This window comes from Brachyistius frenatus, unplaced genomic scaffold (genome assembly GCF_029030835.1).
Source record: "Brachyistius frenatus isolate BFR_SWC_R1_liver_20210118 unplaced genomic scaffold, ASM2903083v1 Contig_5, whole genome shotgun sequence".
Lineage (NCBI taxonomy): Eukaryota > Metazoa > Chordata > Actinopteri > Embiotocidae > Brachyistius > Brachyistius frenatus.
The window spans coordinates 8694613-9267500 of NW_027210604.1; the positions used below are offsets into that span (position 1 = coordinate 8694613).

General features: G+C 40.0%; 23 protein-coding genes and 1 long non-coding RNA gene across 37 annotated transcripts in view; 15 read left to right on the plus strand and 9 right to left on the minus strand.

Annotated features, from left to right (window-relative positions):
- The first annotated feature begins 3419 nt into the window (after positions 1 to 3419).
- Positions 3420 to 13286, plus strand: map3k7cl (map3k7 C-terminal like). The gene is made up of 5 exons (XM_069722586.1): positions 3420 to 4041; positions 5220 to 5302; positions 7991 to 8049; positions 9188 to 9303; positions 12392 to 13286. Exons 2-5 carry the CDS (start codon positions 5227 to 5229, stop codon positions 12570 to 12572), a joined length of 432 nt encoding a protein of 143 aa, XP_069578687.1. The 5' UTR covers positions 3420 to 4041; positions 5220 to 5226; the 3' UTR covers positions 12573 to 13286.
- Positions 13287 to 14463: 1177 nt separating this feature from the next.
- Positions 14464 to 21132, plus strand: bach1b (BTB and CNC homology 1, basic leucine zipper transcription factor 1 b). Of its 2 annotated transcripts, none has more exons than XM_069721065.1 (5): positions 14464 to 14632; positions 14839 to 15093; positions 15806 to 17263; positions 18337 to 18543; positions 18641 to 21132. In XM_069721065.1, the coding sequence occupies exons 2-5, from the start codon at positions 14845 to 14847 to the stop codon at positions 18974 to 18976; spliced, it is 2250 nt and encodes a 749-aa protein (XP_069577166.1). In that variant the 5' UTR covers positions 14464 to 14632; positions 14839 to 14844; the 3' UTR covers positions 18977 to 21132. The 2 variants fall into 2 exon arrangements, with proteins under 2 accessions (XP_069577166.1, XP_069577175.1); XM_069721074.1 differs by having other exon boundaries at positions 14845 to 15093.
- A 3976-nt stretch (positions 21133 to 25108) lies between these two features.
- rab38b (RAB38b, member of RAS oncogene family) lies at positions 25109 to 28833 on the minus strand. The gene is made up of 3 exons (XM_069722597.1): positions 28571 to 28833; positions 26692 to 26969; positions 25109 to 25258 (listed from the first exon to the last, which is right to left on the minus strand). Exons 1-3 carry the CDS (start codon positions 28797 to 28799, stop codon positions 25109 to 25111), a joined length of 657 nt encoding a protein of 218 aa, XP_069578698.1. The 5' UTR covers positions 28800 to 28833.
- Positions 28834 to 32766: 3933 nt separating this feature from the next.
- On the minus strand, positions 32767 to 53767 carry grm5a (glutamate receptor, metabotropic 5a). Its single transcript, XM_069721086.1, has 18 exons — positions 53621 to 53767; positions 53022 to 53302; positions 52370 to 52503; positions 50792 to 51053; positions 50562 to 50676; positions 48003 to 48252; positions 43734 to 43969; positions 43492 to 43613; positions 43288 to 43412; positions 43035 to 43203; positions 41166 to 41292; positions 39914 to 40031; positions 39110 to 39296; positions 37971 to 38129; positions 37660 to 37785; positions 37300 to 37482; positions 37000 to 37169; positions 32767 to 35650 (listed from the first exon to the last, which is right to left on the minus strand). Exons 2-18 carry the CDS (start codon positions 53217 to 53219, stop codon positions 34732 to 34734), a joined length of 3600 nt encoding a protein of 1199 aa, XP_069577187.1. The 5' UTR covers positions 53220 to 53302; positions 53621 to 53767; the 3' UTR covers positions 32767 to 34731.
- A 2005-nt stretch (positions 53768 to 55772) lies between these two features.
- On the plus strand, positions 55773 to 59711 carry LOC138634949 (tyrosinase-like). The gene is made up of 5 exons (XM_069722194.1): positions 55773 to 56594; positions 57662 to 57878; positions 58758 to 58905; positions 58998 to 59179; positions 59452 to 59711. The coding sequence occupies exons 1-5, from the start codon at positions 55773 to 55775 to the stop codon at positions 59709 to 59711; spliced, it is 1629 nt and encodes a 542-aa protein (XP_069578295.1).
- A 383-nt stretch (positions 59712 to 60094) lies between these two features.
- On the minus strand, positions 60095 to 70153 carry chordc1b (cysteine and histidine-rich domain (CHORD) containing 1b). Its single transcript, XM_069721479.1, has 11 exons — positions 69969 to 70153; positions 65943 to 65992; positions 65810 to 65866; positions 65492 to 65649; positions 64770 to 64870; positions 64402 to 64460; positions 63459 to 63529; positions 63082 to 63187; positions 62815 to 62934; positions 62665 to 62727; positions 60095 to 61937 (listed from the first exon to the last, which is right to left on the minus strand). Exons 1-11 carry the CDS (start codon positions 70030 to 70032, stop codon positions 61764 to 61766), a joined length of 1023 nt encoding a protein of 340 aa, XP_069577580.1. The 5' UTR covers positions 70033 to 70153; the 3' UTR covers positions 60095 to 61763.
- Positions 70154 to 70752: 599 nt separating this feature from the next.
- Positions 70753 to 138247, plus strand: LOC138634956 (protocadherin Fat 3). Its single transcript, XM_069722208.1, has 52 exons — positions 70753 to 70827; positions 71787 to 74645; positions 74745 to 74879; positions 75183 to 75384; positions 81057 to 81175; positions 83041 to 83239; positions 89239 to 89300; positions 90526 to 90840; positions 93414 to 93624; positions 97132 to 97203; positions 99303 to 99439; positions 100001 to 100276; positions 100457 to 100667; positions 100803 to 101017; positions 101221 to 101379; positions 101851 to 101972; positions 102094 to 102276; positions 102391 to 102505; positions 102628 to 102909; positions 103494 to 103844; positions 104515 to 104688; positions 104829 to 105359; positions 106477 to 106841; positions 107888 to 108041; positions 108633 to 108740; positions 108870 to 109053; positions 109445 to 109665; positions 110274 to 110726; positions 112189 to 112323; positions 112410 to 112806; positions 113661 to 113857; positions 115427 to 115580; positions 115684 to 115917; positions 116107 to 116285; positions 117492 to 117705; positions 117955 to 118169; positions 118253 to 118390; positions 118594 to 118737; positions 118820 to 119017; positions 119321 to 119598; positions 119689 to 120251; positions 120694 to 120825; positions 120947 to 121104; positions 121298 to 121826; positions 122139 to 122292; positions 123871 to 124027; positions 125202 to 125618; positions 126953 to 127208; positions 132596 to 132694; positions 133346 to 133405; positions 133670 to 133708; positions 136778 to 138247. The coding sequence occupies exons 1-52, from the start codon at positions 70753 to 70755 to the stop codon at positions 137521 to 137523; spliced, it is 14283 nt and encodes a 4760-aa protein (XP_069578309.1). The 3' UTR covers positions 137524 to 138247.
- A 9031-nt stretch (positions 138248 to 147278) lies between these two features.
- On the plus strand, positions 147279 to 284918 carry mtnr1bb (melatonin receptor 1Bb). Of its 2 annotated transcripts, XR_011311979.1 has the most exons (5): positions 147279 to 148306; positions 179827 to 179945; positions 180057 to 180401; positions 181003 to 181486; positions 284905 to 284918. XR_011311979.1 is itself a non-coding variant. In XM_069721446.1 (4 exons), the coding sequence occupies exons 1-4, from the start codon at positions 148099 to 148101 to the stop codon at positions 181423 to 181425; spliced, it is 1095 nt and encodes a 364-aa protein (XP_069577547.1). In that variant the 5' UTR covers positions 147279 to 148098; the 3' UTR covers positions 181426 to 187945. The 2 variants fall into 2 exon arrangements, 1 of the variants encoding a protein (XP_069577547.1); XM_069721446.1 differs by lacking the exon at positions 284905 to 284918 and having other exon boundaries at positions 181003 to 187945.
- On the plus strand, positions 228142 to 234003 carry LOC138634322 (T-cell surface protein tactile). Its single transcript, XM_069721148.1, has 7 exons — positions 228142 to 228291; positions 228536 to 228886; positions 229388 to 229497; positions 229656 to 229812; positions 231948 to 232298; positions 232945 to 233047; positions 233129 to 234003. The coding sequence occupies exons 1-7, from the start codon at positions 228210 to 228212 to the stop codon at positions 233250 to 233252; spliced, it is 1278 nt and encodes a 425-aa protein (XP_069577249.1). The 5' UTR covers positions 228142 to 228209; the 3' UTR covers positions 233253 to 234003.
- LOC138634509 (uncharacterized) lies at positions 235346 to 239936 on the plus strand. The gene is made up of 6 exons (XM_069721492.1): positions 235346 to 235449; positions 236185 to 236292; positions 236428 to 236470; positions 236660 to 236781; positions 237106 to 237164; positions 238128 to 239936. The coding sequence occupies exons 1-6, from the start codon at positions 235434 to 235436 to the stop codon at positions 238632 to 238634; spliced, it is 855 nt and encodes a 284-aa protein (XP_069577593.1). The 5' UTR covers positions 235346 to 235433; the 3' UTR covers positions 238635 to 239936.
- On the plus strand, positions 241144 to 244110 carry timm10b (translocase of inner mitochondrial membrane 10 homolog B (yeast)). The gene is made up of 3 exons (XM_069722609.1): positions 241144 to 241435; positions 241532 to 241627; positions 242918 to 244110. The coding sequence occupies exons 1-3, from the start codon at positions 241409 to 241411 to the stop codon at positions 243557 to 243559; spliced, it is 765 nt and encodes a 254-aa protein (XP_069578710.1). The 5' UTR covers positions 241144 to 241408; the 3' UTR covers positions 243560 to 244110.
- On the plus strand, positions 246004 to 253774 carry ilk (integrin-linked kinase). Its single transcript, XM_069721162.1, has 13 exons — positions 246004 to 246177; positions 246654 to 246812; positions 248828 to 248993; positions 249096 to 249191; positions 249392 to 249488; positions 249604 to 249687; positions 249770 to 249855; positions 249939 to 250048; positions 251855 to 251982; positions 252363 to 252484; positions 252621 to 252720; positions 252929 to 253059; positions 253250 to 253774. The coding sequence occupies exons 2-13, from the start codon at positions 246724 to 246726 to the stop codon at positions 253397 to 253399; spliced, it is 1359 nt and encodes a 452-aa protein (XP_069577263.1). The 5' UTR covers positions 246004 to 246177; positions 246654 to 246723; the 3' UTR covers positions 253400 to 253774.
- Positions 254285 to 260567, plus strand: smpd1 (sphingomyelin phosphodiesterase 1). The gene is made up of 9 exons (XM_069721350.1): positions 254285 to 254447; positions 254629 to 254883; positions 256229 to 256549; positions 256812 to 257092; positions 257483 to 257656; positions 257992 to 258163; positions 258358 to 258434; positions 258922 to 259067; positions 259147 to 260567. The coding sequence occupies exons 2-9, from the start codon at positions 254665 to 254667 to the stop codon at positions 259563 to 259565; spliced, it is 1809 nt and encodes a 602-aa protein (XP_069577451.1). The 5' UTR covers positions 254285 to 254447; positions 254629 to 254664; the 3' UTR covers positions 259566 to 260567.
- On the minus strand, positions 260729 to 267727 carry tpte (transmembrane phosphatase with tensin homology). Of its 4 annotated transcripts, none has more exons than XM_069721370.1 (19): positions 267252 to 267727; positions 266806 to 266827; positions 266542 to 266622; positions 266403 to 266450; positions 266098 to 266259; positions 265288 to 265407; positions 264832 to 264931; positions 264621 to 264684; positions 264426 to 264490; positions 264161 to 264221; positions 263993 to 264074; positions 263559 to 263647; positions 263401 to 263462; positions 263223 to 263303; positions 262132 to 262237; positions 261948 to 262045; positions 261770 to 261865; positions 261610 to 261680; positions 260729 to 261516 (listed from the first exon to the last, which is right to left on the minus strand). In XM_069721370.1, exons 3-19 carry the CDS (start codon positions 266607 to 266609, stop codon positions 261411 to 261413), a joined length of 1479 nt encoding a protein of 492 aa, XP_069577471.1. In that variant the 5' UTR covers positions 266610 to 266622; positions 266806 to 266827; positions 267252 to 267727; the 3' UTR covers positions 260729 to 261410. The 4 variants fall into 4 exon arrangements, with proteins under 4 accessions (XP_069577471.1, XP_069577462.1, XP_069577480.1 ...); XM_069721361.1 differs by having other exon boundaries at positions 266806 to 266896; XM_069721379.1 differs by lacking the exon at positions 266806 to 266827.
- On the plus strand, positions 269015 to 271253 carry fgl1b (fibrinogen like 1B). Of its 2 annotated transcripts, XM_069721458.1 has the most exons (8): positions 269015 to 269091; positions 269362 to 269629; positions 269767 to 269926; positions 270016 to 270113; positions 270290 to 270378; positions 270467 to 270592; positions 270680 to 270744; positions 270883 to 271253. In XM_069721458.1, the coding sequence occupies exons 1-8, from the start codon at positions 269029 to 269031 to the stop codon at positions 271061 to 271063; spliced, it is 1050 nt and encodes a 349-aa protein (XP_069577559.1). In that variant the 5' UTR covers positions 269015 to 269028; the 3' UTR covers positions 271064 to 271253. The 2 variants fall into 2 exon arrangements, with proteins under 2 accessions (XP_069577559.1, XP_069577567.1); XM_069721466.1 differs by lacking the exon at positions 270680 to 270744.
- LOC138634394 (thrombospondin type-1 domain-containing protein 1) lies at positions 271103 to 279439 on the minus strand. Of its 2 annotated transcripts, none has more exons than XM_069721296.1 (8): positions 278916 to 279439; positions 277597 to 277713; positions 276194 to 276588; positions 275471 to 276095; positions 273922 to 274080; positions 273320 to 273722; positions 272684 to 273215; positions 271103 to 272554 (listed from the first exon to the last, which is right to left on the minus strand). In XM_069721296.1, the coding sequence occupies exons 2-8, from the start codon at positions 277646 to 277648 to the stop codon at positions 271889 to 271891; spliced, it is 2832 nt and encodes a 943-aa protein (XP_069577397.1). In that variant the 5' UTR covers positions 277649 to 277713; positions 278916 to 279439; the 3' UTR covers positions 271103 to 271888. The 2 variants fall into 2 exon arrangements, with proteins under 2 accessions (XP_069577397.1, XP_069577407.1); XM_069721306.1 differs by lacking the exon at positions 278916 to 279439 and adding an exon at positions 277902 to 278604.
- Positions 280257 to 287051, minus strand: vps36 (vacuolar protein sorting 36 homolog). Its single transcript, XM_069721430.1, has 14 exons — positions 286888 to 287051; positions 286581 to 286649; positions 285796 to 285866; positions 285334 to 285448; positions 285124 to 285213; positions 284453 to 284539; positions 283800 to 283832; positions 283590 to 283667; positions 282966 to 283100; positions 282793 to 282858; positions 282577 to 282641; positions 281662 to 281746; positions 281464 to 281540; positions 280257 to 281281 (listed from the first exon to the last, which is right to left on the minus strand). Exons 1-14 carry the CDS (start codon positions 286981 to 286983, stop codon positions 281200 to 281202), a joined length of 1149 nt encoding a protein of 382 aa, XP_069577531.1. The 5' UTR covers positions 286984 to 287051; the 3' UTR covers positions 280257 to 281199.
- A 270-nt stretch (positions 287052 to 287321) lies between these two features.
- proser1 (proline and serine rich 1) lies at positions 287322 to 298836 on the plus strand. Of its 2 annotated transcripts, XM_069721176.1 has the most exons (12): positions 287322 to 287976; positions 288821 to 288886; positions 289263 to 289331; positions 289540 to 289634; positions 289789 to 289882; positions 290172 to 290282; positions 290954 to 291055; positions 291503 to 291581; positions 291960 to 292052; positions 293467 to 294802; positions 297411 to 297555; positions 297642 to 298836. In XM_069721176.1, the coding sequence occupies exons 1-12, from the start codon at positions 287932 to 287934 to the stop codon at positions 297753 to 297755; spliced, it is 2349 nt and encodes a 782-aa protein (XP_069577277.1). In that variant the 5' UTR covers positions 287322 to 287931; the 3' UTR covers positions 297756 to 298836. The 2 variants fall into 2 exon arrangements, with proteins under 2 accessions (XP_069577277.1, XP_069577287.1); XM_069721186.1 differs by lacking the exon at positions 291960 to 292052.
- Positions 298837 to 299913: 1077 nt separating this feature from the next.
- Positions 299914 to 303885, plus strand: stoml3b (stomatin (EPB72)-like 3b). The gene is made up of 7 exons (XM_069721505.1): positions 299914 to 299989; positions 301327 to 301430; positions 301542 to 301614; positions 301736 to 301818; positions 301930 to 302133; positions 302599 to 302733; positions 302854 to 303885. Exons 1-7 carry the CDS (start codon positions 299926 to 299928, stop codon positions 303040 to 303042), a joined length of 852 nt encoding a protein of 283 aa, XP_069577606.1. The 5' UTR covers positions 299914 to 299925; the 3' UTR covers positions 303043 to 303885.
- A 2085-nt stretch (positions 303886 to 305970) lies between these two features.
- Positions 305971 to 347165, minus strand: mtus2a (microtubule associated tumor suppressor candidate 2a). Of its 3 annotated transcripts, XM_069721279.1 has the most exons (17): positions 347030 to 347165; positions 341860 to 341908; positions 334259 to 336479; positions 332830 to 333088; positions 329193 to 329453; positions 317212 to 317376; positions 314227 to 314325; positions 311187 to 311374; positions 310985 to 311110; positions 309585 to 309651; positions 309020 to 309234; positions 308827 to 308932; positions 308640 to 308713; positions 308433 to 308531; positions 308227 to 308346; positions 307966 to 308066; positions 305971 to 307812 (listed from the first exon to the last, which is right to left on the minus strand). In XM_069721279.1, the coding sequence occupies exons 3-17, from the start codon at positions 336296 to 336298 to the stop codon at positions 307383 to 307385; spliced, it is 4350 nt and encodes a 1449-aa protein (XP_069577380.1). In that variant the 5' UTR covers positions 336299 to 336479; positions 341860 to 341908; positions 347030 to 347165; the 3' UTR covers positions 305971 to 307382. The 3 variants fall into 3 exon arrangements, with proteins under 3 accessions (XP_069577380.1, XP_069577387.1, XP_069577371.1); XM_069721286.1 differs by lacking the exon at positions 341860 to 341908 and having other exon boundaries at positions 307966 to 308063; XM_069721270.1 differs by lacking the exon at positions 341860 to 341908.
- A 2394-nt stretch (positions 347166 to 349559) lies between these two features.
- slc7a1a (solute carrier family 7 member 1a) lies at positions 349560 to 366132 on the minus strand. Of its 2 annotated transcripts, none has more exons than XM_069721337.1 (13): positions 365823 to 366132; positions 357868 to 358127; positions 357594 to 357776; positions 357337 to 357495; positions 356896 to 357073; positions 356534 to 356667; positions 355125 to 355347; positions 353494 to 353630; positions 352657 to 352759; positions 352141 to 352346; positions 351795 to 351946; positions 351585 to 351693; positions 349560 to 351124 (listed from the first exon to the last, which is right to left on the minus strand). In XM_069721337.1, the coding sequence occupies exons 2-13, from the start codon at positions 358052 to 358054 to the stop codon at positions 350940 to 350942; spliced, it is 1956 nt and encodes a 651-aa protein (XP_069577438.1). In that variant the 5' UTR covers positions 358055 to 358127; positions 365823 to 366132; the 3' UTR covers positions 349560 to 350939. The 2 variants fall into 2 exon arrangements, with proteins under 2 accessions (XP_069577438.1, XP_069577429.1); XM_069721328.1 differs by lacking the exon at positions 365823 to 366132 and adding an exon at positions 361894 to 362122.
- Positions 366133 to 366381: 249 nt separating this feature from the next.
- On the minus strand, positions 366382 to 375029 carry paxbp1 (PAX3 and PAX7 binding protein 1). Its single transcript, XM_069721317.1, has 18 exons — positions 374606 to 375029; positions 374182 to 374304; positions 373580 to 373792; positions 373217 to 373438; positions 373015 to 373115; positions 372279 to 372502; positions 371816 to 372005; positions 370657 to 370780; positions 369854 to 369956; positions 369628 to 369743; positions 369294 to 369493; positions 369042 to 369189; positions 368806 to 368927; positions 368613 to 368689; positions 368443 to 368509; positions 368061 to 368207; positions 367527 to 367681; positions 366382 to 367277 (listed from the first exon to the last, which is right to left on the minus strand). The coding sequence occupies exons 1-18, from the start codon at positions 374898 to 374900 to the stop codon at positions 367157 to 367159; spliced, it is 2748 nt and encodes a 915-aa protein (XP_069577418.1). The 5' UTR covers positions 374901 to 375029; the 3' UTR covers positions 366382 to 367156.
- A 3835-nt stretch (positions 375030 to 378864) lies between these two features.
- Positions 378865 to 422883, plus strand: LOC138634536 (uncharacterized). 2 transcript variants are annotated; one of them, XR_011311989.1, is made up of 3 exons: positions 378865 to 378901; positions 403573 to 403689; positions 422796 to 422883. It is a non-coding gene; the product is annotated as an uncharacterized lncRNA (long non-coding RNA). The 2 variants fall into 2 exon arrangements; XR_011311988.1 differs by lacking the exon at positions 378865 to 378901 and adding an exon at positions 383516 to 383585.
- A 129403-nt stretch (positions 422884 to 552286) lies between these two features.
- cadm2a (cell adhesion molecule 2a) overlaps positions 552287 to 572888 on the plus strand; it is a 201682-nt gene continuing 181080 nt past the window's right edge. For both annotated transcript variants that reach the window (XM_069721401.1, XM_069721410.1), the window contains exon 1: positions 552287 to 552767. In XM_069721401.1, coding sequence (XP_069577502.1) covers positions 552707 to 552767 — 61 coding nt within the window. In that variant the 5' untranslated portion in view covers positions 552287 to 552706. The remainder of the gene's footprint in view (positions 552768 to 572888) is intronic.

The following is a 572888-nucleotide window of genomic DNA, read 5'->3' on the forward strand; positions in this document are numbered from 1 at the left end:
AATTCTTAGCAGGTCAAAGACCAAACATAATTTTCTTGTTCCCCTGGGAGTAATCGTCTTTTCTTTCTGCAAGTTATTTTTTTCTGCTTGTTATTTGCTATATTTGAAAGCCTCAGGGGAGATTGTTGTCTCCCAGTAGTGACAGTGGATCCCAGTGGATATGTGCATTCAAAAGAGTAAATAGTTTCTGCCACTTGTTATGCACGTTACATAGCTTACCTATAGTTTATGTTGTGTTTATGAGCTAATGATCCATAGACAGAACCATAATGTGAACATAAAACCTTAATTTTGGAAATACAGCAGGTCTCCATAATCATTCCTTATGAAAAGTAGTTCATTGTGGAAGCACATGTATATGACAGCATTTAAGTTTGATATTGTCTGACTAATTTACACATTTATTGACCGCAAAAAATTCTAACCAGAAAAACTCTCACCTAACAGGTGAGGGATGAAAGTGTTCTCAGCAGCCTCAACACCATTACCTCTCTGCAGCATGAATACGGAGCACTGATTGATCAACCCCCGCCCCACCCTTCCCTTTGCTGGAACTCCACTCATTAAAACATGACGTATTAACACTTGAGCGCACACAAACACACCAAATATCCCTGCACACCATTACCTTACGACTAGTTGTAATGGCATTGTTATTTTTATTGACAAATCCGACCCTCATTTCCACTTTGTTGTGTATTTCATGCTACATTAGGAGCACCCCCGCAATATCCAGTTTTGAGTTTGTCCTCTGCAGCTGTCTTATAGGGTAAAAGAAATTAATCTGAAAGAAGAGCAATGTAAGAATTCTCTGGAGCTCCTTGTTTCTCTGCTACCTCTTGTCAACCTGTTTAATCTCTTCTGCTCATCAGCCCATATTTTCTGTGATTCTGTCCTTCTTTTACCCATTTAGTCTCACTCCACACCTGCCCTGAACTCTGTCAGCAGCCTGGACGTGTGCATTGTGAACTTTTGGAGAAGCACTGAAGCCAATTTAATATTTTCAAAAATTATAGAAATACTGTCATCAGTAAAATTACAATAAATTATACAATACAATCATTTGAGACACATAAATGTACATAAAATTATACTGACAATGTCAATATGACCAAATGCTGGTAGGAAAATAACTCTAAAAGGGAAAGACACAAAGGAAACAGACCATTAATGGAGCACCACATTAAATCTCAAAACAATTTATTACCAACAATGTCAGCACTTTCAAACCTGACCCCCGATTGTTCAACCCTACCAGCTAATGCGGTGACATTTCAGACAGGAGAGAGTGATAGATTATATAAATAGTTTATAAATTACTTGACACACAGGTTGTGTCGTGACATTTTTCTCGGTGGACTGTGCGCCCTGGTTTGTGTGCATCCTAAGAGAATTGGACCAAGCTTTTCTTAATCTCTTCACGTAATGAGTTTTCTCTTTTTTGGTATTCAGATTAGTTCTGGGATTGGGCTGAGTCCAATGTAATAGTGTTTGGTTTGCCTCTAATCTCCTAACCCCATACTTCTTAATCAAAATCAAAGGCAGTATTTTTTTTTTTTTTTTTTATCATTATTTAATCCATCATGAATGAGGCCATGGATTACAATCTCGACCTTGGTATTCTACTCAGCTGAGCAGGACCCTTCTTACCAACCTAAGATGACCTCACCTGACTGATGTTTTGTTATTGTCATGTTCCTATCTTCACCTGTCTTCACGTCCTTGGTGGTTTCACCCAGACAAACTCCTTGTCTCAATGATTTTAACCTTGGTGTGGCTCAAAGGGTGAAGGAGAGATGAGGAGAGATAAAGGGAAAGTGGCATCTGTCTGTTTGTGCCGTCAGTCAGAAGGTCAGAGATTATGCATGCACACCTCTTGCACAGATGCAGAGAAAGAGATTGAGAGAAAAATCCAGATAAACAGAGGAAGAGAGACAATTGAAGGAGCCTGTTGTTGACATTTTAAACATGCCCAAAATGGGCAGTGTATTGACCTTGTTGAGTTCATTTAGAGTAAAGTCAAACTGCTGCATTTTTAAAATGCATTAAGGGAGCATAATGTTTTTTTTTTTAACTACATAAAACCATCAAACCTGGCAAGTCTAGCTCATATATCACTAAATGAGGCTTTCAATTTTACATACAAGTATAGAAGAAGCAAATCAAAACTATGACTGCTGCATAAAAGAGAGGCAGACATTTGAGTGTGTCCCATCCATCACAATGAAATGAACAGTCTCTGGAGCTGATAAGGCAAGTCTGTGTCAACAGCCTGTCAATGAAGACAAACGAGGAGGTGGAGGTCTCTCTGAGGTTCAGGGCATCATTTATTTCTCTCTCTGTTTCTCTTTTTGTGCCTGCCTTTCTCTTCTCCCATCTGAAGTCCTGGCCATAAATAATTCAGGGTAAATGCTGTCATCTACTGGTGCACAGATGAAGTGGCCTCATGTATATAAAAACACTTCATGTCATGAAAAGAGACAACCCTGTGCAGCAATTCTTTAGACAAACACATGCTCTGATTCAAAATATTTGTATTACTATTATTTTTTTTAATTTAGACCGATCATCATAGGCCTATACATAGTTTGATTATATTATAACTATCAAGATGTTTCGGCCTATTATGAATTATGGTCATGTCCTGTAAACAGATGGAAGGCAGCTTGTGATTTGTGATGCCTCGTTATGCAGTTTTCTCATTAAATATTAAGCATGTGAAGTTGTTTATTATTATTATTTGCAACTTTGGACAGTTTAGAACAAAATGCAAAATGTTGCTTTCTTGTGAAAATCCTGCATCTCCAAAGCATTACTTTGCTCCAACATTTTATGTGTATATAAGTAAAACTGACCCCCTATTTTATCTTGTAGTGAAGATGCATTTTTCAACTATAATTCAATGGAGGTTTAAATGGTTTATTTCTCTTTTAGGGAGATGGAGAACTTCCTCAACTCATCAAAAAGAACATAGTCCTTGAATATGCAATTCAAAATGACAGCATTTTTCTAGGTTTTCATGGTTTTCACTGGACAGCTTTGAGAAGTAAGTCATCATGATTTATGAGAGAATGAAGCCATGAGTTGCAGTCTGTATCTGTGACAGAAAAGGAAATACAACCACGTATCGTTGTAAAGGAGCTTTTTTAAAAATGTTGCCCTTCACTTCTATAAAGTTGGGGGACAAGTGCGAGATGAATGTGAGGGACAACTGAGGGCTGGGGTTAGTTATTTTGACTAATTCCCTATATCACTATATATGCACCGATCCTACACATCCTATAAAGCACATCAGTAAAAAAAAAAATAAAAAAAAAAAAATCCTTGTTGACATCGTCAGGGATGTACCACCGATAAAACTATAGCTTTTGCATTTAAGTGGAATTGACCATCCCATATTCCCACGGGGATGCTCTGTTTTCTTCCACAAGAGCTGTTATAACATATGAGATGTTCATTCTGAACAACTGTCTCATTGCACAGCTATTGCAAAGCCAAAGACCCTCCCAGCGGTCTGACCACGTCACTCAAAACAGTACTGGAGCTATGGGCATTTTTGCGGGCTAAAGTCATGTCATCTGAGACATTTAATTGGGCTCGGGCCGCCACAGGGGGACAGCGAACGGCATTCCTACACTGCCTGCGTCCTGTGTTGCTCTTCGCCGTGTGGCGGCAGTCCGTGGGTAACATGTACATGCCCGCGTAAACTTTGAGCTGCTGGAGTCCCTTAGAGTGACACCACTGTAGTGGACACCTTGACTGCATGGTGGAAAACGAGTGTCTACTTTACTGAAATCAAAGTAATTTAGTTAGAGTCTTAAGATAGAAGGGGAGGTCAGCTATTGGAGACACATTTGTGCCATCTTCGCTGGATTTGCGCAGAGGCGCAACAGCTGAGACACGACCGCACTTCTTCTGAAGAGACCTCAACATTGGTCCGAAGACAAATCGACAACAACCAATATTGAGGGCGCGCACTGTACTGCCTCTTTTGAAACTTTACTATACGGAATTTTCTGGGTCTGATTCGCGCTGCTTTAGGTAAGAATGACCTGTTTGCACAGGACGAGTGCTTTTCAGCTACCCAGTGCATGCATTAAATAGTCCATAGTTAGCGAATATACTTTTCTCCATCATAATTTGGTTTACATGCCTACACTACGTGCACGGCTATACTATATTAGGCCTACTACCAATACTGACATATTTTGATCCATGGCATGTTTTGATCAATTTAAATTGACCTGACCTTTTCCATCTGAAAGAGCGCATTTAAAAAATTAAAAAAAACGTACTTAGGCTATTTGCTGTCGAAGGTCATTGAGGTATATTGTGTGAGACAGAGAGTTTACCGGGGTTAAAGCAGGCAAATGCCTTGATATAAAAAGCCTGAACCTTCACTGGGAGGGGGCATGCAAAATCCAGACCTCAGAGCCAGTCTGTCAAAGCTCCCTAATTATTTAATCCCACTGCAACTCTAAATGCATGATGAAAGTGGTTGCAGTGTGTGTGTGTGTGTATTTATTCATAAAGCTCCAGAGGAGGTATCATCAAGCTTTATCAAAGGGTCTGCAGGCTTTCCTTCCTACTGAACACCACACCTGCTGAGCATGTTTACTTTCTGTCATTGGTAAAAAAATTATACACACACACACACACACACACACACACACACACACACACACACACACACACACACACACACACACACACACACACACACACACACACACACACACACACACACAAACACCCCCCCCCTCCCCACACACACACATACATACATATATAAAGCATATCTGGGCAAATTGGAAAATGCATTCACATCAAATAAGCCTGAAACTATAACTGGTTAATTTTCTGATTGGATCACTGTTATATCTTTCAAACATCATGCAATTGTGAGAAAAAAAAATCCCTTCACATTTTCTCAGAACCTATGATGGCATCTTCACATTGCTCATATGTCTAAGTAACAGTTCAAAAGTTAAGACATGGTCAATTTCAAGTTATATGAAACAGAAAAAGGCAGGGATTTGTTAAATTTAAGGAGCTAGGAACAGTATTTTTTCATGATAATCTATTAATTTGTTAGTTGTTTGTTAAAATTGCTGTTCATTTCCATTTGATTGATTAATCGTTTCATTGCATCACTTGTCTTTCATGAGGTCTTTTGCATTGTGCTAACCGCTCTATTTTGTGCCTGTGGTCTTATGAAGGGGATAAATGATCACCTCAACCAGAAGAGTGTCTCCTGATAAATCTGAAGTTAGAATCGCCTTCAGCCTCGATGCCACATCAGGTAAACACACACACACACACACACACACACACACACACACACACACACACACACACACACACACACACACACACACACACACACACACACACACACACACACACACACACACACACACAAACTGTGCACTTTTCTCACACAAATAACCCACCATCCTTGTGTTCCAGTAATTAAAAATTATGGCAATGACTTATTTTGACTTTAGTTACATCCATTGCGCCACTGATCATTTAACACCAGATAAAGCAGTTCTATACTCTGACTTTATTTCCAGTATGTGTGGGACATGTGCACGACATTCTTCCCACCAAAACAGACCAGGGACAATCTGCCCCGAGCAATGCCCCCGCGCCCTCGCACCCTATCACTTTAACTGTGTTCATTCTTCAACGCTGTTACTGAGACAGGTGCTCTCTCTATTTCTGTTTGACCACAGCATATTAAAAGCAGACCACACATGCGTGTGCACAGCTGTGCATTTGTTATATGCATATGTACTGTATGCAACTCCACACAGGCTATTATTTAATCTTCAATCAAAACATGCACAATTATCTTCCTTGCTCTCTAACTGACACACATGCTCATACACAGAGATCTACCCTACCTATGGTGCTAGGTGCTGTCTGTCAGGATGTTTTACTGCAGTGGGGCCAGGCACCGGGACAGCAGCTGCAACTATGCAATGGCAGGGTCAGGTTTCCCCTCTAATACTAACAGTGTCCTGCTGCCTGATTCACTGTTCAGCTTTTAGAACACTGGCCTATATTTATAAGCAGTTAACACTTCCAGACCCACTCCACCCATCCCTGATCCCCCCTTGTCTTACTCTTAGGAGAGACACACTCAAATCTGACTCTGAGTGGAGATTCACTCCACTCACTGACATTTTGCTTATAGTTCGCACATTGAAATATGCCACTTAGTGAATTTATTTTTAATTTCTTAGTCAATCCTATTGCTGTTCTTTTTGTTCCTTGCTTGTACTTTCTTCACTCTATAATAACCTCAACCTCAAGGATCACAGTTTCCTGTATGGCACTTGTTTTAGTTGAACAATTCCCAGCTTATATCTTAGTTACAGCTCCAGAATGTTTCAGACACAATCTAACCCTCAAAACTCAAACATTGGATACCCCCCAGACAATCATGTTGTTGTCTCTTTGAACTCATGTTTCTCAGCAGGGGAGCTGAGAACTGTGCTCTGTCTGGGGATCATCCTCTAGGCCCTTTATGACTTCATGCCTGGCGTAGTTATAACCCCACACTGTGTCAATCCTGAGCATGAGAACTGTATTTATTCCACATCATAATTGGCCCCATGGCTGTAGGCTGGCCCACTAATACTCCTGCTTTTAGAAAGTTGCATCATCCCAGGATTCTCCACATGTGTACCACAACTCCGGGGGGACATTACTATCGAGGCAGAGTCGGGTGCAGACAACCTGTCTGTTTCTGTCTGTCCGAATCCCTCTTTGTATCTCTATACATCTGGCCACTGTGTTTGTCTGTCTGCTACATAGATGTCCCTCTGTATGCTTATCCAGCATGTCTTTCAACCTGACAGCTCATTACCGCTGTTCAGTAAGAGGACATGGCTCATTTGTAAGTCCAGCGCTGTGTTGCTATGTTGTGGTGACATACAAGAGGCCCCTATGGTGTTTCATTTTTGGCCATTTTATGAGGCGGTGAAAAGCATTAAAACAAATGCCTGTAGAAGGAGAAGCTTGGTTGTACATCAAGGAACTGAACTGAAATGACATTGTGCACTATGTTGGTTTAACAAATGAAGCTTCATTTAGTTTTCATTTGGGACAAGAATGTTTTCCTATAACTCGCAGACAGTTACAGAGTGTAAGGTTGTAGGTAAGCAATCACTACCCCTTTTTTGATGTTTTAATGCTGAAGAGAAACTTAATTTCTGAAAGAAACTAACAGGACCTCCAACTGTAGAAGGTAAACAAATAAATTGGTGCTTGTTTGTCTTCCTGGTTAGATTTTTCAAAGGCCGAGCTCATAACTGCAAAATGTTGTTTTTTTTGTTTTTTGTTTTTTGTTAGTAAATTCACAATGTAAGAGCTTCCTGCAATACTCCCTGCTTTAAAAGCAATTGTTGCCTTCAGGGGTTTAATTACACTAAATGATCTGTCTCATGCAAATTTTGAGTCTCTGCAGGCTAATTGTGATATAATACCTAAATGAATGAGAATCAAGACAACCTGGATGGAGGATCAGTCGTTTAGTAGAACGTATAGAAACTTTCTATACGTTTTTCTAGAAATTTATAACACTCAGAACGGGGCCATTCTGTGGCATAAATACTTTAAATTTTAATACTTTAAGTACATTTTGTTTCAAATACTTATATGTGGAATTTCAGTTTTTACAGTTATAGTTTGATGCTACTTTTACTTGAGATTTGAGTACTTCTTCCTCCACTGCAGAATACATACATTATGCTCTGAAAACTGGTCAGCAATAAAGTACATGTACTTTGTAGAAATGCAAAACCATCAAGATAGTATGTTAAAATTATGGACTCATTAACCAATACATTTTTTTGTGACAAGATGTATTACACAGTAATTATGATATGGTTTTTAGCTCAACATTTTAAAAATGATCTTAATATTATTCATATTTTTGCAATAATTAGTTGTAACTGAATAATATCTTCTTTCTCCATAGATGTAAAAGATGTGGAGGACCTCTCTCAGACTTTCCCGGACCTTGAACAGCGATTACAGGTATAGTAGCCTACTGCTTACAACATTGAGCACGCAACTTCTGTCATTGGCAGTGTAGCACAAGAGAGGCAGACAGCAGAGAGGGCCATGACTTTGAATTCTCAGCCCTGATAAACCAAAGCATTACATGCCTTTTTAAAAGGAAAACCTTAATTACAGTTTTCCATGTGTGGCTCTGTTTTGTGATATTATTCTTATGCTAAAGGAAAGTCATGAAAAGGGAATGCCAAATTAATTCTCCCTTTTTAAAACTGGTTCAAATATTTTCCTCTTTTAGTCTTAGTTTCAGTATCATTATTGCGTGCTCTGTGTTCTGCATTACTAACTCACATCTGAATGCCAAACCGCTTCTCAGAAAAATCATTCTGGGAATCACAAACTGAAGTAGAAACTAGATCAGAACAGAAAAGAAACAGAGTCATCAAAAATAAAAACCCTTAATAAGAAAAATGTCCTTCTGGAGTAAATTGGGCATCATTGTTAATAAATAAAATACACACAATTGAAACTAAACAAACCTTTACTGCCACTGTACAAGCACTATGAAATGTTGTTTGGAGCAAGCCTGTAGATAAAAATATAAGGAAGAAACTATGCTCAAAGAGTAAAACGGTTCCCAGTACTGGAAGTAAGGGGTCAGCAGCACAGCAGAGTTGAAGGACTGTGTATCCATTGTGTTCAGGGTGGTGGCTGAATCTTTAAACAGGTTGAAGCTTAGCTTTAGTTCATCATCCCTGTAAATCGTTGTTTTTACTGTGTGCGCTCATTCTGCTATTAGTATTGTCATTGAATTTTCCTTCATTGAGTGCCACTGCCTGGGTCACAGAAATTGCATATTGTTTTAGAGTATCAAATGAGAGCAGTAGTAGCAGAGGCCACTGACATTGTGCTGTTGTACACCGTATGAAAGAAAGGGTTTCTATTTATTCCCTTTCATCCATGTTTTTTAATTGATTTCTTCCACAATATGAAGCACAAATTATCATATTACAAACTTTGAATGGATTTTTGATCATAATATTTTTAACAAAAATAACAAGTCCATTTTTGTACATACCACAGTGTAGCTCAAAATGATCCCAAATGAATACTGCATATTTCTCACATCCCCTACATTTTTCTTTTTGACCTCTTGCAGCCAGTGCCCCCCTGTGTGTCACTGAGAGAGAGCGTTCAGGTGTACAAGGAACACTGCAGAACGGCCAGAGAGTTCCACCAGGTCAAACATGAGATCGCTGTGCTTGAGGACCGCAAGTAAGACCATAAAGAAATTACTTCCATGTTGTTTATACCAGCCATGTAAACCCTTGTTACAATACAAAAGCAAAAGGCTTTGTGGTGCAATGGGAGCACATCTGACTCCAAGTCAGAGGCTTTTATGTTCAATTTATGTCTGTGTTACTGCACGGGTAAACAGACAACATACAGTGTTAAATGTCTACATATTTTAAGGAAAACTGTCAGAATTAATAATAATAACTTTAATAATTTATTGTCCTATAGGTGTATGTGTAGAGCTCAAACTTCCAAGGTTTATAAATTGCAAACACTTATAGGATTGCAAGGCGTTTTGGATCAAAACGTCCACCAGATGGCGTATGTTAGTGTGTTCAGCTGCACACAGAATTTATCACATGATCTACTGAGAGCATTTCCTTTCACATGATGTTTGATCAGCTGGTAATGTATGACTTTGAATGCAGTTGTATTTTTTGTCACAGTAATTACTTGTAAATTAGAGACAACATCAAGGATGTGCTATTTATATAGGGATGAGTGTGGATGAGAAAGCTACACAGTAAAGTGAGTTGATATTTTGGAAATGTATGTTTGCATGGGTGATTATCAACTGCAACCCTTGTCAGGTTTAACTGAATGAGACCTATTCTAAGCTTTAATGCACAATTGTATTTTATACACTTTGCTTTGTACATACACACACACACACACACACACACACACACACACACACACACACACACACACACACACACACACACACACACACACACACACACACACACACACACACACACACACACACACACACACACACACACACACACACACACACTGTCCCCTGTGTCCTCAGCAGCTGCGGGTAGTCTTAGCGGAGGGATTTTCAAGGCCATTGCTGTTACTCCACCACCACCACACCTACACACACCTACACACACACACACACACACACACACAACGACACACACTGACAACCTATGCCTCTTCACAGTTTCTAAATAGAGAACAGCAGGCAGACTCTGATGGCATGAGTGTAGCCTTGAATCTAGATAAGAACATGATGAGTCAGGCTGGCAGAAACTCCTGGTTCTTCACACTGACAGACATGCCAAGTTCCACTGACACATACACATGCAAACTCAGACACACATTTATAGTGAACTGAGACAAAACCATACCATAAGATATGCTTTTATATAAAAATCCTATATAATATTTTACTGATTCGGATTCTTTTCATTAATTATAATATCAAACATGTTTTAAAGGAATAGAAAATATTTCCATATCTTCTGCTGTTGTTGAACAACATTAACAGACTTGCATCATACAGTGAAAGTGTCGTTACTTCCCACATGGGGAAGATTGCACACAGAATGACAGGAGAGTTTCAGACATACAGTGAAGTGTTGCAAGGATGACAACAGGAATAACACTTTAGCACACTGAAGAGGGAATTTCCAAAATCTACTGCGGCTTCAGGTCAGGATCAAACAAGTAACTGTTCAGTTTTTACATGGGAATTAAGTTCAGCATCCTGTGGTGCCACTAACCTTGCATCCACTAACCTTATTCCAACAACAATATATGAGTTTTGATAAATCCTTCCCAGACTAATAAACATCATCCTCACACAAAGATAGATAGATAGATAGATAGATAGATAGATAGATAGATAGATAGATAGATAGATAGATAGATAGATAGATAGATAGATAGATAGATAGATAGATAGACAGACAGACAGACAGACAGACAGATAGATAGATAGATAGATAGATAGATAGATAGATAGATAGATAGATAGATAGATAGATAGATAGATAGATAGATAGATAGATAGATAGATAGATAGATAGATAGATAGATAGATAGATACTTTATTAATCCCACAAAGGGAATTTTTTTTTTTTTTTAAAGGGATTACACAAGACATAGCAGCATTGTGACAATACTTTAAACAGTACTATACAAATAATAGTAGTAGCAATAATAGTTCTGTGTAATTCATGAGATTTAGTCTGGGTTGTCTGGTTTCTGGACATGAACTATAGAAACAGTTCCCTTCCCCTTTTTTTCAGGTTCTTAGTCACACAAACATGCATGCACATATGTGTGTTTGAGCTTCCTTCTAAAAGCAGAACAAACTTTCAGCACAAAGGTAAAGCATTGTCATCACTAATCATTCACTGTAAACCTGTAAGGTTACACATTCATGTACCTTTACAGTATGTAAGTGTATACTTACTATGTCTTTCAAAGTCCAAAAGCTGATCATTATTTGGCAGAGGAAGTCAGGTCACCAGCACTGGAGAGTAAGTTAGCTTTATTGGGAAAACTAGCCGGGATAGGCAAAAAAATGTATTTTGTTTACTCTGTTATTTATGGTGCCGTGCACATATTTTCCAGCCCACATGGACATTTTTTTTGCGACATAATGTCTTACTTCATTACATTGCAAAAAATTAACATTGTCTTATTTACTCAAACATAATCAAATCTGACACAAAAACATTCACTTTCTAAAACACAATTCAAGTTTCTATTTTTAATCTCTCCAGAGGAACTCATCCGAAAAGAGGGTCATTTTAAACGATCATCTCAGGAGCAATAAAACATACTTAATCTTAACCACACACAGGCAGATCATCAAACCTGCCGTTCTCTATAGCTAATGGTACTTTGAGTGTAACGGGCACACAAACATCTGCGAAAGTGAATTTCTGCTGCACATACGGTTTAAATCCAACTGCAGCTGTTGCTGTCAATATGTTTTTAATCTAGACTTGTACCAAACATCAACAGACTGTCTTTCCGTATACACAATTTGTGCTGAGTGTCATGACTATACTGCATTTGGCTCCACAAAATATTTTATCCTGTGACTTTGCATTGTTTCCATAGTTATTTTGGTTTCCTCCCAGATTCTAGAAACAAAATAGCTGGAAACTCCAAATGAATATGAGTGAACGTCTGCAAATCTTGAAGTGTGTGCTGGGACAGTCTCCAGCCTTTGAGAACAGCTGAAAACAATTAAGTGGGAAAAGGTAGAAAATAAACAAGTAACTGCCTGTTAAAATCTTAATCTCACTCATTCATTCAGGCGCAAGTTGCTGGCCGAGCTGGTGGAGGATGAGAAGGTTGCCATGGAGATCGCACGTCTTGAAGAGGAGTTTCGGCGTCTAACAGAGGAGAACCGCACCTTGGTGACTGTCCACAACGAGCGTGCTCAGCAGCTGGAGAGGCTCTGCCTGACCAGTCGAACGAGGCAAGACTCCTCGTGACCTCTGACCTCCACAGAACCTGAGACCACCAGATTTCCAGCTGACACCGGGCAAAGAAACAGAAAGAAAGGCTCGGCTACGGCTCATTCTACGCGACCACAGTCTGTGAATCAGCTAATTACACAGAAAAGCGCTGTATTTATTCATGTCTGAGTCATTTGCTTGAACTGCAGACGTACAGTTATCATCACCATGAAGTTGTTTTAGTGATTCTACTGAGCTATGACACAATGCCACTTTTCTGGGTTTTGCTTATATGTGGTTTTGCTGAACCTTCTTGGTGATTGCAATATCTAACAGGGTGTGTTCATGCAGTGTCAGCTGCCGTGAAGGTGACCACATGTTCTGATACGTGTCTCAGATCCTGTGGAGACTCTTTTACCTGAGGTCTGTGGAGGGACCCGAAGATGGTACGCTATGGTCCAAATGTTGTATGTTAAGGAGGGCTTAACCTCCTCTCCCTCTCTCCCACCCCCAGCAGACAGACGAGTGTTTAACACAGTGTCAGGGATCTGGATATTATAACCCGTTTATGAGGAACAGCAAAAGAAAAAGGGTGATTATCCATTTCATAATATCTGTTGCAACACAACACCATAAGAGTTGTAAATTTATTTTGATGTAGTGAATTGTGTACCTATAGAAGGAGAAGTATACAACAAGGTGAAATGTTGCTTTTTGTCCTCATCTAATAATAAAATGCGTTTTATTTCAACATCAGCATCAGTTCCTTAGTTTCATTTCTCCAAGACAAAAAGTCCTGTTGTGTTTGATATGTTATGTCCACAGAGCTGGGCTGACAAAGAAAAAGGAACTAGATTGTGTGTGTGTGGGTTTTTTTTTTTTTCATGATGAGATTAGTTCATTCTGGAATTATGAAACAGTCACCTGATTGGCCAGTTCGACTCTGACAGGCTTTTTTCTTCCTCTTCCAAATCATGTGACATTGGCAACAGTTCTTTGTAGTGATGATTGTTCCGCTCTGCTGTAGCTACTTCTTTGTTGATATTTTTGAAGCTTTGCTTTTTCTTTATAGCAACCTCACATGCCAAGTTAATGATTACACTCTATTTATGACAGTAATAATGTGCCTGTAATCCCTGCTATCACAGATGTTAGATGAATGTTTACTTTTCCAATAAAGGTTGCTGACATCTTTAATGCCACAAAACATCTAAAATGCAAAATTTGTGTGGGGACAGATATGCAGTTGATTAGCTGTGTTAACTTTTTATTCCTCTGACAGCAAGGCATTTCTCCCTTTCTCTCTCTCTCTCTCTCTCTCTCTCTCTCTCTCTCTCTCTCTCTCTCTCTCTCTCTCTCTCCCTCTCTCCCTCTGACACACCACAAAGACCAGCATTGCACAGACAGATTTGCTACCTGTAAAAACAACAACACATGAAAAAAAAACAAGGTCATACTGGAAAAGATGAACCCTTAATCACATCCTCATTCTTGCATCAAGGTAGTGACACTTGTTTATACACTTTGCTTTTATACAACTTGTTCTCTAAATTCACTGTGCCTGCAATTAGTGGAATATGTCCTGGCAACTTTAAATGAAAAGACACAGACAATAGACAATATCCTGTTTAAACACTGGCTTTATATCCCCAGCCTTTACCTTAATCTGTAAATTGTGTTCAGGGCAAATCTATAAAGGGATTTTCTGGGAAAAGCCTGTTAGTTTACCAGACAGATCCAAGGATAGGATTGGTATGGATAAAACCAATAAAACTGCTTGCTCATCCTTTATCAGCAGGAGTGCATGAGTCAGCGCTGCTCTGTTACACCCAGAGTGGTTGCAACACACAGACACATACACACACTCCCACACACACATTCTCCCTCTATGCCTCCCTCCCTCTCACATACTCACACACAGGCCATATGACTGAGTCAAGCTCAGTTTTTAGTTTGTAGCTGAGTTGAGATAAGGCTTTCTGGGAAGCGTAGCCTAGTTGGACAGCATTCCATTTAGAAATAACCATGAGTGCTCGGCAGCTGGGACTTTCTTTAACACCCTAAGAAACTTGGATATAAAAAGCCAGGTTTGTAAGGTAGGCATGTTTTTTTTTTATTGTTATTTTTAAGTATGTAATTTAGAGTGATAGAGGGACTGGTCAACTTGAAGAGAGAGTATGTGTGTGTGTGTGTGTGTGTGTGTGTGTGTGTGTGTGTGTGTGTGTGTGTGTGTGTGTGTGTGTGTGTGTGTGTGTGTGTGTGTGTGTGTGTGTGTGTGTGTGTGTGTGTGTGTTTTCTGTAGATACAGATGTCCCTGATGGCCATGTCTGCCCCCTGGTCGTCTGTGTTTACATTCGAGTCTACACTGCATTCCTCCCATGTGCTGCACTGCCTGGACGAGCAGCGTCGCAGGGACACGTTGTGTGATGTGACAGTGGTGGTGGAGGGTCAGAGTTTCAGAGCCCACTGCTCAGTACTTGCTTCCTGTAGTGAGTACTTCACACAAAGGATGTCTTCCCTTACGCAGCATGGAGCGGTTGTCACTCTGCCACAAGAGGTGAGATGTCACCTAATGATGCCATACAATTAGAAATTAGTTGCACACAAGGTCTGCTGCCCCACAACCACAAATCCATTTGAAAAGTGAAGTGAGAAAAGTGACTAAAAGTCTTATTTCCTCAACAAGTTTTGATGGTGCATAGATGGGGAATTCTTTATGCTACTGACTTCATATATGAGCCAACATCCTTAAAAACACCCTATAAGAATAACGAGCACCTGTTGACAGTAACATCCAAATAGAAGAGATCATCAAATAAAATAGATCTTAAACGTGGATAAAACAAATTAAAAAAAACTGCCTGTTTATTATTTTCATTTATATAAAATACTATGTTTCCTTTCATAAAAGTCTTTCCATAGATCACGATCATGAGTTTTTTCCTTTCTTTTTTTCAATTAAGACTTCTATATTTGTTTATTTCCTCCTTTTTGTTTGTAAATTTAGAAACTTCAAAACCACAGAAACAAACCTGTCATGGTCACATGTTTTGGTTGCTAAGCCAGTACAATCCTCAGCTTTATTTTCCAAAACAGCTGTGGTCAGAGTACAGCAGGTCTATTTTCACCTCTGGGCCTAAAGTGGTATATGCTTCATTATCTGACGGAAAATGTGAAATTAATGGAGATCAGTCCCATTATTGCTGCTATTTATAAGAACATATTTGAATATATAGGTGCTCATGTATGTCATGTCTCCTCTTTTAAAGGTGACAGTTGCTGGCTTTGAACCCTTGCTGAAGTTTGCCTACACATCCAAACTGTTCTTTGGAAAAGACAATGTCTTAGAAATACAAAACGCCGCTTCCATTCTGGGTTTCAAAGACATAGACGAGGCGTGTTTTGATTTCCTCCTGCCTAAATTCTACTCCAACACCGAGGGCTCTGCCCCTTTTCTGAGAAAGACCTGTTGTAAGAAGAAATGCAAGAGGCGATCATCAACGGACAACTGTGGCACAGACTCTGACGATGTGTTGTTGGATGAAAAAGAAGTACAACCGGTTGCTGACTCATCGTCTCAGCAGGAAGTGGTTTGGGACTGTCACAAATCAGTGAACTACAAAATGGGAAGTCAGAACAGCACAGACACTCTTGCACCTGTCGCTGATTGGACAAAAGACCAATTTATGCAGTGTCCAAAGTATCGCAAGTTCCAGATAGCTTGCGGGAAGGAATCTTGTGTCACAGAAAAAAGTCTGACTGGTCCAGTGATCAGGGATAACTGTGTCCTCCCCTGCTTGCCGTGCTCCAGCAGTGCAAACAGTAAGATTGAAACTGAGGTTGAGTTCCCTGGAAATTTAACCCTAAATGCCTGCAGCCAGAGCAAACCATGGAAAACTGAACATGACTTGAATATGAAGAATTGTGTGGGCAGAGGGGAAGGGGGTAGGGTGAAGATAGACACAACGGATAGAGAGAATGGCATGATGACGATGGAGGAAAAGATGGAGCATACCACTGGAATCAGCTCTTCAGACATATCCAATGTGAAAGTAGTCTCCTCAGAGCCAACCACAGTGCTGGTTGAGAGGTCACCAGGGTTAATATCGCACCACTGCCCTCTGAGGGCCTCAAACGAGGGCCCTGCCATCACTAGGTCACTGGGGCAGGACAGGGTTGTCATGGAAATTGAAGAAGACAAGAAAGCAAGGGACACTGGTGTACTAGAGTCAGTCTCCATTCATCTAAAGGCTGAAGAACAGGTAAAGGCAGAGGAGACAAAGGCAGATGATACCTGGCAAGAAAGAGAAAAAGGAGGAGAGACAGGCATCATGGAAAGAGTGGAAATACTGGTAAATAATACAAGAAAAAGAAGCACAATAGAGAAGGAAGTGGCAGAATACCTGGCCAAGCAGCTGGGGACAGACACAGGCTCCTCTCAGCTGAACTTCCAGGACCCTGAGGCAGGAGGTTCTGCTGATACAGGGAGCGGATGGGTGCAGAGCACGTCTTTAGAGTGGCTGAAGCGTCACAGCTCCACAACCACCAGCTGTCCCTTTTTCCAGGATCAGGACCAAAGCAAATGTTCATGGAAGGGCGCGGGGCTGTCTGAGTGTGAGGAGGCATCTCAGTCAGGTGTATCGTCCCTAAACTCGGGGGAGGATGGAGACTCAGAGACGGAAACAGAAGGAGACAGTGAGTCCTACGCAAGAGAGAGAGCCAGGCAGGTGAGCATGAATCAATACTCTGCAGCTTTGCTCTGTTTCATGTTGTTCTGAAATTAGTCTGAGTCATCATCACACTGGCTGGAGGTTACTTCACTATGTTTGTTTTAGATAAGAGCTTTCGGTACACTTTATCAATGCAAATGAGCATTTGCATTCATGTAACAGAAAGTAGATTTGCTGTAGTGCCAAGTTAATTATTCAACCAGTAGAGATGGTGTGTGTGTGTGTGTGTGTTTGTTTGTTTGTTTGTTTGCTCGCTCGCTCGCACGCACGCACACTCGCACGCAGCTCAGCTTGTTGAGCTAAAGGACTATATGTCAAACAACACCTCTGAGGAATCTCTCATGCTAGTGTCCTGGCTCACCGTGGATTTGACTCAAAGTACCAACAGAGGAGTGCACGTGCACAAAAAGCTAGGGTCATTGCAGAGGGAGAACATTTCTTTTATTTACTTTACCCCAGGTAAAGCACTACAAGGTTTATACTGCTCCAAAAACTGGCAAGTGTACATTTCCTGTCACACATTGCCAGCAGCAAGTTTGTGAAGTTAACAATTAACAGCTTGGTAAAGATAAAACTACCTGGGCTCCAAATCCAGCGTGACTTGACTCAACTTTACTCAACTTTACTTCCCTTTGTCCATTTACAGCAAGTTCCACACAACTTTTTCAATCAAATATTTTTGAATTGAATTGAATTAATCTTAATTCTTTAAATGATGTCCTGAAATTAGCTTAAGTTTTTTTAGACATACATTTTGACAAAGGTCATATGATGTTTTGTTTCTTCTGCTGAGTAACAACTTTTAGAGCTTGTTTCTCTAAAGCAGGTCTATGTGTACTATACTTGCTGGTTATCTGAGTACATGTAATCTCACTAATATGTTCAAACAAAACCGATATTTGAATTGATCTAGACTAGTTTGTAAGTAGCAAAATCACAGTCCTGTATTATCCTCTGTAGAGCTTAACATAACACATACATGAATATGATGTCATTGATGTAAAGTAGATAACCACTCGCTGTCATGTAATTTGTTTTTACAATTTTAATTTCCTGTTTGGGTTTCCTAGGTGCAGTTGCCATTCTCTGTAGACTGGATTGTGGATCTGAGCCGAAATGACTTCCAGCAGCTGCTGAAACAACAGTCCTTTACACGTGAACAACTGGAGTTTGTCCATGATAGAAGACGGCGCAGTAAAAACCGCCTGGCAGCTCAGCGTTGCCGAAAGAGAAAGCTAGACTGCATATATAATCTACAGTGTGAAATCAGCAAGCTGGTAATCCTTTTTTTCAAATCAGTAAATATTTCATTAAGCCACTTCTTGGCTGCAGTTGTGTGAATCAAATTGTGTGTTCTGCATGTGTGTGTCACAGAAGACAGAGAGGGAGAAACTGATGATGGAGAAGAGCCAGTTGAGCCAGCAGAAGTTGAAAACATGTCACAGTGTCTCTGCCTTGTGCCAGAGAGTCTGCAACGAAGCAAATCTACAGCCAGAGCAGCTGCAGGTGTTAGCCAAATACACCTCCCCAGACTGCCCTCTGTCCTCTTTCCTTCCCCACATAGACGCACTTCTTTCACACCATGGGTTGCTACTCCAGCCCCAGGCATCACTCGCTGCCTGCTCAGTGGGCCTTGATAAGTGTCTGGCAACTGAGGAGGCTTCGTCAAGCTGTTGCAGGGACAAAGTCACGGGGCAGCATTCACTGTAGATACAAATCCAGCACTCATACTGCAACGAAACCCACAGGAATGTGAGGCCTGAGGTCAGAATATCAAAGTAGTTATCAAACTGTACTGTACCCTTATCATAAAGCAAAGACATTAACATGCTAAGTGCAGGCTGCAATATAAAGCGGTGATCTCAACATAATATGACAATGCATTTGTAATGACTTACTTGCTACCTTTTCGATTCCAAGCCTATATTGAGAGGTTGGGAATCCTAGTGCTCAGTACCATTTATTTGACCTTTCCACTAATTACTAGCTCTCATCACGGCAAAGCATGAAATAGACACAGCTGTCCACTACAGCAAAACGTGAGATAGCTACAGCTAGCGCTGTCCAGGCGGAAATGTTACACATTTTCCTGTTGTGGACAAAAATGAAACCTACTGCATGCTTTGAGCCATGGCTATCTCATGTTTTGCTGCAGTGGACGGGCGTGTCTATTTCACGCTTTGCTGTGATACAGGGATGTTCCAGCACTGCAAATGGCTTTTAACAAACCAGAACAGTCAGGGTGCAGCTTGGGAATGTTACAAAAAAATGTCTTTAATTGTTTTTAAAATGTTTTTTATGTCTGTAAAATTCTTCACTGCTTGATTACCTCAGGATGACTAACAATTAATTATGTATATATACTTAGATTTTTTTTAAAGCATTTTTATACAGTTTGAAACAATATTGTTCTCAGGTGTTTGTAGGAAAATTTAACATACATTACCTCTCGCAGACAGTGTTGGTTCTTCCCTCACAGCAGAGCAGCACTTTGCACACAACTCAACAAAATGACATCGACACAGTGGGCCATTTTTACATTTTGGTGTTGTGTCAGTCCCTCATTTTTGTGGCTGTCATTGTGGTCTCCTCTCTTCAGATTACCACAGTGACGCGGCTCTTCTGAGTTGCACACACCTCTCGCTGCTTTGGTTTGACTCACCAAAACAGACCTCAGTTCTGTCCAAAGAAAACTGCACTTTAGCAAAGTCTTAATACACAAACAAAGCACATATTTAGGGGAAAAATCTGCTTTACAGTCTGTGATGAAAATCATTGAATCAATCCACATGACCTATTTCTCTATCCAGTATTGTCACGGGTACTGGACTCTTATACTTTTATTTATGCCTTCTCATTTGCTCGGTTATTTGACAGGAACGATATTGATTTATCAACAAAAAAATAACTGTAAATGAGCACTAATTTTCATCTGTTGTGCCTGGTCAGGTCTTTACCAAAGGGCAACCTACAATTCATTTGGTTTATTAGGTATTATTAGATATTGTGTGTTACCCACAAGCTAATCATGTTTAACACCCTTACTGTATCTAAATTACTGTCAAGGGTCAGGTGAACAATGTATCAATAAGTCAGTGATGGACACAGTACAAGCAGATTTATGTTAATATTTTATTTCCTGTACTTCCAACAGCACAATTATTTCCATTTGCTAAGTGCATTCCATTTATTACTCTTCTTTCTGAAACTTTTACACTGACTTTTGCCTCTTTTTTTTTATGCCCATGCTTATATTTGACACTCAGGACTTTGCAAAAGAACAACTTTGCAACTCCTCACCTGATCAACTTTTGCTGTGTTTTGTGTTAATTTATTTGTATAATCACTAATAATAATCACCTCAGTACAGATAGTCTTTAAATTATTTCTGTAAAATATGAAATTAATTAAATTGTAAATACAGAAATCAGTTATGCAGTGATTGTAGGAGGCAATGCTGAGTAACCACACTGTAGTTTTAATTACAATGGGTTGTGAGGATGTTGAGATTTGTAGTGTTGTTAATGAAAAAAAAAATCACGTTTTTTTTCCTTCCACCAAACTGAATGCATCCTGCACACCCAGGTAATTATAATGCTGGTGCTTATTGCCCTCTAGTGGAGGTGTGTCTGTGTGTTCAGTGACACTCTACTGAGAGCTCTATGGCTGCATATACTGTACCACACAAATAGCTCTTCTACTGTGTTGTTTTATTTTAAAAAACTGTATTTTTTTTTCTTTCTATGATCTTGTTCAGACAAATTCCTGCATTTCTTTAAGCCAAATGTAAAAAAAACAAAAAACAATGGATCTCAAACCAAACAAAGAAGCAACAAGTATTCTAACAATAAAATCTGTTTTCATCATTCACAGTTAATGAAGATATTTTAGTTCAATGCTGTGTTATTGAAAAACCATCAGTAATATTAATGAGATGTAAAATGTGTCAGTATTTTGTGTGAACTGAGCTCATAAGGTCCTCAGAGGACTCATCTTTCAACCTGGACAGATGTATTAATGATTTAACACTGCACTTCATCTTTCATGTTTCTCCTGAATCTTAGTCACTTTCTGCCAATGAGTCTCACCTCTGTTACTTTTAATCTGCCTTTTGAATTTCTCTTTGTTTTCACTCTTTCTGTACTGCTCCTCTCCATTTGTCTCTCTCCAGAGGCTATTTTAATTAGCAGAGACTTTTTATTTCATCTCTCAGTTTTCTTTAATGTGAGCAAACGTAACGTAATACTCTACGCATGACTACAAACTCATGATTTATTAATCACAGTAATGTTGTTCTCACAGGCTGTCCGTGCCCTTGTCAATATAAGAGAACCAAAGAAACATACAGGGGCACAAAGGTCAAGCAGGTCAACTCGACTGGGTGGGAACCGAGAGTCGATGATTTCCAGGGTTTAAAGATGAGAAAATCACCCTGATGGAGGAGATCTCTTCTCTGGGAAAGCTTGTGGTGCTGTTCACATGACATGATTAGGTTTGAAATCCAGTCATTGCACTTCATTCTGACATTAGTGTGTGTTTGTGCATTTACACTCAACAGTGTATTACTTTGTATATTTCTGTATAAATCAGACACATTAAGGAAACAAATCATGAGTCATTTCTAATAAAAATGACACAGGTTAGACCATAAAGGTTCAGTTATTTCAATCCAAAATAAAGATCAGGATATGAATAATAATACAACAATGATTTAGATTATTTTGCCCATTCATTTTCAAGCTTCCCTCAAGAGACTAAAATGCTTGCAGTGTGACTAATTTGACAACAGATGGCTCCACATGAACAATTCTTGACTGTGAGAAAAAGCAGATAAACACTTGATCAAACCAGACCAAGTCTCTTTTATAATCAGTCCTTGTAACCTGCCACAAAACTCTCCATGTGAGTAAGCAGGCTGACTGTGTTCTTATCTAATCGAGAGTTATCACGTTGAATTCTGTTTTTTATTTTTTTTATTATTTTTTTATAGGCAGTTGACCCTTTTAATGTGTCTGTCTCTGTTTACCTGCATGCACTCTTGATGAGCTGTTGGTAACCTTTTGTTGCTGTAAGATTTAAGCATTGCATCTCCTCCATCACATTTTCTTCTCTTACTAACAGCTCCTCTCTCACTCTCTTTCTGTCTCGGAGAATATCAGAGCATTTTCTGTAGGTGGTTCTCTGGCAGAGCCTGAGAACCACAGAGAGCATGATATGTTTGGGCTCATAATCCCTGTAATGAATAGTAAGATCTGTGCAAGCTGTCGTCACAGAATGAGCTAATAGAGCGAAACCTTGAGAATTTGTTCCCACAAAAATCAATCCAAAGTGAATTAAAAGTTAGATTTTATTATTTTATTTTCAATTACATCTTTTGAAATGTAATTACCGTCATGAAAGAATGACACCCACTCTCACAGCTTCATCATTATGAACTTAATTGAAATTAGGAGCTTGTCTCTTCAACCAAATGCTTAATTTATAGCAGCCATTTATTTTATTTTAGCATACATTTTTTTAGATCATCTGATCATCGTTGGTGTCTTGACATGAGCCAAAAGCAGATGACTAAATCTAAACCCTCAGGCAGAGAATAATCCACAGTCATGTGGCTACCTAATGAGAACCTGAGAGTCCTGGATCAGCCTGAACACACACACACACACACACACACACACACACACACACACACACACACACACACACACACACACACACACACACACACACACACACACACACACACACACACACACACACACACACATTTCTCAGTCTAAACTAATAAAACTTAGAGGTTGAGTTCCCATCTCTTAGAGTGATTTGTGAAGTTTTACTAAATTACAACAGTGATCGTGAGGCAGAAAAATAGTTTAATCCAGGTTAAAGGTTAAAGGGCATGAATGCCATACTTTTGTGCCACATGATGTGAATGTGTTACAAAAACAGCAGACGTGGTTAGGGCAGGATATGTGTAAAATTGGTTAATTTATTTGACTGCTTCACAATAAATAATGGAAAAAGTACAATCCACAAGTATAATTAGTTTAAGACGTGAAGTCTTGTTTCACTTCTTGAACATATCATACGATGATTTCTCATAAAGTATTGTCCTGGGCAGAAATGTGTGCGTGTTCCAGTTCGGTCCAAATCAGCTCTAAAAATCTATAGTGTGGCACTGTGCTGACATCGCATGATGCATGATGCATGATGTCACGATGTCATACACCCTCATGATGAGCCAAACTAACACTGTGATATTGTCTTGTGGGGACACCATTGTTTCAAATGTATCACTCCCTCATGTACATGCTGTAAAATACCAACGAGAACTCACACGTTAACACATGACACTGTTGCATCAGGCTTGTAAACACCATGGAAACAAGAGGAAACAATGTAACATATGTCAATAGACACTTATTGTATATTTGAATGGATGGCAACAGAACAAACAATACACTTGATTTAAACAGAGGACAGTGTATGTGAGGAAGATACAAGATGAGGTAAAAAGGAACAAGGGCATGGAAAGTGGAAACATTTGTGTAAATGTGTATGTGCACCAGTGTGTGTCTGCAGTGAAAAATAGCTTCCTCTGTAAGAGGATACCCATGGAAAAAAAAAAAAAAAAAAAAAAAAAAATACTCTGGTTACCATGGATACTGAGTGTTACGGTAGGTTTGGCGGATTAATTTATGAGGATGTCCAGTTTACATCTCGAAAAGGAACACAACCTTTCTTGTGATGATGTAAAAATAACACAAACATAGACATATTAATCAATTCTGATTAAATAAAAAAAACAATTTAGTCTGATGTGGAAGCCAACCAGTTTGAAAACCAACCCTTAGACAGAAAGACAACCACTCTTCTCCCATTATAAAATACATATATATATATATGTCTCACAAGTTTTTGATCGCTTTAACCTGAACTGCTCAAGTGGACCTACCCACTGGCCATAAAAGACTCGTTACTCGAGGCAAGCTCCAGAATGTTTGTGTATCTAAGTGTTTTTTAATTCTCTATATCTTTACAGCTGCTTGCACTGACCAAGGTGTTGCTATAAGTGTGAATGTGTTGTTACTTAAACTGCCTAGTTAAACTAAGACTTAACACAATAGTCAGTTTTAGGAAGGATTTTAAGCAATTTAACACAGAACAATACCAGCATACAATCATTAAAGCATATTGTGAATAATCTAAAATCATTGACAAACAATGTATAAAGTTCACATAATTACACAATAAATCCACTGAAAGTGGTCAATACTGCTTTCTTCGGCTTATGTCGAATGACAAAAAAAAAAAATGCTTTTCTCCTACAATATTTTATTCACCAGGTTTATGTGGATCACAAGCACACTTGACTAAATTGGTGAAAAACATATATAAGTTTGATGACACAGGTGTTCCTATTCGGTCATTACAGAACATCTTTGGTTGTGTTGCTTCAACTGTACTGGAAGCACTTCCTCCTTTTGTTCGGTTTGATCAGGGAGGTCAGGATGTTGCCGGTCCTTTTAAAAGTGACCTGTTGTTAGAATGTAAACTTTACAAGCCAAAAAAAATAATAGGAAAAGTTGACCACTGACTCTTGTCTATGCTCTTCAGAACGATGGACCACATCATGCCAAGCAGCACAGACAGCAGTGTTATACTTACCAGAACTTTTACTTGTTCGTATATTCATAAAAGAAATGCAACAAACTAAAATGTTCTATGCTGTTTGGACTAAAGATACCACTTTGATTTCTTTGGAGGGCTGTGGTGCATTTGCCCCTCTCTGTCCTTCTATGCATCCATTTATTTCAGTCCCACCATCGCTCCTTCTTCTCATTACTTAAAGCAGCCGGAGCAGCTTGTCTGCTTGTTGGAGGCAAGCTGCGGTGAGACTGTGTCCGGTACCACACTTTTCAGGATTTCATGTTCTGTGGCCATGATGTGCTTGACCAGGAAGTTTGCAGCTTCACTGATGTTGAGGCAGTCCTAAAGGACATAAATAAACTGCCGTTAGATATTGAACAATTACCACAGTTCAGCTAATGTTACCCTGTGCATTAACAGTAGTTAATCTAAACCCTGCTCAAACTTTAGGTCACTAGCATGCTCTCACCTTCACGCAAACGACACCATGTGTGCGCTTGAATGTGTTTAAAAATACTCTATGTAAGTGCTGTACACATTTTCCTAACTGTTACCAGGGAAGGCTGAGTCTATCTGTCTGCTTTGCCCACCTCTGATTCGTCTGCTGAACCTACTCCTTATAAACTTTGACCTTTCAGAATGTTGAGTCTTGATGCCACGAGGATGGCAGCACACTTACGCTGCTCTAACACAGAAGTGTCAACAGAGAATGTGCAAATGAGGGCAACTTTAGCAGAATTTAAAGCTATGTGTAAACACAGTTGTGTTTGAATTTGTACATAATATGCAAGAAAATGAATTCAAACTGTTAAAGTATGCATCAAAAAAAGTAAAATAAAATGTTGTTTTTCACTGATTCTTTGGCAGATTAACAAACATTCAGTATTTATACAGAGAATATTTCTTCAGACCTTCATAACTAATTGTAGTAAAGATCACAGGATACCATATATATCGTATCTATGTGGAAACATATGATGCATAAAACACATGCGATTCTACCACCATAAAAAACTGAATTTTAGAATTTTTATATTTCAATCAATAAAAGTTTGATGCTTTGATGATCTATCAGGTTAAAAAGATGCAACATATTATCAGATTGTGGTTCTATAATTTGAATCCACTCAGGCAATGACTGAAAACAGTGGGGTTCAAGTGATTTCATTACGTTTTTCGATTGGAAGCAGACCTTCATGCAAGAAGCACAGAGCAGTTGAAAATCTCTTTAATAACTTGTTGTGAACCCACTTTGTAAATTGATCTCTCGTACAGCCATCTTCCATGTGGATATGAAATTCCAGTTGGCTCTGTAGGGATGTTTGTGACAGACTGAAGTGACCTGAATGGAAGAAGATCTCCACTGGGCGTGTCAGCCAGTCATCGCAAAGTCCTACAATCTGGGCCATTCATTGTCATTTGATGATTTGGGAATTACGCTTATTCACACGCTTGCTGAGATCTGAATGAGTGCGTTTCTATAACTTCATAATCAAATTGTCATTCTTAAATGTTTGTACGGATTAAATTAACAAGATACAAAATTGTTAATAAGTGAGTGATAGAGGCAATGTTTATTATTTTTGGATAGATCTGCATGTTTCTCCCAATTTCCAGTCTATGGTAAGCTATGCTAAGTGTCTCCTGGCTCAAGGTTCATATTTACCTGACAGGTAATAATTTTCACTTCTAGTACTCAGAAACAAAGTAAACACGTGTATTTCCCACATTACAAATGACAAACAAGAATACCTTCAACCATACTCTGGTCTCACCTTAGCAGAGGTCTCAAACCAACCAACAAAGCCATGGTCCTTGCAGAACTGGTCCATTTTGATGCCGTTGTTGCTCAGCTCCCTACCCTGGTCACATTTGTTAGCCAGCAGCACAGTGGCAATGCCCTGTCCATTAGCCAGCATTAATTTGGAATCCAGATCCTCTTTCCACTTAACAACGGCCTCGAAGGTCGTGGGCCGCGTCACATCGAACACTATGAAGGCTCCCATGGCTTCGCGGTAGTACACTCGTGTCATGTTCCCAAAACGTTCCTGCCCTGTGATGAACACACACACACACACACACACACACACACACACACACACACACACACACACACACACACACACACACACACACACACACACACACACACACACACACACACACACACACACACACACACACACACGCACACACAAGGAGCTTCATTCAATAGTGTGACAACATTGTTGTTCCCAACCTTCAGTTTGATAAGAGATTATCATTGTTTCCCTGCATTTTTGCATTTTGACTAATGCAGCTGACATGAGGACTGCAGTTAGCTGTGCCTGCATTTTCCATGAAACAGCACATTCCTGTGGTCTTGCTGCACTTAACCAGATGATCAATGCAGCTTCTTGTTCCTGCTGATAATAAACCTACTTAATTTAAACCTGTATTGCACTGTATTCATTAACATCTGAGAGAATGTGAAAAATATGTATGTATCTGTGTTCATCAGTCCTTGAGTTGTGTAGGAAATGGAAATCAGGTGGTTGAGGAGCAACAGGACATTCCCTCAGGGTGTGTGTTCTGCTGTCTAATGTGAGTACTTGTCAGTCGAGAGCTGAGTGTGTGGGTGTGTGCATCCTGCTGGCTGTGAATGCCATGTCCTCTCAGCAGAAAAGTTTACATGGTTGAATAGTAATGAATAAGAGGCCACTTTTGTCTTTCTTTGCTTTACTTTGACAAAGACAAAATTCTACAATCTGCATCACGACTAAAGAGGAAATGGAAAATCTGGATTGACAGTTTCCTCCTTTTGCACCAGAATGTATGAATGGTTTTCAGCACTCATTAGCAGAAACTCTCTCAGACAGACACACGTCACACATCTCACTTGACACACTGTCATGCTGATGGTGCAGTTTGCAAATAACAAACCAGAATCTTTTTAGACTTATTTACATGCAATCATAATTTTATTTAATGGATCAAAATTAACCAGTTAAGGCGTGTGCCAGCACCTGTGTGCATGAGAGTGACTTAGTGACGGTGTTTTGTTTTTGATTTAGTTACAATGACACTCCTGTGACTGGCCTTTAAATCTCCCTCACATGGGCCTAATCACATGATGCAACATCATATGAATGACTGAATAACAGTGTGCTCGTCTTCTCTAAGCAATTTATGTGTGTGTGTGTGTGTGTGTGTGTGTGTGTGTGTGTGTGTGTGTGTGTGTGTGTGTGTGTGTGTGTGTGTGTGTGTGTGTGTGTGTGTGTGAGAGAGAATAGTGTGTGCCTGAGCTCTCTGCAGTGACAGTGCATCTTTAAGTTGTGAATGTTTCATAATTTTACAAGTCATGCCTCACTGTCAGTTTGAAGATAAGTATTATCTGCATAAACGATCAAGTTTTCAGGAACTAAGGCAACAGCGCTAAACATATAGTTTCAATTTGAAAGGGTTTCATCACATTCTAACATAAAAAAAGAAGCCAAATTTAAGCCATAAACGGTGTGCAACTAATCCATTACACCCACCTGTGAGCTTTATTGGACCCTGCATTTTATGTTTGTTGCCAAGTTTCTTTGAACTGCAGTGAAAGCAGGAGATGATAACTATACCAGCAAATATAAGACATTAAACACAGCTTATTGAACATCTTCACTGTCTCACCTGCGATGTCCCACAGCTGAAGGCGGATAGTCACAGAATCCCAGTTCAACACTTTGAGGGCGAAATCCACTCCGATGGTGGCCCGGTAGTTAGTGGAGTAGGTTTGGTGGACGTAGCGCCTGATGATGGAGGTCTTCCCGACCCCGAGGTCTCCGATAACCAGCACCTTGTACAAGTGCTCCATCCGGGCGTTCTGCATGCCGTTGGACTGGGATGGATGGTTGGTCATTTCACCTGTTGGATCTCAGAAGCAGCAACTTTCAAAAACGTCGTGTCCGGTAAAACTGCGATGTGCGTCCTCGCTCCCCTAGTGTCGTGTATCTTCCTCTCTGTATGGGTTCAGGATCCGCCCTCTCTTTAGGGCAGTGTGTGTGATCGCTCAGGGGCTGTGTTCGGGAACTTGTGACCTCGCCTCGCCACCTTGAGACGCGCAGTACGCACGGATTAACGAAGGCGTCTTCTTTCTGCAGTCACTGACTGTTGTTAAAGTTTTACTCTGTGCGCTGCGGAGCTGTCACCTCCTTGAATCAGCGTAATAACTTGGCCTATTAAACTCATCTTAATAAGAGTATTGCCTTCTGACATTTGGCCATAACTGCATAATTATGTAAGAATAGTAAATTCAACCAATGTTATCAAAAACAGAAGACACTGTGCTTTCTTGTCTGAAGAATTTAGAGCTTTATCTGGATAACTTTTTAATCAGAACCCAATGAGACCTGAAACATTAACTGATGTTTGGTTGTAAGTTACAGATATAACACAAGCCTGCTTGTTTTGGACGACATAGTGGCTTTTTTTTTTTTTTTTATATATATATATTTCGGACGACTTCTTTCATAATTTAGACATGCTATTCTATGACTTTTTAAAACAATTTTTTTTACATATTTTGGAAAACATGCTATAGTATGACATTTTTGTCATGTTTCGGACAACATGCTATAATATGAATAGTATGACTTTTTTTAAATGACAAAAAAGTCATACTATTGCATGTTGTACAAATTCTTAATACAAAGTCATACTATAGGCTGATACTTCACAGTAAGAAAATTGTGGAATCAATCCCTACTTTACCCATGCAAGGCAGAGAGAGAGAGAAAAAAGGCATACAATAGTATGTTGTTCTTAATATGTAAAAAAGCTATAGTATGACTTTGTTTTCATATTTCGGACGACATGCTATAGTATGACTTCTTTTTTTTTTTAGATATTTTAGTTGACATGCTATAGTATGACTTTTTTTTCATATTCTTGACGACATATATAAAGTCACAATTTTTTTTTCATATTCATAACACGTCATCCCAGACGTCACATCTGGGATGACGTGCTATAAACATGAAATTGGCACAGTGATGCAGTGTTTAGAGCAGTGGTTTGAACAGTGGCCTCACAGGGAAAAATTCCTGGGTTCGATTCCCACCTGATACATTCTTGTCAGTTCAAAAAAAGTCATACTATTGCATGTTGTACAAATACTTAATACAAAGTCATACTATAAAAAAATATGAAAATATCAGAAAAAAAAATCATTCTATCGTATGTTTTTTAATATTTTGGATGATATGCTATAGTATGACTTTTTTTTCATATTTTGGACATGCTATAGTACGACCCTTTTTTTCACGTTTCGGACGACATGCTATAGCATGTCATCCAAATTATGAAAACAAAGTCTTTCTATAGCATGTCGTCCGAAATGTGAAAAAATAGTCGTATGTTCTCCAAAATATGAAAAAGTGTCATACTATAGCATGTCATCCAAAATATTAAAAAACATACAATAAAATAAAAAAAATTCATATTTTGGACAACATGCAACAGTATGACTTTGTATTACACATTTGTACAACATGCAATAGTATGACTTTTTTTGAACTGACAAGCATGTATCAGGTGGGAATCGAAACCAAGAACTCTTCCAGGAAACTGTTCAAACCACTGCTCTAACCACTGCACCACTGTGTCATTTGTCACATCAGCGATGAAGAAAATATGTGAAGAGTCATACTATTGCATGTCTAAAATGTCATAAACAAGTCATATTATAGCAAGTCGTCCAAAATATGAAAAAAAAGTAACACTATAAAATGTCGTCTAAAACATCTAAAAAAAAGTCATAATATAGCATGTCATATAAAATATCATAGAAAAGTCATACTATAGCATGTTGTCCAAATTATGAAAAAAAAGTCATATTTAGAAATATCTATAGTCTCTTTTTCAAAAATGTCAAATTGTCATGCTAAAATATTTCGTCTAAAAGGACAAAAAAATGTCATACTATAGACTGTCTTTCAAAATGTCAGAAAAATGCTATGGTAAAGTAACCTTGTCCAAAGCATGGGCGCAACCAAGTGTAAAATTGTGAGGGTGGAGTCACAATTAGGTTCTCCTTCACAATGGGATATAAATAGAAAATAAACAGCACATAACAAGAGACAGAAGCGTTGACGGTGTTCATACAAGTTGATTATATTTAAAAAAAAAAAAAATTTTACTCTGTATTGGGTGTAATTTCTCAGTATTGGGGGGACACAACCCCCCAAAAAGGCCGTGGTTACGGCCATGGGTTCAAAACAATTAATTGCAGCCTCATTTCTGACTGAAAGGAGTCAAAACGTACGTGAGGAGACTGTACATAAAGCAGATGATAAACATAGAAATAAATATTTTATATTGTTTCAATCTTGACTATTTTAATTTAATGATTGAATTAAGTAGAATTAATATAAAATGTATATAATATAATGGAGGACCAGCTTCACCCGTGAGGCTGTCAGGATGCTGAACTCTCTCCCCTCTCTCCGCCATGCCCCATAAACTCTGGACTTTTGGACTTTTGCACTGTGGACCCATATTTGCACTACGGTGTCTGTTTTATTGTTGTTGTTTTTTGTTGTTGCATATTTATGTTTTTCTTGTTTTGTCTATTATTTGCACACAGTAGGACTGTGAGAAACAGTTTTTTGATCCATCGGTATGTCTGTATGTCATATGGTGGACTGACACCAAAGAAGTTGAAGTTGAATATTGATTTCATGTCAGTTTTAATGTATTTTTTTCTTTAACGTTATTTCAGGTTGCAAACCAGATGAAAAATCTATTTCAAATGTCAACATCAATTCAATGATAGTTTTGATTGAGCAACTGTGAACTATATTTGTTTTCTGGGGGAATCAACAAGAGCTATGATGTCTTATGGGGGTGGTCACAGAACTATACAGGGTATAGAGGCAATAATGCTGAATTGGTTGTTTTCTGTTGCCTTAGATAACACATATATGTATGCAAATGGTAATAAGACTGGGATTATACATATGTCCCTGCATACCTAACCCCCCTCAAACCAAATCATGTTATGTGTGAATGTAAAGTGGTCTGAAGGAGGAAGAGAAATCATCAAATGCCTCCAGATCCAGGACAGTAAAACCTCTGGCAGAGAAAGGAATAAAAAATAATAATAAAAAAGATCCAATTACATACTGAAGTGTGTCTACATACAGACTATGATCTGCAGAGAAGAATTAACATTTCTTTAGACAAATTAAATCATCTATGTACCAACACCATCGGATTTCAAGGATAAACAATAAATTGGTCCACTGGGCTCATCAAAGCCTATTATTCTCTAACTATGAATAAACTTTGCCCACCGTCTTGTGAATATTAATTTCACTGAACAATTTTGGTCCACAATTTATGGCATAGGAAATTATATCATGTTATTTAATAAAGAGTGCCCTAGAAACCCTATTTCCTGTTAGGTTTATTAATTATCGCACAGTGATTTGACATAATTCTATTCTTATTTAGAAAAAGTTAATAAATAACAGGGACTAAAAAAGTGTAAAAATAACACTGCACATGATCCAGTTCTTAGCTCTGAAAAGAAACATGACTCTTTCAAGCTTGGAAATTCAGATTTTTTTCATCATAAAAAAAATAGTTATCTATCAAATGTGAAAAAAATTATAAGAATAATTCTAATAAAATGGTTGCTTCGAGACAGTAAAGAATAATTGAGTCATGTAATGACCTTCCAGTTATGCTTGTACTTTACAGTAAATTTTCAAATATTGAGATAACGTATTATTTCTATGGGTATGATGTAGCATTTCTATATTCCTGCATTCCCCTTCAATGAAAATGAGTATTTACAATAAATTAAAAATGACTGTAAAAATGTATTCCATATTTGATGAAAACCTTTAATGCAGCACAAGTCTAAATTGTAAAATTCAGGCTATCTGAAAAGCAGATGAAAAGGTAAGATAAAGATCATTTAGAGTATATCAGTGAATTACTGGCATAAAGCATCATATGGAAAAATCTGAGTTGGCACAAACCTGCATGCAATTGTCATAATTCTCTATAATGATTTTTCCATTGAAAATCTGTAAACAATACTGCACATGTCAAAAAGCATGAAGACTTTCCTTACTTTGTAAAAATAACAGACAAGGGAAGGCTCAGGATTGTCCCCCCCAAAATAAAATAAAATACAATTTTCTGATAAACAAATATAAGCTGGCTACTACATGAATATAATCATATCTTCGAAGCAGAAAAGCTGTAGGCCTGTGAAGCCATACTATCAGTCATCTAACAAAATGCAGATACAAAAAAAATAAATAGAAAAGACTATCCATTGCATTGAAATGTTCAGGCATAATAAATCTAAATAGGATTCTCAATGTGACCCAGTTTATAGAAACACAATGCCATTTACTGCAAGGAGACATTGGCATATATGTAAGTAATAAAAAGCAAGGCTGGAAACAAGCAGTTTTGCAAAAGGTGTCTGAAAAATCTGGCACACTTTCAGTTTGCTTCTGTCCTCTTAAAACTAACCTTAAAAACACCTAAGTATCACTACTAATATCATTACTTTGCTACTGTATCTATTATGTGGTTTGACTTCACGATATTCAAAAGTAGTTCATTACAAACATAACTCAGTGAGTGCAAACAAATCTTGACATCATGCAAACTGGAAACATTTTGAGCCAACACTTGGCAGCACTCACTCCGCAAGTAAGAATCAAAGTCAGAGAGTATTTTGGTTCAGACACATCCTGAGGTGGAAGATCATTTTGGTCCACGAAAACTGTAACTTATCGTACATTCAACTAAGCCACATCTAGATAAAAAGAGAATAAGATGACATCCAAGTAGTCCATGTAAGCTCTTTGTGGGTTAGACACCTAATGACGTCTTGAGATGTAAAGAGCTGATTCCTGATTGGCAGCATCTTTACACACTTTCCTTCAGCATCAGGATAGAAAATACTCCCTTATATCCTCCGTGATTGACAACAAATTTGAGGGCAAGAAAAATTTGTCATGTCTGACCTTTTGATAAAAGGCAAAGTTAATTGAGCTGTTTTCTTCTGGACAAATGCCTTCATGCTGATACAATCTGCATCCAGACACATCCCAAAATGTTTCAGGTGAGGACAGTTTTTTGTAACAAAAACATCAACTGAACAGAAAGTCAATGGCGAGCAATAAAAAAAAAATAAAAAAAACAATAATAATTACGCTTTCTTTGTTTATGATAATAGATAATGCAAAATATACAACCGAAATACAACCACCTTAAGCTTTTTGTAATCCCTGCACTTCCTAGATTGTAGAGATATGCCATAATGAAACTCATTTGCTATTTGGGCATGATCCAAAAAAACACTGAACAAAAATATTTGGTAAATTTCTCCACTGAAGATCAATAACCATTTTGTAATGAAATAAAAACATAACTTGATTTTGGAAATTTGTTTTCTTCTCAGCTTATCAGTGTTTTCTTTGGACTTTAAAACAGAGTTTAAAACATGTTAGAAAAGCATTAAAAAGTCTTTAAAATGCCCATATGTGTGTACCAGTTTGTCAAGTTTTTAATTCAGTTGATGACAAAAGCGGTGACATAGCTCAGCTTATTTTCAGAAATTAATGTTTGCCACCGGATAATACATCCTCTTATTGGTATTCTTCTCTTCGTTTTCTCAATAAAAACTGCTTAAACAATCCAAAAAAAAAAATCCACATATTGAAAGGCATCGAAGAGTTTGGTCCAGTTTGAAGCTTTGTCTCATGGAGTTTAAAGAACTCCAAATAGCAGATAAACAGGAAGAAAATGGTGTGGAGAGAGCGTGTTTAAAGGGAGGAGGAGCTCTGGCTGTAGTGTCTCAGCAGCAGCTGGTCATATTCAGCCTCAGAAGCCGGGGACATGGAGGTGGGAGAGCTGCCATCGGAGCTCAGAGATGAGTCTCTAAATGGGGATGGAGGAGTCAGAGCCATCAGCTCCTCCATATCCTTGGTTCGTCGGCCACTCACGCAAGTCCCAGCCAGGTGCTCATAAATCCTACCCGCGGGTCGATTCTCGCAGAAATTGGAGACGGTGGTTACCTCGGCATACGTCGTGACAGTGGAGGGCGCCTGTCTGTTCCTGGATGTGTGGTACTGAGGTGGACAGGGGGCGGGATCTGCAGCGGCAGGCAGAGCAGTGGTGCTGGGGGGGCTGACAGTGGCTCCCCCTGGCAGCATCATGGTGTTTAGCTCACTGATGTTGGCAGTGAAACGGTTAACCACGCAGCTGATTTGGTCCATGATAGTGGTACCCTGAGGTTGGTCGCCAATCATCCCGATGCCGATGTCACCCACTCCTATGATGCTAACGTCCCCTCCATCCACCTCGCCAGCACCCTGGCCGTTGTCCCCAACTCTCTTTCTGACCCCAGCAGGTTGCTCCGGTGTATAGGTGGGTAAAACTTGTGCTTCCTCGCCATCTTCTTCTCCCTGGAGACCCCTTGCCTTTTCTGCATGCTGACTGATGGAGGGCAGAGGTGACTGAGAGGGTGAGCAGGTGAAAGACTGAGACACCTGAGGTTCTTCATATTGCTCTTTGACGCCATTGTCCGCAGGTTCATCTCCTCCTTTGGAGAAGGGTTTGATGATGGCCGTCTGATTCACCTCGACTGGTTCCTTTTTCTTGACATGGAATGACATCCTCTTCCATAGGTTTGGTCTGTAGCTACGCTCGTTCTGTTCCCATGTCACGGATTTCCCATTGGAGCTGTAAAACATATGAAAAGTAAAAATATATATTTTGTTTATAGTAAAAGTGATTGTATTTATGACACATTTAAAGTACTTTGTAATAATACTGCAAGCCTTCTCTACGTAAAAAAAACATGAGTATACTACAAGACATTACTGTATGTGTAAACATGTACAGTTTATTACCATTATACCAGCATGACACTGAGAAAAGAACCTACGCCATCTATGCCGAGGTTCATGCTCTATTTCTTCTAGTCAGTATTTCTACTATTCCCTGTGTAATATCTTGTCTCACTCCATGTTCTTTTATCTTCCCTAGAAAGAGAAATCCTTAAAGGCAGTGGGTGTCCTCTGGGAACATGTAACCCAAATGAGGTAGCCTTTTCTCAGATCAGGGAGCAGTTTTTCTTGGCTTCATTTTCAGCCTGTTGCAATGGATTCAGCTCCATATAAACGGTGTAAGAGGAAACAGGGCTAGCAGTGATTTTGTGTATAATGTATTTCTTTCATAAACTTTTATACATATACATTGACTCGTGGACAGAAACGACAAAAGCTTTTTCACCCTGAACTTTCCTCCTGTTGTACCCAACTAATAAGATGCTTAGAGGAGTGTGCTGTCTCTACCCCACACAGTTGCATATTTTTTCCTGATTTATCAGTATCTGGAAAAATAGTGGCCAAATTGGACTCAAGAAAAGAGGCTTGTTTCGTAAAATGAATAAAAGAGCTTCTTTAAAAAAAAAAAAAAAAAAGTACAATTAGACCCTTCAGTCTATAGGAGTGAATGCATGGGTTAATAGGGTTTTGACTGTCTCAAAACACATATAGACATCTTGGATCTGACATTATGGTACCCTAAGTAGTAAACTCTATTTATTCTATTAGTAATGCTAAGGAAAGTGTGAGAAAAATCCCAAAATGCAAATAATTCCCACAGGCCATAATCTTTTTATATAACAACTTAATGAGAGCTATTTTGTTTACTTAACAAGCTTTATGTATTTGGGCAAAACTGGTTTAGATAGCTTATTTCCCCCCAAATAATCCCTCAAATACCTTTTTTTTTTTTTATTTCACATTATTAATCCCCGAGGGGAAATTTCTTCACTACAGCAGGGGGGCTCTCAGGGGGGAGCTGCTGCAACAGGCTGCCACTAGCGCGGCGCCAGGTAACCTGACCTGAGGTGCATGTTTTTGGATGATGGGAGGAAGCCGGAGAACACGGAGAGAACCCACGCAAGCACAGGGAGAACATGCAAACTCCGCACAGAAAGGCCCAGGACCGGATTCAAACCCGGAACCTTTTTGCTGTGAGGCGACAATGCTAACCACTGCACCACCGTGACGCCCTCACTGTACCTTATGTTGTCCTGTGCAGAGCCACGACGGCGAAACAAGTTAGCCATGCTGCTGGAGGGTTTGCCAGACTTGGCAGCTTTCTTAGCATCGCCCACATGCATGCGCACAACTGTGGATGTAGTGAAAGCACTGCGGACGTTTTTCTCAGGCTTGGCGAGCATGATGTACACCTGATCATGAAAAAGAGCAACAAATTACTATTAGCATAGAGGTTAAAAGATACAAATATTCTGCCAAAAAGATGGCATAAAATCCTTAGAACTGTTTTTAATTTGAACTTTGATTGTGTTTGTATCTTACCTTGGGGACAAACATGCAGCAGAGAGCCACTGTGGCACTGAGGCTGACACTAAAGCACATGGTTATGATCTTGTAGTTGGAGCCAAAGTAAATAGGAACAAAGGCCAACCAGATGATACAGGTGGTGTACATGGTAAAGGCAATATACTTGGCCTCATTAAAATTGGCAGGTACATTACGAGTCTGTAGGGGAAAAGGAGAAATATAATTTTAAAGTAGTGCAGACTAAGGTACAAAAAACAGAATACATGGAGAAGGAAACTGAGAAAATTTGCAAATACATGAACACATGGTATAAACCTAATTGAGAAAGTACAATGAGACAGCCTTGTATTATTAACAAACGTTATGCTGAAGTACCTTGAAGGCGTAGAAGGTGCAGCTGAGGATAAGCAGGCCATTGTAGCCCAGCGGCGCTACCACCCCCAAAGTGGTCAGATTGCAGATCAAGTGCACCTCACGGATACTGGGGTAGTCATAGATCACCTAAGAGGAGACAGAGGTAAAGGTCACTCTCGTTGTCGAAATAAATAAATTAATGTAAATGAACATCGCCCCCATTGTAAAAGACACACACACACACACACACACACACACACACACACACACACACACACACACACACACACACACACACACACACACACACACACACACACACACACACACACCTGTGGTGGCTCTATGATAAGAAGTGCCACAATAATTCCCAGCTGCAGCAGTATGAGTAGGAAGGCGATGACCAATTGTGCGCAGGCGGACATAAAGCGCGGCTTTTTGGTGCAGATCTTCTTCTTGCTGCCTGCCAGGATCCGTGCTATGCGGTTGGTCTGGATCAGAAATAGATCAAACGGTTCTACATGCTTCAATTACATCCACTGTGGATAATACAATACCTCTTGCACTGATTCATGACAATAATCCCCTTTCCAGATCTTAAACATCAGCCTCAGCCCACACAGAGATCCTCATCTTCTACCATGCCTCCCTTGCAATTGGCAGTCCTCCAGTCCCCGTAGGTAGCTCTTTTAGTCCAGTCAGTTGGCCTTCCATATATACTTAAAAACACTCCAGAACACGTGACTGTAATAGCAGACAACTTGTCTGATTAAAGGTGGTTGTTGTGAAAAGGTTAAATTATAAAGATAAAATTTAAAATCCTCTTGCTATGTCAAAGTGTTAAAGTCTTTAAAATGACTCATTAAGCACTCAGAAACTCTGCAAAAAACCCCATCAGATTTAAGTAATTTAGTGTCCTATGTAAAATGTCTACAGGGATGACTCACATTCACAGCAGTAATGTCTGTTGACAGTTGAAGAGCTCTCTCACCCACCAAAGGCCACAGTAAGTAAAATGAGGATGCTTTCAAAAATAATGTCATGAAAGTGAACCTTATTGCACCGACAGAAAAAACAAAAAATAAAAAAACTTTTGGCTGACCACTCTGCCATAGCACTGATTCTCCAAGGTGCGGTTTTGTGAATTTAGGCTGCCTTGGTTTTGTTACTTTGTATAATCCCATACTAACAGTTCTTGCTACATCTTCGAGGTAGTTATGCTGTAGAATGAATTTGGGACCAACCAGAAACATTCCTAATGGTACTGTGTGAAGTCGAAAGAGTACCTAAAAGTGCCTTAGTGCCTGACATTTTTTGCACAGTGCATAAAAAGCATTCCAAATAAAAATGAAGTTGATGAACCATGACCCATGGGCATTAACCATCAAAGTTTCACAGGAAGTGAAACATGACACGAACCTATATTCTATTATACTGCTACCTCCTCATAACTAAACAGAAAACAAATTACCTTGGTGACAAGAGCCGAGTAGCTCATGGCAGGAGACAGGCCGATTCCTAGCCGCTGGAGGTAGCAATAGACAATGTGTGGCTTGGCGATAAGGCTGAAAGTGCAGACGTAGCCCAGACATATTCCAGCCAGAATAATGTAGCAGAGCTCACGACTCGATGACTTGACCACAGGAGTGTCCCAAAATCTATAGACAAAACAAACATCTGGATTAAAAAAAATTGCTAGACAATATTTGGAGCAGTGAAGAGATACAGTATGAGGATCACCTGCAACTCTAAGAAGCCATTTACGGTTTACTGTAGAGTAATGACTGATGATTGTACCATATTCTAAAATTTCAGATTTATTCAAGTCAATATAGAAATTTACTTTGACCCAGAATTAGTGTTATTTTCTAATATGTGTGCTGACTTATTAATAACCCAAACTAATATGGTTATTGTGTGTCGGACACAGTTTTAAATTAAATCTTTTAACCATAGGAAACAATATGAAATGTACAAAATGACAAAACTGCAAAGGATTAACATATTACAATACAAAATGAACAATCAGTAACAAATAGTTATGTTTAAAAATAGCTTAAATACATTTTAGTTTGGGTTAAAAACTCAACAGTAATACATTATATATCCAAAAAACACTAGAGGTCAAAGCATTCTCTTCATGTAGATACACTTGTGCTGATACTCTAAATGTATCTAAATGTAGAAATAAATACACAGACAAATTGGGTTACGTTTGATCCAGTGATTTTAAGTTTGTATGTAAACATCTGGTAAAAGTATTTGCTATATTTACTTGATGAAGACTGAAGTAACAAAAAGTGTAGCCAGGAGGCCCAGACAGGCGAAGACCACTGCAGCGATGGGCTCTGGATCCCCCCAACGCACATATTGTACTGGGATCGGCTCACAACCTGCAGGGTGCAGGGAGATCATCAATGAGAAACCAAGAACTGGAAAGGTTCCAGCTACATTTTGATTTGTCTGCAAGACCAATAGTCAAAGGATGTGTATTTGTGCTTTCGTCTGTAACTATCAGCTTGATGTGCAGCCTGGTGTTATGCAAAAGCATACAATACATCCGTCAATCCACTAAAATATATTGTGTCAGTGCCGTGTTTGACTTTGACTTGGCGCGAGAAGTACACCCATGTATGACCAGGGTCAAAAGAGATAATGTGACAGAGGTCATGTGAGGAAGTACGAAGAGTGATAAAGTCCACGTGGGGAGGAGGTCAAGGAGATGTCGGACGGAGAAAACACAGGACTTTCACCAGGGACACCAGTGTTGGAGTCCATGAAAAAGCAAATGTCAGTGTGGATTTTTAACACGTAATGCAAGAAAGTTACTTTGACAAAGTAACAAATTTAACGTATGTATCGTACATTAAGTAACTGTCACCTGGGACACAAGTGTACGAGTCCGTGAGAGACCAAAGGTCCACTTTTTTTTTTAAAGTGACGTAAGAAAGCTACTTACATTAGTAAGCTACTTACATAGCTTACATAAGTTGGTTAAGTAGCTTACAAAAAAATTACTTATTTTGACCAGAACCATCTTTTCCTAACCATAATCATGAACATAACCATTGTCACGCATAACATGACACTGAAACAATACCCTCTAGTGACTGATGCAGGCATTACATGCTGTGGCGTGATACCTTGATGCGTGTGAATATAAACAAAGCTGGTATTTTTCCAAACTACAGACAAAGTGAAATATTCTAGGGGATATTAAGTGTTCACAAAAAGCAAGAAAAGGGCTTCTGTGGATTTTGGAATTAAAAAAATATGGCTTCAGCAAAATCCTTTATTCTGGCATGGATCTTAAGTCTCTCAGTGGGTCTACAGTATCCAAGCATTCGTACTGATTTCTGTGTAGTAGTGTCTCTTGGTGTCTGCCAGTTTGCGTTGTGTGTGGTACATAAGTTGTAAGGGGATTTGTGGGTGCACCATCAGTGTGTGACCCAGATTGGATGGCTCTTCTGGCCTGTTTAGAAATCCTGTATTTGTATGTAACTGAGACATAAAAACGAAGTGTGTACCAGTGAGGTCATCTGTGGGCCACGAGCCCAGGATGCAGGCTCGACAAGTGTACTCATCAAACACAAACTCATTCTCCTTGCAGGGAGTGCAGGTCCAACAGCAGCTCACCTCTCCTTTACGGATCACCTGGAGACACACACACCAGTATGAAAGGGCTGAAAGGCCTCAAAGCTCCAATGGCACTTTTCTGTAGCTAATCTTACACTCTGACTATCCTGAAGAGCAAGGACATGAGGATTTGTTCATCAGGGGATCAAAAGAAGAGGGAAACGTCATTGAGTCTCATTATTTAAAAAAAACTAAAAAAAAATCTCTGCCTTTGCATCCCTTCAGAGTATAAGTATAATATATAGAGAGTTAAGGAAAAGTGGAAGCATTGTGGGCCAGTGGCTAGTCACATTACAAGAAGGATCGGCATTTAAATCTCATCTTTTGTCATTTTTGTGTGGAGTTTGCACTTGTGCTTTGCATGAAAACATGCAGGTCATTGCATTTGGAAACTTTATGTTGCCCTTAGGTGTGAACAGGATTGGCAGTCATTGGCAAAAAGGAACAAAGCACTTTACTTAAATACTAAGCAGAAGTCAGAGGTACTTGTAGTTTACCCGAAGGTTCTAATTTTATATTACTCTCTACTTCTACTCTCTACCTTTATGTGACAGCTACAGCTTCCAGATACTTTAAACCAATGTGTGATATTTGATATTCTTATAATGAACATATTAATTATCATACATCATCACACAGTAAATTAGAAAATAAAAAAATAGCTTCAGTCAGCTGCAGCTCATCTAACTAACTGCAACATGCTGTTTATATATGAATGCATTATTAATCATTGTCCAATACCATGTTCAATGCAATATTGAGTACTTTTACACTTTTGCTATTAATAAGTAATTTTCCTCAAGTACAGAATGCAAAACTTTTACTTGAAATAGTGTTGTTGTTGTTTTTTTTAAAATATATGGTATTGCTACTTTTACTTAAGTAAAGGATCTGAATACTTCCTTCAACACTGTTTCCATCCTGCATGTTAGCTCTGTGACTGTAACCTGGGACAGGCTTCTCGGATGGATGAAAATAAGAACAGGTGGAGGGAGCAGAAACTTAAACTGTGAGAGAGGTATTTTTTTTTTTTTCAAAGGAATGACATGTCAATATGATGCTGTGGGGAGGCAGGCAATGACTCCAGAATGGTGGTATTGACGAGGTGAGCACAGGCCAGAGAGAGCCAAAGCTCTGCTTGCAGATCTTTTCAAAACCATGCATTAAACTGAATTTGCCATGTCACAGGGTGTTGATGCAAACTGTTAAAGAAGGGTTTAATGTTAGAGACTTTTGGGATGATACAGAGAAGGGAGACTGCAGTCTGGATGGGCTGGAGGGAGCAAGAGAAACCCAGATGGGAGATGATTAAAGCTTGAACAAAGAGCTGTGCTGAATCCCCGGTGGGGTACTTGAGGATCTGATTGGACCAGTTTGGAAGATTGTAAACCTGTGGGATCAGTCTAAGGTTGCTGTGTGGGTGGTACTTAATAGTTCTCTTCAATAGAACTATGATAACTTCTGCAGTCTATAGTGAAATATAAATGCATGAAACCATGTCTTTTATAGATCATTATAATAAAAACAGCTGCCAATATTACCTAAACTAAATTTTCATAATACACAACTTGTAAATGTTGTTTATAGCTTGTAGAGGTTGATATAGGCTCTGCTCCTGTATGTAAATAAAAGTGTTGGTAGGCACACAACTATTTCTACAAAATGTCTTGAAATGATAACAAATTCAATATAACTAGCTGATTTTAAAACACATCTTACACTCAACAATGTACAACTGAGTTCATAGGAGTGGTTCATACCTTGATCTGTGCCTTCTGGCAGGGCTCAGAGCAGACTGACTGGATGATGTCACTGTTGTTACTCCAGATTTCCTCATCGTTCATCTTTAGGCCACCCTGATTCCAGCTCCCCACATGGATGTAAGCGTATTCATCCTCGCCTATGTGCTTGAAGTTCATTATTTCATACCTGAAGTGCATAATGCTGTGTTATGCACACATTTGATTTCAACATCTTTACTTCTCACCTTTTCTTCCTCATCATGATCCTTACCTGCCAGGTGAGTCTCCATTCTGATCAAAGAGGATGGTCTCCCCAGACACACCAGTAAAGTTGGTTTTCATCAGAAAGTCAAGCAGCTTGCGGCCATCAATAGGCCGCATGGACTCACATAAACCCTGGGGAAAAGATAACACTGTCAGTACTGTCAAACCTGATGTGAAAGCATTCAAATGTGCTCAGTGTTGCTCATCTTACCTTATATCCTGGGCAGAGGGCTTGCTGCATGGCATGTAGGCCATAAGCCATGGAATAAATGGCATTTATGACAAAGCCCATCTTGGTGTCCTGAGCATATTGATGGCGCAAAGACTCTCTCCCTGTGGAGAACACAAAATTGTTAATAAGAAGCAATCCAATAACTGTAATCACTATAATCTACAGACGAGTGAAACGTGTCTCAGTAGGTGTACAGAAAATGATCGCTGTGTTGTACTGACAAGTGCAAGTACGGTTGTACGTGGTGCTCTCCTGCGGGTGTCCCCTCAACCTGCACTGGAAGCGGTGCTGCCAGAACTCAGGGAACCAGGGGTTCCTCTGGTTGGCATCAGGCTTCAGGTTCAGGTAATAATCATCGAACCAGGTCACATACGCTGACTTCAGCTTTATAGTGATTCCACCTGCTGCTTCCCTCTGGTAGCCATCAGTCACATCATACCTGTCAGCCCAGCCATCACTGGACAGGAGAAAGTGGGAGTTAGACAAAGATTCAGCAGCCTGTTAAGAGTAAAAACCGGTATTTTACACGCTTTATTTTCCGTAGACTAGCTTTCTTGTTCTTATACAGAAACCATTCATGAGGTATACTTTATTGTACACTAGTTTCAGCATCTTGGTAACTGCTGTTTAGACAGCACTCTCTTCGTATTATTGTTGTGGAAAATGTCTTACGGTCTCTTATTTGTAAGGAATAGCTGGTAAACCTGACAATTAACATCGCATTTAATACCAAAGAACATCAAATCACTCAGAACACCATCAGCAGTTAAGCTGATGCTGAACAGCATTTTTACTTAATAGCACATTTGCAAAGTAGCCCAAGTACTTTCACTTTTTTGGTGAAAGTGGTTTCAACCACTTTGGGTTTAAAGAGGATAAGAGGGTGGTTGCCCAAGTTAGAAGTCCAGGAAGCAAATGTTACAGTGAAACCTAACATAAACTCGAAATTAAAAAGTAAATTATTTATAATTTATAAAAACTATTTCAGAAGGGTTTAACTAAATATAGGGTCCGGGTACAATAGATTACTGTAATTTGAAGTGGTTTTATGGAGGATAACATTTAAACCACAATGGCAAGGAATGTTTTGATGTGGCCTTCTGCAAAAAGCTACGGTATGGTTTGTCCTTTCAGTGAAATTTTGGACCACTGTTGCACAAATTAAAAGATAAAGGTGGTGCCTCACCAAATGAATGTAATGACAGGAATGAGAGTAAAATAGATTACAATGAAGCCAACACAAAACTCACTGAGTAATAGAAATAAAAAGTATTTGCTCAAATCTTTAAATTGACGAATTAGGAAGTACAATTCTTTAATTGTTTTTTCTTTACTTTGTTTCTTCATTATGCTCTTTAATCATGTTCATGTGCAAATATACCATGTGGTCAGGAAAGAGAGGCCTGACATGTTATTATCTTTTCAACATGTTTTGTGTTGTTGTTTTTTTTGCAAAGTTTGTGTCTGACCGGAGACTAATTAGATCTCTTCAGGCTCATTATCAGTTAACTCCATTGAGAGACACAAGAGCATATAGACTTTTTTTTAGCACATATTTTAGCACCTTTACAAGCAGTGCACTTAAAAAGCCCTTCATTGCGAAAACATTCTGTAGAGGTGAACCAATTTGTCCATGCCTTTTCATTCTGACAGTCATATATTCATTTGCAACTGAAAAATGTACCATCTGGCAACAGTTACAAAAAGATACTTAATACTGAATAAACTGTAAACACTAGACAAACAACACCACACAGCAGCGTCTGCAGACACATCTGAGAAGCTGTTCATCAAAAAACATTTAGGGCTCAACATGTTATCTCATCATTGAGCTGTTTGGAAAGATCTCTACTGCATCTATTATTATCATTCCCTGGATACTTGTCTACAATCAACCAAGACAGACGGTTGATTACACCTCCACACATATATATATACATATAAAAACACACACCTCACTGACACTAAAAATTGCACTGTTCTCTGTGTAACTGACAAAAAAAAATACCAAAGAAGTAATTTCTGAAAACTTCCCTAACCAAGCTGGAGTTATACAATAGTAGTGTGGGTGTTTTTTTTTTTTTTATGATGCCTGGTTCTCTGAGTGAGGTAGGAGATCATTTCATAACACATCCTTAGAGAAGCGAGCACAGAAATGGTACACTGGCATAAAAAGGGAGAAATGGATATGAAAAGCATGGAGGGCTTTGACTCTGGATAGTTTGAATCACTCTTGAACGAGAGCTCTGAAACCCACACGTCGACCTGGGAGGGCAATATGCTGCGTGCAGCATGTTGCCACACCACCTACAAGCCTGAGAACACACATAATGTGCAAGCGTGCTCTGAAACACACAAACACACACATGCACACACACACTTTGTGCTCCTATTTCACCTTTTACAGCACAATACTGGTCAACTTTTACAGTCAAATCTTTCCTGAGTGAAGACTTTAGAACTGAAACAATCTTGAGGGCAGAAAGGTGTCTGTTACTAAAATGAGAACTAAACAAGAAATAGAAGAAAAAGACACACAGACACAAAAAAATAAAACAGCCGTCTGAGCGAAAGCCTGAGCAGCTACGGTTGCTGTGTTTCCAGCTTTTACAGTCATTCCAATGAGCATCAATAGCAGTATTTGCAGGTGGGAAGCCAGGAGAGATCATGCTTCTTAACTGACACTAGCAATTAGATCTTCACTGCGATTATAGTCTGGAAATCCTGATGGCATTAAGGTGTGCCCAGCTACTCTGAAGGATAAACCAAATAGCGACCAGTATCAACAACATTGAAGCGTTTTTTCTAAATGTAGTTGCAGCAGTGGTAGAGTTTTGGCCAGTTTCAGCTCGCATGGCGGTCAGTGCTGTTTGGTCAAAAGCTGCTTCAATAGTTCTAGAATTAACCTGAGGTCTACGCCCATGAGGAAACTCTAAATCAATTTAACGCTACTCTAACGAAATAAAGAGGCCTGATTTGAGCTTTGTGTCCTGTGTCATTGAAATTGCTACATTAAGCTAGAGTTTGCACTGATTTCTACACAAACAAGCGAAAGGTTGACAGTTGTTTGAACAAAATAAATCAAAAAAGGGGCTTAAGCAGCGCTGGCTAAAAAACAACACCAAATAACATAAAAAAACATAATCTGTTCCTCCAGTTCCTCACTATCCGTAACTGGAATCTAAACATCTACACATTGTCCAGGTTGACATAAAAAATTATGCTTTGTGCAGGTACCTAACTAGAAGAACCAGAGAGGTGAACAAAGTGAGGTCAAAATGTAATTGACGAAGGATACACAGATAAGAATTTATGCTGATGTATAATCACATGAATGCATTTGCATCAAAACAGATGGAGATGACATCTAAAATATAGTTACCCTGAAAACAAAACAGCAAGGAGAAACATCTTACTCTTTGAGCTGATTTCAACTTCACAACTATCTGGAAGCTCTGTGTAACGATATGGATTATAGAGCGTAGTGTTTTGCAATATGTAGTTCAAGGTTACTTTATGTTTCCTCCTGTCAGATTTGAGCGACAGCCTACATATGTGGCTCCTAATGAGGAAAGGCATTTATAGAACACCAGGGACGAGAGTGAGCCAGAGAGCTAAACCTTAAAATAAAACATGTTATTCTCGGAGAGAGTGAAACCTCCTGCTAAATCAACCCCCTCTTTTTCTGCTTGTTTTTTTGCCTTGTGATTTTAATTGCATACGCTTTCTTTCTTCACCGTTTGCCCAATCTCTGACAGCCTCTATTTAAATTATCCACAGGAAGAACCATGCATAATGTGCAAAATTTGGTGTGGTACTATTTCCCTTAAATAAATTCCAAATGTGGCACTTTTTTGTTTGTGATCTTCTATAATGATATATTTACAAGAATGGTTCAGGATCGTACATATTTATTTATAATAAATATGAATTCAAATAATCATATTTATCTGTTCATTTGTCTACTTACGTGGCCTTTTTAAATAAGAAAAATAGTCACTGATATGCTTTTATATGGCTACCAGCTATGCCTTATTTTCTGAAGCTGTTGTTTACTGTTCTGACAGTGACTACAAAAATACAATACTATTTAATGGTTCAGTTACTGTATGTATATGCATCCTTTGACTGCATCAAAACACTAAAATGTAAAAATAGTATCAAGCACAATTGATTTGAAGATAAACAAAACCTGCATTTTGATTTTGATTTGAGTCTCTTAAAGCTCTACGGCACAGTGTCATTCTCATATCTATGCAAAGAAGTATTAAAAAAATACCTTGAGTTTCCTATGGCCCCATGGAGTTGATGGATGCAATGAAGATGATAATACGGGTGATGATGAGAGGACAAATATGATCCCAACGACAACAAACACATCTTCTCTGATGCTGGAGAAATCTGAAGAAAGTCTGGATTGGAAAGTAACGCATAAGAATAAGAAATGTGAGAAATGCAGAATGCAAAAGTCTACAGAATTTACAGCTCACCTTCCAAACAGCAGAAACTCTCCCACCAGGCCTTGTCGTCTCATGGCCATCAGTATGCCTCGGACTGTCATGCCCTCACAGAAGCAGGCCACCACCCTGGCTTTGGGCAAATGGCCTCGTAGTTTCTGCAGCAGCTTGTCAAAGTTCTGTTCCCCTGCGTTGCTGTATATCTTATCAGAGTGGGCGATGCAGATCCCCTCTTTTGCTGCCATGTCTTTAAATGCCTCCATACCGCTCTCACCATAATTGCCTATGAAGGGAACCACATGAATGGAATGGTGTTCGTATATATACACACACAATACTGCCCACACAAAACCTGGGGTTTGCTCTCTAACTAAAGCAAATAAACTGAACAAAACTAATCTGTAACAAAATTATTGGACTCACCAGGAGCCTTTGACAAAGCACTTTGTATATTTAGCTGTTGCGTTAATTCTTCAGTCTTCTTTGTTCACATTCCTGTGCAATCATTTACTCAGTATTTCAATGGTGGTGCTCCTGACACATTCACTTCTCAGCACAAATGCTCTTGTTCGCTGATACACACACAGGGTGTTAACAAACAAATACACTAGTGTAATGCCAGCACAGCACTTGAGAATCTGGTAATTTAGTCCCTATTATGGGAACCGTCAGGGGTTAGACTTCCCTGTTTTTGCTGGAAATGAGGTCACCTCGTTTCTGTTGCTTTGCAAATATACTCTTACTGTGCGTGACACTGTTTGAGGCATCTTTTTCATTACTACATGTGAGTTTTACTCCCACATGTGGCATGTGGGGTGAGTACTTTCATTGTTTGTAGTTTTTTGTAAACTCGATTCAGTTTTTTGTTAATGTTGCTGATGAAGCTGCTAATTCTATTTATATTATAATTATTTATCTTCTTTAATATTTCTTTTCTTCCTTTCTGGCTCTCCATGGGGCCTTTTAACCTTCTATTGGGCCAATGCTGCCACAACTAATGGGTTGTTATTAGTTACTTAATGAAGATATAATGGAAAACTACGCAACCTTGGGGTATAGTGAATATGGAACTGCACTTGTGATGTCTTTAAAAAAAAAACTACACCAATTCAGTTACTGACCATTTTAAAACGATTTTAGTTTCCATTGCAGCTGTTAATGTGGGAAAGTTGTTATCACTGACTGTGTCATAAACCCTGTTATTACTTGCATTTACAGATAGTTAATTGTGATAACATTATGGACAACCAGGGATGTGCAATATATTTCTAACCATTCACACAGATTAGAAAAGCAAAACCTTGAAATCTTTTTAAATCAATTACATTTTGAATAATTTTGCACAGAATGTTGAGTCTAAGTAGCGTTAGATAAGTAAGATTAAATAAATGAAGTGTGTGTGTGTGTGTGTGTGTGTGTGTGTGTGTGTGTGTGTGTGTGTGTGTGTGTGTGTGTGTGTGTGTGTGTGTGTGTGTGTGTGTGTGTGTGTGTGTGTGTGTGTGTGTGTGTGTGTGTGTAATTACATTCATAGAAAAACAAATGTGAAGTCACTTCAACTGAATCCTACTGGCCTTAGAAAACAGAAATATACAGTACAAGATAAACATGAAGACAGGAGCTTCGGTTTACATACAATCCTGGAAAAGAATATTAGGCATGCAAAATAACACATTTTAAATCCTTTTTTTTACTGCAGTTTAGTCATTTTAGGAAAACAAACTGGAACAATCCAGTAAAGATTTAGGACTTACTCTGACCAAGAGGGATTTATTAGCAAATAAGGCCTCCAGTCACTGGGAAGTTAGAAAAGAAGCAGTAAACTAATGGGAGCAGTAAAGAAAATTATTGAGAAGGAAAATGTATCTTTTTCTGAATAGGTACGATAAGTTATTCAAAGACTGGCCCCACTGAAATTGCGATAACTCTGCCTGACACCAAAGGATTTAAAAGCTTGTGGCAGATGTTCCATAGAGGTTTGTCAAAGATGAACAGGGTTAAGAAGGATATATAATCACAGCTAAATTTCAATCAATTTCATATTGTGTCATTAATATACTGGCCTCCACGGCTCAGTAACACCTTGGGAGGTTTTATGGTGGTCCGACTTTGCTTTAATAGAGAGCACAAGGAAAAAGTGCATTGGTATGTGTGTGTTTGTGTCTTAGCTCCAGTAAATTTGCTGGAGGAGGCTATTTGCACTCAAAATAATATATGCAATTTGGCTGAACTTCCTCTGTGTTGATGGTGGGTCAGAATGTCAGTACAGTAAGTTAAGTGTAATGCTGCTCTTCTGCGCCTTCAAGCGAAGAACTCAAAAACAACTGAAACTACAAACTGAAACCAAGAACTGAGTCACGCACTGCACACATTAATGAGGATCAGTTTACCTAATGACAGAAAAAGAAACTTAAAAAAGTTAACTTTTACTGTTGCACAACTGTACACAACTACAGATGTTGATTGTTCAGATGCAACAGATAAATTGGAAAGTTACATGTGTAAATATGGCTGTGGGATGAAAGATTGAAAGAAGAATGACAAAATGGAACAATGACGAATGTAAAACAGTACAAGACACATACACACTCTTACCCTCTGTGTGTATTGCAGACACGTAGCTCCAGTTGTATCTTTTGACAATGTCCACCATGGCTCTGGCCTGCTGCATATCTGATGGCACCACTCTCATAAAATATTTATAAAGGCTCTGTTGGAAGAAATTTACATGTTCACAAGTCTGGCAGTACACTCGGGATGTTTGAACTTTGAAATCTTCTCATTGAAGTTTGAAATCTGTTGCTGGTTTTGTTAACAGGCCTTACCTTGTCACTGAGATCCATGCTGGTGGCCGAGTATGCTATCTGTGGGATGTTGAAGAGCTGAAGGAGATTTTGCACCTGGATGGCCACAGAGCTGGATCCTGGTCCAATCAGTCCCACAATGGGCTTCTTCCCCTGAACAAGCAAGCTCCCTGCTTCTGCAGTGCATCTGCCCTGGCTCTCCTCCTCTTCGTTGAACACAAGTGTGTCTCGAATAAACTCAATACTCTGCTCCAGCGCCACTGCAGAGTGCCAGCATGAGTCCCTGGTGTAAAAAGTCTGAATTCCCAATCACAATATTTTGGCAAGAATTATAGAAATAAGAGGTGAGGATAGCACAGTCTGTCCTTCCTGTTTACTGAGGAGCCGCTTGATGAAGACAATTTTAAAATCAGTGCGAAATCTTAAATCCAAAGTTCAGCCAAAGCTGATGTGGGATTTCAACAGTCTGAATCAGTCAAACCAAGATAGTGTCTCCCATAGTCTTTTTAGTACATAATTCCTTCTTTGTATTTCCCTGGGTGGTGTTTCCTTGCTTAGCTGTGGCAGAGACATAGCTACTGGCTGTCACAAGTAGCAGCTACCAACTCTTTGAACATACATGGCATACAGTGTACTGCAGGAGCGTTGACTTGAAAAAAATCTGAAACGAACCTGTTTCTCAGCAGCTTAAATCCTGGAAGTCTGGTTTACTTCAATGCCTTCACTCAAAAAGTTACCTATCAGTCTTCTAATTTGGCCAAATTCTTCCAGCTACTGTTCACTTGTCTGTGCCCAGTCGTCTTTAGGTACCAACAGTCTCCCTGGAAGTTGGCCTTCAAGGCTTCCACATGTCCTGACCCGCTCCCGAGTAACATCTCCCTCATTCACTTCCACACCCTCTACTCATTCAACTTGACCCTATATATGTTTCTGTCTAGATATATACCCTTTTGTCTTTGCCATATTGGATTTTAGTTGTGAAAATCCTCGTCTTTATTGAATGTTGGACCCATATTATTTAAAAAAAACAAACACTTTAGGGCAATTTTCCTTTCCTTTCCTAATTGTTATATTTTAAAAGAATCCAGATATTTTAGGAATCACTTCTGTTTTTCTGCTTTTTAAAAACTGGTAAACCCCTTTACCTCCCTTAAATATTAGAGAATAAAAGTGAACAGTATTAATATATTCAACCATGAGGGATTTGTTTTGAACTTTTTATTACATTTTGTAAAAAGCAGAATCCCCCCCAAATTTTTTTGGTGTAGATTGTCTTGTAACTAACTAGTTAGTACCCACAGGATCAGCTAAATTAAAACAGCTGTGGTTGTGAAACTTCTGGCGAATTTTTATTCCTGCCTATATGAAGTCTTTTATTCCAAACCTGCAAGTATTATCTCATCTTGAGGGACATATTGTTGAGACCAACACTTTGAGAAGACTGCTATTGTCTTGTTATTCTCTGCCACAAATGGTAAACTAGCCCTTGTCCATATATCAAAATCCTTTATTGTATTGACACATGGTCCACTCAAAGTATAACAGTAAAGGTCACTAAAAACAAGATCAAAATCAGAAGTTTTGTGGTTGGTAACTAACCTGATCTCGCAACCCAGGGTGATATTAGGAAGGATAGTGGGATCTGCATTAATTCGATCCAGAGTGTGCATCATAGCCTCCACTCTCTGGATCCCATACTGCTCACGTACTGCACCACACTTTCGCTCATGGACCTGAACACAGTTTGACACAAATTAATTATTAACATTTATAACACACACACACACACACACACACACACACGCGCGCACACACACACACACACACACACACACACACACACACACACACACACACACACACACACACACACACACACACACACACACACACACACACACACACACACACACACACACACACACACACACACACACACACACACACACACACACACACACACACACACATGGATAAGATAAGACACACATAAACACACACAAAGCTCACCTTGTCATGGACCTGAACACAGTTTGACACAAATTAATTATTAACATTTATAACACACACACACGCGCACGCACACACACCCACACACACACACACACACACACACACACACACACACACACACACACACACACACACACACACACACACACACACACACACACACACACACACACACACACACACACACACACACACACATGGATAAGATAAGACACACATAAACACACACAAAGCTCACCTTGTCTGCAGGTGGTTGGTGGTGTACAGAGAACAGAGCACCCATGATGATGTCACCAGGTATATGTGCCAATACCCTTCTCTCATTGTTCTGGCCACTGACCTCAACCTGGTCCATCAACAAACTCAATGCTAGTAGCCTCACGTATAACCACAGTGTTTTTCCCATCCCTGTGTTCCCTCTTGCACCAACTGCCATACTTGGTCCTCTTAGAGCTGAGGTTCAGATGAATATGTTGTCTCTGGCATGGTGTTTGTAGTGCCAAGGGCAGGGGTTAGATTCTTGGAGAAAAGGACAGCGGTAGGAAGTAAATGAGTGCAGTGTATAAGCACCAGGAGCTCTCTGCATTAGACTTTATCAGTTAATTAAGTCTGGATATTGAAAAAAAAAATGTTTGGCTATTTATTGACATGTCATACCAGAGATCATTAAAAACTTTCACTTTATTACAGAATATCAAGTTGCTGTCCGTGGTACTGAAATCCTGTTGTCAGCGCATCATGCAACTAATTTAAAACTCAATTATCTCTTCTGTATTTAAGACTGAATTCATTAGTGTGCGCTCAGTAGACACATGCTAAAAGACAACTTCAGCCTACCTTTTCTTTTCCAGCTGCCATGCAGATGTCATTCCTTTCGAGATCGTTTCCATCCCAGAAGAGCAGTAAAAAAAAGCGCTGCAGGCTTTTGCTCAAGCTGAGTCTGGCGCCTGGCTACAGCACACTGCAAATAGCAGCAGATAATACAGCCCGTTATTGGCACATGTTTGACTTACTGACGCACACGACAGCCCCCCCTCCTTCTCCTCTGCCTACTCCTCCTCCTCCTCATCCTCCTCGTCTTCTTCCATAGCAGTGGAAAGCATGGAGCATCAACAGTGACTAAGTGGGTGCTACTGTGGAAAGCTCAGTGAGGCGAGTCATTCAGACGCATGAAAAACTGAAACAAAATGTATAACAAAGAAAATAAAGGATTCTAAATGAATGATATTAAAGCAACAACATTGGTGTTCATTACAAAAAGGCATTGCTTATTAAACTGGTTTTGATTTGGCATGAATGGATTTGTTTTGTGGTTAAACTCCCTGAGTGTGAGGTGGATTTAACCCTCATTCAAAGCTTGACGTCTTAAATAATGCTTTATATACTCAGCTTGATATTTCACATCTTTTTATTAAATTTCTCATCTAGTTGCAATTGAGCTGGATGGAAAATCATTGTGTCCACAAAAAAAAAGAGACTAAATGACTCATTCGATGTACTTCAACTGCAAATCTTCCCTCTCTTGCCATAGGTCAGAATGACTCCATGGGGCACCAAATAAATGAATATGAGTGAAATCTTGTGGTTTCTTTGTTGCCTAGGGAGACAGAGGAAGAAGGTAGGCCCAGTGTACTGTAAAATATTTGTTATAGCTGTATGGTGCCCTCTGGTGGGGACTCATTTGCTGTCATGGACTAAATGTTCTCGCCCCATGAACATCACATCATTAACAGGTTAAAAGTTAAATGTTAGGGTGCACAGTGGTTGCATTCTCGAAGGAAGAGAGCCATGTGAGACAGCAGAATGATACCATCAAAGTTTTCTTCTGAGGAAGCACAATAAAGCAAGCCATTGCCTCTGGAAATGCATTCTTCATCAGTAAGCCCTTTGTCTCAGGTTCATGCTGTGGCTTGTATTGTACATGATTACATAAGATATTAGTGGTCATATGACCACAAAATCCAAAATGAATAATTACACTAATGGGATTTTTTTTTTTTGGACCCAAGCTGGTTACACTTTACTGAATAGCAGTTTTAGTCACATATGTAATTAAAAAAATGCTTTTCACATACGCACTTTGATTAAAGAAATTGAAAGTGTCTGATTCTGACAGGGGACTATACTTTTAGTATATACCTGACTACAGTGTGTAAATACAGTATTAACTTGAAGTTAATTTGTGGTCAACCACAATTGTCTCATCTCACAAGGAGGGACAAGATGAATAATGATTTATTGTCGATAGTTATTGTTCACATATGGACCTACACATATGGAAGTATAGTGTTGTATATTTCCTTCTTGTGCTCATGTCTCTTTCTGTGGTCCTAGTAATGCCATGGTGATTTTCATCCCATAATGGCAAGAAAAACAGTTGTGTGTGTGTGTGTGTGTGTGTGTGTGTGTGTGTGTGTGTGTGTGTGTGTGTGTGTGTGTGTGTGTGTGAGAGAGAGAAAGAGCGAGAAAGAGAGAGAGATATCACATGTCTCATGCTCATTTCTTTGACTATAATCAAGCAGACAGAATCTGAAGCAGAAAATCACTGTAAAATCACAGTAGGCTACTTATGGGGCCCGTACATTTCTTGTCATGTAGCCTATGGGCCTTTAAGGGCTTTTTGTTTTTGTGTGATATAAACTATACATTTTTAGATACATCCTTACATGATTTTGTAGTCCTAATTATATTACATTTTAATTAGGGCTGTAAAAAGCAGAATCAGAAATATTCCCATTCCCATTTTCTGAATACATTTTCGTTAGAATTATTCTAATCTGGAAGGGGTATGGCTGCGACTTTGAGATGTGTGCTTTCAGACTAATTACCCCACTCAATAAAGTCAGCTTAAGCATGTGACTGCATGAACAAAGGAGGTGGTGTAAGGGGGGTGAGGAATTTAAATCGAGAATTTATCACATCTCACTTAGTCATTGTTGGCCCATATCTCAGTGACTCCTTGCTGTCTTCACAGTAAAAGCTTGCTGTGATGAGGCCATTGGAAATCATTAGTTTTTTGTTATATTTTGTACCCAGCTATCAACAGTTCCCCCGTCAGTGCGTAACCCAGGAGGCCCTGCGCATCAAGGAGTGCTGCCCCCCTTGGGAAGGGGACGGCTCCCCCTGTGGGGCCAGCTCGGGCCGGGGCTTCTGTCAGGACGTCCGGGTCTCGAATCATAGCCACGGGCCGCAGTACCCCTTCTCCGGGGTAGACGACCGGGAGGGATGGCCCTTGGTTTTCTACAATCGGACTTGCCAGTGTGCATGGAACTTCATGGGATTCAACTGTGCGGACTGTAAATTTGGCTACTTTGGGGTGAAATGTAATGAGAAAAGAGAGTTACTGAGGAGGAACGTATTTCACCTGACCAGGGACGAGAAAATCCGATTTGTATCTTACGTGAACTTAGCCAAGCAGTCAGTCAGCAGGGACTATGTTGTCGCCACGGGAACCTACAAAGAGATGGAGAACGGCTCAAAGCCACTGTTTGCCAATGTGTCTGTCTATGATTTGTTTGTGTGGGTACATTATTATGTATCCCGGAGCGCGTTGCTTGGCGGGCCGGGGAATGTGTGGACCGATGTGGACTTTGCCCACTGGGGCCCTGGGTTTCTTCCATGGCACCGCGTTTACTTACTGCACTGGGAGCATGAGATCAGGAAGCTGACCGGAGACATGAATTTCACCCTCCCCTATTGGGACTGGAGGGATGCTAAAGGTTGTGACGTGTGCACCGACGACCTGATGGGAGGCCGGAGCCCCCGGGATCCCACTTTTCTCAGCCCGGGCTCTGTCTTCTCTTCTTGGAGGGTAAACACATACACACCTTACTTTTTTTGTTTACTTTACTTCCTCCCTCCAGTAGCTTAAATGTATGCACTCCACAAACATTAACAAAGCACTTTAGTGTTTGCTCTTCTTCTTCTTTTTTTTTTTTTTTTTTTTTATGTTCTAAGACTTATTCTATGCACACATAAAGTTTATTTCTTTGAAATTTTGTTCACAGGTTTTATCTTTGAAAAAAAATAAATCCCCATATTGCCAAAGATATGCATTTTTACATATCACATGGTCTGCGGGTTTGAGGCCACGTATGGTAGTAAATGAACATTCAAATCAGCTCTGGTGGGCATTTGCACAGTCAACATGCCAATTGTACACTCTCTCAACATTTGTGCAATGTATTCGTTGATAAAACAGCACATTTTAGAGTTGCCTTTAATTGCAGTTCAAGGCACACCTACGAAAACCATGCTCAGACTCTTGATGCCTTTCAGGTGAATGGAACATCTTGGCAAAAATTAAGTGCTCCCTCACACTGCTTTTTACAATTTTTTTTAGAACAGACCTTGAGAGAAAAAAACATTTTGTATGCGCCGAAGAAGCCTTAGACCTCTTACTTCAACTCGTGAAAAATGGGAGCAAAAACAAACATTCTGCATTTATATTTTTCCTGAGTGTATAATTATTTTTCAGGTAAAATATTGGAGGATAAAGCCTTAAAATGTGCTCTATGGAATTAACACATTCAGACATTTTTTTCACTTAAATAAATCGGGGCATTGGGTATTCTGTAAATGCAGTGTCAACTCATACACCGTGTGGTTTAATTTTAAACAACCGAATGGATAAAAATTACAAGGACACTTGCACATGCACTTTAGTAAAAATGGATTGTAGCAATGCTTTCACAGTTAGTTTCTGGTCTGAGATTTTAAGTATTCTGAATTGCACGAATATTTTCAAACTTACTGTAATTCATTTAGAGAAAATAAGTTTTCACACAATAACGGTCAAATGTTTGGTGTTCACTTTATTGCTGGAATCTATGCTTGATACTTTCTTGCTCTGTACTGTGTATCTTTGCTTATCGACAGGTCATGTGCTCCAAGATTGCGGAGTACAATGACAGAGGTGTGCTATGTGATGCTACGGCAGAAGGCCAATTGCGTCGTAATCCTGGAAAACAAAATCGCAATGTGGTTGAACGACTACCAACTTCAGCAGATGTGGAGTTCACTCTCAGTCTGCGAGAATATGACACCGGTACAACGGACCGCACTTCAAACATGAGCTTCAGGAACACTCTGGAAGGTCTGATAAGCGCGCGCACACACACACACGCACACACACACACACACACACACACACACACACACACACACACACACACACACACACACACACACACACACACACACACACACACACACACACACACACACACTGCTCTGTCTTGACTGTAATGTAATGGCAATGTGTGGACCTGCTCTGTACCCTGTTTGTTATTTACACCTAAATTTGTGGCCTTTAATTGACTTTGTATGCAGTGAAAGTGAAATTGTGAGAAACTGAGGGGTACACATACTCAAAAAATATTAAAAAATTTGATTGTCCAATGTTGATATATACTTTACGACTAATGTGCACCAGATTATCTACTGAGTCTCAGCAAATATATAGTTACTATGTGAGTATGCATTAATTTCAGAGTTGGCTTCAGGATTACAGCTTGTGCATGAATCCAACTACTGTTGACACATAGCTAAGCATCTATTTTGTATTGATAGCAGGTTGAATATCAACACAGAGCTGTCCAAATAAAGAGCTATCTCTTTCATGATGGTTTCCAAGGATACCTCCGTCAGTTCTGAACATATTCACATATCTCATACTTCCTAAAAAGAAAGATAGTCCACTCTAGTAAGGCTATATAGGGAGTATTTGATACAATGCTTGCCTTTTTGACAGGTTAAATTCAAAAATTCACTACCGCTACCATTTTGGATGAAAAAAATACCTCAATCATAGAAAAAAAAATAGTCAATTTTTTTCACACTGTTAATGAGATATAGGGTAACTATCTGGGGTTTTCTTGTAAAAAGAAACCCAACCTTCATCTGTTTTACAACAACTTTTGGTTCTCTAACATGCTGCCATTTTTGTCAATTCTGAGAGCTTTCCATCTTGCAGGATTTGGGGACCCTACAACTGGGATAGGAAACCAGTCTCACATGGGCATGCATGCTTCACTACATGTGTTCATGAATGGAACCCTGTCCTCAGTGCAGGCCTCTGCAAATGACCCCATATTTTTTCTTCACCACTCTTATGTTGACAGGTGAGATACAGTCAGACACATTTAATAAACTGAATACATTTATACACTTTTCACTTAACGGTACTTTGTTTTAATTTCTTTCTCTATAAAAGTCTTTTTGAGCAGTGGCTCAGGAGGCATGGAGCCACCCCAGTCGAGTATCCGCATTCTAATGCTCCTATAGGGCACAACAGCGAACACCACATGGTGCCGTTCCTGCCCCTTCACAGGAACAGAGATTTCTTCATAACTAGCAAGGACCTGGGATACGACTTCTCCAACCTGTTAGATGGCAGTAAGTGCCCCTCTGAATGGGCCTTCTCTTCATTTATATTTGAGGAAATCAATTACCATGTTCCATTATTTAAGCGAAACTTTTTTCCTCCCCTTGAGAAATAACCCCATCCAATTTATAAGGGAACAAAGGAACTACTGTTAAAAATATACCCCCCCGACTGTAAAAGTAACATTTATCTGCCCACGCAAATTTAGATTCTATGTTTGATTTCTCCTTATTAAACATTTTGCCTACTTTGCTGTGATCATCTCTATTAATCTTCTTTTCAGACCAGATGCTAGCAGAATCCATGCGTCCTTACCTGGAGGAGTTGGAAAATGTGTGGCCCTCGCTGCTACTTGCAGGGTTTTGTGGGGGGATTGTGACAATAGCCATAGTGGCTGCTGTCCTAACTGTTAAAAACCAATTTGGAGGGTTGTCTTGGCTGCAGGGACAGAGGTGGAAAGACTTGTTTGTTCTTCCAGAAAGACAGCCACTTATCCATAGCAATGGCACAGGGGAAACCAACCAACGTAACTACAGCACATAGTTAGTAAACTATGTAAAGGCACAGCCTGTCTAGTAGTGCACACATCTATACAAAGCACTGTGAATTATACATTATATTCAATAATTGTAATGAGTCTATAATCTCAGTCAATACCAATATATTTGAATTGTAATAAAACGCATTCCTTCCACATTTTTCTTGTCAAATTATGCCCTTCAGATCATTTCAGACATGGTCTGAGCAATATTTATGGTTTCGATCATGTTTCAAATGACTTTTCACATTTATTCTCTGGGGTTCATATAGTTTTAGCTGAAAATCAGGTTCTGCAGTGTGTTGCGTAAGTCATTCATTCATTCATTCAGAAATGATCCAACATGTATCTGACTGTAATTCAGGATAATAAACTCCAACTGTTGAGATACATTTACAGAAGCCTTGGGGCACTTTATTTTCCATTATCTTCACGTGGGAGTTGACTGAAACACATTTTGATTAATATTTGAATTGATTTATGTTTGTGATGCGAGACGTGTTTTCGGAAAGAGAGAAAAAAAAACAGTGTCTGCTTTGAACCAAAGATCTGAGAAGATCTCAACAGCGTCAATATTCTGACCTTAAAGTTATGCAATAGTTAAAATACATTTTTGAAAATGGCATTTGTAAATGTCATCGCAAACCCCAAAGTTAATGTAGCTCAAAATCTTCACTTAAAAAGGTCTCACTAACTTTCATGCAGGAGAAGCCTTGTATTTCATAAAAGTGCCTATGTTTGAAAAAGCCAGACATTAAAACAAAAATCTGTTTGGCGTGTATGTCTGTATTTAAATTCACTGCGCCATCCCATAGACACACATCACCCCAGTTTTAAAATTTCAACACCAAAGTTTATTTTTTTGGTAAGATAAATTGGTTCCCTAACAATTTTACTCTTCCTTCCTGACTCATTCAGCCAAATAGACGCCATACATTCTAAGCCTTGATACATGCTGTCTAGCATAACATTGTTTATAATGCAGTACTTTGCTCAAAATACGTTGTATTCAATTGGCATTCTCAGATATTACAATACATTCTTATTAAAACCACATTATGTTGTTTTGACAAGAAATAAGAAGATAAATACAGTATTTGAAAGCAAAACTTGTACAAAATATACACAGGAATAATGATGTAAAAAAACAAGTCTACAATTTAAACAGTGAAAAAAGTGGTATAGTTCTGCCAAACATTTAATTTGACGAGTCCCAAGGAAATATTTGATCTCTTAACACACCATTTATTCAGGATAACTCTATGAACAATTTAGTGATGTAAATTTCCAACTCTTATAAATGGGAATAAATCTATAAAGACAGTATTTAGTCTGATGTGATACTGGACGGCATGACATTGCTTTTTTTTAAATTATTATTATTATTTATGAACCCAAAGGATGGAACGGAGAAAAAAAAACTATACAGATTTGGAAGTGCAGCATTTTAAATGTCCCAACTATGAGACAAATTAAAATGTACAGGTGGAATGATCTTTTATCAGATATCGCTGACATGATGAAAGACGGTCACAACTGTGGCCCATTAAGACAACTTGATGTTGGCGGTCAACATGGGTCGGAGATTACGCATGGTCACACCTAACTCGTATCAGGAGAGTTGTCACCTGACTCGATTTAAAGTGGACTAAAGAGGATTTGTCGAGTTTCTCTCTTGGCGCTACTAGGTACAGAGCCCTGAGGTGACTTATGTCATTTTGGTGCCATACATATAAAAACATTGAACTGAACTGATACTGAAATCTGCTCATATGTAAAGCATTTTGTAATACCGATGTGTATGACAAAATGTCAGTGTTGCTCCTTTTGCCATTGTGGAAAAAGTGTTGTAAAAAATACTTGAAGATTCTTTAGCATTCCAACCTACAAGATGACTAATAAAAGGTTCAAAAAGTATGGGAGGACAGGAGCAAAAACTGTAATGTAGAGGAGTAAAGGCCAAAGTTCCATAACAGCAGAAGAGGCAGTTCTTTAAAGAATTGATTTCAAAAATTGATTCAGCTAAAAATACACACCGTGTCTATTTGAAATCCTCATCATTCATCTTCATCCTCGCTATCAGAATCTTCTTTTTTCTTCTCGCTCTCCTTGGGAGGGCTGACAGGGGGAGGAAGGTCCAGCCGAGCCCAGGTCATCGGCTCGGACTTCTTCATGACGACCTCGATCTTGGCTGCCATCATGTTCACCATACTTTTACTCACATCTATCACCTACGAGGAATGGAAGAGGTGACAAATGAGTGGCTTAACAAACCGGTGGTAAAAATGTTGATCTACACACCTTGTTTTCAAAGCAAAAATGTCTGCTCTGATAAAAATATAACCAATGAGACCTATATCAACTCTGTCAGTGGACGTTAGCTGGCTGGCTCCACACAGAGGAGTCTCCAGTCAAGATTTGTTTAAAAAGAATTGAAATAAGGCATTTTACTGTAAGATTAACAGTAAGCTAAGTGATGTTTGCAAGCTGCCCAAGTAGAGCCTTCGTATATTAAGTTATTTGTAGCCATTAATTGACAAAACATTCTGGGCATTCCCGGGGATATTTCTATACATCCATCTTGCTTTGACATTGAGTAGCTATGATGTTACAATGGCATCTAAATTTGGTACCAAATGACATGGTATTTCTTGAAAGAAGAAGTATGGAAGCAGTTCAGTTGGTGCCATTAAAGTATCAAAGTTCTGTACCCAGCCCTGACAGTTCAAAGTTTGTATTAAGTAATGGTTTATAGACGGGCAGAAAGGACGACTGAATCACCAATACAAAGGTTTCTGGTGTAGATCAGTAGCACATCCAATGATAAAACGTATATTATGATTCATGAAAGTTAATGCAACTTATACTGTGTGGTATCTTGAATGCAGAACAAAAAAAAATTATATACTGTTCATTCAAACGGGCATTTAGCATCAGAATGAGATTGAGACTACTTACTCCCCACAAGCTGATTTTCTGCTCAAATTCCTTCTCTCCCTCAAATATAACGTGGATGTTGAGCTGAAGAAGAAAAGAGAAAAACAACATTAGATTGAGAAGAACAAAACACAAAACTTATCCTGACGGCCTATAGTTAGTATCCCTCACCATGGTGCTGTTGGCGTCCACATAGCTGAGCTCCGGAATGCCATTCTTGGCGTAGATAGAAATGATGACCTGTGTGCCGGTTTGGTGCCAGTCGAACCGACACGGTACCACCTTCTTATCCTGCCAGAACATTTTTTAAAACCACAAGTGTTCAGCATTGTTGCCGCTGTGTTCACCAAACACCACTAGATGGAGTTGCAGCTTATGCTCTTTGATACTCACTTTCACACATAAAATGATCATTTGCTGTCAAGCCGGCACACCTACCTCATCTTTTTTCCTCCATAGATGTGTTCCCTTGGTACAGCCCTCTTGAGAGAGGAAGGTGTTAAAGTCTGAAGTTTTCCTCTTGCAGCAGCTCCAGTATTTCATCCTGGAGAGGCAGGAAAGACACAACACCCACTGGATTTTTAGCAGTCAATAACTTGTCACTCAAGAGAACAAGTAAACAAGACTAAGAGGAAGAATAACAGGAAAGTACTAATGCTTCTTTCTCCTGATTCTTTTACAGCTTGGCACTAAATAAAATATCTACTATTTTCATGTCAATACAGTGAAACACACGGGTGGAAAAGTAAGGACTTTTAAGTTTGAATTTAAACTTCTTTACATAATAAGATACTAAAATTGTCAATGACACCAACCCTTCATGGAAGATGGGAAATCCAGAGTGGTATGAGCACACATCAGAATCACTTGCAGGTCCATCAAAACTCTGAAGATAACAACAAAAGTGACGTTCAAAAGACTGAAACAGGTCGTTACAAATAATGCAATTAAGGAACATGTATGGCTACTAGCTTGTCCTCAACAATTACAACTTTTCATTAATAGTCAAAGAAACCCCAATTTGAACACCTACGTCTGACACTTTCATCTTTTTGCAGATGAAGGAATGCACATGAATCAATGCCTCGAATTAACTGCTTATTAAAATCTAAAGTCAATTTTTGAATATAATTGCAACGGTAGAGTTCAAAGTATCATTGTCAGGAAAAATAACTAATTCCCTGTTAAAAGACCAAGAAAGTAGCAATTTAGGCCCCAACAGATTAATAAACTAAAAGCAGGCCGCCCTTGAGAGAATGTCTTACGGCTTTCAATCAAATCAGTTGAAGTACAATTATGTAAATCATTAAAGTCCCACTCCGAGCCTCTACCAAACACGTCAATGTAAATTCTCCTCACAATTTATGTTCTAATCTTGGGGTTTCTGCTCTGACAGGCCAGATTAGCTTCAGCAAAAAACAACAACTTCCATGCGTCTCAGAGAACATGTGGAGGTGGAGGGAAATGATTTATTTCCCCTTACCCAAAGTGTGCAGTTCAGTTGGGATCTTATTTTATGTTATTTAAGCTTGGATCATCATTTGTTGTTGTTTTTATTTAACGACATATGTTGATTTTTTTTTTAGATTTTGTTTAACTATATGAACCACATTTGACCTCAAAATTTGGTTACAATTCAAAATTTGGCCAAAACTCCAGAGATTTGATGATAAGAGATTTTTTTTTTTTTTTTACTCAATTCAAAGCCAAACAATTTATTTTAGAGTATTTCTGTTATACAGTGATAAATTCACGTACTTTGGTACATCCTCCGTTTTTACAGGGTGTTCCAACTTTGATCTCATCGCCATCTTCCTCTAGAAAGACAGAGACAGAAATAGATGAAGAATTTATAACCACGAAGAGTGTTTAAAAAACAAACAAAAAAACAAGTTAAAATGTGTTGCCCTCTGCCTGTCAGCTTAAACTCAAATGCCAGGATGTGAATGACACAGGTGGGTGACGGCAAATTCCCAGTGGCCATCCATTTCTTTGTTCTACTGTCAACATGACCTCCCTGTCTACTATAACATGCACAGGATGGATGCTTTTCTAAAATGAAGATTACCAACATGAGAAAAACAAGAAAGAGTAAAGGGGAGAAACAGGAGACGTTCTGCTCTCACCTTTAAGATCGGCAACATTTTCAGATAGCTTCAGTTTCTCCAGAGCCTGCTTCAGAGAAGCAGAGATTTTGTGCTGGAATCTGACCATTGGCTCATCAGCTCTGCAAACAATAACAAACATATTAGGAATGAACCCATGATAAAGGTTAAGAAGACATGCTTTTCATGTGTTAAAACAATTTGTCCTTTAAGAAATAAATGATTGGCAACTTCCATTCAGAATTAGGTCTCTTGTGCAAAGCCAGCCTAAAAGCCATGTGAAGGGAGTTTTACAATCCACTGGTGCTTCATCCGGTGCCAGCACACTTTCCTTTGAACTCCGGTGCAACGTACCGGATAGGTACGGTTAAAAGGTTAAAAGACCAGAGAATACTAACCGTTCATACATTTGATAGTTCACGAACTCAGAACACGATATAGTCCATGGATCTAAAAGCTTACAGTATTCATTTGGAATCCCTGTGGATGCACTCAGAAGAAAGCGTATTTTTCTTACTCTTAGCACTTTAAAAAAAAAAAAAAAAATCCATTAAATATAGCGTGAAAAAACAAAGCTGATGTCATGTTTTGACAACATAGATTTTGAGTACAAGATAAACATTTTGAAACTCCAAAATCAGTTCTGCTATACTTATAAAGGCATACTGCACACAAACAAAAAAAATCAGGGCTTCGGATATTTCTTTGGTATCGATTACATTATAAAAAAAAATGTGGTCAACCTCGGTCTGCGTATCGCCTCCTGAGGTTTTGGTGCAGAAATGATGTACTCATTAAACTTTGTTTTTTGGTCTAAGTCTTTCTTTTCTCCCAATGATGTCCCATCTGGTTTCACTGGCTCAGGGGGCTTTTCATTGTTGTGGGGACCTTTTGTACAGCCCTGTGAGGAGAAAAATCACTATGTTGGAGTCACAAACAATAAGCATTCGGGCCAATATGTTCACAGCAAAGTGGCAGTCAATATCTATGGAAACAATAGACAATGAAGACATGACCGTGGAGAGTGAGGAAAAAAATATGATTAAAATAGAAAAACTCACAACAATGCTGAGGAAGTCTGAGAAGTCAGTAGTTCTTCTCTTGCAGCAGGACCATCCCTGAAGGAAGTTAGAGACGTTAACTTTGACCAGATAACAGGACAAAATGCTGGCCGTGCATTTTCAGGCATTTTACCTTCAAGGCATCGTGGAATACTGGGACTCCTGGATGATAGGTGCAGCCATCTGTCAAAATAAAATGCATTTTTGTTCAAAAAAAAAAAAAAAAAAAAAAATTACAAAAATGGGTAAACAGTCACCATTCTCATAATACCACATATTTTTTTCTCCAAGTATACAAGTCCTGAGTATAGTTTTAGGATGGTAATTTGTGAATGTTTAAGGGCTCTATCAGTCACTTTTAACCGTGAGGATCGGTGCCATCCCTTTCTTGTAAAAGCAGCACAACATCAGTGATTTCTTGTCCGCACTTGCTTCTCCTTTCATCGCTCAAAAGATTTGGGTCAGCGGTGTCAAATGCTGACTTCCCGTGTTCCCCGTCAAAATGACTTGCTGCAGACTGAGGTGCTTATGGTTGGACAGCGAGGAGACAACAAAGTAGGATGATGTCATTTTAGACATGGGAGAGCAAAAAGTGACACTGGTTTGTTATTGCAGGTAAGTGTAATATTTCTAGGATCATTTGATGGCTGTTTGGGGTCAAGTCTGTCACTAACAGTGTTTATCAAAATATGCACAGGTACATGCAAAGTTTTAAGGCGTATTGTCAAGAATTAGGACTTGACAAGTATAGATATATGACTGTAAAATTTATGAATTATACCACACATAAAACTAACTAATTTCTCTCTCGTTGAGGACAGTTTAATAGTTAATTGTAATGACATCATAGTATGTAATAAAGAGTTGGACAATCCTTTTCAGAGCATCTTCAGAGCAACAAAACCAACAGAGAGACAGCGAAAGACAATAATTGGATATAACTAAAAAAGACCAAAGACTTGGCAAAGACACGAAGAATAAACAGAATTTCACTTGGGTAATATAAAATGGTTGTGTTTTTCAACGGCACTTGAGAAAAAGAATATTTTGAAAAAAACTTCCATTGTCTTCTCAGAAGTGATCAAATCTGAGCTTGTAAATTACGGCACACAAAATACATGAATACATCTTTAGCTTGATTTTTGGTGAATTAATAGGAAATATTTACTAAACTCTGCTTTTGTCCAAAAAAAAAAAAAAGTTTTACAAATGGAAGCGAAGTCGAAAACAAAAAGCATATTTGAAAATGACACTGCATATGAAAATTGATATGAATATAATTTCAAACCCACGGGATTCATGATATACTTGAGTTTGCATCAGAGTTTGATGAACCATAAATAAAAAGTACTGAATATATTTTGTCAAGGGTTCAGAGCTAGCCTAAAACACAAATCACATTGGAGAGCAGAAAGGGATGTGTTGCCATACACCATAAATCAAACATTTTCCTCACAGTACAGCCCGACCCGTGCCTCTTCTGTGCTACTGCCTTGGATACACCTCTTAGATACCCTTAAAAGTAATACTAATAATTCACTCTACTGTTATGAAAAAGAGGCATCCTATTAAAATGTAAATGAGACCGGACTCCTGCTTTGAGTGTCTATCTGATAATACACAGAGTTGGATTACTTGACAACAGAGGAGGACAAATTTAAAGAAAGGAAATGAGGGACTCATGGCCTGGGGACAACAATACTACTTTGAAAGTTTCATTATATTTAAATCAGTGGCTTAACAAACAATGGTCTCTTTGACAAATTCATTATTATAATATCAAATAAGGAAATGTACTCTCAAAATGATCTACTTAGACAACTTTATAGGGGTTTCACTTGGTTACTTTAAATGTACATTTCATAAACACAATAAATTTATAATTTCATTTTTTTTTTAATGTTAATCTCTACTTGTGTGGACAATTCATAATCCTAGATTGAACATTTCACAAATAAAAACAGGATGATTTACACCAAAAACTGAGTGCCAACTTGGAAAGACCGAGACAACCACGGCATCTTTTGTATTTCTTGAGGACATATTAGTCAAAAATAGGAGAAGAGGTAATGGACAAAATAAAACCGTTTGTGGTGGTGTTTCATGGCAATTTTTGTCACATTAAATTAAGGATTAAGTCACTATTTTTTAAAAGGAATATGCTATGTAACCATATCATGTCTACATTTCTCAAATGTAGACATGATATGGTTATTGAGGAGGCTGCTCTCACTTTCACAAATCAATGTCTAACTGCTGGTAGCACAGTGTGGGTTCAAAGTATACTTTCCTCAGGCATAAGCCCTTCTGGCTGTAGGGAAAAGGATTATGACGAATACATCTTACTTCTTTCCATTTCTTACGCATCTCAGATTTTGCATCTCCGAGTGCTGAAGGGTAGACATGCCATAAATGAGGTTTGTAATTACAAACCCTCTATGGCAACATAGGGGTGTTTGTACATTAGGCCTGAAAGTGTGGTGCAGTGAAACCCTTAAATCTAATAATGCATTTGCAAACAGAAAAAAAACAACAACAACTAAGTAACGTAACGCATCTTCAACAGTTTTATCAACAACAAGCATGCCCCCGTCATGTTTATCACTTTTTTATTATCCCCCGACATAATTTCCGTTGTAGTCTGTGCTGGTTTGCTGCGTTACTGTATACGCTTCAGTATTTGGTAGTGTTTTCTGTATTTATTAGCCTGGCTCTGCCCATCTATTGCTCATAGATTCAGCGTTCGCTGTGATTGTAGTTTGCAAACCTTGTTCGCATGAAGGTTTGCTCAGCCACCGTGAAGGGCAAACTAATGAACAACCAGAGGGGGTGCCTACATGTAATGAAGTTGAAGTCAAGCCATTTGTTTGTAAACGCAGTTTCAACAATGGTGGCGGTGACAGCATTAGATGAGGTGGTAAAAGTGCTAAGAGATATCAAGGAATTAATTAAAGAGTCTGCAATGCTCATTTACCAAAATGGCATAGCATTCTGCTCATATTCGGGATGTCGTTTACAATATTGTTTGCAGCTTGATGAGTTTCAGCTGGCATCATATGCCATATGGTGGTCAACGGCAATTAGGTAAAGGGTATTCTCTAATAGTTTAAAAAAAAAAAAAAAATGAACCAGATGTCTACGCCCATTAAGATATCACAACTGTAAACCATCTCCAATGGAGCAGAACCAGACTCTTTTATCAATTCACAAGCTGAATTTGCATCTGGTAATACCAGGCTATGTATAGGCAACACAAGACGTGTCAAAGGTTTGATCGTGTTTTCTCCATTTACAACATACTTCAGTATTTTATAGTACAGTATTCAGAGTCGCCTGCACCCGTTTCGTCTCCTTGAATATGTTGTCTCGAGTTGTGGTGCACTGTAGGTTGTACGTTATTGTAGTGTCGGGGCTGTGGTGATGTTGTTTTTTTTTTGTTTTTTTAACATAACAAGTGCTTCGTGATACCACTGGTGCCTTTAATTGGGCTTACATCTCTTGACTGTGCATGCATTGCACGGGGAGCTGTTGGAAAAATGAACCAAATGAGTGGAGATGTAAACCACTTAATAACCAGCCTGCTGGACGTGAATGTCGTGATGTACTGTAGTTGGCTGCTGGACGAAGTACATAACACACGTGTGAGAGCTGAACCGCAGGGGACTTCCTGTTTAATTGGGACTTTTGCCGTGTTTTGAATTGTTAAAAAAAAAAAAAGGTGATTTAACCGTTTTCACAATAACGTTGTGTCCGTAAGGGAAATTGACCGTAGATAAGTTTACTTGTGACAAAAGCGCGAAACGACAGTATTTTTTTTGGGGGGGGGACTTTAAACCGCATATCTTGTGCCCTGTCCAAACAATGGTCCCGGGAAGTCCGGCGTTACCGTCTAACCCTGCTAACAGGAGCTCAACATGCTAACACCGCGATAGCGTCAGCTCACAGGAGGCCCACGTGTTTGTTAGCTGCCAGGGTTAAACAAGCTGCAGCAGTGTGAAAGAATAAACTGTGTCGGGACCAGCCAGTTAACATCAGGTTAGCTACGCGGGTCCACCGGGCCCGGTCGCTGCGGAACTTTCCAGATGATCAGAGGGTTAGCTTGCTAATAAGTCTGGCGACGCGCAGGAGACGGCGATAGTTCACTAAAGCCACTACTCACCGTCTGGGTTATTTTCCGGATCAAATCGCTGTCCGCATCCCTTGTTATAACACAAAACAGACATGGTGGCGGCCGGAACAAGTTGAAACGGTGACCAGATTTCTAACAAACCATTAAAAAAAAAAAGCTCGTGTGTGTGAGACACAGGAGCCGCAGCCGTTTCCCGAAAGTGTTCCGTACATTGCGCCGGCCACACTTCCGGATGTCGTCGGCTCCACTCGGCAAAGATCGGAGCGTGCCCGCCGCCTCCATCCTGTGCGCGCACCGTGGTCCCACACAAGCGACAACTGATGCTGGCCGCTTTTAAACTTGCGTTAAGCGACATATTCTCTGTATCACCTTTAACCAACCTTCCGGCAAACGACCACTTTAACTGCTGTTAACGTCAGTTTTGTGTTAACTACTGCGGATAAAGCCGTTAAAAGCCGACTGCACCCGGGGTTACAGTAGTCAGGTGCATGAAACTGGGGCATTTAGTTTTACGAGGATGGCTGCAGCCTAGTAGACAACTGCTTGTCGAGAGATGTACAAATGACTTTTCTTTTTCACGCATCACCATCGACTGTTTTTTTGCATTTTGCCTATTTTTTTTGTTTTTTTTTGTTGTATATATATATTTTTTAAATCATTGTCGGCGAGAAAATTGGAATGGATATACTTTCATTAATTACAGCGGTTTCGTCTAAAGGTAGGACACTTTGCAATGTGTGAGTGAAGTCTGTGCTAATCCATACTATATTGTCAGTCAAGCGACAGACTGTAGCGACAAATAAACTCGTGGATTATGCACGAAGGCGAGCTTCACTGGATCTGCATCAACATGGGAGACGATAAGTGCACCCCAGGATCTCCCGGGACAGTCTCTCAGTGGGGAATATTTGATTTGAGTCAGTGAAATCTGACAACATTTTTGATGCTGATAACATCGGTCCAGTCGAGAGAATCTCAAAAATAATGATCAGGAGTTATCTTAGTTTCTGTTGAAGTTGAATGTTGATCAGGGACAGGCTGCTGTATAATGCATGGGATGTATCCTATGTGATGCATACAGCAGCCCATATTTTAAAGCATTTGTAATCAAAAGATTATTTTTGCTTTTGTTTTATCATTTTCCTGTACTGTCCTTTGGCAGCTATTAAGTCGGTTTCAACTTTGGCTTTGCGTTGGAGTTGACCTGATGATAATTTTGAAAATTTGCTGTTTCAAAAACGATATAATACATCTAATTAAAAAAAATGTAGCCTAATATTTCCCAGTGCCCATTGAGGTTTTTCAGAGCATGGAATATTTTTTACATGATCCCTTGTGAAAATATCACAGCCCTAGATGTGTCTTTTAGGCACTAGTTTTAGGATTTATATTAACAGTGATTGTTTCTGATCCCTGTTGTTTTATCCGCATGACATGATATGTTTCACTGCAACTGTGTAAGAGTGCTGTTTTGTGATGTGGAATGTTTAAAGACATGCCAGTCTGTGCTTCAGAGCCCTTTGGGTGCAGTATTCAGTGTTTGAATGCAAACTGGTAGCACATCATTGAATATGCTATCAACTGCCTGTGATAATCAGTACCCCTGAAATGTCTTTGCAACTTTTTTCCCAGAGTTCCCATCCGATTTTTATCATGCAGAATACATGTCTCTAACAAATCCTCACCAACTGAATCCAGATGTGTTTTTCTTTGTCATTCTTTCCAAATAGGCTGACTGGATGAATAATGATGGAGCCTAACTGGTGGGGAAATATGCTTCCTCTACCCAGCTTATTTCTTCTTTTCCATTTTATTTTTTTCCTCTGTTTCCCCTCAACCTATGCCCAGTTCCTGCCTGAACCTAGAGCTGCACAACGCCTGCTGCTGTTCACCCAGCCTGCCTATAATGCTTCCATCTTCGAGAACTCTGCTGCACGAACCTATACCACAAGTGAGGTCAAAATGGGCATCATTCTTGGACCACCAAGGTCTTTAGACATAAAATATTCCATTGAGTCTGGAGACAGCGAAGGCATCTTCCAAGCTGAGGACTTCGTAATGGGAGATTTTAGTTTCATCCGCATATGCACAAATGGAGGAAGTGGTGCCATATTGAATCGGGAGGTACAAGACAATTACACTCTAACAATTAAAGCGTCTGCCCAAGGACGCCTAGAGGCTTTAGCCACTGTTTATATCAAGGTCCTGGATACAAATGACCTCCGGCCTCTCTTTTCACCAACCTCCTATTCATTTGTTGTCTCTGAGAGTGCCCTCGTGGGGGCCAGCCTAGGACGTGTAACAGCCACAGATGCTGACGTGGGCTCTAACGGGGAGTTCTACTACTTCTTCAAGAACAGGACAGAACTCTTTGCTGTCCATCCGACCAGTGGGGTCATCACCCTGACAGGTCAACCCAGGATGGACAAACAAGACCGATTTGAGCTGGAGGTACAGGTGGTGGACAGAGGGATGAAACTCTATGGGAACAATGGCATCAGTAGCACCGCTCGACTAGTCATAAATGTGAAGCAGATTAATGAATTTGCTCCTGTTCTCAGTGCCGTCGCTGTTGTTCCTTCCTGGACAGACAAGGATCCAGTATATGTCATTCTGACTGTGGACGACAAAGACGATGGGTTATCAGGTGATATAGAGTGGGTGACCATCATTGAGGGTGACCCCTTTGAATTGTTTGTGGTTGATCGATTGTCTTTTGGGAATCAGTACAGGGTTAAAACATCTGAATTGGTTAATTGGGACACATTCCCTTATGGCTGCAACTTAACTTTCCAGGCTAAAGACAGAGGTATACCTCCTAGGTTTTCTAATACTCAAGTTGTTCAGTTGTTGGTTACAAAGCCAGACCCAGTGTTGGTGAATTTCGAGAAAGATGTTTATGTAGTGAAGCTGAGTGAAATCGCTCCCCCTGGCACTGTTGTAGAGGTGGTGAAAATCTCCCCAGCTCCTCTAAGTGTCAATTACAGCTTCAGCAGCCTCTCAGATCCAATGTACTTTGATATAAACCCTTTGACTGGAGTTATTATGACCACAAGGCAACTGACAAGGATATCACAAGATTTCATGGTGATGGAAGTATTTGACAGTATCAGTAAGCAGCGAGCAGGGGTCCAAATTACCATAGAAGATGCTAATGACAACCTTCCAGTGTTCAAGAGGCCATCCTATGATATTGCAATCAACGAGAGTTTACCTATAGGCACTGTTGTTCTTGTGGTGTCTGCTGAGGATGATGATAAAGGAGAGAATGGGTATGTAACTCACACAATCAGTGGTGAGGAGTCTCTCCCATTTGCCATAGACCAGGATACAGGGGAGGTGAGGATCACAAGAGATCTGGACTTTGAGTCATCAGATGATATCTATACTTTTGCAGTGCGGGCCTCTGACTGGGGTTCACCCTACAGAAGGGAGAGTGAGGTCAATATCACAATTCGTGTGGTTAATATCAATGACAACTGGCCTCTTTTTGAGAAGGTTTCTTGCAGAGGCATGATAAGCCGAGATTTCCCCGTCAACCAGACTATTGTCACTTTGTCAGCTGTAGACATAGATGAGCTGGGAATGGTGGAGTACAAGATAGTGTCTGGGAATGAGTTTGACTTTTTTTACTTAAGTCAAGACTCTGGGGCCTTGTCATTAAAACGATCATTAGCAGTGGATAGCTTACGAAGTGGGATATTCAACCTAAAAGTAATTGCAACAGATGGAGCATTGTACTCTGCTCCTACATTTGTGAATGTATCAGTGGTGAGGGGGAGGATGCCATCCAGGGGATTCAACTGCAAGGAGACCAGGGTAGCCCAGCTGTTGGCAGAAAAAATGCTGGCAAAAGCCTCTGCATTGGCTAGACCAAGACCAGATGAAAAATATACAGACCTTTTCTCTATCAACAGACAGGCTCCACAGTTTGAGGCCTTGCCTACAAGCATTCTAGTGAGAGAGGACCTTGCCGTTGGTGCCAGTGTATTTCAGGTGCGAGCGCAAGACGCTGACACAGGCTTCAATGGTCGTGTCCTCTTTTCCATTTCTGATGGTAACAAAGAAAACTGCTTCAATATCAACATGGAGAATGGGCTGATAACTGTATTGGAGCCACTTGACCGTGAGCGATTGGATCGCTACTTCCTTAATATCACCATCTATGATCAGGGTATACCTCAGATGTCCAATTGGAGAATACTGACTGTCATTATTGAGGATGCAAATGATAATGACCCCCAGTTTTATGAGGACAGCTTCTCTGTCCTTGTCTCAGAAAGCTCTGCAATTGGAATAGATGTTATTACCATTACTGCATTTGACAGAGATACAGGTCCAAATGGACAGCTCTCCTACGTAATACTGACCAATGTCCCTCAGTTTGGTATCGACAGTGAAACAGGAAGTGTATTTGTCGCCAGCCATCTGGACAGAGAAACATCCCCAATGTTCACCTTGAAAATTGAAGTGAGAGACAAAGCTGAAAGAGGCACTCGAAGATCGTCTGTGACTACTCTAAGTATAATACTGGAGGATGTGAATGATTGCCCTCCAGCTTTCATCCCGAGCATCTATAGTGCTCGAGTACTTGAGGACCTCCCGCCAGGGGCTGTGATTACGTGGGTGCAGGCACAAGATCCAGACATCGGACCTGGTGGACAAGTCCGATACTCCTTGATTAATGACTTCAATGGCACTTTTGAGGTAGGGGATGTCACAGTTTGCATTTTCTATACTGTCCCATATCTTTTTATTGTCAGTTTATGACGCATGGGATTGGTTATGATGTCATTCTTTGTACAGATCAATGCTAAGAGTGGGGTATTGAGGATTAGGAAGGAGTTGGACTTTGAGAAACAACAGTTTTTCAACCTCACGTTACTTGCTGAGGACAGAGGAATACCCAGCCTGTATAGCCAGACCTTTGTGGAGGTAGAGGTGCGTAAGACACACACACACACACGGACAAATTTGGATCAGAACAAATTTTAATCATACATTTACATACAGTTAATTATCAAAAGTCTAATTATTGATAGGATGTGACAATATAAAAATGTCTTCATGTTTTAGCTTTAATTCCCCCCTCTGAGAAGCTAAATTATCCATTTACGAAAAACAATTTTACCAGCCACAGAATGATTTTTATCATGTGGATGTGAGTGGCTGGTGATCATAATTCCATACTGCAGAAACTACACATCTCTGTCAAAATTAAAGTGAACCATTCTATATCCTCAGGTGGTGGATGTCAATGAGAATTTGTATGCACCCTACTTCGCTGACTTTGCTATGAGAGGCTCAGTGAAGGAGAATTCTCGTGCAGGAACAAGTGTCCTGACAGTCAGTGCTAAGGACGATGACAAGGGACGAGACGGTGTATTGAGGTACTCTATCCGAGGAGGCAGCGGACTGGGCACTTTCACCATCGATGAAGATACAGGTGTGACATGATTCATTTAAAGCTTTTTATGTAAGGTGTAAATTCAATAGCGTTTATTTGAGTCAATGTGCATATGCATTTTAGAGGGAGAGAGGTGAAGAAAGTGTGAGGTATGGTCACAGTTAGTGTGTTGATGGGGCCTCACGTGGGAGCTGTGTACTGGGAGATCATTACTGTAATGAGGGCAGCATGGCAGCTACACTGGCAGGGCCTCGGGCCGCTCAGTACAACTGATCCAGCGCTGCCGGATAACATTGATCAAGGCGCTCCTGCACACCAACCCCATGCTTTCAAAGTATGGAGAACTCACTGTGACTTATTTAAGGAGGACTGACCCAAAATAAGCACGCGTTCTCTAACTACCCTGAGGTGTCAAAACTGAAGCAGAATACATGTTGATCCACACAAGATGCCATGAGATGATGAAATGAATCCAATGCCCATGATGAAAATAAGACAATTCATATTAGTTCATCATAGGTCATATGAATGAAAGGAAAACTATATGTATGCAACTTAGATGTCAATCTTTAACTGTCAACATTATTAGAAAATTAGGAATTAGCATAATTGAGAAAGATTTATTCCAGTAAAGTAATATTAGTAGACTCGATAGACATTGCTAAGGAAATGCAGAAAATATACAGGCTGCTCCAAAAAAAAGATGAATTTCACAAAATGTTAAACCTGTATTACAACAGCGTAAATACATGGACAATGTCTTGCCATTTGCCATATTTCCATCAAGGAAACAGGACTTGTACAGAGATATTTGCTTAAGTATGAGACCCTCCCATAACCTTGCCATCAGTGGAATTTACAAGGGAACTGGCACAGGTTTGAATGAGAACTGTTACTTTTCCTCAATCTGATGCTGAACCTTTCAATCCTAATAGCTCTCTGTGTCTCTATCCATGGTGCTGAAATATCTCAAATTTGAAGCACTGAAATCAGTCGCTTATTCTCTCCTTCCTGCATAATAATTTATAGTGAATTATATCTATACCACTGATGTTAATGCACTGCCAGGTCCTGTATTGTGCATAAGAAAGTTGAGGTAAGAATTGTGGAATTTTTTAAGGCTCATGGCAGAAGTTTTATTATTTATAAAAAAGGAGTCTTTAGTATGTCGCTGTTCTGCCTGCTAACAGACCCCACTGAAGTTTTAACAAAAAACAAACAAAATTACAGCAATGTAATACGTGCTAGTTATGATGTAATCAGTTATTTTGTAAGTATTTTATTTATATTTTCATAATCTATAGTCACTTGTGTGATGATCACGTCTCTAATCCAGTTTTATTTGGTTTTATTAATTGGTAATTAGAGCAACTGTTTGCTTTTCTTCTTCCCATGTGAAAATGTTATTGCCTCTGGTTGCTACTTAAAATAAATAAACAGCTTTTCAAGTAATCGCTGTTTTTATATTGCATTTGATACCATCCACGTTTACATTTGAACCTAGTCTCTTATAGCACTGCAAGTCATTATCCAAGAATATAAAAATCCTAATTATGTTGCATAAATGACGTGTTCCATATTTTAAGAAAACCTACTAATCACTGTCTAATTAAGTATCAGCAAAAAGTACTACATTATTATTAAACAATGCATTAGCACTAATAGGCAAACCTTAGAGACTACCTTGTGACTAATCATAAATAGCTTTTGTTGTGAATCTTTCTCCTTATGAATACTCTACTTATTGCTTATTAGCAATATACATGCAAATATTTTTGAAAGTTGCCACAAGGGCCTAGTAAAAAGGTTTATTTAAACCCCAGTTTGTCACTAGCAAGCTATATGTCTATAGTGCAGTCACTTGTAAAATCAATTGTCACTACCAATAGTAGTGGCCAGTGGCTACAAAATAAGTACTTTGGTTAGGTTCAGCCTTTAGAGATATTTTATATAGTGTTTCTCTTCTGGCCTTTCTCCTCACCTCTTGTTACACTCGTCCCTACTGTACATGACTTACACTGGGGGCCTGTATTGACATTTAACTAGGCTAATTAATATTGACTGCAGCTGAGACAGAAACAGATGGACAGTCAGAGAGAATTTTTCTATATGTATATGTACACATTTACATGCTGTCTATACTTTGTTCATTGGTGAAAGCAGTGGTACAGTACAGATCCCCTAAGGCTTCTGTAATAGCGCTTGGAGCTGTTACTCACGTCAGTATTAAAACCTCAGCATGGAGCATCACAGCCAGTGAGAACGTTTATTGAGTGCAGATTTTCCAGGGGAAATCAGACTGCTTGTTAGAGCAGAAAGTGAGGGGAGAGGGGAGTGGAAATGAAGCGAAGAGAGGAAGGAAGAGGATGCAGGGGGAGTTTGGAGTACATAAAAAGTGTCAGAAGAATATACTGCTTTCTTCCACCCAGGCCTTTATACTGTATATATATATAGTGTATATATACAGTATGATATTTTGAGAAGTTTTTTAACTTGTTTTTTTCTTTATTCTTTTTCCTAATATTATGAGTATGTGAATCGCCAATGCCTTCTTTTTGTATCAGAAATGATACCATGAGAATATACCAAGTTTTTACTTGTCAAGTTTTTCATTTCATCTCAGTGTAGAAGTTAGTGTTATCAGGGCATGGACAGTGTAGCACTGCTCTGTCCTCCCTCCATGCATTTAGCTGCCATGTTGAGTGACTCTGCTCTGGCTGCTTGTCAATCTGTGGCTCTTACTGCCAAAACACAAAGTATGTGAAGAGAGAGCGGGACAGACAGTGAGAAAGAGTGAAAGAGACAGAGAGTGAGAGAAAGAATGAGAAATCCATTTTATTTTGCCTGTCTTAACTTATTCACCCCTTCACCCCGTCACCCGCACTCCAACTTGGGGTTTATAAATTGTCTCTTTGATATGTAGCTCCCCAACATCCCCACTGTCTATCATATCTGCCGTTTATGAATACCCTCTTTCCCCGCATTTGAAATGTAGATGCTTAAGATGACTCAATCGTATGTGGGTGGAAATTACAGGGGCTATCTATCAGAAAAGAAGTAGGATCTTCTCTGGCTTATATCCTCAGCTCTCCTGCACTTTGAACAACAATTGGTATTCCTGTCATTGGTTTGGGGGAAAGCAAGCCCGGCAATTTCTCATTGGACAGCTGTCAGAAGCCACTGCTCCTCTATTAGCGGGCATGGAAGGTCCAGGGTTTGTCACAGTCAGGATAAAGTATTCTTTAAATTACAGCCAAACACTTTTAAAAAGTACTCATTTTGCATTTATTAAAGATTAATGGACTACATTTTTTTCATGTTTTCTTTCATGGCACACAGCCAGACTTTTTTTTAGTTACATTTAGTAAATATTTTTTTTTATCAATCTTGAGAATCATTATTTGATTTGGTGTTATTAATTAGATAGTGGGATCACATAACCTGTTTCTCAAGAATGGGGAAGTCGAAGAGACATGACAGATGGATGTAAACCCAACCGTACTGTGAATTTCCAGATTAGAAGATGTGTCAATTTTTTGCTCACTCTTTGAAGGGTGTTATTTATGGTGGGATTGGATGCTGTCAAGTCAGATTTATATTAAATTCACTGAATTGTTCCTGTTGGTCTCAAAGTTCAAAGAGCTTTTGAAACAGCCAGCTCTGTTTTCCTTGTCTCTGTCGAGCTATCTGACAGAGATGAGATGTGGTTTGAAAAGGACGTGGTCAAGGACAACAGGGCAAGGATGTGTTTCAGCAAACACTTTTACTATGCATTGTGCATGCCCTGGGCAGCTGCTTAATCATAATCTGACACACACACACACAGTTTCATACCATACCTCTCTGATTTGTATGCATGTACCTGGGCGTGTGGAGCTTGTGGCTGAATGAAAGGCCAAGTAAGGCAACAGTAGACATCTACTGTATGACAGATAGTCAAGTTAATTTCCTGACAACACAAACAAAGTAATATACTGTATAAATGAACAGATCAATCTTTGTCTTTTTTAACCTATTCAGGAAAGAGTACTAACATGAAACTTGCTCTCCAGGTCTCTGGCTAAGGATTTTCTCTGAACAACATATTCTATTTAGACTATTTCGATGATATCCTGCAAACATTGTTTTAATGGGGTGGCTGAGGTTGGGCACAGAATCATGCAAGATAGGCTTTGAGCATGTTTACCCCAGGGGCATGGAGTCCTTCTTGAACGGTCGTAACCCTCTGTGCCTCCTGTAGTTATGGACATTAACTTTCATTTGTTTGTTTTAAATGAAAGTACATCCAATTTGGTATTGTTTTTGCACTAAATTGCAAAAAACACAGTCTTTCATAAAATGAGTTGTCTTGATGTACTGAAAGTGCTCTCTGACACTGATGTTATGACTTTGCCTAATTATAACACCAGTTATTTTACCTTGGCAGCAACATGGATTGCCGAGTTAGTTTGTTGATTAATATGAATTTGGAATGGCAACAGGCTCCACTGTGATTACAAAGCTACCCAACCAACACTAGCTAGTACTCTGTCACTACGTCTAATTTTAATTCCAGTGGTAACACTCACACATTGTAAGTCCTTGCAAAGGTACAAAAATATACACAGAAGAACATAAACTAGTCAACCCTTCCATCATTAATGATAATAAAAGTTTGATTGCAATGTTATGGCTGAAAAGAGCTAAAGTAAATATTCACTTGCTCACATGTCTCAGTCTCAGCTCTCTCCGGGGGTTAATTGTATGTGAACCTAAGCACAGAAGCTGTGGACAGACTCTGCAAGCTTTGGTAAACGCATTCGTCTTTGCTCTTACTGAGTTTCTTCAGCTCAGCTGAAGTAACAGACTCAAATGTTTCGGTGAATGGCTTTCTCCGGTGAAGTGCCATGATTTAACAGAAATCTGGAGATCTGATGAAAGTTTGTGTGCATTGAGCTGAACCGTATCAACTGCTCACTTGTCTCTTTTCATCATTTTAGTCTCTTTATTCCTAAACTGACTTCTGTTCATTTCTGTTGATAGAAATCATTGCACACATACTGTATATTATTATGATTTCTCTAACTCTGTTTCTTTTTTTAGATAAACTGTGTGACACTCATGGCCATGCCCCATTGTACTTCAGTGCTCTTGGTAAAATGTAGACATGACATAAATGAACCTTAAAACCTAGACTCTGAACTTTCACGAGTGTGCGTCATTTTGAGTGTTTAGAATGCCGCATGACTGAATTTTTTGTATGAAAAAAAGAAAGGTGCCCGTGTGTCATCCATTGTGAGTGTTCTCTTTGTCCCTCAAGAGGTCACCAAAGCTGTCAGCTACTCATCTTCCTTAAGGCCACTAAACACACGCCAGTCAATGTGTGTGAATGTCTGAGTGTCTTTGTGTAGGGCAGTTTAGGGTACATTTAGCACAAAGCAAATAGCAGTTGGAGCAGTTTGGTCAGCTGTGATTAGCTGTAGAGAAGCTGAAACATTGAAGGTGACTACAGCGGCGCCGCTAATGCCTGTGAATGTCACTGAAGCCAGGACACAAAGTTCAGTCTAAATTTGTGTCTTTGCCTCCAGAAACTTAGTATTCAAAGACTTTCCCCATGAGATCTTTTAAGGATGTATTCTAATAATACCCGCTCTGCCCTTTCACACACACACACCTAATGCCTTCTCAGACCCCAGTAACAACTGCATTAATCTTTCTCTGTGCTCCAATAGGGGTGATTTACACTGCTGGTATCCTGGACTGTGAGACGAAAGACTCTTACTGGCTTACTGTCTACGCCACAGACAGAGGGGTTACACCCCTGTCAGCTTCTATTGAAGTCTTCATCCAGGTACACTCTGCTGCCAATATTCACATTATGCTATGCATGCATAAGAGGTCTTAAACAGAAGAAACGTCTTGATTGTTGCACACAAAGATAAGCATCAGCATCAAATTCCCAATTGCAGTTTGCAGTGGGCAAGAAGTCTATGTAATTTATTTTGGTGTTGTTTTTGAAGAGGCCCAATTATGATTTTCTGTATTTTCTGTCTTACATATAGTGTTACGATATCTGATGTTCATATTAAAAAATGCAAAACCAAGTTTAAAAAAATCAGGTAAACATACGCAAAAGTAATCCCTCAGGGTTCAGACTGCTCTGAACACTCGGTTCACGACGAGGTGATGTCACAGAGCACAGCAGGCCCATGAAGTACAGTGACATGCCCATCCCCTCACACAATTTGTCCATAATACCAAAAGCACCTACTAAGAGGGGAATACAGTTGATAGAAAAAAAAAATGCATGATAATAATGGTAATAAGCAGGATATTAACCAAACAACTGGCTGTAATCTTTGCTCCCTTTTGTGCTTTTTAAAATCTAATTTGGGCTCACACATTATACAGAAAAAGAAATTATCTTAGTTAATAGGTTTAGTAATTTTCTTTTCCACAACAACAATCGGATGAGGAAGGAGTCACAAGCACTGGGTGAATAATGCAAAGCTACCGTACTGGAGTTGCAGAATACAAATAAAAAACAGGAATTGAGCATAATAGGTCTTCTTTAATAAAAAAAAAAAAAAAAATCCCCCAAAAATACCAGTGGGTGGGGTTGTTCGATATTTGAAACAAGTTGGGGTGGATTATTCCTTGCTCAATGTCAAGTTAATTTATCCATTTCCTTTTACATTGTATAGCATGTATACATAGTCTTACCCCTGACGTTATGCAGTTTTAAAATATGTAACTTCTCACTTGCTGCTTTTAAAAGTATGACATTGTTTTAAAAAGTTCTGCTTACAGATTAGCTTCTCTGTATGTATCTGTCACTGATACATTTTTACAGCCTGCCAATATGTAACTGTTGACATATTTTCATGCCTTTATTGTAAATTCCTGTGGAACATCTAAAGTAACAAGTGACACCAAACAGTAAGTATGTTAAGTTTCTAGAATGCTAATTGTGCTCAGTGCTAAATCTGTAAGCAAGATATACTCTGTATGGGAAATCTCTGCTTCAGCTTCTTCTACTTTATTTGTCAGTAAGTAATCCAGTGTCTAAACACTGAAATATACACATCACTGCTACACTGCTGCTCTCCTTTCGGGAAGAAATTCAGGAGTGTATAAAAAAAAACAAACAAGCAGCTTTTTCTGGCTCCAGGATATTCACGTGTGGGGGTGTGATTGGGTGCTGTACTCGCGGCCTCTTCATCACAGACAAAAATGCGGAGATTAATCAGACGCAGGTGCTTCTCATTTACCGGCGAAGCGTCTTGGCTCTCTGTGCCTCCCAGCAAATGCTCAATCAACGCTGTGTTTGCCATAAATATTCCAGATCTATGCTGTTAGAGGGGAAATTAATTTGCACTGCATTTAAAGTGTGACATCCATGACGTTTTCTGGCAAATACATTTCCAATTTATGATTGATAGAGGATCAACCCAGACCCCCATCTCTGCTGATTAACAAAGATACTAAACTGTGCAGATATAGTTTGCTCACAACAGCGTGCTGGTTTAGAGGGCTATATTTTATCAACAAGGTCTGTTGCCAATTCAGATCCAGCTCAGACACAGGTGACAGTTAAAATAGATACACACAACAATGCTTATTCAAGTGCCTTACACAACCCCTGCTTTTTCTCCCTCTCTCCTCTTTCCTGTCTCACGTCCTCTTCTTTTTTCATCTCCTCTATTTCTCTCTTAGGTAGAAGATGTCAATGATAATGCTCCCCTCACCTCGGATCCTATTTATCACCCAGTCATCATGGAGAACTCTCCAAAGGATGTGTCAGTCATCCGTATTCAGGCGCAGGACCCTGACCTTACTGCCACGCCCAGCCGTCTGAGTTATCGAATTAGTGCGGGCAACCCGCAGAATTTCTTCACTATCAACCCAAGAACAGGTGAGACTCACCGACATGTGATCTTAAATCATTAGAATATATTGCGAGCATGATTGGTAGAATGTGGTGTACAGCACTAATTGATGATTAGTAATATATCATACTTTACAACAAAAAATGACGTCATATTTTATCATGTACCTCATTCAACAAAATATTTGGTTTCCATAAAACAAATTAAAGAGACTTTTGAGTCCACACAGTCAAACATCCAGGATACTGATGAGTTGCCCAGCACCAAATTCATGGCGCTCTTAACTGATCATTGTCTCCAGTCTTTTTTATGGGTGTAAGTTCTTTGCAATATACTTAAGAGAATTGGTATACTTAGTTTTTAAGTAAGCCAGATTGTGTGGGTGCATATCTAAGCATGACGTATTTTACATTTGATGTGTATGGTAGCTTTTTTCAGAAAGTAAAAAAAAAAGAAGGTTTAAAGGAAAAACCAAAGCTGAAGCTGCAATTTGGAATTGGGCTTTTATTATAATACTCCCAATCTCAATAGAGATTCACCATAAGGCTTTGCCTATATATTGGATCAATACAGCATCTTAAACAGTGTGAGCTTGTGAAATGATGCCCAGATAGCCTGTGGTTGTATCTGATTGAGATTAAGTGGGACAAATACTGCATGAAAAATTAAAGTCTGTGAATGTGTAAAAATTCTCTCTGCAAAACAATACCGTCTCTGATCCATTGTCTGATTTTACTTTTCTATTTACGAGTAAAAATAATTGTCTGTGTCTGTGAATGGAACTTACTGCGTGGTAAAGCTTTCTGATTAATGTCAGTTGGTAGTTCTCTCCTTATCTACGTGTATTGGGCTTTAAAGATTGGAGAATAATTTGTGAGTGTATTTTTACACTCTTGTGCTCCACAAGTTTGTCTTTGCACTCCAGTAACAGTGTCATAAAATTCAAAATACAGAAAAAACAGATGCATTCTGTTTCCTTGTCAAAACCTACAACACCCCCAACACAACTCGAGCACCAGTGAGTGCACAGATGCAGGTGTGTAACGCTGCAGTAGCAGCTAATGTAGCCTTGAGCTGTTAATCTCAAGCAGAGATGAGAAGTGGGCCACCGTGGTCTGGTAAACTTGCTTCTTTCCAGCTTCACAGCCCCAGATTTTGTGACTCTCAAACTTGTAGTCTTCAGCCCCAAATGACACTGCCATAAATTATATCGCTTCAGGCAATGTATCCGTTTTCACACAGCTCCTCTGAAGCCACAAAAGGCTTTATATGAGAAAGAGTTTCTTGCATATGCAGAAGACCTGTAAATAGACTTCAATGTTCAAAATCCTGGAATGTTGGAACTTTTTATGTAATCTCATGATTGAAATCATTTGTTCAAATTGTTTTTATACATTCTCAAAATGTTTTTAGAATTTTGCAAATTTGTTCTGTAAACTTTGAATTTTATGTACTTGCAAAATCTTATTTAAACATTCGCATATTTGAATATCACACGATTTTTTTACAGGCTCACAAAAGATGAGTTACAGCTGCATTCTAAAAACTGAATATCATCTCACAGCATTGTGCCTGAACATTATTTCTAACTCTGAATATGTTGTGTAAAAAAAGAAGAAAAAGATAGGATCCCTGTCAAAGTCTGCCTTGATCCAATACTTTTCTAAGTCTTGGTATAACATGACAATATAAAAAAAAATCTTCTCTATTTTTCAATTAATAATTGAGTCATACTGAGAACATGTCCACATTTAAAAATTAGATGAATTTCCATTATGTCTGTGCAGATTACAAACATTATAAAGGAAAAAAAAAAAGTCTGATGTCAGTTTGACTGCCAAGTTTGAAGTCTAGGGATGTCCCCATGCATTCTCAGTGCAAGCTTTGCTCCATTAACAAATTATTGAGGAGGTGAAATGTTTTATTCAAATCCTGAGGGAAAAAAAAGAGACAACATTGTGAAATCTTTGCTATTGCTGCCCTAGATTAGGTTATGACTGTTTTAACAGACAACAAAAGGAAAATGTGAACTTTTCAGCTGTTGCAATGACCAGTATTCTGATTCTAAGAAATGTCAATATAATGATCAAAAAGCGATGGCACTATTATCAAGCTTGTGGTAGGAGGAATTCAATAATGGTATGCTGTTGCATGCTTGCTGTGTTTATATATCAAAGCAGTGCTTCCACTTGCCATCCTCTGCTCCTCTTTGAATCTTCTATTGTGCATTATGGCTATAGTATTGACACTATGTAGGGATGCCGACTGGGCTGAACAAGCATGAGAGTGGTAGTATTGATCCCAATAGATACATGCTGATCCTAACACACTCACTGATATGTAAACTGTACTTACCACACAACGATTCTCACCACCTTTTACCCGTGATAATGAGTCAGTGTGTCTGTTTTAATGCATCAATCTGATGTGTTAATGCAGGTGCAAAATTTTATTAAATTGATTTGTTTTCCAGCAGAACAGAACACCCATCCAACAGCTGTGTCTATGAATAGTGTTTGTGTGATGTGTGTGTGTGTGTGTGTGTGTGTGTGTGTGTGTGTGTGTGTGTGTGTGTGTGTGTGTGTGTGTGTGTGTGTGTGTGTGTGTGTGTGTGTGTGTGTGTGTGTGTGTGTGTGTTAAAGGGAGAAGAAAGAGACTGTGTGACAATGTAATCAATTGATTAATTAGTTACAGCACCGTATTAGAAAGGGCAGTTCTGTTGGAATGAGTCCATGACGCCATAACCAGAACACACAGCTGTATAAAAATAATTTGCTGTTGTGTGCATGACAGGGCATTTGTGTGTGCGTATGTGAGTTGTATTTTTGTGGTGTCTGTTTGTGTGTCAGAGGGGAGAGTTTTCTGCCATCTGAGCCCTGCTGTCTGTCTCTCTCAAACAGCCACAGTATTTTGTTATTTGTTAGTCATTCATTTTATACCAGGGAACTCATATTGATGATGACATTGTTCAGACTGTGATATATGATCTTTTACTACAATACTGAGAAATTGTTTCAAGAAATATTTTTTCTCAAAGGAAACACTGGGTTCTTTTAGAGGCCTGATAAATATTTTCAAAACTGCGTTTGTTTTGTGGATGTATCTACTCTGCAGTTTGATAAAAGCATTGTCACAAGGTATGAATTTGAATGCATCATTACCACAATTTTCCTAATATTGACTGATAGCACCAGTCTGTTAGTCTGGTAACAAGACATGGATGAGTGGGAGATTTGTTCAGTATGAATCACTCCTCACTGTTTACCCAGTCAGAAACTTTCCATGTACCAGAACGATTTCATTGGATGAATAAACAAAATGCAGTTGATTGATTTGCCCTCATGAAGCGGGCGTCAGCGACACGACGATCTGAACTGCTGAAAAAACGTCTTCAAGTTTTGGATTATTTTTCAAAACTAGGTTTGTGGTGGTTCAAAGTAATACATTTTTCAAATTCACTCTGGAAGTGTCAATTTGATGGGTTCCCAAATTCCCAAAATGTATTGAAGCAGAAGTTTGAATGAGTGCAAAGTAAACTGTAAATGTGCTGTGACAGCTTACAGTGCTGCTTGTTGGTTTCTGGCTGTGAGTGAAGCCTATTACTCCTTTGGGGAAGAAAACAGAACAGATAAGTGTTGACACAGGGTGTTAGATCGGACGCTTCTTGTAACAGCATGCATGTTTGCAGAGAGCTGTCATGGAGTCACTGTGTGACCTTTTTTTTTTACAACCCTCTATTATATTGATTTGATTTTGTTGTAGCAGGACACTTGTACACATTTGGGTCTATGACTGATCTTCTTTTGGTTTATTACAAGACATATGGATACATAATATGTATTCATACCATATTACCCACATTGCACGAATATACAGTATATCAGCTGCAAATGCATGCCAGTTGCAAACATGAAAATACAACTCAATACAAGATGAAAGAGTAGAATTTAAAAGAGAAATTCCCTGAAGGGGAAAGCAGAACTTTCCAAAGCTAAAATCATGACACTCTCTCCTACCACCTGCACCACTGAATTGACAGAAATCTAGCAATGTGAATTTTTTGCTGCACAACTTTCAAGAGATATTATATCGAGCAATGGATGCAACCATTCCACTTTAAATAATGTGTTGCATTTGGTTTCCATCACAAGCTATCTTTTTAGTTTTTGCTGCTACAAGACCGGCTAACCACATTCACTTCTGTGATATTCTGTTATGTCACTAAATAACTTAAGGCAACAATGAGTTTACCAATAATAACAGAAAGAGTACTACAAATAGTTTTACATTTTGACATTATTTGACACATGATATGTATCAAATTTCCTGGTTTGCCATTGAAACAAAATGTACTTAGTGTAAGTTAAAATCTCTAAATGAATTTGTAATGACTCATTGGATGGTCTTGCTTTCTATTTCTCCCAACCAGAAAAGGAAGGTGTCCTCGTGAAGATATCGGTATTTTGCTGTTTCAGTATTCATGATCAACAATAACTAAAAACCTGATTTAGAAATCTCACGTTTGCATTTTTTTATGTTGCTCCAGTTAGAAAATAAATGGAAGCTTATGTGGCTATAAAAATCAGGCTGTGAATTTACGTTAGTATAATGATTTGCAACAGGCAACTGGACCCTTATATAAATTGTGTGTGTGAAGGTATGGGTAGGGATTTTTTAATTATTTTTTCCCTTGTCCAATTAAAGCAGAGTATTGTCCAACTGCAGATGTGTTGCGAGCTGTAGATCATTGATTTTTATCAGAGTTGTTATGGGCATTGTGAAGCAGCACCACCTCCCCCTTCCAGTCTCTCTCCTGCAGCTTGTGACCGCTGCTCTAGATTCACTCCTAATTTGCTTAATTGAAGTTAGACTGCGTAACAAGCTCAAGGTGACACTGTGATAGTGCAAGTATCGGAATGTGTGTAAGTGCATGTGTGTGTTTATGTGCACCATGATTCTAGTCTAACCATTGAGTGTTGACTGTAGAGTATTTTAAGCACCCAAAATAATCCTACTTCACTGCATGCCTCATTAAACTGAAACAAAAACAATATTACTACTGAAGCACATTTACTTGAATCATTCCACATACAAATCCGCTCAGAAATTATTTGAATAGACACGCATACTTTTGTGTTGTCTTTCATGTATTTGGATGTCTTTAGTTGCACATGCAGTTACTCTTGGATTATTTGCAGACTATGGGTGCTTGCTGTGAATGAAAACAAGAATGCTACTACAAATGCTTCTAAAACAATGACAAGGTAGTACTATTTTAATGCTTGTATGAATGCATTTTTTTCTGTCCATTTGTATTTGTGTGTTGGGATAAAAAAAAAAGAGAGCGATGTACCAATTTCACTCTGTTTTGATGGTTTTATAAGATGTTAAACAGTGCAACATGGATTGTGAGCATAAACTTTCATTTGTTTTGAAAAACAAAAGTCAATATTCAGTATTCTAATCGACTGAATCTGCGTATGCATTAATGCAAGCAATTCTTGCAGTTGTACAATGACAGTGAACTGACAAAATACAAAAACGCTCGAATCAAAAGGGCGACTAAAGATTTTCTAGGCTGAATGGAGCCATCGTTGTCTCTGATTTCCAGTGCAGCTTACAGGAGTGTGTCAAACTATCTAACCATCGTCTGAATAATGTGGTCCAATCAAAGCTATTATCAAAGGCCTAGCTCTGTTCCCTCTGTCCTGGTGGCTTGCTGGCCAACTGTGACCCTCAGTGATACAGTGCCATATGAACATGTGCCAAATGGGATTGCCTCTGCCAGGGCTGCGGGCTATAGTTTTTGGAGCAATATGTGTGTACGTGGGTGTACACATGCATGCACTCATTCATTGTCATAGTGAATGTAATTGCAAAGGATTTCTGCTTGGTAAATTATATACAAGTTTAAACATAGGAGTAAGTGATGATAAAGAAACACCAGCAGCAGTTCTTTATTGTCTCTGCAAATTTGTGTTCATGTTGTCTCAAGTTTGTTTTTGTTTTTTTTAATGATTTTTAGGTCAAATCACAACAACTTCAAGGAAACTGGACAGAGAACAACAAGCAGAGCACTTTTTAGAGGTACAGTAAAACCAGTGTCCACAAGTTTATCGTATTATTATTTATCTGGCCCTGCCACCTACCTCAGCCCACTTTTAACAAAGACAGGGTGGAGGACAACCGTGGCAGGCCCTCAAGGCTCCATAAACTGTGATGAATGGCTGTAGTTTTGGGTCCCTGGTTTTGAATTTTCTAAATGTAATCATTCATCATTGGTTATCTTCCCCACTCAGGATGGGAACAGGGAGGAGAGGAGTTGCTCTGCCCAGCATTTGATAAGTGCAGACACTGGGCATACAGATAGCTTTGTGATTACTATTTCTGTTGCTCCTGCTGCTCTGCATGCAGATGAACCTGATAATCAGAGATTCTTGACTTTAGAGACATGAGCAAACTTTTATTTCCCAAGACTTTCCTTACAACTTATTAAATGCTGTTGAATCTACAAGCACTTCACCCTTCTACAAAATGGAATGAGATAACCTGCAGCTGACCCACAGTATTGCAGCTTGGTGTTTTTGTATTGTATCGTATGTCTGCCAATTGACTTGTCTGGACTTGTGCTGCTTTGTTTAGCTCCAGTACTTAATAAGAACCGAGCATATGACAACACACCACAAAATGAAAACAGTAAATGCCATAGAGAGAAGCTTGCATCAGTGACATATTCTATTCACATCTAAAAGCAGTTTAAAATTGGGGGTAGAGAAGTCTTTGTTGTCACATCGTCCTGTCTTGTGATTTCAATAGGAATGCCAGTCCATGCATGCCACCCACTGCTCCAGCTGCCAGCCTCTGCTGCCTGTTTGTAATTAATAGTCTAGTGAGCAGTCAGGCTAGCAGCAGTGGTGTTCACCCCTATCTGATCCAATTGATCAGTGATCAGACCTCTGCCTCTGCCTCCAGGGGATCAATAATACAAAGAGATTTCCCGTGAGCTCAGCCCCACGTGGCTCTGCACTCCACAGTGGTAGCCGCAGCGTGCAAGGGCGATTTAAGATCTCAATAAATGTATGCACTCACAATGAAAATCCAACACATATGACAAAACATGTTTTTGTCTTATGATGCAATTAAGGTGCTCTGCATTATGATGCAATGTTTCCTTGTGTAGACACCAAGAAGAATGTTAATGGTTAATAGGCATCCAAATGGATGATTGGTCAACAGACAGTGATGCATCTTTGTGACAACCTGATATGTTCTTTTTTGTGTGTATGCTCGTATGTTTGCATGATTTCCTCAGGTCACAGTAATAGATGGCCCAGTGACCACCCGCCAGTCTACAGTGTGGGTCATAGTTCACATCGACGATGAGAACGACAACCCGCCCACCTTTCCAGAGGTCACCTACCGCATCAGCTTGCCCGAGCGAGACCGTAACAAACGGGGTGAACCTGTCTACCGAGTCTTTGCCTATGACCGTGACCTTGGAGCCAATGGCAACATAACCTACAGCATTATCGATGGGAATAACGATGAAAAGTTCAATATTGACCCGAGGACTGGTATGGTGTCATCAAAGAAGATGGTGATGGCGGGCAGCTACGATATCCTCACAGTGAGTTTCATATCTCAAAATTAAAACCTGATCCTTTTTCCCATATTTTTAAGTAGGGCACCTACATCCGCCTGCTCTCATTCGCTTTACAGGTGAGGCACAGTTCCCCTCAAACAATCCTAATGAACCAAGTCTCTGAAAGAGGCAGTGAAATCTCACTGGAGACCTGGCTTGATGAAACGGATAGACAGATTGCATTAACATTTCCACACCAAAAGAGTGTGGTGACCATAGGGTGCACATAAAAATGGAGGAAGTCCCTGGGTATTAGAAGCGAAGACGTGCCTTAAACTGCAATACTACTGAGGGTCACTAAGGGCTGGCCACAAAAAAAATCTCCAATAGACTCCCATTTAAAACCGTCAATGAAGCACTAGGTCACAACATTTTTTCGATAAGTCATTATGATGATGTTCCCACCCCACCCGCTAGCTCCACCCTCAATTCCAAATAATTATCACATGTAAGTCCAGGCTTTAAAACAGCAGTTCACAAATCAATAGGTGACGTCACAGTGGGTTGCCGCTTGGTTGTGATACGTAAATGTAAATGCAATAAACCGGGGTCACTCTAATAGCAGTCAAATATTGTCCATTTTACAGCAGGTTTCTTTATTATTAAAATGTCAAAGGGCTGTTTTCATTTTCAAGTTGTTTTCAAAATTGCATTTTTTATTTCAACTGGCTTAAATATTGCTTAAATAAATGGAACATCAGGTTACATTGTTTTTTATTGCATTTTAATTTTTAAATATGAATTAACATTTGAATGTTGACCACTGACCAGCGGGGTACGACTTTGAAATTTAACTGTCAAACAGCTTTTCCATTTTCATTTTAAGATGGTTCCAAAATACAAGTATGTGTAAATGAAAATGAAAATTGGATTATAGTTTTTTCAATTTAATTTTTACTCAAATAACACAAACACGTGCTAAAATTATAATACTATTGTGGAATTACATTTTCAAGTTTACATGATCATGTTATTATAATGCAAGGCTTCTGTATTTTTTAGGCACGATGCTCCTCTCTTTCTACTTCTTGATTGCTGCTTTTCAAAATTCCTCACGTAAAAATCATAGCCAGTTGGTGTTCAGTTAATTTATAGGGCTCTGCTCTCATGCAAAGTTGGCAGGAGCAAACATGGTCACATTGCCATTTTTCATCAGGCACCAGCTCAGGTATTTGAGTTTGCACACTTTTCCATGGCCAATGTATGAGTAGCACAGTTGTGTTTATGCGCATCAGGTGGCACACGACATCTTTGATATTCTGGCACATAATGGGAGTTGTGTTTACCCCGCTCAGACTTTGTCTAATCCCAAACACCGGGCACAAATAGCGGATTTTGTGGCTTTGTTTGTGTACAATTCTGCTTACATCCCTCTTATATGTGCACTGCACACACCTAATTTTAATTACAGTATATATCTGACTCACAGATTAGCTGGTCATACCCATGTACTGGCAGGTTTATTCCTGAGTTTGCACTTAGTTTCAGAGAAAAAGAGCTCATAGTTGAAAAGCAAAAGCATCACACTAATCTTCTCCCCTCTGAGTACATTATTTGGCACAATGGATAACATAACATGCTTTTAAAATACAACACATTGTTTAAGACTACACCAGTGGTTTCAGATCCTGTTTGCTTCTGCTGTCTTACAAAAAGAAGTGTGTAGTCTGGGTCACATTTTAGATGTCTGAGTTTTTAACAGCTCCACTAAATAGTAATTTCGCACTCTAGACTTGTCACATAGTTTCATTTCAAAAGATGTTGAAATGATACCATATCTCTGCAGCAGTATCTCACCAAAAATCAAAGAGTAGAGAAAGATTATATACAAAACAGATTATAAAGTAGTTTAAACTAGCTCCACCTCCAGCAGCTACAACAGCAACATGCTGCTTACACACAATCTGATGATGTCATATAACAAATCAGTCAAAGGGACAAAATCGGTGCTTTTGCTTTATTACTTTAATTACATTGTATTGATAACATTTAGGTAGTTATACTTAACTAGGATTTTTCATGCAGGACTTCTACTTGTCATGGAGTATTTTTACATTGCTGTATTGTTACTTTTATCAGAGTAAAGGATCTAAATACTTCTTCCACCACTGCAATTACCTTTCATATAGATTCCTTCATCAATTTAGTTGATTAATTTTAGTTAAATGTATTCCTGTTGGGTGTGTGAAAGGCATAGCAATCTTATTGAAGTCAGACAGGGACTTTGATCCCATTAAACTGTAATTTTTGAGGTGAAATTCTGAGGTTATCCAAATAATATTTATGGATGGGATGTTGTTGCTGAGGTGTGGGTGTAGTCAATGTACTGTATGTGCAGTGTCAGCATAGAGATGAGTATAGATCATCAGTCTAGTTTTGACAGTCTGTGAAGTGGGGAGACCAGAATTCTAATGTACTCACAATGTTTGCTCAGCCTGAATATATAAATATTAACACCAGATCAATTACTGGTAAATCGGCTTCCTTGTGAAATCTACTGTTAGCTACAGGATGTGTCTGCTGAATGTCTGGTTTCTCATTATTGTTCCTTGTTCTAGATAAAAGCAGAGGACAGTGGGGAATCTCCATTATGGTCTACTGTCAAACTCCACGTAGAGTGGATTCGTAAACCTGTCCCCTCAACGCTGCCCCTACTGTTCACCCAGAGGTACTACAATTTCTCTATTCCGGAGACAACTGCTGTTGCTCAGCCGGTGGGAGTGGTGGCTGTGAGCCAGTCCAGTACACCTGTCTGGTTCAGCATCATCGGTAAGAAAATGAATGTTCACTACTAAACTAACAGGCTGAAGAATGAGCAGAATTTTCTTTCGTTAGTCAAAAACAAAACAAAATTCCTGGTCACACTAGCAAAAAGTAACAACTCATTATTTCTCTTACTGATATTTTAATTGCACTACTATCCCAAACTTTTAAAAAGTTTGAAATTGAAAAAGTTTTGTCAGCACTTGTGATGAAACAAGGTCAGGTTACCTCGATTTGACCTAAAGGGATGAATAAATAGTTTTATATTTCACTGAATTGATATACCCATCTACATTGGTTAAGTATTATGATTATACTTTTGAGAGATATCATTAGGTCTTTTGAGTCAGGCCAATCAGGAATGAGCCAGGAACACTGGAGGTGATGCATTTCACACTATATTGTGAAAAAGTCTGGAGATGTTACATTGTTTGATTCAAAGTGATGATGACTTCCAAAATAATCTGTAACTAGGATGTGTTTTGATGGTAAAACTCATCAATCACCAATTGATTCCACCGGTTTCACTTGATTTTTGTTAACTCTCACGGCTGGACAGCTACTGCTTTTTTTAAATTTATGTTTTTTAGAAAACTACTTGTTGTTGATTTTTCTTTGTTGAATCAGAATTCGCTAGGTAAAATTAAAATACCATTAGTGCCACAAAAGAGAATTGTTTATACAAAACATTTAACTTCTTTATGGTTTATTTGGCCTAACTCAGCAAATGAAGACCAATGAAAGAATGGCTTCTCCTGCTGCTCTGGCTCTGGTGAAAACAATCTTCCCTTCACATGTCTGCCTATTTAAAAAAAAAAACAAAGGGAGCTCTACCTTGCCCTTTCATTCAGGCCTATGAAAGAATAATTACTGATTAGCTCATTATTTAATTGCTTCTCCACAGTTCGAAAAAAAAAAATCTGTGTAAAGTAGAAATTGTTGAAGTGGTGTTTGAACGGACCCAAATGCACACACAGCAGATTACTTGCTGTCAGGTTTATTCTCAAAACAGAACAGGTGAATAGTCCAAGGGATTGTACGTGAGCACAGAGGCAAGTCCAAAATGGCTGTAAGCCAACAACTACCGACCCGGGATCGTTCCAGGGCCGGGGCAGGAACTCTGGCAGAGTCTGGAGGCAGAGAAGGTACCTGAGATCTGTGCAGGCTGGTGAGAGTGTCCCCGTAATTCTCACCGGAGCTGAGGCAGTCGGGTCCAAGCTGGCTAGTGAGCACGTCCCCGCGCTCCACACCGGGCAGCGTGGGTTTGGGCAGAACCGCAGTGGCAGAAGGCAGGCAGACAGGGGTACTCCGAGGACCGACGCTGAACAGGCGGGTTGCATACCTGATGATCTCTGTGGACCGACACAGGACAGCGGGCCGGGTGAACTGTGTGGTTTCCCGTGGACCGACACAGGATTGCCAAGACATGCCAACTGGTGATCTCCGAGGAGCGACACAGACTTGTTGGCCAGGGCGGTAGACAGGAGCTGGAACACAGCGACCATCCACCAGGCATTTGTTCTGGTCCTTAGTTCGGAAGAGAGCGACCCGAGTGTTCCTCCACATCCTCCTAGGTTGCGCTGCACCAAGGGAACAGCGATCTCAGCCTCCTGGTTGGGGAACAACAGAGGCTGGTAACCAAGGGAGGCCTCAAAGGGCGAGAGTCTGGTGGCGGAGGAGGTGTGGCAGTTGTGGGCATATGGGAATAGAGAGCTCCATGACGATGGGTTGGAGGCCGTAATTCAGCAGAGGGTGGCTTCCAGCTCTTGTTTCAGCCTCTCACTGGAGCACCCAGGAGCTGATGGTAGGGGGAACAAACAGACGATTTGGCGGTCCCCCTCCGGGATCTGGCTGAGAGCGGTGGGCCTCCAGAACTGCGGACTCCACCTCCAAGGTGAGGGTCCCGAGCACACAGGAGGATGGGACGATGGTGTCAGTGGCAGTGTGTTTGTCGTCTGGAGCCAACTGGCGGGACAGGGCATTGTCAGAGGCAAGTCCAGAATGGCTGTAAGCCAACAACAGTCACCACCGACCCGGGATCCTTCCAGGCTCGGGGCAGGAACTCTGGCAGAGTCCAGAGGCGGAGAAAATGCCTGAGACCTGTGCAGGCTTGTAAGAGTGTCCCTGTAATTCTCACCGGAGCTGAGGCAGGCAGGTCTAAGCTGGGCACTGCGGGTTCGGGCGGAACCGCAGTGGCGGCAGGCAGGCAGACAGGGGTCTCCGAGGACTGAGGGGGGGGCTGGATACTACGGTAGATAGAAACGGAATTGCAGAACAAGCAAACAGACTAACTGAACTGCAGCGTCGTGCTAGGTGAGATGATCGGACGGACTGACGCAGGTGGAGTGCAAGACCAGAGTTGATATACTGCCAGGTGGTGACTACTGGAATGAGAACCAGCTGTGCCAGCTGAATGAGGTGTGTTAGTGTGAGGTGACTGGAGATGGGCAGTGGAATGAATCCACACCCTCCAGACACAGACCAAAACATAGAACACATGACAGACAAAAACAAACAGGGGAGGGAACAGGAAAAATGAGGAAAAGGGTGATCGGGGAAACACAGTGAATGACAAACAGGGACAGGCGGAGATCCTGACAGAAATAGATGAGTTTTTTGTTCCACAGAAAAATGCGTTATTAACTACCTAGCCAAAATTGAATGATTAAAAACATGGACAAGTATATTACAGTAGGTTACAAAATTGTGAGAAAATAAGCAGCAGTCCCTGCTCTCAAACGCTGGGGGCATGTCCACTGAAGGTTCTGAAACCGGCATGGGATCAGAGCCGCCACTCAAGTGTCACTACAATAAGTCCAATAAAGCTTCCTCAGGCAGCTTTATTGGACTTGTTCAACCGTACATGTGAGCCACCAGAGCCAGACACTGACCTTCCGAGAATCAACCTTGTTCCTCTCAGTCTGCAGCAGAATGTTAATGTTTTTCATTTGGGCAAGTTAGCAACATGTATTACTAACTAATTAGCGCAACCGAGCTAAATAAAGTTTGATCTATCAATGAATAACAACGAATTTTGTCACAAAACCTAAAATTATAATTTCATTAAAAACAAATCTCTCAGATTTTCTTTATACTGACTTTAATTGAAAAATGTGTAGATTATCAGTTGATTATTATTTTTTAGTCACACATGTAATACAGTAAGATAACAAAAATGCAAGAGAGTTGTTGTTCTGTTCCACTCTGTTGATATTAGCAGAGTAATTGTACAGGACAAGTTCATTAATATTTCAAAAAATGTTTCCACACAAAGTAAAAGCAGAGAGATGATTCTTTTAAGAACTGGACTTTCTGTACATACCCGTCACCCACACTGTGCTTAACTTTTCCGAAGAAAAAACATTTACATTTCTTAATGACACCGAGAAATGTGAAAGATGTCAAGAGGTCAATTTTGCAGTGCTGTATATAGATGATCCAGACCTTTGATCGCAAGAATCTCTTTTCTTCATAAATATTGAAAATCTCTTTTTTCTCTCTCTCACCGTTCAGGCGGACGGCTTGCCAGAGAAGTGTTCTACATTCCACAGAATGCATGTGGGAGAAACTGCTCACTTGACACAGGTCTGGTCAAAGCTAATTCTGCCACAACTCTTCCTCAAATGCCTCAGGTTTGAAGGAATTCAGGAAATGAAGCACACAGCACCATGACCTTGTTTAGCCCAAGGCACTATTGATTGATCTGAGTTTGAAAAAAAGATTCTCACACAGCTCCACACAAACAGCACTGGTTTGTTATCGCTGCCCAGGCAGGACAGGTTTATGTCGTTAGTTCAGCTACAATGCTGCTACTTTGAAAAGTAAATGCAGATGGGTTGTTATACAATTTTTCTTGAACTGAAATGCTCCCACTTCCAAGAGAATTTCTAAATGAAAGCATATTTTAGAAAAAAAAAAAACTGGCTATGTTATAATGTTAAGGCTACTGTGACACTAAGGGTCGACTCTGAGTGTATCTCATGATCCTTCTGCAGCTACAGATAAACCTTAAAAGGCCCATCATCATTATTTCAAATGAAACATAATGCTAGAGGCATCACTCTTACAGTAGTGATACACCTACAGAGAATCCACACCCAAATCTCCAGTTCCTCCTCAGCTCGGGGCTTTATAAAGGTTCAGCTCATTGTTTAGCTGTGTAGGCCACACCATTACTGTTTTGGATCTCTCTCACTGATCTCATGTCATTTTCAGCCAGGGCAGACAGCTGTTTTTAGCAAAAAAAACATCTATAAAAATCCAGACAAGATTTGCACAGTGGAGCATTTTGCAACTTAAGAGGCAGATATTTCAGTCAGAAGTTGGTCGAGACAAACGTCAGAGCTAAAAAAAAAGAGTGAATATTGCATTTACATTTGCCATGTGGCCAGAAACACGACTGGCAGATGAATGGCATTGTTGCTCCATAATTTCCAGGTGTGTAAGTAAACAAGTATGTGATAACATGTTCACTTCATCAACTTACATATTATTATGTTATTATTTTGTTCAACTGTTTTTCTTTCCAACAAAAAAAATAATTGTATTTCAGGTTTTACATATTTATTACTAGAGTAGGGAAAAAAAGACAGGTATACTTCTCTTTGTTGCTTATAACTGAAGTAGTTACATCAAGTTACATGTCTCTCTCACTTCTCCCCAGAGATCAATTTCAGGATATATCTGTATTTCTGGGGATGTGTGTGTGTCAAGTTGTTCATATGCATCTTTTGAGTATGCTGCTAGAATATGTGATGAAAACAGTTGAGGGATCGCTCATCTAAATTGTCTGCTTATCTGCTGACAGCAATCAAGGCTGTTTTCTTAAAATAGGGCACAAAGTAGGTAACTTAGGTGTAAAATGTTTAAAAATAAACAGATATTATTGCCTTATTAGCATAATTTAAATAACAGATTTACTGTATGTGCATGCACGCACTTACAATACACCTAATTACCTGTTCAGATTTTGCATCAGTGTCTTTGTTCAATACAGAGTCAACCAAAAACTGTGAAACATGATCAAATGCCCAGAAAGCACCTAATAGACAGGAGAGAAACAGAATACTTACTTAAGAGACTACATACTGTGACTTTTGTTTTTCTGTAAGCTGTGAGATTGATCCCTCATACTATATTATTGACCAATCTCTCCTACAGAAATAAAGAAAAAAAAAGAAAGAAAGTGCGAGTCCCTGTGGTTTGCTCCCACTCAACACGCATCAGTGACTCTGTGAAAAATGCCCAATCAGTATTCATATGCTGAGGGGAGCTCAAGCTCCAAGATATCTCTTGAGAGAAGCTAGAATGAGACGAGGGATGGCACTGAATACCTAACACATATCAGTCCTCTCCCTCACTTTAATCAAACATTAAGCTTCTAAACTGTACACTCACCGCCTGTGGAAAAGACCCGGCTGCAGGTTTTTGATCTCTGAGATGGGTTGTGTTTTGGAGTGATAAGACAGATGTTTGTGTGGCTGTTAACACCTCTCAGGCTGCCAAGTGGGTTCGGTGCAACATCACATTGCATTTCAGTTCATTTTATTTCACAGACCCTCCAGCTCCAGACCAAGGCACCTGGCCAAAACAATTACATAGTAATAACTTAGAGCACCTGAGTTTAGCACGCAATGTGAATGCTAAATGACTGACACTCTGTGTGTATGTGTGTGTGATTCCAGGGAGCTTTGACATGCAGTTTGACCTTCAAGTGGGGGTGGGGACTCTAGTCGTGGCCAAGCCACTGGATGCAGAGGTGCAGTCTGTGTACAACATGACCATACAGGTGACAGATGGGACCAAATTTGCCACAGCGCAGGTACAGCCATTTTTCATTTGTTGTGCACTGCCACAGCCTCTTATACACTCCAGACCCACATCAAATTAGATTATTGTAACATCTTTGCAAGCTGTTTACTTTTAGCTTTCCTTCCTACACTTACCCTCCCTTTTTCTGAAATTATGTCTTGCTGACTATGAAATGTGCTTTTTTGTTGCTCTGTTTCTGAGTATTCCCTGTGCTCCTGTTGTTTTGGCTGGCCTACTAGATTTCTTTTGTAAGGTAAATCCTTGATGTCAGTGGATTAATAGGATTACCCTCAGAAAATAAAGGTCAAGTGTATTTATATTTACAAAAGTGCCCACATCTCTTATGGGCGAGACACTGTCTGGCATAGAAAAATACCATAAATACTCCTTTGCCTTAGTATAAAAACTGTTTCAATGGTCACTTTGCAAATGAAAAATTCAAGGGGAGTCCTACTCTACACCAAGTATTATCAGTCACTATTTCTTCATCAGTGCTCTTGCATCTAGCAATAATATACTGTGCACTAAACTTGCTGACTCTGGAATTTTTAACTCCATCTCTGTCACGCAGGTGTTCATCCGGATACAAGACAGCAACGACAACCCTCCAGTTTTCTCCCAGCCGGCATATGATATCAGTGTGTCTGAGGATGTACCAGTTGACATGGAGCTACTGCGGGTCAGAGCGTCAGACATGGATGAGCGTGCCCGTCTGAGCTTCTCCATCTATGGGAGTGTAGACCCAGCCAGTATGAGACTGTTCAGGGTCAATCCAGGCACGGGAGTTGTCTACACTGCAGACAGGCTGGACTACGAGGCCAGAACACAACACATCCTCACTATTATGGTGAGAAGGGAGACATGAGAGAAATTCCTTTTTCTCTGTGTGTGTATATGTGCTCTCTACTAAATGAGACTCCCCTTGGCAACTGTGTCTGGCTGACTTAATTTGAACTGATTTCGTTCAATTATCACCTCATACAACTCTATCCATATTCATCTCTTCTTTCACGCATTGCTGCTCCAGGTCAAGGATCAGGAATTTCCTTTTAACCGTGACCTGGCTCGTATCCTGGTGGCAGTGGAAGACTCCAACGATAACATCCCCTACTTCACCAGCACAGTGTACGATGCTATGGCCTATGAAACGTCCCTCCCAGACACCCCTGTACTGCAGGTGACAGCTCTGGACAAAGATAATGGGATTAATGGGCAACTCACCTATTCTATGGAAGCAGGTGTGGTTCAATCTCAAAGAAAACTAATATTATTATGTGTCTCTTTTCATCTGTTTTAAACACTTATGACTCAAATGGAATTAAAATTATTTTTTTCATTTATCTATGCTGTCTGTAACCTTCTGCTATTTTCAGGTAACACAGGTGGTGTGTTTGGCATTGATAACACCACAGGCCTTATCTTCATTGCCAAGGACCTGGACCTCTCCTCTGTGGGGTTTTACACCCTCACTGTCCGTGTCACGGATAGCGGATTTCCTCCATTAATGGCAACAGCTTCAGCTCGCATTTCCTTGATACTCTCTGACTTCTCCAAACCCAAATTCACACAGAAGGAGTATCAAGCTGAGGTAAAGAGAGAGATGGATGTATGGGAGAGAGAGAAGGCTGAAGGGGGACAGATAGTTGGAATGAAGGCAGGCTTGAAGGTGGTAGGCAAGGATGGATGGTAAATGCTCAGACAGACATACAGGAGGTTACTATCTTCATTTAAATTGTGCACATACCTCCCGAAAGTGCCTGAAATGTATATCTCTGCTGTCCGTCTTTACAGATAATGGAGAACAGCAAAATTGGAACACATGTGACCACTGTTAGTGCCATCAGCCGCTCAGCACTCATTTATGACATCACCAGAGGCAACGAGGAGCATTGTTTCGTTATTAACCATTATACCGGCGTAATCACTACACGCAAACTGCTCGATTTTGAGGTTTGTTGAACTTTGTTTGTCAGTGGTATTGGTGTGTAAAGTTGACCAAAACTCAATGTTGACTTTATTGTTTTGGAAGGAGAAACACATATTTATTCCTGTGCAAACATTTCATGCACTTTAGATGTTTAGTTTCTTATCACACATTACTGTCCTGTCTCTAATTCATTCTGTAGCATGACAATGAGTCAAACATACAGTCAGTGTCATATATTCAGCAACGATAAGAGCAAAAAAAGCTAAGTTCACCTTGGAGAATAGGTGGTATTTGAAAGGCAAAAGGGCATCACACCAAATATTTTATTTATTTATTTTTTACTTTGTATGATGTTTATTGATAAAGAAAAGATCATAGCACTATTTTTCAAAGTATCTTGACATTACCATTAATGCCTAAAACCTTTGCACAGTAGTGGATATACAAGAAATTTTGAGGCAACACTTTCTGTTTGGATATCTTTATCTTGGCAGCAAACAGCATCCTACTTTTTGGTGGTACATACCCTGAGCATGGCTGGAGTGGAGGCCAGCACCACTGTCATTGTCCAAGTGGGGGATGTCAATGATAGCCCACCAATATTTCAACAAATCAGGTATCAGCGGTGATCAAAGTAGACTTACAGAGTAGTAGAACTTGGCACTGACATCTGACAAAAAGAACATTTCTGAAATGATCTAAGGTAAACTTTAACAACAGTGTCCTCTTTCTATCAGATATGTGGGTGCAGTCAGTGAGGCTGCTCCAGTCAACAGTGTGGTCCTGGGAGAGGATGGTAACCCTTTAGTCATCCAGGCGACTGATAAAGACCGCAATCACAACGCTCTGTTAGTGTTCCAGATCATAGATGAGACGGCTCGCATGTTTTTCAGCGTGGACTCTGGGACCGGATCGATTCGGTATGTGACTTTGCTGGTAGAAATGTGATCAGGTGCATCTCTATTTATCTGATTCACCTGCTTATAAACTGATATATCTGGTAATGGGTGTTTTGAATGGCTTTAAAATTTTAGAACGATTGCCACTCTGGACTATGAAACCTTCTCTGAGTTTGTCTTCCGGGTTCATGTTAGAGACAGTGGTCAGCCTCCAAGGAGTGCTGAGAGCCCAGCAGAGGTGATTATAAAGGTAAGTGACTGACATATAAATCAGTTTTCACAGCCTCGTAAACCATTCTTGACTCACTCTGATTCCCCTGTTATTGAAGTAATTGTTGACATTATTTTTACTCTGTGCCTACCCTGTGTTAGGTGATCAACATCAATGACTCGCCCCCAAAGTTCTTCCAGGACACTTATGAGACAGTTCTCCTCCTGCCTACCTACATGGGAGTCGAGGTCCTTAGGGTTGAGGCTTTTGACCCTGACCTGACCTCTTACCCCACCCTGAACCCTAATGAGCCTATCACACCCCAGCTAGTTTACTCTCTAGTGGACAGCAATGTGGAGTGCTTCTCTGTGGAGCGCTACACCGGAGTTGTGTCTGTCATCAATCAGAACCTCAATAAAGACCGTTATCGGTTTAATGTGAAGGTAAGTGACTAGCTATCAGTAGACATCACATTTCATTTGAACTTCTCTGTGTCCTGGTACTATCTTAGATGAATCGCATGCAGTTGGCTTAGACTGGCTTACATAACATTGATTTCCACGGGGAGGTCAGAGCACTGGGTCAGCTGAAGAATTTTGCACCCAGATCCTATAGTTATTCAGTATACATCAGCTTAGGGTTATTTTAACGATTTTGTTAAGAAACAAAAGTGCAATACAAGCAACGTTTCATTAAATTCAAATTATTAGTACTAGTACTAGTACTAGTTCCCTGCAGAACGTTTTGACAGCTGTAGTCATCTTCACGTTTCTGCTTTTTTACCATAAAATCTAATCTCACTACACAGGACACATTTTACTGCACCGTGGTATGGTCTTCTCCTTCTTTTGTTGTTTAGTGGTGTTTGGCTAACTGCTTTTAGGTGCATTACCGCCACCTTCTGGTGTTAGCAACACATCACTACCAGTCTCCGGTAAAAATAAGGGAGATTAATGATTTTATTATCCAGTTCTGAGTCATCCGTCATGAATAAAACAATACAAATATAATAATGTTTTTCTCTAAGGTGTGGGACGGACGTTTTTCCAGCATGGCATCGGTCACGGTACTCATCCGGGAAGCTATAGACAGCAGCCTTCTCTTCACCTTCCCGGTCTACTTAGCCTCCATCCAAGAAAACATAGCCAATGTCACTTTAGTAACAGTTGTAAACACAGTCGGCCACCGTCTCAATGAACCACTGAAGTACACTCTGCTGAACCCTGGTGGACGCTTCACCATTCGGCCGACATGTGGAGTGGTGCTCACCACTGGGGTGCCTTTTGACCGGGAGGAGAAAGAGAGCTACGATCTGGTGGTGGAGGTCAGCAAAGAAGATGAGATAATGCGGGTGACTAGGGTGATTGTACAAGTACAGGTGGGTGTAGAAATCATCTATGTGTAAATTTGTGTGTGAAAGAACTTTTTTGTTTGTTAATGTTTTGCCTTTATACTTAATGCAGATGCAGGTTTTCTTGTTCCGCACAAGTCTTTTCTGTTTAGTCTGTCAAGTTTGTGTTACACCGAAGGTTTGTTTATTTTTCGCTATATCAGCTTATTTATTCATTTACACGCTTCTACTGACAAACTCAATTTGGTTTCTTTGATCAGCAGTCTGTGTTTGTCCTGTCGAGATCTGAAGGTCTGCAGATCCCAGCCGGACCACAGTTTTCTTTTCTTTTTGTTCTGGCTTAATGTAAATTTTATATACGGTTGCTGCGCTAATAAACACGGTTAGTTGGTTTTGAAGGTTTCAAATATATGATGACCAGTCGCTTCAATGAAATGTTGGAACAAGCAGATAAAGATCAAGCTGTTTATGTAGTAAGAAACACAAAGGTGACTTGTGGAAAAATGTAGGAGGTAAGTACAGGTCTCTTCTATGATGCGTGTTGCACTTAAAGTATATCTGTTGCTTGTCATAATTGTGTGGTATGACAAATTGTTGGCAACATAAGTGTTTACTAATCCTTTCACCCAGATTTAAACTGTATGTCCATTGCCAGTCCTTTTGCAATGACCCCACTATATCTTTCCCCTTGTTCTAGGTGAAGGATGTGAACGACAATGCTCCAACGTTTGTCAACCTCCCCTACTATGCTATAGTGCAGGTGGAAGCAGAGCCAGGATCAGCTATTTTCAGGGTCTCAGCCATTGACCGAGACCACGGTCTGAATGGAGAAGTAACTTACAGCCTTAAGAAGGAGCACAGGAACTTTCAAGTGAGAGCTACACTTTTTCTGCTTTGAATAAAGTAATCTTCATATCATAGAGCAGGAAATACAATGTAATGAAAATGTTATAGGTTTGTATGCTTGTATGCTTCTTATATTAAAACCTAGTATTTCTAAATGCCATTCAGGTCAATCCTGTGACTGGAGAGCTGACCTTAAAGAGATCCTTTGAGGCAGACTTATCGAACGCAGAGTACAAGATGATTCTCGTGGCCACTGATGGTGGCTTCCCCCCTTTGTCCAGCGAGGTGGTGCTGCCTGTTACTGTAGTAAACAAAGCCATGCCAGTTTTTGACAAGCCCTTTTATGGTGTCACTGTCAGAGAGGATGTGGCCGTGTCCACCTCTGTCCTCTGTATCAATGCCAGCAGTCCTGAAGGCCAGAGCATCATCTTTACCATCACGGATGGAGACCCTTCCCTCCAGTTTGACATTGGCTTTGACACGGGAATCATCAGTGTGATTTACCCATTAGACTACGAGACCACTCAGTACTACCGGTTAACGGTGAAGGCTACAGATACACTGACTGGGGCCAAGTCTGAGGTCGATGTGGACATTGTCATGCTGGATGTGAACGATAATCCGCCACTGTTCCAGAACACCTCATACTCCGCTGTGCTGCCCGAGAACTCCATGATTGGAACGACCGTGTTACAGGTAGATGCGTGTGTGTGCCTTTGTTTACCGAGTAAGTCCAGTGTGTGCTCTAACTGAATGACTGTTTACACTTAAGACTCACTCCAGCAGTGTTGTGGATGGACATTTGATACCAAATAATTTATTTATGAGAGGATAGTGTGATATTTCCTTTGAAATTTCCCAGTGGAAGCTGTTGAGAATAAAGGAATATAACAGCATTGTTGTTGCACTGAGGAACACGTTTACAACAAAAATATTTCCAGATGAAAGCATAATTGAATTCAGATTTTTTTTAACGTTTCTTTAGCCAGTCCTCAAAATAAGCCTTTAAATATCTATTATGATTGAATATTTCAAAAATGCATTAAGAACAATGGACTACATTCACATTCATTGCATCTCAACTTGCTCTTGCTCTTTTGGTATTGTTTACCATATAGGTCATACAATGCTAATGCATGTTGTGGGATTCTAGCACATCGTCATATATTATTCATTTTATTTGTAACTGAAGTAGTTGTGCCTCCACTACCGCGACATGAATATCCAATTTTTTCACGTTTCATTAACACCAAAGAATTGCTTTTTAAAATATAGTCAACTAGGGCTGCATACCAAACTTTGATACTTTTATGGCAGTGACCAAATTGCTTCGCTGCTATCTTCCACCAAAAAATGCTGATACCTAGGTGACATCTACACTAACATATTTGTTTTAAAACTAATAACTTGTAAATTGTAGCTACAGAAAAAAAAGAAAAAAACAGGTTAGACTCTCCCCCTCTAAACTGCATGAAAACTAAATCGTAATGTGCTATGTGATCTTCTTTGAGTGAAAATGGATTTCATAAAATTTAACCAGTATTGAAGTTAAAGTATCTGCATCGGTAATTTTTACTCAGCCCTGTAGTAAACAAAATGACTGTGCTGAATAGGAGATTTTTTTTTTTCTTTGAGATGTGATCACATCCTAAAAGAGTCTGAGTGAAACCTAGAACTTTATTTACTTTTTACATTTGACAGCAGTGTTGTGTAGTGTCACTGTAGCTGTAGAGTTGTATATCAGTAAACAAATCAGACTTTATCTTGAATAATGCATCAGGCTGTGTAAAATGTAATGCTGCTCCCCATGTAGGTGTTTTCCCAAGACCAAGATTCAGAAAAGAATGCCGTGGTGAGTTACCAGATCGTATCTGACATCTACAACAGCAGCGACTACTTCCTCATTGACAGTAACAGCGGACTGGTATTCACGGCACGTCTGCTTGACTATGAGCTCATTCAGCGCTACAACTTCATTGTCAGGGCGACGGACAGCGGAGACCCTGCCCTGAGCAGTGATGTGAGTGTCACTGTGACTGTAACGGACACAAACGACAACCCACCTAATTTCAGCCAAATGCTGTACGAGGCCTTCATCAGCGAACTGGCTCCCCGAGCACACTTTGTGACTTGCGTTCAGGCGTCAGATGCTGACATCTGTGATGCTCAAAGGCTGAGGTAAGAAATAAGATGGTTAAAAGTGGATTTGTTGTTTCACTGCAATGTTTTGTATCAGCAAAGATAAAACATTTTGTCCACGGTTCACCATTGAACCTTTCAGGTCATTATATTAAGAAAAGAACTATGTTTACAAAGAAATCATCGTACTTTTTAATTACATTTTTTATTTGTCTTTTCATCCAAACTGTTTTTGGCTGCCCCTGACTGAAGATTCTTATAGTCAACTAACAGTCATTTGTTCCAGCAAATAATCGGCTAGCAGTTGCATGTTCATGATTTTTATTATTTGAAAATATATTTTTGGGGCATCAGCAAATTTAAACAATTTGCTGATGCCCCAAAAAAGAATGTACAAAGTACAATTTTAATGCTCTGCTTCATTACGGAGAAATACAAAACCATCATAATGAGTTTTAAATATATAACTTTTACAACTGCACACATGAAGCAAGCAACCTGTTAACAGTGCTAACGAGAAAGGCAGTAATAATTCTGAATGTGTCGGTACAACGGCGAAGAAGACTTAGCAATTTGTTAATTTATTTCAACAAAGTATATTGTATCGTAGCCTGATTGCATCTGTGTCTAGGCTATTAACAGATTATTGATATATCAACATTTGTATAACTGCTCTACTAAAACTTGGGCCTATCTAGACACTTTATGACTGATTACTGTAACTTAATCGCCGCTGTAAACACGCATTTCACGGTGGCTGTGGCTACATGCTGCTACATGAGACAATCACTATTCACACAACAAAGGACCTATGTCACCCGTTTCCCACAAGACCACCTTCCTCAGATGGAAGGCTTGACTGGTCACAAGTTTCTGCAAGTTGTCATAGCATCTAATACAAGGCGCAGTGTGAGGGATTGTTTTTATTCATAAAACTAAACGACAAATGAAAACTTGGTTGACTAAGACTTTTCTTGACAACTAAGGCTTAATCGATTATTTGGGGGGCAGCCCTTGCATCTTCCTGAGCGAATAAAAAAAAAAATACTCATGCACTGTAAGCATTGTACTCCTTTTGCCTTCAGGTACAGTATTCTCTCAGGGAATGAGAAAATGACTTTTATGATGGAGCCAGATACAGGGGTGCTGCGTCTGTCTAACAAGAGGAGACAAGGCATGAAACTCTCATATCAACTCAATGTGTCTGTGTCAGATGGAGTCTTCACCAACACTGCACAGGTGAGACAACTACTTGGCAGTTAGTTTAGTTCTGTCAACTGAGTTGCTCTTTTTTTCTTAAACCTCTAGTGTTTATCCAGAGAAAGCTGAGTGAGCGTCTTTAGCAAGCCCTCACTCTAAATTTATTGCAAACATTCACAGCTGTCCTGTTTAACTGCAGTTTCTTCCAACTGGCTGCTGAGCAGCTCTACAGTTGGAGGTTAATATCATGTCATAATAGATTTACTGTGAGGATGATCTGCCAACTGGAAAAACATGTTTTCACATCTGTCTCTTAGTGGTAATTATAAATGGGACAGTTTTGGAGCTCTGACAGCCCACATTTCTTTAGCAAAAACACGTCACCCTATTCTTTTGCTTCTGCTTCTGACATGATATAAATATTCCATATGTCGACAGTAGTTTTATCTGCAGCTGGTCTGTAATTCATATCAGTTACCATTTGTCATGGGCCTCACACTCTCTTCTGTCCTGTTGATTTGATCATGTTTGACAAATCAGCCAGTGATGTTTATTAGGACTAAAGAATGTCAGCAGACAGTGAGGGTGATGATGATGGTGGTGGAATGACTACGACATTATGTTTAACAGGTGATTGTATATGTCCTGGGAGCTAACCTGTACAGCCCGGTATTCAGCCAGAGGTTCTACCTGGCTGAGGTCCCGGAAAATTCCCCACAAGGGTTAAAGGTCATTCAGGTAATTTCACTTTTTCACTACTCAGACAATTAGTACGACATTTAATAGGAAACTTTCATGAATGATGTTGTGGAACCTTGTGATGAACATTATGACATGTTTTTACTGAATTTCTGTTTTGACATCCAGGTTCGCGCAACAGATGAGGACTCCGGGCTGAATGGCCAGATCACATACTCGTTCATCAATGACCTGGGGAAAACTCAGTTCACCATTGATGCAGATGGAATCATATCCACTGTTCAGAAATTAGACAGAGAAAATCCTCTTAACAAGGACATGGTGCTGACTGTTATGGCCCTGGATGGCGGAGGTATTATTTTTACAACTGACCAGACTGACTTTAAACTGCCTCCCTGGCAAAAAAAAAAAAAACATCTTAATATCAGCTAATATAAGATTTAGAAAATAGAATGAAAGTCTTACTTCTAAATCTGGAAGTCCAAACATGGAAATTACATTAGTGCATGGGTGCTCATGTTTTTTTTAGTAAATGCACTGTAGGTGATTGCTTTTGTATAATAAGGGCCCGTCACTCCTGAAGTTTTATGCATATTTAAGCATATTCACATTACAGATGCATTACATTTTAACATCCAGCATGGCTCACAGTGAATTCACCTGTACAATAAGGTACATTTTGTTTGTATTAAAATTATGTATATTTGATCAAATTAGACATTTATTTTGTGTTATTTTTGCAGGTCGTGCATCATTTTGTACAGTGCGAGTGGTTCTTGCAGATGAGAATGACAACGCCCCTCAGTTCAGAGCAGTGGAGTACCGCATGAGCATCAAAGCAAACGTTGCCAAAGGTTCTCTTGTCACACAGATCCAGGCCAGTGACCTTGATGCTGGGTCTAATGGAAGGATCACCTACTCCCTTTACAGTGAGGCACGCCTGTCATTGGTGGATGTTCTGGAGGTCAGTACATATTGCTCTTTATACTTTAGATGACTGCCCCTCATAAAAATGATAAAATCCCAGCACAATACATAAAAATACATAAAAATCTAACTAGATCTAAATGTCAACAAATGTATATAAACCTCATTAAAGCAGAAAATGTATGCTGTTACCCTGATTTTCAATTAAGGGATATTTTCGTCTGACACCCCCTCCCCATTTCAGAGGATTAACAGCCATCTGTTAACTGTAGATTATAGATTTCTACTCATCAAATCAAAATGATGTTACATTAAGGTTGAGGCTTGGTCAATTTTTTAATCGCAATTAAAAATTCAATAGAGAACAAATAAAGAATTATCTGTCCTATGAACAAAACGGCGTGGGATTAAAGGCTTTTGGTTGTTGCATATGAATATGTCAAGCTCAAATGATACTGTTAACCTTCAATTTTAAATATAAAAAGTAAAATCCAACGACTGCTCTATTCCTATTTCATAAAAAAAATATGTCAAAACACCAAAAAGCCGTTGACTCAAAATCAAAGACAAAATTGTTATTACAAGAGTGACGATTTTTGGCTCCAAAGTTGATTTAAATGGCTTTGCTATTTTTATGGTGCACAGGTGGAGCCGGACAGTGGTTGGATGATGACTAAAAGCACAGTAGACCACCTCCAGGGCACCGTGCTGTCCTTCTTTGTCAAAGCCACGGACTGTGGTTCTCCGGCCAAACACTCCCTGGTATCAGCCTTCATTCATGTCGTCCCTGCAGACGCATTTGTTCCCTCATTCAGCCAGCCTCAGTATTCCTTCACCATCCCTGAGGACACAGCGGCAGGAACAGCTCTGGGATCTGTGTACCTGGGACCTGGACAGATGGGATTCTTCACTGCAGTTGGAGGAGAGACACAAGACAGCAACAAGGGCGGGACCTTCCTGGTGGAGAGGGAGACAGGTCTCATTCGTCTTGTCAAGCCCCTAGACTATGAAGAGGTCAGCATCTTTCGCTTCAAGATTGCCGCAACAACAAGAAAAGACCTGATCGAATCTGTCTCCACCGTAGACCTGGAAGTTAAGGTTGGTGACACAATACTGCGCAGAGCTGCTTTTCCTCTTGAGCTGAAGTGAACTGAATTCAATCTTTGCCTCAACAGTTGAGTTCTATAGAATAAAACTAGAATTATCACCTTGCGGAAGTTTACATCCATGTCTGTCCAGACTCATGTAGCCTAATGTATTTGGCCATTGAACTTTGAAGGAATCCTTATATCTTGTGTTACTTTGCCACTGAAGCTTTTTCTGATAGAACAGAAAGTTTTAGCCATGATAGTAGGCAATGCTTTAAATGTGGATGTTTCTGCAAAGAAGTTACACATTCTAAAACATGGATGCTTCACACAAATCTTGAACCCAACAGTACATAAATCAATCGTCACAGTTTGAAGGTGGACTCCCAAGATTAGTGACACTAATTCAGTATCTAACGAAAGGTGAAATATGGTCACAATCTCTCTTTCTGTTCCTGAGTTATGATATACCGTTCCCAAGAATGGAATGGTCATGAGGTCCCAGCAACCTTGACCTATAAACACCAAATAATAAATCAGTTAATCCTGAGTCCAAGTGAATGCTTGCACCAAATTTAAAGAAGATTCTTCAAGGTGCTCCTGAGATGCTGCATTTAACCCTTTAAGCCCTAGAGTGACTAAACTATTATTAAAATATGGACATATATACTGATATTTACACATCTGAACAAATCTCACAAGTGTTCCCTTTATTATTACAAATACTTTTTTTTATTGTGGTTGCAGAGATATACTCTTTTTGCAATTTATGAGCAGAGGCCTAAAAAATAGGTGTGTTTTTAAAGGGTTAAGAAAATGGAAAATGTGGATGCGATAAATATGTGGTCACAATGACTTTGACCTTTGATCCCCAAAATCAAATCAATTATTTGTTAGGTCCAAGTGAAAGTTTCTGCCAAATTTGAAGAGATTCCCTGAAGGTGTTGTTGAGATGTTGTGTTCAGAAGAATAGGATGGGCATGGTGTCACAGTGACTTTGATCTATAACTGCACAAATCTGATCATTTCATCCTTGAGACTAAGAAAAAGTTTGTGCCAAATAACAAGAAGAAAAAGAAGAAGAAATTTGAAGGTGTTCTTGAGATGTCGCGTTCATGAACGTTCATAGGTACTAATGGACAGACAGGATGCATAATAGTGAAAAAACAGAAAACAAAGGTCTACTCAAGAGCTTACTCAGCCAGGAAATACTAAATACCTGTTACAGTCTCAAAGGAAGGTGCATGTGTAATAAGTTTCTGAATTAGTTTCTGTACGTTGTGGAACAATGGTGCAGAATTTCTTAAGTGTAAAGTACAATTTACAAAATTAGACACAACGTAATAATTAAAAGCAAATTATTTGCAAGAATCATTAAAATGCAGACAATTAGGGATTTTTTTTTTCTCAACGTTACTCATGTTTAACTTAGACTTTCCTGAGGTGAGTTAATGACTTTTTGTGTTTTGCAGATACTAGATGTGAATGACAACAAGCCCGTGTTTGAGACTAACAACTATTTAGCCACGGTGATGGAGGGGATGCCCGGTGGGACAAGAGTGATCCAAGTGCGTGCACTTGATCCAGACTGGGGCTCTAATGGACAGGTTTGTTATCACAGTATATGTTCCTAAATTCAGAGAGTTGCAGGTGCTTTGAAAAGCTACTTTATGTATCTTTTTTTGAATTGCAGGTGACATACAGCCTCGGGCCTCTGCTCACCTACAACCTGGACTTGACAAAGGACGCTCAGTCCTCCTTCACCGGCCCCATCACTACAACTTCTGTCTTTGCCATTGACAGTAAAACAGGTTGGATCACCACAGTGAGTCAGTTGGACCACGAGGCCTGCTCCAGCTACAGCTTTGAAGTAGTGGCCTCAGATCTGGCCGAGTTACAGTCTCTCTCCTCCACCACAGTGGTAACCATCACTGTGTCAGACGTTAACGACAACCCGCCGCGGTTTGAGAGGGAGCTCTACCGGGGCGGAGTAAGGGAGAGCGATCCCCTCGGTGAGGTGGTGGCTCTTCTGAAAACCAAAGATCGAGATGGCACAGATCAAAACCGCCTTGTCAGCTTTTACATCACTGGTGAGGAATTTGAGATCACAAATCACGAACACGCACACTAGTAGCGTAGTTCATCACATTCTGTGCTGAAAGAATTGAGATGAGGTTGTGTTGCATAAAGAATATTTATTGGTCCTATGGGAATGCTTAAAGGTCACATTTTGAATACATTTGAGCTTTTATTTTTTATATTCCTTTTCATTTTAATATTACAAAGTGTGCATAATGTTACAAAACGTTTCAAGGAAGGCAGAGAAACTCCATATTTACATTTTTATTACCCAAATATAATGCAAAATAGGTGTTTTGTAGCTTTAATTTATATCGTTTTGAATCCAACCAACCAAACTGTGAACTTAGCTTTAAATAATGTATACAAAACTATGTGGAATTCAACTTTAACACATCCATTAGCTAGAAATTCCAAAACAAATAGCTGTCAGCTGCGACATAGCTTGTGTCTTTTTTTTATTGGGGTAATAAAAAAGATTGTTTGGCCTCTCCAGCGAAACTCTCCCTTTGATAATGAGCTTTATGTTTTCCATTCAGATAACACTGTCTGGTAACGACTTTGGATGATATGGTTTGGCCTTATGTTCTGGCATTTAAAAATACAGATTGGACCTAATGAAGGCGTTGGTCATACAAGGTCAAACTTTTAGACTTTGAAGGGCCATGCCTGCTGCTCCACCAATCTGCTGTATACTATAATAATAGATGGTTATTGATTGCACCAAAGGGTACCTGTGGATGGAAAAGGAAGCTCATGGTTATTCATCATGTGAATGAACAAGACTCGCACTGGGTTCACATCTTCACTTCTTTTCTTTTCTTTTTAGTGTCAGTGCTATAATTCTTGTCTGTATAATCTCCAGGGGGAAATCCGCGGGGTGTGTTTTCCCTGGCCCTTGTGCAGGGAGAGTGGAAGGTTTACGTGAGCGGTCTGTTGGATCGTGAGCAGCAGGACTGGTACCTGCTCAACATCACAGCCAGCGATGGCCTGTATGTCGCCCACACCGCAGTGGAGGTTACCGTTATGGATGCCAACGACAACAGTCCCATCTGCAACCAGGTCAGAGATAAAGACAAATGGAAATGTGCCTAATGAAAATATGCAAAGCAAACACACATCAAGGAGATTGTGGAGTGTAGCAAGATAAATAGGCATATTATCTTTTTGCTCTTTTAGGATTCATAGTAGAGTTACTGCCTTTACCCACTGCTGGTCTGTAGCTTAACCACATTCCAGTTAGTTTTTTTGTCAAGAAATAGAGACAATATATTTTGATCATGTACTTGAAACTGTCATGTACGATGAATATTAGTGAAAGGTTATAATATTGTGGCTGTAGACTAATTTCAAAAGTAAGTAATTTAACAATGAGGGAGTTTTTAATTATTTTAAAATACATATAAACAGACTTTGTCATAGCTGGTTACAAAACACGGTCTAATGCACAGTTGTTTTGTCAAGAATTAGTGGATCCATGATTACCTTTTAACAGTGGCTTTGCTCAGAAAAATATTATGTTGAATAATGTTACAATAAAAAAAGCAGTTTAAGGCGGCAAGTGGTAAAATAGGATTTGTTCAGTTAAAATATTGATTTTCTTTTTCACAGTGCATCAGAATACAAACTTGTTGTGAATTAATTTGCTGTTACTTACATATAAACTGACTTTCAGAATGTGCTTTTATGTATGGTGTACATCCGTAGTCAAAAACAAATAATTGGTGCTCTTTAAATAACACAGATTATAGAATTTATACTAACAAATCACAGGAACCAATGATGAAATCAGCGTTTTACTGATCGTGCTAATTCCTACATTGCATATTTACAGTTCTTCAGTACTTTTCCCAAAGCTGCTCCATGAGAGGAAGGTCATTTTGAAATAGGAAGATAATTGGGCTGCTGGGAGTCCATTTAGTAGCATTCTGCAGCTCTTCGGTTTCACATAATTAGTTGAAAAACTTTCATTTTCCCCCAAAACTCGTAATAATTTTCTTTGAATTCAACCCGGTCTCCCTGTTCTACTCTGATAGTCTTTCTGTTCTCTTTCTGTTGTGTAACTACAAAGTAGTAGTCTGACATTACATGTTAGCAAGATCACATACATCGAGAAACACTGAGGTTCAGAAACTGTATTATAACTGTGTTGTTCACACATTATTCTTATGTGTTTTTTATGTTAGTATTTTAAGTGGTACTTTTTGTTCTAGTAGTAAGAGGAATCAACTTGAATAAACTTAATACTGTCAGTAATTGCAGTGGTTGTCTTTTCAATAAGCAGTCCAAAATGCTAAAATGTTCAGATTTTTTTCATCTGTAACTAATTTAAAAGCATTTACAAAAGCAACAGGGTGGAATATGCTGCATTGTACTTGGACATTGCACAGGAGTGTTCCCACTGTGCTGGTCTGCATCTGATTTCCAGAGGTGGTGATTTGCGCCGATCGCTGGGTCAGAACAGGGCACGTAACTCTGTTGAGCTTGTTCTATCAGCTGGGATAATGGATGCTGTACCCAACAGCTTAATATGGCTTTTGATGTGTAGGACAGATTTTTTTTTTTCACCATGGTCAATGTTTTTTCACTATTTGTGCTTTGATATCTGTGCATGTCTATGTGTTGTACCAGGCGGTGTATAGCGCCTCTTTTTCTGAGGACACTCCCACCAACAAGGGCATTCTGACAGTGGGTGCAACAGATGCTGACTCAGGCTCCAGCGCTGAAATCCAATATTCATTGTTTGGCATCGGGGTTGAAGATTTCTACATGGATGCAAACACTGGTACAATTATGTTGTTTTTTTTTAATTTTCTGTAGGATGACAACAATACATTGTCCACATATTAAAAGTCCTTTCTACACCTCTCTAAACCTTGTGTCCTAAGGTGAGTTACGGACAGCCACAGTGATGGACCGAGAAATGACACCCACCTACAAACTCATCGCCCAAGCGACGGATGGGGGCGGCCTGTTTTGTCGATCTGACATTTCTCTTAAAGTGTTGGATGTGAATGACAATGTCCCCTCGTTCTCATCCACTTATTACCTGGCGAGTGTGTATGAGAATGCCGCACCCAAGGCTTTGCTTACCCGACTGCAAGCCAGCGACCCTGATGAAGGTAAGCGGGTATCACATTTTGCTGTTGTATGTTGTATGTATAACGTGACAAGGAAGGATAATGAGCACAGTAAGCTTGCCAGATCCAAGCTGCTGACTTGTCTAAGAAAGATCATTAGCCAAGAGCAATGATATTTTATAATGTGCATACTGTACATCACAGATAATTTGTACAATCTGCTCTTCCCAGGTCTTAACCATACAGTGGTATATTCTCTGGTGGATCCACTCAATGAGTTTTTCTCCATTGACCCAGTGAGTGGAATAGTAATTCTGGAGAAATCTCTGGACAGAGAGAGCCGAGACTCCTATCGCCTTCGTGTCCAGGCTACTGACCGACTGGGGCAACAGGGGGCGCTATCCTCACAGGTTGGTGCGAAGTCCAACTGACACAGGTTAAATCTTGATTGTACACACTACAGTGTATCTACTGAAGCTATCTGTAGGAAGTGTTGCACCGAAAGATACTCGCAATACCAAAAAATTGGCACATGTACTGAAATTCTATATAAGAAGAAAGAAGAAGAAGAGGAATGCACTTTTGAACATTATTGAAATTTACAGTCTTTACCATTTTTTTTTTTTTTGGGGGGGGGGGTGATTTAATCATGGTTTCCTAGTAGATAAGATCAATTATTTTTAAACCAAAATTATATGTTTTTGGATTAAATCATTTTAACACAATAATGTAATTTGAATGAATACATGACATATTCAATTGCAGTTTAGTCAGCCATGGAGTCTGACCATATGGGGAGCTGCTGTGATCTGTATTTCTGTCCATACTCATGATTTAAAAGAAAAAACAGCCGGTGAATCAAAATCTGTTGTTTACTGAGAAGATCAGATAAAGAACCGGGCAGATTTTAATTAAGATAGATCGTTATCAAGTTGTGCAGTGGGTGGGATCGAAGAGATGGAGAGGGTGACAGTTACAGAGACAGAGGCAGTGCAGAAAAGCTGAAACACAGTGTTGGCTCTTGTTAAGTCTTTTAAGGCTGCTAAAAGACACCATGAATGAGAGCAGAAAATAACCCACTGCTAAAAGTGAGGTCAAGTGTTATCATTCTGGAAGAATAAATTATTTTCATCCATGTTTAGAGGTTCAGTCACCAATTATGCTGAAAATGAAAAGTATTCATTATTATTAATATGTATCAATACTACTACAAATAGTAGCAGCTGTAGCCATAATAGCAGCAAAAGTAACGGTTGTAGTGGTTGTAGCAGGTGTAGCAGGAGGAGGGAACACAGTAATATGATAGCTATACAAATGGCAAAACTAGTAGCCTCAGTGGCATCACACTTTCAGTCATTGGAAATTATTAGAAACTGTTGACAGCATTTATCTGATTTGTAATGCCACAAGTATTTACAATATTTATGGAGCAGCCAAGATATTCTCTCTCAGGCTTTGGTTTCCTCAGTCTTTTGTCTTGTTAGTAAAGCCTTAGATACATTTTCTGCCTTTAATGTTTGTGGACCACTGTCCGTGGTGCTGAAACTGAAATCTCACGGCTGGGAGCAGCGTAGACAAACAAATTGGGATTTTACGGTCTCTTGTGTTTCCTTCAGGTTGATTTGACCATTTTAGTGCTGGACGTGAATGACAATGCTCCAGTCTTCCAGAGGAGGGACTATGCAGTCACTGTCCCTGAGGACGTAGCCGTGGGAACCGAGGTGCTGCGTGTGTTGGCGACAAGCGCAGACATCGGAACCAACGCTGAGATCACCTACAACATCCGCTTGGGCAACGAGTTAGGGAAGTTTGCCATAGGCAGAAAATTGGGTGAGCCGACGTCCTTTTATGTGGATCGTTACTTTCAGAACTAAGTGCATGGTATGGTGAAATCTGACCTCACAGAACTAATTCAAATTAGAATGAACCCTGCTTTGGTTAGCATGAATTGATTTACAACCACATTAGTAAACATCAGAAAGAAACACACAAAAAAAACAGCAACAAAAATGACAGAAAAACAGCTAGAGTAAACTATGTATACTGAGTATATAAAGTATTGTGTGTGTGTGTGTTAAGGCTCTATTTCAGTGGCGGATGATTTGGACTTTGAGGTGTGTAAGGACTACTACCTCACTGTTGAGGCCTGGGACAGCGGCGATCCTCCTCTAAGTACCGCCACCATGGTAATCATTGAGCTCATGGATGTTAATGACAATGCTCCAGCCTTCAACCAAGACATCTACAACGTACTGGTTAGCGAGGATGCGTCTGTTGGGCAAACAATTACAAAGGTACCATTTGGTCTTGTTTTCCACCATTATATCAGTCTATCTATACTTGTTCTGTCTTTTTCATGAACTCGTGTGTTATTTAGGTTTTTGCAGAAGATCTGGACAGTCAGGTGAATGGGCGAATCACCTACTCTATCCGGAAAGGTGACCGAAGCAACCACTTCTGGATTGACCCTGTAGCGGGACTGCTCAAAGTCAATAAGAGGCTTGACAGAGAGCTAGTAAGGATGCGTTTTTAAGTACAACATCTCATAAACGATCAATTGTAATTTTCTGGTTCATGAACACAGTCAGGGCAGAAAATACTAAGTTCCATTAAGGTCAACACCCAGTGAAATCTCACATTATGCAAGCATAACAGTGCTTGCCGTATTACCTGATACATACAGATATGGCAACCCACATGCTCTTCTGCACCATCTAGGTATCGAGGTACTCTTTGTCAGTGCAGGCGTTCGACAGTGGATCTCCCGCCATGTCCTCCACTGTCACAGTTAACGTCGACATCGCCGATGTTAACGACAACCCTCCCGTCTTCACTCCTCCCAACTCCACAGCCATCATACAGGTAAATATTTGTGTGTTTGCTAACTGTATTTTCATATGTTTGTTTTTATGTTATCTCAACTCCTCTCTCTCCATACTTCCAGTTAAACCAAGCTGCTGGCACCACCCTGCTGAAGCTGTCAGTTAGCGATAACGACTCCCCTAGAAATGGCCCTCCTTTTGAGTTTCGCATCTTGTCAGGAAATGAGGGAAATTTCTTCACCTTGGACCAGTCAGGAACTCTGAAATCCAACCGTGTGTTTGGCCCCGATGCCCCCAGAGAATTTACTATTGAAATCCAGGTTAGGATTGGTATTTTTTTAGCCAATATAATGAGGAAAGGTTCACTTTTAAATACACTTTGTCAGCATGGTTACACACACAGTCACCACTGGGTGCAGCCCATTACTCACACAGTCTGTCACTGGTAGCAGTTAAATCAGGCTATTAGAGTCTTGGATTAAAAAAGCGGCAAAACATGTTTCTGCTATTAGCACCAGTAAAATGGTTAAAACTTGAAACCCTAATATTTCTGTAAAACTATACTTCTATCATTTTGATCGAAGTTACTGACTATCTCCCTATAATTATTCTCTGTCTTTCAGGCAAGTGACTCTGGTAAGCCAAGTCTTACCTCCTCTTCCTGGGGTTTTCTAAGGGTCATTGGGAACAGTCAGTACAAGCCCACCGTCTCTCCCCTGGAAATCTTCATTGTCATGGTAACAGATACCTTCCAGGGTGGCCCGATCAGTCGGATCTATGCAACTGACCGCGACTCCAATGATGTTCTGTCATTTACCCAGAAGCCTCAGCCCAAGAGCATGTTTAAGATAAACAGACAGGATGGCAGCATTGTAGCGCTGCCTGGCCTGGAACCTGGCAGGTACACACTACACCACACAAACAACAAAAATATGACGTGGGAAAAACGTTTCAGTGTAGAAATATAACACATTTTCTTGTCCTCTCTCAGATACCAGATGAACGCTACAGTGAGTGACGGACGTTTTGCTGTGATAGCTGATGTGTCAGTCCAGGTGGAACAGGTGACGGATGTACTGCTGCGTAGCACCCTGACCTTACGTTTCAGCTCTCTGACCCCGGAAGACCTACTCGGTCGCTACCTGAACCAGATCAAACTAACGTTACGGGGACTAGCCGGCTGGAAGTGGTCACCAGGACAACAGGATCCTCTCCACATAATCAGCGTAGAGCCAGTGATGGGGACGTCAGATGTGGACTTGCTTCTGGCCATGGAAAGGCCAGAGACATCAGGCGGTGGACGGATGGGTGGCTTCTACTCCCAGCAAGAGTTGAGTGCAAAGCTGGAGGAGGCAGCGGCGCGGGGTCAGATTCGAGGTGTTCTAGCTGGGGCGGTGGTGGTGAGCAGCGCATGCTCCGGGGAGCTGGACTGTGGGGACCGGGTGTGTGAAAACGCACTGGGGATGGACGGGGACTCACCTATCACCTACAGCACAGAGAGGGTCAGCTTGGTGACACTAAGGTTCAGCCGCACAGAGACCTGCACCTGCCCTGGTGAGCACTGCACTCATGCTTGCATATACAATCTAACTAAACCCCAACTCACATTGTTAGTGTCCTCAATATGTCACAACAACTTGTACATTACTTGAGTACATTATCACTGTTGGTGTATAGTTTTGATACAAAAATCTGTAAAATCCTGCAGTGTCTGAAGTGTTTGTTTATGTTGTCTGACTTTGATATTGTGTTTTCTTGTGCTTGAAAAAAAAATCTCTGACTTGGTTCTGAAAAGTTGGAATCATGGTATTATCTGTCTGAAAAAAAAAAAACAGATAACAGAGCAACAAGCATATATTATGCATACAAAGATGCATAAAAACATTCAAGACTAAAATAAATCTGAAGGATTTTTTTTCATATGAATATAGATAATATCCTGACATAGCGAAGGTTTTATTTTCTAATATTTATGTATGTGCCCCTCTTCAAACAGGAGGGACATGCCCATCCCCTGTGGAACTCTGTGAAGGTCAGTCCTGTCCAGCTGATATGCAGTGTGTCCGCTCTGGTCCTACAGCGCCATCTGTCTGCCAGTGTCAGCCTGACAAACTAGATGAGTGTGCCGGTATGATTTGACGATGCTTCGACTTTTAACCACTTCTATGAAGATCACAATGGATTTCTTAAGTTTAGTTTAAGTTGAAGCCTTTCCCTTCTGTCTCTCTGTGTATTTTGTAAATGTGTAGGCCAAACCTCTCTAAGTTTCTCTGGAAACAGTTACATCAAGTACAGAGTGACAGAGAATGGGCAGAGTGGAGAGATGAAGCTCGGTCTGAGGATCAGAACACTTCAGAGAAGAGGCGTCATCATGTTTACACGTGTTAACCCCTGTACCATGCTTAAGGTAAATGATAAATGTACTACAGTGATTGTGTATGACGCTTTTCTACATTAACGTGCAAAGTGCTTTATAGTTTTCTCTCATACCAAGTGCTGGCCTGCCAATTTCACACTGCAAAGTAAAGTGTTTCTTTATGGAAATGAAAGATTGGCGGAGTTAATTTAGAAATGTAATTATTTTCCCTTTCCTTCCGCAGATCGAAGGGGGTCGACTCTGGTTCCAGTTGGACTGTGACAACACCCTTGGCATTATGGGTATCTCTGGCAGACCAATAAATGACGGCCTCTGGCATGCAGTCGCCTTGGAGCTGACTGGGAACTACACCCTCCTGTCACTGGATGACAGCTATGTGGAACGCCGCAGAGCAGCCCGAGCGCCTGTTCGTCTTTGGCCCGTGGCCCCAGATTCATCGTTTTTCTTTGGTGCCCAAGTGAGACCATTGATCGGGCAAGGCGAGAGGCCAAGCCCAGGACCAGGGAGAAGCCAGGGAGGGCTGGCACTTAGGGACCAACGGAGGGGCCCTCCGAGAGCCCAGGACGGCTTCCAGGGCTGCCTGGGCTCACTGATGCTGAACGGCAACGAGCTGCCACTTCAGAACAAGAGGAGCCGCTATGCTGAGATAGCTGGACTCAGCGAGGTCAAGTTAGGCTGCGTGCTTTATCCAGATTCATGTGTCAGTCAGCCCTGCCTCAACGGCGCCATCTGCAGCAGCCTGCCCTCTGGAGGTCTGTATCTGCAGATGACCATGTGAATGTATGTGGCTGTTTGTCTGGCTGTTGTATAAATGAATTACATAAATAGTTGTTGTCATGTGAAACAATTTATCATATCTTAAGAGTCAACGAAGTGTACTAGTTTTAATTTAAGGACTTGCCAGTGCAGTAGTTACCATGCACCTGTATCTATTTAGTCTGTAAACCTGAATGTCAGTTACTCACAAATTAAAATAACATGATACTTAAAGGATTTAGGATCATATGATGTTTTTATATTTATGACTCTACACATTTGACATATCTTAAATGTCTCTCCAACAGGCTTCATGTGCAGTTGCAGTGCTGGATTCACTGGGGGGCGCTGTGAAATTGAACTGACGTCCTGCATGCCAAACCCATGTCAGAACGGTGGGGACTGTAAGCCTATAGGAACTACATTCATCTGCAGCTGTCCTAGAGGATTCGGGGGACTTATGTAAGATACAATAGCCTGAAATCACACACACACACACACACACACACACACACACACACACACACACACACACACACACACACACACACACACACACACACACACACACACACACACACACACACACACTCCCTTTAAGTCTTAATAACTGTCTATAACTATTGTGTGGATGAATTGTGTGTCCTATTTAGATAGTATTTGCACAATGACAGTTAGGGTAACAATCATTTCGACACTTTAACATTTGCATTTCCGCTCTTATTCAAACATGAAAGAACATGTGGAGGACTCAGCAACAACACAGGCACATTCATTAACCCACATAAGCCCCCCAGTACCCACTGTGTTTGCTTTTAGTTGTTATTGTGTGGGACAAATTAGCAGTTCTAATTTCATTCAGCATAATTTTGGTTCAAAAGCCTATAATCATTCTCTGGCTGCCCCCTTAATTACAGCTCAGTAATTGCCTTTGAAATAACCTCTGTGCTCGCGTGGTTGTTCGATGGAACCACCACTAGAGTGCAGTTTTCCCTCAAAGCAGAAATACGCTCTGCTTTTTCATGCATTTGACACAGATGCAAATATTATTTTGATGAAGTTGTATTAAATTATATTTAGATGAATAAAACTAAGATTGAAATTAAGATGGGTTTTTTTCAGGCACCACATTTTTCAAAATACCGATTTAAACCACAGCTAAAGCAAATACTATATTCTACCACACACAAACAGCTGTTGAGTGTAATTGGCTATGAAATAGTTTTTCTTGCAGATTGATAGATAATAATATTACACGAAAATATTTGCATTTAATCTACTGTTGGAAAATTCCCCAAAAAGCTCAAAATTCCCCATTAATCGCAGAATTTTACTCTGTGAAAATAACAAAACAAATATTACACAACTTGCAGAATTCATTAAGCATTTTAATTACGGTATAAAGTATTCATTATCTAAAATATACATGGGAGGATATCACTGGCCATCACATCCAGGCCTTGATGAGTAAGCTGAACGTTCATCTTACTCATTATAATTATCATTTTATCATTTAAAGTGAAACTTTGGATCGTTACACAAGGCGGCTTCCTGTAAAATGCTTTTTCTTTTTTCGTCAGACCAATTCTTCCTAAATGTTTTTGAAAATCCCATCAAGGAAAAAATAATTGAAGAGAAATGCATGTATTTTCTATCCCCTTCACAGCAGGACACCCATGTTTGAAATGACAAGCTGAGATGAGCACATATGTGTGTGGAGTGAAATTACTCTGGTGTTTGCTTGGAATTTGCATCTGTATCTAAGAGTATGAGTCCGTTGGTGTGTGTTTTGGCATTTGGCCATACATATTTCTTTCAATCTGAACTGTATATGCAGAATCTGGGGAGTGTATGGGGAATCTGTGAAGATAATCTGTTGATTTAGCTAAAGAAAGCCTTCTGAAAATATGATCTCCAAACCTTTCTTTCTCTTTTTTTAACTCATTGATACACTTTCATCTTTTATTGGTCTTTTTCTATGTGATACAAATCAGCTGCACAACTCCTATGCAAATGACAGATTTGTCTGTGCATTAACAGATGTGACGAGGATGTAAACGAGTGCGAGCCGGACAACTGCGAAAACGGAGGAGGGTGTGTCAACACACTGGGGTCATTTTATTGTAATTGTTCCGAAGGATACGAGGGTCAGCTCTGTGATGATGAGACACCTGGTGATCCGGGCGATGACACGCAGGTATCGTATGAACAACACATGAAATTAAATTTATGTTGGAGTACATTTTACAGAAAATACTAAAGCACAATCTAAAAAGTGCTTGTTCTTCAAATGTCTTTTTGTGCATTCAGCTTGCACCTAATTGGAGTTGGCATACACAGTGAAGCTTTGAGAATTTTTAGTGTGTAGCGGCCTCCTGGAAGGCATATCCACCAGCTTGGTATCTTTGTTTTGAATGAGAGTGTGGTAATGGGTAAATCACAGTTTCCATTTGAAGCTGTCACGCTCTTGACTTTTACTGCACTCTGTATACCTTGTATCGAGACTCCAAACCCAATTAATGTTGCGCATTGTAAGACGGAAGGTGTTTTCATTATTCCTTAGAAGGCTGTAATTAGTAGATAAGTAAGCATAGTTGACAAAATCTATTGAGTTCCTTTTTTTTTTTTTTTACACCCAGTGTACACATTAATTTTGTTTGTTGCTTTAAAAAACATTTGCAGGCTTCTATTGCTTGAAATAATCCCAAAGAAGAGCTTGACTTGTTTTAATGAGGCTTATTCATCACATCCTCTATTTGAACTAATCTGTGGTGTTAATGATTTCCTCTGTACTGCAAGACCAGAAATGTGATTCTTGTAATCCTTTGCTGTGTGAGGGGACAAAACTTCACAATCACATGATACAATTTCACTCCAACAAAATGTCAGTAAATTCATTAATCAAAAGAGGTTGTTCTAAAACTTTTAGAACTTCTTTACTTATTACTTTTGTAACACTTTTCAACATGTGACATGTTTATTTACAGTGATCACCTTCCTTAAAGTATTTGAGGGTGGAGGGACCAGTGCACTGTATCTGTGCATTCTACCAAGTATACATATGTACTGACTCATATGGCTGTCTGACTAATTTGAACTTCACCGACTGGAAGGGGATGAAACCTGATTTGTACCTTGACAACCATTCTTTTTAGAAATAACCACATTTTTTTAAGCAGCAGGTGCAGAGTTTCTCAACAAGTTGGAAATATCAATATATTAATTTTGTGACTAGAAGAGATTCATAATTAGGAAAATCCCCAAACCTGGACTTTCTGTCCCTCCACTAGACAGTGTTTGCATTTTTACATTTTGAATAGGAGATGTGGTGTCCATGTTTTTACGATTTTTCTTTCTTTCATGTTTCCCAGGCTGAGCCTCTGTCTTACGTCGGACCAGGGGAGATAATTGGCATCGGAGTCCTTGCCTTTGTCATCATTTTCCTCCTAATACTCTTCGTCGCCTTTAGGAAAAAAATTAAATTCAGGAAAGAGTCAGACCCGGGCCCAGGAGCTCAAGCTGTGATGGGCATCGCAGCTATTTCCACAGAAACAAGTTACATGCTACACAAGACTGGCATGGGGGCAGAAGGGATCGAGTTCAAAGCCGTGCGTCTATCAGGTTCACCGGGGAACACGACCGTGTATGGTGAGGTGGGAGCCAGCATGGGTGGCCCTCCCCAGGTCATGGTGCGTCCGACTGCCCATTCCGCTCTACCAGGAGGACTCAGCAACCAGGGCCTGAGGAGTGGAGATGGTGACAAGACCACTTCCAGTGAGGGCAGTCAGGTGTGCAAAAGTCTGCATGGGCATGTGTTAATGACTATAATTTACTGTATTCATGTGTATCCTGTATCTTATATCAACTTACTGGATGGGCAGGTTTTGTCATGAGAGCAAATTAATTTGATGAAAACTCATAAAAAAAGTCATCATAGATACAGTATAATCTTTGAGGAAAACAAGTTAACAGTATGAACATGTAGTATTTACAGAAACTGGCCTGATGCCTTTAGGATAAAATTAACATTATAAAACTACAATAATTACAATCCCAGACAATATCTATTTTATATCATAATATCAATATTTATATAGTAAAATAATATCTCCCAGCTCTTTAGTCCCTTTTGATGATGCTGTGCTTCTGTGATTCAATTGCATCTCTTCTATTCTTTGAAAAAGACTCAGAATATTACTTCTTATATCACTCCTATTCTTACCAACAGTAATTGGGACAACCATGGTGTTCCTGAGAAGTACACGAGCAATGCAGCTGACAACAAAAGAGTGCTTCTATGGCAGGAACTAAGAGTTATGGGGTTTTGATATAACAGAAAATATGGGATGATAAAAACATTTGTGGAACAGGCATTGTGTCGTATGGATAATAAACTGACAGGATTAATTATTTTCTCATTAATTATCTCATTTTAAGCCACTGTGTGTAAAATCTAAAAGATCTGGTGCCACCCAGTGGTAGCATTAAAACAGGCCCCCATGATGATAGTTCAACCCAGGGGCTTTGAGATGACTTGAGCTGAAAGCAAAACATAATCTATAATAATTTAATTTTGCCAAGATTTTCTCACTTTTCCACAAACAAAAACTTAAGTCATCAGCACAATTTGAGAAATGCTGCAATCACACAAAAATCGGACGCATTGTGACTTTAAATGGGACTTCAGGAAAATAAAATCTTTAGAGAAGTCTAGCATTGTATTTCATTTTTCAAGCAGGCTAACCAAGTCCCTTAAACCGCTGGACATTTTCAGTTTTAGCAAACACTAGTCAAGCCGGAACAAAAAGTGACATTTGAGGGAAACAATTTGGCAGATCAGAGTGGCAGATCTGGTATGCTAGCAAGAATTAATGGCAGCAGAACGATATATGTAGGACTTATTCAATATAGCATATATGTTTATTATACTTCATTGAAGTAAAAGAACATGTTACCAGGAGCCACTTCATTGATATGTTTGTAAAGGAACTCTGTGGAACAGAGAAATACATTACACCAGTGTTGTTGTTACAGAAACTACTTGTTAATTAATTGTCACTTTTGGTCTGGTTTTTGATATAAAATAAATCAATTTTCTGCCTTTTTTCTTGTGTCTCTACAGTTCAGCAGCTTCCTCTCAGATGTGTCTAATGTCCGAGGTGTGGCCAATAGGAGGGGCATTGCAGTGTGCAGCGTGGCTCCCAATCTCCCCTCGACATCGGCCAGTCGGTCAGAGCACAGCCCGGCCCACAAAGTGTCCTGGGAGGGTGAAGAAATGAGGGAGAAAGGGCTGGAGAGGGGAAGAGCCGAGAGAGAGGAAGAGTGGGGGAAGAGGGCTTTTGAGTTGGAGAGAACACAGAGAGATAACAGTCCACAGGGTAAGCCTGCAACAATGGGCATGCACAGATGCACACTCACATACACACACCGTTTCTAACCTGATCAAAAAGGCAGAGTACACAGGCCATGAACTCATTGTGCTACATCCATACAAGCATCTTCACTGAGAGAGCTTATTTCACAGTGATCTGTGCCTTTTGATCACACACATCAAAGTAAATGGCCCAGAGTAGGCAAGAGTGATATTTTTTATTTTGCCATCATTTCATTTCATTTTTACTATTTACATCCTGGGAGCAACACATGATAATATAGCTTTATGTTACTCTGCTGAAATTGTCAATTATGTCATATTGTATCAGGATAACTCTTACATATCTTGTGCACTTCTGTTTGAATGGTCAGGGTAATCAGCCAGAACTGATGTCCTCTGTTCTTGTCCTACTTTTGCTCAAAAAAGTTAAGTCAAAATCCGAGAAGTTGGAACACTTCCACCCAAAAACTTTCACTTCTTTTTTTTGTTTTTGTCAACTGAGAGGGCAACAAACTGAAGAAGATCAGCAAGACACTGTTGTCAGATAATTCAGCTTCAGTCTGATATTTAGCTGCCAACATTGTCAACAAGAAGTCCACAGTTCACGGTTTATTCTCTCTCAATAAAACATTTACATAACATGTCAGTGCTATGGTAGACGTCAGATATTTCGATTCTCTATCCAACCTGTTGTTTGAATAATACAGCTTGCAGTGGGAACTTCCTGCCTGTTAATTATTGATTTCTTCCTGTGGGAATGGGAAATAGGCTATTTTTTTTTTTTTTTTTTTTGCTCCCCTGCTGAGTGTATGCAGAAAAAAAGAAAAGCATGTACCCTTAGGGCTCACAGTTACACTACAATCCATTAATTAAAATGTGAGTAAGCCTACTAATATTTTAACGGAGCAAACTGATATCCTGATTATTCTGTTAATGACTCCAATGTTAATTGATCAATTGATAACAGTTTAGTTACATATTTACACCACACCAACCACATACAAGTATAGTAATGAATATTGCAATATGTAGGCACAAGTCAACATGTAAAATACTAACTAACAAGGGAACAGATAGGTCATTTTCTGTCACTACCTGCTCCATCACGAATAAATCAAATTTAATAAATAATTAAATACTTGAAAAATACTTGTCGACAAATCAAGCCATATTGCTCAGTTTTTGGTAACTGTGCTCCCAAATACAGGATGTCTCATGGAATAAACCCTCTTAATGGATGCCAGTTTAAAAGCTCTAACAGGACGGATTACAGAAAGCAATTTGTTTTTATTGTTTAGTTTTCATTGCTGAAAAGGAAGTGGGAGTTAAAACTATTGGAGCTTAAGACTGGACCATGTTTGGTTTAGCGTTAGTGTAAATACATGTTTTCCACTAAAATATTATCAATGGGTAGCCTGGTGTGACCGGACCCAAAGTCATTGGATGAAAATATGGGCCTGGGTACCCTCCATAGGGAATTGTATCAAATCATTGGATCCCACCAGGTTAATATTAAAACTATTGGAGCAGCCTTTAACTAATCGGCATTGACCACCAAATGTGCTGAAACTATACCAGTGCTGCAACTACATTTAGAAAAAAACGAAAAAAAAACTTCAACTTCATCGCACTTAGACCCCCACTAGTTGCTTATTATTCCGCCTTTCAGAGCATATATGTGAAAAGGGTTTCTAGACTATAATCATAGTGAAGAAAACTGAAACTGTGAGCAATAGTCTGGCAGAGCCAGAGGGTTTGAATAGAAAAATTTGAAAAAATATGGAAAAATTAAAGGCAGCAAAACTTGTCATTTTGCCAGCAAATTATTTATATTTACAATTAATTCAGCCTGATTAGATATTTTCCTGAACTGTAATGTGAATATTTAGTTTTTCAAGATGTTGTCAGAGTTAAAAGATTCATGATAAAAACTGAACAAGAAGATTTTTGATGGCTCTTACAATTCAAAAATGAAAGGGGGTTTAACAAGTCTCCATGGGGTCAAAGAGTAGAAAATGACTTGGCTGAGTGTTTAGGATTACAGTAGAGGTTGGGTCCAACATGGCAGGGGAGCAGGGTAGTCACTGGCACAACAACAAATACATGTGTGTGAGGAAATAAAATAAATAGGGTAGTGAAAAAGAATAAAACATTTTTTTACTTTAAAAAAAAACTTGATTATGTTGAGTGTCCCCTCACCTGCATCCTGAATAAGACCAGTGACTGCTGCACTGCCTTTCTTATTTAGTTTGATTGATGGTACTGTCTTACTGCTCACATCCTCACAGGAGCGTTTCACTTGTTCCACAAGCATTCGACCATGACCACATAGCTTGGGCTTAGAAAGCTAAAGTTGATGTCCAGACATCCTGGCCCTCATGGAGTTGGTTGTGAAGTACAGTTTTGGTTATAAAATGGGCCAAGCCCTGCATAGTCGCTAGCCAAATATACAATAAAAAGCACAATATTGAAGACGGTCTGACAGACAGGGAAAAGATGTCGTATCCATTTATGAGAAGTATAGCACAATCACAAAACCTCTTAGAACAAACCATTTTGCACTACTGTTTACTAAAAATGTTTATTACTGTAAAATACAGGAAAAATTACTCACTAATAGTATATACAAAGATGCAGTTGAAAGAGCAGAAAACAACAGCAGATGAAGATGGATTTGTAACAGTATTTCCGAAAAACATAAAATAGCGCTTGGTGGAGTTGTACATTTTTAGGTTTTGTGCTAATATAATAGTTTTATGTCTATCGATCGTTTTGTCAGATCCTTAGTTTTATAAACAGAAACAAGACAAGAGTGTCTACATGCAGTTTTTTTCCCCATTTGACGAAATATGTCTCAGTACATCAGTGTTTACTGCATCGCAATATGAGTAGCTATACAAGAACTTGCATACTCTTAGATTAACACACTTATGATTAGATTAGGAAATATCTGAGCAAAACTAAGAATTCCAAGCATTTAAAGCCAAACAATGACAGTCAGCGTCACCCATTTAGTTTAGTATGAAGTATTGCAATTAAGCGGCAATCAACAGTGGCATCACCCATTGATTAGTGAACTGCTGTTCTGAAAGCCTGTTGAAGAAAAATCCACTCAAGGTCCTAATCCAAAATTTGCTGTAGTTGGTGTTATATTAATACAGATATATGCCGGCATGGTGAGCTTCCAGAAGCAGAGTGTAGGTCTGATAGGGTAAGCGGACTAAACACTATTGAAAGAGGAAGGCATTTATACACGTGACAATGGGCAAAAGGGTGGGGGGACAATATGTAAATGCTGACCAAAGGGCAGAAAACCTCAAAGGGTTTTATCAACCACAAAGGGACGGAAAAGGGCAAAGGGTGGGGGAGACAATATCTACACAAATGCTGACCAAATGGAATAGGTGGGGTATGGTTTTCCCACAGATGTTACAGAGGTCATGACATCTGGCAGACAATAGAAAACATCGAAGACGAAAAGATCAATGAGTTAAAACTGCAGGTGTTCTGTGGTCACCTTATTCACACGTGGTTTCAAACTGTAATGAAATTTGAATAGAGAGAATAAATATTTCACATAAAAGAATTGTTAAAGAATACTGTCTGTATTACAATTTCTTCCTCAAGCCTCTAGTTCAGTATTTTGGCCGGAGCCAGAAGCGACTATATTTGGACGAGCTGAGGAGGAGCGAGTGGTGAATCTGACTCGATCTCTGTTGACACTATGCCTGCCCACCTGTCACGAAAACCTGACCGCAACACAAGTCTGTCAATCAAATAGGCACGACCCCAAAATTACCGCCTTTTGAGGCCTAATATCTAATTAATGATGAAATTGTTTTCAGATGGACTGCTAGAAAACTTAGAAGAAGGAGAGACTGGCAGTGATGTCTGTAAAGCATTCCTGTTTTTTTCTTTTTGTTCCATCTACCAGCATCAATCCTCTTTAAGTTTTGCCAAAAGTTTGCTAAAAGTTACTTTTAATCTCATCAGAAAAGCTGCCACCTTCTGTTTCCAAGCAGTTTTATTTTGCGAATAGAATTGTTTTTAGAGACCATGATTTCCGCTCTGTTGTCTTTTGTACCTTTTCCCACTTTGAACAATAATGTGAAACAAGGCATTTTGTTGCTGCTAGATTAGAGCACCTGGTAGAAATGCACCTATCCCTTGGCTTAACAGGCCGTGTTGTCGACAGTCTTCACAGCCACATGCCTTTTTGTGAAGTCATTGTGACACCCGAGTACCAGCTCTTGTTCGCAGTTGTTTGACAAACAATCACTCAGAGGCAATTCTGAGTGATCTGAAAGAATACCATCCACCAAATAATAACTAAGCAACAAAAAACAGTGTCAGGGATCAAACTGACTTGTAAGTATCTGTTCATTTGAAATGGTACCTCTACAGAAATGTAGATTAAAGCTAACAGGAGATCTTAAGGCTGGCAGAGATCTTCAAATGAAATTTCATTTGACTTGTTTGAACTGACAAAATGTCAGGTTTGTAACCTGAAGTAAAAGCTTTGATTACCGCAATGTGAAAAACTTTTCGGGATTTTGACTCAGCTTCATCCATAACCCCACTTGCCATACTACCCTGCAGCTGATGAACTTTGTCATGCGATTTGTTGTAGTTTGGGATGTATTTTTCAATCTACCTGTTGTTTTGAGGAGTTACAGTACACAGGAACAAGTAACTCTGTGGTTGCCACCCTCTATAACACCTCCAGCTGGTGAAGATTGCTTTAAATGAGCCGAGCTAGAGGTGCTGTGTGTACTGGGAATTGTTGAAAAGGCTGTGTACCAAAGCAGTTAGGCAGCCTTTGAGAAAAGAGCAAATTTCATTCAGAGTAAAAGAGCAAATTCAATTGTTTTAACATGCTTTACATAGTTTATTTTATATACACTAGGGAGATTTGAGTTAGAAAGAAAGTGGACAAGTGAAAGCATGGATAGGTGGACATATTTCAGTTCCGATTTCTTTCTCATAATTGGAGTGAAATAAGTTTTTGTCCCTGTAAACTCCGGTCCTGGGCCTTTCTGTGCGGAGTTTGCATGTTCTCCCTGTGCTTGCGTGGGTTCTCTCCGGGTTCTCCGGCTTCCTCCCATCATCCAAAAACATGCATCTCAGGTCAGGTTACCTGGCGCCGCGCTAGTGGCAGCCTGCTGCAGCAGCTCCCCCCTGAGAGGCCCCCTGCTGTAGTGAAGAAATTTCCCCTCGGGGATTAATAAAGTGTATAAAATCAAAAATCAAATAATCATTTCTTCTCTTCATCCTGGTTGTAAAGTAACCTTTTTTGAAAATCTGAACAAATATCAACTTACCGTTAATTTTCCTTATATTTGAAGTGTTTTATGTTGATATGAATATGTATCTCTTGTGTTTATACAATAGATGTGTCAGAGCTGGTGGACGAGGTTTCGTGTCTTTCAGACTCCACGTCTGAGGAGCGCTCCCTCAGTTCCTACACTTCAGAGTCCTTTGATGACAATGGTAAGACTCTAAATGCTAAAATGACACAAAACACTTTGCACTTCATCTTTCACAAGAAAAAACATCTGGGAACCACTGTTTCAGATAACTTTAACCATGAAATCACTGAAAAGCGAGCAGACATTAGACCTGAGGAAATGTTTAATAGAAGGAACCTTTAAGCAACCAAATCCATACATCAAAGGTTAATGCACAGATCCACTGTGAAAGAATAAATCATTTTTCTAAACTTTTCTAGAATTCCGTGGAGTGTCTTTTTCCCAGATCAATCTTTCCCTGACTAAGTATAAGAGGGTGGTAGTCAAACACCCTAATGATCATGTGCGTGTGCATGTGTATGGGGTTGTGTTCTTCAGATAGGGAATCCATGTCGATGCTTTCTTCCCTGTCTAATTAGTGTAGCAGCACAGAAAGGACCCCCTGTGTCTCTCCCATTTCCTTATAGGACACGCACGCACACCACATGAATACAAACGTGTTAGCAAGACCAACATTTCTCCTGTTCTCAACACGTGTGCACACACATGCTTGTACATATTCTCCGTATCATCTCAGTCCCACCCTACACCAAAAACGTTCCCCTATTCATAAATCTACTAACATTGTTTATGTTTTTCTTCTTCTTCTTCTCTCTTTCTTTATTCTCCCCAGCCTCCATAGTGACAGTCATACGTCTAGTCAATGATACTGTTGATAATATTGAAAGTGAAGGTATGAAAGAATATCTTCAACTAACTCCTCCATCTCTTCTGTGTCTTCTGATGACAAAATGTTTGTTCAGTGTGCAGAACAAAGACACAATGTTCTGAATGCGGCCAACCCTGTCTTATTAAGAATAAAACATCTTGCTTAGATTTCTAATACTTTTGTCAGTTTCTGACGCTGGATCTGTCTGTGTTTAAATTTTTCCCCTTTGGTTTCTGTGTTGTTTATCTCAGTGTAACTCTGACTTTCGCTTTCTCTCTTCCTTTATAGTGTCAAACATGGACAAAGAACAGTGGCAGAACAGCCCTGGTGAGTGAGATTTTAAAGCAACTGAAAAACATCTTATTAACTTGCCTTCCCTTCAATGTTATTTTTCAAGCTGTCCTTCCAAAACCTAACCTTTTGTATGCTTGACAACATTTTTCTCTGAATACTGTTATCATACTCTACACAGTATCGATTTCTGTTTATGCCAATGTCTTGCTTTCCAGACTTTGAATGGAAATGTAGGCTTCCGCTTTGTAGTTATGTTTTCTGAACTTGGAGGTCAAGAAACAGAACTACAAACTGTGAGTTGTTTTATAATTGGTGGTTCCGTTTTGAATATAGCAAAAACCAAAAAGCCAAAAAAAAGGCATCCAATCTTTGATGCCTTTGGTCAATTAAAATAAGACATTATATATACATTGGAACATTTCAATAAAGATAAATACAGATACATATGATTCAAAACCAAAGGAAGATGGAAAGATGGTATATGTAGCAATTACAATCGGCATGAATTCTTGTTATTTTGTTAAAATGTTACTTTCAAAGGGTGTGAAACGGTCTGCATGCGAGAGGAGCCGCCCCGAAATTCTGAAATGTATATATCTTTATATGGATATACAACTATATAATATAAGATCTGCCTGCAATACGTTTTTGATATTAGAATAAATCTGCTTTTTATAATAATACAAAAAACCATTAGGTCAAAAAATATTCCATAACATTTTATAGTTCATGGTTATTTAAGATAATTTGAATAATGATGAGCTTTAAATTGAGTGCTGCAGTCCTCACAGGCACAGCAAAGCTTTCACCCTGGCTTTGTAAAGCGTCTCAGTGGATTTTATGGGCACTTTGAGCCAAGCCTCACATCCGCACAGAACAGCGTAGGAGAAGGCAGCTTCAAAGATGTTATTTTTCACATTAAATGGGGCATCATCTCCAGCCTAAACACTCTGACTGAATACACGTTTTTTACTTAAACAAACATCAGGGCAGTCATCATCCAGTTACACCTATCCTATAAGATCCCTACGTCCCAGTCGGCAGCTTGTGCTGCAGTCATACAATCAATATTAATTGGCTCATAGTTACCAAGTCTGTTTCTTCTCAGTTGCATGTCATTTACTAGGTCTACAAAGCATTTCATTACTTACCCAGAGCAAGGCTGTGTTTCTGCCTCTGTCACTGGCAGCAGACTGAAGCACAAGCAGCTTTATTTCAGACAGAGAGAATTAAATGACTGAAATTGTTGTCAATATATTGTTCCAAATAACCCATTGGATTCAGTATTTTGTGGTAATATAATGCAAACATATTTTTTTTTATTATATATAAAAATATCCAATACAGTTATTCTCAAAAAGATGATTTATTATGAGGTAAACAATATTAATGTCTGCTATTGTGAAAATAGGGCTTGCAATTTGTCTCCATTTGAGATATCATTAATGATGGTTGCATGAGTTTTCATTTTGTGTTTGTGTGTACAATTTCAGTGTTCATGCATTAGTGTATATTATGTGTTATGAATTGTGTGTGTATTGTTGTTGGTTTACACGTATCAGTGTTGTGCTCAATAGCTCTCTCTCAAACTCCCTCTCTCACCATCTAGTGTTTTCTTCTATGTCATAATGCAGTGTGTCTTTCTGCATTCAGCTGTTTCTATGAGAATTTTATCATCAAAGGTTTTGTGTCCCATGAGATTTTTGTTTTGTTTTTCACTTCACTGACAGCAAGTCGCCACCTGCAGAGCAAAGATGAGATTTGTGTAGAGTTCATCAAAGAGTACCTTGTGGATTGTAAGAACATGCATTTCTTTCCCCCCTTAACCTTTCATTTGAAACTATTTCAACCAGAACTGAGCTATTTCAGCAGCATGGCATGGCAGTACAAGCCCCCAAAAGTTTTGTGGTTTGTTCACACGGCCGTCTGTCAGATATCTCTGTCCACACGTGTCATGCATTATATACGAGGGGCTGTCACTTTCCTGCACACCAATGAATTGTACTCCCCATCCCACACAGAGGGTGACCCTTTGGCTCCTCTTACTTCATCAATATGATATTTCTTCACTCACAGCTCATTAACCTAACCATGAATTATGCAACTTGCATGATGTAGTTTGTAGGAAGTTGTGGATTAGTGGGGAGGCGTATGTCAGTCCATTTAACAACATGAACTGACATGTCAGGGAAAGTATTGTGCTGATGGACTTTATTTGCACATGAATAAATACCAAATGAGAAATGGAGTAATTACACAATGTAAACATGGGGGAGAAATCTAACTGAACACATAGTAAGCCCCATAGCGACACAGTCAGAGACAAAGCCATCCAGAAGCCTCCTGCTGGAGCAGACACAAACTCAGAAACATGCAGTGCACACTCACACATGCACACATTCTCATGCACGCAGCTAACAAGCAACACTTTTCTATGAAAAACAAAATGGATCAAGGGATGAGATAATAAGCACAGGGAATAATAAAACTACCAAGGTGAAAAAATAGCAGCAAACACAAGCCAGATAGTGTGCATGCTATTCATTAATGTAATAAAAGAATACCACCCTCCTTTTTTCTTTTTCTTTTAAAAAGGATTTTGTTGCTGGTATCTTGTGTCTGTGGTTCTACACCTAAAGGTAACTGTTCTGGGCGATTGAATCTGCATTGATTTGAATAATTGTGAAAATCCTCACATCAGTCCTCCAGTAATTGATGCACAAAAGCATATTCACTGGCGTCACCTCACTCTCCATCCTGTAGATAAGATTGCAATGATACTGTTGTTTTAGTAGCGAAGTTGATTTATTGATGTGGCACCTTTCGCCGGCTGATCCTATTAGACAGATAATCTCATTCGTCCTCACACTGTGCAATGCGGAGGCTGTTCACATTTAAGTGAGAGCTATACTTGCAGTGATTTAGCAGTGCAAGTTTGTTCAGGGAATAAAAAGCCTCAGATCCAAACACGGAATGTTAACTCAGTTCAATTTCTAAAATCTCCATTAAATCATAATCATAATCATGTCACTAAAACTATTCCAGACTACTTAAAAAGTTTTTTATTTTTTATTTTTACCGTTGTTGTCCTTGTCTTTTCAGCATACCGGTGGGAGTCTTTGTGTCAGACTTCAAGCTGGCTGTCACCATCTCGTCTGCGTCCACCAGAGGTAGGATCCCATTACGACCTCAGTGACGCCCAGCAGAACATCAGGCGAGGAGGCAGCACTCGCTCTCTCCAGCTGGACTACAGCGTGATGGGCTACAGCGGTGACAGAGGCCATGAGCGGGGACTTGAATCCAGGAGGAGGACCTTCCAGTGGGAGAGGAATCAGTCTGGTGAGTGGGTGAGGAACCCCCCCCTGGACAGAGAAGAAAAGAGAAGTCACGACAGGGAAGGAAAGATCACGGGGAGCAGGGACATGGTGGGGCAACAGGACAACAGAGAGCTGCACGGCCATGACAGTTGCGAAGACAGCGCCTCGCCTGTTTATGAGGAATACCAAGAGTCCAGCCATGATCCAGAGCAAAACGAAAACACAGAGAGTCTTTATGACACACTTCCTCCAACTCGGCGAGCCTACGAAGGATACCCGTCAAGCCCCCCAGGCCTCAACCTGCACCCGGCTCAGCTTCTGCCCCCTCTCAGGGCCTGGGACTTACAGACGGGGGAATGGAGGGGATCACAGGAGGACCGCACAGGGCTTGGCTCTAGTAGCCTGTCAGGCTCTGGGGATGAGCTAGAAAGACTACTGAACCTGGTGTCACTCAGAGCCAGGAGAGCCACGCGAACAAATAGAGCCTCCACTGGATCGGAACCCACGACAGGCTGGGACGGATTTAAATGAGTACACAAGACTGTTTAAAACAAATAGATTTAATATTCCTTCATAAATTATATGGAGGCAGTGATTCTCTCAGATTAGACTTGACATTTGTCATACTACACCATTGGTCCACCACCTAAAAATAATTGAACAAGAAAATTACCATATATGCTTTTATTATTCTGCATTATTATCCTGGTGTAAACAAGCACTAATCCACCACCAATCCCCTAGCTCATTTGTAAAATGGAGAAATAAGAGGAAATATGTGTTCTCTTGACACCTTCACCTGCGCCGTGATTGCAATTGGCTGTGAATCAATGCTTTTGCATTTATTTTTTTTAGAGTCACTGAAGCACAGCATTTGCAGCCAGTCTGTCTCTGTTTTGGATGATACTAATGTATGTACATATGTTATGATGTATTTCACACATTGCTCTGTCGGATCACACGTACACAGGCGCTCACTCTCTCTCTCTCTCTCTCTCTCTCTCTCTCTCTCTCTCTCTCTCTCTCTCTCTCTCTCTCTCACACACACACACACACACACACACACACACACACACACACACACACACACACACACACACACACACACACAATCACTGTGGTAACTCAACCATGTAACACTTAATGCATTTATTATTCTTTACTGACATATGCTCAGGGTTCTTTTGGAAAGAACTACTCACCCAAATCCTAGACATTAAATGAAAGAAGCTATTAAAATTACCACAAGCTGATACCAGGGGATCTTTACTAAATCATTTAATTATTCTATGATTATTTATTAAATAATTACACTATTAATTTGTCTGGTTGGTTATGGGCATCTTCATGAACACACACATCATGGGCATCTGGCTTGTGTGTTTATTATTAAATAGAGCACTTGTGTGTGGAAGTATACAGATTCACTAATCAACACACATCTTAATGATACATTATGCATTTTGTATATATTGCCAAAGCTGAACTTTCAGCAGTGCTTCAGGCCACTTCACACCTGATGTTAACATGTGTAATGAATTTTCAGACATTATGTGCTGAAAGGCTCGGAGAACTGTGTGGAAATGCAACCGTGAAGTACAGAATCACTCACCCAAGACATGTGCACACGCTCGGCTCACTGATAACGCAGTGTAAATGCTGCTGTGCTCCCAGTTCACACACAACAAAGGGAATGCAAATGGAAATAAACTCCATGCTAAACAACTCTGAACACAGGCACAACAAACAGGTAGTGGATAACTGTGAGGATTTTAGGATGCACATTTTCATGAAGGCCGTTCAGGACACTCGCGGATTGGGAAGGAACCAGACCAAATGTCTGCTGTCAGGATTACAGTTTGTCATGGAAACAGCTGCACTAACCTGCATTCATCTCACGCTCTCCTATACATCCTTTGGTGAATGTTTTTGTGATAAAAGACTGTCATTGTGCTGTAAGAAAACATTCACATCTTACTTAAATCTATTGTGTGGGACTTTTACATATTAATGAAAGCCCTTTCATTAATTTATCATCTATTTTACAAGATCAAATAATGCTGATCAAGCCCATCACAGCCTGTAAAAGTTTTTAAATTAGGTGTCTGGTGAGACATCCCCATGCTAGCCGGATGACTGCAAACTGAGCTCTGTGGGCAGAGCAGAGACTTAGGCTGGCCCAGGAAGCTAACTTCTGGTTTAGCACTAGGGCTAAGATATAAGAGTCATTTTGTGAGAGTTGCGATGCTAAAAACAATTTATCATCTATTTTACAGCTATAACAGAAGCAACGGACTCGGCTAGCCTTTGACGCCTACGACATCAGCACGTGTTGACGGTGTTTTTGTAATTGATGTTACATACACCTGTCTGTCTACCAGGATACTACGCCACAACTTTGCTTCACTTAGGTCTTAAATGTAATGTGCTTTGGGTTTAGCCACCAAAAACGACATGGTTAGGTTTCGGAGATAACAACTTGGTTTGGGTTTGGAAAAGGTTTATTTAAAGAAATCCACTTTAACGTCTTACAGACTCAAACCCTGTTCTCATGGGTGAAAGTCCTGTGTTTGAACCATTCAACCACCCAATCCTACATCCCTATTAGGACTTCCCCAGGTTGTGTGCTTCGTCAAATAACCTCCAACCTCTTTCACATGACCTTCTTCGACCCTTGTCAAACGTGTGTGTATTTTTCACTCCTAGCGAAGCAAAATGTCAGACCGACACAGTATCCTCTGATGCTCTGGTGTAATACTGGACTGCAACTGGCAGAAGGAGGAGAGAAAAACTGCACACTGCGGGTGTAAGGATGTAAATGGCGAACAATATACATAGCAAATTGCTTTGGACTCCGAAAGGATAGAGTAGATGCTACCAAGTGTAAATACAAATCCCCCTCATCTGACAGTATGTGATGACAATTCAAGGACACGCTGTTCAAAGTTTCAGAGGGACTCATTAGGGATTTCTAAACTTGCTGCAGCGACAGTAGGCGGATTGATTTGCTGTTGCAAGAATGTTTTTTCAGCTGCAAAGAATGTGATAGTGAAAGGTACTACAACAACGGAGTCTTTGGAAATACCGTAACATTGAACACGAACAGCCACGTGTCAGCTTACAGGGTTAAACATGGTAATGATCAGGTTTAGTGTCACCTAATGCATCCATGTCTGACAGCACGGTGTCCATCATCCCTCTTCACCCATTCCTATTCAGGTCTACTCGGTGTGTGGGTCGCTGAAGCGTGTCGCAGCTCGCATCGGACAACAGGCAGAGAAACATGCTGGACAGGTCAGACTAACACATGGACAAACATTTTCACACCTGTGGGCACTTTACAGTTTCCAGTTCACCTGGCCTGTATGTCTGTGGACTGTGAAGGGAAACCACGGCACCTGAAGGAAACCCACAGGAATATGGAGAGAGCATGCGAATTCAACACAGGACTAGCAGTTTCAGAAGTGCTGACATTTTAAACCCAGAGCCTCAATGCTGTGAATTAACACTGCTAACAAGTGATACACCTTTGCTGTCATGTTTTAATACTTCACCGTCACCCATTGCAGTCGAATCATCTTGAAAACTACCTTTCAAGTCTCCTGGATTTAAAATTATTCCAGGTCGCTCACGTACTGGAGCAAAACATTGTATTTATATGGATGTTTGAGTGTTTGAGTCATTTCAATGTCTTGAAGAATATGCTCCAATCAATCAGGTTCATATTTTAATGGAAAGAAAATGGTATTTGTCCTTAGGGGTGTATATGTACCTGGTGTGCTCTAGCAGGTTAGCTATATCTCAACCCAGACTACATGAGATAAATAATCCCCATAAAATATTTAATCCTGTCAAGTCAGTCTTGTCACGCCTCTTATGTGTTTTTCTTTCCCTCCCCACTGGAATCTGGCAGATTCATTTAGCAGAGCTTAAAGTCATCAATGTCCCGGGAAGGCGTGAAGGCATACGAATGTCTTCTGGAATGTTGAGTGCATAAACAGTGTGATCAGCTGAACAATAAATTTCATTCTGAAATAATTTGAGGTTATTTGAAAAGGCTCTGCTGATCATGGCTTAGATTGCTTTGGCTGTCAGCGGTTGAGCAGATTTCAGCATAATCTTCACATTATCCATTTTTGTTTACCTCAGGGACTGATTCCTTTGCTGACATGAATAAATGTATCCAGTTTATTGTGTGGTACTCTTTGTTCATGAGAGTTTATTTCTATACTGACCCACTGCTATGATGACATTATGCAGACTGTGCATCTCTAAACGCATGTATCTGTGATTAGATAATACTCTCGCTGTCTGCGCAGACATTTTTTTCTAGTATTGTACATCAGCCATCAGCCACACATGCAAACGTGAAGACTCGCTGAGGCTCACTAGGTATTTGAGGACATGCACATCTGCACAAGATTAAAATCAAAGTAACTTTAATGTTGCAAGGTGTGCTACTGGTGAGTAGGGTGACCTTTCTTAATCACTTTATGTACATCTTCAAAAGGTGACTATTCATTAATTCTTGTTTGGTGACTAAAGGTTGAAGGCAGGCGGTGGTCAGTGTGCTGCACGTCTGCGCTCTGCACTCACCATATCTGCAGCTAACGAGGAGACGCACCAAGGAGCCTTTGTGGTTTTTATTATTTCCTCTTCAAGCCACCCCCCTAACACCTTACTTCTCCCCTATGGAGTTGGCACACAAACTTTGTCCTTGTTATCATCCAAACCCTCCTTGTGTAAACACCAGTGGGCTGACTATCTGCCAGAAAACATTCCCATGGCAACCAGACATTTCCCTGATTGCGTTTGTGATTTGTTCTCTCATTCACATAAAACACATTTTGCCCAATTAAGGGGCGAGGAAGTGTATATACTATTTGAGTGTGTGTGTGTGTGTGTGTGTGTGTGTGTGTGTGTGTGTGTGTGTGTGTGTGTGTGTGTGTGTGTGTGTGTGTGTGTGTGTGTGTGTGTGTGTCCATTTGTTTGCTGTAGTATGGATGCATGATGCTTCTCTCTGCATGCTGCTCAACATAACATGCCTGCCCTCAAAATAGTGCAGGTTTCTCAGGGGCAGTGTTTCACAGACGGAGAGCAGAGTTGTTTGACGCACTCGCCCACACCTTAACATGTAATATGTAAGAGCTGTACTGTATACTGTATGTATGCATTGAGATAAGGATTTAGCATCTGAGGTTAGGGGGAAAAAAAGCTCCCTTAAAATTGCTCTAAAACATTTCAGGCATCTATCATGTCTTAAAAATGGCTGTTTGCAAAGTGTGTATTTTAAGAAAACAAACAACTGCAGCCCTTGTTGTATTTCCATGACAGCAATTATTTTGCCAGAGTAAGTGTTGCATTTTTCTTGAACAGTGGATATAATTTTTGAGTGATACAATTCATATATCTTTTGGTGTTTGCCAGTTTGTGTCAGTGCAATAGATGGAAATAGCACATAGTTAAATGTTGGCTGGCTTATTCCAGTTCTGTTCTCTCTCCCTGCAGGAACCATGAACCACAAAAGGCTCAAACAAGTACAAGACAGAACTCGAGGGAGATGAACCTCTATTTTCCTCAGCCCAGGAAAATAATTTATGCATTGCTGTGTAAAATGTTCCTAAAAGTTGATGAAACTTGTCACTGCAGGAGACATTCTAAAGCTTTATTACCAACTTTACAGCTGGAAAAGAATCAGCCTGTTTTGCTCCCTAATGTGATCACCTGAATTTATAGTTATATTAACTCTGCCTGCCATAACTTAGCAACAAAGAAAATTCGATTTTTATCAATTAGCATAATTTTCTAAATATTTCTCAAGAGGGAAGAGCCAGAAGGTCTTCAAAAAAAAAATGCAGGTGGCATGTCAGCTTACTCTGAATCCACCTGTTCATTGATGTGTTTTTTGTGCTGATCCTGTCTTCCTATTAGGTCTTCACAGGTTGAGAAAGAAGAGTCATTACCCCCAGGACACTACTCTTATGGGCAAAACCTTTGCATAATATTACCTCTGCCTCCAGCCCAATGTGTGTTGCACACACAATCAACAATAAAAATGTAAACAACACACCACAGGTAGAGATACTCCTGCTGTCTGGTCAGAGGGAGGGGAAAGACTACAAGCAATTTATTCACACAGATTTAGCATTTATTAAATTATTCTGACAAGGATTATGCAACATGTCCCAATAACTTACATATTCTCCCTGGCCAACTTGTTTGATGACCGTCCTGTTTGTTCAACGTATTCCAAGCATGCTGGCTGTCCTAGTGACACGCACGGGGTCAAACTGAGGGAAAATACGAGGGTGTGTGAGGGAAAAGAGAGACAGGGTAATAAACAGAGTGAGTGTTATGTTTATTCATCATGCATTAGAGGAAACTGATGAGGACCTGCCAGTCCCTTTAGCTCTGCTGGCTTTTCATTGGACCATCTGGCATTTACACCATAGAGTCAGCTTAGCCACTTAAAACCTCTTTCTACCCCTGCCCCCTTCTTCTTCTTCTTCTTCTGTGCTCCATTTTTCACAATGACTCCTCTCCAGATCTGGCTGGACACAGCAGGCAAAGGAAGGGGTGGACAAAAGGATGAAAGGATGTTGCATAAAGGAGGAGGGGATTGAAGGATAGATCATTTAAGGAAGGCGAGAGATGAGTCGAGAAGTGGGAAAAGTACGAGAGATTACCATTCCCCAGTTCTTGCTTATTGAGGAATAGCAGCGTGGGTGATTATAAATCCACGCCGTTCTCAGTAACACCAGGATTACACACCCAGCCAGACCTAATCTATGTGCCTAACATCTGCCTCTGATGACACGGACACATGCACACACACAGACATGCAGACACACAGTCAAACATGCATGTAAACCCTCACATGATCAAAATGGTTACAGATGCAGGCGGTGTCTGAAGCAATTTCATCACATGTATTATTTATGAATACTTTAACCTCATGAGCATGATCAGACACAATTTGAATGCAGTGCTAAAACAAGGCAACTAGAGGATGGGGAGATTGAATGGGAAGAGGTGATGTCCATATGTATGAGGATATGAATTCACATCAGAGAGCTGCCCTCAGCTGTATGTAGAGGAAGCTGTGTACCAGCCCTATCACTCCCCTCCCCCTGCTGTTTTAGGAGATTATTACTAAGGCAATCCTCTGGCATATGCCTGCAAAACTGCTATGTGCGAGACAGGGAAGTTAACCGTGCATTTCATGTCCTTTATTGGATTTTCTTGTGATGAAAGTGCATAAACGCCATTGGATTATGTCACATTTACACAACATTAAAATACAGTAATTGCCTCAAACCTTGGGACATTTCTTTGGTCGGGTGGATTTTTATTTTTTTTCTTCTCGTGGACACTTTCTGCAAACTACACAAACGGCAGAGAAAAAGCTGAATCCCATTTTCCGGAATATGTTTATTTTACCCTCCGTAAGTGTTGGCTTGAGCTCTGATGTGCTGATTTGACAGAGGCCTTCAGTGTTACGCTTTTAGACTTTATTACAACACTCCCCAGTTTGTTCTGATCTTGTAAAGACGTGCTATTCTCACAGAGGTGAGACAGAATGATGGATCAACATGGTGCTGGGAAATTTGGCTGCATCATGGCCCTCAGAGCTCAGCTTGTTATCTGCTTTAGCTCCAAGGAATTGGTATACTGTCACCCTCGAGATTGCTGAGATCTGATTTTGGTAAGAAGGAGGTCTGCTCTATGTTGTGCTTTGATCATCACAGGTTTTTATGCTCACCAGCAGAATAAGTATCCAGATTTGCTGAAGCTGCTACAACTGTAAGATTTTTATTAGGTCCTTGTTGAACAGTTCAAGCGTGAAATGCTTGTGGTAGTAACCTTTACAGTCCATCTGATGACTCAAATGTAAGAACATTCATAACACACCAGACTGTGTAACAAACACACCTTGAAGGCAACTGGAGAGTTAACACCTTACCCCAAAAAACTGCTTCATATATCAATCCTGAAGGCACAATCACGAACACTATCACTCATTAATAACCCTGAGAGTAATGCCCTCTACCTACCTCTTCCCTCTCAGTCTTTGTCTCAGTGCCAGCCTCCACGTTGTGGCTATAAAATGGTAATCCAATTAAATAAATTCCAAATCTAGATTAGAAGCTGTTCATGTGTTGCTTGGCTTTGTTCCACCAAATTTCATTCAGTATTTTTGAGCTTTTCATATTTTGCACCAAATTTTACGAGCTGACAAACAAACCAATTTTACAACGAATGAGATTCTCAAGACTTTTTCAAAACAATCACTCAAGACAACTGAATGAAGCAGCTCCATAAAAAACTATGATACCATGTTTTTACCATTTATATATTTATAGCAATCGAACAAAACATATTTTCTGCAGTTACGCATGTTGAATGATTGTAATTTATAAAGGGTTAACGTTTTCTCAATTTCTTCATCTTCTAATTTTAGTATGCCATCTGCAAATATAAACATTATTAAACATGAATATTAGGTTACCACAGAGCAGCAGTTATCAATGACAGAAAATTGTTGATATACAGATTCTGTTCCAGATGTTTCTCAGATCTTTTTCAAAAGCAATATCAGTCATTAGGGTTGTACAAAATTCTCTGCCCATCAGTTATGTTTATGTGGAAATATTTCACAAGATAAGTGAAAACAATGAGCTGCTGGTGGCACTACAGGAAAAACATTTATGCATTCATTCAAACTTTAGACTCATTGTGGCGTGTGTGAATATCTTCACAAATGCATAAACATTTAATACATATATTTTAATAATATTTCTGTTAAAACTGTATTATAATAAAGTACTGCAGCTTCTTTCTCCTTCAAACTAGTTGTCAGTGTTGCTGCGGAAAGATTTGATATCGTTGTTTGTATGAATGTCTGCAACACGAATATGATTACACGTATTCTATTATTTCCAAAGACTTGCAAAAAGACATAGTCTGTGTCTGTGGTATTGCCTGGCGAGTTATCCTTGTTTTCTTTGCACCCTGTTCTCAAGAGTTTTGTTGTGGTGGCACCATATGGTGATTTCAACAAAACTCACTGCGGAACACTGGCCCGAGCTGGCGAACAAAGACTGTGTTATCAATATCAATAAACCACGTTGTCCTGTAGAGCACAACACAAAGAACATGGCCATATGGAGCTGCTATGATCCTGGTTCTTGTAGGGGATGGTGTTGATGCCCAATCGCTGTGGCCAGTTTGTCAGTACATTTTTCATCCACTTGCCCATTTCTACTTTTGCCCCTGCAACATTATGCCTCAATGTCGTAAGCGAGTGCATATGATTATTGATAGTTCCTTCAGAGCATGCAATCACTGTAATCACACTTACCATAGGGGAAGCCTGTGAGGCATGTCCGCCATAGTCAGCACAGCGTTATCAGGGATTTTGCCGTTTTCAATTAGCAGATTTATGTTTTCTGTTCTGTACCGCCAATGCCATTGATTTTCCTGATGTCTGATATTGTTACGCATCTATTCAGTCCCTGTGCGTGTGCTTCAGTGGCTGACCGCACAGACAGAGCTGCCTGTCTCCCGGTCATCACGTCAGGCCTCTGGAACATGTCACCCTGGTTTGAGGCTGACACTGGACTGCTCTAATCTGTTCCTGCTGCTGTGCTTAAGGGCATCCGCTGCAGCCATGCAGCGCCCAGCAGTGAAGAGTTAAACAATATGGCGCTGGCCTCAATGTGTCACCACTGGCACTGACAGTATTGATGACATTCGAATCCACTGGTTCTGATGGCGAGTTTGAATGCACTGTTGCCACTAGTTACCCATATCAAAGATGAATGGGATCGTAGGCTTCCACCTCCACTTTTCTCTAACTGCACTGTGCACAAAGTGAATCATAGTCCAGAGTCCAAAAATGGCACCCTGGTGGAGGCAGGCACACACTGCTAAAAGATATTGGTCCAATCAATATGTATTGCATTTGCAATTTAAAGACTTCCATTCCTTATTTAGAAAAGGTTAACAAAGATTTTAATAAAAAGCCTAAATAATTTTCATTTGTATAACTGCAAAGACAAAGACAAACAACTACCAAATGCTTGATCCCCCCCCCCCCCCCCCCTTGTTTTTTCCACATGTAAACACGTCTTATCGCTCAACTGTGACAAATGCTTTAAATAAGTCACCGTGTGCTGATTGGACTTCCCGTGCCGACCCTCCGCTGTGTGTAGACTTAGAGCACCTCCGAGCATTGTGCTGAGATCAAAGACAGATTCAGGGAGGTCACGTTGGGAATAGGCAAGGGGAAATGCACGCACACTTCGGCGTAGCGCGAGATGAGGAGAGAAAGTCAGAGGGAGAAATGGAGACAGGCATAAAGCCCCAGTCGGAGACACAAACGTTGCGTCTCTCTCCGTCCCTCAGTCAGTGGATTTCTCCACATCCTGATGTTTGTCTGGCTGACGGCTGCTCGCTCTGTGCTGTTTGCCACAGTGACGCCTCGCCACGCAGAGCGCCGGTCGCGTCGTAGTTCAGAGCATGGCAAGGATATTACAGCTGGTTAAAGAAGACAATTACTTCTTCCGTGTGTTCACAGAATAGCAAATTAATTCAGGAGGATTCCCGAGGCGGTGCGGTGATTTGACATTTTAGAAAGAAATAGCCTTCTTTTTCTTGCAACGTGGGCACATGCAGACGGAGGAGAGTTAGAGATGCCAACCATCAAGCCAGGGACACTTGAAGACGATGAAGACTTAAGGTATGAATGGACTGAACCTTCTTTCAAGAAATATTTTCTAAACGACAAATAATTAACATTCCTCACCAGAAGGGAGGTGTGGCACCGCCGCGTTTCCAAGCTGGGGGCTCATGGATGGATGACTTTTGTGCGAGGAGAGAAAAAAAAGCCAACAGTCTGTGTAACTTTATGTACGTCACACGTGGTCACCACATAATATCAAGTAATTCCTGTCGCCTTTAAGTAACAGACTTTACGTGCACTCTTGTGGAACTCGGGGACGTGCGCTCCATGTTTCATTTAGGACAGACCGGTACCGTCGGTACCTGCGGGACATAAGAAAAACACAGCTGGGATTTGAAAGCAGCTCGGGCTGTGGGCCAGTGATGCCGGACACATTAACACTCATAAAGAACCGAACAGAGCCACGGCTGGGGCAGCTGGAGCGCACCCTGGCCACGGAGGGGAGCGCCCGCCCCGCCTGGGTCATAGCAATCCTCGCCGGATGTTTGATCTTCACCACGGTGGTGGATGTACTGGGGAACCTGCTGGTGATCATCTCGGTGTTCAGGAACCGCAAGCTGAGGAACTCAGGTAAGGCCTTTCCTCCCTTGCAATAGGTTGATTTTACACAAAGGTCAAACAGGGGTAAAGAGGATGATGAGTGGTCACAGCCACTTCGATTATTTGGAGGGAAATTCCTATGCTTTTCGCCTTTGATAATAGAACTTTTATTACAATGGTACAACGAATTTGCATGATAATGTAGGTTAAGTGTGCCTGTGTGAAATCTGCTCTGGAGTGAGTTCTGGGTATACTAAATCTAGTTGGTACTTCTTTCTCTAAGCTGCTTGGGTACATTTTATGCTTTGACCGATGAACACACTTTGTCCCATTATATCTATGTAATCAGTGAACCCAGTGACAAATAAGTCACGTGATTTTGTAAAAGAACAAAAATAAATTGAGAACATAAAAAAGTGGCAATTTAATTGAACTCAAATCACATATGTAGTTTTAACTCAATTATTTAAGTAATACTGTTGGATTGTGGACTATTGTCAACCTCTGTGAGCCTGGTTGCACATGCTATTGACAACATAATCCAGACTGCTAAAAGATTCATATTTTGCTGAAGGGCATTTAAGGAGCAGGACATATGGTTGCTGATGAACACGGTGTTGGTTGGTACAGGGATTTAACCCACATTTCCAGTGAAATAATAGTGTACTGAAACCACAGCTGGCCACTTACGTTTTCACAACTTTCTATTACGAGGTATCAATCAATCTGTCACTGGAGCTTGAATTATACCTCTCTCTTCTAGAACTATACTGGGACAGTCTGACATTTCAATCCTTACTCGCTCGTGCAGCTCTTTCCAAGTTCACTTACAATTAACCAGCTCTTTGGTTAATAAGCACAGGTGAGCCCTTTTGTCAAGCTGATTTAGAAAGAGATTGATGAACGTATTCTGGTGTGAATGTGTACAATTACGGTGCAGGAGCTCTCTTCCTGCACTATAGTGAAGAATAATGTCAAATCATAACACTGAACGCTCAGGTAAAAGGAAAATATACTCTAGGGGTTGTAATTCAATTATGTTCCAATGTAAATTAATGGCATTTAATAATTTTACTGAATCCTGCACCTTTTTTATACACTGGATTTCCCCTAATTTGACCCTCTTTATATAATCAGCCTCTTTTTTTGTTTACTAGAAATAAATGCAACTTATTATTTCTGAAAGACATATTTAACCCTAATGGCAGATTTTCAGAAATGCTTATCATGATACTAAGAACTTGTCAAGATGGATATTTTCTGCAAGAAGTCTGCTAAACTGTGCTGACTGGCTATTCTGGGCTTTATCAGGCAACAATTAGGGCAGGAAATATGCATTTATTTGCATATTCCGTAAATCAGCAACTATTTTTCAGCCAGTAGGAATGCAACCAGGAATCTTTTTTTCCCTTCATAGTCAATATGGAAAATACCCTTAGGATTTATCAAAGCAACTACAACCTTTCATTTTAGGACATAATGACCCTGTCCTTGTATTTGTTCACGAGGAAACCTTTTTTCAAGTTTATTTCAGTGTATTTAAATTTTTTTCTAGTCAAGGACAGAGTGATCACTGGAGCATCTGAATGCAAAAGTATCTTCAAACTCCCACATTCTGCACTCTAGTGTGGATTTTTTTTTTTTAAGGTTCTTCTTATTAATACCTCTGAATGGCCATAAACCAAGGTTATTTATTTATTGAAGAAGTTGAACTGAAGTAGGAGGTACGATTGTAAAGCAGGACTGAAAAATAAAGTGTGATTTCACTCGAGTAGCACGACCTACAAAAAGCCTTTTAATGATTATCTTATTAGCCCTTATGCGCAGACCGTCTTAAGGAAGCTGCAATCAGAGGATTCAAAATAATAAAACTGAAATCTTTCCACTTCAGTGAATAAGGCAGAGATTTATTAAAAAAAAGAGAGTTGGTTCGTGTAAGCAGAGAGCACATTTAACCTCTTCATCTGTGTAGTTTTTCATTTCTTACTCTTTGATAGAAGCTTTTATAAAATAAAAACCATGTCTTCGGTGTACAGAAGTAAGAAATAATGCTGAATGCATACAGTCAAGTTGCCCCTGGGAAAATAAAACATCAACTGTGGTATCTTTTTTTTTTTTTTTCAAATTTTGTCCCACATAAATCTCACATAGACATTTGAGAGGACGCATTTGAGACTTGGGTGTTATAGGAAAGACTGATGGTGTAAAGTCTTTACCGAAATAAGATCATGACACCACCAAAGGGCTCTACTGTAAATTTGTCACTCTTGGACACATAGTACGCCTGTCAAGCTCATCCACCATCAAGAACAATTGCTTGCTCAGGGCCACCTGATATTTCTTCTGTTTAAAAGCCCGTCAACAATTTGCTCCACCTTGGCCAACCAAAGCCAACGACCAACCAACTATTTATAAGAATTTTTTTTTATTTCAGAGCTTGGTTAAAATGGCCTAATTTCTATTCAAGGTATTTTTCAATGTTGTGGATGAGTTTTCCTATACCGCTCTAGTGTCAGGAAAATATACACATTTTTTTTGTGTTTTTTTTGCCACTCACGGTGCATTTCCACCTTAAAGCTGATCTCACTCAACTCAAACAGCCCACTCAGCAGTTCCACGCTGAACCCACCATCGTGAACTCGAAGGATGGCTGCTGTAGATTGAAACAACCCACTCAACAGCTTAGATAGGAAAACACCTGAGTTAACAACAGTGTATTAACAGGCAGTAGCAGAGGGCAGCGTATGATTACTCACTACTGTTGTCATAGCTTTGCATAAGTCCCTGCTGGGGCAGAGTGAACAAAACTGACCGCCGAGTGTGATATTTCATCAGATGCGAGGCTGTTGAGTGATGACTAGCTCAGCTTAAATCACACCTCCCCACACTTGTGATACATGTCGTCTTATAGTAAATAGTTTACTCCAGGTTCATTATTATTCTGACACTGAATTGGCATCACGATATCTGTGATTCACACTAATCAGAACTCTCATGCATTTTGATCATGTAACCAGGCTGCTTAAAGATTGCAGAGGGATTGCACATTTCCTTCCCGCCCCTAACTTTCTTTTCTGTTTTGTCTTTTCAAAGACGTCAATGTTTAATTTAAAGGGCTTTCTCTCTCATCATGCACTATTGTATATCAGCAAGCATGCACCTCATACACCAAATCAAAAGCATGCATCCACAGGTCGTTGGAGCCATTTGTCTCCTGGAGTTTGTCTTTTAAATAGAAAAGTGTTGACTCACCCGGAAGCTCTTTAACATACAGCTGTGTGCTGGCATACAAAAAAAAAAAAATCACACAAAGCTTGTTCAGGAAAATACAGTGGCGTTGGTCTACAAGTGTTATTGTGATATTGTGTTTTCTTGTATGAATGTGTGAGTATGGGAAAAGTGCCTTGTACACTTGTGCGGGGCAGAGGTTTTTTGTCCCCTGAGATTCGTCTTTGAAGGCGCTTAGGTGCTTCAAACCTTCAAAGAGAGTTAGACAGGATCACACATTACAGAGACTCTCTTCAAAGAGACTTTATTTACATCATATCTCTCCCCCTCCCTCTCGTTCCCTCTACAGCTACTTCTCTCTAAAGCTCTTTGCCTGTACAAAAATAATGCTTAAAATATTCCTTCGTTAAGACTGACGCTTGAAAAAAAAAAAAAAAAAAAAAGAATCACTCGTTCCCCAGTGCAGTTTCACATCCAGCTTCTCTCCGTCTACCTCTATCCATGGTGCTGAAACCCTGAAAAAACAGTCTCCTCCTCTGTCTGGCTCTACAGATTAAAAACACTAAAACCTGAGTCCCTTTTTCCATGTTTTCTTGTTTGTATTTGTGTGAACTTACACACGAGTACTTTCAGATTCTTGACATAGCCCAGTCCAATCCAAATGAACAAAATTATTCTTGCTCCACCCGTTTTATCCAGGATACTTTAAACGCTGTGTACTTTAAGCAGACAAATATCCCAGTATCAATCAAGGGCAATGATTGAAAATTGGCTCCGAAATGCTGTGATTTTCATTTAACGAGTGTTATTGTGTCACTAAATTAAGTTTTAATAAAATAATGGGCTTTTGAAAATGTTCTCTGATATGCGAGGACCTTTTGGCCATGTGAGACCAGTTGGGTCTCTGCAGGCCACCTCCAGAGATGAGTCACGTATACGGTCATCCAAGGTGTGAACAGTCTTGTCACAGGAAGCCATTAGATAATATGGTAAAACAAAAAAACAAAAACGAACAAAAAAAGGTGAAACACAGATGTAGCAATGGTGCGGAGGTTTAGAAAGAGCCACCCTGTCATCAAAAAATTACATCATGCAGAATTTTCTATTCACACAACCGTGCATCGAAAAATAGATTTGAAAGTGCTTTTGACTTTGAATAAGGATTATCTGTGGAGACTGGTGTCTCAGTGACTGCTCAGGCAACGTGAAGGACACTGCAGGAATTCAACCTCTCCAGACTGTCTCCAAGAGGAGAACCGGTGCTCAGAAAATAGAACAACCAGCACATGAAAGGAAGCCTGATGAATATTGGCAGCACATTCTTTGGTCAGATAAAACTCAAATAAATTGTTTGGATCAGATGGGGTCCAGCGTGGATCTGGCCCGGTCTACCAGTTACTGCATAATGCCGACGGTGACACAGGGAGGTTGGCATCTGATGAAATATGGGGGGAATTGCAGTTATAGGTGGCACTATGAATGCAAGTTTGCACACCCAAATATTGAATGAAAAGGTGACTCAAAAATCTTAGCAGGACAGGAATTTCCAAATACTGACAACACACTGCAGCAACCACGTAAGAATTTGTAAAGCAGAAAAAAGTGAAAATGATCAATTATGACACATTATGTTCCCTGACTTGGGTATCTTAAAGAGGAAAATAAAGCAACAAAATCTTTCCAGCAAGAGAGGCTAAAAAGAGAGAAATATTAGTAAAGAACGCTGTACTCCTATTTTCAAAAGTAAATCCAGCCTGTATGTTTTCACTTATCCATAAAACAAATATCCTACATTTCAACTTATAAGTGAAACCTATTATAAGAAGATCTATAACATTTGACTGATGTCGCACAGGGGTGTTTTGTTGTAAACTCTATGTACCGATCTCGCTACATTTGAACAAAAAGGTAAAACAAAAGACAAAACAAAATCTCAAAGTCAAAACTAGCGGAAACCTCCAAACAAAGTTGTTTTTTTTTCCTCCCAAGAGCTTTGTCTTAAGGTACCGTATCACAGAATCGCTGGACAGTTGGGTTGAAGTGCAGCAGAGTTTCTCCCAGCTGAGCTTGAATGTCAGCAAGAACACTGCTGCTCCAGCTGCATATAAAGTGTTTACTTTGTCCTTATGTTCTTGGGAGTTTGAACTCCCAACTTGAACTTTTCAAGTTTTGGCGTACACCATATTGAGAAAGGCCGCAAGTCTCTCTGCCTCTGCCTGCCGCCCGCCCTTCCGTTCACCCTCGTGTTGCTGAAACATTCAAACCCACTCTCTATGTTTCACTCAGTCGGCGTCAGTGGCATCTACTACTACACTGAAAAAAAGGGAATAGGGAGCTCGTTGAATTTATAAAAAGGAAAAGTGCAGATGCAACACAATTCAAACATATTCCGCTTGTAAACGTGGTTCAATCATGTAGACTTCAGTTGTTTATGGAGACTGCAGAATGAAAAAGATCCTTTTGCAGTGAGTGGTACCAATGTAATCGTATTTGGTCATTACTGGAAGTGTTTATATTCAAACATAAGAGCGCCAAGAAGTACCGTTGGCCGCTCCGGAGTAGAGGAAGAAGAAGAACTGTGTCACTGCAACCGCCAAGATTGTGAAAGATTCAAGACAGGGAACTGAGACTGCATCACTAAAAAGTAAGTTCATTAAATTGATTCATGTTCAAGTCGCCGACATTTCCACTATATTGCTGTTTTCATACAGTTTGCTACAGTTACATTCATCTCAAAGTTTTTGTGTGCATAGCCTTTATATGGCATATATAAATATCCTGCTTTTTAGCAAGCAAGCTAGCTAACACCAGCTATATCTATCGCTACCGAGTTAAGTAACCACAAAAATCGGGGACCACCGACTGTCCCACGGCTAACAACGGTGCTTTGTTGTACTCGCAGCCGGTGGAGGATTGCAGTCAGCCGGCCTCTCGTGGGGATTTCTCCGGAGTTTCGCCTCCCAGCTCTGTGGGGTGGAAGCAGCCGATGGCTTGTGCCTTATTATCTTTTTGCTAGTTAAGTAATAACCGCAATGATCGAGTCTTTCCGCTGACCACCGACTGCTGACAACGGTGATGCGTTGTACTCGCATCCGATGGGAGAGCAGCCGGACACTTGTGGGGATTTTCCCGGGATGTCGCCTCTCCATTTCGGAGGGTGAAAGCAGGCCACGGCATTGCCACAAAACTATTAAACGTTCTTCAAAAACCATGTAGAGTGTAGTGTTTACTCTCCTGGGTTCTGTACAGTGTGTATTTATTGTGTTTATCACGTCAGTTTCCTTAGTTAAAGGGTTATGAACATTACGTTTAGTAACTCTTAAAACTTGATTCATACTGGATTTAAAATGATTTTAATCTTGCCATTATGTCTGTATTACAGAAAATATCTAAAAAATTATGGTCTGTTGCATCATTGCCTTATGCTTTTGTTATATGTGTGTGTTTTATTCAATTGAGGCAATCCACTAAGTTCACCTCACTGATTCTTAATATTTTCTTTTATAGGTACATTGTCCTATTTACACAACATAAACATGCAGAGGCTTTAAGTGGTAAGTGCTGTCATATTTATTTTCTTTTGTGTTCCTGTTCAACTCCTAATTCTGCATTTTTGTTCCAAAACAGTAGAGGAGTTTGAGTCATAGATTTAATTTTTTTTTTTTTTTTTTTTAAATACCAGTTATCATTGAAAATGTAGACTTGCTTTACTCTGACAAATATTTCCTTTAAACCTTTAAGAGCATCAGACAAACATTGGAAAGCCTGGTCCTTGCATTTTAAGACCTATCAATGAAGCTGAAGTGAAAACAGATTTAATTCCATCATGTGTTTTAAATGTTCTCTTTGCTTACATCTTAACTTGAGGCTTTATTGATGTTACCAATAATGATCTTGATGTACATTATGATTTTTGCACACAGAAGACATGAAGTGATGAACCAGAGGTAGAGGACTTGTGTTCACTGACAAGCTGCTAATATGCCCGATTGTATTTCATTTGTCTGTGCTTTATCTCCCCCCCAGACTGTATTAGTCTGCTGTATGTGTCATGGAGGCTTCCTGCGAGATGTTTACCGTTTAACCTGATTCCTTTTTGTTTTTACTGTTTTTCAGATCAATGCTGCATTCAAAAGAATCACCAGTGTCCCTCTTCAGTACAACTTCCTGTCTCAGCTGGACCTGCGGTCTGACAACCTGGTGAGGCTGTTCCTGAAGAGAGCAGGAGAGCTTGGGGAAAGCCACGCGTTGAAGAACTGGCTGATGTAAGTGATACAGAGTCCACACAGTCATGAAAAACTTATAAATGTTGAAAATTTGGATTATGATTTTTGGAAAATCTTAATATTTTTAGAGTTATAGAAATGCTATGTAACATTTTAAATGTTTTAGTTGCTACATAAGTTCTTTCCAAAAAAGCATACAAATTATATGTAAAGCCAGGAAGTTCATGAGTGTAATTCCTTTTATTCTTTCTCCTCCCTCTATTTGTTCATCTTTTGTCTTTTTACCTTTCCTCTATTTATTACAAGTATCTTTATATATTTGTCTGCCTCCTCAATCTTGTTCCCACATGATTTAGAGCTCACAGCAAGGCATCCCATAGTACAAACCCTGGTGTTATATTCTCTGAGAATTATGTACCAATATGACAGTTTACACTTGTAGCTGACTTTAAAGTAAAGCACAAGAGCTGAATTAAGATGCTAATAAAGAATATCTCCTTTCAGTGTAATGATGATGACGCTGGACGAGCAAGTGCCTTTAAGGGAGTCTGTATCTACATGAGTGAAGATCCAGAAAACCTTGAGCGTGAATATGTGGTATGTATGAACCAATGCTGACTTTTTTTCCCCTAATCTTTCAATCTTGCTCTTCTAGTCAATCATTTGAACTGAAATTATTCATTAATTGATAGAAAATCTATTGATTATAATTTGATGAAACCTATTTGGTTGATTAATGTCCTACTGTAGTAACTTGTCTTTGAACTGCCCAATTTCATAGTGAATCATTCTTTTCTCATTTGGCTTGTTAAGTAAATTTAATTTACTTTCCTTTTGTCTGTTTTCTACAGGGCATGAATGAGGATGCCATCAACGAGGCCATTGAAGACACCACCATTAAGAAACGTTCTTGAAGAACATGCTTCAAGTGCTAAACCAGAGGACGTTGGAATTGTTCTTTACCAAGGTGTTTCAAGATCAGGATAGTTCAACGGCTATCCTGCAAACTACACTACACTACACTACACCTTTGAGGTAGTCCAAAAGACTTTCATGGAACTGGATTGAGGTAAACTTTCAAACAAAGCACTCACTCTAAAAAACAGACTCTTTCAGTGAAGAGAGGCTGTGCTGCTTGCGATAAATGACGTTTGAATTGTCCTCCAAGGCATCTTTGGTATTGTTATACCACTTGAACTACTTTTGCATTTCCCATTGATAAGTTCACATTGACATAATTTTCTTTTATGAATTGACTATAAAAACAGTTCCAGAGGCTTTGATTCTTTGGCAACTGTTTATACATGGTTTGCATGTCTATTTGTGTTTATTAGTCAGAAAAGAGTTTACACAGGTTTAATTTTATTTTTATTTTTTTCAAATTTGTAAATCCAGCTTGCAAAAAGTGTTGTCAGCTCTGAAAATGGTGTATGCAGTGTTAGCCATGGGAGCAAACCTCATAACAAAGCACTGGCTTTGATTTTCCTTGTTCACTTTGTACATTGATCACTGCTTTTTAGGTGAAATAGTGTTATTCTTGTTTTGTACTTTCTCTCATGAGTACACTGTTTGTGGCTCATTATATTCACAATGTTTTGTATTTCTGCTTTTAAACTGCAGTAACAGGTTTATAGTGGGTTTATACATGTGTTTGCAGTTATTAATTCACTCTGAAGATACATATGTTTGTGCTCCTGTTGCTACATTATAAACTGTTAATACAAGTGTCAATCGTATGTATTATTAATCCATTGCACTTTATTAAGAATTTCCATGATTTTTGTTGAGATGCTGCTGTGAAAACAGGTGTGTGTAGTTTACGTAATGTGTTTGTGTTTGAATCTACTGCTATTGATGCAGGGTTATCAATGTCCAGTTTTTGTGTTGCACTGAATCCTCCAAAAACTGTGTGCAGTTTGTTTTTCAAAGTTTTAAAGTTCAATAAAGAAAAAAACTTTGTACAGAACTCTTGATTTTGTATTTGCACACACATGAACATTAATCTGATATGTACAATACATTTAGATAGAGTTAACTTTAACAAATCAAGTTAGATTTACAGACCTAACTTGGATACTTAGTACATAATTAATTTGCTTTAAAGTTACTTCATTCCTTAGAATAATATTAGCATGAAGAATTCAAGTTGGCATTACAAATAAAAATCAAGTACCCTTGGCATAACGAAATTGCTTTATTATTACTCAATAAATTGGCTTTATGGTAACTGAAAAATAATGTGTTGAACCAACATGATTCTTTCAAACAATCTATCGTGAATTAAATACTTTAGTTTGAAGAGGAAAATTCTGTCAGGTGGACACATTTTGATTATGTGGGAACGATGTACACATTCAAATCTAGTAAATTCAAAGAACTTTTTTTTTTCAGTGTACTCCTGTACTGTATTGCTGCTCTGTCTTAGCTGTTGTTCAGATTGATATTTTTACATGGATAAAATATGAAAAAAAACTATTAGAAGAGGAATACAGCAGAGAGAGAACAAGCATTCACATGTGTTTCGAGATTTGCAAATTTTAGTTGTGAGGAGCAACTTTTGAAAGCTCAGACACTTCTGATGACATTTAGGCTTGTGAGAGCACGTAACCAGGTCCTGACATCTAAAAAGGCTGTTTTTTTCTGATTATGATTAGTGACTAAGTTACAGTTGTGTTTGAAGATACTGGAGGTATGCAGGGGTTATGGGTTGTCCTCAGAAGTGTGCAAATAAATGTGTATGAGTGACAGAAGAAATGTAAGAAATGTGAAACAGAAAGACAATTTGTGTTGAGTTGCATCTTGGAAAACTTCAGCTTTTTAGTTTATTGGACTGTTCCTAAGTCTTCATTTCACATCTTTACATTTCAGGCATTCAGCTGACACATTAATCCAGAGTGTGTCCCAATGAATAAGTATGGGGGATTTCTCTGTCTTGCTCAAAGACGTTTTGACAGGACATACAGCTGTCGGCACACTACTGCAGGCAATCTCTCTGAATACTAACACTACCCTGCTGCCCTGTCTATACTGATAATTGTTTCTAGATGTACATTTACTGTCAGTCTGAGAAATGGGCTATTAACAGCTGCGACACAGTGATTTTAGGAGAATTGGGACTGACATCTCCCCTCTTTGTACAAAGAGAACAGAAAAAAGTCTTCCTGTTACACATTCACAAGTGATTTGTTTCATAAATGTCAGCTGGAAAGCTGAGCTATGTCAGCCCATTGTTTCATTTTTCCAATATATCAGGCAAATTTTTCAAAAAGGGATATTGACTACCGCTGAAAACTTTTTTCCCATTCACCTTTACATAATAATTATTTTATTTGCCCTGATTAATGATGCAGAAACACCTTTCACATCAATAATGTATTTCAAAGAGACAGGAAGGAACCGATTTACTTAATTTCCCTTCCACTTGTATAATCCTTATTATTCCTGCTTCACTAATATCTAAAGAATGTAGCTTACAATTTGCTGAAGCTAAGACTTTAGCGACGTAAAAATCCCCCAAACGCTGATCCAGTAGCTCTTCCGTACACTTCGGTTGAGAATGGATTTTTAATATTCTGGTCATTACTTTTAAAAAATAGTTTTGTCCTTAATTTCCACTACTACCCAGTAGGCATCCTCAGATCCTTGGCTCATTCTGTTTTTTACTGTAATTTATGCTCCTGTCCAAGGTTTTTTGCCAAGGGGGAATTTGAGTGTTTGATTTTAATTCATTAAAATCAAAATGGGAGATGTGCTGACTGAACAGGTTGTCAGATCAATCAGATGCTCCTTAATCCTGAGGAGCTTTCCAAGTTCTCCAAAGCAGACAGCTGAAGGCAGGCGCATACCATCCACCCAACGACCCTACTGGAACCTTTTTATGTGCATAACAGAGGAGATCGAGAGGAGCAGGCAAAGAGGGAGAGTTCACAGAGCAGATTAAATGGAAATAGAGGAATGTTAAGCTGTAGCTCAAAAAGAAAAGGGGAAGAGATTAGACGCAGGGGCTTTTGCTAGTTTGATTTGAATTAATCCATTTACTCGATATTGAATCATTTGAAATCACACATAAAAATTGCATTTGACATCCCATTATACATCCCATTGTGACAAATATTAGCCACTCAGTTTGGTTTCATCATGTAGTTTCAAGTAGAATCCATAGGGGAGCTGAGTTACCACTGATATATAATGCATGGAAGAAGAGTGTCTGCAGGGCTTTGGGGGATTTTCTGTATGTGTTAGGCTTTGCCATATAATTCTTTCATCATCTGGCTTTACTGTTTTTTTTTTTGTCTTACTCAGTGAGTATTTAGGCAGAAGTGAAGGTTGGACATGACTGCTGGGGGATGTTTTCAGCAGCATTAAGTGCTCTGGGAGTCTCCTTCTGCCTGAGCTGTGCCCAGGCACTGTCCTGTATCTTTTGGGTGAAGCATGACTTCTGTAATTCCCTTGAACACAGACAGTTGGATAAAGGGAACAGGAGGAGCTCAGACCAGCTAGGTGGAGAGCAGCAAGGTGGGGAGTAGCAAAAGGTAACAGAGAAATGATAAGGACCTCGGCTATAAAATACAGACAGACAGCCAAACATTTAGCGAAGAAAGAAGTAGGATTGAAATCCCTTGGTATGAAAAGTAAGAGAGTGATGCCGCGTTCCAGAGGCACAGCAAAGACAACGTAAGAACTACTGTCATGTGTCATCACAATCACCCAGTTGTTATCAGTACTTTAGTGCTGAGATGGAGGATGATTCAGTAGCACACAGTACGCATGCACACAGTAACTGACAGAACAATTTCCTTTAATCTCAATAACCATGAACATGATAGATTGACCCATTTAATCTGCAAAGCAACCGATTGGTAATTTCATTCCTTTATTCCTTATCGAATCCCGTAATGCCTGCTGTATCTCCTCCATATCCATAATATATGCATTGTGATAATTTGAAGTGCATTATGTAACAGTTTCTCAAAACCCCCAGGCAGCACTGGGTGAAGAGGAGGAAGAAGAAGAAGCAAAGGATTTGCTGCAAGAGAACGAGGAGAAAGAGAATGAAAGAGGGAGGGAGGAGAAATAGAGAAGATGTGAGAAATCGAGGGCAATCTAGGATGAGAAAATGAGAATGGGATGAGGGAAGGAGGGAGTTGTTGCAGGGATGCGCAGACGTGCATTAGTGCAAACGACTCCGCAAACGAAACAGACTGTCACAATGTTTGTTTCAGACTGACTCAGCGAGAGATAGTGAAATATTTGGGACACGCAATCCCATAGAGATGTAGATGAAGATGGTCAAGAAAGGCTTGAAGGCCAATTGGGAAAAGGGGTATGAAATGCATTTCGGAAGTTATTTTATCCTCAATTAATATATAAATTTGTGGTCAGATTGAGGTTTGACTGCAATGGGATTAGTCTGTGTTTTGGTAGAAACAACCAGTTTGATCTGAAATCCATCAAAGTTTTGCTTTCAGAAAGTAAAAACTTTAAACTTCCATTCAACTATATCAGCAACAGAATTAGAGCTCCATGTTGATGTGTTCCATCCTGATGCTGCTTAAATCATTCAAACGTGTTATGGCATGTTGGTATTTATGACACTGAGCGTTTTGCTTCAAAGAAAATTAAAAGATGCAAAGTGTTTAGTTTTCATTCAACTGGTTTTCTGTTTGTTAAACCCTGAAGTCATGTTAAATAGTGTACAGCAGTTTAGATGCATTTCACCAGAGATAAACACGTTAATCAGTCTCTTCCAAAGAGAAATCATGGATTAAAGAGATATGTGTAAAGGGAACTCAAGCTGTTTTTGATTGATTTCAAATACCCTGCATTGAATACTTGACTCATACATAGTCTAGGCTTTCAAACTCTGGCAGGGGATACTCAAGATTCCAGAGGCAAAATGTGAAATACCTAATTTCATACATAAATTAATTTTCCCTTATTTTCACCAATTGAAAGTTCTTAAAACTTTTTCTTCATACTTTTGATCATTTTGCAGCTGAAGGGGTTCAGACGTTTGACGTGAATGAGGCCAAAACAATTGTTGTCCTAATGCAACGCGTCCTCATATTAAAACAACAAAAAAGGTCCATTTCCAATGACTCCCAAAATGACATACATACCTATATAGGCGTACTGGACCTTCGTCATTATGGTAACAGTAATATACATGTGGTTATCGTTGTAAAATTTCTAGGTGAGGTTTGGACACAAAAACTACTCTGTTAAGTTTATCAAACGACTTGTGGTTTGGGTTAAAATAACTACATTTGTTATGTATGTGACGTTACATACGTGACATGATGGTAAATATGTAATGTAAGTTGACCTACGTATATGTAAGTTAATTATAACTCATCATTGACTTTTGTCCTGTGTTTGATCCATCCAACCCCCCCTCACCTCCATGACTTGGTCACTCTTTCTACTATGTCACCGGACTTTCTCCTGTCATAGCTTCTACAGCCACTAGGAGATCACCTATATAAACATTGGTCGTTTTAACCCCCTTCAAACATTTACCAGTGTTGACGTTTTCTGGTGAGGTCGGGGTGTCTAATATGTCCATTAAAACATGTTTCATTCAATTTATTTGGTATGGCTCCTCAGAATGCTCTCACGGCATATTAAATTACCTAAATTTACAAAACTTTTGCATTTTAAAGAACGGAAACGATATTTGTGAGAAAATAGAGACAAAAATAAATAAAGTCACATTTCTCCCCTGGGGGCTTCACGTCCTTCGGTTTCTGTTCATCTGTTTCACAACTCACGATCAGAGCATGTTTGCAGCCCTGGTTTAACTTGGCAGGTGGAATAGACAGTTTGAGTACTCAAAATTAAAAATGCCAAGTTTTCTGATCAAACACAGAATGCCCAGAGAAATTAAAGCCCTTCAAAGGCTGCAGTTGGTCAACCGGCTGTAATTTTGTAAGTAATAATTTGAAGAGATGAAGGCGATATTTTACATAATTAAAGAGGTTGCGCCTAAAATACTATCTTTGGTGGTTTCATAATCAATAATGTCAATAAGAATTTCTCCCTTTGTGCAGTGCAGCTTTAATCTAGACTGTTATTTTTTCATTGTTCACTGTTATAATGATGAGCTAAGACAGCTTTCTGATTTAATCATCTGCTTTGCTTTACAGTTCACTGTGCACTTCAAAGGTCAATCTCCTAGGACTAACCAGACTTAATGTCTGCCTGCTCTACTCAGTGGGAAAGCCAGTAAGCCACAGAATCACAACACTATGTAGGTCTAATATGTAAATCTACCAAATCACGGGTAGTGTTACATTAAGAATTTACTATTCAGAAGGGTAACCTACTTTCTCCAGTGTAGATTTTGTAGAGTTTTTTTTAAGTAGGTAATACTGTATACTGCATGACACAGCTTCAAATTTATAAGAATTTGCACTTTGCATGGCTTCTATGTTAGATTTCTTAACTCAATGCTGAACTATTGCAAATAACCTCTGAGTGTAGAGACAGAGTGAGGTGTATCTGCTGTTAAACCTTACAGCCTGGTAGGCTTGGCAGCATGTGCCGCCAGACTGAGCAGAGCGGCATTTTTAATGTGAAGGAATAGAAGGGAAAATGGACGAGGGCCGGTGTTGTGCATTCTAAATGTAGGGCGGGATATGAAGGGTTTGGCTTGCCTGAGGCAAAGCGCCCACAAAGTGCATTTTGAATGTGAATTGTCCTGATCTGAGTTCATGTCCACCCTCAAACAAAAGCTCACTAACAGATGACAACTTCATCAAATGCACACATAATTTGCAGCCTTGTGATGCGCACAAACAGTTTTCCTTATGCTTTTTTCTGTACAAGATATTTTACTGAAATTTCATCTGGCTTGAGAGGCAGCTTGAGCTGGATTAACAGCTTTCCAAAAGATAAACAGTTTGCAGCAATATCTCTATTCCCTATAGCCTCTGCAAATCTGACCAGTAACTTACTTTTTTACTTCACCTTTTGTATTTTAAATAAGCAAATGCAGACGTTTTCTAGTCCTATACAACTCTGTAGCGGAACTGGAGGCAAGCTTATTAAAATGTCCTCTACTTGCAAGTGAATGAACAACATCAGCCTCTTAATGCTAGCAAAGGTCAAATGTAATGTAAAATGTCAACATTACTTTCCCCAATTAAACATTCCTGTTAATCAAGTGAAAGCTCTTTCACATGCTATGAACATTCTCAACCAAAAAAAACATCATTGAAATCCATATTTATTTACTCGTTAATGTTTTTGTAACGTGTCATCAGTCCAATGGAAAGTAAAAACTGGCCCATGAAAATGTTATTATTTGTAAATTAAAGCTTTTGTTGTTGAACCAGACTGAACATTTTATCCCACCTCACAGAAGTCTGCCTAACCTTCCAACTAACATCCACCTCCCACATACTGAAAGTGGGCAGCAGCTCAGGAGTCTGCTGTTCTGTTTGAAAACACATCAATTACGACAACAAGAAGTCAACTCCCACTCGGCACACATGTACTATATGTGGCACCTCTGCATGTTGAGGAGACAGGAAGTGTAATTACAGCCGACAGAAAAACAAATTTGTATTTGGAAATCTGGTACTAAATCTATTGACAGACCTACGCATTATTTTTGAGCTATGTTTGTTCTTGTGCACTCACATGTGAGGTCAGGCCTCAAAACCAGTGCCACAGTAGCATTACTAATGTGGGCATGCATGAAAGGCACAAATTGAAAGTCACTGATAATGGACTGGAAAAAAATGACATAAACCATTCATAGCGCCTATTAAAAATTTGATGCATGAAAAGGTTATGGCAGCAAGGAAAAGAAAAGCAGATATGATTAGCAGATTAATTCATCAGTGATTAAACTTTCAATTACACTAGGTAGAAAATATTACACCTCTCAGGCCACGAGAATCAAGGATTCTTCAGAGCCCTTACATTAACACTGTGGTTCAGTGAGAAAAACTTTCATCTTTTCCACCTTGTTTCTATGCATTAGTCAAGCTGGTGACATGTTTGTAATGTCTGCAGTCACAATCTGCCTAAGGCATGATTGAGCTAAGCGGCTCCTGGTGCCACAGCGACCACGAGGCCACACAGAGTATGAGAAACGCAAAAGGATTTAGTTTTTCAACTGTTTTGTCAGAAACATTCTTACAAAAAATATATATTGAACTCAACTATAATTCTTCTTTTTGATTTACAGCATTCTTAGACCTTAACATTTTTCTTGTTTTTCTTGTTGCACCAATTACAAAGATATATAGTCTTTATTGGATAGATAGACTTCACTGTCCCATGGTGGGGAATTTGTATGTAGAATCTGTACATATTCATGTCTCACAAGAAAAGAAGAAACACACACAATGAACCAGCACATAAAGTAAACACGTAAAACATGGGCACAAACCCATCCATGCCTCTCTGCATACACTTACAAGGTACACGGTCTAGTCAAAGAATTCAGCAGGTTGTTTTACCTGCTATAGCAGAGAGTACAAAACTCCTACCACAACATACCCTTCTACATTTTAAAGTCCTGTGGCTAGTAACCTGAAGTGTAGATTGCGATGATGATGATCACTGCTATGACCAATGGTAAGTATTAAGTGTGTGATGCTCTGTTGTTGAGGTCTGAGAGGTGAGGTGTCAGGTGTAGGGAGACCAGTGATCTTGGTGGCAGTGTAGGGGATACTGTTGAACTTGTTTTTATTGGATGCGCTCAGCGTGGTGAAACATTTTCACAGGATGGGTTGGATTATGGTTTGAGATAGCAGCAGCAGAAAGTGGGGTGCTACAGAGCAAGCAAACACGGCAAGCAAAGATATAAAGTGTTTTGGTCCCTTTTTTGGTTTTCCAGCCTTCAACTTCCATTTCATCTGTCACTGCTTTCATCTGTCACCCCAACACCAAACAATGGACAGACAAAGTCAGGGACTAGTTAATGAGCATGGTGAACCATTTGGGAGCTAAGGAGTTGGGGGAGACAAAAAAAAAAAGAGCTGAAAAGTAAAAATATCACAAGTAAATCTTGCTTTGTAATTGCTGTATTTATAAATAGGCAACGGTTTGCTGGCAGGTTCACCCTCGAAGTAGTTGCGCCAGGAACATTATTGCTCCCATACTTGCCTATGTAAGTTTTACCTTCGCAGTTGTTTCATCCTACTGGGAATTTTAACACTCCGCCACCACTGCAACTACTACCCACTGTTTGTCCATCATTTTCCGCACAGATGTAACAGTCTCAGCCTTGTTTCCATTTAATTTTGCAGTTCTCTGACCCTGTCACATTCTGCCCCTACAACGCCCTTACCGGTAATGTGTAGATTGCATCTTGCGTATGCGTTCCAATAATTTCTAAAGGTGTGCACAACCAAAGGTCCAAACAGACACACGGATAGGAGAGGCAGCCATCATGCGAACACATAGTTTAAAGCAAGTATATTTCTGGTCTAAAGGGGATTGAAATATCAGTGTTCACACCTCTGTTCAAATGTTTTTCGCAAATGTTTGTCTTCCTCTTTTGCATAAATACAGGTAAAATTCTACCAGGCTTATTTTATTTTCAGGAATTTACACACAGTTGAGTGTTTCTTTTGCATATTACATAATCGCAAAATGTAAAATAACTGTTTTTGAGGGGAAGAAAAAACATTGACTGTGGTTAACTGTCTTTTATAGTGATTCATTGTTTAGAAGGCCAAACTACTACTGTTAAGTATGATCTTTAATTTTTTTTTTTATATAGCTGGCTTAGACTTTCATTATGACCATACAATGCCATGTTTCTAAGATACAATGTTGTATAGTGAAGGAGATAACAAGTCAAACTTTACATATTAAAACCAGGGAAGGTGCCATCTATAAAACTGACCCATGCACTTTTTAATGTAACCAACTCTTTCATTCCAGTTTACTTTAATTACCCCAGAATAATAATTCTAAACAACATGGCAGGTTTTCTTCTGTTCCCCTCTTAGAGGAGAGACCTTCAAACTTGATATTGCCTGAGTCTAAATTGGCTTGAGCCAGAGCACCCTGCGAAATAAATGCAACACAGAGGCAGAAAGAGATGGATGCAGCAGATAACACTGCAGCCCACGGTTGAATAGCAGCTGGCCTAGGTGAGGTGGTGAGTGGCCTCCTGGGCCTTCAGCAAAGTTGATGAGGACTGAACTGCTGGGAACCAACAGGCAGAGCTGATTGGCAGTATTTGCAGTTCCCCACCATTGCCAAGTAAAGCTAAAGTAAATTGCTATGTTGCCGTGAAATTTACCACGGCCTGTTATTTTTCATTGGAATGTGTTGCTGACAGCAGCACAGAGAGGAAAGTGACGACAGGCGGTTTGAAACTTTCCTCAAGGATAAACTGAAAGAGTAAATAAGAGGCAACCAGAGACACTGCCGTTCAGTTGCTAGACACAAGAAGGAGCTCTCAGAGATGAAAACACGTTCCCTTCTCAGGTAGGGCTTTCTTGTCTTTTGGGTATGCAGCTAAGAACACCCAGGACAATGCATAGTCTTCTGATAAATGCACTGAGGGCCAGCACACTAATCTGCTCCCAATATGAGTGGAGCCTTATTAAGATTTGACCCACACAAGCATTGGATTAGCAGCGTTTGTCAGTACTACTGGATGGATTGCCAAGAGAAATCCTTGACTTAGCGCCATGAGCAGGTCAAATTTTGACCTACAAGATGCCTTGATATCAAGGTGGATTGTCACAGTTTTTGGTACCCTCATTTCTTTTCCAGATTACAAATTTGGTGATACAAAACTAATTGCTGGATGTCTGCTGGATGTTAAAGCAATGTGTTCAAGTACCCACATGGTAACCTAAACATGAACACAAGCTTATGTTTGGTAAGGTAGTTTGTTTCAAAGGTCAGAGTGGTGTGAAGATGTTAGAGGGAGTGAGACTTAAGTTTGATGCCTGGCCTGTGCAAGTGAGTGTGCATGACTCGAATGTTGAATGAACTTAAACTTTTCCAGCACCAAGTCCTTGAAGCTTCTTATGTTTCTTCAGTGCCCTAATCAATACCACATTTTAATTTCACTGCCGCGTCTTAACTGAATTTCACACGTCTTCTGATTTCCGAGATCTTTCTCTTACTCTTTCAGCTAGGTGTCCACTGTAAGTTCAAAATCATTCAATTGCAACCAGTTTTCACCGAATGTCAGCGGCTATATCGGACACCAGTCTTGAATGTCAACATGTCGGCATTTTAATTACTTTACTAAAAGTAACCTACATATAAAAAATATATTTATATAAATATATAATATATATTATATATTTCCTTTCCACCATGCAGAGCAATTTGTTAGTATCTGCCAAGGTTTTTATGTACTATTCCAATACAATAGAAGTGAAAAGATTTATTTGTACTTTTATTTCTTTTTCGTGGTATTTACACTTTTGAAAAATGTTAACATTCAGTAATACCTCTTGCCTTGTTACTGACCTACAGAATACACTGTCAACAGTTATAATAAGGACGATCTCTTTTTGATATTGAGTCCAACTAAAACATTGTTTTAATTTGGCAAAATGAGGAAACTGACTCCTTAAATATACTTTAATATACTTTGTATAACGTTTTGCATAAGTGGTAGTGTGTGTTTAAAGATTTAATTTAGTCTCCGAACCATAAATTGGAATGTACAGTTACAGAGAGGCACATTATTCTTTTTTTATTATTATTATTATTTCCATTATTCACATTGTTCTATTTTATTTCTAAAATGCTTTCGCTCTTTGTTCCGGTTATGATTTTTCCTGCCATTTATTATAGTTAGCGGCTCCAGTGCTGTATCAAGCCAATTTCTTCCAATTTGTGTTGCCTTTGACAAATCATTAGAAATCATTTGGCAGGAACTGTTTTTTGGGAGATTTTCACATGGATTCTGTCACATGGCACATTCACAGTACCTGACAAAAGACATCACATTCAGTCTGTAGTACAGTGGAACACAGCACAGTTATTATTCCCTCTTTCCTTTAGAGTTCAACTATGTATGTACTTTTATTGAGCAAGCTTTAATTGAAAATGATTGCATTTATAGTCATGAAAAGGTTTGTAACAGCTATGACACACTGTTACCATAATTTGAATTAAGAATTAATTTATTTTCTACACATAGTGATGTCCTCACTGCAGCTTAATTATCTTTGCTATCCAGCAACTTTATTTTTTTTTTTAAGAACATGGTACTATGCATAGTATGGTTCTTATGTTGAGCTCTTGTAATGTCAATCTTGTAATGTGTTGTCTAGAAATCTTTTAGCCACAATGACCAGGTCAGGATTACGTCTACCGACTACTTTGATTTATTTGATATTACTTTTAAACTAGTTGGCTTGGAATTATTATTATATAAAGCGGAAATTTAGCCAAAAGGACTGAGTTGGCAGGATACTCTGTGACTGCATATGTTTGTTAAATTCAGTTTCTCTACTTCTAATATTACATCAAACAAAACCAAAAAAACCAAAAAAAAAAGTACAAAAAAACAGGGTGAATATGTGCTAGAAACCCATCCTGCATCACGAAGAGAGGCACTGACACAGAAAAACATTTTGCACGTCAGTTCCTGAAGGTTCTGGGTTTCTGCGTGGAGTAAAACCACCAGCTGAAAATCCTTTACTCATCCCTTCACCTGACAAGCTTTTTATCACACCGCTACACTGTATCGTAATTCCACCAGTGTTGTCCGTATGCTCACTCTCTCCTGCAGCCTTAAACAAACCCCAAAGCATGTGCCTGAACCCAAAATAGCCATACATACTGGCAGCGCTAATTATGTGTTGACCAGACACTATTTGGGAGAACAACACTGTCTGTTGTGCTTTCAGACGGGGGAGTGATTTAGCCTAACTGCTGCTAGAAAAGGAGATATTTTTGATTTGATAAAGGTTATACAGTGCAGACTTCCAAACTGAGAGACTTTACTTTCAGAGCTTTTCTCTGATGCAACTCCAACTCTACATGCCCTCATGTATATGGTAATGGAGCCACATTTTCCAGTTATCACATGATACAGAGCCATCTGTCTTCTTCACCAAGTATGATGTTCACTGCATGAACCAACCGTACTTTTTCCCCATCCATATGTTATCTTTGTTGGTCTGAAATTGTATTATATTTGTATGTTTATCCTTCAATTGTTCTAAGTATGAAAATATATCACCTGAAACTTATCTTTGCAAACAAATGTTTTGCGCACACCAGTATATTTCAGTCCATCCTGTATTATTATTTTACTGTAGTTTCGATACACATAATATTACAGCATTATAACTTAGCCAGCATAGGCCACAGAGAGAACAGTATAATTTATGTCTGAAACATGAAAAATATTTATCATACTATGCATTTTTTTTTCTCAGTGTGGCTTAATAATTGAGCTCAAGATTGGAAATTTAAAAAATAAGATCTTTGGTCATTCGCATTTGTCATGGAATTGCTGCATGGCAAAAATAAATTTGTGTGTGTTGAGAGACATCCCAGAGGACTGAGGTCTAATGCCAAAAAAAGTGTCTTTTTACACATACGGCACACGACAGATAACATTGGGAGTAATTTATTGGATGTGCAGCTACATGTGCAAGCAATTTCTCCCAGCTGCACAAATTCACACTACTGTGTACGCAGGCACAATGTGTAGACTGGTATTTAGATGAATGAATGTGTTTGCGTGTGGGCGCGTGTGTGTGGTGAGGGGGGAGGGGTGTCAGTAGGATAACATTTTGAATAATTCAGAGGATGAATAACTTTGATAAGTTTGTGTCAGTATGGCCATTCACTCAAAGGGCAGGAGAAGTGAGTTTAATATGCCAATTGTCTGTGCACCAGGGCAAACAGATCATGTATTTGCATAATCAAGTATTTATAAAACTCTGTAAACATTTGACTGTTTTGTAATTCAAATACACTCATATGACATTTAATATGTGGACTGCATCACTAAAGGGTCTCTTTAGTAAAGCATTACATGTGTAGTTATACAAAATTTAACTTACCAATACTACTGGGGTTGCTTGTACTGCTGTCATTCTGAGAACTGTGCTCCTGTTTAATGAGCGATGATGTCAACATGTATAACAATAGCAATTTGTTTCTTTTAGTGGGTCATTTGGGGAGACTTCCACACTCTTTCCCATTACACCTCCTTTCTTGCTGTGTGCCTGACTGCACATGATTTACGTTGTTCTTTATCATTATGAAGGTGATTTACTCACTAGTTACGACTGGTTTGCATGTTTGCCTCAAACTATTATGCTCCAAGGAAGTTAATTGCTTCTCAGTCAATTAGCATATAGCATGACGGTTGTGTTTATTTGTGTGGTCTGTGTGTTTAGTTAGCCTCAAAACCTTGTAAGAGCAATAGTAAAGACGTGACATGAAAACACATCAAGTTGTCTTTTTTCAGGGGTGAAAACTGCATAAAACTGCATAAAGTGTACAGAAAAACTTCAAAAAAGATAAAAGCAGCAACCTCCAAAAAGTAATTTCGACAATATAAGCAAAATATATAAATTATTCTGGTAATGTCTATTAAAAGATGGGACGTTTTTTTTTTTTTTTCTTTTCGTGTTTATACAAGTTATGGAGAATTATTTATGCTCCTATACTGTGGAAACTGTTTATTACTTATTTCATCATGTTGCATTAGATATCTTGCGGCTAGTTGCTTAACACTGTGACACAATCATTGAGCGTGGTTACTTAAGCTTGATATCATTTGCATCTTATTAAGTGTTTTACACTGTAAAAAAAGCTGTGACAGTGTCATGTAAAAAGAGTCAAGAGAGTCAGAGAGAGAGACCAGAGATCTGCGGCACCTGAAGGAAGCAGCTTAAAGAAGAGCAGCAGCACACTTTCCTCCAATTAGTGCTTTTTTTTGTTTTGTTTTTTTGGCTCTGTAGTTCTCACAGTAACTTAACACCAGCTTAAGAATACTTCCTAACTTCCCAGGGCTGAAGTGCTGCAGTAATGTAGCGGTGATAGGTGATGGAGCCCACGTGATGTTGGGGGTGATCAGAGGTGCAACTGCCTGAAACTGCTGTTAAGCTCACTCTTTGAAGTTGTACTGTAGGTCAGCATCTGAACTGAGATTGTAATTAAAGAAAAATAACAGCATCAGCTGTTTGCTTGCATGCAAAATATTTCTATTTTTCCCGAATAAGCGACCACTTGTGGTCATGCGAATAATGACTTACCAGCCCCCTCCTTGCAGCTGGGGTGCCCAAATAGTGCTAAAAAACACAGTCCTCTGGCAAAAAAAACTTCTGCTGGAACACACTGCAGCATTGTACAGTAAGGCGCTGCTTTGGCACATTTCAAGTATGTGTAGCATTTATCTGGTGGTATTTGCAACAACAAATACAATAATTATCATCATGATAACACTCAGGAGTTCATACATTTTTTTGTACCCGAGTACTCATACGTTATCATCCGTGGTGCAATTGTATGCACTGTAAAAAAAATATGCGCCAAATTAAATTCATACAGTTTTACAGCTAAATTCACAATGGAGCACTACTCCACATTACTGCTTTTTTTGTTTTGGGTGCACAGACAACAGGGACACTACACACACACACACCTGCCTCAAAATCTCATCTGTTATGCACAGAAACAGATGCGAGTGTCGAGATCTGCCCGCATTTGCAGATTTCTCATGAGACAGGCGGTGCAGAAAACCACTTTCATATGTTCGAAAACATGACAGACTGAAGTAATGTTGACGTCATAGCCGCAACAGTGGTACACTTCTAGGTTTTGGTACAGCTGGCTTTCACACCCAATGCATACAACACCTGCGCTTGCTGACCAGGACCCAGGTCCACCTGTTTCAAACATACTGTACTAGGTAGGTAAGCAATGTTCACACTTACCAAACATACCAGACACTGGGCTTAAACGTACTCAACGACGGTACACAGTAGCAAGTGTGAAAGCACCCCAAGACATCAAACTCATGATCTGCTAATTAAATTGGACTGAACCATTGTGTTAATGCGACCTGGATCCCAGCAGAGACACTTAAATTGTACGAGGTAGAGGTACGGGTACGTGTGGTGTGACATTGGTATATCATCTAAACTAAACTAAACTTCATCCTGACTAAACTAAACTAAACTAAATTTCATCCTGACCAAACTAAACTAAACTAAAGACGTGGAAGATCAGAAAACATGACATCGGTCCAAATAGGATTACCCTGACAACTTCCTGAGGGACAGATTGTATTGAGACTTTTTGAAGGAAAAAAACACACGAAAAAACAAGCAGGGCAGATAGAAATAATACAACAAATCTTTAACTGATGTTTTGCGGTACTTAAAATGCAGTACACATGGTCTTTGTGCTTCCTGTTTTCCATCTTAAAGAGAATCTGCAGCATTAAGCTTTTTTTTTGTAATCGGTCTACTGCCCATCCAAATGTCACAGTTTGACGTGTTTGAGCTGATTAGAGTCCACTACTAATTTCCAGGTAAATTAAGATAGTCAACTCAAGACAACTTGTCAAATCTTACTGGATAAATTACTGCACATTTCTAATTAAAATGTAACCTCAGGGATGTTTATACCAATTAACTCAACCAAGCTCACTTTGGACAGAATCTACTGGAGGGTCAAATAAATGTGTGTGTGTGTGTGTGTGTGTGTGTGTGTGTGTGTGTGTGTGTGTGTGTGTGTGTGTGTGTGTGTGTGTGTGTGTGTGTGTGTGTGTGTGTGTGTGTGTGTGTGTGTGTGTGTGTCAAGCCAAATTTGTTGGAATAGAAAATTTGGTGAGCCATGGATAAAATACACACTTGGATGTACTGTGGGCTGTGTTTGTCCTTGCTGCTGCAGAAACTGTACATTTAACTAACTGGAGGTGATAACTGCTTTTCAGTTCCAGACAAGAAAATTCTAAAGTCTGTGGGCAGATCCAAACTTTTGCTAGTGTTTCTCTTCTTCTGTGAACTCCTCTTAATAGGCCAAGAGAGTGATAAAATGCACTTAAGGTGATTTGCTTAACATAATGGTAGGCAGCAATCCATTTTAGACTTGCAACATGGCCTGACAACAACCTCCTAGTCTCAGGGTGTGTTTTCACATTCAACTTCTGAAAACATGGCAGAAAAAACAACAACATTGTGAGAGTGTGTTTATTACAAAGGTGAGGAAGGATAGTTATTGGATCATGTGTCCAAAACTAGCACTATCTGGTTGAGTCATTTACAGAGCAGTTCAGAGAATTGACAAAATAAAGATCAGACAGTGGAGGAAGTGGTCAGACTGAGACTGATACGTACGACCAGGCAGTGGGCAGGGCAGCGTAGTGAGGAACCTGCTGGCGCAGAGAACTGCCAGCATGGACAGATAAGCGCTGAATGGGGAAAGGATGATGTAAAGTAATGATGACAAGATTGTTTATTGCCTGGCCTACAACACTGAGTGGAAAGGAGTATTACACCTTTATCTTGTGTTCTGTCCCATTAACTCTCCCACTGCAAACAATATCATCCTCTAGTAACCTTTAATCGCCTTTTATGTTTTGTCCCTTCCTAATTTTACCTTTCTGTTGACAGCTTTCATCTCCACAGATTGAGTCAGTCACAGTTTTTTCCTCTTTGTGTCATGTTCTTCACTTTAACAGATTGAAAAAAGGAGTAGACAGCTTCATTTTAAAATAACAGGGCTGTTAATGGTCCAGATCATGTCCTGTCAGAATTGCACTATTTACCAACCTTAAATTAGATTGGCCTCACACTTTCAACTTTTAGCATTTCCTCATGAAAATGCAGCTACTATTAAGCCTGACCACTTTTCTGTCCACATCACTCCCTTCTGGACTCAGTTCCACTCCTGTCATCATTGCCCATCTATTTTTTTGCCCCCGTTCCCTCACTTTAAACACATTTAAATGCAAACAAGGCAAATCTGCCGAGCATGTCCTCCCACAGGAAAGACAGGAAAGAAAAAAAAAGTAAATGAGAGGGAAATCATTGCAATCTCTTTCCCTCGGGCATTGCTTACAGACGTTGGAGGGAAAATTCACAAAATAATTTTTGGTTCATGCAGGTTTCATGCATCCCTTTTGTCAAACAAGATTAAGTTTCAGTCAACAATTCTATATGCAATTATGTACACATGAATAACCTCTTGAAAAACCGTTGCAACTTGTGTGTTAGTGGCATCCAGTCCTTCATTAGGCATAAAAAGGAGGAAAAAAACAAGTAGCAGTGCAAAAAATACTGCTCATTATGCATGTTTGTTCATTTCCCCTTCAATTGGTGGAGGCCAAATGTGTTACAACTGCAAATTAAACCCAACACTTCAGACTGTGTGTGTGTGTGCTTTCATCTGGAAATTCTCAATATTTAAGGTCACTGAACAGTTGGTTGTTCAAATTACACCCCATCCTCAGGGGTTTCTGGGCCAGTTAAATTGCACTGTAATCTAACTATAGTTTACATTGCTTTAAACCCTGAAACAAGATTACCATGTTGAAGCTCAGACTCTCGTTCATGAATAATTATGAAATGTGATCATCATCATAATCCATGGCTCAGCAAACAGATAGTGGAAAAAAAAATTCACAGATGTGTAAGCATGCATGTGCTATCCCACATGTGAGACCTCTGTTTGCTGTTTTGGCCAACTCCTAGGAAAAATGAAGCGGCCGGCTATACTGCTCCTTCACACACTGATTTACATGTCCGTGCCAAAGCAGTGCACGCGTAGCAGTGGTTGCTCATCCAGTAATAAACAAGTCATAAACAGCTACAGTACCTTTTTTTTTTTTTTTTTTTTTGTTACCACTACAGCATTCCTAATACATGTCCATTGTGTTTTTTAGTTTAAAAACACTGTTTGTTGCCTATTCAACAGTTACGCCATCACATTTTGTGATATTCACTCAACAAATTTAACATCATGTTCAAAACCTACTTTTTTTCTCACTGACTTTCAAACAAAATAAACTACTCTCACACTCATGAATAAACATTAATGCATCTCTATGTCTTTCTCATGTAAACAATGATTCCACAGTCTAACAAACACAAGACATCTTATTTAACAGTGTGCCTGAGCAAATGCTTCCCAAAAACTGCAGCTTAACAGGAGTTCATATAATGCTCGTTATTTCTCATGGGGTCAGAGCAGTGGGGTCATTTGACAGGTCTGCCATTTCACAGTTTAGATGCCTTTTTCAAAGGAAAACGTGGCTTTGACAGATGTGTGATAATTGTCTGAATACTTTAAAAAAAAAAAATCTGAGAACGTGCAGCTGAACTGTCGCTGTTGAAATTATGCACTCTGCTGTGTTGGAGGTGACTCAGTTCAACATGTAAATTGAAAATGAAATTCCCATAATTACCAGAAAACCTTTATTAACAGTATTTTCAAGTTGCACAGACAACCTTTTTATGCAAAACGTTTTTACTTGTGAAGATAGGTGAATAACATCTGAACTAACTAGATGTTGATTTAAAAGAAACTGTCTCCAACAGTTCTTAAAGAACCTTTAACAAAAAGTGGGCTGTTTTTTCTTTGTCTCCCCTTGAACATTGATTTTAATTTTGTGATGTCTGATTCCTTCTTTCTCGCTCACAAATAGACCGTTTAATCATTTACTATCTAATTTCAACTTAATGCCACAACACCCAATATTTAAAATGATCGAATTTTCTTAGTACTCCTGTACATTTGGAGCATACATTTTAAAAAGCCCATATAAAAAAAATAACAGTTAATGATGCAAAACTTGAGCTGTAATTCTTAACAGGGGTTATTATCCATATTGACTTGTTCCTACAGCACATAAAGGTGAATTTGCTTGGAGAAAAAAATTGTGAAAAGCCAGTTAAAATGTTTTCCATGACTGCTAACATTTAAAGAAAACAAAGATCTACAGTATAAATCACATGTCTTCTGTGTAGAAATGCAAGAATTGTAAAATAACTTACTTATTATTGTGTCATGCATAAACAATATGCCCAAACAGGCTTACAAGACACCATTATCAATAAAAAAAGAACCTGAGCGAGAGTAACAACAAAAGTTTCAAGTGATCCTAAACTGGACATTTTTTCCAAGCTTTAGCAACAATGGTAGCCAATTTATAAATGTAAAACCTGAATAACCATTTCACCTTGTCAGCATTAGTGCTCTGGAACAATTATGGATTTTAAACATACTCTTCATTTAACATAGAAATTCTAAACTCATCACTGTAGCCTCAAGGTGAGCTTATAGCACAAGCAGTCTTTTTTTTTTCTCTCTTTTGTCCTCTGTCTGTTTATTATATACTTTGCGTGTGTACCTCCATGCATTTTATGTATCTATCGTCATTGCCTAATTTGATTCTGGATGTGGGACATGCAAGCACACAAAGCTTTTAGTAATGGACATTAATCTCTCCAGACCGAAAAGATCATTTTTGCTTTAACACATTTGGAAATATAATGAAGAGACCCATATTAGGGTTTAAAAAAAGATATAAAACGTCATCCTCCTTTTCAGGCACACATCCAATTTATATTCAAATACACCGCGAAGAATTAACAATATTGGATTAAGAGGTCTTATCAGACTATAATTGAAGATATTTGCTGCTGTCCACAGACATAACTGGCAATTGTGTGAAATCATTACCAGACTGATAGATAGATTCTCTGATGAATATTCGTGCATAACAATCAGTGGTTGTTTTATGCATCATTTATGCTTTCATGTTAAAATAACATGTGCACAGGGGAACATAAAAGTAGAGACAAACTATAACCAATGCAAATTAGATTGGCACATAAGTGGCCTCAATCATAAGCCTGATACCATTTTGTGCAAGAAAACGTCCTGTGCTTAGAAGCACGTTTTTTTTTTTTTTTTCTCTTTTTGTACATCAGCATTCATCAATTGCTCACATTCAAAGCCTTGAAGCCATGTGTGATAATTTGGTCACATGTAGCTTGTTTGGACATTGATTCCAAATTCTATCAAAATTCTTTACAAAATGAATGAGAGGCATCTTTCTACATCCTTTATGTATTTGTACAGGAGGTGCTGAGTTGCTGTCTCCTCTTTGTGAATCATGGCGCACAGTGACAGTTCTAGGTTGACAGCCACACTCCAAAGTCACGTGTGTGCATGCTATAGTTACAAAAAGATATGTCTAGAAGCTTGCCATGCACAGTCAAACCATAAATAAATCTCCCATGCACTTTGCATCACACACTTTCAACATGGTTTGATGATTCTACGAGACACAGCGGGTTCCCGCAATCCCTTTGAGAGATGTCTGAGAACATGACACACAATAGACCTCCGTCTTCTACCACCACATCCAAGAAGGTCTGTGGTACGGGATGATCAGTAGTTGTTGTTGTGCATCGTGAGCACAAAAGCTGCCCTACAAGTGACCTCGGCAGACGTCTGCCGGTGAAACACTAGGCAGGAAGATGGTAAACCTACTGTATCAATGCTATCCCGTGTTATATCTTGAACCTTTACAACAGTCATCTTGAAATATGGCAGAATGCCACATCTCCAAGTAGAGCACCTACTGATATGTTTGGTTTCCACTTCTTGTCTACCTGAAGACAGACCCAAAAAGTCGTAGGCGCATGTATCAAGTGATTATTTTATATTAAATGGTCATACAGTTAGATTTGGCAGAGGTGGCTCTGTTCTTTGAAGAAACTCTCAAAGAAACAAGCACAGAGGATTCTGGTGTGAGAACTAATCCTGACTGAACAGGCAAACATGAACTGTAGATCTTGGCCTAGTCAACAATACCGAAAGCATAGCACAAGGTGGAGGTCAGGGTGGTGAAATAAACTGCAATGTTTTACATTACATTAGATCAGCAGTACTGTATTGATCCCGAGGGACAAACTGCAACAGTCAGTCACCACATGCCAACACATACGAAAGAGAAGCACAAAAAAAGAAAATCCTAAAACAGAAAAAACACAAGGCAATTAAAACACCTACAATAGGCAGAATAAAGAATACAAAAGATGTAACAAACAGGCATAAATCAATATAAGGGCTTCTTCATATTACAGAATGTCATTACAAATATTTACTACAGAGGGCACAAAGGACCTTTGCATTGGGGCAATGAGCCTCTATGCACTGAAAAATTCTCAATTTTATTCTTGTTCTTTATTCTAACATAACTTCCAAGGTACCTGGAGGTAAACCAGTGATAGAGCCTGATTTTTGGATTATCTTATTTATCCCTGTCCTCTGTTGTTACTGTAGTAGATGTTCCTTGCCAGCTGGCAGATGAGGTAGCTGATGAATGAGCAACTAATATTGAACCATGAATGACGTAGATTCAAATTAGCAAATACATACGAGGCCAGCTTCAGTACTTTGCTTAAACTAAGCTGAGCAATGATGCACCAACGTGGCTTAAGTGAACAAGCCATTCTTTGGATGAGGCTGGGGACCAGCGAGATGAAAAAGGACCTGCACGCCCAAAGTGCTGTGTCCACATGCTTTTCCTTTTACTCTGTCAAAACAGTGACTCTGCCATTCCTGATAAAACTTAGTCTGGGGCGAGGCAATCAGCTGCGGGGCAGAGACTAGAAACCTTTTGTACGTAATCTCGACCCTCTCAGCCAACAATCACACCAAAGCTGGACGCACTGAGATAGGCTCCTAGCACACTGAAAATCGCATCCCATGCAATAGTGGCCTGATTGTGACAATGCACAGTATAAGACAAAGCAATGAGAACTGGTCTCAACCAGGGTAGAATGTGCTTATCCTTGCTGACCAGTGACAACAATGGAAATGCGCCGATAATTTTATCTTTCAGTCCCTGACGAAATCTTATATTTTGTACTGTTTTCTAGCTGTATTGAAGTGTTGTCAATGAAACTAAAAATTGAGCTTAGGCAGGAAAATGCACTGCACTGAGATGATAAGATGAGTGCTAAAATCATCATAGTCACATGAGAGGGTAAATCCACAGCTAACAATTATGGTGTGTCTGTGACAGAGTCGAACGTGACTCATCTAACAATCAGACAACACCTTTCTTTAAATAGATTTAGGAGAACTGACACTGTCTCTCTGTGTCTTCCTCTCCAGGTAATGTGTTTGTGGTGAGTCTGGCATTTGCTGACCTTGTGGTAGCCTTCTACCCATACCCCCTGGTTCTCTATGCTCTCTTCCATGACGGATGGGCACTGGGAAACACACAATGCATGGTAAGACCGCATCACTCACAGCTTGTTTCAGTATACTTCCACTACAACACAAGCGAGTGCACTTCCAACACAGTCTGACACAAACCCTCCATTCTCTATGTTTCTGTTCAGGTCAGTGGTTTCCTTATGGGGCTGAGTGTCATCGGTTCCATTTTCAACATCACTGGGATTGCAGTGAACAGATACTGCTATATCTGTCACTCATTCTCTTACAGTCGGCTGTACAGCTATCGCAACACTTTGCTGTTTGTTGCCTTAATTTGGCTGCTCACAGTTGTGGCCATTGTCCCGAATTTCTTCGTTGGTTCCCTGCGCTACGACCCGCGGGTCTACTCCTGCACCTTCGCCCAGAATGTCAGCAGCTCTTACACAGTGGCGGTAGTGGTGGTTCACTTTCTGGTTCCCATTGCTGTGGTTACCTTTTGTTATCTACGCATTTGGGTACTTGTGATTCAGGTAAGCCTCCTGATTCCCTATGTGGTTATTTATGACTCTAAAGGCTCAAAAAAGCTATTAATTAGGGAGGTTTTGGAATGACACCAACCAAATAAACAGTAAACATGCCATCCACTTTAGAAACCCCATGAGTCAGTAGTAACAAGATCCATCAGCCTTAAAGGTTTGTCCAATTTGGACCTGTAATGTAGAACATATGGTCATTTAAAGTTTTCGAGATTCTGACCTTTAATAATTGACCCATTACTGGACCAGTGTAATTTTTTAAATTTCAGAATACACTGACAAAATACATCATCTTGTCAGTGAAATCTTTTTTGACAGGTAGCATTTAATTACTAGGATACGCAGGTTTAAAACACACTCTGAAGGCTGTAAAAATTTTGGCAAAGTTAGTGCCTGTGATTTCAGCAGAGACATTATACTTGATGGGCAGATGGAGCCGATCCCTCAAAGGGTTTTATGTGTGGATATCTGTGTGTTTCTGTGTGGGTTGTTTTTGTGCATCTAAATGTGGGAAACACTGAGGCAGAGAGTGAATGAAGCCTTCTGACATCATTTACTGTCTAATTCCCATCTTGTATGTGTTCATTATTTCAAGGTTCGACGTAAAGTGAAGACCGAGGAGAGCCCTCGCCTCAGACCAAGTGACTTGCGGAATTTCATCACCATGTTTGTGGTATTTGTGCTGTTCGCCATTTGCTGGGCTCCACTTAACCTGATTGGTTTGGCGGTGGCAATAGATCCGTCCCGTGTGGCTCCCCGCATCCCCGAGTGGCTTTTTGTGGTCAGCTACTTCATGGCCTACTTCAATAGTTGTCTGAATGCCATCATCTATGGCTTGCTCAACAGGAATTTCAGGAATGAGTACAAACGCATTGTCACCTCTGTCTGGGTGACTCGGCTGTTTGTGACAGAGACTTCGCGAGCTGCCACAGATGGCAGGAGCATGAGGAGCAAGCAATCGCCGCCTCCACCACTCAACAACAATGAGTCCGTCAGAGATCGCACAAACAAAGAATGAAATCTGGATCCTTGAGCCAGTTGAATGGTAATTCCTCTTTTTATGTGATGTCCAGGCAGTTGTGCAGCTAAAGAGTAACAAGTAACGGATGAAACTTAAACACATGGCTTTGTTTTCGAGTAGTTTACAGAAGAACAATGACGAATGATGCCATTAGGATACTGAGTTTATGAAGATTTATTGTTCAACAACTTTTTAAGTGCGAAATAAGATTGATTTTTCAAATTGTGACTGTGCTAACAGAGCAAACCCTTTAGAGATGTTATTAACGTCCTGTGAGAACTGAGCCATGTATTGCGGTTTCATATTGTTACTGTATTACTCTTAACAATCTGAATGGTACATTAATATTACATTAAAAATGTGATATCCTTTAATGTCTGCTGCTGTAGACTCTTAGACATATTTCACAAAACTGGGTACAGTGGTAAATATACACCTCTGTTTAGTAACTTCAAAAGCCTCAAATAGTACAACTCGCCTCACCTGAATGGTAGATTAGTAGAGGAGGAGATAATGTATGTCTGTCAATAATATCTAATGTCAGTCTGATAGTTTTACATGGTGACAGTAAAGTGGTCAGATTTACACATTAAGCCTAAATGCTGCAGTAGCATACACTTAATACTGCCTGGTCTGACCCTCTTGAACTGCAAAGAACAAGAAACAACAACTTAGTAATGAACATTGTAAATTTATTCAGGATATTAAGTCACTGATGGACAACACAAATCAAGTCATCAGCAAAACTAGCACCAAATCATGTCATGTGCTAATCAACATGTCTGTTATAGTTTTTTTTTTTTTTAAGTCCGAGAACAAACATGCGTGTGATGTAGCAGGTGGAGGATACGTAAATGTCCACTATTGCCGCTGTAAACATCCGTCTACATATCACCCATATTTCACAGCTGCTGAATTTTTTTTTTGTCTGGTAACTTTCTTGCAATACCAATTTATAGGATGGGGCACAGTAACTCTGGAGTGATTTTAATTTAGAGAACATCAGTGGTGGAAAGTAGCTAAGTATATTTACTAAAAAAGTGTCCTGTCTTTAGTGATGACTTCATCCTTACATAGACTCAGTGTATCTGCTTTTCTTTTCTTATCCATTGATTCAAACATGGGTGCTTGGCCCTGTCTCACTTCTCTGCGACTACCTAACAAATAACAAGGACAAAATACTGTCCAGCCCAAAGTCATGATAACTAAGCTTTAACAACACAACTAAGACCTTTATGTAACGTTCACCATTTCAGGACAAGCAAACTATCTTCAAGTATCTCTTTTACAGAAATCCAAAAGTTAACTCTTAACGAAGGGTAACTCCTCTAGGGAGCGGTAGAGTGCCAAAATGACTTTGCATGGCAATACCTCCACCTACTATGTTTGAATCTGACACTGGATTATTTATAGTATTATCATTTTACACATTAACATGCTATCAATGTTTATGTTTTTAAATATCCCAGTTTTCGTCAATACCGATAAACCGTGACATTCTTCCTGACAGTGCTGCCCCTTTATCTGATGCAACATTCAGGCATGTAAGTTCTAGCTATAAATGCATCAATAACTGCAGTCCAATAATATCATATTCACTACTGTGAAAATGGGCCATTCTGCACAATGAGTACTTTTTATCCTTTTGTACTTCTACTTTAGTAGAAGATTCAAGTACTTCTTCCACCACAGGAGAACACCCATCGAGCAGGACAGTATGACAGAGAGACTTCACACTGATGTCAATATGTTAACAAAATCACAATGCAATAAGTTGTTAAATTTCACCAAATAGCCAGGTGCAGCAGCATGGATGATTTTGCTATGCAATTCAAAACACAGCAGGTGTCACAATCCAAGATATCCTTCACCATTCTACATCATTGCATCTTAAAAACAATGTTCAGTTAACTGAGGAAGCCCCTCAACCTTAGTGCATCCATATTTTAGGAAGATGTCACAGTATATTACTGATGAACTTTAAATGACGTACCTTTCCAGTCCACGTGATAACGTAACAAAGATACACGGCAAGTTCAGGATGTTCTCCTGCCTATGAAAAAGTCAGTGGATTAATACATTTACTGACTTTGCAGAAGCAATATTGGATGGGCACGTGTTCCTCTGCCTCCTACATCACATGCTGTACAATGTGTGGTGTGTAGTCTAATGCAGTGGTGACTCTCATTCTTCATTCTAAAATACTTATGCAAACCTTTAGCTTTTCATTTCATAGGTAACTTATTTAGTTAATTAATGCTCTTCATTTATTTTCTAATTTAAAAAACTTCTTTCGCCAGGGACACATTATGATGCTTTCACTGTGGAACTAAAACAAAGAAAATCAAGCAGAGTACATTAAGGGAAGTGTCATAAGAGTGACAGTCATTCCCTCTTCATTGAAAAGTTATTTTAACCCTCCTGTTGTCCTTGGGTCAAAATGACCCGCAGCTGTGTTCAACCAAGTTCTATTTTATTTCTATATTTTTTGGGATCATTGGTCATCATTCTTTAAAGAAACCCTCACAGCCTCCTCATCACCAATGATCCCAAAAAATATGAAAATGAAATAGAACTTGGTTGAACACAGCTGCGGGTCATTTTGACCCAAGGACAACAGGAGGGTTAAGTGATGTAGATTGTTGAGAAGGTACAGCTCATATCTGTATTCCCATCTCAGGGTGCCTACCGAACATTTTGTTGTGATATACAGTTGTCTGAAACATTTGCAGTGTATTAGGTGCCACATGAGGGAGTCTGAAGACATTTTAAAGGGATATTTTGTAAATTAGTGTCAGTGTGGTTTTTAACTGTGGTATATTGTTATTGGAGATGTATTCAAAATGTGTTTTTTTATATATAAATATTTGAAACTCAATAATCCCACACAATTGAGTTTATTATTAGATAATATTTAACCTCCCATTAGCACCCACTACGGTTGCAAAGTGCATCTAAAACAACCTCTTGCTTAATTCGCACATGCATTGCATCAGTAAATACATTTGTTTCCTAGTGTATAGTGATGGACACAACTTCAAATTGCACAAATCAAATATCTAAGAATGCTGAAACCTTTTTAATGTTTAACATTTAAATTCATTTAGCAGCACATTTGTGTGCTCTTATACAGGGTAAAATGTGCAAAGATATAGATCAAGAATGGTACTGTAACAGATGCAAAGCGGAAAGTCAGGCTATAAATACTCATAGGACTGATGTGAGAGCATTGTAAGCAGAGAAGGAATGTTTGGAAGCAAACAATGACATTTGTGGTGCAGAGAAAAGCAGAAAACTGGGGTATATTAAGTATATTTTGAAAAGATGGGATTCAGGTAAAAATAGGAAGGGAATCTGCTCTCCTGACAGATGTTTGGGAAGGTAATTTCAGCATTACGGAAGCAGAAGTGGTGTCCGAGTCGCTTGAGGGGAAGACACAGCCGCACAACAACAAAACCTAAAAAAAAAGTGATGGTGCTGTGTAAACATCTGGAGAGTGTTTTAGGTGCACTTGAAGGGAAGTGAAAATTTCAATTTAAACCAAAGACATGGGTAGTATAGGTAGAGAGGGTACAAACACTTTGTCATGCTTTTTCTGGGGTAAATCTCAAACACCTTTGGTCCCTTAAGGTCTTTTTTTTTTTTTTTTTCATTCAGAACTACTGCCTTACAATTAATACAATAGTGTCAAACTTTAAAATATTACGGCAAGTGCCATAGTTTCTATTAAGAATGAACTCATTCAGCAAACCTGGTTTGCCTCCATACCGCTATTTTTTATGTATTCAGGACAGTTGTCTATAGAAAGTTTTCTCTGCTACATAACGCAGAACTTCACACACCTCAGGCAGGAGACTCAATTGCTGAAAGAGAAGAACAAATATTATCTTTTTCTCCTTTGTGTTTTCTTTCTATAGACCCTATGGCAAAATTATGTGACTATGTTCATTTATGTTCCCTATGCTCACTCCTTGCACTCTCGCTTTGGGCTAATTTCTCCATGCCACCAAATAGGATAACTTGCTTGCTAGCTTAAAGGATAGGTTCACTGTTTTTAACCTGAATGTAATTAAAATGCTGTTTCCCATCACACAAGCCACAACTTCACAGCTTTAGTTTTAAAACTAACCACACTGCTGCTGTACCACATTCCAATTAAGCAATTATTTTGGTCCTCTAAATCAAAAAAAAAAATCTTGTTTTTGAGTTGTTAAAACTGAAAAGCTGTCATTATTAAAATGGTCACAAACCACTATCTTAATGCCTGGCTACTGTGTGAGCTCACTCTTTAAAAAAAAAAAAAGAAAATATATCCTGCTGTTTGACTGCCATGCTGGACTGTGTTTACATCAGGTGAGATGCTGCAGCAAAGTATGTGTTCCAACTGAAGCCAATGGTGTGCTTGTGCTATGTATGACTGCACATTAATCAAAACAACATTTTAATTTCCGAGTCAAAAAAATTGTGAACCTATGGTAATTCAAAAACACATTTTCAATTTACTTCCTCATGGTGTAAATACAATTCTGCCTCAAAAAAATATAAACACAAGGAAGTAAGCAGTGAAGGTTGTTACTGTTTTTCATTGGAAGATGAAAGCTGAGGCTTTTTTGTGTGTCACTAATCCCTTTGAGTGCGGCACTCAACGAGGTGACACACTCTTTCTGCCTGTCAAATTTCCACATTATGTCGTTGGAGTCCCTCTTACACCCTCCCCAATTGCCCTGCGAAATATTCATGCACGGTTGACATCCTCCTAAAAGAAGAATCCCCTGATAATTTTGACTTTTTATTTCCACCATTTTTTTTGTGTTATGAAGGGAAAAGTTGCATAAGTGCAGCTGCCACTTTGCATTTGAAAGGCTTGCACTTTAATCGCTACTACAAAACACACTGGCTTCATTTTACTTCCTTTAACAGATAGATTTCTTAATTACAGGCCAACCCATAGGACTTGATGAGGTCAGAATTTATTAAAATTGGTTCAATTAGGATGGCCATCAAGACACTAGAACGAAGCAAATTCACAGTGATATACTAATTAAGGCTGTTGCTCAGTATGCAATAGCTTTTAAATCAGTGTTACTGTCTGCTATGCAGAAACTGGCAACTGGCAAGGTAAAGAGAAGAAGAATTCACATATTCTCCACTATCACCAACCAACACCCACCAGCGCTGAGCTACGACACAGACAAGACTAATCTTGCCTCACAGTTTTTATAAGGCCGAAACATGCAGGTACATGATTAACGTGTCAACTCTGAAGCATCACAGTTTATGTCCTTCATTTTGATCTGGTCAAACTCTCTCCACAGTACCCATTTGTGTGTGTATTTGAGCGCATGTGTGTGTGTGTGTGTGTGTGTGTGTGTGTGTGTGTGTGTGTGTGTGTGTGTGTGTGTGTGTGTGTGTGTGTGTGTGTGTGTGTGTGTGTGTGTGTGTGTGTGCGTGTGTGCGTGTGTGTGTGTCAATAATGGATTAACGCATTACAACACTAGCTGACAGCTACAGACAGAAAAGGATGCAACGTTGAACAAATTATGCGCAAGGTACCTTCACAAAGAAGAAAATAAAATGATAAGCCTTGGGAACATAATTGAATGCACTTACAATATACTGTCATAGGAAAAACAATGACAAACCACAGAAAAAAGTGAAATATAGTCATGTACGCAACTCCTGTAGTGTTTACAAACAACAAACTAATCTACACGATAAAACTATGACTACAAAAGCATTAAAATTAAAAAAAATTAAAAAAGGCAATGAAAATGCTTGCATAGCACAAGTGCTTTTCACCTGATTAATATTTACACTCAGTGACCTCTTAATTGTCTGCAGCTCATTAGCCACAGGTAGCATTTATGTTTGCTTGCTGCCTGTAATCTTTGAGGCATGAGTCAAATTATATGTTTGCGACGTTACACGCAACGTCCTGTTCATGCTGACCTGATGCTGTTACCGAACATCCATGCAAAGGCTGTGGGAGTCATAAACACAGTTTGTAACTAATTAAATGTGGCAATTGAGTATGTATCTTAATGTCATAAATAACTTTTGTGGGAAAAAAAAATTGTAATGCTTTATTACTTTTTTGGTGTTAAGAGGCACCAAAGTAAACTAGGCAATATTTGAATTGTCTCGTTTACCCTCATAGTTGGAAATTGTTGACTGGACTTGCATTTCAGGCATTTAGCCACTTGATTACTTGTGTCATGATAAATGTCTGCTGTTCCAGAGGCTGTGCGAATGTGCATGCTTGTCTGATCTTATTTAGTACAACCGATGTTCATTAACAAGGATTTACAAACAGGGGCAAGCCAGGATGGCCAGAGGATGGTCTGAGTAACCAAAGGGAAATCTGTGGAATGTAATGGAATTAAAAATTTCAACACTCAAAAGACTTGAGTGTTCGAAACCGAGTCTCATTAAAACGAACTATGTGTAAAAAGATATGCATTATGTGTACAGCTCTCCTGAAACACAATGTTATGGAAAATAAAAGTGATATATCATACTTGGTTGGTGTTGCTCATCTGTGAAATCAACACACTGAGAAAAGAGGAACCTTTGTTGCTTCAGTTTCCAACACTGTGTTCCATATTTCAGATGTTGGTGTGTAGTTAAAAGGTTTCTTAAAAGCCAGAATCCACTAAAACCAAAACATTTCTCTTTGTAGACCATGATGCCAGAGTGTTTAAGTATAATTTGCTGTTGATGAGGTACCCTCTTAAGCCTCAGAATTAGGTTGAATTGGAGTTAGACAGCTTTTGCCAGCAAGTGGTGCATGCTTTGAACTCCCTCCTGCCATCAGGCCCTGCTACATTGCACTTGCAGTGCATGTCTGACTGTTTTTATGCCGGTGGATGGATGGTTTGATCCAGAAAGCACACTGCTGCCTTTAGTTGTGGAAAAGGTGAGGATTTAAATTGGGGTAAGCAGCTTGTGGGGTTAAATGTAAAGTTGGGTCACATTAGAGATTCTTGCTGCGCTTGTGAAAAGAGAAATCTTCTCTTTTGAATTTTATACTTGTTTAATCATGAACCTTAAATTCATCTTGAAATTCACAGTTTTCAATTAATTTACAGTCCTACAGTAAACATCATTCCATTTTCTTTCATCACTCCAGAGTGTATGAGAGGAAATGAACCGCCAGACAGAATAAGTAAATGCAGATTAGATTTTAGCAGACAGCAGGACACGGACAAGTGGCTGGAGGTGATCCAGCTCTGGAGGCAGAGACTATGATTAAGAAAGGAGGATGTGGTTTAGAGAAACTGCAGCTTGCTCATAATTGCAGGGGATAATATCCAGATGGTTCTCTTGTCTCACCCTAATAATCAAACTCAATGCACACAACACCACTATAATGGGGTATTAAAGGGAGAAGACAATCAGCCGCACTGGCAAGCCACACAATAATACTCATATAACACTTTCTCTACATTAAACATTTGGATAAAGATAACATGGTAATTTCTGGAAAATATATGGGATAGAAAATCCTGAATTGTCCAAAGGTGTACATTTGACTGTAACCCTCCAGTCTGTGTCCTTGTCACTAAAAAAAGAGAATATGCTGCCACAGACTAGAAGGTCAGCTGGTGTCAAAGCGATTATAGGGTAAGCAAAATAACTTTGTTCTACTCATTACTGCCATACTTCAAACTCTCCACCAAAAAAGATGCCGTCTCCAGCTGCAGTACCTGATTGGCAAGTGGCACGGTGAATATCACAAGTTCAACAGATCAGCAAAGAGTTTGCACTCTTTCGAGCTGATGTCTCGGTCTCCCAATAACCAGGCAATTTTCATAACTAGGCTTAACTCACAGCTTGTGTTTGCCATTTAATACTTCTGATTAAAACATTAAAAAGGGGGCTTCAATTGCACCTAATGCATGGATTAACAAAGATAATCCATGCATTAGATTAACTTTGTTAATCCATGTATTAATTCCACCCAAAATAATAATATACAATTTCATTTCATTTTAAAACAAAGATTAAAGGGCACTGTTTTATGAAATTACAAGTATTTAATGTATCATCATCATCACTGATATTATGAGGTTAGTCGTCTGTGATGGATCTTTACTTGGAGAGTTTAATTTACTTTTAATTAAATACGTTTCCTTAGGAATTTATTTGTGCCAGAGAGAGCAGGTATGTGCACTATAAAATGGAGAAAAAAACAAATGCCCCAAATCTGGGATTCAGAAAACATTTGCTTTAAACCTCTGTGGCCTTTTGACATATGGACCACTTCACATTTCAGACAGAAATAGCATGCCAAGTACTTACTTCCCTGTTGACCAGAACTCAGCAGGCTTTTCAGAGCAAAAAAGATCAAACGACTCGTGGTTTCTTATATTCTGTAAGAATGTAAAGTGACACTGTATGTCTATAAAACAGTGTTCTTCAATTCTCCATTTCCATTTTCTATGATTAATTATAAACACAATTGTTGGAATTACTCTTATTATGTTCAGTTTTGCCCTTTTATTACTTTGGGGTATCCTAAAGGTATCATGTTTATGCTCGATTGGTTCAGTACTTCACAGAAGATACGGTATGATGTTTAAACTAAAGAAAATATTTAAACCCAAGACTTCAAATTAAATATGGCTTTGTCATTGCATTGTATGAAAATACATCTGTATATTCCAAAACGTAAGTCTGACATAATTCATAGAGGTACCTTTTTCCAAGAATTTTGGTCAGTGTTTGGCTGCAGAGTTTGAAGTAACTGATCCTGGTGAGCAACAGCTTGTTAAGGGTTAAATAAGTTTGAGCTGGAACAACAAAAAACAGGGATGACCTTTCCTTTACAAAAGAAATGGATGACTATAATTACTGTTTCTATCACAGAAATGACTTTTCAATCATCCTCACCTGTTAACTTTGTAAGTCTTACCAGCCACAGTTAAACTATTTTCTTGGAACCAGATTAGGTTCACAAGCATGGCCGACAGACAAGGACGTCCAAAGGCATTGACGCTGAACTGCCTTATCCAGATTACAGCTTCTGTCCCTGCTGCCAACAAGCTCCTCTTCTGCTGCTGAAGAACAACAATCTCGGTCACATCGCCGCTCAACTTCAAACACTTTCAATTACTGTACTTTGCAACTGCCCGAAGTACGGCAACGAGCTGCTACATGAGTCAGCTGTCTGCTCTTTGCCGAGGACCACGGGAGCCTGAAGACAGCCGATAGCTGCTGAGAACTCTGGTACTGCCCCATGGTTGTCATGACAACAGACACTGCAGACACTGCAGACACCGGCCCTTCTCTGTAACAAAATCAACAGTCCTAAACAAACCGAAGCTGTAAAGCAGCCAACCTGTCATGCTCCTCTGAATCTGGCTGAGTGTTCAGCGATGGAGATTAAGTATTCCAATTTTCATTTTCTTTTCAGTCTGTTTTATCACAGCATAATGCCCAAAGTCAGTAGTCTCTCAGCTGCCATCCAATATCATCAATATTACCTCTGGACATACTGGAGATCGTTCTGCTAATAAAGTCATATTTGCGTTGTAAATCACTGAAATATGCTTTTCAATTTTATACTTCACTGCACTCATGGGTGTGGTTTCATACATTTAATAGTTTTCGATTTAACTGGTTTCAGTTGTACTTTGTCTCTTTACAACCCTACCTCATGATAAAGTAATGACTCATGTCTACATGTGCATAAAAACACATGGATCCACTTTTAAAATCTTTTCGTTTTTGAGACTCTCATTTTTATTATTGTGCTGTCACTCATGTCTATTGTTAAACACATTTAAAGAGTACAGTAACTCTCACCTACTCTTCTCACATGCTTATGTTAGACTATTTATGGTGGCAAAGTGTCCATCTCTGTTGCTGTTCGCATGTTTCCCTTGCCCTGTGGGTCATCTGTGTGGACTTCTACCAGATGCACCATTTCAATCCCACAGTCCAGTGACATGGCAGTGAGGTGAAATGGAAGCTCTAAATTGTAGATGTGATTGTGAGTGTGAGTGTCAGTGACGGAGTGGAAACCACGCACGCAGTGGGTTAAGAGATGAGGCGCACCCTTACAGCAACCGTGATAGGCTAAACAGGAAAAGGACGAGCTGTTTATTGTGTATTGAAACAATACACTGGCCAAATCACAACCTTAAGTATGTTGTTATACCCCTCAAACAATCTATGAGAGTACAATTGTTGTTTAAATGTTAATTGACATCAGTGCCCACCTCAAAGAAGTGTCTCACCGATTTTCTTTCCCATAAAATTAATAAAATAAAATAATGTATTCTATTCCCACATAAACTGTAGCTTTGTCTGTTCAACAATCACCCCATAACTCCTTTCTCAAATCACCCTGCACCACCTTTCCACCCCTATACTATCTTCATTACCTCCAATACGCAATGTTCCAAAATAATAATGTGTTAATTCACATATTCAAATAGTTTTGGACTGTATATGATTATTTCTAAGGTTACGGGAAAAATATACTACATTGACTGTCATCTCACACAACAGCTCTGATGCAAGCACATTTTGTCACTGAATCTGAATGTGAATTAATCTAATGGGTAAAAAGCCAAGATTCACTTGGCGTGTGGATGAAAATTATGATTGTGAAGCATTAAATACAGACTGAAATGTTAATTTATCTATCTGAGAAGTTATTAAAATTAAGAATGGATAAGTGTTTTTATCATCAGTAAACTCAATCAGCAGAGTTAATGAGCAACTTCATCTTAAATAGAAATGGGCAGGGAGCACATAATTGGTTGAGCAGGCTTTAATCTAGACCCTGGCCTTTTGCCCTCCATACACCTTTGAGATTGAAAACCAAGATGAAGTTTTTAAAGCAGTACAGTGCGTGTGAAGGGCATTTAGTACTCGTCAGATCTGATCCACATTGACTGAGCTCTTTTGGTGAGTGAAGCCCATGATTTTACGTGAATATTTTTTAATTTATCATTATGTCAAAATGTCAAAAGGGAGTCATATTACTTCCAATTAGTAGTCTTTTGTTCTTGGGATGCCTTTGAGAATACTTTTATGAAGGATAAAAAGGTTGTGAATCTTTTTTTTTTTGTGTGTGTCATTATTCTTCTCCTGTTTTTCCATTTCTCTCTTAGAAATGAAGTCTGGTGTAATTGAACTGGAAAGAGATAACATTACTGCTGCAGCAGTGGTTGGTTTAATGGTCAATAAATTAACTGACTGCAGAGTATCCACTATGCAGAATATAGAAAGTGTTGGAGCTACTAAATGTAAAAAGTAATGGAAATATAAATAATATGAAGTGTATATCGTAGGAACAAAACCCCACACTGATGTATGATTGTGTAAAGGACTAGTATGTATTACCAAATTTGATTACGAGTACTTCTTTTGAATTTGTTTCACTGATTGTGAATCAATTTCACCTGCTGTTATGCAAATGGAACATACAACAGGTGGAAATGAGGCAATTAGCAAGACAACCCCTGTAAAGGAACGGTTCTGCAGGTGGTGACCACAGACCATTTCTCTGTCCTCGTCCTTTCTGGCTGATTTTTGGTCACTTTTGCATTTTGCCAGTGTCCTCACCACTAGAGGTAGCATGAGGCGGTGTCTACAACCCACAGAAGTTGCTCAGGTAGTGCAGCTCATCCAGGATGGCACATCGATGCACGCTGTGGCAAGAAGGTTTGCTGTGTCTGTCAGCACAGTGTCAAGAGCACGGAGGAGATACCAGGAGACAGGCCGGTACAACAGGAGACGTGGGGGGGGCCGTAGGAGGACAACAACCCAGCAGCAGGACCGCTATCTGCTCCTTTGTGCGAGGAGGAACAGGAGGAGCACTGCCAGAGCCCTACAAAATTACCTCCAGCAGGCCACTGATGTGCATGTTTCTGCTCAAACTGTCAGAAACAGACTCCATGATGGTGGTATGAGGGCCCGACGTCCACAAGTGGGGCCTGTGCTTACAGCCCAACACAGTGCAGGGCGATTGGCATTTGCCAGAGAACACCAAGATTGGCAGCTTCTCCATCGGCGCCCTGTGCTCTTCACGGATGAGAGCAGGTTCACACTGAGCACATGTGACAGACGTGATGGAGTCTGGAGACGCCGTGGAGAACGTTCTGCTGCCTGCAACATCCTCCAGCGTGACCGGTTTGGCGGTGGGTCAGCGATGACCGGTTTGGCGGTGGGTCAGCGATGGTCTGGGGAGGCATTTCTTTGGAGGGCCGCACAGCCCTCCATGTGCTAGCCAGAGGTACCCTGACTGCCATTAGGTACCGGGATGAGATCCTCAGACCCATTGGAAGACCATATGCTGGTGCAGTGGGCCCTGGGTTCCTTCTGATGCATGACAATGCTAGGCCTCATGTGGCTGGAGTGTGTCAGCAGTTCCTGCATGATGAAGGCATTGATGCTACGGACCGGCCTGCCCGTTCCCCAGACCTGAATCCAATCCAGCACATCTGGGACATCGTGTCTCGTTCCGTCCACCGACGCCACGTCGCACCACAGACTGTCCAGGAGTTGACTGATGCTTTGATCCAGGTCTGGGAGGAGATCCCTCAGGAGAACGTCCGTCGTCTCATCAGGAGCATGCCCAGGCCTTGCAGGGAATGCATACAGGCACGTGGAGGCCACACACACTACTGAGCCTCATTTTGACTTGTCTTGAGGAATTTCCACAGAAGTTGGATCAGCCTGTGATCTGATTTTTCCACTTTTATTTTGAGTATGATTCTGAATCCAGACCTCCATGGGATAATGATTTTGATTTCCATTGATCATTCTTATGTTATTTTGTTCTCAACACATTCCACTATGTAATGAATAAAGATTTTCAACTGGAATATTTCATTCATTGAGATCTAGGATGTGTTGCTTAAGTGTTCCCTTTATTTTTTTGAGCAGTGTATTTATTTATTTATGAAAATATTGATTCATACAGTAGGTAACATGGTATTTTTAATTTACAGTAACTATTTTACATATTTGTGAAAATAAATATGCTGTGTATTTCTTCATCTTTAAAACCACAGGTTTATGTAACCTTCTGTCATTTGAAATAACAAAAGGTTACATTCGTAACCCTGGTTCTCTTAGTGGAGCCACTATCTTCCCACCCTTACATACAGTATTGCCCGTGTGCTGAGACTCTGCAAAACACATTGTGAGGAAACCCAGCAGACCCAGCTGCTCCTTCTGCAGCAGGGAATGGAAGTTGAGTTTGAATAAACACGTTACCACCAACAGATTGATCACCTCTGTGGTCGCCTATGTGCTCAGCGAAAGAAACTATCATCCAAGATGACACCAAGGCTTGGTTGGCCCTGTGAGGTGCTAAGGCTAGCTTTAAATGGATGGAAGGCCACTCTGTTAGTCTACCAAGATGCCAGGCTGGCTGTGAAAGAACATAACTCTGAATGATCTAACTACAACATAAACAGGTAAGGCCCAATGGCCTTGTCATTCCCTGAGTAAATGTGAATGCTTATGAAACTGAATGGGAAAATAATGACACTTGTCACCCCCATTCACTGAGCATATTGACAGTGAAGATCAAAGTGGACTTGTCAGTTAATACTCTTGTTAGCACACAAACAACAATGAGCAATAACTGTAGCTAAAATATGTCCACCTGCATTGTACACTTTGATAAGTGTAAACCATAGACTGTGTATAATGAACGCAGTCTCTGGAGGACAATGCAGAAGGGCCCTAAAATGCAATACAACTGAGGACCACAAGGGGCTAGTTAAAAAAAACAAAAAAAAAACAACTTTTGTCTCAAAAGACTCCAATTCAAAAAGAAAGCAAAGTCAATAGTAATTATGCTATCATTATTTTTCACTATAGTATGCTGACAAGTTAAGTGGCAATGCATGCCAGTTCTATAAGCCAATCATGACATAGATAGCCATTACTGAAAACTTCTGTGACATGAAGAGATTTGTCTTCATTCTGTTTGTTTCACTGATACATTGAGATTCTTTCACATGTTGCAATTTCAAATATAATCAAAGTTCCTAGCGTATTCACATTTTATGAAGCTGTCTGCAAATGGCATGCAGTTTCAGAGTAACAAAGCTCCATTTCATGGTGCTTTACAGATAAATGTAGTTAGGTTAATAGGCATTTTCCTGAACGCATTTGAGTCAGTGTTCACATGCTGAACGCTGACTGTGCTGATTGGCAGGCCGTCCCGGATCTCCTGATCCAAATCTGCTCAGCAGAGGCAGTCCAGAAGGTGTCTCAGATGCCTGACTGGAAGGATTAAAGACAACATTAAACAGTAATCTGAGATCTGTTCATTACAGCTCCGCTGATAAAATGGAAATATGGATGCGAGTTGAGCAAGTTGAACAGAGGGAAAGAGCCTCTGAAAACTGAAGAGGTAGTTAAATGGCTCGGGCACAATGAAAATCATAGAGTCCCATTAAATCACCTGAATCATAACCTGTTAATATCCCAGAATAAATAAACAGCTTTAGCAAGCCTTCATATTTCTCCACACTGTGAAATTAAATTCCTGATTACATGACAATATGGCCAGTTAATCACTTGGCCTTCAAAACAATATAATTCTACGTTTTATAGTCAGTTCAGTGTATCTAGTAAAGTAACCCATTCTGGTAAAGGTGGAGGCTGTCAACTACTCACTGCTCATTGCACTCTCCAATGCTTCGCACAAATCGTTAGCTTAATAACCTACTTACAGAATATGTTTCATTACTTTACCTCCATCGGTGCAGCACATCGAAATGCTTAAGTGTTTAATAAAAGCCTAGGCTTCTCGCATTTTTAACATGTCTAACTTCATATAACATATTGCCTCATTTACTTTTATGAATTAAAGTCTTAATCATCCAGATAATTTGGTAAGTCCAGCACGTGTAATAAATTGTTGTAAGTTATGCAAGTCAGTTGCCTTAGTCTCCATGCTGTTCTTTCTCTTCTATAGTTTTGTGCTTCTCTGCAGGTTTCTCTGACTCCAGAGCTGCAGGTTTCTGATCCGGGGTTACTAACCACACTGTTGTCTCTCTATGCTGTTCTTTTCTTTCTCTGCTCTCCCCTCACCCCAACTGACCGAGGCAGATGGCCGCTCACCTCTAAGTCTAGTTCTTTCTGAGGTTTTTCCTATTGTTAAAAGGGAGTTTTTCCTTCCAGCTGTTGCTCATGTGAGTTTCTCTCTGTAGCCTAATGTTGAAACGTTTTGTTTTAAGGACCTTTCTAAATCCGCTGAGATTATTTTTTTTGTTGTGACTTGCCACCATACCAATAAAATGGAAGTGAATAGTTTTTTATATACTGTACACACATGTATGTAAATGCATTACAGCGATTTGTTCAGATAATATTAGCTGTGTATGCTTCATATTTTTACATTGTCTTTTTGTTCTTCCTCCAGCTCAATCTTCCACCTCTATCCCTGCTTTGCATACGAGTACACGTGTCCTTGTTTATTTGGCTTTATAACACATACATTATTTACAGAGTAATGCAAATAATATTTATAAATGATTTAATATTGTGTGACATTTTTGTCCCCTTGAATACAATGAGAAACAAGAAAGTAATTAGGATCCAGACTTGTTTACTATCCTATTGTGAGAGCATTTGACATCTAATGGTCTTATTTTACAATGCACATCTTAACATGAAATGCTAACTAACCACAGATATAACTACACTTTTTTTTTCAAAGGAATGACTGAACAGAAATTCCAGAAAAATAAAGCTTATTAAACCTGGTTTGTAATTGATAATGGGGGAAATTCCATTTGTCTGATGCTGGACTGATTGCTAAGTGTTGACCTGTGATATTTCTTGGCAATGATTTAACACCATATGTTGATTGGTTCCTGAAATATCTGTGCCATCCTTTCTGCTTGTCAAACGGGGAGACTGTAATTTCACAAACTAGCTGGTAGCCATGTGATGGTGTTCCAGCTCAGTAATCACATTGACTCAGTTTTCTCTATGGTTAACTTCTGCAGAAGAGGTGCATGTAGCTATAGGAAAAATAAGGTGAGCCCCACCGTCTGATTGGCTTTCCTGTTGGAAAAGGCTTGGGGCTTCAAGTTTGGTTAACTGGCTCAAAGAGGAGGAGGGACAAGCTGCTTAACTGGTTGGCTGCAGAGAAAAGCCGTCCGACTGGTCAACTGATTCAAAAAGGAGGTCAGGGCCAACTGCCTGATTACACACTCATGTAAGGCCCTCCTCCAGACAGTAATGTACTGCTTGCACAGAGTCTGAACTGGCTGCACTAAATCACAAGTGAATACACATCCAACAACCAAAACAGATATTCCCAATCAGAGGACAATCAATCTGATGAGAGCACACTCTGCAGTCAGATGACCACTAGATCACAAGAAAACAGGCTGACTTTCCTCAGTTGTTCTGTTCTCTCACCTGAAGGTTGTTACAAAGCTGTGCACATTTAGATACACTGATGTTGCGTCTTAACAAAAATGTGTCCTCATATATCTTCTATGTCTTGAAGGACGATCAGCATAGTGCCCTCAGTTGGCTTTTCTTTATATGACCGTGTTTACTCCACCTACATCCCGTGTTTTATTGTCTGGGGTTCTCTTAAATAGACTCATCCCCTTACACCTCACGTTTCACTTCGCCTTAACTTAAATTATCCCTTTTTGTGAAAGTGTATTGTATCTTAGTCACTGGAGACAGATCACATGCTGTGCTGTCTACTCTTGCCATCATAATATATTAAATTATTCTTCTGCTTCACTTCACAAGCCTCTGCACGTATTTTTACTGAACAATAAGTAAGTACAGCAGGTGATATAAAAGGTTGCATGGCTTCCTACTTGGGTTGCCATAATATGTGTATTAATCTAATAATTATTTGCCTGAGTCTATCCACAGGCGGTATATTACACTTGTTTTCTAAACGTATTTTCTTCACAAGTGGCTAAAAAGAGGGCCATTCAACAGACAGAAACAAAAGCTGAATGTCAGCAAAGACTGTAGGTGCATCCCTTCCAGAAAAATTACAGTGTGGTGCTGGTACACATATACGCTTCTCCACAGGGGGTAGGTAGAAAAAGGTAACTTGTTCTTGGGCTCTACATGTGCTCACACATACATTGCACAGTATTGAACAGCCTGAGAATAACATAAGTCTTTCCCCTCATCTAGGAGGGGAACCTTTTCCATGTGTTTTAACAAAAGCCTTAACAGCCATTGATTAAATAAGGCTGAATTTAATTTCTAATATAATGGCAAAGGTGTTAGATATACGGTCCATGATGTGGTGTGTAGCACCTAGTCTTACATCCATTAATTTGCTAAGAATAGGGTTTGTGAGGGTAATAAAAAAAAAACCCCAGTAAAAACCTGTCAGAATGAAATAAAATAAGAGGTAATTTTGAGCCACATGGACCCTTTCAGCAGTCCTGCTTCTTCTCTATGGTTAAGAAAGAAATGTATTCCCTCTGTGTCTGGACAATAATTCCACCTTCTTTTGTGTTGTGTGTGTCTAACCACTATGTATAATCTTCATGTATTCTGTTCCCGTAGTGCACTCAAACTACTCATCAGACAGAAAACATGTGCCAAGACTTGCTGTAGGCGTCCTATGGGCTATAGACAGCTAAAGGCCTTTTATAAATTATTTTGACTTTTTTTTCTTTCTCAAATACGAACATTTTAATTCCTGCACACTACCGAAAGGTTCTAGGCACTGAAGGTGAATTGAGGATACTTTTTATTTGATAAATAATCTTCTAACAATCAGCAGTAAACATAAAAACTTGGAGTTATATCAATACGAAGTGCGTTCAAAAGTTTCAGAGACTATTCCTGTTGTGCGCCGATGGAGAGCAGCAAAGTGTTGCGCAAGAAGTAGGGGGAAGCTTTAACCTTTGTAAGTATTCCAACTTCTGTAGCTTGAGTAACATCAGCACCTGTGGTACACAAGATTTTGTGACCACCGGTATTGTGTGTATTTGCAAGTTCACTATAGACTTACGTAGATAGGGTACATTAAATTTAATTTTGTGTCAAGATCAAGAAATCGGCAACAGAGACCCTTGAAATGCTTCAGAAAGCATACCTCAATAAAGCAATGAGCGGGTGAGTTGTTTTGCATGACATTCACGTTTGAACAGGGAAAGAACATCCCTGTCCAAGACCGAAAGAAGGCGTATAAGGTCAAAAGCACAACCATTAGCGTGATGGTGGTCTTCTTTGACATTTGTGGCATTATGCACAATGAATTCGAATCCAAGGGTCAGACTGTCAACACAGAGTTCTACTGTGATGTTCTGAGGCATCTGAGGGAAAGCATTCAAACTATTGCAAACTAAACGGAGCTGACAGGGCATTGAAAACGCATAAGTTTCTTGCCTGCAACAACACAGATGTTGCTCCCCACAACCTCTCCTCACCGGATTTGGCTCCCTGCGACTTCTTTCTCTTCCCCAAAATACAGCTCAAACTGCGGGGTTGCCGTTTTAACACCGTGGGGGAGAACCAGCGCGAATTGCAAATGGTGCTTGACACGCACAGAACGGGACTTCCAGGGAGCAGTCAAAGCGTGGCAGGAGTGCTGGGAGCGGTGTATCACTGCACAAGGTAACTACTTTTAAGGGGATGGCAGTCAAATATAAATCAGGTACAGCGTTTGGTTTTCATAGACGCAGTCTTGAAACTTTTTGATCGCACCTCGTATTTGGTGTGACCACCCTTTGCCTAACAGCCCCAATTCTTCACTCTGCACAGTTGTGGCAGGTAAGTTGTTCAAAGCATCTTGGAGAACTTGCCGCAGTTCTTCTCTGGACTTAGGCTGTATCTTCCTGCAACCCATGACTGACTGAATGATGTGGAGATCAGGGCTATGAGGGGGCCATACCATCTGTTACAGGACTTCTTGTTTCTCTTGTTGCTCAAGACAGTTCTTTATGACTCTCACTGTGTGTTTGGGGTTGTTGTCTTGCTGTAGAATAAATTTGCGACCGATCACAGGCCATTCTGATGGCATTTTGTGATATATTTGATTCCAAACATAAATATCTAAAACTTTTGTGCAATGCACATTATATAAATTGATAACTTATGTAAATATAATAATATCAAACTGATGTTTTAAAATATAAGTGAACCAATTGTTTGCTCAGAATTGCAGAGACATTTCAATATTTGTTTTCAATTAATAATCAGTGGTACATGTTAAATCTGTGCAACACCTCAAAGTTATATGAGTTGTTTCACAATTTGAATACCATAGATATCTAGCTTACGACGGCAGTGGAACAAAGTTTACATTAGCCTGAACACCAAACTTTTGATCATCATGGCCTGTGATGGTGACTATATACAGAAACAGAAGCACTCCTATATGACATTCAGCAGGGTTGAAGCAATAAAGTAAGTATAAAAATGATAATATATTAATTTATGTCAAAGAAGGAACCGATGGTGAAGGAAAGAAAAATGCCTGCAGCCAGTGATAGCAGGGGGTCTTAAGGAGTGGATTCAGAGTAGGAGTTGGAGAAGAGCATGTCAAAAAGAAATTAAAATCATCAAGACCAGTACTTGCACTATGGGCACAAAGAAACTATATAGAGGGGGGGGGAAACTGTATAATTGATGCCATTTCCCTCCTGTTCAAACAAATAGATGTTTTATTTCAGACCACTCATCATCAAAAAAAGTAAAACAAAAAGTGAGCAGCTTGATCTTTCCTCAGTTGCAGAAAAGACTGAAAAATGGAAAAAAAAATTCACAGCTTTGATTGCTTCTACACTTTTCAACACATTGCAGGGAATGTGAGAATGTAAGTTGCTGCGTCTCCTCCTATAAAGGCACACCAAGCTCTGTCTGGATAATATATTGCACTGTATTTGCTGGTTTCATTAAGACAGGGGACATACTTATGGGGTCTTGATATAATACTAATGCCCTTTGTAATTGATGGTGCTTATAGTATAGTCAAGTTGAAAAACAATTTACCCAGGGTTCTTTATAAATTTCTCAATTTATTTACCTTATCATCCAACAATAGCTTGTTTACCCAGTCCAACTTAGAAGCAGATTGATTGCCCGGCTTTTCTTTGAATAGTTGTTAAGAAGCAGTTCAAGGCTATCCAAAAGTCTCTTTTTACAGCTTCTTCAAAACTCCATCCACCGCCAAAACTTTCTCACCCCCACTTTCTGTCTTGCTTTGTATAGTGCTCACTATGTCCTGCAGCGGCACTGATCACAGCATTGGAGACATAAATCAAGAGGTAGCCTCCAATATGGATGCAATTCTAAAGGAAAATGGGCTGCTGTGTTATGACTACTGACCCTGTGAGTCTCCATTTGGCTCGTCGCAAATGAAAATAGTGCTTTCTCACCTCAGGTATCACTGTTGGCACCGACTATTGACTTGATTGGCAGACCTGCTCCCCATTTGCCCTGAGATGCACCACGGCTCAGTCACTTCTGATTACCACCACTGGAAGTGGAGCTTTTTACTTCAATGGCCACATTTGCAACACCGTTTTGGGTAATTTTGGTGCTGCGTTTTACACGCGTACTGAATAAACAGCTCATTTGGATGTGGTAACAGATACTTTGTGATTGAACTTTACCATGTCCTTTTGCATCAGTATTTACTGAGTTGTGTATATTTGCAGCAGGAATACTGATTGTCTTCCTCGCTCCCTCTCTGTCTCGTTTTCTGTTCCCCTTTACTCTCACTTAGTATAAACCCAACAGCTACAAAACTACAAGGTTTTGCTATAATATATGTGTTAGGACAAAGTCAGGAACTAATAACATGCATAGTTGAATTTTAATTTAAAGCTAAGATAATTGTCAATAGATAGAGGTAATAACATACGTGCAAAATCAGTCTCTATCAGACCATACCACAAGAGACATTAGAACCACTCTCTGCAGAGCAGGCAGCTTTGCATGTTACCAGATAGTGAGCCCCTTCAGCATGAGCCCAGCTGAGCTCTGTATGTCACACTGACCACAACTACCAGCCTTAACCCTAATCTAACACAACATATGTGCTAAATAAATTGTCTAAGCCTGTGAACAAACAACCTCCAATCTTGCTACTCGTTGTTACTCCAATACTATTTGCTGTCAGTGCTTGTCACTGCTTGGTGTTTGTGTCCATGAATGTCATTGCAGCATGCTCCAAACAGGCTTTTATACAAGACAAAGTGAAGGTGTGTGGGCATACTGAGCATGTGTTCTTAACTAGAAAAGAAAGATAAATAATAGCATGGTTGTGTGGTAAACTGTTTTGTGTTACCGTTGAAGCCCTGTGTGCTGTCACAATGTGTAATCTATGATAATACAGCAGTGACGGAGACATCTATTCAGATGTCGTAAGCGCAGCCCTTGTGCCACAGTAAATGAACAAAATTGTGACAAAAATTGTAACAAAAACAAGACTGCAACATATAAGAGCACAAAAACAAACGGTTTGGTTACAGCTCTACATTGACATTATTGCCTCACCCACTTCTGAAATAGGTCAATGATGAAGCTGATTGTGCACAATACCTTCAAGTCAGAAACTGACACAGTTTGGACAAAATGGTTGTCATGTAATCAGACTGAACTGAAAATGGTTGTTTGACAACACTACCATCGTTATTTGCTAAAGATAAAGAACATATTTACCCCCTTAATGTCACACGTGATTATCCATACACTGTGTAGACCGACTATGCTCCCACAACAATACAATATTCAGGGTCAATTATTATAGGTAATAATGTTAGTAATAATTGTAATAATAATGTGGTAACAATTCTCTATAAACTCCTTTAAACACTATGTTACTCACTGAATGTGGTAAATGGCATAAAACATTGTGCATTTTGAAGTGAGCAGCAGTAAAACATTTCAGGTGATTTATTTTACTAGTGGGTTGGAATTGGGGTGCCAGTCTTGGTGCAACTGCTGCATATTAATTTAAACACGTTCCATCTAAATTATCAAATAATTTTGAATTTTTTTCTGTTTTGTCCGCAGTGGCTCTTTAAGAACTGCTTGATGCTGAGTTTTTCAAAGCACAGCGATGCACTGCAAAGTGATTTTTGCTATTCGTAGTAAAATAATCTTGCTGTCTCCTGCTTCACATTTGTCTCTTCAGCAGAGGGAGACAATTGTATTTCAACAGTCTGACCATTTAACTGGCACACGTACTCCAAAAAATTAGGCTTGTTAAAGTCATTTCTATAATCAAAGCTACTTGTGCTGAATGATAATGCAATAACATACACCTTCTTTGCTTTTAACTGAAACAAACTTTTGAAGAAATGCAATTTAAACACGTACATATTTCAGGGCTTAGTCACTGTTTTTGCTGGCATGACTGACTGATGCAGAGCCATTGTTAACAGCCGTAATTGCACTTGTGCATATCCTGCTGAGAAGTAAAACTATCCGCTGTAAAAAGGGGCTATTGAAGAAAACACACCTAATTTTACGACCGTGGAAGAAAAGTAATCAGTTTGTTTGAAATATGTAATTGCACCAGGTACACTACATGCAGCAATTAAGCTGTATTGTTTTCATTCTGTACTTGACAAATGTTTAAACATAAGCCTGAATAGTTCAAAACTGTTGTATATCTTCTACATTTCTTTATTTTTACGTAGAAACCATTATTATATCCAGGTGTCCTATAAAGGTCAATTCAGACAGAATTTACTTTTTTTTTTTTTTGAAGATTATTTTTTGCTTTTTTTGATAGTGACAGTTGGATATAGGAAGGCAATGTGGGGAAATAATTTAAGGGCTTGGCATGCAGCAAAGATCCAGCTGGCCATGGAACTGAACCAACCTGACTTGTTGCCCATGGCACTTGCACCCATGTGGTATGCACGCCAACCACTCTACGTTTGGGTCGCCCCAAAATGTAAATTTTGTAATCGCAATTCCAAAGTGTCCATTACACGTTGCACGTGTGTGTCTAATTTGTGACTGTAAAAACCGCTGGGAAATGTATGTTTGGCTTGACTGTATGTGTGTGACCACAGAGGAAGGCCGACCTCCTGGGGCTTATTGACTTTTTTTTTTTTTTTTTTTTTTAAAGTAGCTCAAATCCCATAAGCACCAGAACGTCCTCGGGTCATTCTGTATCAACAGCTCTACCCCCTCCAGCTAATATTAACATGTGGCCCATGTGAGATTTGATAAAGTCAAGTCTCCCTCAGGCCAACTAAGTTCATTCCTCAAGAACGTCTGCACACGCATCACAGTGTTGTAAGGATCTATTTATAAAACCTTTCTTATGTAATATAGAAAGAGTGAAAACCTGGTGATGCAACAATTGTATAAGTGCTGTAACTTGACACAAAAATTATATGGAAATTACACCCTACAGATAACTTAATTCCAAAATAGTTTTTCAGTTTAATAAATCACTCACCAGTAATTTGGTTTGGACTACAATGAGCTCAGTTGATTTATGAAAACAATAATCAAATGTATAATTTTAAGACATTGCCTTAAACCAAAATCATCGACCAGAACAGATCATTTAAGATAGAAAGTATTTGCTTGTGCTCACAAGAGAAATAAGAGTGCAGATTTAACAAATGTAAACAAAGCGGGAAAAACATCAGAGCCTCTCCTTACCCCAAGATCTCAAGATGGTAGCCCTGAGGTTATTATTGTATTTTCCATTGTGTAAACATAAATGTATATATTTTGCACAATGATGTAGAAGAGCAATCTGTTCAAGACAAATCCAGCCTCTAACCAACTGCATGCTGGAATAGGCTAGAGCTCCTATGGGTAGATAAATCGGACAGTAATAGTAATATTCTGGCCAAATTGCAGTCCTGATTTAAAACTGCACACACTGACACAGAAAAAGGAAAAAGTCCTGTTTTATACTGTCCATACAACCTTTAACAACACTAAAATATAGACTTCTGACATCAACATGCTTTTCATTATACTGGAAGACTACATGGCCCACAGTATATTCTTTCATGTAACTTCAAAAGTGAAAGAAATATCAGAGGTGGTTAAAAAAATCTATTGACATACGAGACAAAAATATATATATATTTCAATGTTTTAAAAAATAATGATTGCACCCCACTAGTTCCCTATGCGACACATTTGCAGTGCTTTATCATTATATATTTTTTTTCTTTTATTAGGTTTTTTTTTCCGCATTTCATTTTTATATCAATCATTTAGCATGTTGGTTTTGGAAAAGAGTTTTCAACCAAAGAGGGGAAAAAGAAAAAACATCAACAGCTCATTCATGGAGATTTATTCTACTCAGAAATTAGAGGTGAAGCATAAGTAGAAAGGACAGTGTTATTCATTTAGGTGTGAATCTCCAGGTCCCTGACCGCTTTACACTGCAAAATTCATTCCTGCACTGGTGCAGAACTATATATGTAAAAAAAAAAAAGAAGATTAATAGGAGTTCTAAGTGTCTTCTAATATCCCCTGTGGAGACTGACATTGTGTTTTTTGCTTTTTTTTATTCACTGAAACCTCACTTCTTGCCCTTAAGGACAAAACAGCAATTTTCCAGGTGCTTTCAGCATGGTAACCAGTTTATGTTTGCAAATTGATTTCATTCAACTGTAAAAAAAAAAAAAAAACAGCTTTGATCTGTAAAAATGTCCTCCCTTTGTGATTTTTATCCTGTAATAATGCACCAGGCACATGTTAGAATAGGAAGTAATTGGTGTTCTATTAGAATAGATGAATTTATAGCAATTTGTTTCTTGAAACTGAGGACATAAGTACAACACTACCGAACACTTGTATGGTGGGTATTAATGTACATTTAGAGGCACCCTGTTTGTATTTTTCCAATCATTCTGGCGATTTTCTCCATTATTCTGTCTGATGAGACATCTTCTCATGTTGACATTGGGCAGTCACCAAATTTTACATGAAAAATAAAGGTGCAAATTGTCTTGCTCCAACAGGTGCAACAAAACAAACAATCATCAATCATGGAGAGTCCGTACACGCCTTCAACCCAAGAAGAGCCCGAATCAGCCCAGATAAAAGTGAAAACACCTGTGGGTGGACCATTAGTTTAGAGCTTAACATAAGGGTTGAACAGTGACATGGCATTAATTCTTACACCAAAACTGGATAATGGTTGTTTTCAACAAACTTTTGGTATGTTAAATAGGCTTTACACAAGCCAGGTTTGTATGGTAACTTTCAAAAGTGCATTACATAAATCAAAGAAAAAAATGAAAGACACAACAGTGAGGAAAATAAACCACTGTTTTTGGGGAATTATTTGGTTTTATCCCTAATGTGCACTATATTTTCTAATACAAGCTTGTAGTTAAAAAGTGTCTTCGAACCTCAAATTGCCTCAGAAATTCATGCAAGGTTACTCAGTGATTACTCTCAGAAGCTGCACATCATTTGGTATGTATCCATCAGTATTTAACTTTGACTTTCAGTTCCCAAACTGCTGAATGTGGGCTATAAAATAAAAGGATCGATTAGACAAATATCGAACTCATTAATGCCATAACATTAAGCATTCACTGTTTTTTTTAATTTTTTTTAATTTTACTTTGTTCCCTTCCCTAGATTTTTCTTCTACAAACAACCATCCCAATGTACTTTCTTTTTACACTGGCAGAATATTGGTTTGGATTGGTGAGGCATAGCTACATTTTTCTTTTCCTTTTCTTTTTTTGTGAGGTTAAGTCAGGACTGTCCTCCAAAAAAACAATGAACCTCCAGGTCTTATTTGCAAACAGCTCACCCACAAGTGCACATATGACCAGACCTATCTGGGCAAAACAGCATTGAGCTAGCATCTGTGTTGCACATTTTGCAGTCTGTTCACTAAGAGTGGCTGCAGCTGGTCAAACGATCAAGTGTCTGGAGCCTGAAGGTATCTTCTGTTTCTGACTGAACAACCACTTGTTTATTTGAGACAACCCGCTGCAGCTTCTGAAAATGTAAAAAAAAAAAAAAAAAAAAGAAGCATCTCTTCTCTGGATTGGAAGACATTTCTAAGAAAATATTAAGATGGACCCTTGTCAATTTTTATTTTGTTGTGTACAAGTGTAAACTATGTTGCTTAAAAGATTAAATATCCTGGGACCAAATTGGTAAGGGAAAGTTCTGCTCAGGCAGGATATGAAACACCAGGATGTAATCTGCAATTTGTGCTATATCGTGGTCAAAGTAATGTAGAGTGGCCAACAATGGATATAATTGTAGTTTTAAATTATTTAAAACTCTTACTACAAGATGAAATAGCCAATTCCAACAAGTCAGCATGTATTTTAAAAGAAGGCCGTGCTTTTTTTATATATATAATCTTCTATTGTGGTAGCACTGCTGTGATCCTAAAATGTGAACCTACTTTTTTCCAAGGTTGCCTTTATGTTTGCAAGGTCTAGGCTCCTGCAAGGATGGGAAGAAAGCTCCTCAACAGGAGTATTATATAACAGAATTTTAGAGGGTTTGAAAGGATAGGCTGCTAAGTGAACTAGCGCTCAGGATTTTTTTTCAGTGATTCCATTCTTGCAGATTGTGTGTCCTACCCTGTATTCATTGGTCATGCATTCATAAACCACACCTCAGGTAAATAAGACTGTTTGTCTGAAGGCTGATGGATGTCGGTGATGAACTGCAAATTCAAATTTCCAGTAGCACAACTATTAGAGTCCCATAGTCATCAGCTGTAAATGGCTTGGTAAACAAACAAATGTATAGAAGAGCACAATTAGACATTTATTTATTTATTTATTTTGTATCCCTGAGCTAACACACACTACCCACCCCCTGAAATATGAAGATATAAAGCCACTCCATGGATTACAAAAGTCCACATGGGAAAGGAAATGAGCAAATGCAATAATGAATGCATTATACAACGTATACAATAGACAATATAAGAAGCGGCACTTACCACATGAATCAGGATTAGCTCTGGCGCTGTCAATGACCGACATGTAACAGCCACAAGGAAAATGCATACACGTATCACTGCATGACGTAATCATGCTTACATAAACATAACAACAAAGACAAAGAGACAAAGGAGGACATACGTACACATCTTGTATTATTGTCTCTGTCAATTTAGTTAGTTGATTAATTTAAAATCTTAACTATAATCTTCAAAAAGGTTACACATTCTGCTTCTTTCAATTAGAGGCAGAATCTTCTTCAGGACTCTCTTAAAGGCAAAAAAAAAAAAAAAAAAGGAATTTTTTTTTTTTTTTTTTAATTTTGAACCTCTTTTTATGTTTCACTAATTGAAAACCAGAGTTAGTTATCTCCTCCACATTCAGGCTGACCTAATTTCTTACACATTGCACCCATTTTATATTACTTGATATTACCAAAAGTAATTTGATGTGTGTGCTGTATACAAAATATTGCACTATAATTGTAGCTATGTACTGTATTTTTAACTTTAATGATGCTGTGCTATAACCAAGCGGCAATCAAAAGTGACGTCACCCTTTGGTTTGTGAACTGCCATTACGGAGCCTCAAATTGGACTTTATGGCCGTCACCATCTTGCTAGTTCTGAGCGGTTTGGAACCATAAGTGCTCCTGCCAAGCATGTCCAAATATGGTATTTGGACATGCTTGGGAGGAGCAAGTGGTGGATCTGACTCAATCTGATTGGAAACCCACCCGACAGTACAAGGTCCCAGCCACTGACAGAAATAGATGTCAATCAAACAAGCACGCCCCCAAAAATGCAGCTTTTCTGAGGCCTAATATCTAACCAACAATGGGATTATTTTCAGATGGACCGCCAGAAAACTAATTAGAAGAAGGGACTTCAGCTAATAGTGCCATAAGAACGTGAAAAAAAAATATTGTTTGTTTTTCACGAGAAGTTAATTGGCTGTCTATGGAGCTGGAGGCTCTTTGGAGCTAATCCCAAACAGCACTCTGGTATTACATTTAATGGTACTTCTGCATTGACCTAATTTTTCTGACCTGGGAAGCTACGTCCACTTTTATATACAGTCTATGGTTATCAACAGTACTTCACTGTTGAGCAGGGATTTATATGTCTTGACTGCAAACACTGACTAATAAGCAAGAATTATTATAGGTCTCAATGTGGAAACTAATTAAGCACATAACCAAAAGAAGCTTATCATAAACTGTATTTACAGGGTGAATGAGAATAGTTGTCATTGAAATAGGTTAACATTGTGTAATGTAACAATGTCAACATTTGTCATGTTGAACTAATTGATGAATTCATTCATTTATAATTTGTTTGAACAATAGCAGCTTAATATCCTCTTATTTTGAAAAACATGTTTTTTTTTACAATTTGATAACAGTAATTGTAAGATTATAGTAATCCTATATCATAAAAAAGACTACATAAAAGTTACAGTTGCTATATTATAAATTACAGTTACACTGACAATAATAGTATATTACTTCTTTTCACTTTCATGATTAAAACTACTAGAAATAAAAATAGAAGCAAATTTGCTGTGAATAAATTACAGACTGGACAATTGTTGCCAGCAACTCGCTGTGTTTTTTCTGTTTAATGCTTTTGTCCATCCAACACTTTGGTGCAGAAAAAGACATCAACAAAAGCGGCTTGATTCCCAGATTGGCAATGGGTTGGGACACAATGGGATACTATGACTTCATGTTGTGGTACAAACACGTACGGAGGCAATATCAAAATATAATGGGCAAAAAATTTGGAAAAAGGCATTCGGAAAAGTCAGTAATCAAATAAGCCACTTTCCCCGATCTTCAGGAAATTTTTACTGTAGACATTCAGAGGGTTCAGACATTGAACTTTCCTTTACTCAACCCCAGAGTGGATGATTTTACAGATATAGCCGTCAGATATAAGCCATTTCTTTGCAAATTAGTATCATATTCCCTGAAATGACAGCTGTTTCAAAGTGTAAACGAGCGTAGCACTTGAGCCTCTTATTCTTCATCCCTGTCTGTCTCAGTGAGCTTCTGTTTTTCACTTCATACATTAAGTTCTCTGCTTGTCTATACTGCATATTGCCCGGACATCACAATACGCATACGTGCAGTGGCATCACAGTAGCTCTGTAAGCTCTCTATAAAGGTCTGATGACATGATAAATAATGATCCTGTAGCAGCTGTGAGCAGTTCTGATCTCTTCATTAACATTCAGGTGCTTCTAAATATTTTTCAGAGAGAAAAACAAGAGACGGCTACAGAAAGGACACTTGAAAGAAGGTAGACAAATGTAACTTAATTAAAAGACACAAGTCTTGAAAATCCCATTCTGTGTCAATATGTTTTTTTTAAGTGTATAATTAAGAACCCTGATTAAATTCTGGCCATCTCCTAAATACTGCATACTGCATTTGAAACATTTGCAAATTTAACAGTGGAATCTAATTAGAATGAATGACTTACGGATCAAGTCCAATGTAGTCTGCCATGCTGCATTCACAATAATGGAAATAGAGGATGAGGAAATTGGGCAGATCAAGTGACGTGGGGGAGAGTAGGGTCTTTGAACAAGTAGAAGAGATGTGTGTGTTGGACCATATCGAAGCTCTTGGTTTATGTGTCTGTCTGGTTCTCTTGTATTTCACTCACTACACTTTGGTATAATATTCTGTGACTATAACCTCTGTCAGTCTGAGAGTTATGCATTTCAGTATTATATTAAATCTAACAACAAAAAACTGCTTTGATCTGACTAAATCTTACCAAATAACGCCATCAGAAGTTTTTCAATTGTAAAATATTTTGTAACATCCGAGTTGGAGAATAGGGAGGTACATGTAAGTAGGCAATTTATAGGGGAGAACTGGCATGTAATAGATTGGGACAATAAACAACATTTCATCCGGAAAAGAAAAAAGAGAAAGACTGAGGAAATGTGAGAAAGGGAAGAAAAAAAAACGGTTTCCACAAATAAGTGACAGAAAAAGCAAGACATTAAAGTTCACCCTCTGATCTAAGTGAGGGTCACTGTCACTCACTGTGACACTGAACATCAACTAGCATGTGCTAATGGGCAGAGGCTCCTACAGGATTTGCAACAACATAAACAAGGTTTATACTTTCAGAGAACACTCGGCTGTCTCCTAACTGCTGATCATTCGCCTTCTAACAAGGTAGCTGGGAACTGTGCAATTGATAAGGACAGTATTGTTTTTACAGCTCAAGCCCAGTTCACACTACTCCATTCAGATTTGTTTTGTTGACGCCTCACTGTTTAAACCCTGTGACTGAATAAACAGCAGGTTTGAATGGTTTCTAGGTGTATGAATTGCACAACAAACGTGTTGACCTCTAATTTAATCACATTAGATACACACGTCTTGATCATACAGAAAGTGCAAACATTCACAGCTTGTGCCTGTTGAAGGTGTAAAACAGTGACTGTGATATATTTGTATTCCATAAAGCTTATGCCAGATGTTGTCACTATAAGATGAGCAGCATAGGAGGAAGTGTGATGACCATAGCTTACAAGCAGGTGTTCCTCACTATCAGCCTCTTTTTAATATTATTTCACAGCTTGTTATGCATGATGAATAATTATGTTTATTTCCTGCAGTCACCGTAATGTCCATAAATAGCAGATATCAAAACAGGAATGCCTAAGAAAGGTGCAAAAATACTTGCATGGTGCTGCTTTGTATCTGCAGTTGATGTCAGCTCCCATATTTTAAAAAGGCGCTGCTTCTGGGATCTGTGAATTAATCTGATGGAGATGTGACCTCTTCAAGTGTCAAACAGAGTTTGTGTCTTTAAGTATTTATGCTCCGAAGAAGAATGTTAACATAAATAAAAGTGCGTTGTCACATAAAAGTGACAGAAAGAGAGAGGGACTTGTGTGGAAAGCAGACATGGACAAGGTTAAGGGTATAATCAAATCCTAAGTACATGAGAAGTGAAGTAAACTGGGCTGAAAAGGGCTCCAGAATTAATTTGAACAGCAACACTAACAGAGAGGAACTACAGAGAGAAACACAGCTGAGAAAAAAAAAATCAACAACCACCTCAGCTGCACAGTTCATTAAGAGTTATTCTGTGGTACGCAGTTAGCTCAGTACTTCATTGAGGGGGACAGCTAGATCATGCCCTTGAGGAATAGCAGTACTGAGTGCATTTGGGACTGCAGTGCAACAGCAAGCTCCTGTCACACCAAGACTTGTCACATGATGCTTCCAGGGACTACAAAACTAAAACACAAAACGCATTACAAAGTCTCAGCAAGGCTAGAAGTTGTAAAGGGGGCTTTTCCCTGGATCCACATGAGGCTCAAAGTCAGACTGGATATAAATATATTTCAAGTAGTCAACCATTTCACCCAAAAATGTCTATTGTTAATGCAACTACTAACAACTAAACTTTTAGTTTCACACCCATTTGTCACAAGCTGAAGTAAAAAAAAAAATCTAAGAATTCTTCTATGCACACAAAAGTATCCATGTTAGTGACCATATTTATAGCCACATGTAAATTTGTGCCTAATACGGTTGTTTTTCTTTAAAATAAACCTGGACATTTCAGAGAGGCCTATTATTGTCACCATTCTAAGGCTCATCTGTGGAACAATCATGCTGTTTAATCAGCATTCAGGTGGATGGATTATCCTGGCAAAGGTGAAGTGCTCCCTAAACACAGATTGAAACAACTTTGTGAAATAGATTTGAGAAATAAACCTTTTGTGTGCATACAAAAAGTCTTGGATCTTTTAGTTCACTCGGAAAAATTGGAGCGAAAACAAGTGTCGCATTTATTAAGTGTGCTTTGCCAAATATTTTTTGAACAACATATCTTCTAGGTAGCAATGCCTTTTCAAGAGAAAGAATAACCAGATTTTTGTCAAACATGCAAAGTAAAGCAGGTGGCGATGATAAATGGTGGGCAAACTAAGCTCAGTACTTTCATAGCTGAGATTCCAGCCATGTATGCGGTTAGATTAAGGCAAAAAGGCGCCATGTTTCAGGTAAGCCGATGTTGAAGACCAATGTCATGGCTTTTTGTCAAGAATCATAATCAAATCTGAATTGTACTTAAACTCAAATGGATACAGATGAACCTTTGGGAGCGAGCAAAAAAAAGTCCACTGTCCAAAGAGGTTTGCATTTTTCTTACATAGACCCACCCAGATGCTTGCCAGTCTTATGCCTTCCTACCTACCAACCTATGTAATCCAAAGTGCCCACGGTGTTAGCCAATCTTCACAAAACAAAAATAAACTAAAGAAAATGTCTAAGAAAATGCTTTTGAAATCAAGTCTAACTCACATATTCTACTAAAGACGTGGCAACAAATTTGCATGTCCTCTGCACGGTTTCATACTCCACCAGCGGCGTGTCAGACCCGGCACGTTTTGTCTGCCTGTTTTGTCTTACTTCCTCATTAGGTGATGTTTCCTTGATTTCTGTGTTTCTATCATGGGTAAACGTTGTTAAAAAGCTTCTTTTTCGTCCGTTTTGTGGTTATTGTTGTCAATTCCTACTTTGTGCTGCAGACTGAAGACAAATTTAATACGGCCATCTGTGTTTTAGTCATTAAAAACATCCATCCATTATCTATACCCACTTTACCCTGAGCAGGGTCACGGGGGGGCTGGAGCCTATCCCAACTCACTTTGTGAGAAGGCAGGGTACACCCTGGACGGGTTGCCAGTCCATCACAGGCCCAACACTTATAGACAGATGGAAACAAAGACCATTCACGCTCTCAGTCACACCTAAGGGCAATTTGTAGAACCACCAATTAACCTGAGGTGCATGTTTTTGGATGGTGGGAGGAAGCTAGGGTATCCAGAGAGAACCCACGCAGGCACAGGGAGAACATGCAAACTCCACACAGAAAGGCCCAGATTCAAACCCTGAACCTTTTCGCTGTGAGGTGGCAATGCTATCCACTGCACCACTGTGCCGCCCATTAAAAACATTAATCCCCCAATTTATTGTGTAACTATTTCACATACCATGTCTATAACATGACAAGAATGCATTTCTTGTACAAATTGAGATTGCGGGGGTAGACGATGATGTATTAAGGTTTGTATGACCATGAGTTTGCAGATGGGTGTTTTATTTTGAACATTTTCCCGGAGTTTTATTTAGTTTTCTCGACAGACTTCCTGTCCGGCCGACCTGCTCTACTCGAGATTGCCACGGTCTCCGAGCGGCTTCCGTCAGAAATAGACTTGCTGCCTATCTTTAGTGGAGCAGCGTGGCAAACCGCTTCTGGGACGCTGGTGAGACGGACCGCCGCGCAGCCGGTGGGATATTAAGCATTGACTTTAATGACGGCAATTAACTTGGCAGCCGCGTTGGAGACGGAATGCGTCGCAAGCGGAACTCATGGAAAATAGCCTTTAATCAAACACTCAAAGCAAATGCTATCAATAATTATATAATATAATGTATATAATTAAACTGGGTAGTCTTTCTCCAATTATCATTGCTAAAGCATGGGGGAAAATCAATCGTTCTCATATGTCAAAATCATAAATGCTTTGTACACCAAACTATTCATCCCAAACTCATAAATTAAAGTTGTTGCCCAAGGGTTAAAACATCAGCACCACCCTGTGGCAAAAAGTCAGATAAAAATGACCAATGTTGGACAGTATTCATATGACTGCAATAGGTCGCTTGGAAAACATTGTTTAGGTTGTTTAACGTGATCAATGCTCTTGTTTTTCTGGTGAGGACAGTCTCCCATATGTTGCATTGGTATAGTGCCCACAGTTCAAATGGAGAAGCCAGCAGACCAGCTGGGAAGTCAGAATACACATACCGTGACCATGCTCTTCCTCAGTGTGTGGATACTTGAACTGCTGTTGCTGCTGTGCTGCTCACAAGCTAACTAAATGGCTATTTTCCAGAGCAAGAAAAGTGGTAGTTGCATAAGAAGGCTTGATGTGGGTATAGGAGTCAGAGGAAGATCCTGCTTTGTAATGCGGAGATGTCTAATGTGTAATCGTCTTTGACATTACATTTGCCGTTTATGGCAGCTTCTTCAAAGATGAAAAGAGCACTCCTATTTAACTTGTTGTTTTTTTTGCAATATTTTGTAGGTCTGTATCCAGATGGTTATGTAATCGACAACACATGAGATATACTCTGTTGTGTTTATGTTTACTGGTGCGCATTATTGAAAACATCTTAAAAACAGAATAAAGAGAAGCAAATAAGATGAAGAATGTGGTTCTTTATTGACTTGAGGAAGGAGGCTTTGATGTAGATATCAATCTTCCAAACTTGCTCAAACTAATCAGGTAGAACTGAAAAATGACCTAATTAAAGCAGATCAGGATCATATCAAGGTTGCTCCAGTTATTCCAGTTATTATACAAATTTTACTTTCACATTTTTAGATTGATTTTGTCTTCCTTCTTTTTGTGGAGGGAAAATAAAGCCAGTGACCCTTCCATATTGGCAATTGTCTTCTTAGAGTCCAGTTAGCATGCTGTGACTAAACAAACCATGAAAACTGCCAAAGCTGGAGGAAATTATGCAGTCAAGAGTCTGCAAGCAGAAATATTAAAATTCACTCTGCCTTGCCCACTGTCTTTCCAATACTTGTGGAGTAAACTGTAATTGTGTAATGCAGAGGAAAATGTGAAGACTTATGCCAGTAGTTCATCAGTGATGTGGCATGTATTCAGAACACCCTCCGGCAAAGAAAATATCAGAGCACACTGTACAATGTCATCGAGTGCCATCTTGGCAGTGCACTATCAGGGCCTTTATTACAGGCCTTTACCCACTTATGAAAGAGATTTTTCTCAATTTGATGTCCTTTAATCAACCATCTATGTGCAAGAAAAGACCCTTCTTGTAAACATTTAAACAAAGATGCAAAAAGTAAACCGATACTTGGAATGAAAGACTGGTGGTTTTCTAGGACTGTGAAACTGAAGATCTAACGGGATGGCTTTAAGGATGCCAATGACGGACTGTCAGACCCTTGTTTTGGGACAAAATGGAAGACCTTTTCAAACTGGATCAACTGCAATAAAATTTTGACTTTTCCTCTAGGCCACCAGCTGAGTGACATTTTTGGCTTTAAGTGCTATGCTTCAACAACATTTGCCATGACATTTGTCACAGATATATATGGAGGCCAGAGGATGAATCATACTGAGTTTGGTGATCCCCAGACTTTTTGTCTCTAATACAAAATTAACCCATATTGCTTTCATGGAAGCAGCTTATTACAACCCCTTGATATGTTTTATTGTGACAGCTCCCTCTAGTGGCCATAGTAATTAAGGAAGAAGTGGGATGACTTAGTCAGAAACATGTGAACAGAGGGGAGTTGGGGATGGATGCATTGGTCAAGGGAATATTGGCCTTTAACATGGGAAACTGCCTTGCAAGGCAGTTGGAATAGCGGGATGACACAAGAATCCATCTAGGAAGTGGTTCAGACCAATTAGTGTCCCATGATAACTACTGGCAGCTCCGGGCATGATTTAAGGAGTGACAACAACGAGAAGCAACTGTTAATTTGAAAACAACAATGGCGGCTCTTAAAGAGTTAATCGTAGATGGTGCTATGGCATCAGAAAAATCTGAACTGGAAATTTTCTCCACTAAGATAGCACAAATCATCTACCAACAGCGAACCAACCTAACAAACAATCCTTAGACTGGGGCTGGTTGTTGTGTTTCCTCTTCAGTACTCTTGTACTACATCAGTCTGTTGATCTGATTAGCTGAAGTTAGCCCATGTTGGATGGTAATAAACAGATGGTATATCCAATTAAGTCATTTCTCGAAAGTGCCTGTCCTTTTCCAAACAGTTTTCAAGGACAACATCTTACATTGTTCTTTATAACAAACCATCTGACCAAGCAGGTTTCGGAGACTGTTTCAAAGCAAGTCATGCTTCTTTTAACCACAACCATTTCATAACCACCTGTTTATAATTGCAAGCATGACAATAAAGAGCCGCAGTTAATTTCCTGTTCTAAATCAAAAGGCAATGTTTTAATTAATGCAATAAGAAGTGATCAAAAATCAATCATTAAATTTTCTAGTTAGACTATAACAAAAATTATTTTCACTTTTTCTACCTTTTATTCTCCATTACTATTATTGTCTGCTACCTCGTATCAACATCATCAAAATAGACACCTTAATGTAATCTGTGATCATGAGGGGATGTTATTTGCTGCATTTAAAACTGCTTATATTGAGGCTGGTTATAAGGGATGATATTGGCCAGGTCGAGTAAAGTGTGGATCTCTCTGTCAGAGGCAGCTGAAGTGGACAATATCATAATGACTAATTGGAGTGGATTGTTGAAGAAGTGGAAGTGACACAAGACACGAGGATAATGAGTCATGTCTCAATGTGATGCCGTGACACTATGCCAGCACTGCAGCACCTTATGCCACTCTAAACACCGGTGCCTAGTTGGCAACTCTCTGCTCACTTCTGTAAATCAAAATGAACCACAGAAACCTTTTAGTGCTTAGTCTGCAGTTTTTCATATAACAAGAAAAAAATAACGGAACTTCATTATTGGACAGGAAGTGAAGCGGTGATTTTACTATGCTTTTGGGATTCTGAATTCATTATACAATCCATTATGTATATTTAATGAGTATAAAAATAAAAAAAATAACTGAGAAGAAAAGCATAAAAGTAGAAAATGCTTGAACCACAGCTACTGTTGTCCTTTATTGGAACAGAATTTTAAAGCCATTTCCTCTAATTTTTTTAGTGGTGAAATGTAACATGATGTTGTTGAGACTAAAAAGGGGCCTTGGATGGAATCAAAGTGATGAAAACTAATGGCAATAAACAAGAATGTTTTCTGTGTTTATAGCCCTTGCACCAAGATAGTTTCAAGAGAGTGTGCTTGTCTGTGTGCTGACGTTCATGTGAAGCAACACAGAAAAGGCTTAAAAGGGAAAAAAAATACAATCACAGAACTGCTTTCAGCACAATGGGCACATTTCTCAACAGTATTATTACAGAAAAAGTTGGTGAAGAACTGTTGTTTTTGTTTGCCGCTGTGTTGTTCTGGGTAAAAAGAGCCAGTGCTCTCCTCTGCTCAGTTATTATGGCACTTTTCTAAAACGCATGTTTCTGCTAATGCCACCACACACTGGGGCACATCAAGAGACAATCACATACAGCATACTGTGCGTTGTACAAACAGTGCCACTGTAATTTTTTTGGATTGGAGGGAAAAAGCTGCCGAGTTGGTTACTTGTCCCTTGCCCTCAAAACACATGGCAATGGAAACACACACACACACACACACACACACACACACACACACACACACACACACACACACACACACACACACACACACACACACACACTCAGATTAGATTTCATGTCTTTGTCAACAATCCAGTCAAATGATGGACATAAATGCACCCCACTCTGCTAATCTTGACCCTCAGTGTGAATTCTCAGGGTTCCTTGACAAGTTGTCAAAATCTTAAATCCCCTCAAATGTCATTATAATTACAGACAAAATATCCCACTGACAACTGTCAGATAAAAGCAGAGTGTGAGTGTGCATATGTGTCCTGATGTTTTAGTGTTATTAGCCTGAAAGAAAAATAACGGCAACTAATTTGTGTGGGTGCAGGGATTAATACGCCTGGTTGGATTGTCTTTTAAGGCTAATGTATCAATAGGTACTCATCTTTTATACACCCAGCAGACAGTTTATATGTTCCAAATAACATACTTTCCTTAGTACAACAACAAACAGTGCTCTTACATGTTATTACTCTTACTTGTGTATTACAGAAATTTTGACAGGGCAGTGTTTTCTCAAACCGAACACTGCCATTCTGCACTGGCCAGAAATGACTGCAGCCTGTGAATACATCACCCACCAACAAACCTGCAGCTTTAATTATTGAACCCAGAAATTAGGACTCTTTTCGGGTATATTCTGACCAATCTGACTAGAAGTCTAATATTCAGTTTCTTTTAGTTAGGTGTTCACACACCACCTCTTCACAATAATAACATGGTCATTAGCTTGCTTAACATTCACCATGATAAACTGTCTGCCTGTTGCTTTACCAGGCAAGTACTAAACAGTTAGTTTAACAAAACTGCGGCTGACTGCTGCTACTGAAAATGCAGTTTATGAGACTAGTGGCACTTAACTAAATGAAAAAATAAGAGCTAAAGCGGGCCGTTAATCTTTGTAGTATTGCAGAGTCTTTGTGGATTCAATACTGTGTCACATTTCACTTTACACATTTTGATTTGCTAATAAAAGAAAGTATTAATGTAGCGTCAAGCTCATTTGATTGTCAATTGGGGTAGATTTGTCAATGGACAAAATTAGTCACCTTAATTAAAGGCAGCTGCATTCGACTGGTAGCTCCTCCTAAGGGTCAGTTCACGCACCCGGGTTTAATGAAAAATAAATTACAGTATGCCGAAGAAGATCCACATGGGGTAGGACTGTCTCCTGAGAGTTTAAGGAATATCCAACCTTAATCAATGAAATTCAGGAGAGAGACAACAATAGACTGCTGAAGGAAAAGACACGGCACAGTATCAAGGGGTCGAACGTGGGATGGAGTTGTGTAATACTAAGAATGAGCCAACAGTTAGAGCCTGAGGTTTTCATCTGTTGAGGTTACTTCTTCCTCAGTGCACTAATTCAGATTCCCAGGAGACTTGTATTCAAGCAAGAAGCCATGAGACATCAGAGTAAGAGTTCTGTACTACAGCAGAAATTAACAGACTCTAGTAGCCTACTTTGGACTCACTTTAAGAAACTTTCATGCCACGCTGAAAACATGTCTCATTATTTGCCAGTGTTGTGCTACTGTAAGATAAATTGTACTAATAACTAAGCAAAAGTACAACCCAACATATTTACAAAATCTCTTTGTGCTGTCAGAATGATCCGTTTGAATGCATGAGACAATAAAGGGGTGAAATGTGACTCACCCACTGGAGGGAGTAAACAGAAGTAAAGGAAATTAAGATAACCAAGAGAATTTAACGCTTTTCACAAACAGGAAATCCGAGTTGAAGCTCTTGTTTTACTGCCTTCATATATATATATAAAAAGGTTTGGATATACCACAAATAAACTCCTCCTCACCACTGGAGGAAAGTGGCTGGATGCCATTTCTTTTGTTGTTCAGAATAGCAAGGAGGGGGGGGGGAAGAGAAAACATGTCTGCATTCAAAATTCAAGATTTATGTCACATTCACTTTTATTCAATCCTATGCTTTGTTTGATAGAGATATTTTATTCATATCCAGGGGGATAATTGGGGATTATCAGCTCTCAGTTGGCATTTTGATGGATTTTAAAGAACACAGATTTGCTCTGAGACAACCATCAGTGCATCTCTAAGTTTAGCTTTATTATGAGATTTCCAGTACTGGAAAAGGAGGGAGCCATTGTGAAAACATCAAAGTATGTATTAAGAAAGAAAGTGACTTCAAACTAATATGAAGTTGTCCACCCAAACAAATCAATCTATTTTTATTATGGAAAGTATTTATGCAGTCTTTGTTTGAAAGTATCTGCAGATTTTGCTGGATTTTACTAGTCCTCAAGTTGGCTTGTGTTATTGCATTTGGCTGTAGATGCTGTTTGCAGTTTTTGGTTGTATAATGATATTTGTTTGTCTGCTACTTTGTGGTTCTTGATAGTGTCTGTACATTGTAATGCATCTACTGCTGCTTCAGTGTGCTCTGTTCATGCAGCACCATCCTACCAGACAGAATCAGTTTCTGTTCAAGTTTCTGAAGTTTCTTCCTCTATTTTAGTATTTTTTTTTGTAGTTAGCGTTTAGTGGATCAAAGGTCGAAGAATCGCATATTGTATTTATGTATTATTGCTTATTTTAAGGAGGCACAGAACCTCATGTGATTGACCAAAACTAACATCCTCAAATAAACCCGCTAATTATGTATGATAATACATAGTATTACATTTACTCTAATCCCACCCTACTTTCAATGTCTTGCACAATGCCTCTGCCTCAAACCATGAAAATATCAAAAGTTCACTGCCACCTCTTATGCGCACTGCGTTCTGCACACTTGACTGGACTGTGTACTCTGTTTTCTGATTCACAAAAATAGGGCTTCTCTATCAAGACTTTGAAGAGATTCCAACATTGCACCTGGGTTATCTTTTTATGGTCAATAATCAGTGTGCAAAATATAAATAAATCTCAGACCTGCTAATTGACAGATTGCACCACCTGAAAATCTCAAAGAAATTTTAGGTGCTTTCAAAAATATGCCTAATATCTGCACAACAAGGTTTAGTTTTATATAGCTTTCGAAAGCTCCAAGCTCCAATTGGGAAGATGCTCCGGCAGGCTCAGCTCAAGAGGTAGAAATAGTGACCTGCCACAGGGTTGGACAGAAAAAACAATAGAAGATGTGTAATACCTGACTTGATGTCAAGAGGGAGAGGAAAAAAAGAATGCTATGCCTGCAGGGAAAGTTCAAAGTTTGCAGCTCTCAGAGAAGAAATCATGTCACCTGACAAAAGAAGGCATAAATGGAGATGTCTGCCAGATGCTCAGCAGCGACAAAAGAAAATCTACAAGCGTAAAGTAAGTCTCTCTCATGAGCGAGCAGAGGAAATGGTCTAAGCAAGGCAAAAAGACACCTCGCCAACTTAAGTGTGACAAGATCGCATTATCTTCTTTGTTATTTATGGATTTACATTAGTCACCAAATAAGGATTTTCATCCCCCACTGTTTGTGACCCCCTGGCTTTAAAAGGAAACTTTTCAGGTAAGGGATTCTTTTCATAATGTTCTCAGACAATTATATTAAGAATCTAAACCTGTTAGTGGCAAAAACATGCAGTTTTAGTGGATGTAAATCTGCACAGTGTAACTGATCCAAAGTAATGAACATTGCAACCCATTTTGCTGCTGCTGGTTGAAGCACTCTTCACTCAATACTGGACTGATATCAAAAGTTGTTGTCCCCATTAATCACTTAGACCCAAAATGGTGGGAAAATAGGGTTCAGTTTGAAAAATGCTGAGGTGAGGCTATCACTCTTAAACCTCATGGGCACCTCGCCACTCACCAGGCCAGCCAACTAAACCAAGGCCTCTTCTTCAAATAAAACATTGTTTATTAGCTGTAAAAACTCTTGGCATATTACTGGACCTAATGGCAAAATAATATGCAAGCTAGTTACGGAATTGAGAAAAACAAAATGTCATAGTAAGTGTTCAGAAATATTACAATGGCACAGGTTTATGATATAATTAATAATGCAACATATGTGCCAACAACTACATTTTTGAAAGGTATAATTTTTTGATGACAAATTTTGTTTGAAAAAAAAAAGTTAACTAATTCACGTTGTTGGACTCGGGCTCCTGCTAGTACAAAGCCAATATGTGTCAGCCCCCAGTCCTGCATGTTCTTTAATGAGGCAATAGGAGAAGATGTCAGGCTTCAAGATATTTATTTAACAGCAGCAGAATAATCAGTGTTACAGAGCTCTGGGTCTAGACTATGCTTCCCTGACCACAACAAAGTATGTGTCAGTTCACGAAGTCTGAACTCCTGACTCTCCCTGACCCGGTCTTCTTATAGTACAGGAACCAAAAAGTCATGTATGGTGATGTGTCCTTTGTTGATTGGTCGAGGCGGGCCGTCTTGCCTTGTGGGGACGTGTTGCTCAGGTCAGTAACTTATTCCTGTTTTATGACTCGGAAGAAATAAGAAAGACAGGAGGTGAAACTAATGGTCGTACAATCAACCTTGTTATTATGCACAGCAGCATGCTGACCCCAACAGGATCGCTGACCTCAGCAGTATCGCTGACCTGTACAGACACAGCCTGTTGCATACGCCTGGGGATTAATAGTTGATTAATACGAGATTGTATATAAGGAATATAATATAGCATACATATATAGTATTCTTGTAAGCAAAGACTAGCATAGGATAGCACAACGTCCAAAATAAAAGTTGTACATGTAACTTGGGGAAAGTTTTCTGAAGTGCTTCAACAGTCCTTGCATCACAGAACAAAGCAATAAGTAGCACAACATCAAATGCAAAAACGCTGGTTCCTGTGTATTTACTTGGATCGAGTGGCCAATGAACCTACGCTTATTCATTTTTTGAAAGCGGCGCTTACGGCATGAGGACTGCCCAAAAACAGGTTATTTCACAAACTGATTATAATTATACTCATTTTCACAGAAATTATGTTTGTTCATCAGAACTGCATAAATGGCTGCATCAGTTAAAATATTTTTGGTGCAAGAATAATTTGAGGCTGTCTAACCATGTTTCAACGCTATTTATTCAAGAAATTGCACCCTTGAACGAAACAATCTGAAGATTCACAGGTCATTGGTTCTGATTAGTTCAGTTGTTAAAGTAGTATTTTACTTGGGGTGCTTCTTCTAATTTTTGTACAAGGTGGGTGAGTGAATGAGTAATTAATACATTGTTACATTTCTGTTTTTGCTATCCCACCTTACACCCCCATACACTATTCAACATTGTAAACCATTTATTCGGTGGCCCATTGTGTACAGTCCTGACAAGTTATAAAACTCACTTTTATCCAGCACAATGGCTCATACAATTTGTCTCTCCCTCACTCAGTCGCACTCCCACTGCTCTTTTTTTTTTTTACTTTCAGAAAGTTTAATGTTCCTCAGAGTTTGAGGCTGCTCTGTCATTGCTGTGCTTGTTATTGGTCTTCATCCATTTATTCTTCAAAAGAAACTCTGAAATTTTTTTTCCCAAACATTGAGGGTAATGAGGAAAATCAGAGACACACATGAAAGGAACAATTGAGGAACGGTAAAAGAGGTGAAAACCATCACTGCAAATGTGTGATTTTCTGGAAGGGTGAATGCCTTCCGCCAAAAATAAGGGCAGTAATAAAAGAACCCAAAATGTTGTGCCTTAATACAGCAGTGTGTTTTCAATCCACCCTCCACCGCATGCCTTCTTTCAACATCGATTTCAGTGCTGCTGAAGGATGGTGATGTCGATCCTTCTGTCTCTCCAGCACATTGGTCCAACACAATAACTCAGCATGTACTGACGATTAGTCATGGTTCCTTAGGTAACTCTGAGTTCTCTGAAACTTGAGTGTTACCTATAGGCAGAGTGAGGGTTAATGCAGAATCTTTGAAGCCGCAACAGTGACCTGCTTCTGGATATCTTTTAATTGAATAAAAATTGGATAGATTGAGATAAAATTTTGTACAGACATTCAACGTCTCTAGAGGATGAAGCCTAATGACTTTGATAATTGTTTATATTTTCATTTTGCACTGCCATTAAGTCAACATTTAAATTTGTTAAACACTTTAATTCAAGGAAGGGCATTTCAAGAACAAATTTAATTTTATATTTACTGGGAACTATTCAACTATAATTCAAAGAGAATTACTCACACATTAAAACCAAAATAGTCTTTGCAATTCATGAGAGAAGTTCACACTTTTTGAGTTAAAGTCTATTGGAGCCAGAGGTTTTTTTTTTAGCCAGCCCCTAGAGGCCCTCCGGGGTATTGCACCTTAAAGCACTTTTAAATTCACTTCTCTTTTCAGATTCAAAGACTACGTCCATTTTTAAACACAGCCAATGGTTGTCGTAATTGGCCATCAGTAGGAATGCTTAGCAGACCAGGTTAACATGAACTGGGAATGAATTCCACTTAGCTGGGGGTTTTCCAAAGAGAGCTTACTCAGACTCTACACTCTTGGTCCGGAAAACATTTCCAAAGCAAAAATCTGGGAAGAAAGCATGCTTGCTGTTGTCAATGGTTCCAGGTTTCCACCCAAAGATGTCTTACAAATTATTGTACACAGATCTGACACTGCTCAGGATTGTTATAAACATGGCTTCATATAATACTACGGAAAAATGGACCCTCGGGGCTCTAACTGGTTTGTAGTCAGACAATCTGTACTACATGCCCAGATTTAAATAATACATTGCCTCTAAAAATAACACTCATCCAAACAGATGACACCGTGCTCACAGCAAAAATGAGCAGTAAATGTGTCTAAATGAGCAGTGTAGTACGCGTGAATGTGTGTTAACACCGTCGCGCACACCCTCTTGAGGTCAGCGGATACACAAGGCTATACCACACAGACACACGAACGCACACACGCACATCTACACACAGAGTGGACAATTAGTGTTCTGGTGCAATATGTTGCAAAAAGTGGAATTTGCTGCAGGTCACAGTGTGGGAGTGTGGGAGACTTTCAGAGCAGGCTCGGCGACCTCCGTCTGGAACCATTACAACGAGCATGTGCAGGAGGGGCAGCAGGGCACTGCACTTTCTTTTCTTCTCAGCACATCAAAGAAAGCATGAAACAGAACCTGTACCTAGAACCAGTAATTTTCTGCATTATTATTTAACTGTGGATTGTGAGAACGTGGGAAGTCATTAGAAGCTACAATAATGCATCTTGGTGAAAATGCTTTTCATCTTGCTTTCCCCATTCAGGGACCACTGAATCAAGTAATCCCAGTGATGTTGTGTGTCAGAAATCCTTGAGATTTCCACAACTCCCCGGGGAAGTGATGCTGCCCTTATCAAATGGAGCAATACAGCAAGGTCCCCTTACACATTGTTAAAACACTGACAGAATACTGATAGAAATCTCTGACTGGATGGCAGTCACTCTTCTAAGCCACGAATATGAGTTCTAAAGGTCAGGCGCAGAATATGACTATGAAATTATCAATCATCTAAATGCTGTGCGGTGTCCATGGGGAGTATATATTATAAACGAAGGGGAGAGCTCATAATATGTGAAGAAAAGATAAAGAGATTGAAAGATGGGTAAACTGTTTGGATAGCAGCATTTGTGATACGAAATCAAAATTTCTCTCAGATTACCCAAATTGAATACTGGAACAAAAAAATGCTTCGTTTTGAAAACATTGCCAGCCATTCATCAGACATCAATATCAACAGTTGTTTTTAATCTTGAATCCACGATGAGGAACTTTATAAAAACATTTGCCGAATTATCAGCTTTTGCTTAGCCTGCGCTCACTATCAGATATGCACAAAGATGTAGCCCTCGGTTAGAAGAGTTAAACCAATTTCCCAGTTTATTCTTATGATCTGCGCTAATTGGATATAGTTATTTGAAGCTATCTGTCTCAAAGCTGCGGAGAAACGATTCCATTTTCTTTGAAGACTTAATTTATGCATTACAAAATTCAGTGTTGTGACATAATGTCTTACAGGAATAATATTGCTTGTCTCTAATGAATGTGGAAACAAAGTATTTATCAGAGTAATAAAATCAAATTTGCTCAAATTGCCCATTATTTCTGTAATATTTTATTTTATCTCTCAATCCCAGATGCCAGTATGACAAGCTTTCTGGTGAAGTTCTGGCAACAATCACTAACAAGCACAGAGGACAAAACAAGGCCAAATAATGTCAAATGTTTCAGTCATATCTTACATATAGGCAAGTGCATAATGCTATAATGGGGTATAATGCACAGACTTTCTTCTATTTAGTGGCTTGCATAAACAAACCAAATGAGAGGAAAATAAGATGTATTGTCTGCTGAGTATTCATTGACCATGTCCAGTATATACTGAAAATCTTTGACAATTGTGTGTACAATATGTTTAATGTGTTTGGTGCCTTTAAGAATCTATTTTGTGTGTGTGTTTTATATTGTCCTCCTACATAACAGCATAAGCCATTTCAGCAAAAACCACAAAACAACATTTTACGTTAAAGTGAAGAAGCCCTCCAATGGCCACAGTAATTATGATGGTAGCAAAGGAGGACACAGAGGGAGGAGGTAAAAAAAAATTGTACTCCCACAAGGAGGACTGCTGTTAAATATATGTATGTTTAAACTTAAGGCGTTTATTCAAGAGTGTCAATTCATCTTTTAGTCTTTTTTGTGTTTGTGTGATCCCTTGGTATCGTTCTTCCTGGATGATTTAGATCAGGAGTGTCAAACATACGGCCCGTGAGCCAGATCCAGCCTGCCAGGGGGTCCAGCTCGGCCCGCCGGATGACTTTGCTAAGTGTGAAAATTACAGAAAGACATACATTGCATTTCTATGAGAATATGGAGGTTTAGGAGTACAAATGTTTTGGAATTTGTTTTTATTATTATTATTTTTTTAAATCGATCCAGTAATTGCTTCAAAAACAGCATAAATGCGATGTCTGCTCTGGAGGCAGAAGCGCTCATTGCCACAGGCAGCAGCGCTCGCTGTCACGTCAAACGTGTCACAAAACGAGGGAATCTGCAGAGGAGAGCCCAAGCAGATAAACAGTGGGCTGATGTCTGAGTTTTCGGTCTTTATGTTTCTAGTTTATTGTAGAAAGACCTTAAAATAGGGTTTATCATCCAAAAACCTTCACCAATGATTTAAACAGAGAAATATTGTCGTTATTATGCTATGATTTTACTGGTCTGGCCCAGTTGAGATCAAAGTGTGCAGTATGTGGCCCCTTAACTAAAATGTGTTTGACACCCCTGATTTAGATCATCACCAATGTAATCAGAAACTAAGTGAGTCATTGCTCTGAATTTTGTTGGTTAGTCTTAACAAAAATAATAAATAATGATATGTGCTGCAAAGATCCATGTCCGTTGCACATATCTGCTTTGCACCAGATATTTTCTAACCACAAAGCTTCAGCTCTACACGTACAGTGTGACTCATTCTGTCTGTGTGGCTTCCTGTGAAGATAGGTCATCCGGTTCTCTGTCTCACAGTCTCTGCCGTACTCTTTAGCCTCAGTCGACAGGGTGCTGTTTCTGTCTTTGCTGAATCCCTCAATGGATTTGGCCTGATTGATCGTAATGAGTTTGGGGAACTCAAACATGGCTGGAAATGTACTGGGAACGGCCTTCTCTCTTCTGCTCCTTGCCTCTATTATTCAAGGTAAACCTGGACGTCCATATGTGCATGTGCGGTTGCTCATGTAATATACCAGTAGAAATGGGATATTCAGCACGGATTTGAAATGTGTATTGGCTTCTGGTGTGACAAGCTGCCTCAGTATAATGCAATGATTTTATCTGCCTACATCCTAGCGGACTGCAGCCTTTATTAACAGCTTCAAAGTATAAGTGATTTTGTCTCCCCCACTTTTCTTGCTTCTAACACTATCTGATGTGCCTGACAGGGCTCCAGAATGTTGACTTCGACCATTATAAAACGATGGAAGCTGCAGTAGGACAGAACATTACCCTACCTTGCATTGTCAAAAATGGTACTGATTTCAAGATTGTCAGTATTGAATGGAGTAGGAAAGAAAATGAACGCACAAAGCTGGCTCTATACAGCCCAGGTCATGGAGTCCATCTATTTCAGCTTAATGTCACCATCAAGATTGAATACAATGATGCAAAAAAGTTGATGGGTTCCTATCTGCACCTTCCTGAGGTGACAAAATGGAACAGCGGCATCTATACTTGTGACGTTACAGCTTTTCCTGATGGCACCATCAGGATTGAAACAGAGCTAACAGTAAAAGGTAAGCACGAAGCAAGTACATACAAACCCTGCCTACATGCATACATCTACCAGACCACACAGGATTTATCATTTGGACAGAAATGTACAACATCTTTCTATCTTATTGTCCATTGCACATATTTCATGTTACTCCTGATTGCATCACAGTGCTCCTCCTCAAGCTAACCTCAGTAGTTATTTACTTCGGAGCAAATGCACCTAATAATTGCAGGAACACATCTCGGAGCTTTGTTTGCCACAAGACACTTATTTTCAATCTACTGTTTGGCCCTTGTGTCGTTGTTTTTTTGTTTCATCAGCCATGTAGTTGTCACATTACACACGCTCAATAAACCCTTCTTTTTAGCTCCAAATGAACTGAAGGGGAGTTATGATCATAATAGAGGCAGGAGACAAATTACAGAAAGGTGGTGTTCATGTGTATGACATCTGAAGTGGCAGCAGTTTTCTATTTGTTGTGTTGTTAAGAATTCAAATGAATCTCACTTTTCCTCCACAGATGACATTCAAATAATGTGTGATGTCAAAAGTCCGGTCGAGGTTCATAATGGAGAAAATGTGACCATTCGCTGCAAAGCATTCTCTAATCCTCAGTACAGGTGGACCAAGGTAAAAGAAACTAGAAAAAGAGCAGCCCATTCCTGCCATTCCAGTGAATTTCACTTCAATGAACATCAAGACGATCTCTGACATATAAAAAACATAACAAAACAAAAAAATATTTTCAATATGGTTTTGATTTGCTAAATAATCTCGTTTTTCCCTAGAACAAGACGCTGGTGTCAGACAATGGATCTCTGGAGCTCTGGTGGGTGACTGATGCTGATGCAGGGGTTTACACACTGACTGTCAGCACAGGAAACAAAAGTCTGCACCAAGAGTTTACCATCATGGTGCTAACAGCAACCACAAGCTTAAGGACAGGTGAGGCTCCCCATTTCTTTGCTGCCATCTGCCTCTTTTATGTCGTACGCAATTCCATTATTTCCGCAGGGCTGGATTAACAATCTAGTAGAGGGCTCGAGAGACTGAATGATTTAATAAATTGCACTGGACTAGAAATCTGATACTTGAACTTTTGTTATTATACTGTAGCTCACTAAATTTAAATTTTTAATTAGCTGAAAGGAAGGAGAGAGATTCAAAGGATTTTGGAGCAGACAGCCACGTTATGAGAACGTACCAATAACTATGAATAAATTGAGAAATACTCTACTTTTTTTTTTTTTTAAGTGAAACTGTATTTCATGCAAATCTGTTGCTACATGGGATTAAAGTGAATGCTGAACTAAACTCAGCTAAAACAGCATTCTCCGTTTTAAAATGTAAAACAAACAAACTGCATGTCGTCTCCCACCACTGGTTACTATATTGTTTGTGTGGGTTGCACTCAGACAGTTAAATAATCCCCTGGTCGTCTACGTTCTCATCCTGTACACGTTTCTCATGAGAATTCGAATACGAGACAAAAACACAAACAGAAGCCACAAAGACATCAGAAGTCACTTCCTGTTCTTCCTTTCCATCTGCCTTCAAACCACAGGAGCAAACACGCTCAGCAGAGTCGCAACAGCAGCTCCGAATCATGGCATGGGGTGAGAGCACAATCTGTTGGACGGATTGGAGTAGTGCATCAAATGAAGTTTTGAAAAATACTGGCAGAGGCCACTTGAAACAGCTACAGTGCTGGAGCAGACCACACTGCTTCACAGCACTGGACTGCATTTAATATGCTTGTAAATTAGCAAAATGTTGCATAATTCCAGTCCCTCGTGTTTCATTGGACATGTTAGCTCTTTAGATGTGTGTATTGAGGTACGCATTGTAGAAAATTTGTTACATACAATGAATAAACTGTCCTAATTAACTAATTAAGTCTATATACACCATACTATTGAATTTGCAATTCATGCTTACACCTTCGCCTCAGGCAATCTGCGCCCACGGCTTTACAGTCCAGGCCCTTGAATGATTTTACTTATATTGATTATGTATGTGCTCATAAATGCCAACTTGGCCCATGTTTTAATGATGTATCACTGTGCACTGGGTATTTTAACGGTTTCTGGTACCTCATTTATGACTCCTGCTCTATTTTTAGGTCCAATGTGAAGTTCATTAAAAGAATTGTTAGACATTTTGGGGAAATGCCTAAAAAAAAATTATTGTTTAAAGAATTTTTTTTTTAGGCATTTCAAAGCATGTAAAAGAATTACAAGTGTTTTACGGGGTTTGTGTCCCCGACTATATCTTAGAGGGAGTAGTTGCCAGGCAACCAGCACTGTCTCAAAGAAATTATTGTTCCCAGCAAAAATAATTCTTCCACTACATGACTCCTTGTAGAACCACAACTTGTCAGTTTAATATATCTGTTTGTGTTGGGATTTAACAAACAACATGTTATACTGTACAGATATGAGTGACATTGACTTCAAAATGTATCTCTTGGCAAGAAAGTGATCCAGCACATTTCCCAGCACATCAAACTAATAGGGGTTTCATTTCAATATTGTATTGATACATGTATAAATAAATAAGTTAACTTGTCAGGTGTATGCAACATTTATGACAGGTTTTTATGACAGTGTTGGTCAGTCTTTCTTCTTGACTATCCCATTTTAGTGCAGTAAAAATGATCAAGGTGAGATGAATGGACTTTATTTTATTACCTAAAATTATGCTGACAAAGTTTTGCTTTGCGGACATAATATGGAGTTAAAATAAGGTATAAGGTCAGCATATTGCAAAAAGTTTAAAATCGCAATAAAAATCAGAACGGGACTCAAGTAATGTGATATTTTCATATTATGAGGCATGTGGTTATTCCACCCCTGCAAACTATGCAAGAAACTTGAATATCGCCAGCGTGTACAGATCAATATGTGATACACTGTTAATCTGAAACGTACACAGATTTCCAGGTCACGTTTCATTTCTAGAAAGGGAGTGTTCTGGAGCTCAAAATTTAAAAAAAAAAATGTTATACTGCAGTGACAAGATCAAAATATTACAGCACACCGTTGCCGGCTACATGTTTATCATTCCTTGTTTTGTTACAGTGTCACCACAGGGTTTGACCGAGTCAGCAGACATCAGCCATACCACATCTCTGACCTCTTCTATAAATTCCACACATATCAGTGTTACATCATCCCCTGCCACACACTCTGACACCAATCACTCAATCAACTCTACGACTTCAAGTCATGCCCGTACAGTGTTCAGATCAACACAGGAAGTGGCCAGTGATGAGAGAAGGAATGAGTCCAACACAGTATACCCAGAGGATATTTTCTCCACAAGGCTGAAAGAGTCCAGCACCGTAGGAAACATGTCGGAAAACACTGAGAATTCTGATGCAACTCCAACTGTGAGCACGGGAAGGACAGCGGTAGTCACAGAGGACAAAGGTAATACCTGATAGTTGTATTGTTTCCTTTTCATCCATGACTGCCAACTGTCAAAAATGTTATATTGTGTATCATGAGTCAGTCTCTAGCTGAGACGCTGTATCTACTTTGTTTTGTTTGCCTGAAATTGTCTTGTTAGTGATGCTATTAGACGGTTTAGAGCCTACAGACTGCCAACAGTGTGGGTACCTGTGTTTGTAGTTGTCAAACCAAGGCCACATGGCTAAGAGCTAAACAATAAAAACTGTTTTTAAAGCAGCAGATAACTATGCAACAGCAGAGCTAAATGCTCAACAGGCAAAAACCTGAAAGCCACAAGTGAATGTTAGCTACGGTTTCTGTATCTTCACCATTTGCATCTTCATCCCATGTGGAGCCTTTACAGATTCCGGTATTCTCAGCCCAAGGCTAGGTGCCTTTTTGGAGGTGCAAAACTCATTTAAAAAGGAACTTCTGGGCTTGGTGCACAACAAACTGAGGGGCAAGATTCCAAGACACACTTTTCTGCCTCAAGGATTTACATTTATTATCAATATTTGTTGGACCCTGCTTGGTCACACCAGAGCAAGTAGATCAATATGTTAGGAACATATCTATAACTGTTGCTGCCCTCCAAAGAAAATCACCACTTTTATCCGTTTCTTAGATACCGAACGGAGTCATTGGTTAATCGTGGTGTTAATAGTTCCAATGCTGGTATTGATTGCTGTGGTCGGCCTTCTCTTCAGAAGACATATCCTAAAGAAAAGGTAAAACTCATTATCTATAGATTCAACTAGGCTCCACACCTGTTTACACTTCATATTTGTGCTCTAACTCTGCCTCCGTAGAATGGATCTCCCACCTCCGTTCAAACCTCCTCCACCTCCAGTCAAGTACACAGCTGCAAGACACAACGAGACTTTCCCCATTTCGAGGTGTAACTCAGTGACAAAACATGAAGATATGACATAAATGTTCATTATGATATGATAGTGCAGTAATTGCTTTTATCCAAAGCGACTTACAATAAGTGCATTTCAACCACGAGGGTACAAAACCCAGAACAACAAGAATTAAGAAAATACAATTTCTTCAAGAAAGCCAAACCACAAAGTGCTATCAGTAAGTGTCATTTTAAGTGCTACGAAAGTTCTACTGCTCAAGGTAAAGTCAGAAGAGGTGTGTTTTTAGTTTGCGGCGGAAGATGTACAGAGTTTCTGCTGTCCTGATGTTGTTGTGGAGCTTATTCCACCATTTAGGAGCCAGGGCAGCAAACAGTCGTGATTTTGTAGAGTGTTTAGCTCGCAGTGAGGGAGCAACAAGCCGATTGGTAGAAGCAGAGCGGAGTGAACGGGCTGGGATGTAAGGTTTGACCATGTCCTGGATGTACACTGGACCCGATCTGTTCACAGCACGGTACGCAAGTACCAATGGTTTGAAACGGATGCGGGCGGCTACTGGTAACCAGTTACAAAATGTATTTACTTTCTTTTGTGGCCAGTTTTAAACTGCAATTCCAACCCAGTCACAGAAAATTGTGCAAATGTGAGCTGTGTATATAACTAGAGAGAAGTTTAAAGTTAGTGTCAATAAAATGTTTTTATGGGTTGCTTTTACTCTGATGGAGACTACAGATTTTCTGATGTTTTGTAATAAATGTATTAAAATTTAGCATGTTTTTAACTGTTGAAAATAATAATTAAAAAAACTGGATTAATTTGACTGAATTGATTATGAACTACAACACAGTAGGTGCTTGTGTTATTTACTTTTTCCACGTGACATTTTTGCAATATTATGTATGCAGCAGCAAACAAGCATTCTCTCTGCTTAGAAGAAAGCACGCTATGGATTATTTACTGCACTTTCATTTCCCTTAAAGATCTTCTACTTCTGCTGTAATAATGTTATTGTGGTTTTCATCTTTTAAACTTATGATTTTGGTTTTTTTGGCCCAGAAGCCCAAAGACTTCCTCTAATGTACTTCTTTAGTGGTCATGTTGCATCTCAACAAACAGCTCAATATCAAAGACCACTGTTGTCCCCAGCTACCACAGAGTGACACCCCGAGCGGGGGCTAAAACCGCCAACCACATGGGCTAAATGGCAAACACTCACTAACCACTTGATGCTATTAAACACACAAAAAAGAAATGGCTTTTGGAAAAGTTACAGATATAAAGTTTCATATTTTGGAGAATTTAATGCTTTTTAATTTATTAAATTAATTTATTATTATTATTAATGTAATTTATTAAATTTATTTGATTTGATTGATCACCTGCAAGCCTTCTGAAATGTACTTCAAAATTTTGCAGAATATATCAAGTGGACCCTGCTTAAATTAGTTACTCCCAAACATTTATATTCTGTCTCTCTCTCTCTCTCTCTCTCTCTCTCTCACACACACACACACACACACACACACACACACACACACACACACACACACACACACACTCGTATTTAGCTGTACTGAGAAACCTAACACACTGCAGTTTGTTTTCTGATTTTCCGACCACACTAGCAAAACCACAATGTGTACTGTCTGTATGCAAGATATAAATTCTAGACATACATAACTCTGAAGCCTCTTGTGCAGAGACAATATAATGTATAAAGCTCTGTTGTACTGTACTCAAACCAACTTCAGGTGTGTGCTTGTTTTTTCATGGGGCTGTGGTGACTCACTCGCCATTGGGGGTCGGAAATTTTAAGTATGTATTTTAGGGTTTGGTCTAATACTTTTAGTTTTAGGTTTTAAAGGTTGTGTTCAGAATCTGGTTCTTTAAATTAAATAATTTGGGTTGTTTGTAGCCGTCCTAAAAATGTTAATTTACAATGTTTGAATTAAAACTGAATTTACAAACATTTATAAATAAGTGACATGTTTATATGATAATACTGTGATCTATGTGGAATCATATTGTCTGTGGCATACAATACTCATTCTGCGTGCCTCAGAATGAGGTTACATTGCTTCCTGTTTGTAACTGAAGAGAGCTTTCAAAGCTCTTTGATAGCAGAGGTAACTAAGGCTGGTAAAAATAGACTACATTGTAGCACACCTCACTGATTACACACGGTCATGTCCCGTAGCCTCACAGCAACCGTGTCACACCGACGACCCGTTTTGTTCAAGACAGCTGGAATATGGAAAACAGAAAAGGTAGGACCTGAACAACTTTTGGAATTTTTAAGATTATATTTAGATTTTCAAACATCAATCTAATATTTCTACACTGTATATACGTGTGGAAATATTTTATGCAAGCCTCAGTATAATTCTTCAAAATGTTGCTTTCGCTACAAAACAATAAAAAGTCAATCTTTTTTAAAGCACGTGTCACAAATATGGCAGAATCATAGGTGAAAGTGACAACTGGAGGTATCTATCAGAACTTTCACGTATGTAGTCATACATTGCTCTGTCTGTTGTAGTATCTCACATTTAGGACACTTATAGACTGATTTATTTATTAATTACACCAAAATTAGAATACATTTATAGTGAAACTGTGATTTATGAGGAAAAAGGAATTTCTTGTGGGGGATTAGATGTTACTAAAAACAACCCGAGATGTTCCTTATGCAGTAAGACATGAGAGATGCACTTTTCTGTAACATATACTAATAATTTTAGAAAGCCCATAACATTTTTTTCAGTTTTTTCTTTAATTTCTCATCCTAAAAGTCAGGGGCTGGAATTTTTCAATATTGTTTGAGTAATTCATTGTATGTTTGTCACCAGCACAAAAGTGCTGATGTATTTTTAGTTTTCCGTTTTTATGTTTCTGTTTGTTATTGACATGTATGAAGAACAATTGTAACAAATGTTTAAAAAAAACATTTCACTTTCCATGTTTTGAGGTATTAATGGGCATTTTGCGTTTGTGTCATTTAGAATGTTTAACTGAAGTGATCGGTCTGCTGCTGTTATCTGTGGCCCTGCTGATCTCTTTGTGCCTCAATGTCATCTTTTGTGTCAGAAGAAGAGCCGCTTTGTGCAGAGGTATGGTAGAATACATAAGGTCAAATTTGTTTGGGATATATTTTTTCTGTTTTTCTTTCTTAATGCAGTCACTGTTAATTCTTACTCTCTCAGACAACAGGGCGTTCTAATAATTGCTAAATATTTTCTTCACAGACGCAGATGAATCCTGCTACCCAAATATTTCTGAAGAAGCAATGTATGTTGTTGGTATTTTATTTTTTTATTATGCTTAAACAATGTGTGCATGTCAGCTAAGTATAATTTAGTCCTGCACATATTAGTTTATTGTAAGTAATAAGAATTATTTCCATGTATTTTCTTCTCTACAAGTTACACCGTACTGTGGGAATTGATTGTGAAATTGTTCTTTCATATCTTATTGAAGACTGTCACAGAACGAAGGGCATTATTTTCATGACCTCAATCATGGAGAGCAGCAAGAAAATCCCCGCAATCATCATGAGCAACAGGAAAATCCAATCTATGGAAACATTAGTACAGACAGAGGTGAGCACAGGCCTACATCAGTAAATGTTTCTATAGTACCATGGTATGACTCAGTGGAGAGCAAAACATATTTGTATGAACTGTGCAGGGTTTGTTGATTGTATTTACCTTCTCCGTATTTAGTATGTTTTCACAAATGTCACATACGGCCATAAAACATTCAAAGCCTGTATTAACACAAGCTGAAAGTTCATGGATCAACTCTAAACAGGTCAAACTTTAGAGCATAAAAAAACAGCATTTTGCTAAACCTTTAAACCTTCCTTGCTTATAGTGTTTAGTCAGTAGAAGAATCTTTAAAAAGACAACTGTGTCTTACTCCAGGTTCTACGGAGGACTGTTATGAGATGATGACCATGCAACGCAGAAAAAATTGTTTGAAGGTAACTGCTGCTCGTAAGCCCATTACAATCTCTACATTGCAAGTCTGTGTCATTGGATGTACGTCATTTTCTATTTCCAAACTTTCTTCTTATTACATAATTCTGAAATAGTTTTTATTAGTTACTGTACGTTATGTTGTTGCGTACTTTGCTATGTTTGTGACTTATCAAACACTAGATAGCATGTGTAGGGACTTTGAATGTATTTTTCCATGAATGTAGTTCTTAAATAATTCTCACATTGTTTTCATACTCTATATAATGTTGTTGCGTACGGTGTAATATAAGTTATACATCAAACATCTAAAAGCATGTGAACGGACAGACAGCTTTATCTCAGAGCGAAAAAAGGATGCGTTGTGGTTCTGTGCACTGTGGTGCAAGGTTATTTCTCCTTGACGTTTTTGTTTTTACTGATTATACCTGATTTGCACCAAGATTTTTGCACCAGATGCATGCTCGGATGGACTGAATTATTTATTCTCTGTAAAGCTTTGCATCTACAAAACGAAACATGACATCTAATGATCACATTATGCACTTCAAGGTCAAATACAAAAACGAGTCGTTTATGATCATCATCTAAATCTATTGCTTGAATATATTTGGAAAATCCTAGTTATTCTCGTACACTTATTGTTCTCTTCACACTTAAACAAAATATATTCAAATGGCATAAATGTTGTTTAAAAACACACAGTTTAAACCCATGCTGGCATATTTGCTTTCAAAACGGAAGGCAGTTGACATCAGTGACACATTGTGGTCAATGAAACTGTGAACCAATGAGCACAAAATGTTCTAAAAATAAACTAGAAGAACTCAAATACATGAGAACACACTCAAGAGAAATGACCTCAGATACTGGTGCATAGTGCAGCAGCATTTGTTTTTTTTAAATATCATAAGAAATGCCAAAAAGCTATTTTATTAATTTATTTTGTCTGTGTGGTCTGAAACCAGCCTTTAGACCCTGACCTGAATTACGCCTCGTTGGATCTGAAGATTGCCGGGAAACGCAAGAAGAAGCATCGTCATCAGCAAGGCCAGACGCAGGGACGGAACCAGCATCAGGATCAGCTGCCGGTCCACCTCACGCCTCCCGTGAATACGTTCTTGGAGGTGGATGCTGACACGGACGCTAGCCTTCCTTCCAGAGACACCAGCACCATGGTGTCACACAGCAGCATCTACCTGAACAGTCAACAGATCGCCCAGGAGGCAGAGGAAATAGAAAGGGAGAAGTGTATAAACATGGAGAGGGAAAATGTGGGTTGGGATGGTATAAGAAGGCGCGAGGATGTGGGAAGTAGAGAATGGAGAGGAGATGTAGAGAGTGAGGAAAGAAAAGTTAAACAAGATGGTAGCAATGGGAATGTATGTACACAGCTGTCAGAGGCAGAGACTATTCAGAGCGGCACCGATCGTTTCCTTAGCAGCTTTAGCCGTGATAGTGACCAACAACATTAGGCAGGTATCGTGTCAAGACTATTTTCTTGTTTTAAAATTGAATTCTCAGCCAACCCTGAAAAAGCCAATAAAACTATAGTCCATAACTGCGTCTGCAAGTTGCCGTCAATATTCAACGAGCCTCGCAGAGTTGAGCAATTTCCTCTGATGCAGACAAACTACCTCTTGAACTCTCCACGTTGAGCAACAGAGGAACAAAACTTTACCTTTTCTGTGCAGAGGATGGAATAAATGTATAGTATGTGAGGGGAAAAGGAAACTCTGTGTGTGACATTTAGAGGTCAAGGGCCACGTGGAAATTTTCAAATTATTGTGAAAGACATGAAAAACATCAAATAATCACAGGACACCAAAACAACTTCCACTGTTTTGATGTCTCATAATCAGATGGCTCATAGAAAAAAAAAAAAAGAAAAAAAAATCTTACATCTATTTTCCATGTGGTGTAGGCATTAGCCACGAGCTGAGAGGCGATATTTTTCTTGCCTCAGCAGATGCAAATCTGCCTCTCAGCTATGTTAAGACTGAAGATTACATAAAAGGAAACAAAGTAAAAAGGGGAAAGCTTTAAGTGGGACATAAGTGAGGCAATTTTACTCTCCCTGTGGGCACATTGTTTTATATTCTAAATGTCACCCACTGAAGATTTTCCACTTTAAAGTTATGATAATGGTCATTACCTTTATTTTCTATTGCACTTATAAACTAATGCACCGTTTGCTTAAATGATTATTTCCCTTACTAGTAATCTTCACTCTGGCAGGATAATTTACTGCCCTGCTATCCACAGTGGAACTAAATGAGCTCTGAAGTGAACTCAGCTGGGGCTGTAGCACACTGACTGTTTGTTGACAGGTTTTCCATAGCTGATCGTGGCCTACTTTCCTTCTATGGATTAATTTCTGGCCTCTGGAGTTTTGGATGTCACTGTTGAACACCACTAGTAACTGTCACATCTGAGTATGAGAAGAAGAAAAAAAATACACATTTTCAAATTTCAAAATATTTAATGCTTCCATAAAGACCTTCAAAAAAAAGTCCCACTGAAATTGTAATAAGTATCTATTCTGCCACCATTGCCAAGAATCCTGCAATACATTTTACTGTGTGCTCTTTCACTTGGTCGCATGGAATATTTACTTGGCTGTTTTGGGTGACAATAAAAAGGGGGCATATTTTTTACCCAGGTAAATTAGAGCTAAAGCTTTTCCGTTTTGTTTTTTGTTTTTTTTATGGCAAATGAAAGATAAACCAAAAAAGCAAAAAGGCATATGTCAGGACAAAGAGTCGTAAAAAAAATTATATAAGGTAATAAAAAGAAAGATTGCCTCCATTCTGGCACAAAAGTACTTCTGTTGTCGTTGCTTAATTTAATCAAATTCAGTTGCTGGTGCTTTTGAATGACATGAGAAGAGCTGTGCTCAATGGAGTTAAACCCAAAAATGCACACTGCACTGAGGGATACTTGAACAAGGAAGTTATGAACCTTTTCTGTTTCCCACAAATAAGGAACACATGTTTAAGCCAAATTATAACATAATAACAATGTTCCTCAAAATGTACTCTGTTTATTTTAATCCATACTCTGGAGAAAAACAACTCCGTACCAAGTTTGATTTGTTGTACCTCTACTGCAAACATTTATGACATGTATTGCCACTTACCTGAGCAGGCTCCAGGAAGACCACGAGGCTGGCTCTGCAGCTGCCATGTGATTAACATAACTGCTTCATCTACTTCCACCTGTGCTTATTATTCCACCTCAGAAACAACTTCTCAGAAGGCAACTCGGAGACCCTATATGGGATGCCAGTGAGACTTAAATTAATAGTGCGTGACTTTTACACATAAATGCACGTCCGTTGCATTCAAGCTCTTGCCAAATGAGTTTACACAATGCTGATTAATTCTTAACAGCGCAAAATAAAACTCTTATGTTTCGCGCAGGACGCTGAGTTTCAAAATAGGTTGCCTGTTCCCGCGCTGGCCGAATTAATGCGGTGGAAATTCTGCGCGGGATGAGCATGCGCACTGAAGACTTACGACTTCGACTTCCGGTTAGGCTTTTAAATGAGGTTGGTGGCAATTCAAATTGTGTGAACTGAATCCAATTGGGACACTGAAACGATTCATTTAGCGGGGTTGTTACGATCAAAAGAGTTTATCTAGTATGTCTTAAGAAATTTTTTTTTTATATTGCATAATGATTTCATGTTTGACTTAAGGGGCACTTGAAAATAAGATTAATAAGATTAAGTTCCTTCTACTGTCTTGGTCCAGCTAAAAGTAACAGTCTATTTGAACGGGGGGGGGGGGTTATTGGAAATGTAAAAGTCTTTCAAAACCTTACCAAGTACTCTTATTTCTTCGTATAACTATATATAAAATGTATCGTCAGTAACTACACAATGCAACTTCAAAAAGTGACTGCAAACAAAAAACTGAACTTCCGCTTTCGTAAACCGGAAAAGGGAGCCGTTTTTTTTTTCACCAAGTGATACCTCTTCACGGGCTGAGACGATCTTTGTTACGAACATGGCAGCGTCCGTGTGAAAGTCATGCCTTTTTAATTCATCACCTGAACCGGTTCATTTTGAAAACAATTAGCGGAACCATCCAGCCCACATGTAAACCACAGCCTGCGGAATCGTGCCTTCAGTCACTTCAGATTGTCCAAAAATTGGAAAGACCGTAATTTAGTGTGTTCCTTTAGCTGACTAGCTCTCATGTTAGCATATTAGCTCACCAGTCGACAACTTCAGACGGAATTTGTGATGGATCCAGACCAGCAGATGAGAAATGTAAGTCTCATTAACAGCTACATGAGGGATATATATATATATATATATGTATGTAAAAGAGCGCAGCTTGACTTTGAACGGTTATGTGTCCCGCAGCTCCGGGATTTCCTTCTGGTTTACAACCGCATGACTGAAATCTGCTTCCAGCGATGCACCAGCAACTTCAACTACAGAAACCTCACGATGGACGAGGTACGGACACCGGAAAGCACAATTCATATTTAATGACGTGTCACAGCGTTGCACGTCACCACCACTGTCACGAAGGTGAAAACCACCTGTTGTCTAAGTGTGACATTGTATGTTGTACATTGGTATGTGACAGACTACAGCAAGGAAAGTGTGGGAAAAGATCAATTACTGCTGGTTTTACAAAGACTTCGAAAATGACCTTAACAGACTTGTTGGTACCCCCAGAAAAAATATAGATAGATAGATAGATAGATAGATAGATAGATAGATAGATAGATAGATAGATAGATAGATAGAACTTTATTAATCCCACTGTGGGGAAATGTCGTCACAGCAGTATGGAAACAAAAAAGAAAAAAAGGTGCATACAATAACAAATAATTACAAATACGTATACAATAATAAAAAGAAAAAAGATTGATAAAAACTTTCTTTTTTTTGAAAAAGTAAGACCAATGAATAAATAAACACAAACTTTAAATACAAAAGTAAATAACTACAACTTGGAATGAAAACAAAAGAAATGTGCCAGGTGCTCTGACATGCAGTGCTTCATTATTTTAGGCTGGTGTTGAACAGTCTTGACAGACCACCTGCGGTCGCCCTCTTTCCTACACCGGTGGTGCAGCAGTCTGCCACTGAAGGAGCTGCTGAAAGCTCCTACGGTCTCATGGAGAGTGAGAGGTGTTGTCCATGATTGATGTCAGCTTGGCCAACAACGTCCTCCTCTCACCCACCTCCTCTATGGAGTCCAGAGGACTGTCCAGGACAGACTCGGTCAGTCGTCTCCTGTCCGTCTCTGTGCCTGCACGGCTCCAGCAGACCGCTGCACAGAAGATGGCCGACGCCACCACGGTGTCGTAGAATGTCCTCAGCAGAGTCCTTCCGACCCCGAAGGACCTCGGTCTTCTCAGGAGATGGAGTCGAGTCTGGCCCTTCTTCAGTCTTGTAATCAGTCATTTAGCTTGTGTAAATAGAGAAAAGTGATCACTCTGCGCCATGGTCAGCGTGGTGAAGACGATGATAAGAAACGGAAGAGGAAACAAAGCAAAAAGTTGTCTGAGAAGATCAGAAAGAAAATTATGGACAATCATGTTAATGGTGAAGACTGTAAGATCATCTCCAAGCAGCTTCATGTTCCTTTGACGACAGTTGTAAATATTATTAATCGTTATTTACTCACTACCTCCGATTGTGTGTGTGTGTGTGTGTGTGTGTGTGTGTGTGTGTGTGTGTGTGTGTGTGTGTGTGTGTGTGTGTGTGTGTGTGTGTGTGTGTTCATTCGTTCAGGAGCGCTGTGTGGACAGCTGTGCCGGGAAGCTCATTCGCTCAAACCATCGCCTGATGGGCACCTATGTGCAGCTGATGCCGCGGATGGTGCAGCGCCGAATGGAGGAGATGGAAAGCAAGGCTGCGGAGTATGCCAAGGCAGCAGAGGCAGCAGCAACATCTGGAGCTGTTGGGGCCGCAACCACAGAGGCTTCACCAGCATTTCAATCTCCACCCCAACAAGTAGCTTCACTCTTCACTCCCTCAGCAGCTGATGTTGGCGCAGAGGTTCATGGCTCAGTCTTAAAGCCTGCGGGATTAGATTTTTCAGCTGAGCTGGATGCTGCTGCACCCAAATCCACAACAGTCACAAAAGTCGCATTATCAGCTGCCCCACCACTCACACCTACGACGGAAACCGTAAATCCCTCGATGCTTAATGAAGCTGGCAATGGACCTTTATATACAGCAGGAATTTCTCAGCCGCCACTGGCTGGTGCCCGAATTGATTCTGCGAGTGCGGCGCCTTTGTTTGTGCCGTCTAAACCAGCGTCTTTACCGGTGGATGTACCAGTGTTAGCAGTAGCACCTACAGTGTCTAAATTGGAGACGCTGTCAGGCCAGGAGAGAAACTCGGAGGTTCCCCCGCCAACAGGCCAGTAGTGATGGCCAGTCTGCTTCAGAGCAAGTGGTGAAACTGTGACATGGTCCCAACTCCCACCACAAACAGCTGAGACCAGATAAATAGCCTGTCATTGACCGACCTCATTGGGAATTGATCAATGGATTGGCATATATTATTACATTATGTCAATTTCTTAACAGCTGCTATCAACAGTGTGATATTGTGTCATAACACACCAACTGCAGTCTCTTTAATGTTGCCATTTACTATTGTTTTCATGTTGTAAATTAAAAATCTTTTCAGGTGTCTTCCTGCAAAAACAAATGAAAAGAAAAAAACACATTTGGCTATGTTAACTTGTGACTTGTCACTTTAAGTCTGTCTTTTTTTTTTCTACCCTCATGTAAACAAATTTAAAAACCTTCATTATTGCTGAAAAAAAATCATGAGTAACAATTTTGGTCTGTGATCTAGCAGGAATATAATCTGAACCACTATGGTGAGAGAAGTCAAGAATGTCTCATGTTAGAAAATAGCAGTAATTTCTGACACAGTATTGAAAATATGTCAAATAAAAACTATCAGAAAACTCGAAAGTGTAAAATGATTTATTGTTTGGTGATGAGAGGCAGAAACAGGATGTTGTTTGTGAGGTTGAAAAGTGATTTTAGTAACTGCAGTATTATTGTCAGTCAGAGCTCTGCAGGGTTCACTCAGCAGTCTGCAGCTTTGGACTGAGGACAACTCGGCAATTTTTTAATGAAGCTGGGACGGCTCAGTCCGATAGTGACTAAAACACAGTCCTGATTTGTTTTGAAAGAGGATGCTGTAAAATCAAAAACAACACCATCTTCAATAATCAAACGAGTTTATAACTTTATGTTTTTGTTCTTTTTTTTACATGTTTTCTTTATTTAAAATCTTCCTGTCACAACATGCTACATAGAATTGTTTAAATCATTAAAAGCTATACTGCTGCCTGATTTCTTTACGCAGCAGCGGGGCGTATGCCACATGCTGTCAGTGTTGTGGGTGTGAAACAAGTTCATGACATTTGTCACATCATAATCTCTCTTCCCATCATTTCCTGTCTTTGCATCAACAATGTTACGTTCTCTCTAATGCGGTAGGAGAGCCCCAATGAACGATTTTATAACAGCACTCCAACTGGCTTTATACCTCAAAAACAACCTTTGTTACAGTACATCAGCTGTGAAGGTTAAGAATTGTAGAAGTAGTTATTTTTTTTAGGTTGAGTATGAACATTAATGCTGCTTGGATGATGTAGTAGTCAGCTGTTTCGCCCTGTTTTGCCATAGAGTCAGAACAAATGAGATTTATCGGCCCTGTCAAAAACCAGGTCGTTGAAGAAAGCGGATGTGGTAAGTTTATAGCGGCACATGGAATATAAATCATTTTTTGTGTAATATTTCAGCACGGTCTCTTGGAGTAATTGGGGATCATCAGTCTTCCTGTGTGGCACTTTACAGTTATGAATTGGCAAAAAAAAAAAATGATGTGTGAGTTATCACCTGTCAGAATAGTCTGAGGACAGTCAACAAAACTATAGAACCTCAGGGTTTTTTTTGCATATATTGCTGTCGCATTACTGTATTGATGCCAACCAACATATCAGCCAATGTTTTCAACTGGTAAACATCCTAATGTTTTGGTGACATTTTCCTTAAGAACCAAATTAATGGGATCCTGAACAAAAGTGTTTATGTAAAAAAAAAAAAAAAAGAACATTGTCAGATTTCTTCAACTTTGACATCAATATTGGCCAAAACTCCACATCAGTCAGGCTTGAATGCGACATGAACAAGCATTTCACACAGCAGATACTTTACGTGTCATAGTAGGTAATGTACAAGTGTTACTAAAAGGATTATATGGCTCAGCTCCATCCATGTGGCCCAATAATTGTGACTGTGAGCCAGCATGCACAAAACAAGGACCTTGAAACTGAAGCAGTAATACTGAATCAAATTGAAATCAGTAATATTATTCCTGATTTATAATAAAAAACAGACAGGCCTGGGAATTAAACATTTTCTATTTTGCGGTCTGAAATTGATTCCATAAAAGACATGTGCTTGATTAGTTTATTCCATATCGGATGAATCTATTAACATTAATAGTTCGTTTTAGCAATTAATTCTGTGCGGCCCTCAGCGATCTTCATATCTGTCTCTCTTGTTATTGAGTTTGAATAGCCCAGTAGTGCCATCATTAGTTTAGTATTTTTTATTATTATTTCGGGAAAATGTGTCTGTTGACTCAGAATGATGGAATGCTGTACTTCCGCAATATAAAAACTGCCTATCATGATAAAGTAAAACAAATCTGTCCGCCGCACCTGACCTCTGTGTGGAGGTATGTCCGGCCCGAGGAGTTACGCCGCTGGGAGCTGCACCGCTGCATTGCCTCCAGCAGGAGGTTTCCCGGTATAATGTGTGCCAGTACTAGTGCTCTTCTGTATAACTTCTCCCCTGCAGTAGCCCACATCAGCTCCGAGGAGCGGGGCGTGGACTCCCACCGGCCAGTCCCTGCTCTTACGTTTGAGGAGACGGCAGACTTTCAGAAGGAAGAAGGAGAAAAAAAAAAAAGAAAAAAAGAGAAAGAAACCGACAAGAAATCGATCGTGTAGAAGCTGGTAAGGATTATAATCACGTTTCTTTTTGAGTGTGTTTTATAGTTTTGTGTTCTTTGCTGGTGGGGCGTTTTGTTGTGGCCTTAGCATTGACTTTTTAACAATAGATTTCAAAGTGATCCAATAGGCCAGCCCATCCGATTCAACGGAGGGTAGATAAAGCCGAGAGGAAATGTGGGAAAGTTCACTTATTTAGGTCCTTTACATCCTAATTTAATTTGTCAGTACTCTGGCCAGCTGTTTTATTTGTTTGTGTAGCAGAGTGTGTAAAGTTACAGCAAAATCCTAGAAAAAACCTCTGACTTTAAGATTGGTCTACTATTAAAAATGAAAGTGTGGAACTACTATTATGAACATTTCCATCACAATCAGCCTATTGAAAGAAAGATTACCTGCTGGAAGATGTGCAAAACCTCATGTTTACTTGTTGTTCAGGAGGAAAGAACAAACAAACTGTTCAAGGACTCTTTCTTCATCAGCTTTCACAGGCTCTATGTTCCTGATTTTAAAAGAGATTGAAAGAGCAAGCAGTGGACCTACAGCATAGCCATGGATGACATCTTCACACAATGTCGAGAAGGGAACTCTGTGGCTGTTCGTCTGTGGTTGGACAACACAGAGAATGACCTCAACTTGGGGTAAGCGGCCAAATCAGCTTTGAAGATGCCTGTGGGCGGACTGACTGTCTTCTCCTGGATGTTAGAAAGTATCTGTAGTGTAATGAGCAATGATGAAGAAAGGCAGTCCCATGATCAGGGTTAACTTGATTGAAAACACTACATTTTGTATGGAAGGTCGATGATTCTGTGCTGCAGTGTGTGTGTGTGTGTGTGTGTGTGTGTGTGTGTGTGTGTGTGTGTGTGTGTGTGTGTGTGTGTGTGTGTGTGTGTGTGTGTGTGTGTGTACACAAAGTGATCCTTGGCACATTAGAGGTGGTTAAATAGTTTCCATATTGTGCTCTCCCTACAAGTACTTCTGATCATCACTCAGCTGCAGTTATTCCAGTCCACTTTTTTTTTTTCCCCCGCCTTTGCTTCTTATGATGTCATCCACAAAAACTGTGTATAAAAGCAGTGGGTGATTTGGTAGAGGTTGTGTGGTGACATTATAACTCAGACATTATAATATAACTTAAAAGTGTGCGGAAAAGCACAGACAACTAGTAGATGTTTTTTGTTAATAGAAAATTAATCAACATGACGTGATTTATTCAGATAATCTGTTTAAACTTCATACTGTTGGGCCAACAAAACAGCTACTTTAAGGATTTCCCTGTCTATTACAATTGTGATTTAAAGTAATCAAAATATAAGTGGTAAATATTAATTTATAATGTATTTGTATGATTGTTTTGGATCTACTTATCACTTCTGCCTTTTTACATAATTTCTCTACTCAAAAGGAACTAGAATACCTCACTGCTAAAGACCTCGGTTATCTCATTCTTGGGCCAGGCCATATATGTGCAGTTTGTTGACGTTGACTTTGAGGGCTTGCGAGCTGCGAGCTGCGAGCCAACCACGCAGCAGCCAGAACCATTTCCTCTGTTCAGCTCCATACAGGGCCAAGCCCTCGCTGACAGAGCTTCTCAGGCAGCAGGAGCGGCAAGTCCCACATAAACATCTGAGAGACCAGTCATTAGGCTGGAGGCCTCCTATGACTCCGAGGAGGCTCAGCTATGTGGGCCCGCCCCCTTTTTCCTTTTGAGAATATTCAATAATGTGTAATAAATGTGTTGTATTCTGTTGGGAAAATATATTGTTTGTGTTTTTCTCCTCCACTTTTGATGCAATAAATCAGAGCTGGAGAGTGCGTCCATTGAGAAACATTAAATGTCATTTAGGATCTTCTCTCAGACGCGAGTGACACAGGAAGACACATGACACATAAAAAAAAAAAGAAAAAAAAAGAGAGAGAGACTTGGAGAGAATGTGAAGCTCAGGATTCCACTGTGTATTTTCCACCCCGTCATTCCTGAGTTTTTTTTTCGCCCCCGTTACTTTTTATAGCCCACAGGGTTGGTCAGACTATGAACTGTCTGTCCACACTGCTGGATGAGAATTTACAGTGAATGTGCCTAAAACTGCTATTTCACTTTAGTGTGAGCTAGTACTGAAGCTATTTCCTACAGGCTATAGTTTGTGGCTTTGCAGGGAGCTGGGAGAAGCCCATAGCAGCAGCTGCCTCGGGGTCAGGTAATGCAAAAAGAGGCTCACTTGGGTGAAGGGGCCAGTCACACGGAGGTGATAGTCTGGCTCTTTGTAGACTGCGGCAGTGCTGTATACGCTGGGACTGTTTGCGTTATGTTAGCAGGCATTCCAGCTTGCACAGACATATTTATCACCGGGTCAGTCATTAGATGGGTATACGCTGCAGGCAAAGCAAAGAAGTATGTGCTTAAGTCTAAATAAAGATTAGTAGCTGGTGGGTGTGCGAACCTGTGACACTGTGTGTCAAAGAGAGAGCCACATAGATAGTATTTTGTCAGCTGTGTCGTTAAGAGAGCCCACCAGCAGTCTTCTACATTCTCTTGAAGACAACAAGTATCCCTTCAGCTCCAAATACTGTCATCTTATAATATATATTCTGGTCACATTCAGTAAGTTTATCACAGCTTCTTTGCTCCTCATACTCTGTTTATGTTGTGTTGTAGTGATGACCATGGCTTCAGCCCCCTCCACTGGGCATGTAGGGAGGGGAGGAGTGGTGTTGTTGACATGCTCATCATGAGAGGCGCTCGTATTAATGTGATGAACCGCGGAGACGATACGCCATTACATCTTGCAGCCAGTCATGGACACAGAGACATCGTGGCGAAGGTACACACACTCAGACACTCAGTGCATGTGTTGTTTCCATTTAGCAGAGAAATCTTGCTCTGTGGTCCAGTTTGATCTAACTTTATGACCTGTGGATGCCAGCTGATTCAGTGCAAAGCGGACCCCAACACAGTCAACGAGCACGGAAACACCCCACTCCACTACGGCTGCTTCTGGGGCCAGGATGAAGTGGCAGAGGTGCAGTATAGTGGTACTTCCTTTGGTGTCAGCTGTTGGCTTGAAAGGCCCTCCTCTGGGGAGAAATGGCCACTGCAGGGCTCTTTTTTTATTTTGTAATGCTCGGACTGCTCCCAGTGTCTGTACATTTAATGCAACACATAATGCTTAAATTCTCACCTGTGCATTGAAGAGTTTAATGTTTAATCTATCTTTTGTAGGACTTGGTGGCCAGTGGTGCCCAGGTGTGTGTATGTAACAGGTATGGACAAACACCTCTGGACAAGGCCAAACCCCACCTAAGACAGCTGCTACAAGGTCAGAGGTCATTTGTGGGAATTTGAACACACTGACAGGCTGTTTCCTACAAAAAGAAGATCATTTTATCTGGAAAAATAGAAAAAAACACTCCCTTTTATTTTTTGTTATTTAGAGAAAGCAGAGAAAATGGGCCAGAGTATGACCAAAGTCCCATACAAGGAAACGTTCTGGAAGGGCACCATGCGAACACGACCTCGTGAGTAGCATTTCATAAACAGGAGAAAGCATAATTTGAAATCAAGATGTGTGCTATATTATTTATGGTTTTGCTCTTTTAGGTAATGGTACCCTCAACAAGCAGGCTGGTATTGATTTTAAGCAGCTTTCGCTCCTGGCAAAGATCAATGAAAATCAGTCTGGAGAGGTGAGCGGCACTCCTTCTTCACTGCTGTGTGCCAGTCTTTTTCTGCTCCCAGTTGTTTACTGGACTATGTGCTCTGTTTGTAGTTATGGCAGGGTCGGTGGCAAGGGGATGAGATTGTTGTGAAGGTGCTCCAGGTGAGAGACTGGACCACCAGGAAGAGCAGAGACTTCAACGAGGAGCATCCAAAACTCCGGTAATTTACACATTAGCATTCTAACTATGAAAAAGTCATCGGGGTGATCGGCCCTTTTACCGTCTTTCTTTGAGTGCCTCTGCTCAGAATAACAGTGTCATAGTTATTAACGTGTGGGTGTCATGGGGTCACATTATGTGAATCTGCTTGCTCACCTTAACTGACCTACATTTGGTCAGCAGTTTTTTATTTTGATTGCTTATTTGTAAAGCCTGTTTGCCTGAGTTATATAGAGTCCATGAACATTTGGACTCACTATCACGCCCTGGTAAACACAGTCCTGGTATGAGGATGGATTTGATTGATTGATGTGGAGGTCAGCGGCCATTCAGGATCTGGTGCACGATTCTTGTGCAACAAGTAGAGGCATTTTTAATTGGTAGTGGTCATAGAAATTGTTTTTGGTTGGTGTTGTGGTGAAGTCGTCATCAGCAGCTGTTTATCATGTGCTGTGTTCTCTACAATGTGAAAAACAAATTCCACAAACCTCCTTCTGTCACAGCAAACATGAGGCCCATTACAACACGAAATGCAATTCATCAAGTAAAATTGAAACCTTACTTTTCAGTCCTATTTGTCATTATTAACACTAGCTACAATTTCTAGATGATCCCTAGATGCCTCGCATGCAGGCTATCGTTAGCAGCTACAGTTGACAGATTTTCCCTAAACACCTCAATCGCAGGCCATTGGTAGGTCTTAGCTCGGCAGCTGGGAACAGGCAAACCTGTAATCCCTACTCAGCAACTCAGGCAGGTGTATGACTAAATATTTGGTAGTCTAAAACGAGTAAACTAGGTCGTGCTAATTTAAGATTTCACCTAAATTGTCTACCTGGGTAGGTCTTAATCTACCTGGGTGGGTCTTAATCTACCTGGGTAGGTCTTAATCTACCGGGGTGAGTCTTAATCTACCTGGGTAGGTCTTAATCTACCTGGGTGAGTCTTAATCTACCTGGGTAGGTCTTAATCTACCTGGGTAGGTCTTAATCTACCGGGGTGGGCCGCCCAAGTAGAGGCTGTATTTGGGAAATCCTGGTGTGCCAAAATGTCAAACCATACAAGACATGTTACGACAGGTTTCGGCTGGGTCACAGGGCCTCAGCATTCATTAAAACAATAGTAACATAATTATGGCTATGTTGTGAAAACATTCCAATGGAGCTACTCAAAAGTATCATGGCATCACACTGAATAGTATGGATCAGACAAGCAAAACACAACGTAAAGGAAAGCATGTTACCTTTATGACTCATCCTGTTCACGTTTAGTCGGCCTCACCAACCTCAGATCTTCCTTTGGGGAGAAGAAAAACTAGAAGACAAACAAAGGGGAGGGAAACTATAGAGAAAGCCAAGTGAAAGAATACGAGCCAGGAGGTCTCAGAGCACAATAGGAAGATCTTGGCGGTGTGCTTTCATGTTGGCTTCAGTTCTTGCCCTTTATTAAGGTATTGATGCCAACATAAAAGTACTTAGGATGAGTGCGCTGAAAAATTCAGCTGTAATATAAAATCGTACATCTTTTAAAAAAATTAAAGAACTTCAGATGATGAAAGCTGAAAAGTACCGCTCATGTTATCTTTAAAGGGCCGCAGATGATACAAACGTGGTGTATAATAACATGATTCATGAGGAGTTTTCTTCATTGAGAACAAGCTTCCAGGATATGTCTTAATGTTCTTAAATGGAATTTCCTCCCATTATAATTTGTTGATCGCTTATTAAAAGAATGTATAATGATTTACTTTTATTATCTTGTTAACATTAGTAAAAATGACATTTTTCTTTTTATTGTTTCTGCAAAGGATCTTTTCTCATCCAAACATTCTGCCTGTTCTCGGGGCCTGTCAATCACCTCCGTCCCCTCACCCAATCATCATTACCCACTACATGCCATACGGATCCCTCTACAACATCCTCCACCAGGGCACTAGTAAGTAATTTGCATTCATCTGCCTGTGAAAAGAAAATATCTGAAATTTGCATTAAGGTTGGTCACAGCCCCAAAGCATGAATGACTGAGGGGTTGACGAGACTCCAGTTTGCTGTGCAGTTCCATACATGTGACTGACAAATCTGAGAATTACACAGATTTACAACAAATAAATGCCAGATAAAACATCCAGTCCCAGTTTCACCTCTCTGTCTGTCCATATGCACACTCCCTCACTGTTTCTGTCTCTTACACCTTTTTATTCAGTCAGTCGGTTAGATGACATTTAGACGTCTGTATTGCTGCATTTCTTTCTCAATGAGGTAAAACTTTCCTCTCCTGTCCTCCTCTGTCTTTGTCTTCTTTGTCTTCTTCCTCAGCTCTGGTAGTCGACCAAAGCCAAGCCGTGAAGTTTGCATTGGACATTGCCAGCGGCATGGCTTTCCTCCACACCTTAGAGCCCATGGTTTCCCGGCTTTGCCTCAACAGTAAGCACGTCATGGTAAGAAAATGTTCTACTGTTTTTTTACCAATGAAGTATGAGCAACCCCAATTATAAACTTTAAAGTTCCTGATCCTGTGGCTCATTCACCAGCGTCATATTTGATGAGTAACAAACTGATGTGGTTAATCTGCAGATTGATGAGGACATGACAGCCAGAATAAGTATGGCGGATGCTAAGTTCTCCTTCCAGTGTCCTGGTCGTATGTACTCTCCAGCATGGATGGCCCCTGAAGGTATTTATTCCTTTTTTTCCCCCCTCCTCTTTGTTCCCCTCATCCCCACCTGCTTCCTGCTCCATTAGACTTTATGAGTCATTCAGTCAGGAACATACTGTACTGTATAATTTAGTCCCAGTTCAGTGGTAGTCATGCTGTTCATATGGCCGCGTTGCACAATAAAAAAGGAGAGTTGTATATGGTTATGTTCATTATTTTCCTTCAGCCCTGCAGAAGAGGCCTGAAGACATCAACAGAAGATCCGCCGACATGTGGAGCTTTGCTGTGTTACTGTGGGAACTAGTTACCCGTGAAGTCCCCTTCGCTGATCTCTCACAGATGGAGATAGGCATGAAGGTAAATGGGCGCAGCATCTAGCTACCCACAGAGCTCGTACCGTATGTTCATGCCCACATGTCTCGGAAGCACAACAGCAAATGCGTAAAGCCCACACCTCCAAAATATCCCGACGCTTTTACAGGTTTCTGTGTTTGGGATGTCTCACAGCATTTTACAGATATTTTAACTCCCCTTCCCCTTTGCTCAGGTTGCTCTCGAGGGTCTTCGGCCAACCATTCCACCGGGGATTTCACCTCATATCTGTAAGCTGATGAGGCTCTGCATGAACGAAGACCCGGCCAAGAGACCCAAGTTTGACATGATCGTCCCCATCCTAGAGAAGATGCAAGACAAGTGAATGTTTAGCAGCATTTTGTCCAACTTCTGTTATCATGTTTTATCATCAAACCACTCTTTATCTTCACTTCAGTCATGTATCTGCTAGGCCACTGTAAATAATGCCAGAAACCACTCAAGCTACACACAGTTCAAACACTAAGTATGATATTGCTTTTCTTGTATAAGTTAAATTTGAGGTTTAAATGTTCTTGTGCTTTTGTCGCTCTTTTCTTATGTCTGAAACGGGATCACTGAAATATCAGCTAATGTTTTAATCGAGTGTGGATTATATTCAGTGACGAGTTCGACAGAAACAGATCCAAAGAAATGTGTATAGAATCAGTGCTTTTATACACGTTAGCGATTGCCAATGCAATAAATGTTTTATATTTATGACAAATCCTTGTTCTTTTATTTTGAGAGATCGTCTTCCTTTTGTGGTACACTACGTACACGTGTTTACATACTGTAAATCTTTTCCACTTGCTGGACATTTTTCAAAATGCAGCAGCGACAACATGCAGCTCGCAAACTGATGCTTCACTAACAATCAAATAATGTCATAGATAATAATATATCAGTCACTACATATCAGTTAACTATGTGGCTCCTGTGGACTTTTAAATTATTAGGATTTTTTTTTTTTATGCAGGACGTTTACTTTTCTTTTCTTTTTTTTTTAAAAAACACTACTGCATTGGTACTTTTACTTAAATAAAGTAGGCTATCTCAATACTCGTCCCTTCACTGGCTAAAAAAAAGTACAGTGTGTTCACCATATATTTGATTTTGTTTTCAGTGTACTCCGCGGTACTCGGAGAAGAAAAAAACAAAAAACAAAACAATGCCACGTGATGAGTCAGCTGACTTTGTGTAGTGCAGTAGGAGCAGCGCGTCACGACTGGCGGTGACCGGGGAGCATATCAAATAAGAGCCCCGTCGATCTGGTTTCAGCACACTTTTGTGGAAGTGGAAGAGGGGCTGTCGGGAAGCTGCCGATCTGTTTTGTGTTCCCGGCCGCCGGCCTTCACACAACGGAGACTCGCGCACTTCCTTTTTTATTGGAGGTAGAGTGGAAAAACAGTCGCCAGCTAGCTACTTTGTCTTGTTAGCAAATCGGTGGCGGGTGTTGGTGTCCGTCCGTGTGCACATGGACTATTTTCCGTTTATAGTTGTGCAGGATCATTTATTCTCCCGTTCAAGTGTTGTTGTTGTTTTTGTTTGTGTGTGCGCTATCACGTCCTCCAGAGAGGCTGCCAGCAAACCTGCAAGTGAGGACTGATCATGGGGCTCCCCGCGCCGCTGCCGTCCTTGGGGCTGATGACCTGCGCGCTGGCTTTAATGTCGCCGCAGTTCGGGTCCTGTCACCCAGCGCGGCCCCCGGGGCAGCCCGGGCTGCTGTTCACGGAGCCGCTCAGCCGCCCGGGGCTCGGATTTAACTGGAGAAATGTGTCGTGCCCCCTGTGCAAAGCGGTCTTCACCATCCTCGACATCGCCCTTCTGGTAAACGCATTACGGTGTTCTCTTATTCAGGGGTACTGAAACGGGAAGGTAACGCATTTTAAAATTCAACGCGCTGATTTATAACGTCGTCAATGCAATGCGATATCCTCACGTGAATTTCACGTAATTCAGTTGAGAAACGTGACCGCGGGTTACTACATACGCTTTTACCAACCGCTCGGTTCAGTCCGGGAAGTTCTGAAATCGAGAAAGGAGGCATAATATCTTCAAACATCGGTTACCATTTCACATGTATTATTCTAGACTGGTTATTGGTTACATTTAGCTCAAAAAAATATATATTAAAGTTTAATACAGCGCAATGCAATACATTAGGGGTACATCTGAAGATTAATTTCATTATTGATTGATTTGTAGAACACTTTCTTGATTAATTAATTAACTGGTCACTGATCATCAAAATGTCCAAAAAAAAAAAAAAAAAAAAAGGTGAAAAATGTACACCAGTGTTTCCCAAAGCTGAATGTGCAGCCTAAAATCTCTTGTTTAGCTCCACGGATATTGAGTTTATTATTATGGAGAACTAAAGGCTGCAGAAAATATTCGCATTCGAGAATGTGTTAGTTGATTGTCTAAAATAGTTGACCAGTAATGTTCTGTCGATCAACCAATTCATTAATTAACTAATTATTGTAGCTCTAAAAAATAATAATAATAATAATAACCTAATTTTGAGTGTTTGTTTTCATTTGTATTGCAAGTCTATGTTCTTATTTTATGATAAAGTTTTGAAATTCTAAATGATTTATTGAATTGTGTCTCAGTCGTAGTTAAGTTAGTTAATGATTTACATCGTGCTGGGTGGTGCACAAACACTAGTTTGTTACAACATTTAATAGAAGCAAACATCAATTATATTATGACTACTATTCCTTGGGGTTTTCAAGTGAAGGTGTCATGTGACACTGATGCCCTTCCTTTGGAGAAGGCTCAGTTCTTCTGCCTTTTGAAAATCTCCTCTTTTTATAAATTGTTGATTTAGCATTAAAAAAAAAAGCTGGACAGCTCCTGATCATCTGGTCTGTTTGTTGACCTGAAGTCCTCCGGAGTCCAGTAGCTGTAGCTGTTGACCTCAGCCACACACTTTCTAAACCGCACCTAATTCATACTGTTTTAATCAAAAGCGTAATTAATATCTTTCTTCCAAAGATGTGACTTGTTTTTTCAGGTCTAGCAAATTGGAATTATTTTTAGTTTGTTTTTGAGGAAGTTTTTGGCTTTTGTCATCAGTTAGAGAAGTATCATATCTGATGCGTCATCTGATATTTATATCGTATGGAATTTGTCCCCTCTTCTCCGTGTTCCTCTTTGTCACCTCTCTCAGAGCGATACAAATGAAGAGCGAGTGGCGCGCGCTGTAGGCGAGGCGTGTGTCCGTCTGCATCTGGCCGATGAGCAAGTGTGCCGGGAAATAACGACGCTGTTCAGGGACGACTTTATAAGGGTTCTGCAGGAGTCATTGTTGTGGCCCACTGAGGCCTGCGCCGTATTGGTGGGCCCCACCTGTGGAAAATTTGACATTTACGCAACCTGGAACGTGACTTTGCCGAAGGTTCCGAAGCCCCCTGTTACACCGCCCTCTCCTCCGAAACCTGGTTCTCCAAAGAGCAAGGTCCTGTTCCTCACCGACATCCACTGGGACCAGGTGAGTGTGCCGTTGAGAGATGAGCCAGAGCTGAATTGAAATGAACATCCTACAGAAAGCTCTCCTATTATTTATATATTTATATTTATATATATATATATATATAATTTATTTCTACATTATCAAAGTTTTGAGATACTATACAAGTGAAGGGGTCATACTCTCTGCAAACAAAAGGTTGAAGTTACTGATTTAACTGGAAGACAGTGGCTTGGTTTCGAATCAAGTTCTGCTTTTTAAAAGTCCACCTCTCCACCGACAGGAGTATGAAACCGGCAGCGCTGCAGACTGCAAGGAGCCTCTGTGTTGTCGTAAAAAGTCGGGCTTTCCCAGCTGGAGGCGGAGGGAGGCTGGTTACTGGGGGACCTACAGTAAGTGTGACCTGCCGCTGCGGACGGTGGAGAACCTCCTGGAAAATGTTGTCCGAGCCGGACCTTGGGACTGGGTCTACTGGACTGGAGACATACCAGCGCACGACGTCTGGTCTCAGACCAGGAGTCAGCAGCTGTCAGAGCTCACGGTCATCTCCAGGCTCATCCACAAGTAATTTTTTTTTTTTTTTTTTTTTTGGTTAACTCAGAATTTTTTTTTTGGACCTTATTTGATACTTTACACATAACTTAGGTAATGTGTAGTTCAGCTCTTGCTGCGAATACATTTACCAGCAACCACTCAGCTGTTAGAGTAGTCTTTAATAGGTCACCTGATGAAACCAGGTGTTGAAAGGTCAAGACGTTTCAACGATGTTGCTTTTTGATTGACAGGTCCTATTGGGACTTCTTAAGAGCACACCGCCGTCGTACTCTGACTCTAATCATGTCGATACATTGGGGATTGTTGTGCCACAGTTTTGGTCCCATGTTTGTCATGTGTTATCTGGAATTGATCCAAACAGTTATTGACTACCGCTTCTTCCTCCTATCTTCTGTGCAGACACCTGGGATCGAATGTGACAGTCTACCCTGCTATCGGAAACCACGAGAGTACACCAGTGAACAGCTTCCCACCTCCCTTTGTTCATGGCAACAGATCTTCCGCGTGGCTCTACGATACCATGGCAGAGGAATGGGCACCATGGCTGCCAGAGCAGGCTTTGAAGACTTTGAGGTCGCTGAAATCATTTTGTTTTAAATTATTTTTAAATGTTTATCATGTTACATTGTTATCCGGGTCAGGTCACACTGCAGATATTACTTTAGTGCTGCTGGTGAATAAAAGTTAACACCAAGCAAAGGGGTTTGTTTTCGGTTATAAAGGAGCTGTACGTGTTTTTTCTTTGTTTTACTTTCGCTGTCGGCTTTCACATCTCACTGCTTTCAAACAGAAGTGGTTACAAGTCTCATGATATTGTTCCACTATAGATGGTTGGGAACTTTGATGGGTGGCCCAGTGTTGAATGTTTATACTTAAGAGTCCATCAGTTATGTGTTGTGTAATTTCAGATACGGAGGATTCTACACTGTGGAGATTCAGCCTGGTTTGAGGGTGGTCTCTCTCAACATGAACTTCTGTGCAAGAGAAAACTTCTGGCTGATGGTGAACTCCACAGACCCTGCCAACCAGCTACAGTGGCTAATCCATATTCTCCAGGCCAGTGAGGACAAAGGAGAGAAGGTCAGTTCGGTTGAAGGAACACTCACTGTGGTTTTAATGAGGCTCAGGCCACCTTAGTCATGTGCTTCATGCTATATATGGGCCATGACTTTTGGCTCATTTTAATAACCTCTAGAAACTGGTAATGATCACTAGACGGCAGTAAAAAAGCTATAATCTCCCTCAATGTGGTGTCATGTGCTCCTTTTATTTAGGTACATGTCATTGGTCACATCCCACCTGGCCTGTGTCTTGGCAGCTGGAGCTGGAACTACTATCACATCATCAACAGGTGGCTACAGTGCTTTTTTTTTTTTTTTTTTTAAACATAGAGTCCAAGAACAGTTAGAAACTGAAGGTGCAGTGCCATAAAGAAAACTGCAGTTGAGGCAAATCATTGATTGATTTACTTTTGTCACCGAAAGAAGGAACCGAAGCTCTAAACGCACAGTTGCAGAGCACGAATGTCCCTCGATGCAAATTAAAAAATGTCACATCTGTATCCGAGATGTAATACTGGTATATTGTGTGTTACTCTATCCAGAATTACCAGCAGTAAACACATGGTTGCAAATTAACAGTAACATCTGTTTTCACTTCCCCTTAATATTTTTTTTGCACGGTGAGTAGAGATGTCTGGTGACACGTTGTGCGCGCGTGTGTGTGTGTGTGAAAAAACAACAACAGTGTACTACTGCAGTTAACGTTGGGGTTGTGAAAGCTGGACTGATTGGAGTCTTTTAAGTTTAACCCTTATTTTATTTTATTTTTTCCCCCAGATATGAAAGTACAGTTACTGGCCAGTTTTTTGGTCATACGCATATGGATGAGTTCCAAATGTTTTATGATGAAGCCACCATGACCCGTCCACTGGGAGTGGCTTTCATTGCTCCCAGTGTCACCACCTATGTTAACCTCAACCCAGGTGAGTTCATACACCAGTCGAGGTATTTTCCAGCATTTGATAAGCAACACACTCACGCAGGTAAATTCGGACTTTTCAGGATACCGCGTCTACTACGTCGACGGGAATTACCGAGGCAGCTCTCGGCTGGTGCTGGACCATGAAACCTACATCCTCAACCTCACGGAGGTAAACAAGCAGCCAGGAGCACCGCACAGTCCAGAGCAGAACCCTAAATGGACGCTGCTGTACCGAGCCACAGAGGCTTATGGTCTTTCCAGTATGTTCCCCTCTGACTGTGACGGACTGGTGCGGACCTTCATCAACGATGACCGCACCTTCCAGAAGTTCTGGAACTTCAGACATAAAGGACATGTATCGGAGCCCTGCAAGGAAACCTGCAAAACCACAATGCTGTGCTTTCTGCGGAGTGGGCGGTACGACGAGCTGGATCAGTGCGACTACCTCAATGGTTTTGGAGGGAACTTGGCGCGGGCGGCCAGAAAAACTCTTTGCTGACCCGAGGACAGTTTGACCGAAAGGCTGGCTGGGGTAAAAAGCAATATGACCAAATATGAAATTGAGCCAAAAAAAAACCAAAACAAAAGGTTGGTCAACAAGGATTATGTTCGATAAAATAAAGTCACTGAGCTATTTCTCATCAGGTAATGTTGATTCTGTAAACCCAACTTGAGTCTGAAGAGATTCATGCTTTATCCTCTGTAATGATTTTACCTTGAACGGATTGTGTTTGGCTACGCGCCTCGGGTTTGCCACCTGTTGTTTTGCAATACCATATGTGTAAGAGACTGCTGGAAATTGTCCTCAAAGATGTTCTGTTTACTGGAGATGCACAGACTGTTAGGTGGTTTGTGCCAAGTTGTTGTGCCTTTTTTATCAGAGCAAGGAAACATATCAGTTCTTAACAGCAATCTTTTCAACCTTTCAAAGCTGCTTAAATGCTATTTCACAGAATGTCTTGCACCCAATATGAGAATTATTTTTCATGTAAATGTCATTGACGATTATCAGTTTGATGGGCCTTATAAAATCCTAAAGTTTTCATCAGATTTTTAAATCTTTTCATGCAAATTGTGACGCGTAGGAGAAAGTCTGCATTTAAATTGAGGGCGGGCTGTTTTAAAATGCAACATTAGGATCTGCTGGGATTTGAACGTAGTAATGTGAATCCGTACACCGCTTTATCAATATTAACTTGGTTGATTTTGATTTTCCTTTTAGCACCAATCTGGGGATTTAGGTTAAATATCTGCATTAATGCACAGCAGCATCTCCCCCTGCCAAGAAGTCCATTAACAAGAAACTGTATTTCTCACTGTAGTTTACTTCTGCCTGCACTTTAATTCTTTGGTTAGTTCGTTTCTAGGTTTAACAGAGAAACAGGTTTGATGGAGTCAAAGAGTGACCAGCACGGGAAGCATCTCACATCTGGGTCTACGATGCTGTAACATCAGCATGATGCATAAAGTCACTTATAAAAGAAGTAATAATATATATATATATTAAAAAAAAATGATTGTATGTAATTATAAATAAAAGATGAGATGTGATACTCTTGCCTGCTCATTTTCTGTTTGCTGTCAGAGGAAAATACAAAAAGTTTTTTTAATTTGTGGAAATGCATGTGAAAGTTCTAAAATGTAAATAAGACATACTTTTAACTTCAACAGTTTATTTGCTGCCAACCCTTTTCCAGAAGTCAAATACCAAAATTCACATTAACAACATTCCTTTTAGTGTTACTATTCACATTGAAGTGGCCATTGTCTTACCAAAACTACAAATCCAATAAAATGATGTCTCCGACTGCTGCTGCCTTCAAAGCTCAAACCTCAGCTGTGCGACATGTCTTCCTCTGATGTAACGTGTCTTATTTTGTGTTCTGGTAATCTGCTCTGTGGTTTCCACGGTTTCCTCTCTGGAGGACAGCCCCTCGCTCAGGGCTTCTCTTTCTTTCACTTCACTCATCAATCACTTGACACGCACAGTAATAGCTAGACGAAAAACGCTAGTTTCAAATTGACTGGATGTTGAAAAGGCGATGAATCAATAAGAGCGCTGGAGAGTAGCTCATGACTCAGTCAATGGAATGATTAGGACAGCTAAACCTTTCAGCATTACAATTCCGTGAGGTGTAAATATTTTTCTGATTCTTTAGCATGTTATTTAAAGACACCTGCAAGAATCCCAGTGCATACAGGTAGAATTTGAGTCACTGGAAGACATCACTGGCTGTTTAATAGTAATTCTTCACATCCCTCAAAATTGAATACACATCAGTGTGAATATACCAATTTCTGCTCACCAGCCATCATCAACACCATAAACCCTTTTTGTCCGCTTTTAATCGGTTTCTGAGAAGAACATTGTGACACCAAAGTCCTCCTTGTACAGGTCCCAGGTCTTTGGTTTGTGTGGGTTGTCCAGCTCATCCCTGGGTAAAAAGAGCCTGAGGACAATTTGAATGCAACATCAGTACAACTGTCAGACAAGAATATGAAAACTTCCTAAGTTAAGACCTACTGAAATAATTGAAACATACTTGTTCTCCACTATGAAGGAGGTATTGAACCAGAAGTAGAACGGAACATCTTCATATCCTTTCGGAAGACCCTGAGGGGAACGACAAAGACAAAAGGTCATGTAAATCGGTGTAAACACAAGCTGTCCTTTAGTTAAAAGGTGTAAAAGCAAGCACTCACAGCGCTTGATTCAAACATGACCTTCACATCCCCTTCAACCACGGGCCCATTCTGTAGGCTGATCACTGCTGCATTGCCGCCCACGTCGGGAAACACCTAAACACGACAGAAAATGCGTCAGAGCAGCCAGTCAACAAATGAATCCTGATGTAGGACTTCGTGAGTGTGTGAGACTTACTGTGCAGTTGTCCTGTTTGGCACACACACACTGAAAAACCAGCTCTTTCTTCACAATTATCTTCACCTTGAAATCTCTGCCATCACCTTTACCCACACCTGGGCGAGAGCAACGGAAATAAGATGACGTGCTGGAGTTCCCTGCTGGTGTAGCTTTAATCTGAAGAGCTGGTTCGCTGCTTTACCTGCTATGGAGTGGATGCGGATGCTCTTGACCTTCAGGCTTTGTGGGGGAGGCAGCTCCCTGTTGAACTTGGTCTTCATCATCTCGTAGTAGCCCACGTACCGACTCTGTGGTTCACACGGACACACACACACACACACACACAAAAAAAAAGCTTAACATAATCTTAATCATGTCTAGTTTTGATGAATACGTATTTACACTTCAGCGGAACAATTGTGATTAACCCTCGTGCAAATAGTTTTCTGAGGCCTCAACCCTAATGCCGCAGACACACGTATGACATCATAAGTACCCCATTAGACAACCATACGTGCATTTCCAAGCATGCCTTTTTCCTTTAACATGCTTGAGAACAAAGCAAGAAAAATAAATAGGTGATGGGCAAAAATAAGATTTATTTCTAGAACATTTTGAATAAAGACATAAAACATACTATGACTTAAAACCGTAAGTGCACAGGGTGGGAAGGTGGTATGTAAAGGCTATCTATAGCAATCAAGGGTGACCCTCAGTGAAATGCCACATACATACTTTAAATATTGACACGAACTGTGCTCAGATAGGACTGCCCCGGAATCCTGCAATGGGCCCGTAACAGCCTCTTGGCCCTGGTGTGCTGCATCAGTTATGCCACTGTATTTATGTGGTTAATATTTGTGTATGAAAACGCTATACAGTTGTATGCATCGTGTAAATTATGATACTGTTAGGTAATGAACAATATAGCAACTTGAGTATACTGATCGGACATAAAAAAGACTTGACAGAAACAGTTAACAGCATCATTTGGTACATACTTTATTCAACTTCAAACATACATATAATATATGTAGAGGCTATGTGGCTGCAATATCTTTTAAATTATTGTAATAAACATAAGTTGTTGCTTGTGGAAAGTGAGACCATTTTAGAAGAAGTTTGTCCTCTGCATGTGTTGCTTCTGTGTGCCACAGGGGGGCGCTGCTCAGAAGGATTTCAATTCTACATACTGTATCAGTGTCATTTTAAAAACGGCAACATTTGTAAATAAATCCCTCTTCTGAAAAATATCCTTTGCAGGATCTGCTCCCTGGGGGGGTTTGTTCTCACCTGAGAGGGAGTCTCCACTCCCTGAAACTTGGAGCTCCGACTCTTGTCCGTCCTCCTCTCGCCGAAATACTCCAGACTGTCCTGGTGTACGAACAGAAATGAACATGAGGAAGTCACCTCGTTCGGAAAACGGTTTGCTTGTTCATTAACCTATTTGCTCGAACAAAGAGGGACGTACCTGCGCACTCTCAAACTGGTCACTGTCAATAAGCCAGGTGCAAATCATGGTACCCGTGCGTCCTGTGAAAGGCGGCAGTAGGATTAACAAACGAGCTCTTGATACTCTAAATATTTCACTAAATTGATAATAAAACGAGTAGAGATCATTGACGTCACCTTTCCCTCCTTTACAGTGAATAGCAACGATGTTTTGGGGGTCAGCAGACATCCATTCCCTCACGTTGGCTGTATATTTCAGCATGTCCCTGAGAAAGTCCAGTGCAATGACAAAGACAAGCAGCAGGATTATTGTACCACCTGAAATGCACGTTTGGGATACGTCCTGTTTGTGTATGTGGTCATAATACTTTATAGAAATCACTGTCGTCTTGTATACGGACTGAGAAAACCTGCACACGTGATGAGGATGCTTTTCAAAAATAAGATGGGACAAACCTCTTTGACAACAGGCAGGACAATACAGGTGCCATTTACAGTCAATTATGTTTGCGTCAGTGTTGTCAATCTGATTACATCGGCATCATTACCGTGATAATGCACGACAAGAAAAAAAAAAACAAAAGAGACATCAAACAGAAAAGACTGCTCACTCCAAGGAGGGCACGTTGTGGTCGTCGATGAACACCCGTTCAACCCTGTAGTGGAATAACTGGGGGTCGTAGCCTTTCTCACCTGGAAGCAAAACACGATATTGGTTTGTGTAGTTCTAACGGAAAAGGGAATGGAGCAACATGTGACAAGAGGAGGCGTCGACTTACTGCACAGGTTGTAAACTTTATAGTGGCCTTCGTGTTTAGTGTCGAGAAACTTTGCCACCTCCTGCACAGAAAGAGAGGAGGTCAAAGAACCTGTGGAGGTAGGTAGGTAGGTGTGTGTGTTTCGACAAATGAGTCAACGGTGACTAGTAATTGATTTATTTGGATATTTTTGGGCTTGATTGTACCTCAAAAGGAAGGGAGGTGGACTCGGTGTATACCGAGATGAATATTCGAGCTTGTGTGAAGCTGTCCGAGTCAGACTTACCCTGACTGGATTCCTGTAGAAAGCCTGCTTCCCAGAGGATGGGAAAGACATGGCAATGACCCGGTCTAGATGGGCAGGTAAGGATGGACACAAAAGTTCCACTTATTAAACGGTGTAGAAATCAACTTCAGATGTATTTTCTGACTTGCACGTATGGTGACTTTCTTTTTGTGTCGTACAGCGTGGAAGGTTTACCCGTGACGTAGGTGAGGTCAAGGTCAAATCCATCCTTCTGATACCGCCGCTTGTTCTCAGAAATCTAAAAAAAACAAACACACAAAAAAAACAACAAGGCAGTCCGCCAGGGTTCTCTCTCGATGACGACCCTACCAGTTGCAATCCTCCGAGACTTAAAAACTCCCGACAAACACCGTTTTCGTTGTCGTTCCCATGGCGATAATCTTACCATCCTCCTGGTGACTTTCTCCAGCTCTTTCCTCTGAGCTGCCAGTCTGAAAACCCTCACGAGGATCATTATTCTCAAGAAGCGCAGGAATGTCACCACCCTGGAAAACAATGAAAAGGAAAATATGCATACGAATAATCATTCCAGAAGTGTTGAGTGCAACGTAAATGTGAGAAATGAGTGAAACGTCAGTTTGCACACAGTCCCGAGAGGTCAAATCCAGCGCGGCAAGTGAAAATACATGCGTGGGTGGACTATAGGAGCTTTGAATCTGCGGAACATCAATTTGAGAAACGGGATTATAAATGAATGACCTTCACACCCAAACTAAAATCTTTCCCCAGAGCCCAAATCACTTTGATGTTCTCATATTTCTCTTAATCCCCAAAAAGAAAAACCGAGCGACACAGCGCAAAATACGAGCCAATCCTCGACACTGCAGGGTGAAGCGGGTACCTGGGGATAAGGTTGGCACCGGACAGGTCAGTGAAGGTGTAGATCATGGTGACCACCAGCGTGATTACCACAACGCAGGCGTCTACGATGTTCAGCTTGGAGCTGAAGTACACTTTGAAACTAAAAAAAAAAGAAAAAAGGAGACCAAGAGAAGGTAAACGGTATCAGAAAAACCTCTTGAATGGTCGGTTAGACGATTGCACATTGATGGTACACGTTCCCCAAACGCCAACTTGTCACACATTTCCTGTCCAGCTTCCTTTTCATAACTTCCTGTTTAACAGCTAATCACACTTTCTGCTGACACAGAACTCTTGGGAATGTTTGCGTCACCCCTTTTTAACGTTTCTCGTCCTCATATTCACGAGCAAGCAGTTGTGCGATGATGGGCTTGACCGCATTCGAAATTTCGGGTAGCTTTTACAATCTAGTACAATCCATTACAACAACAACAACAACATCATCATAAACAAGTGCAAAAATCAAAACCTCTTTAACATAAAGACAGCAAAACAGTCAACATTACAAAAGGTAAGATTTATGTCTCTTTTTTTTTTAGGCTCCTCGTTAATTGCGTCAGGACAGAAACTGTTCCTCCCGGGGTTGAATATCATGGAAAGGCCGGACGAAGTACAGGAAGGGATCGTTATGAATACGTGAATGTTAAAAAAAACCAAAAAAAAACACACACACAAAGAGTTTGAAAAAGACAGAGAGGAGTCGCAGAGATGACAAATATGATATATTGTGTTATAAGGGGCGTCGACAGCAAGTGACGGCACCAGCTGCGCTCCAGCAACGCTCCCTCACCCTTCCACGTAGACCCGCAGGAGAACGTCGGCCAGGAAGAAGAAGGAGATGGTGAGGGACACCGCCTCCAGAGCGTCGCCAACCTCTCTGCTTTTCGCTGGCAGCGAGAGGTCAACAATCACCAGCACAAAGTCCACGATGATCAGTATCACTCCAAATATACTGGACAAAAACACACGGACGTACAGGGAAATAACTTCAGCATGATCACGCACAACCAGGTAGGGTAGGGAGACATCCATTAGCAGCCCCCCCCCCTCCAAAAAAAACAAACACAACAAACAACAAACAAAACACACACTCACCGGAATCCAAAAGACGTGACAAATGGCGCTATCTTTTTCCGAATATTGCTGCAAAGGAGGAAATAGGGGTCACGTTTATTCATCACGAAGCTTCTGGGTGGAGTGTTTTGTGCCAGTCGGACCTCCGCCGTCTACTCACTGATACATAGTGTCTGGCACCGCACTCTCATCCTTCCCATCGTCGATCTCCACGTTGGCGTCTTCCATTTTTGCAACGTTTCTGACAAGACATCCGACAGAAAGGAAGAAAAAAAACAAAAAAAAAACGTTCATCTAAAGCCGACTGAACACTAAATGCACACGTAATGCAACAGACACAGGTCAAACATTAGATGGTGCACATACTGGGGGGGAGGGGGGGGAGAGAGAGAAAAAAAACAAAACAAAGAAAGTCCATTCTCACCCATTTACACCCGAGTCTGACCCTGGGTTAAAGTAGACAGAAGACATGATGTGTCAGTTGTCTTTCTGGCTTTGTTCTGAACGTGGAGTCTCTGGATTTGACAAGAAAAGCGTGCAAATGTCGCATGTTGCGCGGTTACAATGTGTAAAACTGGAAAGAAAAGCGCACACAAACTGGACCAAAAACACCAATTAAGCGTCTCCCGTTCATCCTCTCAAGTGTCTACAAAGATGTCGGAGTCCGTAGTGCGCCCTTAAACCTTCGGAGCAGCGCGGTAGCCTGGCATGCAAAACGTACAAGCAAGAAATAAGCAAACTGTTAGAGAGAGAGAGAGAGAGAAGCATCCACAGGGTGCTCGGATTTTAACAACAAACGCGCGTGTATGTGTGTGTATGCGTGTATATGCGTGTGTGTGTGTGTGTGTGCGTGTGTGTGTGCGTAGGTACCTTCTGCTTCCTGAAGTCCTGTCCTTGGGAGTGTTTTTTTTTTTTTACCCGTTCCCACCAGATTATCCTCCAAAAAAGTGGCTAAACTCGCACCGCCTGCTCACCGTTTGGACAGTCATTCGTGAAATTATACGAGAGTTCGTCTTGTGACTTCTTGTACGGACGAAGGAAAACGGTTCAAAGGTTAACCGGGGAGATTTTTTTTTCCCTCTCCATCCACTATGCCTCATCGTTGTTGTTTTTGTGGTTTTTTTTTGCAAGCGTAGCGGTTTCAGACTTCCTGGACTTTAGTTTAAAAAAAAAAAAAAAAAAGAAAATGTTCAGCCTACTCTTTTTTTTTTTTTTTTTTTCCTCGTTATTCTTTACTTATTTTCCCTCCTCTTCCCACTTTAATACCAAAACTGACCGTTATCGTCCCGTTCAAAGCCATTTAAACTATCAGCCCACTTTAAAAAGTAGGCCAACAGGCTGCTACGTCTTCTCGCGTCTGACGACCCTCCGTCACATCTGGTTTTAATTAAATAACCATTTCCGGTTTTTGTGTGCGTTAGAGGCCTTCTTTTTCTTTATTTCTCTTTTCAAAATTAAATATTTTTTTTTTAGGTTCAAATGCATGACACACTGGAAACAATTTTTTTAAATATTTTATTTCGTCAAAACATAATGAAAGCAAGTTAAGGTAAAAAAAAAAAATAGTTAAGAAACGCAAAATACTGTATTTATATTTCTAAAATTTAAAATAAAATGGTTTAAAATAAATATATACATTTGACCTATATAGGCCTGAGTGGTAGAAAAAATAAGATAGCCTACATGAACACAATATATTTGTTTAAAAAAGGACACAGTAAAGAAAAATAAATGCAAAAAACGTACATGTAAATTGAAAATATAAAGATATTGCCTGTTTGTTTTTTGTTTTTATCTCCAACAGTGCAGTAACCGATAAGCAACGCACGAGGGAGCCCTTCTGCATCACACTTTATATACAGTCTGTGATCACATATTGACTCAAAATTGCTAATTTTCTTTATTTTGTATAAGCATTTATTGAATGCCTTTGGGTCTTTTCACTGTAAATAATATTTTTTTTTTTTTTTAAATTTAAACATCATAGGCTCTATTACATTAGGTAATCCAGGGAATGTAAACAGGGGAATGTAAAACCCATAAAGAGTTTTGTGTAGCGTATTCAACACAATATTTACATGGTTACCTTTACAGGGAATTCCCCCCCCCCCCCACATGTTCTGTTGTTTATAAAATCACTAACAAATGGTTTTACAGTACAGAATGGAATGAAAAATATATTTTGTTAAGAATCAAAATATTTGTCAATATATCGCTCTAATAAAAATTCCAAAACCTGACTGACAGCAATCCTGGTATGAAAGGAATTGTGTCCTCTCAACACGTTCTGTCCATTTGCAGCTCTGGGATCAGCTCCACCTCTCTGCTCAATAGAGAAGGAGAACAACAAACTGGCCAGAGTTCAGCATCTGGCAAGATTGTTCAAGTGTGTATCCTCTAATGTGGACCATGCAGAACTGGCCCTGCCTATAAATAATACTGACAAATGTTAGAGGAAAAGAACACTGCACCTGGAGCAGCAAACAAGTGGAAGCGTTGCGAAATGAAGGTAGGCTTGAGGTACAATGATTTCAAAATTTTAGTTTCTTGATCAGTATGGGCTTTTTGTTTGTTCTTAAATCTTGAAAGCATATTGTATTTGTAATTCCAGACAAATACTGCCATAAGGGAGCTTTTTCTGAAAGTCATGCCAGTGTTGCTGTTGTTGGCTCTGGTTTGCCTGACCATGACCAATTCTACACCGCTCTCCGTATGTAGCTTATACTCTTTAAAGGATGTCTTTCTGTCTTTGTATTGACACTGAAAACTGAATATAAGAAGTCCAAAAAGTATATATTATAGACATTACAGCTAAAGATGAATAATTCCTGGAGGGCCAGAGAGTCTCTACTAATAAAATCTGTTTCATGTAGATGCCAGGGGAAGCCCGATGCTTTTTCCGCTCCCTCTCTTGGTGGCATTGTCATATTAAAAAAACAAGGGTACATTTGTAACTTGAAATTACTTTTCCTCATTTAAGGCAATAGACTCATGTGGGCCAGAGATTGAGTCTCTCAAGCGCAACATAAGGAAACTGGAGAACAGACTCTTGATCAGCACTTGGCAAGTTGAGCACTTACAGACGCACAAATACATCCAGCCATTTCAGCCTGCTGTGTCTGGCAATACACCTCAAACTGACCCAGCCCCTGATGTCAGCCACAACAACAGTGGGGCTTTAGACAGCTTGAATAAGACACTGATAACACCACTTCCACCAGCGGGCAATTTAATTGTCCATGACAAAGGTAAGAAGAGTATGTATAATCTACAGTGCATGAAAGAAATTTGAAAATGAATTTCTCTAAATACTCTTCATATGCGACATGAAGTTAGGGTTGTAATCAGTAATGTCTGAGGCCTTTTTTCAATGTTATCTTCCCAGATTGTTCCGAACTGTTTGACAGACTGAGACCATCAAGTGGTTTCTACCGCATCAGACCTAAATCCCACCAAGAGCCCTTCTTAGTCTACTGTGACATGGAGGACGGAGGAGGATGGACGGTGTTTCAAAAACGCCGTCATGGAAAAGTGGACTTCAACAGGTATTTAACCAGAGAAAATAGATGTTGATAAAGCTTACACACATGGTCGTCAATTTGGGGGTAAAGAATCGGCCTAATTCTCATTTTAGAGACTGGGTGGATTACAGAGACGGCTTTGGTGACTTCAAACTGTGGAATGATGAGTTTTGGTTGGGGAATGAGCATATTCATTCTCTGCTCTCAGAAGGTTAGTCATCCTCAAAATCCCCATACACCTAAAATTAGACAAGAACTCAAATACAACCAGGTAGGAATTCCTGTTTCACATTCGGTGGACTTCATTTGATGTATTCATTTTTTAAATAGTCCTATCTCTTATTTGGTTAGCTTCTTGTTTATTGTGTGTACGCTTTTGTCCTGAAGGTAAGAACCTGATGAAGATAGATCTAATGGACTGGGACGGACAAAGAAGCCACGCATTTTATGAGAACTTCAGGATCACTGACGAGGCCGTAAGAAATGCATTTTACATGATGTGGCTCTTCATTGGTCTCTGATGATCCTCCAAACAAACATCAGTTGCTCTAATGCCTATTCCAGGATAAATATCGTCTGAAGTATGGGCTGTACAGTGGGCGAGCTGGAGATGCCCTGACTGGTGGAGGAGGGATGGTGGAGCAGTGGTCAGCCTGCCTTGGTGGCATGCAGTTCAGCACGAGGGATCAGGTTAGTCGCCCATCCACTGAAGACTTGTAGTAGTACTGACTCTGTGCAGATGATGACTGTGGTAACACTGATGATGGTGATCGATAGGATAATGACCGCTACCTTCAGGGAAGCTGTGCCCAGGAGAATAAATCAGGCTGGTGGTTTAACAGGCGAGTCCTTCAAACTAAGACACACACGTATTACCATTGCTCTGTCTGTGAGCTTCACTCACGAGCATGACCACTCTGTGGTAAAGTCGTTACTTAAGAAAATACCTTTGAAATTGTGCGCCAACTTTCTATCTACAGATGCCATGCAGCCAACCTGAATGGAAACTTCTACCGCAGGGGGGAATACAAGGGTCAGTACGACAATGGTGTGGTGTGGGGCACCTGGAAAGGCCTTTGGTATTCTCTCAGACACACAACCATGAAGGTGCGGCCGCTGGTTTTCTTGGACACGGCGGGCAGTGGAGCGGGGGAAATCTAAAAAGAGCAGGCTAAACAAAATAAGAGCAGAGGCTGTGTATCATGTTTCAGTTCTTTAAATTTCAATCCCTTTGCATTTTGTGAAATGACCACATGCTAATGTTACAGTATCTTCTGTTTCCCAGGAGGCATTTCTTTCTGTAAAGTGTATATTAATCAAGCATTAAATGAAGCAGCATTTCAGCTACAAATGCCTCGCCGATGTTCATGTTTGCACATTTGCGAAAATGTTTATTACTGCTTGGATCACACGTACAGAAATGTCCCTAAACAGTAAACCAAAATCATAGTTAGAGGGGTTCTCACCACAGCACAGTATTGTACAGTGGGATTTGACAGCATGAGCAAAACAGCAAATTTAGCAGTAAATTATAACATTCAGACTCAGCTGTCCTCTGTAGTGTTTTGAATACTATCATTGCTTGTGGTAAACAGTGCATACAGACATACAGTAGGTAAAAGTCTATGTTAAACGTGACTTATTATGGTAAAGGCTATACCAATGCAGATACAGAAGAGAAATAATCCAAAAGTGCAATAAAAAGGAAAATTCAGAATTTTTTTTTTAACAAGAGAAAAATACACTGATTTACAATTTTGAAATAATAAAACAAATACAAAACAAAAAATGAAATAGAAAAGCTTTATAAAATTAAAAAAAACTTGAACATCATTTTTCCTGGTCCCCTTCTCAGATAAACTTGTATAATTACAATACAATCGTTACTGACATGTGGGTACACAAACGCAAGGAAGTTGGTTTTGGGTAAGATATAGGGTAAAGAATAAACTTAAATGGCAATTGCAGTACGTGTCCGGTGTGGTGCTACAAACCTGTGTGATCTCCTCCTCCTGAGGACAGATCCAGGTCCAGCATCCTCTGCTCTGCCGCACTCAGCCTGTAAGGAGAGCCAGCACTGCTGCTGTAGTCTCCAGACATTGGCAGAGAGCGGCAGCGACCTTTCCTCTGCTCCGAGGATGAGACACTAAAGGTGGAGCTGCGCTGGCGACCTCTGACCCCAGAAGAGGACTGAGCCTCCTTTAATTTTCGGGCCAAGATGTTTCTCTGGATTGGCGACGGACCACGACGGTTCCAGTTCTGCTCAGCCCGCTCTGCCCTGTCCACAATCAGGTGGTTCATTCCAAGAGGACTGAAAGGCCCCGAGGCTGGACCCCCAATCCCTGAGATTGTCTCTCCACCCCCGCCTCCCGGCTCTCCTCTCGTTTGCCTTTCTCCCGTGCCACTGAGGTCAGCTTTACCATGTTTCTCAGTTGCTGAAATGCTGTTTGTGTTGGTTCCTGCGTGTTTGAGTTCATTATTGTGCAATGGAACTGCTGTGTCTATCCAGGGCTTCCTCTGGTCATTCCTCTGGGGTCTGGGTTTAGGCCACTCTGAGGCCCCGTGCTCTGGAATGGGGTAGGAGCGGTATGGCGGTCTCTCCCACCCTCTTTTGGTCCAACAACTTCCTTCAGGAAGAGTTCGAGATCCCACCTAAAAAAAAAAAAAAAAAAAAAGGTGTGATAATGTATTTGTTAGTCTTGATTAAAGACTGCACCAATATTATTTGTAATACACAAATCAAATATAGCAACTGTAAACAAAAATAAAAGTATAGTTGACTTGGGTCAGGCTCCTTTCTCTGAACTGTCTGGTCTGTGCAGAGGACGTTGGCTGGAGTTTGGTGTCATTAAAGCTGGAGGTCCGCCTGAAATTTGGGTTCTTTGGATTCTTATCTCCTCCTCCTCCTCCTCTGAGACCTGCCAACCCGCTCCTCTCTACCATCTCCACCCAGTCAGCAGTACGGTCACGCCATTTTGAGCTGCCCCCACTACCTTGAGCAGAGACAGGGGGACCTAAGACCAGTTCCACTCTGGGACTCAGTCTGTCCGGCGTGACCCTCAAAATCTGTCGCGGCAGCTCAGAAAAGGGAGCTGCAATACAGAAATGGTTGCGGTCAGGATCATCCTGTACGCCCAGATTGAGGGCGGGATGAGCAAATCCAATCGGTGTAGGAACAAGGGAGTTGGTGGGTGAAGCAGACGTCTCCACCACGGTGTCATGGACGGGGCTTGAAGAGACATGGTACAGTTGCGTGGCCTCTTTTAACCCCTTCTTCTTCATCTCTTTTAACTGCTGCTGAGCCAACCGGTACCTGGAGAGACAATGGTATCTTCTATTCAAAGACTGGGTAGTGGCAAAATAAGTTTTGCAATAATGTTCTGTATGTGATGAAAGTAAACAACACTGTAAACATACCCAAATATTGGTGGCAACACCTTCTGACCTGTGGGAGACAGCCTGTCCGGATCTTGGGAGAGCGGTGCCTCCAGGGTCGGCGGGAGAGGCCCGTCTTTTTGGGCGACACCAGCACCCACAACCCCCGATGGGCCGTGGCCGTCACAAAGGCTGGGTCTTTGGAGGCTGTGCCCACAGATGGAGGCCTCATCTGAGAGCTTGCGCCCCCCGGGGGAATGCAGGGACCCTCGGCGGACTGAGCTGCACTGCGGGGTCTGGCAAAGTTTTCTCCACACCGTCACCACAACAGTAGCCATAATCACAGCCAGGCAGAGGGAGATACCAGCAACCACGACCACGTTACCACCAAGGGGTGCAACTCCAACAGTTACAGGGGGGACAGATGGAGAAGGAACAGGCAACACTGATGAGTGAAAAGAAAAAAAAAAAGAGTTTGAGACAGAGGGAGCTTTTCTCATTTCTGTAACTTGGACGCAGAAAGGGAAAAGAGAAGGTCTCTACTACACTGGGGGAGAAATGAACTTCTTCAGATTCTGAGGACTGAAGAAATTATGGACAATGTATAGTAAAGACAAATTTAGTCAGGAAATGAAAAGACTGACCGGCACAGTCCTCCAGTGAGCACCGGGACTGTTCCTTCATTCCCGTGCACTTCATCCCTCGCACACCTGAGGGCAGTAAGCACTCACGCCCTCGTTCCCTCGTTCCTTCTCCACAGCTCACACTGCACACACTCCACGGCTCCCAGGGCCCCCATGACTCTGTGGATCATAAACAAAATGTTAGATTGCAGATAAATTAGTAGTTTACAAACCTCAATTCTGTGTGGCTACTTTCCCGAGTTACCCAAACGACGGCGTGCCAACGAGCCCACTACGCTCACAGCGCTATATTATCACTAGAGTCCTTTTGAGGTGAAATACCAGTGAATGGTTAAACAAATTACTACTACTACTACTACTACTACTACTACTACTACACTGAGCTAAAAGAAAGGTTCAGCCACATCATATGACATCAACCAGTTCATGCTTAATCCTCAAAATAAAAAAGGAAGGGACACAGCTTCAAGCATCTTTTTATGATTACACTGTGAAAGAAATCAGTACTTAATAGCTGATCATCATAATTGCAAACCAGAATTGCTTCCACACAGTTGTGTGCCTTCACCAAACAAAGCCGTTTACATCCGTGTCTGTCTGGACTCAAATAAGATACGTAGGGAAGATGATCAAGTATCTGATAGACACCAAGTAAACATGATAGTCAACAATTTTTTTAAATATGAATGTTGCTGCAAACAAGCTACAAATTCTGAACGGCGAATGCTTCACGCACACCTTCAACCTGACTGCACAGAAGATCTAAACAATCACCACAGCTTTAATGTGCATACTTAAGATTAGTGTCAACAATTCAGTATCCAACCAAATGTGAAATATGGACTCTTATTCCACTTCTGTTCCCGAGTTGTGGTGTTGAATAATGGCTGGAAAAAATGTTTTTGCTGAACATTTTGATGTCACAGTGAAGTTGACCTTTAACCTTTTGGATATAGATTGTCATCCCTTCATCATTTGATCCTATTAGACCTTTGTGTGAAATGTTGTCATAATTATCCGTGTGAATTTTTAAGCAATGGCTTTGACCACCAAATTGTTATTATTTAATGCTTAAGTCCATGTGACTGTTTGTGCCAAGTGTAATAAAATAAGGCATTCCTCCGATGTCGTGCTCAGAGGTACACGTGGACGGACGGACGTGCAGACGGACATTTCAAAAACATAAAGTCTGCAACAGCTGTTACCAGTGCGGCGGTATAAAAATAAACAAAAATGTATCAGAAAAAGAAAAGGAATTCAGTTGCCACTAAAATCCTCAACTGGTGACAGACATACATATCACAGATCCACATATGGAGCGGCATGACACATAAAAACTAAAGTGTGTGAATGTGTAAACATTTTTTTATATCTCTGTCTTGTGTTCCCACTGGATTTATCTCTTTCTTTCCCTCTGAAGTCAGGTCTACTTTAGCGAATCACTGCACCCCCGATCCACTGACGCTGCTGCGTGAGCGAGCAGGAAGCAGAGTGTAAACGTAGTCTTGGCAGCGGCCGGTTGTGAAAGGGTCCGACTATCAAATCTCACCTGCACTCCGGTAAACCAGCAGACAAGTCTGTGCTGGACTCGGGGACCGACTGAAGTTGAAAACAAAGCGAAAGCAGTACTTATTCCTTCCTGGGTAAAAGACGGAGCAGTTGAATTCAGTCTCATTCTCCCCCTGAGTCAGCCAGTTAAAGGCCAGCGGGGGAGAAGAGGGCACCTCTCGTCCGAACACTATCGCTGCGGGGGAAACAGCGACTGCGTCATTGTACAGCAATACTTTCCCGTTGATGTGAGCGCAGGGTGGGGTTATCAATTTAACAGTCATGGTCCCCTCACAGCCACTCTTGTAAGCGTTGGCGTTTTCCACCAGCAGTTTGTAGGAGAAGATACGGGACAGGTAGAGAGGTCCAGAGCTCTTCACCTCCTGTGCTGCGTGAGGGGACCGCAGAGCCACTCTTATGAAGTCTCTGTCTGTGAATGGGAAGGCACAGGACAGCTCCACGCTCTGGGAACGGAGGGGTTTGATTGGGTGTCTTGTGCGGGCCCAGACCTTGTCAATGCTGTTTCGCCCAATCTGGTTGTACTCCATGTAGCTGACTTCTAAAAAGAGAGCGGAGTCAATGCCGCTGGAGCACGCCTGGAAGTGTTCGTTGGTGGATATCCCAATCTGAAGAGACACAAAAGAAGAGAAATCATTCTGGTCGTTGTTTGTGCTGCACAATAAGCTAACATAGCGTGCACAGTTTGAGATCTTGTTTGTCTTACTTGAAAAGATCCTGAGTGGTTTCCAGCTCTCTCCACAGCAATGTGAAAGGTGGGCCACTGCACCTGTAATTCTGAACTCCACCACCAGGCGGTGCTCTCTTTGCTGCTGCTGTCTGTGCCATTGGTGTGAGAAGGAGAGGTGATGCTGGTGTGCCCCAGCAGGAACCGGAAAGTTCCTGCATTCAGGAAGCAGGAACAGTCGAACTCCACCCTACCGGCCAATTGGTTGTTGGGGAGAGTCCTGGCCAGGAGGGTGGTGTTGGTTTCCATGTTGACCAGAGAAAGGCTCATGTTGCGGATGGTACTGCTGTTGGATTTCACGCTGAAGTCCACAAACACACTGCCGTTGCTAAGGGCAACATGGAAGGAGGGCCAGATGTTGAGCCCAGCAAAAGCTGCAGGAAAGAATGCAGAGAAATAGACAGCGAGAAGAGAAAGAACATTTTACCCAAGGTTCATTCATCTTGTACAATAACTGCTGAATATGTTCACTATAATATTGATTAAATGCGGTCTCACTGATTTTGTCTTTATTGACCCTTTGAGAATTTTTTTTGCTGCTTTTTCGAGTTTCTTGATGTGACTTTGCCGCCCGCTACTGGGCCTATATGGTGTGTTTCTGGTAACAATTACTGCTGTGATTCAATTAAATGACACTCTGTAGCCCTGATATACCCTAATATCGGTTTAGGTTTGGAATATTATAAGTCAAGTTTTCTAATAAATGTCTGGACTGTGTCAAAAGTCAAAATCAAATGGGGACTGTCAAGTTCAGTTGACATTTTCACACATTTTAGAAAGCATTCTGGGAGGAATGTGACTTAATTGGTGTACAGCGTGAGTTTTGAGAACATATGTAATACAAATAATGTGTGACAAATTATTTTTTTTATAAGCCTACTGATATACTTCCCATTTTGAACATCCAAGTTTAAGGACCACACAACCACAAATGATGGAATTTACTCAGAACAACTAAACAATAACGTGAACAGTTGATACACATCAGGAGAAGTAAGCTGCAACATAAGTTGTTAACTTCTCAGCAGTACCCCTGAATATATTAGCGCAGTATTTGGATCGTGCAAAGGGAGAAGGTAGTAGTAGCATTATATGCTAAGGGCTATTGCGCTGTGTAGTGTTGAGAGTCCTGCAAACCTCACATCCTCACCAAGAGGTACTGGAAGAGGAAGAGGGCTGACCCTGCATTACCCCCATCCACTCATCCACCTTGTCTTTCAGCTTAGATTCCCCGTCCCCCGTTTAAATGAGAGCCCATAGTAGAACAACTGGTGAAACGCCGCACTACGGCATACTGTCGTGTTTAGTCCCTCTGTTGCATTAAAAGTCAGCCTTTTTAAACGTGGACTTGCAATGAAGATGATAGTCTTGTTGGCACTCACCATATCCCATGAGCAGCAGAAGGAAGGGCAGCAGTGAGACAGCCTGTGGCATTCCGATGTCCGTGCCTCTTTTTCCTCCTACACCGCATGACCGCCCTATTCTACCATCCCTGACCTCTAAAAATGAGAGGTAAATCACAAATTGTTTAAAAAGAAAATCATCCACAAGAAGGCAGCAGTTAAGTGTGCATGTAGGTGTCATCAGACAGGAGAGGACATATAGAAGAAGTATTGCACTCGTCCGAGGTATGAAAAACAGGAAGCTTAAGAGTACGAAGCAGTGAACATGAGTTTTCTGGATTTACAGTGGCGTCTTCCTCTTCCTTCCATCTTCACAATGGGTACGGGGAGCTGGCATCATCGCACAAGTGACGTTCGTCTGGAGGGCTTTGTTCACAACAAATATTTGAGGTAGAGCCAAATACTTGTTTGGGTGGCTATTGGGGATTGCTTTGCAGTCACACTTACTAACAGTGATTGAAAGTAACTAAGTGCACTGACTCAATTACTTAAGTAACATTTTGAGGTAGGCCCTTCTTGTACTTTGATGCTAGACTCCACCACAGAGAAACATTGTACTTTTTATTCTGCTGCATCTGACTGACAGTTGTAGTCACTTTGAAGATGAAGATTTGACACAATGGATTGGATGGCTTCCAACCTTTTCGGAGTCATATTTCAAAAGTGATTTTCTAACTTTTCAATCAGTTTCATTTCAATAAATTACAAAAAAAAAAAAAAAAAAGTGGAGAAAAACGGAAAACAAATTCAGAACAAATCAGAACATTGTTTTTTTCTTCTTTCCAGTAATCATCTAACAACCTCTCAGTTTTATCTGCTGTCCCTTGTATGAAATTGGATATAAAGTAGTTCGAACTAGCTCCACCTGCAGCACCTAACAGTAACATTGATGCTTTATTGTTAATAATAGGATGAGGTCATATAAACTGATATAGCCGTACACCGGTACTTTTACTTACCTCGGGTAGCCTAGTTGTTTTTTTAATGCTTTTTAAAAAAAATATATATTTTTTTTACATCTAATGAAGTATGTTTAAATATCGTTGTATTGATACTTTTGACTGAGAATCTGAATAGCCCACTTCTTCCACCAACTGCCTACTAAAAACAACAAAAACACAAAAGTTGTGTAAAGTCAACCAAAACGCAGCCCCCCCCCCCCTTCTGTGTTCGTCAGTTAGTGCAGCTGTATGGACACCCGAGTACGAATCCAAACCCTCCGGGCTGCCTTTAGGGTCCCGGCGGTCGTACCTACCCTTCACAGTTTCGGAGCTGAAAAATAAAGCTGTCGTACTCACATGTCTTTATTAACTCCTCAGTTTCAGTATTCCTTGATACTTTTTCGCAACATTGCACCCGCACTCGCGGTCCCTCCACGAGCTCCTAACGCATTTCTTCTGCCTGATAAACGAGCACATTTGTAGTAACAGTCAGCGGGAGAGATCCAGCAGAGTGCTCTGAGGGCGCGCGCTCCCACGCCGAGCGCGTGGGAGAGATCCGCTCAGTCACTTGACTTTTGACAACAGAAGGGCGTATTGATTATTATGTGCAGCTCGCCATCTTCCCCCCCCCCCTCGAAATGTAGAGGTTACAGTCCAGAGTTGTAGATTTAAAAAAAAAAAAAAAAAAAAAAGAAGTCTTACATGATCCCGGCTTTAATCACGAATGTTCATTTTGAATCGTGTCAAAAAGTTTTGTATTTGCGTTTTAAATCGATTTTTTTTTTTTTTTTTTTTTTTACCCTTCACAGTCCTGCCTGGGAGAACAATAACGAAGTAAAAAGACATATATTGGTTTGGAAGTAGTTACAAGTTGGTTCTTAACCTCTGTGAGGAAACTGGAATTCCCATTTATACTATAGGAGTGAAAGGCAGAAAATATAGATGAAATAAAAGCTCATTTTCCAGGTCTGGCAGTTTTTATGGGCTATTTAATAAATCATTCAGGAGATCGTTATCAGCTTTAACAGACAGGCACCTGGATCAGAAAAACACTTCAGCAGGTGCCTGAGGAAAATGACTGCATAGAGAAATATGTGAAATGCAATATTGATCTACATATCTACATAAATCTTTTTTTTTCTTTTAATGTGGTAAACCGAAGAACTATTTCTCACTCACATTATCCTCCTGCATAATATAACTGAAAAATAAGCAGTGAAATTTGAGACATGACAGTAAAATGATTCAGAATATGGATTATTTAAAATGTGACTTTAGACTAAAGTATCTGATTCCATCTCATCACGGAAGCAGCAGGAGCTATTTTATACAGAAAACTGTCAGCAAAAGTTCAATGTCATGCACAAATCCCTAATTATAATGATCAGACCTATCAAGATTTTGTGAACGGTCTACTCCTAATAAGTGAGCCACATGGCAGGGTAATCTAATCAGCCCTGCAGACCTTCAGTTTGCCTCCAGAGAGTATGAGCAGAAAACAGGAAGCTTCTCTGGAGATGAAACTGCGTTTACTGCTCAGCCCAGTTCACAATGGAACAATAACTATTCTATTCTGTGTGAAAAGCCCTTCAGTGATAAAAGTCCGGTAGCAACACACAGTGAGTATAACATTTAGATGTAATGCTGTTCAGATAAGGTGTTTTGTTTTTACAATATGCTCATATTTCACACATAAAATGACCTTTTCTGCAGTTACTTTTTATTTGATATACTGTGAGTAAATGAAGTCACAGAATTTACCATCAGTTGTTTCAAAGGCTTCACAGTCACAGTTAACAAGGTGCTCAACTTTCAGTTTGGTTTCAAAATAGTCACAACTACTATTTCTATAATACAACCTCTCCACCTGATAGATTGACTGTGTAACATTTGGCATTGTGTGTATTCTGTGAACCGGACTGACAGGAGATATGACAGGCCTTTTTTTTTTTCCCCCATCTTGTCTCATCTTGAATGTAACTCAGATGATGCTATTGGATTGACAGACAGTTCATTGGAAGGACAAGAGTCAGTTTTGATCAACATGACTGAAAGATCAGCAGGATGAAAGGTGAGACAGAATATTTTAGATTGATTGAAACATGGATATCTAGACATGTCCAGAGGCAAGCTTCAGTTCCTTAATCACTAATTCTATAAATGTATTATTTACTTTGGAAAGCATGGGATAGCTTTTAGTGGCTATAAGCTTTTCATGACAGAACTATTACTACATGTTAAAAAAATAAAAATAAAAAAAATAAGTTGTGTGACACAAGATTGAGAAAGGATGAGTGAAGAAAATATACAGAATATATACCATAAAGAGCATTTCTCCAAACCCAATTATGACTAAACACACATGTTGATCCCTACCAAGCAGAGTAAATCTGGAACCCCTCTGCTTCATGTGCTTAAAGTTTGTTGAGCAATTTCTGGAATCTTGACAAATGTTGAGGACATTGTTGAATCTAGTAAATGGGTTGACAGTGCTCTACCACCAACAGAAGTCCAATCGTTGAATATATCCTGGATTGGATATGTACATTACGGTGTGAGGTGTACAGTAGTCTCCATATCTGGAGACAGTGCAGCACAGTTTTTGTTTTCCTCTATCTCACAAACAATAACTATGAGCAGTTTAAAATAGATTTGGATAGAATCTCAAACCCTCAACAGAGTCATCTCTGCACAGGTGGCCCATCTTCTCAGCCAGTAGCAACCTGGAGATGAGGAGGGATTAAACACAATTTAATGAGGAAGATGAATTAAATGACAAAATGCAGCAGATAACATGACAAGTCTTTTTTTTTTTCTGTTGAAAGCTCTCCTGGTGAATATTATGTACAAATCTACCGTATGGAGCATTTTATTGTTATTAATCTGAACCAGTGAGATAACTTACCGCTCTTTAGACAGAAGAACCGAGAGACCCAAGAGCTTTGCAAACTCTGCTGCTGTCAAGGAGCCTTTATCTGACACCTGTACAAGAGGAGGATGAACCACACAGTTTAAAATCAATGGATATTTTTTAATAAGTAGCAGAACACACTGTTTGATCAGTCTTAGGCATGATCATGTCATGAAGTTTGAGACAGCTTACATTGTCCAGAGCTGAGGCTATCATCTCCTCTTCGCTGTGAGACTGCAGCTGGACCACCATCACACCGCTGTCAAACAGACGCAGCCTACACAGAAGACAGGACACGCAAAAGAATGTGTGTGTGTGTGTGTGTGTGTGTGTGTGTGTGTGTGTGTGTGTGTGTGTGTGTGTGTGTGTGTGTGTGTGTGTGTGTGTGAGTGAGTGAGTGAGCGAGAGTGTGTGAGAGGGATAGAGGAGATCAGGTCAACAGTTTTATGTTAAGGTGCTTTTTTTAATTAAGCAATCAACTATTTAAGCCGACTGCAATCATTTTGCATTCATCTTTAGAATCATTTCCATTCATCTGTTTCAAAACAGATTGATGAGACAAACAGAAATGTCATATTTCCACCAGTATTTCCACCATTTTAGGTTTAAATGGCACCCTCAATTATGTCATGCCATTGCAGCCAACTTCTTCTGCCATGTTTAATGAGACATGAGTGAAGAATTAGTTGCAGTAGTTGCGCTATTCATATGTTCGGATGTTCAATGCCAATAAATAGCTCTTCTTCATAAGGTGTAAGTGTATTATTAGAATTCTATTATAATAGTGGTAAATGAACAAATTATTCATCATTTTTATGACAATTATTCTTGAATTAAAATTCCATGCCCTAGAGAGAAAGCTTAAGGACAGCAACCCATTTGGAGAGACTAGGACCAGCAATGTAGGCCAACAGGCCAGTGTTACTTTTGAAACTCTGGGAAGTGACAGGAAATGACAGCTGCGGAGGCCTAGACACTCTTCCAACAACAGGAAGCCAGGCAGGAAGAGCCTGGCCTCCATGAAGCAGGCACCAACCCAGTTCCATGTTCCTTTAACAAACACACAGTGTGTCTATCGTCATGAAGACAAACACAATTCACACTCACCTCAGTGGGAGCTTCAGTGACTCAAACAATTTGCATGCATTTACCAAATCTTCAGGAGATAAAAGCTGTGGGGCAAAAAAAAGTAACCAAAGACATTTGTGAGTAGCATTAATGCACCGATTAAATTGAGTCATGCTATTGATTCAGCAGGAATTAACATGCAAATGAGCTCTATAATTATTCAGTTTTTAGTGCGTGCGTTCATGTGACTATCACCTCCATCCCTCGAGCACGATTCACGAGACAGTACACCTCTGTGAGAGCCATCATACCTCCACGCTCCTGAGTAGGGAGTAGTCGAGTAAAAGAAAAAGTCACGAGGAGCTTAGAATGGAAAAGACAGTCAGTAAAGATGATTAAAATTAATGTTGAGAAAACACGACGCCCACCTCTAAAGGGGCCTGTAGCATATCTCCCAGTTGCTTAGCCAGTTGCAAATGATAGTGTGTACCCGATCCATGCGTTTCTCTGGTAACCGGGTTGGCAATACCCATGCTCAGAAGGTAGGACTTAAATCGTATTGTCTATGAAAAGAAAGGTTCCAAAAAGCAAGCAACTGAAAAATTACTTTGTGGGCAATTAAGCGTAGAGAGAGAGAGAGAGAGAGAGAGAGAGAGAGAGAGAGAGAGAGAGACTTGACAGTGTTACTTAGATGCTTTTAAGATGAAAGGTAAGCACGGCTGCCTGTACAGTAATTAGAAATGACACCAACTGTCATACATGTCTCTGCAACACCATTTACATAACTATGAACACAGAACCCTGTAGTAATTCTACATTATTGCTGCATAAATTGCATGATGTGAGACAAGACATAAACGTTGCTATGTTACATGACGCCCCTGATTGCGAAATGCCAGCATTTCACACAATGGGGCAGCCCTTTGTAGTCTCTATTTGATTCAGTGTAAAAAAACAAAAGCTGGCATCATGAGGTTTTTTTTTTTCTGGCAATTTTGTGGGATCTCTGTGTAAAATGGTCTTGAGTTCGGTTATGTGGGTCAAGTTCTTACTTCATCTTCTGATATGTCTCCCTGCTTGTCTTTGATCTTGTTGGCTATAGATCTGGACAGCTCCACCATCTCTTTGGCCTGTTAATTCGAGCAAATCGCATAGCATTAAATGAGCTCAACACACATTTGATATAAATAAAGACATAAAGAAAGGCAATAGTTATGTTATGTGTAAATCAACAGTTACAGAAATATGAAAACATCCATTACCTTCACCATCAGCTTACTGAGGTCCTCAAAGGCCTGGAAAACAGAGACTAAATGAGCAATGGTGCTGAAAAAATTTCACAATTAAACAAACCACAAAACTTCATGGCTACAGATACAGTTTGAATATCATTCCACAGCACCCCACCCTCTCTTTGGCTGATGTCAAAACTCAACATTCTCCCCAGCTCTAAACCCTCTTTTGTTTTAATACCACAAGTTTCATGTAGCTAAATCTACCATTTTGATTTAATTGATTATATATTCAAGATAAACATACAGGACGTGCAACAAAGGTTGTATAAACACATACAATAACTTGACAGTCGCCTGTTGGCTGTCACAGCAGCTGTGGTCAGCTTGAATTCATTGGCGTTACAATAAATTCTGATGGTGATGAGTTTTTATGGCAGAAAAAAAAAACTGATCAAAAGAACCTTCCTAAACTAAACCCAATCCTTTATTTCCAGTACATTCTGTCATTTTAGTCAAAAAGGTTCAAGTACAGAAATTCAGCTCAGAGCTGTGAGGAGAGTGATGGAATAACACATGGGCTTAACTTGTGTCTTAAATTTCTATTCAACTCTGGAAGTGACACCACCATATTTTCCATTCTAACAGATTTCTCTATTTCAGAGGTTTTGCTTTACCATTACCTCAGAAATGTTTTTGTCTGTTTCTTTTCTCTTCTCCTCTATCTTCCTCTCAATGCCAACAATCCCCACAGCACGTGTCCTTCCTGCCTACAAGACCACGAAGGAAAGAAAAACACGCACAGTGAAACACACACGAATGTTAAAAGTTGGTGACAAGCCTCAAAGGACAAGGAAAGACAAATAACAAGGAGGAGGCTGAACGTGGCCAACTGGTGTTACAGTTCATAAGTGAATTTATAGTGTTTGTCAAAAAATTTTGATTAATGTAATTTCATTTGGGGACACATGACCAAGTGCAAGGAAAATTACTGCCTACGCAAAGCCTTAATTTAACCAAACGCTGTGACGCAGAGTCCAGCTGCTGTGCGACACTAAATCTAATTTGATGCATATGGGTACTGAATCTTTTTCTAAAAACCCTATACAATAGTCAGAAGCTGGTTTAACCAAAGAACCAAAGAATAACAAAGACAACACTGCCATCCTGTGGAACATAATTTAAAGTGACAGAAACTCTCACATTCAGCACAGCACCTGTGAAACTGTCGAATGGAATTTTGACTTATACAGTGTTGGGAAAACAGTTCATATAACGACCTGGTATCTGAATCTATAAATCCGAAGTAGGAAATTCTAATCGAACGAGGAGGTATATCTTCTTAGCTTCTAACCTGAGGCCCCATTCCTGTGGGGATTGGCTGTGAAACCGGCGTATTCTCCCACCTTTTCTGAGTCATCTCCTCTGTTAGCCTCCTGTAAAACTGCAAGCCAGAGACAGTCATGTTAGTTCTGGGTAATCAAGAATCAAACACTACAGGTCTAAAGGAGTACAAAAAGTGAAAACAAAAAGTCCTCTCAGCTACTTCTATAAGTGAGACTACCTCAATCTGCCCATGTTCTTTGAAGGACAGCTTGATGTAGCAGTACTTGCTGTGTTGGTAGGGACCTGGCTCCTTGTTGACAGGGGCTGGATGCAGGTGGATAACTATTTTTGCACTTCAGAATAAGAGATATGAATTGTAAGATCAACAATTTCTTGTCATAAATTGAAATTATTGCAGTTATTAGTCAAAATGAATTGTTGACTTTGGAAACAGAGCTTTCACACAAAAAAAATCTTATCTCAACACGCCATTATTTGCTTTTCACTACATCTCCTCTCCCAAAATACAGACCCAGTTATTACCAAATTTCCACACTACAGTTTTGTTTAATCAAATTATATATTTCAGTTTACAAATATTATTATTGAGTGTTTTATTTTAATACTATAACGCCAAGTCTTGTCAGTGTTGTTAAAAAAAAACAACCAAAAAACCCAGGATGTATCTACTGACACTCACCTCTTTCCTATTCCTGCAGCCTGCTCCTCAAAGAAGATAATCTGTGACAGGGGTGTCGCTATGCAACATTCCTGCAGAGTGGTTGAGGAAGTATTCACATCATTCACTTAAGTAAAAGTTTAAATACAACTAAGCAAAAATACTCCATTATAAGTGAAAGTCCTGCATTAAAACCCCTACTTAAAAGTATCTAAAGTATTAGCTGCATAATGTAGTTAAACTACTGCAGTAAAAGTACAGGTTTGATGCATCTGACTAAGATATACTTATGTATGACATCATTCGATTATTAATACAGAAGCATCAGTGTGTCTGCAGCATGTTACTGTTGTAGCTGCTGCAGGTGGAGCTAGTTTAAGCTACTTTCTAACAGTTTTGGAAACCACTGGTTCAATATTTAATAGTGTTTTTTTTTGTTTTTTGTTTTTAAAGCTTGCTTTATTATCCATTGTGTCAAATCCTCATCTGAAAATTAAAGCTCTCAGATGGATGTAATGGACAGAACAACATTTCCCTCTGAAATGTAGAAGAGTGGGAGTATAAAAGTAACATTAAATGGAAATACTCAAGTAATGTATAGGTAACTACAAATTGTACTTAGTACTACTTGTAAGTGCAGTACTTGAGTAAGTGTACTAAATCACTTCCCACCGATAACTGCGGATGATAAAATAAAAATAAAGAAAACATCGCGAGAGTCGACACACGAAATGTAAAAAGACAAATCTGTGACCAGTTCACACACAGTCAGTGTAGTCAGCGTGAACTATTTACTGCTGTCTTACATGGTTTTTAACGTCCCTCCATATCAGCCGATGGGTGCTCAACAAGACAACTCCAACATCCAGCTTGGCCTGGTACAACGAAAAGAAACAATCAGACCTTTATTATTTCATCTATTTCACTTACAGTCACTGCAATCTACACATTTAACCACCTGAAATAATAACGATCTACACGGGACTTCATCAGCCCCTTCAGTGTACTGTCAATGTTGCAGTAACTATCTTTTATTTATTTTTTTTAAACATGATTTCCTATAAGTTTAAGCCGCCGTGTTGTTGTGTCGGCTACGAGAAAGCGCAACTCTACCTTATCATCACCGTCATACAGTCTGACACCACGTTGCTGGATCACTAAAGTTTCGTTTATTTCCAGGAGCCCGTTCGACCATGAAAACCGGTCCATTTTTTAACTCCGAAAACAACTCGGGTCGCTTCGTGTTCTTCCTCCACCTCGCCGCTGACACTCATTTCATATTTACTTCCTGTACACCGTCTAAAGTTGTCACATCACCGCCTGTACAGAATCGCTGAAACAGACCGTAAAATAACACGAGCTAAAAATAAAATTAAAAAAAAAAAAAAATCAATTCAATGAGCGATTATATTGGTTACGAATGAAATGCTGTATTTTTTATTTTTTTTATTTTTTTTTAATATTAGTCCAAATAATTATGATTATGTTATTTGTCCATGAACGCCACGGGATTAGTTTTCTGAGCAGCTACCCCGGTTGGGTCCTTGTCGGTGTTGACGTTCTTAGCGCCAGCTGTCAGAAGCTAGCTGTCTCTTTTTCCAAGCTCGTGGATTTCAGATATTCTCTTTCACTTTGCACATGTTCCGATCTCCTGTGTAATAACAACAGCGTTGGATTTAAACTGCGCTTGAATGAATGCATGTGCAAATATTAGTTTCTCACTTGTGTTGCGCTGCGCTCAGAGTAGAGGCAGCTGTAGCTTGCTAGCTTGTTGTTAGCTGCGGACAAATCTGGTGCAGACAGGTTTTTTTTTTTTTTTTTTTTTTTTTTTTTTCTTTCTGTAGACAGCTTCTCTGGTTTGGAAGTCATTGTTCAGGGGCGGAAAAAAGTTCTATAGCATGGGAGGACTGTAATGACCATGTGCTTTTGTGATAATGTACTGCGAATATGTATTGGCTTAAAATGTGCTTTTTGCAGGATTAATAATTGAAATCAATAACTTTGAAAAGGCAAAACACTTTGAGACTTGAAGCCATCCGAATGCATTTGATCTTAATTGACCTCATCTGTTGTATTATAAACAGTGTGTTTGTTCACTGCGTGGTATAGTAGGTGTTCATTGTCAAAGAGGCTTAACGTTTGTTATAGACAACAAACATGGATAAAAAGTCATTTGACATTGTCTTGGATGAGATAAGAAAGGTAAGGAGCTTCTAAAACTAATATTTCTGTTCTGTGACCTCGTTTCAACTGATGACTCTTCTATTTTGTGAAACTTGCATCATTGGAAATCTTGTAACTTTCTCATCAGGCTGGGCAATATGTTCATATTGATCAAATCTGGATATGAGAGGAGATCTCGTTTTAGAGTTTGGACACCATCATATCGTGATGTGGCATAATTGTTGTCTTTTTTTCTGGTTTTAAAGGCTGCGTTTACAGTAAAGTGATGTCGTTTTCTGAATTTACCCGACTGTCCCAGCTGTTCTATTATTTGCCTTTATCCTCATAGTCATTATATCCAGATTATTAATGACGATTGATCAAAAATCTTGCTGTAAATACTTTTACAAAATTGTTGAAATATCGACATTTAGCAGGCTGTCTGTAAAGGAGGAGAACAGCCTACATGGTCCTGTGAAAGTCTGTTCCAAGATAATTGAAGTCCAGCTCTTGCACTTCCTTTGGCAAAAAAAAACAGGTGGCCGAGAAAGCTAAAAGAATTATCAGCCAGTCTGACCATGTTCTTATTCACTGTGATGCCCTATTATTATAACATTATAACATTATAATGTGCCACTCAGGAGAACAAATCTACATCAGGTCTTTCCTTCCCTCTGCTATCAGGCTACTGATTGCTGAAATATTTAAACTTGGTTACTTGTATGGACTCTAACTTAATTCTATCTACTGCTGCACATTTTTGTTGTGCTGATGAATGTATGTTGATCTGTTGCTGCTTTGTCTGTGAGCTCTTAAATGTTGTGTGTGTGGACTGAGTAAGCTACAAAACGGACTAAATCTGAATCTCCATCCTGTCTTTAAGTGCGTCCTGACCGATCAGCGGATCAGAGCCATAGAGCAGGTTCATGGATATTTCTCCAGTGAACAGGTAAGCGTCTGAACACTAGCACTCATGCCATAATTTAACGTACTGGATAGACAGGGTAACTTCAAACTTGTGATGCAGGTGTAGAAAACATTCTTCAATGACGAAATATCCCAAATTTAGTCCTAATTTCTTATGAAAAGCTTCATATTACATGACCTGATAAATGACTTGTTGTTGACTTACCTTATAACCAGTGCAACATGTGACTTTGAAATTGATTTCTTTCATAAACTATACTGTATATAGATATTATTCTAAAAACTTTGTTAGACCTAATAATTGCCGCTGTTAAAATGGTCATGGTCTTCCCCACTTCTACTCTACAGTGCAGTTCTAGTGTTTTTCTAAGCTTTAACAAAGTCCTGAATATCTGCAGGTGATGGAAATACTGAAGTACTTCTCATGGGCAGAACCTCAGATCAAAGCAGTCAAAGCTTTGCAGCATGTAAGTAACAGCTTATTTAAGTGATTGGGCAGTTAATGGTTTGCATTAAAACATTCTTCTTTAAATTTACACATTTGAAAAACACTTACAGCGCCAGTATTAGTGACGCTATGAAGATGTATTTAACTTTGTGAAATTAGCGCCTCTCTCTCTTACTGGTATATTTTAAACTGTTAATTAATTAACTTTCTCCTTCTGTTGCCTTTAGAAAATGGTTGCAATCCCGACAACCAAAGTTGCAAATATCCTGAATTGCTTCACCTTCTCAAAGGACAGACTGTTTGTCCTGGAACTGATAGCTTTGTGAGTAAAATTGAAAATGCATTGAAGTGGCCTGAACTGTTTTTTTAAACATTGTTATTCAAATCTTATATTGTAATGTCAACCTGTTGAGGTCAGTGAGTTGTGAAATTGTTGAGTAATTGGTTTACCGTTAAATATGTTTGTTGCCACACAGAAACATTTCAGATGCTCAAAATTATCGTCCTGTGGAAGATCTGTTTCGCATCCACTTGTCTGAGAAGAAGCGTGCTCGTAGGATACTGGAGCAGGTAAGCTTACCATTTAAAAAAAATCTTCTTCATAGTGGTGTTTGTGTTCTAGGTAGGATAGCCTATTTGTTAATCACGTCTTGGTAGTAAACGAGCTGTTGTGGTCCTTTTCATCAATTTTCAAGAGCAGGGACGACCAGTGCATTTAAAAATGCATTAATCCAAGCGAATTGTGACATTTAATAACTAAAACAGGTTGCATGTGTAAATGCTTACCATTTAAAAATCAACGTTGTATACAGAAAACACGCGCACAGTTCCCAAAATGATCATATTTCTGTCACATTAGGTGTGTAAGGTCGGCTGCAAGGCTCCCGTCGCCATGATCTCCTCCTGTGGAATGATACCAGGAAATCCATACCCTAAAGGCAGACCCAGCCTGGTCACTGGCACATTCCCGGTAAGTACTTTATGTTCAGGACTCCGGGCTGAGCTTCCCTGAAGTTCAACAGATTCCTGAGCTAACAGACTTAACTTAGGCTGAACACTCGCAACTAATAATAGAAATAAAGATCTAGATGATGTACTGTTACTGTATTGTAGAAACTTTATACGTTTACCAAAACATCCCCATATGAAGTCAATGATGTGAACTGGGTATGTGAACTTTGAATGGTTCATAACATTAGTTCTTCAGAAATGGCTTCAACACATGAAGCTAACAAGTTCAAATTAGTAGTAGATATGTAGTATGCAAAGACATGTTGGTATGGAAAAATAATTCATAAGATAATACAAATATTTAGGTAAATTAGACTGAAACAGATTTTTCTCGTGAAGACAATAACTCATGAACAGTATAGAGGAGAAATGTTTGTTTTCGGTAATTTAGAAATTATATGAAAGATGAATATAATTAAGGATGATTTTTCGGTGCTCTAAAGTCTGTCGATGACATTAAGAATTAAATTAAATTGGGCTGACAGAAATTATGTTATTATATTGAGTTTGTTTGTCTTGTGATTTTGATTGAAGTTGACAGCAAGGAAGGGTTTTTGTGGATGTTTTTTTTTTTTTCTGCTCAGCATAAGCCCGATCATTTAAAAAGATGGATTGCGTTTCTGATCACAGGGAATCCCTCCGGTGAAAAAAGAAGGCGATAAGAAAGACGACACCTCGAACAGTATGGAGGGGAAAGGAATTGCTTCCCGGATTATTGGACCATTCAAACCTGTAAGCACTCAATGAGAATCGCAGACTGGGATGATGCAATAGTGTCAGGACGCCCCTGAGAAAACTAATGACAGATGGATGTGACATTGATAAAAACATGAACCTTGATAAAACGTCAACCTACATGTCCAGCTGTTTTATGTAAGGTAATGATCAGCGAGGATGCACAATGGGCGGGAATTAGACGAATAATGGAAGCACATATAAAAACACGTTGTAATACTGTAATTATTCTGGTGACTGATGAGGTTATGAAAGATTTGAAATGCCTGATGCTGCATTGTTGACTACTGATCCTACAACGTAGTGGTTTATTTTGCATTGTTTCCCTCTTGGATCTGACTTTGTTTTGTAATCAATGTGTTAGTTTCCTTTTGTTACCTTTTGATATTTGTATTAGAGATTCTAATGAGAAAGAAAAAGCTGATCAGGTTTCCCTTTCTTTAGTTTCCTTCTACCTACAACCCTCACCGACCTGTTCCTTATCCAATACCACCGTGCCGACCTCATGCCACCATCGCACCAAGTAAGACACAATCACAGCTCTCCTTAACTTGACCTGCCCTGTACAGTACTGACTCTGTATACAACCCATCAGGGATTTACAAGCAGTTACTGATCTCTGAGGCTATTTAGGAGTTAATAGTGCTGCTTTAGATATGCACATAAGCATAACTAGGCATGTTTAGTTACTGCAATCAGGAACTGGTTGAGGCTCAGTTAGTAGTGAGGTGTGTTGTGTGCGTTTGCTTTGTGTGTGTGTGTGTGTGTGTGTGTGTGTGTGTGTGTGTGTGTGTGTGTGTGTGTGTGTGTGTGTGTGTGTGTGTGTGTGTGTGTGTGTGTGTCAGTCAGTGTGTGTATGAATGTGGGATGGACACTGTTAATATTTGTAACTGCTACTCAGGTGTGTACAACAACGCAGGCCTTGTTTCTGTGGGAGGGGTTATAACAACCAGCGTGCCCCCTCCCCCCTACAACTCCACCCACAAAGTAGCAGGTACGACTCGATGGAAGCGAGTGTGTGACGGCCGACAGACACCGCTCGAAGCTTGCTGCCTAACCTGCTGGCATGCTGCTTACATGTGCTTTCTCCAGTTTTAATGCCTTCATCAGGTGAAGAATGCGCTTTTGACTTCTGCTGGAGGACACTGAGTGACCAGAAAATAACACCCCCTGGATTTAATTGACATGATATTGGGCTCGCAACATTATATCAGCATTGGCATGTGTTGTCTGATATGAAAACTTTTTTTTACAGAACGCATTGCAGAAAAAGATGCTTGGAGTCAATTTGAAATTGTTCTATTTGTGTTTGTTTGAATTTACAGTTTAATTTACATTTAAGTTGCAATTATTACATTCCCAGTGAAATTCACTGTTTGGATGTATTGGTTTCATTCTGCAAAATACAGTTTACCATTAAACTAAAATATTCTGCCTCTATCACAACATCTTGGACACAAGTGTTTGATAACCACATTTCGGTCGATATATTGATATTAGAATTCTTTTACCCCCTAATATTGGTATCGGCCCTAATCACCCAGTTTCGATCGGGCTCTAATATAATCATTATAAGTGCCTTTCTGCTATATTTAGTATATTATGTAGTATTTATTGTCCTTCATATAATAGCTGTGGACTAAATAGAAAGTTATAGTGAAATACCTATCAATATAATGCAGTGCAATTCAACACCACCACAAATTACAACCTCAAAATGCACCGCAACATACTAACAACTTTAGCATCGTGCAGATATTTCTGGTCAGTCAGTGTAGAAGTATGATTTTGGTGATTTTTGAGATTCTTGGGTTTTCTGGACTGAGAATATCTTCAAACTAACGCCAATAATCTTTTTCTTTCTTGAATCACGCTTTGCTCTGCAATTTAACATGCATCGCTTGAGATAACTTTTTTTTTTTTTTCAGTTTTCACTATTGAAATACATCTTCTATCTACATCATTTAAGGCCTTTGGGGAGAATTCTGGTCATGACTCTAGTTTGAAGCGTGATGAAGTTAATTTAAAGTCACCAAACCAAATAGGTTTTGTAAACATTTCCCCAAAGGTAAGAAGAAGACATATTTTGATCTTGAAAATGATTAAAACATTCTGTGTAATAATTTGCCTGTAGGAAAGCTATCTGGCTCTTCCTTCTTGCCATGTTCCTCCTCATCTTTATTTTATGAGCTTTAACCTATTATGCTTATGTCCTGGAATGAAATCTGTTTTTTACCAATAACATAACTGATGAGAAAAACAAACATAAATCAATCATTTAATGTAACTCTTTTTTGTTTTGTTGAAATGCCTTTAACTTTCTTAGTTAATTCTAACCCCATGTTAAATAATAGTAGTCATCATGTTAGGTTATCTTTTTTACCAGCTCTGACCTCCTTCACTTCCAGGTTACACCAAACCAGGCAATCCTCAGAACACCACACCTGGAGTCAACAGCGGGCCCCTCCTCATTCCTCATGGATCCACGCCTTCTACCCCCGTCCCACCCCAGGCTTCTCTCACTCATCCGTCTCCCACAACCCCCATAACACCAGTTTTCCCCGGCATGGTGCCCTCTCACAACCCCAACGCCCCGTCTCCCTCACCTGCTCCGTCCCCATCTGTGATCAAAGCAGGACCGCAGACCCCCGGTGGTCACGCCACACCCTCATCTGTCATTAAAGCCCACACCCCCTCAGGCACCCCTTGTGGAACCCCTGTCCCCGGTAGCGGGGGTTTCTCCTCTTCCCCCTTCCATAGCCTTTCCCGACCGGGCACCCCTGCCACCTCCCGCAGCGGCCCAGACTCCCTGTCTCAGACGAACTCTATGGGCTCTTCTCACCAGAAGATGTATTCCCAGTCCACAGACCACCACTCAGGACCCTCCTTCCCTGGCATACACCCACAAGCAGGTAACCCTGGGTCAGTGATCCGAAGTTACACCCCCTCTGGACCACAATCTCTCACTCCTGGATCGTCCACTTCAGTGATTCCGAACTGTTCCACCCCAGGCCCCAGTCCCAAACCCTCTCCTGTCCACTCTGTGCAGGCTCAGGCTGTCATGGCTGGAGCCCTGAACAGACACTCTGGGGGTAGTGGCAGTAACAGCCCTGTTCACTCTGCTTTCAAGGGCACCTCTCGCTCAGGCACACCGTCTATTAGCTCACTGTTGGGGCCAGGTTCTGCGCAGGCTGCCCTGGCACGTTCCTTGGGTCTATCACATCCCTCAGGTTCTCCTCAAGTGTCTCTCCCTAGTCCTGTCGCTATCGCTGGCCTGCAAGCGCTGTCTTCCAGTCCCACACCTTCACATTATCCAGGCCTGTCCCCTTTTCAGTCCCTTTCTTCCTCCCTCCCTCCCTCCAGCATCCCTTCATCTATGTCTGCTATGCCTCCCACCACCAACATGTCTAACCACCCACCAACCTCCATCTACCCAGGCCTGGCTCCCAATGCTGCCCCCGGTGCAGCCTCCCCTTTCGGTCTAGGCCTCACCTCTGCCGCCTCTATATTCCCAGGCCTTCCGCCTGGGCCTAGTCCTTCTGCCTTCCCTGGACTGGGCGTGTCAGGTGGGCATGGTGCTGGGAGCCCCGTGTTGTCTTCATTCATGGGACTGCCAGGGGCCACACCATCTTCAGTAGCATCAGTGGCACCGCTGCAGGCAGCAGCAGCAGCAGTTGGAGTGCCATCATCATCACCAGTTTTACCGGGTTTTGCATCTGCCTTCAGCTCCAATTTCCAGCCTGGGTATGTGAACTTAGAATTTGTATTTGCCATTAAAAAGACACCATGTAATACACTGCTCGAACAAATAAAGGGAACACTTAAACAACACATCCTAGATCTCAATGAATGAAATATTCCAGTTGAAAATCTTTATTCATTACATAGTGGAATGTGTTGAGAACAAAATAACATAAGAATGATCAATGGAAATCAAAATCATTATCCCATGGAGGTCTGGATTCAGAATCATACTCAAAATAAAAGTGGAAAAATCAGATCACAGGCTGATCCAACTTCTGTGGAAATTCCTCAAGACAAGTCAAAATGAGTCTCAGTAGTGTGTGTGGCCTCCACGTGCCTGTATGCACTCCCTGCAAGGCCTGGGCATGCTCCTGATGAGACGAGGGATGTTCTCCTGAGGGATCTCCTCCCAGACCTGGATCAAAGCATCAGTCAACTCCTGGACAGTCTGTGGTGCGACGTGGCGTCGGTGGACGGAACGAGACACGATGTCCCAGATGTGCTGGATTGGATTCAGGTCTGGGGAACGGGCAGGCCGGTCCGTAGCATCAATTCCTTCATCATGCAGGAACTGCTGACACACTCCAGCCACATGAGGCCGAGCATTGTCATGCATCAGAAGGAACCCAGGGCCCACTGCACCAGCATATGGTCTTCCAATGGGTCTGAGGATCTCATCCCGGTACCTAATGGCAGTCAGGGTACCTCTGGCTAGCACATGGAGGGCTGTGCGGCCCTCCAAAGAAATGCCTCCCCAGACCATCGCTGACCCACCGCCAAACCGGTCACGCTGGAGGATGTTGCAGGCAGCAGAACGTTCTCCACGGCGTCTCCAGACTCCATCACGTCTGTCACATGTGCTCAGTGTGAACCTGCTCTCATCCGTGAAGAGCACAGGGCGCCGATGGAGAAGCTGCCAATCTTGGTGTTCTCTGGCAAATGCCAATCGCCCTGCACTGTGTTGGGCTGTAAGCACAGGCCCCACTTGTGGACGTCGGGCCCTCATACCACCCTCATGGAGTCTGTTTCTGACAGTTTGAGCAGAAACATGCACATCAGTGGCCTGCTGGAGGTCATTTTGTAGGGCTCTGGCAGTGCTGCTCCTGTTCCTCCTCGCACAAACGAGCAGATAGCGGTCCTGCTGCTGGGTTGTTGTCCTCCTACGGCCCCCTCCACGTCTCCTGGTGTACCGGCCTGTCTCCTGGTATCTCCTCCGTGCTCTTGACACTGTGCTGACAGACACAGCAAACCTTCTTGCCACAGCGTGGATTGATGTGCCATCCTGGATGAGCTGCACTACCTGAGCAGCTTCTGTGGGTTGTAGACACCCCCTCATGCTACCTCTAGTGGTGAGGACACTGGCAAAATGCAAAAGTGACCAAACATCAGCCAGAAAGAATGAGGACAGAGAAATGGTCTGTGGTCACCACCTGCAGAACCGTTCCTTTACAGGGGTTGTCTTGCTAATTGCCTCATTTCCACCTGTTGTCTGTTCCATTTGCATAACAGCAGGTGAAATTGATTCACAATCAGTGTTGCTTCCTAACTGGACAGGTTGATTTCCCAGAAGTGTGATTGACTTGACATTGTGTTGTTTAAGTGTTCCCTTTATTTTTTTTGAGCAGTGTATATTATAATCGAACAAAGTGATAACCTCTCAAATGATTACATTTAAATGAAACCTGAAAAAAACCCTACGTAGACATTTTAGTTTATATCCTGTTCGCTCTTTACAATAGTTTTCACTCTATTTCCAGTAATGTCAGACCAGTATGCAGTGGTCAGAATTAGCCCCTCGAGGTCAGTTGCAACATGTGAAACTGATTTCCACTTGCCTTAATGGGCGTCATAAATCACAGCTATCAATTTTCCACTTTGCGTTTGTTATGATAAGTGAAACACTGAACCTACAAAGTGCAAAGTCCACCTGCACGTGTCCTCAGGAGTGTTATTCCTAGGTCTTCTTTGTGTTGTCTCAAACAGTTCCTTGCCAGCTCTATCAGGTGGTTTTTGTCAGTCATATTTAGTAGGTTACTAAATGTAAATACTTGGTGAGTTAGAAAATAGTATAGTATTTCATAAAAAATACACATTGTATACATATGATAAATGACATAGCAGACATATACCACACTATACTGGTATTTTACAATTACCGTCATTTTGTATCAACTCTGATATTATACTGACACCATGCACACAGACATAAAGGAGCAGTCTAATATTCTGGAAACTCTGCTTATTGTCTACTGGGAGAGAATAAGATGAGGGAGTAACTTCCGGGAGTCCCATAGTTGCTGGGCAACTGCTCAACTATTGGTCAGCACATTAGTCCATGTAAAAAGGCAAAATTATGTTTTTGCTTCCCGGAATTTTTAATACAGATTAAACTGACAAGATATAGCATGTTAATTAATGAGACGGGTCTGCTAAGCTAACAAGATTCTATCTATGTCGTTACATTTATATAGACAAATATGAGAGTGGGGTCAATTTTGTCACATTACTCTTTGCCAGAAAGTGGATTGAAGTGTTTCTTTAAAGCGTAACAGAAACAGTAATCATTAAGAGCTCTGTGTGGTGACAGTAGTTACTGTGCATGTTCCAGGTTGAGCAGTGGACTCCAGCCTCCAGGAAGTAGCGGGTTCCCCGGCCTGCTGTCCTTCCCTGGTGTCCCAGGCTTCTCGCCATCTGCCTCCCCTGCTGCCCTCGGTGGCCTCCACAACCAAGCCATGCAATCTGCCCTGCTGCAGGTAGTTACACATATACACTATACTCCGGTAAAGTAAAAGTATTTGAATGTCAGTTTGACATTCTGCTCTTCCTTTCCTCGCCACAGGGTCATCCGACATCCGGTTTGGAGAGCTTTCCTCCTCAACCCAACAGTTTCACCAACTACCCTCCAGGGCCAGGAAACCCCTTCCCCCTCCAACCAGGCCTGAATTGGCAGTGAAACCTGTCCTGTACACCTCATAACATAGAGTAGACTTACATGCTGAACCCTGTGGTTCACCTTTCCCCACCCATCAGCAAGCTGCAATGTTTATCTTTGGCCTTGAACCCTGAAGAGCACAGGACAACAGATCCAAGAGTTACATTGTGGTGTATTTTACAGGCAGAATGATGTACTAATACAAGAAGCACTACCCTGGAGGAAGTTTAATAATTTGTGGAGAAGATATTACTCATAGTGAACATTTGTAAATATCAGTTGTTAGGTTCTTCAAGTAGACTGTGACTGGTTTTAACGTTAGCCTGACTTGCCTGTTTTTAATCAAGCTCATGAACATTCATTTATGAATAATGAATTCAAAAGAATTTGAAAACTACATGATATCATGTCCTGATGTAGTATTTCATGTCAATCTGAGAGGACAGGAAATGCTTATGAATTGATTTTTTTTTTTCTTCAACCTAATATAGTATTGTGACATGAGCTTCTTCACTGACTTACAGCATATCATGTGGAGTCACATTTTGAAGTGGGCATATCATAAATATTTTGAATCCATGTGTCGTGTCACAGGTGGTGAGTTTTGTACACAGACTTGCGTTTGGCAGCTCTTCTCTTTTTTTGATTTTGTTTTTTCTTTTAGATGAATATATTTTTTGCTGTCAGCATTTTTACTGTGATTCACTTTTTGTATGTTTACAGAGTTCTTTTGAGAGATGTGGCACTTCTACACTGTGACTACAGTATTTGACCAGACATACTGTATGCAGATGTGTCTTTTGATTGACATGTGGGCTTTGAGATATGTATGACTGTATTCTTCACTTATTCTTTGCAGCAGAGTGAAGACTGTACTTTACTTTATTTGCTGTACTCCTCAGTAGTACTCTATCCTACAGAGGTTAACTCATTTGTTTGTTACACTGTGTGGTTTTGATTTGGCCCTTTTTGTATTTGCACCTGTTGTTTTATTTTGCCAGTTAGCTGCTGGTCGTTGTAGCTCTTACTGTATCTGTAATCTATGTAATGCCATGACATTAGGAGACCTCTTTAATAAACTTACTGGAGCTAGACAAATTAATGGAAACTAACTTTATTTTATGAATTACTCAAATCTACAAAGACAGCCAGATGTAAAAGTCAGGTGGATTTTTTTTTGTTTTGTTTTTTCAAAAATGCAAAAAGCTGTACCAAGTTCAAAATGGGCTGAAAAATTACAGGCTTGTATTTCTTTAAAAAAAAAAAAAAGTGGGTTAATGTGGTAAAGGGACAAACAGCGTGATGGGCAATAGTTTGCATCAGAAAAAAAAATTCTGGTTCAGGGACAGAGACACATCTGCCATTGTAGTTGTTGAATATTATAAATTACAGCCTTTAAAAAAATATAGTTCGATTATTTAAGATAATTGGATCAGCGCTGAACGCTGATATCACCTGACATTTTGATTGACATGCATATATTGTCGCTTTATACAATACTTATCATCTAGTCCATAATATTGCTCAACACACAACTGAACAGTCACATGTCAGTGACTCGCGATTGTTACTAACAATTTCCATTTCCCCAAACTTTCCATTCTGCTTATACTTTTACTATCAGTGTAACCAAACCTGTTTTTAAACAATATACATTTTTAATTTTTTTTTTACAAATGATAAAAAAGGCATTACAGTTTCTTAAAAAAATTATATTGACCTTATTATAATTGATCTCATTTCCTATAGTTTTGCTATAGTCATTTCCACAAATCCTGGTAGGTTTTACATCAAAATAAAAAAAAGGAAATAAACTTAATATCTACAGATGTCAGGCTATTAAAGAGTTCCCCATATTAGGAGGAAGTGAAAGAAAGGAAAGTACAGCGCTTCTACGGGAGAGCGACAGCATGAGAAATTGTCTCTAAATATTAAACTTTTTCCATGGATCCTATAAATGTCCTTTTACATTATCACAATACAGAATTTTACATCCTCTGAGATTATCTATTGACTTGTTAGCATCATGACAATTGCACTTTGTTCAGAGTCAAAGCCACACCTATGCTTCAGCCACATTAAATTGCACCGTTGCTGCTTTAAAAGGCTGGGTCACTTCCTCTTGATTAGATGCACTTCAGCAGATTCTCTCAACACACTTCCTACTAACACTGTTAGTATCAACTGGGACATGGACATGGAGGAACAAATAGAAAGCCAGAAGAGAAGAGGAATAAGCAAAGAAGACTTAATATGTAAGTTAAAAAAAATGGACTTGGGTACAATCTTTGCACTATGGACCCGTATTTGCACTACATTGTACATATATATATATATGTACATATATATATAGATATATATATATATATATGTGTATATATATTGCAGTTAGCGTCACTGTGTTTGCTGTCTGTTTTTATTGCTCTCAGTGTTTATTATGTACTGTGTAGATAGGCGCTCACCTATGCAGGTGGAAAGCAGCCAAAGAGGCTGGAGCATTGTTTAACACCCATTGTCATAGGGACAGAAATCACATGTCCCAGAGAAAAACAGTCCCAAAAGCATGTGACTGTGAGTGTTTGTGCCTGTCCCTGTCCATGCGCTGTGAAGTCAGGTGAGCAGGGAGAGCTGTCATGATATGCACTTTGCTTTAATTTGGTTGCTAATTCAGACATCGTTTCAGAGCTGAGGTTAATTTTGCAGATCCTTTTTATCACCCACCTGCTGGACAAGATCATATGACACAGGAGCTTTTTTTTTCTTGACACCACACAAATCAACAGTTTCCTGTTGTTGAATAGATATCCTGTGGTTTGACCTAGAAAGATGGAACAATGTTCATTCTTTAAATAATACTGGGGCAAAAGGAAATTATGAAAATTTCATTATCGTTCTCTGATATACTGCATGCTGTTTAAGTGTTAACCGTAAAGTCAACTGTTGTTGTGAAATGGCTTTATTGTAAAACATACAGAGATAGAATCATTAAGTTGTAAACTCTATGACATCAACCCTTCCCTCATTGCATGCCTTTTTTCTTCATTCATAAAACTCCACGGATAATATTACATATTAATATTAGTATTAGTATGAGTATTAGTAAATGTTTGACTGTTTGCTCTATGGGAGTCGAAACTGCCAAGGCTGTATTTGTGTTAGATGTAAGCTCAAAAACTAAGCCGCAATTCATTGTTGACTGGCTGTCAAGGATGTCAAGGATAAAAGTAAATACAATTGTTGACACAAACCTATTATTTACCCGTGGAATTAAAAATGAGCTGCTTTGATGTACCTTGCATCCATTCAGTTTTGTACAATAGTGTGTTGGCCATTACTGCAACTGAGAGGTGAAAACTGTCCTCATAGTTTCCTGTGTTGTAGATACGGAAGGCCAAAAGACCTCACCTCCACTTCCAAATTGTTTCCCCCTCATTATGTATTTTCCCCTCACTATGCCCCTGAGATTTGGATATTCTTAATGCAAACCTGTTCAAAATAATATATTTTTTAAAATATTTTTTATAATATATTTCAAATTTGTTGATGGGTTTCACAGCTTTCCAAACACACACTTGTCTCTTTCTTTCTCCAGCTGAACGGACAGGGTCTTTGGGATGTGTTGGTTGGTTCATCGTCATTATCTCTGGCTTTTTCTCAATTTGCCTCTTCCCCATCACAATCTGGTTTTGTCTGAAGGTGAGTGAGCTCAGTAAATGAACACAGTTGCCGGAAGTGCATAAACCACTACTTCCTTTCCTGCTAATCTGATTTTGAACCGAGCTTGTGGTCTTGTGTTTTGTATTGCAGATTGTTCAGGAATATGAGCGCGCTGTCATCTTCAGACTGGGCCGCATCACAGACAGGAAGGCTAAAGGACCAGGTAGAAAAAAAAAAAAAACCTGTTTCTAATTTTGTTTTATTTGCCGTTAAAAAAAATACAGGATTTGTGATAAAAACACATATGGAATTTTTTTCCCCATTTTGATTTTTTTTGTTCACAGGTATTTTCATTATTTTGCCATGCACTGATTCGTTTGTGAAAGTAGATCTGCGAACAGTTTCCTTTGACATCCCACCACAAGAGGTACACTTGGCAAAAAGAACAACATGAAATTGTCCTTGGCAGCTCCAAAAAATTATTTTAGTTAAAAAAATTGTGAACGCACTCAAACTGGCTCATGTATTTCTACTACAGATCCTTACCAAGGATTCAGTTACAATCTCCGTGGACGGCGTCGTGTACTTCCGAGTCAGTGACCCCATTGCGTCTGTGGCCAACGTGTCTAATGCTGACTTTGCCACCCGTCTGCTAGCACAAACCACCCTCAGAAATGTCCTGGGAACCAAGAACCTTGCTGAGGTTTTGTCTGACCGCGAGGGCATCGCTCACAGCATGCAGGTACAGAATCTGAAGCTCACAGAAAGCCTTTGACACTTGAACATATTTCACACTTACAGTAGTTGCATGAGCAGAGATCAAACCAAAAATGAATTTCAGTACCTCAATATGACAAAATGGGTTTGACATTTGACACTGTTAAAAATGTTTTACTGTCGTCTCAAAGGATTTTTCAGGAGCTGGAATTCCCTTTTGGATAATTATCTGAACAGTCTGGTCTGTTTTATTTTTTGGCATAAAGGCCTTTTGCCCCAGATATCTTATGCAGTATGTACTAAACAAAAGAGTAAAAGGGGCCTACATCTAGTTGACTTGGCTTGCTTAATTTTTCATCTCCAATGGACAGCTTTATATGTATATTTACGATAGAATAATGTCACCTTTTTTCACCAAATGCACCATATATGTGATTCATATACATTATTAGTCACAGACGTGAGCCCTTCCTCTTCCTGTCTTTTACAGAGCAGCTTGGATGAAGCCACAGACAACTGGGGCATCAAAGTGGAGCGTGTGGAGATTAAAGATGTGAAGCTCCCAGTTCAGCTGCAGAGAGCCATGGCTGCTGAAGCAGAGGCTTCACGAGAGGCCAGGGCCAAGGTCAGGACATGTGACACAACACGCAGGCTGCACACAGTGTTATATAAGCATGTACTGCAACAAAAAAATAGGCCTATTTGCAGTTCACAATCCTCATCGCTCTCTCTCTTGATCTGTTAGGTGATTGCAGCAGAAGGTGAGATGAATGCCTCCCGTGCCCTGAAGGAGGCGTCCCTCGTGATTGCAGAGTCTCCATCAGGCCTGCAGCTTCGCTACCTGCAGACTCTCAGCACCATCGCGGCAGAGAAGAACTCCACCATCATCTTCCCCCTGCCCATGGATATGTTGTCTCAATTCATACGCAAGTGAGGCTGCTGGCTCGGTGAAACCTCAGTTTGCTGAATTGGATGAGAGTGGGGTACATGTCTTTATTCTTAAAAGAAAAAAGAAGAAAATGTCAGGATGCAAGATAATACTGATGTTGCATGGTTGTTGTTTTTTACATGTATGATCATAGGAACACCTTAGGGTGTATATACTCAAGCTATGATCAGGCTAGGCCTGTTAACCAATGGGATTTTGAATGAATTCAGAGTTAATATGGTATGCCATCGTGTCAAAATGATAATAAATTGTTTCCCTTTGAATGATTTTAGGCAATGTTAAGTGGAGCAGTCTGATGTTTTGATACATTAATGTAAAAGATTTAAAAACAACTCCCTGCCATAGAACTTGCAAAGCTTCTGTTGCCTCTTGATTTGTGAACTTGTATTATCCTCATATCCCTAAATATATTTGATGTTTTTGTAACTTTACACTTTACAAATGAAATAATTTATATAGCCGACAAAAAGGAAAAGTTACATAAATAGTCTTATGTCGAATGTTATTTTGTGATGTCTAAAAGCTGAGTGTTTTTCTAATGTAAGGAAGAGGATTTGCAGGTTGAACAAAGGATATCTAATGTTGAAATGACTAAAGTCAGCAAACTTTAAACCTCTTGTGCCTGGTCAAATACACTTGGTGGTCAAAACCACAAGTATCAAAGACCACATGTTTTTAACATTTTGCAGTTAAACACACTTGAGAAGGTGACTGAAGGGAAGGATTCATCCTGAAACAGAACCTGAACATTTTCTTAACTTTTCTTAAATATTTTAATACTGTGTTCTCCCCAAAAAGTACAAATAAAAGCATCAACATACTGTATATACATTACATTGATGAACTATTTAATTTCTCGTCTTCTAGGTCTCCTATGCTACGGTTATATTTTGACCATCACAAATGCAGAGAAGTAAAAGAAGAGAAAGGGAGAGCGAGAAACAGCAAAGACAGAAAAAAACATGCTTCTATTACTCTGTTGGTGCACTAAGACACAAACCATTTTGTAAATGTATTTACATTCAAACATACAATCAGTGCCAGAACAAATGGACCAAATTTAAAAGGAGTAATTGTATAGCTTACCTCCACAAATTAAAATTCTAGTGCTGAAAGTTGATAGGCCATGAAAACATTTGCTACAATAGCATTTAAATATCAACATGGACATTTTACTGCCTAATGAATTAAATAAATTACCCATATTTTTTTTTTCTGGGGAGGCTCGACCAAGTGCTACACATAAAATGGCTGCTACATAGTGGTCAGACAAGAGGTCCTTCTATATTAAACAAAATCCCATGAATGACTTGTATAAAATGCAGCCATTACATGTTTGACATTCAACGCATAGTGAGACACAGATGTCCACAGGACACATTGAAAGGTCATTACAATACCAGTTCATTGTTTAGAAATCATAGTCCATTCAAATGTGAAATATTCATTTAAGATGAAATTGGTAACTTCACGCTGTCACTTGTAAACAATAGTTTTGTTGCATCCTGATAGACTGTGGTTTTTGCACCTGAAGTGACCTTCAGGAGGAGACTAAAGAATCATTCAACAACATGGTTGAACCGTAATCCTAAACGTCTGAAAACACAGTGACTTTCTGACTGGTATATTTGTACATTTTATCATTATGCAAAAACATTCTCAAAATCCTTAGTGTAGATACAAAATCAGTGACAATTGAGATACATTTCTCAAATCCTTTGCTGTACTTGACATTCTTTTGTTTAAGAGCATTTAACCCTGTGTTTGCATCGTACAAAAAAAATCTTGAAGATCCATGAAAAGAATCGCTTTTTCAAGACCGTCAAAAGTGCTGGTATAGCAATTACAGATCTACTTAAAAGTCTAGTACGGAAAAACTGGTAGGTCAGAAACGCCTTCCTTTACATGCTGGTAAAAGGGTACATTTTCATCAGAACAAGGAACCAGGGGCGTTTCAAGAAATTTTAAAGATCTGTGCCAGGCCTAAATATCAAAGCCCCCCCACCGAGCCCACCCCCATGCATCTATTTAACTATTAACAATATTACAATAGTTGCTAACCCTAACTCATGCTCCCATTAGCAATGTAACTGCCGACAACCAACGCAGACTTACTCTCACCCTTTCTCTCTGGCCTTGCCCATTTACAGCGGCTCATTTTCATGTATAGTCTGAACAGCTTTGTGTGTTTGTGTGTGCGATTGCACTGTGAAAGACTGCAGATTTTAATGTTGACTGGTTCAAAGCCAAAGGAAAGATTAAGACCCTGAGGGTAAGTTAGTCAGTACAGTACAGGAGCCAGTTATGACATACTGTATGCAATAAAATAATTCTCATTTTTATATACCAATGGTTGGTTTCTCTATTGTATTTTATATAAATGGAAAATTATCTTGGGAAATATCTTGAGAGTGTATAATGTTCTGTTGTGAAGCTATACAAAAGAAAATGTAAAGTATTTCTCATCTAAATTTAGAAAATAATTCCCTGAACAATATATTCTTGCACGCTGAGAATTCAGTGTAGTTTGCAAAAGTTTAGAACTTGAAAATCAAAGAATAAAAAGTGCTGTTCAGATAAACAAACCAGAAGCATCATAGGAGGTTATGAAAAGGTAAACACAGGTTCATAAAGGTCTACACTAGTCTAGTACATCACAGAGGTAAACGGAGGGTTAACCTGCTTTTTTTTTTTTTTTTTTTTTTTACCTACACAGCTTATAAATACATATATCACTGGACAGTCCCCTGAACACCATCGGTGCACAGTTGTAAGCAAAGGTTTGTGCATCCATGGGCAAAGTATATGAATTGTTGACCCGTCTTACAAATACTAACAAGTCACTTAATGAGGCTTTACGAGTAGAAGGGTGCCCAAACTTTTGCGCATGGCACAATTACTGCTTCATTTAAATTATTTTTTTTTTTGCAGGGGTTGTATTTACTAAATTATGGAGTTTGCCCAGGGTTGCTTCAGTTTTGCATACAGCGGCAGGTGTGAGGACAACACGTCAGATAATCTGCAGTACATCTGCTTTCTCCTGGGCTACATCACATATTCCACTTGTGTCCCATAAGTCATATTTTCAAAAGTTACAAACACCATTTATTTCCTTCACACCTCTATAGACAGATCACAGCAATAGTAAGTTGTACGTTAAAACTGGAAGACTTTCACAGTACATGCTTGCTTAAGTAGCAAAATACATGTAACAAATGAATCAGATATAAACATCACGTTATAAAGAAATCCACAACAACATTTAAAACAGATTCCTGTGCTAGTTTCCCCCCGTTAGCTTTGAGCTCCCTGGTAGCTGTGTGATTTTGTTGTTGTTGCTGTTGAGACACAACAGACTGCACATTCCCACTGAGGTAAATACAAAATGGCAAACATAGTTTTTGCAAGTTGACCTGAGGGATCCCAGAAGTGAAAAGTAGCTCATGTGGTGAGACGCTGTAGGAAGACCTGGTAAGGTTTCAAAAGATCTCTGTATTTTGCACGTAAAATGGCTGCAGTTGTCCCACGCAAGTAAAACTATCTGCACTAAACTAATTAGAAAATGTCAAATACACCTTGAGGAGCCTAAGAAACATGATTTGCTTCGACTAACAAACAAATTCTTTATTCAAAGTCCTTTACAAATAAAATGTTGGTCGTTCTCTGCTGGTGAGATGGCAGGACCGAGTATAAGGCGCTTTGTTTGGGATTTTTCCAGATGAAAAAACAAAACAAAAAAATTCACTGATTCAGTTCATTACTCAGAACTGCAGTTCATTTATTAAGTATGAGAAACTCTTCCCAGTGAGAGACTATAGCTTATTTTACCAAGGACGTGACTGTGTCTAACACACCAGAGTATTGTGTTCTGGTCAAGAGGGTGTGCTACTTTCCATCTGTACTGTTGTACTGTGCAGAACTCATGACTACACATGCCGGGGAGGTCTAATTATATGTCAACACTACCTGTGTCACTATCGTACAATATATACAGCCGACATTTCAAGACTTCATATCAATACAGGCGTAGATCAGGGACAAAGAACTGAGCTGCAGGCCTCTGTTTTCGCTTTTAACATCACAGAATGGATCCATATTACTGTATTTATGTGTATAAAGTTGTGTTTCACATTATGGACACCACTAGCTCGGGAAGTTCAAGACTGTGGACAGTGACTATACTTGTGATGACTGAGGACCACAGTCTTCTTATTTCTTCTTCTATTCCAATTCACGTTCATAAAGGGAGGTGGAGGGAGAATAATAATAATAATAATAAAAAAAAAAGGGAATAAGTCAGATAAGAAAATGAAGCGAGAAAGAGCTTATCTCTGTAAAGAGCTGAAACAAGCATTTGAGTTGCAGCGACTGGCCGACGCCCTGTGTGTGGGCGTGGCTGGGCCTGGGGAGTAATTCTGATTGATTGCTGCCCTGTGAGTGGGTGTGGCCGGTCCCGGGGAGAAATTCTGATTGGTGGCAGCTCTGTGGGAGGGGGAGGAGTATTGAGCCTGCTGTGGACAGCCGTGGCAGTGGGTGGGGGAGTCACACCCTGCCACAGGTGAGGAGGAGAATAATGGGGACGAGGGGACTGGGGAGGGGGAGAAGGAGCAGTGCAGCGGGGAGGAGGCGGGGGACATAAGAGGGCTGGTCTGGAGACGCCACAGCAGCTCCTCGTTGTTTCGACTCAGACGCTTCTTCTCGGTGCTCTCCTTATCGACGGACTCGTGGAGGTTGGCGTTCTCCTCTGACAGTTGCCTGCAGGGAAAATACCACAGAGGATGCAGATATTTGCAATACATAATGTTACATATTGTGTTTGCTCATTTTTAAGTACATGTTCACAAAACTCAACCCTGCCACAGTGTCTACTACATGAGTATGAAATAGTGATGATTGGATGTGTCTTACCTGGACAAGGTCAAGTTCATTTCAATACGAGCCTTCATATCTTCATTCTGCTGCTGCAGAAGCTGGACCTTCTCCTCGAGGAACACGTTCTTTTGGGCCTGCTCAAAAGTAGAAAATACAACCAGAGCACAATCTTTCACTCACCAGACAGACACAGAGACCAGCATGCGTATCCAGACCAGTGTGTGTGTGTGTGTGTGTGTGTGTATTTGTGTAAAAATGGGGGTGGAAATTGTGTTAAAATGGCTTATTTGAGCCTACCACTTTCTCCAGGTCAGAGATCTTCTTCTCTTGCTGGTGAATCTGCTGGTTCTTCATCTCCACAACCTCTTTCAAGCTCTTCAGGTCTTGCTCAATGTGTTGGTACGGAGCCAAGGCATCCTATTATAAACATAGTTAGAGAATGACAGATGGGATTCAAAAAAATAGTACTTACACTACAATATACATTCAGATTATTTACTCACAACTATCTGTTCGTCTGTACTCCTCCTCAAAGCCTCCTCAAAGCGTTTGGCTTTATCTCTCAGACTCTGGTTTTGGAATGTGAGAGTATCCACTTGATCCTAAACAAGCACACACAGAAAGGTAATATTATATACTGTATCAGTTCAGATTTCTTTGTATAAGCCAAAAAAATATAACATTAAGTGTCTTTTTTTTTTTTTTATTACCTGTAGAGCAAGCCTGAGTTTCTCAAAGTCCTCCTCCAGAAGCATCTTCTGTTGCTCATGAGCTTTCCTCAAGTCTACACACACATTCAGAAACAGCAAAAAAAAAAGAAAAAGAAGAGAGAGTTGATGTTATTTCCAGCAGTGCTTGCATCACATGTTGGTTTTTAAATGAGGCCTAAAATCATACCTCTCATGGTACGGGCGTGCTCCTCATGCAGTGTTGCCATGGTGATGTTATGCATGTCTCTGAGCTCTTGAATGGCAGCCTGGTGGTTGACTGTCATCTCCTCCATCTAACACATCCACATATGTAAATATGCACAAGCAAAATGAATGTGTCTGATGATAGATCAGATTTCATACGAGCGCCTCTCTCTCACCTGCTCCTGTTGTTGAGTCCTCAGCTCCTCCAGCTCTGACCGATGTTCTGCCCTCAGGTGCTCTGTCTCGGCTGAGTGACACTTCCTAAGCCCTTGTTCCACGGCGGCCAGCTCTGCCTCTTGCTGCAGCTGCAGCTCCTGCAGCTCTCGCTCAAACGCCTCCTCCAGTGCTGTTTTTTCTCGCCGGAGTCGCTCCCAGCGCACTGAGTTGGAAGCTGTGCATGGAGTAGATTGTATCTTAGGATATTACCTTGTAAATGCAGAATATTCACAATTTGTATACAGTACACTGATGACTGGACTGGGGTCTTAATGAATTCACCTCCAATTTAGGAGACATTTTTACACATCAATATATAGGTGTAAATAATAGAATTAAAGATAGCTGGATTCCATTTGCTACTTCAGCTAAGGTTCTTATGGGAACCATTAGTAGAATAATGGGGCAATCTGTATTAGGTAACACCTTTTTCCTTCAACTACAAGCCAAGGTGTGGAAGAAGCCTAACTGATACAATATTTGATTGATTAGGTATCTAATTTGTTTGATCAAATATTCACTCACCCATTTCTTCTCTGATCTTTTGTATTTCCAAGGACAACTTCCTTTGATTTTCTTCTGTAGTTTTCTTCTGAAAATCAGAAATGAACATAATTATGACATGGTGCACCAATTATACAATCCACTATGGCTGAGATGTAAATGGTGAAACAGCTAATAACATCTATCACAGATGATGTAACATGATGAACCTGAAGCCATGCTGGAGGCTTTGTGAGGTTGGACTACGACACGTACAGTACAAGCTCATAACAATGCTGATGTTGATGTTAATGTTTACCAGGTAATATAGAAGTTTCTCATTTTAGGTAAGGTCAACATTTGCCAGATCACACAAAGTAATTTGATGGGATTGTATTAGTTTAGGTTCTTGTCTTTGACCAAACGACTTGATAAACTTGAGCTGGCATTGCTAAAGACAGATCATAGAAATGAAAGTATGAAAAACAAAACTGATCATTACATTTTTTCATCACACAGAATGATTTCTTCAATTACTGTTCATCCTCCACTAACAGTACTGTCTTAGTCTCAAGAAGGAATAGGATGGGAAATCAGACTATTATTATACTTGTATCAAGATCCTGACATGCTGGTCACAATAAATATAACCTGCATTGCCCACTGAAATAAAACTATAATGAAGATGTTGCCTACTGAGAGCAGTAAACATGCCAAACGCAAAGCACATATGGATATAACTACTGTATGCCGTTATCCCATCCTGTGTCTGTTGGGCCTGACTGATGCCAGCAGAGGGAGCTCAAACTTACTCAACTGGGCGCACACTTGACATCATTCCTGTCTTCTACTCCATGTCTGCACAGTGGGCCAGTGATTGCAGCGCTCAGACAATGACCACAAAGAAGTCAGACAGGCCCCCGACAGTCTGGCAGCTGTATTACAGCTATAGCAGCACAGAGACTAAATCATTCCATCACACTCAGACCTGGATGAAACCAGCTCAGTGGCACACTGAACTCTGGGAGGACTTTTTTGCAGTAACAATCACTCTTTCTTAGTGTGCTGCTCATTGACCATTGCTCGTGAGTCTCATCTCATGGTGTTTAATACTGTATGTGTCCCTGAATGCATGTGTGTGCACAGTGTGCAAGTGTGTCATGCAATCCAGGCTTGCAATAAATGGAAAGGCAATATGTTGTGAATCTATATAAGATCACATGCAGATGAACCTTTAGACAATCTCCTGCTAAACAGAGGTTGGACTGTGGAAGAAAGAGATGATGATGATGATGATGATGATGATGATGATGATGATGATGATGATGGTTTGTACTGTCAACCAAGGAGTAATTGGCCATTTTAGGTCAATTACCAATAGGATTGTTAGTGGTATTATGGGGTTTTTATGGTATATACACTGTATCATTCCAGTTTGCTACCTTGAGGCAGTAATGCTGAGTGGTTATGATGAAGGCCTCAAGACCTAAAGAAGTCTTCCTCAGTTCATCTCTTAGAGCTTTCAGCTGCCTCTCCTGCTGGTCACAGCGTCCCTGCAGCCTCTGAACCTGATGACAAAGAATAAAATAGAATAGGGAACCGAGCAAACTCCAAGTGGTTCTGCAGATTTTCTTAATAACTCACCTCCTCCTTTTGCTCCTCTTTTTCCCTCTCCTCCGTTTGTCTGGTTCTCTCTTTCTGTTGAGCCTCCTCTTTCTCGCTCTGCAGGTTCTCCTGCTGTTCTTGCTGCAGCCTCATGGGGGCCACACTGCGAGGTGACCCCGAGGGAGCTGACCTTCGCACTGCTGCTGCAGGCCGCTGCCCGGACTGGACTGGAGGGAGAGATAAAAAACAAACGTAGAAAATTAAATGGAGTTTGAAATGAACATGCATTTTTCAAGAAAACAAACACTGTAAAGAGATTTTATATATAAAATGATCTATATATTATACGATATATCACATACAGTATGTCATTTCTGTCAATTCAAATTAAAAAAAAATTTAATTCTTAAATCCAGCTGGGACATCCCTAATAATGAAAGTGATGAGTATTAAATCAGAGGAGCTTTGACCTGACCTTGCTAATGACTGTGTTCACATGATAAACGATCGTAAGTTAATTGAATCTCCTCCATAAAGGAAGCTTTGGGGTAGTACACAGTCTGGTGATCCTCAAGATGGACCATCTCATCTAATGATGAATGTGATCGGTATCAAATAATGATTGAACTGAAACAGTAATCATTTATACACAGTATCCATATGGGTGTTGTGTTTATGTAAAAACATCAGGGAGAATTTAAGTAAAGGCTTTATCCATTAATGATGGAGGTAATTTAAAGGCCAGAGAAAAAGCAACACATGACAGCCATTTTTCCTCAGAGGGGCACAACCATTACCTTTTAGTTGACATACTGGCAAGACAATTAACCTCTGTGCGAGTCACCTTGTCATGTTGTGAACATGAAGTATACTAGACTACAGAGACACAACTTCCGTTCACAACATCTTTTGGAGACACACAATTGCTTTAACAATTTACTATCAATACTGTATGTTCACACAAACTGACAAACTATCGTGTATCCTGTACCCTGTAACCCCCCCCCCCACACACACACACATACAAAATGAAATCACAGCTCCTCCAAATCACCTGCCCCAACCATATCATTCAGGACTACTGAAGCATATAGGGAGCGGTCTCCATGACAACGTGAGAATGAGCTCAGGGAGCAGGGTCCCAGGTAATGAGTGAAGAATCGGTTAGAGGGAGGTGGAGGTTGGAGGGGATAAAATGAGGGGAATGCTCTGAGAGTTAGGAGACAATAAATTCAGTAAGGAGAAGGGTTGCAAGGTGGTGGTGGGGGTTTACCTGCAGATACTCCTAGACGTGTAAAACCAAGTTGGAGAAAAGAGACGAGCTAAAAGGTATAAATTGAACACATTGACACGGGAATTGTCTCTATAAAAAAAATGTTAAGAACTAAACCCAAAAAGGAAAAAATTCAAGTGTACTTTCATGCCATAATCATCTAGGCCTTGCTCCTAAAATATGCAAAAGTCAGCAAATGTTTTAAAGCTACATCTATATCACTGTCTTTTCTTCGCCTTGAAGCCACATTAGGATTACCTGTTCCCTTTTCCCCGTAAAAAAAATACCTACCCCTTCGCACACAGACATCTGTCGGTTCTACTTGAAAGGTTAGAGAGAGGATAGTGAATACTAAATGAGTTTATATGGATGAGTGTGAGGTTGGCATGCAGATGAGAGTAGAGGGGCTGATTGACATAACAATGTGAGAAACGATGAGAAAAGGTGACAGCAGTCCCTGTGGAGAGCATAGACTGCAGTCGGTGTGCGTTTTTTTTTTTTTAAATAAAGGTGTTACTATAGATATTCAGGCTGAGTTATTAATGAGATGAATATCAGTTTAATTTTGCTATCACACTGTCCAGAAAAAACTTCAAGTAAGAACAACACTAGATACTGTCAATATCTGTAAATCTCAGTAAACAAGAGAAAATGCTACAGGGCTGAGAATTAAACAAGAAACATATTTTTTATTTTGTGGCTGTGTGGGAGGAGACAAGATCCAGGGAGAGCAAGTAAGATGCGGTAAAGAGACGGGTGAACAGCAGCACTTCAGTGAAAATAGGAAAGTGAGAAAAAAAAAGAAAGGCCTGAGGTGATGTGCGTCAACTCTGTAAGGAAACATTTGGAGACCCACTGCAATCCCTTAAGAGCCGAGTGGAAGGAAAGTCCAGACTGCATGAAGTGCTATAAATCTACCTCTGAAACTGTGTACGACCAGCACCAGGTATTTGAAATGAATGTAAGCTGCTATTGGTTGATGGTGGATTAAGAACAGGTCTTGCACATAGGAAAGGGTGGGGAAAGCTTAATTTAAGTGTCATGACTTTGGGTTTTTTGTTCTTTTTTGTCTTTTACTTAGTTTTCATTCTGTTTTCCCTTTCCTTGGCTGTAGCTCTTTCTGCCGTGCCACTCCTTTCTCTTGTCTGCCTTGCCCACTGATTGCAAAGTGGCTGCAGGTGAGCAGATTAGGGACCTGGGAGCAGGTGAGGTGGGTGTGGCAGACAGTATAAACAGTGGAGAAAAGGAAGCGTACACGTTCCAAATCAGAGGATATGACCAAGAGGGTCAAAGTTAAAGACACATTTTTATGATGAAGTAAATCCAAATTGTATACATTCTACATTCAACAGTACATACTTTTTAAGGGTAGCTGTGGTACGTACTAAAAGTCAAAAGAAATAGTATGCGATTTGAAACACTGGGTAAATCTTTTTTCTGGCATACTGAATACTAAATAATATGGCAGTATGGATATTGGAACGCACAGTATGTTTATTTCTGGGTAAAATCATTTCAACCTGGCAGATGTGTTGGCAGATGATAATGGTACGGTTATTTCTGGTAAGTGCAGAACATGCTATTTGAGACAATACTATGCTGTCAAAAATCAAGTACTACACCAGTATTAACATGTAAAAGCACTATTTGTGAGTGTACTGAGGGAGGTATGTCATTTGGAACACAGCCAAGGAAAAGGAAAACAAAAACAAAACTAAGTAAAATAAAAAATGACTGAACCAAACTCATGTCTTTACATAATTGCATTTTGCATGATATGTTTTGGTACTGAAGGGGAATACTCACCCGGGGACTGAGGTTTGGGAGGAACCACCGCCAGCCTCTTTGGGGAGGACGGGAGAGAACGTGTGACCTCTGAACTCCGCTGAAACTCCTTCCTGCCGACTGTCAACAAACAAGGACCAACAACAAATCAGCTTCAGGAAATCACACAGTGACATTTTGACTGATGCACTGTGTCAGTCAAACATCCGCACACATACACAAGCATCAAACCAACCATCTTCCCTGTCTCACTTGCTTTTTTCCCTTCTTTTCCATTCCTTTGCTGATTTTCCCCTCTCTTAACTTTTTCAATCTTTCTGTTACCCTTCTGCTTTCATCTCCAGCTGGCTCCCTCCTGCTGTGTAGAATAACTATGTCCCACAAGACCGTGGGTCAAAGAGAAGCAGAGCATACGAGGGGAAGCAAGGAGGTGATGGGCACATGCCCATCACCTCCTTGCTTCCCTCCTTGCATTCATTATTTTAGTAATGTATTTTTCAGCGCTGTCATCTCCTGTGTTTCACATTAAATCTGTTTCAGAATTGGTGAGGGGAGTGGGTGTAAAACAAGTAGCTGGATTCGAAACAATTAATGTGAGATATGTTAAGCTCAGAGTGGTGAAAAATGGGGAGGAAAAACCTGTGTAGAGGAGAAAAAACAAGGTGATGCGAATGAGGAACGAAGGAAGTTTGAAGAGGTTAGCAGGGAGTCTGTTGTGAAGCCGAGAGGAGAGGGGGAGAGGGGCCTTGAAAAGAAACTAATTAGACCTGTTATGGGAGAGAAGCCTCTGATCCTGAACAAATCCCCATATAACCCTGGAGATACTTCAGGTCTGCAGAGACACTGTGCGTGTGTGTGTTTGCTGTATGTGTGTGTTCACTGTGCATGGTCTTGGTTCAGTTATGCAAATGTGGATCTCAGTGTGACTCATTACTGCCAACACACACACACACACACACACACACACACACACACACACACACACACACACACACACACACACACACACACACACACACACACACACACACACCACTGTTATACTATTACACCACTGTACACCAGCGACTTTCTTGAATGTGCTTAAAATTGGATGACTATGGGCTAGGGAGAAATCAAAGGGTGAATGTGACACTAATATCACCTGTGAAGCTTTTTCGGATAACACATCTGTATTTCCCATTGACAACTTTCCTCTGTGTTATGTTATATTTGCCCATTTTATTGTCAAAACTCGCCTACTGATGGTAACTGAAAACTTTAAAATCGCAAGTTTAGGCCCATTTACAAATAGTTAGATAAAGCAAATATGCAATTACATTTTATTCTTTGTCTTGTTATCCGGTGCTATCCGTGTATTAAAGGGAAACGAGCAACAAGTGTTTTTTGTTGTTGTTGTTTTCTTCCTTTATTTGACCAGGAATCCTATTGAGATTAACAATCTCTTTTACAAGGGAGACCTGGCCACGATACTAGTCGTACAAACTCACAACATATGAGAACGCAACATAGACAACATAATATACATTTATTTATAGTGCCCCTAAATTCTTAAGGTTTAGATCATTTAGAGGCCACTGTTTGGTGATTTGGATCATAGATTTTACTTTGAGGCTCAGACTTCTTTATGTGGACAGGCATCACAATAACAGATTCGCCAGCACTGTCGATGCCATGTTGTAGATTTGATGTGTACACCTCTTCTGTGGGCACATGTGTATGTGTAATTCTTTCAAGTGAGAGCTTGCTGTGGGCTCTCTGCACAGAAGGTTTTTGTCTGAAGCATTCAGGGGTTCATCTCATCTAGTTTGTTGATAAGCTGTGCATGTGCTAAGTAACAGAGAAAAAAGTAGAATATATCATACACGAAGTAATGTCTTTGTACAACTTGCCAGTTAAGAAGGATTTTATTCATCAATACTTTACCACAAATTTAAAATAAGCTCAGAGAACATTACACTGTCTTCATCCCTGATACAAAAAGCAAAAGAGGAATCTGTTGACAACTGTGCCAATGTCTGTAAACTGTCACAAGAGTATTGCTCACACCACAGTTTAAAAAAAAAAAACATGAGAGTTCTGTGTTCTTTATACAACACTTAAATGATAAATGTGACTGAGTGAAGTGTGATACTATAAGGATTTCTGTGCTTATTCCATGTGTGAAAATAAAACTGCGTGAAAGGCATCACTGCCGGTGTGCTTGTCTTATTAGTGTTAACCACGTCAGGTGTGACCCATCAAGATCATCAACATTAATGAGCAGCAGACTGTGGAGAACATGCTCAATGTGTGGCGTGTTTGCAGTTCACTTCTCTTCACCACCGCTTTAAAAGCTAAAAGGACGTTTTAAGCACTTTGATCTTTGTGCTTTAGTATTTCCTATATGACATGAGGACAATTCTGTCATTGTAATGGTACACTTTAATATTTCTAACACACTTCAGCACATTCTCTCAGTGATTTTGATGGAAATGAAGTGTTCAAGAGTTGCATTAGTGTCTTCCAGCATCTCCCAAATGACTTTCAACAACCCAAGAGAGCAGGATCTTGTGCCTACTTAGGAGCTAAACTGCTTAAAGAGGCAGACAATATCTAAAAAAAATTAAAGCAGTGGAGTTTGGTTGCATTGCACTGTTCCAGAGATACAGTCTGCCTCTTATACCATAAATTTCTCACTGTATAATGAATATGTTGTGTGTTGGGTGCTAACCACATTATGTGACAATAGCTTGTGACAATAGAACATAATCTGTTTCTGGAGGAAAATTACAGCTCTGTCTGACACACATGCATGGGGTTTAAATTTGCATGTAAATTATATTGTTCCTACATACACAAAAGCAGGAGATCTGAATCGTTCAGTTTGTGGGCTTTGAACTAAGTTTGTTCATGTAGAAATTATGCTGAGCTGAATTACAGAATATTAAATTTTCAGTTCTATCAAACAAATAATTTATGCTGTAAGACCAAAACTCTATAAACCATGCTCTGTTCTACACAAACCTCCAGGGGAGCTTCTTGGCTGAGGTGGCAGGTAGCGTCGGGGCAGGGCTGGGGTGGAGGGCGGCTGGAGGCTGCTGCTGTGACATGGCGGCCCTCTCTGGTGATCTGTGGACGCAGGGCCTGTGGTCACTCTATGAAGAGGAGGCTCCTCGCTCACACTCAGACCTGGAAAATAGCAAATCAAATTTTTTAATGGGTTTCTTATCTCAAATTATTTTCTAATTTATAGTAGGATAACCCTTCCTCTCAGATTTTCTGTATCTCAATTGCTATCCTTTTCTTCCCCTTGCAATCGTATTGTTTTTTTTTTTTCTATGGGGCTGTTATGTCTGAATTTAGGATCACTGGACTGAGAAATGGTTTGTAACCTCTGGGTCTCAGTTCTGCTACTTTCAATCTTCCTTTTATTAACCTGGAGCAGTGCACTGTGCGCTTACACACACACGCGCACACACGCACACACACACACACTATAATATGTGGACCGGTCGTTGCTCATGCTGCCTGTTATTGCTGCTCAAATCTGTCAAATACTGGTGGATAGAGTACACACACTCTCACACAATTTGTACTGTATATCCGACTCATCTCCCCATCCCTAAAAAGATATTGTCTGCACCTTCTTTCTGTGACAAACAGGGGTGAAAAATCGAATGGTTAACTGCTGAAAAGAAATTATGAGTTTGAGACTAAGCCACGTCCCCATTAGTAAATGTTGCTGTAAAAATGTAGATATCAAATTCAAGAATTTCTTTTGGTCTGCATTGTCTTCAGTCATGCCAAAGCCCCTCAGGGGCTGAGGATTAAAACAGTTCACTGCAGGGAGCCTTGTCTATTTAGAGGAGCAGCTATGCCATGGGTGTGGATTGTTTTGGTGACCAACGGATTCTACCTCCCTGTGTACATACAGTGTAAACAGACACACGCGTGCACTGAACTTCTTATAAATACCATGTTTCATTTGCTCCCGCCAACATTTGCCACGTTAACAGTTCTTGACAAGATTAAATGAATAGAAAAGTAAGGTGAATGTACAATGTTGCCAGGAAAGCAGCATATGTCCACATATTGTAAACTCCAATATTTTCAGTTAATTTACTTCTAAAACCACAGTCTATATTTGTTCCTTATTAACTTAAAAAGTTCTAAAATCAAAGTCACCCAAGCATAACAAAATGACTCCATATATGTATGCAAATGCATGCCTTTGATATTTAAAGACCGGGGACCAATGTGTCCAGGGCAGATTTGATAAGAGCACTCCAATACTGTTATGAGGCTCTGCAATTTCTGCTGTCAAGCACCCTACATGTGATGACTTTCACATGTTTGAGTCTTAAGATGAGAACTGCATTTGCAAATAGGGAAAAAAAATGTTTTTTTAATGAAAGACATGTAAATATTTGACCTCTTTTATCTGAGTTGACACAGATCAACAGGCTGGTCAATATGAACAGAGATGTGCTCATTTATCAAAGGTCAAGTATGTACAAACGAATTCCCAGAGCACAGAGCTGGGAGAGAGGAAGTGTAAATGGTAACGTTGGATCACAAGAGAGACAAACTGAGGAATGCTATGAACGATAAGATGGAGGCTGTGATTCTGGGGCTTAGAGAAAGAAAGATGGGGATGCATTTCATTATCAGTAAAAGCAAGCTGATATGCATCACTGATTGGCAAAATGCCAACCGATGATGGATAACAGGGAAAGAAGGAAGGAAGAGGCTGCATGGGATGAGAAGGAAGCAAACAAAAGGATATAAAAAGAGCTACAGAGAGGAATACATGAATGGCACTGCAGTGGAGCCAGCGGCAAGCTTAGCATTTTATGAAAACAAATGAAAAAAAAACGGAGATATTAAAAAGGGACCATAAACAAAGAGGATGCAGCTGAGAAAAGTCAAAAGACAGCAGGTGTTTCCAGCTCAGTGGGAGACCATTTTATTGGAGCAACGTGCCTCTGACTTTTATATGCTGGGCCTCATCAATTGAAGAGGAAGCAGATATTGAAGTACCAAGATAAAATTGAGGCATGTGAATTATTATACTTCTCATCTGGTATGAAACAATGCATTGTACTGGTTTTAATTTGATACTAAAATTGTAAAATTCTGACCTTGGAGGTGCTTTTATTTAACTGTAGCATAAACTCTTCTGTGCTTGTCAGCTAAATCAGCACGTTCACATTCAGCAAAAAAAGAAACTCTCCTGCTTTCATAAAGGAATTGATCAAGTTCATCTTGGTTGTAAACAGCACAAGCAGCACATATCCAGGTGAACACACACGCACACAAAAACATCCGCTGTTGAAGTGAACCCACTGCACAGCTTTCAGTGCTGACGTGCCAAAATAAATAGCTCTTGTTCTTCAAAACGCACACCCTCTGGGAAATAAGGGGATACTGTGTGCTTTAGAAAACAGAAGCATCTGGTACAAATAGACTCATTGAGATATTTAGGGGGTAGTTGATAAGCTGGGTAATGAGTATGATGTGTAGGGTCAGGGAAGTTATTTAGTTCTGGATTTACTTGTTTTATGACCAATTCTGTTTAAAGTTGCAATCTTGAAAACCTCCATTTCGATCTTTGAAATGCTGTTTTTAAGCTCAATCATGTGACTGATCTGTTGCCAATTAACCTAATTAGTTGTGAGATGTTCCAAAATGTTATTTTTTTTATAGGTGTACACTACACAAACTTTTCCAGTCTGTTGTTGCCCCTGTCTCAATTCTTTTGAGATATGTTGCCGGCATATAATTTAATATGAGCATTTATTTTTCATAAAACAATAACATCTTCACATTTCAACATTTGATGTTTGGTCTATTTTAATTAATTATGGGTTTATGGGATCTGCAAATCATTGCATGCTATTTTTATTTACATTATACACAGCCTTCCAACTTTTTGGAAATAGGGTTGTACGTAAAAATGTACACAAATGTGTGTGTAGATACAACTAGACTTTGAAATTCAGGTGTAAACTCATGAAATAGTATTTTCAGTTTAATACTGTAAAATAAATTATACTGAAGTCTGACCTTAAAATGTTGCTTTTTTTGTTTGTTCTGACAGACATATGTCAGCTTCATTCAGCACTGTTCACTTAAAAAGACAGTGTGTGTAATTAAGCTTGAAGATTGTACTCATCTGCGCTTCCACTTTGTTCTGCTTATTAATTGTTGCTTCCTGTCATTTGTTTGAGGCTAGTATTAAATGTCTGCCACTCTTCATCCAGCAGGCACAGGCTACTGATTTCCCTATCAATCACTTTTCCTGTGATCTTTTCAATGTTTGCTCACAGTATAGCCGAATACACTTTATATTGTCCCCATTATGCTTAATACACTCAAGAGAAACAGAAATCTTTCCAAAAACTCAAGCAACATGCTGCTTGATATTTAGAATACAATTTAGATTTAGGTTCAAATGTTGCATTTAATTACAGTGGCTCCGTTTTGGCAGCCAGTGCAATTTGTAGGTATCAAACGGAAACCAACAGTGACTTCACCTATAATACTGGCAAATCTGACTCGATCTGATTGGGAACCCAGGGACACTGATAGCAGAAACCAATAACAGACACCTGACTGCCCCAAAGTCCTGTCAATCAAACAGACAAGCCCCCAATCCTAAAATTGTTTGATAATGGGAGTATTTAAAGATGGCCTGCCAGAACACTAATAACAAGGAATGAATTTAGATGCATACGTATTACCCCACAAACGTCAGCCCCTAATTAAAGGACTGTATATATTCAGGAAATTAAAAGTACACAGTTTTGCATCTGCAGAGAGGTGTGTGAAAGTCAAGGTTGAATCTGAATACATAAATTCTAAACTAATGGCTCCTACACAGTCACGACTTGGGTTGTGGACTGAGAGAGACAGATTGGACAAAAACAGTTTCGCTGACAGCAGCAGCCCCAGGCCTGCTTTCCTATCCGAGGACCCAGACGTCAAGAGATTAAACGTTCAGTTCAACTATTAGGACATGTAAGGTGTTTCTCCTCTGTGATAAGCACTGAAAACAGTCAAATGGGAATTTTATAGCAGCTAAAATCATTTTTTTTTAGAATGCATAGAACAATCTCAAAGGCAGGCTGGGAGAGAAAATATTTCTCTAGATAAAATATAATACTGCTGTCAGGCTTCCGATCTGTAGTATTCATAAGAGGGAAAGACTGTTGAATGAGAAAGGTCAGGAAAGGGATCCATGGAGGAACACATGCTAAAGGACTTGATATTAAAAAAAAAAAAAAAAAAAAATCACCCCACAGCACACAAAACTCTTCCCTCAGACCCCAACAGACCAACCCATTTGCCGTCTTCCAAAACCTTCTATACCCTGTCACCTGTTGTCTGTGGCCAATCAGGGAGCGTCTCTGGAATTAGTGCCACCTGGGTCAACCATGTGGAACCAATCTCCTCTCATTAAGAGCTACATGGTGCTGAATTGTACATTTACAGAAACATTCATACATTTTACCTTCTCAGGAGAGATAAACAGAACATACATTTCCTTTTTTGGAACTGAGTAACATCACTGCAAAAATCAACAAAAAAAATATCACCAATAAAGAGATTTTAAATAAGAAAGTGCAGGGAGTTAAAGTTATTCTACAGAAAACCTGTGAGCAGAAAGACTAAACACAAGTGAACAAGCATTTCCAAAATGTCACAAGTTCTAGGCTCATATATATGTTGAACAAATGATTGAGAGGTATGTGCACCTTTCTCTCAGGGGGTATACCAACATTGAGTAAAGGGAAATTACATTGGGACTGGGGGAAATAGGCTCTATGACATGATATGAAAGCTCAGCTTTTTGCTGAGGTTTTCTTTTAGTTTGTGGTCACAATCTACAAAAAGTGACTGTGCAATAAGTGAGCACAGGCAATCTGAAGTCTTTTCAGTGGTACTTGGTCTCTGTCTCAAGTCACTGAGCCGCCTATAAAATAGACTAATTAAAATGTATTTTCGACCGCACTTCTGTTTGCTGTATAAATCAGCACCTGCCTCTTAGATACTTTCACACAAACATGGCCCACACAAACTGTCAAAGGGTACAGTGGTACATTCAGGAGAGTGCAGAGTCACTTTGGCTTTTGGCTTACTCTATTAAGCAACTAGTTTAATTCTCTGGAAGAACAAAACATAGCCAATGGATGTTTAGAAAAGAGAATAAATGTAAAAGTTAATTTAGAAATTCTTCAAACGCTTACATTTTGGTGTTTGCAGCCATAGGCGGAATTGCAGTTCCATTTAAGTAGTGACAGTTAATATAAGATCACTTTGACATTATTATTTTCCATTTTATTTTTTATTCAGGCAGGAATTAACACACAAACACACACGCACATAAACATGCATTTGTGACACTCATTCCCTGCAGGAGAAGTAAGTGTTCAAATTTTACCAGCATTTCCTTTCTTTTCCATCGGACGACATTTACAACAGCACATTTAATTTATTGTTTCTCTCCATGCTTCCAGGTAATGAATGACCTGATGGAAAATTATGCCTTTTGTTTATTTTTCTTCTTTTTGTAGAGTTTGTGATGGCCATGCACCGTATCATGGCATTTTACTTCTTGGTCTGCCTTCTGCTTCCCTCTTCAGGTCTGAATCCTTGGCTCCTCCCACCTCATTGAGGGATTGTTTGAACCTGGGGAGGAGTCTGTTTAAACTGGTTTCCTCCAAAGGTATAGCTTTCTTTCCTACCTGAAAGGCCATTGTTTTTCAGGCACCCAACTTGGTTAATTTGTTTTGATTGTGTTGCATTTATCCTTTGGTTATATAGTTTGAGGATAGCATTTACTTGGTTTCTGTTTGGTTCATTTTGAGGTATAATTCAGAAATTGTTCGCTTGATATAATTATTACGGCATATATCTCTCTTCTCAAGTCCCACGTGCCACATGGAATTAAAAAAAAGGGAAACAAGTGACAGAAATGGTGTGGGAGGGGGTGTTTGGGCTCTCCTCTCTGATTGTAACAGAGAGGTTCAATAACAAATATCCAGACACATTAGCTGACAGCAAATAACTTTTAAAGCAGATTAAAGTGAATAAAACGTAATGCCCCAAATGTTCCATTAAAATGTAACTTCATGAGTTAGCCTGGCTCTTACAGACCAGACCTATATATTCAGGCAGTGAATTCTGGTGTTATGTCTTGGCAAAAGTCTTGAAGTACCCTTATTTGATTTTTATTATTAAAAAATGTTTCCACTCAGCACGGCATTATTGATGCTCTGCTGCAACTCTCTCATTAAAAAGATATTTACAGACGTGTGCATAAACTGAACCAAAGTGGAAAATAGCTGAAAACTGAAGGCTAATGTGAAAGCTAAATGTCAACAGAATGAAATCTATTTTCTGCACTTTGGTGGAGAACACACCCAGACTGAGAATATTGGGTAGAAGCCAGGGAGAAAAGCCTATACATGCTGCAGATGAAAAGTAATTTATTGACACTGTAGACAGTAATGAGGATTGCTCAGTAGGAAAGAGGATGAAGAACAGAGATTCTGTCTCCTGAATAATTACAAGACATGAGAAAAATGAGATGACGAAGACTCTCACAGATAAAGATTATTTGAATAAATGCAAAACCTGTGAGCTGACAGACACCAACTATAACCAGTGTGTTTCCACTCTGGGTGAGATGAGGAGAAAGTAAAAGCCTAGACTGAGCACATAGAAGTTTATCTGTTGCACCTTTTTTTTTTTTGTCAGTCTGAACCATCAGTTAAGCTGAAATTCTGATTAACAGGGAGCTGGATGAAATGCAGTGGGAGTTTATCAGTTAATGAACAGGCCCATTGAGCCCATCTTCACTGTCACAGCTCTGCTGCTTCAATAAGCCTCTGCCATGTTAGTTTTTCGCTCCTCAGCCACAGAATGGCAGCCATATCTAATTGGCCCATCTAATTTGCTGCCCTACTAGTGGGTGTGTTCCTGTGTGTGTGTATACACGTTTGTGTATAACTGTGTGCGCACATGCACCACAGAAACCATCTGTTCACAGTGAGCTAGCATGAGTCACAGACCAGATCTGAGCCATGGCATCTGGGCTATGGCATTCGCTCTCCTCCCAGCACCGATATCTCCATGCCTATCTTTCCGCTCTTTTTTTTTTTTTTTTCCCCTTTCACATTCTCCCTTCCTCTCTCCCCTTTGCTCATTTTGACTCATTGGATTAGCTTTTATCACTGCATCACCCTCCAGCTATCTGCTCTGTTCCCCCCGCCATTCATTTGGTTGCCTCCCTTACTTCATTATCACCCATAGAAAAGACAGATAGAGGCGATCGTACTGTTTGTTTTGGCAAATTACTTTCCATCATGGAGTCAGTGTGGCTCAAAGACACAGATTTCATCAGCCCCCTTCTGCTGGATTCTCCCCTTAGCTGCAACAGAGTCTGTCAATCACAGTAAGAACACCTCCCCCCTGTATTTTACATGCATAGGTGCTCTCTCTATTGCAAACACACACACTCAATTCTATGAAACACCTTCGGAGATGTCAGTGGCTGGGCTAAAGTGTGGATTGGGTTAATGGCTAATCAATGCCACATAGAGTAACCTATAGTCCCCCAGACGCCAGACTATAATGCACACATACTTGCGTGCATATTTATATGCAAACAGGCGACATGTATCAATAAAGGCCATGCAGTTTGGTTCAATGTGACCTTGGCTACCTCAGTGTGTGGGTGTTGTGTGTTTTTATATAAAAAAATGCTCACTTATTAACCAGCAAACAATTTGGGTTTTCACACCCCAAGTTTTTTAGATTAAAAGTACAATTCAAAATGTTCTACCTCCACAACAATAGTGCAGTTGAATGGTTTGTGGTGTTTACAATTTTTAAGATCAACAGAACAAGTTCTTGACTGTTTTCACTGGAACTACTTTCTACTCTCCCCCTTCCCTGTATTTCTTTTTTACAATGCACATGTACGTGCACATAACCCCCTGATCAGAGTAGGTTGACGAACTACAACAGTGGAAAGTATAAACAGCAGGGATTTTTCCTCTAACCCATTTTACTGGAGCCCTGCAATCATTTCCTCCACATCGCTCTACTCCTTAATGATTTCTTCTCTCCGTATCATCCAGAGCCCTAATGGAGTCCGTTTTGCTTGCTGATCAATGGGGAAAATGAACAACTGAGCTCAGCCTTTCTTCTCTCTGGATGAGTAGGTACTGGGTTGCAGCAGTTCCCCCGACATCCTTGACGGAAGGATGTGTGGAAAAAAACTCATCAGTCAGTCTGTCTGTTCTTTGATCCGAGTTAGAGCGCGCTGAGAGGGGGGGCAAAGATCCCCAAGTAGAGGGAAAATCAGATATCACAAACACACAGCCTGTATATGCATATATACATACTCACACACACAACACACACACACACACACACACACACACACACACACACACACACACACACACACACACACACACACACACACACACACACACACACACATGCATGTACAAGTAAAGAGATTCAACAGAGCCCTTGGAAACACAACAGTTTACCACTTTCGTGACTGCCACTAAAGTTTTCTGTCCCCCTCGGTATTTTACCATTTTGCTGCAAATCACAGCACCACTCTTCAAATGGATTTGTGCAGTCACTTAGAAAGACATCCCAACGTTGCATAGTACTTTGGGTTATATAAGGGTTTCAAAATTCTATTATTTTTGAGTGAAATTGTCAATATTTAAAATTTAAATGCAGGAAAAGCTTAACTTTGAATGAAATGATGCCCTTATTTTAGCATCTTTATTACATTTTTAACAAAAACTTAACACCATGCAGCACCCAAACTTTGAGGTTACGGCCCTGACTGTTTGAGATCTTGTTTTATACACAGTAGTGGTTGCAGGGAACAATCTGCACAGTCAAAATGTCTGACGACTCAATCAAGGTCCAAAAAAAGACGAGAACTGAGAAGACTTTAAAAGTTTTCCAAGTATCCCAAAGAAAGGTTAGACATAAAGACATCAGACAGCCTTTTGTTTAAAGCTCATCAAGTACTCGCACAGTGGGAGACATGGAGTAGAATCTACAGTCAAACCCGGTTTAGTCTGGAGGGTTCAAATAGAGCGAAGAGTTCAAAAACCTTACAGATAAAGGTCACAAGCACCACACAGAGTCAAAAATGGAAGTAAAAGCTCCTGCTTTCCCCTCCTGCCTGTCTCACTCTCTGGCATGTGCACACACACATGCACGCAGGGAAATGAACATCAAAGGCCCTTAATCTTTTGCCTCTCATGTCTATCATCCTTGATTCCATTTCGGTCCTACCGTGCCGGCGCTCTGAGCAGCAACAGTGCAACAGCAGGAGAAGGAACATTCTGCTGCAGGCAGTACTTTTAAAAACTTCTAGTCCTCTGTGCTCTGCTGGCAGGTGTGCCTGTGCTTTATGAATGTGTGTGTGCATGTGTGCGATAGAGTATGTGTGTGTTTACTAGTGTAATATTTATAGAGGTCAAATTACCTATGGGGTTTTGAACTACAGGTGAGTAAATCTGCCAATTAATATTGACTCCTTAAACGAACAATGTGCTAACAAGAAAGATATTTGATCACTGTTGCATTGTGTATGTTTATCTTTACGATTTAGTGGGTGCACTTGTTACAGTACGTGAAGAGACCCATTCAGATGACGTTGCTGGAAATGAACTTTTGGCCAGAATGGTGCAGCAGAGATTTTGTCTCTTGCTTGAATCTCATGTCATTGGTTCATGATATTGATATTAATATTAATTGTGTTATTTATCTGGAAATGTACTCTGCAAATTAAGCTATACAAAGGTGGAGTAAATTCAGTACTGAAGTTGATGTCCTTATGGCCTTGAAAACAAATCAAAAGTAATATGGAAAAATCTAAATTTGTACTACTAAGGGGCAGTTGGTGACACATATTCCAAGTGCTGTGGAAGTGTGCCAGCACATTACTGTTCCGCCGTACACTTGTCTTTTCTTTCTTGACTTCACAGATTTACTTTGATGCTGGAGGGTAAAATCACTTTGAGCATTTGATGAAGTTATGTAGGAGGTAAGGGGTTTAAAAATTAGGGAGGAGGAGATTCAAAATAGGTTTTATAGAAAATTTAAGTTGGCTGAAAATATAGTGCAGCTCAAACTTATGTTGCCAGGTGAAGCTAGTTAATAAGAATATAGGAGAGAAAAATTAAATTTAAGAAAGTACAAGATCATGAGGAAGATGAGGAGAGAAGGATAATTGCCTCTTGCTAGTGGTGCATACTAAGGCTGCAACTAACAATCACTTTCATTAAAACCTAATCTGCATACTATTATTTAATTGTGTGGTCACAAAATGCACAATTTGGCAGCACCATTTGATTGTTTTGTCTGATCTTTAATGCAGTCATATAATCTTCAGATTATAAAAATCTAAATTCCAAAAATATTCTCTTAATATTGTTGAGGACAGGGTGACAACTTATATTCATATTTAGAAAGCTGGGTCCTGTAAATGTTTGGAAGTGTTGCTTAAAATGTGACCTAAACAATTAATCAATGTAATTGCTAATTGATAAATCATTTTGTCTTTACTGTATACACGTGGACAAACATTTAGGCACTGCTCACTGAAAAAGGCCTTCTCGCTAATGTTTTTGCTCAAACACAGAGAAATCATTGATAAAAGGATTATAAAATCAATGTATACGTATATACATGAAACGGATATGACAAGCTTTTGTTTTAATAAACACATTCTGCTCTGGAGACCCATGGGATTCCTCTTTTCTACTTCACAGCAGCTGAAGCTGTGCCTCCCCCACACTCGGTATTCATTTTCAACCAATGGGAGACAGTAAAAAAAATGGTTGGGAAAAAGTACAAAAGGGGGGAATGAGGGAAAAGAATGATGACATAACAGGGTGCCTGAAGTGCGTGAGAGTGGAGGTGCTTACGTCAACTGTAACTGGGAGAAGAAGAGCCAGCATTCCCTATGTAGGTCACATTAAATACACATGCAGCTACCACAAAATTCAGCCAACTAACCGACCAGCTAGCCATGCAGCGCTAAAATCACAACTGTAAAATCTTCCGGTTCCCTGCGACGGTGAAAATGAAAACTTATCCACCCAGTTCAGTCAGCAGCAATGGGAAGTCAAGTATACTGTTATCGCTGCTGATGCTGACAGCATCTGCAGCACAGACTTGGTTAAGAGCCTGATGAATTACTGATGAGTCTTGGGACTGACATCATGAGCTGTTATTTTTGTATACATTCAAGATAAGAAAGCTGAGCTGTCCAATGAGGAGGTTTGGTGACTCTCGGTGGCTTGAATCAGTAAATTATCACTGTTAAGTAAATTGTGGAAATTATATTGTTTACTGTACTAAAATCAATGTCTTCTTGTCTGTAAAATCAAACAAATTTACACTGTTTCATCATCCCTCACTCCTGAACAGATTAATCAGGTAATAACATTGTCATAATGTCCTGATTCATCATTATTTTTAGTAAAATCAGTGTTCATATTTGGGTCAATAATTTGTGACGTACACACAAACAAATAATGACTAAACACTAGGTGGAACTTAAATGCATTGAAATGTTGTCCAATCATTCCCAGTGATTAACAATTACACAACTGTACCGGAAATATTTAACACCAGAAATGTTTCCGAGTGCTCTGCAGTTGTTCATCATGTGGAATTTGTATGTGAAAATAGTGAGTGAAGAATAATATGTAGGTGGGGTGGAGCTCAGAAAGAGAAAGCAAACGTTAACATAATGAGTGTGGGAGGGGGCTGTTTATGCAAACTATATTCATGAGGGGAATACATAAAAGAAGGCAATAAAAGCAGTGATTATGATAGTGAGTTCATGATGTTGTGATGAAGATGGTGTACGGTACATTGTCAAAAGGACATTCCAAAAACTAAAGGCATGGGAGTAACAAGTGGTGTCAACAGAGTTTGAGTGGACTCACGGTGAGTTGTCCTGCAGGGGTCACTCTGTGTGCTGTCAGCAGAATGGGCTGAGGAGACAGAGGAAACGCTGGAGCTCCTGACGAAGCCGAAGGCTGCCAGGCGGCCTGCGGGAAGACGACTGGCGCTGAAGCCTGGGGGGCGCAGGCCCGACTGACTGGCTTTGGGGAGCTGAGACCTGGAGGCTGCGGCCTGGGCCTGCGCTGCTTCTGTCAGGGCAGGAGGAGGAGCAGCAGGAGCATGATGGGCGACAACCTGGTCCTCTGATAGTCAGGCACAACATGAAAAATGATGTTACATTGTTTAATATTTTGAATATTATACTTCTTGACAGCATCTTTTTAAATCTAAACATGGCGTCCCCAGTTGAACTGACAGACAACTCAATAAACAAAGATGCATTTCATCTCATCTGTATTTATGGTCCTTCTGTTAGAGCTATGACGTGTGTCCTGGAGTATAAGATTCTGTGTGTGTGTGTGTGTGTGTGTGTGTGTGTGTGTGTGTGTGTGTGCGTGCGTGCGTGCGTGCGTGCGTGCGTGCGTGCGTGCGTGTGTGTGTGTGTGTGTGTGATTTAGTGGTTAACTCATTAAGAAAAATATACTGTATGCAGCAGACTCAGCTAAACTGTATGATGTTTATTTCCCCTGTGAATCATTCATCATCATCATCATCCTGTGTTGACTAAACTCTCAGTGGGCACCAGGAAGTTCTGTGTTATGACTCTGACTGCTACAGCAAGCAAATATAATAACAATACAAACAACTACCTGAACATCTATGTTTGGCTCTGGTCGTGCTCGCAGACTGGGCGAGTGACCAGCAGTTTCTCTAATGCCAACGATATAATGACATTCAATTTGACACTCACAGTTTAGGACATAAGTTAGATATATTGCTCTACACTGCGTTGGAAGTTTGCCGGTGTTTGTAGTTGATTGTATCCCTCATTATTATTGGTATTGCATCAATTCTAACCTCTAAAAGCTGTGGTCCTGCAATTGAGGTTTCCAGACTTTAAATGGGAAAAGAAGGCTAAAATGAATAAACTGGTGAAGAAATTTAAATGGAGAGAATACATATTTACAAAGGAGGAGAAAGAAAATACGGGGAATCAAAGACAGAAAGTGAGGATAAAAAAAATAAGCATGCCTCCATAGAGGGAGCTATTGTCAGAGAGCAATGGGGAGAAATCCTCCCGCTTGGTAATCTGTGGTTTCCAACAGCAAAACAGACAAAATGTGGAGGCATGAACAACCAAGAGCTGAACACACACACACACACACACACACACACACACACACACACACACACACACACACACACACACACACACACACACACACACACACACACACACACACACACACACACACACACAGTGGGCAGTGGGCAAATCCTCAGGCCTTGGATAAAAGCCCCATCTTGGCTACCCCAGCCTGCTGTACAAGGTCTAGATCCTGGGCAGAAGAAGAGTATTATCCCCTGCTGGCTGCAGAGATAAGGTAGGCAGCCCTCCTTTCCTCTCCGTTTGGCACAGCTGTGTGCCACAGTGCACAGGCTAACCACCACATCAGGACACAAAGCAGGAGAAAAAACTTTGAAAGGGAGAATGAAAGCTCTGTTCGTAGAGAGAGGGGAAAAGTGGGACAAACAGTGGGAGGAAAAAAAAAAAAAAAAAGTCTTGAGTGTAACTCCCCTCCAGCATTAACCAGTGCTGCTGTTCAGACTTATCACCTCCTTTCTCCACTCTCAATATCTGCCTGTGTGCCATGTGGCGTGTTTATTAGATCGCAGCTTGCTCCTCTAGAGTGAGAAGGTCACGATCATTAAAGATAAATGTCCTCATTTCCTCCCTGCCCTTCCTATCCCCGCTCCTTACTTGATTCATCCCCTATGAGAGATGAGGGAGGCGGGTGGTGAGGGAGAGAGAAGAGTGCTAAAAATCTGGAAGCACACATCACTCAAAACAGCCTAAAAAAAACAAAATAACTTCTCTAAAATAACATTGTCATTCTCTCTTCTTGCATTTCACTGTATTCTATTCATTAAGAGCTACTTTTTGTGTCTCTTTCTGCACCTTTTCTTTTAAATTTGTCTCTTTTCTTGTACAGTACACCTGCCAAAATACAGTCTATCTGATGAAGTGGCACTCAAAAACCCAGAAATTTGAAAAATGCCTCATAAATCATGAAGTCCAGATGTTTTCCTGTGCTTCAGCCAAATGAACGATTTTAATAAAAGCTTTTTTCAAAGCAAGGAGTCCGCATTATGCAAATTAGGCCCAGAAAAGTCAATGAAACAGGCGGCAGGAATAAGCACTGTAATGACCAACCGATTTTAATCACAGCCCAAGGTGAATTGTGACACATTGCATGGATTTTCTCCACAAAGCATTAAATTGCATGTTATTAAATGTAATACTTGACTGCACTGCAATCTCTGCAACACTACTGGAGCAAAGTATGGGCTCCACTGCAATGAAGAAGGGTGTATGAGTGCTTCAATGTGCAGAAGTTATTCTAGCTTCAACAAGTGTTTTGTCATGTAAGCGTAAGGTCCTAATTATCATAACAATACAGTAGTTTGACAGCAGCCACATTCTTCTTCGCAAAAGGCTAATAGTGATGAACAGAACAAACGAAAAATAAAGGTTATGACTCAGATTTCTCCAAAAGATTGATGAAAAAAACAAAAGTGGCACATAAAACCCCAAGAAATTCCTCAATTACATCACCTATATATATATATACACAAAGACAGATGCTGAACCACATAATGCTGAACAATGCTACACACTGTATGTACAGTATTTGAGCTGGTATTTATCCATGCAATGTGCGCAGAGCAAGGATGATTCCAGCTGAAAGATACTGACGTTACTTAAGCGTTAATTACTTTGCACTTCAAAGCCTGTTGTTCCCAGAGGGCCAAGCAGCGCGGAGACACGATGCATATGTATGTATTAATGGGGATTATGATAAAGAGGTCTGCCATCACCGTGACACTATGCGGATCGATTCTGTATGTGCAGTTTTAATGCAGCCATGAGTGGGTATATGCTCATGTCTCTGTGTATCTTTACTGTGTGTCCGGGTTATTACACTCAGGAAGGGAGCAGATTAAATATGCATGGAAGAGATAAATGGCATAGCTTTCCAGCAGTGTGCAAGGTGATGAGAAAATTTCATACTTCAATATTCCATTGACAGCTGAGCGGTAACGTCAATCTGACTCCAGCAGTCAGAGGTGGTATCTGAATCATCTGAATTCGAAATTTGCTGTGTGTGAAGAGAAAATGTGAGCAAACTATTATTTATTTATTTTGCTCAGTACATGGAAGCCTCCTGGAGCAAAACAAGCTCCCTCAGAGTATCCATTAAAGCCTTCCAATCAGATCAGCCAAAATTAATCTCAGAGAATGCATTTTAATGAGCTGCCTTCATCTCGGGCCAAGTTGAGTGGGGGAAAGGTCCCACAACTGCTGCGTAGGAGAAGAAAGATAAGGGAGTACTCCAGTTTGTCAAATTTTGGGTTGCTGAAATAAAATGTGACACTGAGGGACATAAAAAGAAATTAAAAAAAGAGGCCAGCACCATGAGGAAGTCTAGCTCCTCTCTGTGGAAATATCTGATTTACCCGTGTTATCTTGGCCTTTCTGATTGGTCGCCGGGCTGACAGGTTGGACGGGCTGGCTGAAGACCAGCGTTGACCTCTGACCTGGACCGGGCCCTCTGCCCTTGGCTGAGCCAGGAGTCGTTCTGTTGACAGCTCCCAGACCAAGACGCAGACCTCTGCCAGAGCGCACAAGGCTGCTGCTCCCTCCGCCCTGAGCAGCCATCCTGGACTGCAGGGCGTCCTCGGCAGAGCCGCCTTTAAAACTGATGGATCTCCCCACCTGGAAATCCAAATCATTGTAATGCCGTCAGATAACTGACTTGTAAAATAATTTAAATCACACAATGTCCACAGAGCCTTTGAATTCTCATCACAGGAAAAGAAATACAATTTTACAAGTATAAAGGGACAGTTTTAAATGTGAATTACAACAGCACAAATTCAGAATTCAACAGTTCTTTGTTACTTTTTGATATCTGCATGTGTCTGCTATGACTGTAAAAAGCGTTCAGCTTTCCCAGATGTAAATAGTGTGTGTTGCATGAAATACCTATTGTCCTGAATAATTTACTTGTATGCTGCTCTTGTCTTTGTACGTTTGGCTGCCATGATGTGTTTTATTTTGTGCAAAACATTTGATACACCCTGTAATCTAAGAGCAACCACCATATCACCATTTTTTGCAAAAGCAAATATTGGATAGCTAGAATTTCTTTCCTCAGATGTGGACTTTAAATTGTGATACGAAGCAATAAACAGTCTGATGAAACATGGAGCAAAGCAAATGAAACTCCATTAGTTCGAAAATGTAACAGTCCTACAAAGAAACTGAGATCTATAAATTTAAACTGATGAGTGTTGTCAATCAACAGCATGACAGTATACGAGGAAAAATGCTAACAAATACGCAATGCCGTATAAAGCTTCGAGAATAGTTCGGTCCTAGTGGGCTTTGCACTTCAGCAAGCATTAACTATATATTTCCGCATGTTTGCGTTTGAAGGCATTTTAATATAAATGCTAAACGAAGCTATTTAATCAGAATCAATAAGGAATTATTTTAAAGTGATAACAAGCAGCTCTTCTGGGAGGATCTGTGATCAATTATACGTGGTTTACTGACAGAAGGAGCCAGGGAAATTGATATGCAGGGTCAACAAAATTAGCAGAAGAGGTTGGACTTTGTAATGAATGTATATGACATACTATATATTATACAATATCTGCTATCTGCTGCTTATTGATGCAGGAACCATTACAATTAGATAATTTCTCCCCCTTTGTTTATGACCGTGCAAGGCTTTGGATCTAAGCATGAAAGATAACGTTGAATAACGTTTGTTGAATGACAACAAGCACAATGGAAAACTAAAATAGAAATCAGAATGCAAGTTTTATGAACAAACCTTAAAATCAGATCCATGTGGTAAAGATTGTGCGTAATACTCACCTCTGATGGCGCCACGTAGAAGTTGTCTGCTCTGCCGCCCAGTTTCGGGGGTGCCGTGTGGCTGTGTGTGTGTGCAGGGGGGACGGTGTTTGTGTGTCCAGGTGCCCTGATACCCCTGCTCAGTATTCCCAACGGGAAAACATTCGTCTGCATCTCTTGGCGGTACTTGTCGTAAAGCAGATTGGAGGCACTAAGTACTGGGACTCCTCGGGTTTCTGCGTCAGGCTTGGACGGGTCTTTAGGTGTGTCTTTGAAGGAAGCCGGTGTTTGGCTGTGGGTGTACGCTGAGAGCCTTGATGGTAGAGAGGATACCTGATAAGGTCCGTCAGCAGCCTGGGGCTTAAACTGAGGATTCTTTCTTCCAACATAGGTGATGATTTTAGGGCGAACTCCCTTGGGTTTCAGTTTAGGGGATGGGGAGCTCTCTTTGGGAGAGTTGTGGTGAGAGTTGGGGGAGCTCTGCTGGTTGTTAAGAGGCGCTTTGGGGATTCCACTTGTGCTTATATTAGTTTTGACTGGTGCTCTCAGGCAACTGTTGCCATAGCCCTGAGCTGATGTCATTACAGCAGGGTTGCATCCTGACGGGATGTGTCTAAACACTCCAGAGACATTTCTGGAAACGAGGTACATGGAGGGTTCCCTGCGTGGTGAGCCCTGTGGTGTCCTGAGAGGAGAGTGGGGAGGTGTAGATGACCTGGATTCGAACCCAGTCCTGTTGGGACTGGAGCAATTCCTTCTGTATGTGAGCTGGGTCTGTGGTCTGTTCTCTAAGGTGGAAGGGTTCGAGTTACTGGAACTTTGTAGTGCGGTTGGAGCTGGCTGTTTGTCCACTGGTGGAGCCTCCCTCTGGGATGCCGGGCTGGGCTGCCTGAGCTGGGAGAACCCAGATGTGTTGTACAGGTGGGAGAAATCTGATGGTTCACGTAAAGAGGACTTTGTAAACTTTCTGTTTGATTCATTACTGTGGTTGGGGGAGGAGGGTTGATCTGTCTCGGTTTGCTGAGTACTGGATTCGGCCAAGCTCCTCGCTCTTCCCATCTCTGTCTGACAGAGGGGTCTGACGAGCTGTTGCCGTCGTGGTGGCAGAACCCTCTCCTCAAATCCAGCCTTTCGCCTTTGGCCAAGCCCCCCATCAGAGGACAATCCATTTCTGTGATGGCTTCCCTCATGTCTCTGATCCTGGCTGTAGTACTGAGGACAGCCATGTTTCTCCCGAGGATGCATCGGTGGGGAGTTCTGATTGGCATCGACAGCGGCTGCCCCTCTTCTGGTCTGGGCTGAGGTAGTGTCGTTGGCATTGGGATAAGGGTTGGTCTTGGGGTTGGATAGAGAGACAAGTGACGCCTCTCCACTACTATCCAGAGCACTAGACAGGCTTCCACTGAGGGCAACAGCTGACAGGCTGGAGACAAACACATTTGTCTCAGACTTGGACTCCTTCAGACCTCCCCTCCGCCTCTCCCTACCTGACCTGGTGTCCCTTTTCTCCAGTGAGCCTGTCACACATGCGTCAAGCTCTACAGTGCTATGACAGGTAATCCCTTTCTGCACTGCTTTGCCCCTCTGTACTCTGCTCTCCACTTTGTTGCTGTCATTGTCATTCCTCCTCACGCCAGTCGAAGCAGAACTTGCAGTCGAACTTGAGGAGATGGACATGAGACCCTCATCTTTTCCATCTCTTATACTTCCTCCGTCGTCTTCCTCCTCATTATCCTCCTGATTCCTGTTTCCTAAGAATGTGTGTATCTCCTGACAGTCCAAAAGCTCAAAGTCTCTGAGTTCAGCCTCCATGCATTGCTGCTCTGAGCCCCAGATCACTAACTTGTCTGGGGACTCACTCTGCGAGACCAAAGGAGGAATGGAGCTTGCACTGTACCCTACGTCTTTAATCAAACTTCTCCCCTCTTTATCACCGATAGAAGATAATTGATTGGCGTTATCATCACCAGACTGGGTGAACTGGATCTGTGTTTTATTTCCAATCTTTTCTCCTCTGTCAACATTGACCCTCAGTCCCTGGAAACTAGTCGGAATGCTCATGTTGGACTTTTTTCAGGCACCCTCAAAGACACCTGCAGGGTAACGGCCCGTCTGAACAATCCAATGACGAAATGTCATCTCATGAAATCTTTCCACTTCAACTCACCACTTATCTTGCATTAGCTGAGAGTTAACAAAGCTGCCTCTGATGGTTGTTCAGGGAGATGGATGTCTGTTCAATCTGAAATAAAAGACAAGAAAAGGAAAATGTAAGAAAAAGCAACCGTTTTGCTGGAAATGCACACACTTTTGTAGAACCCCATTTTCCTTTTTTCCCCTCACAATCCATTTAAAGTGTTTTATATTTAGACAGATAGCAGCAATTTATGAAATCAGCTGCGTATAGCCCACCATCTTGTGCTCTTTGAGTGTGTGACTCACATAAGTGGATGGTCAGTTGAAATAAAATTGCCTCCCCACGGGACAAAAAGACACTGGAGGCATAACAGGAAATGATATGTGGTACTCCACTCTTTCCATTTTAGAGGCATCTTTCACAAGCACATGATTAATTTTTATTTAAAATGAAGTCATGTTATGTATAAAATATGATGTGGCAGGTCGGTGAAAATATCTGAAGAAGCAATAATGTTCACATTGTAAGCAGCGAGAGTAGTGCAGCATTAATAATAGGAACGATGATTATGGCTGTTCACTTTAGGTCTGGAAGAAAATAGATAAGTGAAGAGAGATATAGAGAACTGCTCAGGCTACTGACTGTTTGCATGGAAGAGAAGGAGTCACACTGGGGATGGCTGATGAAGGCGTTTTCAGAGGAAGAAGGGGAGGGTGCGAAGTGTTTTGTAATGAGCTCTTTTTCCTCAAGAGACTTTGTAAAGCAGAAGGCAAATTGAGAATTCGGTGAAAGCTTCTGCAATAAAAGCATTTTCTGAAATTGTTTTTGTAAATTTTGTTTTTAGAGAATGTACAGCACAAGAAAACAGTTTCTTTAATATGTTTATCTGCATGCATGTTTCTAACATATGCAGAGGTTGTTATAAGCAAGGAGTGGTAACCGGAGGAATAAATCCATACTGATCACCACAGAACAGTTACCACTCCTCTCAACATGTCATCTCTAACATGCCATGTGGCTGATTAAATCAATGTCGCAATTCGACAGCAGCAGCACATCCTGCCTCATTTAAAGTCAACATCCTGCTGGATGTACAGAAAACTGATTTAAAAGTGTTATCACTCAGAGGAGACAACATTTCAAAGTAACCAATGGTGCCATTTGATTAGAAGATGGCAGTCAGGGGGACAAAACCGTTCTGTGGTATAAAACATAAACAAACCAATAACAACACAACCTTTAGTGGCCCTGACCACATGAAATTACTTTGCTAGATTTTTGCTCCGAGTAAAGTTTTCCAGCTGCCGTTTTAAATTCTTCCATAATCGTGCAAGAGCTCTGTGAGGACTTCTTCTGCTTTTAACCAGAAGCATTAAAACCACCAAATATTCATGGATTCTGTTTCATTGACCAGCAGGGAGAATATTCTTTGCGTGTTTGCGAGCCTGTTTCCTCCATCACAGACGGAAGTCACACAGACTGACAATATATTTCAGTCATATTCTATCAGGTAACTGTTGTATCCAGTCAAATATGTGTCTTCAAACCATCACACTGAATATTTGAGTAGTTTCCAAAGTTTGAATAGATCGCCCACCCACTAACTAAATTTGCAGCCGTGGTGTCTGCTCTCATTAGCAGGTGGCTTCTCCATGTGTCCCGTGGCAGTGATGTCAGTGAACTGACTACTGTGATGGCAGCTCCCACTGCTAGATAGTGCTCGAAATGTGTAGAGCTAAATTCTTTCCAATTATGCTGGAGAGGCGAATATTCAAACATGATTCTGTATTTCCAGAAGGTCGTCTTAAAAGTAGTTTTAGAGATATAATCATAGTTTCCTGAAGAGTATTGAAACTTTTACCACATATTTAGATGTATTTAGGTGGTAAAATGCTGTAAACAAGGTAGTATTCTGCTTTGGATCAACGATTGCTGAGAGAATGAGAGAAATTCAACGTGGTAGACAAACAGAAAAACAACATTTAGGATAATCCACACTCTGTCTGCTCTACGTGTACACTGCTAATATTTACTCTTGACTGGTGCACACAATCAAATAATTAGCTAATTATAACACACACACACACACACACACACACACAGACAACATTGAAGGGGGCGGGGAGGGAGAGGGATGTGAGGGGGAGAAACAGAGAGACAGTTGTGCTAAAGGGTGAGAGAATTCTCAGAGAGGACATGGTGGCGGATCGATGACGGCACTGATGTAGTGCTGTAGCTTGTGCTGATGACGGCGGTCTTGGGATGCTGAGCGCTAAACTCGGTCACAGTGGCTGAACCAGAATAAGCTGCATTTCACCAAGCACGTGATGCTGACAAAATGAATCTGGTGAAACCCTAAACATGAGACAAAGAACGGAGGAGCCCTGTCTGATGACTTGAATAAAATGACCTGTTGTGATGATAAAAGGCAAAAGGAAACGCTTGACAGGTTTTCCCTGCTGTCGCACAGCCTTATTTTGATGACATAAATAGTAAGAGGCAATAAGTAAGCTCACATGGGACTGTGTTGGTTGAGAGCTGAACTGATGTTTCCTTTGACATTAATTTGAATTATACAATTACAAATGCAATAAATGTGGAAATGAAATATCTTTGATCATCATGTCTCTTCTCTCTGAGGAGAGAACATACTCTAAATAAGAGAGTTAAGTAGACAGAGACCAGTTTTGGGTTTAGGAGTTGTGTATGCTCTGTTGCCAACGGTGCTCCAGGCAAATAGTTCATTTACATTATTTTCACATTTCTGTATTAGTTATCCAAAATGCATGAATAAGATAAAGTTATTTAAATATGATATGGTATCTTCTCTCAGACTGCTTCGGAGTGGCGCTGTTTATTTATTTTATAAATACAAATTCTGAGCAAATACCAGGGCGGACAACGCTGATATCATCTCTGCATATATGTATATTGAGGTGATTTGGACAGGAATGTGTAATGAAGGTCAGCTTTGTTTTCCCCAATGGGGGGATCCACTAGTTGAAGTACCTATTCAGTTAAAAACACCCTGGGAAAAACAGCAGGAGGCAGAATCTAAGACCAAATTGAACAGTCCTGCTTCTGTTGTCATGGAGATGCCATATCCCTGGGAACTGGAGAATTCACATCCTGACCCCTGCATCTTCCATCAGGGAGAAAGGTCAGTCAGTTGTAAAGGTCTGCTTAATGCTTTCACACTCAAAGCTCATGCATACATTCTGCTGTGCATCACTTTCACATGTAAACTCTCGCCCACACACACACACACACCTGTTAATAAAAAAAAAAATATATGTGGCCACAACCAATCCACACAGAATACACACAGTACTAGAAATAGTTGAGTGAAGGAGCAATCGTATCCCTGCAGATGGTTGAACAGACACATCGCTGAAGTGATGAGAGCACAGGGCAGGGATAAGCAGATATCTCAGCAGTGATCGAGCACAGTGACGGAGTTGAATTTGAGATTTTCTCCAGGCTCCTAACCTATCAAGTGTTGCATTTAACCCCAGAAAGCTCCTCTCAGAAGGTGACAAATGACGAGCTGAGAACATTAAATGATGGAGGGGGTTTCAGTGAAACTCGAGGTGAAAATCAGAAGTGGTGTAGAATTGAGAGAAGAGGGATGGCTTCCCTCATCCTCAGGATTTTGTTTTCTCTGAGTGTGAGCAGGAATCAGCCTGTGTGGGTGAAGGACTGAGACAGTGAGGTGGGAGAGATGAGACATACAGATGGATACAGAAAAGCAGAGAGTTGTTGCAGGAGGGCTTTCTAATTAGGCTGATGGAAGGAACTACATCTGAACCTCTATACTGTAGTATGAGCTATAGAGACCTGTTTCTGAAGTGACTTACTATAAACCCAAGAGAGTAGGGTGGAATAATAATAAAATAATCCTAATTAGTAAGGAATTGCTCACATTAATGAAAATGTGTATTTCCATTTTATAGATTTCTGTTCTCCAGGAAGATTCACCTAAATCTCATGATAGAAGTTAGCTCTAGAAGTGTTTCTATATTAGGCAGTGTATGAACATTACAATAGGTACACCACAAAGATGTTTTGATATTTAAAGTTACAGAAAAACAGAAGTTAGAGATGTTGAGTCACCGAGAATATTTCTGTTTTGAGGAAGAGAAAAGAAGGGTCTCTCTCTCTCTCTCTCTCTCTCTCTCTCTCTCTCTCTCTCTCTCTCTCTCTCTCTCTCTCTCTCTCTCTCTCTCTCTCTCTCTCTCTCTCTCTCTCTCTCTCTCTCTCTCTCTCTCTCTCTCTCTCTCTCTCTCTCTCTCTCTCTCCTCTCTCTCTCTCTCTCTCTCTCTCTCTCTCTCTCTCTCTCTCTCTCTCTCTCTCTTATTTTAGAAGCTCTTCCTACAAAAATCTGGCTGAATAACAACATGTTGCTGTAAATATTCCGAGCTACAATGAGGATGGGGTGTAATTTGTGTTTCTAGGTGAAGAAGAGGTTCAAAAGACAATTAAAAAAAACTATGCAAAAAAAAAAAAAAAAAAAAAAGGAAATACAGGGTTCAACTGTTATTCATATGAAAATATGAGATGTTTTTGCTGTTATCAAGAAGAGGGTAATGGGAATCTTATTTATTTTCAGGGAATCAAAGATAATTGTGGCACAGAATTTTTTTTTCCAGGAACAATTCATTTCCCCCATAATCTTATACAGTCTTATACTAAAGGCAGCATTTCCTTTCCCTATTCTGTTGCTGGGTTGGTTTACATTTTCAGAAATATATGTACACGTGACAACACAAAGACAGTCACCTGCACTCTCACACATCAACACATTGCCCACATGCCTTCCCCTCAGCCTCTTTGTTGTTGGTCCAGTGGCCCATGTGGCTATTACAGAAACCATTTGTCTTTGGCACTTTGCTTTATTCGTCTCCTCCCCCACTAGAGAGCAGACAGGTTTTACAGCTCTGTGCTCCCAGGGGAACCACCAACGACACACACACACACCCACACACCCACACACACACACACACACACACACACACACACACACACACACACACACACACACACACACACACACACACACACACACACACACACACACACACACACACACACACACACACACGTGCATTCCCCCTGTTCCATCTCTCGTTCATCCATACATACACACACACACACATACATACTTTGCACAGATGTGAATTCCAGCACACTGAAAGAGAAAGAGAAACAAAAGAGACAGAGAAGGAACACAAATAGACAAAGCGATGACGTGTCGATAATTTATGACTCTCGAGTGCTTCCACATAATTAGATTTAGTGCACGGTTTACATTAAAATGCAGTGTAGCAGCTATCCTTAAAGATTAAACTCTGTTCCTCTAATACCAACCATGCTGTGACTTTGCAGGCATGTAATTAATCTCTAATGACATCACCCTTGCATGTCTTTCTACACTATTCCAAGGCTACGTCGTGGTTGTAATGGACAAGTGTGAGTGTGAACTTACGAACAGCTAACCTCCACAGACATGTGGCCACATTGAAGGTTTCTTCACACTGCGAAACAGACACAAAAATAATCATCCTCTTGTCCATTTTTGGAGAAAAATACAGTGTTCCTTACTTTGTATTCTATTCACAGAGAATCAGCCAGCAGGATAAAGCTTAGTGAGAAAGTCTATTCAGAAATGAGCTAAGCTTTAGTCATCCGCTCCTTCTCCTCCCATCTCTGTCAGCGACAAAACAGACAGAAATAGTAGTGAAATAAGTTAAATGCTCGATTTTCAAAAGACACAATAGACACCCTGCAAACAGAATTTCACAAGTGATGATTCACAGAAGTGTGCCCGAATGTTTGTATGTGAGAACCAAGCAATAACTAACTATGCACAGCAAAGGGATTACCATCACACAGAACAGTGAAGCAAGCAGGACTGCAGAATACCAAGAAACAGCCTCCTCCTGCTGCTTTATTGTTGTTTTGCACCGATTTTCAAAAAAACTATAGACCTGCTCCTTGTCAGCGATCTTTTCTTCCCTGACTGCAACACAATATATCACAAGCAATATTATTCAGTCATGCTTTGTCCCCTCAGTGACTCCCATCTGTTTTATCCTTTTCAGAAAGTACCATGTCTTGTCTGTCTTCATCACTTCCTCCTCTCCTTTCCATCCCTTCACTGCCTCTTTTGCCTTAATAATGCAGAGTTAATAAGGGCAGGGTGAGGTAATCAATCCAATTTTCATCCTTAAAGACGGCACACCAGCAGACTACATCTGCCAAAATAATCCCCTCTGCCTCCCTCTCCCACTCCTCTCCCACAGTTGGACACCTTGTTGTACCTCAGGGGGAGATATTCTATACCACATGGGGAACTGTAATAGGATTTCTGGAGGATCCTGGGTCAGAGTGGGTGGTCATAGCTAACTGAGTAAGGAGAATGAGAAAATCAGATCATCTGCAATAAAAGCTGATTTATTTCCTTATTGTGCATGGGCAGGCAGTGGCTGCTATACCTGCTAATTGACCAAAAATCACAATATGCTACTAATGGGATTTATTAACTGCAGCAAATTGAAAAAAAATGGCCAAACGCAGTCATGACACAGCTGTCCGTCAAAAACATGCTCACACACAAGGTTTCTCTCATTGTTATTCACAGAGCTGACAGCGAACTGTGTGGTTTTGGAGGCTTTTGTTAGTCTAGCATAAAGTATCACTTTCGGAATTAAGTGTGAGGTTCAGCCTTGAACTTATGTGCATGCAAAATTAAACCCGAAGAAATATGAGTATCACCTTTACACACAAATACACCCGCTCAGGCAGTGGCTATCGCTGCAGCAGGAGCACAGACAAAGAGACAGCTTTTCATTGGGAGAAAATGTGGCTGGCAAAAATAGAGGTCTGTTACATACAAGTGTGCACCCCCCCTGCACACACACACACACACACACACACACACACACACACACACACACACACACACACACACACACACACACACACACACACACAGATTGAATTTACCATCTCCTTAATTGTTATTTTTTTTCAGTGTTGATTTGGGCAAGTGCTGGGAATAAATCACAGCTAAATCAGACATGGTCCTGTTTCGCTGTCTAGCTCTGCTGTGCTGTGCAGCCTGTGAGGGTAGACTGTAGCTGTGATGGATAAAGGTAAGACAAATGTAGAGGAGGAGAAATGATGACAGGGATAGGATAAGTTAAAACAAAGAGGGATTGGTTCAGAGTTTAGCATGATGAGAAAAATACTGCTCAGGTCTGGGGTGGAGAATTAGGAGGAGGAGGAAGATGCGGGACTATTGGTTTATGGAGCCCTGCAGCTAAAACACACGCTAACACCGATCCAGACGAGCGGTGGCATGGAGGAGAAGAGAAAAGAGGGTGTCTGTCCACGCTGGCTGCTGGTAGCACTGCATTGTTATTAGCAAAGCCCCTCCACCCACTACCCTCACTGGTGTCGCAGAGAAAAAAAATATTAACTCTTGCATGGCTGGTGGGTGAAACTGATGTGGGACAAAGAGGAGAGGAGTTCATTTCAAATGCAAAGCTGAACAGATGATAAAATGCAATGATGGTGGAATTCTCTGTGGGACTGTGTGGAAGTTGTCCCATGTTCACACAGACGCTCACACTCAAGACATAAAGCTGGCAAGGTGAGACAGCCCAGACAAAGAAAAGCTGAGTGCAACTCCGACAGGCTGATTCACTTCTGTTTATTCTTAGAAAATATTATAATGGAACCAAATGTTGTTGCAGAGCGCAAAGAGGAGGTGGGTGGGAAGGAATAGGGATGTGAGGGATTCTAGTTAGTATTGTAATGTGCAAATGTGTGTATGCATGTGTAATGTGCAAGTGGCAAACCGCAGGGGTGTGGGGGAGGGAGAACTGGCAAAGGATCAGGGAGAGGTGAGCAAAGAATAGAGTGAGATGGGGGTTTTGGGGGGTGATGAGATGCAAAAAACAAAAACAAAAAAAAAGTAATATTTTGAACTGACTGTTTTCATACAGGGGAGAAAGAAAGGTGGGATGGGGCAAAAAAGCTTCACATGTGCTTATGTCCTGATAGAGGACTATATTTTTGGGACCATGCAATACTCAAAAAAATAATGTGGATGTAGATTATAGAGAAGTATCAAAAATCAAAAAATTAACTAAAGTTAGCCACAGCTGCTACAGTTCTGTATTTTTAAAAACATTGTTGCTCACATGTGCATGCTTTAAGTTTATCCCTAGAGTTGCATTTATTTAATAAAGGCTTTAGCTGTACTGACTGAAATAGTTCAAATGAATGAATAAAAATACCTCAAAAACGTGAGCCCTTCCCTTGAAATGACTGCATCAGCAAATGGATGCGCACTCATACACACACGTGCAAAAGATCTTTCATGTCAGTTCCCCATGGGACAGGGAAGTGTGTATGTGTGATCAAGGGAGGCTTGCCTCTATGTTCACCCTCTGATTCCTTGCCTGTGACTGCAGGGGAGGAGCCACAACAAGCTCATTGCCACCTTCCAGACAAAAGCAGCGTGAATTTGAGAATGTGTGTTTGCATGTGTGTTGACACTTAAGTCACACATTTTTTTCACACACTCGCGCACTATGCATTCACATATACATATATATCCTCACACTAAGCAAAGAGGACTCCAATTGTTCAATCATGAGCGATCATAACAATTACAAGTTGTTAAAATCACTGCAGCCTCTTTTCTTCTTCTTTTTTTTTTTTTTTTTAATCATTCTCTCTATTTGCATTCATCAAAAAACACTGCCATATCCAGGCAAAACACTATCATGCAAACAAAAGTGTATATAAATAAATAAAACCTTGAGCATAAAACATTTAATTGAGAGGCTTACTGACATACTCGTCCTTCGCTCTCTCCATCAATTCACTTATCGTGTCTATTTTCTCCCTCCCATTTCCCCTCCTACTCCTCTGTTCTGTCCTATAAAAATGACCTTGAAGGTCGCACCAGTGCGCTACACTCATGGGCTTTGTGACAAACTGTCTTACCTGCAGAGAAACACGCACACACACACACAGTACATGGGCGCCTGGAACCAAGCACTCAAACAAAACACAAAAAGACACACACACACACACACACAGTACATGGGCGCCTGGAACCAAACACTCAAACAAAACACAAAAACACACACACACACACACACACACACACACACACACACACACACACACACACACACACACACACACACACACACGCAAGTGGTTTTCCTGGCAGAGGTCTTCTGAATTGATCGCTGCTCAGACATAACAGAGGTCAGATATAATGAATCAATCACACATGCATCAGCAGCTAGAACAGCAACTACAGCAGACAGCGCACAGTTACAAGCCAAGGCCACGGGATCTGCTGCTCTGCTTTGATGCAGTGTCAACCTCCACATTAACATGACTGCAAGGGATTGGAAAGATTTAGCAAAATGGACTGGAAGATACATAAATGTGGGAAGTCTCTGATATTGGGATCAATAGTGGTAGCAGACAACTCCAATAAACTAAAAAAAAAAAACCACACTTCCCACTCATACTTCATGTAGAACATCTCTGACTAGAACCATAGCGGCTACATATTGGAGTAGTGCAGGCACAGTCTAAACTATTATCATCTATACACCTGAAAATACTAAAATTACAAGAATTGTATTTGAGTGGCCTGTATTTTAAAAAGGGGATTCATCCTGACAAAGACAGGAAACTCCCCCCCATAGTCTCAAGGACAACCTGATCATCCGATACTGATCAATGCGGACGAGAGACAGCTGAGAGTGAAAGACATGCCCTCCATCACCTTTATTTGATCCATCCCTTCCTCTCAAGCCTCTAAGTAGTGCAACGGTGCGGCTGAGAACATGGGAAGTGTTGCAAAAGTAACTAAAGCACATATTAAATGTGCCTAAAGTTCCTCAGGCTTTCTACTGAAGAGGTTTAAAAATACTAGAGACTCATTCATGCTCTAGACGATGAAAATAAAGAGACTTTTAAAAATGAATTTCAGTGGTAAACGGTTAAAATCTAATCCATAAGTAAGGCAAAAAAAAAAAAAAAAAAAAAAAAAATCAGAGCGTTTCTAACAGTTATAAAACAACAGGCATCTCTACACTTTTTTTTTCTCAAGAAAATTCACAAAAATATGAGCAAATGTGATGTAAACATAATTGAATTGTTATCATTTCCCCAGATATAACCACACATTCCTTCAAACTCTCTCGGATGTCCCCTCTCAGTACAGTGGATCATAGCTGGAGTGAGGTCTAAAGCCTGTAATCTATGCTTGATCATTAACAACACCCACAGAGACTTGACCTGTTCCATCCATCACACCAACCAGCTCTTCCTTCTGACCCCACTTTCTCTCCAAACCCGCTATTTTATTTTTTTTTTTAGCCTACTTACAATCAACTTCTACGTAACAGACATTTCTTCGGCGAAACAAACTGAGATGCCACACGTTGCAATGAATCGGGCCTGCGAAAAAGAATCGATCAGATCCACAATTAGGTGCATGCGTGGCGAACCGAGTCAGCTGCAAGACCCAAATCCTACAAGCAGAAATATGTGCGACACTTCATGCCGCTCGCCTCCGAGAGCATCGCTGCGAAACAACCGCAGGGTGTGCGACTTACCTCCAGGTTTCTCTGGTGGCGAGTCATTGAAGAACGTCCGTCACAATGGAGGAGTTGCGAAACGAAACCTGAGCGCGTCTTTTCACTCCTTCCTCACTCTCTCCGGCAGGCAGAAACGATGCATGGAGAGAGGTACTGCGGAGAGCATGAGGAGGAGGAGGAGGGAGCTGGAGGAGGAGCGGTGCTGATGCTGCAGCCGACACCTGGCAGAGGATCCTTACGCTCAGACGCCCGGGCTTCTCTTCCTCTCTATCTCTCCCAGCACGTTCGCGCCCTCTGCTGGATCATGTGAGAGGATGCTTGTTAAGAGTCACCATAAAGACGCAGCCGCCCAAAAAAGGATTCTGCATTTTGAAAAGCTCGTTTTATTTACAAGAGTAATGAATGACACATAGGCTATAGAAACTTGAACAAAACAGGAAATAGAGACAAATAGTTTGGGTATTTTAGACTAATAGGGGTGAAGGCCTGCTATTAAGCCTGACAAAGTTACCGAGGTTTCTGTGAGTGGGATTGTTGTGGGAAGTTTGTAGAAAAGAAAAAACAATAGTTTTACCCTTTCTTATTTAGGAAGTCTGCCTCCTACCACCAACAGATGGCGCCAAAGGAAAGAAACTTCAATGGTTACTTTCAATGTGAAATATGAAAGAAAGAGGCTAAAACATGTGACTTCACTCAGTGAAGTCATTTCATGCTGGCTGATTACATCTGTAGCCAGCATGAAAATATAATGACCATTATGCCAGAATCTTACTTCAAGGTCCACCTACTGGCTTCAGTGCTTTTCCTGGGCAGATGGGAGTTTCAGTAGTCTCCGATATAGCTCTGTTATCATCACTTACAACTGAGCTTTCTCTATGAGCAAACTCCATCTGCTGAAAAAGGCAGCGAGATGCAGTTTAAAGTTTCATATAAGCTGGTAACTGGACCTTGAGTTTTTCAAGGTCAACAATGAACTTTTATGGATAAGAACTTTTTTGACATGAGGATGAAATTATGTCTTCAGAAAGTTGAGGTTTTGAGCATAGGTGCAACAAAGGAAGATGATGCTCCTCTTCACTGAAGCACTGCTGAGCTTTGATGTGACAGATGATTTTAAGCAACAATAACTGAAAAAATGACAAGCATATACAAGGAGTCTGATAGTCTGACAAAGTAATCACAGCAAAATTGCATTAACATGAAGCAGATGGTAGTCAACACTGCTGACAGATTTGGAACATCATACTGTGGTATGTGATTTATAAGGGAAAACAGTATCAAAGGATCATCTATTTGTATGTGTTTATACTGGACATTGTATGTATTTTAGAAGTAGATTTTTCATTAAAGAATTACAAAACAGCACATACTGCTCACTCATAGTAAAATTAGCACTTAGTGTAAATATTGAGCAAGGTATGTCAATCCATGAACATGAAAGTCAGCCAAGTATGGTTAATTTGAAGTGATACTGTGATGTCACAGACTATTCCACTTTTCTTGATGAGATGCATGTCTGAGATTTCTAGTTTTGTTTTTTGTTCTACAAGAAATACATGTCAGCCACATGATACAAGGGTGTTGAAGGCAGCTATTTAGTAAACCCTGAGGTAACAAAGCTTCAGTTGCACTGGTCATGTAAACACAACATAAAGAATACAACTTCAAACACAAACAGACAAACTTAAGCCAAAGAACCTAAATACAGATGCAAAAGTCAGAAGAGTCAATTCAAAATAACAAAAAGCCTTTTCTCCAATTTACAAATAATTTACTGCAATAAATATACACAACAACCTATGTACACAATTTTGATTATTCATGTACCTAATTGGATATAAAGGACTCTCCTAATGAAGGCACTTAGGGGTTAAAAATATGTTTTATCCAATCAGGAGATATGGATTTAAATGGTGGGATGAGATTGATTTTACACAACCAAGTCAGTTTACAGGTGTTTGGGAGTACTAATGCATATGTAAATATATGTAAAGCCTCCAGACGGGAGCTGCAAATAGTCTAAAAAATGGCCTTGAGGTGTTGTCACTCCAGTCAGCATCAGTGGGGCAGAAAAAAAACAAAAACTCACCTAAAAACAAAAAAGTGAAGTAAGATAATATGTGACCAGCTCTCGATCTCTGCTCGAGTTGCATTGTGGGTAATGTAGGCAAGGAAAAATAATGTATAGAATAAAAAAATAGACTCTCTAGTTCTGCCATTTTGATACTTAAAAACAAACAAACAAAAAACTGCCCATTTTGAGTCTCAGTGATTGAGAATGATTGAGTCAATGTTATAGGAGTGCAATGCTAAATTAGCAGTCATCTTAAATTCATGAAGAAGAAAAAAAAGATGGCTGCAAGTATTAGATATTATAATGACAAAAAAAAATAGATGGTAATAAATGTACAAGTGTGCCAGATTCTACCTGCTCAAATTCTTCTGAGGTTTTAACTTGACAATATCAAGTTAAAGCAGATTTATAAATTGGAAAAAAAAAGAAAAAGAAAACACACTGAAAAATAGGTAATAAAAACACATTGATGAATATATTCCTCTATATATACGTTTTAAGAAAAAAACAGTTGGCAAAAAAGTTGGCCTATAATACTTTTTAAATGAGAAATTAAATGTTACAAGCTACGGATGCAAAGACACAGTAGCCAGCACTGTGAAAATCCTCTACCATCTAACGTTACATGACATTAACTGACAATCAGCAGCTGTTGGTGACTTCACCTGGTGTTCAACATTTATCAGGATTCAGAAATCAGATTCATGCCATATAAGAGAGTGTATTTCATTATTATTGTGATATCTATTATGATTCGTATGCTTGTTTTTGGCTTTAGACCGGGTCACTTCACTCTCAATCTTTGTCTCAGAGAGATGAACAGTCCGACAGGATATTTTGTTTAATGTCTTGTTTCAGCAGTTTCTGCATCATAATTTGCAGATTCATGACTTTTGACTGCTCATGATTGCTTCTTGAGAAGATGTAGGTCTGCACTGAAAACACAAACACAAGAGATCACCAGGCAAAGCTTTGGACCTCAGATGGTATCTATGCAATCCTTCAGACTCAGAATTGGACCCATGGAAACTGCAAGACATGGCTCCCTGCTGACCCACTTACACATCCAGCCCCTGGCCTGAACACTGATGTCTGCTAGTGAGCGAGGGTAATTACATCACTGACAAGCCAAGTGTGTTGCATTGTGTATTGTGCAAGCTCCAACTTGTCAGGGGGCGACTGTCAGAGCTGCATTTCAATGTTAGTTACATAGGAACTGGTAGGTTTTGGTACCAACCTGTATTTAATACTGACATGTGTTATCTGATTTTAGAAATATGTATATACATATATATATATATATATTATATATATATATATATATATATATAGATATATTATATTTATAGTTATGTTTCAACAGGAAAAAAGAAATTACTGCAGAACTTTCTGACACACAGATGTCAGCCATTGCACATAGTCCTACTGCCAGCAATGTAACCCAGACACACTCCAAAGAAGTAACCACAACCCAACATGAAAATTAATATGGTCTCCCACTATCGCTGACCCTCCCTCAAACACTGAAATGTTTCATGAGCCCTTAGACAGCCAAGTGATATCAAGCACCTGAGTCTCAAGGCCAAGCAAAAGGGGTAACAACCTTAAAATTACAAAACAAGTTAATTATAGCTTTAGAAGTCGTTTTTTTCATGATTATTATCATCAGTTGTCTGTGTTCTACCCAGCAGATGAAGGGGAAAGTCAGACGTTTAGTGAATTCTAGGTCAGAGTTAGTTATCATTGCTTTCCCCAAAAGGGAGTCCCGCCAGTGAGGCACTGGGAGTTACACTGTCAAAAATACTCCTTCACGGACAGATTGGTGCCGGGGGAGACAGCATACTATAATGCTTCCTACAAATCTCCGTCGTCCTCTTCCATGGCGTCGATGCCATTGTGCAGGAAGGCCTCCTTTTCTAGTGACATGGCTTCTGAATCGCGGTCGCGCTTGAAGCCGTTCATCTCCGTGTCTGGAGACGAGCGGGCTAAAGCCCCCTCAGCGCTGTGATGAATACCGTAGCAGAAGTAGATCGCTAAACCTGAAAAGGCAGAATGAGACACTTTTACTCACTCTAAAATAGGTTTTGAGTTTTGCTTTCTTTAAAACGTGCAGTCTGTTTCTTCTAACAACATGTTTCACTCTGGCAGCCAACACACAAACATGACATCAGATGTTTTGCTGAATGTACAACAGAAGTCATGCCTCATAAGATAACAGTTCCTGCTTGAAATTGTGATAACACATTGTGATGACAAAACAAAACAGCCGGCCCATTTTAAGCAGGTTAAGCAAGCAAACTGTGTCACCTGTGTGTAAGTGATCTGTGAGGATCATTGGTAAAGTATATGAATAGAAAGGCCAACCCTTCTTCAGCCAGAGACACTCAAATCAAAGACATCAAGTCAAAACTCTTTCTGCTTGAGCGGTTAGAACAATTCCTGCAATAGGAAGGTTAGTCTGATGATAAGTTATGGGGGACAGTAATGGAGTATAACTACCTATCGTCATCCAGACTGAAAATCTGACCCAAGTGCCTTTGTCCAGCTGCATCATTAGGTAGACATTGACAAACATGCTGATCACTGGAATGAAGGGTAGCAGGGGGACCTAAGATCACAGGAGAAGAAAACATATCAGCTTGTGTTATGGCATAGCAAACATCAACTGTAAGGGGGCAAATGTAGTGCTGAAAAGATCTCAAATCACACCTTGAAGGAGAGTTTTGTCTTGCTCTCAGGCTGTCTCCAGATGATAAAGACAAGGAGGAGACACACCATGAAGATGACACTGAGGGCCACGATATTCCATATAGCAATGCCTCCCTGCACGGCCAGTATACAGAACACCAGGATCAATCCTCCTGTAGAAGGGCACGAGTTTTAGCACTTCATGTGTAATTCGGTAACACTCAAGGAGCAAAAAAAAGATACTTAAATGAATCCATGAATTAAGACTCTTTTCTCAGACTATCACCTTAAATCTCTCTATTTTGTTTACTAGTAGTATTTATTGTATTTATCAGTGTTTTGAAGCATTCCTCGTATGATAACCGACCAATGACGGAGGCACAGACGTTGACAGTGAAGCCTGACAACATGGATGGCTCAGGGTTGTCTGGGAACAGCATTGTCTTAAAGCTGAACCTCTCCTCCACACCAGGCAGGATGCCCATACTGGGGACACTGATGCCGTCGCTCAACTCCGCTTCCTCCTGGGTACTGGCCATTTCATATGCCAGGCTGGGCTGCTCAGGCTGGTACCTGAACCAAAGAAACACAGCACACTAAGCTGTTTTACCGTAGCAACTTCACTCTGTGTTCACTAAAAATAGTCACTAGTTGCCAGTAGTGATGCAGTGATACAGAAGAAAAACTGCAATGCAACACTAGTACACAATAAACCTGCTTATGAGTAATATCAACCCCAATGTGAGCTGCAGGCAGATTTAATTCAGTCATTACTCATCTGGTGGTGCCAACGTGGTTTGCCAACATTCATGCATGGAAAAGTGTGCAGGGGTTCAAACAGTGTCCCGGGTTCAACTCCACACACTGATATCTCCTCACTGACCTGAGTACCAGGACACAGGCAGCCACTAATGTGTAGGCCAGCAGAGTCCCTATTGACATCAGATCCACCAGGTCCTTCAGGTCAAACAAGAAGGCCATGATTGCTTCAAGGTGCAAGAAAGGGAGGGGGAAAAAAGAGAGATGGAAAGATGAGAAGGCTTGTATGAGCCTAAGATGCTCTGCTGGCGTCACAAAAATGATTAGAATCATTTTAATATGGGTCTCGGATTTTTCACAAACGTTTTGCAGCTACACTTCTGATTTGATGAACTAAACTACGATGGATAATGTAATATGCTTAACATCACCATGAGAGCATGTTAGTATGTTGGCAATAGCATTCAACACAAAGAACAGCTGTGCAGAGCAGACTCACAAAGTTGCTGGCACTGATGTGAACGCCTTGTGTGCAGCAAGGTCACAAACATGTTTCTGATAGACAGGAAATATCAAATATGCATAAAGTAGTGCAACGCACAGAAATACATGGAATAGGATTGGTAGAACCTGGTAAGCAGAACCCTATATAAGCAGAGATGACCGTTGCAAAAAGATTTGAAAAATACTCTTTGAGTGAAGCTGCTCTTGCACCTCTAATTAGCAGCCAAAAATGATTTCTCACTGAGTTCAAAGCTAATCAAACTGGCCGCAGTCCTTTTTTTTTGATTGCTCCTGATTTTCTTTAATTCAAATATTACATGATCTCATATCTTCTTCCGCCTCGCTCTAGTCTATGCCCTAGCCCTCTTAATTTCCCACCCCCCTTCTCCCCTCTCCTCAAACAAAGATATTTGTTTACTTATTCCTCCCTATTTTACATGATCCCTCTTCATCTTACCAGACATAACCCCGGCAGCAATAGTGGAAGTTACGGGGGCTTTCCTCTCGTTGACGTGGGACAAGAAGGAGAAGAGCAGGCCATCCCGTGCCATGGCAAAGATGATACGGGGGAGGGGGAACATGGACCCCAACAGACTGAGGTAGAGAGAGGAGGAAGACATCAGATTAGGATTGCGGGTGAAGGGTAGAGGGACAAGGGGGGGGGAAGGAAGAATTGAAAGAGGTCAGTAAGTGGGGGAGGGCAGGGGAAGAATTAGCGGAAAAGAGGCGAATACGTTTGGCAAGATAGGAGTTGGCAAGATTTGGGGCGGGAGAACATGCAACAAAGATACCAGACTGGCGCCCCAACAGGGGCACGATGCTAGGCCAAGGTTATTCTGACATCAGCATGCAACATTTCTCCACTTCAGTAGCAAATATGCTCCACATGCTGTTACTCTCAGTTTCATTGTATACATATTTGGTTACTTAACCATGCAGTTTAGTTTGGCATATTTCTCCTTACAAAACCACAACCAGATATTTTTTTACGTTTCCTAACAGAAGGAAACAAAGTATGGCAACCGACCCATGTTGGAAAAATGATAAAGATATAATAACCTTCACCGCCGCAGCTAACTACACAGAGGCGTGACCATGTAAGACCGAGTTAGAGGCATTTAATGATGTCCTTTTCATGCTTCAGTGCTGACTTCTGGTCGGTTTCTTGAAAATACGTTTAAAGTAGAATCTGCAGCTGGCAGGCCAGAGAGCGTTTAACCCGGCGCAGCTCAGCCCCGCAGCATGAAAAGGGGCACTGGTGAACGTGGATGCTGTTTTTAAGACATGCGTGTTAGTGTCTCACCTGCCCCTATGCCAGAGGTGAGGGTTACAATTAGCGGGATTTTGCTGTGGGGGCTGATCTCTGCCATGAACTTGAAAAGCAGCCCATCGTCAGCCACAGCCCAGATCACACGGGGGCATAGGGAACATAGCACCCAGCAGGCAACCGTGGGGGGAGACCAGGATAAATAGTATCCGCACTTACACCCAAGAGAATGTGAAACATACATGAACAGATACACCAGCTCACATATGCAAGGGACATCATACAGTGTACAAATTGTAGATAACACAAGATAATATAATGAATATTTAGCATAATATATGCAGAAACATGTTTAATATAAAAGTACACTGTTTAAACCTGACCTTAAATATACTATGTTCACATTTTCAATAGAAAATTCATATAATTCATACATATCTATGATAGTTATTATTACAAAAATTACAATATGGTCAAATTAAGCAAATTAAAGAATGTAACATAATATCAGCCTTATAAAACTACTAAAAACTGAATAGTAATAAAAGTGTAACCTGTGATGGCCTTTATGAGTCGGTGTTACATAATCACCAACATACACTGATGGTGCAATTATATTCTCAGCAGTGCTTTTATTTTTAGTTAAGAGATCAAGTGCCTTCTAAGTTAAATATACACTCACACACACACTCATAGAAATATCTGCATGTGTATGTGTGTGTGTGTGTGTGTGTGTGGCTGCATGTTCATCCGACAGAGAACTGGAGTACATGGATTTACAACAACAGAAGAGTGCAGGTGTAATGTGTGTAAGGGCTTACCTTGTAGACAGTGCACAAAGAGAGCCTACAGCTACAGCATATTTGGCTCCACCCCAGCCTACGTATTTAAAAGCTACAGGCAGTGGGCTCTTGCTGTCCAGCAGGTAGTATGGCATCATGAGGGTGAGGGCAGCAGAGACACCGAAGTACGCTACAAAGCAGATGAGCAACGAGGATACGATGCCAATGGGAATGGCTCTCTGGGGGTTCTTCACCTCTTCACCTGGGGCGCAGAAAGTTAGTTCAATTCAATTTTATTTTATTTTATTTATATAGCGCCAAATCACAACACAACAGGTTATTCTAGGGCACTGAACACAGTAAGGTCATACACCAGAGCTTTACAACATCATACAGAGGAACCCAACAATTCAACAATTGCCATGTGAGCAGCTAGGAGGAAAACATGACCCTTTGCACACACACCGTTATTGTACAGCTGTTTTGGCTGTATTCCAGTAACTGTGAAAATCAGGGTAAACACACGTATTGAAGAAACATTCTGTGCAGAACAAGTAACTTATTTTCTCCTGTTGACCCACAAGACTGAAACACCCAACTATTCAGCTGCAGGCGATTACGCAACAGAGGTCCTTGAGCGAACACTCAGGGCTTGTTCTGTGGCGAAATCACATTGCAATGAAGGCGGGTATGTGATGCTGAAATGTACATGTCATGACGGGTTACAGCTGCTGATTGGCAGCTGATTATTGTCAGGTAAGCGGTCGTTAGTATGACAGGGGCAACAGTTGTGTGGATGTATGTGTCCCTATGTGCATGTCTGTGGAGGGGGAAAGGGGAATGGCTTCATGCCAACTTAACTCTTGCCAAAATACACACACATGCACAAAGGTGATATGATGGTTTATGGCTGCTTGCGAGTGTGTGTGACAGGTACGTTTCAGGGTTAACTTCATGTTAGCCAATTAGAATTCAGGAAAAAGAGGGGTGGAAGAAGCCGCTGGGCCAGAGAGCAGGAAAGCTGGAAAGAATTTGTAAACTCTCCCTTTATTACAGCCCTGAGGCCTTGAGCCAATTAAATGGAACTTCCTTTCACAGGTGCAGATCTACGCAGTGTAGAAGAAAACAGAGGAACATCTTCCCAAACCTTATATCACGATTTACTCTCCACACCTACGTCACTGTGTTTGGCTTTTTGCCAAGAGCAGAAATGGGCCAAACCCACTAAAATGCATCTTTTCTTTCTGCCTTGCTCCTCTTATGTAATACTCCTGGATGTTCGGACAAGCCGAGGATTGAAATGGTTCCAGCTCCAGATTCAGTTACTCCCCCACCCCCACCCCAAACCTTAAACATACCCATGAGGCAGTCAAAGGGACATGAGAAGTGCAACAAGGGGAGAACAAGACCAACAGATGGAGTGTTTTAAGGCTTCATCCAGCACTGACCTGTGGTGGCGATGCAGTCAAATCCTACAAAGGCATAGAAACAGGTAGCAGCTCCAGACAGGACACCTGTGAAGCCAAACGGCATAAAGCCGCCCACTCCTAAACTTTCCTTGGTTGGCAGAATGTTTGTCAGACTGGACAGGGGAAGAAAATAATAATTATAGAAAAATAAGGCAAAAGGATAAACTGCACAGCATGAATATGTTATTTAAAGGGTCCAAAACAACAAAAGGCAAAATAGTGTTTTTGATGAGGTCTGTTGATTATCTGTCTGTTGAGAGGATTTCAGCTTAAAATCCAGTTTCAATTATACCAAAATGACTTTTCAGGACAACCTGGACTTCTTGTGAACACATCCTTACTTTGAACTGCAGTTACTTGTATAGTTGGCATGCAGGATCTCTTCAGGGTCTATCTGCCAGTTCTTTTGAGAGCCTTTGACCAGGCCAGAGACCACCATGAACAGCAGGACTAGGACGTTGACACAGGTAAAAACCTTGTTCACCATCGCTGATTCTTTGACCCCAAATGTCAGCAGACCTTTGAATCAGAGAGGACAAAGGAAGGAAAAAAAGACAATGAAAACTTAGAAAGACTTTTTGCTGAAGTTATTCCCTCAAACGTATCAACGATGTATCCCGAGTCAATATCTGATAAGCGTTGAAAGATCTAGGATGAGTTACTGTTAACTGTTACTGTTAAAAGTGTGCTGTGAGAGAGAGAGAGAGAGAGAGAGAGAGAGAGAGAGAGAGAGAGAGAGAGAGAGAGAGAGGGACATCCAGACAGACGGAGGTTTATTCTACCTGTAAGAGTGAAGATGATGAAAACAGCAAAAATGTCCGGATACTCCGCCAGTATACCGGGTGCATTCATAGACATGTTCTCTCTGCAGAACAGCTCTATGCGCTTCCCAACCAACTCGTCAAAGGTGGCGCTCCATGCACGGGCCACACTGGAAGTACCTGACACAAAGACAGATCAGTTAACGCAAGTCATATTTCCTTGTTCGCCACCTTAATATGAAAACAAATGGGAAATGCAAAGTTGCTTCATGTTTTACCAATGATGTAGGAGAGGATGAGGTTCCATCCGGTGATGAAGGCCCAGAGCTCTCCGACAGTCACGTAGGAGTAAAGATAAGCGGAGCCTGTTTTGGGGACACGGGCGCCAAACTCTGCATAGCATAGACCAGCCAACACTGAGGCTAACGCTGCTATCAGAAAAGACAGCACAATAGCAGGACCTAGGGGGAGGCAATGGAGATTACGTGATTGAAATCTTCAAGATCTGCCTCAGGAGACATCCTTTCATTGTTTACAGTAATGTTAACTTACCTGAATTCTCTCGTGCAACAGCACCGGCTAGCACGTAAACACCGGCGCCCAACGTGCTGCCCACACCCAGGGCGACTAGGTCGAAGGTGTTGAGGCATCGACACAGACGGGAGTCTTCCGAGTTACAGTTTACCACCTTCACCCTCAGCAACTGCTTCCCGAAGTACAGAAGCTTCTCCAGCGCCATGGCCTCAGGGAGGGGAGGGGAAGAAGGTCGTCCGTGGGTTCAGAGGTCACAGGGGAGAGGCCACACGCACACCCTGATGGGAGGCGAAGAGGTTGAAAGATGACGCAATTTGAACAACATAAGTTATTTTTTCATCAGTCTTTGTATTAGTTTGGGCCAAGATCCAAGACTATTTGAACACAAATATCCATTGAAAGAACGATACACTGCTACATTCGTACGCCATGTGTCTGCGAGAGGCTACATTTGCAATCATATCTATAAATACTGGCTGCGCAGCGGCTTGGTGTTACTGGGTAGAGGGGCTTCACTTGTGCCTGACAAATGTGTTACAAGTGGAACACGGTTTCCTGGGGTGTTACGTAACACAACTCAAATCCACAATGTGTGACTGTTAGCCAAAAAACCAGGGGCCTATAGGGATAATCCATCTTATTGCTGGATGTGTTGCTGACACATGTTACATAACACAACGCAACTCACAGGGGAGAAGGAAAGGCCCTTGAGCAGACGGCTCGACACAAACAGAATCACAACACTCACAGCAGAAGACACAGACTACACCAAGACTGTTGCCGTTTACCCCGGCTTGTGGTCAAACAGTTCAAACGAGGAGAATATCCATCCTTATTTTCTGTACTTGAAGTAAACAGAAGTAACCTAATAGAAAGCAAGTGGAAGACCTGTTGGGCCAAAGCCTATAGAGAGCCTATATTCTTTTCGATATAAAACTGAATCTTCCTTTAATAATGAAAACAAAAATCAGACAAACTTGCTGGATTCAAGTTGTACAACAGTTTGGGGTCACGAGGGACAGATTTACAAAAAGAGTGGTCAGAATTGAAGGAGTAGAGGCTGAGACATCCTGACATTTTGTCTGTTGTGTGGGTCCAGCTCCAAAAATGTTGGAAATCAAAAGCATCTTCCTTTAGATTGTGCGTGCCTCCTAAATTTCTTCTTTAAAAGCCAAACTTCCAGTAGGTATGCAAGCTTTCTTTTATAGTTTAAACCTCGAGCCAAAACCAAAATTACCGGAATGATGTCATCAGGATTATTTTTCTAAAACGTTAAAAAGTTGTTCGAGAGCAACAGAGGACATTGAACAACTGTTTTCACAGGCTGAGTAGCACTCGTGATGACTAATCCGGGCTTTAAGTGTGACATCGGTGCAGTCACACTTTATATTGAAGATTCTGGGCCTCTCAACTGGACTAAGTTCGTAATGGGTAGCGTGTAACTTTCTGCCTGAACAACACTTTAAAAAATGCTTTGAAAAAATGAGAAGGAATGAACAGCCCACACAGTTTGAAACAGTCCCTTTACTCTCCAGAGGCTAAACACAGCTGTAAGACTTCTGTCCTGAGTGGTTGTTGAGGAGATTCTCTGGTCAGTAATCAGTCCAACATCTCATGCACATTCCCCAGTGCTGAGCTCACCCACTGAGAGGTAATACTTGATATTCAGAAGGAGAAAAAAAAAAAGATATGGAGGCCAGATTGAGGAATGGAAAGGGGAGGGGAGGAGAGGGGGGGGCGTATAAACAATATCCTGCAGTGACTTAAATTATGGCAGTCTGGCTAAAGTCCAGAGGAATGCCCTATGGAAAAACAAAAAACAAAAACACAGGCTTCAGTGAGTGACATACAGCAGCAGAACAACATGACACCTTTGTAGATAATGGCACCTTGTCAGAACCCACCGACCAGATGACATGAGTTCATACGGACAGTGCAACAGTCATGTTACGCCTCATGGAAACTTCCAAATAAGGGCAGGCTAAGGTGACAACCTTATCATCTTTTTTTCCCCAGGAAGTATTCAGGCTACAATTTCCCAACCTGGCCGATTGGAGCATACATGGAAAAATATATCGGATCTATACATGTTCTAAAATCCTCAATAAATATAGCGCTATCGTGTTCGGGTTTTGTTTTGGAAGTGGGTTTAGTGTCTAATCTTATTCAATGGTGAATGTGTTAGATATACACTTCTGGGAAAACCATGGTATTGCATCCAATCAGCCACATTATGATAGCTTAGAAAACAAGCTGTTATAATGTGGTTGAACTTAAACCTGGTCTTAATTGATCTAATAAACAACACAAGCTTAACAAAAAAAAAACGAAATAGTACATAAAAACACTTTCCTGTATTAAGAAGCTGGATCAATGCAATCAATTAAAACAATTGTGTTTCTTGCTGCAGCAAACCGACCACCGTAATGAAACCGATATCACTGCAGAAGTCAGTTTGACATTAAAGTCATTCTCTCCCACCTACGGATGTGTTGTGGAGGTCACTATTGTTCACACGGAACGTAAATGGTGTTGCAACTAGACAGTGACGCTCACTAGATGTTCTTTAGAAATGGTGTGTTACCAAGAAGCATTGCACAGGTGCCTGTCTCTCTTGTTGCACTGTGTAAGGAGCCTCTGATGTGGTCGTATCCCTGTTAATCGGAGCTGCAACAACTGATTGAGTGGTTAGGTAAATTGACAATATCGGTTAAAACAAATACGAGCAAACGTGAATGTTTTAGTCTTTTGTGTTAGTGCTAGGAATATTTGGAGGTTTTGGTTAGAGCCTGATTTCGTCAGCCAATTTGTGTATCACAGATATATCAGTTTCAACGTACAGGCTGATGATGCAAATGTTTTTTATAGAACATAATACAGAAAAAGAGATGCTTGGGGTAAATTAGAAATTGCTCTATTTGAATTTTTTTTCTTTTTTTTTTTTTAGTTATGACTAATAATTCATTGCACTGATGTCAAAGTGGACAATGAACTGCAATATATCCTACCTCACTATGCTACTTTTACTCCTAATAATATTTCTATGTGTTTTTTTTTTTTATTCCTGAGATCAGCATTGGCATCGACCAAAAAAAAATCCAGTATCGTGATGTCACCTTTGACTTTGGAAGACTCTGATGGACACAATTTTCTGATATGTATAGACCAGGCAGTTAACTGAGAAGATAATCAACTTCTTTATCGTTAGCTGCGGCCCTCTCTCACATGATTATGCTTTTAAGTTTTTTTTTATTTTTATGTTTTGTTACACAATGGAAAGTACTTGGCATATTGACATGAGACCTGCATTGAACTTAGATGCACAGGTGCCTCTTGAAACTGATCACATCCACATAAAATTCCTCCTAAATTAAAATCTAAAGAGGGCAAACTACAAGAAAAAACTATCTGCATTTGATATATTAGCTCTTCCTTTACACACTATGAACATTTCACAAATTCAGCAAATGTAACTGCATGATTAGGAAGTGAAAACGTAACAGCAAAAACCATTGCCTGTGTATATTTTGAGAAATATCTATGCTTCATTAATCTTTCAACAAAAAAAACTGGTACACAAATAATCCATTGAATTACTGGATGAAATCACCAGCAACAAGACCTAATGCTTATCTATTATTCTGCCAAGATTGATAAGTAACTGATTATTACAGGAGCTCACATCCTGCATTACTGTAAAATCAGTGCGCGAGCACACACACACACACACACACACACACACACACACACACACACACACACACACACACACACACACACACACACACACACAGAAAAAAGTAACTTATATGCACCACATGACCTTCCCAGACCTGGGCGTACACGTTACAATACTGCTGAAGTTTTCTCTCAATACAACTGACCAGACCAAATAATGACACCTCAAACGGAAGGAAATCTGACAACTCAAAACAACCTCTGGAACTGCAAATATACTGAAATCCACCTGCTGCACATCAAGCCAAAACAGCAATAACCTGCTTCTGCATTGACAGAAATCAAGACAGAACACGGAGTACTTACTTCAAACTAGCTACAGAGACACTTCAGCTGTTGATCTACGCGGAGTTTGAAAAAGCGACAACAGACAGAGGGTTAAACAGCGTATTTGTCAACTATTCTTTGAGCTGCAGTGAAGACTGCGGAGCGTTTTGACGGTCAGCGTTCTGAAATAGAACCTGGAAGAATCACATGGCTTGGCTATTCCAAGCAGCACACACTCCACACACGCACGCGCAAGCATGGTCAAAATGTAGCCGTAGATAGACAGCCATTCAAATCTTGATAAATGCATTTTTTAGTCATAACTCCGAATGTTTGTAGACTGTTTTATAATCACCCTGCTGCAGCTGCACGCATGCAAACAGTCACTGTAACCCAGTTTATCTACAAGAGCAGCAACTATTTTTCTTTTTTATCTGACATGTACGTTAAGAAGTGGCTGCACCTACACAAACTTTCGTTTGTTGTCACCTGCAAGTGGAAACATTCATACAGTTTATGCATACTTTATATGAAGTCACTGCCATAAAATCTGTACACCAGTAGCACTAGAATTAGTATCAAAGGTTCATATGTGTAGCGATTAAAGTTACAAAAACCTTTTAAATGCAGGCGTTAAAAAGCATGTTCCTTTCTTATCTCTGTGAAAGCACACGTTCGACTTTCTGTCAGTTTAAAAACGACTTGGCAGAGAGTGCAGTAGATGAGATGTCACAAAAGTAGAGGCAATGCCCATCAGTGGGAAAGAGCTGCTGCACAGGAAAGGGGGTGTGATCCCTCAGAACCAATGAAAGCACACTTTGAATATAACACTGTTTGACATTTGGGAAGGCTATGTAGCGGCTGAAACAATCATTTTCAAAATACTGGATTTAAATGGAAGTAATTTGATGATCTTTTGGAAAACAAATGAATGGTATATTTATAGCAATATGTTTCAGAAGGTCAATTTGGGTCAGTTCTCCTCTCAATCACTCCACAACATGGGGGAATTAAGACAAACATCTGCTTTTGTTGCCACTGTCAACACTGTCAACTTTAAATTGCACTGACGTGTATGTAAGGTGCCATACAAATAAAGTGTGACTGATTAATATGATTTCTTTTTACCATACTAACAAATAAAAAAGGTTATGGGAAGCTAATTTCAACAATTATGTAAAAAAAAAAAAAAATGTTTTCACAACTATGGAATGATACTCGGTTAAATTAAAAATGTGACCACACAATCAAGTCTAGATCTGTAAGTGGAACAGTATATCCAAGCGCACATACACTGTACCGTGAGTAGCTACTCACAAGCATACATTCACTGTGGGTGCCCAGCTAACTGAGTGAATACTTGTAGCATGTAGGCTCTCTAAAGCAAGAGAACGGCATGTAACAGTGGATAGATGGCAGCTGCTTGTTGACATCTCCCATCTGTTTCCATCCCATCCGTCCCACCCAACTCTGATAGGCAGACACGGCTGTATTAAAGGCATAATTACCCTTACCATCTGATTACTTATCTAATTAAGATGACACCAAGACATCACCGGAAACATAACTGATACAGCTTTTATTTTTTGCTCTGCAGTGGCACATGTAAACAAAGGGTTTTGTTGCTGTCTGACTGACAACGATGGCAACGGTTTCAAGCGCGCCCCATATATGTGGATTTGAACAATGTCTATAAGTAAATCAATCAGTCAGTCAGTCTGTCTGTCAGGAACAGGCAAAGTCATAGGCTGCATCACCTACACGGACAAAAAAATAACAAGATATGAGTAATCCAATTGAAACAACACAACAAACGCTTCACGACCTAATGCTTCTTAAATGAAGAAAATCTAGAATCTGTGAAAAAGGAAACATGACAGGCAAAGTGTCCTGCACGTGACTGGACAGATAACAATCATACTCTCCTTTTCCCTGACATGGGACAGAAAAATAATCATATATTTTAAGAAACAAAAGATTGACCTCCATTCAGTTCTACTACAGATGAAGTTGTGGGTCAGGAACCAGCCCATGCTGTTCTTTACATAAGGATAAAACAATGATTCTTAAACATTGAAGGTTCTTTGTTTCTTAGGCAAACGTGCGAGAGACTGAAAAACATGAATGATAACACTTTTAAAATATGTATTTCAATTTCTGCAAAAGAGGCTATGCTTTTGATTTGTTTGTTTGTCAGCAGGACAACGGGAAATCAAGTGGCTCAATTTTCATGAAACTTGGTGGAAGGGTGTAGCATGGGCCAAGGAAGAACCCATCACATTTTGAAACAGATCCAAATCATCAAAAAAAGAAGAAGTTTTTGATAGTTTTACTTCTGTACCTCATTCCCCTGAGAGAATATTTACACTTTTGCCATTGTAAACATAATATATTTTAGTGCTCCATGTTTTGTGATATGTCTATATTGTAAATTAGGACATGACCAGCACAGGAGGTATTACTTGGATATTAGTTTATAAAAGCAAAGTGTAGGTGGGTGTGATGATGAAAAAAACTGATGAAGGGCATGACTACCCGTTGAATACAAAGTTTGTTCTCAGAATCTGTTTCCATTGCCACTAATCACTTCCGTGAGCATGAATACTCCATGTGGGCTTGAGTTTCTATTACTCGACACCATAATTAAGCCCTGATCATTACACTGCAGTGTGCAGGCAGCTGCAGTTGCTTGCATTTCGTACACCGCTTCGACAAGTCAGAGTCCAAAAAAACCTCACTTTCATTTCAAACAAAAGCTACACACTGTCGAGAGAAAATAGGAGTTTATGCTGTGTTGCACAGGCAACGATGAAGGCTGGAGATGCGGTAAAAAAAAGGAAACATAATGCCAACTCCAGAATCGCAGTGAACCTGGAAAGCTTCCGCACACACATCCTCCGAGTTAGTATTGGATACATACGACCCCGCAGTCAGCTACATGCTCACTACTGACCCACTTCCAGACTGGCTAAAGTTAGACTGACGGGAGCTGAGCTCAAGATCTAAAAGGTCACCTCTTTTTACTCACTCTGTCTTTAACAGATTTCATATAACTGATGTTTTACACTGTTCATGTTAATCAGTTGTTACTATACAGTGAAGCTCTGTAAACGTCAATGTAGTACTCTTGCTCTGCATGTTCACAACACAAATTCTCTACTTTATGAGCGGTTTACCTTCAAAATATCAGCAATTAAAATGTTAAACTAACTAAACAACTTAGGCTGATTGTATTTTCTTAAATTCATTTTTTTGTTTTTTTTGTCATGACTTTACTGTAAGAGTACTTCTTTCCACCACTTGATTTAAAGCTTTTTTTTTTAGTACAACAGTGTCTGCTCACTGACCACTTGCTGCTATCACTCCAAAGCAGATCCCCCCCCCCCCCCCCCCCCCACACACACACACACACACACACACACACACCTGGGCGCAAAACTCCCCAATCCTGGTTCAGACCAGTTTTAAATCAAGGACAACTGCATCCCTACAGCAAATCTCACGAGTATCACCAGCCCTAATTGGACAGATTATCTGCATTTCCCATCAGTCAAATCCAGTGTGGACCACTATCATGAAGATCACAAAAGTCTGCAACCATGATCTTAAATGTCTCCTGAATGCTGAAGCAACTTTAACGTTGAACACTGATGCACGTTTATATTATGTAATACCACCGGTCGTTTCCTCGGATCTGTGTGTATGCGGGCACGCTGCAGGAAACAGCCGCACATGGAGCAAATAAAATGGGGTCCGAGCAACACGAGCATGTGCTGTCCACGGCACGAGTGCATTCACGAACCCACTCGGCTTTACGCACGCAAATCCATCAATTACTGAAAAGCCAAAGGTGACGTACCTATAACGCGTCTAGCCTGGTCTAAGGATACAGCGGAGCTTGCTTTATCATGCAGTCGTGCATACGGCCACGTAGAAAAAAAATATGAACTTGTAACGTAATACTTTACCTCGTCAAACCCAGGGTCAGCCGTTAAGGAAGAGATCCCAGATACAAACTCCCGCAGAAGGCCAGGAATTAAGAGTTCGTAAGTTCCAAAGACAAATCTGTTTCGACACACCGGCGGTCAGGACGCGTATGTCCCTTTGAAGGTAATAAGGAGGAATTTAAAGGTTTGGGTTGCTCTGTTTTGCGCGTTCAGATGGAGGAGGGGATACAGAGGCAAACAAGCAGCCCCGCCCGCTCATTACTACTACAGTTGTGCAACAGCTATTAGGCTGTAACTGGACCGGTGATCAGCTGCCACATGTGACAGCTGGCTGATACCAATAACTACACATTAATGAGTATGAATTCAAATTAACAGCTTCGCCAAGATTACTGAAACCGGCCATGGACAATTTTGGAGAAGGCAAAAAAAAAAAAAAAAATGACAGATGCTCCAATAAAGCTTAGTTTCTAATCAAAATGAAACCATGTCTGCTGAAATAAGTGATGGCAGGTTGTTTGTTTTTTTAATTTATCGATAGGTAAACAAAAACGTAATAAGTGTTTAAATCTTTTGTAAACTTTGAATTGGCCCTTTTATGGTCATGTATAAAAATGTAATGCACTTAATTGCAACAAGACTGTAATCATTCCATTTTATACTTTATTCATAGGGGGAGTGGGGGGAACTACTAAAACTGAAGTGCTCAGATTCTGCAAGGTCATGTTGAAGGTGACAGAAGAGCGCTACAGGATGAAGCAGGGATCAAAAAACATCACATCAGTTGCCTCACAAGACTGTTGGGAGACAAGTTGGTTGACAGTCATTGCCTGTGTGCAATTTTTACCTTTTAGCACATATGGACAAGAAGCATCCGTGAGAGAGGTGAAGGTGGTCAGGCAGTTTTTACAGATGGCCGTGGTGAATGCAGTTTCAGTTTAGAAATCAGACGTTTCCCAAAACGCAGTCAGAGTCAACAAAATTATAAAATTACAATTTTAAATACTGTCAGCATGGGCGACCTGATTGCCGTGTGGCTGAGGTGCAAATGACGTCAGCAGCGAGTTCCCGGTTCGATTCCCAACTGGCTGGACCTTTGCTGCATGTCATTGCCCTGCACTCTGTCCCCACATGTCCTGTGTCTACACTGCACTATCTGAATAAAGGTGTATAAACACACCTTTCTATACAATATTCACAATATTTACAACACCGTCTGTTCATCTTCTACTTTCAGTCCAGGTGTCCAGGTTTCATTTCAAGTCCGCTGATGCACTCTCAATGAATCCTTCTTGGTGATCCAAAGGTTTCAAATGTGCTGAATACCACAAAAGTTGACCCTGTCTTTTCCTCCTCTATGATTTGGCTTCTAAAAGTGGTTTGATGTCTTTAATGCCGTGCTCTGCTGCCACAGTGATGATGTGGTCCAGGGCGTTCATATGGCCCAACATCTTCACAACCTCTTTGACCTGGTCCCTGTTGGAAGATATGGGATATATTAGGAAAAGAAGACACAAAACCCCTCACATCACAACATCGTGCAAAAGCACTGATCAAGGGAATTAATCTTAGTCGCTAAATTGCAGTGAGTTAATTTGATAAAATAATGCTGACCGTGCAGTGATTCTCAATGCACCATCTCTAATATTCCTGCAGATGGAGCTATAAATACATTCAAGTTCCCCAACAAACCATCTAAAGCTGGGTATGCAGAGAGCTCCTTACTTGGAAGTGCGCCGCTCCACATCGGACCCGCTCAAGCTACTGCGATGAATTGAGTTGGCCAGGTGGGTGAGGTAGCGGCAGAATGGCTCCAACTGAGGCAACGTCTGCTGGCCCTTCAGTCCAGAGAACCAGTGTGCCGGCAAACAGTCCGCCACCTGAAAAGGGTACGAACATTTAAACACTGGCGGTGTCCCCCTGTTCAATGAGTCGCGAGTGGTAAAAGTTGACCAATTAAGAGGGTGTGTGTGTGTGTGTGTGTGTGTGTGTGTGTGTGTGTGTGTGTGTGTGTGTCAGGTTAAGACTGGCACGTTTGAAAAGGCGCAAGGAAGAGGAGAGAAGCCAATCACACTGACGTGCCTTTTATTACAAAACACCTCTCATAAAACTGCCAGATCCAGTAGAAACTACAAGCTCAGTTTTTTCTTTCATTGAATGTATAAACTAAGTTACTCAAACTAATAATATATGATTGATATTGTCCATCATTAGAGAGAGAATAAAAACAACAAAAAAACAACTGTGTGCATGTCCTACCTTCTGGCACTTCTGAACATTGTCTTCAGCTGTGTCTGTGGTCTGCAGCGCAGAGAGGATGTGTCTGTTGAGAGTACTGTCCAAAGCCAGGTCCTTCAGACAGGAAGTGGATAGGACACCTTCCCACTGCAGGATGTTGCCCAACAGCTACGCACAGAAGGGACAGGAGTTAAACATGTACTCAAGTAGTGCACAACGGCATTCATGTTATTGTCCAAGTCATTCTGTCAGCTGCTGTAGCTGTAAATGTTGCTATGATCGGTTACTGTACAAATGATATGAAAGGACACATACAGTCATAGATGGTAAGCATCCAGCACGGCTCAGTAATATTATAGAAGTCAAGCGGCCTCATGCAGGCCAGGCGAAATCCACAACATACCTTTACACAGGACCAGAACTGCCTCTGGTAGAATAAGTAAGGACCGCTATTCTTGTTCTCCAACACACTGAACAAAAGCAACAACAAAAGAAATCTTTCAGTTACCAGGTGCTTCTCGTATATATTCAAGGAACTGGATTTCAAATTTTAAAAAAAATTGTCCAACATACTTTTTGGGGTAAAGAGGAAGGAAGACGTCTTCATCCAGAGTCCGTCTGGTCCGTAAGACAATTGTTTTCAACAGTTCCTGAGAGAGGAATTGAAGAGGATGACAATAGTTTTACCATAGCGGACATGAAAGCCAAAGTATTTTGCAGAGACATTACTTAATGTGTAAGAAGGTAGTGAGAGAGTGGACGGCACCTGTGTGTAGCGGTTTTCCCCGTGCAGCACGGTGGGATAACCTTTCATTAGTCTGTGCGTGAAGCCCACCAGTCTGGCCGTCTGACTGCTTGACAGCGGGTCCCACACCTGCTCCGCCAACACTGTCATATACACAAATAAAACAACGCATGAAAACTCCAACATGACTTACTCTATACCGGACAAAGGAAATCTGTCTGAGCACGCTGGGTGCTACTGTGTGGGTCTTTATCCACCTGTCAGTTTGGAGAGGATGACCTTTTCCACGATAGCAGGCAGCAGGCTGATATCTCCATCTCCTCTCTGCAACGTGCTGTGCTCCTCGAAGCCGTAAAACAGCAGCGACTCAAACCACAGCATGTACTCAAAGTTTGCACACTGCGGCTGCAGAGTGAAAACAAAAAAAGAAGACAAAATCGATTTCAGAATTCAGCGTCCAGTGTCCTTTCACACAAGAATATGTTCCGTTAAAAACACACGGGCACTACCTCGAGAGGGCTCCATGTAATGAGCTGCAGACGGACTAAAGGGTTAAAGAGCTTGGGCAGACACAGGCCTATGTAAGCATCTCTGTAGCACTCAGCGTAGTCTCTCCGCCACACTTCAAAATGGGATTTGATGCAGTCCAGAGAATGAAAGTCCTCCACCACGTCCTCAAATACTTTCTTACTGTCCTTCATGATACGATCTGAACGGGACAAAAGGCTTCAGTTAGCCACGAGTTGCAGAATGTCTGATGTCCGCGTTAATTCACATCTAATCAACAGACGTGATCCTCATTATGATTGACGGTGTCACTGTTGCCGCAATTTCAGGATTTACCTCTCTCCATGTTGAAGCTGGTGATGTCGGTAGAAGTTTCCTCATCATCAGACGACAGGCCTTCGTTATGCTCAGCCCTCTTTCCATTCTGCTCTCGCGCTTGCCGCCGCCGTGTTCTGCATCCGCCCACAAACACAAAGGCAGCAAAATTAAGAACAAGAACATGTGACAGTCCGTTACCAGCTTGGCAAAAACATATTGACCGAAGAACAAGTGAGCTACACACCGTCGTGCTTCTCTTTCAGCTATCCTCCTCTGACGACTGTGCTCTTGGTACGCTGCGCGGTCTCGACCAAATGAGTCTAGATTCGGAGCCATGACAGCTTTACCTGCAAGAGACAGGAGCCATGTAAGAGACAGAAATGAAAGGTAAAGCCAACCCATAACTTCATTTTTATTCTGGGAACACAGCATCTCACACAAAAACAACAAGTGGACTCTAATTTAGAATAATCTAAAACTGTTAAAAAAAAAAGAAAGAAATGTCATTAGCGAGGTTGAGACCAATATTGACTTGATATTTAAAAAAAGGCTGTCTGCCTATCAACTATCAGATAACAACAGTAATACACATATATGTGACAAATAATTTTGATATCATTCATTTTCTAGGCACTTACCAGGCCGCAACTTCAGACATGTTACAGTGAACGTGATAGATGACAGGTCACTAACAGATCATTTTTGTCATCTTTACTTAGTGACTCATAGCTTGAGCCGAGTTACAACCATCCAGCTGACTGTGAGACTCAGCTGTCAAAGAGAAGCTTAAACAGCTCCTCCAGTAAAACATTTCCCATTAACGTACATGCTCACTCACACAAAATCACACTTAACCTTAATCATACTCATGAGGGAAACGTAATGGGGTTATATGATACAAGAATGTGCACCACACACACACACACACGCACACACACACGCACACAGACAGACGCACGCACGCTCGCTCGCTCACTCGCTCACATACATACATAGAACTAACGAGGCCGTTCAAATAAATCATAAAAACCTTCAAGATGGACTGACTTGAAAGGCTTGCAAACTCCGACGATTCATCTTTAATATCATCCTGTCTTCTCTGGACAAGTCGTGAGGCCCGTTGCCTTAGTAACTGGTGCATGGCAGCCTCCAGCTCCAGGACAGCAGGTACCTGAAAGATATGATGCCTTCTGTGACCGCTGACCCAACAAAAGTGGGACTCCGAGTCACAGGGGTGTCTGGCTGGAGGGATAAAAGGAGCATGATGGACAAAATAACACTGGAACCCAAATATCACTGGTGTCGGGTGAAAACTCGGGTGTCTCTAGAACGTCATATTTTCATGAACATGTGGACTTGCGTTCAGCAAACAGTTTACTCTAAAAATACTGACAAATCCAGTTAAAAGCCATGTTAAACACCTTATACAGTGACTCCACGGCGGTTACAGGTTTTCACTCAACACTGATATTATACAGTTCCAGTCATGTCTACTTTTTCTTTTTTTAAAGGACTAAGTCATGCTGACAATGTTGTGTGCACTGATTAGTTTAGCTGAGGAAACACATGTTGGCAGCTGGCAGGCCAGTTCTCTCTTCGCTCCATGAAGTTGCTGCTCTGCTGCTGCAAATAAAGTTATTCTGTTGAGAGACGCATTTAGTATTCGAGCGTAAGTGTACAAAAATAAAGTTTGCGTCAGAGTCATAATGTCAGCATATTTGACCAAACTGGACTCATCCTATCTGTTAAAGACGCCTTGCATATATGGTTGGCTAAGCCACTCTATGGAGTTCTCTCAGAGCAATTCATCTCCCGTAACTGTTACCTTATTGTAGTAAAATGTAGCTGTAGTGCAAAAAACACTTCCAAAAGTATGCTGGGATAACAGATCAATGCCATATTTCTAACTCTGATGACAGTAGTTGTGAAGCTACTGTGAAATACATAGTGCATACAAGTGACTAATTTGCACTCATATTGGCTTGTAGGTACAGTGGACAAGCCTTAACAACAATAGTGCAGTCTCTATAATAATAATAATAATAATAATAATCAACTAATAAATCTAAACATATTTTGACAAATAATGTCTCACAATACAGAACATATTTTGACTGCATCCCTTTCAAATTCACATTAAGTGGCCAGAGATCACAGACACAAAACAGCAAACAGCTAATCAGACCGCAGATAAATTCTATCTTACCTTTTCACTGAAACACTCAAGCAAGTCTCCAACATACCCTCGCATCTCTTGCAAGAATTTATATTGATCTGCATTGTCATTGGATGAACCCTCCAGCTGCTGTATGGCACTCTCGGAAGCAGCCAGGTCTTCTTTGATCTGTTTGTAGTGCCTGGCATTTGCGTTGTGGCCTGCATGCATTTGGGCGAGCCTGTAGACACGTAACATACAGGGAGAGACAGTAGGGATGACTTAGATGGGACTGAAGGCAAACACAGCTCGTCTAATTTTTATTACTGACATAGTGTAAGCAGGAAAAAAAAAATAGCCTTAGAGTGCCCCCACAGAGACATCATGTTGGCCTGTCTGGCCCTGAGATCTGTGGGTAGCTTTGCTGGGTCTTCACGACCACAGCACACAGAGATGGCAGCAGCTGAGCTGAAGACTGAAATTAGACGTTGCTTCTGTCTTCCACTGCACCTACCTATCCTGCAGGCGTTTCTTTACCAGATCAATGGATACCGGGGTTAGATCACTAATAGGGGCCCCGTAGTGAACAGAACCATTGTCGGCACGGCCAGTTGGCTTGCCAGTCTGTGGGGTCACAGTGCTGTAGGTGAAAGGCATGCTGTAGGAGGAACCATAGGGCTGGCTCTCATAGCTGCTCTGGTAGTAGACTATGTTGTCCTCCGGCTGGCTGCTTTGGACCTAAAAAAAAAGGGGGGGGGGGAGTGAGGGGGGAAACAAGGGAAACACTTAACGCTTTTACAACTAATAACACTGTTATCAACACAGGACATCCAAGATATTACAATAATGGTTATTGATGTAATTAATCTATTATCAATGTATTAGATTAACCTTTTAATTGACTAAATTAAAGAAACTGTGAAAATTGCCCATCACAACTTTACATAACTGAAAGTGACATTTTCAAATTGCTGGAGTGTCAGATCACCAATCCAAACTCAAAAGCGACTTAACGTACAATAATATTAAATAAGAGAAAAGCAGGAAACCTGTAAATGTTTGGCATTCTGTCAACCGGCACAATTTTAATTGACTAAATGTTTCAGATTATAATAATTGAAATAATCAGTGGCACAATTAAATCACAGCTTCTTCTAAAAATAATACAAAGGATGAAACAATTAGAAAGTTGGAAGAAAACAAACGTAATCAATGTTGTCAAGAGTCTGAATATTTTCAGTCCATCTTACCTGGGGTATGCTGATTCCTTTCCTGATCTGCTCCTGCTCCCAACGGCTCACTTCTTCATCCTGACCTGCATCCAGTGCCTCATCGTCACTACCCTCGATACCTGTACACATGTGAGGAGGGATGGTCATGTCTCAGAGACAACCATTTGGGAACAGTGGGATAGAATCACTGAACATTCAGAGCATCATTTTAGAACAGTACCTATCTCTTCTGCTATCTTCTGTCTCTGGCTTTTGGCCTTGACTCCGCTGAAGCGGATCCTCTTCTCCTCCTCGTCTTCGTCGTCGCTGGCATCTTGGTCTTCTTGTGCCAGGCGTTTCTTGGGAGCCTCCGTCTCTACCAGAGGGGCTTCACCTCCCAGCTCTCGAGCCAGCTGTCTGCGCTTTCTGGCAGCGTGGATGAACGCTGCATCAGGGATCTCCCCTGGGATAAAGAGAAACAAGTCTTCATCTCGGTGTTCGTAAAGTCGTGCAGAGACAAAGCACCAAATCCTTCAGGTTTGAAGACACGCAAACACGAAACTGCTCCTCGTAGTCGGAACAAGCATTTCCGTTGTAAAATTACCTGGTCTCAAGCTTCCAAGGGAAGAAAGTGTGTTGAACGTCGCTCCGGTGTTGTTGTTCCTGGACAGTGCACCGTGTGCCTGACCGCCTTGACTTCTTGCCTCTTCGTCATGTTCATCAGCACTGTCCACCTCCATTTCTTCCTCCCCGTGTTCACTGCCCGCTCGGCTGATAACTTCCTCTTTTATGGCAACCGCTGGCTGGGGTAGACCATCTGGGCAAATAACGGGATGCAGAAAGAGAGACATTTGCATGGTGCAAAGCAGATAGGCAGCCATGCACCCGATACCACTGTATTAATTATATTGTTTCCTAACTATACTAGCACTGTGGCTTCTTAAGGGCCATTCAAGTGGGCCAAATTTCAGGATATTAAGTATTCAATTGACGTCTGATTTCTCGTCTGCTGCTTCAATCATTCAGTGGTAAGAACTGGGCAGGACAAGCTTCTGTGGACGAGTGTGTAATGTCACAGCAACATGCAGAATGTCTCCAACCTCCCCCTCCCCCCCCAAAAAAATAAATAAATAAATAAATAGATATTTTTGTGAGACAAAGCCTCTCGGAGATGAGGTGTTATGTGTCGCCTACATTTTAACGTACCTGATTTGATTTCTTGTTTGACACACCCGGACTTCTCCAAATCCTCCTTGTATTCTTTCTTCAGCTGTTTGACGATCTTCTTGCTGTGATTGGACTTCTTCACTCTGAACACCTCGGGTCCTTCTGTTTACAAACATGTCGTGAGAGAAAGAGTCGACGGTGAGTTTGGTTGACCGCGCACAGGTTTGAGTCGAGTTGGCGCTCACGGGAACGATATCCCGGGCCTGGGGGAGGGAGGGGGGGGGGGCGTCTATTTACCTACAGTGGGGCTTTGCAAACATACATAAGCGTGAATAATATCCTCCTGTCCTGAGCAGAAAAAAACAACAACAAATACTCTAATACTCTAACCCTCGCTGAGGACAATACGTTTTCTTCGGCTAAGTGGCTGGCTAACTTAGCATTGGTTTAGCCAGCGTCTTACCTTCTTCATCGTCGAAACTCAGCAGACTGGCTTTCGTCGGCCCTGGCAAAGGTACTGGCTCTTTGACTTTCTTTTCTTTCTTGACAGCTCTTAAACTGTTCGCCAGAAAGCCGTTGCTGTGGTAGTTGTCCGCGCTGCTCGGCGCTCCGGTGACGGTGTTGTTGGAAGACTCCATGAACGGGATTTCCACGATAGGCCCAAACGATGTCGGCGCCGGCAGCGGACTCTCCTCACGCTCATCCTCGTCGGACTCATTCCTCCGTCGAAAGTTCGCTCTTTTTGCCTTTTTAAACATTATGCTTAATTACCGAATGCGACGGAGCATAGTCAAAATGTGGGACACCTTAAAAATGTGCAGGGAGCCGGAGGGTTTTAAAGCCGCATTTCACGTCGGCCATTTTCTGTCAAGAGACTCGATGTTTCTTCTTCGTCTTCGGCGTTTGAAGCTCAGTACGTGCGTCACGGGCCCGACACTGCCCCCAGCCGGCCAACACGGATACAGACACAGAAACGTCAAAGCGGGCCTGACGTAACCGACACGATATTTTTAGGCTTGAAAAGACGTTCAAAATCAACCTGTTAACCCAAGATTTAGGACGAGATTTAAGACATCCTTCTGGTGAGAGGGAGCCAGAGGTGGGTCATCTTGTAGCCTATGTAATTCCAGTATGCAGTTGGGTGTTATTTTCCCACTTATTTTATTTTTTATTAATTTACACACATGATTGTATATTGTTTTATTGTGTATATATTGCGCATTTTTATATTTCATATTTTTTTTACTCTGTTAAATAAAAATAACAGAGTATGTGTCTATAAATGCTGCTTAGCGAAAAATTCTATCTATCTATCTATCTATCTATCTATCTATCTATCTATCTATCTATCTATCTATCTATCTATCTATCTATCTAATCTAATCTAATCTAATCTAATCTAATCTAATCTATCTATCTATCTAGTGTTACCATAAAACTCCAGAGGGTGTCAGCAGAGGACCATTATTAAAGGCCGAATGGTCTTTTTCCCTATTGCCGTTTAGAACATGGCATCTTCTCTTTTGTAAGGAATCCATTCTTGATTTAGTAAATATCTATGTTTATTTTATTAAGATCATCTAACTTAGATTGTCACTATGTCAGGACTACAATCTGAAGTTTTTGAAGCCAACATAGTGACCTGCTGTTGAGCAGTACTTACTTAAGGACAAGTACATAAAGTCAGCAAAATGTATAGCCGACTTTAAAAGTACTCATTGTGCAATATAGCCCAATTTAGGCTGTTATATTAATCATTGCATCATTGATATGTACATGTGATCAGCATTTTACATTTTTCATGGTAGAACTAATTTTAACACATGATATATGTGACTTTCTATGTCATTATCTGTGATGTCTATATAACATATTGATCTTAGAAGTTTTTAATACATTACATTACATTACATTTCATTTAGCTGACACTTTTATCCAAAGCAACTTACAATAAGTGCATTTCAACCATGGGGGTACAAATTCAGAACAACAACAATTAAGAAAGTACAATTTTCTTCAAGATAGCCAAACTTCAAAGTGCAAGTGCCATTTTAAGTGCTACTAAAGTGCTACCTATTCAATTATAGACTTTCTGCTGTCCTGATGTCGTTGGGGAGCTCATTCCACCATTTAGGAGCCAGGACAGCAAACAGTCATGATTGTGTAGAGTGTTTAGCTCAGTGAGGGAGCAACAAGCCGATTGGCAGATGCAGAGCGGAGTGAACGGGCTGGGATGTAAGGTTTGACCATGTCCTGGATGTACACTGGACTCGATCTGTTCACAGCACGGTACGCAAGTACCAATGTTTTGAAACGGATGCGGGCAGCTACTGGTAACCAGTGAAGGGAGCGGAGGAGGAGGAGGAGGGAGAGGAGTGTGAGTGAATTTAGGAGGTTAAAGGCCAGTCGAGCTGCGGCATTCTGGATGAGCTGCAGAGGTCGGATGGTACTAACAGGTAGACCTGCCAGGAAGGAGTTACAGTAGTCTAGATGTGAGATGACCAGAGCCTGGACCAGAACCTGCGCCGCCTTCTGAGTAAGAAGAGGACATATTCTCCTGATGTTGTGCAGCATGTATCTACAGGAACGTGTTGCAGTGATGTTGGCAGTAAGGGAGAGTTGACTGTCGAGTGTCACGCCGAGGTTCTTAGCAGTCAGGGTCGGGGATAACACAGAGTTGTTGAAGGTAATAGTCAGGTCGAGGGTGGGAGAGTCTTTCCCCGGAAGGAAGAGCAGTTCAGTCTTGTCGAGGTTGATTTTCAGGTGGTGTGAGGACATCCACTGAGAGATGTCAGTCAGACAGGCAGAGATTCGTGCTGCTACCTGTGTTTCAGATCGGGGAAAACAGAGGATCAGTTGGGTGTCATCAGCATAGCTGTGGTAGGAAAAGCCATGAGAGTGAATGACAGAGCCGAGAAAGTTGGTGTACAGAGAGAAGAGGAGGGGACCCAGGACGGAGCCTTGAGGGACACCAGTAGTGAGAGGACAAGGTTCAGACACCGATCCTCTCCAAATTACCCGGTAGGTACGGTCGTTAAGGTAGGATGAGAACAGGGAGAGAGCAGAGCCTGAGACACCGAGGTCCTGAAGGGAGGAAATAAGGATCTGATGGTTCACTGTGTCAAATGCAGCAGAAAGGTCAAGAAGGATCAGGACAGAGGAGAGAGAGGCTGCTCTAGCAGTGTGAAGCTGCTCAGAGACAGCAAGGAGGACAATCTCTGCTGAGTGGCCTGCCTTGAAGCCAGACTGGTGAGGGTTAAGAAGGTTATTATGGTGAAGATAGGAGGAGAGTTGATTGAAGATAGCTCGCTCCAGAGTTTTGGAAAGAAAGGGAAGAAGAGAGACGGGTCTGTAGTTGTTTACTTCAGCCGGGTTTGAGGGTGGGTTTCTTCAGGAGAGGGTTCACTCTTGCCTCCTTCAGAGAGTTCGGGAAACAGCCAGTTGACAGGGAAGTGTTAATGAGATGGGTGAGAAAAGGAAGAAGGTCAGGAGCAATAGACTGGAGAATGTGAGATGGGATGGGGTCAAAGGGGGCAGGTGGTTGGGCGGGCGGAGGTTACCAAGGTAAGAGATTGGTTGGGAGACAGGGGGGTGAAAGAGGAAAGCGAAGGGGATGAAGATGAAGTTGATGGAAATGTAGTTACAGAAGATAGATTAGAAAATGAGAAGGGTATGTCATCTATCTTTTTTGTAAAATAGTTGACAAAGTGGCTTGGTAGGAGGGTGGAAGGAGGGGGTGGGGGTGGGTCAAGGAGGTTGGAAAAGATGGAGAAGACCTTTTTGGGGTTAGAAAATGAGGATATAATTATTTTTTGGAAGAAAGAGCTTTTGGCTGCAGAAATTAAGGCAGAGAAAGAGGAGAGACGAGATTGATAAGTGAGCATAGGCTATCTAAAATTGTGAAACAAATGCAGTAGAGTAAAAGTAATTTCTCTCTGAAATGCAGTAGAATAAAGTAGCAGATGAAGCAGAAAATGGAAATACACAAGTAAATTATATGCTACCTCTTAGTTGTACAGTACTTGAGTAAATAATTTAATTCCACAACTGACTTTGGATATTTGTGTTTTTGTGTGTCCCGCCATTCCTTGAATTCAATGGTTCCCAAACATTTTCAACCATGCACGATTAAGTACCCAACCAAATTGTCCAAGTACCACTTTCCACAGCAGATAACACTTTTTTTTTTTGTTCCATAAAATAACATCCACTGATTTAACTATCCGAGAGACCCAGAACTGGTAGATAACAATAATATATGACTGTGGTTTCAAAATCAAAGAAAACATTCATTTGATCTATTCCACTCATTTCGCTTTCTAAAATGAGATAATGAGAAATCAGAACTGCATCGAAATAAGTTATTCAAGGTGGGGCCAGGAAGTGACGTCAACCCTCGTGGCCCAGCACAGGTAACTAAATTATATTTCTGCAGTACTTCAATAATTAACAGCAAATGTTTACATCATTGTAATGTGGTGTGTGTATGCAATAAGTGACATTAAATGAAATGTTAAGACTTTGAAATTTACGCTTCGCTTTTGGAGCCTTTATTTTGAAATCCGGAACTGCTAATTATCCCACAGTACCGTCGACAACAGCTGAGCAACCCGCGTCGTATTTATTAAAAACAAGTTTGCATAATGTTCCCCCCCCCCCCCCAAAAAAAAAAAAAGAAACACAAATCGCTATCGACAAGTCGTGATACCGCCACTTCCGAGAGACTGGTGTGCTGGTAGTGAATCTCCAGAGAAGTTAGGTAAGAATTCACTTGTTTTGTTGCTGATTTTTTGGCGTCGATATGCAAATGAAGTAGGTCACCTTGCTAAGCGTGTTCATCGTTCACGTTTGATGGCGCTGGTGTTGCACAGGGTGTCCGTGTATTCATGTCCAAAATGTAAACATGAGTGCTTCTATTATATTTTCAACATGATGGCTGGTTTATTAGCTATATTTCACTATGCCGCCATGTAAAGGTAACCCTTTCATGCATGTCGATCATAGGCATGTTAAAATAGTTGGCTAATGGTAATGTTTCGTTTGAAATGTAATAGGTTACGGTTTACTTGTTACCCTGTTAAAAATGTAATTCGTAATCTTTATTATTCCATTACTTCATCGTAGTAATGTTACATTTGATTACTATTTGATAACTTTTGTAATACTTGGTTTAAAACGGGGTAATAAAGTTCAAATGTCCAAATTAAACACTAGCAACCTGACAACAGCCCTCAAAACGGATTACTTTTAAACTTTTGATGATTAAAGTTATTTAATATGACTTTAATTAAGATTTTAAAACAGAACACCAAAATATATCGCATATGTAGATCACAACTGACTGCGGTAAAGGGAAAATGTTCCTCCAGCAAGTCTACATTCAGGTGAAGTCCATGATAGACCTGTCAACAGGGATGGGTACTGTTCACTGTGCCAAACTTTAAAAAAATTTTTTTTTAAATATATTTTACAGAATCCGGTGTGATTCTGCTGAGCACAGCTGAACTATGCAGAAAGTAGGAGAACTTTACAAAATGAACTCGTGGCTACAAAGCAGCTGTTTACTTAATTAAAACACTTGATGCTTGTTTTGCCAAAACCTACTTTGGGTTTATTTTTTTAAATTTTTTTTAGTTACCACGCTTGTCATTTCTAACACACATCAGACCCACAACAGTGGAAGAGCACCTGCCCCCTCACAAAGTTCATTTATCCACCGTTGTGCAGAGCCCGAACCTATCAAACCTGTTGGAATATATAAATAATCTGAGTTTAGACTGACATGATTGGGTCAAGCCTAATGGTTCAGGATGAGAATTATAAACTTGAGTGTTCAGACATTTATAAATGTGAAATATGTAAAAAAAAAATTCGGGCTTGAGTGAGCAAGGATGTTTAATTTGGTGAAATGCCTGTTGCTTTGACTTCTCTCCTCACACTTCTGTGCCCGTTTACGTGTTATTTACTTGTATATTTACATGATGTACATGCTCATTTTCAAATAGTGCGGGTAGTTGAAATCCAATCACAAGTGGTCACTGGAGACGCATGCTGTGACTGCTTAACTGAGCTGCTTTCCTCACGGGTGATTTCAGACAGACTTTTGACACTAAAAGTCCAAAGATCTGAACTGCATGGTCATTCACTTCTCTCAAATAATGCTGCATTTAGGGGAGGTCAGAAAAAAGTTTAGAGTATTTGTTCGTAGGCAAATGTCTGCATGCACAGTTGTTGGGTGCGCCTCACTGTGGGTGTGGATCCAGGGGGAAGAACTCAATGCCAGGTTTCCATCGTGATGACTGTCGGCCATCAAGGGTGGACGATCAGCCCAATGTTCGGTTGTAATCATAACATTTCTGGAATTGTCTGCTTTTTTTTCTACCAGAGTGACCAAAAGAGTTATGGGCCCATTTTTTATGCACATTAGGCAGATATGCACTGATGTGTGGGCGATCTGCTTGTCATTCTTAAAGTGTGTGAGCATCAGAGCCGGGTACAAATTAATATTGCATTTAACATCGTACAGTTAAAGTGGGTGAAATACTCAAGCAAACATATTGCTAATATTTCACTGTTCTTGTTTCTACGATTCCATTTAGCTACTTTGTTTTCAAGGTCCTGGTCATATCTCACTTGGGCGCATGAAAACAAAATAACCATCATTAATGATATTTGTGACCCCTGTGTTTTTTCAACGGTGACAAATAGGTGAACATTCAGTATTTATTAACATAAAACATTTTGTTTGGGTATAGACACATTAAAATAGTGACAAATAATAGATAGATACTTACATACTAGTCACGTAATCATATACATGCATACATAATCCCATAGGTAGATACATAGAAAAGAGGTAGGCAGGTAGATCATATAAGTGAAATTCTACCTGTTTAAAACTGCTGTAAGATCTTCTTTTCAAACAAATTTATTTTCATGAAAAATGGCCTCCTTTCATTTTCATTCACCCCTCATTATCTCGGAGCTATTTCTTTCACTTACCTGATTTACCAACAGCCTTTTGGAACATAATCTGGAGAAGATGAAAGACCCAGATGCGTACATCAGAAATTGCACCTGATTGCTACAGTATGTACGGTGGCATGTTGAACACATTATGGACAATGGAAGTGTTAAAACGAGCATATGTCTCTCCCGATAGGAACAGATAATATGTATTCTGTACTTCGACGATGCTCACTTCCTTTAATAAATGCCAGACATGTGAGCTGCAGTTAGTGTGGGTCATTACAGAGCCATTACAGAGACACAATGTAGTCGACATGGCGGCGGTGATAATAACTGCTGAAATTAAAGTGTCACCGCAGATGAAGCTGGAGTGATATGTTGTGATTAATTAACAACAAGATGACCCTTTGGCATTAAAATGATAATTGGAGATAAATATCTTCCCGTTAATGGTAGCATTTCAGTTTAAACGCCCCAGAGCATTTTAGTTTCAGAAGTTCATCTAAAATCACCCCTGGTTAAGTTTACACACATAGAGAGCGCTGAGTCGTCTGTGGGAGTGTAAGACAGCGTTAATAAACTTGTGTTGGTAACCGTAAGTTAAAGACAAAACGTTTTGTTTGCAGTTGTGTTGAAGAGCAAGGTCTTTGTCGTTTGGATGGTCTTGATAATACTAAGCAACACAAATGTCATAGCTTCATTGTGCAGACTAACGACTAACTGGCTCACGCTAAGTTGGTGGGTGAGAGAGAGAGCGGCTGCTATCAGGGTGGACAGACACTTGTGTGCTGGTTGGAGAAGAACTGGATTAACAGTATAAACTGAATGCAGAATGTACATGCATGTTACGATCTCTATTTTTGCGGAAAAAAAACAAAAAAAAACAAGTGATGCTGTCCTTCGAGCAAAGCGGCTTTCCTGATTTTTGTTTTGATACATTTTGCTGGGTGTAGTGACATGAATGAGCGGCCCTTTCTTCCGAGAAGCATTAAGGTGTCTCAGAGCTTTTCATCTAGCGGTGAAGGATGAATCATCTTTAATGATTTACATTATGGGTTAAGGAATTGGCAGTGTGCATGAGAACAAAAAAGCATTTTATCACTATGATAACTTAACGTCCTACAACCTGAGCTTTTAGGAACTTGTAAGATACTTTGAAAAAGCAACACTGTTTTTGACGTACCTCTTTAACTCTTAATCTGTAAATGGTGCCCCATTCTTTATTCTGACATTCAGAGTCCATTAATGTACCCTGGTGACGTAAATTCATTAAAGTGTTTGATAATCAGCAACTGTTGGGCAATTTTGCAAGACAAAACCAGGCTGGAAACATAGCAGCGGCCCTGCTATGTTTCCAGCCTGGTTTTGTCTCGGTCCCGTGAGGAAAAAAAAAAAAAGAGGAGCCACACAAATATGCATTGATTGTCCTTTTTTGCTTCAGCCAAGCAGGAGCATTTAATTCAACTAAACACCACTTGGGGGCACTGTAGCCCCTCGCAAGCAGAAAAAAGATGTGTCTTATTTGTGGCCAAAGTAAGCTCATAGTTCACTCATGTATAAATGCTAATGAAATACAATGACATTTCCTGATCCAGTGAATGTATCTGAAACAAGCTCGAATGAATATAGATGACATCAATACTGCTACTCAAAGGTTCATAAGGCTCACCGAATCATGCTTCTCATCTTCAAGAGGAAGCTTTTGCCATGTGACCACTTCAGGTGCTTGTTTATACAAGAAGAAAATAAATTAAATTTGTACTTGACATATATCATTAGTTGTTAAGTTGTTGTTTGTGCGCAGAGGGCTGTGGTATTGGGAAGCAGAGTATGTCTGTCTTCTTTAAGTAGTGCAGCAGGAGTGACATCATGTTAAATTGCTCCCGCAGGATACAGTAACTGTAAAAGCAAAGTTATAGGGAGCCAAGGTTTCATTTGCCCTGACGGAAGAAACATCAGGGTTGAATAACCGAACTTATTAAATACACCGTGTGCGTGACGAGAAGTAAAAAAAAAAAAAAAAAAAAAAAAAGGGGTGCTGTCCTGGAAGGACAAGAGGATCACACCCTCCACCTCTTACTGTAGACTTCCTTTAATATGAGGCTGTGCATATTAGTTTAGACAAAATTAAAGCAAACATTTAATACCTGTGTGCTTTTTCTTGAATGCAATCATGTTTTTATAAGAGGCAGTACTTTTGTATTTTTTAATTAGCTCTTACACGTGTCCCAGTGCTCTCGGGTAATAGCACCCGTTTAAGACAGGATTAATGTTGTGATACAAGCACACATGTACAGAGCTGCAAAAAAATGACTACTCTGGATAACTAATTATGCTTATCTCTAACAGGGGCTCGGGATTCACTGAGGTCATTTTTGTTTAATTTTCTGAATCATTTCAGAGTATATTATTCCTGCTCCGGAAGAGGAGGTGCAGGTGCACAGTATGCTGGCCATCTTACTACCTATGAGAAGGTGAGTAACTGCTCTGTTACAAGACCGGGACAAAAGCTGTTGAACACAAACGAACACAAAAATTTGTGCAAAGACACGCATTTGAAGCATGTGTGGAAACCTCAAACTAATGAAATTCACACACCAATGAATGACGTCATACGTTGGTGTGTGAACTGCTGTTTTGAAGACTCGGGTCAGGAATTTTGGCCTTTGCCATTTTGGTTTTGTAAAGCTCGAAGCGACTGTAAAGGGACAAGAGGATGTAGCTTGGGGCGGATCTTCCTGAGAACTCGAGAATACTCTGTATGGACCTGTACCGACAACCTAACATGTCAATCAAACCAGTCCGACCTCCTCTTTTTGAGACCTGATATCAACGTATTGATGGAATTATTTTTAGAAGGACCACCACAACACCAATCAGAAGGAGGGAATTCACTGAATATATCCATAATGACTTGTGGAAAAAATGATTGACTTTGTGTTTCATGAGAGAAGACCCTATTTGAAGGGGAGTCTATTTGAACCAGAGGTTTTTTTTTGGGAGCCAGCCCCTCATGGCCCTCAGTGGTATTGCACATTAATTAATTAATTGCACTTTGCAATTGCATTGGCTTCACTTTTCAGACCTGGGATATACATCCATTTTTATGTACAGTATATGATGGAAACTGTTTACAAAGTTATTTATAGAGACAAGTAAAAAAAAAAAAAAAAAGCGTTTTAATCAGTAAATAGTTTTGGTTATTTTCTCATACTGGTCAACGTGTGTTGTCTGCATGTGCAAGTTGATGCTGAGCGTGTCAGAGAGTATCTGCATATTTCTGCGTAGCCTTTTCTTGCTACTCGTGTCAAATTGCAAATTTTAGTGTATGTTGCATTGTGAGTTTGTCATAGCAGAGTTTGTCTTCGCTGCTAACGCGCAGTCATGAATACTTCTGTGACCTCCAGCTGCCTTCTTCGTGCATTTGAATAAAATTTGACATTACCTGTTTCATGCTTCCTCTCAGCTCCCTCTCACCCTTCCCGCTGGCTGCCACCCGTCTGCCCCCTTTTCCACTTTTTCACTCTTCCCCATCTTCTAAGTGAAGCAGTTTTATTTTTTTTATTTTTTTTGTGCCACACTTTAGGCAAAGTCGCAAAGACTTAAAAAAAAAAAAAAAAAAAAAAGTATGTGGGAAGAAAGTCTCAAACTACAGTGTCAGCAACATCACCTTTCCTCTCCTCCCAGCCCCCTCCTCCTCTCATCTATCACTCAAGGTAACATCAAAGCCTAATCACTGAGAGACTTAGGCAAAGTCACACATCCTGTCCAAGCAGGAAAACTTTCAGGACTTTTGCTCACACACACACACACACACACACACACACACACACACACACACACACACACACACACACACACACACACACACACACACACACACACACACACACACACACACACACACACACACACACATCTCCTCCAGCTTTGCATAAATGTATCTGAAAGACTGTCCCTCTTCTGACAAATTCTCTCCTCCTGGCTGTGCTTCAGAGAAAGTATTGGATTTTTATCGAGGATTCGCGAAAGCTAGCACACCCTGATCTGTAACCCCTGACAAGGGAGGAACAGTAACAGCCTTTCCGAGACTTCGCAGTGAGACGTTCCTCACAGGACCTGTGAGCAAAGCAGATGGAGACTTAAAGTTGAGAGAAAGGGTGGAGGAGATGATGTGCCTGATTAAAGAGAACACAGAGAAAATGATGATGTTTAAACCCACTTTGAAGCCTCAAACTGGTAAATAAATGATGTGCTCAAGAAGACTCAAGAAACGGTTGAGGTTCTTACACCTGCGGCTCATCGCTTAAATATTCATTTCCTGTCATAGTCACACACACACACACACACACTCGAGTGCGTGTATTGCTTATAAGGAGTGCGCGTGTCTTAAAGATGCACGTTGAATTGGAAAGATGTGTTGCTCACAAACTGCATTTACAAGAGGAAAGAGTTCAGGATTTATTTTCTTCTTAATGATCAACTCAAACATTCTTCCCCCAATCAGCGGACAACACAGTGGAGAAGAAGCGAAAGCCCTCAGTGCTTTTCATCAGCTCCCTTACGATTCTTTCATCCCTGCAATGCCATAATGGTTCTGAGATTAGTGCTGGATGTGTTCGCTAAACTTCTCATTTGGCAGAAAGGGAGGGTGCGAAGACTCTTGTTTGAGAGAATTACTGCAGGAAAAAATGAAAAGAGAAAATTTTCAATGCGGTTGTTTAGAAGATGAAAGGGGAACTAATTCAGAGAGGAATTTCAACAACATTTGAGTATAAACTTAAGTAATAAGCATATCATTGAACACAATTAAATGCGTTCAGAAACACACTTTAAGCAGCAGATGTTCCCACTCAACACTGGCCAACCAACAAACATGACTCTAAAGTTTTGATGATTACAGACAATAGGTGTAAATTTCATTTAGTGCATTGTCCTGCAATTGGCACTCCACAGAAACTAAAATAGCACAAATCATCCGGACGCAGAAACGGACTCATTTCCATGCACTTTAAAATAACTGACTACAGTTTGGCTCTCACAAAGTACGGGCAGTCTTTCTTTACACTTATCCACTCCACTCTTCATCACTGTCTGCTGATTAATCATTGTATCTGACTGCTCATTAGACCATCTCCTTTAAATCTGCTTGACTTTGTATCGACTTCTTTCCCCCTCATCTCCTCATTGCACGTTTGTTTCTCAGATTTGCCTCTCTTCTCAGCCCTCCCATTTCCCAGTCAGCGTATGTTTCAGACAGTCCTTCAGGGGCTCTCTCCTCTGTCAGCCTGAGTACAGATATTTCAGCACTTTGATTTCAGAGTAATTACGTAAGGATAAATGATGACTCTCCCTGAATGTGTTTCTCCCCTCCTTTCTGTCAACCCATCAGGAACAGGACCCAGGGCACAGCAATCACTCACAATTACTCTGCAGGTGGAAGTTACTATCTCCCAAAAGTTTACATGTAAAGACAAAAATACTTTTTTTTTTTCTTGATTGCAGAATTTTTACATAAGAAGAACTCTCCCTGAATGCATTCCTTCTTATTTCTGTTAAGCCAACAGGAAAAAGGCCCCGGGGCACAGCAGTCACTCGCTAGTACTCTGCAGGAGGGTGTTACAGTTGTTCAGAAATTTACACGTTATATTTAGATATATTTCTTTAACTGAATTGTTATTTATACAGGGGCTTAGCATGCATGCTATTTTCCAGCACCCATGCAGTGTCACATTCATACAGTTATATAGATTCCCACCAGGGAGTTGCCAAGAGCAACGGCGTTCTGCTGTTTGCCAATGAACAGCTCCACTGGAGCAGCTGGGGATTGCTCATAGGTACTTCAATAATAGTTGTAGAGGGACAGCTCATTTACACCTGATCCAGATTTTCTAACCTGCTTCTCGGTTTTAATCCTCAACTCCTCTAATTGAAGCAAACTATATATAAATAGAATGTTCACAGTTTGTATAATCCAGTTGAAAGTCATACACATTTATTTTAAGTGCTTGAAGATACAATCTTAAAAACAAAAACAACAACAACACATGGAATGGTCAAAGTTGTCATATTGGCCTTTTAAGGTTTACTGATAGATTCACAATGTCAATTCGTACATTGTGCAGCATTCAATAAAAGAAGTTGCTAGGAGCCTTTGAGCATCAGCACAGTGAATTCAATCTTTTTTCTCTCTCTTGTCGATAGGTTCACTAATAAAAATGAAAAGGCAACAAAACATCCTTTCATCTTTTGGAACTAAAAGTTTACGATAATGCAGTTAAACAATGATAACTTACTTGGCATCAGGCCCATCTCAAGCTATCTAATGGGAAGGCTTCCACTAATACTAAATTAAACTAAAATTGATGACAATAAAGTAACATTAGGCTAATGTTGCTGTTTCATTCATTCACGTGGATGGTGTTTTTCCTCAAATTTTGACTGACATTTATTTACCATGATTGCTGAATGTAACTGGCCCTAATTTATAATTCCTGCCTGTCTGATAACTGGAATTGGTTATGTTTTATTTCCACAAAGCCACCTTTTGATCCACTTCCGTTTTCCCTGTTAAAGTTACTGAATTATATTCTTAATACCGCCTCAAAACTTCCTTTATCTATTTCAAATTACAAGCCATCCAGTGTCTCAGTGGACAGAAACCCTTTTTTTAGTCAAGGCTTTTATTGTGAAACGTGTGCAGGAACGTGTGAAACATTCATAGACTTGCAAAGTTTCCCAGTTTGCACTTGAAATGTTGCTACTGTTATCTTGCTGAACTTGGACATTTGACATTGAGACATTATCACGTTGTCCAGCCGCTGTGACTGAAATCAGACAATAACAATTTAGTTGAGAAATCCAGAGCAACCATTGAAAATAACATGGTTATATTGTTGAATCTATTAAATTCAATCAAACTCTAGTACTTAAACAAATAGCCCTACACCGCTGAGCTTTAGGATACTTTTCATAATTCCCAAAGTTCAGTGTTCTCTATAACATTATATAAACATATATGGTCTCTGTGTGTACAACCTAAAAACAGAATAACTGAAGGGTTTTTATGTGTTAGACTTGAGATTACGTTTTTGTTATGGCTGTCAGCTTTACAGAGTGCCTTTTCTTCTTGAAGGCCAAGGGCTTATGTGAAGTATATCAGTCATCAGCATCAAAATCCAACCTGATATCCAGCAGGTTAGCAATAACAACTTGAGATTTTGGTCAGGTATGAGCCATACATGACTGATGTTTTTTTGCTCATGCTGGGGATGAAAGAATCCTGAGGGAACTTGCAATGAATTCAGAAAACAAACAACAGAGGCACTTTGTAACGCCCCCTCTCAGGGACACATCCAAGCGCAGCATGGGTAGAAACCCACTGCTGCCCCAGCAGAAGGCCTCGCACCAGGGCCTTGATTTAATCACTGCCCAGCAAGGGGAAAGGCCAAGCAGGCAACAAAGCTTCCCTCCAGCCTTCCATCCTCTTGCCATCAGTACTCCCTGTAGGTTGACCCAGGAGAGGCCATGCCTCACCCTCCACCCGGGTCGTTTGAAGATGAGAGAAACTGAGTGTAAGGGGAGGGACGGCCGAGAGGAGGAGAGGTAGATGAAACCCTGGTTGTTCTCTTTGAACTGCTAATCACTGTGTTTAAAGCTGACCTCGCTTCCTGTCTCTCTTTCTGTGTTCGTCTCATTAAAATATGTACCCTGATAAAGGGTCCAGATGGGAGTTCACCGTGAACCACAATTCTACCTTTGTTCTAGTCAAACACATAAATCTCATTCTTTCCCCTCAAGATGAAATTATAAATAACCAGGGGAGATCTGCATCTGAGTCACTGTTACTAGAATGAAAGATGATTAATAACCCACACCTACACTAATCTGCTAATCTTTCAAAGCCTTCTATAAATAAGGATGGAATCCTTCATGTGCAGCTGTTGTTCAGCCGTAATAGCTGGGGAATCTGTATAATAGGAAGGTTGAGGGGGTTGACATTGAGATCAGGGATTTTAAATGAGCCCTGTACACACCTGGCAATAAAATTTGTCTTTAAATGCAAACCGTATTGTGGATGCACTGGGATTGGACCACCCAATCCATACACAAGGTGGTGGGGGATTACATTTGTAGTGTGAGCAAAAATGCATCTCTGGTTGCGTCAAAAGATTGCTGAGTAAACTTTTCACAGTACAATCTCACATTTTTGAAGTCGGTATCACCAAATAGCCACTTCTTTATCTATAATAGTATGGCCAAACACACGTGTATGTTTTGGATTTTCTCCTGGGCAACTTGTGCAGTTGTCACAAACTGGATGATAAAGATAAAGTTAAAATATCTCCATCCAGGCTGACAATATAATACAACAGCAGTTCAGTTGGACATAGCATATCTATTCTTTTTCCTGCTCTTTCAGTATGCATATAAACTGTAGGACGGCTGTGGCCTGGGAACTCCATTCTGTCCCATCCTGCTTATAGTCACTTATGTTCCACTGTAGATCAACTAACAATATTTCTAGTCATTTACAAATCTATGTTTGTTGTTGTCTGACTGTAGTGCTGCACTGAGACAACACTCAAATCACAGTTTAATGAAGGTGAGGTCACGTTATTGAATAGAATTTTTTGGGGGCGGAATGAACATGGCTTAATAGGGTTGGAAGGCCAAAACAGAGCAAAAGAGCTTTCAGATTTAGCTTTCTCAGTGTGGACCTGCATGGTCTGAGATGCATTGTAATGCCAGGTGTGAATTGCTATCCATTTCTACATACATTTGACCGAAGCTACTTGGTCTGAACAAGCCCACAGAGACTGCAGGGAGAGAGAAGGCTGGGCATTGAAGGAGGGCATGATGAGGCGGAGCAGAGAAGGAGATTATGGTAGCAGGGGATCAATCAATCATCGCTCCTGTTGGTTTATATTGACTCTGCAGTCCCACTGGAATACCACGGTCAATGTGCTTTCAGGCATTTTGCGTGGGTCGATGAAGGAGTGTGCTTGGCTTAACACTCACCTTTTATAGTGATATGTGCGTGTGTGTGTTTGTGTAATATAGTAGATGTTTTTATGCAGTGGGTATTGACAGGTTTTCATAAATGTATGTCACGAGGAAAGTGCAGCCATTAGTGTATGATAAGTGAATACATGTTTTAGAAATTACAACCCATAAATCTAGAATATCAACATAATCATGCCACAGTGAAGCCAGTGGGCATCTAGTTCCGTCGTGTGGGAGGGGTTGAGCTCTTTTGAAATGAGTTAACCTTGCGACAAAGCTTCATTGTACCCAGTGACAGCTCCCCAAAAAACAGCATCAAGGTTGGCTTTGGCCCCTGCGATTGCCCTTGGCATTCATCCTGTCATATAAATAGGTGATGGAAAAACTGTTTGTGGTACAAATTTCTGTAACCCATCAACCTAAACCAATGTCAGTCTGACTTAGTCGGTTTGAACTGAAGAAACTTCAGGTATTAAAACAAATATTTATTATTAAGTTGGATCGCTTTATTGTACGTGAGCAGATTTAATCGAAATGGCCTTTCGAATCTTTCTCTTTAGATTTTTCAATTTACATTGTTTTTTTCAGTTGTAATGCCCTGTGTGCTTTGCATTTGCAAACTAATTAATCCAAATGTCTTGCTGGTTCGGGTAACTACTTATTGTGTAGCCATCAATGTGATACCGGTATACTCAAGAAGACCGATTGATCCAAAAGATGCAGTGTGCATGTTGTGCTACTGACATTAATGATGGTGAGCATACTTGTCTCACATACTCATACTAAGAGGATGAAAGAACTTGACTGTACACTTAATGTGTATGTGCAGAGACATCACATGCACATATTTGCAGACAATGTGGGGAACACAGTCCCCACAAATGATCAAATTTAATTATGTGGATCAAAGCAGAAATGAGAGCCCTGTAACAAAAACAAAACAGCAACAATAAAAAGCCTGTATAGGAGCTTTACAATGTGCTTGTGATTTATTCACAAGACAGAAAAGTCAAATGGAATTTGTACACAATAAATAGGCAGGAGGCAGGTAATGTTTATCATTTTCCTCTTCAGTGATTCAAATAAAGTACAGATTTTAGAATATGTGAAGAAACCCAATTTACAGCAGACACCATTCCTTGTGATAATTCTCACTGACTGATCTTTCAAAAATCATTTTAACTAAATTTAACTCAGCAGATGCTCTAAAATAACTTTAAACATTGATCTCCTGATTTTGCAGAGCAAATGTACAATTTAAGAGATTAGCCAATACATTTTCATTCATATGGCGTCAAACACTGATGTTTTATCAATGCTGTTGACACAGAAGGTGCAATGCCCTTTGGAGTCTCAAATGGATGAACAAAGTGGCTAGTGCCTACGTTAAAGTACCAAACATCACATGGTTATGGTTAGGAAAAGGTCATGCTCGGGTTAAATGTGACACGGTCGCCATTTGTCGCCAAACTACTTGGTTAGGGCAAAGAAAAATCAGGGTTTGGGTTACTGAAAAGAAATGCACGGTGATGTTTGCTTTATCATGAACTCAAACCTTCCCAACCTTCTCCCTACTGTCCATCCTTCCACCCTGTCCATAACTTTTTTTTTTTTTTTTTTTTTAACCAGTCTTGTACCTTGAGTCTTGGATGCCAAAGGGCACCTTGTCTGTATCTTTCTGACACCAATGGCTGTGACAAAACAGTCTGAAGGAGCTTCCTATGATTGGGACATTATACTGGATTGTGTGACCTTGAGTGGTCTAAGATGCTATGTGATCTGTCAATTACTTGTTTTTCTTTATCATTTCTATCAGATATCCAAGCTATAGTGAAGCATAGCTGCACATTGAGCTTCAGTGCTTGTGAACCAGTAACAGACAGATGTGGGAGCACAATACAAAGGGGGTGAACATAAGCTCACGAAGAGAGAAAACAAGGAAATAGAAAAATAAACAATCCAAAGAGAAACCACAGAGAGGAGAGCTTGAGTTGAGAAGATTAATGTGAAGACGGGAAGGTGTCTTTAGGCGCACAGTTGTCCTGATGAAATGGAAACAGGCTGGGGCTCGAAGACAGTGCCTCTGTTGATTGTCTTTCTGCTTGGGAGAACATTTTCTTGTGTTTTCCGATTGGAGACGAAACCTTCTCAGAGGCTTATTCTTCCCTGAAAACACGCTCAACCTTCCATCTCCTTACATAAAGGATAAGGAGGCTGTTGATGCACATTGTGTCACAGTGTGGCGTAATAGTGGGATACCTTGTGCAACTACAGTAGTTTATCATGCATGAGTGTGAATGTACTGTACATGTGAAAACCTGCGGTGCAGATTTTAGATTGCAAGACTACTGTTGTTTTTTTTTGTGGTTATTTTTACACAGCTGGTTATCATTCATCTTATGACATGAAGCCATGGGCATGCACGGACAGGCTCTGAGTGATGGATGATTGACAGCTGGTGATTACCTATGTTGAGGGGTGTTTCTGGTCTTGCGGGTAAACCTGTCATGGACTTTTACGTTGTTACTTCAGTTTGCAAGATGACTTGAGATGGACTGAGAGGAAAATAAATTACACAAACTAAATTAAAATCATTGGTCAAAAATGATCAACTGTGTAAGACCCTTGACTAGACACATTAACAAACAACATTTGTAGCTCTTATTAGATCACATTAACTGTGAATTCTGGTTGAGCATCAGTTTAAATCCAAATTTTATGTCAAAAGGAACCATGGCATAACAGCATTTTTTCAGTACATATCTCTGAAAAGTAAAATCTATTGTTGGGCCTTTACATCCTGCTTCTCATCTTCCCGTCTGAACTTATGACAGACAGACACACATCTGGTTGTAGCTCAATGGTCTGGGATTTGCCAGGGATATTCCACTCATCTATCTAGCACAGTTTCACCTTTTACAGTATGTGTAGTATTACCTGTACGGTTAATAATTTAATATTATGTAATTGGCTCTTGTACATGCATATTTCTCTAAACAGTTGAGTGTTATAATATCTGAAGCCAACAAATTGCTTTCATAGACTTAGTAGATCATCTGGATTTAAACAGCAATAAAATTCTAAATTTTTAAACAAATTCTAATTATTAATTTAAAGGCTAAAATATGTGGTTAATCATGTATGAGATATGAATATAGGAATATCTGTTACAGCTACATCGTTATAAAAGCCTATTAGCAGGGTGTCGTCATAAGTGTGAGCGGAGGTGTCAGTTACTATTCTCGCCTCCAGTCTTGTGCACACGAGTTGGTCAAAGCTGACAGCCACTAAACAATGTTCACAACACATTCATTCACATTCCAGCAATTTAAAACTCACTGAACTTATTTTAGAGTAATTTCCTTCCTTAACTAATGTAAATTATTTGAGCTAAAATAACACATAATGTACCTAAACCAGCATAAATGAATGATATTATCAATGTGGAAGTTAAACTTAGGTGGCAATCAAAAATAAAACTTCATAGAGAATACTTTTCATTTACATAATTTTTTTTAAAGTTACACACCCCGTATATTTTACTCAGTAACTGAAACTGTCATCAAAACCACAATATGTTTTTACCCTGACTGTAGTGTTCAATGTAAATTTATAAAAGTATTTGCGTACATTTTGGAAGATGAACTTAAATTTTCAGGCATTACCCAAGTCTTCCTGAAAAGGGGACTATAGGTTTGATTTTCTGTGAACACTGACAGTCTTTAAGGAGCTCAGACAATCAATTTAAAGGTGACAAACTGTCTTCAGTTCACAGAATCAAAAGCCAGCAGTGCAGCAAAAGTCGCTAGGAAGTGGCACACTTGAGAAAGGCTGAGTGGAGGTTTGGTTTTACAGCAGTGACTTCATACCCTATAATGTGTGTTTTTGTTCCACCATCCAATTTGCTGAGCATCTCTGACACCGCGACCCCTCTTTTATTAACAGTCTGTGAGCAGCGTAAGAGGAGACAATGTTTCTTTGAGCTGGCAGGCCCACTCAATAGAGTCAAGGTAATAAAACGAGTTTGAGAGAAAGGCTGAAAACAAGGAGGGAGCTAGATTGAGTTGAGTTGAGCAGCTGCGGGTGGGCTGGCCAAAAAGTGAAAAGGTTTTCTCTCTGACAGGTTATTGATTAGCTCATACTTCCCAAAAGGATCCTGGAAGACTTTTAAAGGGAGAAACGGATGCTAGTTGCCCAAGCAATCCCTCCTCCCCTCCAATCAAGTCGTCTCTCTCTTTCCTCTTAACACTTGACATTGTTGGAAATCTTGATGGCATTTGAGATAGTTATAAAAGTGCAGATTAATGGAATGAGCAAGAACAAAGATTTAAGGCAACCCAGACTCCTGGTTCTGCAGAGATCTCAATTTTTTTTTTTTACTAGCATGTGTCATTGGATAAGAGAGGCTGATATATTTTCAAAGCCTTGCCGTGATGTGAAAGGTTGTGAGGAGGCTGCTGAGTGTGGCCTCTGAAAGACTGATGACAATAACCATGTTGACCTTTAGGATTTTGACAGTCACTTTATGTCCTGACTTTATCCCCCCCACCCAACAAAAAAACTGAAGTTTTAAAAGGGTGACAAGGTTGTTTGTCTTGGTAAAGACGACTTAATATAGTTGATGCCATTTGCAGGAGAAGCTGGGAACCTGGATTAGGTCATGCACAGTACAGTAGAATATAGCTGGAGATGTTAAAACAGTATAATAAAATACCTGAGGTATGCTTTTGGTATAGGGCACAATCCTGACATGCATTAAGCATAATTATTTTCTGCAATAAGTCATCATCACCTCAACATTTCCCAACAAAGCGGTTTGGGTTTTGCAAACATATATACTGTATTTAATGCGTCCCTTATATAATTAATTAATATTTGCATGCGGATGGAGAGACACGCATACATACTATACATGCAGTGAGTCCATTAACATTCTATTTCAACCTCTCCTGCAGTCCACACTCCGTTTTAGAAAATCCATTCTCATTATGACATTTTTCAATTTATCCGCCGACATGATGATTGTGGACGTGTGCTACATCTGAGCATGTGTAATGTGTGTTTGTATTTTTTGTTTGTGTTTTGAAATTAGAAATGGCAGGAAATTAAGTCGTGAAACTGAACATTATTCCTTTTTTGAAAGCAGTCTTCCTTTTTCCCCAGGTTCTAACCTCAATCTGAAAATATTCCACCTTGTATTATTGCCTTTCATTAGACTTTTAAATAGGCAGTTATAATCACACATTTATCCCAAAAATATGGGCTCGTAGAGACCTTCTAAGCTTACTAATAGGCTCAGGGGGCAATGACATAGGTCTATGACTACTAGAAAAGTGTATCAGACCTTCAGCCACAGCCGAATGGGACCTTTGTCATCATTGTAACCGTAATAGACATGCTAATATTGTGGCTATAGACTGTATATGAAAATGGACCTGGTCTCTGGGTCTGAAAACTGTAGCCAATGTGGAAGAGCCATAATATGCAATACCACTGATGGCCACTAGGGGCTGGCTCCAAAAACCCTCTTGCTCCAATAGAATCCCATTAATAAAGTGTCAACTTTTCCGATGAAATGCTAAGTCAATGGCTTTTTTGATCACAACAATCACAAAAAAAAAAAAAATCTGAAATCCTGGAGGGGCTGCTTTGTTGTCTTTACTGCTATATGATACTTTATGATGTACATTCAAAACAATGAAATGTTTTTGTCAGCAAAAACAGAAGAAACAGAAACAGAAGAAAAGAAGCCACTCAATGTAAAAAAGAAAATTTTGTTACAATATATTTTACAATATAAATTTTTGCTCAATTAGTGCACACATTACAAAGAAGGCTGCATGGCGGTTACTTAGGTCGCCATCGTTTTAATCTTGGTGCTCTTTTTTCAGACAGATTCAAGAGGTTGTCTAGGATCTCCACAACCAGTGGGGGAAGTCATTGTTACATTACACTTTCATGTCAACTCATAATCCCTGTGCCCTGCAAACTCTCAGGTGGTGTCTCAGTGGGACTGATTAGAAAAAAGCCCAACAGAAGATGCTTTACAGTAACTATATATATATTATATATAAATAACAGACTTATCATGGAAAGAGATGTGAAGAACAGAAGCTTCTTTTTTAGACTGAGCAGTATATTGGCACAAATCCCAGACCATTGAGGTACTTTCATTCTTGAGACCTCAGACATCTCTTGTTTATTATTGTGGTACAGTGTTCGACTAAACTTACAATCTCTTATAACTCATTTTTTAAGCTGTCGGGTTTTCAGTCACAAAGGTCAGCTTTCCCTTTAGTCTGTGATTAATGGAGCAGTTTGTTTTCCCAGCAATTTACAGGACTAAGATGAGAGTTTAAAAGCATGAGGTCAAATTATGTTAATTTGATATGATACAAGTTGGTGACTATATGAGCCTAAACAGGTGGATGCTGGTGGTGTAATGTAGTTTTGAGGATATAATGTACTTCTTATTGATGCTGAGATTGGGTGTGTAGTGGTTTGTTTCTCAGGCTCCTGCAGGTGTCAAAGGCATGCATAAATGAATAAAAAACTATATGGGATTGTAGAAATTGGCATCAAAGATAGTTGTCTGTAAAATAATTCACTAGTACGCATTTTGATTTGTTACGGCCCCAGGGGCCTCCACTAGGGCTTGTGTACCGTCTTTGCTTTGTTTTGATTTTTACGTTTCTATAGTTCTCAAGACAGCATGTTTTCTTTGTTAAACACTTTCATTAGAACCGTTCTGTAGGCACTTTTGTTCATTTTTGATTAAATGAACACATTATTTTAGTTTAATCCTCCGCGTGCCTCGTCATTTGCTATGGTCACCGAGCCGGGCAGTAACAAATTGGGGGCTCATCCAATTTAAGCTTTAAACTGCGGTAGCAGTGTTAAGTTGCTGCATTTTGGAGTAATGTGTAAAGCATTTTTTCTTTAGTTAAGGTGGAGCGTTTTGTTCAAATTCGCGCCTCTCCCCCGGAGTTTGACAGGGACTGATGTGAGCGTGGAGGATTCCCCAGGAGAGTGATGTTGGCTCTGGGGTTCCCTTTTTTTTTCTTTTGCGCTCTGTTTGGAGGCTAACGTGGGGAGTTGTGTGGTTTCGCTCCGTGTTTTTTGGTGCCTCGGTGTTGTTTGTCGGGGGTTTTTTTCAGCGAATTTGCTTCTTCTAATGTTACGGGCCAAAGACATTGTTTTCTGTGCAAGCCATACTTTAACTGACTCCCCTTCAGGAATAGCCGGTTCGGTTTTTGTTATTTTTTTGGCTCGTTTGCGTCGTGTGGGGTGAAAGTGGTTCGAGCTGTGTTCGGGAGCTTGTCCATAGTTCTGGCAGAGTTGACAGCTTGCTGGTCTATTTGACACACTACTGTTTTTCAGTGCGCAAATACCCGCCATCAGTATGCCCTGAAGACTAGGGTTGAGTTATTTAGCTCCTGATAGGCAGTTAGGGGGGATGTTCAGTTTGTCTAGTCACGTTTTTGATTCGGTTGTGCACAGGTAAGGTCACTGTTTTACTTTCTTTTGTTTGCCGGTGATTTGCCATTGGTCAGGTGTCATGTCGGGTGTAAGCGAGTTCCTTGACGCTCCGTCGGAGGCGTTTTTAGACGAATGTTCCAGAGATCGGTTATTGAGGATAGCCGATCACTTTAACATTAATTTTGGTGATAAAAAATTAAAAGAAAATTAAAGGCTATTTTAGAAGCAAAGTTCTATGAAATGGAAATTTCTACTAGAAAACATGCGTCACCGAGCTCCTCTAATCTGGCTGGGGCTGTGTTTTTTGCGAAGATCCCTGTCTCAACTTAAAAATTTTAACTGCAGAAACAAATGCCAGTTTTAAATTTGCAGCTGGAAAAGAGAAGACAAGAAGCAGAGTTTGACAAAGTCATTGCTTTAGAAAGAATCAGGCAATAAATGGAAAAAAGCTAAATTGGACTTGGAAATGGAAAAGTTGAGTCTGATCAAAGAGGGTAAGATTGTGAGTGACACATTTAGGAATGAAGAGCTGGCTCGGGGCAGCGATAGACCAGGTGACCTTCTAAGCATGTTGCGCTTGGTGCCGAAGTTTAGTGAGAAAGAGGTTGATGTATTTTTCACTTTGTTTGAATGCATGGCAGATTCCAGAGGATGGTCGGACGGAGATTGGAAAATGTTGCTGCAGTGTGTACTGACGGGATGCACTCAGGAAGTTTTTTCAGTGCTGAGTATGCAAAAGTTAAATCTGCACTACTCAAGGCGTACAAACTAGTCCCTGAGGCTTATTGACAATGTTTTAGAACTGGGAAAAAAGGATTTCAGCTGTACCTTGAATTTGCCCGCGATTTGGTGACCTATTTCAATCGGTGGTGTTCGGCGTCAGAGGTGAGCAGTTATGAGGAATTGTGCAACTTTGTGGTGCTGGAGCAGTTCAAAAATGACTATTTGTTGACACGCAAAAGTTGGGCTGTGGATCCCCGCTTCGCCTTTGCCAGTGGCAGAGAAAGTGGTCCTGCTGCGGAGATGTAATTCCCTGGGCGTGCGGGTGAAAGTTTTCTTCCGGATGGGAATGATGAATCGTGCTGGCCGTGAATCCATTAAGGTATGTAACTTTTGCCATAAAAATGGTCGTTGGAGGAGAGACTGTGCTGTGTTCAAGTCTTGGAAGCACAACGGTGCGCAGGTGAAGCCGGCTGCATTCGCTGCGCAAGTTTCTCAAGTCGCAAGTCTGATAATACTCCTCGGCTATGTTCTGATTTTAGGAAGGTCAATACCATCACTAAACCAGACTTATACCTGCTTCCTTGAATAGATGACTGTGTCAACCACGTTAGTGTTGCAAAATTCATTATCAAATTTGACCTCTTGAAAGGCTACTGGCAGGATCCTTTATCTCAAAGAACTCTAGCGATAGCAGCTTTCATCACTCCAACCGGGCTCTATTCCTCTATTCCTTTTCGGGTTGCGTAATGCTCCTGCAACATTTCAAACGATCGATGAATAAAGTGCTTGGCGATTTGCAGGGGTGTGTGGTATATTTAGATGATGTTGTCGTGGTTGTACCTGGTCTGTCCACATCAAGCGCATTAAAGCACTTTTCGACCGTCTGACTGAGGCGTGCCTCACCGTAAACTTGGCAAAGTGTGAGTTTGCTCGTGCGGCAGTGACGTACCTTGGTCGGCAGGTTGGACAGGGCGAAGTGCGCCCCCTGTGGTGGTTTACACTGACCACAACCCTTTGACATTTTTGAACTCGCTGCGCTGTCCAAATCAGAGGCCTGTGAGGTGACGCACTTTCTGTCTTCCAGCACCACTGGTTCCTGTATTGGATGTGGAGTCATCAGAGCAACTGGAGGCAGCTGGCCCCTGTCTCCAGGTTGCTTAAAAGACGCCACCTCCAACAGTCTGTGGACTTCTTCTCCCTTGGCACTACGTCAGGCTGTGCCAGACCTTTTGATTTTTACGTTGCTATAGTTCTCTAAAGTTTTCTTTGTTAATCACTTTGATTAGAACCGTTCTGTAGACACTTTTGTTCATTTTTGATTAAATCAATATTTTTGTTGAATTCTCCGTGTGCCTCGTCATTTGTTATGGTGATGGAGCCGGGAAGTAACAGATTGCTCATAAATCATTTTTTTGTTGCAGACATATATGGATGCCATGTATGCACACACATCCCACACTCAACATAAACATGCTCTCATACACGTACACATATGATTCTTTTCTTCTCACAAAAACATGTCCTAACTCAATTTATCTCACAACTCATCCATAATCAAAACTGACACTCCTTGCTTCCGCCTCTCCTCTTCTCACCCTCACTCCCCCTTTTTTCCCCACCTACCCTCCTTCTGCTCTCACGTCCCAAAATACCAGGCTGCCAAACAGTAGACTCTCCCTGTAAGCCCCAGGCCAATTAGTGTGGTGTTTCAGCATTGTTTTCTGCCTGTCATGGTGGGTTTCTCCTGCCCGCTCTCTGTTTGTGGCAACACAAACTGCTGCTGCTGCTGGGCCACAGGCGCCTTGAGAGCCGAAGAAGAGATGGATGACGAGGAGAGGAGCAAAAGAAAGGGTGTGTGGGAAAAATCATCTTATTTAGGTAGGGGAGATGACTAATATTCTGTGTAACTTTGTATCTAGTGAGTCTTTCGTCATCACGCTCAATTCCCAGATGAAGGGCTAAAAACAAACCAAGCCTTTAAAGTATTGTCTTTCTATCATCATAAACACAGGACTGATTATGATCCTGCTGTGGGGAAAACAAGGAGGAGAGAGGTTAAGGTTGAGGGTTGTGAACTGAGTTATTTTTAGTAAGAGTTTCTCAGTCTTCGCTGTGCAGAGATGAGGTGGCACAGGGGTGTGTGCTCTGGACTGCAGTGGTTAAAAAGGGTTGACTAAACTTTAAACTTGGATGGGTAGAAAGATGGACTCACTGCCTCAGAAAACTGACCAATAAGAAATTGCTTTGTTTGAACTCGAAGTGAACAGCTTCATTTGCAGTTAAAAATAGTCTGTTTCTTTCACCACGTTAAATATCATCCCTTCCTTCACCAGCAATTGTGGATTAAAAATGGAATAAATCATAATGTCGGACTATAAGCTATGGAGTTTACAGTCAAGCTGTAAAGCGGCAGCAAGCTCAATATAGTTAAAACAGCATTAATAGCCTCGTTCAGGGACAGACGATGTTGCAGAACTGCAGACGTGGGCAAATGGTGTGGCTGTGATTTGCTGGTATTACTAAAAGAAAACAATTGCATGTTTGACAAATTTGATCCATTGCTTTGCATCAAATGTACCCGAGTAAACTCCAGCAGGCAACACCCTGTCGCTTTAAAGCGTATAGTTTTGAATTAAATTGTGCACTGCAGCACAAAGAAACTGCTGCATTGTTGCTTCAAAAGGTACTTAGCTATTCGCTGGTCTGACCAAATATGAGGTTGTGAAACATTGTGTAAGAGTTTGTGTAAGTGGCAGCAGAGCCATGTGAAAATGCTCTCCCCGACTCTGATTCTGCATGAGGTCAAGTTACAGTACGGCAGTAAAGTCACAGCAGAAGTTCAGATGATCATGCTCACAAATACAGTGTTGTGCTAATGGCTAATTATAGACAGTCAACAGAGAGTATAAATAATAAGTAACAATAGGCCTTGTACACTGAGGACAACCACATGAATATGAAACATGAGAACATTATGTCACAATGTGTGACGTGTGTCTCTGAGGAAAAACACTGTTATGTTAAGACACAGACATCTCTGTGCTTAAAGTTTGAGGAAGACAGACCGATATTTCCTGTTCGTTTTATAACGATGTCTGAATTAATTCATTTGAAATTACCTGTAAGATAGTAAAGTAAGAGTAATCCAAACACGGCAGTCTCGGATGAAATTGATTGAGAGCATAAAGAAAAGCACATTAAACACATACACAACTTGCTCAAACCTCTTGTGAGGATAGAGGCACAAGACAGATAGGGATGGGTATCTAAGCATTGTATTGATAAGCTCCAATGTAAACGATTCTGCTATCAATACTTTGGCAAATAAAACATTATTACAAAAATTCTGCTTTTTAAAACACTGCATTTGGACGGCCAGTTGGAGGGCAAGATGAACACTACCCCTTGTTCCCTAAAAGAAACCCAAGAAACCCTACCCAATGCAGGCAAGTGCAAAAAGGAGGGATGGGAAGGGAATTGTGATTGGGCCTAACTCTAACCCCCGATCACTCCTCATGCCAAACCCCAATGTACCCAACCTACAAAGGTAATGAACACTAGCAAATCGAAGGAAGAGCTGGGTAGGTCATGCCATCCTAGGAAACAAAAAATACACCACCTCTTCTCTCCACTGATGAACAGCAAAATTGAGCTTCATACAACAGCTCAATCAGAAGATGATTTACTCACTTGTTGATTGATATACTAATCAGTGTTTGTGAATAGCTTGAGAAAAGATGTTAAATCTTTTGACGGCATAAATACCGTTGCATGTCTTTTAGCTAACATCCAAAGCACGATTTAGATGGACTGACATTCTGTCTTGAACTCAAGCTACTCATTCCTTTTGATATAGAAATATTAAATATTAAACTTTGCAGTAATTAGTTTAACACTAAAAGTAAAAAGTTAGTAGTCATTTGTCTTTGTATTCATCTTCAAGATTATCATTTAGTTTTTATTCTCTGTCCAAAAATGTCCAACATTTACTTCTACTTGTTTTTCTTACGCATCTTTTTATTTTATTTCCTTCTAATTTTGTGTTTGTCATGAAAGGTTGTCAACGGATATTTTTCATCATAATTTCCATTGACAAAATGATGCTTCAGAATTCCCAATGGAAAATTTTACTTTTAGGGGTAGCCTCCCTCTTAAATAGAAGTTGAATTAAAAGAAAATTAAAAAAAAAGCCCAACATCTCTCTGGAATGTAATTCTGAAAAAAATAAAAGAACTTTGAGTCCCACAGCTCTCTCTTGAACTTTGCTTTGTCAAGAGACATTTATCCAGGCATTTTCGCAACATGCGCAGAGGGTTTAGAAGATGAAGAAGAATACAGATGACCATTTTCCAGTTCACAGGATCTGATGTAACTATCTGTTATTTTGGATGGGGAGTGACTATGGAGGAAACTTTCTTTCATGTTCAGGGATGGAATGAGGGCTGATAAATGAGTGCTGGGACTTTGTGTTGTCATTGCACTTTTGTTTTTCTTTTTGAAGCTTAGCCCACACAAGCTCCATGAGACTTTGCTTAAAGGAGCTTGTCTTCATAACTTCCACCATCAATGCTGATCAGACTTTTAATAATCTACAATGGAGACATTAGGCTGACATTAAATCAGAATCCTAGGACCTGTGGGATTGCCGTGGGACAGGAGTGGTACTGCAGTGTGCAATGTGTGGTTGGGATTCGGATGAGACAAGGCTCAGTCTGAGTCTGGGGAGTGGATGAAAGTTAGCAGCACATTTGCATTTAATTATGTGTAATATTTTGTTGTATCACTGACAGTTGTGTTATATGCCACAGACATTTCAGCACAGTGTTAGACTGCATAATTATTCGCTCAAGTACTAGTAGTTCAATAAGCCCTGTTACAAGTTTGACATAATAACCAATGAACAGTGACAAGAAGATGTGAACAGGACAAGATGCAATAAAAATGAACCACTGCATTGCCCTTCAGTGTTCTCTGAACAAGCATATAGAGCAGAATTATACTTACTGTATTCCCTAAAATGTACCTAAGTTACAACTCTCGCCAGTCATGTACAAGGCTAATAGAAAACCCGGATCAGCAAACACTAAGCTTAACTTTATAAACAGAAGTCGAATACAGTGCATGGTAAATTGTATGACTACCTACAAAGCTGGGATTGCAATAACCTTGCCTCTGCCAGACAAAATTATAACTTGCTGTATAATTTTCATATTTTCTGACTCCTACTTGTATTCTTTTTTTTTTCTTCTTCAGACTGAGTCACTGGTTGCCCTTTCCGGACCCGTCCACAAGTCTCCAGACTCATCTCCATGTGACTTACAAATCCACAAAGGTTGCTCTGCCCTCATCTACCATTCCTCTCGTAGCAGGGTGAGTTCTACTAAGTAAACAAAGTGTTGCACTGTAATTCAGATTTAGACCTTAGACTGCTGCTGAGAGTCTCCGGTGGGACCGCAAGCTGCTTTCATTTCTCTGCTCGAATCTTCCAGTCCCTTTTCCCTCTCAGCTGTCTCGACATGCTCCTACTCAATAATACATTCTTCCTGACTTCAGCGTAAGTTTCAACTCCTACCACTGCTTTCTTTTCTGTCCACTATTAAGATTAATAGCTGCAGACATAAATTTGTGCTGATGCCTATTGGTCTCCTGAACACAAGGAGCAGGATGTGGGTTGGTATTTTCCATAATGGGGCCTAGATTTGTGTCATTCCTTCACTTATAGGGGCATTGTGTGAGATACGAGATCTGCCCACAAGTTTGCTGTTGAGTTCACTGTCTTTTTATATTGTGATTTTTAAATGCCAATTGTGCTCTTTTTATTTGCAGTCCTTTTATGTTCCACCCTTTTGTACCCTAAATCTTCCTGTTGGGAGAAAATTAAACTTGAGTTTCCAAAGACTTATATCTTGTTCTGAGGTAAAAAAAAAAAAAAAAAAAAAAAGCTCTGATTCAAAGCTCAAGCAGGAAGACAATTATCCTTTCTAATTCCCTCATCATGCCTTGTCTCCACCTCTTAATTATTATCCAGTCAATTTTTTTGTTCTCCTGTCAACCAATAATCTTGTTAGCTGAGGAATACTTTCACTAGTTTAAATGTCAGTATATTTCATTGCAGTGCACTACGACCTTTAAAAGTTTCTCACCACCTCCACTTATGTCGAGGGCCCATTAATAGTTGCACAGGAGGAGGCCTCTGCAAAATGGATACAAGCGAGTCTTGTTATCAGTTCAAACAGTGAACGATCTCTGTTCACTGTCAGTTGCTGTTGCTATGGAAAAAAAACACTAGGTGTTGCTAGCAGGATTTGTACACTAGTAGGATGATACCAAGGTGAAGTTTTGGTATGATTTTATTCCCCTGCTTTCCTTGCTTTTGTCAAACTTTTTTCTATAGGGCTATTTTGTTACATACTTATGTGCTCCTGCGGTGACCGGGACTGCAGCCGTGTTATTGTTCTTGCCCTACAACAGCCCCATTTGGTGAACTGTTCCTTTAGCTCATTGTGCTAAATTTCACCTCAGTCCGCTATAGAAACTCTGACTAAGGTTTAGCCAAAGTCAACAAAGAAAACTTTACTTCACTGTGTGTGGGAGAAAATGGAGGAGCATTCAGCTTCATCTTTTTTTTTAAAGCGGAGGAGGAAGAGACCCATGAATAGTAGTAAGCCTCATTACTTTGGTAAATGGGTGAATGCCCCATGGCCTGTACCACCTACAGTATGCCAGCTGCAGGAGCAAATTGGTCTCCAGGGATTCATAGACAGCTGTGTGTGTGTGTGTGTGTGTGTGTGTGTGTGTGTGTGTGTGTGTGTGTGTGTGTGTGTGTGTGTGTGTGTGTGTGTGTGTGTGTGTGTCAGAGACAATGTGAGAGTGAGGGAAATAACAATTGACAGAGAAGACCCTACAAAAGACTGAAGTCACATAAATAACACGTTTATTAACTTGCTACCAAAGCAAAAGAACACTGACTGCCTGTGTGGCTTCGTTCCCTTTAAACTTAAAACGATCAGTAAATCTATAAAAAAAAACTATAAAAAGTGATCTATTTATTTACCCTCAAACTTTGATAGCTTTCAAACTTTCTGCAGCAGTGTCAGGAATAGTTTGGCGAGAGGAAAACTTTTTTTTCATTAATGCAGCAGTGTTGAGTTTGTTAATGTCAGCTATGTTTTTGACATACTCCATACGCATCGTATTACATATCCATCATCACTTTTTTACTTTTAAACTCGTGATCATGAGACCGCATACACATGTGATTGTACACATGTGAAACAGTTTCGATCAGAGCAATCAGCTGAAACAATGTCTAATTAGGACAACTTTAGCTCCATCTGATCCCAGCAGGAATTAAAAGCAGCAATATTACCATAGGGGTTTGTATAATATGCTAGCTGATGTATTCACATAAATTAAAGAGTCATCTTTGTATCATGTTGAAAGAAGTGCACCACTGTTGTATTGAGTTTTGCTTTTGTTTTTCTGTGGTCAAACAAGAAATCCTGAATTGGCATGATATGTAATATGTAAGAGGACATTTGATTTTGACATTGGCATCATTTTGGAGTTGACAGAAGTTAGTTTTATTAAAAAAAAAGACATAATTTTTGACTGTAATATTGGCAATATTGGCATGAAAACAAAAAAAGGGAAAAAAAAGAAGTCACATTTACAGTATAATTTGAAGTCGACCGAGCATCCACTTCTTCGCTTTTATTCTGAAGACACTCGTTTCCCATGATGCAGCGCCTGCATGCAGTAGTCATTTGCTGCCAGCCTTAACAGTTACATCTAAAAATACTGTAGGTTTATCACATCTGTAGTTACCTCTCATTGAAACATCTGTAAACAATTTTAAGATTAGATAGGTCTGCCTTTTTATTTCGGTTACGCACTGTGCACTGTGGACCTGTGCAGCAATTTTTTGTATTGCTTGTTTGTTATAGTGCATGAAGGCATTGTGTATTACTAAACTATATTGTGTGAAATGTGAGTGGCTCAATAATGTAAAAAAATTGCAAACCACTGGTATAGACAATGTAACTAAGGCTATAACTTAATAATGTATCTTTGACAACAGCTCAGCAGTCATTCTGGTGAGCCTCTGTGTTGATAGGATAAAATCTTATTAAGTCTTTTGACAGCATCATTTGAAAGCAAAGTGAATCCAAACTTTCATATTGGCTTCATCGATAACTGATCCTCTTGCAAAATGATATAATGTAGCCATTCATGCTGTTACCATGTTGACAATTGCTTCTCATTTCTTCCTTAGTGAAACACAGATGACTAGTAGACTTGGTATTCCTGTCGTTCATAGGATTTTTCTTTCACAAGCAGTGAGCACTGCCATTGTTGATTAAAACCTGGTTAGATCACAACTCTCTCAAAGTGTCTGCTCCTCCCTCTAAGGAATTTTTTGTGTATGTTTTATTTGTTGTTTGTGTGCTCTGTTATGTGGCTATTGGACTATGGCAGAGATAGCACCTGGAGAAACAAAGAATTCCTCACCTGCCCTGGTTAAATGACTGCAGTTCAGTATTCAGTCGCTCTTGGATTCTCTTTTTCCACAGCCACCTGTAATTCTCAGTCTGCGCTGGAGAGTTCATCATCAAGGTCAGGAAGTACAGTCAGACTCAACAGATATTTACAGAGACCAAGAAAAGGGTTGTGGGAGAGAAAAAGAGACAGAGAGAGCTTGACTTTTTTTTTTTCTGGCTGTGTGTGTTCAAGGAGACCTCGGTACAGACAGCCTTTCCGAAAAAAAAATCCCTTTCACTCCTGTGAGCCAGACAGATCAGACACACAAATACAAAGCACAACCACCCAGACTGACACACTAAGTTTGTGCTTTTGTGAGCACTGAAAGGTGAAAGTAGTAACACAAAGAAAAGCACAAATAAACACTTACCCATCGGGCTTCAGACATAAACAGACACGCACACACGCATACAAATTCTGACTCACCCATGAAGCTGAGGTAGCGCTCCCCTCCTGGAGTTTGTGTGATGAGTTGAATCATCTTGTGATGCCGAAGCCTCGCAGTCGATGGCAGGAGGCAGTGAGATCAGACAGCTCAGGGTTGTGTACATTTCTATCCATCACCCAAAAGGCTGTTGTCTACACATTATTTGGTTTCACTTCCGAGGTTTAATGGCAAATATTCTCAAACTATAGCTACTACATGTATTTCATTAGTCAGATTCAAGCTGTGGAATTCACATGATACAATTATATAGTTATTTGGAGACTGACATTCTATTAAGTGAAAATTTTCTTATGTTTATTTTGAGGCTATTTAGAAAAGTTAATTATGATGATTATAATCTTCCTGTAATGCACCACAGTTCATTACTAGTAGTGTCAATTTACTTAATGAGGAATTTTATTATCAGGGTTATTATTCCCTTCAGCTGTGATTACATCTATCAGCAGTCAAGCATGACAAATAAATGATATGTTTATGAACTGAGAACTTACAGCAACTCGTGACAAAAAAATATGTATTTTACTAAAAATATGTTATTGAATTTTTTTTTTTTCACATTACGCCACAACTGTATATCAACCCAAGTGCAGTAAAAAAAAAATAGTCTGAGGCAGTGCATCAGATCATGATCTTTCTCTACCTTTAACCCAGTATACTGCAAGTACCTTATAACCATAACAAGTTTATTAATGTCAGCAAGTGGATATTATACTGCAAGATTGGATCTTTTAGCAGACAAAATACATTGTCAGTGAACAGAGCATTACTCATCCTTTTAGTATAAAAGTGTTGGTGAGTATGATTCCTCCTCATTTCTTTAAATCTAGATTCTTCTTCTTCTTGACCTTTTTGATTGTCGTGATATTGATCTTGTGGGACTAAGTGTAATTTACATTACTGTGTTTTTGAGAGTAGACATGATTATAACAGTGACTATAACTGATCATTTTGATTTGTATTGCCTTGGCCTGCTGATATCAATGGGTTTGTCACTGCTTGCCAGCTGACGAGCTTTTTTTTTTGCAATTTGTTATGCCAAATGGGAAATATCAGAGCCAATAAAAATTCCCACACATCCTGCTTGTAATTAGCACAAGGAGGCTGACATGCCTCCTTTTTTTTTGTCCCAGTTGGCTGCTCTTATTTATGGTAAATTCGATATGCAATGAACGAGGTTTTAACATCAGAGTGAAGATGTCAGCAGAGAGGGTAATCCCATGCCAGATTTCTTCAATTCTCTTCAATTTTTTTCTTAATGGGATTTTTAGGATGTAATCTGCTTCAGAATTCATGAGCACTGATATACCTCTGTCAATTATGGATGCCATTTTAGTCTGCTCTTGGGTTTTGAAGACAAGTTTCTCCTTGCTTTATAATATGCAAAGGAAAGAGAGTGTCCATCTTAGGTGGTATCTGCTCCCAATTTATGCTTCAAGGCCTAAACAATGTACAGTATGACTTTACCTGAGATAAGAACACTACGTGGTATTTATTGTGTCTCTTCAGATTTGATTTCATCCTGTGCACTTGTCACTAAAACTTTGTTTTGTGCAAGAACATTTTTGAAAATTCACCATGGGAGTGTCTTACATTGATTTTAATTTAATGCTACATTGACAAAAGAGTACACTCTGTGAAGCGATATGTATTCAATTTAATATATATTTGAAAAAGCAAAACCAATAAGCTTGTGAAGCTATTTAGAGGACAAATATTTGAAAAATCTAGTCAAGTAGCTGGAACGGAGTAATGGTGGCATGTCTCTGCCTACCTCTGCAAATGATGCATTTCAGTGTTTATGAGTATTCAGCTGGGCGATTTAACAGGAGCAGCTTCTGTTGCCGGGTACGCTGGCCTCCCCTCTCGCTGTCTTCCTCGCTCTCTCACGCACATATTCACAAACACACTTTACTAGCGAGTTGTCCTTGCTGTGCCTCATAAAGACAGGCTGAGGAGGCCAGGATAGTTTCAGGCAATAAAAGCAGCCTGTGAAATTGCATTGCACGTGAAACTCACAACAGATGGCTACCACTGCTATGTCCTCACTGAATATGACACAGGAAAGGACACTATGAAGATGAGCAGCACGTTCTGCTGCTATTTGCCTCCCCGAATGAGGACACGAGATCTTGTTAAAGACAAGGTTGCATATTTAAAGCTGCACTCAGCAGCTGCTTATTGTGTTGTAAAGGGAAAAATTAGAATAACATTTAAAGGAAAAATAATACTAGATCCAGTAGGGGGCAGAAGTAGTCTGGAAAAAACTATGAGGAAAGAGAAGAGGGATGGATGGAGAAATGTACCTGGCTACATAACAAGGTGTTCTTAAGTAAGGCAGGAACACAGTCATGATCAGAGGATATAGCATATGGTTTCTCGATATGCAGCTTGTGCAGCTTTTATCCCCATGATTACCTTTATAGGTTTGTCTTCATCTGCTTAAGAAATAACATTTCTCTTAATGAAGAGAGCGAATGGGGGAGATTGCATCTAAATTGTTCAATGGATCAGCAATTGTAACTGAAGTGTTGTGCCTTAAAGTATTAAAAAAAAAAAAAAACTAAAAAAATTTAAAGCCGGGCATGGAGAAAATGAGGAATGGCTGAGTGACCCAACCAACCCCCTTCACTTAATTATCTTAAGTGAATTAGCCCAATCATCGCTTTTGTGTAGCTGAATATGAGCACTGAGCATATAATAGTTGATGAGACGATGAAATGGCCCTGTCTGTTTTCAAGTGGTGGGGCCTTTCAACAGACTCTACATGGCCACAAAAGGAGCATGGCAATTAAACCATCTGACTAAATAGGCTTCTCTGGCAAAAATTTTAAGGAAAAACTAAAATGATTCTCTTGTCTTCTTTACCTTTTTATAAAGGTCCTCACTATAATATACCTTTTAGACTAAATAATAGCCTCACAGTTCCCAAAATGAATCATAGGAAGTAGAAGCGAATATACATAAGTAATGAACATTTTCTGATGTTCAACATTCCTATGGTTTGAACATTAACAATGGACAAGGACATAACTTCCTGATTTAGTTGGTACTTTACAAAGACACATAAAGTGGTTGTCTAAAATCCTTCCTTCCACTCCTGATGAGCAGTCCTACAGTGTGAATCAAAACTAGAGAAAGAAAAAAAACAACTATGGGGTAATTTCAGCATCTTTCCTGCTACCTTCACCCAAGGACTGCACAAACTCTAAATAATGCAGGTCAGGGTGGTGATTAAAAATTGGAGAAAGTGTTTTAAAAGTGAGAAGAGAAATAAGGCTCTGCCATAGCTGTAATGGATGAGATATGGTCTTTCTCCTGAAAGGTTGAAGGACAAAGGTGTCGTTCTTTTAGAGGTGAGAGTGTTAGGTTGAACGTGAGACATTTGGGGATAAATGAGAAAAGGAGAGGGGGCTTTGCAGACATCCCCTCTGTGCTACAAGACCTCAATTACCCATTATTACCTGCATTTGATTACCACCTCTCTTATCCAGCTTCTCTCTTCTCCTCTCAGGTCAGTAACTCTGAGGGAGCTTAGAGCAAATTATGGGGAGAAGCAAAGGAAAAAGTAAAACAAACCTGTGAAAAGTCATTTATTCCCTATGAAATGACTTCAGAGTGACTTTGCCTGCTTGTTTGTGCAGTTTTCAGACCAAAAAAGTTAAAAGTCTTGTGGAAACAGCAGCTATTAAAGTGAGATTCTGATTTTCTTTTATCAAGCAGCCATGAGCCATTTGGTGAGTGCATTTATGGCTCCTGAGTGACAGCAGGGAGATTGAGACAAGGACACAAGTAATAGGAGAACCTGGAATTGTACACTTGCTTTAATGAAATGTTTGTACTCCCAATTCACATTGTCTGTTTTTCATTACTGCTCTCAAGGTCTCTTACACAATGCCATCACCATTGTTTCTTTTGTTTGCTTTTCTTCCACCGTCTCTATGTGTCTTGTAGTTCTGCAGCATGCACGTGTATGTGCACATCCACAGGGAAATATGATGAAATACCTCCATTTACCGGCGCTTGTCACATTACAGAGCATGTAGGTTTGGGTATCGATAAAGACACTTTAACATCGGTACTGATACTTTGACTTTAGTTCCTGAATAATACTTTTTTTTACATACTAATTCTATGAAATCCAGTTATAAAACAAGATTACATCACACATTATGATACAGATCTTTAGTTTCATGAAGTTTAAAGGGGGAGAGTGTAACTTAGGTTGTTTTCTGTAACTACAATTAACACATTTTATTTTTATTTATTTTTTATTTTATACACTTTATTAATCCCCGAGGGGAAATTTCTTTACTACAGCAGGGGGGCTCTCAGGGGGGAGATGCTGCAGCAGGCTGCCACTAGCGCGGCGCCGGGTAACCTGACCTGAGGTGCATGTTTTTGGATGATGGGAGGAAGCCGGAGAACCTGGAGAGAACCCACGCAAGCACAGGGAGAACATGCAAACACATGTCCCCTTAATACTTCAAATGCATTTTTTTTATTTTTTTTTATTTATATATATAATATATATATATATAATAATATAATAATATAATATAATATATATAATATATATATAATATAATATATATATATTTATATATATATATTTTTTATATTGCAAAGCGCTGCAATTTTATCGATATTACATAAATGCCTCTAATGAAAGTTATTGCGAGACACTACAATTTACCAAAGTTCTCTAAACGCCTCACATGCAACTTATTGTGGCACACTACAATTTAACGGTGTTCCCTAAACGCTTCATATGGAAGCTATTGCTGGATTCGACAATTCACCCATATTCCCTGAACACCTCACAGGCTAGTTTTTGCAAGACGCTGCAAGTTTATTGATGTTCCCTGAATGCCTCTAATGTAAGCTATCACTAGATGCTACAATTTACCGATCTTCCCTGAAGTTCTCGCACACTGTCAGTAGCAGCAGTTAAATACAGGCTATGTATGGGAAATGCTGCGTCTCACTGACACTGATGAGATTTACTTGTGGTTGATTTGTGGGTGTAACGTAGATATTGAAAATTGGTACCAAATGCTAAAGCATTTTTCGATAGTAGATAGTTACCAAGGAATTGGGTCAACGTCATAAAAGTACCAAGGTTTGGTATCCAGCCCTAATAGCATGGAGGTGCCCCTTTTAAATCTAAAGTCATTGTGGGTGTGACTAAAGGTAGTGACATACCTCCCAGCAAAAGAATAACTACTGCTGAAGAGTCCTTGAAATTAAAATTAAGCTCCCACTGCCTCCACAGTTGTAACTACCTTTCAGAGGGTCAAAACAATTAAACACAAAACTAGGCCTACATAATTACTATAATTAGAGAAGATATTTTGCTTACTCAATAACTTGCCTACTTTGCCATTTTTACTTTGTGGAAAGTTATCCTGTGACCATTTTAGGAACGTCGTTAGACGGTGAGTTTTGTACATCAATAAAGACTGTAAAAGCAAAGAATATTTAGTGCCTTTTGGGATACAGATCCCAAAGTGTATTCTGTTTTTTGCAAACTCAGATTTGCTGAGTGTTTTTCTGCCATTTGTGCATTTTGAGGCGAGTAGCCTGGGAGGCATTTTGGTTTTAATTGCGCCATCTTTTTTAGCTGTGAGCTTCAAAAAACTCACTGCCATAATGTGTCAACAAACAGATAAGCTCGATTCGACGGCGCTAAGCAGTAGTAGGATTGCTGAGATGGGAAACACAAAGTACGCTGTGTTCACAATGGATTATTTGACCATGACTTGTTGACAGGAGTTGGAGGACATGATTTGCAGCAGTGTCAAATACATTTTCCAGTTTTGACAAAGCATGTTAAGAATATATGTTTTTTAGCATGATTTTGTGTATCAACTCCAAAAATCTAAGTGGTGGAGCAATATTCGTTACTTCATCTTCCCTTTAATTCATCCAGAGTCTGATAACAATTAACAGTTGGCATCATTAACTTCTGTGTAGATTGAATTCATCACTCGTGGTTCTTTTAATGTGACACAGCGAGAAGGCGAAAATATACATTTTTATCGAATACACCCTCTCTGTATGGAGGGCTGCTCTCTCTACATTCCCTGTCGTTCCATCTTTGTCACTCTTTGCTGTAAACCCCAAAAGGTGAGTGTGTCTGTGTGTTAAGTGAGTGAAATGATAGTGTTGCTGCCTTGGGGCAAAGTGTCTTCAAGTTCCCCTTGTTTACAAAACCTTTTTGTCAAAAGAAGCCAGAGAGGGATATTACACTGCAGCGACAAGACAAATACTGACATGCATGCCTGCACACACACGCACACGCACACACCCACACACACCACACACACACACACACACACACACACACACACACACACACACACACACACACACACACACACACACACACACACACACACACACACACACACACACACACACACACACACACACACACACACACACACACACACACATATACACACACCACACCACACACCAAAGCCTGACTTCATAGAGATGTTGGGATTCAATTAAAGAAACTTAAATGATACTGGGATGACTGGTTCATAGCCTAATGGTATGAGCTTTACACATGTCCTCTTCTTCCCTATTATATTTATTTAACAACAACCTTGACTTAAGAGGGTTGCAGAGAAGGTGAGATAGCCGGAAGCTGAAAGTGGGCAAAGGACAAACGTGCTTAAAACAAATGTTGGAGAGGACTATGAAGTAGCTCTTAAACAAAAACAAAAATGCTTGAAGTGAGCATGAATTGTTGATTGGTTATTGTTGCAACTTAAGCTGCCTCGAGGCAACAGAGGCTGCCATCAATGCAAAAATACATTAAAAAGAAAAGGTAAAATATCAAACACAAAAAAGCACATTTACAGATTTCTTTTGTCTCTCCCTCTCATGTTGGAAATACACAATGACAAAATAGCTCCCAGTATTAAGCCGTAATGGCGACAAGCTTCCCTCCGAGCTAGGTACGCCACCGGTAAGATACTGAACAAACACCAAAATAGTAATCACATTGGTATGTGACGCTACATTACTGCAAGTTTCATGTTTTGAAAGCAGTGCACAGAGATTTCTGTTGTTGTGGTACCCTGGAGAAGGTGGATGTCGCTTCATTTTATGCCAGGTTATTTCTCTATTAGTGAAGGACAAGAGCAGAGATGAGATGAATGCATAAAGGATGACAGCTTTATAACAACACTGCCACTTATCTCCCTCATCTCTCTGTTCCCCTCCTTTTCCTCTCTTTCAACCTCCCTCGATTCCCCTTGTTACTCTGTAATGAAGTTATCCCACAGCAGAGTTCTCAGCCCAAGCTGTCTTAGACAGAAAAGGGATGGAGGGAGCAACAGAATCACAGTGAAGAAGTATCAAAGACAACAATACGGAAAAAAAGCCTAGGAAGAAGTGAAGGCGATGGGGAATAAGGGACGAGACAGCAATGGAAGTAGAGTTATGACAATGTGCAAGAATTTATAAGATGCTCTCGAGCTGCCAGATTGTAATCATATTCAGTACACGATTAGGCTAACCAGGTCATTACTTGGGAAATACATGTGTAAAAACACAAGTATTAGTAATAATATGAACAGTTTTTCCTATTGATATTCTGAGCCAGTGGGGCTTACTTTAAGATTGTCAGAAATGTCCTGATGCCGCTTTCTTTTGACCTAATTATGTGTTCTGAAGGCTCAGTGGCTAATCTAAATTGCAACCAATTTTAGCTCATAGTTAACAAGGAATGTTAAATGTATTGCCTATCTGATATTTGTCATAAAGAGGGAAAATTTGGATGTTCTCCTGGATAGATTGAAGCAATGGAAAATAATGGCGCACATGATTAATTTGCGCCAATTAATATTAATCTCAGTCTCAAAAGAATGGAAGTTGTCATTTTTGTAAAATGATGGATTGAAAGCTCGTTGATTGTACTGGCCATAATTTCAGGTGGGCGCCAAATGAAGCGGTTAATCAGTTGTGGTAACTCGGAGGGAAAATGGAGAACCTTAATCTGCTATCACAACACCTTGTATCATGCCAAACATATTACTCTCCAGGATATTGTGTTTTGTCATGTCTTGCTTTGCCGAGATGTGAATAATAAGGTTGTAGGTTGAGCCAACAAAAAACACATGGAAAAAATGACTTGATTATGGTTAGGCACAAAAACTGCTTGGTAATGGTTAAAAAGAGATTTCTTTAAAGTCGCTTTCTCGTGGACTCTGATCTCCCAGGTGAAAGTTCTGGGTTTAATCCATCCCGCAACCTACCTCCCTCTTCGGACTTTATCTCTTTTGTGACCTCCGTCACAAGATCTCTTTCATTGACTCTGGTCATACGTATGTGTACTTTTCATGCTAAGATAAGGCAAAACATGACAATGACACTGTATCCTCTTGTGAACTGATGGGTGTATTAGATGCTTTGGTGTGTTACCAAGATTTACCACATAGTTTAACCCAACTTTATTTACATGCCATGCCGATGAGGTGAGCAACACAGCGTCATTAAATCTGCACTCAGTGACTTGTCAATCAAAAAACCAAGAGGGCCCACACACTTTGTCAGATCTCAATACAAGTGTAGACAGCAGTTATAAAGGCATTCATGAAGTCTCTGAGTGACTACGAACTAGATGCACAAATACAGTATTAAAGAAGGTGAAGACTGCCATGAGTGAGAGCATGGAAGACAGGTTCTCAGAACCCAGCCCATGATAGTTCTCCCATACTGCACCGTCATTCAAAGTCACAAATTCTAAACTGTCAGTTTTGAAGAAGAAGAAATCGCTGATCTCTCACAGGATGTTCTGGAAAAGTTTAGTAGATAGTCCAGGCCTATTTAAGACTTTTACTCAGTTGATAATTTATTATTTTTTAACAGGGTGATGGCCCAGGGGTACGGTGCATCCGGAAAGTATTCACAGCGCTTCACTTTTTCCACATTTTGTTATGTTACAGCCTTATTCCAAAATGGATTCAATTAATTTTTTTCCTCAAAATTCTCCATGCAATATCCCATAATGACAAAGTGAAAATAGTTTGTTTAAAATTTTTGCAAATCTATTAAAAATAAAGAACGAAAATATAACACATACACAAGTATTCACAGCCATTCACAACAATACTTTGTTGAAGCACCTTTGGCAGAAATTACAGCCTCAAGTCTTTTTGAGTATGATGCTACAAGCTTGGCACACCTATTTTTGGGCAGTTTCTCCCATTCTTCTTTGCAGGACCTCTCAAGCTCCATCAGGTTGGATGGGGAGCGTCGGTGCACAGCCATTTTCAGATCTCTCCAGAGATGTTCAATCGGGTTCAAGTCTGGGCTCTGCCTGGGCCTCTCAAAGATATTCACAGAGATGTCCTGAAGCCATTCCTTTGTTATCTTGGCTGTGTGCTTCGGGTCGTTGTCCTGTTGGAAGATGAACCTTCGCCCCAGTCTGAGGTCCAGAGCGCTCTGGAGCAGGTTTTCATCAAGGATGTCTCTGTACATTGCTGCATTCATCTTTCCGTCCATTCTGACTAGTCTCCCAGTTCCTGCCGCTGAAAAACATCCCCACAGCATGATGCTGCCACCACCATGCTTCACCGTAGAGATGGTATTGGCCAGGTGATGAGCGGTGCCTGGTTTCCTCCAAACATGACGGTTGGCATTCAGGCCAAAGAGTTCAATCTTTGTTTCATCAGACCAGAGAATTTAGTTTCTCATGGTCTGAGAGTCCTTCAGGTGCCTTTTGGTAAACTCCAGGTGGGCTGTCATGTCCCTTTTACTGAGGAGTGGCTTCCGTCTGGCCACTCTACCATACAGGCCTGCTTGGTGGAGTGCTGCAGAGATGGTTGTCCTTCTGGAAGGTTCTCCTCTCTTCACAGAGCAACGTTGGAGCTCTGTCAGAGTGACCATCGGGTTCTTGGTCACCTCCCTGACTAAGGCTCTTCTCCCCCGATCGCTCAGTTTGGCCGGGCGGCCAACTCTAGGAAGAGTCCTGGTGGTTCCAAACTTCTCCCATTTACAGATGATGGAGGCCACTGTGCTCATTGGGACCTTCAATGCTGCAGACATTTTTCTGTACCCTTCCCCAGATCTGTGCCTCGATACAATCCTGTCTTGGAGGTCTACAGACAATTCTTTGGACTTCATGGCTTGGTTTGTGCTCTGACATGCACTGTCAACTGTGGGACCTTATGTAGACGGTGTGTGTCTTTCCAAATCATGTCCAATCAACTGAATTTACCACAGGTGGACTCCAATCAAGTTGTAGAAACATCTCAAGGATGATCAGTGGAAACAGGATGCACCTGAGCTCAATTTTGAGTGTAATGGCAAAGGCTGTGAATACTTATGTACATGTGATTTTTTTCATTTTTGATTTTTAATAGATTTGCAAAACTTTCAAAAAAAATTATTTCACGTCATTATGGGGTATTGCGTGTCGAATTTTGAGGGAAAAAATGAATTTAATCCATTTTGGTATAAGGCTGTAATATAACAAAATGTGGAAAAAGTGAAGCGCTGTGAATACTTTCTGGATGCACTGTAGCAAGTATCAATATAGTGATTTATCAATACACAGATATTTTCGAGTCATGGTCAAGGCCATAGATTCTAACTACCACAGACCTCAGTCAGATAAAAGATCAATGAGTGTGGCAGACCAGACCAACGTATTCAACTGAACAACCCCCGTACCCCTGCACTTTCTGTTCTTCTGGGGGATGTTGAAGGGCAGATGACAGGTTAACAAGGGGGATGCATTTTGGTCATTTTGCTAACAACAAAATGCCACCCCCCCCTCATCCACCCTCAAATTGCCTACTGCTTTTACACACGAGTACACCTACTGTGTCGCTTTTCAGACTGTGCAGCTTAATTTCATGATGACCAAATAGGTGCAGCAGAGGATTCTACAACAAAAAACAAAGCTCAATGTCGAGCGCTGTATGGCAGATCCTTTTCATTTGTCAGGAACCTATAATTAAGATAAGCTTCCTTATCGTCCTCTATGTAGTATCTGTTTATTACAGGATGCTGTAGCGAGTGTATTTGTGATTAGACACGTTGGAGTGTGCGGAGGACCCAGCAGCACCTTATAGGGCTGGACTCCTAAAATGTTATAGAAAGTTGCATCTGTAGTGACAGCAGATGCCCCTCTCCACCCACTCCTGGGGCTCGAACTACTGAGGTTTGTTCTTTTTGGCAGTCCGAGACCTTGTGTCAGCTGGGCACAGACTCTTGCTCCAAGCCAACTGGCTCGGGGGTTTGCCTTGGTTGGGGTGTTGGTTGTCAGGCAGGGAGCCCAAACTCACAGATGGAGCTAACCTCCTAGGAGGTGGCAGTGGGGTACCCATTGGCTGCTTGGACTTCACATCTTGTCTCAGACCAATGCTGTGCAGGGACTGATGCTCCTTCTTTCTGTGCTAAAATTTCACCTGAGTGGCTTAGAGTGACTGCCAATGTAGACTCTCTGGGAGGGACTGACTCATCCAAGTAACTGACTTTGTCCCAGTGGTGCTTTGCCACTACTGTGTATATCCCCTGCTGAGGGAGGATGCTGCACAGTGGGGCATGAGGAGAATAATCAGAAGTGAACCTGTCTTCGTTGAGTAGGGCAGCCAAGGGACTCTACTATAACTACACAGTATCTGCTAGAACTTCAGTTGTGTGAATAAAGTGATTTCCAAACCTTTTATTGCTCACCTCTGCTTCTAACACCTCCTACATGGGCAACATTTTGGTTGCCATTCGATGACGCGCTGCACAAGCCGGACAAATGTTGAGAGAGAAGAAAAGCTCACCAGAATAACAACATTAGAATGTGTGATTTATGGAGACGTTTTGTCTTTCATACATTTATTGTAACAGACATTAGCTTTTCATGAAATAAAGGCTGATGTCGATGTATTATGGGCGGCCCTGTGATCATATACCACAGTTCTTTATCGCCCCTGATTTTGTGTCCCTCCCTCTCCGGTACCCTCTCTCTTTTCTATCAAAGGCTGACACTGAAGTACAACCATTTAAAGCTCCAATTAAAATCTTGCCATCCAAGTGCCCCGCATCCTTAATCTCAGCAGAATACAAGAGCACATGATGAAACTGTTTAGAAACAGTGTGTACATGATATGCTGTACATATAGATGGATGCAGATCCCCGTGAACAAGAGAAAGAGCAGGATCCAATATGTCTGCTGGTTTTCATAAATTGGAGAAAAGCACACACACACACACACACACACACATGCAAATCCAAATGGTGTGAGCAGTCAGAAGTGATTAAAGTCTCCCCTAATTGCAGTCTAAAAACAGTGCTTTGCTTTGCCACAAAGGCTTTTTTTTTTACTGTTATTGCTGAAAAAGCAAGTTCTGCCCCAAGGTGTTTGATTCCCTCTTTCTTTATGCTTGCCTTTTAAACATAATATAAAAGGAGGCAGTTGCACAAAATTGTTCTTTTTAAGGCCGCTCTGCACAATTACTTCTAATGCAGCTTTCTACCCAACAATAACAACAATACCATATCTCAACATGAAACTTTAAAAGCCAATATCTAAGCAGGCAGATTCCTCGTAATGGCCAACTTCTTAAAAAGAGAACAAGTTCGAAGTGAAGCTGGAAGTCATAAAGTTGAGGTCAAGACAAGTGCCAAGAAGGTAGAAAAAACAACAAATATGTAATTCATCGCGCATTTCTTTTTTGTGAAATGCTAGGATATATTAAGTGAGCATGATGGCGTTATACATCATTATAAACGTAGCACGTGCATGTGACACAAATAGTTACACCTCAAACCTCCTTCCCCTAAGAAACAAACCTAGCTATGTATAGGGGCAGACAGAAAACTGAGAGTGTAGGAGGAAAACATGTGCAAGACATAATCATTGTGCTTCTGCCCTCTCTCTGAGGCAGTTATTTAGAAAGCCCCAAGGCCGTGAAAGCTTCAAGGTTGCTACAGTGATGCTACAATAGGTGGTGATTGATCGAAATAGCTGCTCTAAATTGTATAATGACTGTGAGGTGATGGGATCAGGACCATGGTAAAGAGACCAGACAGCGCTTGATTTTCCACTCTGGGAGCTTATCACTTAAACTCATATCATCTACTGAAGGAGCCAAATCCATCCACTCATATCAGAACTGCTCACGCTGATGGAGACAGAGGGGCGAGACAGACAGGCAGACACTGACACAGAGAGAGAGAGAGAGAGAGAGAGAACATCAAATGTGCATCTGCATATGTGTATGCGTTCATATATAACGGTTAATTACCACAGTTGCTAATAGCCCTCATGACGATGAGACACACTGACATTGTATTACACCATTTGTCACTTGTTTAACGCCGGCATAAAACAGCGTGGTCCGTGTGTGTGTGTGAAAGCACCCGTGTGTGTCCTATTAGGTTACCGTTTTAGACTTCAAAGACTTCCCCAGAGTAACGACAGCATATGTAAAAAGATTTCATGCACTGCATGTGAAGATGGAATCATTACCTGTCTGCAAAAGGAGGTGGAGAAAATGTATCACTACCATACCTGAGGGTGAAGCACAATGTTAAAATCATCTGAATTTAATACATTATTTCTGTAAATGAAATGCCAGAAGGTTGCGAAATTAAAATATGTATATATTTATGAAAAATATATTTTATTTGTTATGTGATTTTTTATTTTTTTTTTTTCCCTCAAGAGACGTGTGCAAGAATAAATATATACTGGTTAGATTTGGATTGACACAGGAAATGAACACACACACACACACACACACACACACACACACACACACACACACACACACACACACACACACACACACACACACACACACACACACACACACACACACACACACACACACACACACACACACACACACACACACACACACACACACACACACAAGTTACATTTGTTTAAGAACATCTAATCTGTACTGATTATCGGGTAAAACAAAGAGATGTGACATTGACAATTCATCCAAATCAAAAAGACTCGCATAACCTCAAACAAATCCATATATTTCCATCCCTTGTTTTGTGACTGACCTTTGTTGCAACAACTCAGCAAATTGCATGAGGGCTGCTTGAGCTTCAAAGCTATTTGCATTTCCAGTGGATTAATCTCTTCTGGAGCTGCTCTGCTGTTGTTAAAAAGATTCAAACAGCTACTCAGACATGGCCATGATAGTCAGAGAAATTAATTGTATAACCGACATGTTGAATTTGAAGTTAATATGCAAGAATTACTCTCTTGCAAAAAGTGTTAAATGAGATCCTTTGCCTTCTACGAGCCCCTTATTTTGGGGTGATTCTGAATGAACACTATCTGATAGACAGTGACGGAAACAAGAGGAGATGGAGCCTGAGTGTGGAGAAAGATTGAGTGAAGGAGACATAAAAACACATTCTGAGTGAATGATAGTGAAATAGAAATAGACCAAAAAAATATAAATCAGGCAAAGATAGAAATTGAGGGTGAATGGCTAGGCAGGCAAAGATCAACAGAGAAAGATAGAAGGTTATAATGTAAAGATAGCAGGCAAAGGAAGATACAACGAGAGCATGAGATCAATGCGACAGAGAACGATAATGACACACTGCTATCAGCATATGAAAAAAACACTGAGAGAAAGGAAGAAGAAGGAAACGGAGAGGACATGAGCAACGCGCTCTGCCACTCCCCCCCCTCCCTCATCGGATGAGGAGACCAGTGTAAATGAGATCGACTCATTTCCAACACATAGACACAAGCACCCACCCCCATCTGTCTTTGACAAACACGCCCTCATACACACACACACACAAGCACATGCACACGATCGCATACACACATACGCGCCAGCAACAGCAAGCAGAGATGAAAGGAATCAATAGATTATAGCAGACATCTGAAGAGTCCAGTCTACTCCCGGGAGGATCAACCGTAATTGGTCCAGACAAACAGCCAAAGGACAACAACAATAACAAAGCCTGGACGCACACCGAATGCAGCAATTAATAAATCGGAACAGGAATAGCAAATTAAATCTATGAACAAATATCGACAGAGCTTTGAACACATCTCCATTATCCTGGGCCTATTGTTGTGGTCTGCCGGTTTCAGAGACCATGTTTGCGTCAGCATTTGCATATCTAAATGACTGACAGTCGCATCTCCAGGTAGTTGGGCTGTTTTGGTATTTGGTGTTCATTTGGTTTATCCCGGTTTGTAGCTTGTTAGTTAATAAATAAATCCAGGGTTTAGCATACTTTTGAAACAGGCTGAAGGGTCCTGATGGAATGAAAAACTGCAGGCCTCTGAATACTTGAACATGGGATATAACTCACGAGAGCTCTTGTTATTCACATCAGACATCAGTGCTTATGCGTGCTGCTCTGTGTGTGTGTGTGTGTGTGTGTGTGTGTGTGTGTGTGTGTGTGTGTGTGTGTGTGTGTGTGTGTGTGTGTGTGTGTGTGTGTGTGTGTGTGTGTGTGTGTGTGTGTCACCTGCGGTAGATGGAGAGATGGAGGCCCCACGGTGCCCTTCTGGATCCAAGGTGGAAGAAACAAGTATCTGGTTCATCTAATTGATTTATTCCATCGGCAGTGTTACTGGAGGCGTGACTGAGGACTGCATCCGACAGCACAGTGATCCCTTAAGGTTGGTTTGCTCAATCAATCTCTTTAGATCTTCCCGAGTGCCAAAACGACGGAATTAAGGGATGGGAAAGAAAAACGGAGAGTGGTGTGTGCGTGTGCGTGTGCGTGTGTGCGTACGCATGTGCCAGTGCTTGTGCGTGTGTGTGTCTGTGTGTTTAGGAAAGCTGTTCTGTTTCTTTTTTCAAAGCAAAACAGCGAGATCACAGTGACAGTGTCAGTTGTATTCTGAATTTTCAAATCCCCAAGGAGGTTTTTGGAAAACTTTGTTGAAAGAGTTTATAAATTTCCTTAATTTGCCCCAGATTGCAGAAAATATATATGAAGGAGGAAGAGGGGGAAACAAAACCCAACAAGGCACTGGGTGAAACTATTTCATTAAAGAAACAAACAAAAAAAAGTATGACTTCTTGCAAGATATAGTGTTCAGTTTTTAGATTTAACATTATATTGTTAGTCAGCAAAAGCACCCCGAAATTAATTTTAACTTCAAAATGAGTTCATTTAAATTTTTTACAATTTTAAATTCATAATCATACACACAGGACAAATACATTTTTTATCTAACTCATTTTGGATAGTGAGGAGGTGAAATGGAAATAAAAAGAGAACTAGAGAGATAACAACAACAACAACAACAACAACACACAAAAAAACATCGAGACACAAAGTTTAGATAAGAGTATTGTGTCCTCAAATTCAGCGCTTCAGTCATTTTTAGTGAAGTTGCTCAAGGCTGTGCTTTGAAATCACATTAAAGATTAGATTCTTCTGGTTTTGGCCCCTCTCTGCCTTTCTGAGAGCTGTTCATGTTCAAGGATAACTTACTGAAATGTCCTGAACCAAGGGAATAACTCAGTGAGTCCCTCTGTTATTTGGATACTGACAATGACATGACGAATTCTCCCAAAGAGATGGTCAATCATACTTATTCAACGAGCTCATAGTATCATTTAATATAACTTACTGAAGACCTATTAATTCAAAGATGTGATTTTCTTCACAGTTTTAGCCAACCTACACAAAATGTGGCAGGTCACCATGAGCGGTCACTACCCTGCTGCTCTGTCTGAGACAGGTTCAGAGGATATAGGGCCATATTCTGCAGAAATGTTTATGTAGTCTTATTTGTCAGAGCAGGCTTGAATACCTGGTGTCTCAAAGCACCAGTGCAGGATTCAGCAGAACGGAACCACATGTTATTGAGATATGGAAAGGCAATGGATGTCACTGACAAGTATGGTTAAATTAAGACCAGGAAGAAGATCAGTGGCGAGGGACACATGAATTGATACTGTCTGTACAGAAGTGGGTGGCAGGTGGGAGCAAGGGATAACTGACAGCAGTGTAATTATAATTGACAGCGAGATTTCGTCATATTACAGACATTCAGACTTAGGTCTACTTAAATAGCTTCTGAAAATGTAAGTAGCGCTGAGTAAGTCCAGTTGGAACATTAGGACAACAAAAAAAGTTGAAATCTGAACAGCTGGATCTTTTCATTTATGAAGCCCAAACTCGAAAACCCCAGAACAAATTTAAAATGGACCTTTTAGTAAGTGTTCTTAACCAGATAAACATGTTTGACTTCATGACTGAAATCCCAATCGTCCTCTTGTAATGTGTTAATGATGGCGTTATGAACCCAGGGTTCCTCTCCTGGCGATAATCTGGAAATTATTTATTAAATGTTCGATGCCAAGGTCTTTCATGGCTGGTTAGAATTCCTCCAGAGTGTTCCCTCATCAGTCTGCTTATGTGTTACCATGCACCACTGTGAATTAATTAAATGAAAGAAGGACAAAAGGGCAAATTGGTACCAAGTGAGATCTGTGTGTGCCACTTATGTAAAGAAAAAAAAATGTGTTAAGAGCATGAGGAAAGAGTCAAAACAGTTATGTAGGATCTGTAAATGAGACCGTCTTCTGTAATACACTGACCTTCAAGAACCGCAAGCCTGATCGCATTTCCTGATAGAGTGATGTCTTATCTCTGTATATTACTCATAAAAAAAGCATAAATCCATATCTAAACATGACACCCACAAGTCAGAAGTTGTTGTCCACATTGTACAAATATTAGCTGGCTGCATGTCTCCATGAAAGTCCGAAGTGTGATTGATCAATCTCCCCCAGGAGAAAATGGAGGGAAATCATTAAACTGATGGGCAGTGCTGAGGAACAAAATACTCAAATACAATGATTATAACAATTAATTGAATCCCACCTATTGACAATATGATCTGCAGAACACAAAGACTTTCAAACAAATATTAGAAGAACAAAGCAAATCTATATACACAGACATACTCAGACAGCATTAATCTTCAACATCTCCCCAGCCTTCTCCTGAATTTATAATCTATTAATATATGAATTAATATATCAATATATTGCCAAGCCCTACTTAACAGTTCTAAATTATTTGAGACTTGCTATCACACAAATTTGATTTAACATCTTGTAATCAGCGATGAATGAGAACTTGAAAAATGACACTCATGGAGAACATGAATAGTCTTGGCTGGTTGAAAATTTCATTGTTTGTGTTCTTGTTTCAGAAAAGAGTTGGTCAAATCCAACATATGACCTTTGTTTGATTCACTCTAGACTTGATCTGAAGGTCAGAGAGGCTAATCACAGAGACTAACTAAATGATTTGGAAATATTACTTTGACGCTGTATGCAGGTTTATAAGCCTTGTCATTACAGCTTTGCTTTTTGTCCATTCTGGATAATAGTAAATACAGCCTATGTAATGGAAAAGAGGGGTTAGTTATAAAACCACTGATCCCTTTAACCTTTCCCATCTCTGGCAAATGACATTGATCAAAGGAAAAGACCATGTGCTTATGCATTTAAAAAGAAACGGGTTGAGAGAAATTAATATAGACAGAGCTATTTACTCATTGCCCCTCTGTGCAAAGACACTGCAAGCCATTTCATGATATAACTGCACTTAATACCTCCTTTTTCCTGTCGGGTCCAATCCTTCACTTGGTTTACTCGCTCATATGCCCATCCCCCTCCACCCTGCCCTCTATTTAGTCTTTTCTCAGGAAGGTGTTTAAAGAACTCCTCTGAAATACTAAGCAGCCTACTTAAAAGAAAAGTACTTTCCCACTTTTACCATCATGTTACTTGTTAGGCCAAGGCTTTAAGACATTTTGTACTCTTGCATGATGGCTTGGACAGGACTCATTATTGCTCCTTTTTTACTCTTGAAGAACAGAGTGAAAAACCATACTCATACACCCGTATGTTCTTGCATGCTAAAGTAAACAACATGTTAAATCTGTATATTGCTGGTGTGAATACTTAAAAAAAAAAAAAATCAAAAGGGTCATATCTAGCTCGTAGGCGACTAGTTGACGAGGCCTAGTTCACAGTTAATGTTAAAACATCAGCAGTCACATCCATACTAATCACCTCCATCCCAAAAATGTGTATTTAACTATCATTATTTTACAGGAGAATATTTCTTTGGTGTCTGTTTTTGTTTTGGTTTGTTTTTTTTAATCACCCAGGAAGGTCACTTCTAAAGCAATCCTTTGTCTAATGGTTAGATACAAATAAATGGATTGGGGTTTCCTTGTTGGGATACCTGACTTTAATTTGGTATCTTATGCATTGTCATGTGCATACACTTTTCTAATAACTGTATATCTGCTCAAACTACTGGATAACTGTGGTGCTTATAAGACCACTAAATATGCAGCGATGTGCTTTTGTGTGGGTGTATATTTGTAAGTCTAAATGTGAGTTTGGGATGTTTTGAATTAAACTGAACATCCATTTTCTCACCTCAAGCTCTCTGTCCCTCTGGAGATGAATTTGTTGTTGTTGTTTTTTGTTTTTTTCTTCCCATTACTATTATGTATTTTCTAAGGGCTTTTTCTGTTTCAGGATTAACTGCAAATGTGTTTACAGTTAGATTAGCTATCCTGTCACATTTGTTCTCTGTGATTTAGTGGCTTACTGTGTGTGTCTGTGTGTGAGTGTGTGCGGCTGCCATGTGTGTTTGTTCTTGGGAGAGGGTTGAGGTGATTTAGTGGCGGCCGAGCAGAATGCAGACTAGCCAGGGCAGAAGCAGGAGCTCAGAAAATTCTGTAGTGGTGACATTAAACGATAACCATTTCGTTATTGTCATGTCCCTCGCTATTGCACAGATTTTCAAACGAACTACAACAAATTAAACACTGCTTTGGTTTGGGTCTGCACATGAGGGGAATGAGCAGGGGAAGGACTGAAGCTCTCTTTTTAAATTTTTCCTTGTGGAAGACTAGGGGACACAAAGCTGAGAGGCTGCTGCGATTGAGAGATAACAGCAGTGACCCCCAGTTAATTGGCAATTAGAGCTGCCAGAATTACTGTTAAAGGCCATAATTAGGATTCGTGTGCATACATGTGTGTATTTGTGTTTGTGCCAGGTCTGTTCATGACATGTAAATGTATAGGAGGTCATATTTCAGTTTCTTACATGACCCTGTTTGTCATCTATCTGCCCAGATGGTTCTTTCTGTTATTTTTTCTCCAGCAACACCTTTCCTTGCCATGGCAACAGCAACTAGCAGGCGTTTTACCTGGATTGTGCCCTTAAACTAAATAATAGCCATTTACCTCATACCATAGTGCTCTGGACAGAGAGGTTAGCAAAAGGACTTCCAATTCTTGCATAGACTGCATGTGTGTATATGCATGTGTTTGCAAAGCTGATGTCTTTCCCTGATCACAGATTGCAGTAGGTCATTTTTTTCACCTTACAGTGCTAAGAGAGGGATGAAGAAAGAGGTGATAAAGGAGGGAAAGGTAGAGAGAGCAAGGTGCCTCCACTTTGAAATCCATCTTTCGAAGCATGGATTCCCTACTGAGAGCCTTAGGCTTTGTCCTTCGCTCAGCCCCTTGTGTGTGTGTGTGTGTGTGTGTGTGTGTGTGTGTGGGGGGGGGGGGGTTAGTCCTGCTATCAGCTCCTGGTGTCAGTCTGGTCTGTTACGCACGTGCGCGCCCTCCAACACGCACGCACGTGCGCGCGCACACACACACACACACACACACACACACACACACACACACACACACACACACACACGCACACACGCACACACACACACACACACACACACACACACACACACACACACACACACACACACACACACACACACACACATACACATACATATACATACACTATATACATACACTCCCTATACTTGCCACATACTCTTAGAGAGCCCCTCAGGACAGTCCATGAACTTCTGAATACTGCGTTTCAGAGAAATGAGCCAAAAATGGACAAGGCTCCAACAATAAAACATCTCATTTTCAATGTGTTGACATTGTATATATGAGTAGCCTATATCCACCTCAGTCTTTTACTTGAAAGAAGATACGCACTTGTGGTGTCCCAGTCACAGTGATTTCACATCACCAGCTGCGCCACGTGTTTTGGCAGTTGGATGAGATGATGTTGGTGTTTATTTTAACATCTAATGTCTCAGTTCTCCTTTGTGCTCTTGTTTGCTTTCATATGCCTGACAATTTCAGAGCCCTTTATGGCTTCTGCTGCTGTAATTGCTGAGAGAATATCTCAGGAATACACTGAGCAGGTAGTCGCTCTTTTCAGCCCCACTATCAGCTGCTTTTTATAATCAGGGCCTGAACAAAGACTTAGTAAAGATGTGTGTGACATTACAACAGGCTTACTGTTTAACTGTCATGCTTTCTTGGGTTATCTTATTTCAAAGAGTGAGTTGCTTAATAATTCCAGGTTTTGTTTAATGTGCAGCAGCTGCTCGCAAACTTTCCCTGTTAAATGAAAGGATTTTCCGGTGTATTTTTCCTACCTATGAAAAAAAATATCTGCTGTACTGAAGTGCTTTAACCCGTCGTACAGTACCACTTGTATGTATGGAGATTAAGTGTGTCATGAAATATCCTTTATATGTCCCTGTGATACAAGAAATACAACAAAATGAAAACACTATATATCATGTGTTTTCCATAGGTTGAAAATGTAGTGTGTGTGTGTGTGTGTGTGTGTGTGTGTGTGTGTGTGTGTGTGTGTGTGTGTGTGTGTGTGTGTGTGTGTGTGTGTGTGTGTGTGTGTGTGTTTGTCTTGTAGCTGCATTTTTGCATTTATGTTATTTACCTAATTTATGAGCACCAGACTCCTGCAGCTCAGTGTGTTTCATGAAGGGGCAGAGCTGAACCTCTGCTGCACTTACATGGTGCGGAGCAGACAGGTGAAGGGAGCGAGGGGAGATTGCCCACTCGTTAATTGATCGCGTCGGTAGCATCAATCTCTCGGACAGATTTAAAAAAAAAAAAAAAAAAAAAAGGGCTGTAATAATATGTGGGAAACACTGATTCATATTTTCTTTAAAGTGACCTTTTAAACAAACTTTGCAGTGATGGTTAGATCCTCACATATATTTGAGCTGTATTTGAATTAAGTTATACTTCTCGCTATTAACGAATCTTTAGAACAACTTGCTCAGGGAACCTCTGGCATACAAATTAAACAATATCCAACATCACCACATAAAACATGGTGTAAAACACACTTTTACCACATTGTGGTAGATTCTAATTCTAAAGTGGTTGCCTGGTCGTTTGTATGATGTTTCCTCCCCACAGTCTTTTGTACTTCACTTCCTTTTCTTTTATTTCATGTGTGCTTCCCTTTCTTGGTGTATCTATACAGCATTTTGAAAACTGGCTGAAAAGTGCCAACAAATTATGCAAGTGCAAGTGCCCACACTCTCCAGTGTGATGCAATAAATATAATAGCAATTATGATTAAGACGTTAATTTATATATGGTAGGCTATTGTTAGTGTGTAACAAAAAGGGCAGAGAAATACATTTTTCATCTCGAAATCCTCAGACGCAGATTGCACTAAGAATACAGATTTTTCCTATTTCACTTTCAAGCTTCATCCCTGTTTCCCTTTGCTTGTTACTTTACACCGTAGCTCCTTACATGGCCATCCACTGAGACAATTTAGTATAAACATTTGGAAAATGTGAAATGAAACCCGCCGTGTTCCAGAAGGTTTAAGTCCCTTTGAAGTGGTGGACACTTAGGTAGTTAAGATGCCCAATTCTCTACTTGTACCTTCAGGAAACTATTCCACAGAGTATTTTGTCAGCTAGTTTCAGGAGATGGTTGATGACATCCCAGGCACTTATTCACAACCATGATCCTCCTCCACTCTCCCACAAACTTTTGAAACTTTGCTGATTATATTCTTTTCACTCCCATCTCTCCAGGCGAATTTTTGAAACTGGTGTCCTCCAGCTAACCTTACCAAAGACTTGATTGCACTCTACGCAACTCCTAGTTCAAATCCATGTCGCTCCTCAGCTGTGCTGCAATGTTTCATGCTTCCCTGGGCTCCCCCAATTCTCTCTGTTGCTCTTGAATCTGATCAAAAATCTTTTGGTGGCTTTCATCCTCTGCTACTACCTACTGGCACCTGAAAATTGTCCACATTCAATACAATGTGAAAACAAGGTGATTCTTTATTGATCTTGCAGGGAACACAGAGAGGTCAGAGTGCAGCAGCGTGCAGAGCAAAAAATTGGAGGGGATTTCATGTCTGGTAAAGGACACATGAGAGAAATAGAAACTAGGTTTTGTAGGTTAGAACAGTCTCTCCCTCTAAAGCAACTTCATGGACTCAGATGTTTAGGCCACAGTCCAGTTCTCCATCTTGCACTGAACATGCACACCTCAGTTTGACTTCAGAGATCCCAAAATTAAAATTTTCCTTTTGAAATACCTTTTATAGAACCTCACAATGGATGTGTGTATTTTCCCACTACTTTGTATTTTCTTGGAGCTCCAGAGCTGTATAAATAATGTTAGGTTTTGTTCTCTGAACACTGCTATTTATGGATGAATTTATAATGTATCAAGCCCACAATTGTGCAGTCTCATCCATGACATTTAAATATTATATTAAGATAGATCCTATGTCCAATATGCTGTAGTTTGTACTCATTACAAATACAATATCTACCCTTCTATTCTGGGTTATTTACCCACGGTGTTAAAACTGTATCTCACAGGCCAACAGTAAACCTTGGTTTGCTTGAGGTGGAGCTGTCCACTCCACTGTGGTGCTGATTCCTGCTCATGTGCAGAAGCTTGTTTTCCCTCCCTCCATGTATTCAACAGAAGCAAAAGTTTAAATTAAGTACCAGCTGTACATTTTCCAGTTGCATTTTTTAGATGTAGCATATGCCAGTATGTCAATGCACTTTGGGTTTTTCTTTGTAGATTATGATGTTATACAGTTACTACTTAAGTTTATCGCTCAACAAAATTATACTAATTTAAAACTTAAAATTCCCAAATTAAAATTGAACTAAAATGAGCACATAAATGCACATGAGCATAAATTATACCTTTAACTTCATATTTTTTGATATACCTATATTTATTTCTTTAATTTGTTTGTTTAATTATGTTTGGTGGCGTTGGAGCTGCCTTCATTACTTTCCGCCTTTTGTCCAAGTTAATACACTATATAATTGCTGTAATTTTCACAGTTATAAGCACTGACTGATTTCACAAGACACAAATTACTTTTGTAGTACTGCCCAAAATGTATCAATCACTTGGCCCAGTTTGGAACCTCGACTAATAGGACAAGCCTTGAGGTAGAAGAGGCTATGCACAGTGTCTTGCCTCCGATCACTTTGAATCTCACACCTTCCAGAGATGAGAAGTTATGGTGTCAGCAATTTTTGTGCTGTAGCTGCTTGCACAGCTCTCACTAGGTTTGTTTTTGCAAGATGCAGTTTTCCTTTGCGTACCAGTTTACAGGAGAAATCAATTACAGAACAGTGTTAGCGCTGCTGCCAGTGCCCCCAAATGGCTTCTGACATCCACAATGACAGAATAACTGGTGTCTTTTGTTCATGGTAGAGTTTCCTGTGTGTTGTTTTTAATTATGGTACAGATTTAAGAGTCAGAGCTGGCTTACAATATTTCAAAATAGTCTCTTTACCAGACTGTTTACCAGCAGTGATCCTATAGGCTTCATTAGTCGAAGCCAGAAGATGAGTTGTGGAAAGAAGAAAGAAAAGAAAATACCCAATATGCAAACGTTTACTTATTCCCTCAGTGAATGAGAAAAATATGTGTAGCATAGTGAGTTTGTGTCTTTCCTGTCACTCCTTACTTAATTATATTCAGTAAGGTACAGATGCCATGAGAATAATCTTTGCTTTCCCCTTACCCTCAATATATATACACAGCATACATACACAACTTCTCACCCACATCCTTAACGCGTGGTGAGACATTTATGGTGAAGTTCTCGTAGGTGGCAATATTTGCCTCAGGAGAGGCCTCATAGATTTTCAGGGAGAGGCTGCTTTGGGTGAGTGTGCTTGCAATTTTAAGAAAGTTGGCTTTGGGGAGAAGAGGAGGGGAAAAAAAAAAAAATCTAAGGTTCTGCAGAGAGTGGGGGTGGGAAATGCTATTAAAGATTCAGATCTCATGACTCAGCGTTTGCAAGGACATAAACAGGAGGGCAGATATGTAGAAAATGTAGTCTCACGAAACCACCTTCGGCCTACTAAGCTGAACAACCTGGATAAAGATGCACAGAGAACCTTGGGCAAAATGGCAACAATGGCTTTGGTTTGGTTTGGTTTGGGTTTGTTTGTCTTTCTCAGCCCCCTAAAGACAATGTGTTACACACCTGCAGCAATCTTACATCATTCGAACAGCATCATCAGTCAGGCGCGAGAGAAAACAGCAAGACAAGAATGTATTACGTAGCCAGAGGAGAAATAATGTAAAGCAGGGGTGAAGTTAGGTTACAGTGTGGAGAAAATTAGGTGCAAGGGAGGGACTGAGGTTTGCTGGAGGATAAAGAAAAAGAGGGGCTTGAGGGTGAAAAGTTAATGTCAGAATGAAAAAAGACAGGATAAACTAAGAAGAAGAAAAGGAACGAAGCATGACTGGCTACAGTCCATGATCTTAGGTGCTAGATTATGCTTTTTGGTCTCTAGCGCTCTATTATATTTTACATGAAGCTCAGTATCTTCTATTCTTGGACTTAAAGTATTCTAGATTCTCAACCAGCAAACAATTTGAGAGTTTCACTTGTAGTAAAGGCAGTCAGTGTAATCAACATGAAATCAGTACAGTACATAAGAAACAATAATAAACCTCACAAAAACAGTTTTATATCATCCAGGTTTTCATTGAGAAATAACAGAGAAAGCAGCTGCTCATGTTCTGTCGTTTTCGTCAGTCATGGTTTGATTTGATTATGTGACTCATGTCTGTCTGTCTGTCTATATCCACACACTCGCACGCACGCACGCACGCACGCACGCACGCACACACACACACACACACACACACACACACACACACACACACACACACACACACACACACAACACAACACAACACAACACAGCACAGCACAATGCGGCATATGTCTGTGTGCAAAGGAAATAGTTTGAGAGAGAAAGAAAGGGAACATAATGCATGAAAGTGAGTAATAGTGGAAACTCTATTTGAAATCAATAGTGAAAAAAAACCCATCTCTACGGAGACACGTTTAACAAGAGGGAAACTAAGGTCCAACACCTGTCTCCACTCTGCCACCTGCAAGCCCAGGCAATCATATACAGGACATATGCAGCCAAACATTGGATAGATACCAAGAACGGTTTGGAGAAGGTCCCAGAGTGTTGGACTCTGCTGCCTTGTTAACATATTTGGCCTTGGTAGAGAAACAGAGCAGTTCTTCCCTCTGGTCAACATGGAGAGAGACAAAGCAATTCAGTCTTTTACGGGAGATCTTACACAAAGCATCAGATCAGTCAGTCCAAGGGATTTTTCATATTTTGGGAATAGTGTTTCAGGGGTATATAAGGCATGCAGCACCTGCTATATTTGTACTCATTAACATGAATGGAGAATTACAGATGCTGTTATGTACAACAACAGACATTTGACATGAAATATTTTTCACATAAATTCTTGTTTGCACTCCTGACTAAATGATGGAGGTTTCCCTGTTTATATAATCCACAATGCTATGAAAAACAGTTAAATACAAAGTGGAAGGGCAATTCGTTATGTTGGTAAAACTTAATCTCTCTTCATATGTCTGCCTTTCTTATGCATTAATGGAACTACTTGTTTTATTCACACATTTTTAAATGTTGCTAGATGCTAATGTGGACACTGAGGGGTTGCCAGAGGTTTGTGGTCACCTCTTGAGTCTTTAAACAGTAGCTCAACAAATTTGCCCTAGCTGGAAACTGCTTAAGAATGTATTTGCGAGCGGCACAGTAATGATTCATCATTTCTTACCCGAGGCTTCCACTTTTAAAGAAATGGCATTTTTCTATTCACTTCATGATTTAAAGTGACAGTCACCATGTCCCCTCAGCACAGCTCTCTGAGTGTCTGGCTACCTCCGAGGCGGCTGCCTGTCTAATTGGCCAGGCAAAGTATAGAAGAGAGTGGGCCAGTGGCAGAGCAGGGAGGCACTGATAACAGGCTTATCACCAGGTGAGAAACAGTGAGACCAGGAACCTTTTTGCACCACCAGCAGCAGCAGCAGCAAATGGGCTAACCATTGACTAAAATTCTCTGCAGCATTGAAAGCCATTTTAAAATATTTTACACTGCACGTTTGACTTCAAAGGTTTGATTTGTAGCATCCGATCTACAGGTACTCTAAGGCTGCACTCTAATACAAATCTTTATTTATATTATATATTTATTTTAAAGGGGACTTTAAATTGTCTATGATTTAAAGGGCATCATGGAATCCTCCACCAAATATGGCAGTTATTTTAGGTTTAGCTGTAAACAATGGATATGCATTTTTTTCCACAATTGTAATACTAAAAACAGTCTGTTTTCTGCTCTAATTGCAAGGAAGATCTATTCTGCAGGACCATTAGCCAAAGTGTAAAAACACACAGATGATCAGACCTAAAAACTGCTCACATAAACAGAATTATTAAAAGACATGTGTGCCCTTTCATGTAATTTATTCCATGCTACGACACTGTATACTAAAATAAAATTTAAAACAGATTATTAATCAGGGGATTTAAACACGTCAGCCAAAAATCCCCTCAGCATCTTTGGTATTCAGCGTTCGTCCCATAAACAGTGAGCCACACTATACAGAAGATAAAAGAAACAAAACAAAAGCGAAAGAACATACTGTAGCACAGCTTCAGTACAAAATGTTTTATTGAAGGTGACTAGGTCGAGCTTTCACATCTACCTTCTGTCAAAAACTAAAAATCTATTGTTAAGAAGATGGTGTATTATCCAGTAACCTGTATTGAGCATTTATATTAGAAAAGGGGGGTGTTATGGCTTTTAGGTTGGGCTATGTAAAGGTCAATACATTAACACCTGAAATCCAAATGAAACCTCCCACCATGCCCATGCAAGGATTACTCAATGGACTTTGTTTGACACTGAGATTGTCTGTAATGGAAACTGCATTACTCCAGTTCTTCTTTATCTGTGTAAACACTTTCCAGGTATTTTTAAAGCAATGTCAACATAATGAAGGCCTGAGAAGGGAGCTGAGATTACATACTGACATTCACAAAGGTCAACTTCTCATCCAGCAACCTCTCTATACACCTATGCTCATCAGCCAAGGTGTCCCTTTCTGGATCAGTCAATCCATCAGCCTCCCAACGTCACCGGTTCATTCCTTCGGTCCTTAAGTGCTGCCTTGAGTAGTAGGGTCATTCAGATAAAGAAAAATCAGGAATGCAGCTGCTGTCCCAGAGATCAGTAACTAAAATTAGTTTGAGTCACTGATCTATGAGGTAAAACAGTCAAATAACTGCAGGCACAATTTTTCTAAGCCACTTAGAATTTCTCTTAGCCTTACATTAATTTTGTCTGCAAGTAATCTCTCCAGCCAACTCCCATGTAAATATGACACATTTTCACACCAAATCTTGTCTTGTAGCTCCATTTCATGAGATTGTGATTTTTGTTTTTTGTTTTTTATTTGAAATTGTGAAGAAAGCGCAGTCTGTTTCATTGGACGTCATTCCTATTTTCAGCAACAGATGGAGAAACCTGTCCGATGATGCAGTACTTTGATATTCATCACAAATAGATTAGATTTAGAGTTGCAAGCGTGTTGGAAATATCTTGATGGTGTGCAATCTTCATCTGACTTGTTCTCTGATTCACGGGAATCAGAAAAGAAATACATCAAACGTGTCAGCCCAGAAATGAAAGGCATTGAGACTTGATTTTTCATTATAAGAACTGAGCGAAATAGATGGCAACGGTGATAATGACAGTCCAGATGATGATTTTGGACAAGAGTACATTTACTTACTTGGATTAGATAGCACCGCTTTCATGTACAACTGCATAGGTTTAGATTAAAAAGATGATAGAGGTCTCACCCTCGTGAGGTTGAACAAACTTTGCTTCCAGACATACACAACAACTACAAAAGTGTCTGATTTTTATCGAAAGCAAAGTGTGTAACCCCAAAACTCTCACTATTGCTGTATTTCAAAACTAAAACTATTATATATAGTATATATATATATATATACTTATATAGTCTATATATTTATATATATATAGACTATATAAGTAAAAAAAGCTCAAATTCACTATTTTATTCAAATCATCATCAGAGCTGTAGAGGACAGTTAAAAAGAGGGCCAATCATGCATTAAAAGCATGTTGTATTTTCTCCATATCACAATTTATGCTGCTAACTGAAGACGTGAAGTAATTGATGGAGAACAAATGGCCCAGTTAATGTTTTGGAGATATTGATGGAGGCTTCATCCAGTGAAACTCCTGACGTAATCTTCAACAGAAAGGTTGTCAAATGAAGCCTGGCTTTGCAGACAAATAGTTTTTCATTCTTCTTTTTACCTTTGTCTTTTGACAGCAATATAAGACAAATCTAAAACTGCAAGCCAAAAGCGGAGGGAGTGATGGATAACTATTTGGAATGTTACATTGTTTCGTTTTTCCACAAAACATTTTAATAATTCACTTTCTTCCCCACAGGCAGGCCCAATACCTGACCTACCAACGGGTAGTGTGTTGTTGCTGCTATTTTAGATGATGCAACAGAGTGATTTTTTTCCCCCCTCTGGTACAATGCTGGAAACCCAGCAACTTGATCAAGACAATGGACACATTGCGCTCAAAAATGCCTTAAACATTTGCTGGCTGTCAATCACTGTGGAGAGAAAAAGTTTGCCCAAGAAACCTGTATAAATTGAGTTGCTTGGTTTTCAAACTTCAGTGACTGAATCAATGAATGAATGACTCAACAGTGAGACAGTCAACCCCAAATCTGCTCACATGGCCAAAAATCTCTCCAAAGTAAACAACACATTATGTTGTTTGTCCACGCCCTCTATAGAGCAACACATGGATGTGTTTCCTGATCTGACCCACTTATAACCTCATTTTTCTGTGCTACTTTTGCAATGTCGAATCGCTATGGTTAGAATTTAGTTAGGTTTAGGCACAAAAACTACTTGGTTAAATTTTGAAAAAAGATGATTAAGGTGAGGGAAATCAACAGTTAATAAAGCTTAGCGGTTGTTCACACATTTTTGTTTAAAGGTATAATGACTGAGGCCATAAATCAGTTTTCAAACAGTCCATCTCTCGGATTGACACGGTAATTATGAGACAGATCAAGCCACATATTTAAGTTATATTCTTAACAATCTTTTTTTTTTTTTTAATCCATTATTTCTCAGGGTAGAGTGATATATTTCATATCAATACCCTTCTTTTGCACCTCACTTGGCATAAAATGACATCTACCAAACCCAAATTAGTTAGCATACTAACCACTAATCACTGACACACAGCATCCCTCCACTGTTTAGCGGCTCAGATTAACAGATGTTTGTTTTTTTGAGTTTTTCATAGTATTCTGGAAAATCTAAAACTTTGCGATCAATACATTTTGGAAGTACTAGAACCTCTAGGAAACGGTGTGGTTGTGTAAACCTCTGACTTCCCAAGCTGGAAATTTGATCTGCAGCATTTACGGGAGAGACGTCAAAACAGTTGAGGTAACTGTGTGATATTCCCTTTCTTTGCTCCCAACAGTCAGTCATCATTTCGACAGCAGTTAGCAGGCTTTGTCACTTGAACATAAACATATGTCACAATTAGGCATTGGCTGAGGTGACTAATGTTGTTTTCTTTGGGAGGACAGCCCCATGCTGTCACTGCTGCTACAGCTACAGCCGCTGCTACAGCTGTATTATCGTCACACTTCGCTCCCTGTTTCGCTGAGCTTGGTGATTCCATTGGGGAGTGATGAGGTCTGGACAGCAAAAAAAATGTACTCTGTTCATATTCTACATTCACAAAATAATCTATTTCACCACATCTTCTTGCTGAAATTAGTATAGAGTTACTGTCACCTTATTTGGCTGAGTTGTGTGCCATTGTTTGCCTTTGACTTGGCATATAACACTGTATTTATCACCCAATTAGAAGTTTATTGAAATGCATATAAAAGCCGTTTATCAATATGATAGCTGTTCTTATTCTTTGTTTCAATCCACTCTCATGGTACCCCCCTTTTTAGCAAATTGAGGCCTTTTTTGGGGTCACAGTACAGTCAATAGGTCTGATGATGTTTCTTTTCTAAGAATCTTTCCTCAGTGGTATTAAACCTCTGTAGCTATATTTTTTTTAATACACACATAAAATGGACACAAACATGCATAAAACAGAAGCACACGCTGGATGGATAATTCATACAATTAATTATGCAGTTTAGCAAACTGAATGATCAGTGCACTCTTCATGCAGGCACTCAGGGGATCATCCTATACTTTTTTTTAGATAGATATTCAGAATCTGCTCAAGCTATGATGTTTTTTTTCTTCATTGACCTCGCTGACATTGTGAATGTTGTTTTCTTCTTGTTAGTTACTTTATCAGTGTTGACAATTTGCTTCATTGGCAGTTCTTGTAAATCAGCTAAAAGATCTGCACCTGTGTTCAGGTGTCTTTGCATCATCTCAAATCTTATTTTTCCATCCTTCTTTTTTCACTTCCTGTACTTCAGAAACTATCATGATTTTTTTTTTTTTTTGATACCTCCACATGTCTTTGTCCACCTTTGCTTGAAAAGAGGCAAAAGTTACAAAAGTTAGGCAGACATTCAAGGAACGAAGGAAAGTGAGGAGTATGTCTTTTAGTTTGGGAGAGGAGCAATAGAAGAAAGGCAGATAAGCAAGTGAAAAGAGTCACAATTGTAATCAAAAATGATGGACTATCTATCTATGGATATTTAGATTGTTAACATCAAACCGTAACCGTGCTCTTATCTGGTTTTCCTCTGCAACAGCACACTGAAATGAAATTCTACAGTATGCTTTAGCATACTGTAGAATTTCATTTTCCCTCAGGGATGAAAACAGCTCTCCTAACACCCTGCATGCACACCCAGAACAAGTGTTGAGGATGATGTTCTTTTTGCTGGGAGATGATAGAAAAAGAAGAGCTCATTCCCATCTCTGGCTGAGGCACAATTCCTTGGAGCCTTGGTGCTTGCGAGCTCACAGTTCCACATCAGCAGCAGCACGTATTCGAGGTCTCCTGGCACTCCTCACACTCACCTATACGGCATGATCCGCAAACGCTACCACCTTCACATACCTGTTATTAACCTGCGACTCTATAGCATTTTGAGGTTTTGCTCGAGTTACTGGGATAGAGAGTGTAAAGTCAAATCTCCACTGTGTACAAATTTACATATCAATAAGTGCCATATACTGTGGAACATTGTTTACAGTCAATACTGTAGAATTCAGTTATTTATTCCGAAAATAAATGTTTTAGTGTGTATGGGTCATTCTGCACACATGTATTCGCTTACCTTTTATCCAAGATATGTGCATTTACATCCATTTATTCCAAGAAAACATTTTGCGATCAAACGCGCTCTCCGTACTTGTCAAATGTTCCAAGGTTCCTCGTTTCTTTAGTTTCTCAGTCCCCTTCTTCTGTTTTGCGCTCTCTCTCTCTCTCTCTCTCTCTCTCTCTCTCTCTCTCTCTCTCTCTCTCTCTCTCTCTCTCTCTCTCTCTCTCTGTCATCCTTTCCCCCATTCCTCCTCTTCACTCTCACACCTGTGCTCGCTGTTCTCTCTCTGAGCACTTCCCTCCATGCAAGTGGTAAACATGATTTGCATACACACCGGCACGATATACCACACTTCTTTCTTGGGACTGTAAAAAAATGCGAGGTTGTGAAAAGCACATGGGCACCCAAGGCAGAGCACAGACGTGTAGTGGACTAACTTGCATCATATTATCTCACACTTGAACACCATGCTACGATGGGCATTTGGGTGCATTCGTGTTTCCAGAAGCGCCCCAGGCTGAAGGATTCCCATATTGACAGGTCTACTGCTGGCTCCTTTGGTCTTATCAAACCAGTTCAAAGTTCTCCCTTTCATCTGGCCGTATGAAGAGTCTTTGCTAGATCACAGAAAGCAAATGTTCTCTCGCTATGGTGCTAAGAACAGAATACAGCTCAATGTGAGAGACAATAAAATGCTTCTAAATAAAACAAGCAAACTAAAAAAAAAAAAAAAAAAAAAAAACTTGCCCACAGCTGCAACAACTGTAATTTAATTAATATGTGAAATGGACATTTTAATATAGTGGACTTAATAATATAGCCATAACCCCAGATGGTCCTCATAAGTGCTTCCAGCATCATCTTTGGCAAAATAAAATTGAATACCTGATCTTGTCAGGATATAAAATCTGAAGCTCCTCCATAGAGAATAGATTTGGAGAGCTGCCAGATCATTCTCTCTGGAACAGCCTGATTTATTTACAAGCTCAACTTTTAGTACCATTTGTTCCATCTTTAGGAGAGAGTTTTTAACACTGAGAGAGCGGTCTTTGGCAAACAAAGGTATAGACAGTATTAACCTGTAACCATTAAAATATATATATTTTGTTTAACTTTTTCTGTTTTATGTTATTGAATAATTTGATTATACTGGGTATGTCTTTGATGTTCTGTGTTGCTGTAACTTGGTCATGTCACCCACGAAAAACATTACATTACGTTAGCTAGCCAAGTAGCTGAAGTAAAAAAAAAAAAAAAAAAAAAAAAAAAAAAGGGAGTCCTATTGCACTTGCCCTTGCAAAGTGATAAGTGCATCAAGTGTTTCTGAAAGCTACTGAGACATAGGCTATTTCACACTATTTCAGATTTTTGTTCCACTGTCCTATTGAAACAGCCTTTAATCATCTTCAGTCTTTAGCCATGAAACCCTATTTCTCCTGCCCTGGAGCAGTAGATAGCCCGCCAGTAAGAACGCATGAGCTGTGTGAAAAAAGAGATTTTGCTCTTATCCTGTCTGGACACCAAGGTGTGGCGAAAGAGGAAGCCTTTTCTGAGAAAATTCAACACAACAGAATGAGCAGAGCTGCATGAAATCCAATCAAAACTAACGGCAGCTGGCGTCGTGTTGTCTATGAGAGTCCCAGGACTCTTTTGGATCTTCAAGGGATCTCTATGCCACCATGATGCTTCCAGCAGGAATACAGTTGTAAGTGGCAATAGCCTCAATTTTTGGTGAGGGTAAACAAAAATGTTTATAATCAGCCTAAAAGTTTGTGTGGAAACTTTTGACTCGCATAATATCCAGCAGATTTTGACTTTTTTATTTTCTCATGGATAAGACCTCATATCTCTGGTCACTGAGCACCACTCTCTTTTAGCAACATAAAGTGGGTGATATTTTCCTGATAAGCAACTTTTTCCATATGTGGGAATGATGATGTCAGCAGTGGTTGTTTGTTGACATGATTTATGTTCAATAGTGAAGGTGGCATCATGTAATGTTAGAATATACAGCTGCAAAGAGTCCACGATGAATGCCTCACAAAGTGCCTACCATGTTCAAATGTATTTGTTAGTGGATGATGAAGGCGATCACTCTCCAGCATAACCTGTGAATTTCAACGGGCACGGATCTTCTGCAACGCTCTTTTGTTCCATCCTCTGCCCGGCTTCCCTCCCCACCGGGAGCTTTCCAAAAGCAAAGCGTTCTGTCTACCTGGTTTTTTCAACTTGCTGATTTGGTCACATTTCCTTGATTTTGGTGGAAGTGGGATATGTTGCTAAATATTGGGGTGTTTTCATCTGTTAAAACTGTGTTGTTATTTCTTTCTTTGTTGTGTTGAAGCATTCAAACAAAGTAAATACAGTTGGTTGTGTTCGAAAATACTGTACATTCTCATCTATATTTCACATACTGTGCCTGTCATCCACCACAGAACATATTTCTTCTTCTGCTCAAGGGTAGATGTTGATGTAGTGATGTGACATACGATGGAGAGTTTGCGCGGGGTGTTTTATTTTGAAAATTGATCGGCTTCTCTACGCCGTTTCTGGTTCTGAATCTCTGTTATCTGCTTTGTGGAGCTAGAAGCGGCTTCTATCAAAAATTTAGTAGGTGTACGTTTTTTTAGCGAAGCGGAGTGGAGAGGCACTTCTGGTTCTGGGATGAAATGCACTGCGGCACGACTGGTGGAATTACAAGCATGGTCAAGAATGGACGCAATCAGCTTCTGCAGCTGTGTTGTGGCCTGAATGCAATGCAGCAGGTTCTTATGGACTCAAGCCTGTGGAGAATAAGTTGCCCTAATTTACCATAGATGTTACAGAATACTTATATATATTGTTTTTGGAACCAACAACCAATTATCTCATTTAGGTATTGTCCTGTTAGTAAACATAACAAGAAAACCAAAAACAATTCAAGTGTAAAAGACAATCTGACTGCTCTTTAGGTTAAAGCCCAATACTGCCTCTGCATTATTAAAGTAACACATTAACATAGAGTTTATATGCCTGTATTTATAACCGCATTATGACACAATTATCACCAAAGTATTTATTAAGCTTTTGTTACCTTGTTTATATTTGTAATGGCTGCATTGATCCTGTCGGGACAAAGAAAATGTCCATATGGGGACTGTGTCAGCTGTCATAGGTGGTAAAGCTTTCACTGGCCCAAACTACAAGCTGATGTATAACATCACAATCATACTGCTGCTACTTAGCTGTTGCTGTCACATGGTAGTCTGAGCACTGGCTGATCACTAATGAACTGCAAACAAAAACCGACTAACTACATGTCCTGCGATGCTCTGCAACTCAATAAAGATTAAACAAATTATTGTTGTTGAGCTAAGGCTCAGACAAGCCGTGTGTACTTATTAAGACTCTTTATGTCTGTGGAACAACAGAGGACAGGAACTTGAATGGGATTCTTCAAGCCTTTCAGTCATGTCTCAGCCCCAGCAAACTTTTAGGATTTAAAAATCCACAATAATCTGAGCCTTTCTGTCACAAGTTAATTCTCTCAACATAGTTCACACACAGACAACTACGCTGCTCTTCTGTCTGAGGTCTTCACATCTTAATTGTGGATTTACTCATACTTAGTCTCAATATGTAATGTGTGCATTTATTTAAATAAAAAGCTTTAATTTCTTAATCCAGAGCTCAAACTCAGTGTTTTCTATGTTTCTGATGTTGCAAGTATGCAACATGTATGTCAATCTGACACAATTAAGTTATACATTTTCCAGTTTGAATTGGTCATACAAAACAAACACGCGTGGCTTTCATCAGATGCTACACAAATTAATGGAAAATCAGCTCAAACAGCAATAGTGTAAATTGAGCAGTTTCATCTTTTTTTTTTTTTTTTTTTTAATATTACCTTGAACAAATAGGCTTTCAATAGAAGCTGTGAGCTATCTGGATGCTGTTCAAGACTGGCTGAACTTGTGGCACATTGATGTTGTAGCCTACAGTTTGAAGCACATTATAAATATTTACCTCACAGTAAGAAGAGGTTTAGGAGAAGTGTCCTACAGTGTTGAAGCAGTTAAACCCACAGTAAAAATCAGCTGCAGGGGTGGATGTTCAGGTCTGCCTCTGTAATCTACAGTAAGGCTTCATCAACATGTGAGAGGGCTTTTCCAACCCTTTGATATTTCTTCCACTGCTCTTTGCCTTCAGAGTTGCTGCCTCACCGCAACACTCGCTACTTTGCCCTCAACTTTCAGTTTTGATGTAGAAGAATGCTACCACAGCAACAGGGTGGAGGAGGTGTATGCTGCTGGTTTTTGTTGACTGAATACAAATCTTATTTTTATTTGAGGTGCTACTTGCACTCACACGTGATATTACCCGGCTGTGTACCAAGGGAAACGGAATAAATCCTCCTAGTATAGGTGTCCAGTGAGGTAGAAATAAACTGCACATTTGGCAAAGCAGAGCATGATGTTGGTGCTATTTTGCTATTTTCTGGATAAATTGTTGTTCATTTTGATATTCTTCCTATACTTTTTAACTGAGGAAGCATTAATGTCATTCTTGGGTCATTGTTTTAACTGATCTGTAGACTGTTTTAATGCTGGTTCTAGGTCTTTCAGTCTTCTGGTTTGTTGTTGGATATTTGTGTGTCTTTCTCAATTGCATTCATATACTCTACATATCGCACTACACCTTAATGCATAGTTTGCTTGTTTATCATTTAATGGGAAAACCTGATGTGTAAAATGAAATTGCCAACCTATACATGTCAGCTTGCTTTGCGTTAGTTTTGATTGATCATTTTATCGTGATTTTATTCATTAATAGCCTGAATCAGCTTAACATTTTAAAGCTTGACAATTGCAATTATTTTAATGATGGCTAAATCATCTATATAAAAAATAAGGACTTTAAATGCTTTTTGAATACATTTGTAATATTAATTTCAACATATTGTGCTGTATGCACAAAAACAAAGTGCACTCTCTTATGGCCATGTATTAAACATTCCTCATTTCCATGATAAAACCACATTTTCCATAAATTCTTTCACATCCCTTTTTTCTGGTTGTCTCAGTTTGTCCATCAGCCACTATGTGGTTTGTTTTGATGAGGGCAGGCGTCTGGATGAGAGAAGAGGTTGCAGAGTTGTTTTTGTTCATAAAGTGATTTTTTTTTTCTTGGAAAGACTTTCTTTGTGCTGTAATGCCTTCAGGAGAGCTTCTGTTGAGAACTTTTTTTGCATAAAAATCACGGGAATTGCAAAGCTCCTGCAAATATTGCAGAGATCGTTTGAATGTGCTCAAATTATTTTTTTTATGTATTATTTATTTATTGTGATCGCAAGATCACGATTTCCTGGAGGGAATGACATATATATTTCGTAAGCTTGAATCTCTAGCCCTGATCTACATGATCCACACCTATATACCTAACTGGGTCCTATTCTTCTCTGCACATTCAGGGTGTAGCAAAGGAAATGCTTCTTGCCTGCCCGTGCAAAAAACCCCAACTATTATCATGGGAGAGATCAGCATTGTGCTGTGATTAAAAGTGCAGTGAAAGTATGACAAGGGGAAGCCAGGGGAAGGATTTGTAAGCTGGTACTCAGCAACTATGAAGTGACCATTTGAAGAGAAACAGACCCAATAACATGGTGTGCACACAGCAAGACGGTACCGGAGTACTAGATCAGGAGAAGGTGAGAGAGTAAGAGTGAAAGAAAGACAGGCGAAGAAGTAGATAAGTGAGAGGGGGACAGAGAGTGCTAGTAAGAGGTTAAGCACACACACTTACACCTGCAGTTAAAGCCTTCACCCTGCCATATTATCCCTGGCCTTGCCCCCCATGCGCACAGATGCCAAGAAATCCGATTTGCCAACTTTGGGAAGCTGTGTGTGACAGCCAATTACTGGGGAGTGGACTCCCAGTGGAGTCACCTCCTCACCTCACAGCCCAAACATCTGCCTGTCAGACAGTCAGGGAGGCAGCTAGACAGAGCAGCAGAGAGAGGACGGCAAGCTGGCAATCCTACGTGGACAAAAACTGACTCAAATGTTTGCCATCTGAGTTGTTCGCTGTCAGATATCTGGAGTTCAATCATAAATCATCATTTTACAGTTAACTTTACCAGAAAATGGTGAAGGTGCTTTTGAGGCAAGCGTAATTCCCATAAACGTATGTTAAATGCTGATTATCCCAGCATTATTCTATATTACGCTGTCACACAAGACAAACCCAGTGCTCATAAATTTTAATTGTGATCAGGAAGAATATGGTGTTTTATTCAGAGTTATATATGCTCCCATAAAATGCATGAGATATTCTCAGTTTATTCAGAATGTTTTGCTAAAATTCGCTGTATTTACATTCATGATCACCTAGGAGGAAACTTTGGGGCATCATTAAACAATAAACAAATAAACACAAACAGCTTTTGATCGTCTTACTTAAATGCCAACAGTGTTTGCGTGAAGAGACAGGGTTTCTCTGCATGGATAGAATCTGATTGACAATTTACATCTCTAATAATGTTGTATTACTAATTTTATGTACAAGGTTGTCAACAGGCAAGCACAAAGACCCTAAACCGGACCTTAAAGGAGATCAGTTATCACTAAATAAATTGGAAGGCAATTTGACTAGATTAACAGCAAAATTGCTAACCAGATTGATAGAGAGAGAGAGAGAGAGAGAGAGAGAGAGAGAGAGAGAGAGAGAGAGAGAGAGAGAGAGAGAGAGAGAGAGAGAGAGAGAGAGAGAGAGAGAGAGAGAGAGAGAGAGAGAGAGAGAGAGAGAGAGAGAGAGAGAGAGAGAGAGAGAGAGAGAGAGAGAGAGAGAGAGAGAGAGAGAGAGAGAGAGAGAGAGAGAGAGAGAGAGAGAGAGAGAGAGAGAGAGAGAGAGAGAGAGAGAGAGAGAGAGAGAGAGAGAGAGAGAGAGAGAGAGAGAGAGAGAGACTTGATAATACCACTATTCCCTCATCCCATCAATATGTGCATACTCATCAATTTAGTTTTATGTTTAATCCATGCTGTTAAGTGTTGGAAAAGTCAGCTTCAATGACAACAATTTGTTGGGTCTTTCATGCATGAGTAGTGTTCTCAGGGGAGGAGGGGAGAAAACAAAGACGGACTTTGGCATTGATCAAACCAATTAAATATTAAAGAAGTCCACCTTGAAACAGCCCTCATGCAGAATTCTTCAAGATAGTGCCATGATCTTACTGTATGTAAGATCAATAGTTTCATTTCCATGAATGCAATACAGTATACAAAAAAAAAAGAACAAATGATTAATTTAAAGATGCTGATTATGGAAGTTGTGTGTTTTCTCCTAAATAAATTAATAACCTTGAATTAGTTTCTTAATTAATTACTGTGTAACTAGCTTCCCTTGTTCTGAGTCTGTCAATCAATTTAAACAGACTTCGAGTTCACGTTTTGAAAGGACTGCATGTAAAACAAATGTAATTTAAATTCATCTAAAATACAACTGTTCTTTTAAATCCAGAATCAGTAGGCCTTTGACACTCCGGTGTAATTGCAGTGTACATGTACTCCCCAGTCTAGTAGAAACCAAATGATCAATAGCTAGTAAATTCATTTGAAGCCGGGGCCAATGCGAAAGCAAGCAAAAGTTTAACTTGGAGAATGAGATTGCTTGACCCTTCTCTCACTGGTCCTATAATGCAACATACATTTGTCATGAATAATCTCTCGCGGTCTCCTCGTCCCCTACTTTTTCTCTCCCGTCCCCTCATGCTGTTGCAGCTCATTTTTATTGTACAAAGGACAGTCAATAAATGGGTAAAAATTGGGGGAATGGGAGGAATAGTGCAATATGTCCAGCCACTATGCCCTCCCACCTGCAACACATTATGACAGGAATATAAGGAGAAACTGTGAGAAGAGGAGATGCGGGGAAAAAGAAAGTCCCGCATTCCTTGCCAAGCAGTGAAATTGAAGGGGAAATAATATGAGGTATGTCAAAATGCAATATCACCCCGTTTACCCTGATGTTTAAGCTCTTCCCTGGCTCCAGTGCTTTGCAAGAGAAGTAGAGAATTAAATAGGGAGAGCAATACGTTGTGAAAGGGGAAGGCATATGAAAGCAGACGGTGGATGGAGAGATGAAAATGAATATGAGGTAGAGGAAGAGGCAGAGAAAGTGAGAGAGCAGCTGGTAATAGGGATATAAAGAGTGTAATCTCTGACTCGAGCAATAACATTTAGCTATGGAACGGTGTGTGGAGGGCGCACACACACACACACACACACACACACACACACACACACACACACACACACACACACACACACACACACACACACACACACACACACACACACACACACACACACACACACACACACACACACACACACACACAGCCTTAACTGCAGGCCATTGGAGAACACGCACACACACACACACACACACACACACACACACACACACACACACACACACACACACACACACACACACACACACACACACACACACACACACACACACACACACACACACACACACACACACACACACACACACACACACACACACGTTATGGATGTCCCTGCCCTTCAATGCAGGCACACATGTACATCCATCCTCAAGCCCTCACTTGTGCTGCAAACTTGTTAACACACCTTTAGGGCCCCAGAATAGGTTTGGTGCGCCAGCAGCCGTCTGGCACACAATGGGCACAGAGCTGAAAGATTTGGATAGAGGAGACTTATCACTACTTGCCTAAAATGATTCACAAATCAGAAGTGAGGTGGGGAAAAAAGTATTCCCCAACTGATAAGGACACCACCACCCTGAGAGCAAAGACACAGCTATCTCCAAAGAATACTTTGTGTAACTACATACACGAATGTCTTTATCCGCAGCCTCCTCCTTTTCTCCTCCTGTCTCCCTGCATATAGGGAACCATTCCTCAGTACATGCACAAATGAAATGACACACAGTTGCCGCTGTTCGCATTTACAGAAATCTGCGCACGCACACACACACACACACACACACACACACACACACACACACACACACACACACACACACACACACACACACACACACACACACACACACACACACACACACACACACACACACACACACACACACACACACACACACACACACTTGTACACGCAAACAGTCCCCTGGCTCCATCAGGAGACAGTAAAGGTCTCAGTGGCCTGGGGCACCAGGATTGCTGCTTAATAACTTGCCCGGGGCATCAACCTGACAACACTAGGTACTAAACACACACACAGAGTTGTAGCTGTTGTGTGTCTGACTGTCATTCTATTCATGTTTCTCTCTCATCTCGAGCAGGAGATTTCTTTGTTCTCAAGGGAGGAGCTGAGAAACGTTCTAACAAAGACGAGCTTCGGCGTTGATCAAAACAATTAACTATTAACGACCAAGTCCATCTTGAAACAGAATTCCAGTTATTTCAGAGCTCATTGTCCCAGCGGTCAAGATGTGTACATAACAATTGTGTTACACAGCCAGCACTGTAAAGAGGAAGCTCTAACCAGGCAGAAGCACGCATTTTTCTCTCTCATACTCCGACACAATGTGTCCAACATCAAACTATGTTGTCTTTTCTAAATTTGGTTTAATTTTGGATGACAAATGAACAAGACAGCTTGTTTTCATTCACTAGCTGTCCACTAGCTATATATATAGACATGCATTTTCTAAAGATGCACGTTTAGAATTATTAATCTTGGTTCTTTGGTCAGTTTTGTAACAAGGTTTGTCAATTTAATTGGTGAGATATTTGTAATCTACAGCTGCTTGTTAAACCAGCAAGAAAACCTCTTCACTCACATGCATTGAAAAGCTGTCCACATAAAAAAGACAAAAGTGCCCCACTATACACAGCGGAAGTTTTGTAATGAAAATTGCTGGAGGGTATGTTGGTCAGTTTTTTTGTTGTTGTTAGTTTGGTGCTCTGCCTAATTTACATTAATCTGGAGTTAATAGGGCACAAGTTCATAAAATCTATCAGCTTCGTCTTTCAAAGCAAATTATTAGGTTATTAACTTCCAATGCATTCAAACATGCCTTTTTTTTTTTTTAGATTAAGTATAAGATAACTCTATGTGGCGTGGTACGTCCTCTAGCCACTGTTCTCTGCCCACACGGTTGAGTCCTGATGTTTTCATTCTATCACCACGTTATTAGCTAACTTTATTCCAAAAATTTTGTTTTTGCCATCTCTGAACCATTCAGAATTGAAGATGATAAGAATCACAGATCTTATGTGGATTCTGCTTTTTCACCCACCCCTTTTCAATAAGTCTCCATTTACCTGCATGTTCTGGGGTTCAATTCTACAAACTGCATTAAGCACAAGGACAGTTATTGGCTGATCAGACTGAACCAAATTACTTAAAAAGAGAAAAATACCATTACATTTTTTTTTTTTTAAATAGACGTGATCATCCTGGCCTAAGGGAGTTTGAACAGCTTTCCTGAAAATCCTGCATTCCTCTGGGGCTCTGTGCGTTCCCAAAATACTGCAGAAATATTGTGATATACATTTTTTTTTTTAAACGCGTCACTTTCAGAATAATATGGATGCATAATGTGTATATCTTATATACTGAGATTTTGTACATATTGTAGCCGTTGAGATAATTTAATGGCTGATTGACAGGAATTGATATATGTATTGGTAGAGTTATGCTCACTGAAAAATATATACATCGAGACAGACACACACATATACATCTAGTATACAACAGTCTGAACCAAAGCCACAGGTTTTTTTTAGAGGGGAGAAATAGAGATGACAAAGGGTGCTTGAAAAGTGTAAAAGACTTGCACATACAATCCCATGATACTTTGTGAAAACCCAAGTCCGCGCTTGCTTTTATTTCTGATACAAAGAGAGAGAGACAGAAGAAAAAAGTTGGGCAAACTTTGCTAAAAGCCTAGGGCAAAAGAAACAAAACAAAAACTACACTGCATAAGCTACAGCAAGTGAACTTTTCACATGAGGATATACTGAAAAATACATTTCTTCTTTACACTTTGGATGAACAAAATCAAACACCAATTTATTTGTTTAGTGCTTGTGCTTTGAAAAACATACATGTGTTGGAACATAATCTAAAATTCATGAATTGCAGTGAGCATCTCATGGTGAAGCTGGTATTGGTTGATGATCATCAGTGATAAGAGATAATCAGCTCAGGTTCAAAGACTTTCTTCTGTCTCTAAAGGAAACAGATAACACTTCCTTTTTCCACATATACAGAGAAAAACATCAGTGGAAGGGGATGTCAAAGATGTTATTTTATGAACATAGAAAATAACTCACCTTTTTCCATTTTTGTCCCTGTTTCTTTATCTGAGTGATTTTCAAGCATGAGGGATCCCTTGAGTGTAAAATCACCTCTCAACTACAAATCTCCATCTGTCTTGTTGAGGCTGTCCTTACACTCCTGCTTGGTGTCTGGCACTGAAAAATAAGGCTTTGCTGGCGTGTGGACAGTTTGTACTGAGGCCAACTGGGGTTTTGCACATTTATTCTTTGCTTGCGTAACTCTTTTCATATGGCACTGGAGTGCTAAAGGTAGAGGCAGTGTGCTATGAGGATAAGCCCTGGAAATGGTGAGTGTGACTAGAGAGCTGTACATGAGAAGCAAAACTCTCAGGCAATATAGAGTGAGATTACGCCAAAGAAATTGATGTTCTTTAATAATGCTGCATTCAAATGTCGTGTTTACCGTGTTAATTAAGCTAATATATTGTAATTTGAGACTTGTAGAGTTTTTTTTTTCCTAATTTAATGTGTTATAATGTTCCAACAGCCTCAACTTCTCCCTCTGTCATTTAGCCTTTACATTTTCCTGCATTATGTTACCCGCCTGCTAACTTGCTAAATTGTTAGCCTCTGGGGTCTCTAGATGCTGTCCATGTTGCTGTTGCCGAGCAGCAATCTTTTCATGACTTAACCACCTGAATGCCAAACCTAGCGTGCACATGACTTCCCATGTCATAACCACGAACGCATAGATTACATTTGAAGGCAGCATATACGATTTCTTATGTCAAAAAGTTCTAATCCTAAACATCAAACTTGAGGTTCAAGCCTTGACAATATCAAAAAAGCTGTGTAACAAAATAATATTTGATAAAAGTAAACCTTTAGATTTCAGATAAGTAAAAAAAAAAAAAAAAAAAAAAAAAAAAATCCACTTTCAACCATACACTCAGATATGGAAACCTTTTTAAATCAACCAAGCTGAACCCATAGGACTGAAAACAAAAATAAAGCAAAAAAACAAAAACAAAACTCCACTCCAAAGTTGTATATCTTTTAAAAGTTTTCTATCAAGATTTAGTTTTACAATTCTAATTATGAGAACATATTTAAGATTTATGTTTTTCTTTCTTTGTGTTTTTTGTCAAATGGACCAACTGTGATTCCGTAAAAGAACAATATTTTCGTCACACTGCAGTTCCCTGTGAGTAATCAAAGTTAATTAAAGTTGTTGTAAAGTTGTGACAAAAATGTTTTCTTTCTCATTTACAATCCGTCTTTTTTTTTTTTTTTTTTTTTGCTGCAATCCTTATAGACTATAGTAGAATTAATTAATCCTCAGTGAAGATGTGCTGACAGGAGCTCAGCCTTCCTTTATACTCTAATTGTTCCAGTGAGACTGAGACTCAAAATGATGCTCATCTTGAAGGGTGTGTGTGTTTGTGTTAGTGGGTTAGTCCCCCTCGACAGCAGTTTGCTTGTTTCATTCTTGCTGTGATCCTTTTTTCCAGTTTGCTCCGGACTAGTCCTGAATTACTGTGCATTGTCGGCAACAACTACTGTGCTGTCTGTGTGCATACAGTTTGCTTCCTATTTTGACTTGTAGAGGAGCTCATGGTGCCAGGATGTGCATCCCAGTTGTCAGGTATTTGTCAGATAGTCACTGGTAAATATAGATGGATTGGTCTGGCCTTGAGAATGAATGCCTTGACATGCTTGCTCAGTTGAGAAACCTATGTATAAAATATTGTCTCAAGCTGTGACTGGAAAATCTTTCCTTACGTTTGCCTCTCTTTTTCAATTTCCTGTTTTATTTTGGTAGTCACTTAACCCCTGTGTCTTTGTTCGCTTCACTTTCTGCCCTTCTGTGTCTCCCGCTAGGGTGATTGTCTGCCCCACCCTGATTAGTTTCATTTATCCCTCATTGTCCTTGTCTCCCAGTTTATTCAGTCTGTGTGTTCCACTTTCTCAGTGATTTTCCCTTTTTTGTTCCTATATTTTTGGATCCCTGCGTCAACTCCATGACTGTTCCTGTTGGTGTTTTTGGACTCAGCTCCAGCTGACTGTGTGTTTGTGTTTTCCTGTTTTGTATTCTCCTGAAATTGTGAATAAAATGTTGTTTGCTTGAACATCCTGCTTCCAGTATTGCACATTAGGTTCCACTTCCTTGTGAGAAAACACAGCAGCAAGTTTACTTAATCAGTTTACTGATGCCCTGCTGCAAGAGTCTGGAAACCGTTTGTTTTAGGAGTATAGGAGTAGAATGGAGCCAACAGACTGTGATGCAGTATGGGGACGTATAGTCATACAGAAGAAGAATCTTCAAGTTTTTACCATAATCTTAATCATTGTGACCATGCCTTTATGAGTGGATCTCACCTAGAGCGTGACCTTGTTGACTCAGACATCCTCCTTGCATGGAGCATTACATACTCTGTGTTTCCAGTTTGAGAATGATTCATTTAAAATGATTCATACTTTCTTATTCAGAAGTATAACCTCGACTAAAAAAACGATGACTTCCAAATGCTGTGAACCCCACTGTCGGCATTAAATCCATTAGATAGAGCCCCATTGCTTTGCGAACTGTTGTGCAGCACACACCTGTACTCACAAGCTCACACTGCAGACACCTCAGAGATAAATGTCCACACATAAATATGAACATACTCGCACACACTCACTCACACATACACGGTGAACATATTCACGAGTGGCAGTTTTAAAAACCTATTTTCCCCTTGGTTAAGCAAGCAGCAACAACACTTGACTAATGGAAAATCCTGCTCCTAAATGAGGTCGGAGGAATTCTATCTCACACACACTAGTTGTTGTGAATTCTAATAAAGTTGCGTTTTCATCTCCTGTAGACACAATTTTTTTTTAGGCCAACAAGGCCATACCACCTAACCTTATAAGCCAGACAGTTGATCATATTGTGAAAGAAGTGTTTCAACCCTGAGAGAGTGGTATACATGAAGTGCTTCCACTTTTTAATGGCTTTAACTGAGAACATTAGTCTCTCTACAAGTTTTGCAGCTAGTTACGGAACGTCCCCATAACAAAATGACAAAACAGGTGCATTTCTAATGAGTACCAAAACAACATATGAAAGTTTTTAGGGAGCTATATAGGACCAACACATCCTAATAACTAAGTGGGAATAGGTAGTGTGTGAAAATGACATGTAGGATCATGGGAGACTACCAGGGACATGTGTACTGAGCCTTCGTCTTCATGGTAACACTGAAAAACATGTGGTTAATGTTGTGGAAAAAGTCACAGTTTGGTTAAGTTTAGGCACCAAGACTAATCAGTTAGGTTTAGGAAAATATCATAGTTTGGGTTAAAGTAGGTACATTACTTACCTAAGTTACACTATGTAGCTATATAACAAGTTGCGTTAGGTATGTGACACAGGTAAATATTGTATGCAAGTTATATTACATGCATAGGTCCAAATGAGTCAATGTTGAATTTAGTTTTTGCATGGGACATGAACAGCAGTCTCTTGGGTGAAAGTCTTGCATTTGATCTATCCAGAAAAACACCCCCAACCTCCAGAGTTGAAGTTTGGCACTGTCACCTGACTTCCTCCCTTCATACTTACTAAGGCCACTTAAGGTCACATTTAATAGGGGTCATGTTATGCTGGTTGCACAGACGAGCAACAGTATATGGCTGTGTTTTAGGATAGGATGTTTGATATGTTGCCAGAATTTATTCAGTTTCTTCCAAACCACTCTCGACCACGAGAGGCGTCTTTAGAACGTACTGACGGTACACCAGTAGTGTTTTTATAGTCCTTGGCTGTGCCCCAATGTCCTATTTTTCCATAACAATAATATAAGCATGTACTTTCTCTGTTCACAAAGATGCTCTTGATCTTCAATGTGAAAATCTGTTGTCACTCTGTAAGTTTGTGAAAAGGATGCAAACTGATTTCATCGATAGGGACTTCTCCATTATGCAAGTGACAATGCAACAGATTCTTTGTTAGGGACCACATCTTTCCCCACCAGTGTCCCTGGTGGAGAAATGTACTTTGCAGCACATTTCTGAAATACTAAAAGTCGATTTCTGTTATTTCTGTCTGTTTTTTTTTTTTTTTCCTCATCTTTATCTGACAAGAATTCCCATAAAGCTGGAGATAGGGGATGTGCAAAGTGTGTGTGCTCCCAATGCCTGTTGCTCCCTGCACAGTTTCTCATAATTGGACTCTTTACACTCCCACCTGTCATAGTGACTCCCACTGCCACTGGTGGTAGCGTCCACTTCCTCCTGTCAGTCTACACTTGGCTGTATGCGGCAGGGCTCCTGCCCTAGCATGTCTGTCTTGCTGACACTGAAGGTGTCTGCTAGGTCTTACCCATGACATTGCTCACTAGTAGAAAGAGCTATGTCTTTGTTGAGCTTGTCGACATCAAACAGCTGCTGAGTTGACCTGACATTGACCCACCTACAGTATTCTTTTCAATGAAATGTGCTCATTGAACAAAGCACACTTGTTTTTTCTTTTTTTTTTCTTCTAGTCTTTTCTCTATTTTGCCCCGACCTTTTTCATCTTACATTTTGAGTCCCTGGAATCCAAAGCATATAGTCACTGATAAAAGACACAGGCTTTGAACAGCTTTCAGATCTTCTAAGGCATGGCACGTATGCTCTTTCTAAAATTGAGTGGATTTGATGGCTGAACTGATTCCTGTAGCGACAGAAAGAAGGACCAAAAAATATACAGACAGGTACCAAGTTTGTGCCAAACATCATCAGATTGCAATAAACTGCATATTGCAGAACACTGGGGTACAGACTAGCGTAAATAGAAAAGATTGTGCATTGAAAAAAAATGGGAACTGAAATGCAGGTGATGAAAAATGTATTGTCTTGTCAGAAACTGGCAGCACTGGTCCAAAACAAGGTCTGGTGCTATGGACAGTAGTTGTAGAGCTCAGTGTGTCCTGTGCATACTTGAGAGAACTGATACACAGAGGGGATTTCAAGATACAGTGCATCCGGAAAGTATTCACAGCGCTTCACTTTATCCGCATTTTGTTATGTTACAGCCTTATTCCAAATTTTTTTTTTTTTTTTTTTTTTTACTCAAAATGCTTCACACAATACCCCATAATGACAAAGTGAAAAAGGTTTGTTTAAAATTTTTGCAAATCTATTAAAAGTAAAGAATGAAAATACAACACACACATAAGTATTCACAGCCTTTGCTCAATACTTTGTTGAAGCACCTTTGGCAGAAATTACAGCCTCAAGTCTTTTTGAGTATGATGCTACAAGCTTGGCACACCTATTTTTGGGCAGTTTCTCCCATTCTTCTTTGCAGGACCTCTCAAGCTCCATCAGGTTGGATGTGGAGCGTTGGTGCACAGCCATTTTCAGATCTCTCCAGAGATGTTCAATCGGGTTCAAGTCTGGGCCACTCAAGGACATTCACAGAGATGTCCCGAAGCCATTCCTTTGTTATCTTGGCTGTGTGCTTCGGGTCGTTGTCCTGTTGGAAGATGAACCTTCGCCCCAGTCTGAGGTCCAGAGCGCTCTGGAGCAGGTTTTCATCAAAGATGTCTCTGCACATTGCTGCATTCATCTTTCCCTCCATCCTGACTAGTCTCCCAGTTCCTGCCGCTGAAAACCATCCCCACAGCATGATGCTGCCACCACAATGCTTCACTGTAGGGACGGTGTTGGCCAGGTGATGAGCAGTGCCTGGTTTCCTCCACACATGACGCTTGGCATTCAGGCCAAAGAGTTCAATCTTTGTTTCATCAGACCAGAGAATTTAGTTTCTCATGGTGGAAGAGTCCTGGTGGTTCTAAACTTCTTCCATTTACGGATGATGGAGGCCACTGTGCTCATTGGGACCTTCAATGTTGCAGACATTTTTCTGTACCCTTCCCCAGATCTGTGCCTCCATACAATCCTGTCTTGGAGGTCTACAGACAATTCTTTGGACTTCATGGCTTGGTTTGTGCTCTGACATGCACTGTCAACTGTGGGACCTAATATAGACAGTGTGTGTCTTTCCAAATCATGTCCAATCAACTGAATTTACCACAGGTGGACTCCAATCAAGTTGTAGAAACATCTCAAGGATGATCAGTAGAAACAGGATGCACCTGAGATCAATTTTGAGTGTCATGGTAAAGGCTGTGAATACTTTTGTGTGATATTTTTCATTTATTATATTTAATAAATTTGCTAAAATGTAAAAAAAACCAACGTTTTTCACTTTATCATTGTGTAGAATTTTGAGGGAAAAAATTAATTTAATCCATTTTGGAATAAGGCTGTAACATAACAAAATGTGGAAAAAGTGAAGCGCTGTGAATACTTTCTGGATGCACTGTATATATCAATCGCTTAAAGGAGAAAGATCGGCGCAGGACTAAACTTTACGCAACATTTAAGGACTATATGTAGAATATTTATAGGTCTATTATTAGAACAGTAAGGTTAGGTTTAAAATGTATTTTTCATATACTGTACCTCTGCAAAATGGAGCTTTTTATCTCCCACTCTGAAGTGATGCAGCAGGCAGTCACAGGTAACGTTCAGTATCCCTTGAGGTCCATCTGTCTGTTGTAAGAGCTATGAACCTTAGTTGGACAATTCTTTGACAATTTCTCATTGCGTCTGTTCAGAAAGTTTGGGAATTACTGCGCTGCTGGAGCGTCACAAATCATTTTCAGAACCGTTATCTTTGCATCTCACAGTTTTCTGGCTGAAACCCTGCTTGCCTGTGAATTGTCCATGAATTAAAAATTACATGCATATATACTCCCATCGAACATAATTTTTAAATAGGTGCTTCCCTCAACAAAAGTAATTTGTATTTATTTCTGAAAATTTGTCCTTAATGATCGACAACATTTACACTGATTTATTTATGTGATTGGTTATTTTAATGTGATAATTTGGAATTCCTAATTCCTACAAGTAACAAATTCTTTAGATTTTCTGACACTTTTGTATTTTTGGTGCAACTGGATTCATGTGATGTGAAATTTTGACAGTGACCACTAACTTCTAAATAGCCTCAGAGCCCAGCACTCTTTCTCTGGGCTTAATTAGGACCAGAGTGCAACCTTTCATCAAGAAATGTCAACTGTTTGAGTAAATTAGTGTATGTCTCTAAAACATATCTGCAGTTAACAAATACAAAGAGGTACATTTCTGATCTTGGGGGGGGGGAATCCCTCACACCCACATTAAGAATTATAGAATATTTCTATACAGTGCAGTCCACTTAATACAATATTAAAGAAATTCAAAAGCAATATTTAACTGATTAAGCAGCTGGGCAAGTTAAGGAACAGGGACAAGGGGAAGGGGAAGAAGAATTATTTTTTTTCGACAGCTAACTCATTATCGATGTTGTTATCCTCCAATAGCCAGCTCTTTTCCCCTCTCTCTCTATCTGTCAGTGTAGGGATAAAATCCCTCTCTCCTGAAGGCTTAGCAGAGATTATCCCGGTGTCCCGGGGGAGGGTGGAAGGGGTGCCGAGATGCCACATTACAGATGTAGCAAACGGTAAAGTGAATTTAATGGGCCTAAGGTTGAGCAGGAGGGGCAGTAAAAGGAGTATATAAGGTATGAAGATCCCACCTCTTTTTATTACTCCATGCTGTCTTTATCTCTCTACATCCATTCCCTCCTTTTTATCCCTAAACTCTACTACGTTCTCAATTTCTCTCTTTAACCACCAATCGCCTCCCTCTGCTAGTCCCTTCTCCTTTTGAAGGTGCTTCTTTTTTTTCTTAAAATTGTCTTAATCGTAAACAAATGGACACCCCTCCATCTCTTTCCTTCACTACCTCTTGTCACGAATACTTATTTCACAGTAGAGCACATCACTTCTACGTTGCCCTCTTCTCTCTGCTGAAAATGTAACAGCTAGACATGAAAATGACATCAACCCACACCTTTGTGTCTCGGCTTCTATTTACTAAACCCTATCCCATCCTCAGTCATTTCCTTGTTTGACTCTAATAAGCCTAAAGCTTTTCTAGCCAAAGTACAGTATAGCTGGCAGGGCCAAAAGGTATTTTTAGGGGTGAAATAAGACCTAAATTATAACTAATTGGAATCATGGTTTTAGGCTCATGACAGTACATCTGCATAAATTACATGAACACTTAGAAGCACAATCAGTCTAAAATCAATTATTTGAATAATTTAGAGTCAGATTAGCTATCGTCTGATATACCAAAAACAGATATCATGAACACAACCAATTTTCCAAATCTGCTATGCAGCACCACTGTTGCCACATAAATGACAGACAGGCCTTGTATGATTGTGTATTTTAAGTTTTAAATAAAAAATTGAACAGCAAAAAACTTGCGATGTTTTCCCATTTCCTTTTTCATTCTGTCAGAAGCACTTATGCATGCCTACTGAGACACACTACATCTTTAATTGGCTTGTTCCATCTTATTCAAATTCATATTCTAAATATCATTACGTTGTTTTTTTTTCCCCCTCCAACCCATTAAAGTTGTGTGTTGAAACAAGCCCTTGGGATGGGACCCCTGAATGGCAATGCACCTTATCAAAAACCCAGACATAGGAGGGGAATACTAAAGAGGACCGGAGAGATGAAGCAGGCCCGCTGCAAAGTCTGTATGTGTTCATTGTATTTTGTACAGTTTTGTATTTTTTTTTGTGATGGACACTAATTCTTCTTTCTTTCTTTCTTTCTTTCTTTCTTTCTTTCTTTCTTTCTTTCTTTCTTTCTTTCTTTCTTTCTTTCTTTCTTTCTTTCTTTCTTTCTTTCTTTCTTTCTTTCTTTCTTTTTCTTTCTTTCTTTCTTTCTTTCTTTCTTTCTTTCCTTTCTTTCTTTCTTTCTTTCTTTCTTTCTTTCTTTCTTTCTTTCTTTCTTTCTTTCTTTCTTTCTTTCTTTCTTTCTTTCTTTCTTTCTTAAGTGCATTTTGCAAATAATAAGAGATAGCTAGAAATACACTCACTTTTAAAGTAAGAAAAATAAATAGCTCTAAAAGTTAAACTTTTTGTATGTCTAACTGTGCTCGGTCAGACGTGGATGAGATCTGATGTATTTTGGGATGCCACTTTCAGACTGAAAATACAGAATCTGAAAAAGTTACCTTATGCAGCAACACATGCACATCAGAGCCAGTCCTCTTTATCTATTGCCAATATGTGCTGTGTGGCTGTGGGCACAGATGGCTTGAAACACCAGAAAACTGTGAAACACACAATAAATAGATGAATTTTATAAAAAACAACAAAAAAACAACAACCAAAACACCCAATTATAATATTCCAAAATGCACACATACACATTGTCCACTGACTCACATCAGGTGCCTGAAATGATTACAAATTTTGGATCGGCATTGTTAGATTGGGCCTACCTTTAGGGTGCAAGATCCAAGGTTTCAGAGCACCCACCAGAGTTTGTGTCAGGAACTGCTTCATCCTTCAACCGTAGGGAGTGTGTGGAAGATGAATAGAGTTAAACTGATAATGGATTCAGGAAATAGGCGGCGGCTGAATTTAATATAAGACTGCTGTGGGGTAGAGGTGAAAGAAGAGTGATCACAGTGTTAGGGAGTGACTGCTTCTGCATTCATTCAGCCCCATCCCTTGCTGTGGCAGTGTGTGTGTGTGTGTGTGTGTGTGTGTGTGTGTGGAAGTGGAGAGGAAACTGGCCAGACTCTGTTCTGCCATTTACCTCCATATGGTCTTCTGCTTGGCATTCTGCTGCGCAGACCTTCTTGTCAGATACATCTGGCATGAGGGGAGCCTTCATACTTAATATACAGCCATACACTTGCAGTGAATTGATCCTTTTATAAACGTGGGAGCATCCTATTTTGATTTGAAATATTTTTTCAAATATTAACCACACCACTTGCTAATAGGCATTTAGAAAACCTGACAATCAGTTCTGCTCGCAATGTGCTTGATGCTCACTCCTCGGCTACAAATTACCGTTTGTCTGGAGTAAGGATTGACATGTTGCTAAGATACCTTGACAGGATTGTTAAGGCAAGGGACAGGAGAACACTGAGCTGACATGATTCCTGACATAAATTAGAATCATGGTGAAAGATTGTATCAGAGTGGAAATGTCATGCTCTCAGTAATGTCTCCATCAATAACAATGAATCAGAAGGTGGTAATACAGCTGCATTTTGATAAGCTGGGGAAAAGGATCAAACACTTATCTTCTTCACGTGTTTCATCTGCTAATGGTTATTGTTTTTGTCTCATCTGTCAACAAATGAAGATAGTGGTGCTGATGAAAAATATTTTTTTTAAAGAAAGCAGGAATCAAGAAATAGACGTGTGTGTGTGTGTGTGTGTGTGTGTGTGTGTGTGTGTGTGTGTGTGTGTGTGTGTGTGTGTGTGTGTGTGTGTGTGTGTGTGTGTGTGTGTGTGTGTGTGTGTGTGTGCGTGCGTGCGTGCGTGTTAATGTGAAAGAAAGAGCAAAAAGATAAAAAAGAGATGTGAAACAGCACAATCAAAGGATTTGGTTTAAATGAGCTTGAAGGCATAAATATTTTACTCTCCATTATTTCTAAATAGTTTATGTAACTTATGAGTAGTTGTATTGGCTTTCTTGGCTGGAGAACTTTTTCTTTAAAAGTTGGAAATACATAAATTTCACATTCATGAGGGACCATGTTGAAGTAATGCTGAAGAAAAGCATAGCATCAGCTCCCCAATGGCAGGTAGTGTAGACTTGTGCTGACATCGCTCGACACACACGGACAAACACACACACACACACACACACACACACACACACACACACACACACACACACACACACACACACACACACACACACACACACACACACACACACACACACTCTCTCTCTCTCTCTCTCGCTCTCACTCTCACTGTCACAGGATAAGGTGGACTTTAGGTGACAGTTGCTGTCTCTTAACAAGCTTGAAATGATATATATGTTCACATGTTCTCACAGTTTCACTGAATATTTCTTTCTTGCTTTCCTCTCTCTCAAACATATATTGCCCAGTCTGAACCATGCACAAGCCTCGCCTCGCCATCAAGTAATAACATGAGAGACAAGAAGGAGATGTCAAAAACTGAAAACAAACCTAACAAATCCTGTTTTGTTTCTTCATTTGTGGGTCATATTTCATCACCCATATGAAATAAGATTCATAACCAAAACAGATCAAGACACCTGCGTATAAAACTTCTAGAAAATAAATAGAACGAAAACATCACCACTAATACAATAGTCCCAATATGCCTAGAAGTGTATGTGCACAGCACACAACCTAATTTAGCACAAAAGCAGAGGGTCATATCATCATATAATCTGTATCAAAGCAGTGAAATAGAATCTGGTGATATGTGGCCAGGCCTAAATTACCTCCACCTATTAATAATCAGCCATGACATGAAGATATTAGGGCTGTGACAAGACCATTTATGTCAAAACCTTTGTCTAACCCCAATTACAAGCCACATTATCATTCATTTACTTTAATGAAAAGGCTTCCCATATGAGACAAGTATTTGTTTTTAGATGAAAAAAGACAAAGAGAAAACTTTCTTCTAGCATGATAGTTATGTACCATGTCAGATTCCGTAAAAATCATATTTTCTTCAGAAATTACATCTGAAATACCGCCTCCTTGCTTTTGGATTCTACTAATTACAATTTAATTAATACACTCTGGGTTAATTATTTGGTCTTTTCAATGAACAACTTTGTGCTTGATGCATTTTTCCTCTTTTTTGTGTTCAGAGAGAAAAAAATATAAAAGGAGAGAGTTTTTTTTTTGGGCTGCATGCCAGTTAAACCACAATAGATAAATAGATAGACAGTTACTTTATTAATCCCACAAAGTGAATTTTTTTTTGCTATAGAGTGAATCAGAGTGCCAAGAAAGATCACATCAGTAAAATCGAATCATTAATTGGCTATAAAACTGTATAAATACCAGGCACTTTATCAAGCAAGAGAAAGGAAAGAGATATGGAGAGAGAGAGGTTGAGAAAGACAAAGGCCACATTCTGTAAAGTCTTTTCAACAGCAAAGTCATTGTGGAATCATCACTTTCAGTTTGAACTTACCACCATCGTTTTTCAATTTCTCTTATGATGTTAAATGTTTGATGTGCAAGTTTTAAATGTTTTTTTCTTTGATAACTTAGTTAATTCATTTCAGTTCAAATTAATTATGTTGATCTCAATGTGAGCAGAAGCTCGTTATCCCTGCAGCCCAGAGAAGGTGGGACCAGACAAGACAAATCATGCAGTTACACAACCCAGAGACAACTGTAATTACTCATCAATGGTCTTTGAACCATTTTGATATCCTCTCTATTCCCTTCAGTGCATGGTAAATTCGAGTTTTATCGGCCACTGCCATGGTTATAACTTTTTTTTTAATTTTTTATTTTTTATTTAATACACAGAATATCAGCTGTGCAATTTGCAGTGGCATAAAAACAGAGACTAATGTGCAACAGAATCTCAGGTAACTCCTACCTAACATCACAGCTACTCCAAACAAGAGGTACTTGAGCTGCCAAATGTCACACAATTTCTCCTCATGAACATGCAAATGTATTCAGCTAGGTACTCCAAAACCTAATCTACTCTTTAAGTGTATCCCTGCTGTGTAAGTGCTTTATTGTGTTGTTGTGAATTATGGCGTTTACGAGAATGAAACTGCATACCCAGACACAGAGACACTTGATCACATAAAAAAGGGAGAGAATACACACACATATTACAAATAGATTAATGTAAATTGATAACATGAAACTGAAAATGAAATTGATACAAAATACATCAAGTACAGAAACGAAATAAATAAACATATGCCAAATCTTCTAAGTAACATCACTGGTTGGATACAATCAGTCTTTGAGACTACAGTCATTACCATTTTCCTTTTCTTATGAACAAGTAAATACAATATTATTTATTTAGGAAATCAAATTGAAATGAATGGCACTTTGGTAGACAGCATCTATTGTTATAAAGGTGGTGGCAGCAATGTAAGAACACAAGATATCTCCACACACAGATGTGGGTTGTTTTTGTTTTTTCTCCCATTTTAATTTTTTATGTTGAACAATTCATCATGACGTGCTGCATCATTTAGTTCTCCATTTAGAGTATGGATTGGATTGGAAATGTAGATTTGACAATTTTTTTTGTCTTTTAAGAGTTTAAAACAAGTATTACATTTAATAGGTTGTTGTGGATGTCTTTAAAAGCTGGTCTGGTATGTGGTGGGTCCCATTGCATGCAAAATAGTGTCATCAACATAAACATTTCCACTGCAATGGTCAGGGAAAAAAAATAGTGTTGATGTACAGAATAAATAGCAGTGGGTATAATATTGATCCTTGAGGAACCTTTATTTATGAGATAAATTATGTAAAATTATTGTTACAACAATTTAGACTGATAGAGAGGTATGATTTGAACATTTACAGCAGAAACATCAAAACCCACAAAAAGAAGCATGTTCACCAAGATGTTGCAATCAACAGAATCAAAATCCTGAGGTAGACCTATACAAAGTGATATGCAGTGTTGCTTTTTGTCAAGTGAGTTAACAGTGTCACCCAACAGCTATTGTGCTATAAACCCGTCCAAAGCTTGATTGCTGTGACCGAAGGGCATGTCTCTATGACCTAAGATTTTGAACACACAGAGTTGTATTGATACACTGTGGGTTCGTTTCTTTTGTCAAGTGTCACCACCTCCACCAATGCAATGGAAGCATCTGTGTAGGTTTCCATTTTGAGGGGATTTTACTTGAAATAAAAGTTGAATTAGGAATATGTAGTGATGCAGTAATGTCTGTAAAGATTCTTAATCATCCAGGTCCTGGTTTATCAAAGTGTTGGACTAGCTCCTCCTCACAAGTACATACAGAATTTGTGTTTTAATAACTATGTATGTCTCCTGTGACTCCAGTCTCTAGTGGTGAATTAGAGAGTGTGTTTGTATTACGTTTCAGACATCAAGATTGGAGGCAGTTTTGGAAAGTGAGTGTCTTTTGCCTGGCTACGATTTTAAGATGAAGATGAGGTCAGGTTAATTGTCTGGATGATTATGGAGTGCATCGGGGGATGGGAAATGTATTTTGCCATTGAGGAAGTGAAATATTTGTAGACTGCATTACCTGACATGCAGTATTTTTTATAGGCATCAGCTTTATGTGTACATACTATAAATTGGCAAATATATTTACGAGTAGTTCACTTCCCATGCCAGAATATTGAGTTATTTACTAAAGTGCAAGGGAAATGAAAGGCAACTGCATCTGCCAATCGGCTTGTTGGCCCCTCACTGTGAGCTAAACACTACAAAATCACGACTGTTTGCTGTCCTGGCTCCTAAATGGTGGAATGAGCTCCACAATGACATCAGGACAGCGGAAACTCTGTACATCTTCCGCCGCAAACTAAAAACACACCTCTTCCGACTTTACCTTGAATAGTAGAACTTTAGTAGCTTAAAATGGCACTTACTGATAGCACTTTGTAGTTTGGCTTTCTTGAAGAAATTGTATTTTCTTGATTCTTGTTGTTCTGGGTTTGTACCCTCATGGTTGAAATGCACTTATTGTAAGTCACTTTGGATAAAAGCGTCAGCTAAATGTAATGTAATGTAACAGTCTGAAGTACACGGACAGACGAGTAGTGTCCAAGTTGCTCACAGTGTTTACTTAAACCGAGTGAAGAAGTATTTCCACTCAATGAGCATCAGTATAAATATCCAAAACTCAAAGACGCTAGATGGGGGTTGTGAGAGCCAATGAAAGACTGGCCAAGTATGTGCGAAAGGCTCTTAAATAGACCACTCTGAATCACTGTACAAGGTAAAAAGGGGGCCATGTTTAGCTTCTTAAGTGCTTCACACTCCATCAGCCCCCATCTGGCCCCAGAAAATTGTAAGAACTTAGCTTTCTTCCCTGTCAATGGCTTTCTTAAAGTTGGGCCATGATTTAGTTCAACTGTCACTGCAGATTTAATGGGATATTATTCATGCAGCAAGACAGGGTCAAGGGCAATACAAGTCGCGAGGCTTTTAGAGCCTCTTTGAAAAAGCGGTGATATGTCTGAAGCAGAGAAATATGGAAGCATGTTCACATTTGTGTTTTTCTAAGTTAAAATGAAGTGCACTGATTCCTGCGAAAATAAAAGTTGACAAGTCTACCTGCTTGTCTCAACACTTGCTGCTTGCGCAGTGGGTGTTACAGAGAGTGTACCCTTATCACCTCCATGTTGTTTAGCTGGATTGCTAGCGCAATCATTTCAATGGAATGTTTTTTTGTGCATCATTCTCAAGAATGTACTTTAGCTTTTCCACTCAGGCATCTGCCTACTTCCTAATCTAATTCAGTTTTTTCTGTTCAGTTTTATGTATATGGTGCCAAATCACAACACCGGTTGTCTCAAGGCACTCAACATTATAACAGAACCTTACAACATTATAGAGAAGAACCAAACCATTTAACTAGTAATAACACGTGACACTTGCCAGGTTTCCTTCCTGTTAAACCTTCCTTTTAACTGAAAGTCAACCTCAGACAGAACTAGGCTCAGAGGTGGGCGGCCATCTGCCTTGACCAGTTGGGATTAGGGGAGAGCAGACAGGGAAAAGAAAAGCATAGTGATACAACTGTAGATGGCGCTAGTAACTGTGGACCAGAAACATGCAGCTAAGAAAGAAGTTATTGTTGGAAATCACAAAGCCACTGCTCCAAACAGTCACTTTGGGCCGTGCGTGCTTTGGATGTGCAATGAAACCAATTTTCATCTTGGTGACCTTTGGTCTGTCATCTGCTGTCTGAACTGGGGTACGCGATGGCTGCTTCTCATTTATTTCAAGAAATGGTGCTCTGCTCCTGCTGTGCAGCCACAGAAATAATTAATCAAAAATAGTATCACTAAAAAAAATAATCATGATCGTGTAAATAAATATTCATTACTTACCACTTGATACACTTGCATGCTGCATGAAGCCCTGCTACTCAGTATTCATTTAGTGTTGCACAACTTCTCATCCAAAGCTACAGAAAGGTCAACAGTAAGCTGCTCCTTTGAGTCAACAGCCAACTCTACATTCTCCTCTGCTAGCTGGTTTAAGCACTTTATTTATTGTCTCTACACACTGGTCAGAGTCTCCTCATCTTAGTGTTTTTAGAGACTTCTGCCACATACGGTAAATATGGTCAATAAATGTGATGGGTTGATTGATTGAGTGATAATGACAGCGTTCTTATCGTATGTACGTCAGTGGAGTAGTGATGCTTCCAGCCCACATTAAAAGCATTATTATTAAAAGCATACAATGAAACCTGTATTTAAAAAAAAAAAAAAAAGCTTCTATAGCACCACTGATATTATATCATAAAGTTAAATGGTACATTTGCAGTCCTGTGCATCGGTAAAAATACTGCAGTGTGTGTGTCTCATAGAAGTCAGATGGTCTTTTCTCTGATCAAAATTAAAATAATGCAAAAACTGATGAAGTACTTCAGACATTTCCTCCCTTCTTTTGTAACGCACTTGAGTGACGTGTTTCTGGGCTCATTATGACTAATTATGATTTACAGCAAAAGCTGTCAGAAGGGATAAATCTTGATAAAATTAGCGATTCAAGAAAAAGGAAACCTAGCTCATTTTGTAAACCATCTCCAGTGGATAGAGCATATGGATATAACTGAAATTAACAATAGTCGTCTGGGAAGTAAATGTCACACATAGATTGCTATTCCAAATGCCAAAGTCATAATTTGTATTGGTAAAAAGTCCTTGGAATGGAAAAACAATCCCAAAAACACTCACTGATTTATGTGGTCACCCAATCTGGAGCACAAAATTATTTTGTTTTTTTCAAAAAAATAAAACCGGTCAAAACAACATAATAAAATAAATACCTGCTTTCTTAGTTTAGTCAGCTTACTTTTCTGTTGGTTTTCTGTTTCCCAGCACATTTTTCTTCTTTATTTTTAGTGCTATCAGTTGAATCTTGTCATATTGATCCATTCCCATTGCTGTTTAGTTTTTGATTTTGTTTTTGTGGCACTCATTAAATTTCATTCTGATGGAGCCCAGTGAATTGAGATCCATTTTTGATTAAATTCTGCAACCGTGAGATCTCAGCTTGTAATTAAACACACACTTTTGATCAGCTGCAAAAGGTTGCAAAACATTTAAACTGATTAGTTCTTACGACACAATCTGTTATACCTGTTCTTGCAGTTCATGCTCTCATACACAGGACACACTCACCCATAGCATAGTCTGTCATGTTAGACTGAATAGTTTTGTTTTCTTATTAAATCTTTCTTAACACTGATTGTCAGAAATAGTTGTGATTTACTTTTTGTTCTGACTGAGGCTCTATTCTTTTGTGTGTTTCAGCTATGATCAGTTTTTCTCCTTCAGTAAGTGCCCGAATAGATTTGAACTGTGACAGGTGTGTGTCTAAGTGTGTATTCAAGTAGATGAAAAACAAGATGAGGAGGCAGTTGGTCTGTTGGCTCATTGTTGATTCGCTCTCGGTGACGATAATATGAGAAGCGAGAATGTGCTCAACCTGGTGTTGTGGAAGCTCTGTTTTTGGCATCCACCAACTTCTGAGGGAAATATCTGATCATTATTTGCTAAATGCGCAGCTATATTCACCACTTTGTTCCTAACATTGTGTATCTGCCATTTCATACTGCAAGACAGCACACACGGAATGTTTATAGCTTTTTTTTTTGCTGAAAACTGATGCTCATTAATATAAATATGAAAGCGTACGCGTGTCGTACATTCTCAACTTGGTTTTACAGAGTAAGAAATTACACAAAACATATGGCATGAATCTTGGCACCTTTTATAGTGCACCAAAGGCAAAGCAAGGAACCCAGGGGGAAGAGGAACAGATTTTAAACAATGACATCTTTTAGAAAATACATTATGAATTTTCATACATATTTGCCATTGTAAAAGATATTGCTTGGTGAAGCCCCATCTTCTTCATTGGCTAAAATTTATTTGTGGAGGTGCTCGAGGCTCATAAGGCATTTGCAAGGCAAAACTAACTGTCAAGTGTCTCTTTACGCCAGTAAAAATGACCAATTTAGCAAAACCTACGTGGCAGTTTATATACAGTATACGAAGAGAGTTTAAAGTTGGAAAATCTTAAAGTCTAACAGCCCAGTAAAATGTCTGTTTGAATTGAACTTTTACAAAAAGGACGTATCTACTATGTTTAATCGATGTTGAACGTTTTACAAGATCAACAGTTCATCTTAGTTATATACAATATGACCCATACTACCAGTTTGGCAATAGAATCATATGAGGAGTAGAGAGATTGATCTGTTGCCCAAGAACAATTTTCTTCAAAATACTGCTTTAGAAAGAGCAAACTGGCAAGTTAGGAGATGCAAACAGCATGGGGTCATTTCCCTTGGTTTGTGGTAACACTTACCAGCTCTTCAATGCTGTTTTATTGTTTGTTTTTCTGTCACTAATGACACCCGTATTCAGAACAACAAGAAATATTTATGTAAAATAATTCTGCTATTGAAATGGTTTCAGTGTGGGTGTTCAATGTGGTTAGATCATGTGAACTTTGTATTTTCACATCCCTCTAAATACAGTATAATGCCAGAGCTTTCAGTGAAGCTTTCAGTGAGATTCATGCTGAAACTGTGGTTAATGTGTAGGCTCTCCAACAATTAGAGTCACTACCATAAAATCAATAAAGAATTGATTGGCGCTGCTCATCTGTGTTGTCTCGGGCGCAGCTGTACTGAGTGGAGTGTTGAAAGGAAAGCAAAAACTGTATTTTATATTTACTTTATATGTGTGTACCTGTGAATGTGGCTTGTGACATAGAGTCATTATTTGTGTAGACTAGCCTATGTTTTGTCACAATTTAACTTTACTATCATGTGCTGGATTTTAAGATGTATGGCATTTAAGTAGGCCGAATGCTCTATCTCGCATTTTTAATGAAAGTGAAAAATAATTCATTGATCAATCCTGTGACTGCAATCTGCTCCAAAGTTTTTTGGGGTCTTCCTCTGCTTGTGCTATACTATAATTAAGCCTGTAGTTTTTTTCTGTAATCCTGCTGACATACAGACAAACCGTATCAAAAAAATAACGTCTTTGGTGGAGTTAAAAAGACTGTGCAGGTGCAATATGTCTACTTCAGTTTTTAACAATGGTGTCACATGTACATGTAACTGTTACATAAAATAGCAAATTAATACATGGGAACATTGTTGATGTATGGTAGGTATCATTCAGGCACAATAGCCACTTGAAAGGAGTACTGACAGAATTTCACCTCTTGTCCTGTCACTTTGTTAAAAAAAATGGAGGCCAGTCTTCTGCCATAATTAGGTGCTGCTTCATTTGTAGTGGAGTATTACTTATTACTCTTAATTGCCCTTTCCCATTGTTATTTGTCCTATTGTATGAAATGTTATGGCATGTGTCATGCAAATTTTGAGAAAACCCAACTTTAGCAAAAACGTTCATGTGGTGAATCTGTGAATATATTTACTGCTGATTGCCTGATGATGTTCAGAGTCCCTTTTCCTTGCAGTTGTTACTGTTATTGAACCACAATTCTGCACTAATTAAATTTCATGAAGGCTATTTGACTAATTAGTATTACAAAAGAAAAATAATGTGACTATGGTCTTTGTGAGTGTGTTACTGTGTGTGTGTGTGTGTGTGTGTGTGTGTGTGTGTGTGTGTGTGTGTGTGTGTGTGTGTGTGTGTGTGTGTGTGTGTGTGTGTGTGTGTGTGTGTGTGTGTGTGTGTGTGTGTGTGTGCATTTACCTCCTAGTAAAAGAAGGAATTGCCTTGTGGATGCCTTGTAGATTACCCTTCAATGGTCATCAATGGTCATTTTGTGGTTGCCATGTTGACATTTCTAACCTTCACTGTCAGAAAAAGAATAGAGTATAGTAGCTGTACACCACTGGGGGGATATTTTATAACACCACATTAGTTCATTCAAAAGTACAATTATGTACCCTAAGTGTCCAAACTGCCAAATACTCTCACGCCAAGTCCATCATGACTTTTTTTTTTTTATTCTATATACAGTAACTACCAGTTTTACAAATACAAGCATACAACCTTATTTATCATTACAAACTCACTTTAGTACGATGTGACAGTGTTTGTGTGGGTGCTGACTTTTCCCCTTAGGGCCTCCCATAGCTGTAGGTCCATGCTTGAGGCGAGTTAGTGCTACAACCAGTATATTCAACTTAACCTGGCTCCTGCTGATACGAGCTCCTGTACATGCTTACAGCCCTTGACTCTTTGTATAGCGTGCCAAACTGCAGGACGTACACAGAAGAATTTGGAGGAAACTCCTTGAAGGCCTCTGACCTCACCAGGTTGACTTGCGAGTGGACTTTTATTGGTAGTTAGACTACTTTCAGTGCTTCTAACAGTTTTGCAACTTGACTTAAATTGTTTTATTGTCTGCAGATTATTTCTTAATTATTCTACTATCATGATACAGTATGCATACGAGCTGGCTGTTTAATTTTCACTTAATAATGACACAATTATCACAGTGAGTTAAGGAAAAAGCACATCTTGATTTTGTAAGTTTATGTCATAGTATCATAAATTTTCAGTTTAAACTGTTAAAAAAATTACATTATATATTTATGGTAAATATGCATCTATAACCTGTTAAGTGTGGAAAAGTGACTAAATACTTACTTCTTGTCGAAGATTTAAGGGACCCATGTTTGTGTCCCGTGTGAAAACCAAAGTCAACCTTGACTCACTTTATGTTACGTAGATAACATACCTTCCATAATGTATTTAACTTGCATGATGTATCTTTTACGTGACATACCTATGTCATGTATTTTTTTGAACCCAAACCATGATCTTTCCCTAAGAGTAACAAACTAGTTTTGGTGCCTAAACCTAACCAGACTGCGAACATGACACAACTTAACACTGTGTTTATTATTGTTACCATGACGAAAAAAGTCCCGTACAATGTCGCTGGTACTCTTTCATATATGTTGTTGATAACAGCCTACTGAACCCAGTATGGCCCCTATGACAACTGAAAACAGCCATTTAATATAATAACATCAAGTGGTATATCTTATCCTGTGCTGTTTCACACTTCAGTGCAGAACATAAGTTATACTACAACACTGAGACACACAGTTGTACTGAAAGCCTTGGCACAGAGGCTCTCTGTAAGCAACAAAGAGATTTAATGTGAGGAGGGTAAAAAGACATTTGGACTGCACTGTTTCAGTGAACACTGGCTTGAGTGAAAACTTACAGCTGCTGAGTTGAGGGACTGCTGATTGGTTATTCATATTTTTGGCCACTAAAACATTACCGACTGACTGGTGAATGTTAGACACACAAAATGCATTTTTGTTTTTCATTTACTGATTATGACATCTTTCACTGTATGCTTCTATACTGTATATAAACCTTGTATTTACACAAGTCTGCATTTCTATTTAAAATAAATCCCACACATACACCAAATGACCTACTAAAAGATACAGAAGCACATAAGTAATTATTAGGGTAACTCTGAATAACAGTGTATATATGTACTGCAGACAACACAACATTCATGGCTATTCATAAGGGACTCGTTGGCTAGATAAGCAGCTTCAGACCATGGCCAGAGTTATTCTCATTATGCCCTCATTTCAAGGTTTGGGAGCACAAAATTAGCCACATGCACCAGCAATATTACTCTATTTGGTCTCTATTTTCTAATTCTCAAAAGTCCTTAAGCTTGACCAAGCATGTGTTTCACTGGCTCTGTCTCGCCAATAAATCACAACATGGCCATATTGGTTGGCAAATTAATGGAGTTCATTATGAAAGAAGTATTGGTACTGAATCTAATTAACTGAATTTTTTACACACATATCTATTTATATATAAATGCACGCATCCCTCAAGACAGTGTCTATTCAATGCACAACAAAGAGCTGTGCACACTTCCTACACGCCTATAAAAAACTGTATAAAACATTATGAAAATCACATTATGGGAAAGCAGGGGGAAGTATTTTCTTCGAGGTGTGTCAATGAATGCTGGTGAGGTAGAAGGGGTTAATAAATATTTAACAGGGCATTTAGGCTCTTTTAACCAGCCGGGTGGCTCAGTATCTTTTCACACCGTGCTCCTGTCAGTACTGTTCTCTTTTCAAGGGCCATGGAGACGTGGGGACGCATGTGTGATTACAGGTGTTTGTGCATGTGTGATTATGCATTGTTTGTTTAGAGTTCCTAACTGGAGTACTAATTATGAGAACATGCTGCTCTTAATGTTGACAATCAGAGGTCTGTGTGATCCCACCACTCCCCCTGAATAACATTTCAGAGGACCCAGACTGTATGATAACAGCTTCCTTAACAGTAACCATTATTCAAGACTTTGTCCTTCCCCTTTAAAGCCGTGTATTATATCATATGAATATTATCATCATGTCTGTCCTTCACCTCTACCATTTCAACAGTGTGTGCCCCTTCACTCTGTGTGCATGTACATGTGTGTGTATGTGAGAGTGTGTGTAAGTGTTTGTAAAAAGAGTCCTGAATGGAGGCTATAACTATGCAGGGGTTTAACCCAAGGCACATTATCATTCCCTGACTGTTGCTAGTGGGAGGAATATAACAGTCACCTTCCACTCTTGCAGGACAAGAGGGAGCCACATAAAAGATCAGACATAAAGGAGGTAGATGATCTATCTATCTATCTATCTATCTATCTATCTATCTATCTATCTATCTATCTATCTATCTATCTATCTATCTATCTATCTATCTATCTATCTATCTATCTATCTATCTATCTATCTATCTATCTATCTATCTATCTGTCTGTCTGTCTGTCTGTCTGTCTGTCTGTCTGTCTGTCTGTCTGTCTGTCTGTCTGTCTGTCTGTCTGTCTGTCTGTCTGTCTGTCTGTCTGTCTGTCTGTCTGTCTGTCTGTCTGTCTGTCTGTCTATCTATCTATCTATCTATCTATCTATCTATCTATCTATCTGTCTGTCTGTCTGTCTGTCTGTCTGTCTGTCTGTCTGTCTGTCTGTCTGTCTGTCTGTCTGTCTGTCTGTCATATCTTAAACTACTCAACTTGCTCCCAACCCCCCCTCCAAAAACCCATCAGAGCACGATACATTCACTTACAATAATTTGCCAGCAAATTACCCCAACTGTAAACTGCTACTTGCCTAACCATAACCTAAACCTAACCTCCAATCTACTCGTCACTCATTATTTAGCATATGAGAACTTCCTTCATGCCCTCAAAATCCTGCCCATATTGTAACTGTGTAAAGAGAAATATGTCCCCAACAAAAAGATAATAAGACATGACAAAAGGTTCACAAACACACACATATACACACAAATTCAAAATAGGCACTTACTCAGAGGCCAAAAAGGAACTTCAGCCCTCAGCCTTTCCTTATCTCTCATCTTGCAATTTAGTCACAAGTCTTAGGCCAGCATTTGCAGTATTCAGCTAATAAACCTTATAGCCAGTAAACAATCATTTTGTGTCAATGAATGAGGAGTTCCATTGATAAGGCCATTTAGCTTCTGTCATAACCACATGGTTCATTTCCATAAATTTAAGATAAAATCCTTTTCATTGACAATGATAATTATACTCATTATTGCTACACAAATAGCCATGTCATGTGAATGAATGGGCTCATAAATTATTGTATTTAATCCATCAAGGCTCTTTCTCTCCCCCTGTCTGCAATTGATAATTTTGTCAGCATTTTGCTCACTTGGAATCATGACTTGCATAAGTATGTCTACAAGCATAATGACACACTTGCATCGTCATCATACTCAACATGCTTCCTGCAGTCTTTCTTCAGTGTGCATATGTTTTGTGAAAAAAAATAATAGTACTAAATGTACGATTAAGTGCAAAGGGATTGAAAAAAATTGCTGTTATATATGTAAATAGTAAATGAGAAAACTTCTGCTGGATGAAATAAATCATAAAATTTTGGCCACAAAAGAACCAAAATGATTCAAATTAATGGAACGAATTCAAAGTTTTTGAAACAGGAAATTCAGCAACATCTACCCTTCTGTCGAGATTCCACATGGTTGTATACTGGGTCCTTTGCTTTTTCTGTTGGGTATACTGTACAGTAGCTTTTTTTTGTTATGGAAATATTCCTGACAGCTGTCATTCATGCTCTGCAGTAATACGGCTACTTAGTAAAATGTTTGAATAAAGTGGTAACAACTAGTCTAAGGGATTACAATGTAAAATTCATCAGTGACATCACAATTGCTAATTCCAGTAATGTTCGGTTACCTCAATATTTGGTCTGCTTGGTGACTGTCTTACTGTGAGATATGGAGACTTGATATCAGTTTATTTTTGGTGTGTTTGGTGAACAATAGGCTACATGGTAGCTTGGTGGGTCGGAGGTGAAGAATGGGATTCTTCTTCTTTTTAATTAACCCTTTTTATAACTCCAAAGTTGCCCAAACCTTTCATGGACATGGGATGTATAAAGGAAGTAATGTGACTTTTGCTCCTAATTCACTAAACAGTTAAGGACTTTTTCAGGAAGTGAAAATATAATGACTAACGCATTACATCACATAAGTGGCATTCATTTTGAACACGATCTTGGAAAACAAATAAAAAAATTTTAATGATGTAATCAACTTTTGGCCACTCACAGGTAGTGCACAAATATTTGACTGTACTGTAAAAGTAAGCTTCCGTCTTTTAGAGTTCATATTTGCTACACATGGACACATCCATCATTTTCCAACATTTGTCGGAGCAAAGATCCCAGATTATTTTCAGCTAAATGTACAACCCTCTATTATGAAGCCACAAGGAAAATCAAGGCAAACGTATTCTTTTCCTGTGTAGCAACTGTGCCTTCTTACTTATTGACAAGATGACTGACACGAATGGATAGATTAAGATATGCATGTAACCCATGTGTCTGTGTTTGTGTAAGGGTACACTTGCATGTGTGTGGGTTTGTGTAGGAAGAAACCCCCGAGAGTTTCCGTCTGTTTTCCGCCATCACACTGTGAATGTCTGAACCACAATTCCACAGGTCATCTCTTACAGATGGCCACCCAGTCTACAAGGCCTCTGCTGGGGGGGGTGGGACCCCGGTGTCCCTTTCCCCTGGTGCTCTGCTGTCTAGGTGCTCAGGCTTGGAGCTACGTGGTGCCCACTTGGTGCAAGAGTGTGCTCTTGCTTATATGCTTCCATCTATACACACACACATACAAACGGTCACATCCCCTGAGCTTCCTGTCCTTTAGGTTTCCTGCCCTTATGCCTACAATGTTAGGACCTCGTTTTGTCCTCACTTCAACCTATCCACCTTCTGTTTCCACCCGTCTAGCACAGGTCGGCACGGCAGGACTCTTCTCTGTCCAAGTTGTGAGTTTAGCCAGAATTATCTGCTGCTCAGTTGAGTGTCAAACGTCTCATGTGCTTCATTCACATGCCAAACTGGAGACTGACCTAAAGACCGAAATGGCTTTTAAATAGCTAAGAATGCAGACCGTTGTTTTACTGTATTTTCATATAATTATATTTACCACAACCTTACATTTACTTGCATCTTGGTTTAAATCTAATATTCCTGTAGTTTTCCAGACACACTCCTTCTCATTATACTCTTTCAGCCTCTTGATGCTGGTGCACAAATGCTATCTATGCTTGAGATACAAAAGCAGCTTATTTTCAGTGTGATACCTATCCTTAAGAGAATAATATTACATATCTAGGGAACAGCTATGCATTGAGCTGACTTTATCCAAGGACTACTCTTCTATTAGTCAACGAAAAAGCTCACCAATACATTGTACTGGTATAAGAAGGGTTAGCTGTATGTGCTGTCTGAAAGGATCTGTAAGCATATACTTTCTTTTCAAGGAAATGTTCATGTCTCGAATATTACAACACCACTTCACAAAGAGTTTAAGCTTGGTTGGGCTGTAGCCATATGGAAAGTACAGCGATGTCAAGGGTCTTTTAAAGGTTGACGCTCTGCTTATATCATTAGTGGGAATGTGCAAGGTTCATCTTAAAAGAATACCTCACTTTCCTTATGAGTAATTATTAATTCACAGGGCAAACAAACATTGAGCTTAGAGTGTATCCTTTTAAGAAATTGTACACAGCACAGACTTACCGGAGTGTGCATTGAAACACACACACACACACACACACACACACACACACACACACACACACACACACACACACACACACACACACACACACACACACACACACACACACACACACACACACACACACACACACACACACACACACACACACACACACACACACACTTTTAACACATTACACACACACACACACACACACACACACACACACACACACACACACACACACACACACACACACACACACGGCCACACACATGGCACATAGGCAGACACTAAAAAGGTGACTTCCAACACAAAACAATTAAATGGTTCATGTGAGAGCTGAGACATTTGCATTTAGTGACTCTCCCAAGATTCTATTTCTATGTAAAGAAAGTATTTCAAAATGTAGAAGAAAAGGGTGCATATGGAGACTGGACATTTGCCTGTTTATGATTGTATTAAAGCATCATTTGTCTGACCCAAAACACCATTTGTGTAACTTATTTAGTATTATATGGGTAGGTTAAGTTTGATGGAGCTACAAGTGAGTTACTCTTGAAAAAAATAGAACTGTGCAGAAACATGAACAAATTCACTGTTAATTGAAAGGCACACACTGGTAAAAAAAAAAAAAAGTCCATTAATTTCCCACTTTTTCTCTTAATATCTCTCTAGCCCCTAACCCCTGCCTGTGAAACCACAGTCCCAATCAGTGCTAATGCTAACATTCAATTGGTGCACCTGTGGAGAGGCATTAGCAACTTATCCAATAATGTCCTTCCTTAGAAGTTTCAGTCTTTTGAATCGCTGGCTCTGAATTCAATGGGACACTAGGAATCTCTTTAGTTTTTGAGCCTTCCACCACTTACCAATATCATCACCACACCCAGACTCCTCTGCTTAAAATAGAGCAAATTTGACCATCAGCCAACACTTCCTCTTCCCATCTCCCTGTGCTTATGTGCCCACTTTGACACTTGAATATTACTCAATAAATTTTGGCAGCAATCGCAAATAATTAGCAGAAGAAGAGTTGCATTCACGCAGGCTTCACCCTTTGACAGGACTCCGCAAGCATAGATGCTTTGCATATCAAGGTGCACCTGTTCAATCCAGAACTTTCTCTATTAGAGCTCAGCAATCCCCCTGTTCCTCATTCACTGCTTTTGCTGGTTTCAAAAAATTGTGTCAGTTTCTCCCACGCAGTTTGGTTGCTGCTAAATATGCAATAGCAAGTCTCCACAGACCACTGGACTACAACAGTGTTCAAACTATTATTTTTACCCCCGTCACATGGATCTTCAAGATCTCCCATAGATTTAATGATTCAGCCGAGCTCTAGCCCTTCATGTAGGACTTTCCAAAACTGGACAACATCTCGTTAGCAGCATGGAGGGCTTGTCTTCTGTCTTCAGTAGGGAGATGCTGCATGGCATGTAATCTGCATCTACCTGTTGCTACACTATGAACCAGTCAACTTCTTGATAGAGTAAACACATTGGTGGCAAAAAAAAAACTAGCATTCATTATCTCAGGCTTAACATGATGTTAAAGCAAAACACAAATTTCTACATGAAATGTGGACGGTAAGAGAAAATTATACATATGACTGTACCTTAGCCACTTTTTTCAACATTTCTCAACAAACATGAAATGTTTAAGATGGGTTTTTTTGTATATTTAGATTTAGTATTTAGTATTACATCATACATTAGTAGTGATTTTCAAATGCATTACATCTACAGTGGCAATTGAAAGTTTGTGAACCCTTCAGACTATTCTATTATTCTTCATATATATATATATATATATATATATATATATATATATATATATATATATATATTTTCATAAAAGTAGAAAAAATGTTTTGTGTACAGATTAAACAAAAGCACAACTCTGGTTTGAATGAGAAGTGTTATGTTTGGAGAAAGGAAAACGGTGCATTCCAGCAAGAGACCCATACCCCCACTGTGAAATATGGTGGTGGTCATATCATGCCTGTTTGGCTGCATCTGGACCTGGATGGCATGCCATTATTGCTTGAACAATGGATTGTGATTTACACTAGAAAATTCTAAAGGAAAATGTCCGGACCTTAGTTGTTGAACTGAATCTTAAGAGAAATTGGGTCAAACAGGAAGAAACAACTGTAAGCACACAAGTCATTCTACCAAAGAACGATTCATGTCAAAGTCCTGACCTTAGACCTCAGAAGAAATCTTGTAGAAAGACTTAAAGTGAGCAGTTCATGTGAGGAACCCCACCACCATTCCAGAGTTGAAGCTGTTATATATAGAGGAATGGGCTCAAATTCCTCCAAGCTGATATGCAAGACTGATCAACAGTTACCAGATACATTTAGATTGAGTTATTGCTGCTCAAGGCGGGCCACAACAGAAGCCCAGAAGAAAAGGTTTACATGCTTTTGCCACTCACAGATATGTAATATTGGATCATTTTTCTCAATAAATAAATGATTTGTTGTTGTTTGTTTTATTGGGTTCTCATTAACTACATTTAGGACTTGTGTGATGTTTTAGGTCATATTTATGCATAAATATAGAAACTTCTAAAGAAGTCACAAACTTTCAAGCACCACTGAACATGCAATAATTACATATGGTCTTCTGTAGAGAGAGACAACCATTGCATTATGATTACAGGAATTGCATTTTTTTTTTAAACAACCTCCTATTCAAAGCTATCACCTGTATTCTACATACATACATACTGAGCAATTTTGCCACACAATTTTCAGCTGAAATCCTCTGACAAAAATGTGACAACAGACTCTTGCTGAAACAGTGATTGTCTATTACAAATAGGAAACCATGTGTTTGCTTGCTCATTTTTCTGCATATAGGATTGAGATGGGACATAATAGGTACAGATATTGACCCACCAGAGGATTTATAGGAAAAGCACTAATATAAAGGTAGAAGAGAGGAAACGGTGATGGACTGACAGACATCCAGAGACATATGTGAAGTGATTGGCATGGGTATACCAGTGATTGATAGGCATAAAAAAATGTAACTGATAGCTATGACAGCTTGGAGGTGGTGGCGGATGGAGTCTATATGTGTGTGTGGGGGGGTGAGGGGTGTAGGTAGTCACTTGACAATACGTCAGACGTACAGCATGACTCTCACTATTTACTCACTTCCCTGCTGACCCATTCACACATCCTCTCTCTCACACACACACACACACACACACACACACACACACACACACACACACACACACACACACACACACACACACACACACACACACACACACACACACACACACACACACGCACACAGTGAAAGAGAGCATCACATCTACTCAGACAGACATACAATGAAAAAAGAGAAAAAAAGCATCCACTTCTCTCGCCGCTAGCTCTCAATCTCTGCTCTCTTTGGCTTCACCAATTAAAGTGGATCAGCTTCTCCTTTGTGCCTGAATATACAGTAAACAGCAACCTCTCATCTACAATCAATAGCAACACTCACACCAATTAGCCAAGCTTCAGGAAAAGGCTGGAGGAACTGCAGAAGAGTGTGCTCAAACGCCACTAAGGGTTATGATGGCCATTGAAGATTGGCATCAGCGAGAGAATTAATCATCTCTTGTTAGAGTGCTTGTGAGAGACTCTCAGAACCATTTCCATTTATATTAGCTGTTTATTTGCCCTAATGTGACACTTGTACCCAAAATAGTCCTGGAGAAAGACTTGCAATGTTGTAAATAGGATTATCCAGATACAAATCTCTGTTTCCTGAATCACAATTACAAGAATTTATTCCTGTGGGAATGTGTGAAAGAGTTAAGGACTTATTTTGGGCACACAGTTTTGGCAGAAAACGGTGCTCGAATACAGCACAACAGAGAGCACAATTCTCATCTGTGTGAATGTATGATGGGATTCCGTATGAGCGTGTTTCTAGTGTGTGTACTTCTGAGTGTACGTGTGTGCGTTTCTGTCAAAATTCTTCTCCATCTCAGTAAACCTCTGTAATTACATCCCAACAGAGGGAGGAATTAAACCCAGTTTCATCTATTGGGATGATGAATATGACAGCGTACTGTTATATAGACTTCATATCTGCAGACAAACACACATAAATCTCCGCCTGTGATGGTGCTGCTCTGAAGGCTGTGTAATTAAACATTGTTATATGAGAAAGTGAATTAATCTATAGTCTGTGAATGTGCCATCAGGATACGGTTGATGGCAGGCTGTGTGAGAGAGAGGATGATTTAGCTGACGAGGCCGGTCACATAAAACCTGGGGGACTCGCTCAACGGTGAGCAGAAATGGTGTATAATTTGCCAGCTTCCTAAATGATGCCACTTTATTCATTTTTGAGGGATGAGAGTCATATTGATGGAACAAAGTCATTTAGAAAGAACATGATTGAACAAAGAAAGTCACAGAGAACAGAGAAAACAAAGACACAGTCATGATTGGAGGCGTTTCAGCATCTCTGCATTTACGTTGTGACATACGGGTCTGCGGGGGTCATGTAATGTAATGTCACTAGCTGCTATAGAATGGTAATTCCCTGTCACAGCCCACAATCATACTTAAATGTAACACTGGTATAACCTTGGTAGAAGTTATTAACTATGTCTTCTCCTGGGATTAATCCCTGGCTCTAGCCCTTGCTGTATGGAGCTGGTTGATTCACAGTGAAGCTTAACATGTTTTAACGCAGGAGGTGATGGACTGCGATTAATCTGTTAAGTTAAGTTGTTGATCTCCACATGTCAACCTGTCTTTTTTTTTTTTTTTTTTTTAATTATCATGCACTTTAATTATGAATGTATGATACAACAGATTCCATTGTATAAGGTCATACATATATTTATTAACGAAATGATTTACCATAAATATTAGAAAGCAAACTTCAGTGCTGCTCCATAGTTGTTTCGCAATTTTTTTGTGGGTGAGTGCCGAACTTTTGGAAGGCAATAGGTTCACTTTTTTTTTTAAGCAGGTCTTAAAGCAATATTCTGAATCCCACATGTACATTTTAAGAATTTCTGGTAGCTGTAATACCTCGTTCTATCAATACTGGCCCAAAGAGATCCCTCCCTAAATCGATTCCATTGCAAGTGATACAGCAGGGGACAAAATACTTGTTCTGTGCAAAAATGCATTCTAAAGTCTGTGTTAGCAAAACTACTTTTGTTTCCTCAGACAGCATGTGCTTTCTGAGCTGCAGTGCAGGGATAGTAAGACAAAGAGGATATTTTTTTTTTTACAAGACTAACTCTGGAAGATTAGGTTGATTTGGCAAACACAAACTGCTAAAGCCTCAGCTGAACTTCAGAATGCTTTTACAAGCCAAATAAGGGCTGCAGATTTTGTTCCCTAAAGCTTACACTAGAATTGTGTGAAAAATATATATTTGCATGGCTCACACAGCAACCTTTAACCATTTGTTTTATTTTGCTCCTGAACTGTCTCATAATCAACACCTATCTATCTCTATTTAAAAGTATATATGTATTTTTATAAAAGGAAAGTGTACTCTTACTAGAGGCTCATGCACACGTGTTCCACAGTCCCAACTAGTAAAGCTATAAACAAAACTGGGGACGTGATAATCAAAACATGGCTTCATTGAGCAACAATAGTGGTCAAAAACCCCACCGGGTGGCTTTAACAACAAATTGGTGTGCAGTTTTAGATGTCCCCACATAATGACTTTGCAAGCCTTTAAGACTAGTCTGGGCCATGCATAGTCACACTTAGTAATTTCACAAATATTATTAGATTGCTTGCTAGGATAGGAAGCCAATTATAATGGGAAACCTGTTACAAAGATAAATAGATATCCATGTAATCACCCGAGGCAGAGCAAAATGCTCTCAGCAGCTAACTCCCTAGTTTGTGAAAGTATACAAAAAAAGGCCCAAAATATACTTTTTTAAGTTTATTTAAACTTTAAACTTTCATCAATTCAAATATTTTGTTCAATGTGAGTATCGTTTCATCACTGTAAATGTGTGTGTGTGCGTGCGTGCGTGCGTGCGTGTGTGTGTGTGTGTGTGTGTGTGTGTGTGTGTGTGTGTGTGTGTGTGTGTGTGTGTGTGTGTGTGTGTGTGTGTGTGTGCGTGCGTGTGCGTGTACATCTGTGTGTTTGTGTGCGTGTGTGTGATCATTCTTTTTTCAGCAGACTCAAGACCTCGGGGAGCCAATTAGAGTGTAATGTTGGAGATGACAAAAGAGACTCAGTTTGGTCCAGCCCACCCATCTCTGCCTTGTACCCCCCTGGCTTGATAGCCAAACAGAGGTTTAATAAGAGAGGTGTCTGGCACTCTCATCTCCTCTCAGACACACAGGAAGCCCAGTGGTCACAGAGTTTGGGTTTAGATGAGGTCACTGCCCCCGTGGGCTCAGCTGGAAGAAAGGAGACAGTGAAATAAATGGACAAGAGACTGGAGAGCAGAAGAAGCAGTTACTGAGCTGAAGCCTGGTGTGTGTCTCAGTGATATTATATAACAGAATATGGGATGAGATTGTAGATCAAATGAGTCCTATATGACTTCAAGTCTGACCCATTTCTCATATGTGGAAATGTGATAGAACAGGTTCACATTTCTATCTTAACTTGGTGAACTTATTTTAGTGGTTATTTTGATGACTCAGGAAGACCAGTGACTGAAATATACATTGATGTAAGTTCAGCACTTTTTTGGAGCAGAAATAAAGTTTATATTTAAAATTCTGCAACACTATTCAAGGAACCAAATGGCTCAATAGTAATGGTAATATAAGTACCTTAATCATGTTTAGTTATGTAATTTTCAGTAATAATAATCAAATGGTCTTGAAAAGCTTTTAAAAATGTCTATATTGCTATAAGAATACACCAAGCTAAAGAGGAAGGAGGGGGTAGTGATTATAATGACTTTCTATTGGGAAAGTGGAGCAGTGCAGCAGCAGATATTGCAAGTCAGACCAAAGGAGTGTGTAACAAAGGCTGTGTCTCATTTCACATACATCTGTTAGTACACTTACCTGTAGTACACTGCGTGTTGGTATACTTACTTCTGAAGTGTGTGAATTTTGTCAGGGTAGTGTTATCTCAAACCGGAAACCACGACTTTTGAAAACATCTGACAGCTTTGTTTGGTCGTTTTACAAAAAAATGTACGTGTTTTTGTGTCCCCTGTTTCACGCACACAATAAACATTCTTATGGCCTCTGTCCGTCAACAATTTAAAGAAAAAGAGACACTTTTGTGTGGACATGTAAGACTTTGTATTGTGTGCTGTCTGCCACAGCAGCTGCAGTTTCCTCGGCCGCCAATTTCAACAGTTTGAAATTAGGTCGATGATCCCTTCTCTTCTGCTACCTTGCCAAGATGGTCACAGCTGTGGGTGAGAAGTGTCCAGCATTTTACAACCATGTTTTTTTTTTACCGTTATGAGGATGTCACCTGGGTACTTGCAGTACACTGCATGTTGTCATACTTGTGGTTGTTAAGACACGTATACACTCAAAAATAGTAAGTGTAGCACAGCATTTTGTTCTCTATACTGCTTCTTTCTCATTTATAGCTCTGTAAAATCCATCATTTCTAGGTTAATTATGTTATGGCTATGGAGCAGCAGAGCAGCACCGGGTTTTTTTCTGAGTTTCAAAATCGACCTTTTTAGTCTCTAGCTACACTCTCTCATGACCAAGTCTTCATTCCCCCAAGGCATTGTCTTACAGCTCGTGCATTGTCACTTGCAGTGGACTCCACAAGCCTCTGTTTCTCAGTTGGCTCTGGCAGCAGAGACAGTTGGGAAGCATCTGAAGTCTCTCCATAGCTCAGTATGCAATGGCAGGTTCCTGCTGTGTCACTCCAGGCTTCCTAAGCTTGGATTTTCCTTTGTTTATTTCAGGTTGTCTCTTACGCAAAGCACAAAGGGTACACTGAGCAGCTTTTTGTATGTCTCACAGAATATGATGTACCTTTGCAATTGTTTCACATGCTGCTCCTTCAGCCAGCAGCAAGGACTGTATGACGTCTTCAAGTTTTGTCTATCTGAGTGCTTTGTATTTCTTGGTAAATTTTGATACACCTGCTGATATGTCATGTTTTCTATGGGTGACTTCCTCTGCAGAACATTTTCATCTGTTGAATCTCAGTGTGCTTCTTTATTTCATAATGGCACGATGTAGGTTTGGATGTGTAGGATATTCCAGAAGGAAAAGCTTGAAGGAAATCTGCTGGAGTACATTGTGTTTATTTTAAACAGGACATTTCTTTTCTGGTTCCAGTATATTGCACAAATCATGGGAAGGTAATCTTCAGTAGTCTGTTAGGTGAGAACCAAACAGGCTTTTGGTAGTTATATAGGTCAGCCTTTCAGTCAAGCAGTCTTGTGACAAGAGTAGATTCCAGACAGGTCTGTCAGACAGAGACTCTCTCGCAGTGTTGGGTATACCGTGTAAATAAAACAACATGAGAACAGTTGCCACCTGCTGGAGGACTCTTTTTCATTTAACCAACATGTTTCAAACCAGATTTAGAATGATTTACAGAATGGATAAAAACATAACCTACCAGATGGCAGACTTTTTTGACAGCTATCCACTGACTCTAAATGGTGTTGCCAAATTCTTATTGACAGTCACCAGCCAACTTGGTGTCTCAGTGACAGCACAATCTTCCACACAAGAGAATAGTTTTTTTTTAGCTATGTTAGCAGCATAGCTCCAGGGATGGTAATTTCTGTCAGTCTATTGATTGGTTCATTATTTGGACAACAGTTTGGACTAACTAGCCAGGAAATTTTGTCAAGATTTTCAAATGTGAACACATTAAATATTATACCTGCTTAGCATCAGCTTCAACATGAGCAATAGTGCAGTGAGGAGATACACCAGTTAGCATCATACAGTGACTATAGTTCCATGCTTTAAGAATTTTGTTCTTTCTCTGTTCATCATGTAGATCAGTCCATGGAAAGCCAAAACTATGTTGTGAAAATGATACAAAATTATGTTTAAATGCATGAGTTACTCAGATGTTAACTAACGGATACTTATGTCTACTTAACATTACTGCGTGTTCTGCTGGTATAGAGTTTTGAAAGTGGGTTTTTATCCAGTCATAATCAGTTTTAATTACATTCTGCACTTGCAGAGACCCACATGTCTGCATTTCAAAACAATAAACCATTAGACAGTAGTGTAAGAAGAATTCAGTTCTTTTAAAGTAGCAATACCACATGGAAAATACCCCATTCTTGCATTCAAAACCTTACTTATAAGTAGGCCATGTATTATCAAACAAATGTGCTTAAATTATAAAAATTAGAAGTATGCATTGTGCAATAAAATGCTCCCTGTAAGTATTTCACTAATATTAATATTATTGCTGCATTAATTTGTATGTTGCACTTTAATGCTGTAGTAATTTAAGATTGCGCTAATGTTAACAACTGCATGTACTGTCGGTTAGTTTAGTTTAATCTAAAGTACTGCTTCATTGTCTGAGATTGTTTGTATTGTTCCTGTGCCGTAAGAACCACATATCTCTTAAAAAGGTAACAAGCTCAGAAAAACACTTTTCAGATTTGTGACAATGTATTTTCGAGCTGAACCCCAGAAGATATTTAAATAGTTTATTTAGCTTAAAAAGTGGGAGATTTTCTCAACCCAGAAAGCAACATTTAATGCTTCAGTTTATCAAAAAGATTCTAATTCAAAATCAACAAATTTGGCGATACATAGTTTTCACAGAATTAAAGAAAATCTTAAATACATTACAGCATGCAAAAAATGGTTGTAAATGTTAATATGGCTAAAACATGGAATAACACTGATGTGATCCATTTATTCGTTTCAGTTAAATATTATTATGCTTTGATATAAAAGCAATTTTAGTAAATACTAATACGTTCCTGTTGGCTATGTATGATAAGTTGATATAACATGTATTCACAATCACTAGGGTATTTTTAAAATACATTTTGGCATTTTTGCTTTTAAGTAGATAGTTATGATGGAGACGGAAAGAATGTGGTGGGGAAAAGAGCATTGAATGACATGCAGTTGAGGTCAGGAAGGTCAGGAATTGAACTGGGAACTCACTGCTGATAGTATTACTGTGTCCCCAAATCACTAGTACTGGTACACTAGTACACGAGCACTAATCACTTGGCTACTATATCGCCTCAACAATCACAAACAAATAGGGAAGGGGCTGGACTTCCCAAAAACACACACAAGAATTTGCACACAAGAGGTTTTCTTGGTCCATCATCACTTTACTGTGGACATTGAAGGCATTTAAGCACGGGTGGGTCTAAACTGGGAATTACTGTAATCCCATTCATTTTACCTGCCACACCTTCTCCAAAACATACTGAATACTGGTGGGAAGGAGAGTTTAGTGGTTCATCTTTTGTCCTATATTTCTCAAACTATTTCCATTATCTTAAGGTCATAGGCTGACTCTGCCTGCTGGCTGCAATATTTATCAATCAAACAGGCCTGAGACAACAGAGAAAAGTGGAGTGGCACAGCAAAGAGCACTTAGCCTGGATAAACAGGCGGCTCGTACCATGGATCACTGCACTGCTAAGCCTGTCACTAGGAGAAGGGCTAGAGGGAGACAAAGAAAGGAGAAACTCTGGACAGAGTGTACGTTCGTGGGTAGGTGTGTGTGTGTGTGTGTGTGTGTGTGTGTGTGTGTGACAATGGGAGTGCATGTGTGACTTAGAGTTAGGCTTTGGGGAGAAACACAGGCCTGGTCAAAATGTCATCAGCGTGCCAGCTTATAGCAGCTTGAAAGGCTTAGAGTTGTGATATTTATCCTGTGGGCTTTGGCAGGGAGGTGGACTGGGAGAGAAAATATCTGTAATTTCATGGTGTCTTCAGGGGAAATTTGATTTCAGATGGCTGGCAGTCTGATAAATAGGAACTGCTGCCTGCAATCCTTTCCTAAAGGGATAGAAGAAAGGGTACAAGTCTCCCTTCCCTCTGAGTCAGTGTGAGTGCAAATGCGTGTTTATGTGTGTACTACTACCAATATGCTGTGCATGTGCATCTATAACATCAGAAAAAACAGATGTTTTATGCATGTTACAGCACTTGTCTTTGCACAGACTAGCACTTCAGAGTGAACTTATATTTTGATTTGAGTGGATTGGTTTTGATTACCCCCTGCACTGCACTGGTCTTTATTTCAATTGTCCCTTAAGAGCCCTTTTTTTAGGAGTTAAATAAGGTCAGAAGTTTATTTTTCTCTTTTAAGTGGCTGTATTTTATCCCGTCCCTCTGTGCCTCCACCAGCCTGGACTGTCGGTTCTTACAAAATTAAAACCAACATTCTCACAATCTCATCATGAATCTTTAACGATGAAATCATACCCTATTAATTCAATAGAGACCTCTAAAATTCAACACGGTGTCTAAACAATTAGATTCCTCTGCCCATCATTTCTGTCTATTTATATTTAATGTGACTCCTCACGCAGTGGAGGGGAGGGATGTGGAGATAATAGGAGAGAGATGAAAGTAGAAAGCAGTTAAAAGAACGTGAAAAGGAGAGAGACAATATCCTCATTTGGTTTGCCTACACACTTCATTATGGTGGATCAGCCCAGTAAATACAGTAATAGCTAAGCACTGATAGCAGCTCTTCCTCGTTCTTTTTCCTTTTGTTTCACAACTGCTTCTTAACAGTGCACGGTGCGTTCAAACTAAACAGGTGCTACATCAAGATTCCACCCTCTACATGTTGTTTATCATCCTGCAACATCGGTGATTGCAACAGAGGGGAAATGTTTTTAAAGCACTCACCTGACTCCAATTTGATCAGGTATCATGCAAATACTGAACGCCAACTCTGGAAGAGATTCAAAGTGGCATGACCTTATTTCAAGTGAAAGAGGCTGTGGGAGGCAGAAAGGATGGATTTAGCAGCTCTCAGGTGGAAACAGCTGACTCTGACTCTGGTGCCCAATAACAGGTCTATTCTCCTCATTTGCCAACAGCTCCAAATGCTGCTGATGCTTGTGAGGAGTTGAGCTCATGGCTGTCTTTCTCTCAGAATATATGAAACCTGACATGCAAACATATGCTGCTTCCGAAATTAAAACAATATATATGTATATATTTTACATAGTACTCACATGTAAAGCAATCCCTTTCTAGCAGGGCTATATTGTAAAAGACAAAAATCACAATTTTCATTTTGCACATAAATGCATCATAAAATTCAGTCAAAGATGTCTGTTCACTTCCTGTTTCCTTGGTTTCAGAATGCAGAAACACAGTATGTCACACTTCTGATAGATAGATAGATAGATAGATAGATAGATAGATAGATAGATAGATAGATAGATAGATAGATAGATAGATAGATAGATAGATAGATAGATAGATAGATAGATAGATAGATAGATAGATAGATAGATAGATAGATAGATAGATAGATAGATAGATAGATAGATAGATAGATAGATAGATAGATAGATAGATAGATAGATAGATAGATAGATAGATAGATAGATACTTTATTAATTCCCAAGAGGAATTTTTTTCACTACAGCAGCATTTATAGATACAGGAAAGCAATAAAATAACAGTACAAAATATTAAATATAAAAATGCACAGTATAGACAATAAATATAATAAAATAAAATAGAATAATTAAATTAAATTAAAACTGACTAAACAATAGTGCAAAGTTGTTTTTTAAAATATATTTAAACAAACAAGAAAAACAGACAACGGTGTTATTGTTGTGTGATGAATTTTGCCAGAGGTGAGTTATTGATGGGGCTATCGGACTAGAAAGTACCTGATGGTGGTATTGTGGGTGGCAATTAGAAACTAAACACATTTAAATTAAGTAGGATCACTTGTTTGAAGGTCATAGGATCTTCCTTAACCCAGTTACCAACACCAATTCAATGAATGTGACATTAAACCTTTGTGACATTCATTTTCATCTCTTGTAAATTACTACAATGCATCGGCAAGTTGCTGGACTAAATTCAGTGTGATATCATATATTTACGTATGATTTTCTATGATAATATGGAGAGAATGGATCTGGGTTTCAATATACAGTTTAAGTTCTCTCTTATAACGTACAATAAACTGCCACCACAGTCTCACGTGAGGCACAACGACATAGAGGCCATGATCATTTTATAGACCAAGTCAAACACTTCCTTGGCTTGACAGATACATACATAACGCATACTTTCACATCTATTATCATTCATTTCATTCAGTTCTACCATATCATTTTCTTTGCAGTAATCTCTAGGTCAATCACGTACAAAGACTGAGTGTGAATTTGCAAAGCGACACACATTCACATACGCACACATTATGAAGCTTTGATGTAACCCATCCCTGTAATGATCAGGGCTTAGCTCATCTCATTTCCTTGATTGAAGCTGTACAGCAGCATAAATAATTCATTCTCATGTATATTGCAGTGTTTTGAATCATGTATTTAGATTTTAGTTTGATCAGCCAATTTGAAACACATGTACACCTTTGCCAAGCTGTCTGTCCTAAATATAATTCTGTTTTAGATTGAATGATCTGTCTGTAAGGCAGGTGAACATCTGCCTCCAAAGATCAGATAACAAAATGTCATATGATGGGACTGACAATGAAGGTTCATAAGGTTATCTAATAATCCATTACCCTTATATTTTTTGGACACTGGTTAAACATTGCAAACTGTAGGCTACATGAAGATTTATCTGCTCTATTAGGCCATACAAATTGTATATACCGTGCTTCACAGCTAGTTTCTGTTTTTTCCTGTCTTGCTTCATTAGACAGACGTTATGATGTGTTGTAGATGTGTTTCATCACATGCACATGACACCCAGCAGTCGTTTTACTAAAGTTCACACAAAACCCTTTCAGAGCCACTAAGTGTCTTAGAGTGAGTAAACCGCTAATACTTTCATTGTTACTTCACAAAACTCATTCAACCTGAAGCTCAGGGCCTTTAGCGACCCACAAACATTGCTTTTATGGCAGCGCAATTACACAAGGTGACATTCTAAGTTAATATTCAGTCACACAAACAGGAAGGCAATTAACCAATTACTGCTTGTTAGTCACAGTGTGTCAAGGATAAGTGCTGAAAAAATGTAGAAAGTTCAATCGCTCTGTATTGCTGAGGTGATTCACATCTTTATGAAAGCATTCAGGAGATTCACACCCATTTATTTTTTGTTTGTCATTAAAAGCTGAAATGTCACATTTAGTGCAACAGAATCAGTGAAACAATAGATGCTGACCTTGATTATGCCTTATGTGAAGCTGTGTAAAAAAAATACTTGGCATTTAAACCTTAGAAAGATTTTGTGTCATCATAAAACTTTTATTTGAAACAAAAATTAAGCATATCAAGCAAATGTTCAGTGGAAAGGAAATTAGTCCAAGCAGTATTTGAGAGTATACTTGCAGAATTGGAAACCTTATTTTTTGAAAGTCCTGAATGATTTCTGATTGAAACTTTGTCTTCATGAGACAGCTATCATGCCCACCTCGACCTTGAATGCCTTATTCATCTGTTCATTGAAACATGTCCAATGCATCACACATAGCTCCTCTAACATAGCACATTATACTAAGTGTGTATTTTTGACTTTTGGGGGACTACATACAGCTGGATCACTTGAACTAAGGCAAAGTATAATCTCTAAATATGCTTCTCTGCTAAAGTTTATTATTGCATCTGCTGTTTTAGACTATCTTGACTGCTAAAGCTGGTATGGTTTTTGGTAGCTGGAATTGTATGTGATTGGATTCTTGTTTTCACTCAAGTAACTGTGAGTCAAAGAGAACAAGTTTAGAGTTAAACTGCTGGTCTTTTATTCCAAGTCTATTAAGGACTAAGTTGTATTTTACTTTCTACCGTTTGAGGTAAAAAGACTCTCTCCGGGACCAGTTTGTGACAAAAATTTAGAGACTGTGTGAAAGTTTTCTTTGTTTAGAAATCAGTGATGAGTTTCTATTGCTGCCCATTTGTAATACCTGGTGACGGGAGGCCTCACGAGCAGGGTGTGTGGTCTGACCAACTGTAGCCAACCCTGTTGTAAAACCAGGAAGTGTTTGAAGCATCAGCTTCAGCATCTGAAGACTCAGAGGATAAAGACAAAGGAGTCTTTCGTTGGAGTCTCCGGGGGACGCTGAGTATAACTACTGCTATCTGAATATGTGTGTACTTTCCATACCTGTGCGTATATCTACTCGTAGATACTATAAGCCTCACACTCGTTCACACCAATACCATAACCTTTCCTCTGTTATCAATCCCACCCATTCCACACATACCCAACACCTCATCACAGGGGGACTCTGGAACTGCCAGTCAGCTACCCGCAAGACAGACTTCATCTCTGGCTTTGCTATCCAGCAATCGCTGGACTTCCTTGCTCTCACTGAGACCTGGATCACACCGGACAACACATCCACCCCTGCTGCTCTCTCCTCTGCCTTGTCTTTCAGCCACACACCCAGACCCACTGGTAGGGGTGGTGGTACAGGTTTACTCATCTCCCCCAAATGGAGTTTTTCTCTTTACCCACTTCCACTTCCTACCCCACTGTCTTTTGAGTTTCATGCTGTGACTCATCCGGTACAATTAAACATTGTTGTTTTCTACCGTCCAGCAGGTCCTTTGGGAGATTTCTTGGATGAATTAGATGTCCTCCTGTCAAACTTCCCAGAAAATGGCCCTCCACTTGTCCTTCTGGGTGACCTTTTGCTTTTACTGTCTTCCTTTGCTCTCTCACTCAGTCCTTCCCCTCCTACTCACAAAGCCGGTACCCACCTGTACTATATTTTCACCAGAAACTGCTCCACATCCAACCTCACTATAACTCCACTTCATGTCTCTGACCACTTCTTTATCTCTTACTCTCTCCCACTCTCTCAAACTGACAACCCTCCCACATCAACAGACTATGTACCTGTCCGTTGCAACATTCGCTCCCTCTCTCCCTCCTCTCTGGCCTCCTCTGTTTTATCTGCCCTTCCTTCAACTGAATCTTTCTCCCTCATGCATCCTAACTCGGCCACAGACACTTTCCTTTCTACTCTGTCTTCCTGTCTTGATTCTCTCTGTTCTCTTACGTTACGACAGGCCCACGAATCCTCCCCAGCTCCGTGGTTGTCTGACTCGATGCGTGCTGAGAGAGCCACTATGAGAGCAGCAGAAAGGAAATGGGGAAAATCTAAACACCCTGACGACTTGCTCACTTATTAATCTCTCCTCTCCTCTTTCTCTGCCTCAATTTCTGCAACCAAAAGCTCTTTCTACCGAACCAGAATTCAATCCTCATTTTCCAATCCCAAAAAGCTCTTCTCCATCTTTTCCAACCTCCTTGACCCTCCCACCCCCTCTCCTCCCTCCACCCTTCTACCAAGCCACTTTGTCAACACCTTTACTAAAAAGATAGATGACATACGCTCCTCATTTTCAAACCCAGCTTCTGTAACTACATTTCCATCAACTTCATCTTCATCCCCTTCGCTTTCCTCTTTCACCCTCCTGTCTCCCAACCAATCTTTACCTTGGTAACCTCCGCCCGCCCAACCACCTGCCCCCTTTGACCCCATCCCATCTCACATTCTCCAGTCTATTGCTCCTGACCTTCTTCCTTTTCTCACCCATCTCATTAACACTTCCCTGTCAACTGGCTGTTTCCCGAACTCTCTGAAGGAGGCAAGAGTGAACCCTCTCCTGAAGAAACCCACCCTCAAACCCGGCTGAAGTAAACAACTACAGACCCGTCGCTCTTCTTCCCTTTCTTTCCAAAACTCTGGAGCGAGCTATCTTCAATCAACTCTCCTCCTATCTTCACCATAATAACCTTCTTGACCCTCACCAGTCTGGCTTCAAGGCAGGCCACTCAACAGAGACGGTCCTCCTTGCTGTCTCTGAGCAACTTCACACTGCTAGAGCAGCCTCTCTCTCCTCTGTCCTGATCCTTCTTGACCTTTCTGCTGCATTTGACACAGTGAACCATCAGATCCTTATTTCCTCCCTTCAGGACCTCGGTGTCTCAGGCTCTGCTCTCTCCCTGTTCTCATCCTACCTTAACGACCGTACCTACCGGGTAACTTGGAGAGGATCGGTGTCTGAACCTTGTCCTCTCACTACTGGTGTCCCTCAAGGCTCCGTCCTGGGTCCCCTCCTCTTCTCTCTGTACACCAACTCTCTTGGCTCTGTCATTCACTCTCATGGCTTTTCCTACCACAGCTATGCTGATGACACCCAACTGATCCTCTGTTTTCCCCGATCTGAAACACAGGTAGCAGCACGAATCTCTGCCTGTCTGACTGACATCTCTCAGTGGATGTCCTCACACCACCTGAAAATCAACCTCGACAAGACTGAACTGCTCTTCCTTCCAGGGAAAGACTCTCCCACCCTCGACCTGACTATTACCTTCAACAACTCTGTGTTATCCCCGACCCTGACTGCTAAGAACCTCGGCGTGACACTCGACAGTCAACTCTCCCTTACTGCCAACATCACTGCAACAACACGTTCCTGTAGATACATGCTGCACAACATCAGGAGAATACGTCCTCTTCTTACTCAAGGCGGTGCAGGTTCTGGTCCAGGCTCTGGTCATCTCATGTCTAGACTACTGTAACTCCTTCCTGGCAGGTCTACCAGTTAGTGCCATCCGACCTCTGCAGCTCATCCAGAATGCCGCAGCTCGACTGGTCTTTAACCTCCTAAATTCACTCCCACTACTCCGCTCCTCCGCTCCCTTCACTGGTTACCAGTAGCCGCCCGCATCCATTTCAAAACATTGGTACTTGCATACCGTGCTGTGAACAGATCGGGTCCAGTGTACATCCAGGACATGGTCAAACCTTACATCCCAGCCCGTTCACTCCGCTCTGCTTCTACCAATCGGCTTGTTGCTCCCCCACTGTGAGCTAAACACTCTACAAAATCACGACTGTTTGCCGCCCTGGCTCCTAAATGGTGGAATGAGCTCCCCACCAACATCAGGACAGCGGAAACTCTGTACATCTTCCGCCGCAAACTAAAAACACACCTCTTCCGACTTTACCTTGAATAGGTATCACTTTAATAGCACTTAAAATGGCACTTACTTTTAGCACTTTGTAGTTTGGCTTCCTTGAAGAAATTGTATTTTCTTGATTCTTGTTCTGGGTTTTGTACCCTCATGGTTGAAACGCACTTATTGTAAGTCGCTTTGGACAAAAGCGTCAGCTAAATGAAATGCAATGTAATGTACTAATTTCTTTATACCTCTATGACAGAGCCAGCCATAGTCAGAGGCATTATGTTTGCGGGTTGTCCATCCGTCCGTCCGTCCTGTTCATGTGAAAACAATATTTCAAGAACAGTTTGATAGAATTTCTTCTTTCTCCCAAACTTTCACTTGGTCCCAAGAATGATCTGATCATTGTGTCCAAGGTAACAAGGTAGCACGTACTGCATGTCTGTCACATTCTTGTGAATACTCTATCTCGGGAACACCTTAATGCAATTTCTTAAAATTTGGCACAAATTATCACTTGGACTGAGGGATGACGTGATTAGATTTATATGGCCAAAGGTCAAGGTCACTGTGTCCTCACATCTGTTTTATCTGTCTGTCCCTTTCTCTGGAATGCAATGTCTTAGTAATGCCTCATTAGAATTTCTTCAAACGTTGCCGAAACATTCAGTTTGGCTCAAGGATGAACTGAATAAATGTTTGAGGTCAAAGGGTAATCACAAAACACTTTTGTGTAAATAGTGGTAATTGTGACAACATTTTACACAAATGGCTAATCTGACAAAATAACAAGGTAAAGCATTTTATATTCAAAAGGTGAAAGGTTCCCTTCACTGTGACTTGCAAAAGCACATTTCTGGCCATTATTCAGTGTCATAACTCCGGAACAAAGGAGAAAATTGTGGCCACATTTTCTTTGATCTTTTGGTTATTGTATAGATCTTCTGTGCTATCAGATTGAAGATGTGTGTGAAGCAACCCACAGCATCCATATCTGAAGCATTGTCTGCTGTCAAGCCATTTTATTGGCAAAGCATGTGAACATGTATAAGGATTCCTTTAAAGTTGAGACACGTGGACGTAAACTGCAACTGGGCTGTTTGGCAGACACGTAAAACTGCGAGACAGTAATTCTAGCTTGACTTGTGTTTCTATGCTTCAATGAAATTTGCATGAGTCCATCTGTTTTCGGTAGCACTGATAAAACGTGAAAACATGGGAATATCAAAGCTTGTTGTCAGCACATAGCCTTCACAGAAAGTTCACTTTGCATGTTTCCACATCAATTATACAAAAGGACATAGGTGCTGAAAGCTAAATATGTCACTGAGTTCAATGCAACAAGGTTTGTTTGTTTGGCTGGAATGCTGTCAATTAGACAAACAAGTTTCATGCTGTTTTTTTCTGCAGGGAAGTGGCGGCTTTCTGTAGAGCTTCTGTTGTAGTGTTCCTGTATGTGTGTGGTAAAACATGGCTCTGCTCAAGTTGTAGGGGGCAGAGTGGTCATTCTGTCACCACAGATGGACAGGAAAAGCCCCGGGGGCATCTGAAAAGCCACAGGCAATGTAGTTTGCATACTGTGTGTGTGCATGTGTTATTTGTGAATGTTATTCTAGTATTTGTGTGTGAGTGTGTGTGCACGCCACGACGGTGTAGCTGACAGAAGCAGTACAACCCCCCGCCCTTCATGCAACAAATGCCATCCCTGTCTGCTTGGCTTGCCCTCCAAATCATCATATCAGTCACACAAACACACATAAACCCAAACCCACACATATGAACTCACACAGACAATATGGCCACACCGAAAGAAATATCTCTGGTACCGGATCATATTCCGAAAGGCCAGTTGAGCATCACTTAAATAATGGCTTATTATATTTCCCTGGGTGGTATGATGTGTTCCCTTCAGAACTACACTCACTGATGCTATAAACATTCATTCCGAAGTAGTGTTTAGTAGATATGATAGAGAAAGCAGAGCAATATATTAATAACAGGCCTTGCGGAAATGAAGGGTGGGGGGGCGGATAATCCTTAAACAGGCAAAATAAATTTACCCTGTTACTCCCCTATCACCGTTTCCAAACGTATTCAAAGTGCAAAAGGTAAAACTTGCCATTTTTAGATATAGATCCTTGATAATGTCATCTCTCATCCTGGCTTTTATTGCACTTTAAAAAACATTTGAAACAGTCTTTGTGTCCTATAGTTCTCCACATACAGCATAGAGATTTGTTTGTCAGTTGGGTGTCACAGCTGCTAATGAATTAATCAAAACTGCACACTGACTGGAATATTCATGGCACACCCCTCATTAGGGGAGTCTCACACAACATACCATTAAAGTTTAACTTTAATTGAGACTGTATCAGCCAATTTCATATGTTTATTGTTCTCTAAAGGCCAAAGTGTCCATGTATATGATTTGTGTGGTGACTGGTGTTCTGTATTTCATTGAAATTGACTGTCTTTCAATTATATCTGTTTTACAAAAACAATATTATTTGTAATGACCTGCTTTATAAAAAACTGATGATAGAGTAAGCAACACAACCATGTTATTAAAACTGGTGGAGGCTGCAAATTACAAGTACGTGGTTACCATGTCTTAAAAAACAACAACAAAAAAACCAACCTGGATATGTTGAATAAGCTTTGCTTCTTAAATGAGCTTATTACACTAAATACAATATAGCAAAAAGGATGAATGACAATATTTGTCTTTCTACTGATAAAATCAGTGTAGTAAAAATAAACATTTGACTTATTACATTTCTGTCTGTATATTGATAAATTATTGTTTTGTTTTTTCCAAAAGACCACCACTATTTTTGCTTATTTTGCTTTACCAATTTGAGTCGTTACCAGGTCAAGATACTGGAAGATTCAGACTTCACAATGAGTATTATTTGCATCTCATATTAGATTAGACAGATCTCGCTTGGTCAGAGAAAGAGAGCGAGTCAAGCTATGTAAATCTGAACTGATGCCTCCCAATCTATGCTCTGATTTCTTAAGATGTGCTTTTTGGCTTCAAAGAATCTGACTTTGCTGTTTTAGCGCATCAGCAGAGATGGAAGATGGAAGTGACTTTTTAAAATACTGCAATACATGTTCCATTTGAGCGTCAACCTTGAAGCACTCTAGACTTCTGTACTTTGTATGATGGCTCACCTTGCTAAGAGGCACACTATTGACATGGAAATTACAGGAGCTCTGAAAAAAGGTTTGCCTTCACTGAAAAGGCTCATGATTTTATTTTCTTTTGTAGCTTTGCTTCAAAGCTCTGCTAACTGGGTATAGAATGCTAACATACAGGATAATAAGAAAGTCTTTATGCACCTCATTAAAAACATTTCTAAACACTCTTCCATGCAAACATATAACTAATACATAATCTGAAATTTCCAAACAATTGAACAGACACAAAAGGGTATAAATGTGTACAAAATTTTAGAATCAATTATTTATATATTCCAAAATGACCAAATACATTTTGTTAATTAAAGTGGAGCTCTATATTTAGGTCACTTTAAATGCTTTGCCATATTTCTATATGCATAAAGTAAACGGGTCAAGATTCAGAGATACTTAGTTACCTTAAAACATAAAATGCGAATGTCGGTAAAGATCATGTTGCTATTAATTTTATTTATACATTACACATCATAATAAAAGTTAAATAAAGACATAAACCAGTCACTGAAATTGAACCAATAACTGTGATTGTATGATGTAAATGCAATTAAGTCTATAGAAACCCCCTACATAAAAATACCAACAACTTATGTGGGAAATCAACTGGGATAAGATTAATTATATTCTTTGCTTTAATAAATACATAAATGTGTGCAATGTTCATCATTGACTATTCAAAAGTTTTCTCAATCAAAACTGTGTTTCCGCTGGTGGGCCCCATAACCACTAGGTTGTTTAGATCAAATATTGCTTAAGGGCTGCATTTGCCTCAGGCAGCTGGAGTTTACCTGGCTTATCTCCATCATTTTATGTCAAATGTGCAGCATCGTCAGTACAACCAATACAGTGCAGTAATTCAGTGTGATTTTCATTGATAAAATACAGCAAGTAAAGTCTGGAGGGAAGGTTTTTGGGGGCTAACAGAAAGAGATTGATCCACATTTACTGTGAAGCAGGGCATTCATTTTTCAACGGCTATGGCAGTTATGTTACATGGTCAGCTTGATAGAGGATATATTCCTTTTCCAGCTTTTGGAAGATTGTAAAAGAAAATGTGACAATGATTTAGTGAAGCATTGCAAACTTTGGGGTTGTATTTCCACACTAGTTTAAGGAACGGGCACTTAAAAATTGTGTTGAGCAAATCAAAAGTCCCTTTCCTGGACGAAATAATGACCTGAATTAGCACTATTAACTATCTCCCAGCACAAAAGTGTTTAATGTTAGTATACAGTGGATTAACTTATTCACACCGTTACTGGTGTTATGAAAGCTGGAGTATAACAGCAGCATTATGATACCAGATGTTTTGCACGGTTTTCATTACTGGTTGCAGACCTGCTGCTTATTTGTTTATTAGGCAGTTTATGCCATGTTGTTTGCACACCATGAGATAATATGGTTTCTTATAGTTTTTATTTATTTAGATTTCAGTTAAGTGAGAAAAGTATGTAATTCTGTGTGTTTGCATACCCAGCTCATCCAGTGCATATCTTTTAACTTTGATTGTGCCGAATGATGCAAAATTCCTCTGTGACGTTTCTCATTTGTTTTGTTGGTTCACACTTGATAATCAACAAGCATAAAATCCACAAGAAAGTACTGAGAAGCATGTGATCTCATTTACATCATTAAATAGTTCTGCTGCATCTATAAGAGCAGCGAGTGAGTCCACCAAGGCTGTGATTATGTTTAGATCTATGTATGCTTAAAACAGTATAATGGCAATGGTGCATCAAAGCTTAAACATCAGACAGAAACTATGGACATTTTGTTTTTTTCTATCCCTTATGTACAGTATGGCCCAAAGTTTTTTTTTTAAAGTTTTACATTCCCCAGGCACTTCACACATTTTGTATACACTTACAGTTACTGTACCCTTCTAACAAGGATAGTTAGACATTTGAGGTTGCTATATATGCGGTTTGTACCTCACATCTCTCTGAAATCAGTTTAACTTCAAATCATTGCGGTGCAGCAATCATCTCAATTAGCAAGCATACCCGTGAACAAATCTGCGTGCTTTAACGGAACTGAGTACAACATCAGGCATTCAGACAGTAATATAGTTGTGTAGACACACACAACGACAAGTGTAGTACATTTTTATCTAGTTTATTAGTGATGGGGCTTTCTGTGGAATTAGGATTCCCGCTGACAAATGAACTCTTTTTGCCTTTTATGCTTCGTAATAACCCACAATTTCCTCACATTTGTTAATCCTGAATGATAGCAATCCACGCAAATTCCATCTCAGTCGATTTCTCTTAATGTCAGCTTTGTAGCGGACCACTATTATTATCATATTATTATAACAAAAGAAATTACCCACTGATGTCAACCCCTTTTGTCATACAAGATATATATTCTGCTTCACAGCACACAAGTGGAACCAGCGCTGATCCAAGTGTGTCAGTCAGGCTTAGAATAGCATGCTTCTAATCAAGAAACCATTCTGTCTCTTTAGTGTTTATCAAAGAAAGTAACTCAATATAACACACTTTCCTTTTTGGTTTTGATGCAATAAAGGCTCTCAAAACCTGTGTGTTAGTAAAAACCAAGATCTGTTAGAAAGTTTTTAAAAAAGGAAGGATTTATGTAAATCACATTGTTGAAAGGAGGGCATTTGATAACACTTTGTAATGCAGCCTGTGGTTTACACTGCTATTCTATTGTATGAATCATGTACTAACAAATTACTGACTTGTTCCTACTAGTACTTAAATATAGTAAAGGTGGAAGAAAATAACACTGCTGGGAACCCGGAAGTAATAAGAGGACATTTTAGAGAAAAGGAAAACTAAGTTATACTCTAGGTACTTTTGTAAATATTGTGTACCTAGTGTGTTGCATAACTAATTATCACTAATGATGGTAGTGAAGAAAATAGTGTTTTATGTTATATGAATATGTATGCATATTTTAATAGATGTGAAGTGGAGCAGATCTAGAGTATTTTTTAGTTAGTGTTGACTCAGCAGCCTTCTGCAAAGTTGATGCTTGCACAAGACAATCACAGCTTATATAGAATATATACTGTATCCTGAATCCCAATGACTTGAGTGCAGGCTGCTACGACATATGGACAGCCACGGTAAAGTGAATTCCTGTGATAAAGCCTTCCCTTTATCTCCTTGAGACTGACAGTGGTGCACTCCTGCCATCTCTCTGCCTTTTTTCCACCGGACCCTGAACAACACAAAAGTCACCAGATCCCTGGAGAGCGTTTCTCACAACTTTGCAAACACTCTCTGTTTTGATGTGTCTGTTTTTTGATGACGCAGTACGTTTCAGTGATCAAGGGCAGTTCAGAAAAGGACAGTAAAGGTGAGCGGATAAGCACACGCGCACACACAAACACCCGCTTTTAGTTGTTTGCCAGAACACCTGCGTGTTTGAAAAGAGAGCAACATAAAGCATCTCTCTTTTTTATTCTGCAGCCATGAGGTGACACACCATTGTTTTTCTCCGTGTTCGTCCCCTGTGCATTTTGATTCCTGCCAGAGGAAGGATGGGCCCATTGAAGTACCCTGAGCGAGGCCATTAGATACTGAGCTGGTCATCACTTTACTGTGAAAGGCATCCTACTGATGTGCTGTCCCTCATACAAGTAAACTAAAAAACTGGCGACTAAATTTAAAATGGCGTACTTCCTGTTGAGTTTAGGTCATGGTGCCAGGAAACCTTTTTTTTATATATCTTGTTGTGTCCATTTGTGTTCTGCTGTAATTTCAAAATACTCTTAATAATGTTGATAGAAATTAATATCAAGAGGAAATCGTAGTATCAATACTTCAGTACTGACCTGCTCATCATAGCCAGAAGAACCTGTCCCTCGTTGTCCTCCTCTCCCTTGTATATTTAGTCTGTTCCATTTCCCTCTTAGCCAGTTTGTTGATTCAGTTTGCTTGACTGTTCTTGGGCATTTGATTACCCTGTAAGTACTGTGTTCTATGTAAATTCCCCATGGCTGTTTATTAGCTTGGCTAACATTCTTAGTTTATACTTCTCGTAAGTTGTCCAGGCAACCAACATGGCGGTGCGTTTCAGATGTCCCGATACTACGGTGTTTAACTGCATCTTCGTCGTGTGCATGTAAACGATTGTCGTGTTTGTCAAGACAACAGTACATATGTCGGTTTCTGCTGGACAGAAATGGGACTTGTTGCATCTTGGGAGCCACACAAGCAGAGGAACTTCAGATCCTTGGACTACTTCGCCCGTCCCCCATTCCAACGGCCTCAACTGCTGCTCCCCACCCAAAGTGGAGGTGCCGTGGGTGGTGTGGAGGAAAGCAAAAAAGGGGTAAGTGAGGAGGCATCTGAGCTGGGCTGGCAGCAAGCCCTTACAAGCTGCCTATCCCAACCATTCTCCTCGCAATTGTACGCTCCTTGGACAGCAAGGTGGATCACATGCGTCTTTTGAGATCTGCCCAGCGGGACATGAGAGGGTGCTGTGTTTGTGTGTTCACTGAGACGTGGCCGGACGACAGCATCCCGGACTCCGCCATTGATATTGACCAGCTAACATGCCACCGGGCGGACAGAGCCTCAGCTACGACAGGAAAGACTTGCGGTGGCGGATACTGTGTCTACATTAACGACGCTTGGTGTCGGGACGCTGTAGTCATTTGCAGACACTGCTCACCGCTGGCGGAGCTTGTGTTCGTAAAATGCAGCCCCTTCTACCTGCCGAGAGAATTCGCAGCCATTCTGGTGGTCGAGGTGTGCGTCCCGCCAGCCCCAACGGCAAGGACGGGAATGAGGCACAACTGCACAGCCTACAACCGCAAGACCCTGCAGCGCATGGTGAAGGCGGCTGGTGGGATCATTGGTTCCGCACTCCCCTCCCTCCTGGTCATCTACAGCATCCGTCCTACGTAGACTCAATCCATCCCTCACACAACCTCTTTGGCCTCCTGCCTTCTGGGAGGAGGTGTCGCAGCCTCCGTGCACACTCCTCCAGACTGAGGAACAGCTTTGCCCATGAGGCTGTCGGGATGCTGGGCTCTCTCCCCTCCCTCCCCCATGCCCCATAATCTCCGAACTTTTGCAATGTGAACCCATATTTGTACTACGTTGTTTTTTTATTTTATTTTTTATTTTGCATGTTTGTGCTTTTCTTGTTTTGCCTTTTTGTTTGCACACTGCAGGACTGTGAGAATCGGTTTTTCGATCCATCTGTATGTCTGTATGTCATATAGTGGATTGACATTAAAGAAGTTGAAGTTAAAATTGAAGTTGAATTTGAAGTACTGCATCACTGACTCTTTAGTAGCTTTTTGTCTTTTACTGCTGACTCTAAATATTTGAAATTTCTCTCTGTGTTTGGGAACTTGTGTTGAAGCTATCCAGCTCCTGCCTTTGTTGATTTACGTTTTTTTTTTTTTTTTTTTTTTTTTTTGCACAAACCTCCTGTTGCTGTTGTGCATTTTGGTCCGCACCACACAGCTTAAACAATCCAATTCATATGCTGTCTCAGCTGTGCAAAGTAAAAAAAAAAAAAAAGCAGAAATTAAAAAGGTGCAACATCATCAGAAGCTGAACACTTTGCAAACATAGTATTCCGTTTTCTGTGCAGGCCACTGCAATTCTTTACTTTGTAAAGTTGTAAAAATAAAGCTGTGAAGAAGGGAGCCGTAATCACGCTCTGGATACCATAAGCAAAAAATAGCTGAGGGTGATTTATCTACCAGATTTAAGCCTTTCTGAAGTATTGTGCAGACAAACAACCAGGGATGGCAAAAAAAAAAAAAAAAAAAAGATCCTCCTGAAGCCCTCAGTATCAGGCAGGATCAGGGATTAGAATAATTGAGATCATCTGCTGCAGGAACACCAGCCAAGCACCATCCCTCTTCAACAACAACTTAAAAAAAAAGATCATTAAGTTATAAGCAGCAATGTTAAAAGGTGCGGGCTGTTTATCCAGGATATTTATTTATTTAAAATATTGACTCAAAGGGAACTCATTTTTCTCCTGTGTGTGTGTGTGTGTGTGTGTGTGTGTGTGTGTGTGTGTGTGTGTGTGTGTGTGTGTGTGTGTGTGTGTGTGTGTGTGTGTGTGTGTGTGTGTGTGTGTGTGTGTGTGTGTGTGTGCGTGTGGTGCGTGTGCGTGCGTGTGGCATATGTTTGTATGTTCACTTGTATGGGAGCATACATCCATCAGTGTAAGCATATTGACCTGTCAATGGGGTGTCTGGTTCATTGTGTTACCCTGCCAATGGTGCCCAGTTCCAAATTAATCACACATGATGAGATGATTAATCTGGTTTATGTCCCTCTATCTGTCCACTGTATCCATCCATCTGTCCTGCTATCTCAGCAGTGAAGTCTGTCTGCTGGTGCACAGCCCAGTCTAATACCAATGATGAACATAAAGGCTTAGAGAGAGTTCAGCGATGTTCTCCAAAGACAATATATCTCTTACAGTGCGGTGCTACACATTGTCGTTACATTTAAGGTACTAAATGTGAGACATTCGCGTTCTTTTAGTATTTTGCTCCCACTTTACCAACGCTGACACTGAGCAATATAATAGCTTTTCTATTTTCTTTTCTTTTCCTTTATTATACAAGCTTTTAATGTAATACACAGCTCAGGATGCATAAAAAAAAACAGATATTGTCTTATTGCTGGAAGCAGCTCTGATTTAAGGAAACTAAAGCAATTCATCCACAAAAGAGTTATATTTAAAGTGTCAGTTCAGAAACCTCAATATCTAACTCACACAATCAATAGACTCAGATAGTACAAACTTGTATCGAATGCCTAATTTAGCCATGCTCTTTGTGAATTGTACAAAATACACAGGTACAACAAACATGTAAGGCGAGCTGTGCCTGTCTGGTATGCATGTGATTTAGCAACACCAGTCGATATGGTGTTTGTATTTCTATTGGCAGCTTCTGTCTCTCTCCAACGTGCTGAAACATTCAAATCCTCTCTGAGATTATTACAGTATGTGTCTATTTAACAGCATTAGTAATAGTAGTGTATCTCTCACTTCCTGTCTCTCCTTAAGGTGCCAAAACAATCAAAGCCAGTCTGTTCTGTGTCGCACTGCAAGGTGCTGGAACCTTTTTGCCAGAATGACCATACCACCCATATGGTATTAGTAACCCCCTACAGTACAGACCAAGTACCACACCACCACGTAAGTAACCTAGATTTGTGTTTCCGCATTTTGACTCAGTGTTCCCCCTAAGAGGAACCAGTTGTTGAATTAAATGGAACCCGAATAATCGCAGCGGCCAATACAGTTATTCTTGTAAACTACGTTGGTTCATCCAACTCTCTCCTGACTTTGATATAATAGGCGATCAACGTTCCCACATTCTGGCATGAAACATGTTTCATCATGGAAAGAAGGGTTACTGCTGCTCATACAATAAAAAATAAAAAAAGAAGATATTTATTGTATATATCATATCATTTTTGTCTATTTATTTTACAGTTAAGCTGATGGATTAATTTCAGTAAGGTGGGGAAAAACACTCGAACCATCTGCAAAGTTGAATCTGCAGGGACCTTTAGGCATCACTCCCTGTCACACCTATGGCATCACCAATGCCTTTAGGCCAGCTGAAGTATTATTAGCTGAGAGCCACCCCTCTTTGAAGCAGCTCACCCCTCGTTCCCCCGAACATCTCTGGGTGGTAGTGCAGTGGTCAGGGATTTCTCTCTGCTCCGCCTGCAGCTATACAATCCCTCATCTTCCAGTTGCAGTCCTTTCATCTTTGTTTTTGAATGCTGTTTACACACATTTCATATCAACATGCTTCTTTTCAAAGCAAACCACAAATCAACTAAAGCCTGTATTTCACATGGCTTTAGATGAATACACTGACACTGAATTGAAAACCACATATTCTAGCTTGTCTAAGAACCTTAGTTTTTTGTTGTTTATTATTGTAACTTAATTGGACTTAACTGATCACACACTCTGCAACCTCAACAAAGTCTTGACAAATATACAGTTATATTCAAACAAAGGATTTTTCCCTTCAGAGTTAATGTCTGAAATCAAGTATAAAATGGAGTCAAGTCTAAAAATCGTATTAAAAACACATGAAGAGATACTGATCGAAATGTCCATGTTTTCTTTATTGTCACTTATTAATCTAGAAAATACCTAATGACACTGCGTAGGAACTACATTTATATCATGTATATAATTCCATTAATTCAAGTTTGATTCAAAGAATCTTAAGAAATGTAACATTGCTTTTACACCAAACATTGAGCACTTACCCCTCTGTGATTTCATCCTGTTTCTGTACCATTTATTTCAGTAGCTTGTGCATGTGTGTTTTAATGTTGGCCCATTGTTTAAGACACCACTAAATGTTCCTGGTGGAAATCCAACCAACATTACAGTACTATTATGAATATTATGACTATGAATAAAATATTAACCATGCCAATCTTCTGAAACATAATTTAATAAGATGTAAGGCTGTCTTTACAACACTTTCAGTACCCATTACAAGGTTTTGTTAATACAAGACCAGAACTGCATGCAGTAGATTATTAGACTTCCGGGACAGTCCGTTATTCAAGGCATGACGTACGACTCAAGATAAGACCATTACCCCCATTTTTGAAGTTCAGGTTTTGAAGGTTAGGCATCTTTGTGATTTTCATGGCATATTTGTTACAGTATAAAAGTTAGCACTGCCAGACTGCTCTATACAGTATACATTATATATACTTACCATAATTTCAATAAGTTGTTGTTCCTGTTTATTTAAGTACAATATGTGTAACTCTCCAAAAGGATGGTGGTTTTATCACTCTGAATGTACTTAGAATTATGTATGAAGTATCTGTGTTGGAACTTTGCATTATTACAGACTGGTGGTACAACATAACTTAAAAAAATAATACAATGATAGTGACTATATAATGTCGCACCCTACGTAGGATGAACACCCCACACAAATTAATCCAACATCATATCCTCACTTTATTGCACCATCCACCAGAGTCTCTGATTCCCAGAGATGAGGCAAGTGGGGGAAGTTATCACCACGTTTTGCTCTGTGAGCACTCTTTGTGCTGATCTTTGTATTTTTTTTCCCTGTAGGTCACAGGCTAAACCTAAATATCAGCTCTGTAAATCCATACATATACAGTAATATTCCAACCCTCACACGAACAACAATCTGTTCACATCTTCACATGAAGTCTGTCAAAATTACAAGCCCTTCATGATTAATATGAAACTGCATTTTACAACATACTCAAGATGACTACTTGTGGAAACCAAGACAAAGCAATTAAATGTGTCTGGTATCAGGGGACTGGAACACACTCCTCTAACCTTTTATTATATTGCTTCTGTCAAAGTACATACATTAACATGAATGCTTCTGATGTAATTAACTTTTCTATTAGCACACTGGCCTCAGAGGCAGCCAGCGCCACATTTTAAAAAGGAGTTGTTCATTCAGGGTGTGCAGTTTCAGATGACTCATTAATGATCCAGCCCTAATTAAAATGCAGGAGGGCTTTATTGGCATGCTGATCTTTCCAAAATTCTAATGCCTTTACCCTTGTGCTGCAGACTTTTAATTTGTGGAGCAAAAAGATGTAATAGGTAGCTAACAACAAGGAGTATGTCAAAATCAGATCATCCCTACATGACTGAATTAAGTCTTTGTCATCAACACTGCAATGCATCCATTGTATTGTGCTTTAAATTTCATACAGACCATCTGATTTTTTTGGTAATTCAACAGACAACGACTAAGTTTCACCTAATTACCATCATAAATTATTGTTAATTATAAAAGAAAATATGAACCCATGTGAGTTCCGTGAGTCAGAACATTCTGAAATAATTATCAATGATTTAGCTGTGTGGCATTCATTATAATCATGCATCGGTTTGGTATGTGTGTAACTCACCAAACCAGGAACAGATTCCCTTTGGAACCCCCTACATTGGTTACATGGTTGAAAAATTAAATACATTACTTTCCTCGTTTTTATGAACGTCTGACCTCATAAAATCTGGCTCATGACATTGTTTAAAGATATAATGATAATAGATGGCATCATGTGTTTTACAAATCCAATACATTTAAGCTTTCTCTGACTTCGGAAAAGCATTGTATCAAAAAGGCGCGTTGTGTATATTGGATGTTTTGAAGTCCAACATATAGTTTTTGCATGACCAAACTCCTATGAAGACTGATATGCACACACACACACACACACACACACACACACACACACACACACACACACACACACACACACACACACACACACACACACACACACACACACACACACAAAATGATTGCCTATTAATTATAATAATAATCAAAAAGATAATAGTGGTGTGGTTTAAAGATAAATCCCCCCTGCAAATGTTTCACAAGGAAGAAATTAAAGATGCATTCAGCACGTTACAATCCTTAATGTTATAATTTCTAATGAAGACTTTCTGCTATGCCTATTATGCTGAATTAATGATCAATGATCCCAAATACTCTGAATCCAGCCAAAGAAAAGACTTGAGCTCCAAGTCGCCATTCAGGATCTGTCCTGCTGGGTGACACAACTCTGACCAGAATGGTAGTGTAGAGTAGAAGAAAATAAACTCCCAGCAGAGGACAGCATCACAGTAGTTTTCCACTGCCTTACCTGTAGTTGTTTTCCCATAAATGGCAGGTACCTGTAATCCAGCAGACAACCTCTCATTCAATTCGCAGCCATAGCAACCATCTTAAAACAAGGTTTCAGCATCAGCATTGTAAAGAATAAAGTATTCTGTACTTTGTAAACACCGACCCACTGCGCTACCATTACTTAGCATTACCTGCTGAAAAGCAGCGAGCTGCGAAAAAGGATAAAATGTTGGCCATGTAAAGGTACAATTTGTACAGTTAAAGACAAGAACGTTGGCTGCTTTGTATTCTCAGCTGTAGCATCTCTCCTGCATGTAAAATGTAACAGACACCATTAAGAATAAACTGACATTTATCAGCAAATGCATTACATTTGTTTGCAAAAAAAACATCAGTAAAACTTAAGTGTGAAAGAGGTGGCATCAACTAACTGACGGAAAGAAAAAAGAAAAAAAAAATCAACCCTGTGCTTTAGATCACAAACCAACACTGACAACTGGAATAGTGATAGAATGAGAAGAAGAGGTGGCCAACACCTGGTGACACAACCTTCAGGGACACATTAGCAAGGTGGTTTACGTTCTGAGCCAAATGGAGAGAGAAATGGAGGACAGATGTCTCCCACAAGCTCCAACTTATGTATCAGAAGAGGTCAGGGAAAAGGGATGGAGAAACTGAGGACATAAATGCACACACAAAAGTGCAAGAACATGCGATCTGCTACTGCTGACATTCACACATCCGAGCAATGGAACTGCAGACTGGTTTGAGCCAGAGCAAACCTTTTAAAGGAGGTTGATCTAGCCACATATCATCTTTAACTGTCTGGCGGGATGCCTATTTGTGGAGCTGGTCATCAGACGTTACGTCAGCATTTCTTACCCTGCCCCCCAACTCACACGTACACACAGGCACACACTACATAAAACCACTGTGGAAGCACTGGACAGGCTGCATTCCCACATTTTACATTTTAGTCCAGGGTCGGCTTTAATTGCATCACAGAATGTCAAATGAAAAATCAATATTTTATTATTTCTATCACAAATCCTAAAGGGCACAGATTATTAGATAAATGTAAAAGACAGAATCTGAAGATATCTTGAAAATATAACCTAATTCAGTTTGGCTATGTCCTGAACAGTTTCTCTTTCAAGAGCATATTTAAAAGTTAGATTTCAAAAAATGTTGCAGTCATTAATGTGATTCTTGGTCTTTCATTTCACATGCAGAATAACAGTGGATGGAAGTGATCTTTTATATGAAAATCAAATACCGACAACATAAGACAACATAAACATAAACGAGCCTTTAGGAGGCTGAAGCTTAGCCGGCAGTTGTACTTTGGTAGGTCTCTTTTTTTATCCTTTAAAAAGAACAGAATATCATTTGTAAAAGCTTCTTCACTTAAAACAGAAACCAAAATAATTAGATAGCCCTGCGGTATAGCTAGATAAAGATAAGAGATGTATCAAGTGATCACACTGTAGATCAAAGATTGCTTTTAAAAGTTCTAAGTAAACAAAAACAAAAATCCATTGACAGCTTGTGTTTCCGCTTCTTGTGCTGTGCAACAGCGCAAATTGAACTGTTGTGTTGGTGTGAAGATGTGTATGTGTGTTGTTGTCTTCTTGACATTTCCTTTCCTACATACATGAGCTCAATCACAAACCTTCCTTTCACTGATGGCCACTCAATGGCGCCACGACAAGACGCTGCATGTATTTGTATTTTGTTTCACCCTCTAACTAAAATCTGTACGTCTCACTATTGATATTATTAAGTCTTCCAAAGTCCAGACTTTTCGCCATCTATCTTCCTTTGTCAATTTTATCCTAATCACGAGTTCTCCTCTGCTTCTTCCTATCCTTTTTATAGTGTTTGTAATCCCGCCATTGTTGCCGTGATCATGTTTGTATTTCCAACATAATTGGTTGAAGTGCTGCTGTCTAGACAAGATTGGCACATCAATTGTTAGCCATCCGTCTTTACAGATGACTTGCCTGTGCCAGATGATGTTCCATCTATGAAAAGAAAGCAAAGAGAAGAGATGGGGCTCTGGAGAAAGGGATGAATGATCAAAATTGTAAAAACCACTTAGCATTTGAAAAGTAAAAACACATATTCATGTTGGTGCAGGTGTTTGGATGTAGGTGTGACTGTGTTTGTCATACAGGCCTGTGCAAGTTTATACACGTGTTCATGTTCGCATTCAGTGTGCACATGTTGTCATGCAGTCAGGTATATTAATTCAAATATGCCAAAACTGAAGAGCTGACGAGATAATCACATGATCCTCTGTGTTTATAGAAAAGGAAGAATTGTCCTTGAATGTCATATTTCTTAAAAAGTCAGAGTGCAGTGAGGAGGGAAATTTATTAACCGTATGCAGATGAACCCAGCTAATGGAAACAACACCACATGACCTAAAATCACAGTGATTCATTGAGAGAAATGTCAGGGTCCAAAAGACACCGCAGTGGCTTAAAGACTGAGCAGAATGTAAATGAGAAACTTATTGGATTGTCTCAATAATGTAGTTTTTGAAGTGATTTCTCTAGTATGAGTGTTGTTTGCTAGAAAGAAAACACAGTGATCACAGAGCGCGAAAGGATAACGAGACTGCTTCATGCTGTAAGCCTGAGGCCACTCTGAGCCACTGGGTGGTGCAGTACTAATAACAACCCATTAGCTGCCCAAAGAATGACCTAATGTGAAAATGATCCAACAGATCCACCTCTGAAATGATGAAAACAGCATTTGTTCACATTAGCAGATAGAGTAGTCACTCTCGCATACAGTGTGCTTCCTTTGTCTTTCATCTTCTGTCACTTTATCTCATTAAAGTTCCTGTTTGTGGTATCAAAAACAAAACACGTGGTGCATACTGTATCACTTGCAGGTGTGCTCTATAATATCAGCAGATAATTAATATTATCTTCCTTGATTTCACCTGATGTTGATCCAGAATGACTAAATGGGTAGAATAGAAAAATGAAAAGGTGAAGTAGATTCATTTAAGAAGAGAGTATATCATACAGTAATCAAGTCCATATGACGTATTACGTAATCTAATACTGTGTACTTGTAATACATTACTTTATATGTTGTAATATTAATACAGAAGCGGTAAGAATAAACAGAAGCTGACACAAGTCGATGTATTTCTTGATATGAGTTTTAGTATGAGCAATAGGTCATTCAAACAATATGTTTTATCACCACCATGACCAACATGTTTCCCAGCAATCTGCATAATGTCACTCATGCTTTTGCTTCTATTGCAATAGCCACAAGGCCTGTTTGTCAGGTAAACTTAAAGGTCCTGTGTGCAAGCATGGGCATGGCATAGTCAAATTCATACCCCACACTCCAAGCAAGTAGGGGTGAATATATAACCATAAAATCCTTCATACCTTTTGCACTAATTACAATGATATATATGATATAGAATGATATGACAATGATAATGGTTTGGGATTATGGACATTCAGCCACGCTTGAGTATCTCACAGCACAGCAAAAATACATCAAGTCTGACCATATGAGAGCCAGTAAACATTGGATTTGAATTGTCTAAACTAGGTTAGTATAGCTAATGTGTTTCCTACCGAAAAGTGCCTCAGTTAGATGAATTGATTGAACCAGTCACAGATATTCTGACTGGTCTGAACTGTGAATAAATAAACAATTCACTTAAGCAGCTTTTCCAACACATGTTATGGCTCAACTCAGGTACGAGGTACTTTTCTGTTCTGGATTTTGTTTTCCTCTGTACATGATACCCCTCTGTGTAGCTGGTCATCATAATGAAGCCACAGCAAACTACTATTAGGTCATCTCCACTGCAACACAAATGTAGCTCCTTCAAACATTCTACATTTTCTAGTCAACAAGTTTGTAACCAGGCCAGTCCTTCTTTTCTCCACGGGTCCCCTCTCGTACACTTCCCTTTGTCAATTTATTCCCCTGCCTTATCCCTCCCTCTTCTTATCTCCATTCCTATTCACTCATCCTCTCATCCCTCCTACCAGCTCTCTTGTGCTTGTAGCTCCCCTGCTCAAGGTATACAGTCCTGGGCTTGTAATAGATTCTATTACATCTGTCCTGGACTAGCCTAATCCACTGTTTTCCCTCCTCGTGCAGTATGTCCACCCTTCTCTTTCACACTTCCAACCATCTTTAACGTTTAATACTTCCCTCGTCACACACTGTTATGTTATGGTCATTTCAATCATTGAAACAAACAACCAGTTCTGTTGAGTCTTTGTGGAGAACTGTGTTCTCATAGAACTCTACCACCAAGTGTAGCCTATCACCAAGGTCGGACTGCAATTGAATTTCTTTTCTCATTACATAGATTTTCTAAAGCTATTTTCCATTTCCCTTTGCATCTCTTTTTACTAGTAGTTGTTGCAGCAACTCTGTTTTACTGTGGAAAGCATTAAAATTGTCATCTGATCTATTTGAACCTGAACAAAGAAGCAATAGGTTAGACTTGAGGATTTATTGAATGACATTTAAAATGTCACCTCACGGCACCAGGAAGGCTCTTCATCTATCGTAATTAGATGAATATTTAACAAGCACATTATCTGTTCCTGACAGCCCAAAACATTCGAAAAAGGTGGGCTCATTGTCTTTATCATGGACACAATGAGCCATTACAGGTATTGTTTCTTGCTCAATCTAAAGGTGACACTTCCTCTCTCACTGTCATTTGCTCACTATTGATTACACAAACAACAACAACAATACATTTTAAATGCCATCTCCCCCTATGATACTCTTTGATCTCTTTCTCAAATATTCCCCACGTCTTTTTTTTTAATCTAGCATACATTAATATAATGATTCTCATGTCATATTCCCAAGATTCATTGGGGTGTTTTTTCTGACAGTCTATCAAAGCAGAGGAGAGGTTTTAAGATCTTCTGGTGTCTGTGACTTCTACAGTATATCTATGTATGGGAACATATCTTTTTTGATTGCATCTGTGTGTAAGGAAAAGTAATGCGTATTGCACGAGTTTATGATGTGCACCTAGCTATTCGCAGTTCCACAGGGCTACCACAAGCATTTAATAAATCTGACCTTTATACATTGATTGTATATAAGTGTCACAGAGCTGTTGATTCAACTCTGTGGTATATGTTTGGAAACTCTATTTGTAGTCAGTTGTAATTTATAATCCAGCCTCATTTTTCAAATTAGTGTTAATACCACACAGTATGCTAAAATGCACAAATGTATAGCTGTACAAATATAACTCATATAGCTCATAAATCACATGTATATACACAACTGATTTCAAAGATACAAATAATGATTGCTTAATATGTAAAATAATACACACACTTTTTTTTAACTTAGCAAGGCTTTCATACGATTACTTTTCTAAGTTAAATAAGTTGTTATTTATCCTTTATTCCATTAATTTAGCCAGTTAAGAACAATAATCAGCTCAAACACTTATAGACCATTCTAGCCCCGAGGCTATTTTTTATTCTCACAATGTTTTGCATACCCCATTATGAGAGACTGGCACCACAGTATGTGCACTCAGCCCAGGGAGGCAGCTGCATGTGATGGCTATCTGCTTCACTTATTCACAGATGTACACATATGCAGAAGCACTCCCACTCCCGCACAGCAGGAACAGATACAAGCATGTACTGTGTTGATCCTGAACCCACTCATTTCAATACTGCTCCATGTGACACTGCAGGAAGAATTGTTTTAGTCAGTCACAAAGGTGTCTGTCTGTTATGGTTTAATTTAACAATCACAGCTGTATGTATATATTTTATCTTTCCAATGAACAAGGATTCTTTTACTTTGTAATTAGTCCCTTCCCCCTCCACTTCACCAGTCGGACTACATTGTGAACCAGGGGAAGAGTATACAAAGTGGGGGGAAAGCAAACTGTGTCACACAGACATCTGTTTCAATTACCTTCGTTCTGTTTGGTTTACCTCTCCTTGCTAGGCTTTACATGGCATGGCTCACATGTCTCGTGGTTTCATATCTCCAAGTGTTTAATAGAGACCATAGAAAAATAAAAGCTTCTTGCTGTTCAATTCTAAGCCTGTTCACAACCCCAGTCAATGCTTGAGTCCCAAAACATCGCCCCTGGAATTGGCATTAATTGCTTGAGAGAGGAAAGTAATTATCTCAGGTAATTATTACTCTGGGTAGAGTGAGAAACTAGACAAGCCTTCTTTGTCGGTTCCCTGCGGAGAGAAGTAAAGAGAATTCTGCCTTTAACATGCTTTAATTTGAGGGGCTGGGCCCTCAGAGCTATAAGCTCTGATGGCTCAAGGGTTTAAAGCACACACACTTACACCTAAAAGGACACACACACACACACACACACACACACACACACACACACACACACACACACACACACACACACACACACACACACACACACACACGCAGGCACACTCCAGCAGGGACACAGACACCTTTGTTTTCCCCTTCACATTCATACATTTTGAGTATGCACTTTTAGTCCCTAGCACAAAAGACATAAATGGATGAAAATTACTTTTATGTATACAATTAAAATAGTCGGCCTTAATGAAATATATTAATGCATTTTCTTCACAATTATTATTCGTTTTTCTCAGGAGAAAACCTAATCATTGTTCTGAGTGTAACTACAAATGTGTCTCTTCAGGACCTCCTGAGACACTTGAGACAAAAATGCACTGATTAATGTCGCTGTTAAGCCATTTAAAATTCTGCGAGAAAATGTCCTTCACCATAAAACAAGTAAAGCAACCGACGGCAGCAAGTGAACTTCAAAAGTATGAAAAGGGGAGGTTATGTAATGATGCCTCTGGAGACATGCCCATGCTACTTGCTGTGCAGAAAACATGCCAGTCAAGCACCAGGTGGCCAGTACCCTGCTAAGCCTTCACATCTGTAAATACACGCACATGCATACACACACACGTACACACACAGTGACACAAAGACACACACACAACCGCACATAGACAGCTAAATGTAGTTAAAAACAAGAGAGGAGTAGATGACAGGGAAGGTCTAGACATCCCTGATGTCCTTGTTTTCCAGTTTTCTTTTTTCTGATTTGGGATAAAACACCAGAAGCTATGAGGCCACAGTTTGGCAACCATGTGCCATGGAGGGCAGAGACTTTGCAGGCTTGATTTTCCAGTGGACGTGGCAGTACAGACTGGTTGACAGCTGGTTTGCTGACGACAAGCACTGTGTGTGTGCGTGTGTGTGCATTTGTGTCCGCCTGTTTTTTTGTGTTGCTGTGACCAGCTCAGTCTGATTTTACACACCACTTACTCAGAGTTCAGTCTGAACACATCTTAAAAGGAGTATTCTCTGATTTGCAAATCATCCAAAGACACTGCTGTCTGGTTGAAAATATGTTGATCAGTTAAGCAATGAATACATTAGAAAATCAACCTGAGAGGGTATCCGTTAATATTATCATAAATTCTTCATAAATTTAAGAATGAAAGAAGTCAAGTGAATATTAGAAATGACAAAGAACTTTCCCTCGTGGATTTTTAAGAGAAGACTGAAATAGCTCACTTGAGTATGTAATGAGAAGAAGGCTTGGATTTGAAATGACCCATTACCAGGCATACTTCTGGTTGTTGCAATTGGCTTCATACAATTATTTTAGTTCTTTTTTTTAAATGTGTTTTGTGGAAAATTCAAAATCAAAGTTTAGTTTTCACAGTCGCATTCCATTTGGCGCAAAATTGCATGTGTCATTGTATGTATCACAGTAAAGTTATTTAGTCCACACCTAGCCTGTCCGCTGACTTTGAAAACATCCCTGATTTCTATTTGCTTTTGTGGCAAATTGCAACATGGACACTTAAACATCTTAGCAGAATTGGTTGATTATACTTCACCACTGTCAAAAAGGCTGCATTGTCAAGGTCTCATTTGGATTGTAAGGTTTCTAAAATTGTGCCATTGACAATAAACTAATGATGACAAACCCCTCTTCCTTAAAAAGAAAAGAAGAAATGCAGGATAAAAGCAAAACGGAGAAATGCAGTCCTGACACAAAGGAAATTACATTCCCTCTGGAGAGAAGAAGGAGAGTTTTGACCAGATGAAAAAGTGGATGGGTTGCCACAGAGAAGGGATTGCAAAACCTCCAGCAGCTGCAAAACACAGTGCGGAAAAGGGAGAATTGTGCTCGATCATATTTTCGTGATGGGAGGAAATTGCTGCCTTTGTATGCTGTGGAGGGGAATCTGGAACTGACTATTCTGAAAAATATAGAGAATTTTTGTAGTAACAAAATAAATGTTCACATAAAATGAAGCAGACTGTGTGTTCTGTATCTTGCAGGATAATGTGAAAAAAACAATTTACCATTTGGGTTATAATTGTTTTGACCAATTACATTCAACAAATGAGGATAGCATTAAATGAAGGCAGCCAGAAACACTAGATTCACTTGCATTCAGAATTGAAGAAGTACGAGGAAAGAATGTTTGGCGCAAAAGCTGCTGGCAGCATAACAATGTGACCTTTGCAAAAGTTAGATTAGTGGCAATGGTTGAAGTAACAAACTGTTTGCTTCATTAAGTCTTCGACTCACTGAAAGGTAATTGAATTATTTAGCTAGACCGTCCCCTAAAAATTCATAGTGCACACACAGACTACGGCTGGGCAGGATATCAACTTTTTAAGGTATATCGATATGCTTTCAAATGAGATGTAGTTAATGCGTTTATATCGATACAGTTTGATGTTGCGTAACATAACCCATTTTGTCCTTAAAGCCTCGCCTGTGTTTGCATCTCTCCTTTCTTTCACACTCTCCGTGCTACGGCTACTGGGAGCTGGCCAACTGTAGCCGCCAACAGTTGGGTTTTCATGGTGTAGAGCCACGCTTCCGATTCACTGAGCCTCACATCCATCATGATAAATAAACTACATTTATTTCATATACCGTTATCACTTAAGGAGGCGGAGGAATGACTAAACATAAGGCACACCGAGCAATAAAGAGCAGGCGAGTGAGAGGGAGCAGTCATCTCCAACTGCTGAGCAAAAGTAACAGAAGATCGAAACAGCTTGTAAAGAACTGTGGAAAGAGCTATGAGTATTTGAGCAGAATTCATGCAGTTTAGATGTGCGACAGGTCATTACTTGCTGTAATGAAGAATACAGCCGCTGGTTGGAGACAGAGCAGCAACACCACTACAGGTAACACAGAAACACCAGCAGCTGGAAATGAGGCAATGCGCTCGTGGCAGCACATTGTTGGTTACTTATGTTGAGATCAACTCAGAAAGCATTTTCAGAAATCTGGACTATTTTTCTTTAACATGTGCCATTTATTTTATAATCTTTTTCATTTATATGTTTTGCAGCTTTATATGAGTTGAACCTGTTTAATAGAAGTGCTTGTGACATCTCACATGTGGCCTTGACTTACTAACGAACATGTAGCCCACTTCGTAGAAACTAGTGTTATATACATCATGTATTGCCCTTCAGTTTAAAACTATGAGATATGAGTTTTGGTCCAAATTGCCCAGTCCTAACAGACAAATGATTATTTTATCCAACAATAGCTGTTGTACGAGAATGAATTTGCTGTCCTCGCCCTAATCTGTGTTTCATTTGGCATATTAAAATTTGTGCTGACAAAATGTGACCTGATCAAGTGCTTTACTTGTGATTTGCTGATTATGAAATCTTTTTAACGAGACCACGCTCGGCTAGATGCCATACTCTTGCCCTTGCACCTCTTATTCTTTCACTGTATTCTGTCACTCCTCTTTGTTGGTCATGCTCATTGTACTGACATGAGATAAGAGAGGAGCAGTGCAAAAGATTAGTCTTGCACAACTAATACAACAAGGAATCATAGAGCCAGTGTGAGTCAATGTGTTGTGCTTGTTTATTCAAGCTTTGGAGATGTCAAAATGTAAAGATCTGCTCTTTTGGGGGGTTGGGGTGGAAATGCAGATGTATCCACTGGGTTTGGGTTTAATGGATGTATTTACATTATTTTAATGAATTCATCTATCAGAGTAAAGGCTATAACCTACATTTTAAATAGGGTGGTTCCTTCCATCATTTAGAGAAACAGAAAGAGAAATGTGTCCAATTCCTGCCTGCAAGTGACTGAAAGAAAAAAGAAAAAGCAATCTATATTCTGCACTGAATAACTATTTCAACAAGCCTACTTCATGCAGCCTGCTATTTCAAGACAGTGTGATACTGTGTAAGATCAGTCTGAAGAAAACTACCTGGTCACTCATTATTAATCAGTTTGAACACAAGCAAAACAACAAAAACCTTGAAATGTATGATATGCATGCAACGAGTATTGTCTTATTGCTTCTCATGTATTTTACAAATGGGCTTTGATCCTCTAATTTGTGCCAGATTACATAGCCAATTTATTTTTTTAGATGTGCTGTCTACAGTATTTTCAAATTACTCTTCATGGTGGAATTAAAGGCTATATTTTAATATGTGGTTTTCTCGATGGATTCCTAATAACTCCACCCTTTTTTTTTTTTTGCTGTCCATAATATTCCAATCAGGTAAGCATCTGCTTAGAATTCACGAAACAACTCTTCATATTTACGCTGGGAAAAAAAATTAAAGCTTTCTAGGATATTGCTCATTTTCTCCTTCTGCTGTTTGGGATAACAGCTATGATTTATTCATTTCTAACCATTTTGGGCTGTAGATGCTATTCAGCGCCAGTTTTCCCTTTTAATCAGTGTTGAGATAAACAGGAGTTACATTTTGTAATTTATGGCACCATCCCTGCCTAACTCTATCTAATGTCCTCAGATTGTAGGTGTCTGTGCATGAGTATGAGCATGTGCACACAGTAGAGGCTCCATCTGCGTTTCTGAGAGAAAGACATAAATAGTCTCCTATATTTGCCTTTTTTGTTGTTGTTCATATCTTTCCATTATCATTTTGTATGCGTACTTGTTTAGATGTAAATTAGCATACATGTCAGAGTGCTCATGTGCATGCCCATTATTATGTGTCAAAGTTGATGCTGATACCAGATATGGGTTGAGGCACTGAAATTAAATTATAGCCTGAACAGTATGTAGATGAGACATTGTAATGACTGCCTAAGGTTGTGACGTACTGGGTGATTAAACTAATTTAAAAATAGCTTATTGCCTGTGAGTAGGGACCAACACTCAAACACACACTCAAACAAATTGATGAGTAAAAATAAACCAATATGGTCTTTCACCTAGTTGTCCTGATGGTACTTGGCTATATGAAATTGTCTTTTCATCATTCAACAGTTATGGAGACTTATTAAAGATACTTATTTCTGCCTCAGACTGAAGTTTTATTTTGACATGCCCATTAAATCCCTTAAGTGTGTGTGTCTAAGTGTGTGATCTGCTTTTAGGCAGGCTTCTGGGTTCTGTTTTTGCATCAGCATGTCTCTGACAGATGCTCCTAATTTTCCCCAAGCCTGCCTCCACTTGGCCTTGACTGCATTATTATTACACTTGCGATAAAACTAATAAAGAGGGAGTATTCAAATTTATCTGAATCTATCCTGCCCTTTCCATTTATTTCTATATTTGTGAAGCATGACTGGTGTTCAGATTTGCACAATATAAAATAAATTGGCTAGTTTAGGACTTTCTCTCTGATCATGAGCAGGAAGCAACCTGAGCACATCATTGCAATGGTCAGGGTAAGGTGTGTGCACGTGTTTGTGTGTGGTTCAAGTGGAAAACTACCATGATGTCACTCATTGGATTAGAAATTGGTGTTTTGACACCTCCAGTCTTACATTCTGTCATCATCTTGTTTTTTGAAAGCCAGAAGTGACCATATTAGGGAGGAGCGAGTTGTTGATCTGACTTGATCTGACTGAAAACATGAGGACACTACACTAGTAAATGTATCTAGTCCAGTCTTTTGCTCAGTCAGATTATTTTTTATTTTTTATTGAGCTTCCCCTGTCAACGTCTTCTTCAGTGTCTTGGCTTTGGCCATGATGTCTGTACGGAGAAGACTGACTGAGATTCATATTACAGCTGGTTGAAGAACTGTAGTTTGTCCTCGGTTATTTAGTGGCAAAAAGCATTTGTTGCGGGAGATATCTGATCAATCCAAGTGTTCACGGCACGGAGTAGAAATGTAAAAGCCGCAATTCTCCCTGTTACAATTCAGGACCATCAAAATGATTATTAGGCTGTTCTTATTCGGTAAAATAGTTGCATAGTGTTGCTTTAACTGAGGATTTATCACTTTATTCAGTACTTGATATTAAATGTAGAATGTTGTCCTCCAAACCCTACAAAGGAGGAATAAGACACATCCAACAATGTGTTGTATTAATCGCAAAAACAAGTGTAATGTGTCTCCAGCTCTCATCCCTTCACATTTAAATTGAAAGAAACAAAAAAAGGACTTCTCCACATGGAGGATAATTAAACTGATATTCTTCGATCAAACAAAGCTGGTTCACCACACACACACAAACTGCTAAAACAACATTGGCAAATGGAATATGATAAAACCACAAGTTTAGTGTTTGCTTTGTCTACAGTTTGCATATGAGGTGTAGGTGGTATGACATTTTTTACATTTTAAACCAAGTAACTCGTGTTAATTTCATGTGTTTTTTTCCACAGTTGGGCCTTGCTCATTTTGGACTCTATAACCAAGGGATTCAATTTTTCATTCTAACAGCAACAGGCAGAGTCAAGTCACTTGGGCCCAACCAGAATTATTCAGGACTGTCTAGTGGCTAAGCATGCATAATTGGGAGGGGACAATCCATCTGGTCTAAATTCAATTTGAACACAATGCCCTGTGCTTTGGCATCATTACAAAAGTTTGACACCCGAATAATAAAATGGAGTTCAATGCTAATTCAGGATGAGTATCAAACTAACAATACTGGTCCTTAGAGAAAATGTCCCATGTTATCAATAATTATAAAGAGCTGTAAGGTATGATGAGGGGGTGAAAAGTCTGGAATCTGAAAGATCACACCAGCTTGCACTGATTTCATAAATGACCTTACTTTTCTCTTATTTATCTGGGACTCAGATGCATTGTTAGCAATGATTATAAATAGTTCATTGGATTGCATACATCCTCTTAACACTGTAACCTTATGCATATGGGCTCATATTTATTTGTCAAGGACAGTGCAAGTACATTGGCGTAGGCAATTTTGAGTTTCTAATGATTCCTCTTTACATTGGTGTGTAATCTCAGTCATGAAACAGTGAAGTTTATAATTTTACTGAATTGAATTTATTTGATTTGGGCAGAGATAAGATTAATTCAATTTGATTACATTCAAAAAAAATTCAATTGACTTCATGTCCCAATGATTAGTTATATTTTAAGATTCTATGATACTCTTTAATCATGAACATTGGTTGTTGCTCATTTCATGCATGTTAACTAGAAACAAGAAAAAGTTCCCCAAACTATACCCAATCATGTTCAAAAGTCTGCAACATCTGTTGGCTCCTTATGTTCCCTTAACATTAAAAGATTTTGCATGTAAAGAAGCATCCACTGGCATTACCAAAGAAGCAATTCTGAGGAAGAATTTTCAGTCAAGAGCAAACAGGGGAGCAAAGTTCTGAGAGCCCATTAAAAACCTCCAACTCTGAGCCAAATAGGTTTGATATCCTGTGCTCGGGAGCATTGGGTTGTGTATTTACCAATCACTGCGCTGCTTGTTTTGTTGAATGTGCTGTCAGGATCCACAAGCTACGATTGAGCAGAGCCTAATGATCTCCAGCAGTCCCAGTTCATTTTGGTTTGAAGTGATACATGAAAATTATTGCAGTGTTTACTTGTACAAATTTAGTAAACCTCTCTTCCGCACTCCTATCAATTTACACCAAGGCAGCTTAGCTCAGGCTACCTCAAGCATGGCTGGGAAAGTACAACACAATGGAGTCAATCCTGCACAAAAAGACAGCTGGGAACTGCTGCGCACACACACACACACACACACACACACACACACACACACACACACACACACACACACACACACACACACACACACACTCAACACAGGCCACATTGCGCTTGTGCTGTAAAAAAATTTGATTCTTTCTACATACCAATGCATACCAAAGCAGGCAAATGCAAGCACATTGAATAAGTTGGTATAGACTTAGTTCATTGACGCATTAGTAATTATTGTGCCTCACTGTTAAGCCTGTACGTTAATGTACTACTAATGTAAATCTAATTACAATTTTTACCATGATCTGTAAAATGTCCGGGAAAAAAACATCATCTATCCAAGTGATTAGCTTACTGGGTTTCATGTTCTTTTATGTTTCACCCATCTGGTCCATTTTTATAAACAGAGCCTATGCGAATGCTGTGGGTTGTACACTCTAGCTATACTGCAATTATGTTGTAGGGTCATATGATGTAAGATAATTTAAACAAATTGGGATGCAGTAAAGTGACATTAAGATCCAGTCATTCTCATGAATTGTGTCCGTCTATTCAATGTGATTTACTAAATTAATAATTCCCTATGTCCAAACATGATGATTGAAGAAAGATAGTTGCCAGGGTGGCGGCAAAAAGATGGTCCTCTCCAACGGTGGGGTGGAGATCAGTCTCGGCTAGAATCTCTAGAAAACATGGTGTAGACATCGTAGGGGGACTGATTGTGTTACCTTGCTGTGTGTTCCTAGTAATTTGATTGTGGTGGGTTTTCGGTAGCGTCTCTAACAGGCTGGGATGGCAGCCAGGTGTGTGAAGTGATGAGCTGCCAGCCAAGACTCTGGTGACTCTTTCTTGCATTTGTGTGTTCTTCTTTGTCAGCATGTTTACCATGCTTGGATGGCGGGGTCCTGAGATTTATGTTAGTTTGGTTATTTAGGTATTCCAATTTAACCTCTGTCATTACCTGCGGTAAACATTATACTCACATCTCTGAAAAACAGCTGACGTGGAAATTATTCCAACGCTAAAGACACCACCACTGGAGTCGTTGTTTATTCTAAGTGAAAAGGAAACTATTGCTTCGTCAAACCACAGTGCATGTGTGTATTTTACAGACTTTTTTGCTAGGTAGGTGGCTCACCTCAAGTGGGCAGTAAGATTCTGTTTATTGCTCCATTTACGGCATCTGGGGGCTTCGATTAATGAGTATCACCATCACCTACAAACTGCTTCAGTTAAAAAAAAACGAGGCTGCACTGCTGCTAGTCTTAAGATATATGTCAATGTAGCAGTTGATGCAGGAAATGAATACTGTGAGCCCTCTCATTTTGTATCAGCAATTAAATGCTCTTTACAGTGACGCTTTAATGTTCAGCAAAGATTCATTGCAATCATTGTAAAAGTTGTGCATTAAAATATTCCAATAAGACATGTCATTTTGGGGAAATATACTATGTCTTTTAAGTCCAATAAGCTATTAAAACCACAGTTTGTGCTTAAATGGTTGTGAAATGTTTTTTTTTTCTTCTGATGGTATTTGTTTGTAGAGAAAGCAAATGCATGTTAAAACTTGAATAATACAGATCCCAATTTAGCCACTGCCTGCACACCTCCTGCCTGTGCAATTCCCATCGTAATTTCTGTAGAGGTGTATGACACTGTGGGAGCTTATCTATTTGTGTGTGTGTGTGTGTGTGTGTGTGTGTGTGTGTGTGTGTGTGTGTGTGTGTGTGTGTGTGTGTGTGTGTGTGTGTGTGTGTGTGTGTGTGTGTGTGTGTGTGTGTGTGTGTGTGTGTGTGTGTGTGTGTGTGCATGTGTTTGGTCCCAGATGACCACTAAACACAACAGAGAGCTGCAAAAAACGGAAAGATTTACACCTGAGCCATGGGCTCTCAAGAGACATGAGTCAGGAACATTAAATATTGTAGTAGGTCTTTAATGTGCGTGCCTCTGTCTAGGTTTGTCTGACTTTGTGCACATGTTTGCATGGATACTTGCTTTTGTCCCTACAAACATGACAGAGAATATTTGTACACATGTGCCCGTGTCCATTTCTGTCTGTGTAAATGTGTGCATATCTCTCAATGGGGATATCATCCTCTCTTTCTTCCTCTGCCCTTAATGGCTTCTACAGTTTGGCTCAGCTCAAGACAGAGAGGCTTAGCAGCATAATGGGAAATAGATGAGAAACACAAAAAGGGTTGAAGATAGTAAAGAGAGGGATGATAGATGATGGACACTTGATTTAGGAGGAGTGGGGACAGGTGATCGCAGAGAGCCAACGAGTGAAACGGGGCAGAGAGGTTAAGAATAGGTGAGGAGAGATAAATGGGTGTCATACGGGTGGAATTGGTGCATAGTAATAATAAAGTGCATAAGATGAAAGTGTGCTGGTGAAGAAAATATGGATAACAAAATGGGTGTAAGGAAAGATCAAACCTCCATCCAAAGGACAACACTGATATATGAATTCACCTTCATATCATTAGAACCTCTTCATTATTCTCCTCCATCTCTGTCTCTTCTCTTTTGTCTCGATGGTCATGTCAGACTATTATCTGCCATTCCTTTCTCTCTTTTCCTTCCCTTCACTATCTGGCCGTTTCCATCTGCAACAGTATATTGCAGGGCAGTGTATCATGGCTGCCATTATCTGTGTTACAGTAACTGCCTGTCCACTGATAAAAGTAATCAATTGCATCTCTGTTCACTGTGCCATTAAGCACTGAATCAGACATTACTTTATAAAACATTCTCCTTATCTCTGGACTGTTTTGGTCACCAGTTCAAACCTCTCTCCCATTGTTCTTTTTGAATCTCATTTCTTTTTTTCTTCTATCCATCCAAAGTTTGAATGATCTCATCTTTTTTCCAATCCCAGTCCCCAAACCTCGACCATGTAATAACCGGTGAGATGTATGATTTGGATCTCATGACTTTTTGCTCTTATTTTACAATATATAACCTTGTGTTGGTGTGTATATACTTTTATTAAAATCAAATATCATCTCCATGTTTTTACCTAGGTGAACCTGTCAGGTATCTAATCAAATTTCATGAACACATGTATTTTAACTTGAAAAATCTTGCCTCAGAAACCTTTTTGGGGAATTGGGGTTATTTTGTAATGTTTTGGTTTTGTATCAGTGTAAAATTGTTATGCTTACGGCAAATTTGTAGGTTCAATGATAGTTGTAGTAGCTGCAGTGTAGGATTAAGGCGGTCATATTTGGTGCATTAAGTATTGAGTATTGACTACAGATCTAGAAACAGCAGTGTTTATTGATGTGTTTATGGCCATAAATGTATAGCATTTGCAACTGTAAGTGTGGCACTGTACAGCGAAGAGTGTAAAGTGTGTATAAAATTGTTCTAATAGGTGCTTACACTTTCCTTTTGCTGCCGTTTAGTGTGGCTATAATGGTAAGAAGTCACATTGTGTCAATGGCCACAGCTCTAACTTAAAGGTTACAGCTACAGAAAAAGTAATTTGAAGTTTTTTCGAGCACTTGTGAACTGGTTAACTTTGACCGATTTACAAATTCTCAGTCAGAAAAAGAAATGTAGTTTAGTTCAATGGATTGGCATACAACTTTATATATTGTACATTATAAAATAAAGTGCATGAAATTATTAAATAAATTGAGTGGAACATGTCTAACTTTCACTCCTAGACCCAAATACAAAACACCATTCACAAACACAGTTCTTATCAGCCTTGTTGTTGCAGACATCCCTTACCTTGTGATAGGTGATCCATTTTGACAATTGAGATATTGTCTTATCTGTCGCCAACACAACAAGCTTGTTGTGACATGAGATGCGTGAAATAGTTGGGAGGAGGCCTTCCCCTCATTGACAATCCCAGTCCAGATGTTACGCAGAATGGTGCTTTCAAAGGTTGCTGCCCATACAAGCAAGCCAGTACCAGCCATACCTGAAACATGCAGGTGTGCTCAGGCAAACCTGCCGGTGAAGCTCCAGAGAAGAACCAGGCCCAGCGTGTGGTCTTGGACATAAATACTTTCTAGGGAACAACATCAACTTTGTATGCCCTCGCCCAAGAGCTGCTGAAAAGACTGAGCACAGAGGGAGCAGTCAGATGGAACAAGCTTGAACATTTTCATGCACCACTACCCTCAGAGGACAGGGTTCAATTTTCATCCCAGTTTGCCTTCATGGAAACACACATTTGATTAGCCTCCTAAGGAGAGATCAAAAGACATTTATAATCAGTTTCGACGAGGAAATGTACAGAAACTCTTTCAATGTCCTATTTGGACTTTAAGTGGTCTATGATAAATTACACAATATGTTTTCATGGATGTAGTGTCTTAGTATACAATCCAGATTTCACACCCCATCACAGACTAATTAACGTTTGCCTTTTTTTTCAACTGTAATGACAATGCGCACACTGCTTCATCAAAAGCTATACCAGTGATGGCGGCCATTGTGCTGCCACTGTTGTATGGTATTTCAAAAGTTCTACCTTCAGCATCCACCTTTAGGCTGATCTAGTTCCAGCTATAGGGGAAGTTATTATTGTCACTCCCAATCTCTGCAGAGTTGCGCTTGACGTATCTTTGTGGGGCGAGGAAAGGTCAGAGCTTGTGCACACAAAAACGTTAATGTTGTACATCTACAATCAATTCCAAGTGAGTTAGCTGACTCAACTACAATCTTTCTCAAAACGTAACCATGGTGATACGGTTGGTTCTTCTACACATGAACTCTACGTAATGCCTTGAATTTTCCCATTCCTGTCTTTCTTAATAATTTGTTTGGTTGAACAATCTCTACCATGGCCTTTGTATCCAATAAATGAGTAATTTCCTTATAAAATTGTGTAATGGTTGGTAGAAGATGGAGGCCAGATTATCTCTCCAGTTAAAAATACTAAATACACAGTGATTTAGAGTTAAATGCTAAATCCTCACTGTTGACATTATAAACTTAATTCCATTCAGAGCTAATGTAAAAGTGTCCTCAGTGTACTGATGAGGTATTTGGGCATTTGGATGTTCTGTTGAATAAAACAGTATACATTTTTTTTTTTTTTTAAATCTTCTTTTCATTTTCAATGTACACTGGCCACTAATGGCAACCTATACCATGAGAAAACAAGTGTGCACTTATTGCTCCTTCTTCAGACTTTTGTGTACAAGTTCTTTCTGACCAGGAGAATTTAAAACACACAACCCAAACTCTCCTCCACAGTTGCTCATACTTAACCAAACACTAAGAGGCAGGTAAAATGATTGACAGGCTTAACTGCTTTACATGCTCATTGGCATTACTTTTATGGTGACTACAATGACTGAATAGAGTGTTAAGTGCAATAAAAATGGTGGGAGCACTAATACTAAAACCATTAAATTGTTTTTTTTAATTAGTTTTCCTAGATCCCATTGACCGTCATTACTTGGTGTGTTGCCTCACACCCTGCAACAAAATAATATGCAGCCTCACTGCAGCCTTGCTGATCTGTTGGACCACTTCCAAAGGAGGATGTGAATGTCATTTTTTACAATATACCATAATTATTACTTGAGTTGTTGCAGTTTTAAATGGACCTAAATTTCTCATTATCAAAATAAATCACAACATCTGATCAAGACACTGGATCTGGGTGAGTACCTCAAAAATAGATGGTATTTCACCTTCTTTCAGTATGACACAAACAGACTACACTTTTTTTTTTTTTTTGCAATTCCTGTTAGGCAATTGAGCATAACAAGATGTCAGGTTTTGTTTTTTTGTAAAGTGAGATGCTAGTTTTAGAAGCAAAGGCATTCTAGCTATAATACATGTTCTCGAAGAGGAGTTAAGGTACAGCAACCTCGAAATTTACACTGATTTGTAATGACCCATAGCTCTCCTTTGCCTGCTGGGTCTAAAATTGCAAACCTCACTAATAACAGCACTCCAAAGGAAGGCTGAGGACTGAGCAATAATAAACAGGGATGTAGGCTTTGTTAATTAAACTCCTAGGTGTTGGGTTGGAAAAGGAGTTTATCAACTCCTCACAGTAGTATCTAAAAAGACTCTTATGGCCAGATGCGTGGCACTTACTATCACCTTTCTTTATCCTCAGAAAGAACCATAGATTAATTTCTTTAACTAAAACATGTTTTGGTCCATTCACCAAATATCTGATTTGTATTTTATATTAAAGTTTGGAGGGCACTCTGTTCTAAATCTTTTTGTGTGCACTGCGACAAATCTTCTTCATTCTTTTGCAGCAGCTGGTCCTCACCACACAAATTCTTGGTATTTTTCCCCCTCTGTACCTATGGGCACAAGTGTGTGTGTGTGTGTGTGTGTGTGTGTGTGTGTGTGTGTGTGTGTGTGTGTGTGTGTGTGTGTGTGTGTGTGTGTGTGTGTGTGTGTGTGTGTGTGTGTGTGTGTGTGTGTGTGTGTGTGTGTGTGTGTGTGTGTGTGTGTGTGTTAATAGTACAGGGAGGGCCAATAAACTCGGTGAGCCTGATGGCCAGAAAGTTTGTCAGTACCCAGGAACCCTTTAAGCCCATCATCATCTGGACCTCTGTCATAAACTCAGGGTTTATTGCATATTTGGGCCTAGACATGATCACTGACACCTTAGTATTAAAAAATATATATTAGAAGCAATTTAATGAAGCAGTAAAGTTGAAGGATTCAGCAAAGAGATTACTTGTATGTCAAAAGTTGTAATCTTAAAACTGTATAGTAGGTGTAGTAACATGTTAGCAAATTTACACCTTCTCTGCATTCCTTAACTGTTGATCAGCTGGTGGGGAGGGTGTGCAAGCTGGTTCAAGTTAAGAAAGCATTCATTAAGGATCTGGCAGGAGAGACAGAAAACTCTTTCCTAGCTTCACCAGACTATTGCTCACAACTTCAGTTTTCCTTAACTGTGATTACAAGGCAAGTATTAAAAAGTTACGAGGCAGCAAACGGTGGGCAGTACAGTGACATGCACAGAGAGGCTATAACCGTTGTGAGTTAGTGCTCTAAGTTTCGTAGCTTAATCAAAATCAGAACTTGAGTTACACATGCTTTTGTGACCAGTGGTCCAGGTGCGTCTGTGATTTCTCCGTGGACACAACTAGAGGGTGCACATCAAGTACTGTGTCAAACTCTAGAAAACCCTTCAAATGCTTCAGGAAGCCTGTGGCACTAAAGCAGTGAGCTTGGAAAGTGTTTTTGCATTTCTGAAGAGCAGAACATGACTGTCCAAAACTGAAAAAGGCCAGGCACGCAATCAGGTGACATTCTTTGACATTCGCGGGTTTGTGTGCTGAGAATTTGTCCCTAAGGGTCAAACTGTCAACATCGAGTTCTATTGTGATGTTCTGAGGGAAACCATTTGCTGCCAATGACCCGAACTCTGGCATGATGGCACTTGGGTTTTCCAACATGACAACATGCCCGCTCACAGTACACTGAAAACACAGAAGCACAATCGTCACTTCCCACCACCCATACGCCAGATTTGACTCCCTGCTACTCTAATCGTTCTCCTTTTAATTATAAAGTTTGAGTGCGCTCACTGCTCCATTATCAGGTATATAAAGAATCACCGACACACCGTAAACACTGCTCACAAAAATATGTTACTTAGGTGCTGAAAAAAATTCTAAATACTTAATTACGAAGGTTATAGCTTCTTTGTGCTCCGTGCACGTCACAGTGTTGCGCACCGTTCACATGCAACTGGAGCAGTCTCAAATTTCTGACCCACCCTTGTGTAGAGTAGAAACCATGTTGGCCACCACTCGAGGTGGCTAATTGTGATGAAGCTAGAGTCAAGCGTTCTCTTTCTAAATGTAGTTGCAGCGGTTGTAGAGTTTCAGGGCATATGGTGGTCAATACCCACTGGTTAAAGGCTCCTCCAATAGTTTCAAAATTAATCCAAGGTCTTTGGCCATGAGGATGCATTGACTAGAAATGAGTCCCTATCGACTTTCCAGAACCATATATTTGCGCAGTTAATTTGGGTCTGGGAACACCAGGCCAAGAAAAATTATGTTTAGCAACAACAAACCCTCTCCAAGCCTTTCAAAAACTGTTCATTGTCTAGTGAAAACCTCAAAATATCTCATAAATATAAACCCTCACACCAAGAAAAGCAAATTTGCTTTTGGCTCTACACACATGCATCATTTTACTGTATCCAATGAAGCTTGAATGAGCTTCATAGGGCCAAGAGTTGATTTTGGATTCGTATCAGACAGTTCAACCCCATAGAGATGATTATGGTCAGAATGGACCCAAAATACAAGCTGCTGTGTGGCTGACAGTTGTTTTTGCTGTTGTTTTGCTATAAAATGTCACATGCGCAACATTAAAAAAAAATGAAACTGTGAGAAACATTGAATTCCCCCTCCTGTAAGCACTTAGCAACACTGAGGGGAGGCAGAGAAAGTAATGGAGTATGCTGCTGCATGTAAATCCCATATTTGTTTTATGCACATTAATTTGGTGAAAAATACAGTTTCTCCAAATACAGGTAATTGTTTGTTATATTGGAACAACCGTCATTTACAAAAAAACAAAAAAAATGACTATCTGTAGTCAAGCCTAATGGTAGCACACACCTCCGCCACTATTGTACAATAGTACACCATATTGGATGCAGGCTCCTTTACATTGCATGCTTCTGTGTCTCTTAGAATTAACCTGGATGGGTTGCTTTGAATATGCTATGTGACATGTCACAATACACAGTTCACCAGTCGAGCCATTTTTAATATTGTTTTGATGTTTTACAGACAGGATTCTGTTCTCTTGTCACAAAAATTCTGAACCACCACATGTCCCAGAATTTTTGCATATTTGTAAGAAACACCAAATAGGTTTTGGAGGAAATGTACTTCATAGATCAAATTTTAATGAACATAATGAGGAAATGTTTTTAATTCATGTATTTTGCAGTTGACATGATGTCAGTAAAACATCCAGTATTTTTCTTGTTTCTTCCAAAATAGCTGCTCTTGTATTGAAATATCCACTAATAAGAAATACAGAATTAATAAAAAAAATAATGTTTATCTCTCCGTAACCTTTTTAAAACTGCTTTAGCTTCCTGAGCCTAACCACAGACATAATTGAGGTGATTTTAGCATTCATAAAACCATTGCCTGTGAACATAAACCAGGCAGCCATTACATTTGTCCCACAACATATTTGGAAAACCCATTTAATAATATAAAAATGTAATTTCTAGGGGACAGGGTATATAATAAGGGGTTTTAGTTTCTGTTCAAAGACACTGTTTACTCTTCAATCAAACTTAATAATGGCAATGGAACAAGAAACAAGTAAATTGCAAGAGTCACTAAAAGCATTCATACACAAAGCAGAAGTTTGAAAAATCCTGCTTATTTTGTTTTTGCCTGTTTAAAGATAGGAAAACAACCACAAAAGGCATGGGCATGGGCATTTCAGAATAGGTAAATAAAGTCACCTACAGTGAACGGAAAGTTGCTGACAAATGAAGTCATGTATATTATTAAAATCAGATTTATAAAGGATCCAAGGGCAGCCCCAGGCAATTCCTTGCCATGTTTAAACATTGGCAAGAACTGTCATAACACCCCTGCAGCACCCCCAAACGTTCAAAGCTGTTGCCTCCATACTTTGACATAAATGCTGCTCAGGAATTTGTATTTCCTGCATACACTTCTTTGTGTTTAAGTTCTTTAAAAACAGTGCCTCTGGGGATCAAGTGGATTAAGACTATTGAGCAAGTAATGACCTCATTTCCCATCACTGTGACACAACTAGATGGACTCAGACTCTGACTTGTGAAGGTTTATACTTTTTGTTGACAGCCAAATTAGTCTTAGAACTTCCTGATCAGAAAGAATTCAACGCCCTCAAAGAGCTGTTCTTGCTTGTTTAGTTAGGCTTCAGTTAACTTGAATTTGAAATGTACTCAATGAGGCAAACAATTTGGATACGGAAATACAGTACCGGAGGGGCAACATGCAGGTAAAAATCAGCAAAGGAACAGGAAGAACTCAGTATAGTGTAAAATTTATTATGTTATATGTGACCATGATACAAATGAGTGCACCCTCAGTCGTTGCTGCTCAGGCACAAAAATAACGAAAGGAGCTCTCTCACCAAGTGCTACTGAGGCTGATGGAAACAGGCTGTCTTATGACTGGTACCATGGAATGGAATGGCTGTAGCCATGGCTGTGTTTTGGGTAATTATGGCTGCGACACATTTGTTTAATGAGTGTAACATGTATGTGACATGCAGCAAACTTATGGAAGGTATTCTCTTACCTCAGCAAGTCACGCAGGGTGCTCAGCATGAGCTCAGTCCTTCCAGGAGGAGTGCCACCTTCTCGCTGGTCCTGATCACAGCACATAATAACAAAATTGGTCTCTGGCGAGAACAGGCTTTTTGAGGATATTTAGGGTCTATGACACCTTCAGACATCCAAAAATCCTGGGTATCACTCCTATCAAGAGTGATGAGCTGGCTGCCAAGAGCTAACTTTGAAACAATACCTGTGATTTAGGTTAGCCATCACTCTCTTGATTTCCCCTGCAGAGTATTTTCTTTCTCTTCTCTCTCTTTCTCTCACACACATACACACACTCACACGCACACACACACACACACACACACACACACACACACACACACACACACACACACACACACACACACACACACACACACACACACACACATGCGCGATCTGTGGCCCACGGGGATATTTTTCTTTTGGCTGAGGGATCAGAAGGATGCAGAGCTGTGAATGCTTCAGTCCCGCTCTCCTCTGGTGTGCGCTCTCGCTCACACTGTGTTGGGAATTAATGACATCTCTGTGGCCCATCAACAGCACAAAACACGTGGGGAGAAAACATAAGAGATGGAGTGGGCGGGGGAGGTGGGGGGAGGGGGGCAGCAAGGGGAGGTGGAAAATAGCAGATCAACCTGGGACTCTATGTTGAATTCCTTGGCCATGCACAGTGCTGCGGCTCAAGAGGCGACAAAGGATAATACTAAAAGGTGACTTGAGAGCGATCGGAATGAAGGGAAAAGAACAATAACTTGGTGCTGAGTCAGATTGGTGATATTGCAGGAAGAGGTAATTTCATTTTGGCTTTCCACCAGAGAGAAGAAAGTGAGGTTTAACATTCCGTGCCCTTTCCTTTCACCCTCTCGCATTCTTGTTGAGACACATAGTCTCATTGATTTGATCTTTTTCTCAGTTACACACCCATACCGTACATGTTGACACAAGAGAACACAAAGTGTAGCAATAAAGGGAATGAAAGAGTGATGGAAAAAAGGTGTAGGGAAGGGTAAAAATGAGACAGTGAAATGCAAAACATTACTTTCTTCATTTCTGTAGGCCTTCAAGGACTTTTAACCTGTACTCCATTAAACAATAATCAATTCATATTCGTGATTAAAAATAAACTATCACCAATCAAAGCAAATTGTACCTGTAAACCCACAAGGTAAAATAACAAAGGAAATAATATTGCATAAAGCTTTATTAGTTTTCTTTTATGCAGTTGTATGCAGTGCAAAGCCTCTTTGATCTATCTGTATACTGTAAAATGAATGTCTCCACAAAGTTAAATACGATCTAACCTATTGAATTAGTTTCATTTTTAAGTCAAGTTAAACACTTACATTGTCAGCCCAACATCTCATGGACTGGGCCACTCTGTGCCAGATCATTTATACCAACCCACTAAAACATTATGATGACTGACTCACAGTTGAATAATGTAGATTATTTAAGAGCATCTCTGATTTGGCAGGGCTAACATGGTGCTCCCTGTCAGCAGTACTGTACAGCTGTGCCAGGAGAGATGAACCACAAACCCACGGACAAGGTGTTAGGCACCCCGGCACATTGATGCAACAAAGGAGATTCAAATTCTACTGTTGCACAGATGCATTGTGTCCCGCTGCGCATGGGACTACCTGAGTGCCTGTGCTAACCCTTGTTCATCACTGAAAGGGTCTTCATATGAGTGTTGGTTGTAGACCTGGAAGCAATAGAAAACTATTCCCATGTCCAATTATATGTTTAAATATATGAATTACTGTCCCCATTGTGAGACAGGAGGTTGTGGATGACCAAGTTGTGAAAGGTCATGTAACGTCCCTGACTGTCTGGCTTTTTTTTTTTTCTAAAGAAAAGAAAAGAAACACTAATACAGGTGTTTCTTTTTTTTGTCCCCATGTGTTGTTGCTCAAATTCCCAATTCAATATTGGTGAGCTGATGGTAGTGACTGAAAAAGGTGCTGACAGTGTGTTGGGTTTCAACAGACTTGGCTGGGCCAAGGTAGCTCCCGTGAGTTACACTGTTGAGGATTCTTTTTTTCTTTTTTTTAAATTATTTCAGAGACTTTTTAGCCCTCTGCTAGCAGATCACCTGTGTCTGTACCCAGCCAACTGTAACTGTCCCAAATCTGTATTTATACGCTATCCCATTATCTCTCTTTACCCTTTTTCCTGCAGCCTTAACCCTCTGATCAATTCAGGCGCTTAAGCGCGAGCTTTGGCTGCTCACTAACAACTTTTAATACATCTCTTCATGAGTCTTCTCGTCTGTGCTACCTTATGTGACTCACCGCAGTCTTTTTTTTTTTTTTTACACTACTCTGCAGATTCAGAGATACAGTTGTGAAATGAGGATGCATCATAAAATCCCATTTTTATGATAAAATCATATTTTTATGATGACAAGCACCGAAAAATCATCTAAAATCCAAGTTGTTTTGTGGCCACTGTCACAGATTTTGGCTGACACAATTTTGTGTTATTTGTAGTAAATGTAGGAAAAAGGAGGTACATTATGGAGAAGAAGCTGTCTCACATCTCTATAGGCTGCACAAGGGGACATCCAGCTGACCGTATATTTATCCTTAATCATAAGTCATTTAAATAACTTGAACCTGCCCCTAAACTGATTTATTTATAGTATGAAATGGTGCATTTATGGTGCTACACCTCTGCTAACACTGGAACAGCAGGTCCATCACGTCCACTGTACTAAAACATTTAACATATATTACTATAATCATTATAAAAAATAAAAAAATTCAAGTGTTTAAAGCCATAAGAAACTGACCTTTAGATAATCATCCCTCATGTTGTGATTAGTTGTGCCTATTCATAGTTATCACATCATTTTAGAGATAATGTAAATATTTCAGTGTGAGGGTACTATGCAGCTGAAGGGACTTTAAGATTTTAACTGGGCTAAATGTTTGTTTTCTTTTTATATAATGGTCTTAGTTTGTTTAAACTACGATGTTAGATTTACTTAATGCTGAAATGTTGGTAATAAATGCGGTTGAGCAAGATTTTTAAATGTAAAATGGACTTCTGAAAAAAAAAACAATGCCTAAGCCTCAAAAGTTTTAGTAAGTGCAAATCACTGAAGTCATTATTACTGGGTCGGACTATGACATCACAATCACAGGTACATGCATCAAAGTATGTCTTCTCTAGCCTTTATTTTCTTCTTCAGTTGCTGTTTTGTCCCTGTCAAGATACAGTTGAATAAATGTATTGACATATTTAATGTATAATTTAGAATCAGATCCCAGCACTTCATTGTCCATTTTCGGAGTTTGAGTCTGTTAAATGATGAATGAGTTGGCTATATGCTGAATAAATGTACTATTGTAAATGTATTGACTCTTCTCCACTCTAACTCAGGCTGTTCCACTGCTGCCACTCGCTTTTTAAAGATAAATGTGCATTGTCACATTCATATTTCTTGTTCCACTGGATTAAAAACGTAGATGTAATGTTAATTTCCCACACCATTATCCATGTGATACATATATTCTGTTTGATATATATATATTCCCCAGATTATGTCATATTCTCTTTATGTAACACAAAAGTTGTCTTTGTTCTCTATTGCATATGGTTTGACACACGGTGACCTCGACCCTGATACCAAAGTGTTCCCTCAGACGGTAGGAAGTACAACCGAAACCATACAGGAGGATTCTTCCCATGCAGGGGAGTCCTCCACCTGCTATGAACAGAGATAGCATAACCTCCCTCATAAAAGGCTCTTGTTTTCTGTACTCGGGGTCTTTCATTCTCACTACCTGCAGACTGCTCATGTACTCTGTGTGACTGTGATACCTCTTTGCAAAGATTAAAAGACGTCAAAGGCATTTGGCGCCAGAACCTTTATTTCATTTTCTCACCAAGAATTAGATAAAGAGAAAATCCACGACATAGGCCCTGCTCTGTATTTACCTCATGGTGAACTGTAGTACCAGAGCTCCACTGTTCTTGGCTTTTTTTTATTCACCACACTCGAGCCTATGTCAAACTGAACATACTCAAAGCTGCTTATACTAACAGAGATCAGCTGTTCTCTAAATTTTCCATGTCAGGGTTGGACAACTCAGAGTTCAGGGTTGAGAGTTTGTTAACTCTTTCTGGAATGGGCTTATTATGTGAGAAGAACCATAATTTCATCAGGATGTAACTTGACAGGTAATAATTCTATTTTAATAATATATTCTATAATTGTATAATTCTGTATAGAGCTATCTTTGATATTGAGAAAACATATATATATATATATAAGAAATATAGCATTTAATGTGTAGAGTATGAGTATGCAAACACCATGCTACGACTGTTTGCAGCTTTATCACAGGAAGCGTTTATTGAGTAGTTTTGTGCCATTTTTATAGTTAGTAATAGTAAATAGTAATATTGCCAGAAACTATCATATCCTGATGGCCAAAGAATGAAATGCTAAACTGGTTTTAGGCTCTACGCTGTTACTATTGATGCCAAGGGAGCAATGCTCAAATGACAGTACAATACACTATTTCTTGGAAACTGGTTGCTGCACAAAGGAGCTTGAAAAGAAGTTTAATAATAACCATTGCCTTTCAGTTCTGTTTTGTCTAGGTGCATTAGATTGATCAATTTGCCATTACAAAAAGGTTCTGAGGGGACTCCTTCCAGAAACATATTTGAAAGGGCATATCGTCATCTGATTCCATTAAATTGTTTATCTACAAATCAGACATTGATTAAAAACAAACTTATTTTCCCCGCCGGTATTTTATTAATGAAGGTAGCATTAGCAAAAATAATGTTTCTAATCAAACTGATGCTCTGCAAGCTGTGTAGGTAATGAGTGTGATTTCAAAATGTGTATATAGCTCCAACTCCATGTATTTATGTCCATTTTTGGGTCAAAGTATTTTATCAAAGGCTACTCATAATTTATCATCTATGATTTTTCTGAAGATTGGCACCTGATAGCCTTTTGTGACGTTGGAATGGTGTGGGGATCATTTCAAGGAAACAGGTGGTAGCATTAGCTTTCACTGTTGATTTCAGCCAACAAAGGTTAATAGTGCTGTGACTTACAGACAAGTGGGCGCAGGTGAAACTGAAAGAGCAAAGGTCGAAAACCCAATGGAGCTCACGTTCGGTCCACAACATCATCATTAAATGCACTGCCCCCACCTGGCATTGAAGAAATGAGAAGCAAACAGCCTAATAGGTGCACATACTGTATTCTCATTTTGAGTAGCTCACAGACATCAGTGTGGCTCATAGCCTGGAACTCCACATGGAGAAATGTGGGAGAGCATCATAGAACACTCCAGGAGAAAACCTTCTAACAGAGATGTCAAGGATGTTCTCTCTAATAGTGAAGATAATGAGATGGTGCTTTGTAGTGTTCAGCTGCTCATGGCACACTTTGGAGAGAGCCTAATAGGGCCGATCCTTCTTACAGATATAAGTTTATATTCTCTTTCTTGTCCTGTGTTTTAAATTCTTTATATTCACAGCAGGTTTACTGAGGACACTTCGCAATCCCCCTTCCTTTACTTCTTACTCTCGTGCCATATTTTGTGATTATTGTCATGAAAAAATAATGATTTCCTCTTTAAAAGCCATATTATGCTATTCATAATAGGATTGCCTGATCCCCACAGGTTTCTGCCATTGCAGCTGACACTGAGACCACCTTCAGTCCACCTGCTAGTCCTCACCTGTTACTGCTTGGTATGGATGTCAATATTAGACATATATCAGATTGGTCAGTGTTCTTTCAGTTTACAGATGTTTTATGCAATGCAAGGTGGCCAGCAAATACTGATGTTAATATAACTTCACCTTTCAAACGTTTCAGGATAGCCACCATTTGATGCTGGATGTTCACCTTCAAGGCCCTTGTCGTATCTGAGTGCATCATACCAACCTCTTTAACAAGATGCGCTGCTGTTTAAAATCTAGTATATATTTAATCCTGAGTGTTAAGAAAAGGCAGCATGTTCTCTGAAATTCATTCACAGATGAGACGTCCTTCATTTCCTTGCTGTCATTGTACCAGATTAACCATGAGTCATTAGTTTGCGCACTCAGAGAGATCGTTTGAACTTTTTAGCATGAAATGGTTTTAGTTACTTATCAGTATTGATACAGTCATTAACTCAGGCAGGCAGTCCTGTTAGCAGGTTGATTGTATGGTAGAAATGATTAGCAGAGTATAAGTCAGATAACAAAAACATTTCAACCTACAGCAGACTGAAAACATGAACCATTCACATGACCTTGTATAGTATAGTATAGTAACATAATAATGCTGCTGTTTGATGCTTCTCTCTGATCTCTCTATATCTTATTTCTATCTGATATTTTCTTTGTTGAATAACGCTACTGTACGCCATGGAATCACTTCTCATATCATACTACTTTAGCTTGAATAGAAGCATAATATGTGAACTGGCTTCAGTGTATAGTTAGTTACACACTGTCAGTTCTCAACAAATTTAATAATTCCAAGAACTCAAGCAGCAGAAAAAACACAAAATAAAGCAATATCCATCCTGGTTAGTCACTCATATCACTTGTTAGAAAACTCAGACCCTTTAAGTCTATAAAGTGTTCCTAATAGTTTCCCATTTGTTCTCTGATCTTAGACTACTCTAATTTCACATGCTTCATTGGTATCAATCCAGAGAGAAGAACAAAGGCTGTAAAGGGCAGGGTTGACTCCAAGAAGACGGGTGTGATGGTCCAGAAGCAGTCTGCCACAGTCAATACACATGTCTCCAAACTACCAAAGAACCTCATTGACTTTGGATGGGATTTCATATAGGTCAGTGAGCTCTCTCTAGTCTGTCTCTCAATCCATGTATTGTTGTGACAGACTGACGTTGCCACATTGCATTTGAAGGCAATTCATTATTATCAGATTTATAAGCGTTGATTAGGTTTTGTTGTCGTACATTCCTGTTTCTGTAGTTTTTGGGGATAATTATTTTGTTTGTTTCTCTTTTACAGTGGCAAAACTGGAATAAGTCTGGGAAGAGGAACAATTACCATCCAGGTGGTGATCAGTACGACCTGACTGAGGACCTTCCTCTTTGAATCAGGACTGTCAACAACCTCCACATAGGATTCTATTAAGAGGTAAGTACAAGCCTAACACCCAGAGTCATAACTGAAACTTGGATGCACAATGCAGAGACATAGGGTGTGTCTTAATTTGTGTATATTGAAATAATCACAGAAATATACTGCATTTCATTTCTACTGTAAAAGGCTATGAAGTTGTTCAGCAGTATGGAGGCTGTAGAATTACAGCATGCTGCTGGCATCTCTGCTGCCAGTACTTCACTGTTATATCATGAAACAATTCTTTACAATGCAGCATCGTGAGTTGGATTGATTGCAGAATTGACCTGTCCTCACCGTATGTATTGGAATTACACTGGACTGCTGACTTTTGCTTGCTCATCCTAGAATTTATGGCATCAGAATTCATGGCCAGTGAGGCCAACAGCTTGGATAGCCTTTTGGTTTCCATTTTCTGAAACTGACAAAGCTGTAGTTTGAAGTAGTCATGTTGTTTTTCCAGTATAGTCGGCAATAGCTTTTAAATCAGAGCGAGTTTACCTTGACGCATAGGAGGCAGATGAAGACATGAATATATGTAAACAAAATCATTCGCTCAATTAAACATTAATAAACGAATAATAAATAAACCATAAGCGAAGCTATTTCATCTACTCCGTTCACGTGACTCACTTTTCGGAAATGTTTTAAAAAATGAGTAACAGTGAACATAAACCTTTCAAAGATTTTTAAGGAATTTTTCTCATCTTGAAAAAAAAGAGAAGGAACATTCTGACAAAAATGCTGCCAAAGGGATAATTTCACAGCATTATGTAATGAATGTCATTAGAATTAAGCAATTCATTGTGAAAATTAATTGATCATAATACACATGCATCATTACATTGTGCATTGCTCTGGTAACAATGTGATATGTAAATGGAGCCTCGTGTATTTCATACTGAAGTGCCAAAAGTCTGAATTTTAGTAAGCACTTCATCATTAAATCACCTCACTGTCATCAAACAGTATTATAAATGCAGCTTTTGTTGAAGAAGATGAGTTCTGGAGCTCACCAGGGCATAGGTTAGCAGTGTATTATCTGTGATGGGGTAATAACGCCCACACAGAGTAGCACTAGCATCTTTAAGTGACAGCTCATGCTGTCTGTTTTAGTGCATACTGGTCTGAAGAGGTCATTGGAGCAGTTTAAGATGGATCTGGCTCCTTCAGCAGTGTGTGTGGGCAGCCAGTTTGGTGTGGACCAGCTGGCTGCAGTTCACACGGATAAAGTGAGATTGGCTCGGTTAAAATCCCAATCAATAGCAACTGAGCAGTTTTAATGAATTAGCAGGCAGAGGGGAGGATGGTACTGGTTAGTTGGAAAACAGAATGCAGAGTTAGGTATACTGTGCTGAAATCTGGCACAGTTCAAAGGTCCAAATTGTAATTATTCTAAAGATGAGTGAACCATAACACTGTTGCAACAGTTGGTTTTCCAATTTATGGCAGCCCATTTCTTCAAGCAAAAATAAAATGAGATAAAAAGCCAGATATAAGAGACCGTATACATTGTACTATATGCGCGCAACTGACGAACAAGTTCTGCTTTTCGAGTTGATTTTCTGGTGACCTGAAATGCATTGTCTGATACAATATGGGAGTCTTGCCCGTTTGGAGATTTTAGCAATTTGCATTGTTGGCAACAGAAAATAATGCAACTTTTGGTCTACTTATAGTATTTACAAAATTTTAATTTTGCATAAAATGCTAATGTATTACACTTTTTTTTTTTTAAAGTGTGCATAGTTTTCTGTGCTTTTTTTCCTCCGACATTTATGTCCAGACCAACATTTGCGCTCTATCTCATGACACTAGCTTCTGTCTACCCTGTCCAGGCTAGCCACAGTTGGATGCCAACTTACTGCCATATTTTTTTTCCTACACCGCATCAAACAGAAAACCAAAGATTGTCACTTTGTTTTCCTACTCACTAACAAATTCTTATTTAGTTTATATAATACAACAGATTATATTTTTTTCTTAAAAAAGGGCATCTGTTATTTGTAATGAAATACATCTGGTTCATCTTCATGTTTTAACAAATTCCATTCTTTTAGAATTTGGAGAGTGACAATAATTGTCAACAGATTAAGATATGGTGACTTGGTATTCCAACTGGCCACTTCATCTCTGTGATATAGAAACCTGGATTTGCTGACTGATGGACGATGGATATATCCAGTTATTTCTTAAGTTAAAACAACAGCTAGATCGTCAGTAGTTTTTCATGCTGAATCAAAGATCTTTCTTCTGTAACAGATGTTTTTAACTGAATCAGCTGCCAGCCATTGCTAATTACTACTCAGTTGCCACGTACAGGTGTATGCTAAGGTTTGAGCACCTCTGGGCAAATTACACGCAGTATCATCATTTATTGCAAGCTGAAATGCATCACTCGCAGACTTTACCAATCAGTGATGATAATTAACTGAAGGCAACAGAAAGAAGGTTTCTTAAAATTGCTGCTATAAAAGCAATTCTTTAAAACAAAAGCTCAATTTTGGGGAGGTAAGAAATGCTAGCTTAGTATAAATAGAGGACTGATACAAAGAGGAAAAACATATTTCCAAATTCATCCCCATAAAGTGTGGACATTATCTTATCAACATTTACAGTTCTATGGCTGCAGAAACCGTTGGTAAAGGCAGATAAAGTCAGTCTCACAGGAAGGAATTTTGGGGGAGATTAATTAGAAGAGATAACAGATACTTAAAATAAAGGCAGTAATAACACAAGGTGAAACTCATCAGACATACAGTATACTGTTGTACTCTCTGTTTATCCATCCATTTGCGGTAAGCAAAAATAAAAATCCAGCTGAATCTGTTTGATAAGAATCAACAGCCAAATTGTAAAGCACAAAGACAGCTTTCGTAACAATCACAGTTTGAGATATGAACACATAATTCAAGAAAAGCATGATGGCCAGTATTTCTGGATTGTTTAAATCGGTCATAATGTCATAGCAATGACAGTTTGTTTGTTGTTTACAGCACAGCTGCATAGGCACTCTCTGTCAGTGGGTGTAGTCAAATAGGTAGTGGAGCAAAACATCGGGACCAGTAGTAGCCAAGGTCTCTCACAACCTCTAGCGGTACTAAGAAAACACACTCATAGCGTACACACAACTGTGTATCTACAAGCTACCTCCTTTTGGCAGACTGTAGGAAGGTGACATTCAGTAGTGAAAAGTAATTTAGACAAGATAGTACATTTAGCAGATTTCACACACAGCTTTGCCCCCACAAGCTGAAAAATCAAACTATGCCTGTAATTTTGGTCCCTTACTATGAGATGAAGTAGGAATAGATGAGTTGCCAAATTACCCATTTCCCTGCACTTACCTGTATAGCCGTACAATCAAATGAAATAAAACATGAAAAGTGCTGAGAGTGAAGTTTGGAAAATGGTATCTGCTAATTAGCCGCATACACCCCTGGGCTTTGAAAATGTGTGAACACTTGAATGAGAGTGTGCATCCATATGTGGCCACGGTTGGGTTCCAAGTACCACTAATTTAGACTGAAGACACAGCATAACAAAAAATGTCTGTTCTTTCATAAACTTAGCTTTGTATTTAATATTTAAATGAGCACTTTGCAACTTTTTAAGGAAAAAATGCTGTTCAAATAAAGTTCATTTTTACAAAGTCTGTATAGAAAAAGGTATAGATTGAGTGTACATGGCAAATAAAACTAATTCCAGACCATTTTCCTTAAAGAACAAAGATCCGCTGTATTTCTTTCGTCCATGTTACAGCTTCTTTTATGTGAGAGGCTGATAAATTCTCTCTTCCAGCCTTTTATTTTCCCCTTCCTCCTTTCTAAATGTCAGTGCCGCCAGATCACTGTGCCGTCGTTCCACCCCTGAACACCCAAACGGAATTGAGGGGAGCCAAGAGGAACCGGAACAATTTGGCTTGATAGCACACCCTCTGCTCAACATTGCTAAGCGACCACCGTGAACTCAATTTCGTGAGCCTTCCCTTACCTAGAGGCTAGAGCTGGTGAGTGAGATTGTGTGTGTGTGTGTGTGTGTGTGTGTGTGTGTGTGTGTGTGTGTGTGTGTGTGTGTGTGTGTGTGTGTGTGCGTGCGTGTGTGTGTGCGTGTGTGTGTGTGTGTGTGTGTGTGTGTGTGTGTGTGTGTGGGGACTGAAGACCCACCTCTCAAGTGAATCATCCCAAAATCTGTGCAAGTTCTGCTCTGTTGGGTTTTGGTCTACACTCCGGCTCGGTGTATGTTCATGTGTGTACAGTACTTGTGTGCATGTTTGCGTGCACATGGCATTTGTGTGGTTCTGCATGAGTGAGAGGTCTCTGGCCCAACGAGATACCTCAGCTGTGGACAGTCACACTCATATTACAAATAAATGACAAATGATGGAGCACATAACTGGACTTGTGTGTGTGTGTGTGTGTGTGTGTGTGTGTGTGTGTGTGTGTGTGTGTGTGTGTGTGTGTGTGTGTGTGTGTGTGTGTGTGTGTGTGTGTGTGTGTGTGTGTGTGTGTGTGTGTGTGTGTAAAAGAGAGAGCATAAGTGCTTGTTCCTTATTTGAAAAAAAGCAAAACATTTAAATGAATAACTATATATGTGCTCTATTCTTTTAGTCTTTAGATCGATTATTCAGTAATCCATAATGTGCTCTCATGTGCTTTGATTTTATGCCAGCACTCACTTTATATACTGTAGATATTTTTATGTCTCCATATATAATGCATCAAATGGCTATTTCTGATGTAACTAATCATCATTTTACATTCAGAATTCTCTCCTTCAGGTGCTTTATTCATTTTTTTCTGCCACCATAATCACAGAGTGCGGTTGGAAAATTGAAGCATTAGAAGGCTCTTTTTTGCACTTGATCTTAGCTTTACTCCCACTGATTTGGCATCACTGGCAGTGCTTAGCTGAATATGGCAATCAAACACGGAAATGTAACTTAAATGGACTGGCTAATAATGTATCCCTGACTGCCAGGAAACAGTTGGTGGATTCAGCCCTGGATACCTCCCTCTAGACCAGTGCTGGATATTCTGTACAAGTGCATAGACAGACACACAGAAAGGCATAAAAATAACACAAAGAGAGACAGACTGAGGGAGAAACCGAGACAAGAATATAGGTTAGACTAGAAGCCTCTGTGTTCCAATGGTCAGGCCTTGATTTCCAATGTGCATTTAACAAATTAAACTCAGTCGTGCTTCCTCTTTGTTCACAGACAAGGAACAAAGATCTTGCAAAAGGTCTCACCAATATGTTCAGGAACATATAGGAGAACTTCAGAACAGTAATGATGAAGTACAGATTATGTTATTAGATAATATAACAGTGTTATATTAAAATGTATTTACGCTTGCAACAACTATGCCAACACAATTAAAATTACCTTTCTCATATCCCTCTGCAATAAAACTTTAATAATCAAAAAAGGGGTTGAGAGGTTGTTGGTGCCGGTGTTGTTGTCCCTGAAATGACTGTGGCACACAAGCTATGTTGAACTAGCAGCAAGACATAATGTGACATTTCACAGGCAACAAAACATACAGGAAGAGGATTCTGACCTTTAGAAGCTTAAATATATGAATCAAACTGATGGGTGCATGCACAAACAAGCCTTTCTATCTGTCACGCAGGTCACACTTCTGCATCATTTTCAAGAAGCGTGGTCATTATTTCAATCCAACAAGAAGATAACAACACAGAACATCCTGAAATTAGAATTGTCACATTTTTAATTGATTGGATTTGCAGAGTCCTTCAGATATTTTCCAGTCTGAGTTGTGTTTAGTTGTGTTTCCTTTGTAATACAGACAAAATGTTTTTTTTCCGCTGACAGCATCCATAAAATATATAGTATTGTATGTGAGAGGGTGTATTCGAGTGTGGAAAAAAGTAATGTTTAATTAAAGAAAGATTGTTTCACAGAACAGGAGAACAGTTAAAATTCTCATCTGCTGAGTAGCTGACACTAATCTTTAAAACAAAGCCTCACCTACACAGTATTATAGTTCTCTCTTGATTTCATTGGAAACTTTTATCTAAGCATGACTATAGTTCAGTCACACAACTCGTGTTTTAAATGTGTATTACAGCAGCAGAACACATTTAGAGTGTGGTGTCTAGGCTGTGTCCTCATCATTCCCCGTAGGATGTGATTACATAGAGATATTAGGAAATGATGAGCAAATATCTTAAACTCCTCCGAGCCTGCAGGTGGATGCTGGGGTGGTGGAGGGGCTGAAAACACATGCGGCAGTACTGCAGTGTTGTTGACAGGGAAATTGAGAAGGTAGGTATGTTTGTGGAGTTTGAAGCATGTCACATGATGCAGAGCAGTGCAGCTTGAGTTGACTGCCTGAACTAGCTTGCAAGCGTTGCTCCATTTGTGTGTGTTGCAACGAAATAGTAGGCTAGCGCATAAGAATTATGGTAATATAAGACAGTATAATTGTGCACAAGGGCACAGGAGTGTCGGTGGGACAGTATGGCGGTATACTGTACATTTGATGCTTTGGTTTTTGCAGATAAAATTCATGGCCTAAATGGCCTGTCGCACTGGTGTTGTAGTTTTTGTATTTACTTACTTACAAAACACATACAAGTATTTACAATCGCTAAAAAGTTAAAAGACCCAAACAACCAGACTTAAGGGTACTTCCACTTCCACATCAGGTATAATTAATCTTTACCATGCTGGAGAACAATTTATCTTTGAATTGTCCCCGGGTATGATTCACACTTATCAAAAATATAGAGGACCTCAGGCTCAAACGTACTCGAGTACAGTACAGAATAACAAGTGTGAAAGGACCTTAAAAGCCTGCCGGTAAATAGCAGACATCCTCAGAGCCACCAGAAGTAATTGTTCTGTTCTTGAATATACCCAGATATGAACTCAACCTTAGTAACCAAGCAACAAAACTAACACATTGTTTTGTTTTATATATATATCAATGCCTGGTATCCACACAAAAAAAATCAAACAGTGATGCACAGAGAAGTATAGACTCTACATGTCCAGACGCATGCATACATCCTTTTAGGAATACAACTGTCAGAATGAATATGAAACAAACAGGGAGTCCACACAGTCTTTGACACCTTTGAATGGAATGTGGACTGCTGCCATTCTCATTAACAAAAAGGCAGTCCCTACCGTCTTTGTATGCAGAGTTTAGTCTACGAACACTTTCCGAGTGAGTGGTACTGAAACAATTGGTGTGCCACTCTAATCTCAACACTGCTGCTGAGCTTTGGATCTGGTTGTATTTGGCAGACAGTCTCCCCTTGTGGTGTGGCAGCCCGCAATAGCTCTGGTCTTTGTGGCACTTCATGGTTGCCAAAATCTGAAGGAAAGGTCATTTATACTGCCGACACAGTGGGAGAAAAACATTCAGGTGTCTGCGAGAGAAGCAGGCTTCCTACCAAAGTAATACATCTATTCTGGAAAGTAGCTACTGGGCTGTAAAGAACTTTTCAGCTACTGGTGCGTTGTATTATCTACTTAATTTCCTTCCTCTCAGTTTGCTGTCGGAACTGCAGCAGAACTTCTTTAATGTGCTTTTTCCTTCTCTACCCCTACTCTGAATGTATCTCATTTTCCAGTTTTGGCATGTATCGTAACAACACGTTTATTTTACCTTGAACTGCACATCTTGAGCTAAAAGCAATGTTACCACAGATAATATGATGAGTTCTTGTAATTCTTGAATAGCGGTGATTTGAAATCAATTAGCCATTTCATGCTTATTTCAGATAATTGGTAACTCATCTGCCAGGTGATACTTTTTGCTGCAAATAGACAGTAAAAGGATGCAGCAGGAAAAATGAAAAGTGGATGTCAGGGGACTGAAGCAGAAAGGAGGGTCCTCCACAGCCCCCGAATCCTGGCAATAACACCCACACAGATGTCATAACACAAACATCTAAACTGTATGTTAATAACAGATGTTATGAGTCCAGTATGTGTGGAGAAGATGTAATGTGTAATATTAGAAAGAGTATTATTGTATTGTGCTTACTGTGGTAGGTAATTGGCTTCGGTGACAGGAAAACTGATTTCCTGATTAATCAGTAAATCAACACATATAGTATTTAGATTTCAGAGAAGTGAACAGGAGCATTGATAAAGAAATACACTGAGACACTGTTTTTTGTGTTTGCAAAAGTCCCTTTTTCTGACACAAATATGAAATACTAAGTTTTTAAAAATGCACAACTGACAGGCTTGAATTTCTTTATTTTGTATTTATTTTTTTAAATTATTTTTTCAAATTTATTTATTTCACATTTGTTTTTGTGAAAGGCTTTGTACAGGTTTGACAAACGAGGTTTGAACAGTCACACACACAACACAGATGTATGGATGAAAGAAAATTTCAATATAAAAGGTTAGGTGATTTATGTTGTGCCCCGCCTTGTTCCATCTGAGCCAAAGTGCTCGGCCCTCAGCTTGGCAACATGTGTCAGCCTACATTAGGTGGACCAGTGAACAATGGTCTCAGCCAGGAGCAGGTGGTGGTTACTTGAAACTCTGAGAGGAGGGTGTGCATTAATGGCTGTGTGTGTGTGTGTGTGTGTGTGTGTGTGTGTGTGTGTGTGTGTGTGTGTGTGTGTGTGTGTGTGTGTGTGTGTGTGTGTGTGTGTGTGTGTGTGTGTGTGTGTGTGTGTGTGTGTGTGTGTGTGTGTATGTGTGTGTGTATACATGTGTGTGTGACAGAGGGAGAGAGTTAGTGACTGGTCTTATCTGCCATCTGGAGCGCTGAGACAATCCCAGGTGAGGCAGAAACTTGAATGTGCTGTTTCTATCAGTTCACTGACCGGCCACTCTCCTGGATCCAAACGCTTTTTTAGAGAAGACCCCCCTGGTTCCTGGCTTTGCCTCAAGTGATGGCACACACCAATTTTGAGAGTGTGAAATGAGCCATTGCAAGGTGTGCAGCGTGACCCTACTGCCACACTTAAAGTGGATTGACCCAAAATGAGATCAGCAGGCCGAGGCAAGTTTATTTATAAAACGTCTTCCACAAACTGATTAAAATCTTTTACGATAAACAAGAGACAAAATTGTGTGTGTGTGTGTGTGTGTGTGTGTGTGTGTGTGTGTGTGTGTGTGTGTGTGTGTGTGTGTGTGTGTGTGTGTGTGTGTGTGTGTGTGTGTGTGTGTGTGTGTGTGTGTGCCAAAGTGTTTCTATAGGCAAGAGCAGTGTATCTAAAAGTATCACCATGCAGAAGAAGGAAAGCAATGAGAACCTACAGCTGATAGTGAAGGCAGGTACAGAGAAAATGACGGTATGACAGTGCTAGCAGTATGTTAATATTTCTTTGTGTTGCCTGCTGGTGGACACTCCCTGCTATGCAGCTTTATTTGTGTGATTGAAATGATGTTGTTATGAGTATAGGTATGTAGGCAACTTCAATAAGCAAAGCTAATTTTATAAATAATGCATAGGGTGCATTTAGAAGCCATCTTATAATCAAGCTAAAGATGCAATCCAAGTGAGAGACACCGTGCCTTTACCACAGAAATGTGTCAGAACGGATTAGACATACTGTGATACAGTATGTGATTGCCAAATTATTACATAAAACATTTTGATCCACAACTAATTTTGCTTTCAATCACACCAGATGCACTGTCCCTGCATTTTACAAACAACACCTTATTAATTCTTACTGCTGCCTCTGATTGCAAAGCTTCTGATGTCTCCTCTGAGATGAGTTTTATGATGCTTGACATTCATTTATATGTGCAGTAATTACATAGTTTAACACCTTTTTTGTGCTCTTTATTTGAATCTTTTTGATAGTTTTACAAAAGCAATATAGCCAAACTGTCATATGCTCAAAGTTTTTCCTATTGTCATGTCAGTTTTTACAAAGGAAATCTTGGTCTTTATAATCTTCTCTTTATGTTATGGCATAACAAAGCAGCCCATTCGCTCTAATCTGACAACCGGAATTCCTCAAATAACTTAACAGGAGTCAATTATTCCCACATAAAGTCCAACAGACTCTTGAGTTCCAGCACATAATATAAGAAATTAAATGATGGCAACTACATTAAGAAGACAAGTCACAGTTTTAATTGAGTAGATTTACATAAATATAGAAAGAACTGTGGGGGAATGCAGCAACTTTAACAAACACAGTTTAGGGCTTCAAAAGTAATTGGACAAATACATGTTAAATCACACAACATGATATTTTGTGGAAAACATTAGCAGTCAATAACTGCCAAAGTTTTGGCCCATAAACATCAGCAGACACTTTATCTTCATCATGCAAATGCTTTTCTGCTCATCTTCAAGGCACATGCTCTTCAGTCTACTAGGTCAGTTTCTAGTTTTATGGGCACCTCTTTTTGTGGCTGCAAACCAACTCCTTTGATTCTTCCGTGACAGATTTTTGCTTTTTTTTAAGAGCCTCATCGTAATCTTCTTCACTTGCACGGTCACCACTTTTCTCCTCATATTGACAGACAACTCCACCTCAGTCTAAATGGCTACTATGTACTCTCAATCAACTCAATCAATCAATCAACAGTTCCTCAGACCACCAGTCTTTTCAGTTTCTAAACAGTGAAGTTGCTGACATCCAAATAACCGAGTCACACATCACATACCTCAGCCATGGAAAGTCTTTTCTCCCCACACTACTGTCTCACCAACCTTTTGTGGAACCTCCTCTTTCTCTCTCTATATCAGCCTTAACAGCTTTTTCAAGGGGGCTGCAGACCGCTTTCACCCCTCGTCCCCTATACTGTATCTATACCCCACCTTATCCCATCACACACCACCTCACCTCTCCACCCCTCTGATTGTCCCCTGCAAGACAATCTTCAGAGCTCAGTCAGTTGTCAGCCTTAATACTGCAGCCCTCCACCTGGATCGGCTCTATCGACAGGGCCTGAGCAATGAAACATATACTGCGAGTTCATGTGGAAGGACAGTTCACACCAAGAAGCATGTCTGCATGCTCTTTCGTTGTTTTGAGTTCTGAGCCCATTCTCCTGGCACACTGTAAAAAATGATCAGCTATGCAGAAGCAAAGTCCATTTGAAAGAAAGCAGCATCCTGGAAACAATGTAATTCAAACCATCCATGAAATTAGCACTCACACTCAGATAAGTACATCTTTTTGAAAAGTTTTGCGTTAGTTGAATAAATGTAGGTAATTTCTTTATTTCACTTAGAAGAGGTACATTTGTACAATAGACTTCCCACCTCTACACAGTTTTGTTTCTGGAACGTGTATATGTAGGTTTATGATTATGTAGGCTATTTTTTTTAATATGTTTACACTGTTTTGTTTTTGTGTTTACAAAGAAAAAAAGAATAACACAAGTACTCACACTGCAGAAGTTGCAAGCATTTCCCTCAAAACAGTTTACTTTAGGCATATTTGCATCATTACACTGGACAGGCTTTGAACTTTTCCCTGGAAAATGTAAATTAACTCATCCTCGGCCTTTATTGTGTTCAGACCTGATATTATTTTACCACTGAGGATGTTTAAAAACTTGTTAAAACTGACATTTCTTGCAGTGTCTCGCACGCGCTAACCCCCCCACGCCCCTCCTCCTCACGCCCTTTCCGTCTCCCTCCCCCACCTCGCTTAGCCTCGGGTCTTTGTGATTGGTTCACCTTTCATGTCCGTCAAAACCTTGTGGGCGGGCCTCAAACAATCCACTCGTGTTCCCTGCGCTATGGACTGTGAGCTACAGCAGACCAAGAGCGGGGCAGACGGTAGTACAGCAACGACAGCGTTTATCCTGTAACCGGAGGACGACTGTTCCCAGTCCCTGAGGTTTAAAGCTGTTCTTCCTAGTCCCGTGAACTGAGTCTGTGCCTTACCGGTGGTGCATTCCTGAAAACATCCAGAGAATTGTTTTTGAGAAGAGAGAGTATTTCCGTTTTGAAAAGCAACACATCTTCGGGTCTTTTAGTCGGTTGTGTTAAACCCCGTTACCCAGAGACGCACAAAAGACACGCTCCCCAAGTCCACCTGGATAGCTGACAAAGCCGTCCGGTCTGAGGTCCATTGGGGAGACGGAGAGGAGAAATTCGCGCGGAAGACAGGAGCAAGAAAAAAAACCCCAAAAAAACAAAAAGAAGACAGGATGAATCTCAAGAGTAATTTGATTTTCACCCTCTACACTATTTACGGGATTCTTCTGAAAGGTGAGTTTGGGACGAGTGGTGCTTACGTGCGCATGTTGTGTACGTGCGTGGTGGGTCTGTGCGCGCATGTTCCAGGCCAACAGCAGGGCAGGATGAAGGGGCAGAACGCGCGGTCACACGCGGGTCCTGGCGGAAAGATGTGGGTCTCATTCTCTCTCGCACACACTCACACTTGGTTTTTCATTCATACGTACACGTGCGCCTGTGCATGTAAGCGTATTGTGTAAGTGCATTTGTCTGCAAACGTGCGTGATGTGCGTGAGACAGCTAGACCAGAAAGCCTGTCCCGTAACATTCGGAATCTCTTTGTAGGTTTATGCTCTATGAACGAGGATATATTTTCATAATTGTCTGCACGGGACACGACCTGTGCATGACCGTGAAGCCATTCAGAGTGGTGCGTCTCCTGCGTCTAACGATGTAGTGTTTGTGTCCTATGCGTGAGTGGCAATGAAAAAAAAGACACACCTCACAATGAAAATTCCGACCCCGCGGTTGTTTTTGACCTGCGGCACTTGGATGAGTCCCGGAGCCGCTGGCAGTGTTTTACGCACTCAACTGTTCGGTGCTGCTGAATAAGATAGAAGCCCACATGCAGAGCTTTTAGGCTGCAGAAATTGTTCATCTAGACTTCTGTTTTCTCTGTACTGTTAGGGTATCTGTGGTTGTTGCGCACTTTCAGCACCGGCGAGCTGTGCCTGCGTGAGGATTTAAAGAAGGCTTTTGTCAATAACCTCAAACTAGTCGCAGGAACAGACGTGCAGGTGTGACGGGAATGATAGGGGTCTCTACATACTTAAAAGTTTATGTTTTGCCATGATAGCTGATAACAGCAGTGCCCTCCTTGCAAATTCAGCTTCACAAAGCCGACATTTACCACTGAGTTATATGTGTGCACTTGAGTTCATAAGATGGAGAGCGATTTTAGTGTGAATATATTCTGATCTCCAGACTCTTTGTGATATCTATAAAGTAAACAGCCATTAGTGGTGTTTAGACGACATATGATCCGACTGTAAACGGGAGTAAGGTGACATTGGAGGTCAAGGTCACGGTGAATCGTGCCTGCGTGTTTGTAAGACGGATCAGTTTGTTTTGTATGCATTAGAATAGAACTAGAGCAGATAACTGATAAAATAAACGGAAAATGAAACGTTCAGTGAAACAGTGCCACCGTATACAACTTTTTTTATGATTCGCAAGTGCCTCTCCTAAAAAAAAGAAAGCTGCATTTGTAAATATCTACAGAGTAGAGGATATATTTAGCTGCAATTTCTGGATAGTTATGATCAGCGAATACAACTGTGATTTTATCGCTTAAATCCACAAATTCAAAACTTTAGGTTGGGCTGTTATTTTTCTAAAATATCTCTCATTGTGCAGTTATTTCAAAGGCGATTTTATATTGTAATTTCTCAGCAGACTCTGTGTTACGCACTGGATGGTGTTGAAGTTGTGAGGCTCCAAAGATGCACAACAATATTCCCATTAATATTAGGAAGTTGAAGAAGGAAGGCAGCAGCTTGAGTTCCCGGACTGGTGCGTTCCTGCTGTGTAGAACAGTGGCAGGAGGGTGGTGAACGGACTCTGAAACAAGTGTCAGTCTAACAGCAGGCCCACTTATGCCACACTGAGCTTTTGTCCACTTTACCCCCTCCAATCACATTAAGACATATTTAAGACACTGGCTAACAAACGTATTGACATGAAAGATGAAATTAGCATCATCTTGACTGATTTTAACCACTGTTATCCACATGAGTAAAGGAGAAATCCTAAATGAGAGATCATTTGCGTTTGATTCCCTTGATCATTTGTTGTTGCCTCTTTGAAGTGCGTGCGTGCGTGTGTGTGTGTGTGTGTGTGTGTGTGTGTGTGTGTGCGTGTGTGCGCGTGTGTGTGTGTGTGTGTGTGTGTGTGTGTGCGTGCGTGTGCATGTGAGAGTGAGTGAGAGCGAGTGAGAGCAGTCCTTCCTTAATAACCAGACATGATTAAGGCCATTCTTGACTTAATGAATTGGTGTGTAATGAGGTATCTTTGGGTATATCTGACGGCTTCCACTGCCACATTTATTGATGTTCCATTCCAGAGCCTCTCTTTTCCTCTTTATTCTTTTAAGGGTGACACACTCATTATTAGTGTGTGTGTGTGTGTGTGTGTGTGTGTGTGTGTGTGTGTGTGTGTGTGTGTGTGTGTGTGTGTGTGTGTGTGTGTGTGTCTCTGTGCGGCTGTGTTGTGCCTGTGTTTGCATTCATTCCTGTAATGTGTACCCTGTTTGTAAAGCTTATGTTTGAAGAGGCCCAAGCACAGACATAAGCACTAGCAGCAGAGTGCACACTTGTTTCATGTGTGGCTCCCCACACACACGCGCGCACGCACGCACGCACGCACACACGCGCGCGCACACACACACACACACACACACACACACACACACACACACACACACACACACACACACACACAGAGAGAGAGAGAAGAGTCTATTTCTCTCGCATCCTAACCCTGAAGAGGATAATGCTAGGCTGCTTGATTTGAACAGTCATCTCTCGGTGCAGGACCTATTGTTGCATAGGTTCCACACAGCAGGCAGGTCAGCCTCCCCCTGAATGAGGTCTATCAAGCCGGAGACATATCCTCGCGCTCTGTAAATGACAGCTGTTTCAGCCCCTCTGGTCCTGAGCCAGCTGGCATCAAGAGATCCAGAGACACTAAATCTCTGTCACCGACTAGACCTGCGCCACATATAGTGTGAATGTGAAGTGTTGTGATGGAGGTCGTTGTTTACCAACAGCCCGAGTTGTTAACATATTATCCAGTGTGTCTCATGTGCCCATGCTGTAGCCAGAGAAAACAGCCTGTTATGCAAATGGAGCTCTTACGTAAGAGCTTGGGGCTGAGCAGCAGGCGAGGGGAGATAGAGGCAGAGCGCAACAGAGGGAGAGGGAGATGTTCTAGAATAGAGGAGTTGATGTAAGAGTAATGTGGGAGCAGAGGTGTGGAGGAGGAATGTGCAATCTCCTCAACTAAAGAGTGCGTGTGTGATATGTGTACTGGTTGTTGTTTGCTGTTTGGATGCTTGTTTATCTCCGCTGCTCTGTCTGTTTCCTGTCACTTTGCCTGGCTGGCAGTCTGTCTGTTTTGAACTTTGATCTTGCTACCCTAAATACAAACCCCTGCTGAGGGATGTGTTTATCCCCACAGTGAGTCTTAAGCTGCTGAAGGCTGACCCTCCATCCCTCTGTACTTCCGTCCATTCCTCCCTCGCTTCATCCTCCCATCCTGGTGTGGAGCTTTGTACCACAGCAGCGTGGGAAAGCTTCTGATAACAAGCGGCCTTGTGTGTGTGTGTGTGTGTGTGTGTGTGTGTGTGTGTGTGTGTGTGTGTGTGTGTGTGTGTGTGTGTGTGTGTGTGTGTGTGTGTGTGTGTGTGTGTGTGTGTGTGTGTGTGTGTGTGTGTGTGTGTGTGTGTGTTTGCAGAGCCACTGATTACACGGGAGAAACAAGATGTTCTCTCTTTCTTACTCACTTGCACTTTCCCTCCCACTTGTGTGTGTGTGTGTGTGTGTGTCTGCAAGTGTGTTCATTTTCATGGGATGGACTTTGACGCATAGCACATGTGAGGGTGAGTACCTTATACCCATGCCACGAGGCTTCAGTACTCCGAATCCTCAGCAGAGCAGCGCTGGCTGGCTCGACGTGCATCACAGACATCCAGACACACACATGCATACACACATGGAGCTACACTGTGGGTTCATTGCTGCTCTGCCAAGGGATTTCCCATGATCAAAGCCAGTCTTTTGTTAGTCCAGGTGTTAAAAAAAAAAAAAGTTAAAACAGAGAGGAGGAGGAGGAGGCTGGAGGGGAGCGAGGTAGGATTTACAAGCCCTTCATGGCACAGCATAAATGTGCATCTCCAGAACCGCACCAGAAACAATTAGTGATCCTGCCACCTGTTCAAACTGCTTTTTGTATCAGTATAGTCGTGCATTTGGGCAGGTTTTGTTTGGGAATGTACAGCTCTGACAAGTTAAATACAGACGATCTTACGGTGTGTTTAGACATCGGGATGAAACGAGGCACGACAACATGGAGGAGATGAAATGTCTTATGCAAATATCCTCCAGTGTGCAAAGCAGTGTAGCCAGTAGCTCAGTTACCAAACCAGCTTGTGGAAATCTCCTAGGCATTTATGAGCCTGCAAAATGGGATGCACCTACACCAAATGATGCAACATAGACTGCAAGCCAGCCAGATTGAGTATCTTTGTTTTACTACAACAATACAGTAATGTTGTATGTAGATAGGTGAGGATTTTACTAAGGAAATATTACCTTCAGAACATAAAACACAGGCATAAAGGAACTGATTTGTCAAGGACCTGTACAATAATATTATAGGCCTTTCTTTGCCATGGTGGCAACCTCAGAAGACGTCTGCCAAATCTACGTCCAGTGTTTAAACAACTCTCAAAAATTTAGTGTCTGTACTGTCTGAACACTGGTGTTTTCTGCTGAGAATATGGACCTACAGTATGCCAGCTGCAGAGGTGTCATATACAACGGAGGCTTCCAGCTCATCCTATTGTGTGGGCATCACCTTTGCTTTAAAGCAGTCATTCACTTTGCTGAATTCTGCAGTATTCAAGTATCTCCTGTAATAGAGTGATACTGCAGAGTAATTAGCTGTGCTGTGGTTGTTTTAAATTATGAAACACTTCAAGCATACAAAAATAATATATTAATTATGCTGCCTGGCATAAATCTAAGAACACGCTATATTTATAAATAAGAGAAGTTGTTGTTTAATTCTGTTAAATAGCATATTATTTTCACCCAAGTGATGAACATTATCTGATAGAACCATATGCTGGTGAGGCTTGGAACTGTAGTAAAGGCTTCCTACTTGTTACAAATACGCAATATGTCAGCCACATCTGTAATCCGCAAATAAACATCTTTGAGGAGAATCCATGTGGGATAAATGTAGATTTTTTTTTTTTTTAATTTTGGCATCTACGCTGTGTTTCATATCTCTCAGGCAAAGTGCAATTTAAAGCCAGCCCAAAGCGAGCGAAGGGAGAGATCAAATGCAGCCTCCCATGGAGAATGGAGAAAATACAAGCCCAGAGGTGGATTCGGCTACAACAGCGGCATCAGCAGACAGCAAGTTTGCACCCTAAATAGACCCCCCCAGTAGGTGAAAGAAGTATCCAAGCTCAGCTAACATATCAGCTGATGGGGCTTTTCTTCAAAGTTAGAGTGCAGCTTTTTATGTATACAAGTCAGAATGCTTCATGAATTGATGTGTGTTTGTCCGTGTGTTAATCAGCTTGCTCTGAGTCAATATGATGCACCGTTCTCATGAAGAAACGTAAGGACTCTTAGGATTTGCATTTTGACCAATTTATCAGGAACATCTTGACTGACAAACTTCTTTGTTTCCCTGCTTTTGTTTGAGTCACACTGTAGAGAGCAGATATCATCTACCCCCATATACTAAACACAAACACAAGCATATTAGGAAAGCCAGACTGTGTTATTGAGTGTGAGTGTGCCTGCATGTGTCTATGCCTGCATGCATATGTGATGTCTGTATTAGCATTGAATTCCAAAGGATTAGCAAGTGGCTAATCTGAAGCTCCAGTCTTTGACAAACCATGTGTCACTAATCTGAAACACTCTGGAGTAAAGAGACACAAACACAATCACCTTTTGGATTAAAACTATCCATACAGAGGGTGTTGTAATCTTTTACTTTTACTCAGAAAGAAGTTAAAGAAGGCTCAAACAGAAGAAAAAGGGAAGTCAAAGAAAAGTCAAGATAATAACACTCTGTTCAGCCATTTTATTTCTCTCTCTCTCTCTCTCTCTCTCTCTCTCACTCTCACATATGCATACTTGCAAATAAACAAACAAGTGAAGCAAGTTGATTTGGTGCACTTTTAGTTTAACCTGATGTGCTCTACAGGTTAACGTATGATCCCCTGTCTTAACAGCTTGTAGCCTAGATAAAGTTCTTTTTATGCTATGTGCTCTTTCATCTGACAGCTTCTTTTCATACAACTCCCGGAAGGCCAGCATCTGGAGACTTGCTGCTACGTGTTACAGTAATCATTTTCTCCAACAGAGATAAAGATATGGACAGCGGTGACTCTGCTCAACACACTCCTCTCCTGCCCCAACTCTGTTATTATTTGGGGACTCTGAGTCTATCCTCGACAAGAATTAATTCAACCGGGGCAAAGTAGGCCCGTATTGTGTGCTGAAACATTTCTACTCACGGAGCTATATTGTGTGCATGTGTACAACAAAAACATGCACTCTCACGTGAATACACATGCACAAAATGTGCACGTAGAAGCCCAGAAGTGTAAGGGCAGAGTTGTGAGAAAAATAACAACAAATAGAAGGGCAAGTCTTTTGTTTTCAGCATCTACATTTGTTCTGATATTACAGACCAAACATTGGATAGAGCTTTCAAATAATATATATATATATATATATATATTTTTTTTTGCTTTATTACTGCAGTTTTGGTGACCCAGATTCAGAGATTACTGTCTCTGTCCACATACACTCACATTTTTTCAGTCAAATCAGGGCTGACAGGAAGAGTTTACAGGGAATATGATGAAAAAGTTTGGAGGTAGTTCAAAAGCGAAGGAGGAGAGGCATACAACTGCAGGGCCAATGATTTGGGACTATCTTCTGACATTCTCTCCACTTCTTGTCCAGTCAGTTCAAAAATGGTGACATGAACCCATATCCACAGAAAATCTCCCAGTCACTATTCATATTATTCAGAGTCACTGCTGCTATTCCTTAGAGTCAACCTGAATACGAGTAGCATCCCTCTTTGACTCCGTCCTGATAACACACAATTACTTATCTTATATATTCACTTGTTCATTTCTCATTTTTATAGTTGTATTTTGATTCAGTTTCAAAATGCAGCTGCATTTAATGATATAGCTACACAAGTCGTTTCATGTGCATGCTTTATTTTCATGTTATGGCTTTTTTATATCATGGAAAACATTGATGTAGTGCTTAACTGCGTAACTTGTACTTATGCAGTAACAATATAGAGGTATAATATTAATTGAAAAGCAGGATTAACTGCATCCACAAATACACAACTATCCACTTGTTTTAGCGTTATAGTCTCAAAGGAAAGCTTGAGCTAATTGAAATATAATTCCCCAAAGACACATGTTCGTGTTAATTGACTCTCTGTGTGCCTGTAGTTGTGTGTGTGCGTGTGTGTGTGCGCACTTGAGTGTGTATGTGTGTATATTTTTCTATTCATATTATCGCCAGAAGTCACTTTCTAGTCCCTTGTCTAATCATCAGCTGGAGGGTCCCCCCACGTCTTAATTTGGTCTTTGAAAGCTATTAGACACTCTTTTGCATGAGCACCATTTCTAAACACATCTAATGTAGTAAAATTATGCAGTTAGAATCTACAGATGTTGTCTTTGACTCAAACTGAGTTGATCCTTTTGCTGTAGTCAGGGTGCACCGTAAATCAAGCAGTTTTTACCGTTGTGTTATTTCATGGCTTTAGATGGGAGCAAATGGAGGATTGTGCAATAATTAAGAAAGTTTGTGTGTCCCTGTGTCGGTGTAGGTCTCTGTATGAATGTGAAACTCGAGAGACCACACATTACACTTAAAGGCTGTAATTCAGTGACTACTTGTGAGAGCTACAAGTGTGAAATTTCATCCAGTTGAAAAAACTTTGCACCTTAAACCCAGACACCTGTTAACGCACGCACGCACCCACATACACACACAGTATTACCATCGACTGTAAAACTCAAGAGTTGCACAATGATGTAAAGTGGGTATTCATAGGTAGCCTGGTGATACCAGACCCGTATATCCACTGCATGGATATATGGGTCTGGCGACTCTCCTTAAGGAATCATTTCCATTTGTTTCGTCCTACTGGGCATGGGCATCGGGTTAATTTTGAAACCATTGCAAGCCATTAATCAATCAGCACTGACCACCATATGTGCCGAAACTCCACCATCGATCTAGCCAGGAGCCAGGCTCATTCGGAGGAACAGAAAGGCTTTGTTGTGACACCGGATATACTTCCTTGTTAATCTGCGTAAACACATGCATTCAAGTATATTTATTTCAAACAGACACATGTTCGGCATTGGCCTTATAATTTACACCCTTGAAATATCTCTGTTCCTCTGTTTGTTGCTCAGCTGTCAGACTGTACGATGTCTTCCATTCACTTGAGCTTAGTATCATCTACGTCTTTATACCAGTATGGTATTTATATCCTGTTCCCGAGTATTTCAAAATCTTGTATTGGTTCTAAGTTTGGAGTCTGGCCGTTTTCTGTGCAGAGATTGCTCCGGGCCTGTTGTAGAGGGGAGGGAAGATGGAGTCAAGTGAGACAATTTATAACAGTTAAAAACCAAATGAACTGAGACCCTTGGCTTGGGTGAGCGAGCGGCAGCATACATAATGCGCCTTAGGGATTTCTTCTCCACACATTGGGCTGTGCGGTGGGTGCATGTGCGCGTGCGTGTGTGTGTGTCCAAGCTAGCAAACACGTAGCACACAGAAACACACAGCCCCCTCCACCATCTGTCTCTGTTTGCCACATTACAAATCCATTATATGCTACACAACATTATTTCCCCCCCCCTTCCTAAGTGGCACACACCCCAAAGCTTACTTCCACTATCCTACTCAGTGGAACGGTGACAATTTGCCACCGCATACACATCTTTGTTAAAGATGCTGTGGCATGTTTCCAACTGGATTTTATTACATATTTTCATGCTCCATTTGAATTTTTTTGTAAGTTGGTGTTTAGCATTGATGCTCTGAGATTTTACAGGTCTGTTTGCTTGTTATTGCTGCTTCATGTGGAAATTGGTGTGATAAGATATTTTCAACTGGTCCCTGTTGAACTGACACTGGACTCTAATATTTCTGCCTCATCCAGAATTATTAATTTTTGCATTTTTGGCAGAAAGATTTAACACGAGCCCATGCACACACACACACACACACACACACACACACACACACACACACACACACACACACACACACACACACACACACACACACACACACACACACACACACACACACACACACACACACTGCGTGAATCTGGCTAAGGCTTGGCTCAGTAGTTTTATAGCTAACTCATCTCCAGTTCTAATCAAAAAGCTTCCCCATCCCTGAACCTCCTGCTGAGGAAACAAAGAAGTTATTATGTTTTTAAATGGTCTCCAATTACGGGTAATTTCACCGCATATCTTAAAGCTATTTGCTTTTCTCTCACTTTGCTCCGGTTGGTTAGAGCAAGCATTGTGCTTTGCAAAAAAAAAAAAAACAACGAACAGACAAGTTAGACATACAGCAGATGCATTCCTTCGGAAAGTAGAATGGTCTGTCTTTCTTTGCACCCCCTTCCTGTCTCTTCTCATCTCTCTAATCATTAGAAATGGCAAACACAGTTAACTCAATTCCTTCTTTATCTACCTCATTAGTGATTGTCTCACAGTGCTCTCAATTACCCTGTCCATCACTCCCCTGTACAGTCAAAAGCCTGCACTGGCTGAAGTCAGTAAAGACTCCCATGTTGTTAGAATCCAGTCAGACTCATTTGTGAGTGATGCCAAAATTGTGTATTCATGTGCTTAACATAAATGTTCTCAATCTGTGAAAGTACACAGGCAATGCTGGAAACAATGTTTATAGCCTCCTCAGTTGGCAGCCTGGTGCTACATTTTTATGCCCACGTAGCTTGTGAATTGCTAGTCAGAGCCTTACTTTCAGGGCCTTTTATGATTTTAAATGTTCATCTGTGGCCCACCTGGGAAGTCAGTTTAGCTGGATTGGTTTTGATGGATTGGATTTCAGTTGTAACCTTGGTTGTATGTTCTTGCTTTTTGAAGAGTATTTTATGATATTTAAATAATAGCAGCATTTTTCATTGGTGAATTTTTCAATATGATCATTTTAGATATTTACTGTTGTTCCTATTTATGTTCTTAAAAGCTCAAACCATTTGGCCATATCATATCTAATAATCAAAATACTATCTTTGCAGAGACTGACCTACACCAAATGCGGAAGGCAAAGTCCAAGCAATTCAAAGTATGAATCACAAACAACAGTTTCTGAAGGAAGCAAGCAACTTGATATTTTTGTTTTTGATCTGTGCGACACCGAAAGTGTTTTGTAACATTCTCCTTTTGAAACTGCATCTATACATTTCTCTTTCTCACCGCTTTAATATACCTCCCTTTGTACATTTGTACTGTGGCTACTGTCCCAGACAAGTTTGCCAACATGCAAATGCTGCTGTATGTGTATCCAGTTTAAATGGCCCAGCTAATGCTAATCTGTGCTAATCCCCTGAAAAGTACCCTCAGAGCAGCATTATCATGCCACTCCGTAGTTGGGATGGATAGTGAAGGAGAGGGGACAAAAAAAAAAATGGTGAATGGAGACATGGGCATAGCAAATATTAAATTATAACAGATGATGCACTCAAAATCCTCACACCAGTGGTCACCTTCCAACGCCTACTTCTCCGCACACATGCACACACAGAGCTGCAGACAAGAGCTATTACTGCAGTGATAGACCCAAAATCTCCAGGCACAGCAGTAATAATGAGACAGCGTTAACCACAGTTGCACTGATGTGGTAAATGGTAGCCTACTGTCCAGGACTAAGCGCTGATCCTAAGCTCTTGCCTTAATGCACTGGTCACCCTAATCCTGACCTTTATTAAAAAGTGAGCCTCTAACCAGAAAGGAGCCATATCTTTAGACAGTAGCAGTTCCTCAGTACAGCTGATCATAGTCCACCCAGTCTGGGAGGAAGTGACCTTCACACCGGTGTAATCCCGGTGTCACCTATTGGAATTATGATCGCAGAGCTGAGGTCACTACAGAGCTACATTCGAATTTGAAAGCATTTATTTAATTAGGTTAATTCTCAGAAATTATCAGTGTTTAATGGAGCAGAATTTAGAAATGGCAGGGTTGACTGCATGTGAAATTTTCTGTGATAATGGCTCTGTATCATATTGCACATGACAGGGAATAAAAAGTTGCCCAAAATATAACATTTACAATATTTAAGCCACATCCTCATATCCACATAGCACACATATAGTGATCACATAGTTTTTTTCTTTTTCTTTTATTTAAGTTTAAAATCTTTTATCAAAACCTGTCTTTCTGACAACTGGGCCTTTGCTGGCCTTGATATGCCACATAATGTGGCTCTAATTGCAAGTAAATATAACACTGATCAATTAAAGGTAATCATAACATTAATTAATTGTAGTCTTACTGTGTTCTCTTATGAACACATGCTGCATGGATATGGATTTAGTTCTCTCCCGCTGTTAGAGTTGGTGGAAGGTGCTGATTCCAACACGTCTGGGTTCATTATGTCGACAAAGATAGTGCTGCATATATAGGCCAGTCCCTCCCACAGGTAAAAGAATGTGACATTTAAATCAATGACACTTTTCCAGTTTAAATTAAGCAGAATGCAGAAATCACTGACATTAAGGTGCATTATTTCAGTGCATGGTGATGCACATCAAGGTACGTTTGAAACGGGACTATCATTATTTCGTCCTTCAGGAATAATAAAGCAAAGAATATCAGAAAGTAGTGCTAAATTAACATGAAGCAAGTAGACATTTACTTGTTAATCTTTATTAAATTAGGTCTTTTAAAGTAGGAAGCTATACAAAACAAAATTATTGCTTATCATTGCTTGGACTGCTTACAGTGCTTTCATCCCTCTCCTGCTTGATTAGCAACATTAGCAGCATAATCCCTGAAGTAGCAGTTCTCCTGATATCTAGTGGGTACTTGTCATTCAAAGGAAACCTCCTTGATAACAGATAAAAAGAAAGCAAACGGTATGAGGAAGGTACAAGCAGGAGAAAATGCACCAGAAGAAGGTGATTTAAAATATATATATATATATATATTTTAGATGTTATGCAAGTGTATGTTGTGCCTGTGGCTTGGCTTGTGTTCCGAATAACATGTTACTGGCCAGTGCTGTGTCAACACTCTGTTACTGGGGCACCATGATGAGATGAGATGAGACAGGGATGAGGGTTACAGCAAAGCACTCCATTTGTGCATGTGCGCATCGGTTGAGGTTGAGGGGATGATAGAATTAGAGGGATGTGTGGGAAACAGGATGGATGGGGGAGAATAGAGGAATTCCCAAGTGCAGTAGGAAAAAAAAAAAAAAAAAAAAAAAAACGGGGCCAAAAAAAGAACAGCAGCCATGCATGAGATATTCAGGAAATGAGCCCTGACACAGCTTCAATCTTGTCTTCAAACACGTAAACTCATGCACTGCCTCAAAAATCCAAGCATGCAAGCAGGAACCTGAAACATTTATTATACATTGTATGCGGATGCAATCACAGAGATAAAACAGTAACAATGAAGAGGTGGTGAACATGTTTTTTTTCCCAGATAATTATGGATGATACATAACAGTACTCTCGTTGCATTAGAAAAAAAAAATGTTGCCGTCAACTTTTGATTTGAATGTCTTTATGAAAAAAGTACTGCACCCCAAACGTGAAGGCTATTGGATTTGCCTCCAGATATAAATGCAAATGGCCCTGTCAAAAGTCCTGTCTTTATCTGCATTTCAGTCATTGCTACTTGCTTTTCACTTTTTCACTGCATTTTGTCTGTCTTTCTCTGTAGGTCTCTCTCTTCCCCTGCTTCATTTCTCTCTCTCTCTCTCTCTCTCTCTCTCTCTCTCTCTCTCTCTCTCTCTCTCTCTCTCTCTCTCTCTCTCTCTCTCTCTCTCTCTCTCTCTCTCTCTCTCTCTCTCTCTCTCTCTCTCTCTCTCACCCCAGACACCTCACTCTCCAGTGTCACCCTGGGCTTTCATCTTGCCAGGGTGCTTCCTTTATAAGAATACTCCAATTGGCAGACAAGTGCCCTTGTCAGACACCATTCATTGCACTTGCATAGATATGAAAAGTGTTTTAACAAGCACCACTGAGTTTTTGGTGCAGTGGAAGCTGCATACCAATGGCAATGCAGATCCTGTGACCAAATTAAAGAAGCAGTAAAGTTTGGAGACAGTTATGTTGACGTCCTTGTCAGACATTAAAGTTTCACTGCAGCAGCCCCAAGGTAGTGAGTAAGTAAAGTTTGTTTTTCCTTGCTGATGTCCGTGGAGAATTTGGACTTCGAAATGCAGCAGTGAAGTTAACTGAAACGGATGCAGAGTCATATTTTCTGAATTTGATTTTCTTGCATTAAATTTGGTAAAATATGCCTACACATAATCTTGGCTGTCATAACAGTAGCTTCCATTTGTTATTCAGATACTAAGACGCATACTGTATAATTAGGTGGGTTAACTGTTAATGTAACTTTCCATCTCCTGTGAAACCTGCATATATTGTTGTCCGGAAACTCTTCAATAGACAAACAAGAGAGCAATTCATTAATTAATCTGATGAATGGCTGTTAGATGTGACATCTGGACAGATGACAGGGAGTTAGTGACATGTAACTTGTACTTTAAGATAATTTCAATAGGGTTCATGCTTTTTTCATACATAGCCTACATAGCTATTGCAGGATTTATATGGTCTGTGGTTGTTTGGGTTTTAACAAACACGTGCTGAAAGAGGTGTGCGATCTGTGAAAAAGAAAAAGGAATGAAGAAAATTACACAAAAAAACAATCAGAGGAATGGATGATTGAGTCATAACTGCAAATTAACCTGTTAAGCCATATTTTGGTCTTCTGCTTTGGTCTATAACAGTAGAGGTACCAGAACCTGTTTGTAAAACTAGCAGATGTAGGGTTGACCCGTCAAATTGATTACTCCTTTCATATTCCTTTTTTGTTGTGACAAACCCTGATTAAGTCAAAATTGTTCTTGAGCCCAAACAATTGTACAGTACCAGTCAAAGGTTTGGACACACCCACTCATTCTGTGTTTTACTGTTTTCTACAATAGTGAAGTACCGAAGACATTAAAATGATCAAATAACACTTGTGCAGTGAAAAAAAGCAAACCATTCTTCACATTTTAGATTCCTTGAAGCAAAGTTCTGCCACATCATTGTTACTTCAGTTATATTTTAGCTCTCTTGTCCTGGTCAGAATGTGTGAAGGGAATTTTTGGAAACTCTATCCTTAAAGTAGCTTCATCTTCTGCAGTCAGCTGCAGCACAGAAACGAAATGACTTAAAAGGAGGTGATGTCATCATAACTGAGTGTTCTACATCCACCGAACAGCGATCTAAGCTGCATGGATACTGTCTCCGAAAATATATAAAGGGCTTGCTTTATAGACCATGACATATAATTTCCTCTCTTTGGAGCGATACGTACAGTCCTCCGTTTCCATCATAATGCACCCAGGCTGTACTGATGAAACTGTTACACTAGCAAGCTTTTTGTTTCATTCTCTGTGTCCTTTACACTCGCTTTCTCTATTTCTGCCCTTCTGAAGATGAAGTAAGACTTCAGCTTCTATATCAGTGCGAGGGCAATTCAGCTGCATAAAGGTTATGTGCATCTAAATGACAATTAATATGCAACATCTGTCTGAGGGCTTAGATCATTTCCCTCCTCAGCATTTCTGTGTCTTATAGCATGTAAATTTCTGTAATGGAGTCAAGACACCAATCGTGGTGAATGCAATGTGAATGTAACTTTTGGATTGAACTTCCACCTAAGGGTTTACCTTCATTTAAAGGGTTAATTGATTTGACTTGGAATACTATAAAATGATTGGTTAAAGAGCAGGTGTGTAGGAGCCTAATTGATTGAGAATAACCAGTTGGAATAGCAAAAGGCAGCTGATATGGTCCAGGTCGTTACTTAAACTAGTATCAAATTAAAGTGAAATGCCAAATCAATTTACAAGACAGAAGCTGTTTAATCTAGTCAGTAAAATTATGAAATTTGGGCATAACATTGGTTTTGACTTAATGCTGCTAAATGTAAAGGCACAAAAATCATAACTGCAAGATTGGACAGAGTCTTGAATCTGAGTTATACAGTAAATAAAGTTAAGGTAGAGCAGCTTTGAGTTTGGACAATTGGTACGTTTTGCTTATTTTGCGCAAAGAAAAATGGGTTTTGTAGGAAACCATTTGTATATTTTAAAACTAAATTTAAAATATTGCCATATCTCATTGTTTTCACTCCTGACTTGAAAACATGATCACCTAGCCATAGGCAATAAACTGTAAGAAGAACATTTCATAGGAAAGGACTGTGGACAGGACACGAAGTGTCCCAGCTCTTAACAGCCATGTTAAATTGAATTTGAACAAGGCTTGGCCACAGGTTATTCTGTTTAGTTTGGTTGGTGTATGTTTTCCTGTTTGCATGAATTCAATCTGTAGGATACTGTAGGCAATTTCGAGTGGACAAAAGAAACGGGTCTCTTTGAAAATAATGCCATTAACTAACACTGATATTGTGTATGCGACAGGTGACAAAGACAAGTTAAATGTAATGAGACTCCATACAATTTTCATTACATAAATGAATGTTCATGTTGGTAGCCACTGAGCTGCTGAAGGGAATTGCACAGCCTCTGAATATACCTTTCTCTTTCTCTGACTCTCTCTGTGTGTGTCTGTTTCCTTTTGCTTCTGAAGGGGAAACATGACTTGTTTACATCTCTGTAGCAGCAACTAAATGAAATCACATTTCCCATCAGTCAGTGGGCTAATTGAGGCTAGCTCTTCTATTAGTTGTCTGCTCACATCTGCTTTGTAGGGAGCCAGACCGATCAATGCTCAGCTCGGAGATGGATGCTTGGGTGTGGACACGTGCACACCCTACCACACACGGACATTTATACACAGCTCAGAGTATTTGACCTGGGGGCACAATCATTTTGCATCATTTTCTTTCTCCCATACCTACCGCGTCATCTTACCCTTTTTTCTTTTCATGTGCAATTGCTTTGCATGCAATCCAAGTGGAAAAGAACTTTTGCTGCTGCATCAGGCTCAGAAAAAGAAGGTGGTACAATCAGGGATAATACTTACACTGTCCTGAATGTTGGTATTAGAGAATGGGAGTGTTGAGCCTCTCTTCCTCTGGCTTTTGTGGTATAAGAAGGAATCTGGCTGTTCCCACAGTCTTGGCAAATTCTGCCTCCCCAAATCCTTTTCTCAGTAATTCTGTTGTCCTGCCAACGGTGAGTGAAAGCGCAGAAGTGCATTACGGACTGGTCATGCATGAGTAACGAGGGGCCCCTCTGTGTGTGTGTGTGTGTGTGTGTGTGTGTGTGTGTGTGTGTGTGTGTGTGTGTGTGTGTGTGTGTGTGTGTGTGTGTGTGTGTGTGTGTGTGTGTGTGTGTGTGTGTGTGTGTGATGGATTTTAACTACTTTTCTGCCCCACAGAAACCTAGTTATTATGCAGTTGCCCTAAGTGGCCCACAGTTCAAGTTATCACACATTCACACCAACACCTACGCCGCATACGTGCACAAAAAAAACAAGATAAAATAACAAAACACTTCGCTATTGATTAGAAACTTGCCTGTGCAGTTCACTGTAATGAATTCTCCCACGCCATCCATCAGCACCTTGAGTCTCATCCCACCACCCACTCCCACTCCCACACCCCCGCCACCTTTCTGCATATGTTCCATCTGCGGCAGGTTGAGAACGGGTTGCCGTGAGCTTCATTCAGCGTGGACAAATCAAGTCAAGACAAACCTGACTCTGTTAGTGGAAATCAAAGTGTGACAACTTTCCACAGTGAAGCGAGACATCGTTTTGCTGCAGTTCAAATTAAGTTTTGTGAGGATTACGGTGATCCAATAGTCGAATCTGTGTTGATCGAGCAAAGCAGGAGATGAACACGCCGTATGTCACATCGTCATCTGGATTGGTTTGAGGCTTTTATCTCGTCTGCTTTGGTCCAGTGTACCTTGGCGAAAGCTCTTGAAAGCTGTGCCGTGTTTTGTTTTCAATACATCGTTCGAGCCAGTGCAGGCAGCTGTCATCAGAAGAGACATGCACTGCCAATACCTGATTCAGCCATGTATGCAACTCTGGATTACTGTCTTCATTTATATTTAATGGCACACTCATATGCATGATGCAAATGCTAGAAATAGTAAAGAAAAATTGCAGCTGAGTAGTATACTGAAATATAGCTATATATATATATCGTAGCTATATTGTATACTGGTGGTATATTTAAGAAAACAGACTTGTATTTATAGGTACACATTGTCAACCCTTGCCTCCAATCATCAGTTTGAGAAATGTGTCACATTATAGCAGCAGGATGAACAGTTGAGGGGTTTAATCATGGCGTAGTTTTTACTTACGAACTTCACAGAGGATGAATAACATTCTTAAGCCCTTCTGCTCTCCTCTATTCTTGGCAACAAAAATCTGTGAACAAAAAGCCTACCTCCATTTTCTTCCCTTAATATGACCTTGTGAAGACATGCATTAATGCCATAAGCGATTACTTTGTCAGAAGTGGAGCCCGCACAAAAAGTCGTTTAAATTTGACTCTCGGATGACCTGCGTTTTGTCTTGTGCATGTTGCATAGTAACACTGACAGCAGCCACTCACATAACAGGTGCTTACATGGAAGTAGATGATTCATAGTTTGGAATCAGTTGAGTCCAAAGAGTGGATATTATCTTCCCTAAATAACAGAATAATACAGAGGAACAATCACCAAGCATCCTACCCTACACGTCATCTTTCATATACTACTCACCAAACACACATACAAACACACACACAGTTCCACGTGCACTCTCGGCTACTGGTGTGTCTCTGATCTGAGCCCATCTCAGTGTCTCAGTCACATGCAGGTCAGCTGTAATCAATGTGGCTCCCTCACACACACCTACGGGCGCACACCTTTAACCAAGGTCATGTGTAACTCGTTTGGTATGTTGAGGTGTATTTGCTGATGTTGCATCGCACTCTTTCCTCCCCCTTCTCCCTGTTCTCACGGTTCACGGTTTGTTTTCTCCGTTGGTGGGGGAGGGGGGATTACACGCATATGTGTATGTGTTTGTGTTGTGTGCATGTGTGCAAGTGCTCAGACATGGCATTTCCCCCTGCCATAGACACAGTTGTGGTTTGGAGGCTGATATTGTTTGGCTTCCTTATAGTCATAATCTATTTTTGTTGTGCCTCAAATGCAGCATGGCTTCTAGCCTACGGCACAGTATAGTGCAAAGTAACAGAATGCCAGCACAGAGGATTTGTGTGTTGTCTTTGTTTATGTTTGTTTATGTGTCTATGTCGCCAATCAATGAAAACCCACTGTCGCACAAGATGTATAAATAAATGATTCCGTTGCAGCAGAAGTCTAATGGATTTTAATGGATCTTTGTTCCTCTCTTTGACTGCCTCATGTGTTTGTGTGAGTGAGTGCATGGCTGCTTGCTTATATAAAATGTATGTTTACGTTCTGATGATGTGGAATTTGCCAGTGATTGGTAAGATGATGACCAGCAACGACAGAGGCAGACTCTCGGAGGCCCTGGATTTGCTGTTTTTCTCAGCCTCTCAGCACACAGCCCGCCAGAGCCAAAATGCCTCTGCAGGGTCAGCTTTGGCCCCCTGACAGGCTGACGAAGCAAGCGCTGTCTGTCAGGGGCCAGGCCTATTAAATGATCAGAGACTACCTTCCCCTGACGCCGCTCTGGCTGAGAGGCCGCATCTCCCTCCTGGAGGCCGGCCCAGAGGCGTGTGTTTGTGCATGCATGCATGAAAAATGTACGTTGGAGATTCTTTGACTTCATTTTGACGTGCTTTTTGAAGTGCTTGTATTGTATGAATGTCACTGTACATCCTTATAATTAAGTAGATTGAATGACCCAAAGCACCATCAAACACGCATACTCGTCCTAAATGTGTGTCAGATGGAAGTGTGTAAAGCAGATACATCAGAATGTGTTGGTGTGTGGGCTTTGCCCACAGGGTGTTGTCCTGTATCTAGTGCAGCAGCCCAGGAGCTAGATTTATTCCTACAGAGGCATTTTGAGCAAGCATAGCTGTGCAGAATTGTTTCAGTGCTGGGGGTCCGAGACAAACAATGAATTTAGACCCCAAAAATACTCCAATCTGTCACTGCTGGTCATTATTTGACCATTTGCCAACTGTTTCCCATCAGCCAAGAAGCTTTATAGATATAGATATACAGGTTGCTGCCACTGGTCACCCCTTGCGACAGGAAGAAACATAATATGTTGGGTGATGCTTTCGTTTTTCGTTACCTTTTTAAGAAAAAATGAAATAAAAAATGTTAAAAAAACGGGGAATTTTTGCCTTTCACAGTGGAGACAGACAAAATGACATGCAGTAACGGTCCGTCTGGCCGAGAACTGAATCGGAACTCACTGTTCATCCTAGCGACTTGGCTGTTAGATCGCCCATTCAGTTTCTTATTTGCAGTTCTGTACAACCACCGTTGAACACAACAAACGCATTTCCACGGGTGTTGGCAGCGGATGTAACCAGGAGTACTGTGGATCATGATTGATCAAGCACAATTGTATAACAAGTAGTTCCCACCCAGCAAACCTGATTGGTCAACTGCACATTTGGAACATGCTCAAATCAGCATAACAGCACAGCCTGCTCATCACTGGAAATATCGCTCCGCCTTCTCAATAACAATATATAATTGGAATTGAATTTCATATAATATGCAACATAATGTTGTTTTTACTTGTTTTAGGCCCAATAACTGTGACCCATTTGATGTAATTGGGTCTCTTTTGGCCACTCCGAGCACCTGTATCATAACACCACACATAGTTGCGCACTTAGCATCCTCGCAGCGGCTCGCTTGACCGGTTTGGTTTTAACACGACACGGTGCTAAAATCTTAAAAATACATAAATCCATCGAAATCTTCTTTCAGCGGATATCGTACTTATAACAAGATTGAGCGAGCTAAGCAGTTTGGGGTTTCTATCTGCTGTATTTATTCAGCTTTAGAAAAGATCTCCAGAAAGCAATACAACGGAGTAGATCTTGTCTCTGTTGCTACGTCGTTAATAAGTGTCGGCCTACTTCCTGGAGTGGTTCAACATTGT

Excerpts from the sequence above, each read along its gene's own strand:
- map3k7cl (XM_069722586.1), top strand. The coding sequence starts at position 5,227 with ATGATCACCTCAACCAGAAGAGTGTCTCCTGATAAATCTGAAGTTAGA. Across the intron at positions 5,303-7,990 it reads CAGCCTCGATGCCACATCAG|ATGTAAAAGATGTGGAGGAC; the intron begins GTAAACACACAC and ends CTTTCTCCATAG. Across the intron at positions 9,304-12,391 it reads GCTGTGCTTGAGGACCGCAA|GCGCAAGTTGCTGGCCGAGC; the intron begins GTAAGACCATAA and ends TCATTCATTCAG.
- bach1b (XM_069721065.1), top strand. The coding sequence starts at position 14,845 with ATGTCCCTGATGGCCATGTCTGCCCCCTGGTCGTCTGTGTTTACATTC. Across the intron at positions 15,094-15,805 it reads TTGTCACTCTGCCACAAGAG|GTGACAGTTGCTGGCTTTGA; the intron begins GTGAGATGTCAC and ends CCTCTTTTAAAG. Across the intron at positions 17,264-18,336 it reads CAAGAGAGAGAGCCAGGCAG|GTGCAGTTGCCATTCTCTGT; the intron begins GTGAGCATGAAT and ends TGGGTTTCCTAG.
- rab38b (XM_069722597.1), bottom strand. The coding sequence starts at position 28,799 with ATGACCAACCATCCATCCCAGTCCAACGGCATGCAGAACGCCCGGATG. Across the intron at positions 26,970-28,570 it reads TCAGCTGTGGGACATCGCAG|GGCAGGAACGTTTTGGGAAC; the intron begins GTGAGACAGTGA and ends TGTTCATCACAG. Across the intron at positions 25,259-26,691 it reads GGTTTGAGACCTCTGCTAAG|GACTGCCTCAACATCAGTGA; the intron begins GTGAGACCAGAG and ends TATGTCCTTTAG.
- grm5a (XM_069721086.1), bottom strand. The coding sequence starts at position 53,219 with ATGGCAGTTGGTGCAAGAGGGAACACAGGGATGGGAAAAACACTGTGG. Across the intron at positions 48,253-50,561 it reads GTCTGCAATACACACAGAGG|GCAATTATGGTGAGAGCGGT; the intron begins GTAAGAGTGTGT and ends TTCCCTTCATAG. Across the intron at positions 37,170-37,299 it reads GCTGCATGTTTGTCCCCAAG|GTGTACATCATGCTCGCCAA; the intron begins GTAAGATACAAA and ends TTTCATGATCAG.
- LOC138634949 (XM_069722194.1), top strand. The coding sequence starts at position 55,773 with ATGAGGCCATTGGAAATCATTAGTTTTTTGTTATATTTTGTACCCAGC. Across the intron at positions 56,595-57,661 it reads CTGTCTTCTCTTCTTGGAGG|GTCATGTGCTCCAAGATTGC; the intron begins GTAAACACATAC and ends GCTTATCGACAG. Across the intron at positions 58,906-58,997 it reads CACCACTCTTATGTTGACAG|TCTTTTTGAGCAGTGGCTCA; the intron begins GTGAGATACAGT and ends TCTCTATAAAAG.
- chordc1b (XM_069721479.1), bottom strand. The coding sequence starts at position 70,032 with ATGTCTGTTTTGTGTTATAACAAGGGATGCGGACAGCGATTTGATCCG. Across the intron at positions 64,871-65,491 it reads GAGGCGATACGCAGACCGAG|AGCTGATGAGCCAATGGTCA; the intron begins GTTGACCACATT and ends TATTGTTTGCAG. Across the intron at positions 64,461-64,769 it reads AAATGTTGCCGATCTTAAAG|AGGAAGATGGCGATGAGATC; the intron begins GTGAGAGCAGAA and ends CTGTCTTTCTAG.
- LOC138634956 (XM_069722208.1), top strand. The coding sequence starts at position 70,753 with ATGCACGAAGGCGAGCTTCACTGGATCTGCATCAACATGGGAGACGAT. Across the intron at positions 99,440-100,000 it reads CCAAATTTGCCACAGCGCAG|GTGTTCATCCGGATACAAGA; the intron begins GTACAGCCATTT and ends TCTGTCACGCAG. Across the intron at positions 121,105-121,297 it reads ACCCCTGTACCATGCTTAAG|ATCGAAGGGGGTCGACTCTG; the intron begins GTAAATGATAAA and ends TTCCTTCCGCAG.
- mtnr1bb (XM_069721446.1), top strand. The coding sequence starts at position 148,099 with ATGCCGGACACATTAACACTCATAAAGAACCGAACAGAGCCACGGCTG. Across the intron at positions 148,307-179,826 it reads CCGCAAGCTGAGGAACTCAG|GTAATGTGTTTGTGGTGAGT; the intron begins GTAAGGCCTTTC and ends CTTCCTCTCCAG. Across the intron at positions 179,946-180,056 it reads TGGGAAACACACAATGCATG|GTCAGTGGTTTCCTTATGGG; the intron begins GTAAGACCGCAT and ends GTTTCTGTTCAG.
- LOC138634322 (XM_069721148.1), top strand. The coding sequence starts at position 228,210 with ATGAGTTTGGGGAACTCAAACATGGCTGGAAATGTACTGGGAACGGCC. Across the intron at positions 228,292-228,535 it reads CCTTGCCTCTATTATTCAAG|GGCTCCAGAATGTTGACTTC; the intron begins GTAAACCTGGAC and ends TGTGCCTGACAG. Across the intron at positions 229,813-231,947 it reads AACCACAAGCTTAAGGACAG|TGTCACCACAGGGTTTGACC; the intron begins GTGAGGCTCCCC and ends GTTTTGTTACAG.
- LOC138634509 (XM_069721492.1), top strand. Across the intron at positions 236,471-236,659 it reads AATATTTCTGAAGAAGCAAT|ACTGTCACAGAACGAAGGGC; the intron begins GTATGTTGTTGG and ends ATCTTATTGAAG. Across the intron at positions 236,782-237,105 it reads AAACATTAGTACAGACAGAG|GTTCTACGGAGGACTGTTAT; the intron begins GTGAGCACAGGC and ends GTCTTACTCCAG.
- timm10b (XM_069722609.1), top strand. The coding sequence starts at position 241,409 with ATGGATCCAGACCAGCAGATGAGAAAT. Across the intron at positions 241,436-241,531 it reads CAGACCAGCAGATGAGAAAT|CTCCGGGATTTCCTTCTGGT; the intron begins GTAAGTCTCATT and ends TGTGTCCCGCAG. Across the intron at positions 241,628-242,917 it reads GAAACCTCACGATGGACGAG|GAGCGCTGTGTGGACAGCTG; the intron begins GTACGGACACCG and ends TCATTCGTTCAG.
- ilk (XM_069721162.1), top strand. The coding sequence starts at position 246,724 with ATGGATGACATCTTCACACAATGTCGAGAAGGGAACTCTGTGGCTGTT. Across the intron at positions 246,813-248,827 it reads GAGAATGACCTCAACTTGGG|TGATGACCATGGCTTCAGCC; the intron begins GTAAGCGGCCAA and ends GTTGTGTTGTAG. Across the intron at positions 249,856-249,938 it reads ATGAAAATCAGTCTGGAGAG|TTATGGCAGGGTCGGTGGCA; the intron begins GTGAGCGGCACT and ends CTCTGTTTGTAG.
- smpd1 (XM_069721350.1), top strand. The coding sequence starts at position 254,665 with ATGGGGCTCCCCGCGCCGCTGCCGTCCTTGGGGCTGATGACCTGCGCG. Across the intron at positions 257,657-257,991 it reads CAGGCTTTGAAGACTTTGAG|ATACGGAGGATTCTACACTG; the intron begins GTCGCTGAAATC and ends GTGTAATTTCAG. Across the intron at positions 258,435-258,921 it reads TACTATCACATCATCAACAG|ATATGAAAGTACAGTTACTG; the intron begins GTGGCTACAGTG and ends TTTTTCCCCCAG.
- tpte (XM_069721361.1), bottom strand. The coding sequence starts at position 266,852 with ATGTCTTCTGTCTACTTTAACCCAGGGTCAGACTCGGGTGTAAATGG. Across the intron at positions 266,451-266,541 it reads GTGCCAGACACTATGTATCA|CAATATTCGGAAAAAGATAG; the intron begins GTGAGTAGACGG and ends CCTCCTTTGCAG. Across the intron at positions 263,648-263,992 it reads CACAACGTGCCCTCCTTGGA|GGACATGCTGAAATATACAG; the intron begins GTGAGCAGTCTT and ends GGACTTTCTCAG.
- fgl1b (XM_069721458.1), top strand. The coding sequence starts at position 269,029 with ATGCCAGTGTTGCTGTTGTTGGCTCTGGTTTGCCTGACCATGACCAAT. Across the intron at positions 270,379-270,466 it reads TCAGGATCACTGACGAGGCC|GATAAATATCGTCTGAAGTA; the intron begins GTAAGAAATGCA and ends TGCCTATTCCAG. Across the intron at positions 270,593-270,679 it reads AGTTCAGCACGAGGGATCAG|GATAATGACCGCTACCTTCA; the intron begins GTTAGTCGCCCA and ends GGTGATCGATAG.
- LOC138634394 (XM_069721296.1), bottom strand. The coding sequence starts at position 277,648 with ATGCCACAGGCTGTCTCACTGCTGCCCTTCCTTCTGCTGCTCATGGGA. Across the intron at positions 276,096-276,193 it reads ACCACTCAGGATCTTTTCAA|ATTGGGATATCCACCAACGA; the intron begins GTAAGACAAACA and ends GTGTCTCTTCAG. Across the intron at positions 273,216-273,319 it reads GTGTTGCCACCAATATTTGG|GTACCGGTTGGCTCAGCAGC; the intron begins GTATGTTTACAG and ends TTGTCTCTCCAG.
- vps36 (XM_069721430.1), bottom strand. The coding sequence starts at position 286,983 with ATGGACCGGTTTTCATGGTCGAACGGGCTCCTGGAAATAAACGAAACT. Across the intron at positions 285,449-285,795 it reads GCTGCAGGAATAGGAAAGAG|TGCAAAAATAGTTATCCACC; the intron begins GTGAGTGTCAGT and ends CTTATTCTGAAG. Across the intron at positions 281,282-281,463 it reads GTTCTTCTGTCTAAAGAGCG|GTTGCTACTGGCTGAGAAGA; the intron begins GTAAGTTATCTC and ends CCTCATCTCCAG.
- proser1 (XM_069721176.1), top strand. The coding sequence starts at position 287,932 with ATGGATAAAAAGTCATTTGACATTGTCTTGGATGAGATAAGAAAG. Across the intron at positions 288,887-289,262 it reads GATATTTCTCCAGTGAACAG|GTGATGGAAATACTGAAGTA; the intron begins GTAAGCGTCTGA and ends GAATATCTGCAG. Across the intron at positions 289,635-289,788 it reads GTCCTGGAACTGATAGCTTT|AAACATTTCAGATGCTCAAA; the intron begins GTGAGTAAAATT and ends GTTGCCACACAG.
- stoml3b (XM_069721505.1), top strand. The coding sequence starts at position 299,926 with ATGGACATGGAGGAACAAATAGAAAGCCAGAAGAGAAGAGGAATAAGC. Across the intron at positions 301,431-301,541 it reads CAATCTGGTTTTGTCTGAAG|ATTGTTCAGGAATATGAGCG; the intron begins GTGAGTGAGCTC and ends TTTGTATTGCAG. Across the intron at positions 301,615-301,735 it reads CAGGAAGGCTAAAGGACCAG|GTATTTTCATTATTTTGCCA; the intron begins GTAGAAAAAAAA and ends TTTTGTTCACAG.
- mtus2a (XM_069721270.1), bottom strand. The coding sequence starts at position 336,298 with ATGAGCATTCCGACTAGTTTCCAGGGACTGAGGGTCAATGTTGACAGA. Across the intron at positions 309,652-310,984 it reads CTCAGCATTACTGCCTCAAG|AAGAAAACTACAGAAGAAAA; the intron begins GTAGCAAACTGG and ends TCTGATTTTCAG. Across the intron at positions 308,347-308,432 it reads GTACAGACGAACAGATAGTT|GATGCCTTGGCTCCGTACCA; the intron begins GTGAGTAAATAA and ends TGTTTATAATAG.
- slc7a1a (XM_069721337.1), bottom strand. The coding sequence starts at position 358,054 with ATGGCGCTGGAGAAGCTTCTGTACTTCGGGAAGCAGTTGCTGAGGGTG. Across the intron at positions 357,777-357,867 it reads TGTTGCACGAGAGAATTCAG|GTCCTGCTATTGTGCTGTCT; the intron begins GTAAGTTAACAT and ends GCCTCCCCCTAG. Across the intron at positions 357,496-357,593 it reads CATCCTCTCCTACATCATTG|GTACTTCCAGTGTGGCCCGT; the intron begins GTAAAACATGAA and ends TCTTTGTGTCAG.
- paxbp1 (XM_069721317.1), bottom strand. The coding sequence starts at position 374,900 with ATGTTTAAAAAGGCAAAAAGAGCGAACTTTCGACGGAGGAATGAGTCC. Across the intron at positions 373,116-373,216 it reads GAAGATAGCAGAAGAGATAG|GTATCGAGGGTAGTGACGAT; the intron begins GTACTGTTCTAA and ends ACATGTGTACAG. Across the intron at positions 368,928-369,041 it reads CATCCTCTCCAAACTGACAG|TGTTGGCGGAGCAGGTGTGG; the intron begins GTGGATAAAGAC and ends TGTATATGACAG.